The 523,838-nt window shown below is 43.0% G+C and overlaps 3 protein-coding genes and 2 long non-coding RNA genes across 14 annotated transcripts; 3 read left to right on the forward strand and 2 right to left on the reverse strand.

Moving 5' to 3' along the window:
- Nucleotides 1–28,092: 28,092 nt before the first annotated feature.
- THOC2 (THO complex subunit 2) lies at nucleotides 28,093–147,959 on the reverse strand. 2 transcript variants are annotated; one of them, XM_014569712.4, is made up of 40 exons: nucleotides 147,807–147,959; nucleotides 137,491–137,549; nucleotides 130,522–130,613; nucleotides 123,304–123,355; nucleotides 120,637–120,707; nucleotides 117,898–118,019; nucleotides 116,294–116,427; nucleotides 108,249–108,415; nucleotides 99,349–99,441; nucleotides 95,778–95,933; nucleotides 90,866–91,038; nucleotides 87,104–87,299; nucleotides 81,611–81,655; nucleotides 79,613–79,654; nucleotides 71,598–71,728; nucleotides 71,389–71,490; nucleotides 68,881–68,965; nucleotides 67,270–67,363; nucleotides 66,540–66,620; nucleotides 66,197–66,293; nucleotides 63,718–63,835; nucleotides 63,365–63,544; nucleotides 59,989–60,153; nucleotides 57,007–57,282; nucleotides 56,012–56,153; nucleotides 51,285–51,442; nucleotides 48,614–48,742; nucleotides 46,792–46,923; nucleotides 46,517–46,701; nucleotides 45,598–45,782; nucleotides 45,179–45,281; nucleotides 43,543–43,979; nucleotides 41,111–41,169; nucleotides 39,585–39,620; nucleotides 36,598–36,735; nucleotides 36,172–36,241; nucleotides 35,932–36,089; nucleotides 34,541–34,617; nucleotides 34,392–34,438; nucleotides 28,093–28,930 (listed from the first exon to the last, which is right to left on the reverse strand). In XM_014569712.4, exons 1-39 carry the CDS (start codon nucleotides 147,956–147,958, stop codon nucleotides 34,411–34,413), a joined length of 4,920 nt encoding a protein of 1,639 aa, XP_014425198.4. In that variant the 5' UTR covers nucleotide 147,959; the 3' UTR covers nucleotides 28,093–28,930; nucleotides 34,392–34,410. The 2 variants fall into 2 exon arrangements, with proteins under 2 accessions (XP_014425198.4, XP_006115456.4); XM_006115394.5 differs by lacking the exon at nucleotides 81,611–81,655.
- A 17,210-nt stretch (nucleotides 147,960–165,169) lies between these two features.
- On the forward strand, nucleotides 165,170–167,822 carry LOC149523640 (uncharacterized). Its single transcript, XR_016350618.1, has 2 exons — nucleotides 165,170–166,192; nucleotides 166,229–167,822. It is a non-coding gene; the product is annotated as an uncharacterized LOC149523640 (long non-coding RNA).
- Nucleotides 167,823–195,632: 27,810 nt separating this feature from the next.
- Nucleotides 195,633–243,903, forward strand: XIAP (X-linked inhibitor of apoptosis). 5 transcript variants are annotated; one of them, XM_089781834.1, is made up of 9 exons: nucleotides 195,633–195,846; nucleotides 200,924–201,023; nucleotides 211,295–211,377; nucleotides 219,079–219,993; nucleotides 221,571–221,670; nucleotides 228,522–228,591; nucleotides 236,277–236,310; nucleotides 238,110–238,313; nucleotides 241,145–243,903. In XM_089781834.1, the coding sequence occupies exons 4-9, from the start codon at nucleotides 219,111–219,113 to the stop codon at nucleotides 241,336–241,338; spliced, it is 1,485 nt and encodes a 494-aa protein (XP_089637960.1). In that variant the 5' UTR covers nucleotides 195,633–195,846; nucleotides 200,924–201,023; nucleotides 211,295–211,377; nucleotides 219,079–219,110; the 3' UTR covers nucleotides 241,339–243,903. The 5 variants fall into 5 exon arrangements, with proteins under 5 accessions (XP_089637960.1, XP_075797093.2, XP_089637961.1 ...); XM_075940978.2 differs by lacking the exon at nucleotides 211,295–211,377; XM_089781835.1 differs by lacking the exon at nucleotides 200,924–201,023.
- LOC142831247 (uncharacterized) lies at nucleotides 214,762–264,069 on the reverse strand. Of its 2 annotated transcripts, none has more exons than XR_012906922.2 (3): nucleotides 263,641–264,069; nucleotides 216,996–217,853; nucleotides 214,762–215,067 (listed from the first exon to the last, which is right to left on the reverse strand). It is a non-coding gene; the product is annotated as an uncharacterized LOC142831247 (long non-coding RNA). The 2 variants fall into 2 exon arrangements; XR_012906923.2 differs by lacking the exon at nucleotides 263,641–264,069 and having other exon boundaries at nucleotides 216,996–217,157; nucleotides 217,698–218,298.
- On the forward strand, nucleotides 263,194–487,018 carry STAG2 (STAG2 cohesin complex component). Of its 4 annotated transcripts, none has more exons than XM_075940974.2 (34): nucleotides 263,194–263,501; nucleotides 349,350–349,492; nucleotides 361,589–361,667; nucleotides 379,828–379,989; nucleotides 386,750–386,846; nucleotides 390,811–390,887; nucleotides 395,973–396,177; nucleotides 399,825–399,976; nucleotides 402,308–402,381; nucleotides 402,480–402,603; nucleotides 409,074–409,172; nucleotides 409,298–409,377; nucleotides 410,094–410,201; nucleotides 414,009–414,120; nucleotides 414,767–414,884; nucleotides 421,999–422,102; nucleotides 422,313–422,405; nucleotides 422,653–422,742; nucleotides 426,982–427,185; nucleotides 439,725–439,795; nucleotides 440,064–440,151; nucleotides 440,251–440,331; nucleotides 446,196–446,288; nucleotides 449,670–449,844; nucleotides 451,745–451,884; nucleotides 461,893–461,994; nucleotides 464,250–464,398; nucleotides 465,281–465,409; nucleotides 469,922–470,127; nucleotides 470,630–470,819; nucleotides 470,907–471,020; nucleotides 472,679–472,805; nucleotides 480,096–480,173; nucleotides 484,892–487,018. In XM_075940974.2, exons 2-34 carry the CDS (start codon nucleotides 349,449–349,451, stop codon nucleotides 484,913–484,915), a joined length of 3,789 nt encoding a protein of 1,262 aa, XP_075797089.1. In that variant the 5' UTR covers nucleotides 263,194–263,501; nucleotides 349,350–349,448; the 3' UTR covers nucleotides 484,916–487,018. The 4 variants fall into 4 exon arrangements, with proteins under 4 accessions (XP_075797089.1, XP_075797091.1, XP_006115452.1 ...); XM_075940976.2 differs by lacking the exon at nucleotides 263,194–263,501 and adding an exon at nucleotides 264,227–264,362; XM_006115390.5 differs by lacking the exon at nucleotides 263,194–263,501 and adding an exon at nucleotides 264,544–264,683.
- The last annotated feature ends 36,820 nt before the right edge of the window (nucleotides 487,019–523,838 follow it).

Genomic DNA, 523,838 nt, shown 5'->3' on the forward strand with positions numbered 1-523,838 from the left:
TGTCGTGCTTGATTCAGCCCACTAAAAGGGGTACCAACATAACACCCTGCACAACTTATTTCATAAATATGCCACTTTCAAACTAAGCTCTGCAGAAGGATTCAATAAAATTAATCCATTTTTATGAAAAGCATCCCCCACAATATAGGCAGGGACGCATGAAAAGAAAGAGAGTATTTTATGACTTTCATGTCATGCTCAAAATTCACAGAATCATAAAATACTAGAACTGGAAGGTACCTCAAGAGGTTATCCAGTCCAGTCCCCTGCCCATACGGTCAAATATAGTCAAATACAAACTATTCTAATCTGTCCACTTCTTTTTCATAGAGAAACACAATTTTGACTCAATATATAATGCACAAGCATTCAGAAAAGCAGAACCAGCAGCATACTGGTGATTGATAGTCTACCACCTGATGTACATGTCAAAATTTCCAGCGTGCCACAGAGAGCTTGGGTGTTAATTTGTCTGCCTAGTCACAATGTGAGAGCTATAAAAGTGTGAAAACCTGTAATGACAGACCAATAAATAATACTTGCCTGGTATGAGCAGCCTCTGCAAAGCCACCCCTGCAGTTGTCTCACTGAACGTCAAGAATGTAACAAAATGGTTCATTTAAATTATTCTAATAAATATTCATTAAGATGAACAAGTCAACTAATGCTGCAGCTGCTGTTCACCAGAAAGATGAGCAGACCAAAATCCAAACCCTATTTCCTGGGACCACAACCTCTAGCTCCAGACTGTAGCCAATAATTGGGGGGATTTCCAGTATGTTACTGCCAAACTGAACTATGGTTTGTCACTCCTAAATGGCCCCACCTTAAGGCCTAGACATAAGCTTCCAATGGTGAGAACTCCCATCTCTAGCTGAATATCCCCAGCCTGCACCAACCCTAACAAAACATATAACCTTAGCTCAGAGCTACCAGGTACCCCTCGTATTATAAAAGGGAGAAAAATTGACACTCCTCCCATAGATTCACAACATAAACAGATCCAAACACTATATGACTCCTACAGACTTCAATGCTAATTGTAGCCCAGGAGCCATACAGCACTAATCCTAACTCGAGTACACAACCAGCCTCAACCCTTATCCTACCACAAACTCCTCAATCCATTTCAATCCTAATCCTTGCAAAAATACCCCTGTCAGATCCAAATCTAACCCTAGTCAGGGAGCCCCAACCAGCCCTAGTCCTACTCAGGACCCATAATCATCTCAAACCCCAACCCTTACCCACAACACTCTATCAAATGCTCCCATAACCATAGTTTGGGGCTCCAACTGACCCAACTCTAACACCAGCCTTGCACCGCTCTCAGCACCAACAGAAACCTAGGCTCCAGGCCTTCCACAGGTTCCAACCCAATGCTACCCAGTACTGATCACAATCCCAACACAAGAGCTCTAACCAGGACCTGGACTCAGCCAGAACCCTAACCCATAGAATGCTACCAGAACCTTAGGCTGTGTCTAGACTGGCAAGTTTTTCCGGAAAATCAGCCGCTTTTCCAGAAAAACTTGCCAGTTGTCTACACTGGCTGCTTGAATTTCCGCAAAAGCACTGACGATCTCATGTAAGATCGTCAGTGCTTTTCCGGAAATACTATGCTGCTCCCTTTCGGGCAAAAGTCTTTTTCCGAAAGACTTTTGCGCAAAAGGGCCAGTGTAGACAGCTCAGATTTGTTTTCTGCAAAAAAGCCCCGATTGCGAAAATGGCGGTCGGGGCTTTTTTGTGGAAAAGCGCGTCTAGATTGACCACGGACGCTTTTCCGCAAAAAGTGCTTTTCCGGAAAAGCGTCCTGCCAATCTAGACGCGCTTTTCCGAAAATGCTTTTAACAGAAAACTTTTCCGTTAAAAGCATTTTCGGAAAATCATGCCAGTGTAGACATAGCCTCAGTGTATGGTCTAACATTTGTCTAACCATAAGCAAGAACCTAGTTTAGGATGACCTAACAGCACACTAACCCTAGCCAGGCAGTCTACCAACCACAACTCAAACCTTAGTTAGAGGTTCCCAACAGCTCTAGCCTGGGCCAACTTCAAGACTAAACCAAATGTGGGGATACATACAACCTGCAAATACAAAATGTTCACGGAATGCCAAATAACCATAGGTAGCCCTTGGTGCTGCACTAACCCTAATCACAACACTAACTCACTAACCCTTCAACATTTATAACCATAACCCATAGGCTGTAACCATCTACCCCAGATCCCCAAGCAACACCAAATTTATCCCTAGCCCAGAGCTACATTTTCCTAGCACTACCTTAGGGTGTTCCATGTTCTAACAGTCTCTGAATGAAAATTAGTTTTAAAATTATATCAATAAACAAAAATGTTGCATGCGCTGGAGTGGAGATACATCCTGAAACACTCTACTAACTTTCAAAATGAAGCTCACTATCACGGCCATTGTGTGATTTTATTCCTGTTATACTTCCTTTTTCCCTTAGATATTAGAGAGTAATGTTAGGAGCACATCCCAACATTTAAAGACTTAATATTTGACAATATAAATGATGAGAAGAAATTATTGTCCTGATGGACAATGACAGCATTAGATAATCTCCATAATCCAAATCAGTGGTTCTTGTAGCGTGCTCAGTGAATTTCTTGATGGTTCACAAAATGAAACATTATAAAAGCCAGGCACTAGCTTGGGCTGTTGAGAGAAAAGATTGGCGTCTGTGGAGAGAAAGTGTGTGAAGTGGACTGCATTCTGGAAAAACTGGTAAACTAGTCTACTTCTGCAGTAGGGTTTCACTTAGATCAATGAGGCTATGTCTACACAGCAGTGTCATTTCAGAATAACTGATATTATTCTGAAATAGCATAGTTCGCATCTACACAGCAAGCAACTATTTCAACATAATGCCGAAATGATGTCAAGCTGGAGGACTTCTTACTCCAACTCCTGTAACCCTCATTTTACGAGGAGTAAGGGAAGCTGGAGGAAGAGTGCTCTAACTCAGACTTCCTGTTGTGTAGACAGCATCAAAAGCCAAAATAAGCTATTTCGACTTAGCTACACAATTGACGTATCTCAAATTGCATAGCTTATTTCAACTTTAACCCTGCTGTGTAGATGTGCCCTGAGTAGGGTTGCCAATATTTGAGCTTTCGGTTCGGGAAACAAATTGAGAAAATATAAATGAGAAAATAGAAATATCCGGTATTTTCTGAATAAGATGTAATGTAGATTGTGATGTAACGTCAAGTGTTCCCGGTATTTTTGTTGAAACCATCTGGCAACCCTAGGCCTGTGGGAGCATGTCTAACTGATGTTTGTTCACCTTATAAGCAGTGACCAGTTGCTGAAGGAAAACAAAAGACAGGTTATATCAGTGCAAGGATTACTGAAGGGAATTGTTTTTTACAGGAAGTGAGGTCTACATCCTAGCCATTTCACCTTGCTTAGCCCTCCATGTTGTATCTAGCTAGGAGTGGAAAGCTATCACTGTTGATGTTTTTAAGTTTGTTCTTAGGTGGTGCCCATGGCTTTCAGTTCTGGAACTACATTTCCCAGAATGCAGGAAGGGTAAGGATGGTGAAAGGAGAAAGTATTAAGAAAGGAGGCATGTGAGCTCTGTGAAAGAGGGAGGGGAACAAACCTTACCTTTGCTGTTCTCAAACTTTCTGAGTTTTCCTTGAAGGGGTTCAGGTACAAAACCCAGCTTTAACTGACTTGTCTACTCAGTGCTGCTCCAGAGTGGTGAGAAAGCAGCCTGAATGGAACAGGGAATCTGGAAAACACCATTATGGTATTTTAGTGTTTGGGGGCCCAAATTAGATTTAACAGATCTTTAAAGGCACTGTCAAAGGTTATGGCTTGAGGTCACATACACTCCTCTAGGGCAAGGTGAGTTCCTCACTTACCTCATTCCTTTGGTGTCATTCCAGCACTCCAGTCCTAGGGCAGGGGATCTAGCCCTGCAGCTAGTAATTCTGTCCACTTACAGGAGGGATGGGAACCAGTCCAAAGCAAAAGGAAAATAGTTCTAGGGCTGATGGGACTTTGCCTTATGCAGAGGGGGAGCAGTCCTGCAGGCTCCTGAAGATGTCACAGCTCCCATGTTCCTACGTGGCTAAGGCTAAAAGCTACTCCAACAGAAAGGCCTACCATATCTTAGAGAACTCAAGCTGGCCCTCTGCAAGTAACCCAACACCCTTGCTGCGGGTTGTAACATTGCTTGTTTGGAAAGATACCCCAGCTGTCCTGAGTTTCTTCCATTCTCAGCTCCATTCCCAGACTTGAAGAGCTACACAGGTGCAGCACATTTTGGGCTGACTGTGACCACAGGAATCCTTTATCCCCTTTTAGGGTTGCCAGGTGTCCAGTTTTCACCCAGACTGTCCATTATTCGGGTCCCCCATCTGGTAAAAAAAACAACAGAAAATACTGGACATGTGAAATGTCTGGTATTTCCTGTTTCCCTCAGACGGAAGCCCAGTGGGGACAATCTTCCCCTGCAGCACCTGGCAGTGGTGGGGGAGTGAGGAGTGCGGGACCATTTAAAGGCGCAGTGCTCTTTTTTTCTTTTCTTTTTTTTCTCAACAACTTTGGCCTCCCCCCTTTTTTTTTTCTCAACAGAATTTTTTCCTGGTGGATATTTTTTGGGAGGGCGGGGGAGCGTTTGATATTTTTTGTTAAACCATCTGGCAACCTTATCCCCTTTCTTTACCAGTTTTAGCTGCCCAACAGCAGCACATTCTCCCCTGTTCCCCATATACTGTGACTATAGAGCAGTATAGGTTTCTGTCAAAGAAACCTCCATTTATGAAGCATAACAGAGGGAAATGATTAATTTTAAAAAGATCAAATGTAGACCACGCACAAGATTTCAGTGTGTTTTAGCACTATGGGAAGGGAAGGTATTTGGGTGTCTTTATTTATGTATTTCTTTATTGTAGCACTTTTGAATTGCTTTTCATTTAACTGGGAATTTCCTCAGATTGCACAGCTGTGCTTTTGGAAAACGACAATGTCCCCGTAATGTATTTTACCACAATGACTAATAGGTACTAATCAGTACTGTCACTCCTAACTCCATTTGAACATGGCTTTTTTCTGTGACTAATATAAGGCCTGATTCAGTATGATACCAAGTATCCCCAACTTCCACTGAAGACAATGGGAATAGAGGGAGGGCAACATCTTATAGTCCATTCTGGCCCACAATCACAGGAATTTATCCTCACAAACCCGGGCACATTTGACAGTAGGATAAAACAAGTATTCCGAATATTGTGTCCCCCAATTAAGATGCTGCTCTCTTTTATAATAACTGTTATAAAGACCTAGTCTTCCAAATTTTTGCACATAGTATTATGATTTTAAATTATTATTATTATTGTTATTAAATTAATAACTATGTATGATTATTGAAATTAAGTTGAAAAACTTCTTTGATGTTCACATTAATTGCCCCAGTCTTGCAAATCCACTGTATTTTACAGATCACAATACAGAAAAAGCACTGGAAAATGATTGTACTATTCCTTTAAACCAGCAGTTCTCAACCTGCAGCCCAGTCAGCACACATGTGACATCCTAAGGGCTATACCGGTAATATTGAATGCAGCCCACGTAACACATTATGGCCCATATATGTGGTCCTCAATGGTAAACAGGTTGAGAAAAACCACTGCATTAAACTAAGGAATTTAAGTATATAAATAATATTTCATGGATGTTATAAAATTCAAAGTAATATATTAATTCAGAGCATAAAATAAATTTTAAATTGGATGCAAACCAAAAGTCATCATCATATCAGTATCATTTGATCTCAATTAATCAGCTAGCCTTTGCAGTTAGTGCAATGTGAATATGAAATATCTATTGATGAAATTAAGACATCCTCTAACATTTAAGTGTCTCTGCTACAAATAACACCTCCCCCATTTTATCATTTTTCTGCCCTTAATTTCTCATCTTTAATACCACTCAGAAATATGCAAACTGTTGCCAATACTTAAACAAATGTCAAAGTGAAGCTAATTTTATCATTTCCCATATGTAACTGATGATGTCCATCACATGCTTTGCATAGCCTACAGGAAAATTCTCCTTGCTACCATTCAAAATGTGACTTCCAACAAATCCTTTCTCTGTAGAGTCATGATCTGGCTCCTGGATGGCCATGATATTGTTTCTGATTTTCTATTTTGTATTTATACATAGGAATATGAGAGCTTCAGAAAAGACACATCTGTATTTCTTATTGCACCACCAAAGCTGAATTTAAATATGGACATTTTCTACATCAGTCACATGGGGTGGGATGATTTTGTTATGTTTAAAACCCTACATATGACCAGCATATATTAGTTACATCAAACACAAGAATTACAAGTCCGTGAAAGGGCAAGCATGGCTAAATGGAGTGCCTAGCAACAGTACAAATTTAGCTCTTCTATCTACAAAAGGAGAAGCTAGTCCTTTCTTCCGTTACTCTTTCCCACACAGCTCCTTTTCTTCATCCTTGCCTAGCATCAGCCTCCTCAGTCTCTCCCTCCACCACTCTCCACTGCCCTATAATGCTAAGACTGGGCACCCCTTGGAATAGTGGAGATTTTTTTTAATCTTCAGTAGCCCATTTTGTTCACTTCAAAAATGCGCCTTTTCTGGAAAGAATGATACATAAGGGAAGTAGGGTTAAATCTAGTGCCAAGAGACTACACTAAACAATGTTACTGCAGAACGATTTTAATTCTCTTCTTGCTGCTATACGTCTCTTCTGAAAGTTATGCCGCTTTCGCTCTACCCTTTGCTTTCCCTCTCTGCTTTCATCCCCTTCCCTCTATGTCCACCCTCTCATCTCACCTCCCCATTATACTCCAATCTCCCTGCTCTCACACACACCCTACAAACAGTGAGGTATTTATGACCACCAGCACCAAAAAAATGCTTGTATATAACAAAAACCATCACATCATCTTATTGATGTAATACTTACCTTCCCATTCCCCTACACTCTGGCTTCACCTTGTTTGTTTGGCAACCAGAATCCTGCAGACAGAAAAAATGGGTTGGATCCAGTGCTTGCACAGGGACCCTCTTAAAAACAACCCTGGGAGGGTTGATCTCTCCTTGTCATTTTGTTTGCTGACCTTATACTGTAAAGTCTCTAGGACAGGAGCTGTGAGTGATGACTTGGCCACATGAAAGTAAATGGGAGATTTGCAATTGACTTCAATGGGACCAGAATTTGTTTCTCTTTTGTTGCATACAGTGCCTACGAGGATGTTGCCCTGAGCAAATAACAGCAACCTGTCTGGGCTTTTGTCTCCGGTCTTCATTTAATAAACGAAAAACATCAGTAGAAATTACTGAAAATATGTTTTAAAAACGTGAACAATGTTGGCAAGTCACATACCTGGACCAATTCTGCCAATGGAGTTGTCAAAGCAGCCCACCGCCATGTTCAAGGGTGATCTCAATGGTTTGCAAGACCAGAGTCTGTGCTATCTCATGCAACATAAGAAATGGAAAACGAGTCCGAACGATTAGTGACTGGCAGAAGTTAGCTGCGATGTAGACACACCCTGAGAGGAATGCATGGAAAGGCAGACAGGCGTTAGCTTTGCTCCAGTGAGCAGTGTTGACATTAAGGCACTGATAGTGGTTCAGACTAGCCACCAGAATTCAGTCCCTGGCGACTGGATAAACTTGGACTTGGGGAGTTAGCCCGAGCCGCCTCCCATGCAGCAATGCCCACACTGCTATTTAAGTGCAAACATATCTACTTTGCTAGCAATCACTCTGCTCCGCTGTGGTATAGACATACCCTTAGGCTACGTATACACTGCAGGCTTCTTGCACAAGAAGCCTTTTGCACAAGAGTTTTTGCACAAAACCTTCTTGCACAAGAGTACGTCCACACCTCAAAGTGCATCACAAAAGCAATGTGTTTTTGAGCAAGAGAGCATCCACACTACATGGATGCTCTTGAGCAAGAAAGCTCTGATGGCCGTTCACAGAATGACCATCAGAGCACCTGTGCTTTTTCCCATAGGGGTTTCTTGTACAAGAAACCTCTGTGGAACATCCACACTTGCCTTTTTGCACAAGAACTCTTGTGCAAAAAGAAATTATGCCTCATGGAAGGAGGTTTACCTACACCAGAAAAGCCCTCTCTTTTGCTCTTTTACTGCTGATTTACTTGCACAAAAGCACATTTGAGGTGTGGATGTTCCACAGGTTTTTGTGCAAAACTGGCTGGTTTTGCACAAAAACCATGCAATGTAGATGTAGCCTTACTTGCCAATGAGCAGCAATCTACTTTTATATCCACTGACACTGCAAAACTTCAGGTATTGCCAGATGCCAGTCGCTGCACTTTCATTTTCAGCAGAGTTTATGTAAAACTTAAACATCTGTTGGCAAGTGACGCGAGTCTGCAGCAATTTTTCATTTGGCAATGGAAAGCTAGTGAGCTAGGCGGGAGGAGTTCTCCACAAAGGTGCATCAGAAGCTTGGCACAAGGGAGCATGTGAAGTAATGAAACCATTGTGCCTACCCTAGACATCTATTTATTTCAGTGTCTAACAGTGAAATTATTTGTTATGTCTATAGTATCACAGCCTGGTAGAGTGTTTTACAAAGACACAAGAGGACAAGATCACAGTCCTGAACAATTTATAATCAAAGTCAACAAGACTGCAGGATGGAGTCATTAGTGAGACAGATAACATAATAAGAAATGACAGACCAGGGTGGGGTGAAGAGAAACCGAAGGGAAAGGAAGCGAGAAATGGGATTTGGGGAGCGTATTATTTCCAAATGGTGGAGAAGCTGCTGACATCTCAAAGTAGGCAGGCAAAAGTGACACCTAAAGGTGAACTCAGAGCCATTTTACAGCATCAGGTATAAATCATAACAATCTGTGATTCCAGCCAGGATGTGCTGTGTCTACTCTGCCAGCCCAAAGGAACCAATTACAAAGGAGTGAGATGATTTATTTTGTTTCAGTGTCATGTTTTCTTTCACTTTTTGGATATAGTAGGCATGGGAGAGGAAACAGGTATTTGAGATTAGCAGAGGAAAGTGAGGGAGCTTTAAGGAGAGATTGGAAGAAACAATAGATGATGCCCTTCAGTTTTTTTACTAAATCATTAGTTTAATGAACATATGTTATCTGACCCCTTTATTTCTATCTCCTTTCTAATTTGTGTATTTCAGACAAGACACAATTATGTAAATGGCATACCTGGGAAAGTGAGATTAGAACCTTGATGGTTCAGAAATGGATGATACAGGCTCAATATCCAGTTGCGGTGGCTATTTATAACTTTGCTGGCCAATATGTTAAGAAAGGGGAAACCTTATATTAGAAGGGACTGAATCAGAAGGACCAATAGTTAAAACTTTTCAGGGAAGTTCCACAATCCCAAAATTTCTTCTATGGCAGAATGAACCACAATTTTTTTTAAAAAAATCAAAATTTCCCACAAAAGAAAATTCCAAAACATAAATGTCAACATCCAAAAAAGTCTTCACGTTTTGATTTTTATATTCTATCACATAAAATTTAAAAACTGAAATAAAAAGTCGTTTTGAAAAAGAACATTGAAACGCTACAGTCCTTCAAAGTCAAAATGGAATGTTTTGACCTTTCAGACACTTTTTTTTTCTTGCAATGCTTGTCAATTTTTTTACCAAAGGTAGCATATTTCCACTTTAAACAAATTTGCAATTTCTGGCCAAAAAAATGTTCCATCAGAAAATTTCTGAGCAACTCTATGAATAGGTCTTTCCCATCTGTAATATCAAACATTTTGATTGCTGTACGGCACAGCAGCATGTTTGAATATATTATAAATAAATGTAGAAGAGATTGAAGGGATCCTGAGATTTTTGGCAGTTATCTCTATTGGTTTCATTCTATTCAATATCAGACTTTCAGTCTATGAGGTTTTTGTTTCAAATAAATGCTTCTTTATGATGCATTTGTTTGGAGCAACACTGACATTTAGTGGCCAGTTATGGTTGGCAAGAAGTGCTAATTCTCTGTACTTTACCCCAAGCTCACTTCTCATGAAAAGCCGGAACCTATGAAGTGCTGAGTGCACCCAGAAAAGAGATAAAGGTGCACAGAACCTTGCAGAATCCAGTCTTGACAACGGATATGCCTAGTGTGCATGCCTTGTGCTGCAAATCCAGTGAGTGTTCGCATGGCTATTCCCAAAGGAACGTGGCTCTTGTGTTGTTCCAGGTCACACTGCACAACTCAAAGCCTACGTAGCACAGATGTTATTACAGTTGTACCGGCTTATCTGAATTCAACTACATCATTTTCTTTTTGTTCTGGCTTCAAAGCAAACTCAGGCCAAAGCTGACATTTTGCTATAGACTTCTGGGAGACCATGCCGAGCATATTTTAATATGATTTGAAGCAGTTCTACAAATATTGGCTTTGCATTCAAATATGGGCTGTGGTAGGTTAATTACCAAAAACCAATCAAATTAATGAAAAGGTCACATTTTGATTAGAGGCGAATAAATTGTATTTATTCAAGATTCCCCCGTACTTTAAACAGACTGAAAGTTGCTATATTCATAGAATTCTAGGGCTGAAAGGGACTTCAGGAGGTCATCGAGTCCAATCCCCTGCCCAAAGCTAGACCAACCCCAACTAAATCATCCCAGCCAGGGCTTTGTCAAGCCAGGACTTAAAAACCTCTAGGGATGGAGAATCTACCACTTCCCTAGGTAACCCATCCCAGTGCTTCACCACCCTCACCTAGTACCCTAATCCCACCACATTCACCTAGTAAAATAGTTTTTTTCTGATATCCAACTTAGACCTCCCCCACTGCAACTTGAGACCATTGCTCCTTGTTCTGCCATCTGTCACTACTGAGAACATGCGCTTTGGAACCTATCTTCAAGTAGTTAAAGACTGCTGTCAAATCCCCCCTCATTCTTCTCTTGTGCAGACTAAGCAAGCCCAAATCTCTCAGCCTCTCCTTGTAAGTCACATGCTCCAGCCCCTGCATCATTTTTGTTGCCCTTTGCTGGACTTTTTCCAGTGCGTCCACATCCTTTCTGTAATGGGGAGCCCAGAATTGGATGCACTACTTCAGATGTGGCCTCACCAATGCCAAATAAAGGGGAATGATCACTTCTCTAGATCTGCTGGCAATGCTCCTCCTAATGTACCCTAATATGCCATTAGCCTTCTTCACTACAAGGGCACACTATTGATTCATACCCAGCTTCTCATCCACTGTAATCCCCAGGTCATTTTCTGCTGAATTACTGCTTAGCCAGTCGTTTCCCAGCCTGTAACAATGCTTGGGATTCTTCTGCCCCAAGTGCAAGACTCTGCACTTGTCCTTGTTGAACCTCATCAGATTTCTTTTGGCCCAATCCTCCAAATTGTCTACATCACTCTGGATCCTATCCCTACCCTCCAACGTAGCTACCTCTCCCCCTAGCTTAGTGTCATCTGCAAACTTGCTAAGGGTGCAAACCGTCCCCTCTTCCAGGTCATTAACAAAGATGTTGAAGAAACCCAGCCCTATAACTGACCTTTGGGGCACTTCACTTGATACCGACCGCCAACCAGACATCCAGCCATTGATCACTACCTGTTGAGCCCGATAATCTAGCCAGCTTTCTATCTACCTTACAGTCCATTTATCCAAGCCATACTTCCTTAACTTGCTGGCAAGAATATTGTGGGAGACCGTATCAAAAACTTTGCTAAAGTCAAGGTATATCACATCCACTGATTTCCCCACAGAGCCAGTCACCTCCTCATAGAAACTAATCAGGTTGATCAGGCATGACTTGCCCTTGGTGAATCCTTGTTGACTATTCTTGATCACTTTCCTCTCTTACAAGTGCTTCAAAATGGATTCCTTGAGGATCCCCTCCATGATTTTTTCAGGGACTGAGGTGAGGCTGGCTGGTCTGTAGTTCCCTGGATTGTCCTTCTTCCCTTTTTTAAAGATGGGCACTATATTTGTCTTTTTCCAGTCGTCTGGGACCTCCCCTGATCTCCACCAGTTTTCAAAGATAATCACCAAAGGCTCTGCAATGACATCTGCCTGCTCCTTCAGCACTCTCGGATGTATTAAATCCGGCCCCATGGATTTGTGTATGTCCAGTTTTTCTAAATAGTTCTTAACCTGTTCTTTCTCCACGGAGGGCTGCCCACCTCCTTCCCATACTGTGTTGCCTAGTGCAGTAGTCTGCTAAGTTTCAAGTAAGGAAAATGAGGTACCAAGAAGTTAAAGGATTTATCCAAATTCTCCCAGGAGGCCTTTGGAAAAGCATGCAATTCCCCTCACTCCTGCCACACTGCTTTCACCTTTCCTCTCTCTTCTCTCCCTGTCAAACCATAGAAATTTAAGGCCTGAAGGAATCTCAGGAGGTTGTCTCAACCATCTCCCTGCACAGAAGCAAGATTTAGGGCCATCCCTAAACATTGAGTCAATTTGTTGAGTCTTGCAAAAGTGGGGCATCAGAAACAGAAAGGTGACAAAGTCAAGTGCACTCAGTGCTCTACAACTGTCCTTTCACACAGCCATGTCTGCAGTATTGCCCACAGATGAGGTGCCCCCTGCCATCCATCCCCTCACAGGGCATCCTTGTCTGCCCGGCACAGTTCATCATTGCTGTGCTTTGATGGGGCTTCCATCTTGATCTTTCCCCACATGGCTCCTCATCCTCCCTACATACACAGACACAAACACTCTTCAAGACCTGCTCTCCCAAAACCACCCTTATGCGATCCCATTCTCACTTACACACACACACACACACACTTTCACCATAATGCCTGACTTAAAGCATTAATGAGTGAAAGGGTTAACCTTCCTTTACAGTTTTTTCCTTCAAGAAATCTCACTCCCAAAGTCTTGCCCATTTAGGCTTGAACCTGCTGATGCTGTTTGATTAATATGGCAATTGTCAGGAACTTGGGTGTTTCTAGAAAACATGTCATTCCTTTCCAATACATTACTTTCACAGCATCAAAAACCTCTCTTCTGTTTGACTGCTCCAGAGTGAAGCTGTTCTGCTTTTATCGTTGGCATTGCACTTAGCACAAGGCACAGATTAAGAAATAAACTTTGCTCTTCGGTTTCTTCTTCCCTGAATACTTCAGATGCCATTAAAATCAGAGACTGCGCTAATTTTATCTCAGAACTGTAAATATCACAGAGAAAGGCTGCGTCATCTCATCTATTCTCCCACCAATACAAGTGCACTTTTAGAAGTGTTTTGTCCAGTTCATTTGTAAATTGTTGAAGTGATAGTCAGAGACCCGGTTGTTATTGTTCCTTTTCTCAGCTTAATCCCATTGTCCTCAGCAATAGCCTCTCTCTCTTTGAGACAATCTATCTAAATACATAAGAAACAAGGTACACTTAAAATATAAATCAAGACGAGTGACTTTAAATCATATTAAAATATATAGGATATATATGCAGGATTGAGTTCAGTACCAATTTTGTGTACATGATTTGAGAGTGATCACACTGGAATACAGTATTCTGCAGATTAGTAACACAAGGCAGGACTGGTTGCTTGGAGTGTTTTGGTGTTAGCCAGCCCCCTATTTAATGTGAGTCATTTTCTGAAGTACACAATCTTTGAAGTCACTTTCTTTTATTGAAGCTTTGAATGTCAGCACTCAGGCTAATATGACCCTAAGGTACATTAGATGTTTACAATGCTTGAGGAGTTTGTAGAAAGCACACACTTTTGCCTTGCTAGGACTGACATTCAGGAAACATATGTAACAGTATTTTCCAAATATGGTCAGTGAACCAGCTACAGAACACTCAATAGCCTCAAATCTTTCCAATTAAGTAGCAATGAAAAGATCATCTGCATAAATGAATTTTCTCATGTCATGGAGTTCTAGCTGATCATTTATGTAAACATTATACGGCAAGGGTGTTATCACTGAACCCTGGTATATTGCATTCTGTTGAGTATGGAATCTTTTTTCTTTTTTTTTTTTTTTTATATAATGATCCATCTTGAACAGGAAACATTGATTATTGAACAGGGAAGAGATGATTTGCTCTATCTGGATATTTTTCAAAATTCTTGCCAATATCAATAGATGTGCACAATGGTTCAGAATGTCATAAGCAACCAACAACAAACATAGATCTACAAACATAGCCCCTGTAATTTTACATCTCAAAGCCATACTGAGGCTACGTCTACATTGGCAAGATTTTGCGCAAATACTTTTAACTCAAGAGTTTTTGCATTAAAGTATTTGCACAAGAGAGCGTCTACACTGGCATGTGCCTTTGCGCAAGAGATGTGCTTTTGCGCAAAAGCATCTGTGCCAGTGTAGACGCTCTCTTGCGCAAAAAAGCTCCGATGGCCATTTTAGCCATCGGGCTTTCTTGTGCAAGAAATTAAAATTGCCTTTCTACACTGGCCTCTTGCGCAAGAACACTTGCGCAAGAATACTTGCGCAAGAGGGCTTATTCCTGAGCGGGAGCGTCATAGTACTTGCGCAAGAAGCACTGATTTCTTACATTAGAACGTCAGTGTTCTTGTGCAAGATCTCGCGGCCAGTGTAGACAGGCGGCAAGTTTTTGCATAAAAGTGGCTGCTTTTGTGCAAAATCTTGCTAATGTAGACACAGCCTGAATTTATTTCGTTAGGTTTTCAACTTGGCAATAGCATAAACATTCTGGGCAGAAACTAGCTTGGTAATCAATCATATGCCCTTCTACTATTGGAGCTATTCTACCCCTTATCATCAAGTTACTCACAGAGCTTATAGGTTGAGGTGCTTAAGGATACTGGGTGAAAATTTTGCAGAGTTAGGGTCTTATGTGGTTTATGTAGTGCAATCACTTTGGTCTGTCTTTACAATCTGGGTATTTGCATTGTCTCCATGCAAGAATTAAAACAGGCAAGCAGCCACATCCCTCAGCCTCAAGTGCAGTAACAGTTTGCTAGATATACAATCAAGAACAGCTCTCTTCCCATGTCACGTTTTCAAAATGGTTGTCAAATCCTCATTGTTGAGATGTTTATTGGGAATTTTTCTGTCTCTATGGAGTGAGCAAAGTTTCTGCTTGACTTGTTTCATTCTGCACTTTACTTTGTGGCCCAGTTTACCATTCAGGATGAGTTGGAACTTGACTTGGTTGGGAGAGACTGGTGATGTGTTTTGCTTATTGTCCATTAGGGTTCAGCTGAGAATAGCGGTTCATGCTTTCTTGCTATTTTGTCAAGGTTTTCATCAACTCCTTCCAGTGGTTGTGCACCTCCTTCCCATTCCCTACCATAAACATTGAAAAGATCCATGTCAAACAACTCTGAATACCTTGTTCGTTGTTGGTTTGTCTGTTCTGACAGCCTGTGTAAACATAGGGTATGTCTATACTGCATCCCTCTGTCAGCAGAGGGATGCAGATTATCCAGGTTGACATTGCAAATGAGGCAGGGATTTAACTATCCTGTGCTTAATTTGCATAAAAATGGCCACTGTTTTTGCAGACTCAGCATTTTGCCTACAAAATGCTGAGTCAGCAAAAAGGCGGTCATTTTTATGCAAATTAAGCACGGGATATTTAAATCCCCGCTTCATTTGCAATGTCAACCTGCCTAATCTGCATCCCTCCGTCGAGAGAAGGATGCAGTCTAGACATACCCATAGTGTCCAACATCCTCTAGGGATATGTTTTGGGGCAGTCTTCCACACCAGGGGGAGAAATTCTCCAAAGTGTGTTGGAGTAATATGACCATTGGATTCATCTAAATCAAAGTTTGAGAATAATCTATTGGGCTTGCTTTCAATAACAAGTACAGTATTGATAAATAAAACCCACCTGTTTGCTTCACGTATCTTTGTAGACTCTTCGGGACAAGATTTTCAAAGTGACTAAAGTGATTTTGAGTTCCCAAAAGGGGAGATCCTTAAAAGGGTCTAATTTGCATAGGATGGGTGTTCAGCATTTCCTCAACATCTGTCTTCTTTAATGCATGTCAAGATGGGCACCCATAATCGGCACCCATTAGTGACTTTTGAGAGTCTTGGTCTTAAATCACTGATTCATGAGCAAATGAGTTTTTACTTTTAAAATGTTTCCAGAAAGAAACATCATTGTGAATATAGAGCAACAACTGAATATTCACTACCACATTTGAACCCATTTTGCAGCCATCTGTGAAATGATCTTTACATTGTCTGCACAATAGATACCAATTATAAATGTTTGTGAATAATTTGCAAACAGAAAAAGGATAGTTCCTCCTGATTGTAAAGCCTATGCCATCCAGTCAAGAGAAAGACACTATCATGCGCTCAAATAGAAAATCCCCGTGGTGACCAGTTTGCAAATAAACCGTAGGCTAACATCTGTGCACAAATTAGGTAACCAACGTGCCCAGCAAATTAATGAAAATCACAACCCAGTCAAAGATTCAGTGATGGCACTTCAAAAGTTTCTTCTATTCAGAAAGATTTGAACTGGTTCAAAGATATTCCCGAGATGTAAAATGTTGCATACATGGAGAAATCTCATCCAGGACCATCAATTGGGGAAGGTACACCAATGGGGGGGGGGGGGGAGGAATTACTCAGGGGCCTGGGAAATTTCAAAGGGTCCGGGTGTGGGGGAGGGGATGGGGAGCCTACCCTGCAGGAGGGATTCCCATGCCTCCTAGCTGAGAGGCAGCACCTTACCAATCTTGCACCTTCCTGCTGAAGCTCAGTGATCCTGGGACCCTTTGCAAGAGCCGTGGATAGAAGGAACTGATAACACTGTCACTAAGTCATCTCTGCATACTGAAGTGGGTGGAGGGGGCAGGGGACACATGAAGATCTGGCTCAGGAGGACTTGGGTTGCAGCTGTTTTGGTCTATTCTAGTGGTGAGTGTGTGAGTGCTTCTCTTAAAGAGACAGAGCACTGTTTCTGAGATTTCCCCAGAAGTCATCTCACACAGTCTCTCTCTGCCACCCCCACCCACAGACCCACTCTCTCTCTCTCTCTCTCTCTCTCTTCCCTCCCCCGCCCATGTGCCCCATCTCTACAGAGCAAGGGCAGGGGAGAAGGAAGACAGGCTCTAGAACAGAGGAGAGCTTTCTGTAAGTGTCTTAAAACCATCTTGTTAGTCTTTAAAGTGCTACATTGTCCTGCATTTTGCTTCAGCTACCCCAGACTAACATGGCTACATTTCTATTACTATTAAAAGTACAGCTCAGGCATATCTCAAGGTTCCCCAGCACATACAGTGCCCCCCCCCACACACACACACACAGAGTCTTGTCTACAGGGCTGTCTCTAGAAGGGTGTAGGGTCTGAGGCAACACCCCCCTCCTCCCCCGATGCCAGGCACCACAAGCCACATCCCGACTTTGTCTCACCCTCTCCTCAAGCCCCACCCTGCTCTGCCCGCTTACCCAAAGCCTCTCCCCCCAGCAACACGTGCCAGGAGATTACCCGGGGAGGGGGGAGGGCCTAGCCCAGTGTGGCAACAGGGGTGGGGTCTCCTCTCCACACTCACTGTGGAACTGGAGCCAGAGAGACACCGCAGCCTGCTCTGCTCCACCCACCTCCCTCCACTTTTCCATGGCAGCAGGAAGCAGAGCACTTGGGGGTGGGGCTCTCTGCTTGCTGCTGCTGTAGTAGAGCAGAGCGCAGAGGCTGCCAGGTTGCTCTGGTTTCTGCCACCAGTTAGGGGTGGGAAGACAACCCCTGATGCCGCCCTGCGCCAGGCCCCCCAGAAATCTCTCAGGCCACCTTGGGACTGATTCATAGGACAGCTAAGGCTTCCCAAAGTGCAGGGCCTGGGCTAGCCACCCCAAACCATCCTATGTACAGTGTGTGTCTCTCACACACACAGGCAAGATCTACACTGCGGAGCTATTTCAGGCTACTAGAAATATCCCGAAATAGCTATTCTGCATCTTTAAAGCAGCCCGTTATTTTGAAATAGATTTTGAAATGACGGGCATTAGTCCAGTGTCTCTGTAACCCTCGTTTCACAAGGGATGTTTCGGAACAGTGCTTTATTATGAAATTTGGCACTGTTTTGAAATAAGCTATTTCAAGGTAAGGGTGCAGTGTAGACACACTCACATGGTTCTGTGTCTATGTCACCCTCACCTCCCAACACACACTTGTATTATTGTTGTTACTATTTGGTGCTTCCTGCAATGCACATATATTCTCTGTGATTTTTTTCTTTCAAAGTGTGCTGTTTTAGTGTTTTGACTGGCCTATGCATTTTGTAACTTTTTATTTCTCTGACACTTAAATTTAATTCTTTGAGTAGTGCGTTCTCTAATGCCTCACGTGTCCTGGCTGGATTAATTAACTGTAGGATAATTTTAAATAAATGTATATATTCTATCTAGGATTTTTGTTTCTACTGATGGTGCACATCTGCACGCACCTCAGTATACAACAAGGCTTCACATAGCAAAATGTATTGTTCACGTGGATGAAAAACGTAAGAGGGGACATGTCAGCAGTGCAGGCACAGCACGGCCCAAATGTCAGGCGGCCTGAATCATAAGGGACCATTGTCTATTGTGCCCCAGGGCCCAGAACTGCTGTCAGCGAGTCTGGTCTCACCACCCACAGAAATGTCTTAAATGTCTCCACTGTAAATCATGAACAGAAATATGAGCTAAATTAATCTGATAAATTGTTTGCAGCAAATAATTCAGATCGCTTTAGTTTACACAGACAGCTTATGCAAAGTGAAATGTCATCAGAGAAAAGGGAGTATTCATGCTGTGAATCTAATTGACTAAGTTCATGCCTGATGAAACTCCATCAATTTCAGGGATTTTTGCTTTGTCTTTTTAATGAAATGCACATTTTTAAACAGTGGATTTTTATGCCAGTCAGCATGTACAAATATTAAACAAATTTCAGCCCATTGTAGCTTCACAGAAGCACATTACGCTCCACACCTTTACTTCAAGTCATAACTTATCTTCTACCTCAGCTCCATCCCTTAATGAAGTTACACAGTACTGGTATAATTTAGGCCCTACTTCATTCACAATATTGTGGAAACTGCAGAAAGCCCACAATATTAGGCTCCCATCCAGTGTTCCCTCTAAGCTACGGATGATTAATCAGCCCCGCCCAGTCAGTCAGTCAGCTCCCTCCCAGAGCCCTGAGCTTGCTGCACAGAGTAGAGGGAACAGTGCTCCCATCATCATTTTTATTTTAATAATTAAATCAGTATGAACAAGTCTTCACAAAGCCAAGGCATGAGGCAGATCCCTGCAGTCAGGTACACTGCGTCATCATTCAATGCCCGTGTAACCACCAGCGGACAGATTTGAACCTAGGCAGGGTCTCAGCATAAGCTGTAGAGCTCGCTTGTTCTTATCTCTCACTGTAAGTGGGCTAAGTGCCACTACATAGGACAGTAACAGAGAGGTAGGTGTGTTAGTCTGATCTTGGTAAACCAAAAGGAAAAAATATGTAGCACTTTAAAGACTAACAAGATAGTTTGTTAGGTGATGAGCTTTCGTGGGCCAGACCCACTGAAGAAGTTGATCTGAAGAAGTGGGTCTGGCCCACAAAAGCTCATCTCCTAATAAACTATCTTGTTAGTCTTTAAAGTGCTACATATTTTTACTACATAGGACAGTGAACTACACGCACTAGGGCTACGTCTACACTGGCCCCTTTTCCGGAAGGGGCATGTTAATTTCACAGGTTGTAATAGGGAAATCTGTGGGGGATTTAAATATACCCCGCGGCATTTAAATAAAAACGTCCGCCGCTTTTTTCCGGCTTTTAGAAAAGCCGGAAAAGAGCGTCTACACTGGCCCCGATCCTCCGGAAAAAAAGCCCTTTTCCGGAGGATCTTATTCCTACTTTGAAGTCCCTATTACGACCTGTGAAATTAACATGCCCCTTTCGGAAAAGGGGCCAGTGTAGACGAGCCCTAGATGTATGGGTTACACCTGTAAAAAGGCTAAATTTGCTTTCTACAGCAGATTTGACAAGGCTTTTAGTCTTTTGACTTTTATAGCGTACTCATCACAGTCTTCCTTTTTTAATGAATGTAACATAGCTACAGTAAAATGTCTGGTTAGCAAAAAAAATAATAATGAGAAGGCATAATGTATGGGACAGATAAAATATCATCTGCAGGCCAGATCTGGCCTACCATGCCTTTGGATCCAGCCCATGACCTGATGGGACACTCAGGTAAGACCACAGCCCCAGGCCACTCAAAACAGCTGGTTGCTGTTTGTGTGCTGCCCCCGCCCCCAGCACAATCCTCACAGCTCCTATTGGCTGATTTCCAGTCAATAGAAGCTGCAATGATTGTGCTGGGGATAGGGCCAATGCATGAATTCCCTCCCTCTGCACCAGGGCAAGTGGCACCTTGTAGACCTGAGTGTTGTGGGCTAGGGGTTATGGCTTGCCACTGGCTGCATTTGCCCAGAAGATATTTAGGTCCTTGCCCCAGCCCAAACTACCAAGAGAGAAAGAACTCAGAAGGGGAGTTTTGAGGGATGTGGCAAGGGACTGAAATAGAGGACAATACCAAATCATTAAAACCTTTATTAAAATAAGTAAAAGAGTAACAAACATCAAAAGGCATATAGTGGTTAAAACATAACACACTTCAAGGCCTTCTTCTGGTAACATTACAAAATTAGAGAATTGTTTATCCTAGCATATGTACACCCTTTTTAAACACCTGGGCAATGCCGCTGCGCTGATTATTTTCAGGAATAACGGCATTGCGCAAGGGGGTTTTTCTTGTGCAAGAAGGGGCAGTGTAGACAGCTCCTTCTTGCGCAAGAGCTTCTTCCACAAAAATGGCAGCTCATTATATATGCAAATGAGGCTCGGCAATATTCCACACTTAGCCTCATTTGCATAGCTCTGGCACAAGATTGCGCCAGTGTAGACATAGCCCGGGGGTTAAGAGATGTAGGACCAGCCTCACCCCTGGCATAGCAATGAAGTCGAAGGTCCAGGCAGGAAGAGGGTAGAGCACCCAAGCTACACTATGAAGGCAAGCTAATAGTTGATCGAAGTGCATGATCAACAAAGAAGTGCAGTAGAACAAACCCGATCTGAGAGGGAGTTTTGGATGAAGGGAGGGGGTGTGACTTGGGACAGGGGATTGGGGTGCAGGATCCGGGAAGGGATATGGGTGCAGGATTTGACCTGAGAGGGCGATGTAGGAGGGAGTGCAGGGTCTGGGAGGGGGTTGTGGCCTGGGGAAGGGGAGGAGACTGCAGAGGGTTTGTGTGGTGACCTGGGGCAGGGAGTTGGGATGCAGGAGGGTGTGGAGTGCCAGATGCAAGGCCCTTGACAACTTACCAAAATCTTGGTGTGGAGCCACATCAAAAATACTGCCTATCCCTGTTGTAACATACTTGAGTGTTCATATTATTCCAGTAAATTTTTCTGAAACAAATTGGAAAGCCAGAGTAGACCTAACTGCCACTATTCTTACCCATTATTACTTTTCCCTGATTTCCTGTGTCTTGCCTACACTCAGTTGCAATTATTTGAAGATGATCCCCCAATTCAAGTAGGGCCTTACATATAATCCTGTCTGTAGCAAATGCAGTTCAGTGTGTTTCCATTGGGGGAAAAAATAGCTAATATCAGAAGCATGAATTCTTTAGCTGTGTGCAGGATCATGCTGGATGAAGTGATGAGCTGGGATCAGAACAGAAATTTATCTTACACTTTTTAAAAAAGGAATAGGCAACCACAGATAAATGTGAAATGCATGAAGGGCAAATAACTGTTTGCTTCAACCTGCTTCATGTTGACCTCAGAAGCTAAGTTCCTCTTTCATTCAAAACAGGATTTATTTAAAAGCTTTTAATTTGGCATCCTCATTTCCTAGTTGGCTGGCTTTTTGTTAAAACCTCTACATACCTGAATATTGAACATTTTAATCTAAGAATCTTTCACTAATAGAACAATCATTAGAAATTGGTTTGCTCTGACATGGCTTCATTTCTTACACATGGCTTTGCAGGTATTCCACTACCCTATTTTCCAAACCAGTTCAAGAAGACTGATTTCCCTGTGCAGATGTAAACTGATTTGAATTGATTTCACTGATAGTTTTCAATGACCCCCTTTATTAAAGCTCACCAACAACACAGAAAGCCTCCAAATGCTTTTTCAAGTATGAATGAGAGTTATGAACTGTTTTAACCCAGGAAAGCACAATTAAGCTAGCACAAATCAATAGCAATTTAATTTCCCTGTTGTACACCCAAGACAATGATACAAATCAAAGGAACCTAATGATATGGAATAAACAGTTTGTAGGCTTGATTATTAAAACAAGAAATTGAATGTTGGCTGGTGGTTCTCTCGTACTGTGAAATTCTGAAATGGCAATATTTATAAAGTCCATATAGGCATAGCTTACACATAAAGGAATGTATTATAGTCCTAGAGATTATATATATCGATAATTCCATGGAGGATGATGACATGCTGTAAGAATTTTTGTTTATTTAAAACAATCTATAGCACCCACCTTACATCTTATCTTTACAAATTTCTGAGTCCTCTCAGTTCCACTGCAGGGCTTCACAGGATCACACTCTTCCTAGCATGGCATTATCTGCTAAATAAATTATTTCATCTGAGGGATTGTCACTCTCTAATACTAGAGCTTTTAAAAATGAGGGAAATTCCACTAGTACTCTCGGTAGCAACAACTTGGCTATGTCTACACTGGCAGCTTCTTGCGCAAGAACTGTTTTGCAGAAGAGTTCTTGTGCAAAAAGTCTTCCACAAGAGCGCATCTACACTGGCATGTGCTTTTGCGCAAGAAATGTGCTTTTGTGCAAGAGCATCCATGGCAGTGTGGATGCTTTCTTGCTCAAGAAAGCTCTGATGGCCATTTTAATCATAGGGGCTTCTTACACAAGAAATTCATGTTGCCTGTCTACACTGCCCTCTTGTGGAAGAGCTCTTGCGCAAGACGGCTTATTCCTCGTGGGGAGAGGAATAACTCTTCCGGAAGCAGCCCTGTTTTACAACGCTCTATTGTAAATTTACTTGCGCAAGAACACGCGTGCAGTGTAGACAGCAGGCAAGTTTTTGAGCAAGAACACTTGTTCTTGCGCAAGAAGCTGCCAGTGTAGACATAGCCTTGTACTTCCTTCTGTTTTTAAAAGATCATGGCTGTTCTGAAATGACATAGGGAAAATGGGTCATCTTTTCCTACTGTGATTTTGAAAAAGGACACATTTCAGTGAGATGAGGCTCATGGGAAACTGTAGCTGACAATTTTAGGTATACTCTCACTGCATAGCTGCAACAAGTCCTTTTCCTCTTACTCACTGAATTTTTAATAACCTGTTACTAACAGTGAGGCCAGCGCCAGAAGCGTCTAAGGAAAGAGCCTGAACTCTGTTAGTAGGGAGATTATGTTGGAAAATCTTCAGTGAAAGGATCTCAAATCATCTTTGGCTATGTCTACACTACACGTTTTTGCGGCAGAAAATATGCTAAAGAGGGACTCATTAGCATAAGTCGCATCATTAGTATATTTTCTGCCATTTCTTTTTGCGCAAGAGGTTTTTGCGCAAAAAGAAACAGTGTGGCTGCTTCCGTTTTGCGCAAAACCCCTGTTTTGCCAAGGTCCTTATGCCTCTCTGGGACAGGCATAAGGCTCTCACGCAAAACGGGTTTTTTGCGTTTAGCGGCCACACTGCTTCTTTTTGCGCAAAAACTCTATGGCAAAAAGAAATGGCAGAAAATATGCTAATGATATTACAACTTATGCTAATGAGTGCCTCATTAGCACATTTTCTTCTGCAAAAACATGTAGTATAGACAAAGCCTTAATGATTCTAGGATGCATTAACAGGAGTGTTGTGAGCAAGACACAAGACGTCATTCTTTCACTCTACTCTTTGCTGATTAGGCCTCACTCAATTGGAGTATTGTGTCCAGTTCTGGGCACCACATTTCAGGAGAAATTGAAAGTCTAGAGAAGAGAAACAAGAATGATTATAGGTCTAAAGAACATGACCTATGAAGGAAGACTGAAATAATTGGACTTGTTTAGTTTGGAAAGGAGAAGACAGAGAGGGGACATGACAGTGGTTTCTATGATCCTGATTTCTAATAGTTAGAGGGGTTCAAATTCTAATTTGAGATTATAGAAAGTTATCTGATTAAGTGGGTTTTGATCATGAAAGCTCATACTATATATTTTGTTAGTCCCTAAGGTGCCACTGGGCTGCCTGTTTCTAAAGTTATAGACTAACATGGCTACCCGTCTGAGATTTCCAAATTTTGTTAGTATGAACTCCACTGTACAGTCTTATCTGTAATTATGTGCAATCCCTCTGTCTCTTGCTAAACTCTTGATCTTACCTGCATCCTGTGGCAATGAGTTACACAGATGGTAAAACACAGAAAAACACTTCATTGTTAAGTCAACTCCTTGAGTAATATTTGTCCTGCACACTGAATAAGGCAGGAGTCCTGTGGAAAAAATAGCATGTGACCATGTAATTAGAGACTATTATAATGCCACCCAAAAGGTGGCACAATTGAGGTTTCATAAGCATCTCTTAATTTTGAATGCTTGACTTTGCAATTTTAACATACCTTTTTTAAATTGTGATTTCCCAAATTTTAAAAAGACTAATTACATTGACCTCTCCCGCCCCACACACACATTGTCAGAAGGACTGGAACCTTTAGATCAAGGATACAAACCTCAGTCTTCCCCACTTGAGCTAATGGAGTTAGTGGTAGCAGTAGTAATTCCCCTGCTCCTGTAGATGTACTGGCATTAGCTGTCATTGAGCTAGCATCAGCAGAAAAAAAGGCAGTATAGTCACAGTAGCCATATCATACCAGGTATAGACCCACTAGTTTCAGCTAGGTGTGAACTGGGCACAGCTCAGCCTGGCCTCCACTGCTGCTACTAGTGGCACTGCTAAATATAGTTGGGCTAGTTTGATGAGATCTAATGCAAACATGCATATCACACATAACTGCTCATTTAAACCTACGCTGAAATCAACCACTAGTTCTAAGGATAAGGGACATTGCTGGTGGGTTTCACAGCCATGTGCAGGACAATGGAGGAATGCTGGGACTCTTAAATCCTGAGTCCTTCTCCCATCTCTTCTCTTGGTCATGGTACCCAGCAATGGACATGCCCTTCCACCCCCAGAAGGAGCACAGCTCTCAGAGAAACCCAGTGAGTATGTGCAGAGGCTGTCAGACAGGCTGCCTGCATCTTCCCTTTTGGAGCTGAGCTTTTACTTTTAGTCTCCTCTGAAGGATCTCCTTTACTGAAGAAGTAGAGTGAGAGTCAGTATCTTCAAGATACAGATATGTTCCAAGAACCTCTACAGGGCAGAAGTGGCACTTCAATGGGAAGTTATGTTCAGTGGTTATCGGGGTTTAGATACACCTTGAAATCCTCTCCGAGTGTTTCAAAGGAACTCTCTAGTATACATAAGCTACTTTTTCACCCATGATTGTGGTATTTGAATTACTAAGAGTACGTCTACACTATGCGTTGAACTGGAAGTGTAATTCCCTGCCTGAGGAGACACACTTATGCTACTTCTGATTGAGTTGGTGCATTACTAAATGAAGTGCAGCTGCAGCAGTGCAAATGGCACAAGGAGCGAACACCCCAAGTCCATATTTAGTGTCGCAGATGGGACTGTACTCAGAGTAACTAGCCCCTCCCACTGCCCAGGGCACTGTGGCTACTCTATTTTTAGCAACTGGTTTGATCAGAGGTAATGCTGGCATATCTTCTCAAGCTTGAAATCACACCTACAGTGTTAAGAGTAGACCTACTTCATGGGTAGTCACTGTACAATATCCTGGATTGAAGTATTTATGCACTAGTCTAAGCATATGTCTGTAGAAGTCACAGCACAATACTGGGAATTCAGCAGCCACTTGAGACGTGGGGTAGTTTAAGGGCACAGAACACCTTCAAAACAAACAAAAGGAAGAGACAGGTTGGAGGGACTCAAATGACAGAGTAGGAGAAGAGAGGCCGCTTTCCTTTACTTTTCATGAAAAGTGAATTTACTAAACCTATTTAAAACTGATTTTTTGCACTTTAGAAGGAAAAATGATGTGCCTGGGTTGAAAAAGTGATCTCCAAGGTTTCTACTTTTCCACTCTGCAACTAATGTTGTTCTCAAGAGGTGCACCACCACCCTTTTCCAATTCTTGTAAATAGGCGTTTCTTTCACAAGCCATATCTTCCACATTCAATAGAAAACTAGTCATTTTGCTCGATTTATAGGAGCTAACTGCAGGAAATTTTTAGGAGGAAATGACACTTGTACGATGGAGGGTGTGAACTTGAGTTTTCCAAATTGGAACTTATTTCTGAGGAGGGGGAGAGTGTGTGTGTGTGTGTGTGTGAGAGAACATTTGAGTGTTTTAGACAACTGCCATTAATTACATATATTAGAAAGTGAAAGGGGCCTTACTAAATCAGCTGTCTGGTACAGTATCATCTGTCAGGTATTAAGGGCCAGAATATAATCATATTAAAGTCAACAGTTACACTTCTACTGACTTCAGTAAGATTAGGATCAGATCATAAGGAAAGAAAATACCCCTTGAAAAAGTGCATATTCAGCACAATCTCAACGAAGCAATAAAGTTTCAAAAAGTCTTTTCTTCTCTCTCAAACTAAAAGGCACCAAACATCTCAAATTAAGATTAATCAAAGTTTAAGGGGCAACAAATTGGGACCTTAATTTCACTAGACTGGGAAATTAGGAACACCGGCCATTGATTTGAATGGGCTTTGGATACGGTCCTCAATTACCTAAAAAAAAAAAAGTGTAAACTCAATAAGCAATTAAATTTCCAAAAAACAAAATGTAAGGCAGTAATAAACAAACTAGCTGGGAAATAATCTGGAGAGACTATGTGCAGCATGAAAGAGGACTCAGTACACTATAAAAAAAGACATCTTGGAAAAAATTACTTCTCCTCCATTGACTGATTTCCATATTTAGGGCTAACTTTGGGTAGTGTATAGTAAGGGCCTGATTCAAAACCCAGTGAAATCAAATGGAAATGTTTATACAGACTTCACTGAGTTTTGGACCAGTCTCCAAGTAAGACTGAGGGGCACACACTGAACAATAAGAACTGCCTCAGTTCTCTCCTCTCATATCAATAGTTATTTTCATTCAGCCATTTTTTATGTCTAAATATCAGCATTGGTTTGGTTTTGTAAATATTAATAATATTTTTAGCATGAATTATATTTTAAAATAGTTTTAAAAACCAATAAGCAACTGAAACTATCTTTTTACTTGAGTTGCAGTGCGTCTCCAGAAATGTCACTTAAAAAAATGTAAACGTTTAAAACACTTTTGCTACAGACTGTTAAATAAATTATGTAATTGAGTGAGCTCTTGAATACCCTTTAGCTCCAGGTTTTTAAAAATATGTAGTATTAAAGAAAGGCCACTAGATTACTGCTATTACTAACAAGATCATCTTATTATTCCTTTACGATAAGAATTAGTTTACTTACTAATTTTCTCAATTAATTTATACATGTAAGGGCTAATAATGGAAATTATTGCATATGTAAAAGTTAGGATTGTTGTGTTAGGTAACATTTATTAGGTGAAAAATAAGGGATAGGGATTATAAAGCTTAAAATATTTATGTCATACATTCTCCTGAGGTAAGAATGGCACATTCAGAGCCATACCTCTAGGGACAAGAAAAGCCCAAATATAAAAAGAGGAAATTTAAGTTAGGATGTTTTCCTAATTCACTATAAAATTAATGAAGTACTATTTTACTTGATAAAGGGAGTTACTGAAAGAACATAATTAAAGTCATTCAAAAGCATAATGCTGATTTGTGTGCCCGATCCAAGATCGACAGACAGGATGGAGCTCTAGTGCAGGGATACATATTAGATGATTCACGTTATTTCCAGATGCATGATCTCATTTATAAGACAGACCAACTGTAAGAGGAGTTAGTCATAGTGGAAGAGAGCTAAGGGAAGCGATAAGCTCACACTGAGTACAACTTAATTTTGTTAGCACTACCTTTGTGAATAAAGCAACAACACACACACAATGATTTACGACCCATTGAGAAAACTATTGTTTATTTAGAAAAAAGGTTACACTGGTAGAATTCAGCAGATAAAAAAAATTCTCTTTTTTAAAAATGTCATTGTGAAACTTTTCAGACTAAAGTTCAGCGATACAAAGCTCTGTAGCTATAGAATTGAACCCTAATTTATTTCATTTTTGAAGAGAATATTTTCCAATTTATCTAAAAACATCATGACAAACAAAGGTGTGGCAAGGGACAATTGAGTGCAGGTTTGGGTTGGGGTTTTTTTTTTTTTTTTTTTTTAAACAGGTCAATGTTGTACACATAATATACAAATAATTCCTAAGCATTGCATGAAAACAGTGCTTCCACTGGGTTTTTAGTGACTGATATTAAAAACAGGCCAAGTAATAAATAAAAACTGAGTTTAAATGAGGTAAATTCAAAAATGGTTCAATAACTGTTTATTTATGGTTTTCAGACATCTAAAAGAATGCATATCAGATTGAAAGAATTATTAAACTCAGGCAGTATTTAGACAACCTAAAGAGGAACTCTGTACACATGAAACCTCATTTGCACTATGGCAACTGTTTGCAGCACATTGTGCTAAAATATGGAATAGGTAACACTTTCAGCCAGGTACTGAAAATAAATGTGCGAGAAACTAAGCAACAAGTTAAAATACAGTAATGTACAACTCAACAATTAAATCTTCAGCATGGGGGAAATAAAGCCAAGAACTGAATAATTTAAGGAGATGCAGATGGGTCCTCTTCATTCACAAATTTCTGTGCAATCTATACTCTTGAAAATACATTTCTGGTCACAGCTGGGTATCTTCCACTTTCTATCTCACCTGCAATAAATATATATGCCAATGCAGTTAGATGTCATTTCTAAAGAATCAAAGGATTCATAACTCGTTAGAATTTATTTTCATTCATAGTCCAGAGGAAGAGGGTGGAGAAGTACTATTTTAATTGACCTCTTTGATTATCTTTTGGTTTTTACAGATAATTATTTCAATTTCCTACTTTGTAATGAGAAATTACACAATCAGGCACCGAGATTATAAATACAAATAATGAAACTCTGCATAACAGATACAAATTCAACAAAAACTAGTACTGGTAAAAGTAAAATTCAACAAAGTGTTATAAAAGTACACTATCCCAAGATGATGAATATGTCTAATCTAAATGAGACACAAAGGAATTAATATAAAGTAATATACACTTTATATTAATTTGGAAGAATGTATTAGAAGAAGGTAGGCAAGCAGTAGAAAGGGAATTAACTGCCACAATTTTGTTCTGTTGTAAAAGCACTTTTATCTATGCAAATGAAGGAGAGTAAGGTAATGTTATATCAGACGTCCCTTAATTTACTGCAAGAAATAACTGGATGACTATTACCTACATATATACAAGAAGGTTATTCACTCTGTTCTTTGAGATGTTGTCCTTGCGGCTGCTCCACTTCAAGTGCTGGTACATTCCCTTTGATCAGACAATGTCAGCAGCAGTTCTTGTTTAGGACATGCATGCACTCTCCCCATCTCTCTCTGCTGTCAGCACCTATCTAGTGCTGCATGACCAAATCTTCCCTTTCAGTTCCTTCTCTACCCCAGCTCATAGATTGAGCTTCTAAAGTAGAGGGGAGGAAGGAGGATCACCTACATGGACACCATCTGGAAGAAATTCAGTTACTGCACACGGTGAATAATGTTCTCTTCTTTGAAGGGGTGGTGGAATCTCCCTCTCTGGAGATATTTAAGAACAGGTTAGATAGACATCTGTCAGGGATGGTGTAGATGGAGCTTGGTCCTGCCTTGAGGGCGGGGGCTGGACTCGATGACCTCTTGAGGTCCCTTCCAGTCCTATTATTCTATGATTCTATAAGTATCCCTGTGCATGGTCCACTTCAGGTGACTGTTGAACAGTGGCCCTTGGTGGACAGAAGGGGCTTCAGTCATGAATGGTTAATAGTACTGTAAGTCCTACCAATGCATCTGATCTTGAGCTGTGATCTAATGCACAGTGTTTTGTAAATGTGTGCGAGGACGGCCAAGGTGGATACTTTAAACAAGTTAATGATCACTATGTTGTTGAGAAACTATACTAAGGTTAATAATGACCTGATAGAGTTGGATATCCCAATTCCATATAGTTTCATTACTTCATTTCATAGTGAAAGACCATGTCCCTCCAAACGTGCAGACAATGCTGACAGTTAATACCTGCATAGCTTCGTTCCTGATCAACGACAAAAAGTGCAAGCACGCATGGCAAACTGCTCAGAATTCCTAAAGATTTGTGTGTAACAGTGTCTCAATGGAAGACCCTCTATTGTGTGATGTTATAGACGCCCCCCTCCAATCTATCAATGCTTTGGTTGTTGAGAATAACTGCAGGTGTAGTCTGTGCAAATGGGATCCTACACACACATTATTGGGTTGTATTCACCAGTATAGCACATCACTGACTGTGAAGAGCACAGTGAAGAGCATTACCAGTCACCTGTTTAGGCTGGGTAGTATGTGGTCTTTAGCCAGCCCTGAAGGCAGTACATGTTTGGTGCCTAGAGAAAGCTTGAGGAACTTCCTCTGCATGGAATGTATGGTTACATGAAAACAGGCATCTTGGAGACTGAGGGCTGAAAAACAGTCTATTCTCTATTCTATTGTTGCTAATGTGACTATCCTGAACCATGGGTCTCTCTTGTCCTCCGGTATGGTATCAATACATTCAGTGACTTCGGAGTAATTTTTGTGGTCGTATTTTGCCATTAGGGCACAATAACTGGCATTCCATTGACTGTCATATCAAGTCAATTTCAGTTCTTGTCTGTGTCAATGACTGAGGGCACTGAATACTACTTACTTTGATGTGGGGTAAGAAAATAAGAAGTCTAGCTCTTCAGAGGGAACATTAGTACTTACCTGGCTCTCTTGTAAGTGATCTATACTGCAGCAGGGGTCTGCTAAGTTTTTGGCCAGTCATTTATGAGAAGTGCAATTTTAGTTGAGGCAGCTGTATGGAGAATGCCCAGTAATCTGTAATAGGACATTGGGACCATCTCTAGAGGAATCTCTAGGATATCAGCAATTTTTATAGAGTTCTCAAAAACATTCAAAATCTTCCACTGCAGTGGGTGGTAGTGGTGTTATGGCCTTGTCCAGGGACAAGGGAAAAAAATGTTAGATGTTGGTGTTGAATCCTGCTCCTCAGTTTCCTCCTGTTCTTCAAATGCTCTTCTCAGGGGCTGTGAAGGTGAAGCGATTGAGGATGGTGAGGGAGATAACCTCTGCTTGTATGGGCTCAGAATCTACTGAATGGTACTGTCTCCTATATGCCAATGAATGGGGAAGGGTGTACAGGTGGACCCAGTGCTGCAGATGATCAAATGGGAGAAGAATGCTGAGATGAGACGGGACCTTGCTTCTCATTATTTTCTTCACTAGAGAATGGAGGGGCCAGTGGTGGAATAAATTGAGATAGTGCCGGGCATGCCAGAGAAATATCAGTGCCAGAAAAAGGTGATTGAGGGGTCAATGAGACAAAAAGGTCAGCCTGATGTAGGAAGATGTGTGGTGCCGATGGTTTCAGTATTGAGATAGATCAGTACCAACAGTGATGATGTAGTCATAGTTGTCGGTGATGGCCTCGGAGCACTCAACGTTGTTGGGATAGGAGTGGTGGCAATTTGCATAGAACATATCAGTGGTGGTGCATCTTGAAATGGCTCTGTCACTGCTTGCACCTCACATCCGAACCTATCCACTTAGGGTCACTGGTTTTCGTGGTACGTGTGGCAATAAGAGTAACCCAGTGCCTCTACGTTCTCAATCATACTGACTGCAGTGCGAGGATGAGGAATGGGCCAACGAGTGATTCTTTTTTAGCAGCTTCTTGAGAGAAGTTGAAACCTTTTTTTTCACTGCCTTTTTGAAAAAGTGAGACTTCCACTGTGAGATGGGTGAAGTTACTGGGGAAAACTGTCCAGAGGAAGTCTGCAGACCTGGATCAGATACTGGGTGCAGAGACTTCTCCATTAACAGAAGATTGAGTCATCAGTTTCTTTACTTTCTGGAGTGTGCTTCATATCCCCCCACCCCAGGCACCAGATACACCAAGAGTGCCCATCCAAAACTGGGATCTCCTCTCAGCAGAAAAGGGAGTTCCTGAAGCTTGGGAAACTGGGCAAGGGTCAAGTTAAAGTGGTTCAACCCCAATGCTGAAATAAGCTAAGGGAGAGAGACTCAAGACCTCACTCATGTGAGATCATTGTATGAAATTTTATGAAATTTCAGAACCATGTTTACTATAGCTGGGCAAATAACTCAAACTCTTCAATAAATGTTTAGTTGAATAAAAATTTGAGTACACTTCAGCTGCATTTTTCCTTATGTTTGCTTTCTGCAAATATAACATAAGAACATAAGAATAGCCATACTGGGTCAGACCAAAGGTCCATCTAGCCCAGTAGCCTGTCTACTGACAGTGGCCAGCACCAGGTGCCCCACAGGAGGTGGACTGAAGACAATGAACAAGCAATTTGTCTCGTGCCATCCATCTACAGCCTCTGACAAACAGAGGCCAGGGACATGGTTTCTATCCCCTGGCTAATAGCCTTTTATTAACCTAACCTCCATTAAATTATCTAGCTTCTCTTTAAACTCTGTTATAGTCCTAGCCTTCAGAGCCTCCTCTGGCAAGGAGTTCCACAAGTTGACTACGTGCTGTGTGAAGAAGAACTTTCTTTTATTAGTTTTAAACCTGCTACCCATTAATTTGATTTGGTGTCCTCTAGTTCTTCTATTACGGGAACTAATAAATAACTTTTCTTTATTCAATCTCTCCACACCACTCATGATTTTATATACCTCTATCATAAGCCCCCTTAGTCTCCTTTTTTCTAAACTGAAGAGTCCCACTCGCTTTAGCCTCTCTTCATATGGGAGAGGCTATATATTTCTCAAATATACAGAAATCAGTTTACATGCAGACCAATAAATTTCCACAGAAAAAAACTGATCAAGTAAGGTGAATGGAAAAGAAAATTATAAACTACTCACAGGCAACTGGTAAACAGAGAGGTTACATTCTTTGAATAAATTATTTACTACAGTTTAGTACAGTGGTCCCCAACCTTTTGGGGCTGCCCAGGGCCATGCAAGTGCTGGGTGCCTGGGGTGCAGGAATGACTCGGGCCGGCCCTGGTCACTAGGCGGGCGCACATAAATGCCCCGGCAGGTGCTATGGCACCCACGGGCACCGCATTGGGGATCACTGGTTTAGTCAGTCGGCTCTAGTATTTACTAGCTGTAATTACACATTTTGCAGAATGTAAAATTGTCCAGTGTCCTCTTCAAGGAGTTGGCACTAACGTGGCTTCTAAGACTAGGTGGATGGATAAATTTATCTTGAAATCTAGAAGTGTAACTGCTTCCATATTTTTTACAAAATGAGATTCCTAAAATACCTGAACACAAAACTGCTTTCTAAAAACTAATTTTTATCTTTCAAATCTGAATTTATCAGCATTTCTTGGTATAAGTAAGTTATTTATCAATATTTTAATGAATCTGAATGTGTGTAAATGTCTAAATAGCCCCGGAAAAGGATTTTAGAAAACTTCATTAACACTTTTCAAATGTTTTTAACACATCTCTCTTGATTCACTTATGCATTCAAGTTGGAATTTAGACATCATGAATATATTGAATTTGAAGTTCATCTTGTTCAGACTTGTCTCACAGGAATTATAAGTAAAGCTTTCACACTTATTATCCTTATACAGAGAGACCAAAGACTACATAGGCACAATGAACTGTTTTAATATGAAGAAAAAGCGGAGTATGCAATCTCAGGCTTCCAGACAAATTTATTCTATGTGCTGCTTTACATTTCAAAAATAACGTCTTAGCAAGAGATTATCAAGTAGCAAGTGGATTATCAAAAGCTATCTTCATTAAAGCATCCCTGTTCCCATCTACCTATGAATCTCCACATCCGTGTGTGCCACAGTCCCTCTCAGCCACTTCTCTCTTGCCCCCCAGCCTACGCCTATTGTCAGGGCTTCCAAGAGACCTCTCACAGCAGCCTGGGACTGTCCTCCTTATTTTCTGTGCTGGGGAAAATTTCCCCATCAACAAAAGTGGAGCTCTTTGATCCTCTTTTATGCCTCTGTGGCCCTTTAATCTACCTTAGAGGGGTCTCTGTGGAGATGAGAATTATACCCATAAAGTACAATTGTACTCATAAAGTACAATCTTCAATACCTTGGTAAAGGAAAAACATGAAAATAATTCTTACCTTGATTGGACAGTCTTCATTATCTGTGTTTGTCTGAAGATTTATGAGTAAATTAAGTATTAAAGAAAAATGCTTTTTAAAGAACACTGAGTTCTTACTTCACTGTTTATTTTATTTAAAATCACAGTGATCAAAAGTTTAAAGGATATTGTTTCTTTTCTTCTTTCCCTCCAGTACTGTCCCGTTTTTCCTTTTTTTCTGTTTTTTCTTTATCATGTCTAGACTCCTGTGCAAAATTTGTACATGGAAAATAAAATAAAATAAAGTTTGAGTGAAAACCAAAGGCCCTCGCCACTTTCATTCTGAATACTATAATACTTGTGTAATTATACAGGTTGAACCTCTCTAAACTGAGACTCTGCCCCTGCACCATCTGTGGTCCAGCAGACAGAGTCGGTGGAGGGCCAGCGGCTGGAAGCCCTGCTGCAGGCGTCCATCTGGTTGGCAAGGCAGCTGAAATTCCAGCAGGCTCTGGTGGAGCAATGGTGTACCACGAAGAGGCCAGGAGCGCTGGTGGTGTGATCGCGGGCTTGTGCAGCAGGGCCAATGAGACCAGGAGCCCCGGTTGAGGCAGCAGCGAGGCCGCAGTTTGCTGTGGCAGGGCTGGGGCTGGCAGGGCAGGTGGCGGAGGAGGGGGAAAAGCCGACTGGGAGGCCAGTGGCAGAGGGGCCAGAAATGACCTCCTCTGGTCCAGCAAAATCCTGCATTCAGGACCAGTCAGGTCCTGAAGATGCCAGAACATGGGAGGTCCAACCTGTAATTCCCTCTTCCAATTATCAATTTAACCATATGTTAAATGATTGTGAACATTTTTCCCAAAAATGTCAAGTAAACTCCATATCCTTAGCTAAAGACAGATCTACAGTGTTCACTATAATTTTTAAAAGTTATAGCAGTTAAGAACAAATGTCTTCAAAAGAAGGATAGTCCAATATTAAAGGAGTGGTCTGTCGTCTTCTTAGATATGGCTGGACTGAGATTTGCAGTTAAATAGATTACATCTCTTTCATACTTTAATGACTAAATATAGTTTAACACATTCACTTTCCAAAGGTCAAACGAGTTTTCTCATATAGATTTATTGGTCAAATATATGCTAACTATAGCAAAAATCACTATTTATGTAAGGCCAGATTTCAGAATTTTTTTCTGAAAGTAATTTTTGGACTGAAAGGGAACCTTAATTCCTAAAACCAACAAAGTGTAGAAAACGCTAATTTTAAATATTTTCCCCTTCCCGCCATCTAAGCCATAAACTCACATTATAACATTCAAAAGTAAGTATTATCTGGCACAAAAGCTTTCCTCCATTTTTGCTGCTAACATAAGTTATCCATTCAATGTTGACAGAGTGTGTTGAGTAAAGTTGCAGCTACCTGGCCAAAAATTCCAGCTGTATTTTCCTTCTGTCATTTGCAGTGCCTGTCTATAATCTAGGCTACACACCAGAGCATTCAAAAACTGAAAAATAACTCCAAAATATTACCTGGCAGAAAACGTTTCAATGAAAAGGTATAGACAAATGAAAAAATGTGTTTACCTTTTTGCTACCAGAAGAACTTTTCTCCATCTTTTCAGTTTTGATTGAATCACCTTTTTCTTTGCCTGAAGATTTTGATTTGTTCTTCTCCTTTTCCTTCTCATTTGAACGAGGAGAATCCGATGGACTTTCACTTTTACTGTGTTTTGAGGAACCAGCTGAAAAAAAACACACCCCATAATACAATTCATTATAATGACTAGACACTTCCAGCACAGAAAAATTAAATAAAACACATACTTGTTCCATTTTCCTCTTTACGCCTTTTGGTTGAATCCTGTGGCACCTCCCGATCACTATTTGAATGATCCTAAAGCCAAAAACAATTGTGCACTGTTAGCAGATTTAACAGATGCGGATTTTTAAAACAGCATGCTAATTAGGATACTGTACAAATACCATATCTTTCCAGTATTTCAAGGCAGATGCATGATTAAAGCTTGTTTAAAGATTCTGGACATAACTCTCTTGACATGGAAGATTTAAATGAGGTTTAGAATCTATTAATGCCAAATATTGACTTTTTAAGAATTAATAGGGCAAATGCAGCAGGTCACTTCCGTCTATAAAGGCAATCACATCAATTACAATTACTGTGGCTTAGAGTTAAAGAAAGAGTCAAGCATGCACCAACTTTCTAAGCTATTTCATATAAATATCACAAACCCTTTTTCGATCTTTTCTATCCTTTTCATCTTTCTTCTCTCTTTCTCTGGACCTTTCCCTGGACTTGTCCAAATCTTTCTTTTCCACTTCTCTCTCCTTACTCTTGGACAGTGCAGGAGTAGTGTGGTTAATGTAGTGCTGTTAAATTAAGGCAATATTACTAATGATTAATGTGATTTCCTAAATGTGGAAATGAAAAAAATCCTATTACTGGACCAGAGGTAGATCTCTAAAAGAATAAAAACTAAACCTTATTACTTTCTAGACAAGTAAAAAATTCAAGTCACTTTTAAAGTCCATCTGCAGAGGAGAAAGTACCATAATGTTTAAAAGCACTTTTTAAAAAGTGTCTTACACAAAGCTGAAAATTAAAGATTAATTTTAATAAAGAATCAGTATTACCTTGAACAGAAGATACACTTTAAGGTAAATGTTAGCTTAAATGAACATTAAGTTGTTTACTCATAACGCTTAATATAACCAAAGCATACTAGGTAGCAATATTGTTGATTCTGTCAATGCAGATTCTTGGACTTGCTACAGTACAATTAGCATGTGGAAATTCTGACTTTTAGTACCATAGAGGTAATATAGAAGTAACTTCACTTGCTTAATTATGGATCACTGTCAAAATTGGCTTGAGACAGACATCTTTTTGATGTTAGCATCCTAAAAGATTTCCAGCAGATAGCTGAATCAGAAGAATTTACAAAATGATAAAAGGATGACTTAATCAGATCTGTTTCTTAAACATGTTATAATTTTTTGTTAAACAGTAATTTTGAACCACTAAGTATTTAAATCATAAAATTTTTAGAAGATACTCAGAACACTGAATGGGTTCTCCAGCTGCAATACTGTAAACAATCCAATAAGTATGAGCATGAAGGAAATTCAACTAGGCCACAAATCCTCAAATTGCAGGCTAGAGGAGAGAAGAATTCTTCTAGTTTATTTTGCAAATTTTCTAGCACATAATTCCATTCTATTCATATTAATTAATTCTATTAAGCAAATTCAATATTCTTTGTTCAGAGTATTGGTTACAGACATAATTGTTTTTAATATTTTAATCAGTTTTTGGAGAGGACCGGGGAAAGAAAAAACAAGCACCATTATGGAAAGAGTAAAAAAAAAACACCCCAACAAATTTAATTTCATTGCTTGATTTCCAGATATGAGTAAGTATAATTTTTAAACATGTTTCACTCCCTGGTTGTTGATATCCATGAAGTGAAGAATGCTAAGCTCCCTTTCCCCAATGCACACTTCCTGCTCCAACAAAATGCCATAGCAGGCAATCTGTTGGGAGTTATCATGACTACCACGGGTCAGCACGAGAATATGGAGTGTGCTCAATTCCAGATCTTCTATTCCAGACTCTTCCTACTTGCCCCATTCCCTCATATTAGCTGTCAGTTAAGATTTTCTTGTAACTATTCATTCTACTCAACAATATATTAAAAAGAATACTGCAAGCCTTGATTAATTGCTGGTTATTTAAGATGAGGCTTTCAAAAGCACCAAAGGGATTTAGGCACCCAATTCTCATTAACTGTCAATGACAGCTAACAGTTTCAGTCTTTGAAATTAGCAACTTTACTTTTAGGGACATGTATCAGCAAAGAAAAGGATTCGACTTCCTTACTCTATAGACAGAGTCCATACTCTAGTGTTATTTTATGAGGGTTGTGATTTTACCAGCAGAATGCATAATGGTTCATTCAGTTATAGAAAGGAAGAACAACTGGAAAGAAGAAGAGAGGTGGAAAGTAGAGCTCAGAAGGAAAGCACTTCATGAACAGTAATGCCAGTACAGTTCCTAGCTCAGTGAGATCCTGGTTCATAACTGGGGCTCCTAAATGCTAGCTGTGAAAATGTGGGTAACTGAAACTGTTGAAAATTTCATCAACTACACGGTTGCACACACTTGCAGCGCAGGGCGGCAGCCAGTTTCCCAGGAGCCAGTGAGCACCAGCAGCCAACTTAAAAGCCACACACTGGCTCCTAACCCCACTCCCAGGGAACCAGCTGCCATCCTGCATTGCTGCCTCTGATATAGAGGCAGCAGCCAGCTCCCTGGGCATGTCACTGTTCATAGTAACCGATAAGCCCAGGCTAACGGTTATTCTGTTGCATCCCTAAGTGCTACAACAATATAAAATAAATAAACATATAAACATGTTATAGCCCAATATATAAGGATTTCAGCAGCCAACACTAAAAATGAGCTGTTTATTTTGCATTAATCTGCAAATTGCTTGTATTGTTTACTTAACATGTTTAATTCAACTGTTTGTCTTAATCATATATATGAATGCACTGGTACATAAAAACTGTTTCATTCTACTTCTGAAATCAGTTAAAGAAAAAAACTGTCTTGGCTAATATCTCTCAGCTTCCCTCCTCCATCCTCTTTTTCACATATGGGACTGTTAACATATGGGAGAGAAAGGGAGAGAAATGCCTTGGATTTCTGAAATCAAAAAGGCAATGCTTTCAGAAGTTAACAACCCCAATTATTTAACATGACATATGTTTCACAGCAGTGACAACAGTGTAAACAGTAAAATTATGAGAATCTGGGACACTAAGGAGCTGATGTTCCTGCCTCCTTTTCTAAATGCACCCATGTATACTGTACAGTTCACACTGTAAACACTTAGAAAAGCCACGTAGATTAACAAGACATAAATGAGTGGGGCTGAAGGCACGAATACTACCACACTTTGTTTTCTTCTTCATGCAAAGTAAAGTTGCAAAAATAGTTAGAAATTATGAAAAAATATGTCTGGGGGATCAAAGAGAGGTGGAAAATTAAATGACCAGTTTATGAGGTATTGCAACATAAGAAACCAATGCCTACACACTGTGCCAACTGTAGTTTATTCTATAGATCAAATTCTAAAGGCATAAGCCTTTATTGTAAAACAAATGTACACAATAAAATACAAATTTAATCTTGGTGACAACTAAAAGATTCAAACCTTTGCTGAGGAGTCCTTGAGTTCGCTGAGGCTCTCCTGTAGAAAATGAATGGAGATGACACGTAAACTGGAATAACTTTCAGAAACCAGAGGAACTTTGGGAGGCAGGCCGTAACCTTCAAACAAAAAACAGCTACTCCTTCCAGAATCAGTCTGATGTTAATATTTTATATTGAAAAAAACTAAAGATAGAAAACAAAATTTACATCTCTTTTCTAAACTAAACTATACCAACAATATAATTCTATTAATTACAAAAAATTATTCATATTCAATTTATCAAATATGAAAAAATCACCCCTTTACCCACAAAGATTCTGCAATATTTAAAGAAAAAGATCTTTAAAATGAGTAAGTCCCATATTAAATAATATTTAAATATATATTAAAGCATCTTCTCCACTTATAGTTAAATGTGGTAGAAGTCCCATAGAAAAACTAGGTTTCATTTTGCAAAAAACAGAGGAAAAATATACTTGATGTTTATAATTAAGTCTTTATCACTATCACCTGGTTCCTCAACACTGATATGTACTTTTTTACTCTTATTTCTGCAAAATTAATTATTATTTAAGTAACTCATATAAAAATATATCTTTGAATAAAATAATACATTGGATTTTTAAGTTGGTAAGATGGTGAAGTTTTAAACACCCCACATAATCCATCACAGTGCTCTTGATGAAGTATTAGTAACTTACAGTTTTAAAGGTTCAACGTACTGCAAATTCAAAGATTCCATGAACTTAGATGGCTTAGAAATAAAATTAAATATGGAGCAAGGAATGGCTACCCTGAGTCTTCAAGTAGGCTACACCCACGGTATTGTGCTGCGCTTGAATGCTTGGGGTTTCTCTTTGCTGGGTGGTAGGCTTGGTTGCCACATCTGGTTTTACGAAACGGAGGGCTCAACATGGTGGGAACCCATTGGAATATAAACAAACCTCGAAGGGAAGGTGCAACAGAAGCTGCATGCTCACTGAATATACACAACTACAGGAGAACTGATCACCAAGGAGACTTTAAAATGGAACTCCTTTCAAGACTCCTCCTTGGAAGGCACACATCGGTATGATGCTCATCAAGAAGCCTGATGAATTCAGAGGTATCCGTATATCCCGTAACATCCAGAAAATCTTCAGTGCTATATATTCTTCAATATTAGTGCAGAAAAATATGCTCCATTCTGCTGCAAAGACTCATTTGCTTGTAGCTACCATGGCATTCCAAAAAAAAGGACTGCTTAAAACAATGAGGCACTTCTGTGTAAAAATTTTCTTGCATTTTTCAAACACTATTTACAAAATTTGTGCTAGGTCCTTGAAGCTTTATTTTTTTCTAATTAAAAATACTTAATAGAAAAAAAAAGAGTCCACCAATAAAGAAAATGAATGCATTTTCTAATGCAAGATAAAACCTCCAGTGGTTCCAGTATATACTTGGCACAAAACTTGAAGGAAGTCGGACACTGGCATTCCAAACTTGTGAGCCTAACATGGGCGCTGCCTTCCTCAGGCTATACTAACCTTTACTGTTGAGGAATGTGATGGAGAAGAATGGGTATCAACTTTTCGACGTTTTTGTTCTAAAAAAAATAATAAAAAAGAAGCAGTAAGCACTAAAATGTTAGCAAGAGGGGATCAGATCTGATTATCTCTCTCTCTCTAGATATAAAAAAATCCTTTTCCCGTGGGATGACACAGTGATGTCATTACGTCACTCTGTGTCACAGGAACAAGCCCCACCCACTCCCAGCCTAGGTGCTGGCCTTTCCCCAGCAGGGAGAGCCCTTCCACAGCTTGGGAGGGATGGGAGTCTAGGGCTGGTGCAACCCCGGCCCTTCCCTGCCCAGTGGGCAGTGGGAGAGACAGGCCTGCCTACCCCCAAAGACAAGGGGGATTGGAGATCACTGCGAACAGGGGGCACAGCCACCTAGTGACTTTGCAAAGTACCAAAGGTGTTTAAAAGTTAAAATTAAATGCTACTGTTGGATGATAATCAATATGTTTAATTAACTGGAGAAAATAACATGCCTGACCCAGTGGATTCCACAATTTCTCATCTGCCCAATTCCCAGTTTTACAGCAAAACTGTACTTTACACTTTGAACGTTCATTTAAAAGAATCTGTGTTTAACCCTGAATTTTATAATGAAAACCTTAAAAATGCAATACAAGTGGAAACTGATGCCGACTCATTTTCTACATCTGCAAATAACCTGGAAATGATTGTTCTGATATGTGATGTATCTCATTCATCTAAACAGGCTCGTAGGACCAAAACCCAAAGATGACAACTTAACTGGTGAGCCACCAGCCACTTTATTTACCTGCACTTCTGCACGTATGGTGACTTTCAGCTGGGAACTGTGAGAAGCAGCACAGACCAGGACACTGCTTCCCGCAGCTCCCACTGGCAGGAGCAAATTGTGCTGCAAACCAACAGAAGCTGCAAGTGGCTGTTCTTGTGATTGCCCAGATAAATAAAGCATCCAAAGGCCCAACAGGTGTGAACTATGTCAAGCCCACAAGCCACTTATTGCTCACCTCTGTAATTCATGCTTAATACAAAAATGTTTGCCGAATTCAGATTGTTTTTGCTATGGAATATGATTGATGATGATGGTAACAATTTAGAATCTTCTCAAGGATTAGTTACAAGACATATTCTTATGAACCATACATAAAATTCTTGAAGGCAAGGGACTCTCTAATGCTCTGCTCTCAATGAAATTGGTGTGAGTTTTGCAACAGACTACACTGGGAGCAGAAAACAACTCGCACACAGTTTGGTTACTAATGGCAAAAGTGTCAAAACTTTAACTGCCTGACACCAAGTACAGGCGCGGGGAACCGCCGCTGCTGCCGCTTCACTCTGGGTGCCTGTGGTCTGCTGGGGACGGTCCCCAGCAGACCACAGGCACCCAGAGTGAAGCGGCAGCAGCGGCGGTTCCCCACGCCTCTGAGGCTTTGCTCTGGCAAAGCCTCAGAGGCGCGGGACCCCCCGCGGCTGCGGCTTCAGTCCGGGAGCCTGTGGTCTGCTGGGGACCGTCCCCAGCAGACCACAGGCACCGGGACTGAAGCCGCAGCCGCGGCGGGGTCCCTCGCCTCTGAGGCTTTGCCAGAGCAAAGCCTCAGAGGCGCGGCACCCCGCTGCCGCTGCGGCTCTGCTCCCCGTGTCCCTGGTCTGCTGGGGGGCAGGGGCGCAACTAGTGTGCTCCCCCCCCCCCCAGCAGACCAGGCTTTTGTTTTGGACTCTGGGGCAGAGCAGCTGGGGCGCTGCCGATTGGTCCTGCAGCGCCCGCTCTGGGCACTACTGGACCAACCCGGCAGCACCCCAGCTGCTCTGCCCCAGGTCCTGATTCAGCCGCTGCTGGTCAGTTTCAGCAGCGGCTGAATCAGGACGCCTGGGGCAGAGCAGATGGGGTGCTGCTGGGTTGGTCCAGTAGCACCGAGGAGCGGCGCTACTGGAGCAACCCAGCAGCACTCCAGCTGCTCTGCCCCAGGCGTCCCCAAGTCAGCTTCTGCTGAAACTGACCAGCGCTGACTACAGGAAGCCCCAGGCAGAGTTGCTCTGCCCCGGGCTTCCTGGAATCAGCTGCTGATCAGTTTCAGCATCAGCTGACTTGGGGACGCCTGGGGTTCTTAAGTTGATTCTGTATGTAAGTCAGAACTGGCGGTCAGTTTCAGCAGTGTCTGAATCTGGACGCCAGTTCCGACTTACATACAGATTCAACTTAAGAACAAACCTACAGTCCCTATCTTGCACGTAACCCGGGGACTGCCTGTAGTAAAAAGCAAAGGGTCTTTTATAATTAAATGCTAATTAGCATCTAGTTACTCTCATTCTGCATGGCCCCAACAACTTTTAGGTATTAAGCAACTTTCAATGTTTTTGTATATTATTTAAAATGTGGATTCAAAAAGACCCGCAAAAAAATAAAAAAGATTTAATTTACCCCTTTCAGACTCTGATGTTTCTGATCGGGGAACAGGTGACTTCAAGGACCCAGCTACTGGCAACTTTTCTCCTCCTTTAATATTTTCCTTGGATTTCATATCCTTCGCTACATCTCTTTCTCTGGATGGCTCCTTTTCTCTCTCCTTTTCTGCAGCTGACTTTATCTCAGCGTTGGTAACAACGGTCTTGGATTTTTCATCTTTTGATGTTTTTTCTTCTTTCTTGACTTTTTCTTTCTCTTTGTCAGATTTTGGTGTTTTTTCCTTCGTCTCTCTTGTTTTATCATCTTTGTTTGCCCGTTCTTCCTTTGGTTTATCTTTTCCATCCTTCCCAAGTGCCTTGGCCTCTGGAATGGCAGCTGGAGTCTTTTCTTTTTTTTCTTTATCTTTTTCCTTCCCACTTTTTTCTTTCTCATCTTTTTCTTTAATAATTTTGCTGCATAAAAAAGTTCAGAGTGCGCTCAATATTCAAACTAACTTCAGTTTTCATAATCAAATTCAAATTAGTTTTTACTTTTCAAGTTCAACACAAAACTCCTTTTCAAAATACTAAATAAATGACAAATTCCTGTCTTTCAATGTGCTACCATTCATCTTCATAGCAACAAATGAGTACCTACTTTCTAGCTAAAATAGGAGGATATAGGAAACAATACTATTATATAATTAGCAGGGTCTGAGGCATACTACAGAAATTACAAAACAATGCTTTTGACTCAACCTTATTCTAGCCCAGCAGCTGTATAAACATTGACTGAAAATACGTCCAGGCAGCAAGTAAATATCTGCTGCTGGCCCAGGTCAGCTGACATGGGTTTATGGGGCTCACACTGCAAGACTATAAAACTGCTGTGTAAAATCTAGGTCCAAGCTGGAAGCTGGCTCTTTGTGACCATGAATGCGGGGATAGTTCCAGAGACTGGCTTCCAGCCTGAGCCCAAATGTCTACACAGTAATTCTGAACACCACAGAGCAGTCATGACTATACCATGGGTTTTTTATTCCACGGTAGTAACACCGCCAATTACAAGTTACCAATCAGAGCACTTGTCTGTGAGATATATACCCACTTAGGATATGTCTACACTAGCCCCCTAGATCGATCTAGGGAGGCTAATGAGGGCGACCGAAATTGCAAATCAAGCCCGGGATTTAAATATCCCGTGCTTGATTTGCATGTTCCCAGCTAGTCGCCATTTTAGAAATTGACTAGCCCTAAGTAACTGCCCGCGTCTACACGCGGCAGTGAAATGGGATTCCGATTTAAAGCCCTAACTTGAATTAGCTGGTATTCCTCCTGCAATGACGATTACCAGCTAATTTGATTTAGGGGCTTTACATCGGAATCCCGTTTCACTGCCGCATGTAGACTTTAATCATTTAACTTTCTGGAACTATAATGATGAAATTATTAGTATAATCTCATTGGGAGAAAAGCATTTCATTTATCAGTCTTAACTTGCAATTCCTTTATCTAATGGATCAAAAGGATGTAATTTGCAGAATTCTACTGCATAAAGTGAGGATCATTTTCACCTCTTGCTAAAAGACCCTTCAGAATACATAGGTCACTTTCAAATTTAATTTCACAATTCTGCAATCAGACAATGAAGAACTGAAGAACAGATTTCTCACCTGTTAGAAGCACTGTTTCCATTGCTTGTCGTCACCTTTGGTGTTGCACTGGCAGCTTTATTAATAACTTTCACAGCACCCTGAGATTTCTCCTTTAGTTTGTCTGTTGAAAAAGATGCTAACCTTAATCTACCAAGTTACTACTTTGCCTCAATGCTACAGTGACCACTTAAACATAATACTTCAAAATTAATGTGAAATTAGGTTCAACTTATTGACAGCTAAATTGACTGAGGTGGGTTTGACAACCACGAAGGCTTAATAACATAAGCAATAAACAATGTTTTAAAAAAACATGTAATGGACCCGATTCATTTTACAATCTGAAGAAGATTAAACCACAGAATCCTAAAATTCAATTTTAAAAACGGTCAGAATCATAGCATTAAAAGAATTATTTTTTTAAATGGATGGCTTACCAGTCTCCTCAGCAGTGCTTTCTTCCAGTTTAGCTGCATTTATTGTCAGTGATGCAGGCAGCCCACCACCACCTGGCCCATTTTGCACTGTTGCAGCTACAGCATTCCTGGCTGGGGGGTCTTTGTGATGGAATTCATTTTCTGGTACCATGTAAGGCTTTCTACTTTTCAATTGCCCAGAATAGCTGAAAGTCGCACAGTGTGTTAAATATGCACAAACATAAAGCAAAATATAAACATGGGTTACTGTTTAAAAAGATTAATTTAGTACTTTGTGATTTAGCACTTCTTCAAAAATGATCTGCAGTATTTTCTTCCTCCTTCTATTACTACAATCAGTTCTTTAAAAGAACCTGATCCTCCAAATCTCTGCCACCTAAAAACGTTCAAAGAAATAAACCAGTGATTTTGTTTTACACTAATAGTTTTGAAGCTTTGCTAAATCAACTACTGCAATGAAATAAAACACTTTCCCAAACAAAACAAACATGGGTAATTTTACATTAAATATAACAACCATAATTAAACAGCAAAAAGTATTGTTTAATTTAATCTTCTAGAATTGCACAAGCCTAGACAGAGCAACTCTGTAATTGTAAAGCTATAAGCCCTGTCTTTCCTTGTCTTACCCTCCTTCCAGCTACTTGTTACCATCACTGGTCCTGTTAAAAATTATATTATAGGCTCTTTAGGGCATAGATTGTTACTTTCTTTTGTCCTATGAAGAACTTAGCACACTTAATCACCATCACTATTTAGTACAAACCAGGAGTCTCAACTCTCACCAGACACAAGACATAGGATGGTAAGATTTTCCAACATACAGCAAAAGCCAAATGCATGAGATTGGAAGAGTTCCAAGTCTCTGGAATCCTTTAATCATCTATTTAAATCTCTTTTTAAAGTAAGTTGTTGTTACCCCATGGCTAATGCATATAGATCAGGTCTCTTCTCTTTCTCTTCCTGGCATATTTTATGGACTCTTCTTTCCAAGGCCTGACCCAGGTTCAGAACTTTTGGATACCATGGAAGGATTTTGGTCAGCACAATCAGGATATTTCTGATATGTGTATATTCGCCTGTTTCAAGGCAGTGTACAGAAGCCTAGAATACAAGATATAAAATGCAATCAAAAGTAGTTCTCATTAAAACTTGAAAAATATCATATCATAGCAATTTAACATCTTTTATTACCTTAGTTAATTTATAGTGCCACTTATGTACCACATGTCTAAAGTTCTCATAATCTAACTGATCCGCTTTGTTCCCACCATCAAATCCCGTTGCCCGTAATATGGTAAGGAAGCCTGGATAGTTTCCACATTCCTATATATATGTAAAAAGAAAAATAATGTTAATCTTATTCAGGCAGCAGATTAAAATATTTTAATTTTTGCTGTAGTTTTAACATAACTGAAGCACACTATTTTCATTACTCTGCTATATGTAAAGTTTAAAATGTTCAATATTTACACAAGTATAAATATTGTCATCCTAAAATAAGCAACTGTTGTGATATATATGAATTAAGTGTACTGTTGTTATTGATCTTCAATATGTCCCACCAAATCCTGCATTTTGGCAGCAGGTTACACTGGATAACACACGTGTATCCTTATAACCCTATGGTTCTATAATTGTATGTGGGTACAGATGTTTATTTCACTCAGGTGGTATGCACATCTAGTACACAGAAGCCGGTTAACTTTCTATCGCATAACCCATTGGGGCAGCAAACCACCACCAAATGCCTTCTCATGCCCTCTAGTATTTAACCGGTTACTGATTAAAGGAGAGGAAGAGACAAAGTAGGAGACAAAAAGCCAAGGGATAAACAAAATGGTGTAGTCCCATCCAGAGACCCACAGCAGGGATGTGAATGGGTAACTGGTAACGCCTCACCCTTAATGGGTGAAGCTTAATGGTTCCAGTTAACCGGAAGGGGCTGGAGCAGCTCCCCGACTGATGTGGGACAGGGTTTGCTTGAGCCTGACTGGAGCAGCCCCTGTCCATGTGGGGGTGGAGAGTAAGGGTGTGGGAGAGGCAGTTCAGCCCAACCGAGCTGAAGCAACTCCCTGCCTATTCCCCCCACTTTTATCAGTTAAACATTCTGTTAAGACTCAATATAGGTATTGAGTCGCAACCTAGATAGTTTTGGGGCAGCCTGGAAGACCGATTATGATAGGAAGACTGACCCTGAGACAGAGTCAAATTGTCTATTTGCCCAAAACTGATGGGGATAAGCCAGTTGGTTAGAGGCAGAGAACCTTCTCTGTAATTTATGCCTCCTCGAGAAAAAGTCTTTCTGCCTGAAAATATAAGCTGATTGTCTGAAATATTGCTCAGCACATTGACTGTATTGTTGCATACACTGCTGTCCCTTAACATTTTGGTTATAGATGACAATGTAATGCAGCTTGAGTGTTTTAAAAGAGTTTTATCAGACGTCTTAAAAAAAGCAGGAACTACCCATAAAAACCAAGGTCTTTTATATGCTTTTACAATTTAGCCCAATATATGCCTGCAAACTTCTGAAGAAGAATGACCTGTTTTTGAGAGAGGAGAAGAGAGAGGTGTGTGCATCTCTCTCCTTTGTTCCATTTTAACTGCCCTCTGATAGAGCTAACAAGAAAGCTTTATCACTCTCAAATATTTTTATAGCTGCCTTTAGTTAATTTGAGATATTTTTACCTTCTAAATCCATATGCAGTTTTCAAAGCACTTAAAGTTTGATAAATTAGACCACCTCCAACTCGACTTCGACAAAGATTAAAAGTATGACTCAGTAAGCAAAAGTGTTCAAAATGTATGCAGAGAATTCCTTTCCCATCACAGAAATCCTGCCTTTAAGTGTCAGTGAGATTTTATAATGCATGAAGTTTAAAATTAGAAAACTAGAAAAACAATTGTACTTCATGCATTAATACTTTCGCAGCCACTTATACGGTGTCTAGCTTACCAGTGGTAATCATCCGTTTATTTATGGATCATTCTACAATTTAATAACTTTACATACCTTTTCATATATGTTTCTATCACTGTGCCATCTAGTCACAGTCTCTAGCATACAGCATAGAAACCTGCCATATCTACTAGCTTCATTTTCAGTACAACTTGCTACTGTATAGATTATATCTGAGAAAACCTGTGAAAAACAAACAATGGTCAGGCTGTGTAATATGAAATCAAAATATTTTAAAAATCAAACCCAAATGCTTTCATTTTCATACTTCATGCTCACATAGCAACTAAGGTTAACAGAACAGAAATTAACTCATTCCACCTTAAACTCTGAACTCCCTGTCACACTGTTTTGTCATACCTCTAAACATCGTTCTATGAGGAAGAAGGGATGTGTCGAAAGAGAACTTTTTTCTGAAATTTGACACCGTATAGACGCGCCAAGTTTCAGAAAAGCCTATTTTGAAAGTAAATCGGAAACAGATATGCAATTGTCCTACTGCAAATTGCGTATCTTTTTCTGATTTACCACTGCAGTCTAGATGTAGCCTGTTAACTCATTGAGCTTGGCTAAGAGTTATACATAAAATGTTGCTGACTGCATGAACAAAATGTAGTTCTACCCTGCGTATTACAGAATAAAGGCACTGTAAATCCTTTTCTTACCATCTGTCCATGACACTACTTATAAACACAACACAAACAATGTAGATGTTTTTTCTAACTACATGACCTTCAAATTCAACCTTGGATCAAAAATTCACAAAGGATTTTTTACTTTCAATTATATACAGTTTCCCACAAAGTACATTTGTTTTCAGTGGCACTTCTGTGATCCCAATGCCTTCAACAGCATTGTCCTAATAATGGATTAGCTGGGTAAGAAGAGCTTAGTAAATAATATTGTTGCTACATAAAAAGAAATAAAATCGAGCTATTGGCTATCGTGGCTCTGCAGGGATACAAATGCAGTAAAAGTTTATTTTTTCCTCAGAAATGTGGGCAGATAGGACTCTGAATGCATGAAGTACAGAACTGATGAGCAAGAAAGTGTCGTTTTAAAAAAGTCACTTCAAAGTAAACCCAAATTTTCAAGTTATGTTCCTATGCGGAAAGTAAAACTGAACCCATTCCATTCTGGCTCAGACAAGCAGGTGAAGTACCCCCCTCACCCCCCCAAAAAACCAATATAAGAAGAATTTAGGGTTAAGTTTTCTGTACAACTACGTAACACAACCATTTCAATAAGACTCTTATTCCTATGTGTTTCACTACAGCAAATCACTTATCCAACCTATTATAATAAATTTAAGAATTAAGAAGCAGTATAGATATAATTTACATTATATAATGTTTAAATATGTATGTGGGCGTGTGTGTGTGTGCGTGTGCATATAGTATCCTCTTGGCTAGCAAAAAGCAGGACCAAATTTAGTGTAAAGACTATATCTATCTGCAAATCAATGTGTTTTAATGGTTACCAACCAATGAGAATCAATCTCTCTTTGGTAAAATACAAATGCAAAACTATTTAAAATCAGTAATAAAAAATCCTGCATAGGGATTTAAATTGCTTTGATTTAAATCATTTCACCTTGCTGCAGAACCAGAGACATTCACAGATCTTCCATGGTCTATGACAGTGTTTCTCAACCAGTGATATGAGTACTCTCAGTAGTACTCAAGAGAAGTCTGGGGGGTACATCAACACAACTGAAATTTGGAGAAAACTGAATTTTTGTTTTAAGTTTTACAGTGCTTTATTATTTTTGTACTTTTTACATCCAAAAATGTCATCGCCCACCTGGCTACAATTAAGTTGTTTACACAAATGTGTTGCAATGATAGAAAAAAATGTTGTGTGTCTGAAAACTGTAGGTACTGGGGGCACTTACAATTTTTTTATTTTTAAAAAAAGGGTTACTTCATAAAAAAAATGTTGAGAAACACTGGTCTATAGGACATAAGCACATACTTGGTATAAACAGAACACTACCTACACAAAATGAGTTTCTTACTTATGGTAGAACGTTGCTACTTCATATTAGTGCCCAGGAAACCCAGCATGGATTACCAAAGTGAACTAGTTAATGAGTTAAACGCAAAAAAGTCAATGGTACTGATTTGTAAACTGGTTTCCAGCAGCGCAAGTTGACTTGGTACCAAAACACGAGTTACATTATCTTTGCCTTGCGCTAGGAGTGGCGATGGTGGCTAAAGCCTGTTGGGCCCTATTAAATTGCTGAGGCCCCAGGCAGCTGTCCTTTTTGCCCCACCCTGTCAGCACTGCTGCAGCAGTATTTCAACAAAGCTGTTTAGGACTTGGGACTAAAACAAAGGGAGCGGAGAAGTGTGCAGAAAAAATATTTGCAAGTATATAACTGAAAACATATGTTCTTTGAATTTTAACATATATGTTGTCTATTTCTCCTTATCTGATCTTTTTTGATAATAAGCTCTCCAGGGCAGGTACAGATGGTTTCTTATACCTGTACAGTGCTTAGCTCAGTAGGGTCTCATTCTTGATGGAGACCCTTTTTACTCTTATAGTAAGAAAGATAAATGCTGTTCTGGAGTTGGAATATATCTATAGATTGTGTTGATGCACAATTCTTTTCCCATGGAAAAGGATGTGAAACAGTAATCTTGCAAAAACAGGTTTTTAATAAATGTATATTTTCACTTAAAAAGAAAACAACACAGCCCAAAACATTCTGTTTACTTACTCTATCATAACAGAGAAGTGTTGAAAAATTTGGTGTTTTCTGTTGATGCACTAATTCTACAAAGTGAGCACAGTAAACAGCATCGATTGCGGAAAAAATGCAGCGAGGAAATATACACAACTGTAGAAATTTTGTGATAGTCTCGTTTTTGGTTGATTCTTCAAAAACAAAGAAACAAAGAGACAAGAAGGGAACTGTATTATAGCAACATCATCTGTACATAAGACAGCTAACATTCAAACAAAACATATGATTCAGAAATGTATTATGCATTATAAGATATGTAACATCCCAAATTTCTTTTCATCCTGGTTAGGAAAACTCTCAAACCAGACAGGTAATCCCTATTAAGAAGCCAAGAAAATTAACCGATAAAATTTATTCATTAACCATGCACGTTTTTCTCCATTACATGCAACGGACAAGATCTGACTCAGAAACACCTCACACTAATTTATTCTAGTAATTGAAAGACCCACTGCAGATTATCAGATAGAGTGAAGAAAGTGAAGATTAAAAAGCCAACACAGTTTATCAAAAATAAAAGTTAATTTTACCCTTGGAGGACAAAATTTAGTTTCCATTTGCATGTTACTACTTGGCAATATTATCATAAATTCTGCAGTATATTTTGTAAAATAAAGTCTAGGTAATTGCATTATTTCACAAAGGCACCTATTATTAATTCTTTGCTAAGTGGGATGAATCAGTTTGTTGTTTCTTTTTTTAAAAAATTATCAAAAGTTGTGCACTAGTAACCATATTTTAATGATTGTAGCTCCTTTTGCTGGCTCCACGTGCTTTTACAACTATTATACATAGAACTATCCACACAATTAGAACCTAGCGCAATTCAGATATGTGAAACTTGACTGATGTTCTAGCAAAGAAAAATAAATCTCTTTCTCTAGCATAGCCATATTAGTTGAGAAAAATATTTCATATGGCTTGACATAACTCCTAGTGCTCTTCTCAGATAATTTGTTCATCAAGGTGACTATGCTAATAAAGCTGTGAATGATAGCTACGTAAGGGTCTCTATATTAAAGGAGGAGAACAAAAGATTACAAATTTCCTTAGGACACCAATCAGTTCAACACTATTTTCCCTCAAGACCCTACAGAAACACATAGTCTTGATTAATCTCTAAGGGTGAACCATCAATATGATTTTATCTTCTTGGGTAAGATATATTCCAATCTTAAATCAGAGGTGGCAATTAGAGGGAAGAAATCACCACCTCTCAAGCTCTAAGTCCAACTCACTCATCAGAACCAGATGGTAGTCACCTTCACTGTGCTCTAAACTACATGAAACAATCCCATGGTTTTCACTGAAGCTATGGGTTCTTGGGCAGAACCAGAACAGTCATCTGTATTATCAAAGTCACTAAGAATAACCAGTCACAGCAACTGCAGAACAATCACAAGCAGGAAGCCTTGCCAGAGTTTTGTGATCCAGGGAGAAAACCTATATATCCTACCCTATTCTTAACTTGTGTGGTTACTCTAATGCCAAATGGAAACACTCCCTGAGCTATAACTTAGGTGACAGAGACCACCTACATTTTAGGTCTGATGAAAAAAGCACAGCAAACACCATCTCCCCAATCTCTCTTGCTTCATGCACAACTATATATGCAACTGAAGACAAGTTTGTCAACACTGGTCCTGTGCTTTAACCCAACCATGTCCCAGTTACTCATGCAAAATGCTAGCCTGATTAGTTAATGGAAACTATAACAGGATCGCTTGGAAATAGTGACCATAATAGAATAACATTTAACATTCCTGTGGTGGAAAGAACACCTCAGCAGCCCAACACTGTGGCATTTAATTTCAAAAAGGGGAACTATGCAAAAATGATGAGATTAGTTAAACAGAAATTAAAAGGTACAGTGACTAAAGTAAAATCCCTGCGAGCTGCATGCACACTTTTCAAAGACACTATAATAGAGGTCCAACTTAAATGTATACCCCAAATTAAAAAACACAGTAAAAGAACTAAAAAAAGCCACCGTGGCTTAACAACCATATAAAAGAAGCAGTGAGAGATAAAAAGGCATCTTTCAAAAAGTGGAAGTCAAATCCTAGTGAGGTAAATAGAAAGGAGCATAAACACTGCCAAATTAAGTGTAAAAATGTAATAAGAAAAGCCAAAAAGGAGTTTGAAGAACAGCTAGCCAAAAACTCAAAAGGTAATAACAAAATGTTTTTAAGTACATCAGAAGCAGGAAGCCTGCTAAACAACCAGTGGGGCCCCTGGACGATCGAGATACAAAAGGAGCACTTAAAGACAATAGAGTCATTGTGGAGAAACTAAACGAATTCTTTGCTTCAGTCTTCATGGCTGAGGTGGTTAGGGAGATTCCCAAACCTGACCCGTCCTTTGTAGGTGACAAATCTGAGGACTTGTCACAGATTGAAGTGTCATTAGAGTAGGTTTTGGAATTAACTGATAAACTTAACAGTAACAAGTCACTAGGTCCACGTGGCATTCACCCAAGGGTTCTGAAAGAACTCACATGTGAAATTGTGGAATTATCAGCTATGGTTTGTAACCTATCCTTTAAATCAACTTCTGTACCCAATGACTGGAAGTTAGCTAATGTAACGAAAATATTTAAAAAGGGCTCTAGAGGCGATCCCGGCAATTACAGACCAGTAAGTCTAACATCAGTACCGGACAAATTAGTTGAAACAATAGTAAAGAATAAAATTGTCAGACACATAGAAGAACATAATTTATTGGGCAAAAGTCAACATGGTTTCTGTAAAGGGAAATCATGTCTTACTAATCTATTAAGAGTTCTTTAAAGGGGTCAATAGACATGTGGACAAGGGGGATCCAGTAGATATAGTGTACTTAGATTTCCAGAAAGCCTTTCACAAGGTCCCTCACCAAAGGCTCTTACATAAATTAAGTTGGCATGGGATAAGAGGGAAAATCCTTTCATGGACTGAAAACTGGTTAAAAGACAGGAAACGAAGGGTAGGAATAAATGGTAAATTTTCAGAATGGAGAGGGGTAACTAGTGGTGTTCCCCAACGGTCATTTCTAGGACCAATCCTATTCAACTTATTCATAAATGATCTGGAGAAAGGGGTAAACTGTAGAGAGGCAAAGTTTGCAGATGACACTAAACTGCTCAAAGTAGTTAAGACCAAAGCAGACTGTGAAGAACTTCAAAAAGATCTCACAAAACTAAGTGACTGGGCAACAAAATGGCAAATGAAATTTAATGTGGATAAATGTAAAGTAATGCACATTGGAAAAAATAACCCCAACTATACATATAATATGATGGGGGCTAATTTAGCTAACAACTAATCAGGAAAGAGATCTCAGAGGCATCGTGGATAGTTCTCTGAAGACATCCACGCAGTGTGCAGCGTCAGACAAAAAAGTAAACAGGATGTTAGGAATCATTAAAAAAGGGATAAGGAAGAATATCTTGTTGCCCTTATATAAATCCATGGTACGCCCGCCCATATCTTGAATACTGCATACAGATGTGGTCTCCTCATCTCAAAAAAGATATACTGGCATTAGAAAAGATTCACAGAAGGACAACTAAAACAATTAGGGGTTTGGAATGGGTCCCATATGAGGAGAAATTAAAGAGACTGGGATTTTTCAGCTTGGAAAAGAGGAGACTAAGAGGGGATATGATAGAGGTACATAAAACCATGAGTGGTGAGAAAGTGAATAAGGAAAAGTTATATACTTGTTCTCATAATATAAGGACTAGGGGCCACCAAATGAAACTAATGGGCAGCAGGTTTAAAACAAATAAAAGGAAGTTCTTCTTCACACAGTGCATAGTCAATCTGTGGAACTCCTTGCCTGAGGAGGTTATGAAGACTAGGACTATAACAGGTTTAAAAGAGAACTAGATAAATTCATGGAGGTTAAGTCCATTAATTGCTATTAGCCACTATGGGTACGGAATGGTGTCCCTAGCCTCTGTTTGCCAGAGGGTGGAGATGTATGGCAGGAGAGAGATCGCTTGCCCATTACCTGTTCAGTTCACTCCCTCTGGGACACCTGGCATTGGCCACTGTCGGCAGACAGGGTACTGTGCTGGATGGACCTTTGGTCTGACCCCAGTATGGCCATTCTTATGTTCTTATGGAAATAATCACTTTACTGACCACAAATTTACATTTCGGTAAAAATAACATCTAATGGAGGCAATTAAATACATTGGCCAAATTAACAAAGCATTACAACAAATAATAAACTGGCAAAATCTGACTGAAAAAAGTAACTATCACTACTGCACCACTTTAGGTCAAGGACATGTACACAGCAATAAAATGCTTCAAAAATATGGACTTGGTGAAAAAAGGTACTTCCTTAATTAGGATGAATTTAAACTCAAGGCAGAGGACTCATGTAAGCACCTGAACAAGTCCTTAATAATAGCCTCACATAGCAGTATGGCATAGACAGATAGGACAAAACTCTTTCCAATGCACAGTGACCTAACTGTCCAGTAAATTAAGCATCTACAAAAGTGTCACTTAAAAGCTGACACACTGCCTAGAATTTGAGATGAAACAACGCTGAAATTAAAGTTTGCTTGTCTTAACAATATATGCCAATAACAGATTTTAAAACAAAATGTTTACAGTGCTCATGTAGCAAGAGTCAAGTTAGCAGAACTGTGCAATTTGGATCCAGAAAGTGCAGTGACTCTGGAAAAGAGCCAGTTTCTCACTCACTTGCTAGAAGCCAGTTATCCTTTTCCAGTTTCAGTCTCTGTAGAACCCTCTGCACATGCTCCAACTGCTTCTTCTCCTCTTCAAGAAGCTTGTCCTGAAGAGCCGTACAACGTTCTTTTTCTTTTTTCTTTTTATTTGGAGGCTAAAAATGTCAATGTATTTCATTTTAATGTTTACTATTCCTACCATATGCAAAAACAAGGATTGAAGATTTTGTTTAATGCAAACACTTTTTTTAAAATTATCTAAACAAAATAATTCATTGCTCTGCAGTTTTTCTACCTCTATGTTTACCCTGCTTCAATTATTGAACCATTCACCTAATTTTAACCACAACATTTGTAGATGGAGATTCTAAGTGAGATGCTAACTTGAAGACAAACGCCAAACTTTATTTTCCTAACGAGAGCAGTTCTGCAGTCCTTACTTAGTGAAATCAACAAGAGTTCAACCCAAGTAAGGGCTGTAAGTTTTACTAGACTGAAACCTTCATCTACAAATATTTACATGATAGTGCTCATTGTAAAGAGTATACAAGCTATGTTTTTGCTTTGCCGAAATAGATACATTAGTACTTAAAGGCCTTAATGTTTAATTACTGCAAAAATAGTTTGTGGTACGCTGCTAAAACATTATTTTGTTCGACAAAATATAGTTCAGCCACAGCATGAAGGAAAAAAAAGATTTTCTGTGTTGAAATACGGGTAGCAAAAATAAACAGCTTTTGACATGTACCATATTTTCTGCAGCAGTTTGCATCTGATTCCCAGAAGCACAAAATCAAACACAGAACCCCTAACTATGAATTTCATTTTGATATTCTAGTATGATATAGTACCAGAACAGAAAACTTATATTATATATTGTTCAGAGTTGTGGTTACAATTATCTTTAATTATCATTAGCTGTCATGTTTAGAGATATTTATACATTTCAATTTGAATGTAAATTTAAAATAGTAATCTATTTTAAAATGTTTCCAAGTACAAACATACCATTTCCTGATTGTCATCAATAGCTTTCATCTGGACTTTAAGTTTATTGACTTCTCTGTCATAGCTATTATGTGGAACAGCGAGGTCATACATTGTCAAAGACCAAAACGTAGCATAGAACTGAGGACTAATGTCATCCCAAACTTTAGGAAGGTGCAAGGAGATCACAGCGTCATGAACAGGAGCCATCACTAGCTCACATGATGTGATGTACTTGTGAACTTTGTGCTGCTGTTTGTTTCCCTTCTCAGCTTTTTTAAGTTCATCATATTTTGACTAAGGATTAAAAAGAGAAATATTTGTGATTTGCATTGATTTTACATATCTAATCAGTAGTAAGTAATTTATCAAATGAAAACTATCAAAAGTTTACAATTAGATGTACACCCTCCCCCACTACAATTTTATATACGAAAGCCAAGCATTAAAGAAATGCTGTGAAACTTCAAACATTTCTATGGTAGTAAATAACTTTGATATTTCACTATTAAGACATCATCATCGACTAAAAAACAACTCTGACTGACACATTTCCATAGGGAATCTCCCTGTTCAACATGTTTTGTTAGTCTATAAAGTGCTACCAGGCCATTTGTTGTTTTTTAAGTTTATCCCTATTCTTAGTTCCTATATGCTGGTATATGGAAGGAGCACTTGCAGGGAAAATATTGCTCAATCCCTACAACCATGGGATGAAACATGTGCATCCAGTCTTCATGTAGGAGCTATCAAAAGTTGAAGTACAGGCAGTCCCCGACTCACGTGGATCCGACTTATGTCGGATCCGCACTTACGAACGGGGCTTTCTCGCCCCGGAGGTGGAGGTAGCGGATTGCTACCTGCGAGCTCCGGGGCGAGAAAGCCCCGTTCATAAGCTGCTCCGGTGCCCCTGGTCTGCTGGAGACCGTCTCCAGCAGACCAGAGGCACCGGGCGGGTTCCCGCGCTTCTGAGGCTTTGCCAGAGCAAAGCCTCAGAAGCGCGGGGAACCGCCGCTGCTGCCGCTTGAGTCCCGGTGCCTGTGGTCTGCTGGGGACCGTCCCCAGCAGACCACAGGCACCTGGACTCAAGCCGCAGCCGCGGGGGGTCCCGCGCCTCTGAGACTTTGCCAGAGCAAAGCCTCAGAGGCGCGGCACCCCGCTGCCACTGCGGCTCTGCTCCCCGTGTCCCTGGTCTGCTGGGGGGGGGGGTGCGGCTAGTGTGCCCCCCCCCCAGCAGACCAGGCTTTTGTTTTGGACCCTGGAGCAGAGCAGCTGGGGCGCTGCGGATCGGTCCTGCAGCGCCCGCTCTGGGCACTACTGGACCAACCCGGCAGCACCCCAGCTGCTCTGCCCCGGGTCCTGATTCAGCCGCTGCTGGTCAGTTTCATCAGTGGCTGAATCAGGACGCCTGGGGCAGAGCAGCTGGGGTGCTGCTGGGTTGGTCCAGTAGCGCCGAGGAGCGGTGCTACTGGAGTAACCCAGCAGCACCCCAGCTGCTCTGCCTCAGGCGTCCCCAAGTCAGCCGCTGCTGAAACTGACCAGCGCTGACTACAGGAAGCCCGAGGCAGAGTTGCTCTGCCCCAGGCTTCCTGGAATCAGCGCTGATCAGTTTCAGCAGCAGCTGACTTGGGGAAGCTTGGGGTTCTTAAGTTGAATCTGTATATAAGTCAGAACTGGCGTCCAGATTCAGCCGCTGTTGAAACTGATCAGTTTCAGCAGCGGCTGAATCTGGATGCCAGTTCTGACTTACATACAGATTCAACTTAAGAACAAACCTACAGTCCCTATCTTGTACGTAACCCGGGGACTGCCTGTATATTGAGTGCAGACTGACTCTTCAGCAAATTTAGCTGCCAAACTCTAAAAAGCATCTATTCAATATTTGCCACCTGTAGTTTTGTAAAAGTTTAAAATTCAGACAAGTAGGAGTACATTTTCAGTGGTACCCCAAAGGCACATCAGTGACTGCCAGGAGACTCACTTACAAAAACCCCCTGTCTCCTCAGCAGGCAAACATAAGAGCTTCTTAACCAAAGAGCCCTATTCTTATTAAATCATTTTAGCTGAAGCTTTCAAGAAAAAAAAAAAAAAGTTTAGGCACTTCTGACTAGGGATGTTAAATATCGGTTAACTAAATAGTCAATTAACCTCATGAATTTTTATCAGTTACTCGACTATTCTATAGTTGCTAGGGGTGGGGCCAGCAGCCAGAAAGCTCTGGCCCATCCCAAGGAATCCCCTGCCACTCTGTACTGCTGCCTCTGACTCAGAGGCAGCAGTGTGGGGTGCCATTCAAGAGCTGGTCCGTCAGGGGAGCCAGTTTACAGAGCTCCCAGACCTGGCATAAGCGAGAACTGAGCTGGACTGCCTGCCCACCTGGCTCCTAATACAGTTGAAATTCACAGCCACAGCGGGGGTAGGTCCCAGACCTGGCGAGAGCCAGGACTGAGTCAGAGTGGCAGGCCAGCCTGCTAAAAAAAAATGTACTGGTAAGTTGGCGGGGGTGGAGGGTGATGCATGTAGTCTATAGCATTAACCTATAGGCTTTTGCTTATTGGTTAATCGACTGCACTATTACATTGTAACTTCTGATATTAATAACCTCAGCCTTAATGGTTTAAATTATAGGCAAATAAAAACAGGTTTTGCAATGAAAAAGTGTTAGGCAAACAAATATAAACATTGTTACCGATACCACTATCCTGTCTTTGCATTGAATAAGGGTGTTTGGTGGGCTCATAGTTGGGAACACAGAGGCATAGAGGGGGTAAGTGGCTTGGTTAAGTCCAAGGTTACAAAGAAATGTTTGTGGCAGAAATAAATGCAGAACCTTAGTTTCATGACCTCTACAACATTCCTTCCTAACTCTACAAGCAAACTGTAGCACCCATATTACACAGCGAATTTTTAATGAGAACAGAGATGTACAAAAGGAAGCTAGAAGTTCAGTGACAACTTGTAATATTAAAGCTACAGAAAGCAGACAAAAATGCTTTTACTTACTGAAATATGATGTGCATACATAGGCCTGGAGAGGAAAAATGCAGCATCATGGGGGGTGTGAAACTCATTACAGAGAACGTCAATGGAAGGCACTCGCTTAATGTAATCCTCTGTGCTTAGATTAGATGCTAAAAACCCACCAAATTGTACTAGAGTATCATGGCACTAGATGAAAAGAGAGAGAAAGAATTAGAGAATAATGTATGGGTTTTTGTGATGGGAAAAAAACTAGGAGGGTTTAACAGATATCAACATTTTTAAGGCAAATACATATATAGATAACAAGCCACTACTCACTTTCCTGAAAAGTACACTTTAAAATGCTGTTGAAAATATAATACAGGTTGGGCCTGGTCTGGCACCCTTGGGACCTGACTAGTCCCAGGATGAGAGATTTTGCTGGTCCGAGGGAGGTTATTTCTGGACCCCTTCCAGCAGCCCTCCTGGCCGGCTCCCCTCATCCTGTTGGCCCTGCTGCTCTGCTGACCCTGCTGGGCAGCCATTGCTACCACGACTCCGGGACCTGCAGGGCCGCCGCACGTGTCACATTGAGACTTCAAGACCTGCTGGGGAGCCGCATGTGCTGCCGCTTGGGCTCTGGGACCTGCTGGGCAGCCATATGCACTGTGCTAGAGCTCCAGAACCCACTGGGCAGCTGCAGTCCCTGGCAGCCATGCACCAGGTCTCCCCATCACACTGGGCAGCCCTGCTGCCACATGTTGGGCAGCCCCGCCATCAGCATACTGTGGGCAACCCACTGTCCTGCCAGCCCTGCAAGGATCCAGGGATCCCTGCCGCTGGCCCTCCACTGGGACTCTCTGGTCCTACAACATCCAAGCTGAACCATGGATGTTGCCAGACCAGACAATCCCAGTTAAGAGAATTTTAACCTGTATGCTATTACAAAAATCTTCTGCCCTTTATGAAAACTAATCCAGCCCTATGTTCTGCAGATAAATAAATTCTCCAAAAAAATTATTCAACACTAAAAAGTATGCTGCTTTATTAGGGTTCAACATTCTGCTTTCGAAACGTTTACAAATCCTTTCGTGTGGCCCTTGAGCGTTTTTAAAAAACTGCCAAAATTAGGAGAGTATTTAGGTAATTTCCAAATTATAACTAAATTAAGATTTTAACTTATTTCAGTATTTTATATCTTAGGTCAGCACAGACATTTAAAAAATTAGAAAGACTGCAGTCAGCATGCAGAGTATATCAGAGTTTCTAAGTTACAGACAGAACCATCACATTTCATGTCATACTTTTTTTGAAATGTCCATTGTTCTTTGTTGAAAATACAGTATTGCATGAAGTCTCAGAACGATGGCCATCAGAAAGAGCAAATTTCCCAAGCTTGATTTTGTGTGTGCGCGCGCATGCATGCTGAAAACAATGACACTACCTGATGGCTAAGTACTTCTATAGGTAAAATGAGTAAGTGATCTCCCTGGAGATCCTATAAGAGCTCAATAACTATCTAGGGCTACCTGTTCACTTTTCCCCTAAACGGAGATTAGGCTAAGGGTCTGATGCTGTAAGCACTTTTGCAAGTGTTCTTTTCTTTCAGTTTTGTAACTTATTTGTGCTGGATTACATAATTAGCTTTTGACATTAAAATAATAATGTACAAATAAAACACCTGAAAAAAAAACCTATCAAATTTACAACAGGCTCAGACTAAATCGGCTACCATCTGAAGCTTTTGAACAGGTTCATGGGTTTTTCAAAAACCTTAACATAATAAATTGAGAAATCTTGCTTGGATGAATGGACTATAAGGTGCATAAAAAACTAGCTTGATCATTGGGCTCAAGGGGTAGTGATCAACGGCTTAATGGGTAGTTGCCACAGGTATCGAGCAGAATGCCCCAGGGATCTGTCCTATGGCCAGTTTTGTTCAATATCTTCATTCATGATCTGGACGATGGATTGGTTTTCACCTTTCACAAATTTGCGAATGACACTAAGATGGGGGGAGAAGTTGATAAGCTGAAGGGTAGGGTTAGGGTCCAAAGTGACCTAGAGAAACTGGAGAATTGGACCAAAAGAAATATGATGAGAATCAACAAGGACAAGTGCAGAGTACTTACGACGGAAGAATCCCATACCCTGCTACAGGACAGGACTGGTCAAGCAGCAGTTCTGCAGAAAAGGAGCTGGAGATTACAGTAGATGAGAAGCTGGATAGGAGTCAACAGTGTTTCCTTGCTGCTCAGAAGGCTAACAGGTTATTGGGCCATATTAGCAGACATTGCCAGCAGATCAAAGGAAGTGATTATTCCACTCTATTTGGCACTGGTGAGGGCGCATCTCGAGTACTGTGTTCAGCTTTGGGCCCCTCACTAAAGAAAGGATGTGAACAAATTGGAGAAAGTCCAGTACAAGGTAATGAAAATGATTAGGGGCTAGGGTGCATGACTTAAGAGGAGAGGCTGAGGGAACTGGGTTTATTTATAAGTCTGCAGAAGAAGAGAAGAGTGAGGGGGCATTGGATAGCAGCATTCAACTACCTGAAGGGGGGAAGAGGGGAGATCCAAAGAGGATGAAGCTAAGCTGTTCTCAGTGGTGGCAGAAGGCAGAACAAGCAGCAATGGTCTCAGGTCGCAGAATGGCAGGTCTAGGTTGGTTATATTAGGAAAAGCTATTTCACTAGAATGATGGTGAAGACTGGAATGAGTTACCTAAGGAGGTGGTGGTGATTTTTAAGGCCAGGCTTTGTAAAGACCTAGCTACACTGATTTAGCTGGGGTTGTTCCTGCTTCGAACAGGCAGCTGGACTAGATAACCTCATGAGGTCTCTTCCAACGCTAATAATCTATAATTCTCAATGTGTAAGGTTTCAGGACAGTTAGACCTGGATTGTGAAGACTCTCAAGGAAATGCATTCAAGACAAAAGATAGGCTATATGTATATGTGTTTTATGTATAACGGTGTTAATAGGCTAAAAATCAGAATCTCTCAACTTCCTTTCAAAAGCTTTTCATGTATTATTCCAATAAATCAGAGATTACGAAAGGTGTTTCTTATTTTAAAATATAACAGAGCCCACAATGAAATCTAAAAACCTGTTTAATTTTAGTGATTGTGTAGTTTACTTGCTGAAACAATAAATCTAGGAATATACAATTGTTTTTCAATATAATTAATGTCTAAATAAAATCAGTCTAACATAAGGTGAAAATACTTAAATACAAAATCAATTTTTGAAAAAAATAAATACTGAACAGATTTATTTTTGTATGTAATTTTAAAGACGAGACTTCTTATATTTATTATTTTGACAGTAAAAACTGTGCTATGCAATATTTACATATAATAAATGAGGAATTAAAAAAATTATTAAAAATGTATAAACATGTAATTGTTTCTACTTACCTGATCATACAGCTTCCCTACCAGCTTCAAATGTTTCTCCCCTCCTTCCTGAAAGATCACACCATTTCGCTGTTGAGCCATAAGCAGGCATAGTGGAAGGGCCAGATCATGGTCAAGTAATGCATCTTTTAATCTTTGTGAAGATTTTTTAGTGTTTCTGATCTGGCCAAAATAGCCACCCTGTCCAGAAAGGCAAGAACACCAGAAGTTAAGGAATTCCAACTTAAGAAATATCACTTTATTATACTCAAATGGTAAATATAGTATCAGATTATGACAGTATAAATAATTCATCAACATCGGCCCAATTTCTTGAACTTCAATAAAGCTAGTAAATTAATCTCCCATCCCACCTCAGCTTTTAGCTGCTCTCCACCAGTCATGGCTTCTAGCTGCTCCATTGTCATCTCTTCTGTAATTTCTATTCCAGCCATTTTTTGTACCACCTCTTTTAAAATTAGCAAGTCAAAGCTGTACAGAAGAAAAATAAGAACTACATAAAATGAGATAAATGCTATGAGCAATAGAAATGGTCATTTACAATAGTTAATACAAAATAAAATCACTGCATGATAAAATTGCTGTAGTGAAACAAAACCAAAACGCAACCACAATATTCCTTTTCAAAAGGTAATAAAAGTTCAGTGCTACACTAAAATAAAACAACCCAGTGCTAACGCTGAGAAAAACAACCGGTTTTGAAAATGTACAGGTAGTAAAGGTGATATGCCTCGAATGGACCAAAACTAGAGCCACAGGATTCTGAGAGAAAGATTGTGCTTAACTGAACACCGTGACCCACTGAACTGGTTGGTGATGAGTGCTGGGAGGAGAACCTGCTCCCATGAATGGTGCCGAGTCTGGTGCCCAGAGAGGATGGTGTAGGAAAGAACAAAATGTTCTCGGAGGAACAGTGGTGCAGCCTAAACTCCTCAAATTATGTGAGAACGGGGTGAGTTGTCTGTCAGCACCAGTGGTGATGGTTCCAGCAGTTGTGATGTTCAGTGTTGGGTCTCTGTGCTCTCAGTTTTGGAGTCTCTGGTGCTAGTGTGCACTTAGGTGCCAGCACATGTTGGGAGTTAGAATTGTGCTGGTGCTACCGTATCCATTGGCAGGGATGGCATGTCAGCTTTGGTTGATGCTGAGTGAGATGCCGTGCCAGATGGTGCAGAGGAGCTGGTTTTCTCTTTGGCTCTCACTCTGTCCTTTTTTTCGTTGCCACTTTCCACTTTACTGTAGTGCCAGAGGTGGACTGCACCAGTGAACACGCAGCACGGGTTCTTGACGGCACAGCCAGCAAGGACCATGCCAGAGAAGCTTGCCACCTAGGGGAGTGCCATGTAGGGGATTAATTGGTTCTTTTCCTCAGAGTTTATGGTTCTGAAGGCTCTGTTATCTTCAACTCCAGCAGCTGAAGAGATTTCTCTCACAGCAAGTTCTTGAGCTTCATCTCCCTGTCTTTTCTCGCCCTGGGGGACATACTCTGACAGGGTGGGCATTTATGTGCCACATGGCTTTCGCCAAGGCACTTTATGCAGGAGGTGTGCCTGTCCGAAATGGGCATTGAGTCTGTGCAGGAATCACGTTTTTTAAAAGCCGGGGAACCTGGCATGATGAAAAAACGGGTATGCAGAATTTGGAGAAAAAGTGGAAAAATTGGGAGCAACTTTTTTTTTTTTTTTTTAAGAAAATGAACATAGGCTAACCAACAATAGACTGAAAACTGTTAAAAACTACTACTAACTAATGTTTTCTCTTTTTTCAGTCAGGAGAGCAATGCTCCGAAACTCTGTCTTTTGCTGCAGACAGCAGAAAAGTAACTGAGGGGACGTGCACCATATACACAGCTAAGGGATGAAAACAGTGAGAGACAGCGACTGCTCATGCACGAAATGGGAAGGTGCTGCTAGGCTAAAAATCTCCGATCACCAGCACAAGGACACATAGACACCTGAGTGGAGCGCCCACAGGGACAACACTTGGAGAACCAGGGAATTTTCCAAACAGCAGGAAGTCAATATTATCTAGCAGCACAGCATTACCAACACTTCCTCTGCTAACTGGGCTCTTGGATGACATTTAGGGGTAAATTAGGCAAGATCTTAACTATTTCAAATACATAAATAACTCACTATTATCATTCATAAATTGTCACCAAATTTTAATAAAAGAGTTAATAGAAAAATGTATTCCATATCCATACTTCCCACATATGACAAAACTATCCATTAAACAATTAAAAAATCCCAGAAAAACAAACCAGGTGCACTATACAGTGGGAAGGGAACGAAAAAAGGATTCAAGCTGTAAAGTCTGCTTAAAACTGAAAACTTCTGAAAAAAAGACAAATCAGTTCTGACAAGAGGGAGATCCAAAGAGCAACTGGACAACAAGCAGCTGAATAGCATTAAATATATTAAATTATTTAAATAGTCAAGTAGAGCAATATGAATTTTAAGGACTTTTGATGACAAGATATTGGGAACAACAGCAAGAGGACCTATAACGATTACCTTTCTTGAATGCCTTATATATTAGTTAAAGAAACATTTTCTAAATTAATTATGCTTTTATATACTGTGAGTTCCTAGTATTGCAATGTATAAAAGACAAACACTGAATCAAAAGAACACCCTGTAACCATGCCTACTAAAAGAAAATATTACAGTTGTATGTTCTGTTTCCCAGGTTCTTTAAGTTCCCTAACTTTCTGACTGTATACAAGCATTGCTTTACTACCACCAATACTTTTGAATCAGCAAAAGGCCATTGTCAAACAACTAGAACATTTTTAAATGAAGAGTGTTACACAGATTAAAATGTTAGACTTGCCTTTTCCCAGCCTTTAGTTGGTTTGCTACATACTGCAGTAGGCCAGCAAGTTCAATCGGATATTTTCGGAAAACAGCACCACAAAAACTAGCTAGGCCTAAAGTAGATGGAGAGGGAGAAATAGCTGTGACTGAAAGTAATGCATCATCTATTATCCTCTATGTCTACTCAGTTATACATTGCTAACACTCCCACTTAATAACTTTATGAACCTGAACATCATAATTATTTCTATTGTCTTTATTTGCCACGTGGATTTTTCTTTTGAAAAATAAATTGATACAGTAAGTGCTGTGATAAATATCTGAAACATTCATTTATTAAATAAAACAAAGATACTAACTCTGCAACCAGCTAGAAATTGTAGTGTCATCATGTTTCATTCTCTCCTTCTCAGGATTTGCCAGAGCTTCAATGATGCAGTCTTTAACAAAGTTAAAGAATATACTTTCTCCAAAAGCTTTGAAATAAGCATCAAACTTCATTAACAATAGTACTGTACTGCTTTACAAATATCATGCAACCTGAAAACATTCCTTCCTATAAGGTAAATAAGTTGTCTACATTAGAGTTGCCAAAGGCCACGTAGAATTGTCTCATCATCTACAAAAATTTGAATAAGTAATCACCATATCTGAACATTCAGAAAGTATCATCCTAAAACATGACATATACTAAGAGATTAATGCTACTGAAGACAATTACTGCTGAAAAATAACCATACAAGACTATAAAGATACAATAAAAACAACATACCAAAAACCAATCACCACCTCATCATTTAGATGGCATGGGAATCCCACATGGGCAGATGTTAATTAAAATAATAAAATAGTTCTAGAAAAGGAGCATTTGCATATAATGTCAGGAAGTGGGAAAGGCTGGAAATCAGGAAAGGCTAATTCCACAGCCCAGTAGCTACCACAGCAAGACTTCAGACTTAATAGAAAGGTGGATAGCAAAGTATAGCTACATCGTGAAACACCTGCTAGTGATGGGCAGACGGGCAATCAAGGATAAAGATGCAACTGCAGCCATACAATTAGCATATGTACTTTACACAAAAAGGATACATGCCAAAACATCATAGTTTAGAGAAGTGAGGTATTTCAAGGAATCAACAACTGGTGTAATTAAATTGTCATACTTCTGTATTTGTGACAAAATCTGAAAATGACAAAAATTAAATAGATAAGATTTACTCATCCAAACTAAGACAGTGCTACATGCCCTTCACTCATGCAAACTTAGAAATTCCTAGGTAATGACCTACTATTGTAAATGGGCTAGTATGGTCAACATCTATAGCTACGTTTTAAAAATAAAAACAAACAAAACCTATTTTTACCGTGTTTTGATTGTACTGTAGCAAAAGGTAATCCCATTTGATTTCTAGAGCATAAAGACAGTAGTGGAACTGATCATGTAAAAATAATTTTATATTAGCAATTTTCCTTAAAATGTGTCATAATTTTAGCCTTCAGACTAACAGAAAACAATCCGTAAAAGTTTCTGATCTTGTATATATCTATTTTTATTCATATTTAGGAAAATATAACTCTATACTCAAAAATCTAAACCTTTCCATAGACTTTAATTGATAGGGATGCTTCTGCTTCGAAATGTAGCAACAGCTCACTGGGCTGATGCTACATTTCAAAGGGGGAAATGTCGTGCAGTTTTCTGCCTTTGAAACATATAAGAGCCCCAGTAAGGGCTCTTGTGCATTTCAAAGATTGAAATGCCACATGGAGCCTGGGGCCAGCATGGGATTCAGAGCCCCCACTGGCCCCAGGCTCTATGTGATGCTTCTGCTTTGAAATGTACAAGAGACCCAGCGGGGACTCTCATACATTTCAAAGGTGGCACATTGCCACTGCGCCCCTGCCCCATCCCACAGAGCCGAAGGGAATTGGCTTTTTCAGCAGGCTCCCCCTTGCAGCCCCTTCTCTCTTCCTCCTCCCCCGCCTCATTCGATAGAAGCAGCAAAGCGGGGAGTGACTAGCTGACTAGTCATTTACATCCCTACTCATTAATAAGAATTGCTGCCACTGATTGTCACACTGAAAGGTAACAAAGAAGAAAAATGAAAAGGGTTTTGCCTGCTTTCCTTCTTATTTTCAACCACTTCAGATTTTACCACAAGAAATTAAAATAGAACTCAAAATGAACAAGTAAACAAAAAGTTGTACCAGTTTATTAGAAATCACATGTAGTTATTGTTATTAAGCTGAAATAGCTCAATGATATACATTTTAAATACTGACTAGTGGTTGAGCATCTCATTTCAGTGCCCTACACATGACACATCACAGGGATCTGGCTTTGAGAGCATGAGTGGCCAAGAATTATTGAAAATGGGGCCTCATTAAAGAGTCTCAACTTGTCTACCCAAAATCAGTAGCCTCATTTTGCAAGTATCAGTGTGTATCTTCACATTTCTACTGCATTACTATGCTTTTAGAATCTCTCATAAATCAAAAATAACAGAATTACTACTTTTTCCCAATTTACTTAAAATAACATGCACAAATATGCAATCCATCCTTCCTCTTAAATATATAATCATGGGGTTCATTCCATAACCCTTCCTCATGCAAGCCCCAATGACTGTTCACATTAGAAAGGACAGGACAGATGAGATCCACACACACATTTAGACATATGCATATCACATCACATACATAATCAAATAAAATTGTTGGATTGCTATGGCTCAGTTTCCCAATTTGCCTTCCAGAAGGCTTCACATTTTCCTTGGTTAGACGCCTATAAAAGAAGAGATATTTTATTTCAATTAGCTCCTTCACAATCTCAGCAGTGTCTAGTGCACAAATGACACTAACTGAAGCGTTTTCTAAGCAGACTAGGCAAAAAGGCTAAGGACTGAAATACTATTCAGAGATAGTCCCTACAGCAGGGGTGGCCAACCTGTGGCTCTTGAGCCACGTGCGGCTCTTTGCTCACAAAATTGCGCTCTCAGGGTTATGGCTCATTTGTAGGCACATGCCCACTTTGTGCACATGCCGCAGTTCCTGGAGGGAGAAGTTTGTGGCTTTGGCAGCTCTGGTGAGACCTAAGTATTGGGTTAGAGTGGGGGGAGCTGGGAGGGCCTGGCTCTGGGGGAGGGTGAGAGCACTGGGTTGGGATGTGTGGCTCTTTGCACTCCTATCCACAGCTCTTTTGGCTCTTCGTGTCCTACTGGTTGACCATCCCTACAGTGAAGGGACCACAGGACAATGCAAACTTCCCCACACTGCTAAAGACTGTTGTATTTGCCTCATAGATAAAACACTTGAAATTTAAAGACCAATCACACTGATATTTTCCCCAAGCACAGAACTCTGACGTTAGAAAGAGGTAACTTATGCTATCCTCATTCCTATAAATCTATTTTTTTAAAATACCTAATTAATTGCCAGTAAAATAAATGTATTATCTTCAGTTAACACAAGAAACATAGTTGGGATTTCAGAATTTTTCACTTTCAAAATATTTTGTAATGAACTGCAAGCTTAATACTTAAGTCTCTGTATAAACAAAACAATGAGTTCATAGAAATATAAAAGGAGAAGGGTGATAGGTTCAGCAATTTTAGCTTTTCTAGTTTCCAGTCTATAACTCACACTAATGTACTGGCATCATTTCTGCTTCAGGGCTCATAGCTACATTACTGCAGACTGCCGTAATCAATAATTTCTCAAGGACTACACTGTACCAAATTAGCGCCAAAACTGAGTTAATTCAAGCTATCCCAAACTAAAAGGAAGAATAAATGTTTAATGTCAATATTTTTTGTGGTGTGTTTTGAAATGATTTATTTTATTCTCTTCCAAACTATCTTTATTGAAAATGTTTATTATTAAGAATATAATCAAAATAAAGTATAAATATATGAAAATTCAAGACAACAATTGAAGTTATTTAAGGAGAACACCACAAAATGTCTCAGTTTTTCTATCAACGGTTCAAGGAAAAAGAAATGTTATTTCCTTGGAAATAATGCTACCAGTAAGCCTGAATTCAGGTTGTTATACAGTATTGGCTAAAAATAACTTGTTATTCTTTCTTGCTGTACTCCATATCCTAAAACATGAATATGGCAGCTACTTGATTAAACTGTATTTAAACTTCAATACCTGTATCTGACACACTAAGTTTACAGTTTATCATGATTTGAAGTGTGCTTTTTATTCTACAATATGTTTGAAAACAAAGTGCAAACTTTATTAAATTAAGTCCTTTTAGTTATATGTTTATTTCTTTGCCCTAAAGTTTAGTGAGTCTAGTAAATGGGCCTAAGCAGAAAAGATAGTTTTGGTATTGTGTCTGTGCTAATGAAACTAAAAGAACATTCAAGGCTGAGGCCTTAATTGCTTGATTTACAATACCTCTTTGCTTTGTCAATGGAAATGCTGATGTGCCGCATAGCCTTGAAAGTCCTTGTAACAGTGCTTATGTGTGAGAGAAAGGAATTAATGTGTCGACATGAGGTACAAAAAGTTATTGCTCAGAACCAGATGGCCAAAAGAAGGAGGTTGAGTGTGGGCAAAGACCAGAAAACTACACAACCTGCCATCAAAGAAGCCATCTATAATCACCAGTGCGTGCACCTAATAAGGAGGGATTGGGATACTGGAAGATTGACGAGCCTTGAAGCAAAGCTGGCACCCCCAAAAGACGATTTATTACAGGATGAGCCTTCAAGAGATGTTTGGGAACGATTGACATCAACAAGCTAACACTCAGGTCACAAGCTGACAGAGCGAAATCCATTAATTTCAACAGAGAAAAGGATTATAAAAGCAGGGTGCTTTGCTATGGAACTTTGGGTTCGTCTTGCCACTTACTCCAGGAGCATTGGATCGATCGACTGACAGAGCCCTGCTCTCCCTCTGTGTTCAATCTAGCTGGCCACTAGACTGATACAGAATCTGGCCTGGTAACTATAACATTGTCTGGTGGGACTGAGTGTGTGTATGGTGTTAATGTGTGAGTGATTGAAAAGCATATGCAACAGTTGTATTCTCAATAAATGTGGTATACTGCCTTTTCCCCTATAAAAGATCTTGTGTGGTTTGTTTAAGCAGATAACCCTGTCAAGTATTTACACTGGCAAGACTCACCACATAAAGCTAAGTTACTCCTAAAATCTCATTTTAACTGCAAGTTTGAAATCTTGCATAACTTACTTCATGATATACTTGGCTCTGTCTATAGTTTGAGCTTTAACTTTCACTAGAAGTGGATGACTGTTGTATGTTTCGTTCTTCCATTGTCCATAGAGACGATAGCTTGGATGGATTAGAATGGGAGAAAGAAAACAGAACATTATTTAATTTGAAAATTTTTAAAAATGACTTCTCATATGTGAAATAAAAATGTATTCTATGCTACTCACCGATACTGGTATGGAAAAGTTTTGAACATTCCCCAGAGTTCCTCAGACATGCACGCATTACAGTCCATTAGAGTAAGAGATGGAAGCAAAACTTGGTCGGTAATATTTAACAAACAGCTAAACAAGATCTCCTGAGGTAAAACAAAAAACATAGCAAAACAATAACCCACAAGTCTGAGAAAAATTCAGAAAAAGTAACTGTCAATGTAACATCATCTTGATTAATAAACTATTTCATTGGTTTATTTGTCTCGTGATATACCTATGACTTCCATTTATATGGAAAAATAGCTACAATTACAAAATCTAACTTTAAGCATAAATATTTTATAAGATGCTCATAATCACAACTGTCCTCACTGCTCTACATCCAATACAGTGTTGGGGGCAGCAGCAGAAAAAGTTCAATGTTTTACATTCATAATCCTGAAACAATAAATTGATAGAATTCCACATAATGTGATGTCATTTTTATTTTGATATGAAGCGATGTAAGTGGTATAAAACAATTAGTACAATTGTTTTAAAAAGTAACTTTTAAACCAAGAAAGATTTCTTAAACGCCATTAAAACTGTGTTTGTAGATAACTTGTCATTTGAAATCCTGTAAGTTTTCAAAATGTGACTATATTCAGTTATTGAACTTACTGCTGAAACCCCTCCAGCCAATTTGTTTTCACAATCATACTGCTCTACTTTTTAAAAAAGGTATTTTATTTTATTTTTTTCCCTTTCACTATGTTTAATACGCATATGAAAAGGAATACAGCAAAAAAAAAAAAAAAGTCCAGTAAAATGAACAACAAAAGTATTTTTACAATACCTCTTTCCATCAGTCATGGTTAGGTTTGATTTTTATTTCTTATGTCAGGGGATAATATCTATATTCTTCTTCAAGTGCTTGCTCATGTGGATTTTCAGGGCTCGACAAATAATGCAAACTACTCGCCCGTGGCGAGTAGATTGCAACCTGGAAGAGCCGGTTCAGCGAGCCCTGTTGATTTTAGTTAGATGTGCATGCGCCATAAGCACAGTTGTTGGAAAGCTTTCCCCTAGCATAAGGATGGGCAATAAGAGGCTCAGAAGCCAGACGTGGTTCACCAGGGTTAGCTCCTGAGGGCTACCAGATGCTTTATATATCTGAGCATCGACAGATCCGTCTGCTTGCAATTTCCATTGGCTGTGGATTGCTGTTCCTGGCCAATGAGAGCTGTGGGAAGCAGCACATACAGAGACTCCATTTTCTGAAGCTCCCATTGGCCAGAAACAACCATCTGTGGCCAAGAGGAGTTCAAGCGGCCACATCTGCTGACAAACAGGTAAATAAAGCATCTGGTGGCCAGTCAGGGGCTAAACCTGATGAACTGCATGGGCTACTTTTTGCCTACTCCTGCCCTAGCATCACCCATCAGCTTGGTTGCGAAGCCTCCTGGAATGACATCTTCATGGTGCCCACTATATGAGCCTGCCGACCCAGTGCCTCCTCAGTTCCTACTTACCACCAGTGAAAGTTATTGGAACTACGGTGGCTTGCTATTTTAAGTGCCCTTCATTCTCCTAGTGCAGTGGTCTCCAACCTTTTTACACTCAAGATCACTTTTTAAATCTCAGAACAAGGGAAGATCTACTGCCCCACCCCTCCCCCAGACACCCCACCCCTTCCTTGAAGCCCCGCCCCCGCTATTCTCCTCCTCTCCATCACTTGCTATCCCCAGCCCTTATACCAGGGGTTCTTAAACAGTGAGGAGCGCCTCCCCAGGAGAGGTGTGAAGGGGATACAGGGGAGGTGTGAGGTGCCTCCCAGAAAATTTATTGCAATTGCCTTCTCACTGGATAAAATTCTAAAGTTTAGATTTCTTCATAATTAATATTATGAATTAAAATGATAAACATTAATTTCTTATTAACTTCTAGAGATCGGCGCACTACAATAGCAGTGCGAATCAATCAGGCCTATGTGATGACACACTACAATAACAGTACGTGAGCATTGCCAACTTTCATCAAATATTATGTAAATTTGTTAAGAAAAGGTTCAAAGTAAAAAGCTCATACTATTCTTTTAGAATAGTGATAGAAATGTAGCCGTGTTAGTCTGGTGTAGCTGAAACAAAAAACAGGACTATGTAGCACTTTAAAGACTAACAAGATGGTTTAATAGGTGATGAGCTTTCGTGGGCCAGACCCGCTTCCTCAGATCAAATAGTGGAAGAAAATTGTCACAACCATATATACCAAAGAATACAATTAAAAAAATGAACACATCAAATTTCAAAACAGAAGGGGGATGGGAGGGAGGTAAATGTCTATGAGCTAATGATATTAGAGGTGATAATTGGGGAAGCTATCTTTGTAATGGGTAAGATAATTAGAGTCTTTATTCAAACTTAAGTGTAAAGTGTCGAATTTAAGCATGAATGACAGTTCAGAGGATTCTCTTTCAAGCATAGTCTTAAAAGGCCTTTGAATCAGGATGCCGGTAATCAAGTCGTTGAGACAATGTCCTTGCTGGTTGAAATGGCAAGAAACTGTTTTTTCTTTGTGATCCTGTCTAATATCTGTTTTGTGGGCATTGATCCTTTGGCAAAGTGTCTGAGACGTTTGTGTGCTGTGGTCATTATGAATAAGGCTGACTATAACCAGGAGGCAACCAGACAACTCTCCAACAACACATTTTACAAACCTCTCTCCTCTGATCCCACCTCGGAATATCAAAAGAAACTACACTGTCTCCTTAAAAGCCTCCCTACAGCTACTAAGGAACAAATCCACACAGAAACACCTTCTGACCCCCGACCAGGATTGTTCTATCTGCCTCCCAAAATCCATAAACCTGGACACCCCGGACATCCCATCATCTCTGGTATCAGCATGCTCACTACTGGTTTATCCAGCTATGTAGATTCTCTTCTCAAACCCTACGCAACCAACACCCCCCAGCTATCTCCGAGATACTACTGACTTCCTAAGGAAACTACAAAACATTGATAACCTCCCCGATAACACCATCCTTGCCACCATGGATGTAGAAGCTCTATACACCAACATCCCACATGAAGACGGATTACAAGCAATTAGAAACACTATCCCAGAGGACACCACTGCCAATCTGATAGCAGACCTATGTAACTTTGTTCTCACCCACAATTATTTCCAGTTTGAGAACAACTTATACCTCCGGATCAGCGGCATAGCCATGGGGTACACGCATGGCCCCACAGTATGCTAATATCTTTATGGCTGACCTAGAACAACATTTCCTCAACTCCCGTCCCCTTTTACCCCTTCTCTACTTACGCTACATCGATGACATCTTTATAATCTGGACGCATGGCCAAGAAACACTGGCGACATTCCACAAAGATTTTAACAACCTACACCCCACCATCAATCTCAGCCTGGACCATTCTAACGGGGTTCACTCACCCCACAGCACCACCAGCCGTCGGACTTGGGAATTAGCTACAATGGTCCAGCTGTTTGTCGGCTCAGCACGGTAGTCTGGACGCTCGGCGGTTGACATCAAAGGCATCTGTCAACCTCCCAGGTATGCCTCATCCCAGGACAAATGCCTTTGATGTCGACCGCGGAGCGTCCAGACTACCACACTGAACCGACAAACAGCTGATCAGTTTAGCGCGGCAGCCATTTAAATTTAAAAAAAAGCAGCGATTATTTAACTCACCGCTTCATTTTCCTATGCCGGGTAGCCTAATCTACATGCCTCTGTCGTCAGAGGCATGTAGTCTAGACATACCCTTGGAGATGATGTGCCTGCCAGATTCCCAGAACAAGCTGGCAGACTACTTCAGAAAATACTTTCACAACCATGAGTGGTCCATCCGGCCAGAAGTAATTCACACCATTTTCCAGAGGTGGGGAATGCCCTAAATGGTGAAGAGATTGATGTGGGGAAACAGCATGTGCCCATGACATTGCTTCTTTCCAATCAAGATAACCTGCACGACAATGCATTGTTTCCATGGAAAATTCTTGCTGAAAATAGAGACCTCTTAAAGTTGCTGTGTGGAAGAAATGCTGTCCCACAGAAAATATTCATTTACTTTTTCTCAGCAAGAGCACTCTCGCAGACAGATTTCTCCTTCTCTGGTTTGATCAAGTGCTGTACACATTTCCACCATTTTCACTCATGCAAAAGATCCTATACAAAATCCATAAGGAAAAGACAACAGTCATAATGGTTGCACCAGCATGGACCTGCCAGCACTGGTACACCATACTCAAACTATCGCGGGACACCTCAATCACATTGCCATTGCTTCCAGACCTGAAAACTCGGGACCACAGTTGCTTTAATCATCCAGACCTACAGTGTCTTCACCACAGAGACTGGAAGCTCCAAGTTTAAACCCCATACAACTCTTGCTTGGCAGCAGGAAGCCCACCAGAATAGGGCCATATATATGGCCAAGTGGAAAAGATTTGCTATCTGGTGCTCCTGGGACCAAACTCCATTCTACTCATCCTGAAGTACCTGTCACATATTAAGCAGCAATTTCTGGCAGCTTCTTCCATCAAGGTGCATCTGGAGGCTCTCTCTGCATTCCACCCAGGAGTGACCAGGCACTCCACTTTCACCAACACCATGTTTGGCTGTTTTCTCAAAGGTATAAAGCGCTTGTACACATAGGTTCGGCAGCCAATCCTGGCATGGGTCCTCAATCCAGTCCTTTCCAAGCTGATGGGGGTCCCAAGTGAACCGCTGGTGACTTCTTCACTTCTGTATCTGTCATGGAAGGTTGTATTTCTAGTCACCATTACTTCAGCAAGGAGGGTCTCAGAAATTAAGGTCCTCGCCTCTGATCCTCCTTATGTGGTTTCCTTTAGGGATAAGGTGCATCTTGGATCTCATCCAATGTCCCTCCCAAAGATTAAGCCCTAATTTCAATTTAATTGGGACTTTTTCCTGAGTTTTTAACCTAAATCACCTTAGCAATCACGCACAAAGACTCTACTCATGGGACATTCGACGGGTTCTCACTTTTTATGTCCGAGTACATGAAGCCATTGCAAATATTGAACCAGCTCTTCATGGTAGTGGCAGGGGATTTCATTGTGTATTATCTCCTGTATCCATTCTTGATTCGAATTGGCTAGCTTTCTAGCCCTGGCACTCACGTGAAGGTGTAAGCTTCCTCAACAGTGATCGTAGCCCAGGTGTTAATTCAAGAGATCTGCAAAGTGGTGGTGTGGTCCTCGGTACACATTTTTGCCACTCTCTAGGTTCACTCATCACATTGGAAATGATAGTTTTCAACAAAGCAGCGCTCCATTCTGTGATTCCATAATCTGAGCCCGCCACAGGGGTAGGGTTTGGGAGTCATCTAACTGGAATTAATATGAGCAAGCACTCAGAGAAGAAAAATGGTTACTCACCTTCTCATAACTATTGTTCTTAGAGATGAGTTGCTCATATCAATACTAGAACTTCCTATCTCCCCCTTGTCAAAATAGCTGGTAGGCACCAGGTCAGTGGGGCCATGAAGGTGCCATTCCAGGAGGGGCACCATACCTGACCCGATAGGTGCTGCTAGGGGAAAACTTGCTGACTGTGTATGTAGCATGCACAAACCTAACTGGAATCGATATGAGCAACATATCAGTAAGAACAAAAGTTTTGAGAAGGTGATCGATCGTTTTTATTTTTAAGCATTTTCTCCATTTTATCAATTTAAATGTTCATTGCAAGAAATTATGGGAATTAAGTCAGAAGTCAGACAATTTAATGACAATAGATGAGATTCAAAAAAGGTAAAGCTTTATAACCATTAAAACCCAATGATCAACATCACATACCAGAACAAACAAAGTTAACATCCTTAAATTCTAATAAATTCTCAAGCAGAACTTTTCTTATTGTATCTGTAAACTGTGATCATCATCAATGGTATTATTTTTCTTTGGTTTATATATATCTACAATGAAATCAAAGCTAATGGACTTTTAATGAAAAACAATCTTTGCAAACCTAATTATGGTAATCTTAGGTGTTGCATGTAGCAACAGCAGTGCAGCAGTCTCATAAATGGCTATTTTTAATGTGACATTATATCTTTAAGCAAAGGAATAACTTAAATGCTACAGTAAACGTCCGATAATCCGGCACCTTTAGGACCCAGGGGGTGCCGGATTATCAGATATGCCGGACTATCGGAAGGGGGGGCTATGAGGGTTCTAGGCTGGTGTGGGAGGGATGCCACCCCAGACACCCCATAGCTCCCCCTTCCGATAGCCTGGCTCTGCCACAGGAATCCCCGATTCAGCGGCTGCTGGTCAGTTTCAGCAGCAGCTGAATCGGGAAGCCTGCGGCAGAGCAGCTGGGGTGCTCCCGGGTTGGTCCGGTAGCGCTGCCCCTTGGCATTGCAAGATCAACCTGGCACCACCTCAGTTGCTCTTGGGGACGCCTGGGGCAGAGCAGCTGAGGTGCTGCCGGGTGGGTCCCACAGTGCCAAGGGGCGGCACTACCGGACCAAGCTGGCAGCACCCCAGCTGCTCTGCCCCCAGGAGTCCCCAAGTCAGCTGCTGCTGAAACTGACCAGCGGCTGACTCCGGGAAGCCCAAGGCAGAGCTGCTCTGCCTCAGGCTTCCAGGAGTCAGCCGCTGGTCAGTTTCAGCGGCAGCTGAATCGGGGACAGCTGGGGTGCTGCCAGGTTGGTCCCGCAGCGCCGAGAGGCAGCGCTATGGGAACTACCGGCAGCACTCCAGCTGCTCTGCCCTCGGCTTCCCCGATTCAGCCACTGGTCAGTTTCAGCAGCGGCTGAATCGGGGAAGCCAGGGGCAGAGCAGCTCCTTTGGTCCAGCTGCCCGGAGCACTTCCGGGTTCCTGATGGTGCTGGACCATCAGGAGTGCCGGACCATCAAATGTCGGACCAATGGAGTTTTACTGTACAGTACAACTGTTAATATAAGCTCAGTGCCACAGGAAAATTTTAAACTACTATTATCAAACAGATGATACAAGAACCAGAAACCCAGGTATTATCCAACACCTTTAAGCAATACCGTGCAAACATTCTCCCTCTGATACATCAATAAATCAAAAAACTGTAGCATGTGAAATACAGGAGGAGTAGGATGCTATAGAAAATTGAGCTGCTTCAATATCAGACCTTTTACAAATGAATGCCTATGCTTGCTGATAAACTGGATATCACAGGAATATCACAGAGTCCAGTGGAAAATTAATTTCCTGGGATTAGCAAAGTATAATTTAATAACTCATTATCTATCTATAAAATATTTCTACAATTTCTGCTCTAGTTACTGTTTTCCTAGATCTTCCTACACTTTTCCCAGATAAAATCAGCAAGGCACAAAATACAGTCAAGACAGCACTACCTACAAAAATAGAGCAACCCAGCTACTGAAATGCAAAAGCAAGAAGAATATCTGGCAGGGAGAGTGCTAGCTGAAGAAAGAAAAGATTTTTTTGGGGGGAGGAGGGAGCTGATTGTTTATAAGCAGGTTGTAGCCAATGAGGAGACAAATCCATGGCTTGTTTGTGGTAAAGATGACCACATATTTATAGCTTAAAAAGTAAGACTGTTGTGACACAGGTGAGCCATGAAAATCCTGAGACTACTCCACGCCAATTTTCATCCTACAATAGGGTATAGAGAGAAAGGAAGAAGTTTGCCAAGAAATATGTCTAATTATAATTCATTTTTAGATATGAGATTTCTTCTCAGTACAAAAAGAGAAAAATCAAGGATATTCCTGAGAAGCTGAGATCCTTGAACAAGGAAGCAGACTATCTTCTAAGAAGAAAGAAGAGCGGGTTGCAAAGTATGTGAAGTTTTCACTTGCTTCTTTTTCTAAAGATGTTTTAAAAAATAAAAGGACCGCACAAGCACAAAAAAATGAGAAATATTTCATTTAAAAGAGCAGCACTTTTCTTACAGTTGCATGACATTACGAGTAAATGAAAAGAGGTTATCTTTAAAAGAAATAAAAAATTTCCAGGACCAAAACCTTAAAAAAAAAAAAAAACTCACCATTCTCTCTTTATCTTCTTGTTTGTTTCCATCAGACTGAAACTACAAAAAGGACATTCATATTAACTGGAGAATTATAAGATTATCAAGTTAGTCTATTACTGCCAAATAGGTATAATTTCAAAGTTACTTCAGAAAAATCTGTATCTAATGGACTGCCCCACAAATGGTTTAATACTCCCAAATTGTAGCATGAAAGTTTCATCTTAATATCTGTCTCTCTTTGCAGTATAGGATTAACATATTGTTGCCTATACAGAATAACAATTCAAATATTTGTTTTGAATAAAATATTTTTCACTCAACATTTGTAACGTCTGCATGAAGATTCAGCTACTCATTATTATGCACCTTAAAAAGTTTTTTGTAAGCAATTTTCAATTTAAAATTAAAAAAACGGAAATTGCAGTGGAAAATGTTGCAATCCATCAATACTTTCATTACTCAACCCAGAAATGAAAGCAGACATTTTAAATTATTCGTAAGCATTTTATGCAAACTCAATGATACAAGATACATTTTCATTTAATTTTACTTCAATTCAAGGGTGAAATATGAGCGCCACTGAAGTTAATAACAGAACTCTGACTTCAATGGGGCCAAAATTTCACTCTATAAAGCTTTTAAAAGAAGATTTAGTCCACATCAGAAATAGTCCCCAAAAATCAATACACGTATTAGGTTTTGCTAGGGAACTCACACAAAGCAAAATTTCACTAAGATATTCAGCTTTAGAGATTACACATTTCCAACTATGTGAAGAATTTAAAAGCTGTTTATAATTTTAGAAACAACATTAATGCTGAACCAACAAATGGCTGCTGTACTAGGAAAGTAAATAAGCATTAGTGATGTACAATCTTGAACTGCATATATATATAATAGAGAGGGGGAGACTGACTATGCATGAAGGTCTCCTAAGCAATGTTAATTAGAGCTGCATGCACACCAAAGAGAGGGGAGTCTAATTTGTTGGTATGTTGAGGGTTGGTTTTGTTTTTTAAAAAGTAGGCAGCCTTCTACCAAAGCTAGTATCATCCATCTTACTTTGGGGGAAGAAAAAGCAACAGAGTCCTACATATGTTTAGACACTATCATTTTCAAGTGAAAGACTATGTTAATTTGGAAAATGTGTGATGTGCACCAAGTTCTAGTAAGATCAAAAAACTAAATCTTAGCATGCTGTGTCCTACTGCTTCAAAAAATGTAATGTTTTTGGCATACTAGACTTGTTTTATAGAGTTCACAAAGTTTAATTTTTGACAAAATTATATTTTAAGTAGATACTACATGTGCAAATTTTATATTTCAGATTTTTCAAAACAAAAAATACAAAGCCACCACCGAAGAGCAAGTTGATTTATTTCTCAAAGAAATCCAGTCATATATGAAATAATGCTCATTTTAATGGAATAACTAAACTATGCATTATTTTTGTTCAAAGAGGTCAATTGAATAAAAGACCATTATCATTTTTTTTAAAAAAAGTCACTATTCTGTTAACTATATTTTAATGCCATGTTGGAAATATATCTGGCTTTCTCACTATATATTCTAGAACAGCAGAATTTCCAAGCCTGTTTATAAAAGTTAAGGCATCAACTCCTCTAAAGCCGCCCTTCTCTCCTGTTGGAATTCTGCTACTGTTGCATTTGGAGCCATAACACTGTTACAGAATTCCCCTTGGGAAATAACAGTATCTATTTCAGTTTTTAGTCCTAATTTTTAAATTGTTTCAGTCCCTCTTATCCTGTCCCACTCGGGTTGAATGTGTATTAACTTAAATAGTTAAGTTTGAGCACAAAAGCCAGGTTTGCAGTGTTATTAGAAGCCTGGGCTTATTAACTACTGTATGATTAGTCAGCTGACAATTTTAAATAAATCCACTGTGGTTATAAATATTTCAATCATGTGTATTAAATATGAATGGGAAAACTTAAACAGTTGACATAACATGCTGATTGCAATATGCATTAAAAATAACTTTCCCTATGTTACCTTAACCATTCTGTCCTCACTGTTCAGTTTCTTCGAAGTTCCAACCTAAAGCAAACAGCTATAATGTTGCTCATCCTCATCATAAGCATAACATTTACGTATTTTAAACTATCACTTTAAACTATCACTTTATGTATATTAAACTATTCATATTTCAAATACTGAATCTTCCACTAAAATGACAAAATAGAATATTATGAAGTGTCTAACACAGATAAAAATGGATCTTTGACATAATAAACAAATACGATAGTATATTCTTAAATTTTTAATTATTTTTCAACATTTCTTCCCAGAAACCAGAACAACCTCTTTAAATAACTAGACCAATCCAACAGAAAGCACCAGAGCCCAATATTCATAGCTGAATGCTCCCACATTTTAAAAACATGTCCTTAAATATAGGTATCAACAATTCTACTTTAAAAGTGAACTACAAGTGTCAATAATTGTGAATAGAAAAAAAAATAGATGAAAAGATACTAGACCACTACAGTAGAACAATCCTTAAACATGTCATATATAACTATATCCAATACAGCACATGTTAATATATAGCTGCAGAGGACTTGGATGAAAAAAATTCATTTCAGTAAAAGATCGCCTTTTTCCAAGGCATTTAATCAAATCATGACAATGAAGTTAAGCTAAACTTTTAAAAAATACGTACAATTGGACTTCTCTAAGTGAAGTACATTTTCATAATAAATTGTAATGGTCAAAACTCAACATGATAGCACAGAAGACAAATCTCTTATTACACTGAATTTACTGTACACGTTTATCATTATATCCAACTAGTAGTGAAACCACAAGACTATGTTTGCTTGGTAAAATAAATGAGCACTCTATTTTCTGTCTAAATTTCTTAAGTTAAATGACAACTAATGCCAGGCTTATGTACTATAGCATCTCTTCAGATTTATGCACATTTGGAATATAATGTCAGTGTAACTACCTTTTTATGAGGCTGGCATTACTGGGTTTTTTTATTCCTATTGCTGGTAGGTGGCCATATTACTCACAGGCTACGTCTATACTACGATCCTCTTCCGCAAAAGGAAATTTGTTAAGTAAGAACGGCTCTTGAGCAAAAGGGTTTTTTTGTGCAAAAAGGAGCCATCTACATAGCGCTTTTTTGCGCAAAAACCTCTTGCGCAAAAGGGATATAAGGAGGAAATGCAAATGAGAGCAAGACATATGCAAATGAGTGCTCCATTTGCACTTCCTCTTTCCCATTTGCCCATCCACCTCAAGAGATTTTGTAAACCATCTGTGTGGAAGGGATAAAAAAAAAGACTGCTAGAACCAACATAAAATAACTAGCCATAATGAGAAAAAGGGGAGGTGAAAGGCTAAGAACAGACCATAGCTATGTTTGATAGAGCCTTTTATACAGGATTGTATCTGAATGTAATTCTGAACTGGAACCGTACAAAACGGATTATTTAAACATCAGTAAACCCTCGGTGTGGACACACTCATCCAGAATAAAAGTTGCCTTAATACACTTGAATTTAATTCACTTAAGTGAATGAGAGTATACACACAGCATATTATTGAAGTTTAAGTAATCCATTTTAAATGTCAAGTATCAGAGGGGTAGCCGTGTTAGTCTGAATCTGCAAAAGCGGCGAGGAGTCCTATGGCACCTTATAGACTAACTGAAGTGTAGGAGCATAAGCTTTCGTGGGCAAAGACCCACTTTGTCAGATGCATGGCGAAGTGGGTCTTTGCCCATGAAAGCTTATGCTCCTACACTTCAGTTAGTCTATAAGGTGCCACAGGATTCCTCGCCATTTTAAATGTGTACCTTTAGTTAATTCAGATTCATTACTGAGTACCCTGTACAGCCCTCAGAGTCATCTGGGTTTCTTACTTCTGGGTAAGCTAAAGGTTGTAAAGTGAAATAAAAATGCCATTAAGCTTAGAGCTTTAAAAATTCTCTCAATATTCTAAGTTGTTATTAAGTAAAATAGACGTGATGGTCATGAAATATGATTTTTTGCTTTAGTGACTCATTAATAGGGTCCCAACAATTTCATGGCTGTGAAAAGCCCATTATGGGCCGTGAAGTAAGCCCTTTCTCATGAAATCTGATGTCTCTTTTTCCTAGGAGTGCCCTATCTAAGACAGCTTCCTAGCTCGGAATGCAAAAGACGGGACAAGAAGTGAGTGTGGGGGCAGGAGATGCAATGCTTTCTGCAGCTGTGCAGAGAAAAAACAAGTACTCTCTCCCCCAAGTCAGCTAGGACTAGCGGCTAAGAGCCCCTAGCTGAGGTGCTCCCAGCAGCACAGGGGAGATAAAACCCAGCTCTACCTCGTGGAACCTACTGCAGCTGGCTGCAGGAAGCTCTGGGGTTGCTACGTTCAGAGTCCAGATCTGAAGAAGCGCAGAAGTAAAGGTGACAATCACATGACCCACCTACAACAGGTTTGTGACAAATCCCATCTCCTTTTGGTTCAGGACCCCACAATTACAACACCATGAAATTTCAGGTTTAAACTGCTGAAAATGTGAAATTTATCAATTTTCAAATCCTATTGCTGTGAAACTGGTCATAATGGACTGTGAATTTGGTAACACCCTACTAATTAAGAACATAAAAAGCCACACTAATGCAATGGTTAAAAAAGAAAAAAAAGAAGAAAACAGATTAAGACTAATACTTGTCCTCTGCTCAGGCAGATCTCACTTTTCCAAAATCAGAATAAATTTTTATGGCAACTTAACATAAATTTTGAATTTTACAGCTATTAGCCTGCCCCACTGCCATAACATTATTGTAGGACATATGTATGCTTGCTAAATGTAGTTCTGTTCTGAAAATGATGCGGAAAAAACAGTACAATCTGTCAACTATCCACATGTATTTTATTATAATTTCTGCACAACAAACCTCTGATATGTAGAAAAGTGCATTGACTGGGAATTCAGGACTAGGGTATTCTTACATGCTCATAAATGATCACACCTATGCAGGAAAGTGTAAATTACTCAACTAAGTATTTTGCAAGCCAGAAGGGCCCTGTCACACAATCTGTCTGCGTCTAGACTGGCATGATTTTGCGCAAATAATTTTAACGGAAAAGTTTTTCTGTTAAAAGTATTTGCTCAAAAGAGTGTCTATATTAGAAAGTGCTTTTGCGCAAAAGCATCAGTGCCCGGTATAGATGCGCTTTTGCGCAAGAAAGCTCCGATGGCCATTTTAGCCATCAGGCTTTCTTGCGCAAGAAATTAAGGTGCCTGTCTACACTGGCCCTCTTACGCAAGTATTCTTACGCAAGAGGGCTTATCCCTGTGCGGGAGTGTCAAAGTATTTGCACAAGAAGCACTGATTTCTTACATTAGAACGTCAGTGCTCTTGCGCAAATTCTCGCGGCCAGTGTAGACAGGCGGCAAGTTTTTGCGCAAAATCTTGCCAGTCTAGATGCACCCTCTGTGACTAAATGAAATACCAAGACCATAAACACTTTCCGATTCAGATCCCACTACTAAAGAAAGCAGGAGAGAGATGTGCTAGTCTCTGGACTTTCTCCAGGCTTTGAGAAAGATGTAAAAGAATAGTTCCATCCACCTAAGTGGAGGAACGAGAATTGAAGGAGAAGTTACAAATTACAATGATACTGTTCAACTACTACTGGAAATGGAAGAATCTGGATTGTTCATCTTGCTGCAGTTTGAGTCAACCAGCTTTTGGTGATATTTTACTCATGCTACTTGGCCAATAAGGGTATGTCTACACTACAAGGTAAACTCAGGATTAGTATAACATGTATTAACAGATCCTGGGTTTGTTAACCAAAGCACGACCATCTACATTTGTCTGTAACCTGCAGTTAAGAACTGTTGAACCCTGTGTCCCAATCTGGAGCTTCAATGCAGGCCCAAGATCAACCATATTTATTCCAAAATGTGGCTCTGGCCCTTTTTTAGAGGTGCTATGTTGGAAAACCTGACTATCCAACCATCCAGACTGTCCAAAAGGATAAAAAGCCAGCCTGCAGGACTGTGGGATGCTTTTGGTGGCTTTCCGGAGTAGAAGTCCAGCAAGAATGTGTCTACACTGCTAAGCAATGGAGTTTGAACTCCACCTGATCTGGCTTGACTGGCTTAGAGCGATTTGTGTGTAGAGGGTCAGGCTTTAGCTTGAGTTTGAACCTTGGGCTTACAATGCAGTGTAGACATATTTTAAGAGAGTGCAGCAAGCTTTGAAAAAGCCAGGGGAAGAGAGGAAAGTGTGGGGAAACAACTAATTATAGAATGCAAATATGCAAGTTACACCAAGTTTTAATATTCATTTTTATTTTTAAGCTTCAAATGTTTTTATAGTTTTGCACTGGTGACCTGAAAGATGAGGCATGTTAGCAAAGTGGACAAACCTGTACTGTATCAAACAGAATATTCCTGGAACAGAATCAGAAAACAATCCTGTGGTCCTGACTGGATCTCTAGACTACACTCCAGTAGAGTTCATAATACAAAAAAACTCCCCTTCGCACTTTTTAAATAAAAAGATCACAATAGAGCCTTGATGCTGACTTTGTGAAAAAGTAAGGGTCATGGCCAAACAGAACCCAAAAGAGTCCACTTAAAAAATAAAATTACTTTGGGATTTAAAAGGTTTCATAGCCCTCTGAACTAAACTTATCCTTATTAACCATATGAAAGATAGCTTCTGTATCATCATGGTAGCAGTGCAGACAGAAGATAGCTCCTTAACATATTCAAGCACTGGGATCAATTTGATTTGGTATCCACTATTTCTTTCACTAAAAGGGAGGGGGAAAAAAATCACACCCCCCCCCCTACTCACCATGATACCTAAGAGATGAGGAGAAACAAACTTTTTAAAACTGGTCCAATATTTTTTTTTTTAATTTATCATGACCTTCAGAATCAACCTCAACTTTTTCCAGTGCAAAAACTTTAATACATTTTTATACTGCTTTTTCATAAAAAGTTATATATATAAATAAAATTTCCTGCCGGACAACAAAGTATTCCTGCTGGGTGACAGAATATCATCACGTCATCAGCATCAACTGACTCTTTCAGCAAAGCAAAAGTGGTCAGAAGAGAGGGGAGGGGAGGTATGTGAGTGTAATGAGCAGAGGGCACAGCCCTCCAGTAACTTCATAAAAAAGCTATACTAAAGATCAATGGGTGGCGGCAGCAATTTAAGAGAAAAGTGAAGGGCTGCAGTGAGAACCTAGCCATTAGCTTACTGGTTATAACCTTAACTGGTTAAATTTATAACAAACTTCTGAGGCTTACTCTTAAAATAAGTGATCTTTTTTAACTATTATAAACAGAGAGAAAATGCTTATTTGGAACATCTGGAAACTGTCCTTTTAAAAAGCTATTGGACATTTTCTGTTTCTGCATGTGAACACATAACAAGTATCTAATAAAATATCTTTTTACTGTCATCATACAGGAATAGTATGTTTCCATCAAGAAGTTTAGACAAGTAGCTCTATCTTACCAACCTCTTTCATAAATGCTTTTCCTAAGCGAACCACTTTTGCAAATAAAATGGGATCATGGGAGAGATGAGGACCAAGATAACACAGCATGTTGAACACTTCCTTCCTCAAATCTTCAAAACTTTCTGCTTGTTTTGGTGCTCTCTTATTTTGCAAATTGGAAATTGGTGATCCTTTAGCTCCTTTAGGTACTCCAACTCTGTGAAAACAGAATTATGAAGTTTCACATTCTTCACTTTTACAATCAGGAAAACCAATTTATTAGTGAAGTGATTTTAGTTACTATGCTGCTATATTATTTTCTGAGTTTTTTTCAATACAACAATAACATTTTGAACCTATTGAAGTCAGTGGGAGCTATTAACTTCAATGAGATCAGGATTTCATCCCCAAACCCTCTTATTATCAAAGAGACTCTGTTGTTCCATAATTAAATAAAAAACTACAAAATCATTACATGTAGGTATAAAATAGGATTTTCTAAAATATTTTAAACACAGTAAAAACTCATACTACATTAAATAATTACAGTTTTTAAAGTAAATACAAGTACATTAAGTGACATTCTTTTTTAATTAAACTTGTCCTTTGAACTGTCTAATATTTAAGATTAGCTTTAATAATCAGAAAAGGACTGGGCAACTCTATTGACCTGAGCAATATCAAAGATGGACATTTATTGTTTGCATAACTTTCAAACGAGTTTAGAATAAAAATAAAAACAGAAATGCAGTGAAGTCAATACAATACAAAACAAAAATTACTGTAAAAACTCAGCATATTAACATAAAATCAGAAAGGTACCCAAGTACTATGTTTACTATGAGTGGCAGAGTGAGATGTGTCTGGATCAAATTGCGAACTCCATTTTGGATTAGGAAATCTATTCTATGTTATGTGCTGAACTCAAGTCTAATGCTGCTGTATGATGTATTCCAGCGAGCAACCTACCCAGGATTGTCATTGTTAAATGACAATTTCTAAGAAGCCATAAAGATACCAATCTAAGGCCACTTATGGTCTCTCAACTACCAAGCCATGTCCATGATAAAAGGTATCAACCCAGGAGCACAGAAAGGGATAGGATCAAGCATGCCAGTGGAACCAGTAGAAGTCATATAAAAAGTCTGAACCCAGGAATGCACCCTGTAAAGCAAGAGCTAGGAAAAATTATTATACTCAATGAAGAGCCAGCTGGCTTAGAGGCTCATTTTGACCAGCAGTTAGATCAACGTACAATAAACTGATGATTGTCCATTTTTCAGTTATTAGCCATCATGAATCAATTCTGCCTTAAATATACATGTACAACCCATAAAAACTTGACTGAGAGTTGTGTAACCTGAGGACAGAATTAAACAGAGTGTGACAAGATGCTGGCTGGGAAAATCCTGAGCCAGACTTCCATTAGACTTCCATTATCCCAGCTCCATTGAAAAAGGTTAATTGGAGCTGGCTGAGGCAACCCAAGCCCTAATTGGCAATGGGAAGTAGCTAGTGGTCTCATTAACCAGGGGGCTATAAGAGGCTGGCAGGAAAGAAATAGGTTTCCCCTTTTCCTCTCCCCATCCAGAGCTCAATTACTGGGTATTTAATAGGGCAGGCAAATTCCACCCTACATTAATTAGATATATTAAAATGTGTGCAACTGAGTACCAGTATAACCGCTGAAAACTTCAGCCATTACATGTGAAGCAGCAGTCAGCTCTCTGGGAGCCAATGCATGCCAGGAGCCAGCTTTTAAGACAGCTCCCTGCATGTGTTAGCTCCCACCTCTGATATTAGAGCAAGGGTTCTCAAACTGCAGTCCACTAACCACTTGGGCCACCTCCCAGGTGGTCCACAGCTCAAGCTCAGCTCCCTCTCTCTTCGCCCCCACAGAAGAGAGCTAGTACAGGCAGTCCGCGGGTTACGTACAAGATAGGGACTGTAGGTTTGTTCTTAAGTTGAATTTGTATGTAAGTCGGAACTGGTACATATTGTAGGGGAAACTCTAGCCAAACATTTCTCCAGAGCTCAGTTTTATTCTCCCACACCTCACTTCCCTCAGTCCTTTATTCTCAAGCTGAGGTGTCTGCTGAGAAAAGCTGCTCCGCATCTCCCTGATCTGCTGGGGATGGGGGCGCTAGCTTTGCATCTCCCTGGTCTACTGGGGGGAAGCAGCTAGTGCGGGGTTGCCTCACCCCATTTGTAAGTAGGGATCCGATGTAAGTCGGATCAATGTAACCCGGGGACTGCCTGTACTGGAACTCCAGCCTCACCACATGGTTGGAACACCAGCATCGGCTTCGGGGGGGAGGGGGAAGGCGAGTATCCCTGAGCCTCACTGAGCAATGCAGCTCATGGGGAAGAAACACTCCTGCTCTCCCTTCCCCAGCTGAGGGAAGAGCAGCACACGGACACGCTGCCTGACGGTTTCCCCGCTGCTCCCAATGGCCAGAATCTAGCCAATAGGAGCAGTGGGAGGTGGTGCCTGCGACTGGCGCAGGGCACAAAGGCAAGTGACTCCCCTCATGCCTAGCCCCCTGCACTCCTAGCCCCCTCATACTCTCCCCTCCCCCCGCTGCAAAGATCGCACACTCCCAGCCTGCTCCTCCACCCCCCTTTGCACCTGCAGCTCCCTCCTGGCCAGACACCTACTCTCAGCCTGCTCCTGTACCACCTGCCCCTGCCCCAACCAGAAACCCTACTTCCAGCCAGCTCCTGCATCCTCCCCACTGGACAGACACCCTAGTCCCAGCCTGGCTCCTGAACCCTACCTTCCATCAGACCTTGCCCCTTCATCTCCTCCTCTACCCCACATCCTACCCAGATCCTGCACCTCGACCCTCTCACTGGCAAGCCTGTTCTGCACACTGAACCCCTCATTTCTAACCCAACCCCAGAGCCTAGGGAGGTCCACAAAATCCACTAATCCTAGAACTCCAGAAAAGTTAATGTGGCCTATCGGAAGCCCTAAACCTCAGTCCTCCTTGTGCCTCCGCATCCCCGCAATGGGGCTGGAGTGCCAGAGGAATGAACTGTCTCAGTTAGGAGCCACATCAATGAGGATTGGGGATTTTTGGAGAGTTTTGATTTTGCTTTGGGTTTTTTTGTGGATCAGTGACCCCGATCCAAAAAAGGTTACCTACACATGCCATAAAGAAAGAAAACATGGCAACTTTTTGTGTTGGACATAAATTCATATTTTACTTTATTTAATATGAAGTTTGATAAACTAATATGAGGAAGATAAAGTGCTTAGTCTGTTTAATAATTTAAATTAATATTTCCTTTATTACTGGTTAAATTAAAACATTCTCCCTAGCTGCAGCACTAGCAAAATAGCTCAGACATAATTATATAATTAACAGTGAACTCCCATTAGCAACTGGCAGTCCACAGAAAGGTTCACATTAAGCCAGGTGGGCCATGGGCCAAAAAGTCTGAGAACCACTGCATTAGAAGCAGCAGCAGCGCAGGGTGGCAAGCGGCTCCCGAGGAGCTTTGTGTATCATTTGGGTAACCGATAAGCTCATGGTTATAGGCTACCTGTTTAAACAGCTGCACTCTTACATCCCTAATATTAACTACTTTGCCTTTGTCCTTATTAAATTAAGCTTTTTTCTCCTATCTAGTTCATAATGAGTTTTAATCTCATCCTAACAAAGACACACAACACATACATCTAAGCCTCACAGAATCTGTAAACATGATTAATACATTTTCTACATATCCTGTACAAATTCTCAACATTCAATAATGCAAGACAGATGTTCATCTTACCTGCGGTACAAAGGCTCAATGGTAACATGTACAAGATGGCAAAGGGCAATGGCAATAGGCTTGTGTGAAGTGGCATAAAATGGAGGCATCTGATCCATAATACTCTGTGAATGCTGCCAATCACCAACTTTTAACAAAGCTTCCAACAAACCAAGTTTCTGGTTGTCCGGTGGCTGAAAAAGATAGCAGACAAGAAACCGGAGTGAAAAAATTTAGTGCATTCCTAAAACCTCCTAATATTTCCTCTTACACAGAAAAGTGTTAAAATATACAAGATGCTGTAATTCATTTTCTATGCACCATAATTATTTCAAATGTGTTTTACCCTCTGGTAAATACTCCTATTGCACATTTTTAAAAAAATCAGTTAAAATGTTCGCAAGATATGATCACACCGTTCAGCAATTCAATAATTACATGTTAATTCTAAGGTATTGTTCCTTGCAGTAGTGAATATTGTTTTTAAAAATGAGACTGAATTTCTTGTTTAATAGGAAAATGTATATTAAATAAAATTACGGTGCACAAAGTGCTGTTAGAAAACTGAAAAGTCTGAACTTAACAGTGTATTTAGTCGTGACCAGCTGAAAGTCTCAGGGTGAAGATAGAAAAGGAAAGAGAAACAGGCTACTGGTCATGGTACTGCTATAGACCACCAAATATGGTGGTGGAAGGAGATGAAATATTTCTAGAACAACCTACAGGACTTTAACTGCCCAGAAATCTGTTGGAAAAGTAATACAATAGAACCTCAGAGTTAGGAACACCTCAGGAAGACAGGTGGTTCGTAACTTTGAATTCTTCTTAACAAAATGTTATGGTTGTACTTTCAAAACTTCACAACTCAACTTTGATTTAATACAGCTTTGAAACATTTCAGAAGAAAAATTCAGCTTTCCTAATTTTTTTTTAGTATTTTATGTTTAACCTAGTATTGTAGTTTTGGTTTTTTTGGCTCTGCTACTGCATGACTGAATACTCCTGATTCCAAATGAGGTGAGTAGTTGACATATCAGTTAATAACTCAGAGGTTATAGCATATGGCAAAATACAAAATGTCTAGTAAGTTAGGAATGAGTTAGGAGCATTTCTTGGTGTAGACACTGGAGGAAGTTTACTAGGAGAACAGCCATTTTAAATTTGATAAGGCAGGAATTGATTACAAATTAGAATGTTAAAAGCAATTTGGGCGATGGAGATCATGAAATGATAGGTTTCATGATTCTAAGGAAGAGAGAGCATAAGGACTATGGTATTCATAAAAGCAGACAAACAAAATCAGAAATGTGGTAGGTAAAATCCAGTGGGAAGAAAATCCATGGAATAAAGAATTTTAGGAGATGTATTAGTTTCTCAGGGAAACTATCCACAAACAGCAATGTGAAGAAAAGAGTGAGTGATAATATGGCTCCATCTGCAGCTTTTTAATAACCTGACATTCAAGTTTTGAAAATATTTTTTCTTATGTATCCAGCATACTTAAGGTATTTTATATAACTAAAACAATTTTTGAATTAAGAGGTTTTGCACATTTTTGATTGAATTCCAATTTCCATCCAAATATTGTTACTACTAAACCCAAGTGAAAAAATACCTTCTAGTAAACTCACCATTTTCTTACATAATCAGAAAATTAAGAATATGAATCAATGTAGGTGAAGCTATATGACTGTTCTAAATAAACGTGGATAGATATAATGTACCCTCCTGGTTAGCAAAAAGTACCAAACAAATGTTGCGTAAAGGTAGTAAAACAGTGGTAAAGAAAACCTTGCACAGAAAAAGATCAGACTCTAAAAAATTAAATGGGTATCAAGAGACTCCAAAATGGTGCCGTAATTCTACATTGAGGGCTCGAGGCACTCTTAAAGGACAGGAAGGGTGCTTTTATTTGTCTCATGTACAGCAAAAAGCAGAGTCACCATTTAATAATAAGTAAAAATACTTTAACTTAACACCTATTCCAAACATGACTCTCAAAAAAGGAATCCCTTTTTCTAGTAAATTATCTTTCTACGTATTCTGTTTTCACACAAGTTAAAAGCATAAAATTGCATCTCAACCTCACATTGTCTTTTTTGGTTTTATCATTCACCATCAAACCCGTAGCTTTTTTCAGAATTATCAGTCATGTCAATTTTTTGTCACTTGTGCCTCTTCAGTGGTCATGTACTAAGTGTACTCCCAAAACAGTACTGTGTTAACTACTTGTCTTGCTGCTTCAGTCTTCAGATCAGTGTTATTTTGTCACAACTCTGTGCAATACATATTTTCACTACTGGACACAGAAGAGTGAAGTCTGGTCTATACCAAAAACATACATCAGCATAACTATATCTCTCATGCAAAAACCCCACACCCTCAAGAGACAAAGCTATGCCAACCTAATCCCCCATGTAGACAGCACTAGATCAATGAAAGAACTCTTTAATTGACCTACAACCTTTTGGGGAGCTATATTAACTACAGTGATGAGACAAATTCATTCATTCCCATAGTGCATGTTTACACTGAAGTGCTAAAGCAGTACAATGAAACTGTGCTGCTAAAGTATTTTAAGTGCAGTTACACCCTAAGATTCGGTGAATGTAACTGTTCTCATAGGTACAAATCTAGTCTTTCCTGTGACCTCTCATACTTTCACTACCTCTGTTCTGAAACTATTCAGTATACTGAAATCATCTCCACAGGGAAAAGAGTACACTGCCTTTTGTGAACATTAAAACATTGATTTTTCACAACAGTCTGTTTTCAGGCAATATTAATTTCGACCGCTGAAGATAACAGCTAAAGATTGATGTAATGAGCATCTCCATCCTGCTCCATCATCCATCTTTATTTCACAGCAGATAAACTGTGTCTTCTACAATGTTCTCGCCCAAATCTTCCATACATTAAAAAAGCATCAAAAATCATGGATTAGAACAGGTTTATTTTCATATTAACTACAAAACAATTAGGTTAAGATTTTCAGAGACAGCTTTACAATTCCTCTGAATACTGAGGTTGCCTGTGCAGCTACAGTTCAACCCCCCAGGTGAAAAACTGCACAGTCACAGTCACATGTTATTTTCCCCATAGGATCCCTGCCTTATTCAGTACCAAGGGTGGAACTGTTCTGCGGGCAAATCAGGGTTGCGTACTAAAGCAGACTTATTGGATCCTCACTTCATTTGTTGTAGAAGTTGGAATGTAAATAGTGAATTAGGCAGGGACTTGCAGGAAAACAAAAAATAGTCAGCCTCATCATTAAGGCACTTGAATGCCACCCTCGAGGTCTGGATTTTATCACTACCTCCACCATGATTGGCTAGTCACTTAAACCAAACGTTCCATAGGTGGTCACTAATTGCATTCTCATTTTCTGCGTCCCCAGCTTGACACCCCAGGGTCACATTTGCAGAAGTGCTGAGAATTCTAGTGCATCTGAAGTCATTTGGAGCTATGCTTGAATATATAATGAGCTATAAAATCCTAAGTATTCTGACAAATCAGAACCTGGGTAAATCAAACTGGGCATGCAAAATTAGTGGACATTTTTCACCTTAATCTCTCTGCCCTCAGTTCACCACCTGTAAAATGAAGATAAGCACCCCCATTTAATGAAAATAAATTCATTAGAGTGAGTGAAGCACCATAAAGAAGCCTATAAAGAAACTAACAACTGTTTCCAGCACAGAGTTTAAATAGTGTACAGTAAATAAGGCATGGGCCACACGAACTTTGAAGAGAAGAAAAAAATACTGAATACCTTCTCATTAAGGAAGGACTGTCCATGCTGTGGACTGAGGAAGAGGTCCCGTGGAAAAAAATAGGATGTGATGATGTAATTAAAGATTGTATCACAATAAACATGCATGATGGGGCTGCACAGACAACCTTAATTCTGGCATTCCTAACTTCTCAGTGCTTGATTTGCACAATAATAATGTTCTTTTGGCACAGTTTGTGTTTACTGTATTAGCCCCATATAGTTAATAGTTAACTGTGTATTATATGATGACACTTCTTACCAAAATTATCAACATACCAAAACTAGTTAAACCAGCACAAAAGGTAGGCAAACCTTGAGTGATATTTATCGAAAGCGATAAGAAACAAGGAAGAGAAAAAGAAAATCCAACTACTTAACTGAAGAACTGAATATACAACCCTGAATAAATACAGGATGAGATACTAATATCAATATTTGTGGGGGAAGGGTTTTTTGTATAATAATAATTACATCAGAAGTTGAAATGGGTCTTCCAGGGAAGAAAACAGTTGAATTACAATTTTGGTTTTAAGTCTCAGAGTGATACAAGTGTTAGTCTGCATCTGCCAAAACAAGATATCCTATGGCACCTTAAAGACTATGGGTATGTCTAAACTTGCACCCTCTTTCAAGAGAGGGACGCAAATGAAGACTTTTGAAATTGCAAATGAAGTTGAATAGCGCTATTTCAAAATACAAAACATGGGATAGATGCGGTTATTTCGGGAGAACACCCGTCTTCTGAAATAACTGTTAAACCTCATTTTATGAGGAATAAGGGTGTTCTCCCGAAATAACTGCATCTACACTGCGTTTTGTATTTTGAAATAGCGCCATAACATGATTATGCAAATGAAGCGCGGGATATTTAAATCTCAGCTACATTTACAATTTTAAATGTCTCATTTGCATCCCTCTCTCGAAATACGGTGCAAGTGTAGACATACCCTAATGGATTTACTTGGGCATAAGCTTTTGTGGGTAAAACCCACTTTGTCAGATGCACTCAAGTAGAAATTTCTGGTCTTGTTTTACATTAACAGCCAATTAAGCTTCTTATCACAACTGGATACATTGTATGAAGAGGCCAAAAAAGTAATTTTCATGGGAATGATCTTGTTATATTTACAATTATAGTTAACTCATTTGAAAAAATACCTTTTCAGTTTTTTCCTCTTCCTTGTCTTTTTCCTTCTCTTTCTCTTCAGTCTTTTCAGAGGACAAAACCACCATTGTAAGTTTTCTAACAATTTGTTTTGCCTCCACAATCTCTCGTTTGTGTTCTTCAAGAATAGCATTATCTACTGGAAGAAGCTGAGAAAATAAAACAAGATGTCATTAAGATCAATAAAGAAAAATTAACATAACCTGAAACTACTTTCTGATAAATAAGCTTGAAGGGGAAGAATCCAGATCCCTTCATCTTCTTGAAGGACTTTTTGCTTTTTTGGTTTGTTTTAACTTTCCACAGCACTTCAAAGAACAATACATTCATGGCATACCCTAATCAAGTTAAGAAAGGCTGAGGACTCATAGTGCACACTGTTCTCAGAGCCATCAATAATTCAAAAAACAAAAACAAAAAACCAAAAAGGATTGAAATCAATCTAAGAGCAATGTAGTTAGGTCGATGCAGGGATAGTATATAGACACTTTGGGTATGTCTACACTACAGAGTTAGTTCGAACTAACGGATGTTAGTTCGAACTAACTTTAATAGGTGCTACACTAGCGCTCCGCTAGTTCGAATTTAATACGAACTAGCGGAGCGCTTAGTTCGAACTAGGTAAACCTCATTTTACGAGGATTAAGCCTAGTTCGAACTAGCTAGTTCGAATTAAGGGCTGTGTAGACCCTTAATTCGAACTAGTGGGAGGCTAAGGCTTACCAGGTTTCCCTGGTGGCCACTCTGGCCAACACCAGGGAAACTCTATGCCCCCCTCCCGGCCCCGGACCTCTTAAAGGGGCACGGGCTGGCTACGGTGCCCGTGCCAGGTGCAAGCCTGCCAGCACCCAGCCAGCAGACCCTGCACCTGGCACAGATCGAGCAGGCCACCCGATGCCCCCCAGCCCTCCCCCTCTTCCCGGGACCAGGCTGGCGGTTCCCGGGAGCTTGCCCGGGACCACAAGAGGCAGGCACCCGCCTGGGCTAGTGCGGACATCGTGGACCTCGTCCACGATCTCCGCACTAGGCACAGGAAGGTGGCCGTCTAGGGCAGGAGAGCTGCCAGCCTGGCCACCCAGGAACAGGAGTGCATGAAAATCAAGGTGGTCCACTGAGACCCCTGAGCCCTGAGCTTACAATGGCCGTCCTGGGTCACACCAAAGGTCCATCTAGCCCAGTAGGCTGTCTGCTGACAGCGGCCAACCCTAGGAACCCTGGAGGGGATGGACCGGAGACAGTGACCAAACCATTTGTCTTGTGCCATCCCTCTCCAGCCTTCCACAAACTTTGGGCAGGGACACCACTCCTACCCCCTGGCTAATACCACTCCATGGACCCAACCTCCATCACTTGATCTCACTTCCCTTTCAACTCTGTTCTAGTTCTAGCCTTCACAGCCTCCCGCAGCAAGGAGTTCCACAGGTTGACTCTTTGCTTTGTGAAGAACAACTTTCTCTTACTAGTTTGAAGCTTGCTACCCATTCCTTTCCTTTGATGTCCTCTAGTCCTTCTTTATGGGAACTAATGAAGAACTTTTCTGTATGCACCGTCTCCACCCAACTCCTGCTTTTAGAGACCTCTATCCTGTCCCCCCTCCGTCTCCTCTTTTCTAAGCTGAGAAGTTCCAGTCTCTTTAGCCTCTCTTCATATGGGACCTGTTCCCAACCCCTGATCATTGTAGTTGCCCTCCCCTTTCCCAGCCTCTCTCTTCCCCTCTCCCACCTCCTTTTCCCAGTCTCCCCCAGTTTTGTTCAATAAAGACAGATTCCATTTTTGAACACAATTGTCCTTTATTTTGTACATCAAGAAAAGGGGCTAGGGAAGGGTAAGTGGAAGGAGGTGAGGGAGGAATGGGGCACGAGCCCCCGATGGGGAGGACTGGGCTGGCTCTGCGGGCTTCTAGGGGTGGAAGCTCTCCTGCAGCCCCCCAATTGCCCCCTCTCCCCAGATGGCAGCCTGCGGCAAGTGCAGCCGGGCTGATGGCCGAGTGTTGTGATGTGCCCAGTGTGGGCACGCCGGGCACTCCAAGCCAGGACTGGTTTTCAAGCGGGGCACCCCTGAGAACTGTCTGTCCAGGGTGGGGGTCGGGACCCTTTAAGCACAGCCCTCGGCTAGCCTGAGACAGCATCTCCACGCTCTAAGTCCTCCTCTGATGCCCTGCCGGCACTGCTTCCGGCCATCCTTAAGCCCTGTTCAGGGTCCACTTAATGTGGACATGCTAGTTCGAATTAGCAAAATGCTAATTCGAACTAGTTTTTAGTTCTAGACGCGTTAGTTCGAATTAGCTTAGTTTGAATTAACTAATTCGAACTAAGTTAGTTCGAATTAGCGCTGTAGTGTAGACATACCCTTTGTTACTTATATCTACTGCTGCTGGTTTCCAGAAGTTGTCCCACAATAACCCATACTGACTAGTATGCTCACCATTGTGAACTCTGCTGCACCTATAAAGCTCTGAGAATTGTTGGAATTCCCTTTCTTGATTGCGTCTTGATGAGCGCACTTAGCAGCTCTCTATTAAATGTTATTGCCCAGTTAACCATGCCAACTGCATGCTGTCCATCAAAATCAGGGGTGGGCAAAGGGCCCTCCATGGGCCAGATCTGGCTCACCAAGCCAGTGGAAACAGCCCGAGGTTACCCTGACGCGCTCTCACCCTCAAGCGGGGGGAGCGTGCGACAGCCTGTAGCAAAGAGCCAAGATAGCAGTGGAACCAGTACGAAGAGCCAGGGCAAAGTTATAGAGAAAGGGGGTGGGGGGAGGCTCTGCCCCTCTAAAAAAAAATGCATTTAAACACTTTTTTGGCCACAGCTGCCATCTTTAATTCTAAATCTTGAATGGCCATGCCGGATAGCTCCCCTGCCCAGGTCAGTACAGGGAGCAGGAGAAGAGGACCATTTTTGGGGGCGCGGGGACAGCTTATGAGACATGGGGGGGGGGGTGAGTGCCGCGTTTATCTCTAGCTCCCATGCACCTTTGGTGGTGAGGGAAGCTTTGTATATTCCTGCCACTAGTCCAATCAGGGTCTGGGGGCAGGGAGCACGCAAAGTCTCTCACATCCTGTCCCTGCCCTGCCAGAGACAGGCAGCGCCTAGAGAGACTCGCCAGCTGTTTTAAAACAGCTGGCATGTTTCTCTATGCTCTTGTGGAGGCAAGGAGACTTCACGCGCTCCCCTGTCCACAGGCCCCGGCATTTCTCTCTAGGGGATGGGGAAGGGAAGGAGAAGTCTTCTTGCACGCCCCCACTCTAGGCCAATCAGGATGTGGGGAGAAAGCACAAGAAGTCTCCTGGCCCTGCCCCCTCCACCAGAGGCTCCCGACCCCACCCCTGGGGCCACTTCAGAAAAAGCAACAAACTGATTTAAAGTGGCCCCCTTTTAAAAATTACTGCCCATCTCATTCTAAATTCTTTGATCTGAATGCCTCTCTGATAACAGTTTTAGCAGGATGAGATACAGTTGCAAGCTAAATGGATAACATTTCAAAGAAAAAAGCCTCCCCCCCCAATTTCATATACATTGTTCTTGCTAATAACATTTAGTTATAGAAAAATAAATAACTTACATGAACATAGAGATCTTCCAAATCTATAAGATTATGTTGCAAAAGTACTGCAGCAACTCTGTACAAAGAGGAAGGTGTTTCACCATTTGGTTCCTAAAAGACAAGCATTACCATTTTTATAAACAGCAAATTAATAATGTAGCAGAAAAGTATAACTTTAAAAAAACATAAAAAGGGACATTACGAACAGAGAAAGCAGGCATCTTAATAAAAGCTGTCCCTATCCCATTAAAAATATTAATTCTCTCATTTTGTGCGATTTTGTTACTAGACTGATTTTGAATGAAGAATGATACACAAACTATCTTCTTTCATATCTCTCGGGGTATGTCTACACTACAATGTTAGTTCGAACTAACGGACGTTAGTTCGAACTAAAATTCATAGCCGCTACACTAGCGCTCCGCTAGTTCGAATTTGAATCGAACTAGCGGAGCGCTTAGTTCGAACTAGGTAAACCTCATTTTACGAGGATTAAGCCTAGTTCGAACTTACTAGTTCGAATTAAGGGGTGCGTAGCCCCTTAATTCGAACTAGTGGGAGGCTAGTCCTCCCCAGGTTTCCCTGGTGGCCACTCTGGCCAACACCAGGGAAACTCTATGCCCCACTCCCGGCCCAGGACCCCTTAAAGGGGCACGGGCTGGCTACGGTGCCCGTGCCAGGTGCAAGCCTGCCAGCACCCAGCCAGCAGATCCTGCACCTGGCACGGCACAGAGCCACCCACCCGATGTCCCCCAGCCCACCCCCTCTTCCCAGGACCAGGCTGGCGGCTCCCGGGAGCTTGCCCGGGACCGCAAGAGGCGGCCACCTTCCTAGGCTAGTGCAGACATCATGGACCTCGTCCACGATCTCCGCACTAGGCACAGGAAAGTGGCCGTCTAGGGCAGGAGAGCTGCCAGCCTGGCCACCCAGGAGCAGGTGTGCATGAAAATCAAGGGGGTCCACTGAGACCCCCGACCCTGAGCCCTGAGCTTACAATGGCTGTCCTGGGTCACACCAAAGGTCCATCTAGCCCAGTAGCCTGTCTGCCGACAGCGGCCAATCCTAGGGACCCTGGAGGGGATGGACCGGAGACAGTGACCAAGCCATTTGTCTTATGCCATCCATCTCCAGCCTTCCACAAACTTTGGGCAGGGACACCACTCCTACCCCCTGGCTAAGACTACTCCATGGACCCAACCTCCATGACTTGATCTCACTTCCCTTTAAACTCTGTTCTAGTTCTAGCCTTCACAGCCTCCTGCAGCAAGGAGTTCCACAGGTTGACTCTTTGCTTTGTGAAGAACAACTTTCTCTTACTAGTTTGAAGCTTGCTACCCATTCCTTTCCTTTGGTGTCCTCTAGTCCTTCTTTATGGGAACTAATGAAGAACTTTTCTGTATGCACCCTCTCCACCCAACCCCTGCTTTTAGAGACCTCTATCCTGTCCCCGCTCCATCTCCTCTTTTCTAAGCTGAACAGTTCCAGTCTCTGTAGCCTCTCTTCATCTGGGACCTGTTCCCAACCCCTGATCATGTTAGTTGCCCTCCCCTCTTTCAGCCTTTCTCTTCCCCTCTCCCACCTCCTTTTCCCAGTCTCCCCCAGTTTTGTTCAATAAAGACAGAGTCAATGTTGGAAGGAACTTTATCTTTATTTTGTACATCAGGAAGGGGGGCTAGGGAAGGGTAAGTGGAAGGAGGTGAGGGAGGAATGGGGTACGAGCCCCCGATGGGGAGGATTGGGCTGGCTCTGCAGGCTTCTGGGGGTGGAAACTCTCCTGCAGCCCCCCAATTGTCCCCTCTCCCCAGATGGCAGCCTGCGGCAAGTGCAGCCGGGCTGATGGCCGAGTGTTGTGATGTGCCCAGTGTGGGCACGCCGGGCACTCCAAGCCAGGACTGGTTTTCAAGCGGGGCACCCCTGAGAACTGTCTGTCCGGGGTGGGGGTCGGGACCCTTTAAGCGCAGCCCTCGGCTAGCCTGAGACAGCATCTCCACGCTCTAAGTCCTCCTCTGATGCCCTGCCGGCACTGCTTCCGGCCATCCTTAAGCCCTGTTCAGGGTCCACTCAACGTGGACTTGCTAGTTCGAATTAGCAAAACGCTAATTCGAACTAATTTTTAGTTCTAGACGCGTTAGTTCGAATTCGCTTAGTTCGAATTAACTAATTCGAACTAAGTTAGTTCGAACTAACTCTGTAGTGTAGACATACGCTCAGTGACTTCATGCTATTTCTAATTCTCAAGTTTAGATGTTGACATATCAAATTAACATCAGCAACGCTTTCCATACAGAGGAGTCTACTCAGCTGTTTATAAAAATGTGCCATTTCCACAAATGTAAGAACTTGCACATTTAATCCACAAGTTCAAATGGATAACAATATAGTCAAACACTTCAAATGTACTCTAAAAATGCTTGTTTCAAATATAGTACTGAACTATTACAATATCTACTTTTAGATTATATATTGATTCTTAAACTTAATGCAAAAGTTATCCCATATGAAAGTACCATAAATAAAGTGAAAATTGATTCAAATCATAAAAGAAGAGGTAACTTACCTCGTAACTGTAGTTTTTCGAGATGTGTTGCTCATGTCCATTCCAATCAGGCGTGCACGCGCCGCGTACATGGATCTCTGAGCTTTTTTCCCCTCAGCAATATCCATAGGGCCAGCCAGGGAACCCCCCTGGAGTGGCGCCAGTATAACGATGCATATATACCCCTGCTGGCCCCTCCACCCCCTCAGTTCCTTCTTGCTGAAGTTCTCTGACGAAGGGGAGGTGGGTGGGATTTGGAATGGACATGAGCAACACATCTCGAAGAACTACAGTTACGAGGTAAGTAACCTGTTCTTCTTCGAGTGCTTGCTCATGTCCATTCCAAGCCGTTTCCACTGACGGTGGGGTCGGAGAGTAAGGACACCTATCTCTCTATAGATTGCAGAACTGCCCTACCCACAGATGTGTCAGCTCTGGCCTGCTGCGTGATGGCGTAGTGGTCTGAGAAGATATACACAGATGTCCAATATAGGTACTTGAGCCAAGAAGGCAATGGATGTAGCCTGCGCTCATGTGGAATGCGCTCTCAACGGGGAAGGAGTCTTCCCCAGTCCATGGTAACACTCAATGCATGAGGTGATCCATGGGGATAAACACTGAGCTGACACTGGCGCTCCCTTCATTCTTTCCGCAAAGGAAATAAAAAGTTGTGATGACTTCAGAAACTCTTTTGTCCTGTCTATATAAAAGGCGATGGCCCTCCGCTCATCCAGGTAATGTAAAGCCTGCTCTTTAGGTGTGTTGTGTGGCTTAGGGAAAAACACCGGTAAATAAATGTCCTGGGACATATGGAAATGAGAAACCACTTTAGGAAGGAAAGCCGGATGAGGGCAAAGCCTAACCTTGTCCTTAAAAAAGACTGTGTATGGGGGCTCTGAGGTAAGGGCTCGTAGCTTGGACACCCTTCTGGCCTATGTAATCGTTATCAGAACACCACTTTGCATGACAGATGCTTTAAAGAACAGGTGGCTAGTGGTTCAAATGGCGGCTGCATAAGTCCCTTAAGTACCACGTTAAGGTTCCAGGAGGGAATAGGTGGATGCACTTGCGGCATTAGCCTGTTTACCCCCTTCATGAATCTTTTTATTATTCTCTTAGCAAACACTGACCTTCCCCCCTGTCCCGGGTGGAAGGTTGTAATCGCTGCCAGATGGACTCTCAGAGAGGACGTGGCAAGGCCCTGATGCCTGAGCTGTCGTCTAATATCAGAGGAATATTGGCCGTAACCGGGTCTATGCCCCTTTGTTGTACCCATAATGCAAAGCTTTTCCCTTTGGCTTCATAAAGGGCCCTGGTAGATGGTTTTCTGCTTTCCAGTAAGACCCTTTGGACTTCCTGAGAGCATCCCCGTTCTATGTTGGAAAGCCACTTACGTTCCAAGCTGCAAGGTGGAGGGCAACCATGTTCAGATGGCATAGAATCCCCTGCCCTAGATCTTGTATGAGAAAATTCAAGACTATAGGTAGTCGCACCGGGTCTACTACTGACAGTTCCTTCAGGGTAAAGAACCAGTGTTGGCAGGGCCACATCGGTGCTATCATGATGACCCTTGCCCTGAAACTCTGGACCCTGACTAAAATGTCATGTATCAGTGGAAAGGGAGGGAAAGCATACAGTAGGTGATTGGGCCATTGTATATGGAGCGCATCCTCTAGGGAGCCGATTCCCTGCCCCCTGAGGGAGCAGTATTTCCTGCACTGGGCATTGTCCCTGGATGCAAACAGATCCAGAAGGCGATAACCCCCTTCGGAAAACGTCCTCTAGAATATCCCTCATCATCCACTCGTGGACTTGAAAAGAGCGGCTGAGTCTGTCTGCTAGATTGTTGCTGGACACCGGAAGGTAGGGAGCTTGCAGGTAAATGTTCTTAGGTATGCATAGTTCCCAGAGTTTGAGAGCCTCCCTGCACACAGGGGAAGAGCGAGTACCCCCTTGTCTGCTGATATAGTACATAGCCGAGGTATTGTCGGTCAACACTTCTACCATCTAGATCTCTATCGGGGTAGAAATGCTAACCTGATTGCTTTGAGCTCCTTGACGTTGATGTACAAGGAATTCTCCCTCATTAACCATAGGCCCTGTGTCCTCAGGGTCCCCAAGTGGGCCCCTCACCCAACGTCTGATGCGTCCATCACTAATTGAACAGATGGGGCCCGTTTGGTGAAAGGGACCACTACACACACTACATCCTCCTGAATCCACCAGTCCAACGAGCGAAATACTGAGTTTGGGAGGGTAACCATCATGTACAGTGCTGGAGCACTGGGTTGTGGGCGGTTCTCATCCAGCCGTGGAGTGTACGCAGTCTCAGTCTGGCGTGTGTCATGACATACGTGCAAGCCGCTATATGTCCGAGTAGGTGCATACAATTGCGGGCAGTAGTCGGGGGAGACCTTTGAAGTCCATAATCATTGCACGCATAGTCTGAAACCTGTGTATGGGCAGAGATGCTGTCTCTGCCATGGAATTCAGGAAGGCCCCTACAAATTCTATCGTCTGAAACGGAATCATGGTAGACTTTTCTTCATTTAGTATGAGGCCGAGTTTGAGAAATGGCCGCATGGTATTCGAGACATGTGCTATCACCCATTCCCGAGATGACCCCCGTATTAGCCAATCGTCCAGATAAGGGAAAACGTGTACACCCTGATTTCTTAGAAAGGCCACTACTGGAGCCATACACTTGGTGAATACCTTCGGCGCTGTGGTTAGGCCGAATGGCAGGACTGGAAACTGAAAGTGTTCGCCGGCCACTACAAATCTGAGGAATCTCCTGTGGGCAGGAATTATCGTAATATGGAAGTAAGCATCTTTTAAGTGGAGGGCAGTGAACTAATCTCCTTTCTGAAGGGAGGGAATGATAGACGCTAGGGTGACCATTCTGAACTTCGTTTTCCTTATGAACGAGTTCAAGCCCCGAGATCTAGAATGGGACGAAGACCCCCTTTCGCCTTTGGAATGAGGAAGTATCTGGAATAAAAACCCCTTCCTTTGAACTTGTCTGGAACAGGTTCCACCGCACCAAGGTGCAGAAGCTTTGCAACCCCCTGCTTTAGCAGTGTTTCGTGAGAGGGGTCTCTGAAGCGGGAAGAGGAGGAGCGAGGGGGGGACGAGGGAAGGAGGAAAGAGAAGGGGATCGAATAACCCTGTGCTACCAGGTCTAAGACCCACTGGTCTGAAGTTATGGAGGCCCATGCCTGATAGAAGTGGGACAAATGGAAACCAAAAGGAGGTAACTGAAATGTGAATGGTGAGCTGTCCTTGACCATACCCTCAAAATGAGGATTTGAGATGCTGGCCCACGGACATGGTAGGTCCCTTATCTTGGCCCGATCTCGAGCCCCTACATCTGTTTCTAGGCAGGTCATTCCATAAGTACTTATGGTTCATCTGTCTACAATGGTCAAAGTTGAAACCCCGCTGGAATGGTCTTCCTCCGGGTCTGGGGTTGAGGAGTTACCTCAGGGGGGCGTGTGTGTGGATCCCCCAAAGATTTTAGCGTTGCCCTCAAGTCCTTTAACCTGTGTAATTTCGAGTCGGTCTGGTCCGAGAATAAGCCCCCTCCCTCAAAAGGGAAGTCCTGAAGGGAGGTCTGGACCTTGGGAGAAATGCCCAACACCTGTAACCATGCACTCCTTCTGGTTACAACGGCAGTAGCCATTGTCCTAGCTGCCGAGTCGGCTGCATCAAGTGCTGCCTTGGAAGGCAGTACGCACCATCGTTCTGCCCTCATCTGTCAGGGCCCCAAACTCTTGCCGGTTCTCCTGTGGCAAGTGATCTTTGAACTTGTCCATAGTGGACCATGTATTAAAAGCGTATCACTCCAACATACCCTGCTAGTTAGCTATGAGTAACTGTAGGCCCCCCATGGAATAAGTCTTCCTCCCTAGGAGGTCCAATTTCTTGGGTTCCTTGGCCTTAGGGGTAGATCCCAGGGGACCCTGTCGTTCCTTCTGCCCCACTGCCTGGACAACTAAGGAGCTCAGGGCGGGGGGGAGGGGAGGAAGGAGAGGTGAGAGAACAGATACTCATGCCCCTCCCGGGGAATAAAATATGTTCTCTCCACACTCTTCTGGGTGGGAGGGATGGAGGCTGGTGTCATCCAAAGTGTCTTCGGCAGCTTATCCACCGTTTTGATCAATGGCAATGCCACCCTCCTGGGGGTATTTGCCGAGAGGATGTCCACCATCGGATCTGCCTCTTCATGTACCTCCTCCACCTTTACTGACAAGTTTGCCGCCAGCCTCCTCAGGAGGTCTTGTTGAGCCCTTGCATCCATCGATGGGAAAGATGGGACTGGATCACCTAGGTCCTCATCAGGCGTGGACGACAAGGAGTCCCTCGGGTAGGGATGGTCCTCCACCTGCTCGTCCACCAGTGGCGTTGGCTGCAATGGTGGGGCTACCTGCATGGGCTCAGGGTGGGGGGGTATGGTTGCCACTTCGCTTTGAGTCATCAGTGGTATAGAGGTAACCGTAGACATTGACTTATCCGTCTCAGACACAGGAGCTCTATGTAAGGGTGTCGCCGATGGGGGAATTCCCTCCTCTTGACAACCCTGAGACAGATGCTTCGAGGGGTGGCCCTTGGGCTTGATGGTAGGCCAACGGGGTCTAAAAGGGCCATTGTTGAGGAGGCCAAGTGTATGGTTGGGCCGGGTCGACACTGATTGCCCTATGGCGTAAAAAGGACCGGTGCCTAGATCTTGACCTGTACGAGGACCTCCCCGACCTCAGAGACTCTGCATCCAAATCAGACGAATATTCTGAGGCCAACCACAGAGGGGCACCCGACTCCTGTTCCCGCCAATGCTGGGCCATAACCCACAGTTTCCCCCGAGCATCGTGACTGGTGCAGAGGGTAAGAAGGGGTGCGTCGGTGCCATGTGCCAGAAACGGCACCGGTGCCGGAATCAGTGCCAGCACTGAAGCTGAGGCCAGTGCCAGCATCAGTACCAGGCATGGTTCCATAGTTGATATGAGCGCCGGTAGAGCTGTCGGTGCCGGGGCCTGCACCAGGGTCGGCGCAACAACCCAGAGAAGGGCCGGTACCAGAGCCGGTACCTGGGCCAGCACCGGGGTTGGTGCCAGGGTCGGGTCCAGTGCCAATGCAGTAATGGGTGGCATGAGCCGTCGTTGGCTCCGGTACTCCCAGTGCTGAAACCACCACCGTCGACGGGTGTCCATGCACCCAGGTCATCTGAGGGCCCGGTACCCGTAGAGCCGGTAAGGATGTCGTCAGTGCCACTGACTGTGCCGACCAATGCACCGTCAAACTACTCAGTACTGGTACGAAAGAAGGCTGATGTCTCCGGGATGGTAAGCACTATCAGGTTGTATGCCACGTGAAATGTCTCTGGGGTCGACGGTCTCAGGTCCCGCAGGGCTCCCTCAGCCTGTGCCATTATGGGAGCATGGCCGTGCCCAGACTCTGCACAATTCTGGCTAGGTGCCTTCGTGGCCAAGTGCCCATCCTTTCGGCGCACTTTGTGGCCTGTCCTGTGGGGGGAACGTCCCCTCCCCTCCTTGGATTTCCTCTGAGAAGGAGATTGTGAATGGTGCCGGGAAGGCTCAGCCTTAGTCTTAAGTGGCGCTGTCGAGGCCTCCCGTACGGAGGAGGGGGCACTGCGTACGGACTGGGCCTCTTCCGGTGCCAGAGGTTGGAGAGTGGACTCCATGAGAAGTCTCTTCAGCCTAGAGTCCCTCTCCCTTCTTGTCTGCGGCTTAAAACTCCTGCAGATCTTTCAGGCTTGCGTGCAATGTGGCTCACCCAAGCACTTTAGGCAGGAGTCATGCGGATTCCTGCAGGGCATAGGTTTCAAACAGGACACACAAGGCTTGAATCCGAGTGGCCCAGGCATCCCCTCCCCAGCAGGAAAAAGGCAAAGAAGAGAAACAAAGCTCTCTTATCACTAAATATTTACACTCTAAATACTATATCTAAGAACTATTTACAAACAAACTAGGTACTAACTACTCTACAGAAGAAACAATGAAAGCTAAGGGAAGACTAAAGAACTAATGCTCCAGCTGCTGCACTGGCGGTAAGAAGGAACTGAGGGGGTGGAGGGACCAGCAGGGGTATATGTGCACCATTATACCGGTGCCACTCCAGGGGCCTCCCTGGCTGGCCCTATGGATACTGCTGAGGGAAAAAAAGCTCCGAGATCCAAGGACATAAGCAAGCACTTGAAGAAGAACCTACTATTTCTAAATCTGAATTTCTATAATCAAGGCTTTCCACAAAATACAATTAGAAAACATTTTCTTAAACAGGCATCAGAAACTTACATCACTAATTACACGGAATAAGGGTTGTCAGACAGGGTGCTCAAATAGTTTAAAAAAAAAATCTATATTACCTGATAGAATTTGAATTTGAACCCAAGGATATGACACAGAGTTTGAGGTTCACACATATACATATATGATTCTATCAAAGGTACAAAGAATTCATCATATTCCGGCCTACATTCATAGACTTCTAAGATAATATCCAAAACTCTGTTGGGATCCAAATTAAAACATCCTATTGGGCGAAAAATACAAGTTAAAACTTCAATTCTGCTATGTCTCACTTTCTAATACAATACAATTAAATTAGAATTCAAGAAAAATTGCAAATGCACCATTAAAATCTTTTCAGACATTTACTTTGAAGAAAAAGCAATTTTCTCTAAAGCAAAATTATTAGGCACAACTAAACAGAACACTTATTTTGGCTTTATGGTACTACACTAAATACAGAAGTTGACAGCTGAACTAAAATTTCAAGTTAATGATAGAATTGAGAATTAAATTAAACTAAGCTAAAAATTCAGTATTTGTTAAAAACATATTATATATCAACATTTAGCTCTCAAGAAAATCAATATGAGCATTAAAAATAAATATTCTATTTTAGTCAATTCCTTCAGCCACACCTGTCAAGGGGGGAAAAAACAAATATTCACTGTGATAAGAGGTCAAAGTATTTCCTTGAGCAAAATGTTAACTTCATCATTGCAAAACTGGAAGTTCTGGGCAACTGAAGTCCAATACAGGTTACCTATCATAAACCAACTCTGCATCAAATACTTACACACTGAAGAGTATGTGACACATATCAATTTTTAAATTGCCATAGAAATAGCTTTTGATGAAAAAGAAAATGGCTGGATTAATAGCTATAAGATTATTTGAAAAACAGACCCAATACCTGCAGATTGTGGATCATGAAATCTGTTTTTTGGTGTGATTTTACCCTATATAGTACAGATTTCTCAGGGGACACCAATTACATTGTGCCCCACCTGAAACTCCCCTTTGGCTCAGGACTTTCAATCTCAATTTGAAAGTCCTGAGCCAAAGGGGAGTTTCAGGTGGGTCACAATGTAATTTTAGGGGAGTTCTGGTATTGCCACCCTTACTTCTACACTGATTTCAGAACTGGGCAGCCTAAGAGTGGTGGCTGCTGACTCAGCTCTGCAGGCAGCAGTGCAGAATTAAGGGTGGTAATACCGTTCTTACTTCTTTGCTACCCCTGGTGGTGGCTTTCGCATCCCCTAAAATAATCTTGTGACACTGCCCTGCACCAAGCTCCTTTTTGGGTTAGGACTCCTGCAACTATAACTCTGAGAAATTTCAGATTTTAATAGCTGAAAATCATTACATTCAAGATTTTTGAAATTCTATGGACATGAATTTAACTGAAATGAACCATGAATTTGGTAGGGTCCTACCTACAGACTCTTCTAAAAGCAGTTTTCTCCCCAGTCTATTCAGCTATTATTTCTTTAAACATTAAAACATGAAAGGAGGCGTGAAAGCTCTGGCGCTCACTATCTCATATCTCTACTGATGTTAAGTGTCTAAAATTTGGGGATCTTGCCTAAAGTCTCCTCCCCTTTTAACATAAGACCAATGGTCCATCCAGCCCAGTATCCTTCCCCAGTCACCCACCTCCAGAGAAACAGAGGCTAGGGACACCATTCCTACTCAATGTTATCCATTTAATAATTAAATTAGATCAATCTAGCTTTAGATCAATGTTTGTTAACAGAGTCTTGTTGTAAAATCCTTTTTCTCTGAGATTCAGTAAGCCTCAAACTTAAGTGACTTCCTAATACTCAGAGGCAGCTTTTAACAGAATTTGAATACCAATACCTCCTATCCAAATTTAGATTTGGCTTTTGCAGAAACTTCTTGAAGTGGCACGAGATTTTGTTAACTTCTCCTAAAGAGGAACAAGGCAGTATTACCCACTTGCTCCCATATTCTTTCAACAATAATTTTAATAAAACAGAGGTATTAGCTGTGTAGTCCTCCAAGGATCCCTGCATCCAGACAATTAATTGCTCCTTTTTATGTTGCTGAGAAATCACTTGGGTATCTGTGCTCCCACTTCTACATTCTTGCAAAATTTAATACACTGCTGAAAACCACACCAAAAAAATTAAAGATGACCCATCAAAATTATTCTAAACTCTAATAGGTAGGAATCATAGAATATTAGAATTGGAAGGGACCTTGAGAGATCAAGCCCAGTCCCCCGCCCTTATGGCAGGACCACGCACTGCTTGGCTCATCCCTAATAGAGGTCTATCCAACCTGCTCTTAAATATCCCCAGTGACTGCAATTTATTCCAGTGTTTAACCATCCTGATAGTTAGGAGGTTTTTCCTAATGTCTAACCTAAACCTCCCCTGATGCAATTTAAGACCATTGCTTCTTGTCCTATCATCAGAAACCAAGGAGAACAATTCTTCTCCCTCCTCCTTGTAACACCCTATTAGATACTTGAAATGACCTAATTAAAATGACAATATGGCCTAAAATAATGCTTACTCCAAATGGTCCCTTTTAATTCGAAACAGAGAGTGGCATTTGACTTAAAGCTCAGATAGGTATCAGATTTCAGGTCTAAAAAAGAGGGAAAGCACAAATTTTCAAATGTATCAACTCAAGTTCTTTATTCAAGGCTCAGTGACATATATTACAATATCACTGTGGGCTAGAGATCAAATGCAACTTCTAAAGAAACCAAGAACAGTGATTGTTAAGACAAATGTAGGTTGTAAGCGCCTCTAGAAAATGACTACCCCCAGGAAGGCTCATATATTGTGGGTCAAATGGATTTCCAGAGATTCAGAGACAAAAAGTGGTTTTTGGCATAAAAAGGCTGGTTTTAAAATAACTCAAGAGCCTGCTTTCTGACACGACCTTATATCCAAGGGAGGGCCCCAATCCTTGTGGAAAGGTGGGAAAGTCTTTGACCTACTAGCGCCCTATAAAAATGATGGGCGACTCCTGGGATATTTAGTGTGGGTTTAAATCAGTTTGTTGCTTTTTTAATTAGTTCTCTCCGGAATGCTTTTCATCTCAAGGATAAATGTGCTTCCTTAGTAAGAACAGTGTGGTAACTTCTAACAGCATCATTGTGCTCATAGCTTTCAAAGAAAAAGCAAAGCATAGATGCAGGCCTTTAGGCAGATTGGCTTGCTGGGAATAGGAATGTAAGGCAGGGAGTCAGGAAGCATTAAAACCCACCGCCAGAAAGGCAGGGGACAAAGGCCTCTACCAAGAAAAGGGTGACAACAGAAGAATTGAGACCCACCATGCACTGCAGACAGAGAAAGCACTGATAGAGTTAAACTCTAACCCTCCTCTCCATCCATGCTTGGAGAAGCATGCATAATTGGATGGTAGAATATTTGATTCACCGTTGCAGCCTATATATTTGTTTCCCTCAAACCTGGCAAGACCTATTTTTAAACTATTAAGATACACTTTAATCCACTACAATCTCTTTAGTGTAGGACATGTTCATTTATTCATAGACTTTCAATATATTTTATCTCCCCTACACATCAATTTTGCCAAGCATTTTATTAATTTGTGGAAAATAAAACTAAATCAATTCTCCCGTCTAAGTAATCTTAGACATGCCTGATTTAAACCTTTCTACTGTAAAAATACTAAATATACTTGGTTAGCTCTTTGGGTAAAAGCCTAAAGATGAGGGAAATCATGAGCAAAGAATCAATTACAGAGGAAGTAAAATATGTTGAAAGGACACTCATTATAAAATATCAGTTTCTCTCACTCCCGCTCTCCACATCAGGTTTGCAGCTACTTCTAGCTCATACTTTATAATGAAAGATGAGGATTACAAAACTGAGGAAACTGTTGTTAGAAATGTCCAAAGACAGAATTCAAGTTAAATTAACTGTTTCAGTGGTATAATTTTCCACTCTTAATACTGCTGAGTTATCACACTCGAACTCCTTGAGTGATATCCTAGTAAGAAGAGATGCAAACTAGCACCTTTATACATACGTTAGGAATGTCTAACAGACATTACATAAAACCAGAGTGGATAAATATCATTTTTTTTAATTTTTAAAAAACACAGATTTTTTTTAATTTAAATTGGATTTTTTATTTTTTTAAATCCGTGCAATATTAAATTTCTCGTGTAAAAATAAGTTACTACTATATCCTATCACAAACACACTACACATACACTTACAGGCTTATAAAAATGAATTAATGACTCTAGTCTGTCCAGCCTAACTATTAGCTCTTCCTTCTTGAACATCCTGGGCTTCCAAAGTCTGTTTCTCAACAGACCAAAAAGCAACATGTGCAAAGGAAGACACAGGCTGGATAGGATTGTTTTTGTTCTGTGCTTATATGATGGTGTACCTTTACCAAGCACAGTAGAGGAGTTAGTTCAGACACTGTCTTAAAGACAGAGAGAGACAATATATAGCAAAGGACGAAGGCAGACTAGGAAAAAAAACCCAGTGGAGTGGAAAGAAAAAAGGAAAACATTATTAAGCACACGGATTCCTATATTCCCCTCACACTTTTGCCACAGGAAACTGTCATGGCTTTTGGGCTAAAGGGAGACCCTATTTGGGAATATTTTGAAGAAATGTGTTCCCTTGGAAAAAAAGGAAAACGTGCCAAGTGTAAGCAGTGCAAGAAGATGATGCAGGGCCTAACTGAAAAAATGAAACATCATAAGGAAAACTGCTTATTGGGAGAAAATGGTGCAAACGAAGGATATTGCTGATTAGTAACTTAAATAATTCACTTTGCAATGCATCATTCTTTAAGACTCTCTCTATGCCTTTTAGCGTAAGTGTTATTTGACAAATTCCCAAGCTGTTTGTTTTGTTGAATGTTGCTAGCAAAAAAAAAGTTTAGTTTAGCTAATATTTATGGTTTGTTTAACTAGTTAACTAGGTTTAGAATCTTTCACTCAAGTATACAGTACAGAAAGCTGCAGTAAGAGAAATATAGTTTTGCCAGTTGCCACTGAGTGCCATTTTCTTATTTTATGTTATACAATACGTCCCTTATTTTGGAACACCCTGGCCACAGACCATAATGGTGATGCCGTAAGTCTATTTCCTATTGCACTTCAGCATAACTCAGATTTTCTAAAGGAATTCCATTCTGTACTTTTTTTTTTTTTTTTTTTTTTAAAGGGAAAACACTACAGACGTGCCAGTGAGTTCAATGGGGCTTATTCCAAAATTAAGTACACTCTAAGCACAGTCAGTCTTAGCTCTTTTGGTAACTTGATTTAAATCAACAATTTTTTTTGTTGGTCATTTAAATCACCTTAATTTAAATCAATCCACCGAACGCAACCCTTTGCTCCAGGGGAATAAAAGGAGTCAGAAGATTATGCGGTATGGAGTCAATACCTGTACAGACTTCCAGGTGAAACAGAGATGTGATGTCAGCTTAAAACAGGAATTTTCAAACTTTTGTATCGGGGACTGCTTTCAAGCCTCTGAGTGAAACCCTCTTCATAAATTAAAAAACACATTTTTATATTAAACATTATTATAAATGATGGAGGTGTAGCACAGTTTGGAGGTGAAGGCTAAGAGCTCACCACATTCATTTAATAACCTCACACCCCCTGAGGGTTATGAACCCCAGTTTGAGAACCCCTTAATGATTCTAAAAATACAGGCTTGCAAAGGCACAAGCAATTTTAAGTATGGTTCATTCAATAATCCAGACTCTGTCTCCATTTTACTCTTGCCTGCTTACTTATAATATTAAAACCAAGTATAAGTTTTTTCCTATTTTTAACAAAATTGCTACTCTGAAACAGTCAATTATGTAGGGTTGTAGCCTGCAAAATGTGATGCATTATATGTATATACAACAACTACATATAATCAATTTTCGTCTCAAATTTGGAAGGCCAATTTGTAAGCCGTCTCTAAAAAAAGCAACACACACACACACACACACGAGCAGATTAAGGTTTTTTTTTTTTAAATCTAACTTTGGCTCCCATTTTGGCACTCTTTTGCCAAGTTCAAATGAGTACCAATAACATTTACTGATTTTCATTTAATTTGAGAAATAACCCTTTCCTTTGAGTTTTGCTTTTTAGACTGAGGCTACGTCTACATACCTTCCCTCTTCCGCACAAGCCTATGCAAATGAAGCGTGGATTAGCATACTGCCATGCTTCATCTTCATAATTAATTAGGAGCCATTTTGCACTTCATTTGCATAGGCTTGTGCAGAAGAGGGAAGCTGTGTAGATGTAGCCTAGCTGAATAGCCATTTATTCCTCTGGGTATTTAATAAAAAAAGGCACCAGTAAATCACTATGCTCCCACCAATTTAAAACTCCATTATTAAATCTCAGTCCAAAACAAATAATTTGTGGAGAACCACATGTAGAGCTTGGTTGATAACTTCAGCACCACAAGTACATTGAAATATGTAGCATTATAAAATAAAATAAACACTATCACAGAAACTCTCCCAAAAAATGCTTCTGCCTTCAGAACCAAAATTTTTGGTGGCCACAAAATAGAGCCACCAATTCTTGCTGGTGACTGCACTGACACTTTTTCCTAAAATATTTAATTAACTTTAGAAAAAACAAATTAATATGCACATGTACATTCAAATCATTGTAATTTACGTAGGGTTTTTTTGCAGACTCAGTAATGAAAATGCTTGGAAATGTGATATGTCTATATTTGTTAATATCACTTTTCTCAGGACACTTAGTAGCTACATGAAAGTAGCTGTGAAATAGGATAAATGATATTAACAAACATATATGTATCACTTTTTACAACCTGGTAAGTCTGCTGTGAAAATATGAAACTTGCATTTTTGTTAATATCACTTTTTTCAGCAAGCCCCGAGACAAAATTAAGTCCTGGATAGGAAGTTCAGAGGGGGAGACAGCAGAGGCCAAACGCAATGGTTGGGGTGAATATGGGGCCTGGAGAGGCAGCAGAGCGCCCAAGGGGATCAGGAAAACAAGAGGGTTCGGAGAGATAGGGGAGAGGGTGAATGCAGGGCAAGGGTAGCAACGTGAGCCAAGGATGAAGGCGGTTGGTTTTGAGCTCTATCACAGTGCAGCCAGAGCCCAGAGCAGGAGCTACTTGGCTGGAGCTAGGATTTGGCGGTCGTTGCCATGGGTCAATATCCAATATCAGAACCAAGAGCAGGGGCTGCATGGCCGGAGTTGGCCACTTAGCTAGACCCTGGAGCTAGGTACTGAAGCCCAGAGCCAGATGGCAGAGCCAGGGGTCAGTGCGTGGCTCCCACTACCACATGGCTGGAACTTGGGACCAGAGCCTGCTGCCATGTGACTAGGTCTGGGCTACGAGTCCAAAACCCCATGGCTGTAAGTTGGGGTAACATGGTTGGAGCCAATGCTTAGCATCTGCCACTGCACAACCAGAGCGAGGGGTCAGCACCCAAAGCCCCACAATCAGAGCCCAGTACTACACAGCCATGGCTGGGGATTGGCATCTGGGGCCAGTACTCACCACATGGGACTCAGCATTTGCCTCTGTGGCAGTGTAGAACAAGAGCCAAAAGCCTCGCAGCTAGAGCCCAGGGGCCAGCATCTGCCACCTGACAGCCAGAGGCCAAGGCCACCTCCCTGGAATTGGGGGTCAGTACGAATGCACCCCCCCCCACCTGCAGCTGGAGACGGGGGCCCTGTGACTAGGACCCTGATATCCCATCACTGGAACCCACTACCCAACTACCCTAAGGCTCAAGCATAGAAACCTATTAACCCCCCTCCCTACCTGGTGGGTTAAGAACTCAATTTATTTCTGCAGCATTGTGTCCCACATGTCTCCAGGGGCACTGAAAAGCAGCACATCCAAGAGCAACAGGGAGGAAAATGCTTTGCCATCTCCTTCCTCTTCTTTCCCATCACTGTTTGGAGGCCATTATGGCTGCATAAAAAGCTCCTTGTGGCTGCATTTGAGAAATTCTGCCCTAGTACCATTAATCTGCTGTCTCTTCTCCAAAAGGCATCAAAAACATTGTCCAGAGTGGCTCTCTACAGAAGCAACTCAAGGTGACTATATCTGAAAATAATTACTTATATTCACTTCAATAAATTCCTTACCTATTAAAGATTTGATATTTTCTAGGATTAAATCACTAGTGATATTGCCAGATAAATCTTGCCCCAGTTCAGCAATCAGCTTTGCATAACCTTCATTCTCTTCTCTTAATAAGTTAAATTTCTGTTGTTTATAACTGTAATTAGATAAATAGAAATTAAACACTATAAAATGAGATGCACAGCTCAGCACAAAATAGCTATTTATATTAGTAAAATTTATACAGGTTAAATATTTTAAAAATATTCAACTTAATTACCAAGTTTGGATACAAGTTTATTAATTAATGGTTTAATTTTCAACCATTAGGCAAACTACAGAATTCAGACAATAAGCATCATTTCAAATACTGTCTAAAGACCCTATTTTCTGAGATGCTGAGCACAGGTCCCAAACCAACTAAAACATCAAGCTGACATTTAACTTTAAGCGTGTGATTAAGTACTTTTAAAGCAATAGGCTTATTATGCTTTTTAACTAAGCTTGTTTCTAACTTTTTGTTTGGATAGGGTCAGAATATCAGCACACTGCATGATTGAGCTTTGGGGATCTATACTAATCTTAATTACTACATAGACACTGAAAATGAAACAGGAAACATGCAGACACAGAGCCACTGCTCTACATTCCAAAGACCAAAAAACATTGCATTAAATAGTTTAGGGAAATATCAAAAGTCTATGCTAAACACTGTGTCTACACTGGCATCTTTCATTATTAAAAAATGCCTTTTGGTGACAAAACAGTGAGAGCATTTATAATGCAATGAGACTTTAGTAGTCTTCCACTAGAATCCCACAATGCCAGCCCTGATGGCTGTGCTCAATGTTTTGTGATTTAGGCTGCGGCGAAGGCCTGCGTCCATCCACTTTCAAAGCTCCAGAAAGAATCTGACAGCTGTGAGCGAGCTACTCTGTTTGGGAAACAAATAACTGAAATACTCTTGATCTGCCCTGCTAGGAACACAGTGGCAGGCAGACTGCTGCTGTAGGGGAGGGCTGGAGAAACTGCTGTGCTTCTTTGACACTCCTCAGCATGGGGAGCTCACTGGACTACAAGGGAATTCCAAGAAGCACGGGTATCAGCTCTGTCTGCCTTCCCATAACACTGCCTTGTGTGATGCTTACTCAACATTGCTTTGTTCTATCCTCAACAGGGTGCTAGCAGTGTGGCCATGAAATATCGACAATGGGAGGCAGAAAAACTGTTATGAACTATTCTCACTTTTGTCAACTTTTGCATGTCGACAGCACTTTCATTGCCAAACCTTCCTAGTGTAGACACAGCCTAAGTCAGACTTGTAAGTAATTTATTTTTAAGTATTTTGCATGTTAACATTTTCTACTAATGAAAGCTTAAATATTTGAAAGTATGGGAGCAAATATATATTTACAAATTTCATACAGATTTGAAAAATATAAAAATGACAAAAATGTTTTACCACCAGGGAGGAATTTAAGCACCAAAAAAAAAAAAATCACTTTAAAAAAAATCAAATATTCATAAAATTTCAACACAAAACAACTTTGAAAATATATACATTATAAAAAGCTATATTTGATTACATTAACCTGAACCCCCCCAAAATATACCAATACACACTTACAAAAGTTTTGTCTTGATTTTAACAGATTTCTGATTGAACTGCTGAGACTGCTTGATGAGCCCTAATGATTCCAGTGTTTCTGGATCCAGACGCTCCTTTAGGACAGTGTCTGAAACAAGGTACTGCACAAAACAAGAATGCAACATACATGTCACATATGTGAACTGATAAGTCTATTAAACTAAATAGCATATGACCTTCACCATGGCTTATCTATGTATGTATTTTAACAGTGAAAATAAAGATAATGAAAATACAAAACATATCATACAAACTCGGTTTCAAAAAGAATAATTGCGTGCAACCAAGAAGCTACAATTGTGCAAATGATTTCTACAATTCTCCACTGACGACTCTTTAGTTTGCAATGTGTAGCACCATAGTGTTTTCTTTTTTAGTGTGATTTACCCTTTTACTTCCCTACTTGAAGCATGAGCAGCACTTCAAGATGATGTGCAAAGCTATCTTGTTACAATGATGAAGTGATGGGATCTGCTGCTTGCAGTCCCATGCAAGACATTCAGTGCTTCTAGAGGCACTTTGACTAACAAAACAAAAACGTTACACATTGCAACCAGGAATGTGAATGTATAACCGTTTAAAAGGTTAACCAAAAAGCCTGGGCTTATCAGTTAACATTCACAGTTACATGCAGGCTCCTGCTCTGCTCCTGGAGTGCCGGCTGCCACCCCACCCTGCTGCTTCTGTATCAGAGTCAGCATCACAGAGTGGCAGCCAGCTCCATGGGAGCGGAGCTGCAGGCAAGAGCCAGTACATGCCGAGAGCCAGAGTACAAGCTGGCTTCCAGTGTGCACCAGCTCCCGGGGAGCTGGCTGCTGCTACAAGTGTATGTAACTGCTGAGTTTTTCAGCAGTTACACGGTTACACAATTTCTTACCTTTTAACATCCCTAGCTGCAAGGTTGCTTAATATTATCAAGTGATTCTCCAATGCAAACTCTAATACAATTGCATCAGTGGACAACACAAAAATCATATTGGTAGCAAACACAAAGGAAGACCAGATTGATCTGCAAAGGGATATGGAGATAAAAGAATATTTTGGGATGCAAGCAATAAGGTGACATTTTACACTAGAAATGCTCCTAAAAGGAAAAATATGGTCTCTCAAACCCTTAAAATTCTAGTAAAATGAGAGACTGGAATCCAAACTTCGATCCAAATTTAGTTGCTGGCATTCATTGTCATAATGACAAAACCAGAAATTAATATATCCAAACACTGGGGAAAGGTCACTTTCAAACTCAAAATAAAATATTTGTAGAATGAGCTTGTTATAATATTGAAATACAATTCAATGCTCAGACAAGGAAACACTTTAGGGAAAAAAAGCCAGTTCAAGCCATCATATAAAAATAATGATATTTTCCTTTAGTCTTTAACACTGGCTATGATAAGATGCTGGACAAGAATTGCAGACTCTGTCCTCTGTCACGCCAGTTCCCATTAAGGGAAGTAAACTGGAGTTAGCAAGAGAAAACATGTCCCTAATTGGAGAAGCAGGGGCAGATGCCTGGGGCTACATAAAAGGCTGGGAGGAAGGAAGCAGGGAAAAGAGAACAGAAGAAAAGCGACAGCACTTCTCTCCTACATGCAGACATCAGAATCCAAGCTTTGTATGATGAAAAGGCGGTGGGATCACAGCCTATAAATAAATGGCATGAGTGGTTACTGAGCCCAAGGGTCTCCAAATGTCTTTGCCAGCAAAGCAGGGCAGGAGGATCCTGCTATACTCACCTGACAAAACTCTGTTAACTAACCAAACACTGTATTTGAAATAGATATTGGAAGGAAGGTGTCTATGAGAGGACTGACAGCTTAAGAAATGGTCCAAAATATGAAAGACAGTGACTATTATGGATATTTTCAGCTGTGAAGTAATGGGAGTCCAGCCAGTGGTTACTGGGGCTTGATATTTTGACAGCTAATAAAAATTCAACAAAAACTTCAACACAATACACATTTTAAATAACAATATCTTACACAAACTAAAACTAACTCACAACATAACAAAAAACTTCTCTTTAAGCAAATAAGGCACATGACAGTGCAAAATGGCAATTTCACATAACTAAAAACCTTCTAATATTTATAAGAAAAACAGGCTTCAATTACATTTAGTTCATTACAGCAGATTTTAGAATTTCACATCTCACTTGTTCACTAAATCAGGATTATAAAAATTTTGAGATACACGATTTGTCTAATTCTTTCGTCCATGATCTTAATTTTGTGGGAAAGAATTAATCAATGAAAAAGAAGTAAATTGGAGGAAGAATATACACTGATACAACCCAAACTATTTTGCCTAAAACAACTGACTAGTCATTCTGGGCAATTATAATGCAACTAGTTAAAGTAATTATGTTTTTATAACACTAGATAATAAAGAACCACAGGACTTGCCATATGTGATAAGATAACCAGCTTGTCTAGTCTGTTATTCTGTTTTATATCATACTAAAACACCTTTTGACTACAAAGATGAAAATAATTTTGTAGTTATTCTCTTGACACTAGAAACACTAGATTTGAAATACAACATATACTAATTTTTTCTTGCATAATGAATAATAATTTAAAAATAAACTTAATGAGATCCTACATTACATTCATTTTTTCCCTAAAAATATCTGGTGAATGATGAAGATTTCAATTTTCGTATCATATTTTGACATGGAAGGTTTTGCTACACAGCAAGCATATAACTGCAACTTACCAAACAGGCTAACACCAGTTGCGTAAAATGATCTCTCTTGCTTTTTTCTTCTAAACAACTTGTTTCAATATCTGAAGTAAAGGAATATGGGGAAGAGGAAAATGAGACATTAGAGGTCAGAGACATCTCTTTTTGGTTTCTCTCTGATTTCTATAAGCAGCAAAGAAGCCCTCCCCCCCTTTTTTGTGATGAATCCTGGTAAAAAAAATCTGTTTGCGTAGATTTTTTTGTGTAATCTCACATTTGAGATTCAGTTATGCTTCACATTCTAATTCTGTGCCTACTCTAACCATTAATTAACACTTGGCTTACTGTAACATTTACTGCATGATTACATTGATAAAAATAATTCACATACTGCACAGCTACAGAGCCAGCTGTTAACATTGGTGGCACAAATGCAGGAGGCAAGAATGAATAACAAGAGAATCCTCTTGTTCCTCTTGTCTGCCCTTCTCTCTGAGTGAAGGCCAATCATAACGTTTTGCTCAAAGTTACAAATGCTTCAGAATTACCAACAACCTCCGTTCCTGAGATGTTCATAATTCTGAAGTTCTACTGTACTCTGTACAGCAGCAATGGCAACCTAGGCTACTGAGTGGGCTGCAAGATTGTCATAACCAAGGCAGTCTCCCTGGATAGGATAGTTTTACTAACTTTCCTTATATATCTAGAACTTACAGGGTGTACCGAATGAGCCACAGCAGTGCTTTTATTGAATACAGAGGGAGCAAATGGCTCTCAGAGTCAATATTGTGTGCTATCAGAATGCACCTCTCTTCAAGTGTCCTTGCTTTACATGTCACCTCAGTTATACTGATAGGAAAAAACCTATGTAGGCAGAAACCAGAGGAACCTGACAACTCAGTCTGTAGGCAATAGGGATGTGAATGGTTAACTAGTTAACCGGTGGGCTGAAGTCTGCCAGCAATGGGCCCAACACAGTACGCTGCGGGTAGGGGCACTCCAATCTGGCTCCGGAGCAGCACCCTCTTGAGGTAGGTCTGCCCCAGTGCTCCGCTGGTGAGGGTACCCCAGCCCAGCCGGAGCAGCCCCAGCATGCTGCAGCTCTCACCTATGGTGGGACCAGTCCAGCACATTGTGGGGCAAGGGCGCTCCAACCCAGCATTCCATGGGAAGAGGTGTTCTAACCCAGCTGGAGCAGCCCCTACCGGAGGCGGAGGGATAGCTCCAGTCTGCCCACGGCAGCTCCCCATCCACCCTGTTTAAGCAGTTAACCAATTAAACATAGCATTTAACTAGTTAACTGATTAAACAGGATTTTATGTTCCTAGTAGGCAACTGTAAAAAAAAAAAAAAAAAGTTTCAAGGGCCACACACAGAACCTTAATGGGCATGTGGCTGACAGGCTGAAGTTTGCCCATCACTGCTATACAATACATTCTCTCTGCCTGAAACTGGTAAAAAGCTATGTTCCCCTTATGTCACTGGTCTACCCTCCCTGTACTTTATCTCTGCATTCTTTCTTTCTGCTGTTACAGTCAGCTGCCGGAGCAGTTACATGAGAGAGCCGTTGAGGTAGTTAATCAGGTCCTACAGAAGTGCTCAGCCCTCTACACAGTAACCACGAAACAATTCCTGTTCAGAATAGTTTAGATTCCCTTTATTCATCAAGACAGGGTACAGTAGGGAAAGAACCCCTACAAGAAAATGTAAAGACAAAAACAATGGGAAAATGGAGAGAGAACAGAAATGAGGAGAAAATGCCAATGAGGTGCTGCCAGACTGCCCACCCACTCACAAGGGCTTTAAACTTAGCATCTCAAATCTACTGCCATAATCTGTTGAGTTCAATTTGATAAAAAGTCTGGACTGAATATTCATTCAGAAGACTGCCTTAACATTGTGATCTTTCTAATACTACCTAGATATATTTTACTCTTCTTACACATGCTTAATTCCCACAGAGATAAAACATCAGAAATGCATCCTCAGTGTTTCTTAATTCACATTTTTTACTTTTCTTCCTAGGACACAATCTTAGATTCATGTGTGCTGTCACCTCCAAAGTGTATTAGGCTAGCAGTATCAGCAAGATTCAAAAGGACAAAAACCACTCTGATTAAATTCAGTGTTTGATATGTTGTCTTTAAAAAACTGGCAAGTGGATTGTAGACCTAAGAAAATTGAGAACCATTGCACTGTAGTGTTTGAAGGCAGCTCAGCATTTCCACCGTCAAATGAAGAATATCTCTAAATTTAGCAGTTTGTAATATATCCAAGGCTAAAATCATGGCAATACTAAGTTTGGTACCAAATACTTATCCTACAGAAGTTACTTTAAAAAAAAACTAAATACATTAACACTAATGGCAGAAACTTAAATTCTGCTAGTTCTAGTGAGCTACATAATAGTCCACTTGTAACTAGCATCAATTTCCTTGATTTTTAAATAACATAAATATAGCTTGGTAAGGCAAAAGAAGTGTTTTTACTATGCATATACTCATTTATATAAAAGGCAAAAGCAAAAACCATGAATTGTATTAGTTTATAATGCACTTTACATTACTGAAACTACAAACATTCAAATACATTTCAAATGTTATTTTATATAACATTTTGGAATTTCAAGATTTTGGTGACAGAACCCCCACTTCTTCTCCACTAAGCTGTGGCAGTGATGAAAAGAAGAAAGAAACTTACCCAATATGCAGAAGACATCAGCAAGGATGGAGGACATGTCATCCCGAAATTCCTAACAAAACAAAAACACAGTAAATATAGGAACACCACAATGTGCAGTTAGAATGTTTTTGTCTATGAAGAAATAGTTCCTTGACAGAAATCTCAAATTAGATCCTCTAACACTACTCTTGTTAAATCAATGAACAGAAGTGGTAGGATATGCCTGATGAATTTGATAAAATGTAAGAAAATATTAATACAAAATAAACCATTATCAAGTTAGTTAAAAGGACCTAAAAGAAAACTCTAAAAAAAATCTCAGTGACGGTTAAACCCATGTCTGAGGGTATGGTGTAAATTTTAAGAAGTGCACTGAATTACCAATGTTATTATTAAAGGCTGACAAGGCACGCCTATTTTAAGTTCCTGTTTTCGTATGCTTCTATTACTCTGTTTTAGAATTAAGTTTTCTTTATTTACTCTCAAACTCAAAGATACTTTTTTGGGTGCATTAAGATTCAATTAACCTGTTTTGGGTTCTTTTTATTATAATACAAGGTGGTAATGCACATCAAATAGAAAGACGTAAGGATATTCATCAGGATATTTCTGCCTGATCATACTGAAGAATATTGCAAGCCAGCTAACTTTGACAAAGTTTAGATTAATGATCAAATTAAAAATTTTAAGCATGTCTGCATTAGCAGTACATTCATTTTCCTAAATATCTCAAGTGTATAGTTCAAAGCACAGCCAGTTGTATTTATTTGTATAATTATCCAAAAAATATGTAGTCACAAAAGTCCTGACATTTGCACTTGCAAAATCCCAACCTTAATATTGTTTTTAATTTAAATTTACATATTAAAACTTACATTTCATAAAAGTTAAAATGACTAAACATTGCTTAACAACAGCAATGGTTGCTGTTGCAGAAATGATGAAAATAAGAGGTAGCCTATCAGAGGGACAAATAGCAGTCAAGTATCTTAAGTCAAGTCAATGCAGGTACCCTTAATTGTTATTTGAGCCTTTGAATATCCCCCTTAATTTACAAAATGGCTTTATGTAACAAATCAAAATGACACCATATATTTTTTATCCAAATACTAACACCCAATATTTCCAGAACTAGGGGTTCCTGTTTCACCTGAGGATAAGTCTATTGAAAAGACAATACCATATAAATCAGGGTAGGTAAAAATATTAAACAGTCAATTGTTTTAATTAAAACAAAGTTATTTTTAAAAAGAAAAATTTATTTCAATTTGAAATTGAGAATTTATTTTAATTACTATATTTACTTAAATCTATTATATCAGTTACATAAAAATAATATTAAAGTGCATGTTTGCTATCATCAGAAATTAAAGATATTCAAACTACTGAAATCATGAAGTTATTGGGGTAGCATGTAACATGGTTCTCAACCATCAACTCATCTAGATATTTGTCTAGCTTTGATAGAATCATAGAATACTAGGACTGGAAGGGACCACGAGAGGTCATGGAGTCCAGTCCCCTGCCCTCATGGCAGGACCAAGTACTGTCTAGACCATCCCTGATAGACATTTATCTAACCTACTCTTAAATATCTCCACAGATGGAGACTCCACAACCTCCCTGGGCAGTGTGTAACCACTTTGACAGTTAGGAATTTTTTCCTAACGTCCAACCTAAACCTCCCTTGCTGCAGTTTAAGCCCGTTGCTTCTTGTTCTATTCTCAGAGGCCAAGATGAACAAGTTTTCTCCCTCCTCCTTATGACACCCTTTTAGATACCTGAAAACTGCAATCATGTCCCCCCCTCAATCTTCTCTTTTCCAAACTAAACAAACCTAATTCTTTCACCCTTCCTTCATAGGTCATGTTCTCTAGACCTTTAATCATTCTTGCTGCTCTTCTCCAGACCCTCTCCAATTTCTCCACATCTTTTTTGAAATGCGGTGCCCAGAACTGGACACAATACTCCAACAGAGGCCTAACTAGTGCAGAATAGAGTGGAAGAATGACTTCACCTGTGTTGCTCACAACACACCTGTTAATGCATCCCAGAATCATGTTTGCTTTTTTTGCAACAGCATCACACTGTTGACTCATATTTAGCTTGTGGTCCACTATAACCCCTAGATCCCTTCTGCCGTACTCTATCCCAGACAGTCGCTTCTCATTCTGTATGCGTGACACTGATTGTTCCTTCCTAAGTGGAACACTTTGCATTTCTCTTTATTAAACTTCATCCTGTTTACCTCAGATCATTTCTCCAATTTGTCCACATCATTTTGAATTATGACCCTATCCTCCAAATCAGTTGCAACCCCTCCCAGCTTGGTATCATCTGCAAACTTAATAAGCATACTTTCAATGCCAATATCTAAATCGTTGATGAAGATATTGAACAGAACCGGTCCCAAAACAGACCCCTGCAGAGCCCCACTTGTTATACCTTTCCAGCAGGATTCAGAACCATTAATAACTACTCTCTGAGTATGGTTATCCAGCCAGTTATGCACCCCCCTTATAGTAGCCACATCTAAGTTGTATTTGCCTAGTTTATTGATAAGAATATCATGTGAGACCGTATCAAATGCATTACTAAAGTCTACATATACCACGTCCACCGCTTCTCCCTTAGCCACAAGACTCGCTATCCTATCAAAGAAAGCTATCAGATTGGTTTGACATGATTTGTTCTTTATAAATCCATGCTGGCTGTTTCCTATCACCTTACCACCTTCCAAGTGTTTGCAGATGATTTCCTTAATTACTTGCTCCATTATCTTCCCTGGCACAGAAGTTAAACTAACTGGTCTGTATTTTTCTCGGTTATTCTTCTTTCCCTTTTTATAGATGGGCACTATATTTGCCCTTTTCCAGTCTTCTGGAATCTCTCGTGTCTCCCATGATTTTCCAAAGATGATAGTTAGAGGCTCAGATACCTCCTCTATCAGCTCCTTGAGTATTCTAGGATGCATTTCATCAGGCCTTGGTGACTTGCAGGCTTCTAACCTTTCTAAGTGATTTTTAACTTGATCTTTTTTTATTTTATCTTCTAAACCTCCTCCCTTCCCACTAGCATTAACTATGTTAGGTATTCCTTCATCAAACTTCTCGGTGAAGACCAAAACAAAGAAGTCAATAAACATCTTTGCCATTTCCAGGTTTCCTGTTACTGTTTCTCCATCCTCGCTGACCAGTGGGCCTACCTGTCCTTAGTCTTCCTATTGCTTCTCATGTATTTATAAAAAGTCTTGTTGTTTCCCTTTATTCCTGTAGCTAGTTTGAGCTCATTTTGTGCCTTTGCCTTTCTAATCTTTCCCCTGCATTCCTGTGTTGTCTGCCTATATTCATCCTTTGTAATTTGTCCTAATTTCCATTTTTTATATGACTCCTTTTTATTTTTAGATCTCGTGGTTAAGCCAGGGCAGTCTTTTGCCATATTTTCTATCTTTCCTGTGCAGCGGAATAGCTTGCTTTTGGGCCCTTAGCAATGTCCCTTTGAAAAACTGCCAACTCTCCTCAGTTGTTTTTCCCCTCAGTCTTGATTCCCATGGGACCTTACCCATCAGCTCTCTGAGCTTACCAAAATCTGCCTTCCTGAAATCCACTGTCTCTATTTTGCTATTCTCCCTTCTACCTTTCCTTAGAATTGTGAACTCTATGATTTCCCGATCACTTTCACCCAAGTTGTCTTCCACTTTCAAATTCTCAATCAGTTCCTCCCTATTTGTTAAAATCAAATCTAGAACAGCTTCCCCTGGTAGCTTTTTCAACGTTTTGAAATAAAAAGTTGTCACCGATGCAGTCCAAGAACTTATTGGATAGTCTGTATCCCGCTGTGTTAGTGTCCCAACATATATCTGGATAGTTAAAGTCCCCCATCACCACCAAATCTTGGGCTTTGGATGATTTTGTTACTTTACAACAAGCTACATAAAAAATACTAATGCAGTCAGTACAAACTAAAATTTCATACGACGACTTGTATACACTGCTCTATACACTGAAATATAAGTATAATATTTATATCCAAATTCATTTATTTTATAACTATCTGGTACAAATGAGAAAGTAGGCAATTGTTCAGTATTAGTGTGCTGTGACACTTTTGTGTTTTTGTCTGATTTTGTAAGCAAGCAGTTTGTAAGTGAGGTGGAAGTTGGTACACATCAAATCAGATTCCTGAAAATGGTACTGTAGTCTGGAAAGGTTGAGAGCCACTGTCCTCCAAATGCCACTGGATAAGCACCTAAGAACCAGAACTTATTGAAGTGCTAAATACACCTATGAAAGCAATAGCCCAGGGTTGGCCAAGCTATTAAACAAAGAGTGCCGAAACAGTGGCAAAAAAAATGCAAAGAGCTGCACCAAAATTGTTGAGGAAAAAAAAGGACACTGCCCCTTTAAAAACTGCAGGCAGGTTTTTTGGCCACATCAGGCTCCCGTCGGCCGATGCCATCTTGCCAGAGCCATTTTGCAGTGCCAGACTGCTCCCCTGCCCCTGGTGAGTTGGAGCCGGGACCCGATTTCAGGGGCACGTGGGGCTGCTTCGCAAGCCACGGGGGAGGTGAATGGTGGCTGCCCCAGCCAGTGGGGCCAAGTGCCACATGCAGGGTGGCTGCTCCTGTGACCGTTCTCCTCCCTCTCTACTCGGTGGGAGCCTCCCCCTGGCCTCCAGCTGCTCCCAGCCAGTAGGTATACACATTATTATTATGCATTATTAAGAGCAGAGGAAAATATGAATGTGCAGAATGTGTGAACACTGTCAGACCTATTAGTACTGGCTCTTTAATTCTGGTACAACTAAGGAAAAAAGTTTGGACTGCAGAATACTCTTTAACAAGTATTAGCAACTAATTTATTCTTTTTTTAAAGTGTGTGTGTGTGTGTATATGCAGCAGTTTTTCATATTCTTGTTAACCATCATGTCCCTCCTCCTTTGGTTTGCCTGATATACCATGATTTGGTCCCTGATTTGCCTGATATACCATGGGCTAAAATTACCATAATGAATATGCAAACTTTGCAGTGCCGGTGCACCAATGGTTTTTTGAGTTTTCCGGTCCACAGTATAAAAAAGGTTGGGAACCACTGATTTAAATGAAGCATGTACATATCCATTTTATTTTTCAAAAAATAAAAATTGAGATAAGGGCTTGAGCAACACCAGGTAAATCTTCTAGTTCTTATAAACTGAAGGACATGGTGACCAGAATAAAATCAGTTCAGTTCACTGACTACCAAAATAATGCTTCATTTGTTAATAAATGTTAGTTTTAAATGCACTACAGGTTTTCATAAACTGAGAAGCAAATTTAAAGGAGTTTTATCTATCTAACAAACAAACTATTTTTAAAAAGTTAGTTTTGTGCATTTCTGATGGAATCACAATTTCCATCCAAATACAGATGGGTGCAAACCCAAGGTAAAAAAACATCAATCATCTAGTTAATAAGAAATGTACCACCTACCATTTTGTAATGTAATAAAGAAGTAAAAATTTAGAATCTGATTAGATACATATTACCTATACAATATGAGAAATATATTTCCATATGGAATATCCTTCTGGTCAGCAAAAGGAAATACCAAATTTAGCATAAGGGCTGTATTCAGTGGTATGTAAATATAATAAGTAAAACGCACAACAGCTAAACAACATTTAAAATGGTTATCTAAATCAATTTACCTTTTTTGTCCCCTCATAGCCTCAGTCCTGAGGTATTTGTTAAATATGTTGGCAATTTAAGTGAGCTCCACATAAATCAGACCTAGCTTTAGTTTAAAAATCCACAATGCTGTTTTAGAGCTACCCCAGATACTCACTCTTCCCTCCTGAATGTTGTAGTATAGAAACTAGTTTCTACAGCAAAAGTACTGATTGTAAAAACTGAAAGGCTTCACTACCACAATGGATACATAGAAAAATAAAAGTTAAAAAAGATCGAAACTTCCCAGTCAAAAATGAACTTGCATTTGAGTTAGGGATGTGAAAGTGTAAATGTTTACATGGTTAACCGATGAACCTGGACTCACTGTTTAATATTCATGGTTACACCAAGCCCTTTTCTTCCCCTCCACACTGCTGCCTCTGTGTCAGCTTTTAAGCCAGCTGTGACACGCATTGGCTCTCATGGAGCCACCTGACAACCTCCCACTTCTGCCCACCCCAACTGTCTTTGTATCAGAGATAGCAGAGGCAGCCAGCATGCATCCAGAGATGACTTTAAGCCTGCTCCCTGCGTGCGCCAGCTCCTGACTGTCCCCACCCTGGTGTAACTGCTGAATTTTTCAGCAGTTACACCATTACATAATTAAACGCATTTTAACATATCTGATTTGAGTATCATATGTATGTCTATAAAATATTTGTTTCTCTCTTCAGCTTTTCACCAGATGATCCTCAATATACTTTCCATGAATACTAGCCTTGGGAAATTTTCATTCACTTTAGTGTACTTTAGCAGGAAAGATGTAGCATTATCAACATATTCTTTATAATAGTCCTGATACAATAGTTATAATTGCATATGAGTAATATTTGTCATATCAATATTTCCATTCCCTCATTCTTCGCAACACATTCTAGAACTTAATAATTTATTAAAGCTTAATAAATACATACATACATACATACATACCCTGGCTTAACAAAAGGAAAACTGATCTCTCTTTAGACTTAAAGGGTGTAGAGGTGAATTATGAAATCTTAAGATCTGTCACCATAAATCAAGTTTTTCCACAACACTGGAAAACAAAATGCTAAAGCTATTATTAAGATTTTTAAGAGTCAAAAGTGCCACATTGGAATTATACTTCTAAGCCCACCTCCCTCAACCGTTGTATCTATATCAGCAGAAGAACTTATCCTGCCAACACAGTGGCATCCACACAGTCACTTAAGTCAGTGTAAATTACATCACTCAGGGTGCATCTACACAGCACCCAAAACTCAAAATAAGATATGCAATTTGTGCTACACAATTTGCGCTATGCAAACTGTGCAGCTTATTTTGAGTCTATTTTGAAAGAGGCTATTTCGAAATTTGGCGCTACCTATACAGTGCCAAATTTCAAGATAATATGCTATTTAGAGCCATCCCTTAACCCTCATACAATGAGGTTTACGTCTACAGGGTATGCTGTGTTTCTGCTGTTTAGCTTTTATTCTGATAAAATCAGTAATTAATTAAAATATTAAATACATCTACAGCAAGTAGTACAAATATATACTTACTATAACATCGCTGAGAACATTAGAAGCTTGATCGTGCTTGAGGTTTCCCTTGACAACATGATTTGCAAGCTCATACAGAGCCTGCTGGATATCTATCAAACATAAAACAGCTGCATTAGGAACATGAGTGCTAGGTAATCCTTGGTCTAACTTTTAATGAAAATCTACAGTGATGCTGCAGACTTGGTGCAGTTAATGGTCAAAGAGCATGTGATTTTTCTCTGCTTCAACCTAAAGATTATTTGCACAAGGCCTAGAGATCCCAATCTGTCCTCCTGGTGGCAGGCACTGCATAATCACATAGCAAAACATGGTCCTTGCCCTAGAGATTCTACAGGAAGAGAGTAAATGCCATAGACTAAAATGGGATAATTATTACACTGGGTCTCATGCACAGCAATGAGTTTCACTGTCTAAAGTTCAGCATGAAAACACATTTGTATAGACTGAATAAATTAAGGATTACATCATGACAAAAGAAAATACTATAATAAATTAAGCTGCAGCTATAAAAATTAAGAACATCAATATTTACTTTTTAGGTAGAAAATTAAACACTTTGTCAGGCTGAATTCTTTGCAGAGAACAAGTGAGAGAAAAACTCCTATGACTAAATAATGTCACACGCTTCAGAGTGTTACATTAAATTGCAAAATTCTTCACTGCTCCTTGAAACAGACTATGTATTTGAGGAAAATTATAGAACATTAAATAAATGCATGTTTTGTGCGCATGGTTCCAAAGTTAAAAATAGGTGGTTACAATATTTTCAACATAAAACACCTTATTACAGTGTGAGTAATACATTAATAATGACCCATGTGGCTAAAAGCCAACACACAAAGAAGAAATATTTTAACTATGTGCATAATTATATTATAGAACGGGGATGGCCAAACTGCAATTTCTTAGCCAACATGTGGATCTTTTACAATACATCTTGCAGAGTCCACTTTGCCCACTCCCCCACTCTCCACCTAGCAGACTGAGGAGAAACAGGATGTTAAGGCTAAGAGCATCTGCCAGAAATGACTGGTACCTGCTGGAAGGGGACACAATGTAAAGATCTCCCTCAACACCTGAGTCATGCCCTCCTACGCGTGCTCTCTCTTGCCCTTAGCAGCCCCTCCTGAAGCTCCCATGTGATAACTCTGCAAGGCAACAGCAAACAGCTGGGAACTGAAGGGAGGAACTTCTGCTTTAGCTCCTGGGCAGGGAGGAGCAGCAAAAGAAGTGACTCTCCCTGCAGCTCCCAGATGTTTGCCACTGCCTCTCCACATGAAGATCTAGCAGCTTCTGTCAGGACCAGACCAGAGCCAGTGCAGCTGTCCTCAAGGTGCTCTGGCAGTGGCTGATGTGGCTGGCTACAGGGCCACTGGAGTGGCTGGCTACAAAGTTGCTCCAGCAGCAGCCAGTCAGGCTATCCACTAGGGATGCCTGAGCAGCTGGCTCCACGGCCAATTGCTTGGGCAGTCCTGGAGTCATCCACACTGGCAGCTGAAGATGTCACCGAGATCACAGTAAATCATGGATTCCATGACTTCTATCATCTCCCTAACACTGAGCTTTAGTTACAGGCTATGTCTACAATACAAACCAGGGGATTCCACTGCTCACATATACATTTGCACAGACTTTCATTGAGCTAGAACCAATATAAATAGCAGCGTAGCCAGAGTAGCACTGGTAGTAACAACAGAGGCACTACTGAGCCGTACTGAGTACAGTAGACTTCCGATAATCCGGAACCTTTGAGACCTAGCAGGTGCCGGATTATCGGATATGCCAGACTATCAGGAGGTACTATAAACTGGTTATACATATATACACTCTATATAAAGCGTTTTTAACCCTTTTTATTGTAGCACAAGCACTGTCCAGCATCACACAATGCCTGTGGCAGACTGACTCGGTCCTGTCCAGTTTCGCTTGGTTCAGCTGCTGCCGCTGGTGCTTTGTGACTCATTTTTTGCCAAAGTTCACTCACTAGGCTCTTGCCATTTTGATGCTGGATTATCGAGAGTGCCATACAACTGGATGCTGGACAATTGGAGTTTTACTGTACAAACACCTGAAACTGGTGTGTGTATACATTTGGTAAGGCTGAAGTATTTGCGACCAGGTATTGGCCCTCACAACCACAACCGAAGCTGGCTACCAGGCAAATATGAAGACCGGCACAGCTCTTGTCAATCTGTCAGCTGAATACAACACAATGTAGCACAAGGGACGACTATGCAAACTATCGAGGTTGATTCAGTGCAGGCAGACGTTTCGGCTATTGACAGCAATGCTTGGCAACTGCCGGTTTCATGTGCACCTCAACAACAGCATTAGCAGATCCAGAACTCTGAACAACTGTCTCCCTCAGGGCTCCGTACTGGCACCATCATTATTCAACATCTCAGTGACATCCCAAAATCTGGTGTTGCAATGTTTATTTATGCAGATGATATCGCACTGGCTGTACAATCGCAATCTCTCCAAACTGTCAGCCAGATGCTAAAATCTGACCTACTCATCATATCCAACTACCTACAGAAGTGGCAGCTCAAACCGAACCCAGACAAAACCGTGGTTACAGCTTTTCATCTAGATAACCGTAACGCCACTGCAAAACTTAATGTTGCTTTTTGTGGGAAAAAGATGGTCTACAAGCCTCATCACAAATACTTAGGCATTACCCTTGGTCACATGCTCTCCTTCTGACGACACCTGGAACAAACAAAGAAGAAACTAAAGCCAAGGATCAACCACCTAAGAAAACTTGCTACAACCGGTTTGGGAGCTGGAGCATGTACTTTGAGGGCCTCAGCAATAACCCTAGTGTGCTCTGTTGCTGAATATTGCTCCCCTGTGTGGTCAGAAAGTGCCCACACAAAGCTAGTTGACACTCAACTGAACAGAGCCATGTGAGTGATAATAGGAACTTTAAAGACCACTGCCGTAGAATGGTTACCGCCACTGGTAACCATCACCCCACCAAGCATCCGTCAACGGGAGTAGGAATGAAGATACCAACGTATCAACCACAGCAGCCAACCTCTTCCCATCCAGAAATACCTCGATCAGCCTCCAACATCCCATCTAAAATCTCGCAAGCCACCTGGCAGTTAGCAAAGGAAGTCAAAACAATGTTAAGAAACTATGGCAAGCTGAATGGCAGCAAGTAGACATCCCAAACAAATATCTTGTGTCAGATCCCACCAGTGAGCAGAAAGATTTCGATCTTCCCCGGAGACTGCGGGGTGTGTTCTAACCGGCTTAGAACCAGTCAGGGCAAGTGCTGTTATCCACTGCATAAGTAGAATTTGTTGCCATCACCACTTTGTGGATGTCCCACTCCGCAAACTACGCACCACATTGTTGCAGAATGCCCAATACGAAAATTTATTGGCTCACTGGAGGATATCCATAATCTAACCAGCGACGCTGTTCGCTGGCTGGAGAGTTTGGACGTCCAACTTTGATGAAAACTACAGTGTTGAACACGACATTTGAAAGAAAAAGACCAATGCCTCTGAAGCAGAAACCAGTGCTACATGTGGCTACACTGCTCTTTATACTTGTGCTAGCTTACTGGGTATTACCTAAAGTATGTGAACATAATCAGGGGAAAAAATCACACTGCCACCAAGCCATGAAGACATAGCCATACAAAACACTCAATTGAAAATATTCAACAACAGTGTGTTCAAGCAGTACTTAGATCATGGTATAACCCAACTACTCTGTACATTTGGGATTACAAAATTCTAACCTACAATTACATTAATAGTATGGAATTGATTGATTTTGGACTTGGGCAAGAAGCTCTTAATTTTCTTTAATACAGGTTGAACCTCACTGGTCCAGCACCCTCGGGACCTGACCAGTGCCAAACCTGAGAATTTGCCAAGCCACAGGAAGTCAATACGGTAGGAAGTGCATCTCTTCATTTTTATTTCACAAATAAAGGCAAGGCGAATAAAGGGAACAATGCTTGCAATGCTGCTTAATAATTTATTACTGCACCGATACATCCTATATAAGTCTAAGCCAAGCCAAGGGTTATAAGCTCTCTTCATAACAAAAAGTGTTAATGTTGTTACACATTTTCTCTGTATTAGCACAAGGAAATAAGTACATAAAGGATAAAAAACAGGCTTACACTTAACAGCATTATCAGCACTTCCACTGCTTGCTGGATTCTTAGAAGAAATTTAAGGGTAATTTAGAGCTAAATAACAGCACAGAACGAAGAGCCAGGACAAGAGGCTGCAAACAAACCTTATGGGACCATGGGAAATTTGGCCACACACAATAAGTGGCCCTCCCACTAACTAAAATCATGCCAGACCATGGATGTTGCTGGACTAGAGAGTGCTGGATTGGAAAGATACAATCAGTATAGTATTCCTAATGAAGGAACTTGAATTCATCAGTGCTTAAGCCAAACTATTAGAACTCAGGAGAGGACATCAGACCTCCATACTGCAGCATATGAACCATACAGTACTGGCCAATTTCAGAGACAAGGATAATCAACTATATGACCTCAAGTCTGATCCAGTATGACAACTCCTATGCTCCTATCCTCTGCTGTGAATCCCCATTCACTGATTATACTAATTTTCAAAATAGCTGAAGTCAGTCCAAGATATTTTTTCCAAAAGCAGCTGCAATATTGAGAAAGGGCATATCTTCTGAATAAATAATGGTATCATCTCAGAAGTAAACTTGGGAAAGGAGAGGTGTTCTTTAAGCGTTAGGCAGATATTTACTGTATCTGAAGTAGAGAATTAAGAAGCAATTTATAGCATCTCAACATACGCTGAAGAAATAATAAAGAAAGCATGATACCTTAATCATCAGATGAGACAGACACACACTCAATTACACTTGCAGACCACCTGTTCTCTGCTTAATTTTAAATGTATTCTAAGAGACAGACAGGGTCTGGGGCACATGTTGAAGTTTAGCCCAAAACCTCTTGGGAGCAGAAACTGCCCTATTTGCTTATACAGTACATACCCCCAATGGAACCATAATCGTTGAAATAGATAAATATGAGCTCCCCAGAAGACTGTGAGCCTGATTTCTTCTGACTAGTCTTATAACGCAAAACACTGATTTAAATGGAGTTATTCACATTTTACATCATTGTGAGAGCAGAATCAGACCCTTATTTCTTTTAACTGAATGACAATTGTTCAGTTTTAGAGACTGCATAATTTTCAATTTTTAAATTATATCACCAAATCTCCTAAAATTTTTCAATCAGAAGGAAACATTACAAATCCTAGAGAGATTTATAAAAGTTCAATGAAAGTTTGCATCTCAAGTCAATTCTGGAAGATGACTGAAAACAGATCATTTTGGGCCATTAGCCTTGTACTAAAACAGTGAATTATACTAAACTTATTTGGGAGTTAAAACATTTTTTGCAATTTTGCTGATTTGTTAAACGTTAAATACTTTTTACTTTGCAAAATTAATTATAATCACATTTCCATTTCACAATAAATAATCCCCTCTGCTTTTATCGTTTCCCCAGGCAACTGTTTTAACAAGATCCCCAGACACCACCTAAACAAAGTAAGCAGCTTTGTAGACTCCAAAATATTGAATCTTTCCTTTCAGGGAATCAGAGCAAACAAAGCAAAAACTCAATTTTTCTTGTTTATGTTGCAAAATTATGTTTTTCTGTTTGTCCTTGGACATTTTAATTATTCTAGTTCTTAAAGTCCTCATCAAAATTATAAGTATATACATTTTAGAATTAACATTAAAACCTTTTAAAAATTGAAACTTTAGAAACTAAAATTGGCATTATAGTTACCCAAATAAGTAAGAAAGACAAATTAGAAACCAAGAACTATAACTCTATAGGTGCAAACTGAACAATATGTTTAAGAATTTATACTTGCACTACTAACCGCTATCTCTATGTTCCAAGCATTTTTCGTTTATATAGTTCCTTGTTAGAATGAAACTCAGGTCTCCACAAAATGTAAGTAGTTGGGCTTCACACATGAAATTTCACAAGAAGCTAGGAGGAAGGAATTCACTTCTCTAACCGAAAACTGATTGTGGTTCTGCAGAGAACTCCCTCTGCATCCTTTCTATGTGAATGTTTGAGGTTAACTGAACTTGTACAAAGGGGATATCTTCCTTGCTGTATACACTAAGCTCCTCTCCTTACTATGTAGGCATCACTGTACACCACCATTCCCTCCAGGCACACATTTGGACTTGATCAATTTCATATATATATTGACTAATTTAATAATTGTGTAACTTCAAAATTTTAGCAGTTACATGACTATTCGACAGTCCCTAGCGATGAGGCTGTCAGTCGGTGTGCTCCCAGCCCAGGGGAGCCCCTTGCCACCCCCACTTGCTGCCTCTGAAGCAGAGGCAACAGCGCGGGGTGGTACACAGGAGCTAGTCCACAAGGGGAGCCTATTTATACATCAGCTCCTCTCAAGAACTGTCTGCCCTCTCATCGCAATGCTGTCTGCCCTCTCATCGCAATGCTGTCTCTATCAGAGGTAGCAGCAGGGGGGCAGGGGGCAGAGGAGGCTGCTCTGTGGGATGAGGGCACAGCCTCTGTCTGCTGTGGGTCTGGGCTCGTTGTGAACAGGGACTGCTCTGTGGAATGGCGGAGCAACCTCTGTCTGTGGGGAACTCAGTTAGGGGCTGGCCTGCCACGGACAGAATGTGCTCTGGTGCAGCCTCCCCTGCCCAACCTGACGCAGCTGCCTCTCATAGAGGCAGCATCCTGGGGAGCGTGGCAAACGACTCCACAGACACCAGCTGCCACCTCCGCCGCTGCTTCAGATACAGAAATCGCAAGGGGGTTGAGTATACTCGATAGGATTAACCAATAAGTCCAGGCTTATCAGTTAATCATATAGTCGACTACATGCTGACATCCCTAACACAAACACACAAACACTCCAAATATATTAGATAATATCAACTTACCTCTGAAAGTCACATTTTCATGGCTTTTATTTTCACTGAGTGTACGGCATAATTGTAAACTGAAATGAGAAATACTGTTTATATCATTTCAGTTTTCAAACTCCATCATGAAATTTAATTACAAAAATCATATAGAATAGCAAAATGTACTATATGTATCAACTTATTTATTTTGACAAACAAAATTATTTGAAAACCAAAACAACCTTTACTCAATACTTAAAACTAAAATTAGGCTGCTAATTTAGAAAAGTTACAAATGCAGTGGTGAAAATGATTTCCCTCTCACATGCTATATCCATATAGTAGTATTTCTATACAGCAACTTCTGGATTGCCACAATTTCTCAGCACGAGTACCAGAGAACTGAGAAATTAAGGCAAGATAAGGACATGAAAGTAGGCAAGATAGCACTCCCTTTACATAATATCTTCAAGACGTGACATGCAAATATCTTTTTGGTGAGCATTATTGAACTTTTGCCCGGATGTATATTGGAAATATTTATTCATTTTTTAATGCTAGGCATAAAGCAGTCACATGATTTCATAGAACATAATCCAGCAAGGGCAGATGCATGCACACATTATTAAAAGCTATCTGAATCTTTAAATAAAAAATATTTTTTTTAATTATAGGCTGGAGCAGGCCTGGGCAAAATACAGTCCGCCAAGCCACCGGATCCAGCCCACAGACACTGTGGGGAGCCCCAAGCAGGCTCTCTGCTTACTTTGCCCCAACCAAACAGCGCTCAGAAATGCAACTCCCAAGAGAGTTTTATTTAAAAACTGAGAGTTCGGGAGGGGGGCGGTAAGCTTTAGGAGCTGCTTCCACCCTCAGCACAATCCCGTTGGCCAGCTTCTGGCCAGAAACCAACCAATGGGAGCTGCCCGTTTCAATAACAAGCAGCCATGAAGCAGCTGCTGCTAGTGTGGGGGCGGGGCAGGCAGCAGTGTTCCTGCTAAAGAGCAAAGCAGCATAGCTTCCCAGGTGATCAATCAGCCCCACCCAGTCAGTCAACTGTGCACTGAGCTCTGAGCCCCTGACTGGTTAGGGCTGATCAATTACCTGTGAAGCTGTGCAATCCTGTAACTTGAAGGGAACACTGGCTAAAAGGGAGGCTGATTCAAGAATGGCTGCTAGCTGTTAAGGCTTCTGGACAGATTCTGCCTCTGGCACCCCAACTTCTTCCTTCCCCAATCCTCTGCCCCCTACTCCAGATACCAAATCCTCTGCATGTATATCCCCTCCCAGATCCGGCACTCCAATCTCCTGCCCCAGATCACGTCCCCTTCTGCCCTAGCTCACAACCCAAATCCCTGCCCTCCCTCCCGTACCCCACTTTCCTGCACTAGGTCACTATCCAACCCCCTGCACCTCAGTCCAGTGCCCCAGGTCACAGCTGCCTCCTTCATCAAAAGTCCCTCCCTTACCCTAAGCTCCCTTCTACACACAACCTCCATCCCAGACCCCACATCTCCTCCATTAGTATCATGGAAGATGCCCTCAACCACTTTCTTGGAATGCCCCTCCCCCCATATCAAAAATTATTGCCCACTCCTGGGCTGGAGAGTTCTGTCCTCTGGATCAATATCTGTGATATGCAAAACCCCTATTTAAAAAAAAATGTCTACACGACAGTATTCTACATAGATCATAGACAGAGCTATTTAAATAATCTTGCGTCCATTTAAAATACTGGATTGTGAAACAGAAGACCCCATAACAGCGGTCATCAACCAGTAGATCGGGAGCTACCAGTAGATCTTGGAGCCTCTGACAGGTGATCCTGACTGGTTTGGCTGGGAAGCTATCATGTGCTATCACTTCAGGTGCCCCTGCCCCCACTGTCCTGCTGCTCCTGCTCTCTGCCTTGGAGCTGCCCCTTGGGAAGCCTCCTGCTTGCTATGCAGGATGTGGGAGGGAGATGGGAGGGTGCTGATGTCAGGGTGTCCCTCTACCCCCCCCCCCCCCACTCCTGTACCCTGTCTCCACACAGAAGAGGATGGAGGGAGCTTGGCAATGCAAATCTCTGTCATTCTCACATGTCTCTGTCATTCTCACAAACACACATAGGCGTGCGCAGGGGGTGTGGTGGGTGTGCCCAGGCACACCCTAATGTCTAAAAAAAAAGTGGCTTTGCGTTTTAATTTAATCACACGATACGCTCTTTTAGTTTTAAAGTATGGATTGTTGTATTATCCAATAAGCGCAGAATTACGTAATATAGATGTTGTAGAAATGGAATGCGGGCTTTCTATACCTCGCAGCATGTCCTTAATGATTGAGTATTCAATAAATGTTCTCCTTTTAAAAAAAAAAAATTCCCTGGGCGCACACCCTAATGAAATCTGCTGCGCACGCCTATGCAAACACACACTGTCCTTTTTTCATCTCCTGCCCCAACACATACATTTGAGAGGGTGAGGGTTGTTTCTACTTTTACTGCTTGCAAAGTGGGTTCTTTTTAGTTTTTGACTGGTCTGTGCCTTTCATAACTTTCATTTCTCTCTTATGCTTACATTTAATTATTTGAGTATTGAGTTCTAAAATGCAGAACCTGTCATGGCTGGAGTAATTATCCCTGTGGCAATTGTGCTCCTGGAGGTGGCTGGTATGTCCCTGCAGCCCTTGAGATGGTCAGAGCAGGGGGGTCTTGCCTACAAAAATTGCTCCTGCAGCATCCATTGATCAATAATGGAGAACCATGGCCAGTGGCAGCTGTGGGGGTTGGTGCTTGTAGATGAGGGGCAGCACATGGAGTCACTGTTGTACATGCCAGCTGCTGTCAGGGGGGGTGCAGGGTTGTGACAGTAGTGGGCCTATCTTGGCTCTGCTGCTCCATCCCTGGGACAGCTGGCCACTTCCCAGGTGGGACTTGAACCCACAATCCCGCCCTTCCCAGGTCCTATTCCCCTCAAGAATCCACCCCACCTTCAGAGGGGCCCTTATCCTTCTTTCCTAATGCAGGAGCCAGCTCCATGCCTAGGGCAGCCTGTGTTTGCTGTCCAGCCCCTCCCGGGGTGGACAGGACTCAAGCCCACCCCTCTATGCTCCCCAGGCAAATGTCCTATCCCCTAGTCTACTCAGGCACCCATACCACATTCAGGGCATCCCTTATCTTGCCTACCTGATATGGGAAGCAGCTTGATCCCTGGGGCAGCCTGTGTTGACTGTCCAGCGGCTGCCTGGATGGGTAGAGTGGGGCTGGGAACTCTAGTCCACCACCCTGTGCTCCAGATGCTGACGCCCTATCCCCTAGGCTACTCCAGAGCTCACCCCACCTCTTGAAGGACCCTTATCCTGTGCTGGCTGTCTAGTGGGTGGAGAGGGATGGGACTCAAGCCCACCACCCTGTGCTCCCCAGGCAAATGGCCTATCCCCTAGCCCACCTCCCTTCCTTCAGCGGGTCCCTTATCCTGCCTTCCTAAGGTAGGCGTCAGCTCCATCCCTGGGGGGCAGCCTGTATTGGCTGTCCAGCTGCTCCCAGAGTACATAGAGTGGGGGGAGGGACTCATGCTCCTAATCTTGCACTCCTCAGGCAAATGCCTTATCCCCTAGGCCACTCCAGAACCCACCCCACCTCACTACCTGTGGGGTGTCCCTTCCCACATTCCAAACTCCTTGGCCCAAGACCAGAGCCTGCACCTCAACCCCCTATCCCAGCCTGGTTAAACTGAATGAGATTCGGGGGAAGGGGAATGAAGTGAGCAGGGTGAGACCCCGGAGTAGGGGTGGAACAGGGTGAGACCTCAGAGAAGCGGGAGGGGGGGAAGAGGAAGCCAGGCTAGGGTATTTAAATTTGAGGTAGATCTTACATTGTACTTAAACTGAAGAAGTGATCTTGTGGTTAAAAAGGTTGCAGACCACTGCCCTATAAGTTTTAGTATTTTGTTTTTTAATAGCTATCTGTGCACCCAAGTGAGGGTTTAGACTTCAAAAGTGCTCTTCAGGGGTGCCAGGCTCTTCTTGCACTGTTCTCATTGTAAGATCAGGCCCCAAAGCATAAAAGCAACGACATAAAAATGCGTAAATACCTATATTTATAAAAATACCGAAGAGTGCACAAATCAAATTTTTTAAAAGTTTTCAGGAGAACAATTATATTCTTGTAAGGCCCACAACTTCAGATATTACAGTTCATCTCAGAGTCTGAGAGAATTAGAAATTAATACAGCACCAAATCTATGTAGTCTATGATAATCTCTCAAAGTTATATAAACTCATACCAGTACCTTCTAATGTAGATTATATATGAAAATATTATGCTTGCTTGATTTCATAATCAAAAGCATATTAACTCTAAAGAAAGTGTATACAATAATCATAGCCATTCACTCTTGCTGCTAGCATCAATGTACCTAATTTCCATCCAATCTTTATCAAAAGATTAGATCAGTGGTTTTCAAACTTTATTTCTCATGGCCCAGTTGAAGAAAATTGTTGATGCTTGCAACCCAAAATAATTTGACTGGAGTGTGGGTCCAGGGTGGGGCTGAGGATGAGAGCTTTGGGGTACAGGAGGGGGCTCCAGCTTTAAGAGGGTCAGCACTGGAGCAGGAGCGGGCTATTTTGAGCAGCTCCTGGTCAATGGCGCAGCAGAGGTGTTAAGACAGGGTTCCTGTCTCTCCTGGCACAGCAAACCATGCTGTGCCCTAGAAGCTACCACCAGCAAGTTCCCAGCCAATGGGAGTGTGAAGCTAGCGCTCAGACCAGGGGCAGTGCATGAAGCCCTGTGCGCTCTTCACTTCTCACCCCCAGCCTAGGAGCTGGGCCTGCTGTTGGTTGCTTCTAGGGTATAATGCAGTCTGCAGTGTAAGGACAAGCAGGTAGCCTGCCTTAGTACTCCCACTGGTCACCTGATCACTCTGCAGCAAGGAGACCAAGAACCCGACATTCCACAACACAATAATGGGGTCATGACCCATAGTTTGTAAACCACTGGATTAGATGACTCAACAACAATGGCTTTACATACTATGTAAAACATTAAGAAAATGCAGGTTTACATTCAAATATAAGTATAATGCAATCAACAGACTCACAATACAGCTACGTTATGAAAACTTGTGATACAAAGTAAAGATATGGCTCAAATTATTACTACTACATTTTTTACTGTTACAGAAAACACAACAGGATTCTCTCCAACATATCATATCACATAACAGAAAGGTCTAGCTCTAAAGAAGGGGTCAAGCTTCTATTTCATTTTTTCCACTAATGGTGAATTTTCTTCTATTCATTATTAATCAAGATAAATAGATCTGCAAAAGCATTTACAAAAATCAATATTTCTTCAAAGGAACTGCTTTAGGCCATCTGATCTCAACTAATCTTTCTTTTGAGTCTACTGTGTATTTTCTTAAACATTAAGTAGATGAATTAATACCCAGTGCAATTAGCCCATCTGTATTTATTCCTTTCTGTTTAAAATTAACCATCAACCTATGCCCTTGATCCTGCAACTGGGATCCACTCAGGCAGACCCTTTGGACCACACAAAGTCCTTTTAACCATCAGTCTTTATAATAGGTCAATGAGCTGTCATATAATGAAACTCCACTGTACACCTGAAAGGTCCACTTCAACAGATCTTCATGCAAGATTAAAGGTTTTAAGTTGTTTCTATACTACAGACAAATATAAATTCCCATCACATGCCACAAACTGAAATAAGAGACTCAGGATATGCTCTTTTGGCATATCTACATCAGTGTTCTCAACCAGCGGTATGAATACCCTTACGGGTACCTAGGAGAAGTCTGGGAGGTGCGTCAACACAACTGAAATTTGGAGAAAACTGAATTTTTGTTTTAAGTTTTACAGCTGTTTATTATTTTCGTACTTTTTACACACAAAAATGTCATCGCCCGCCCTGCCACGATTAAGTTGTTTAAACCAATGTGTTGCCATGGTAGAAAAAAATTGTGTGACTGAAAACTGTAGGTACCTGGGGGTACTTTTTTTTTTTTAAGGCTTAATTTTATTTATTTTTTATTTTTTTTTAAAGGGTTGAAAAACACTGATCTACATGATCAGCTCATTGTTCAAGGTGCTGGCCAAATAAATCATTAAAGATACACTTACAACTTTAGGTAAGGCCCTGGATTATTTTTTAATTTACGAGAAAATAAATTAAGATGTCAGTGTACTAAACTGAATGGCTATGTCCACCCAGTAACAAGCAGTGGCAAAATACATACAAATACCATGTACTAAAAAGGGTGAAGAGACACACATTCACTCTCTATTGAACAAAGACCCCAACTACCTTACCCATTACCAAGATAGCTTCCCCAATTATCACCTCTAATACCATTAGCTCACAGACACTTACCTTCCTTCTTCCCCCCCCCCCCACGCATCCCCCTTCTGTTCTGAAATGTGATTTGTCCTTTTCATATGTGTTCATTTTTTTAATTGTATCCTTTGGTATATATGGTTGTGACTGTTTTCTTCCACTATTTGATCTGAGGAAGTGGGTCTGGCCCACGAAAGCTCATCATCTAATAAACCATCTTGTTAGTCTTTAAAGTGCTACATAGTCCTGCATTTTGCTACATTCACTCTCTGTGTGTGCATGTGAATGTGTGTATATAAAAATACCTCATCTTGAACAATGTTTGTTGTGTTCACCTGATTTTAAAAAAAGGACTAAAATAAAGTTTCAAGTGTCAGAGAATCCAGGAAGATTAAGAGCAATTAGTAGAACGACAAGCACTAACTAACCTCTCTTAAAAACAACTGACATACAAACTAAAAGGCAAAAAAATAAATAAAAGTTTTTTACAACATATAACATGTGAAACTGATTGCTGCAAGATACTAATTTCAACAAATAGCTTAGAAATTAACGCAGAAGACCTAGATATTACTAGTCAGTAAAAGAGATAATTAAGTTTATAATGTATACAATCATATATAAGGTATGAAAAAAGTTATAAGCAGATGTCTTGACTATTCAAACTAACCTGTTAGATTCTTATTTTAAATAATAACCACCTATAAATATATCCAGAATCTTTATGATCTGTTATTTGATTATTAATGTATTTTGTTGGGTTAACTTTAAAGTTTTTTATATTACTTAGAATAATGCACAGATTAAATTGTCTTAATCACTTTGTCAATGTTGACTACAGATACTGCATTTCTTTAAATTTACAATAATATAATCCACTCCATGCTTTAATATATTTGCCGTATTTGTTTATCAAAATAAAGACTTTCTTAGAAGTATAAAAGATTAGACAACTTGGATAACATTACAAAAGTAATGAACTCTCATACTTCAGATCATAATCTGATCACCACACTTTTTATACAGTATTATATAAAGAGTAATATTTAATGGGCTGTTTACTCCTGCCTTTTAAGCATCTAAAACTGGTCATAGCCAGGAATCAAAATACTAAACAAGATGAACTATTTAATATTTCATTAGGGCAATTTATATGATCCCAAATTATAAAATAATACTTTACTAAAGATAACTAATAACTTCGCCACTATATCATTTCAGACTCTTATCTTTTTGGATCACATAAGTTACCCTACACTAACAGCAGTTAGCGAATGTTCTTATTTGTTTTCACCTTTTTTTCTTATCAACCACAAATTGTTACCAATACATTTACTGGTTTTATTTGAGTGAAAGTTGGTATGTTGCTTCTGTTCTGGCCAGCCCCAGCATACTTAAAAACTAAACATTGGTCTAAAAATGAGCTTGCCCCCAATGAAAAAGATGGGTAAAACAAGTTTTGCTAAGAACTGTCACTTGGCTTTAGTCGCTAGAATTACAGGTGTTGTCCTTCTACAGCTCATATCCTTCCCAGAGTTTATCAACTTTATTAATTGTCCTATGTGTTTAATTTATATTGCAAACTGCTTAGATCTGGAATATCATCTTTCTAGGCCTTCTGCAAAACACTTTGCATCCTTTCTAAGCTTCTAATTCTTCATTTCTAGAACTGGTACAAAATATGTTGATGTATTTCATTTTGACATCTAAAAATGCAATCAATGGTTGCTTTTGTTTATTAACACAAAGATTTGTTAGTATTTCAGAACAAAAATTCTAGCAAAATTGTTCAGTTTCTACTTCTAGGAAAGCCAGTCTTTACGTGTGCAAGAAATCTTTTGGAATGGTTCATACGGATACAATTTTTTACTTTTAAAAGATTTAATATGTAGGTTTAGAAGATTTATAAAAATGTTTCAGCAAAAACTGACAGCTGTTATGCACACACAGAGTCACACTTCACTGGCAATTTACAGCCTCTTGTTTAAATCAGGCTGTCTGGGAATTATTCTTAAACAGGGTTTACACACTGTCCCTTCTAACCTAGTAACACTACTGGATAAGCCAAAATGAATGAACCAAAATGAATGTATACTCTTTTCTGTTTTTTAAGATTGTGGATTCAAAGACTGGATTACAATACTTTTGTGTAACATTTTAAGATACTTGGCCTTTTGTTAGAAAGTGGTTTAGCTGACCTGTGTGAATCCTACAATAGCCAAAGGCTAAGCTACACCACCCTTTCTCTGCACAAATCTTTACACAATCAACTATGAATTATCTTTCAAAATTAACTCTCTATTACCTGTCATAAGGTATTTTTCAAAATTAATCATATTGAACAGCTTCCTAACTCAGATAGAAGTAATAACCTCACACACACACACAAAAAAGGTAAGTCCTGACATACATCCTTTTTATGTCAAACCTCTACTACCATGGTGTCCAACATGCTAGCCACTAGCCAGATGTGGTTATTTGGCCAGTTGAGTGTGGCTAGTTGGCTTGAAAAATGTGCCAATTTGGCCAGTTGAGTGTGGCTAAGTCATGAGAGTGGCTACTGATTCAAAACTGGTTGGACACCATGGCTATACTATATAAAAAAATACTGTTTAGTGACCTACACTTAGTTACATATTTTAATAGATACTGAACGAATATATTTATATATTTTATTCTTCTACAAAAATGTATAGACACTGGCTAACAATCTATTTACTGACTATATCTTTCAAATTTTTTTGTGAATTCAGTTGTTAACACAGAATCCTAAACAGGGAAAGTTTAAAAATAGTTTGAACATACATTTCTTTATAAGCTCATCTATACTGCAGTTATTACTGTCAGGTGACTTACTATATAGCTGATTATTTGGTCATAATACAGTCTAGTTTTTAGTATAGATCAAAACATGTTTAAGCCACGGTTATGTCAAGCCTGTATCATGATGCAAGGGCACTGACAACAAGGCTTTCCCTCTTCCACTACCTAATGAAAAAGGTCAAGGGAAGAATGGTAATGTAGAAGGCCTCTACATTCTCCATCTACCTCACCCGTTCTTCTCATCCTGTTTCAGAGGGCTGTACAGCTATACCAAATGAAGGAAAATTAATTATGTGAATACTATGTCTCATTGAAATGCACCACAAAATAGTCTTTAACATTTAACTTTGAAGGTGTCTCTTAATAAAAAAGCAAATAAATTAAAGTTTTTAAGAACTCTTCCGATTAATCTACAATATTAAAAAGTTTTCAGCCCAAGTCATTGTTCAGTTGAGGAAATTGTGAATGTCAAATCAAACCTTCTGATCAGAGGCAATCCCAATACACAGTGGACAACATACTGCCAGAATGGCCACCTCTTAGGACTTAGGGTGATACTGACAAGATCATTCTCTGCCAAGGCCAGGAGCGCTAAATGGATTTGTGGGGAGGGCTGGGCGGAACTCTCTTGGCACACAAAGGGCCCATGACAGAAGAGTTGATGGGATGAACGATCCTCGCTCTGGGCTGGATCGGAAGAAGCGCGGGCGTTAAATCCTTCGGATGGAGGAATTTCGGGACTGAGGCCCTTGCAACTACGCTCAACACTGGGGCGCCTGACGCTTCGGCACAGGGGAAAGCGGGCGAACCCGACAGCCGCGGGGGCGGAGGTACGGGCGATCAAACGGGGCCAACGGTCGGGGGAGCTTGGCCCAAAGCCTGGAACGGGGCGCTTGGGGCTAGAGCACCGGGAGCCCGGACAACTAGGCCGGGGGAGGGGGGACGTGAAGGAGTCAGGCCCAAGGGAGAGCGCCAGGGTGAAAGGGCACCGAGCCGGTGGGGGACGCTCGCTCGGCCCTTTAGGGAGCGGTGCGGGGAACTCAGCCCGGAACTCTGCCCTCCACCCAGCTCCCGGCCCCTCCACCCGACCGGGCCCCAAACTCCGGCCCCTACGGACCGGCCGGCGGGCCGCCCTAGCCTCCAGCGCCCGGCCCGGTCCGCTCCTCCCCCCACGCCGCCCCGCACTCACAACTCGCTCTTGCCCGATTTCTCCCAGTTCTTTATCCACTCGGCAGGGAGCGCCCCCGCCGCCGCCATCTTCCCCGTGTGGCGCCGAGAGCCCGGATGAGGCGAGCGACGGGACGGGGTCAGAGGGGACGGGCCGGCCCTCCCGCCAGGCATGATGGGAAACGGGCCTAGAGCAGCCTGGGAGACGAACGTGCGCGCGCTCTCCTGCCGAACGGCTCCCGGGCCCGCGCTGCGCGCGCGGAACCGGCCACGGGCGGCTGCTGAGTTTCGGCAGCGGCGCCCGCCCGCGGCTACACAACGCCGGGCCCAGCGAGTCCCGCGCCAGCTGCCCCCAGACACTCCGGTACCTAGCTACCCCCCTCCCCCCACACTGGTAACACTTGAGCCCCCCCAATATAGGGGTGACTCCTGACCCCCGCGCCAGTCACACCATGGCCCCCGCCCCTTCTTCCAGTACATCCGCCACCTGCCCCCCCCATACAGCTGGGCCACAAGCAACCCACCCAAAATACTTCCAGCCCTTCCTGCAGTGCACCACCCGAGCCCTTGTCATTTATCTTATAAATATATCCCCCCGCCCCGGCAAGTTTCCCAAATACACTGGACGCCCAGCAATCCCCCTACAATTAACGAGACTGCTATCATCCACTCAATGAATGCACCAGGACCTTGCAACGTTTCCCAAATACGGTGGGCCTCTGCAGTCTTCCCTCAAAAACAACAGTAACCCCTGGACCTCACCAATCTACCCCAAATACATCTGGATCCCTACAATCCACCCAATGAATACTATCAACTTCCCCAAATAACACCAGACCATCAATCGCTGCCCCCCACCCCCTCCAAAAAAAACTCTAGCAGGCTGCCCATCACAATGGTAACATCTGTTCTCCACTAACTCCCCCTCCCCTATGTCTTGGGGACACTGGGTACCCAGCAACTTTACACCAAATGTGCCACAACACCAGGCCTCCACCTATCCCATATCAATAGCTCCGGGTTTGCAGGGACATTTCCCCATGTCTCTCCCTTATAGTCTCAGCCAAAATCCATGCATATGTCTGTGACTTCACATACTTGTTAAAATAAATGTATTCTGAGATATTTAGCAAAAGGGTATCAGTAAGACTTATCTAATTCTGTAGCTCTGTTATACGAATTTATAGTAGTAATATTAATTTGTAGGTTTCAGTGATAGAGTTGCAGTCAAGGACTACAAAACTTGTTTGTGTGTAAAAAGTCATTTAATCTGTTAATTGTCATACAGATAGGTTGATAGTTATATTCTAAATCTATTGAAAAGAAAGAATGGTCCCTTCATTTCAGAAATCTTAGGGCAGGTCTACAAAATTAAGTCACCTTAAGTTACTTGCTATGCTATCAGCCCCAAGTGGCAGAACTCTAGATGTCAGTTCCGGGCAGTGAGGCTCTGATAGGCAGCAAATGGTGATGTGATGTGATGTAAGCAATGCAGTGTCTACACTGATCCTGCATTGACATAAGAGCTATGCCTCTTGCAGAGGTGGAATTACTAAGGACATATCTTCATGTTAGGCTGGATCAATAGGCAGTGATCATGTAAGCAAAGGGTCAGTTTGTCATGTCTAGATAAATTGACCACCGAGCGCTCTCCCGTTGACTCTTGATACACCACCAAAACCAGAAGAGTTAAGCGGAGTCGACAGGAGAGCATCAGCTGTCAACTTACTGCTGTGAAGATACTGCAGTAACATAAGTCGATGGTCTGCAATAGTATAGACAAGGCCTAAGTTAGTGTAGCAGGCTACTTACATCAGTGAGAATAATTTGCCTTATGCCACTCTAACTGTAGTGTAGACTAAGCCTTAGTTTCATAGTTCAAACTTCAACATTTGAAGAATACAGGGTCTTTTTTTTCTTTTAAAGTATATTCAGAGTCTTTGGTCTCTGATGGGCTTGAGCCATTATCTCAGAGGAAATTCCTAAACTATTACCAGTGGAGTACTTGCTGGAGGCTCTCTTTAGCTACATCTAAACTACAAGCCTCTTTCAAAAGAGGCTTTTTCGAAAGAATCTTTCAAAAAAGCCTCTTTCAAAAGACAGCGTCTAGACAACAAGCAGATTTTTTGAAAAAGGGAGCCGCTTTTTTGAAAGAGTCTAGATGCTCTCTTTCGAAAAAGAACAGTTTGCATTCAATAGCGCCTTTTTTAGAAACGGTACTTTAGAAAAAAGGCATTATTTCTCATAAAATGAGGTTTACCACGATTGAAAAAACTGCTGGTTTTTTTCGATTTACTTTCAAAAGAACGCGGCTGCAGTCTAGATGCAGGTGAATTTTTTTTTGAAAAAAGGCTACTTTTTTTGTGTCCCTCTGAGGAACAGAATAGATTTAAGGGAGCAATGAATGAAGAGAAAAATAGGTGGTATTTTTACCTTTTTTTCAAAAAGGCCAAAACATTTATATAAAATAATTAAAAATATATCATCATTGTGCTAATATTGGCCTTCCATGTAAACAAGGTGCAGTGAGCCCCAATTTACCAGTTTTATCTTGAGCCACCATTCCTACAGACAATGCAGCACTTGTTAGCACTTAAAATAAAGCTAAGTAAGGTTTATTAAAGTAAAAATAAAGATGTAATAAGAAATAAGAAATAGTGGTTACATCACAAAACAAAATCATAGAAAACAAACCAGAGTCTATACTTATGGAATATAGATTGCACCTCTAAAATCCAGGATACTCTGGTCTAGCAACATCCATGTTCTGGCAGGATCACAGATATTGCTGGACCAGGGAGCCTGGTTGGCTAGAAGCAGCACGGCCAGCAGTGGGGAAGTTGAGCTCTGGCGGGGGATGGAAGCAGAATCCCCGGTGGCCAAGACGGGCTGACAGCCAAGAAAGGAGCCTTGACCTGCCCTGGTCTCGCAAACTCCAGGGTTTGGGACCCCTCAGGACCAGAGGGTGTCAGAACAGGCAGGTCCAACCTGTAGTAAAGTAAATTTCCCACCAAATTCAGCCATTGCAGAGCTGGATGCTTTTTCAATAAAGAGGACCCAAAATGTTCATAAAATCATAAAAATGTAGAGTTGGAAGGTACCTTAAGAACTCATCTAGTTCAGCCTGCCTCACTGAGTAGGACTATGCACTCCTAAACCGTCCTTGATAGATGTTTATCCAATCTGTTTTTTTAAAAATTCAGTGATGGCACTTCCACAGCATCTCTTACAGGCCTAATCCAGATCTTAACTAGAATCATAGAATACTAGAACTGGAAGGGACCTTGAGAGGTCATCGAGTCCAGTCCCCTGCCCTCACAGCAGGATCAAGCACTGCTTAGAAGATCATTCCTAATAGATGTCTACCTAACCTGCTCTTAAATATCTCTAGAAATGGAAATTCCACAACTTCCCTAGGCAATTTATTCCACTGTTTAACTACTCTGACAGGAAGTTTTTCCTAATGTCCAACCTAGATGTATGTCCCTTGCTGCAGTTTAAGCCCATTGCTTCTTGTTCTGTGATCAGAGGCCAGGAAAAACAATTTTTCTCCCTCCGTGTGACACCCTTTTAGATCCTTGAAAACCACTATCTTGTCCTCTCTCAATCTCCTCTTTTCTAAACTAAACAAGCTCAATTCCTTCAGCCTTGCCTCATAGCTCATGTTTTCTAGCCCTTTTATAATTTTTGTACCTCATCTCGGGACCTCCAATTTCTTCCCATCTTTCTTGAAATGTGGTGCCCAGAACTGGACACAGTACTCCAGCTGAGGCCTAATCAGTGCAGAGTTAGTCACCAGATAGGTGATAATACGTCTTGGAGATGATCCATTCAAATCGGAGGCAGTTGTCCTGCCGTGGATAGCCAGTGAAGTAAAATAATTAGTTGTCTAGCCTTGCTCCATCACCACTTTAAGTGAAAAACTATCAGAGACAAATGCAGTTAATCAAAAACAATTAGGTGTAAAAAAGATACATTATAACAAAGAGAAAAAGCCGGTTATGAATAAGGAAAAAAGACAATTTCAGTAAAATACAGGGTGGGGAAAGACACACGCTATACTTTTTCTGGAATCACATCCTCAGCAACCAGAGGTGCCTTCATGAAAAATTGGGTTTTGATTCCTGTTATGCCAGTCAGCTCTGCAACAGACTGAACCTTCTTTTTTGTGCTTTGTATTGTGCTGTAATAATTTGTTTCCATCAGTCTCTGTTGTTTCTAGTAGATAATGTAACTTTTCTTAAATACATCTTCATTTGTTTTATTACAAGTGTGGCATGTTATTCAGGAGCAGGGGATTTTAAGGTAAACTGAGGTACACTGCTCCTTTGGGAGCAGCTGATACGGGGGTTTCTGTCAGTGGGCAGTGTCAGAGTCTGGTTATCACAGAGGGTTACTTCAAAGATATCTGAGGGTTGGGATGCACCTACTGTAACATGACACCCAGCTACACAAATAACTTTCCCCCGACTTACACTAGAGACAGGATGTAACATGTTGACTTTCAGCCCTGAGTATCTCCAGAACCATCATGGCCTACACCAGTGTTTCTCAACCAGTGGTACGAGTACCCTTAGGGCAGTGTTTCTTAAACTGTGTTCTGTGGCACACCAATGTTCTGCGAGGCAGTCAGAGGTGTGCCAAGGAGAACAACAGAATTTAAAATGGCTGCCCTTAAAGGATGTGTTTAAGACCGAGGAACACCAAACAATATTTTTTTATGAGGAACACCAAGGCCCTCAATAACTTTCCCCCTGACCTTTTTTTCTTTTTTCTTTTTCTTTTTTTTTTTTTTTTTGCTAAACAAAAAAATCCTTGATGTTGCTCATAAAAAAAAAATTATTGTTTGGTGTTCCTCGATCTTAAAAAGTTTAAGAAACACTGCCTTAGGGGTACACAAGAGAAGTCTTGGGGGGTATATCAACACAACTGAAATTTGGAGAAAACTGAATTTTTGTTTTAAGTTTTACAGCGTTTTATTATTTTTGTACTTTTTACACCCCAAAATTTCATCGTCTGCCTGGCTAAGATTAAGTTGTTTAAACAAATGTGTTGCAATGGTAGAAAAATGTTTTGTGTGTCTGAAAACTGTAGGTACTGGGAGTACACATAATTTTTTTTAAAGGGGTACTTTATAAAAAAAGGTTGAGAAACACTGGCCTACACATCTTACTTTTTCTCACTCTCTTCTAGTATTTTTTATATTGTATTATTCTTTAAATTTTTGAGATGCAATGTTTATGAAATGTTCTACACTGTAAAAATGTACAGTACCTGGTCTTTTACATGTAGTTACATAGATATTTGAATACAGCAATACTTACTAGCAAAGCAAAATGATTTGATATAGAATGCCTCTTGAGAGAAATATATTATGGACACAAAAAACATCCTGTTATCCTAGCAGTCACAATCATATTTAATTTTTCACTTGCTCATGTGATGCAAATCAATGGCAGTAGGAAATACCAGTGGTTGAAGTGTGACATACTACTGAGTTCAAAGGAAACTTTGCATTTTTGTCCTTCACAGGAGCTTCCACAGTTACCGTATATTCCGGCGTACAAGACGACCTCTGATGTTAAAAAACATCCCCCAAAAATCGGGGGTCGTCTTGTACGCCGGATGCCCCGCCGCCGGAGCCCCTCCGCGGCTTTGAAAGCCTCGGGGGAAGCCGGCGGCGGGGCATCCCAGGCGCGCATGGGCTGCCCCCCCGCCGGAGCCCCTCCGCGGCTTTGAAAGCCTCGGGGGAAGCCGGCGGCGGGGCAGCCCATGCGCGCCTGGGATGCCCCGCCGCCGGCTTCCCCCGAGGCTTTCAAAGCCGCGGAGGGGCTCCGGCGGGGGGGCAGCCCAGGCGCGCCTGGGATGCCCCCCCCCGCCGGCTTCCCCCGAGGCTTTCAAAGCCGCGGAGGGGCTGGGGCGGGGGGGGGGCAGCCCAGGCGCTCCTGGCGGCTTTGCTCCCGGTGCCTCTGGTCTGCTGGGGACCATCTCCAGCAGACCAGGGACACCGGGAGCAAAGGAGGCGGAGGGGCGCTGGGGTATAAGATGAAACCCTATCTTTTAATTAAAAAGATAGGGGGTCGTCTTATACACCCAGTCGCCCCATACGCCGGAAAATACGGTAATTCCCCATCTCCTGATGTAGCATTTGTGTGCTTTAAGGAGAAGTCATGGGACTCATGTAAATTAATCAAAGACTCTGATTTTATGATAGGAAGCTTCGTTTGCATCCAAAATTAACAGAAATATTTCCATTTCAATAAAAATTACTTATTCTGTACTGAAAAATTTAAACCAGGACTATTAGATTTTTGATCTCTTCTGATATTTTTAGAAAATGACCTTTATCTTTCTAAATATTTGGATAAAATTAAACATTAAAGAGAGTGAAAACGCTTATTTCTGGTAGAACAGTGATAGAAATGTAGCGGTGTTAGTCTGGGGTAGCTGAAGCAAAATGCAGGACTATGTAGCACTTTAAAGACTAACAAGATGGTTTATTAGATGATGAGCTTTCGTGGGCCAGACCCACTTCCTCAGATCAAATAGTGGAAGAAAATAGTCACAACCATATATACCAAAGGATACAATTTAAAAAAATGAAGACATATGAAAAGGACAAATCACATTTCAGAACAGGAGGGGGATGCAGGGGGGGGGGGGGAAGAAAGGTAAGTGTCTGTGAATTGATGATATTAGAGGTGGGGAGAGTGAGATGTCTGTGAGCTAATGGTATTAGAGGTGATAATTGGGGAAGCTATCTTGGTAATGGGTAAGATAGTTTGAGTGTTTGTTCATTCCTTCCCGGAGAGTGTCGAATTTTAACATGAATGACAGTTCAGAGGATTCCCTTTCAAGTGCAGATGGAAAAGGTCTTTGTAGCAGAATGCAGGTGGTTAAGTCATTGAGAGAGTGTCCTTTCTGGTTAAAATGGCAAGAAACTGTTTTTTCTTTGTGATCTTGTCTGATATCTGTTTTGTGGGCATTAATCCTTTGGCGAAGTGTCTGAGATGTTTGTCCAATGTACATAGCAGACGGACACTTTCGGCACATGATAGCATAAATTATATTTCTGGATGCGCAGGAATATGTGTTCTTGATCTTATAACTCACTTGGTTAGGTCCAATAATGGTATCAGCAGAATGAATATGTGGACAAAGCTGGCAACAGGGTTTGTTGCAAGGGAAGGTACCAGGGTTGGTATTAGTGTGGTATGTCCTGTGGTTGTTGGTAAGAATCATCTTGAGGTTAGGTGGTTGTCTATAGGAGACTATGGGTCTGTCTCCCAGAGCCTCTTGGATTATGGTATCCTGTTCCAGTATAGGCTGTAGTTTATTGATAATGTGTTGGACAGGTTTAAGTTGGGGGTTGTAGGTGATGACAAGTGGTGTTCTATTGTTGGTTTTCTTGGGTCTGTCTTGAAGTAGATGGTTTCTAGGTATTCGTCTGGCTCTTTCAATTTGCTTTTTTATTTCTCCGGGTGGGTAGTTGAGGTTTATAAATGCTTGGTAGAGATCCTGAAGCTTCTGGTCTCTGTCAGTGGGATTAGAGCAGATGCGGTTGAATCGAAGGGCTTGGCTATAGACGATGGATCATGTGGTGTGTTCTGGATGGGAGCTGGAAGCATGTAGGTAACTGTATGAGTCGGTGGGTTTTCTGTAGAGAGTGGTGTCTAATTTTCCATTGGTGATTTGTACTGTGGTGTCCAGGAAGTGGATCTCTCGTGTAGAATGGTCCAGGCTGAGGTTGATGGTGGGGTGTAGGTTGTTGAAATCTCTGTGGAATATCTCCAGTGTTTCTTGGTCATGCGTCCAGATCATAAAGATGTCATCGATGTACCGTAGGTATGTTAAAATTCATGTTAAAATTCGACACTCTCCGGGAAGGAATGAACAAACACTCAAACTAGCTTCCCCAATTATCACCTCTAATACCATTAGCTCACAGACATCCCACTCTCCCCACCTCTAATATCATCAATTCACAGACACTTACCTTCCTTCCTTCCCCCGCCCCCTGCATCCCCCTTCTGTTCTGAAATGTGATTTGTCCTTTTCATATGTGTTCATTTTTTTAATTGTATCCTTTGGTATATATGGTTGTGACTATTTTCTTCCACTATTTGATCTGAGGAAGTGGGTCTGGCCCACGAAAGCTCATCATCTAATAAACCATCTTGTTAGTCTTTAAAGTGCTACATTGTCCTGCATTTTATTTCTGGTAGAAAGCCACAGAATGTCATATTGCATTTTTGAGTCACTTGCTGTGCTTTCCTTCTAAGTATGAATAATGAAACAATCTGAATATTCTCTATTGACTACAGTAAAAAAAACTTCTTAGTTAGGCACTATGGTAACAGTTGGATAAGAGTAGGAAACTCTTTTATTTAAATATTTGCAATACATTTTCTAATTCAAATATTTGCTTTACAAAGATACATTACCCAAACTTCAGCTGCTAGGAACCAAGGTTCCTGTTACCATATATCATCCAACAAAGAAATAGGATAAACAATAGAAATTTGATGTTCTTGCGCAAGTTCATTTTATGAACTGAATAAGTATTTATTCTTGATTTACTGAACTGATGGTGCAGGATTTGTGAATGAAGGGGAATGAAGCCAACCTTGATGACTGTGACTGTTCTTTCTGCTGGGTAATTCTGTTAGCTCACAATCATGGTTATATGAATGATAGTTTACATAGAGAAAGCATCTTCATTTTTCCATCAAAATTGTCCCTATTTGGCCAATACTGCCTGAAAGGTAAAATATGGAGACTAACATATATGCCACAGAAATACCGCACGTTGTCACATCAGTGGGACCAAATGACAGATTTGATCGGCTGGCACACTGGAGTATTTACCTTTCCCTCAGCATTTTTCAGTTTTAAGACACAATTAGCCATAACTAACAATTCTTTGGGCTTCCATATTTCCACTAGACCCCAGTCCCCAGTTCATAATTTAAAATGTAGCTTATTCCACCACAGAGAATTAGGTTTACACTATGAAATATAACTTTCTATGTTTTGTAGACAAATATAGCTGTAGACCCTAACATAGCAACAAGCAGGAATGTCAAGGGTCAGAAGGCTGGATCCAGCTTACATGACACATCTATGTGGCTTCTATGATACTCAAGTTGTGCAGAATCTAACTTTTTTAAGAGTAAGGTTCTCATCTACAGCTACAACACTCCAAACAGAAACCAAGAGTAAACCCATGTCATGTTGTCTGCTTGAGTCTGCAGACAACCTGAAACAATGTCTCAGAGCGATGAATTCCCTTGTCCCTTAAGCTTTCCAGGGTGTCAGCTCTAAAGCTCCATGGTGATACGTGAGTGTCAACATTAACAGTTCCAGAAGATTTAAAAAGGAAGAGGCAGAGTTCCTGGGGAGGTAGAATCAGGGTGGACTTGATTTAAATCAAATTGATTTAAATGGTGCTTTAAATCACTATTCAGGAATACTCATTTAATCATGGTTTTCTACATAAAAATGCATTCTTGTTGGTTGTTATAACTTGAATACATATTCTTCACAACTCAGAGATAAATGTAGGTTTCATTTTTAGAAAGTACACACTATACATTTTTAAACTGATTTATTTTGAAAACTTTTCGGATTAGTTTTACAGCTAAATCAGAAAATGAATGATTGTTTGGTTATTTCATGTGCCAAAAGTAATTCAAGCAGATATTTATGAAGTTATTGGGGCTATCTCCAATTCAACAGGTTAATCATTAATATTTGGAAGATTTTCTTGCCATGCTGTATTGGGAGGAGAATAGCACCAGACAATATTTAAATTATTTTATTTAACTAAAACATCAATGCTATGTATTCTGGATTTTTTTTGTCAATTGCAAACATAGTATTTTAACAAAACAAGCATATGACTTTTTTAATTTAGTCTCTTAACATTGAGTTTGTTTTTGGTAAAAAAAATTTTAACTAAAACAGTTAAATGACATCTTTAAAAAAATAGATTGACTATGTTAGCCAGGTCAACATGAGTAACTTAAAATATTCACTTGTGCAGCTAACTCAATTGTCTTCACCTTCATTTTCCTATTTGTTCATAATCTGGAATAGAAAAACAAGTTTCCTGCTTTTTTAAGTCCCAAACGATTTCTCAATTTGGAATGAATTACTGTAGTCCAAAGTAAGAAAATATTCTTTCTATACCAGCAGAAGCTACTACTGTTAAAAGTGAGATTATCACTTCAGCAGTATCTGAAGCCAAGTGCTTAAATGTCTTCCATCAGTTGTATGGTGGCTTTCTTTAAAACAACATCAGCAAACATATATTTCCTGAATGGCTCACTCTTAGCTCTAAAGTTCATTATAGCTGGCATTATGGAGAGATGATTGTTGGATGCCCATGTCATAGCCAACTCCTCTTTTTCAACAGTTAAGATTTGACCCTGGTACCACGTATTGAGAATATTTGCAAGAATATGAGCTGGACATAGTGCTTGTCTCATTCATGATTTTTAATACTTGTCATTTAACTCTTTCATTGAATATTTCTCTTTTTAAGAACTCAGTTCCTTCAAAATTGTAACAGTATCATCAACAAAACAGCTATTTCCCTACTTCCATGCTGTTTGGTGGGTACTCAGCATATGTTCAACATTTCTCTTAAGCCCAACGTTGAGAACTTTAGCTGTGACAGTGCCATCTATTTTTTCACAATTTTGTTCATAAATGGTCATCAGATTAGTCCAGTTCTTGATATACAGGCAGTCCCCGGGTTACATGGATCCGACTTACATCGGATCCCTACTTACAAACTGGGCGAGGCAACCCTGCACTAGCTGCTTCCCCCCAGCAGACCAGGGAGATGCAAAGCTAGCGCACCCCCCCCTCCCAGCAGACCAGGGAGACGCGGAGCGGCTTTTCTCAGCAGACACCTCAGCTTGAGAATAAAGGACTAAGGGAAGTGAGGTGTGGGAGAATAAAACTAAGCTCTGGAGAAATGTTTGGCTAGAGTTTCCCCTACATATGTAGCAGTTCTGACTTACATACAAATTCAACTTAAGAACAAACCTACAGTCCCTATCTTGTACGTAACCCGGGGACTGCCTGTAGTGCTCAAAACAGTCCACTATGTCTTGTGGGAAAGTTAGCTGGGTTCCTCCCACTTTTTTCAGAGCAGTTTCTACAAAGTGGTTGTTCCAGAAGTATTTTTCAGTTTCAACAACATTAGCCTTTATTTCTGGTAGAAATGTAGCTGTGGATGCGCATCCAGAAATATAATTTATGCTATTGTGCTGAAAGTGTCTGTCTGCTATGTACATTGGACAAACAAAGAATCAATGCCCACAAAACAGATATAATAATGGAGATTGCCTATCTCCTAGAGCTGGAAGGTCATCAAGTCCAGTCCCCTGCCTTCTCAGCAGGACCAAATACCCTCCCTGATGAATTTTTGCCCCAACTATCTAAGTGGCCTCTGCAAGGATTGAACTCAGAACTGTAGGTTTAGCAGGCCAATGCTCAAACCACAGAGCTATCCCTTCCCCCTATTAACCAGGATCACAAAGAAAAAACAGTTTCTTGCCATTTCAACCAGAAAGGACACTCTCTCAATGACCTCATCACATGCATCCTACTCCAGAAGACTTTCAAATCTGCACTTGAAAGGGAATCCTCTGAACTGGCATTCATGCTAAAATTCGATACTCTTCGCGGGAGGGCTGAACAAAGACCCCAACTACCTTACCCATTATAAAGATAGCTTCCCCAATTATCACCTCTAATACCATTAGCTCACAGACATCTACCTTTCCCCACCTCTAATATAATTAACTCACAGACATTTAACTTCCTTCCTCCCCCTCCGCATCCCTCTTCTGTTCTGAAATGTGATTTGTCCTTTTCATATGTGTTCATTTTTTAAAATTGTATCCTTTGGTGTATATATGGTTGTGACTATTTTCTTCCACTATTTGATCTGAGGAAGTGGGTCTGGCCCACGAAAGCTCATCATCTAATAAACCATCTTGTTAGTCTTTAAAGTGCTACATAGTCCTGTACTTTATTTCTGGAACATTGAAGTCTTTGGCTAGGAGATGCATCAAATAAGCACTATAACAGTATGTTATTAGCTTGGAACTCTCTTTGCTCTCCTCTAAATTTGTTTTCATCTTGGATACATTTTCAGCATTGTCTGTGACCAAGCTGCGTACTAGATATTTGGTTTTTTTCACCATTTGTTATAGCTTTTACGGTTACTTTTTGTAAGTATTCTGCTATGTGTGCATTTCCTGATGTATCAATTGTTTCTGTAAGGAAGACATTCCCTTCTATTGTCACATAAGCACATACAACAGGATCATTGTGGACATTCCTCCAGCTATCAAGACTCAGGTTAACAATTTTATCCTTTAGATTTTTTGCACACTGCTCAATTTCTCTTTTATATGCTTTATCCAACAGTTTGCCTGTGACATCTGCTCTGTTTGGTGGACTGTATCATGTCTTAATGACTGAACCATGTTAATGACGTGTGGATTCTTAATCATATGGAAAGGAGATTTTGTTGCATAAATAAACTGGAAAAATTTTTCATCAATGTTTATAATCTGCTGGTTCTTATTCCGAACTTATCTATGGTTGTTTCTAGATGATGTGTTCTTTTTTGCTACTGTGGCTATGTGACATACATGATGTGCTTGAAATACTATCATCCGACGCTATAGAAAATGATGGTGATTTCAAAGGAATCCTGAATGTTGAGGATCCTATTTATTTATTTATCCTAAATAAAATAAGTCAATGCTGTTAATTAATTATTATTACCATACTGCTCCTTTAGTATTAATCATTACATTCACTAACACTCAGTACTACTTTAAAGGTGAAATTGTAAAAGAAAGATCTGCCTATTTCAGCAGTTTATTTTTTATCACAACTATATTTTTGCTCAAATAAGAGAATTCAAAAATAGTCCAGAAGGAAGGAAGACAGTCCTTAAGAAAAAAAGAACAAGATTTTAATTTTATTTATAAACAGTTTTGCTGTTAACAAGCATGTTATATCTAGAAACACAAATACACAGTTTGAGAACTGCAAAACTAAACATTTTTGATGGTATCTTCTAGACTGAGCATTTAGTCCTATTGAATTGATAGAAAGATTAGCCTAAATAATCTATATAGATTCTTCTGAAACCCCATGAGATTGGGTCCCTAATCCATGAACTAACAGTGATGTCAAAGCATAGACGACTACACGATTAACTGGTAAGCCTGGATTTATTGGTTAATCCTGTCGACTACATATATCCCCCCCCCCCCCCCGCTGCCTTTTTATCAGAGGCGGCAGGGGAGAAGCTGGTGCCTGTGAGGAGCCAGCTTTAAGCCGGCTCACCATGAGCACCAGATCAGCCTGCCCCTCTACTCCTGCTGCCTCTGAAAGAGAGGCAGCAGTGCAGAGAGTGAAGGGGGCAGGCGGGAGCCAATATGTGCAGGGAGCTGGCTTTTGTCTGGATCTCTATGCGTGCTGGCTCCACAGACCTACCTGCCACCCCTTTGCTGCCTTCTAGAGAGGCAGTGGGGGTGGGCAAGCAGGAGCCTGTGCTAGGGGGAACCCAGCAGCAGCTCTGCGAAGCTACCTGACTTCCCCTCATGCTTCTGCCTCTTTTAGAGGCAGCAGTGCGGGAGGGAGGCAGGGGAGGCTGGGTACACGCTCACTGTGGACAGAGGCTGCTCTGCAGCAGCAGCCCCTGTCTGTGGGGGGGTCCAAGCTCCCTGCATACAGAGGCTGCTCCATGCTAGAGCAGCTTCTGTCCGCAGGGAGCTCAGACTTCCTCTGTATCAAAGGCCAACAGCGTGGGGGTGCAGGCAGGAGCCAGTCTGTGCAGGGAGCTGGTTTTTAAACTGGATCCCCCTTGCAAACCTGCTCCCTCCTGCCATCCCACACTGCTGCTTCTGATACAGAGGCAGCAGCACTGGATAGCAGGGGGCTCCCCGGGAGTGGCGCCGGGAGTGCACAGGCTGCCAGCCCCACTTCTGGGAACTATTGAATAGTTGTGTAACTGCTAAAATGTGATGCAGTTACACCAGGCCTGGGCAAAATACCCTCCACGGGCCAGATCCGGCCCAGAAAGCCATGAGATCTGGCCCGCAGACGCAGCGAGAAGCCTCAGGCAGACTTCCTGCCTGCCTCCACACACTGCTGAGAAAACTGCAAATTGTGCCTTGCGGGGCTCTGTTTGAACTGCTGTGAGCCCGGGGGGAGAGCGAGGCTTCAGGCGCTGCTCCTGCCCCAGCACAATGGAAGCTGCCTGTTGACAACAGGCAGCTTGTGAAGCACCCTCCCCCTTCCCCTGAGACACATAGCTGTTCAAAAACCGCATAGCCCCTGCAGCCAGTGCAGGGGCTGGGCAGGCAGGAAGTCTGCTTGAGAAGGTTTCTGGCTGGAAGTCAAGCAGACAAATCTCTCAGCCAGAGCCTACCTCTGACACCCAAACCCTTTGCCCCACTACCCCACATAATCCAAACCCTCTGCTTCCCTCCTGCCCCCATATCCCCTCCCAGATCCTGCACCCCAATCCTTTGCCCCATGTCACAACCCAAAACCCTGCACCCCAGTGCCCTGCCCCAAGTCACAACCCTTTCCTGCCCAAGGTCACAACCCAAACCCCTCCAAAATCCCTCGAAACCTAGTCCACTAACCCAGGTTACAACTGCCTCCTTTACCCAAACTCCCTCCCAGACCCTTTTCTGCACCCTAATCCCATACTGCAAACTCCCTTCTGCACCCAACCTCTATCCCGGACCTCACACCTCCTCCATTAATATGGAAGAGTGCAGCCCTTGACCACTTTCCAAATTCTTAGAGTGGTCTCCCATCAGAAATTATTGCCCACCTCTGGGTTGCACGATTATTCAGTTGCCTGCAATCTAACATCACTGTAAACTATTGGAACTCATTTACAACAAATTTCTTAAGCATTACATGAATATATTGGCTCATACTATAGAATTACAATTTATAATATCTATTTTATGATGAGAGATCTTTGAGTTATATCTTAATGAAAACTAAACGTTTTATAAAAAAAAATCTGGTTTAAATTTTAAAAATCTATCATTTTTAAATAATTGATTTTTATCCACTCTGGCATTAAATGGCAGGGAATCTGTTTGTGGCTAAAAATACCTAATGACTGACTTTTTAACAACAGTCTATTAAATTATCTCTGATCTCTTCTAGTAATTACTTAGAAGCAATGTTCCCTTTCTGTTTTGTGCCAGTTTGGGACCTGAAAGCACATTATTCAGTTATAGTTTCAATTGATTCATTTAAGCCTATAATGCTCAGAGCTCAACTGACCACTATATTTGGGGTCATAAATTAATTTCCCTAGAACAGTTTTGGCAGAGAGACCCTGGGCTGTGGGTTTTTTTCTTTTGTTGTTGTTTTTTGAGGGTTTTTTCCTCTTTCTCTCCCTTTTTTTTCCTTTTCTCTCATAGAGTCATAGACTTTAAGGTCAGAAGGGACCATTATGATCATCTAGTCTGACCCCTTGCACAGTGCAGGCCACAAAATCTCACCCACCCCTCCTAGAATAATCCTCTCACCTATATCTCAGATATTGAAGCCTTCAAATACTTTGAAGACCCCAAGATGCAGATAATCCTCTAGCTGTGATCTGTACCCCATGCTACAGAGGAAGGCGAAAAACCTCCAGGGCCTCTGCCAATCTACCCTGGAGGAAAATTCCTTCCCGACCCCAAATATGGCGATCAGCTAAACCCTGAGCATGTGGGCAAGACTCATCAGCCAGACACCCAGAAAGTTCTCTATAGTAACTCCTATAATCCCTCCATTGACCTATTTCCCACTGATAATGAATGGTCAATTAGTTACCAAGATCATGTTATCTCATCAAACCATCCCCTTCATAAACCCATCTAGTTTAATCTTGAAACCAGATAGATCTTTTGCCCCCACTACTTCCCTTGGAAGGCCGTTCCATAACTTCACTCCTCTAATGGTTAGAAACCTTCGTCTAATCTCATGTCTAAACTTCCTACTAGCCAGCTTATATCCATTTGTTCTTGTGTCCACATTGGTAGTAAACCTAAATAATTCCTCTCCCTCCCTGGTATTTATCCCTCTAATATATTTAAAAAGTGCAATCATGTCCCCCCTCAGCCTTCTTTTGGTTAAAGTAAACAAGCCAAGCTCCTTGAGTCTCCTTTCATAAGACAGGTTTTCCATTCCTCGGAGAGAGGCCAATGCCAGGTGCTTCAGAAGGAATGAACAGAAGAGGCAATCATCATGATCCATTATCTGTTGCCCATTCCCAGCTTTTGGCAAATAAAAGCTAGGGACACCATCCCTGCCCATTCTGGCTAGTAGGCGTTGATGGACCTATCCTCCTTGAATTTAGTTTGTTCTTATTGGAACCCTGTTATAGTTTGGGCCTTTCCACCATCTCCTAGCAAAGAGTTTCGCAAGTTGATTGTGAAAAAATAAAGTATTTTGTTTGTTTTAAATGTGATGCCTATAAATTTAATTGAGTCAGTGTCATGTGGTTTGATTTATTTTAGATCCAAGGATACTCCAGGGCTACTTACCCACTTCCTTATTTATTGCAAGCTTTAAGCGGTTTAACTGTTGTTTAAATTTTACAAGCCTTAAAAGCAGTTACTATACAATTTAACCCTTAAAATACTATACATTCTAAAGCAATTAATACAGTGCCAGGCAATGAAAAAGCAATTAATAAAAGATCTAGTATATACAATAATAAAGCCTAATTAACTTACACTTCACCAGTATGCTATCTACAGTAGCAGGCAGGAGGTCGTGGTTCTGTTTCTTCCCACACAATGGAACGCCACACACTGGGTCGCCTATGTGAAGGGCCTAATTACTTCTAGTTTCATCGAGCAGGACGTGTGAATCTATCCTGCCCATTCCTTCCCATTGATTGTTCTTACTGGGCCCATTTTTATAGCAAAGCGAGACTTGTGCATTCTAATAATATTTACCAATTGATTACATATTGTGTAGGATATGTAAAATGCCCAATGCCTCTGTTCGGGGTACATCCTGCTGCTCAAGATGTCGCTGCTATGTGCGTAGTTGACAGTTTCATGGCTGCATCTGTACTTTTTGCTAATCAAAAACAGAAGTACCAGTATAAGGCAGCTTGTCCTATGTTCTTGACATGGTCTTGGGTACCATGTTTAATCTGCATTGTTAGGCAAACCGATTCCTGACTCTCGGGCCCTGCCTGCATGCTTTGGCACATCAGACTTGAAACAGACCAGAAATCCACACTTTGGACAAGGCAGACATCACTATTTATTGCCACAGCATGGTAGTGCAGGCTCCCCTACACTCAGCTTCTTGTGTTATGTAGTGTGGAAGCTGTAGAAACCATTTTCATATTTAGCTAGAAGCCATCTTGTATATCAGAAACCATTTCAGCTTTTCTCTCAAGCACGTAGACCAGAGTGAACTTTCTGTCACCCCGTGAGAAGAGGCCTACAGGATGGGCTATTGGTATGTGTTAATTGGGCTGGTTGGGACAGGAGATGTACTCCCTCGCACCTGTCCGCCATCTTGTTGATAAGGCTTTGTTTTTCCAAATTTAATTGAGGATTTCTGTAATTGGATGCCCTGACGTCAGACTGTTTGGTTAAGGGTATAAAGATACTAGGATTGATTGTATTAGTAGCTTTACTGGGTCTGGCTCTGCTGTGACCACGTTTGGCTCATGCTGTGCTTTATTAATTAATAAAGCTGCTTGTTAGCTGCCTAAACACAGAGGAGCGTGTTTTTGCTTCGACAATTTGGAGGTTCCACCGAGATTCCTAACGCGCCACTTGCCCGTATGGAAGGACCGGCACTCCACTTCCAAACCTCTCAGAGCGCTCAAGAGAAGGTAAAGGGGATACCTGTTACGAAATCTCCTGGTTGAGGGCTTGGGATTTGGAGTGACGGCCGGCCATCGGGGTAAGGGGAGCTACGGAATTCAATTTTGTGGAGCGGCTAACATTTTTGTCTGTCTGTGTCTGTCTTTGTCTATTAGGCCTGTCTTATGTGTCACAGTTCCAAAAGGGCACACCGGTGTCTCTAGTGAGGCAGCCATGCGCTGGACCCTCTGTGTTCGGACGCTAAAAGCTGGTGTGGTGCCATTACTCTCTCTCGGCACACGGAACTGTGGGGAAGCTTTGTTGTCTTTCTCTGTTATTTGTGGGCGTAGTACTGACCTCTGAGGCTAACCCCAGGCCATAGTGCCCCATTCCGCCAGGCTGTCTCCAGGCGCCAGGACGTGGTGTTCTGCCGGGCTGGGGCAGGTGCCGGAAACCCCTGCGAGGCAGGTGGACCTTGAGTCCAGTGCTTCGCAACAAAAAGGGGGGGGACCAGTGCGAGCAGGTGAATTCTTGATTCGGTAACTCGCAGAGCGAGCAGGCGGATCCTGATTCAGTGACTCGCAGAGCAAGCAGGCGAATCCTGTTTCGGTGACTTGCAGAGCAAGCAGGCGAATTCTGATTCGGTGACTCGCAGAGCGAGCAGGCGGATCCTGATTCGGTGACTCGCAGAGCGAGCAGGCGGATTCTGATTCGGTGACTTGCAGAATATGGTGTAAGCAGGCGGACTTTGGTTCGGTGTCTTACAGAATTAAGCGCGCGCAGGAAATGGGGATAGGTCAGTCTACAGGAATTCCAGTGCCTTTATGATAAGTGTTTTCTGGTATAGGATCCTAATGAAGTCTGATATTAAGTGCCGGGTGTCTTAGGGCAGCGTCACTTAATAGAAACCCATGGGAACTAGACAATAAATAAAGATGCAGCTAAATGTGGAAACTATAGGAAAAATGTGAAAAAGGAGAAAAAAATGTGTGTGGAAAATGAGTATGAATGTAATGAGTGAAGAATGAATGCCGTTGCATAGGTCTGAGACTTGAGCTGATCCCAGCTGCACCAGGGCTCTCCCATGAGGGAGCTCTGAACGCAAAGGGGGGTCAGCTGAACCTCAAGACTCAATGAATATGTGAGGGAGTGACGACTCCCCTTATTTCATAAGCTGCTACGGTCTGACACTCTAGACCCGGCAGACTCTTTCTTTGGAGTGTGTAAAGTTAGTTTAGGTGGGGGTTAGTCTAAACATCCCCCCACACTGCCGAAAAGCACCCCTGTGTACTACATGTACGTGCATAATGGTCCAAGGACCTGTAAGCATTTAACAGATTGGAAAAGAGGAAAAATTAAAGCCCTGAGAGATGAAAGTAAAGCTCTGCAAAGACAAACCATAAGAAGGAATAAAGAAAGTAGAAATACAGACATTAGAAAGTTACTAGGAATGAGGAATGTTTTTCTTTAGAAGGACGAAGCAAGTGATTAAAGAGTATGTGAAGGTGAGAAGTGACTGCATAGGAGAGTGGACGGAATTAAGCGATTGTTGTTATATATGAAGGGAAACCTGCTTTAAGAAATGACTCCTTGTTTCTTGTCGTCTCTTTTTAATCATCTTAGCAATGAAACAGTCAAGTTAAACATTTAGCTACAGACACTTTGTTAAATCTATTAAAGAAAAAATAAGGAATTCTACTGAAACTAAATTGGTTAACCGCATAAAAGAATAGAATCTATACATTGTAAATTTGTAAAACCTGCACCCTAAGGGTTAAATGTGTCTTCCAAGGAACCTAATTATTGTTTAAAAAAATCCAAGCCCAGAAACTTCACAGTGTTTCTGTTCAAGGCTGAGCTGATAGCACCTTTGGCTTGCTTTCAGATCCAAGGTTGTGTGTGTCTGCAAACTGCCTGTCTGTTTTGGAAGGGGGGGAGCACTGTCCCCCATAAGTAAGTCTGTAACATTGCATGTGATTCTTTTCAGGAAAGAAAAACCTTTTGCTTGCTGGAATAGTAACTAGCAAGCACCTTGTTCTAAGAGTTTCTGTAGCAGTAAATAAAATAAGCCTGGTCTGCAGTACAAGAGAAAAACTGAGGCATGCCACTGATAAGGAAAGCTAGCAGCTCAGAGGTAATTCAAGAGAGTGGAAGGTCACGAGTACCGATGAAGCTCTCTTGTTCTCAGAAAGTTACAGCTCACTCACCCATAGAAGTGGTAAGGAACTAGATGTAACTAGTTCCCCTAGCAGATCTTAGGCAGTATTTTAAGTTATAATGGGCCACCCCGACGGGGGTAGAAATGTTTTCTTTGTCTTTCAGATCATCAAGAAGCGCTAATATCATATGAAAATTAACCGAAGGAAAAAAAAAAAACCATGGTTCTGTGTCATGACATAAGTTTGTGTTCTGTCCAGATTTGTCTTGTGTGTATCTTGATTGTGATATATGTATTTCAAACGTTGTGTGTACAATATTGTTGTTCTAATGAAAGAATAATTTAAGTCCCTTGAATAATCTTAATATTGTGCTTTATATAAATGGTTCTTGCCTTTATAATTTTAGTAGAGTTTTAGTAGCAGGCTATGCAGTTTGTACTGTCTGGAATGTAGTGGAATCTGCTCCTCTACCTGCTGTTTTTCCCTTCTCTCCTACCATCGCCAGCTCCTACGCCGTCTCTTTCAGAACTGGCCCTCCTGCGAAACCAAGCCCCAGAATCAGAAAAGCAGGAGTGGAGACTGGCAGGGTGCACCTTGCACCCAGACCACTTGTGGTGCAGCTCTGATGGCCACATTGTTGCCCCAGTGGTCTTGCTACCTCACCTTGCCCCCGTGCTCCCTAGATTGTCGCACGTTGGCAAAAGGGGGGGATGGTAGCAATCCTAAAACAAAATTGTTTTGCTCCCAAATTCTCCCAAGCATCCAAAGATTACTGTCTGGCTTGCCCTGTCTGCCAAGCCCACAACGTGGGTAAACCTGTAAAGACAGTTCCGGCAACCAGACCTCCGCCTTTAGGACCATTTCTGAATTTACAAATGGACTTTATTCAGTTGCTTAAATGTCAATCTTTTCAATAATGTGCTGGTTATTTGTTTGCTTGTTTTTGGGATGGGTAGAAGCTTATCCCTGAAGGAAACATAATGACATCACAGTAGCTAAGAAACTTCTAAATTATTACATCCCATCATGGGAAATACACCTTGTGATCTCCAGTGATAAAGGTACCCACTTTACTGGGCAAATTGTTAAAAAAAAAAAAAAAAAACTGGAAAAGTACTACTGTACCAGACAAGCACTGCACTGTGCACGACACCTAGAGAGCGCACAAACAGTAGAAAGATGAAACAGGATTTTAAAGAACAAACTTGCTAAAATATGTGAGAACTCTGGATTAACATGGGTAGAAGCACTCCCGATTGCCCTAATGAGCATGAGAGCCACTCCTAATCAGAAAACTGGACTCAGTCCACATGAAATTGCATGTGGCCAACCTATGAGACTGTTAAGCAGCCCAGAAATTGACCTGGCTGATGCCACACTCGTTAAAAGAAGCATAGTCAAGTATTGCCAGGAACTTATGAGGTGTGTACAGTCTTATCATTCACAGGTTAAGGCCCCGACTGAGCTGTGCCTTAAACTACAACCAGGAGACTGGGTTTGCGTGAAAGTTCACCAGCGGAAGACTGCCCTGAAACCCAGGTGAAAGGATCCCTACCAAGTCCTTCTGACCACCCATACTGCTGTAAAGTGCGAAGGATTGCCCACCTGGATTCACGCATCCCACTGCAAACCCGTTCCAGTCCCTACAGAGGTTGTCCCCAACAAGGAGCACCGCAGACCTGGTACCGGAGACCCAGGTCCAGAAGCAGATGGGAATCACCACAGACCTGGTACCAGAAACCCAGGTCCAGAAGTAGACGAGGATCAGCACAGGCTTGGTACCGGCAATCCAGGCCCAGAAGCAGACGAGCCTGAGAGACCAAGGCTAAGGTACCAGCTAAGAACCTGCCAGCGATAGGTGAAGCAAACTACGAAGTCCTGAAGAACAGCCAGCATGAGGCTGGACAAACAATTCATGTTAAGCTTATGCTTAATCTTATTTTTAATATTTAGTAGTTATAACCTATATGGTTCAAATGTGTTTATGCTTTTAATGAACCAAGTTTCCCAAGAATTTAATTCTACAGGTTGCTGGATATGTGCTCACAGTCCAGTACATTCAGAAGGAGGCATCCCAATAATTCCAGTCCCACTAAACAACACTCAAATGAATGGCACACTGTTTAGTAAACTAAGCCAAATGATACTTGGCAGGATAAAGAGTTTACTAACCCAGGGTATATCCGCCTAGCCTTGACCCCAATTGGAAAGTACTGCTAGACATGTAACGGTTCAGGAGCCAGGGTGAGAAAAAGCCAAAACCGAATGGCCCTAGACTATGTCCTAGCTAGTAAGAGCGGGGTTTGTGCCTTAGTAAGAAGAAAATGCTGTGGGTATATTTCTGACACCAGCAAAGAAGTAAAGGAAGATGCCTCAGAAATTAAAAGAACTGTGAAACGCCTAAGGCAGGGGGAAGACTGGACCCTCTGGGATTGGTTGGGAGGCTAGTTTAGACATGTGGGAACTTGGATTTTGCAAAGAGTAGTTTTAGTATTGGCTATTTTCTTTTGTGCTTATTGCTGTTTCTTGTTAATCAAATGCTGTATTTCTTGTATTCTAGAAAACACAAGATAGACCCTTACCAAAGGGAATGTGGAACTCATGATGTTAAAATAGGATGAGCAGAGAAAGGAACAAGAAATGTACATAAATACTTTAATGGAAAATGGAGGTATAAAATGGTTTCAAGGTTAGCCTTTAAAAGGCTAAAAGGGGGGAGTTGTGGAAGCTGTAGAAACCATTTTCATATTTAGCTAGAAGCCATCTTGTATATCAGAAACCATTTCAGCTTTTCTCTCAAGCACGTAGACCAGAGTGAACTTTCTGTCACCCCGTGAGAAGAGGCCTACAGGATGGGCTATTGGTATGTGTTAATTGGGCTGGTTGGGACAGGAGATGTACTCCCTCGCACCTGTCCGCCATCTTGTTGATAAGGCTTTGTTTTTCCAAATTTAATTGAGGATTTCTGTAATTGGATGCCCTGACGTCAGACTGTTTGGTTAAGGGTATAAAGATACTAGGATTGATTGTATTAGTAGCTTTACTGGGTCTGGCTCTGCTGTGACCACGTTTGGCTCATGCTGTGCTTTATTAATTAATAAAGCTGCTTGTTAGCTGCCTAAACACAGAGGAGCGTGTTTTTGCTTCGACAGTAGGGAAGGAAGGAATCGCATTTCCTTATTCTATTCTTCCACACTATTCATGGTTTTCTAGACCTCTAACATATCCCCCCACCTTTTAGTCATTTCTTTTCCAAGGTGAAAAGTCCCAGTCTTGTTAATCTCTCCTCATATGGAAGCTGTTCCTTACCCCTAATCTGTACCTTTTCCAAATCCAATATATCTTTTTTAGATGGTGACTAGGTCTGCATAGAGTATTCAAGATGTGGGTATACAATGACTATATATAGAGGCAAATGATAGTTTGCCTTCTTATCTCTTTCTTTCTTAATGATTCCCAATATTCTGTTAGCTTTTTAGTTTTTAGATTGCCACTGCACATTGAACAGACGTTTTCAGGGAACTATGAGATCACAACACTCATTCCTACTCTTTTTTTCCTCTATCTTGTAAATGGACTACCTGGCAATGTTTTCATGATGATGTAACAATCCTTCAATGACATGAATGTCCATCCTTTTGTTATTCTTAATCACCTGCCTCCCTCTTTTTATAACAAACTCCTTGCCCCAAAGCAGAGCTGCAAACAGCTCAAACTCTGTTGCATTTAAGAACTGCCTCTCGAGTCAGGGCATTCAGCTTTAAGCAGACCTCAAGTATAAAATCCAGGGGTTCCAATTTACCGGAGGTACTGCCCTCCATCCCTCATAAATGGTGTCCTTGCAGGAGAGGGTGTGGGATCTGGAAGGGAGTTTGAGTGAAGGAGGGGATTGTGACCTGGGACAATGGACTGGGGTGCAGAAGTGGGTGTACAGTCTAGGGGGGAGAGGAGACTGACATGGATGAGGGGTACAGGAGGCAGTGCAGAGTCTGTGAGAGAGTTGTGACCTGAGGCGGGGCTGCAGAGATCTGGATTATGATCAGGAGTAGCAGAGTTGAGTGCAAGTTCTGGGAGGGGGTTATGACCTAAAGGAAGGGTGTAGGAAGGAGTGCAGGGTCTGGGATGTGACTTGGGGCAAAGGTGCAGAGGATGGGGGTACAGGATCTGGGAGGGGGAGGGGTGCAGGAGGGGTACAGAAGGAAGTGGGGAGGGAGGGACTAGGTTCCAGAAGCAGGCTCTGGCTGGTAAATGCTGACTGGGTAAATTCCTGGCCAACAGCTCAGCTGGTTCCTCAGCCAAGGTTCCTGCCTTCCATACCATGCATCAGCTGCAGGGGTCATATGTGCTCTGAACTCTGTAAGCCTGGAGGGATACTTCATGCACTGCCTATCCTGCAAAAATGCAGCTCCAGTTGGCCAGAAATTGGTCAGTGAGAGCTACAAGATTGGGCTGGGGATGGGGGCACCATGCAAAGCCTCTTCCCTCTCCACCCCCAGGCTTGCATCATTCAGATAGCTGCTCTGAGCAGCACTGGAGGATGGGGCAGGCAGGGAGCCTGGCTAAGACTTCTACAGGTTGGATTCAATGGCTTTGTGGGCTGGATCCAGCCTGCAAGCCATATTCTGCCCGCCCCTGCTTTAAATCATGACTTCAGTAACTGAACCAGAGGTATGGGTCTATTACTCGAGTGGGGATGTGTGGTTCTGTGGCTGCACTGTTCCAGAGAGCAAAAGATCAGTGATACTCAAACTAAAGATTGACAGTCACAGATAGCTCTTTAATGTGTCCCTGTGGCTCTTTGCAGCAGTGTGTGATTTAATTATTAACTAGCCTACGTTCATAACTGATGAGGATGCTTTTACTATATTATTAACCAATTGGAGTTGATAAAATAATACTTGGTCAGTCATTATGCTAGAAGAATGAGAGAGATAGAGATTTTCCAGTCATACCATTGAAATTTGAATATATTATTGTAGTAAATGAAACAATGAACCGATTAATTTACACAACTGTGGCTTTTTGGCTAATCATAATACCTAATTTGACTCCTGAACTACTGAGGTCTGAGTATCACTAGTTTAGATTAGAGATGTAGTAGATCAACCATTTAAATGGTTTATGAGATAAGCCCAGGGAGCCAGCTGTTACCCTGTGCTGGGGGCTCTGCATCAGAGCCCACAGTGCGGGTGGCATCTGGCTTCCTGGGAGCAGGGCCAGCAGGTGGGAGCCAGTACATGCTGGGATCCAGTTTGAAAGCCGGCTTCCAACACACACCAGCTCTTGGGGACCTGGCTGCTGCCCCGCACTGCAGGCTTTGCAGCGTAAAGCTTATACTGCAGAGCCTGCAGTGCAGCCAGCTCCCCAGAAGTGGGGCCAGCCAGCCCTACTCCTTGGGAGCCAGCTGTGCTGCAGACTCTGCAGTATAAGCTTTACACTGCAGAACCCACAGCATGTAACCACTGAGTTTTGCAGCGGTTACACAATTACCTGAATAATTGTCTTTTAACATCCCTTGGATCATGATGATCCCTTCTGGCCTTAAAACTCTATCGGTACATTTGCACTGCACACTTATTTCAGAATAAGCTATTCCGGAAGAAATACTCTGAAATAGCACGTCTATACAGCAAATGCCCATCAAAATAGCACTGAGCTATTTCCAAGTAAAGTGGCCACACTCATTGGACACTGAATTGTATTTAAAGTCCCCCAGAAGCCTTCAGGCAGGGCATCAGGACAGCAGTTACTTCCTGGAGCTGCTGCCTGAGGTTATCTGAGGCTCGAGCTTAAAGGGACCCACCCGTACAGCCGTGTCTCAGGTTCTTCACCTTTGCCTATTTCCTTAAGGGACAGCAAAGCTTTTTCTCTGCCTGCTGTGGTCATCCTTGTGGACACCTTAGCTCTCTAGTCACAGAGCTGGAGGTGCCTCCAAGCACTCAACAGCTCGTAAAGGTTGTGCTGCACCTCCTGCAGCATTTTCTGCGGGATGCCATCCAAGCCCTGAACGAATACAACCACCAGCTCATTGCAGGGAACTTCCTCATCGCTCTGCAGACACTGCTTATGCAGTATTACCCCATCTGCCCTCCTCTGCACACTGTGCACGGCCACTTCTGGCATCTGGACACCAGTTCCGATAGACGGCACCGGATTGCTATGGAGCAGTGGGATGACCGGCAGTGGCTCCAGAATTTCTGCATGCAGAAGGACACCTTTCTGGAGCTGTGTTAGTGGCTTGCCTCTGTCCTCACGTGACGGTACACCCGCATGCGACCCGCCATCCCCCTCCAGAAGTGGGTCGCCATTGCCATCTGGCAGCTTGCTACACCAGACAGCTGCTGATCCGTTGGGAACCAGTTCAGCATGGGGAGATGGACCATAGGGGTTATGCTTATGCAGGTATTGTGCTCTCAGGCTATTGTCCCAGGACGGGGGAGAACTTCTTGAAAGGGGTTCCCTAGGGAAGCATGGTGGTGGTGGAAGCCCCCTCCCTTTGAGGTTTTTCTGTCTCACCTTCACAAAGCCCTAATGGGAGATGGGGTAAGTAGAGGGTTGCACCTGGTGTGTGGAAGTGGGAGGCTCGGGGACCTCTCGAAGACCCTGGCACCCCTGTGATTCTCTGTCTCCTTCTACAGGTCACCAACACCATCCTGCTGTGCAAGATCATCAACCTGGGCGATGTGGACCTCATCATTGCCGGCTTCCCCAACTGCGGGGGGAGGGGGGCTATTGACGGCACCCACATCCCCATCTGGGCCCCCAACCACCGGGCTGCCGAATACATCAACCGCAAGGGGTACGCTTCAATGGCCCTGCAGGCCATGAAGGACCCCCATGGGCAGTTTACGGACACCTATGTCAGATGGTTGGGGAAGGTACACGACGGCCACAACTCCAGCCTCTTTCAGAAGCTGCACGCTGGCACTTTTTTCCCCGACCACATCATCAGGTTTGGGGACATGGACATGCTGGTCTGTACTGTAGGGGACACAGCCTACCCTCTGCTCCCCAGGCTAATGAAGCCCTACCCCAGACACCTGGACCAAAGCTAGGGACGCTTCAGTGCCAGGCTCAGTGGGGCCTGCATTGTTGTGGAGGGTGTCTGAAGGGGAGGGTCCGTTGCTTCTTCAGATGCCTGGATGCCAGAGAGTGGAACATCCCCCAAGTGGTGACAGGGTGTTGTGTCCTTCACAATATTTGTGAAAGCAGGGGCAGATGTTCCTCCCAGGGTGGGGGGCAGAAGCTGACCATACTGGCAGGGCCTTTGAGCTGCTGCGCATGGCTGCTATCCGGCAGACCCATCAGGGGCCTGTGGGCATCCAGGAGGCCTTGAGGGAGAGTTTCACACAAGGACCCCAGTGACACTCTCTTTTGGATCTCCTTACAGGGGCCTGTGCATTGCTTCTCTTTGCCTGTCCTCATGCAGCCCTCCTTTTCCCCTTCCCCTTCAGACAGAATAAACTACAATATTTGTTTTCAAAAAATAAACTCTTTGTTTCTAATTGGGGTAAATGTAACTGGGGAGGGCCTGGGGAAAGAACCTTGGAGTGGGGGAGGAGGTATTGGGAAGGAGGAGGAGGGGCTCGGGGCTGGAGCTGGGAGTGGTGCCTGGCTCTGGTGGTCCCACCGTCTCGTGTGCAGGGCCCTTGGTGGCCACCGGGGGAGGGAGGGAGGGTGGCTAATGGGGAGAAGTAAGAGGGACAGGAGATGGAGAAAGAGCTGTTGCAGTAGCAGGAGCGGGCACCATGGTGGTGATCACTGCCTGTAGGACAGCGAAGATGAGCCGGCCCTGCACCCTCATCTCCCGCCAGGTCTGTCGGCACAGATGCAGCTCCCCCTCCATTCTGTGGTCCTGCTGCTGCATGCAATGCTGCAGGGCAGCAATATATTCCCTCTGGAGGTTCTCATGTGGTCTTCTGGGCTGGCAGGTTACGCGGAGCCGTGAGGCAGCCAGGGGACGTGTCGACCGCGCCTCTCTTGCTGCTGGTCCAGCAGTGTAGAACAATGAGAAGGTCGGTCATCCCTGGAGACACTGTGCCTGAAGCCTTGCCCTCATCGCTGAGCTGAGACTGAAAGTTCTTGGATCAGACAAAAGCGATGTACTTGGAGCAAGGCCCTCTGTGTCATAGACAGTGGGCCCTTTCTTACAGAGGCATAGATGTCCCAGAGGGAAGCCTCACTACACCCACGTCCCAGGAACAAGCTGGCATGGGAAGGTGCCAGCCAGACCAGGAGCCTGCAGGTGTGTGGGGGACTATGGGGTGGCTGGGCTTTCCTCTGTGCTGTGCACATGCCGGGTCAGCAGTGACAGCATCCCACAGGGAGAGGACTTGCATCCCTGCCCACTGGAGGAGAAGAGGGCAGGGTGTTGAGGGGGAGGTATGTGTGTGCGCCTCACTGTGCTGTCCCCGGGACTGGGTGGTGCCCTGAGCGTGTGGATGCTGCCTTGTGTGCCATGTGTGGCACTCCTGTGTGTGTGAGTGTGTGTGTCTCCTTGTCCCCAGCCTCCTTCTAGTGCTGGCTTGTGGTGGGAGGATGTCCCACCCTGGTGTCAGGAGTATGGCAGGTCCCCCAGACCCTGTGAGCAATAGCACAAGAGTTCTCTGTTACAGCCTCCTGTGTCTGTGTGCTCCGGACTGGCACGCCACATGCACCCACATGCACAGACTGCTGTGCGATTCCCCAGGCCAAAAAAACCGAGTGAGGAGCACACTCCAGCCCCTCGATGACAGCCGCCTCCACCCATGTGTGTATGTGAAGGGAAAGTAATGGCACTCATCTGACGGGCCTTCCCCAACTTCAGACGATGCCTGGGAGACATGCAGGGTGTGGGATACCAGCTCCAGGGCAAGCATGGGGTCCTGCTCCTCCTCAGTGTCTCTGCCCCCTGGGAGGGGTGACAACAGGTGTCTCCACCTCTGCGTCCACTACGGGTGGGGGAGAAGAGACTGACCTGCCTCCCAGGATGCAGTAGAGCTGTGAGAAATATGGGCAGCTCCTGGAGCAGGAGCTGTGCACCCTGGCATAGGCCTGCTTCAGCTTCTTCGCTTTCATCCTGACCCGCTCCTGGGTGCGGCTGTGTCTGTTGGTGGCCAGACTATCGGCCATCCAGCCATAGATGCTGGCATTCCTGTGTCTGTTGCCAAGATCCTGGAGGTTTGCTTTCTCACCCCAGACCTCAATGAGGTCCAGGATCTTTGCACCAGATCAGGAAGGCGCACATCTCTTTCGGCCCCAGGCATGGTCTTGGGCTGGCTGACTGCTCCCTGGGAACAGTGGAGGGCTCAGTGGGAGCAACAGAGTTGCTCATTTTGCCCAAATGCAAAGCAGAGCAACTGCTGGGAGGCTCAGGGCAGTCAGGGCCTGCTATGTGCTACAAATCCTTTCCTCTGTAGCTGCAGCTTTAAGGGCTCCAGAGGAAGGGGGACTACAGAGCTGTGAAGAGTGTGGACAGAGTGGCTAGCAGGACACCTGTGGGAAGCCCTGGAGGCCACTTATTTCAAAATAACTCCAGCCGCCCTATTCTGAAATAGCTGTTTTGGAAGAGGCGTTATTCCTCATAGAATGAGGGTTACAGAATCCAGAATAAGCAGCCCGTTATTTCAAAATAACATTGCTGTGTAAGCATGCCATATGAGTCTAAAAATTATTTGGAATAAAACATTTTAGTCTTTTCAGTTTTTATTAATGTGTTTATTTAAGGGAAATATATAAACACAAAAGAACAAAGGGTCTGTGTTCAACAGAGAGAAAAGATTAATTAAATAATTAAGAACATTTCACTCCAGGGACAGATGACTGTTCCGCAGGGCCCCCCCTTTGCCACGGCGCATGCGGAGTGACACCACGCACATGCACGGTGGCGCCACGGCGCATGCCCTATATCCACCCGTTTCACTCAATTGTGTGCATATATAAGTCCCATAAGCACATAGCTCCTGCTGTACCACTTCCTGGGGCCATCTCCGTTTGGAGCAGAAAGCACACAACAAACTTTAAACCTATTTTTAGTGTTTGCCAAAACAATGCTCTATATTTTGAGTACTAAATGGTTTTCTTGTTCACAAACTATTACATTTCCTGTGATTCTTTCATATTTGTGGCTCAGAAGTCTTCAAATTGAGGGAGGTGTTAAACACCCTGCAGGATTAGACCCAAAGAAGTTGGAAGAATTAGCTGCTCTGATTAAGGAACAAACGAGGATCAGGCCTAATGCTGCCATTAAAAAAAAATAGTTTTGATTTTTACAGAACAAGAAGGAATGGGCAAATTGTGATTTTAGTGTGCAAGTCTTTGCAGAATTAGGTCTTCACATTTCAAATGAATAATGATAATCAAGATGACAAAAATTATAGAAAACATTTGATATTTCAGGTAAGTATTTTCAGGATTATCAACGTGTTTATAAAAGTACAAGGGAATATAATTTCTTGTCTTCAATGAAAATCAAATAAAAATAAGCATAGTAAATGGAACTGCTTGTAGTTATTTCTCAGCTGTTCATTTTTCAATTTGTAACATCTCAGATTCTTTTGAGCCAATGTTTTTTTCTCATCCAGAACACCTTTTTGCTTCCCCTTTGCTGTGATTTCACCTTTAGGTTTGTAACTAGTAAATGAGAGATTAATATTACAGTTTTCAGGCTCCAACATTCTCTCTTTTGATCAGAAGTCCAAGCAAAATAATCAATGGGTCATATGGAATTTCATCCCCTGTTATTGAACGCTGCCATATATATTGCACCTAATTCTGAACAGGTAAAGTGAAGTATAATACAATGAATTCAGTTATAAGTTCAAAGATTCATTCATCATTGCCATTAGATGGGGCCTTTCTTACAGTGGGCCCTTTCTTACAGAGGCACAGATGTTCCAGAGGGGAGCTTCACTACACCCACGTCCCAGGGACAAGCTGGCATGGGATGAGGGTCATTGTATTATTTTAGATTAAATATTAAGTATTAAGAAAACCCTGGTATTGTGTAACATTCATGTGCAAATTGTGCAAAAAGTTTGGGGTTTAAAATACAGAAACCTCATCCCGCTTAGTACTGTGGCAAACATTGTAAAAATACTTTTATTTTTTTATTGAAGAAAAATAGAAGAAAACACAGTTTAAGTAATGTAATATATTAAATAGGGGTTTCATTTTAACAGCATCCCTTGTTCTTTTTTCCTTTAACTGGAGAGAGTGTCTTAGAAGGAACCCCTCCCCCATTGACTGTTTATAGCTGGTATTTAGTATGATAACAACTCCTCTCATGGGGAAAAGAGAGGAAGCTAGAAGAGATGGGCAGGAGCTGTTGTTGTTAAAAGTCTAATGCCATTTCTAGGAGACAAAACAAGACAAACACACAAAAGGGCAGCCAACAGAACAGCAAATATAATCAACACAGCTTGGAGTTTCTGGTTTTGACTTTTGCCTACATACAGCTTCTCAGCTGAAAAACACAGACAGATCATCTGGTCTTATCAGCCATTACAAGACTTGGTAAATTCCTACCAGCATCAGGCTGTCTACTCTAGGGGCTGCTTTCTTATGGTCACAAGCTTACAGCAGTGTTGCAAAAATATACAACATTGGCCACATAGGCGTGTGCACAGGGTGTGCCGGGTGTGCCCAGGCACACCCTAATGTCTCAGGCCAGCTAGCCCAGGCCATTTTTGCGCCCTGGGCCCCACCCGGCCCGGCAGCACTGTGTGGCTCAGCAGCATGGCGCGGCGCCCCTGAAGCGGCCCTGAGGCACCCGGGAACATCCCCACCCAGCACGGCAGCATGGCGCGGTGCCCTTGAAGCGCCTGGGAGCACTCCCACCCAGCACTGCGCAGCACCCCTGAGGCGTCTGGGGGTGCCCCCACCCGGCCCAGTGTCCTTGAGGCACCCGGGAGTGCCCCCGCCCAGCCTGGCAGCATGGCGCGGTGCCCCTGAGGCGCCCAGGAGCGCCCCCGCCTGGCCAGGCAGCATGGCATGGTGCCCCTAAGGCACCCCGCTAAGGCCCGGCCAGCCTGTAGCTTGGGCTGGCTCTGACTCCAGCCCCACAAATAGGAAGGCAGAAGCCAAAGGTAAGGTAAGGGAGGGGATGGAAGGGATGGGAGAGGAAGGGGCTTGTGCTGAGGGGAGGGGGCAGGTTAGGAGAAGAAAGGGGAAGACACCAAGGGGAAGGGTGCAGGAAAGACAAATGCCAGGGGGGCCAAGTGCAGACAATGAGGAAAAGGGCAGGAGGGGAGGTGTCAGTGGGAGGGGGGACACGGTGATGCTGGGAGAAGAGAGGGTAAAGGCATTGGGGGTTATAGGGGGAAGGGAGAGGTGCTGGGAGAAGGCTTGAAAGAAGGGGTGGGCATGAGGAAGGCAGGGATGGAGCAAGGCATGTGTGAGGGAACAGCCATGAGGGAAATGGGGACAGAGGGTGATGAGGGGATGGGCACCAGGGAAAAAGGGGGCAGGGGCAGTGAGGGAAGGGGGAAGCACCGGGAGGGTGCAGGGCTAAGGGAAGGTGCAGGTGCCAGGGGATTCTGAGGGTGAAGCAGAAGGGCAGACACCTGCAGGGGAGGGACCAGCACCAGAGGAGAGAGACAGGGCAGGTGTGTAGAGGGAGATGTTAAGAGAGGGGATGAGGAGGGGTAGCTCACATGATCAGAGTGGGGCTATTAGAAGAGTGGGCACAGTGAGGAGAGAAGAGCTGGGGGACGGGGGCAGGTCTCAGGAGGGCTGAGGGCAGTAAGAAGGGCAGGAGTCAGGATAGCAGAGGAGGATGAGGGGTTGGGGGGCAGCAGGCACCAGGGGAGCTGATGGAGCAAGGGGAGGAGACATGGCAGCAGAGGGAAAAGGGAAAGGTTTATGAGATATTTATTAATAACTTGGGTGTCACAGTGGCACATCCAAACAAGCCACATGAACTCAGTACTGGTGCACAACACAAAATTCATTCTGCTCATGGGAGGAAACTGAGGGAACACTTCCCCCAGCCTCTCCGCCCCCAAGTCAATGTCACACACACTGGGTTAATGCAATTGCAGGATAGTTGCATGGGGGGGGCTTAGTGGGGGCTAAATTAATCCCTGTTGGTGGGAGGATGGTGGGAAAAGTCCTTAGAGGGGGGGTCACATGACACCTTTTACTTCTGATCTTGCCCCCAGAGTGTTACCTCCAGAGGTGTGGCCAATGGGGGTCAAAGTACATTTTAAAAAAATTCTTTGGGTGCACACCCTAATGAAATGTGCTGCGCACGCCTATGACTGGCCAATTAAGCTGGATTTTTAGAAGAAAACAGATGAGGGATAAGAATCAGAAGATAGGAGGTTGGGAAAGAAAAGGACACAGGGTGAGCGAGCAAAGACTATGGCTATGTCTACATTGCCACGTATGTTAGTGTAACCCGCACACCTAGGCTACGTCTACACTGTAGCAGTCTTGTGGAAAAGCTTATACACATGAAGCTCAGCATGGAATATTGCCATGCTTCATTTGCATAATTAATGAGCAGCCGTTTTTGCGCAAGAGGCTTTTGCACAAAAAAGAGCAGAGTAGATGGCTCCTTTTTGTGCAAAAGCCTCTTGCGCAAAAACGGCTGCTCTTTAACTATGCAAATGAAGTATGGTGATATTCCATGCTGAGCTTCATGTGTATAAGCTTTTCCACAAAAAGGCTACAGTGTAGACGTAGCCCTAGTGTGGTTCACTGTCCCGTGCACTGGCACCTACACCACAGCAACAGATAAGAACAAGAGACCTCTTTAGCATGGGCTGAGAGCCAACTGGCTCAAAGGGCAGAGGCTCCTATGCTAAGTTCCAGAGGTCGCTGGTGGCAGTTACATTAGCAAATTTTTTGCCACACAGAGTAGGAATGTTAAATATTGGTTAATTGAATAGTTGATTACCTTCATGAATTCTTATTGGTTATTTGACTATTCTATAGTCCCCGGAGGTGGGGCCAGCAGCCAGTGCGCTCCAGCCCCACTCCAGAGGAGCCCCCTGTCACTCCACACTGCTGCCTCTCTATCAGAGGCAGCAGATAGGGTGACAAGCAGGAGCTGGTCCGCGAGGGGAGCCAGTTTAAAATCCAGCTCCCCTCACAGACCGGCTGCCTGTCACCTGCACTGTTGCCTTTGATACAGAGGTAGAAGCACGGGGTGGCAGCAGCCCCTGTCTGGGGGGGCAGGTCTGAGCTCCCAGACCTGGCGCAAGCTGGAACTGAGCCAAGCTGCCTGCTGGCCTGGCTCCTAATATACTTTAAATGCAGAGCCACAGTGGGGGTAGGTCCCGGACCCGGCGCAAGCCAGAACTGAGTTGGGCTGCCTTCCCGCCTGTTAAGAAATGTACTGGCAGTGTGTGTGTGTGAAATGCATGTAGTCTATAGCACTGGTCCCCAACGCAGTGCCTGCGGGCGCCAAGGCGCCTGTCGGGGCATTTATGTGTGCCCGCCTAGTGACCAGGGCCGGCCCGAGCCATTCTTGCGCCCCGGGCCCTGGGCACCTGGCGCATGCGCAGCCCGGGCACACGGCACATGCACAGCCCCACCCCCGGGTGCCCGGCAGCCCCAAAAGATTGGGGACTACTGGTCTATAGCATTAACAGATAAACTTTTGCTTAACGATTAATTGACTATTCCATAACATCGCTAATACAGAGGTGTGAAAAAAACCACACTCTGAGTAACATAAATTACTCTGGCATAAATGATTGTGTGCAGTGCACTGTGTCGGCAAGAGAGCTTCTCCCAGTGATATAGCTGCCTCCTCTAGTGGAAGTGGATTAATTATGTTGACAGGAGAACTTCCTCTTGTCAGCATAGAGCAGCTACATGAGAGATCTTACAGTGGGACAGATGTATCAATAGAGCTGTGTCACTGTAAAATTTTTACTGTAGATACAGCCAAAGTATCACATCTTAGATGGCATTTGAATTCAGCCAGAACTACAGAGTTGCTGATGTTATCTGGATTGCTGTCGCTGGCCTGGGCTTATCAGGATATCTTTCTAACAGCCACTTTTTCTCCCCAAAGTCTCTTCCTTTAAGGACCTCAAAATGAATTCAAGGAAATGGTGGGTGGAATTGCACACCCCTCATTATTTGTCCACTAATTTGGTTTAGTTTAGTTTAGTTCCTGACACATCAATTTTGGTTCATTGATTTCCAGTCTTACACTGTCTTGTTTTCCAAGTATGATTTTAACACAGGCCTTGAATTATATCAGTAGGCCTTTTAATTTGGACTGATTCCACCTTTCTGTCCCCATTTCATAACTTGTCCATCAACATATCTGGTGATATAAGCTATTGCAACAACTTGTGAATTTACATTGACTTCTCACAGTTGAGCTAACAGATAGAATAAATTTGTAGGCTCAAAGATCACAACTTAAGAGGTGTCAAACTTATGAAGAAGACAGCTGAATTAATCTGATTAATGATGACCAATGTCTTGGGATATAAATTCAGGACTACATACTCTGCTCACAATGTACAATGGACTGCATACTGATGTCCATGGGAGATTCACAAAACTATGCAGGGGAGAATTCATCCATTATAGGGATATAAGGGTATGTCTACACTACAGTGCTAATTCGAACTAACTTAGTTCAAATTAGTTAATTCGAACTAAGCTAATTCGAATTAGCGCAGCTAGACTTAAAAACTAGTTTGAATTAGCGTTTTGCTAATTCGAACTAGCATGTCCACACAGAGTGGACCCTGAACAGAGGTTAAGGATGGCCGGAAGCAGTGCCGGCAGGGCATCAGATGAGGTCTTAGAGCGTAGAGCTGCTGTCTCAGGCTAGCCGAGGGCTGTGCTTAAAGGGACCCGACCCCCACCCCGGACAGACAGTTCTCAGGGTTCCCCGCTTGCAAAGCAGTCCTGGCTTGGAGTGCCCTAAGTGCCCACACGTGGAACATCACAGCACTTGGCCATCACCCTTGCTGCACTTGCCACAGGCTGCCATCCGGGGGGAGGGGACAATCGGGGGGCTGCAGGAGAACTTCCACCCCGAGAAGCCCGCAGAGCCAGCCCAGTCCTCCCCATTGGGGGCGCATACCCCATTCCTCCCTCACCTCCTTCCACTTACCCTTCCCTAGCCCCCCTTCCTGATGTACAAAATAAAGAAAACGTGTGTTCAAAAATAGAATCTCTCTTTATTGAACAAAACTGGGGGGAGACTGGGAAAAAGAGGTGGGAGAGGGGAAGAGAGAGGCTGGGAGAGGGGAGGGCAACTAAAATGATCAGGGGTTTGGAACAGGTCCCATATGAAGAGAGGCTAAAGAGACTGGGACTTTTCAGCTTAGAGAAGAGGAGACGGAGGGGGGATATGATAGAGGTCTATAAAAGCAAGAGTGGTGTGGAGAGGGTGCATAAAGAAAAGTTCTCCATTAGTTCCCATAATAGAAGGACTAGAGGACACCAAAGGAAAGGAATGGGTAGCAGGCTTCAAACTAGTAACAGAAAGTTCTTCTTCACAAAGCAAAGAGTCAACCTGTGGAACTCTTTGCTGCAGGAGGCTGTGAAGGCTAGAACTAGAACAGAGTTTAAAGAGAAGTTAGATCAAGTCATGGAGGTTGGGTCCATGGAGTGGTATTAGCCAGGGGGTAGAAATGGTGTCCCTGCCCAAAGTTTGTGGAAGGCTGGAGATGGATGGCATGAGACAAATGGCTTGGTCACTGTCTTTGGTCCATCCCCTCCAGAGTACCTAGGGTGGCCGCTGTCGGCAGACAGGCTACTGGACTAGATGGACCTTTGGTCTGACCCAGTACGGCCATTCTAAGCTCAGGTCTCAGGGTCGGGGGGTCTCAGTGGACCACTTTGATTTTCATACAAACCTGCTCCTGGGTGGCCAGGCTGGCAGCTCTCCTGCCCTAGACGGCCACTTTCCTGTGCCTAGTGAGGAGTTCGTGGACGAGGTCCACGATGTCTGCACTAGACCAGGCGGGTGCCCGCCTCTTGCGGTCCTGGCCAGGCTCCCGGGAGCTGCCAGCCTGGTCCCGGGAAGAGGCGGAGGGCTGGGGGGCATCGGGTGGCTGGCTCATGGCATGCCAGGTGCAGGGTCTGCCAGCTGGGTGCTGGCAGGCTTGCACCTGGCACGGGCACCGTAGCCAGCCCGTGCCCCTTTAAGGGCTCCGGGGCTGGGAGGGGGGCATACGAGTTTACCTGGTGGTGCCCAGAGTGGCCACCAGGGAAAGCTGGGGAGGGCTAGCCTCCCACTAGTTCGAATTAAGGGGCTACACAGCCCTTAATTCGAACTAGTAAGTTCAAACTAGGCTTAGTCCTCGTGCAATGAGGTTTACCTAGTTCGAACTAAGTGCTCCGCTAGTTCGAATTAAGTTCGAACTAGCGGAGCACTAGTGTAGCGCCTATCAAAGTTAATTCGAACTAACGTCCGTTAGTTCGTATTAACTTTGTAGTGTAGACATACCCTAAGTGACTAGTCAACTAGTGACTCGATTAGTCACTATCCCTCCTCTAGCAAAGAGAGGCGGCAAGGCGGGGAGCAGGAGCTGGTGCTGGGGGGAGCCATCTTAAGAGCCGGTTCCCCCCCAGCACTGTCTCCAAGGGGAGGGGGCAGAGGCACAGCAGGGAACTGGCAGCGCTTCCACCTTTGAAATGTAGCAAGAGCAGGGCTCCCCCTGTGCTTTGCTTTTGTACATTTACAAACCCATGGGCTCTTGTACATTTAAAAAGCAGGGAGCACCGGGCCAGCGGGGGATTGCTTGAGTCCCCGACTGGCCCCGTGCTCCCCGCGGTGCTTCTGCCTTTAAAATGTACAAGACCCCATGAGACTCTTCTACATTTCAAAGGTGGCGGTGTGCTTATCAACTAAACAAGTAGTTGATTAATCTAAATTTAACATTAGATTAAATTGATTAGTTGATTAATCTAAATTTAACTTCCCTAATCCATTATTTATATCTATATAGATATATATTTTAGAGATTTTATGCATCTGTCTGTCTGTCTGTTTTAACAGTAAGAGCTAGAACCACCTATTTTGATATGCAGTGTCCTCTTATCCTAACTTAAAGCAAGGTCAGGGTTTGGTTGTGACATGAAAATGGGATGTGGCTGGAATTTGATTGTTTTCCATAACATGGAAAGGGAGGGGGCTGAGCGGAGGGACACTGTACTCACAGCCACTACTGTGGACAGTGAGCGCAGGAAATACCTATACTTCAGAGTGACCTCTAAGGGCAGACACACCACCAAGAGAGTGGCCAGTTGGGGACGAGACTCGCCATCTTGCCAGCCACCTGTCCAGGTAAGTGGCCCCCCTTCCCTAAACTCCTATTTCTTGGCCCCAGCACTGAACTGGGGAGGGAAGTCCCATTGGCCCCACCACCACAGCCCACTACAGGAGCACCACTGCCAGGGCTGGGCAGCACAGCTCTGGCCCCTGATGCAGGAGCCATAGGCCGCCCCACCCCTAGCACCACCAGGCCAGCCTGTGCAGCCAGGCCTGGGGAGCACCAGAGGGAGGCACCCCCTCCCCCCCCCCCCCCCGGGCCTCAGCCCTGGGCTGGCATCCTCCAACCTGGGAGCCCCCCCTCCAGTCCTGGGCCAGTCTTTTTGTATGTTAACTAAACTTTTAGTTAATTATTATTTATTCAGTGAGAAAATGTGCTCCTCTTTGGCCATTGCTATTCCAGGCCCCTCTCTCTTTTTTTATCCCTCTTTTTCTGATTCTCTTTCCTTTCCCTTTCTTTAGGAACGTCTGTTCTTTCTTCTGTATTTCCTTCCCTTCTTATTCCCAGTCCGTGTAGCCCTCATTCGCATCCACTTCCTCATTCTGTTTCCAAAATTATTAGTAATGAAATAGTTCATGCTAACACCGAAGTATCATCATTGGACCATCAATTCTAAAGCTCAGTCAGTCACATTAAGGGGTAGAGGAGTTCACTTAATTGTTGTTTTAGGCTGTCTTTCAATTCAGGCAGACATCAGTGCATCCATTATGCTCAGTTCATATTTGGGAGGTTCATCTATATCCCATAAGAGGTAGAACTTACTTTTTTTTTTAAATTAAAACTGATACTCTACAGTCTGAACAGATCATGTGGATCACAAAAATGCAGTTTTTAGGCTGTGTGTTTCACAGCCCTGCATTAAAGATGGATAAATCATGCCCGTCCGAAGGTCACACTTATGTAAAAGCTACTGAACTCTCAACTTCCTTTGACTTCAGCACCTCTCACAGGTTGACCATAAATGAGTTAACATTGCAAATAGTTATGATTGAACCTGTAAATGTGTCAGTAAAACAGAACACAAAAGAAAATACTTTGTCTTCTGTTTTAGGAACCAACTGTGCAGTCTTTGTTTGGAGAAAATTCCTGTTGATTTTGAGAGTCTAGTGAATGCCAAACCTTTTCAGTGGAAGTTTTGCAAGACTGCAAAATTGGGCCTCATGGTGTAAGTGATACTGTGTGCAGCGTGCTGGCAATGTACAGTATTAAGTATCCCTTTAAGGGAATGCATCTTGATGTATCTTTGTGGGATGGAGCTCTGTAACAAATCCATATCTGGTACATGACATGGTGGGAAGACAAGCTGACTCATGCCAGAAGAGCACAGAAATAGAAAGAAGCAGAAGGGGGAAAAACAACAAAGTTTGTGGAATCACTTTAATTAAGAAGCTACTCTTCAATGCCCCAGAGAATGTTACCTTGAACAGTCCTTCAGATTAGGTAGACTGGAAAAACTCTACTAGGAAACCAGAGATATTCAGATAACCTCTATAATTTATGCTACAGAGAAGCAGGCAGAGCAAACTCTAAATCTTTTCTCTCTACTGAACAGTCACAAAGTAACAATGAAAGGATTCTATTTATCTTTCATAGAATCAAAGAACTGGAAGGAACCTCGAGAGGTCATCAAGTCCAGTCCCTAGTACACATAGCAGGATCAAGCACCATTTCGACCAGCCTTGGCAGATGTTTGTCTAACTGCTCTTAAAAACACCAATGATGGAGATTCCACAACCACCCTAGGCAATTTATTCTGGTGCGTAACTGCCTTGACACAGGACCAACACATGGGGGTGGGGGAAGGACACGTGACCCCTACAAATGCCATGAGTGAGAGGGCAAAGGGGTAGAGCCTCTAGGCAGCTAAGGGACTCACAGTACTCACCAGCAGCAGATGTGGGAAGTGGAGCAATGTGGTTCCACTTCCCCGGTTCCAGGGCTGGGGACCATCCCTTGCATTCTCCTCGCTACTGCCAGTGAGTTCATGAGGGAGCTTATTCCTGCTGCCAGCACCAGGCTCCTGCTAGTCCATTAGGCCATGTCGCTCAGGGGAAAAGGCTTGGTGAAAGAGGCAGGGAGGGCGTGGAGCAGGGATTGTGTAGGGGCAGGAAGAGGCAGGGCCTGAGGTGGAGGGGCTGTTGTCCCAGCCTTCTCCCAGTTTAGGAATGACGTGGGGAAGAGTCATATGGGAGGGACTTCACATGGCTACTTGGACCAGCTCTAATGCAGGGCTGGGCAAAATACAACCCATGGACCTCATCTGCCCTGCCACATCACCAGATCTGGCCCATGGACATGGCAGGGAACCCCAGGCAGGCTCTCTGCTTGCCTTGTCCCATCTACACACTACTCAGAAAAGTGGCTACCAGGCTGTTTATCTTTCATAACAGTGAGCCCAGAGGGAAAAGTGGCTAACCCCCGACCTCAGCACAATCCCGTTGGCCGATTTCTAGCCAATGGGAGCAGCGTATTTGAATAATAGGCAGCACATGAAGCACCACACCCCCCTCCACTCCAGCTTGTAGTTATGCACACACTCACATGGCCCCTGCAGCCTGTGCAGGGGTAGGGCAGGCAGGTAGCCTGCTTCAGAAATGTGCAGGGCTGATGGCTGGGAGTCACCCAGATAAGTCTCCTGGCCAGAGCCTGACTCTGGCACACAAGCTCCTCCTTCATCCCAACCCTCTGCACGCCCCCGCCTGCCCCTCTACCCCACATAACCCAAACCCTCTGCCCCCTCCTATATCCATATCCCCTCCCAGATCTGGCACCCTAATCCCATGCCCTAGATCACAATCCCCTTCTGCCCTAGGTCACAACCCAAACCCCTGCTTCCTCTCCTGTACCCCAGTCTCTTGCCCCAGGTCACAACCTTTTCCTGTCCTAAGTCACATCCCAAACCCCTGCACCACAGTCCCCTGACCTAAGTCACAACCCAAACCCGTGCACCCCAGTCCAGTGCCCCAGGTCACAACTATTTCCTTCACCCAAACTCCCTCCCAGACCCCACACTCCCTCCTGCACCCCAGTCCATTACCCGAAGCTCCCTTCTGCACCCAACCTCCATCCTAGACCCAGCACCTCCTTCATTAATATCATGGAAAAATGTGGCCCTTGACCCCCTACCAAATTCTTGGAGTTGCCCCTTGCTCCCATCAAAAACTATTGCCCACCCCTGCTCTAATGTAGTAAAAGGACACTAAGGCAGTGACAAGACACTGCTTTGGACAATTAAGAAGTCAAATGGACTCATAATTAAAGGTGACTGCATTGGAATTCCAAATTACATGAGAGGAGAAAACCTAAACCTTTTCAATTAAGGACATCAAGGACTAAATAAAAGCTGTGAAAGGGCCAACCAATCAGTGTGCTGAATAGGCTTAAAAAAGGACAAGAATGAAGTATCTACATGTGGAAATTAGAGGTGTGAAGTGTAACCATGTAAACGGTGACATGCAGGTTCCCAGTACATGCAGGAAGCCATTTAAAAGCTACTTTTCAGTGCCCACTGACTCTTGGGGAGCTGCCTGCTGTTCCATGTGTAACTGCTGACATTTTCAGCAGTTACATGACTCCTTAATTAATTGGAGTGGAAATTCAGCTGATGAAGTGGGTTTTACCCATGAAAGCTCATGATTCTATATATTTGGTTAGGTTTCTAAGGATATGGCTACATGGTAGCATTATTTCAGAATAACTGAAGTTATTCCAAAATAACAAAGAGCGCGTCTACACAGCAATCCATTATTTCAAAATAATGGCAAGCTGGAGGACTTTTTACTCTGACTTCATTTCACAAAGAGTAAGGGAAGTCGAAGGAAGAGTGTTCTTTCTTCAACTTCCTGCTGTGTACAGCGCCAAAAGCCGAATTAAGCTATTTCAACTTAAGCAACACAATTGACATAGCAGAAGTTGCATAGCTTAATTTGACTTTTCCCCTGCTGTGCAGACATGCCCTAAAGTGCCACGGGACTACTTGTTGTTTTTAAAGGAAGAGAGGCAATGGAGTTTTAAATTGTAGTATAATGATTAGTCACACATGTAGCATGCTTTATTTGAGCTGAGAACAGCCATAACTGGCAGCATATTACAGATATCTAAAGACAACATATTGTTATATATTTTTCTGGGTTGAGGCTCAGTCCGTATCTAGTATATGGCATAAGGTTTTTTCTTTTCTTTTGAAATGCCTTGAAACTATTTTTTAAATCAGATTTGGTAATTACATGTATTAACATTTAAAAATTCTTAGGATTTAACTTGGTGAATGGCATGAGGAAATTTATTATTATTTCTATTACAGTAGCATCTGGAGGCTCTAATGAAGACTGATATACCTCAGTATGGCAGGAGCTATACAAACACATAGGCTATGTCTACTTTTGAGCTGGGAGATGTGATTCCCAGCTTGTGTGGATATACTTGCACTAGCTCTGTACAAGCTGGTGCACTACAAATAACTGTAGTTGGGATAGTACAGAGGGTAGGTCATGGCAGCCACCCGAATATGTGGCATCCTAGTGCCTAAGTACTTACTCAAGCAGCTAGCTCAAACTGCTGTTTGTATTACTCTGCTATTTTTAGCATGCTAGCTTGAGGTGGGCCCTCTCCCGGAGCAGGGTGGGCCCACGGAGGAATCAGGTGGGGGATGCAGTCACATAGCCCGTGACTCCCTGTGTCCTTTTCCAGTAGTCACCACTGAGTCTGAATCTCCCTGCCCAGAAAGACTTTTTGGGGAATTCTCTAGGAAGTCTCTACTGAGTATGTGCAAACTGAAAATTTTCAGAGGCTTATATTTTGATCAAATTTGGGTGAATTTTCACCAGGATAGCAAAAGCTTACATGCACACACAAAGCCAATTCCCCTGCCAAATTTCAAGTCTCCATATCAAAGGGCCTTTAAGCTTCTCAGTTTGTCAAAATGTTATAACATGGCAAAATAATGTATTTTTGTCATGTGGTTCGATTTATTTTAGATCCAAGGGAAACCAGGACACTCCAGGACTACGTAACTACTTTTTGATTTATTGCAACTTTAAGCAGTTAATACAGTTGTTTAAGTTTTACAAGCCTTAAAAGCAGTTACTATATAATGTAAACCTTAAATACTATGGATTCTAAAGCAATTAATACAGCGCAAAGCAATGCAAAAGCAATTACTAAAAGATCTACTATATACAATAATAAAGTCTAATTCACTTACACTTCACCCAAATGCTACCTACAGTACCAGGCAGGAGGTTGTGGTTCCGTTTCTTACCACACAATGGAACGCCACTCACTGGGTCGCCAGTGTGAAGGGCCTAATTACTTCTCATTACATCGAGCAGGACGTATGAATCTATCCTGCCCATTCCCTCCCATTGATTGTTCTTACTAAGCCCAATTTATAGCAAAGCGAGACTTGGTTGTTCTAATACTATTTACAAATTGATTAAGTATTGTGTAAGATACGTAAAATGCCCAATGCCTCTGTTTGGGGTACATCCTGCTACTCAGGATGTTGCTGCTATGTGCTTAGTTGACAGTTTTATGGCTGCATCTGTACTTTTTGCTTATCAGAAACAAGCAACAGTACAAGAATGCTTGTCCTGTGTTCTTGACGTTGTCTTGCATACCATGCTTAATCTGCATTGTTATGCAAAACAATTCCTGACTCTCAGGCCCTGCCTGCGTGCTTTGGCGCGCCAGAATGGAAACAGGCCAGAAATCCGCATTTTGGACAAAGCAGACATCACCATTTATTGCCAAGGCAGGGTAGTCCAGGCTCCCCTACAGTTTTCCATAGGCTCTTTCTCAGGAAAGTCCTAAATTGTTTGGGCTGAAACTTTCCAGAATAATACAGTTTGAGATACATACCTATCTTTAAAATGTTCAGCCCTAATAGTTAAAACTTGGCAGAGTTTTAAACAACTGAAAACAGGATAGGGGTTGGAATTAGGGGTGGTGCTGCACCCCTGGTTTGAAGCCATTTCCATCAGATTGGTTAAATGGTCTTCAGTATCCCACCTATATAAATTGTTCCAGCTCCATTGGAAAACAGGGTCTTATAACAGGAATTTTCAGGCAGCTTTAATAATACAGCAGACTTCTGATAATCCAGAACCTTTGGGACCGAGATGGTGCCAGATTATCAGATATGCCAGACTATCAGGAGGTACTATAAGCTTGTTTTTTATATATATATACAGGCAGTCCCCGGGTTACGTACAAGATAGGGACTGTAGGTTTGTTCTTAAGTTGAATCTGTATGTAAGTCGGAACTGGCGTCCAGATTCAGCCGCTGTTGAAACTGATCAGTTTCAACAGTGGCTGAATCTGGATGCCAGTTCTGACTTATATACAGATTCAATTTAAGAACCCCAGGCAACCCCAAGTCAGCTGCTGCTGAAACTGATCAGCGGCTGATTCCAGGAAGCCTGGGGCAGAGGCTTCCCGTAGTCAGCCGCTGGTCAGTTTCAGCAGCAGCTGACTTGGGGACGCCTGGGGCAGAGCAGCTGGGGAACTGCTGGGTTGGTCCAGTAGCGCCGCCGCTCCTCAGCGCTACTGGACCAACCCAGCAGCACCCAAGCTGCTCTGCCCCAGGCATCCTGATTCAGCCGCTGCTGAAACTGACCAGCAGTGGCTGAATCAGGACGCCTGGGGCAGAGCAGCTGGGGTGCTGCCGGGTTGGTCCAGTAGCGCCCAGAGCGGCGCTACAGGACCAACCGGCAGCGCCCCAGCTGCTGTACCACAGGCGTCCGGAGCAAAGCCACGGAGCACGGGGGCAGCGGGACAGCCCAGACGCGCCGTGGCTGTCCTGCTGCCCTCGGGCTCGTTGGCTTTGCTCTGCTTTGCTCCCCGTCTCCCTGGTCTGCAGACCAGGGGGACTGGGAGCAAAGCGGCGGAACACGCGGGCAGCGGACAGCCGAGACGCGTCTGGGCTGTCCGCTGCCCGCGTGCTCCTTGGCTTTGCTCTGCTTTGCTCCCCGTCTCCCTGGTCTCCAGACCAGGAGGACGGGGAGCAAAGCGGCGGAACAAGCGGGCAGCGGACAGCCCAGACGCGTCTGGGCTGTCCACTGCCCGTGTGCTCCGCAGCTTTGCTCTGCTTTGCTCCCCTTCTCCCTGGCCTTCAGTCTCGCTGCCTGGGCGGCTTTGCTCCCGGGCAAATGAGCAAAGCCGCCCAGGCGGCGGCTTTGCTTGGGTGTCCCTGGTCTGCTGGGGGGGTCCAGCGGCTTTGCTGGACCCCCCCCAGCAGACCAGGGAGACCGGGAGAAGCCCCGTTCGTAAGTGCGGGGCGAGAAAAGCCCTGTTCGTAAGTGCGGATCCGACATAAGTCGGATCCGCGTAAGTCGGGGACTGCCTGTATATATATATATATATATATATATATATATATATATATATATATACACACACACACACAGGGCTCGACAAATTATGGAAAACCCTACTCGCCAGACAAAAAAGGGACTCGCCACCCTCACCCCCGCCCAAAAAAAAGTGTTTTTTTTTATGGCATAAATTCCTAATAAGAATAAGAACAGTAATTACTAATACGTTCTTAATAAATATCACCCAAGTTATTAATAAATATCTTATAAACGTCTACCTTTCCCCTCTGCTGCCATGTCTCCTCCCCTTGCTCCATCAGCTCCCCTGGTGCCTCCTGCCCCCCAACCCCTTACCCTCCTCTTTTGTCCTGACTCCTGTCCTTCTCACTGCCCTCAGCCCTCCTGAGACCTGCCCCTCTCCCCCAGCCCTTCTCTCCCCCCTGTGCCCACTCCTCCAGTAGCCCCACTCATCAAGTGAGCTACCCCTCCTCATCCCCTCTCCTAACATGTGTCATATACTGTATATAAAGTGTTTTTAACTCTTTTTATTGTAGCACAAGCACTGTCCAGCGTCACACAATGCCAGTGGCAGACTGACTCAGTCGCATCCGGTTTCGCTCAGTTCAGCTGCTGCCGCTGCTGCCTTGTGACTCTGTTTTTGCTGAAGCTCACTCATTAGGCTCTTGCCATTTTGATGCCGGACTATCGGGAGTGCCGTACAATTGGATGCCGGACTATTGGAGTTTTACTGTATATGGTGTACCATCTCTGCCTACAGTAATCACAAGAATCTTGTATTAGAGATAGAGAAAATTGATGGTAATACAGTCAAAACTGCACTAAGAACCGCCTCCAATAGTCAACCTCATGTGTTCAGTGACCACCAAAGAGGTGTTTCCAGAATAATTTTATCTGACTTTGTATTAAAGACCATCTTCTACTAGCACACTGATTTTTGCAAAACCCTTGAGTCAGGTTAAGACAGGGATAAAAATTTCATAATAAATACGTAACATAACTGTTTGTGCTACTATCACACCTTTTGTTAAAGGATCTCTAGATATTGGTCTATCAAAAGTGGAACTAAGGTCCCTATACCCTAATCATTACTCATACAGGAGTAATCATGGGGAGTGAAGATGACACATGGTAGTAATGGTTTGGGGGATCAGGCAGACCCTAATATTGTACCACACAAATCAACTTTATTACGGAGAGCACTCTGCCTCTGTATTCTGTATCCCCAGATTCTTTAGATAATGAAATTAAGAGGATGCAATGCTATAATTTAAATAAGTGGAGGGAGAGAGAAAGTGAGGGCAGAGATGTTTTCAGATGAGATTGGAAGGCAGGAGCTGTGGTGAGAGACTGTTCTCAACGGCAGAGGCTGCAGAGAAGGTTCTTGTGCCAACAGTGGGGAAGATCTGTAAGGGAAAAGGTGCAAGATGAAGGCAAGGAATGGAAATTTGGGGCTGGAGCGTGAGTGCACTGTGACTGTGCTGTCCTGGAGCTGCGAGTACTGATTTGGGCCCATCAGGGCAGGGGCCCTCTCTCCCCATCCCCAGCTGTTTGGTGTTGTGAACAAGGGTGGAGAGGATGTGTGGAAGTGGTTTGGACTCTGGCTCTCTGGCTATGAGGGATGAAGGTCAGAATGGGAGAAGTGGGCCAACCATGCCCAGTACCAGAATCTTACCCATGCAGAGTAGCTGGCAACATCCAGAGCCCTATCCCCAGCTGGCCACTCTTTTATGTACTGGCTTACTTTCACCTCTGCATATACCTAAGATTGATAACCTTGCATGTCTCCTCACTCTTGCATGACTCAAACCCTCTCCCACATGGGCCTTACACTTGCAGTGTTGGTGGGCAGGCAGCTGCTGTATTACCAACAATTTTGATCTGTTGCCGCTTGTTAAATTGCAGAAGTGAGAACACAGTAGCATCTTTCGCTGGCCCCAGAAACTATTAATCTAAGAGATCCCATGTAGTGCAAAAAATGCGACTCTTTAGCCCCCATGTAAAAAAAAACCCCAAACCCTGCCGCTTAAATTAGTGGTGGGGGGGGAGGGTGTTTGTTTTTTGGCAACTGCCAAATGCAAATCCTTAAAACATTACCCCCAAATCAGCCAGTGGAGCCAAATACCTGCCAGGTGGTGGTAACCCTCCTCTTCTGTGGTCCCACTGCCGTGCGGAGGGACAGGGGCTTGGCCCGGGACAGGGCAGAGCAGAAGGAGCTGCCAGTTCCCCGAGAGCTGCGCACAGAGCCTCCAGCCTAGCGCGCGCCTGGGCCAGGCCCTCACCTGATCCCGCCCCCACCTCCAGGGACCTGCGCGGCCCTTCCCGCCGCTAGGTGTCGCCGCCGCCAACGGGACCCAGCGTCCGCCCTCGGCCGCCGGCGGACAGGAGGCTGCGAGCGCCATCTTCTCGCGGGCTTCCTCCGGCGCGCGGGGCCCACGGCGCGGAGCCAGGGCGGTGAGTGACAACGCGGGCGCGGGCCGCTGCCGCCCGCTCGCCCTGAGGGCAGGGGACGAGGCTGCCTGGCCGGCCGGCTGCACCGGGGGGGGGGGTCTCTGGGCTCCCCTCTCGGGCATTAGCAGGGGCGGGCGGGACCGTCCTTCTCCTGGGCGGCGGAGCGGCGGGGGCGTTACTCTCCCCCCCCCCCATCGCCGAGCTCCCCAGCCCCTCCTCAGCAGCGCCCGCCCGGGGGAGGGACACGGACTCTGATCCCCACCCCTCGGTCAGAGGGGCTCCCCCCTGCAGGCGGCAGCGGTTCTCATTTCACCTGCTGCCAGCGCAGCTTCCATTGCTTAGATCCCCCTTTGGGGGGGTTACCTCCAAGATCCACCCGCATCCTGTAATGTGTCGTAATAAGGAAACACGCGTGTTCACTGAAAGGGCCCCCAGATCTCAGCGCTTGACCTGATTCATGGGCAGCCCCTCACACTCTGCGTGTGGCCCTCCGGGCGTCCTGTTACCTTGAGAAAGTGGACCCATCCTAGCTAAGGCTTAGTCGCTTTTACTTCCCCCATTTCCGACTGTGGCGTGTGTCTCACCTACGGCTTTGCTGCATTCACTGGTATATAATGTAATGAATGGCATTTGTCCACACGTATGGAGTACAACGGATATATAGATCTTTGCAATTTGCAAAATGTGCCTCAAACTTTAATTCAAACAGTTCTTAAGTTCTTCGCATTTAAACCCACTTTATTCCACTAGAACCTGTCTTTGTTTTGGCTCAGCTACCACTCTCCTGATGCCTACTATTGGGAGGAAGTTACAGCAGCAATAGTATGATACAGGATATTTCTAGTGTATCTTTTTCTTATCATTGCATAAATGCCCAGAGGGATTTATTATTGACTGCTGGTCAGTACCTAACAGTGCACCCTGAAAAAACAACTAATAGTCCAGCAACACCGTAGAGACTAACAAACGTGTAGATGGTATCATGAGTTTCCGTGGGCACACAACTCACTTCTTCAGATGAATGGAGGTAATAAAAGTCCAGTTTCAAAATCAATAGGGGATGGGGGGGAGAAATAGTTAGGCTATGTCTACATTACACTTTTCTTCCAAAAAAAGAAGCTGAAAAAGCTACGCAAATTGCAGTTTACAATTTGTGTAGCTTTTTTTGGAAGAGGCTTTTCTGACATTTGGCCCATTTACACTGGACCAAATGTCAGAAAAAAACCCTTTTTCAGAACATCCCTTCTTCCTCGTAAAATGAGGTTCATAGGGATGCCAAAAAAGCATGTCTGCTCTTCTGAAAAAAATTTCGGAAAAGCAAATGTGTTCCCTGGACGTGGCAGAGTTTTTCCGGGATACATCTAGTATCCCGGAAAAACCTTTGTCGTGTAGACATAGCCTTAGAGTGTTCATGCCACATAAAGCTGATAGAGAAGGTGCAAATTGTTCTTTAGTACCCACTGTTTTTTTTATGTCATTAGGACATGGAATGTAGTGTGCTAGCCAGGTAATGTCTTTGTTCATGCCTTTGTGATAGGTCCCAAATCTGTAAATGAAGTTAAGTTCCAAGGCTTCCCTGTGTATTTGGCTTGTGGAATTGGCCTGAAACAACACGGTGACTTTGAGATACAGGCAGTCCCCGGGTTACGTACAAGATAGGGACTGTAGGTTTGTTCTTAAGTTGAATCTGTATGTAAGTCGGAACTGGCGTCCAGATTCAGACACTGCTGAAACTGACCGCCAGTTCTGACTTACATACAGAATCAACTTAAGAACCCCAGGCGTCCCCAAGTCAGCTGCTGCTGAAACTGATCAGCAGCTGATTCCAGGAAGCCCGGGGCAGAGCAACTCTGCCTGGGGCTTCCTGTAGTCAGCGCTGGTCAGTTTCAGCAGAAGCTGACTTGGGATGCCTGGGGCAGAGCAGCTGGGGTGCTGCTGGGTTGCTCCAGTAGTGCCGCTCCTCAGTGCTACTGGACCAACCCAGCAGCACCCCATCTGCTCTGCCCCAGGCGTCCTGATTCAGCCACTGCTGAAACTGACCAGCAGCGGCTGAATCAGGACCTGGGGCAGAGCAGCTGGGGTGCTGCCGGGTTGGTCCAGTAGTGCCCAGAGCGGCGCTGCAGGACCAATCGGCAGCGCCCCAGCTGCTCTGCCCCAGAGTCCAAAACAAAAGCCTGGTCTGCTGGGGGAGGGGGAGCACACTAGCTGCGCCCCCTCCCCAGCAGACCAGGGACACGGGGAGCAGAGCCGCAGCGGCAGCGGGGTGCCGCGCCTCTGAGGCTTTGCTCTGGCAAAGCCTGAGAGGCGCGGGACCCCCAAGCGGCTGCGGCTTCAATTCGGGTGCCTGTGGTCTGCTGGGGACCGTCCCCAGCAAACCACAGGCACCCGGACTGAAGCCGCAGCCGCGGGGGGGTCCCGCGCTTCTGAGGCTTTGCTCTGGCAAAGCCTCAGAAGTGCGGGAACCCGCCCGGTGCCCCTGGTCTGCTGGAGACGGTCTCCAGCAGACCAGGGGCACCGGAGCAGCTTACGAACGGGGCTTTCTCGCCCCGACCTCCGGGGCGAGAAAGCCCCGTTCGTAAGTCGGATCCGCGTAAGTCGGGGACTGCCTGTACATTAATGAGTGCTCGGGCAAGTTAAAATATTCTCCAACAGGTTTCTGTGTTTTGCCTTTTTGGGTATCTGATCTGTGTCCATTAATTCTTTTCCGTAGAGACTTTCCTGTTTGGCCAGTATACATGGCAGAGGGACACTGCTGGCATTTGATAGCATAGATCACATTAGTGGATATGCAGTTAAATGAGCCTCTGATGTGTTGGCTGCTGTGGTTGGATCCATTAATGAAATCGCTTGTGCAGATGTGTGGACAGAGTGGGCACCAAGGTGATTGCAGGGGGGTGGGTTCCTGGATGATTATGATGGAGGTGTGTTGCATGGTTGCTGGAAAGAATTTGTCTGAGGTTAGGGCGTTGTCTGTAGGCAAGGATTGGCTTATACCCCAAGGCCTGTGAGAGTGAGGGGTCATTTACCAGGATAGGTGGTAGATTTTTGATCATGTGTTGGAGGGATTTAAGTTGTGGGCTGTCGGTGATGACAATGGGTGTTCTGTTGTTTTAATGGATCTCAAAGTCACTGTGTTGTTTCAGGCCAATTCCACAAGCCAAATACACAGGGAAGCCTTGGAACTTAACTTCATTTACAGGTTTGGGACCTATCACAAAGGTATGAACAAAGACATTACCTGGCTAGCACACTACCTTCCATGTCCTAATGACATAACAAACTAAACAATGGGTACTTAAGAACAATTTGCACTTTCTCTATCAGCTTCATGTTGCATAAACACTCTAATTGACTATTTCTTTCCCCCCCTTTTTCCTTCTCCTCCCCTCATCCCCTATTTATTTTGGAACTGGACCTTGATTAACTCCATTCATCTGAAGAAGTGGGTTGTGCCCATGAAAGCTCATGATATCATCTACATGTTTTTTTAGTCTTTAAGGTGCTGCTAGACTATTCATTGTTTAAGTTTTTCCAGTTACAGACTAACACAGTTACCCCTCTGAAGCTAGTGCACCCTCAGTGGATGAAGAAGGTCATTGGCAATTTAGCTCTTTTAATAAAAGACAATTTTGAAAATTCTGTTTGGGAGCAGTTCCCTCTTTTAAGTAAAATTGTAATACAGGGCATATACAACTTATAACAAACTATTATAAGAGAACCTGTGAGGCTTCATGTTAATTTTTTACTTGAAAACTATCCAAAAATTTTTTAACTGGAGTAACAATGTACATTTTAAAAATGTATTAATTATGGGATTTAGATTCGGAAGTCATGATTCCGTCTAGTATTGATGAATACTGAGGAAAGGAATCCCATGTTGACAGTCACAACAGAAAGTGAAACTAAGTTTCAGAACTCCTTTTGAAACTGCTTATCCTTTTGTTGCATAAATATTTGTAATGACATGATTATTGAACCTTCAGTTATGGAACGCCTCAGCATGGCTCTACTCTCCAGTCATGGTGAGTATTGCCAGCGAGTGGCAATGGGTGTGCATCAGGATGTGGGGGCACTAACATTTTCAGTTGCTTTAAATAGCTGCCCATATATCCATGGGTTCAAGTGTAGGATTATGGCATTGAAACTTGGTACTGTTTTCCACAAGTGCAGTTGATTTTAGCTAATATCTCACTCCTGAAGGTCACAAAGACATAGAGAACATAGCTACTGCAGGTATCGCAAAGCTATCCACACCCATATACTGCTAATCTGTTTACCACAATGTTACCTGTCAAACTAATTGCAGAATGGTATGGGAAAAGTGGCCTATCTTGGAGGAAGAAATAAGATGGTCATCTGTGGACCACCACCTTCTTGTTGTTTTTCACTTGACACGTTTTCCTTTTTAACCCAGGGAATAAATTTCTTCAAAAAATTCCCAGATAGGCGCTCTTTTACGCTCAGAAATTATGAGAGTGTGGGGGAATATAGAAAGGTGTGTCTGTCCTGAATGTCTTCCTTTTTTCTTTCCAATCCTATTCACTGTTCCTTTCTATGCTGCCTTTGTCCTTTCCTGTTGTCTGTGTCTCTGTCTTTAAGACGGTGTGGGGAACTTTTTTTGAGTTGGGGGCTGCTGACCCACGGAAAAATTAGTCAGGGGCCACACACAGGTAAGAAGACCCCCTCCCCCAAACAAACAAAAAAACAAACCCTCATTGATGTGGCCCCTGATTGAGAAGGAGAAAGACACTCCGCACATTCTCCTCCCCCACCAGAGTCTAGAGGGGAGGGCCAAGCTAGTAGATTTTGTATGCTTCAGCCCCAGAGTGGTGCGGCAGGGGGTCTGGAGCACCAGCGCAGGCTTCCCAGTGCTAGGGGGTAGCACTGAGCCTTAGGGGCCGGATCCAGGCAAGCCAGGGGTCACATCTGACCCCGGGCCCTAGGTTCCTCACCCCTGCTTTAAGACAGTGTCTGAACGAACTCCTCTGCTGTGGTTGGCCAAGGTCCACCACTACATAAGCACAGAAGAAAAACAGTCCTATCCAGTATGTGTCTGTCTTCTGCCCATTTTACTTTTTAGTCTGCCAAGAAACAGAAATTGAAAGCCCACAACTTTCAAGAAGCCAGAATGAGTAGTTAAGCTGGACGGACTAGAGCCATTAATTCAATTTTCTGAGACTGTAAGTGCATGTTTAGCATGTTTTGTCATGAGATTTAATTGTAACTTGTTTTTAAAAGAGAGAGTCAGTATTTTATTGGTTTAAAAATAGAAGATGTGATTTAAATCAAATCCAGTTTAAATTTAAAACTCTGATTTTTTTTTAATTTAATAAATTATTGATTTTTATCCACCCTGGGAATAATCTTTAAAACATTTTCAATATATTTGTTCCTCTCCATTCATCTAACAAACTTGTTGCACTATAGCATTTGAAGTACATATATCTTTATGCTGACTCCTTCAAGAAGCCATTTATAGAACCAAGTACAGTAAAATGTTTTAAGAAAGTTATTTCATATCTGGATTTGATTTTGTCAGTGAAGCTAATGTGGCCACTGAGGAGAGATTGAAATGCCACCTAGCTGATTAGCTGAATGCCCACAGCTAGGCTTTTTTTCCCGTTCATTTACTGGTGATGCATGTTCACATGTGCCTTGGTGCAATTTTTTTTCTATACAGTATAAGGCTGGAAAAAATCCTCACATAGATGAAAAAGATGAGGGAACATTGGATGGGAGGCAAAAACATGGGGATGGAAAATATTACTCATTTTCAAAAGTGAAGGGAAATTCCAGGATCTGTTAGTGACCTTTCCTGTTGCATTCATCAACAAAATACATTTAGCCTAAGGGGTGATTTGTGGATAGAGTTTGTGACTTCTTGAAGGTTAACAGAACTGGGAATAGATTGTGTTGGCTGAGGTTACAGACTGTTATGGTGTCTATAAGACCAGAGTTTCTCAATATGTGGCTTGCAACTCAAAGGTATATCACCATCCAAGCAAGACCAGGGCTGGCTAGACGTGGCTTCCCGTTTCAGGCTTTGTAACCCGGCTCATAGGCTAGCAGTGTCACTGTGGTTTGGCTCAGTTACCCCTCTGTCATGTACTCTTCTCCCACAACTATGAGATTCTCCTACTGTCTTACCTCCTGTCATGGACCCCGACTCCTGAACTTCCCTCTTCACCCCACTTAGCCTCTGTGTGTAGGGGCTGTGTGGTTTTTTTGGGAGCTGTCAGCTTGCTGTCTCTCCCCTAAACTTCTATGTTCCATATCCTTCCCACTGAAACCTCAAACTCCTTTGCCCTTGGGATGTAAGTACCGATCAAAATAGTTAACCAGTTAAGCAATTAAAATTACATTCTTTAGCTGGTTAACCATTGTTGCGCGCAAAGCAACTATGGTGGGAGGGTCTTACCGGGCATAGTGGGGCCACATCCAGGGCTATGCAGAGAAGCTCCGGGCCATGGTTGCCATGGCATGGGTGCGTTCCTCCAGCGCTACTGTGAGGTAGGCAAAGTTTCCTCCTGCCCCCACAAGGTGGGGACGGGGTGCTGCAGCGGAACCAGTGCTTGTGTCCCCTTAACTTGGCCTGTTCCAACGGCCAGCCAACAGGGCTGGTAGTCCAGTTAATCGGTACCCAGTATGCATTCCAGTAAGCCAACTGCTTACCGGGTGACCGGTTAACATTTTACATCACTACTTTGCCCCCGGTTCCTTCTCCAGCCACCTGCAAATTCTCCCTATCCTTAGCCTCTCCATTGATTGAGTTGGGGGCAGTGTTCCCTCTAAGCTGCATTGCAGCACAGCTTCACATCCCCGCCCAGTCAGCTTTATGCAGGCAGCCCTGAGCCTCTAACTGGGTGGGGCTGATTAATCACCTGTGAAGCTGAGGGAACCAGAAGGAACACTAGTTAGGGGCTATGATTTTTTTGGGGGAGGTTCAGCTCATCATCCATCCTCTCCTCTCCTCCCAGTTGCTGGTTTGGAGTTTCCCTAACTGGAAGCATCTAACTGGAGCATCTGGAGCAAATTGGTCCTGAGCCCAGAAAGGTTGAGAACTATTGTACTAGATACCATGATGCTTATAAAAACCATAAGGCTTCTTCTGCTTAAGTCAACTGTACGGTTAGGATAATACTTATGCATCTTTTGTAAGGGATTTTAAGATCTATTAAAAATGTGCTCTGTAGTTTTGGAGCTGAAACTTTTATCCATGTGAATAATAGGGATGGAATAGTGTAGTCGATTAACTGGTAAGCAAAAGCTCATAGGTTAATGCTACAGACTACATGCATTTCGCCCTTCCCCTGCTAGTACATTTTTTTTTTTAGCAGGCTGGTCAGCAGCCTGGCTCTGTGCTGGCTTGTGACGGGTCTGGGACCTACCCCCACTGTGGCTCTGCATTTAAAGTGTATTAGGAGCTGGGTGGGCTGGCAGCGTGGCTCAGTTCCGGCTCGTGCCAGATCCAGGAGCTCAGCTCGTTCCCTAAACAGGGGCTGCTGCCCCCCCACGCTGCTGCCCTTTGATCAGAAGCAGCAGCACGGGACAATAGGCAGCTGGTCCACGAGGGAGTTGGTTTTTAAACTGGCTCCCCTCGCAGACCAGCTCCTGCCTGGCACGCTGCACTGCTGCCTCTGATACAGAGGCAGCAGTGCAGAGTGGCAGGGTGCTCCTCAGGAGTGGGGCCGGAGCACGCTGGCTGCCAGCCCCACCCTCGGGGCTATAGAATAGTCGACTAACAGATTTGAATTCATGAGGTTATTTGACTATTCAATGAATTGATATTTAACATCTCTACTGAATAACTGTATTTATGATTTGTCGGAGTTGTTTGGTAAACTACTTATTAGGGATGTCCATGTGTAGATGACTACACAATTTACCAATAAGTCTGGGTTTATTGTTTAATCCTGTTGAGGATTAAATGCATTTTTCCCCCCTTGCTACCTTTGTATCAGAGGTATGGGGGAAACAGGGGGAGCCAATGCCCATGGGGAACCAGCTTAAAAGATGTGTTCTCACCCCCACGCTGCTGCCTCTAATACAAAGGCAGCAGCGCGGAGGGTGAGGGAGCAGGTGAGAACTAGTACGCACGAGGAGCCGATCTTCAGGCCTGCTCTTTACATGTGCCGGCTCCATAGACGCGCCTGCGTCCCCCCCCCCTTCCCCCTCCCGCTGCGTCCTACAGAGGCAGTTGGGGGTGGGGGAGGAGCTGGTGCTGGGAGAGCCAGCTTAAAAGTTGGTTCCCCCCAGCACTGGTCCTCAATGTCACCTACTCTCCCCCCGCACTGCTGCCTTTATCAGAGGGGTGGGGGGCAGACGGGAGGCTGCTGAGAAGCAGCCTGTCTCTGTGGTGGGCCCAGGCTTGCCGTAGAGCAGTGGTTACCAACCAGTAGATCAGAATCTGCTGATAGCATCTTGGCCAAACCAGTCAGGATCCCCTGCCAGAGGCTCCAAGATCGATCAAGTGCCAGCACTTCAGCTGTTCCTCCCCCCACTGCTGCTCCTCTCCTGCCCTTTCTGTTGAATCTGCTCCTTCCTCTGGGGAGCCTGCTGCTTTCTGTGCAGGGCGGGAGAAGGAGAGGAGGGTGCTGATGTCAAGGTGCCCCCTCCTACTCTGTATCTTTTCTCTGCCGAGCACAGAGGGGGCACAACATGACTTGGGATGGAGTTTGCTGGCTGCTTTAGAGAGTGGTGCAGGGCCAGGGCAGGGGTGAGCCTGCCTTAGCCCCACTGCACCACCACCCAGGAGGCAGGGCCCAGCTGGAGCCCACAGCCTGAGCTCTTACCCCAGTCATGAACCCCCCTCCTGCACACCAAGCCCCAAGCACCCCTGCATCCAAACACTGTCCCAGAGCCTGCCCCAAGAACCCCTCCTACATCCCAACTTCCTGCCCCAAGAGCAGCTCAGAGCCCCTCTCACACTCCAGATCTCTTAATCCAAGACCAGAGCCTGCATCCCAACCTTTTGTCCCAGCCTGATGAAAATGAGTAAGGCTGGGTAAGAGAGGGAGGATGGAGTGAGCGGGGGGGGCCTCGGAGAAGGGGTGGGAGGGAGGCAGGACAAGGGTACAGGCAGTCCCCGACTTACGTGGATTCGACTTACGTCGGATCCCTAGATACGAACGGGGCTTTTCTCGCCGCGGAGGACTCGGGCGGCGGACCGCCCAGACGCGCTGCGGTGCCGCCACCCGCATCCTCTGCGGCGAGAAAAGCTGCTTAGTGTCTCCCTGGTCTGCTGGGGGAAGGGGGGGCGCAGCTAGTGCGCCCTCCCCCAGCAGACCAGGGTTTTCTTGCCGACGCCTGGGGTAGAGCAGCTGGGGTGGTGCGGGGTTGGTCCAGTAGCGCCAAGGAGCGGCGCTGCGGGACCAACCCAGCAGCGCCCCAGCTGCTCTGTCCCAGGTGTCCAGACTCAGCCGCTGTTGAAACTGATCAGCGGCTGATTTCAGGAAGCCCGGGGCAGAGCAGCTTTGCCTCGGGCTTCCTGTAGTCAGCCGCTGATCAGTTTCAGCAGCAGCTGAGTTGGGGACACCTGGGTAGAGCAGCTGGGGTGCTGCCGGGTTGGTCCCCGCAGCGCCGAGGTGCGGCGCTGTGGGGACCTACCCGGCAGCGCCCCAGCTGCTCTGTCTCAGGCGTCCAGATTCAGCCGCTGTTGAAACTGATCAGCGGCTGATTTCAGGAAGCCCGGGGCAGAGCAGCTTTGCCTCGGGCTTCCTGTAGTCAGCCGCTGGTCAGTTTCAACAGCGGCTGAATCTGGACACCAGTTCCGTCTTACATAAAAATTCAACTTAAGAACAAACCTACAGTCCCTATCTTGTACGTAACCCGGGGACTGCCTGTATTTATATTTGAGGTAGATCTTGGACTGCACTTAAATTCAAAAAGTGATCTTGTGTTTAAAAAGGTTGGAGACCCCTGCCGTAGAAAGAGGCTGCTTTGTGGCAATAGCCCCTGTCTGCAGGGGATCTGAGCTCCCCACAGACAGGGGTGCTCCAGTGGAAAGGGGCTGCTGCCACCCTGAGCAGTGTGGCCCAGCAGGCAGCTGGGAAGCTGTTTTTTAAACTGGCTCCCCTTGTGGACCTGCTGCCCCTGCCACCACATGTTGCTGCCCCTGATACAGAGGTGGCAGCACAGAGTGGCAGAGTTTCCCCGGGAGTGGAGCCAACCCCGCCTAGGGGCCTACGGAATAGTTGTGTAACCACTAAGATTTCATGGGGTTACATGACTTTTCAATTACCCAATATCTAAGATCCTTAATTTAAATTAGGCATATGATGATTAATCAGTTAACCAGTGGGATCAAGCAGCCTTCCATTCGCAGTGAACAGGGGGCTGGTCCCACCCTGCAGGGCGCACCACTACCAGGAGCCACTCTAGCCCAGCTGCTGCAGTCCCCATTCGTGGTGGTCTTGGTCAGGCTGGAGCAGCCCTTCCGCCCATGGCCATTTAATCGATTAACGGGTTAAACATAGCATTTAACCAGTTAGCTGATTAACTGGAATTTTGTATTCCTAATTTAAATCAAGACAAACATCCATGCATGCGTGCTTCCATTCCTCGCCTTCCCCCACCCTTGCTGTTTTTGGAAAGCTTTGCACTTCATCTCTTAGAAAGATCCCAGCCCTGTATAACCTTTTCATATCTTGATCCTTCTGTCAATCACAGAGAACTGGATCTCTTCATCTGACACTGCTTCTGCAGCAGTCTTCTTCTACTTTGCTTTTCTCATATTCCTTGCTCTCTATGTAGCTGTGGTGGACCTGCTAGATTTCTGTCCTGTTTCTGCCATTTAGAGCATGTCTAAACTACATCCCTCTTTCGAAAGAGGGATGTAAATTAGACATTTGCGATTTCGATCTGAAACCGGGATTTGAATTTCCTGTGCTTTGTTTGAATAATGGCAGCCGCGCGCTCTTTCGAAAACGGGCGCTTAGAAAGTGAAACTGCCATCTGGACATGGTTCTTTTGGAAAGAAACAACCACCCCTTTTTTGAAAGATCCTGTAAATCTTTTTTTTTTTTTTTTCAATTTCGATCTGTCTAATTTACATCCCTCTTTCAAAAGAGAGATATAGTATAGACATAGCCCTAGAAACTCTTCTTACTCCCCCTTTTCAATCCTTTTCCTTTTTTGAAGTACACTGTATCTGACTCTTCTCTCTTGTCCCTCTCAATATTACTGTTATCTACTGTCCATACATCTCCTCCATCTCCGTCTTTTCCCCTCATTTCAGTTTCTTATCCTTTGTGGCTTCAACTTCAGTGTTGAAGTTTTACCCTTTTACTCCTTAGCTGCACCTTTCTTTGCTTCTATCTCTTCATTTGATCTGCAGTTCTGGTTCAGTTCTTCCACTCACCAAAAGTGCCATTAACTTGAAGCTTCACTAAACACTGTCTGGTCTTTCCCTGTTGTCTCTTGCTGAGTTTCCAACTCTTCAGTGATCACTTTGTTTCTTTTAGCCCATCAGCCCCCATGCTCCCTTCGCATACACACACATCTTATCTTTTCATAGCTTTCAGTCCATCAGTACAGAGGACTTCTCATTGGCTCTCAGACCTCTCTTTCTTTCATTGATACGGTTGTAGATTCTTGTCATGTTTCACTCTCCTTCATAGCTGACCTATGTTGGGGGCAGACAGGATGACAGCGCAGTCTCTGTCTGCAGTGGTCCTGGGCTCGCTGTGGATAAAGGTTGCTGCATGGGATGGTGGCGCAGCGTCTGTCTGTGGGAAGCTCAGGCTCCCCATGGACAGAGGCTGCTGCTGCCCTGTACTGCTGCCTCTGTATCCGGGTAGCAGAGCAGGGTGGCAGGCGGGAGCTAGTCTGCATGGGGAGCTGTTTTTTAAAGATACAGGGGCAGCAGCACAGGGTGGCAGCCAGGAGTGCACTGGCTGCCGTCCCCATCCCTGGGGACTATTGAATAATCATGTAACTCGTAAGATTTTGTGTGGTTACACGATTATTCAACTAAACAATATCTGACATCCCTACTAGGCATCTTTTTGATGGTCCTATTGTACCATCAAGCACCTGACTTCAGAGTTGAGGGTGAAAGAATAAAAATGCTTGTGACTAGAACCAAGCATAGAAGCCAGCAGGATGTTTCTTCTAAGCAGTCTTTGACCTTGAGCAAGTCAGTTGATTTCCTTGTATCCCAATAAATCCATCCAGAAAAATAAATAAAGTTGAGCAGAGCTCAGTTTCCCTGGGGAAATACATTACAGATAAGTCTCGTTGCTCATTCAGCACCTACTCTTTGTTCAGATACATCAACTGAGTTGCTGTCCTGTTCATAAAATAACACAAAGGAAACAAACTCTCCGCATAAAATACAGGTTTTCAAATGACCACTGTCCTTTGGGGCGGGGAGGACTTTTACAACGTTGTTTTGTGTTTTGAAAATCCCTTACTTTGCCATTTTATTAAGCCTTTTAAGTACCATTTTAGTCAGGAAACAGAGTCCTGTATCTTCTAGCTGCAGTTTTGCAGGTGCAGCATGAACTTCAGCTAAGTGACATGAGTGACATGTGCACAATCTGCAGGGACAGAATGTTCTGTTTGTTGACTCACTACATACACTCACATTTCAAGATCAAGTGCATATTAAGCACCAACATTGCTCTTGTAGTTAATCTGTTGAGCACTACGTTTAATACTCCCTTGTGTCAGAAGAATGAGGATATACAATTATCCATCTGACATAAGTAATTTCTTTTTTTCTACCTGGTCCTTGTCACATGGAAGAGGAAAAAAAACAAAAGTAACTCCTTCCTTATGCCCTTCTGTACTAGACATATGATTATTTCCATCCTTAATCCCAAAGAAAGTTACTTGGAACAAAAAGTGGGTTTCAGTTGTTGAATTTGCGTGTCTCGAAGCAAAGAGGTAGTCGTAACGGAGCATTTTGTTTCATTAAATCATATCTGTTGCTACTTTTAAAGCCAGTTGAAATCTTTTTTCATATGAATAACCAGAGTTTTATAGTCCTGCAGTTTAAATAATTTTCTTTTCTTCTTATTTGTACTTTAACATTTGCTGGCATGATCTTGGGTTCTTGACTTCTGTCACCTTGGTATGAATGAAATGTAGTCAAGTTGATTCTGCAAATTGTTACATTAGTCTAAAAAGGGGTGGTATCTTTTGATACTTAAAGATAGATAAAACAGGATTAATCATGACTGTGCTCTTAGAAATGCTTCATGCTAAAGTAGTTTGTGCAGTGCACACAAAAGAAGATATTTTATCAGAAATTGTGAAAACTGCTTTAGATAGCATATAGGTACAGGCTGATTAAAAATTAAATTACTATGAATGTTACTAAATATGTGATGCATTAGATGAAAACAATCTGGCAAAATTAAAAATAAATATAGCTATTTTGTGCATTATGAACTCAGCTTGGCTGCTGTTTATGTACAGGTGACCACCGACTTACAACTGCCCTACATACGACCCCCCTGCATTTACAACATTTTTTTTTAAGACAGTCTTCTTGTAGGTCTTTAATGGGAATTTAAACTTTCCCCTCCTGCACATGCGCCTTGTCCCTCCTGCGCACGTGCCGGCTGTCCCCGCCAGCTCTGACTATTTTGACACACTGGATTATTTTTAAAAAGGGGGTATTCTCTCTAAATACCTCACAAGTAATGGACTCCACAGGTGTTCTGCATAATTATTGAAGATGCTTGCCTTTGAAACATCTAAATAGTGTATAGGTCAGATCTGTTAAATCAGCTGCTGTAGTTCTTTGAACACCAGATAGCAGCTTTGTAAGGTATAGAATGCCTATATTATTAACCTTAAAGATTAATTGATACATTTAAACTATGTATAAAATTAGCAGTGATTAAATCTAGGGTTTAGAGCAGAGTGGGCAAAATATGGCCTGCGAGCCGGATCCGGCCTGCCAAGCCACTGGATCTTGCCTACAGGTACCTCAGCCAGGCTCCCTGCCTCCCCAGTCCCTTAATGCTGCTCACAGCAGCTCTCTAAATAATGCAAGCTTTGTGGGGGAAGCTTGTGCACTTCACTCACCTTCAGCACAGTCTCACAGAACCCATTGGCTGGTTTCTGGCCAATGGGAGCTGCCTGATTGCAGTATGCAAAGTACCCCTCCTGCTCTGGGCTCTCAGTACTCAAAGCAGCACATGGGCTCCACAGTCAGTACAGGGGCATTGGAGGCAGAGACCTTTGCTGAGGAACCTGCTGGGCTTCTGGCTGAGAGTTGCCCAAACACCTCCCAGACAGAACCTGTCTCTGGCACCCCAGCTCCTCCCTGCCCTCCAAGTCTCTGCCCCCTTCTTGTACACCAGTTCCCTACTCTCTATCACAACCCAGATCTTTGCACCCCCTCCAGCACTTCTGCCCCAAGTCACAACCTCCTCCCAGACCTTGCATATCCTCCTGCACCCTCCCTCCAGATCAGAATCCTTTCCTGCGTCCATACTCCCTGCCAGACCCTGTACCTGCTTCTGACTCCCCGTCTCCTGCCCCAAGTCACAACCCCTCCTTCACCCAAACTCCCTCCCGGATCCTACACTCCAATCCCTTACCCCAGGCTCCCTTATGCACGCAACCACCGTCCCAGACGCCCCCCCCCCCCGATTAATATGATGAAAACGTGCAACCCTTAATCATTTAACAATTCTTGGAATGGCCCCCTCATCAACATTTATTGCCTACCCTTGGTTTTGAGTCAGACTGATGTACTCAAATTATCTTGTTCCAGTGATTACACCTTGTAAACACAGAACTGCTCTTTTAAATAAACTTTTCTTTTTTAACATGCTTATGGGGCACCCAACTGTGTGTGTTGGCAATGCAAATGGTAGTCTCTGGGTACAAATATATTTTCTTCCTTGAGCGATTCTTATTCATCCTTTGAATACAGTAGTCATTTCACCAGTGAAATGATAAAATCTGTTTTGACCTATGAAAATGTAATGAATAATAAAACAGAAGGGGGGAACAACAAAACTGATAGCTAAGGGCATACTTTTGTTAGATGTCTTTTGAGTTAGTTTTAAACATTTTTTCATCTAAGTCTCCTGAGTGAAAGCTGCTGCTTCAATGCATGCAACAGACATAAAAGATAGTGGGGTTTTATGTACCATTGAACCAAAATCTTTCATGTCACTTACTGCTGACAGTATCAAGAACTTTTTTTAAAAAAAGTTTGCACACGTAAGTATTGACTATATCTAATATCAGTTGCCATCCTTTTGTTTTGCGTTATGTATCTTACTGATATAAAACACATTGCACACAACAGAGCAATGCCAGCTGATAAATTTGTATCCTAGGAAGAAGAGTTCTATATTTTATTTTTCTGTTCAGTTCATATCAAAGCTATTCACTTTGAGAGTTTAAGTACTTCATTCACTTTTATTAAAACACACTAATAATTTAGTATTTATTCATTCACTTAAAGTGTTTCTCTTTGTAACAGGAGCCAGATCCTGCAAATACTTACAAGAGGCCCCTGACTTGCGACCACCTGAGTACCAACCCCCCGCACTTACAACCATTTTTGTAAGTGTGGAAGAGGCTGGAACTCCCTCCCCCACGACTTATGTCCTTGGCCCACGTTTACGACCGCAGATGGCGCCTATCGTAAATGAGGGTTCAAGTTACGACGCCCCGACTTGCGACTCTTCCTCCAGAACCAATCTTGTCGCAAGTTGGGGGCCTCCTGTATTTAACTGATGGTCTGAGATGATGTCACTAGTGACTTCTCTGGTGAGAGTTCACAGAATTCGGCCTTAACTTTGCATGCAATCTTGGGTGGTGCTGAGAACCCACATGAGTAAGCGTTGAGAATCCTTGCTGCAACAACAACAACCAAGTTCTCTACCTATAGCATCTGATAATTTGGTGGCCCCTGTAATGTTAGGATGTGGCCAAAAGAGGAGTAAGCCTCCAGACTATATCTAGGCATTTCTGTGGCCTTTTATAACTTCAGCTGTATTTTTTTTTATCCTCAAAATGTGCTACAGTAAAACTCCATTGGTCCGGCATCCAAAGCTCTGGCACTCCTGACTGTCCGGCACCATCAGGAACCCGGAAGTGCTCCGGCTGCTGGACAGTTGGAGCTGCTCTGCTCCCGGCTTCCCGATTCAGCCGCTGCTGAAACTGACTAGCAGCTTAATCAGGGAAGCCGGGGGCAGAGCAGCTGGGGTGCCGCCAGGTTGGTCCCGTAGCGCTGCCCCTCGGTGCTGCGGGACCAACCCGGCAGCACCCCAGCTGCTCTTGGGGACACCTGGGGAAGAGCAGCTGGAGTGCTGCTGGGTTGGTCCCACAGCGCCCCAGCTGCTCTGCCCCAGGCATCCCCGATTAAGCCACTGCTGAAACTGATCAGTGGCTGACTCCAGGAAGCCGGGAGCAGAGCTGCTCTGGAAACTGTTGCTTCCTGGAATCAGCCGCTGGTCAGTTTCATCAGCGGCTGACTTGGGGACGCCTGGGGCAGAGCAGCTGGGGTGCTTCCGGGTTGGTCCCGTAGCGCCGCCCCTCGGCACTGAGGGACCAATCTGGCAGCACCCCAGCTGCTCTGTCCCAGGCGTCCCCAAGAGCAGCTGGGGTGCTGCCGGGTTGGTCTCACAGCACCGAGGGGCAGCGCTACCGGACCAACCCGGCGGCACCCCAGCTGCTCTTACCCAGGCGTCCTATCAGAAGGGGGGGCTATGAAGGGTCTGGGGTGGGGTGGGGGGGACCTCATATAGCCCCCCTTCCGATAGTCCGGCATATCTGATAATCCGGCACTTCCTGGGTCCTAAAGGTGCCGGATTATTGGAAGTTTACTGTACTTTTATTATGGCAACTTAGTACATTTTTTCATATGTTTAATGGCTAGTGTTATATCACAACAATTATATATAAGGTGTTAGAAAATATTCTTCTTCAAGGAGTGCCCCTATGTGTGCTCCACCTTAGATGCTTCAGCACCACTGAGCCCAAGGTTGGAGATTTTGACAGCAGTACCCCGGCCAGCCATGCACACAGGGAGCCAGTGTGTGTGTGTTCTGAGGAGGCTAGGCTATTATCCCAGATCAGCAGTTCTCCCTTTCACCTCATTCATCTCTTCTCTACCTGTAAATAGTTTTATCTTAGCAATTAATTAGGAATCAGTTACTGGTAACAGTTTTTAGTTTTACTGATAAGTTTAAAAAAAAAAGTGAAGCAGTTTCAATATGCTTCCTGGAGCACAGCCTCGCACCAGAACAACCCTCCAGGAAACCCCGGGCTCGTCCGAGTTTACCGGTGCACATCTTGTAAATTACCACTATCTGTGTCTGATGGCCACGACCAGTGCCTCTGCTGTCTTGGGCAGCATCACATTCTGACAGTGTAGGCAGTTGTCAGTAAACTGATCAGCTGCTCCAGGAGAACGAGAGAGCTCCAATTAAAGATGTGCAGAAAAATGGCTCACTTGGTGACCAGGCACAATCCACCCCTCCCAGACATAGATCACCTGGGACAGGGTCGGAGAAAGCAGCTTCCTCCAGGTCGAGCCCAAAGGACGAGGGGAAGAGTAGCTCCAATAAACGGGTTTACTCCACCTCAGGGACTGACTTGCCAGTCAGGAAGTGATCAGTCCCGATTCCTGCACCATCCCAGTCACCTACAAAAAAGGCTGTGGACAAGCACAGACCAAAAGGGACCAGCAAGGAAAAGTGCCACGCTCCCAAACACACCCCCCAGTGGCAAACATGGCACCGACAGAGGCAGTGGATAAAGTCTCCGTATCGGCACTGTCCACGTTGTCTGTGGTGCGAAATCAACGGCGCTCACACACTCTGCTGACCAGCAGCATGTTACCTTAGCTGGTATCACAGACACCGCGCAAGCAAGCGGCACCGACTGCTCACAGGAGCCAGATGACAATGCTAATAACCCTGCTGCAAATGCCTCACACTTCCCAACCTCCTCTATTTCCTCCCCCCAGTCCCGCTACCACAGTTTACAATGGCAGCGGAGCTAGCAATGCAGTCGGAACTGGGGACGCCTCTATTCAGTACCAATGGTACCCCACACAGCCTACAGGGCACCCTTTCAGCTACTTCATCCAGCCTAACTACAAGTGCCTTTAGCAATGAGGAGCAGGAGGTATATAACATGCCTCAAGTGACAACACGCTCCTGGCACAAGTCTCGTCAGCAAAACATCCTGAAGGACATCCACCATAGTGGCTCCCACCACAGATTATGCCCAGCTGGCCATCCTGGGATCCTTGGGCTTTATACAGGCAGCAGCAACTTATGCAGCCACCATACCAACCTGTGACACCATGGTCGATGACACTAACCATGAAATCCGGAGCACATTACAACTCGGACTCAGACGAGCAGGAGGGACATAGTACGGGGAAGAAAACAGTCCACCCTCCTCTCCACTCACGCAGAAGATGACCGCTGCACCTGACGATGAGATAACAGATCATTGCAGGAACTCTTCGAGAGAGATGAAGGGCCTTGGAGATCCCGCTCTCAGATGCCCCTCAGACCCAATATAAATTCATAAATATTTTACAATCATCTTCACTCTAAATTAGCCATACCAGTGAAAGAGGCACTGATGGATCCAGCCAAGATTGTGTGGAGCACCCCAGCCACAATCTCTCCAACCCACAAGAGAGCTGACAAAAAGTACTATGTAAGGGGGCAGAATTCCTGTTCTCCCACCACACACTGAATTCTCTGGTGGTAGAAGCGGTTACTCAGAAGGGCAGGCAACAGAATACCTGCACAGCCTCCAGTGACAGGGACTGGAAGAGGCTGGATGCTATAGGAAAAAAGGCGTACTCATCCGCAAGCCTCCAGATCAGAATAGCGAACTGTACAGCATTGCTAGCTAGATTTTTTTATTTATATGTATATACACACACATACACCATCTGTCTATTTTTGACCAAATGTCATCCTTTATTGAATCTGTTCCAGACATCAAAGCAGAACAATTCACAGCAAACATCAAAGAGGGTACACTAATAGCGTGCACAGCTTTACAAGCCATGCTAGATTTGGTGGACACAGCAGCCAGATCCTTAGCTTCAGCTATGGTGATGAGGAGGGCTTCCTGGCTGCAGCTGTCAGCTTTCCCCAGAAAGGTCCAAAGCACCATGGTCTCCCTTTCAAGGGCACAAAATTATTCGCGAATGTCATGAATACATCCCTACACACTCTCAAGGACTCCAGGGCCATGCTCAGAATGCTAGGGATCCAGGTACTGTGAAAAGGAGGAAACAGATCAGGTCATTCCAACAATGATGCAGACTGACACCGTTCATTCCACAGCAACGACACTGCGATTAATACAGGCAGATATCAAAATAGGCGCAGAAAGACATCTGAGCAGTTCTCCTCCACCCAACAACCCACGACATCTAGAAAACAAATTTTAAATCTTGGACAAAGGCCTGACATCACTCAAATTTCCAAGGCACCATACAGAGCCATCTCCAGTATTCGGCAACAGACTAGCTGACTTCTATCCATCCTGGTCAGCCATCACCACCGACAAAGGGGTGTTAGAAATTATAAAAACTGGTTACTGCATTCTCTTCATATCTATCCCCCCTCCACCTCCCCACCCATTCCAGGGACCCCTCTCACGAGAACCTACTCTTACAAGAGGCAGAATGCCTCATAGCCACAGGGGCTATAGAAGAGGTTCCCAAACAACACGGGGCAAGGGCTTCTACTCCCATTATTTCCTTACCACCAGGAAGTCAGGGAGATGGAGACCCATCTTGGATCTCCGTAAACTCAACCAATTTGTCCAATAGCAACGTTTCAGGATGGTAACACGGGTTATGATTATACCTGCCCTGGAAAAAGGAGCATGGCTGTCTACCCTTGACCTCCAAGATGCTTATTTCCATATTTCCATTCATCCATCACACTGAAGATTTCTTCATTTCACAATAAAGCACAGACACTTCCAATACAGGGTACTGCTGTTTGGACTGTCAATGGCCCCAAGGCTTTTTTCAGAAGTTCTCGCAGTAGTGGTGGCTCACTTATGCAAAAACCGTATTACAATAGTCCCTTATCTAGACAATTGCCTCCTAACGGGCACACCGCAAGCAGTCAACACAACCAGAGCCCTCTTTGACAAGTTAGGGCTGATGTTAAATGTGGCAAAGTGCATCTTCCCCCCCTTACCCAGACCCTAGAGTTCATAGGGGCGTATATAGACTGCACAAAAACCAGAGCATACTTACCCCAGCACAGATGGCTTTCACTCAAGCACTTGATCGAGACAGCATAGTCATGCCCATGTATGACAGCATGATCTTGCCCTCAAATATTGGGACACATGGCAGCTGCCACAGTCATAGTGCAACATGCTCGACTACGAATGAGTCTATTGCAGACATGGCTACACAGTCTACCAGCCTCACCTCCATCCCTTGAGCAAGAACTTTACTATGCCCAACAAAATAAAAGCCTCCCTCACATGGTGGACGATGCACGACAGCGTGTGTCAATAACGATCACTACAGATGCCTCCCTCCTAGGTTGGGGAGCGCACCTACACTACGAGTTCGTGCATGGCCAATGGACACAGGATGAGACCAGGTGCCTCATAAACTTACTGGAGCTAAGGGCAGTAAGGAACGCGTGTTCGCACTTTTTTTCCTCTCACTTGGGACAAAACCGTGCAGATATTCATGGACAACATCTTGACGATGTATTACATCAACATACAGGGAGGAGCATGCTCAGGCCAACTGTGCCAGGAGGCATTATGTCTCTGGGAATGGTGTATCCCACAGAACATACGCCTGGTTGCAGCCTATCTACCAGGCAAAGACAATACATTGGCAGACAGGCTAAACAGGCAAGTTCCCCAAAACCACGAGTGGGAGATTAAATCAATCAGTGCTCACTCACCTCTTCAGGAAGTGGGGTTTCCTAAGGGTGGACCTATTTGCAACACACAACAATGCCCAATGTCCACAGTACAGCTCCAGAGCGGGCATAGGCCCTGGCTCTCTGTGGGATGCCTTCAGTATAGAATGGAATGAACACTTGTCATATGTGTTCCCGTCTTTCCCATTGATACAGAGCGTGATCCTCAAGATCAGACAGGACAGGGCCAGAGTGATACTTATAACACTCAACTGGCCCAGGCACATGTGGTACCTGTACCTGTTACAGATGAGTGTACAGCCACCACACCAATTTCCACCAGTCAGCACACTGATGCAACAAAGCGTTCAAATTCCCCATCCAGGCATTCACAAGTTACACCTCCGGGCATGGATGCCTCTCCAGAGCCAGTACAACTCATCCTCACAGATTCTAGGTGACCTGCAACAAGAAAAGCATACGCTCAAAAATAGAAGAGCTTCACTGCCTGGATGTACAGCCCATGGCCATGACCCACCCCACACAGACGTATCTTCCCATCCTTCAATATTTGCTAGAACTACGCAACACGGACCATTAAGGTACACCTTGCATCCCTTTCCGCCTTACACGCACCCATACAAGGGCACTCAGTCTTTGCACACCCATCAGTCAAGTGATTTATGCAGGGTTTACACAACCTATTTCCCCCATACAGGAATCCAAACCCAGCATGGGACCTAAACTTGGTATTGAAGGTACTGAAGGTGTTCATGGGTTAACCATTTGAGCCTCTTGCCACTTGCTCACTCCTACATCTGTCTATGAAAGTAGCGTTTCTGGTGGCAGTTACCTCCGCAAGGCGTGTGGGTGAAATAGCAACACTAATGACAGATCCGCCATACACCATATTTCACAAGGATAAAGTCACACTTAGGACTCATCCCAAATTCCTACCTAAAGTACCTACCGGGTTCCACTGCAACGAGCCCATTTACTTACTTGTTTTCTTCCCTAAACCACACGAGGACAGTGAAGATGCAGCTCTCCATATCTTAGACGTCCACAGAGCACTAGCATTCTACTTACAGCGGACGAAGCTCTTTAGGAAAACACCACAGCCATTAGTCTCATCGACAGAGAGGTCACAGGGGTTGCCTGTATCAAAACAAAGACTTTCAAAATGGATTTCTTGTTGCATCAAACTAGGACATGCCATAGCCCAGAAAGCTACCAGTAAATATACAAACCCACTTGATGCAGGCTATGGCAGCCACAACAGCTTTTCTGCAGGGTGTCCCAACAGATCACATCTGTAGGGCTGCAACTTGGGCGTCAGCACATACCTTCACATGACATTATGCATTGCAGACATTCGCTGAGACAGAGACATTTGGTATCACAATACTCTCGGCCTCACAGTCTCAGCATTCGAAGCTCTCACCTCCTGATTCGAAGCTCTCACCTCACCACCACTGCTTCATAATCACCTAAGGTGGGGCACCCACGGGGACACTCCTCAAAGAAGGGAAGGGTACTCACTTGTGTAGTAACTGGAGTTCTTCGAGATGGTTGTCCCCGTGGGTGCTCCACCACCCACTATCCTTCCCTCTGCTTTAGAATACCACATGTCCGGGTCAGAGAAGGAACTGGGTGGGAGGGACAGCAGCTGCGCATGCACAGTAGCCTCCTCAGAACACACTGACCCGCTCCCTGCTCATGTGCCCAGCAAGCGGTACTGCTGTCAAAATCTCCATCCTTGGGCTCAGCGGTGCTGAACTACCTAAGGTGAAGCACCCATGGGGACAACCGTCTCCAAGAACTCCAGTTACTACACAGGTGAGTAACCTTCCCTTGTTGTTTTGACATTTACCAGTTTATTTTACATTTATTTATGGTATGCAGTCAGGAGCTGATGCGATGGGTACTTTTTTAATTAAAAAGAGAGGCAAATTTGCTTGTACAAGAGTAACATATTAGGCTGATTTTAAACATGGATCCTTAAATTCCTGTTTTTTTTTTTTTAAATTTGACTTGTTAATAAGGCAAATATTATGAAACTAAGAAGTGTGGGGTTCTTTCTAAACTTTTTACTATTTATCCAGATGACAATTAAGAAAGATATGTAACTTATGTGCTAGTAGAAAACTTCATACACAACAGTGCTTCTTGTCTGTCTTAATATAATTTCTTTTGGAATGTTCCTGTGCTTGACAATGTTATTAACAGAGAAAGAAAAATAGACTTATCTTCCTTACTACTTAATTAATAGAATGAATATTTTGAGCACACTATTTCCCACATTTTGCATAGTGGTTGAATAAGGAGTATGTTGGATTGATCGTTTTTTTGTTTGTGAAATTTAAAAGCTTATTTTGTTTAGGAAATCTTGAGAGCCCCATTCTTGAAGAAGAAATGACGTCTAACGGACCAGATGATTCCGAAGCTTGTGCTACTCCAGACTGTGACCACGACCAAGAAATGGCTGACGAGTATTCCAGACTGAAGACTTTTGTCAACTTTCCAAACTGTTGTCCTATTTCATCATCAACACTAGCACGAGCTGGCTTCTTTTATACAGGAGAGGGAGACAAAGTGAAGTGCTTCAGCTGTCATGCAACTATTGAAGGATGGGAGCATGGAGATTCAGCAGTTGGAAAACATAGGACAATTTCCCCAAACTGTAAATTTATTAATCGATTTCATTTTTTAAAAAAAGGTATGCATCCTATTCTCCACAACTGTCAATGCAGAGTTGAAAATTGTTCTGGAAATTCAACCGTCCAGTGTTCTTTTGATAGATCGTCTGATCTCAGTACAGATTACCTTTTAAGAACTGGGCAAGTTGTAGACATGTCGGACAGCATGTACCCCAGGAACCCTGCTATGAGCAGTGAAGAAGCTAGGTTAAGGTCTTTTCACAACTGGCCAAGTTATGCTCCATTAACACCGAAGGAGTTAGCTACTGCTGGACTGTATTACACAGGTGTTGATGATCAAGTGGAGTGTTTTTGTTGTGGTGGAAAACTGAAAAACTGGGAACCTTTTGATCGAGCTTGGTCAGAACATAAGAGACATTTTCCTAGGTGCTTTTTTGTACTGGGGCGTGATTTTGGAAATATTGAAAGTGTCCTAACTGAATCTAACTCTGCTGAGGCTGGCAGAAGTGTCTTAAATGATGTAGATCACCCAAGAAATCCATCTATGGCAGAATATGAAGCACGGATCAAGACATTCATTACTTGGAGATACCCAGTTGCTAAAGAGCAACTTGCTGAAGCTGGCTTCTATAGTACAGGTAAGCTAGATGGGATTTTCACATCTGTCTGTTGAAGCAGAATTTGTGCATAACGTGATTTTGAACAGAAATCACAAACAAATATTTTTTTAAGGCTTTACATTGTTAAGGACCCTGTGTCTTTAATGCTTTTTAAGTCTACATTTATTTAACTCAAATTAGTGAAGGCTAATACAATACGTTCTCCTGTTTATTATTATATCATATTCTCCTTTGTAGCAGCCAAATATTAAATAACAGGAATATCTTAATAGTGACCTTTTGTCTTTTAAGCCCATTTTAGGATATATGCCAGCTCAGATTTTGGTTCTTAACTTTTTAATTACGTCAGTCATTATTTATCATATTAAAAAGAATGGAATGCTGTGGCTTTCCTGTTGGCTGAGATGGATTAATTGCAGTGGAAGAAATCTATCCATATGTCCTCTCATAGCAATACATTTAATATGTAGGCAGGTTCTGATTTTGCCTTTGATTGTAATGTGCACTGTGCTCCTAGAGCTCAGAGAATTTTATTTCTTTTCACATCCTCTTAGTCTGTGACAACACTGCTGTTCAGAGTCGGTTAGTCTTGACTGGTGAAACCAACGACCAAAAATGCAAATAAATATCCTTGTGAATTAGGTTTCTGTTAGTTAATTCCATTCTTGTTTAAGGGGAACTGATACACAGAGAAGACTGATCAAGAACATTGAAGAAACTGTGTCAAATGCTTTTTCCTTAGAATCTTTGGTAGTGGTTTTTATAGCCTACTTAACAAGAATTTATGGTGATAGAATTGCAAGCAAATAGAAGTATTTCTGATATCCGTATACGGCAGGGTGGGCAATAATTGATTGGTCTGGGCGTGGGGGAGCCCGTTTGCCCCCCTCCTATTCCCTCTAGGCACCCATGCCTCTGGTGATGGGAGGAGAATTCCCATGCTCCCATATCCCTAAGCCTCGGGGCAGGGAGAGCACACAAAGTCTCCTTCTGCCCTGCCAGGAGCATGTAGTGCTTCTAAGTGCCACACACTCCTCACAGGGCAGGTGAAACTTCATATGCTCCCCCCACCTTCAGGCCAATCAGGGCTTGGGGGCGGGGGAGCACGCGAAGTCTCCTCCTGCCCTGCTAGGAGCACGCGGCACTTAGAAGCGCTGTACGTTCCTAGCAGGGTAGGAGGAGACATTGTGCGCTTCCCTAATTGGCCTGGGGGCAGGGGAGCAGCAGGGCCTCCGCAGGTCAGATCCAGCCTGCGGAGGCCCTTTTGCCCACCTCCGGCATATGGCCGAATAAAATTGAGTAAAGCAGTGCGTACGTGGAAACTTGATTTTCTATATTTTTATTAAAGTGAAAAATAGTCGAAGAAACTACTTTGTTTTCCTTAACATTTGTTATCACAGATTACACTGACATCTAGTTTAAAATAATCCTTTTTATTCTTAGATGCTCATTATTAAATTGACACATTTTTGGTGCTTTTGTCAGTAACAAGACTTGCTGAAGCTTTTTTTTCCCCTCAGTTGTAAGAACAAATATTTGCATATTCAACCTTGTATTTTACAAGTATGTAACATCACACTTATTTGCCCCCTTAGGTAATGGTGATAATGTTGTGTGCTTTCACTGTGGTGGAGGACTGCAAGAGTGGCAACAGGATGAAGACCCTTGGGAGCAACATGCTAAATGGTTTCCAGGGTAAAGTACTTTGTATTGTGTTTTCTTGTTGTGCATGCTTCCATTTACAGTATGTTGCATCTGCAAAGAGTCTTTGCTCATGCACGTAAGCATTATGTGCAGCTGATATATTATATTGGGAGTGAGCTATAATGTACAAGTCTTGAGAAGACTGAAGCTGCTTGTTATGCAACACAGTTACTCTTAAAAGCCTAAATTTTCAAAAGTGCATAGCAATTTTGGGTGGCCCTAGTTTTTGGTGGCCAACATGATGACACTTTAAAGGAACCTATTTTTTTCAAAGAGCACATTTGATATTTTTTCTTTCTGGAAACAAAGCCCTCTTAAAATGTCTTAAATTGGGTACTTAAAATCATTAGTTATGTAATACAAGTGTTATAAAATGTATGTGTGTCTCTCGTTTTCCCTGTTTGTGTTTGGGATAGTTCTTCCTGCTGGCAAATAGACCACTGTTCATTGAGACATTGATGGGATCTCCTATTTGCTGGCTTCCAGAGTTTACTTGTTTTTATTTCCATTATGAGTGTCTTGCTCGTTCTGACTGAGGAGAGAGATCTGATCAAAGGAAAAAGTGGTGTACACAAAACAGAGCAGCTGTAAGAAATTTTTTTTAACTTCTGAAGGAGCATGTGGTGTCTCAGGCTATGTCGGTGCTCTGAATTTTAATAGAGGCACAGCTGTACTGATGCAGCTGTGCTGCTGTAAGGTTTCTTGTGTAACTGCTGTATTCCGGAGGAAGAGAGCTCTTCCACCAACATAATTAAACCGCCATTGGGAAGCAGCAGTCGCTGTGTCAAGGGGGAAGTGTCTCTTGCTGATGTAGGGTGGTCCACACAGCTGCTTTTGTTCGTGAAACTGACTTTACATTGCTTGTCATTCACAAATTCTAGGAAATATGCTCATGTCATCAGAATTTCATACTACAAGTGGACTTCTTCGGTGTGTTTCTTATTCTTTTTTTCACAGAGAATTAAAGGACTGGGTGAGTTTAAAAAAACAAAAAGATAAGAGCAATACAGATGTAAGCTTGTCTAGTTTTGATCCCGCCACTTGTGTGATGCTACTTAAGATCTACAACAGCCTCAGTAGCATCCAGAAAGGCACTAAGGTTGCAGTAATGGTCAGCCTACCAGACATCTGAGTGTCTCAGCCTTTTCTTCCAAATGGGGACGGCTCATCAGACTAGAGCACCATGAAATTGAACCGTTTTGCAAATGGAAAGAACTTCAGGCATCCTTATCCTAAATTATCTTGGCTGTAGTTTCTGTCTTTGTTCCCAGGAATAGATTTACAGAACTCAGATCATATTGCTGGGGAAATGGTCCATAGAAGGGTGGCCCCACTCCTGGGTCCTGATACCCCGCTCAGACCTACCTCAAACAGCATCAATCCTGCACTATTTGCTCTTGGCAGGATTCCTGCTCCAGTCTCTCAGCCACAAAGGTTTTGAGCCACTGCCCCAGGGTCAGCCTGGGCTGCGAAAAAAGTCCTGTCCAGCTCTTCAGCTGGGCTCTCAGGCTGCCAGCCGAAGGAGGGCCTAATGACCCTTGTCTGAGGCACCTCACCCTCCACCACTTAGCTATCTCTGGCAATGCTGTGTTGCTTTCTCTGGTTTGGTTTGGCCCGGTCTGGTCCAGTCCGGTCTGCTCTGCTCTGTTGTTCTCTCACTCTCCTCCCCACTTCCTGCCAGGAGGGCGTCCTTTTAACAGGTTCTGTGGCAGCCTCAGGTGAGATCAGGTGGCTCTGCTCAATTTGCAGAAGTCTTGTCTCCTTTGCCTCTAATTGCTCAGGGTTGTTGCTGCTTTTCTCTCTATCTGCAGTAGTCCTCTAGCCTGACTCTGTCACAGGTCATAGTTTATCAAGAGAGGAGCCTTCAGAAAGGGTAAATCCTTCTATATCTGAGAGAGAGAACACATGCGTCTAAATGCAACTGCTTCCTTCAAGCAATTATAACACATTTGCCCCTAATCTCCTGGATTTAATTGGAGAAAGACCACTCTGGTTTTTCAGTGAATGAGCCCATCATAGAATCCCAGAAATGGAAGGGACCTCAAGAGTTCAATACCTGTTGGGACTGAGGGCTTAGGGAGGCGGGAGGGCTCCTGTGTGAACTGGGACAAGGAATTGGAGTGGAGGTTTGGGTGTGAGAGAGGGGATTGGAGAGAGGTTGGGGGATTCTGGGTTAGGCTGGGTGTTAAGGTTTTGGGGTGCAGGAGGGTGCTTTCGGCTGGGACCGAACAATTCGGAGGAGGGGGGAGGGGAGAGAATCAGAGCTTGGCAGGAGGTTGAGGCACTAGGAGGACTCGGGGTGCAGGCTCTGGGCTGCACATAGCTCCTCAAGGAGATCCTAGAAATTGTGGTACGTCTCCCATCTGGCTGGTGCCTATATGGAGGCACAGCCAGGCAACTCAAGGCATTGCTTCCTCCTTCCCCCATTCATATACACCACCCTGGAAGCTCCCATTGGCCTATGGTTCCCAGCCATTGGGAGCTACTGGGGTGGTGCTGGGGCGGGCGGGGGGGGAGGAGGAGGGGAGAAGGGAATGCATGGAGCCATTTGGCTGCCCCTATGTGTAGGATCTGAAGAGCAGGGGTGACCTGGCTGCTGCTCCCAGAAGTCACGTGGAGCCATAGAATTCATGGAGCAGAGCAAGCCCCCAACCCTGCTCCCCAGTGGGAGCTCAAGGGCTGGATTAAAACAGCTAATGAGCTAGATGCAGCCTGAGAGTCCTAATTTGCCAAACCCTGTGTTAGAAGCACTTTTGTCCAAGGGTGCTGGTTTCTTGCACCTGCAAGGCAACCAGTCCTCTCTCTTTGACCTCCGAGGAGAACTAAACCTGCTCTGCCCTGCAGCTCTTCTTGTAGGGACCTGCCAGGTCCTCATGTGCTGCTCCTTGCTCTCTGCTATTGACTGCTTCCTCTGCAGCCTCTCTATGGCTCCATTTATCCTTTATAGGCCAGTGTAGGACTGATACCCCTCACAGTGCTATAAAAGCCAGAGTCGTCTTCATTTGTGTGTAGGATTGACAAACGTGGCCAGGGTACCCAGAATTGACAAAGAGATTAACAGAAGAGCTGATTGACCTTCTAGCAACCAGTGATATGTTGACAGAGAAATGATTTGCATCTGTATTCAGGCTTTTGGAAATGCAGGTCCCTAGAAGAAATGTCTTTTGGTAAAGATCATCACAGCTACATTACGCTCTTGTGGCTAGTCCAGAGCCAGCTATAATGTGGGGGAACATTTTCTTGCTGTTGTGACAGACGACGCATGAGCTTAATGTTCTCTTCTATGGCTGTTATATGGAAATTTCTTCATAATGATATAGACATGGTGCATTCATCAGTAACATAGGTTACTTTTTGGAGTTAATCCTTGCACAACTAGATTTAGGAAGGTGGTCAACAACCCAGACCACCCACACTATCTGGGAGACTAAATTCCTCTTCTCCCACCCTTTACCCAACTCCATTGTGGAGGACACTGTTAATTCCTGTGGCCATCAACAACAAATGAGGTCCATTCTCTATGATAGGGACTGGAAGTGCTTAGACTTTTTTGTGGGGGAGGGAGGCATACTCTCGACTGCACTTGGGTTTGAATCACCAGTTTAGCAAGCCTGAATGGCAAAATAAGACTTCATAAGCTATTTGAAATGGAACAATTTTACTGAGTAGCTGCCAGAGTCACACTGCAACCAATTTAAGGAGCTGGAAAGTGTTACCCCAAATTTCACTGTTGATCACCTTACGGTTACACTCATACGGATTTATTAAATGAGGAATTAACAATCTACTGTACGGTTAAACTAAAGGGAATTGAGCTGTCATTGAATGCCACTAAAGGGTTAAACTCTAGGGGAAGGAGCTAGCGCGCTCTCTCTCTCTCTCTCACACACACTCATTCATTCATTCATTCATTCATTCATACACACATTTATTCATTCCCTCAGGCACTCACACACTTACACAGGCAAAAGGTTGCAGAGCGTGCCAAGGCATATTCTGCCTGCAATCATGGGTCCCGGCTGGTGAGCTGATCATAAAAGAGAGCTTCTTCCATGTGCTCTGTTCTTTTCTTGGAACTGGGCAGCTCTTGTGTCTCATGCAAGGTCCTTCCTCCGTCACCAAGGAGCATGCCCAGACCTCCCTTGATCTGGGTCCTTTGTTTGCTTGGAGCAGTGTTGTCTCCTTGATTGCTTTAATTAGACACCACCTGACTCTACGTGTTTAGCCTTGCTGTTTCCTTCACCCCAAACATGATCCAGTCTACATTCACACACACATTGTTATCACAGGGTGGAATGCAGCTTAGAGCAAGTTACAAGCAAGTGGCTGAGAGTGCAAAGATTACAAAGTTGCAAAGTGCAACAATCTCTTATAACAAGTTGCAGAATGTAAAAGGCAAGGTAGCTGAAAGTTACAAAGAAACTATTACAACGCTACTATTACAACGCTTCAAAGCTCAATGGTTATAAAGATACCTTCCAAAGCACAGCAACTGACTCAGAACAATTTCCATGTTAATCATCCGCAAATCGTCCGTAATAAAGTGACTTAGAAGACAACTGCCCCCCTTCAAATAGTGTTCATAGCAATGAAGTCAGCAGCAGGTTTTGTCATTCTCTAAGTCATGTGTTGACGGGAGCTTACAGTTCAATGCATTTCCAGAAAATGTATGTGTAAATCAAGTAATAGCTCGGGCAGAGGCTTTATACAACAGAAAGAGTGACAGTGGCCAAACAGCACTACAGTCTGCACTCTACACAGCGGCCAGGTCCGTATCCAAGGCTATGATGATGTGACTTGTGTCATAGCTCCATCTGTTGGGCTTCCTGAAGGAGATACGTTCAGCCATTAAAGACCTTCCCTTTCAAAAGACTAAGTTCTTCACAGAGAATACTGATGCCTCTCTTTACACCTTGAAGGATTCTAGGGCCATTCTCCATTCGCTGCATTACACATGGGCTGTTAAATCCTGTTGAATCAGGTAACTTGTTAAACATTATGTTTAACTGGTTAAATACTTAAACTGCGGCAGGGCAGCCACTCCATCCTAGCCAGGCTGGAGTCTCCTCCCCCGTTGCACAGTGTGGCATGGCAGGCTGGCTGGGCTGGAAAAGTCCCCCTCCCTGCCCGTAGCAGGTGGCAGGCTGCCCCTGCCCAGTCAGGCTGCTGGTTAACCGTAACTGGTAATCGTAACACAGTAAGGGTGATGTTTATTGGGTAACAATGCACATCTCTACATTAGACCATGGTATTAAGTTTATAATATGATCCCTCCAGATACTATTCAGACAATCTCTGGAAGGTTGATCTTCTCATCCATTGCCCTCTTTCATAATGTCCCTATTTTGGAAATCTCTAGAGTGCTGACATGGGTGTCTCTCCACATCTTTGTAGAACATTATGCAGTCATTTGGGACTCTGCCTCTAGTGACCTCTTGGTCTCCACAGTACTATCATCTATAACTGACCTACTCCAAAATCCAACCCATCAGTAGTGATAGTGTTCAGGAATCACCTACAGTGGTGCACCCATGAGGCACTACTGGAAGAAGGAGATTACTCACCTTGTTCGATTATGATGGTTTTTTGAGAGATTTGTCCCGATTGATGTTCCACAACCTGCCCTTTTCCCCTCTACTTTGGAGTTCTTGTCAGTGGGTATGTCTACACTTGCACCCACTTTCGAGAGAGAAATGCAAATGAAGACATTTGAAATTGCAAACGAAGCCGTGATTTAAATATCCTGTGCTTCATTTGCATATTCGCGTTATGGCGCTACTTGGAAATAGTGCTATTTTGAAACAACAGAAGCTGTTAAGACATGGTTATTTTGAGAGAAGGGCTTTCTCTCAAAATAATTGCATCTTAACAGCATCTGTTATTTTGAAATAGCGCTATTTCGAAGTAGCGCCATAACGCGACTATGCAAATGAAGTGTGGGATATTTAAATCCTGCGCTTCCTTTGCAATTTCGAATGTCTTCATTTGCATCCCTCTCTCAAAAGAGGGTGCAAGTGTAGACATACTCAATGTCTCTGCAGTAGAGAAGGAAATGAGGGAGATTAGCCCATGGACAGTGAGAGACCATATATGCACTGGGCTTACGGACACTGGTACCAAAGTTCTCCAATGACCAGCATCAGGATTCAAGCACTTCTAGAGTGGAGCATCTATAGGGGATCACATTTTGAAGAACCATTGTTACTACACAAGGTGAATAAATTTTTCTTAACTTTGAGATTTTGAAACTCAAGCATGTCTGACATTCGTGTATGAACTACTTTTGTAAAGCCAGCTCAGTTCTTTAGAGGCAGCAAACCATTACGAAGAATTTGTAGTGTAGTGTCTTCAGTCAGCTGGTAGAGAGGCGCTGTTCCCAAATGCTTGGACTGGCATAGAAAATATTGAGAAGAGGGCTGTAATAGTTAAGGAAATGTCTCTTTATCCATGACTATAGTTCATTGATTACAAAATAGATTAAAATAATTGATATTTAAAAGCTGGATTTTTTACTTGTTTGCAGCATTTTTTTTTCTTTTATAAACCAGTGATTGTTGGCTGCCATAACCAGTGAACGTAAAGTTTTGTGTTTCCAATTGTTGTGACTCACTGAGAAATAAGCATTGTTGATGATGCTCCCTTCCTTTCACTGTCAGAATGTTTTTAAAATGTTTAAATGACATTATGATTTCAGCTACGTTTTCAAAGAAAGTACTTCAAGAGCAGAAATATTCTTTTGAAATGCTAAATTACCAAAATCTTCTTGAAAATTGTGTGTTCAGCTTTCTTTATATTCCCATGTGTACAGTACTTTTTGTAATTAATATCTTTTGTGACTATAGATGCAAATATTTGTTGCAAGAGAAGGGCCAAGAATTTGTAAACTTAACACATTTACGGAGGGATTCCACAGTAAGTTCTTTTTTTTCCACCATCTACTATTTGGCTTTCATAGAGAAATAAGTTTTAAAATATTAATTAAACATAACATGTATAAGTTAGTTATTTCACACAATTATGTGAACACAGAATATATCTAGTGACTATATCATTTTTATACTGCTTGGATCATTCATAGGAAATGGACGTTCAGCAATACGATAAGGGTACAGGTCGGACTTACCTGGTCCGGCATCCTCGAGACCTGAGTGGTCCCAAACTATGGAGTTTACTGGACCAGGGGAGGTTAAGGCTCCCCACCGGGCTTTAGGCTCTGCTCCCGGCCAGGGCTGCACTCCCTGCCACCTGCCCTTCTGCCTCCAACCCTGCATCATGCCAGCTCTTAACAGGGCTGCGCCTCCGCCCCCACAGCACCATCCCGGGCTACATGCCCAGCCACTGTCCCTGCTGCTTCCAGACTCCACTGCACCAGCCCTGGCTGTGCTCCTGGACGCTGGCCCTGCTGTCTCTTGCCCTGGCCAGGGCTGCACCCCCACTGCGCAAATCCCGACTGGGGATGCACTTGGGGCTCTGTGGTCCAGCAATATCAGTGGTCTGGATGCTGCCAGACTGGAGTTCTGGATTGGATGTTAGAGGTTCAGCGTGTTCTACCAAATTCATGGCTGTGAAAAATTCATCATGGACTGTGAAATCTGATTTGGCTCCTCCCCTGCAATAACCAACTTTCATGGGGGCGATCTGGGATGCCCCAGCTGGACATTACTACCAAGCACCCAGCTCCAGCTGCTATCCCCAGCCTGGGCTGTGGAGGGACAGGACTTCCTCTTTCCCTGGAAAGGCCACTCCTGGACCCAGGTCAGACTCACCTCCAGGAACCTCACCATGTTGCGTAAAGCCCCTGATCTGGACATATAGTAACTCCCTGCCTCTCACTTCTATGCTGTTGGTGTTGCATGCTTTTGAGCTTGGTATCTTGCCAGTGGGCACTGCTTTCCAGCTACCCCACTGTGAAAGTAACGCCCCTCTCAGCAGCAGTGCAGAAGTAAGTTTGGCAATTCCATAATCCCTCTACAGTAGCCTTGCAATCACCATTTAGGATCAGATTCCCTACAGCTACAAAATGTGAAATTTCAAGTGTAAATATCTGAAATCATGAAATTGACTATTGTTAAAATCTTATGACTGTGAAATTGATCAATATGGACCATACATTTGGTTAGACCCTTAATATGATACCCTGAGATTCTGTATTATCTTCTAGTATTCCCACTGCATCTTTGGTTTAGATCATTGGTTAGTTTGTTCACTCATTAGACCACAGCTAGCATCTTCCTCTGCATACTGAATAATTGGTGTTCAATAAATAGCAGCTGCTCTGGCCTGGGAACTAAGTACTGCTGTAGGTAATGCCCATATTCAGGATAACATTTCTTGTTTATAATTGGGAGCAGTGTGAAAATTGTCTTCAGTCATTGATGAAAAGACAATGAATATTGTTCTTCGAGTGCTTACTCATGTTGATTTTATTCTAGGTGTGTGCACACCAACAAGCACTGTTGTGGGAGATTTATGTCTTAGCGGTATACGGTCGGTTGTGGTGCCCTCTGGAGTGCCACACTCATGTGGAGGGTATATCAAAAGCCCTGACCATATGCCCTCTCCATTCCTTCTTACTACCTCTTGACAGTTGCTTGGGGAGCCTGGACTTGCATTGCAAAAGCGTTAGCAGTTATTCACTATTTATGTCATTCTCCTTTGTTCTTTATTTGAGTGATTATAAGTTAAGTGAAAAAACTTAAACAACAAATGGTTCTACAGCACCTTAGAGACTACCAAAACGTAGATGATATCATGAGCTGAAAGGTTTAAGAAGTGGGTTGTGCCCACAAAAGCTAATGATACCATCTACGGGGTTTTTTAGTTTCTAAGGTGCTACAGGACCATTGGTGAAGTTTTTTCAGTTACAGGCTAACATGGCTACCCCTTTGAGACCAGTTAGTTAAGTGTTTTAGTAGGTTAGTAGCTAGTCCTGGAGTGGAGTATACCCTGTTTCCCAGGCTTCAAGCTGTGTTCTGAGTACAGCTGGAAGATGCCATAGTTGTGAGGGTCACTGATGAGCATTTCCCCAGACACTTTAAAACCATTAGAGAGACAAGAGCTGGATACGCAATAACTTTTGTCAGTGGACTCAGAGTGTGACAGTCAATTTAGGGCCCTTCTCATGAAGGCTGATCTGCACCCTACATCAACCCTCACATCTGGACTCCATACCTGCTGCTTGTAACACTAGCACACAAATCTGCCCAGCACCATTCTCCCTCACTGGTTCTGAAGATGTGGTCTAGGTCAACTGGTTCAACAGCACCATGCAAGAAAGAAACTTCAGGCAAAGGACCTGTATTAGGCCTCATGCCTGCTATAGAGGCTTTTGGAGTACTACTGTTGTCAGACCCTAGAGCCCATTTAGGGACCCACTTATGACCCTAGAGATTGGTGGGGGTCCCAGCCCATCGCAGGCCTGTAGTTCAAAAGACAAACTGATTGGCTGCATGGTGCATCCTGCCAAGACACCAGTGCTCACAGTCAACCCGGTTAGGTGACCTCCACTGAAGGCAATGGAGGGTCCTTGGACTGCAGAAATCTTCCCTTTGCTGTGGCCTAGGACCCTGGCATATAGCCTTGGTCTCCAGCCTGGAAACCAAGCTCTCTGACACCCTAGTCCCTACCAACTAGAGATGGGACTCTAGAGCTATGACACTGATCCCCATACTCATGATGTCATCTGTTTTCCTGCCAGAGATAGCCAAGATGCTGATCACCCTCACTTTGCAGGTCTCGCAGGCATTGATCACCTCTATTAGGGGACTGTTTTGGGTTGTGGCACCAGTTACTGGGGCCCTGATACTGTTCTTGGGGCGGGAGCCATTCCTTGTTGTGGCACTGGGTGCTGGGGCACCCGTACCATTCACTGGGAGGGTTCCAGTCCTCACCTTCATACTGGTCACCAGTGAGGATCAGCCCAGCCTTGATTACCAGAAGGTTAGAATATATTCGGGGATTAAGTCGGGTCGCTGGATATAGGAATAAAATGTTTTCAAGTGAGTGGGTACCTCATGAGACTAAAATGGATGACCTTCATATTGATTCAATTCGGAGAGTTGAGGAATGTCAAGTGTTATGTGAGGACCAAGTGAATGATATAAAATGTTTTTACCAATAACACTTCTGGTAATTTAAGAATAGATTATTACAATCCAACCTTTAAGTATTTAGACACCTCGGAGGACCCATATTTTAGAGTAAGGGGACATTTTAACACTAATTTATCACTGTTTTTAATAATAGGGTTAATTTTACAAATTTAACTGAGTGGTTCATTGAAAGATGGTCTTTTCTGTTTAATATTTTAATATCCTCTTGAATGTTTTAATTGTCCCATTGTCCCACAAATTTTAGCTTCATTTGGAAAGTGGACAAAGCGTATAAACATGGTCCATAAGAGTAAGACTATAATGGTGGTTTGTAAAAAGTGTGGTAAATTTTCTTAATTCCATAACATAGCTTGCCACTACCCCAAGTGTGAGACCAAGGAGGTGGTTGCTCTCAAAATTGGCTTTGCCTGTTTGATCTGTGGGTTAGTTTTCCCATACAAAATCAGGATTGAGTCAACATACCAGACATAGACACCCTGTTCTCGAAATGAACAGAGAAAGGAAGATCAGAGGTTTAGGGTAGGGAATAAAAAGTCTAGTAGGACTTGCATTTGGACAGAGCAGTAAGTTGATTTGCTTATTCAATTAGAAGATGAATATGCAGGGGAAAGGCATATAAATAAATTAAAGTGAGTCAAGGACAAAGGCCAATAAACAAATTGCAAGTAAGGGACGCAAATTGGCTAGGAAGAAGATTAGGAAAGAGGATGTTGATTAATTGGGAGATGAGGCAATAGGTGCAGAGTGTATTTTAGAGATTTCCCCTCATAGGAAGAATATTAAACCATTAAAAAAAAATCCATTTATTGATGAGTGTTAGGTAGCGAAAATAAGCATAATAAAAGAGCTGGGCAAATTTTAAGTCGTTTGGATGAGGTTGATGTGATAGTGAAAGATATGCATATATCTTCAGGTGGATGAGCAATGATGGAGAAAGTTTGTTGTACAGTGGTAGAAGCTGAGGTAGGTAGGAAGAGTGAAGATCAGGAAATAGAGAATAGGTGTGCAAAGTTAGGAAAATGAGTAGTAAGAAGCAATCTTCAGTGTCAACGGTTTGCTACTAAGAAAGCTTGATATTAATTTAATCCGCAATTCTGTGGAAAGGATAAGAGACATCATGTATTATTATGGGATAGTCAGACAAGACTAGGGATACGTCTAGACTGCATCCCTCTGCCGAGAGAGGGATGCAAATCAAGCACTTCGGAAGTGCAAATGAGCCCGGGATTTAAATATCCTGGGCTTCATTTGCATACTCACGTTCAGACACTGTGCCGATCAGGCTCAGTGTCGAAAGTGAAAGTAAAGTGTAGCCACGGGTCTGCTGACAGTGGGGACCTTTTTCGGCAGCTCCTGTACTCCTCATTTAAAGAGACTAGGATTATTTTAACCCCAAAGGTACAGGAGGAGGAGAAATTGGCTAAATTATCCTCTGCGGGCTATTAACAATTTTCTTTTGTTTGGGTGAGGCTATATACAACAAATTTTGTGAAAAGATTGATGTCTGCAGTTAGGATTTGTAGTAGACAAAAAGGTTTTATTTGGGCTCTGGGTTGAAAGGAAAATATAGTAGTTTGACAATTTAGTTAAGGGGGCTAAACAAAATGGATAGGAGTTAGCTATCGTTTTTGTAGATTTGGCCAAAGCATTTGACACAGTAGAGCATGGACATATGTTATGGTGGACCTTAAGAGGTTTCGGATTAATAAGTGATTTATAGATATTAGGGATCTTTATAGTAATTGTATCACAAGAGTATGGGTGGGTGGTAAGTGTACTGAATCCATTAATATAAGGAGTAGGAGCGATACCCTATTATCTCCAATTTTAACATAAACTTTGCAGATACAATTTCAACCTGTGGGTTGAAGTCCCCATAAGGCCGTGGTCACCAACCAGTCGATTGCGATCGACTGGTCAATCCTAAGGCCTCGACCAGTCGATCGTGAGGCGTTCTGGGCCTGCCATTTCCTCCCACCCCCAAGAAGCCCCACTACGTACCTCGAGCAACAATGGAGGTAGTGGCAGCTTCCCGTGGGGTGGACAGAAGTCCTACAGCTGCGCGTCACTTCCGGGGGTTCCGGAAATGCGTTAGCTGCTTCCTTGCCCCAGCTTCCTGGCGTTCCGGGAACTTACTGGGTAAGTCCCCTGAGGCACGAGCGGGGACTTCCCTTCTCTGCTGGAGTGGGGAGTCAGGCCCGGAGGGGGCGTGCACTGGAGGCCCCCTACTGCAGAAACCTGCCCCCCTGGTACCTGCTCCCTGCTGCAGAAACCTGTTCCCCTGTCTCCCCACCCCTGCAGAACCCTTGCCCCCCCACTGAAGAAACCTGTCAGCTCCCCCCCCCCCATCCCCAGAACCCTGTTCTCTGCTGCAGAAACCCTGTCCCCCACTGGCATCCTGTTTCCTCTCCCCTGCCCCCAGCCACAAAACCCTGCCCCCACTGGCACCCTGTTCCCTGCCGCAGCACCCACTAGAACCCTTCCCCAGTACCATGTCCCCTGCTCCCAACTGATTTTTCTGCGGGTCAGTGACCCCTGACTCAAGACAGGTTCCCTGCCCTTCTCATAAATAAAGACAATGCAGAAACTTTTTGTGTTTGCCATAGTATTTTATTTAAAAATGAAGCCTGGCCAACAAATCCCCAATTGGGGCCAACCCCCCATCAGGCCACAACCACTCCTGCACTCCCCCTTCCCCAGACCCTAAATCTGAGCCTGTCATACACTGGTACCCCCTGCCCTGAGATCCTCACATACCCCAACCCAAATTCCTGCACCCTCTCATCCACAAGTCTATGGCTTGCTTAGAACCCCAACACTGCCTGGCCTGGAGCCCCCTCCCCGAGCCAGCATCCCCTTCTCCACCTCCTCCTGCATCCAGACTTCCTCCCAGAGTTTGCACCTCTCACCCCTTCCCACACCCAAATCCCTCATTCCCACCCCTGAGCCTACACATCCTGTCTCAACCCAGCGAGGGTACGGCTAGACTGCAGGAGTTTTTCAGGATTCTGGAGATATCCCAGAAACACTCTTCTGCATCCAGGGATGCATTTGTTCTTCCATTTTTTTTAGTGGAAGAGCAAACATACTCTTTCGGTCACCCCTATATTCCTCTTTCCACGAGGAATAAGGAGGCTTCCAAAAGAAGGGGTTTTCCTGACATTTGGTCCAGTGTAGACAGACCAAATGTTGGAAAAACCTCTTCCTACAGAAGAATTGGGGGGGGGGGGGGAGAGAGCTGCAGTATAAGGATTGGGGATAGCAAGTGATGGAGAGGAGGAGAATAGAGAGGGCGGGGCTTCAAGGAAGGGGCAGGGCGATAAATCTTGGCTTGGTCTGTCATTTAAAAAGTGATCTTGGGTGTAAAAAGGTTGAAGACCACTGCCGTAAGGACCTGTAGCCCACGAATTTCATTGTATGACCCCTAGTTCTTGTATCATGTGAATAAGTAAATAACACTTCCGTAAGCAATTTCTTCATACCCCTTATAGTTTTTATTATCATATACCCTCTTGGTCGTCTTTTTCCAAGCTGAATAGTCCCTGTCTTTTTAACTTTGTCTTCTACAAAAGCTGTCCATACCCTTAATCCTTTTTGTTTTGTTTTTGCCCTTCTCAGTACCTGTTACAATTCTTATATATATTTTTTAAGATGGGGTGACAAGAACTGTACACAGTATTCAAAGGTGGGCATACCATGGTACTGTGGTATTACCATATGTATTGTCTTATTAACTGTCCCTTTCTTAATTGTTCCTAACATTGTTAGGTTTTTTGACTGTTCCTGCTCATTGAGTTGATGTTTCCAGAGAACTATGACTCCACTTCTCAGTGGTTACAGCTAATTTAAAGCCCTCATTCAGTTTGTGTAGTTGGGATTATGTTTTCCAATATGCATTACTTCACATTTGTCAACACTGATAAATGCTATTTTATTGCCCAGTTTTGTGAGGTCTCTTTGTAACACTTGAGCGTCTGGTTTAGAATTAACTGTTGTGAGTACTTTTGTATCCTCTGCAAACTTTGCCATCTCACTGTTTATCCCTTTTTCAAGATCTTTTATGAATGTTGAAATAATCATATACATGTTTGCTATAGGATAATTTGAGATTTATATGTATTGTTTATGACTAGATGGCTTGATTCTGCCACCTCTGGTTGCTGGGTGATTATAGGCAAATTACTTCTGCTTTCTGTGTCTGTTTCTTCACCTGTAAAATGGGATCATGTTAATGACCTCTTTATAAATTCTCAGAGACTTGTTAAGTGCCGTATAAGAACTAGGTATTATTATTTAAATATATCCAATACTGTTGAAGGAGATAAATAATAAAAGATTTGATTGCTGTTGACTCTCGTCTGAGTCCTGGTCACCCACTTGGCGTGATGAATAGCAGTAGCCTTTTCCTTTCCCGTTCCTTACTACTGTTTGGAAATTTTCTTTGGTTGAACAGGACCTAATTTATGTTTGTATTTCTGTTTTTAGGTAGAAGCTTCTGAGGAGACATCACCATCTATAGGTAGCAGTAAAACAGTTATATCTATGTGTTCTTAGTGTGCTTTCCTCACCAGATTCTGTTGTTGTGGCTTATGTTTGTGGAGAGAATGAAAGAAATGGCTTATTTTGAAGGTGACACTTTTATGTTTTATAGAGGAAAGGGGAAGCTAAGGCATTAAATTATGGTGGTCTTTGACTTCCTTGCTTCCAAACAATTAAATAACAAGTACAACACATGGATAAATTGCTGAACAGATAATGTAATTTGGGAGCCAGAGTGTAAATTTATCTCTTCATTAACCTTAAGGTAAAAAAATCAGTGAATAAATTCTAACCTTGATTGGAGAAAAAAGCTAATGTTTTGTGAGCGGCCAAATACAGGGCGGAGGTTTGTTAAAAGGGTGTAGACCACAGAAGAAGTAAATTTAATGTGTAGTTCCACCTCTATATCTACATGGTGAGGAATACACCTTTTCAATTACTGAATTATTAAATATAGCAAGAAAATCAGGGAATGCTGAAATAGTTTGTCTCTCTTCTTGAACGGAATGTGGTCACAAAAATACTTGGAAAGGTTTACATAAGAGCAGGGGTGGGCAACAAGGTTGGCCACTGGTGAGCCTCCAGATGCTTTATTTACCTGCTCATCTGCAAGTAGGGCTGCTCGCCAATGGGAGCTGCAGAAAGTTTTTACAGGCTGGGTCACTGCTTCCCACAGCTCCCATTGGCCCAGAATGGTGCACCACAGTTAACAGGATCTGCCGGCAGCCATGCCTTTGGACACACAGGTAAATGAAACATCTGGCAGCCTGCCAGGTGATTAACTCTGACAAACCATATCCAGGCTGCTTATTGCCCGCCCTTGAATAAAAGCCCAGTTGTGTCTCATATCTGTACGAGAGGTTCTAGTACTTTTTCTTATAAATAGAACAAAAAGGTGAGAAAATAGTGCTGAGTATAGCAGCAGAACTATGTACAGCTTCACCAATATTTTGGTGGTAGGAAAAGATATCTACCATTGATACACATTTATAAAATATTCTGGAGGGTAAGTGTCTCAAAGTATATACCTATATGAGAGGGCTCTAGTTTGCAGGCAGTTGTGTCAAGGAAAGAGGAGCTGAGTAACCCTTACATTTAATTGAAACAAGTGGAAATAATAGGTGCCTGGCTGATAAACCTATACAGAGAATTCCACTGGGAAAGGAAGGGGAGGCAGTGGTAGAAGAATAATTTTCTAGTGTTGTATATGTATCTGATAAGACAGGGAGGCACACACTAGATAATATTACAGTACTATTGACTGTACTTCATTTTGATTTTGTAAACTTAATGAATTGGCAAGTTTGCTTATAGCCTGAGTATAGGTGGGTTATATTTTTTTTATAAAGTGAAGGAAAGTATATTACATAAACACTAACTGTAGTTAGGATTTTAAGCCAAATTGTAAAGATAATTTGGATCTAGGTATGATAAGATTTATTATTACTATTATGTGAGGAAACAGTCTGTTAAGATATGGCGAAACTTTCAGTTGACTCAGTGATTTGAATATATAAAATGTAGAAGTCTTTGTAATATAAATAGGGTTGCTAGTGGGAGGGCTGGGAATATAGCAAATCTGTGAGGCATGCTACTTGTTTGATGTTTTATTTTTCACAGTGCAGAATCACATAAGTTGCAAAACCACCAGTCAGAGAAAATTTAATTATCTTTTGGTTAAGTGTTACTCAAAGTTCTTTAGAAAATTACAGAAAATACAGTTGACTTTTTCTAATATGCTCTTCATTAAATTGATTTTTTCCTCAATGTTTGTTAAAGATGACGATCTCCTACAAAACAAGTTGGTACAGGATGCCATGCGTATGGGTTTCAGTTTGTCTGAGATTAAGAACATTATGGAGAAGAAACTACAGACATCTGGAGAAAACTATGGATCTCTTGAGGTTCTAATTACAGATTTATTAAATGCTCAAAAAGAAAATGTTCACGAAGAAGTATCCAGTGAGTGCCCACCAGAGAAAGGTGAGGTTTTTTTTTTTTTTTTTTATATTACAAGACAGATGCAAAACATTACAATGGATTTGTATTAAATATTTTACTGGTGTATTTCTGTTGCCATCTTTGATTCCAGTCTTGTTTAATATAAAAGACATTAATGTAATATATGCAGTTTTTAGAGAATTGGATAGGATTATCATATGCAACACTGATGGACCCAGGTCATCAGCAGGTGGGATTGAACCTGGAGTCTTAGGAGCTACAGCCATGAGCCTCTACCATATCAGCTAAAAGCTAACTAGCCCTTATTTAAGTAGAGCATACTTCACTTTTCCTCTCAATGGTTTCAGTGCCTCGAGGTTACGCATAAACACAATTTCAAACAAAAAATAAATTTACACTTTATTAGAAAGGAGCAGCCTACTATTGGTGATACAGTAATGTATAATATTAAAGAGACACTGTCATCCCTGTTCCCAAATTCCCTTGCTGATATTTGTGTTTTTGTGATTTTTTTTCTTTTTTAATGTGCCAAGTCAAGTCTTCATCCCCTCTCCCTGCTGCTGGGCTAAGTATTTCTCACAGCAGATGGAAAACAGAGTGGACAGAGGAATGTATAAATAAATGACAAAAAAAGAGAAATGTTAGTGTCCTCTAGTCTTTGAGTTATAAAACGCTGAAATATTAATTGATAAATTTTTAGAAGTATTGTAGCCTATGAGCCCTGATCATAGTTCAAGACCCTATTGTGCCAGTTGCTGTACAAACGCTGAACAAAAATACGGTCCCTGTTCCAAAAACTTTTAAATCTCAGCGCAAAACAAATGAAAACAGATTGATTCAGACAGACAGATGAGTACCAGGAAACAATGAGACAATAGTGGTCAGCATGACAGGCAGTTATAATAGTGAACCAGTGGCCTAGATTCTATCAGTGTGGTTAGTTAGTTGTAGACATCACAACAAAAGAGTTTTAAGGAAGATTTTGCATTCAGGATGCTTTATTAGTTTTGTGAACATTTCTGGGGTGCTTCCCCCAAATATGGAAAAGAATTGGAGACAAAAACAGACTTTTGTTTCATGTAGGGCATAATTTTATAATATGGAACTAAAATAGCATGTATAGTCAGTTCTTTTGGTGGTACAACTTTTTAAATTAATTTTTCAAATAGATACTCTTGATGCCTATAACAAAATCAAACAAAAACTATTTTCTCTGCCTATCCTTGAGTTCAATAAAAAAATTCTACTTCTAAAGTATTTTACACAACACCTTTTTTCCTATAACATTTTTTGGGGAGGTGTCAGTGTGAACTCTGTATTCTCTCCTCTTGTGAATTAAAGTTCAGAGCTCTGAATTTATTATCTTATGGCTGAATTTTCCAGTGCAGGTATTGGCAGGGTACATTCGACTTCCTCTTCACTACAGACTGCCCTTTTCTGTTCACATTTACCTTTCCCCACCGCCTTTTCCCAACTCCCCTCTATTCCCATCATCCATACATGCTTCATAATCTGTTAAATGCAAATACAAAACAAAAAAAGTAATGAAAGCTAAGCATTCAAATTTGGGTAATGTGTATGTAATGTCAACATTGGGGCATAGTTCAGCTCCCTTTGCTTAGCATTACCATGTAGTCTGACACAGTATTTCTCAAATAATGCAACAGAATATAATATTTTCTGTACAACTCTAGGCACATATTGTAAGATATGATATGTGAATACTGGTGATGTGCCATTAATGGGGGTGTTTACCGAGTAACAGTTAACCATTACCTGGGGGCAGCCCCCTGCCATAGACAGAGAGCTGGCTCCAGCCTCATGCCAGGAAAGGGAGCGAAGGGGGTAGGGCTGGGAGCCAGCATCCTCCCCCGCATGCACTGCTTCCAGCCCCACATGCGGCTGCGAACTTCCAGCCTATGGGGGCTAGAAGCTGGCAGCCCAGTGTGAGGTCTGGAGCAGTTCTCGTCCGTCCGTGGTGTGCAGGCCATTCCAGCCCAACAGGCTGGAACAATTCCCCTGTTTAATCAGTTGACTAGTTAAACTTAATGTTTAACCAGTGAACTAAATAAACAGGATTTTATATTCCTAATGAATACTAACACATATGCACCTACATTTAAAGACTTACACATTTTAGGATTGCTTGGTGCCCAAGGAGAGCAATGTGGCTTCTAAGAAGGCCTGATGGTTGTTCTGACTTAAGATCGATTCCTGTGGCCAGAGTTGGGAATCAGTCAGGTAATAGAAGCATCCTAATCATAGAGTCTAATCTTCAGCCAGGAGCAGAGTGGTGAAGAAACTTAAATGCCTGTCCGAGGTTACTAGAAGATTTCCCCCTATGCAGAGAATGTCTGCTCTGATCCACTGAGTTTCTGCTAGGTCACTGTAACAAAGAGTTTAAAAAGTGGACACAATCTGGCTAGGAATCTGGTTCCTTTGTGTTATGATATGATTCCCTGCAGTTCATGGCAATTCATCCTGTCAACAATGCTGATGGGTCCCCTCTATACAATGAGTGTCTTTCTCTTTCCATCCCCTGACAACAATGTTTGGTGGCAGCTGCCAATGGGAAGCCCATGTGAAAAGCCTCTGCAGATATTTCTAGAGATGTAGAGAGGGTTAAACTCCCTGCTTTCTCTCCTGTGGGAAGTATAATCTTTCTCCCACCATGTGGAATAATGATCAGGAGAGTCCAGATTGTAGGGTTTATAGTCTCTAATAAGGGTTTTTCACGTTTAGTGGATGATTTATTCCTATCATACAAAGAAGGTATGGGGAAGATAGTTATAAGAGATTAGCTGCTTTTTATTAAGTGTGCTAACTTGTTCCATGTGTTTCCTTTTCCTCAGATCTGAGTACTGAAGAGCAGTTAAGACGTTTGCAGGAGGAGAAACTTTGTAAAATCTGTATGGATAAAGATATCTCAATAGTTTTTATTCCCTGTGGCCATCTGGTTGCTTGTAAAGAATGTGCTGAAGCACTTGATAAATGCCCTTTGTGTTGCATGATTATTACAAAAAGACAGAAAATTTTTATGTATTAGTCATATGTACTGCGTGGTTGCTGCATGTGTGCTGTAAAATTGTTTAAAATCACTGTAACGCGATAACAAACAGTTGGGATGTTCAACCCTGTAGCACACAAATATTTTTATGGAGAATCTAAAATTTTGGGATTAAAAAACCAAAGCTTCAGTCAGGGACCTAAAGTCTCAGTAAGAAGTTGCTAAACCTGTGCTTTGAGCTCTCACATTTAACACTCACATGCAGCCTCTTCATTCCTCTCCACTTTGTCCTTTCACTTGATTTGAATTGACAGACTAGGAATTCTTCATTACCATGTGCTCGTTTACATATGTCTGTGTGTGCACATATTTCTAATTTGTAAAAGTATAAATGAACTATATTATTCACTTGTATACAGTGGCATGAGCAAACTGAGAGATCTAATTGACTACAAGCTGTGCTGCTAATAACAATGTGGGTTGGAATTTGTCATCTGATCTCACTCTTTACCTGTATCTCTGCCAAGTTTTCAGAAAGTTTATTTCCCACATTCTGTAGCCTGTGAAGTGGAAATGACAAAAAAAATCCAGCCATTGTTTTGTTGAATATTAATTTTTCTAACATTTATATTTTTCAAAACTAGAATAGTTAGGGTAATACTAATTGCTTCGGTTGAAGGGAGATGTTTGTGCATTCAGGAATGGTGACATTTTAGTGAGAGAAATAAATAGCTAAAAGTTTATGTAGTTTTGTTCTTATGTTGGTTATTTTAGGGACTGTCTAATCTCTTAAATAGGGTTAATCCCCTTTTATACCCAATAAAACCTTAATGAGTAACACTAATTACTTTTCTTATAGAGAAAATGGCATCTTTTAAAATCTGCTGACCTTTTCTAAACCACAAAAATGTACACAATATTTTTAATTTATTCAAATGACAGAAAAATTACAAAAACATCATATGGTTTTTCTCTTTTGAACAGTTTCCTCTTCCAAGCATACATTAGCCTTCCCAAGTCCTGTACAGTATATTTTTAAAAATTGACTGATTTCACTTCTACCTTTCATTTCAACTGATTTTATTTCTGTTATTTACATATTATAGTTACATTTCAGCAGCAATGTTTAAGTTGCACTAAGTCCATTTATTTCTCCAACTCTGAGAACCCTCAGGCTGACCTTTTCTAGCTCAATAATTAAAAGGATCCTTTAACTATCACACAATGACATTGTTTTCAAATTCCTAAAAAATCAAAACATTCATTTTCAAATCCATTTTTATCATCCCATTTGTACATATTCAAGACTTTATACATCCCTATGAAGAAAGAAGAGCCATCTGATTACAAACTCAAATATATTTTAATAATTCTTCTTTTAAAATATATTCTTCTAAGAATCCAATTTTTGTATATGAAATTATAAAAGAGGGCAAAATATATCATGTATAATTTAAGTCCATGGGCATGATGCTGCAAACCCTTTTTGCACATACAAAACTTTAATCATGTGAGAAGTTCCATTGACCTCACTGCTGAATCCTTCCCTTCCAAACCTTAGCTTTAGGGGACTCCTCATGTGAGTAGATTATGCACATGCAGAAAGTATTTGCAAGATTAGGCCCAATATAATGCTTGTACTGTATGTATTACCTTTAAATTTAGAAATTACTCTGTTTACTTGCACATATGTATAATTAATAAATATTCTGCTTTTGGTTTCACAAAGGCACTATGTATAATGGAAATGTTATAATGCCTTTATTTTTGTAGTTGAAGTTGTGAGTTGACATAATTCACATTTGACAAACATCTTAGTTTAACGAAATCAGTGTCTATGCTGGATGTTTCTGTTTTACCCTTTTCTCTTTGGCCATTTCTTTCGTTTTAATGTGGAAAATCTGTCAGATTGCATGTCCTGTATTTACTTAATGACTGTCAATATTAGGGTATTAGGGTATACTGGATTCCTTCTGTTTCTTTATTTAAATAGGTTAATCTTTTTACCATTCTTTTAAAAAATCACTGCATACAGATACAGACACTAATTGACTACATTTACTTTTTTGTTTTCAGAACGCTAAAGGTGTTGTCTCATCTTAAAAATTAAACTATATATTTTATTGTGGTAAGAGTTAAGATTTTATCATGGGCATAATGGGATAGCATCAGCATAAAATTATTTTTCTGTTAATATATTACAGATCCTTCAGTTTTCATAATTAAGAAGTCCAAACTTGCAAGTCTCTATGTATACAGATTTATTTTATGTATTTCAATTTGACAGTGAATCATTTTATAAAATTTCAGTTATGCTTTTAGTTTCTCATTCTGGCTCTCAAGATAGCTATTTGAGCTTGTAACATTTCTTTTGGAATTAAGACTTGTCCTCCAATTTTCTCATTTTGTTTTTAAAATCTGAATTTTGAATGTAAGTAACACTTAGCTGATGATGCCTGTCTTCAACAGTGTCATCTCCAAATTTCTGAAAATTAATGTACTGTACTAGCACATGTTGATATATTTCAGAGTCTTCACTGAATGACTGAATTTGGTTTTTTAATTTTTAAATAGATTGAGTGAAATTAAATTGTTTGTATTAGTCTTGTGATTTTACATGCAAAGCGCACTCATAAGATGGCACTCTGTACTTTCTTGTCTTTGTACATGTAATATAGCAGGATATTACTAATGAATTTTAATAAACGTGGTAAATATAATTGACTACAAAGAATTTCTCTGAGAAAGAGCTCTTTGTAACTCAAAAGCTTGTCTCTTTCAGTAGAAGTTGGTCAAAAAAAAGGTACTGCCTCACCTACCTTATCTTTCTCCTATTCTGGCACTAGGTCACAATAAACCCAGTATTTATTGTCCATATATGGTGAAATCATGCTTACCTCAGTTGGAAATCCGAGTTTAGTTTAATCACGAAACTGCTTCTGGAAAACTCGATTTTAACTTTTTTCACAATCTATTTAGGTTTGAATTAATCGTTTTATTGCCTATTTTTGCAGAAAGTTTTAGTCACTTAAATGTTTATAGACAATTCTGTATCATAGGAAATGATTGGGCAGCTAAGTGCCCAGCTCCTGTTGAAAGTAATTGGGGGGTTAGCACAAAATTCCCATTTGTGCCTTTGAAAAAATCTTCCCAGTATGTTTGTTTCAAGGAAGAAAAATAAGTGCTTGCAAATAGTCTAGTAGCTTTGTTTGAAACATCTCCCAATCCAATCCAAGCAAATAAAAGGCATGATGCTGAAGCAGGTTGTTTGGCATAAGCCGGAAGGACTGCAGGAAAATTCCCTCTAAAAAGGGGTCAAACCCCTGAGTAGCACAGAAGGAAGAACCTTAAGACCAGCCACATCAGGGGAGATGGTTTGAGATGAATTTTGCTATCAGAACTGTTAATTTTTCTGTTAGTAAAATTCAAGTCCCAGCAAGGGAGTGTATTTGGATTGTACAGTATGTGAACTGGGTTTGAGAGCAAGTTGGGGATGATTGCAAAAGCGGCGAGAAGTCCTGTGGCACCTTATAGACTAACTGAAGTGTAGGGGCATAAGCTTTCGTGGGCAAAGACCCACTTCGTCAGATGCATGCCGGACATGCATCTGACGAAGTGGGTCTTTGCCCACGAAAGCTTATGCATAAGCTTTCGTGGGCAAAGACCCACTTCGTCAGATGCATCTTCAGTTACGAAAGCTTATGCCCCTATAAGGTGCCACAGGACTCCTTGCCGCTTTTGCAGATTCAGACTAACACGGCTACCCCTCTGATACTGGGGATGATTGTAACTTTTTGTTTTTTCCTTACAGTTTTTTAAAATCCTGAAATATAAATCAATTGAATTATTGAAATATTATTCAGATATATTTAATTCAGAAGAATCTTATTTTAAACTCATGCTGAGGCTAACTATTGAAAGGCACTGTAGGTCTCTAAACTATTTAATTTTTTTTTATTTTGAAGAATCACTAATTTTTCCAAGAGTCCGTGTTTCAAAATTGAATTTGTTGTCTGGGACAAGAAAGAGTTAAAAAACAAATTTGTTAGTAAGATTGTAAGAGAGCTGCTCTGTAGGTGCAATTTTAAAAGTTGTAATCAGTCCTGCATTTAGACTAAATGTGAGACTGTAATTAACAGCCATCAAACTGTGACTGATTGAATTAGAGAGATATTTTTTTAAATTACTGATTTTCAGTGTCTCATTTAAATATGCAGCAAAATGCCTTGGAGACCAGTGCTAAGCATTTAGGGAAATAACAGGAATGATGGATGCAAGTAACCATGAAAGAGCACAGATATATGGGGAAGGCATGGCTGAGAGGATCATAGATACTTTTTGGCCCCCAGCTGCCAATAAGTTAATTCATACTGTTTAAAATTAACAGCTTTTTTGAACTTTTTAATATTTGAAATCTGGTGTGGTCTCCATCAGGGTGGATTACTTTAAATTGAGGTGATTTAAATAATTTAAATCACCCCAAAAAACCCCTAAACATTGATTTAAACAAAAAATGTGAAGACTGTGCTTAGAGTGCACTTAATTATGGAGTATATCGCATTGAACTCACTGGCACTTCTGATGATGGTTTTCTCAACAACAACAAAAAAGTATAGAATGGGAAAAGCTGAGTTATGTTGAAGTAAAATAGGGGATAAATTTATGGAATCACTATTATGATCTCTGGCCATGGTGTTCTAAAATAAGGGGCATATATGATGTAACGTAAAATAAGAAAATGACAGCAACTGGCAACTCCAGATTTTTCTTACTGCAGCTTTCTGTATTGTTATATTTGAGTGATACAGCTTGAGAACTTATTTGTCACATCACACCTACAAAAAAAAAAGGCATAGAGAGAGTCTTAAAAATTATGCATTGTCAAATGAATTATTTAAGTTATTCACCGATTGATCCACTTAGCAGTATCCACATCTTGAGCCACATCCTTTTCTCCCAATAAACATTTTTCCTTATGATGATTCATTCTTGCAACTGGCAAGGAGTTCCACAGGTTGACTGTGTGCTAAAAGAAGAAAAACTTCCATTTGTTTGTTTTAAACCTGCTGCCTATTTAATTTGGTGACCCCTAGTTCTTTTATTATGGGAATAAGTAAATAACTTTTCCGTATTCCACTCTTCAGGCTTCAGTGGATGCTACTGTCACAACTTCAGGGTAGTTACAGTAGTTGTCTTGAGGCATGAATCTTGTCTTCACTTGTTGGGGTTCCCCAATGAGGTTAAAATATCATTGAGGACCTACCTTTGGAAAGGTTAACATGTCAGTTCCTTCATTCAGTCAGAGTATGTCGACACTTGCACTCTCTTTCGAGAGAGGGATGCAAATGAAGACATTAGAAATTGCAAATGAAGCTGGGATTTAAATATCCCGTGCTTCATTTGCATAATTGCATTATGGCACTATTTCGAAATAGCACTATTATGAAAATAAGACGCTGTTATTTTGAGAGAAAACCCTTCTCTCGAAATAACCCTTATACAATGAGGTTTACTGGTTATTTTGAGAGAAGGGTTTTCTCTCAAAATAACTGCATCTTAACAGCATCTGTTATTTTGAAATAGTGCCATAATGCGATTATGCAAATGAAGCTCGGGATATTTAAATCCTGAAAGTCTTCATTTGCATCCCTCTCTCGAAAGAGGGTACAAGTGTAGACAAACCTTCAGATTCCAAAACAGCTCTCTATTTTTTAGGTATTTATATTCCAGCTCTAAACAGGAAACACATAACAAATAAGACCAAGACCTTGCCCTCAACTGTTCTATCACTGCCCTTACACCAGAGGGGTCAGAGACCCACTATTACACCGCAGGTTCCCCCTCAGGCTCACAGCTCTATCATCATCGGGGTTACCCGCCAATGTGTGCTCGCTCTTTCCTCGAAACTCGGTGCTCCCCCCTTCCCAGATCCCTTCGTCTCAGTTTACCAGTGCTCCCTGTGAGTCTGCCCCAGTTCAGCAAGACTCGCTTGGCCCAGTGTTCAGCGGAGAAGGAGAGGGCCTTGGGCCCGCTCCGGATCCTGGCCCAGGACCCTAAAGGCAGTGAAGTGGATTTGCTGTCTGGTTGGTGGGGAGTTTCCCTGTAACTCACCAACCCTTGGGGAGAGAGAGGGAGGGGTTGCTCCTTTTCCCGTCCCCGTCCACTTCCTCCTTTCCTCTGCAGTTGTCGGTTTGGTGTAGATCCGCGTGGGGTCCTCGGTGGTTCCCTCACCAGGAGTCCTCCCAAGCCTCCTTTCTCTATGCCACTGGCCAGCCTCTTACTCAGCTGCCTCCCTCTCAGTGGGGCTGGGGCACCATTTAAATTGCGGCCAAATGCGGCCACTCTCGGCCCCGTCTCCCGCCCCTGGCGCTCACCAATGACGTCAGCTGACGTCTTCTTGACGGTTTCCGCCCGGTCCGTGACGGCCCTGGAGCAGGCAGGACAAGACCGCCGGTGGGTGACACGGGGATCCAGGCGCTCCGCCATCTTCGGGCTCAGCACCTCCCCCTCCAGGCTCCTCGTGGCATGCTTGCCGCTGAGCGCTTCCCCCAGCGGCTGCGAAGTGTGGGGCGCCGGGAGCTCCGCCTGATCGGAGCCCGGTGCCCCATCACACACTCTTCCCTTTTAAGTCACTCACAGGTTTGTCAAAGGGGTCTCCTTCCTCTTCCATTGCCTTTGAAAAGAAGTTGGCATCTTTAGGTTTCGTCCCAGGGCGGTGTTGCACCTTGAACTTGTACGGCTGCAAAGCCAGGTACCACCTCATCACCTGAGGATTTGAATCTTTCATTGCTTGGATCCAGCGCAGCGACGCCTGATCAGTCACTAATTTGAAAGGGTGTCCGAGTAAATAATATCTCAAGGTCTCGATCGTCCTCTTCACCACCAAAGCTTATTTCTCGATGGTGGCATACCGTTGTTCGCGGGGGAATAGTTTACGGCTTAGATAGGCTATGGGATGGTCCTGTTCATCTATGTTTTGCGCTAACACCGCTCCCAGCCCGACTGCCGAAGCGTCTGTCTGTGAGATAAATTCCTTTGAAAAGTCTGGTTGCAATAATACTGAGGCCTGCATTAAAATTGTCTTTAATTGCCGGAAAGCATGCGCACATTGTTCAGTCCATACCACCTGCTTGGGGTAGTTGTTTTTGGTTAGGTCAGTCAAGGGCACGGCCACCAAAGCGAAGTTAGGAATGAATTGTCTATAATATCCAGCCAGACCCAAGAACTGCCGGACCTGCTTTTTTGTTTTTGGGGGGCAGTACTCCACCAGGGCCTGTACTTTGGTCGCCAGGCGTTTCAGCTGGCCCCTTCCTACAGTGAACCCCAGATAGCACTTTTTGGGGTTCACTGTTAACTCTGCCTCCCTCAAACCTTCCAAAATTGTACGTAAATGTAGGAGGTGGTCGGCCCAGGTCTTACTATACACGACTATGTCGTCAATATATGCTGCAGCATATCGTTGGTGCCCCCGCAAAACCCGGTCCATTAGTCTCTGAAATATTGCCGCAGCCCCATGGAGTCTAAACGGCATAGTTTTAAACTGAAAGAGCCCGAAGGGGGTAGAGAACGCGGTTTTCTCCTTAGAGGTGGATGTTAGGGGGATTTGCCAGTACCCTTTTGTTAGATCTAAGGTGGAAATATATTGGGCCCAGCCTAACCATTCTAAAAGCTCATCCACCCGTGGCATGGGGTAGGCATCGAACTGGGAGATCGCGTTGATCTTCCAGAAATCTATACAAAATCGTACTGAGCCATCCAATTTCGGGACCAGGAGGATCGAGCTGCGCCAGTCACTGCGCGACTCTTCAATTACCCCCAACTGCAGCATTTTCTAGATTTTGTTCCTCACCGTTTCCCACATCTTCCTAGGGAGTGGGCGTACTGGTTCACAAAACCTGCATCCTGGTTTGGTGGCGACATGGTGGTTTATCCATCCAGTACACCCTGGAACTGCCTTTACTACCGAGCTATACTCTTGGAGCAGCTCCTGTACCTCTTGTTTTTTAGTTGGAGTGAGGTCAGGTCCTAAATCCAGAGAGCGGGTTGCCGTCAGGTCCCCGGCCCAGGATCCCAGGTCCATGGGCTGTGGCTGGGGGTCTAGGAAAAGACTTTCGGGTTCCACTTTTTAAATAAATGAACGTGGTATACCTGGGTACCCTGCCTCTTCCCGACCAAATGGACTTCATAATCTTTGGCCCCCACCTTACGAACAATCTCAAAAGGCCCCTGCAATTTGGCTAAGAGTTTAGATTCGCTTGAGGGTAAGAGGAGAAGGGCTCTCTCCCCTGGTTTTAAATTCTCATATCTTGGCATCACGGTTATAATAAAAGGCTTGCCTGTCCTGTGCCCACAGTAGGTTCACCTTAGCAAACTCCCTAAGCTGCTGTAGCTTCTCTCTAAGGCGTAAATCATATGACACTGTCTCCTGTACTCGAGTCTCCTGATCTTCCCAGGCTTCCTTTAACAAATCCAAAATACCCCGGTGTTGCCTCCCATAGAGGAGCTCGAACGAGGAGAAACCCGTTGACGCTTGGGGTACTTCCCAAACTGCAAACAGGAGTGCGGGTAGTAGTTGTCCCACTCCTGGGGGTCCCCCTCGGTGAACCGGCGGAGCATGTTCTTTAGTGTGCGGTTAAACCATTCTACCAACCCACCTGTCTGCGGGTGGTAGACTGAGGTACACAACATTTTAATGCACAATAGGCAACATAACTCTGCCATAAGTTTAGAAGATACATTCGTCCCTCGATCTGTTAGCATTTCCCAGGGTATCCCCACCCTGGCAAAGATCTCCACGAGTTCACTAGCCAAGCTTTGGGATATGGTGTTTTTTAGGGGCACCACCTTGGGATATCGGGTGGCGTAGTCCACCAACAAACACCAATATATATGAGTGGCCCGCTTGTGTCCGTTCTAAGGGCACCACTAGATCCAGAGTGACCCAGTCAAAGAGTACTCCTATGACGGGTAAGGAAACCAGGGGGGCCTTTGTAGCTCTGCGAGGCTGAGAGAGTTCACACTCGGGGCAGGAACTGCAAAAATCCTGCACCTCTTTATGCACCCCGGGCCAAAAAAATCTCTGTACTATGTGCTGCAGGGTTTTCTCTCTCCCCAGATGTCCAGCCCAGGGATTGGCATGGGCCAGTTCTAGGACCTGACGCCAAAAACTAGCTGGCACTAACAATTGACTTAGCGGGCCGCGACCCTCCCCAGCCTCTGTTACGCGGTATAGCTGGTCCCCGCATACCTCAAAGTAGGGACCTTGCTTTAGTCTCTGTGCCTCCTCTATGTCCGTGGCCCTCTCACGTGCCTGCTCCCATGCTCAGCGCGGCGAAGAGTCTTCTCGTTGCTCCTGGACAAAGTCACCTTCCCTCCATCCTTCCAGGGTCCCTTTTGGTTCCAGAGGGGTCGCCAGCTCCCCAGTTCCCTTGGCTGCGTTCTGAGGATTGGATTCCTGGCTCCGCGTAATTCTTTGGGCCGCTAGCACGCTCTCTGCCTTGTCCTTCTCAGACCCTTGGGCCATTTGGGGGCTCAAGGCCTCTATCAGGCATTGGAACCCGAGCCAGTCTCGCCCTAACAATACCGGGTATTATAAATTTGCGGCTAATGCTACCTAACATATTACCTCTTCGTGGGCATCGGCCATCTGCACCCAGGCCGTGGGATAGGGCCAGATGTCCCCGTGGACACACTTCATCCACAATGGGGCTCCCGCTGGCTCAGGGTGGGGAACTAGCGTGTTCCTGACCATAGTCTGCCCACAGCCCAAATCTAGTAGAGCCCAGATGGCCTGCCCCTCTATTTTGACTTGCACCAACAGCTTTTCTTTATCCCACGGCCGTGTCCAGGGACTTAGGTTCACGACCTGCCCAAACGAACAGTCCATGAAAGGACAGTCCCGGCAGAAGTGCCCTTCCTGTCCTCACTCATAGCAACTCCCCCGGTTGCTTACCCCTAGTCTGGGGGCCCGCCCCTGTTCCTCTCACCTAATGGCTTTGTCACCCTTTAGCACCTTGTCTGCCTGATTTTCTGTGGTCACAGCGGACCGGTCTTCCCCGCCCCCCATGAACTCTCCGATGCTCCGGCCCCTACCTCCTCACAGGCTCTGGGCTCGTCCTAACGGTGGGCGTTGCCCATGCCTACCCGAGGGAGTTCTACTTGTCTCCCCAATCCCTTCTGCTGCCAAATAGGCCTCCGTTAAGGTGACTGCTTCGGCCAGGGTTGACGGTTGCTGTCGCCACACCCATTTCTGAGCCTCGCCTGGCAAAATTTGGAGGAACTGCTCGAGTACTATGACATGGACCAGCTGAGTGCTGGTCTGCCTCTCAGGTTCTAACCACCTCCGGCAGGCCTCCCTGAGTCTCTGGACAACCGCCTGTGGGTGCGCACCGGCCAGGTAATGTCCCTGTCTACATTTTTGCCTAAATGTCTTGGGGTTTACACCGACTTGATCTAGGATACCTTCCTTTACCTCATGATAATTTAGAGCATCCCAAGGGGTCTAAACTCTGGTATACTAATTGCGCTGCTCCAGACAGTTAGGGGGCGAGTAAGGTGGCCCAGTGGTCCTCTGGCCACCAGGCTGCTGTTGCTACCTTCTTGAACGTCTCGAGATCAGCTTCAGGGTCGTCCTGCGGTCCCATTTTGGTCAACTATATGGGTAACTGGGGCACTCCCCCCTGCCCATCGTCAGAACCGCCACTAGCTCCTCCACTCGCTTTTGCTAAGGATGCCCCTTGTTGAAGCCAACTCTCCCTCTGGGACTGCTGCTGGTCCACCAGTTCCCTCATGAACTGCCTCTGCTGCACCTGTTGTTGGGCAGCTAACTCTTGCAGCAATTGTGTTTGTTGCTGCTGTTGCTGGCGCTGCTGCTCCACCATCCACTCAAACATTTTATTGACATCCATCTTCTGATGGTATAGGTTTTTTTTTAAAAAAAACCCTACACCCAGGGGTTGAGATCAATACCCACATTCTCCACCATCTGTTACACCGCGGGTTCCCCCTCAGACTCACAGCCCTATCATCATTGGGGTTACCTGCCAACGGGAGCGCGCCCTTTCCTCAAAACCCAGTGCGCTCCCCTTCCCAGATCCTTTCGTCTCACAGTTTACCAGTGCTCCCTGTGAGTCTGCCCCAGTTCAGTGGGACTCGCTTGGCCCAGTGTTCAGCGGAGAAGGAGGGGGACTTGGGCCCGCCCCCGCTCTGGGTCCCGGCCCAGGACCGTAAAGGCAGCGAAGTGGATTCGCTGTCTGGTTGGTGCGGAGTTTCCCTGTAATTCACCAATCCTCGGGGGAGCGGGTGTTGCTCCTTCTTCCATCCCCATCCCGGGACACTTCCTCCTTTCCTCTGCAGTTGTCGGTTTGGCGCAGATCAGCGCAGGGTCCTCAGCAGTTCCCTCACTGGGAGTCCTCCAGAGCCCCCTTTCTCTAAGCCACTGGCCAGCTTCTTACTCAGCTGCCTCCCCCTCAGCGGGGCTGGGGCTCCATTTAAACTGCCGCTGAATACTCGGCCCCCTCCCCCGCCCCTACCGCCCCAGCCCCGGCACTCATCAATGACATCAGCTGACGTCTTCTCCTTGCCAGTTTCCGCCCGGTCCCTGACAGCCCCGGAGAAGGCTGGACAAGACCACCGGTGGGCAGCACAGGGATCCAGGTGCTCGGCCAATTCCGGGCTCAGCGCCTCCCCCTCCAGGCTCCTCGCGGCGCACTCACTACTGAGCGGTTCCCCCAGCGGCCACGAAATGCGAGGCGCCGGGAGCTCTGCCTGATCAGAGCCCGGTGCCCCATCACACCTGCATATACAGCTTTCTGCCCATCTACTTTCACAGTTCAGCCCTTCACACCAAGTGGTTAATTTTTGATTGGATGTTCAAGAACCACCAACTTCTGTTAATATCATCCTATACTGCCCCCCCAAACTCCTTTTTCTAGATGCCCTGCCAACTTCACATACACAGTTGGAAGACCATAACGATGCACAAGTGGGGTTAGAGATCATCTAGCTACATAAGAGTTTGTCGTATCCCACCAAGGTCATGGCTTTTCTTGTTTGGTGGATGAACCTAGAACTAGTGTGGAAGAGTCTTTCTTACACTTACTTCCACTGTGTCTATTATCACAGAAGTCTCCCTGCTAGGATGAGGAGCCTACACTGACAATCACGCTGTACTGGGCACTTGGACTCCTCAGGAAGCCAGGAGTATATCAGTTGACTACAGCTAAGAGCAGTCCAGCCAGCCTGTAGTGCATCACTTCCCCTTATTCAGTTCCACCATAACCAGATAACATCATACAACACAACAATTATTTTCTTTATAAAAAGAGGGAGCAAAACCTAATTCTGTGTAGAAGCAGTCAACTTATGGAACTGATAAAAGTGGCGAGGAGTCCTGTGGCACCTTATAGACTAACTGAAGTGTTGGAGCATAAGCTTTTGTGGGCAAAGACCCACTTCGTCAGATGCTTGTGCAGTCAACTTATGGAACTGATGCGTCAGAAACCCTGTCACACGCTTTTGGGAACATACGTACCAGGCATGCACAGCTTTTTCTGGCAGACAGTTTCAGCAAACATTTCTCCACAGACCACAAATGGGGGCTACACAATTCCAAACTGAACAAGATCTTCACCCAGTAAAAAATGCTATCTTGGGACTTGTTTGCCTCTCAGATGAAAAAGAAATTTCTTTCATATTGCTACAGAGATGTTTTGAACTGAGGATGCAAAGATGATGCCATCCTGGTACTTCAAGTATGCCTTTCTTCCCAACACAATGATAACTCAAGCCCTGCAAATGTTTGCCACATTAAAGCTCAGGTGGTTCTCATTGCTCCCAGTTTGCCCAGACAGAGGTGGCTTTCGGGCTTTCTGTGGATGTTTGACCTCCCATCAGCATCTGACCCTATTGACCTAAGAAATCGGCAAGGCCAGACATCCCATCCAGGCAGTTTTATTCTCAGAACCTGCTATTTGAATGAGCATCAAACCTAGAATATTCATATTTAGAAGCCATTCCATCTATTTTCAGTCAAAACAGAAAGATCTCCACAAAAAATGCTAGCCAAATGGAGACATTTCTCCACCTCAACACAACATAACCAGTTATTCCTAGAACTGTATGAATGCCTCTGATTTTAGATTATCTACTTACTTTCAAGACATTGGGTTTGCTGCGAGTCCAGCTTTCATCCTCCAGTTGAGGGCTATACTATATTTTTCTCGTCCATTCTCCAATTGAAGGCTATGCTGTTTTAATCCTCTCACACCAGATGCCAGAAGGGCCTCATTAGACAGGTCTAACAGCCCAGACAAAAAGAGTGGTGTAACTCATGCAATACCCTAACAGCTCTCAGAAGATGGTTACTGTACGGCATCTTTAGCCCCTTTTGTAGAGTTCTGTCCTACATGCCTATATCTTAGTGATTCAGTTTCCACTGCTGTCACTTTGATGTTTTCCAACATCACTACATTCACTTTTTAAATAGATAAAATGCATCCTAGAAAATGCTCTTTTTGGCCTTCCCTATTTTGAATACCTTTGCCATCAGATGAATCTTTGAAACCAACTTATCAGTAATTTTGCTGTATCAGCTGCTATCTTTCATGCATTAATCTTTTTTACACAAGGAGAGTCTAATACATCAAATAAAATTCCTAAAGATGAGCCTGGGAGCTCAAATTCATAAGGTTGCTAGACACTAAAAATCTTGGTCTGAATATAGACACTGGATTCATGGCTTATTACAACAATCAGTAACCTACTAATCACCTCTTTTTGACTTATGACTTCAGAGATGTTAATTGGCCACTCCATCTTGAATGGACCCTGTGATGGGGTGTATCAGGCTCTCTAAGATCCCCTACTGGAGACCTGACATTTACCACACCCTGCATTGGAAAAGGAGTCATGAAGGTGAGTCTTGCATGCCTGCCTAGCAAGGCTGCAGGGAAGCAGTCAATCAGAGTTCAGCAGGCACACTTAAAAGGAACTGGAAGGTCTGTGCAGATTAGTTCCTGGCTAGCAGCATAAGGGTGAGGAAATTCTGAGAATAGAAAAACTTGCTTGGTAGGGAAGGTTGGGGAAAACCTGTGCAAACAGGGATGGAGATAAATAGAATCCAAGTACCATAGCTTAAGGTAATGAGGGGAGATGACGAGACCAAGTGGGAAGTGGCATAAGGAATAGCACAGCAACTATGTAAAGGAAAGCATTATATGGTGGCTGTATATAGTGTTCCTGGACTGGGAGCTGGAGTAGCAAGTGGGCCTGTAAAATTGTCTCCCAGCCTCAGCCACTGGGGAAATGGCCTAAGCTGTAAGAAGGGGGTAAGACTCTGTACTAAAAGCTTGAGAAAGGGACTAGAATTTAAACAGGCCTGAAGTTCCTGGAGTTTGTCAACCATTTATTTAAATGTGCTACCCTGAATGGGAATGAAGTTAAGTAACCTGGCTGGAGAGCTCAGACACCATAGAGGGTAGGTCTGCACTACAGAGTTTTGTTGGGAAAAAAGTCAGTTTTTCTGACAAAACCTGAGTTACGTGCACACTGCAATTGTGTTCTTCCAAAAGTAAATTGAAAGAACAGAGGGGTTTTCCTGCCATTGGTAATCCTCTTTCTATGAGGAAGAAGCCTTTTTCCAAAAGAGCTCTTTTGGAAAAGGGTGTGTGTGAACAGGGAAGAGGGAGTTATTTCAAAAGAAGAGGAAAGAGGAAAAAGCACAGGTGCCCTGGTGGCCACTCTGTCCATAGTAATCACAGCTTAAATGCGAGAGAGCATCTATTCAATGTAGACACTATCTTTCGAAAAAGCAGATCACTTTTTCGATGACTTTTGTGTGTGGATGCTCTTTTTCAGAAGTTTTTTTGGAAGATCTCTTCTGTAAAAAGGTTCTTCCAAAAGAAGCCTGCAGTGTAGACATAGCCAGAATTGCTGAACTCAAAATCTTGAGGAGAAAGGCTCTTGGGGGAGCGGAGGGGAGGGGTCAGTGCTCTATAATAGGGCTTGGACAGACTTAATGCTGGTCCAGAAGGGCTGAGAATTGAGCCCAATGGCAGGATCCCCCACCCTCAATATCAACAAGGTATTTGTTACAGGAGTTCATCCACTTTAGATTGTGTGACTTAGCCAAAAGGCTGAGCCACTGCTACCATCACACTGCTTTATAGTATGTGCTAACTGCCTATGCTAAACAATCTATTTCCCCTTGTATTTAGTTGAGACACTGGAATTAAAATTCAAGATACTTAGGTTTAAAATGTTGAAGGCTTTGAAATCTCTCTTCCTTCAGGAACTCAAATATTCCCTTAAGTGTGACCTCGATAATCAACTGATGACTTAATAGGGCTTAATAGGACTTAATTTGTCCACTTCAACTACCTGTGTGATCAGTTCAGTTTTACAAGTCCATCTTTACCATCTGCATGAAGTTTTACTGTTATTCTGTAGTAAAATGCCACATGGGGAGCATCTATTCTGGAGTAGCTATTCTAGCAATAACTATGCTAGTCAATTTCCCTATTTAGACCAGGCATTGAAACATCCAGGCTCAGATGCCTCCTCCTAGTCTTGCTTTTCTGGGAGTTGAGAGTAAATAAACAAACAAAACCCTGTTATGGCCATTTAACTGGCACAGCATAGACATTCTATACCTACTGCTCCCACGTCCCCTCCACCCACACATATTCCCACTGGTGTACACAAAGGCTACGTCTACACCGGCATGATTTTCCAGAAATGCTTTTAATGGAAAAGTTTTCCGTTAAAAGCATTTTCAGAAAAGAGCGTCTAGATTGGCACAGACGCTTTTCTGCAAAAGCACTTTTTGCGGAAAAGCGTCCATGCCAATCTAGACGCGGTTTTGCGCAAAAAAGCCCTGATTGCCATTTTAGGCATCGGGGCTTTTTTGTGCAAATCAGCACTGTGCTGTCTACACTGGCCTTCTTGCGCAAATGATTTGCGCAAGAGGGCTTTTGCCCGAACGGGAGCAGCACAGTATTTCCGCAAGAACACTGACAATTTTACATGAGATCGTCAGGGTTCTTGCGGAAATTCAAGCGGCCAGTGTAGACAGCTGGCAAGTTTTTCCGCAAAAGCAGATGATTTTGCAGAAAAGCTTGCCAGTCTAGACACAGCCAAATGGATTAATTTGCATAAAATAATGTTGGCACAGGCTTTGTATAAATGGGTGCTGGAGGGACCAAAGAACATTGGAGAGGCTATGAGCATATGTTTGCCCTACAGCTGGGAGCATGGGTAGAGAGACTCAAGCTAGTAGGGCTCAAGCTAGCACATGAAACATAGCTTGTGGATGTTGCAGTTCCAAAAGTAATTAAGGCTTGTCATCTGGCTGACTAGCTAGAGTCTCCACTGTTACCACAATGCTATTTTTAGTATGCTAACTCGAGGCTTGCTAGTGTGGGTCTGTTTACCTGGGCTGGAAGGCCTGCTTCCAGCTGCACTGTCCACATGTTTTCTAAAAAGCCTGAGTTAAGTTATTAAGGAGTGGGGAGATGGAAACTAACTAGATACAGTTGTATGGGGATGGGTGTCCCACAATGCTCTTAGAGCATTCTCTGGAGTGCAGTCAATCAGTGGGAGCAGCCTGGAGCCCAGGAGCCTTTTGAGGAGCACAGTCTGAAAACAAACTTCCAGGAGATGGCTGCAGCCCAGACAAAGCCAGAGCAAGGTTCTGGTGCACAAGAAGTCTGTTTCTCAGAGAAAGCTGGAGCCACTGGTAAATTCTGGGATTGAAAATGACAATACCACATGCTCAGGTATACCTGAAACTTTATTTTTGAGGGTGTATAGCTTGATTAATGTAATGAATAGGTGTATTATGTCCAGTCAATTTCTTGCAATTGTAGGGAGGACAGGTGGACCCAGGTCCTTCCCGTCTTTTCTATTTCTCATTTAACATGTCTACATAACAAGCACAGTTTTTAAATTTAGCTTTAAGTTTTTCACACATTAAATACCTATTAGTTCACACTTCATCCACTACTTCCAAACTGGAATTTGCAGGCTCATACTCAGGATCAGCAACAGCACCTTTGCTCCAATGTGTAAAACATAAAAATAACACTTTGAATGCAATTCTGTGACTAGTTATTCAAGATATTATTTTAGGGTGTACCCAAAGTCTTACAACAGGACTTTTCCTCCATACCTTTCACTTTTACCCCATTCGTTGCTTCCTTGAAAAACCTTCATTTAACTTTCTCCAAAAATATACCAGAATAGTAGACACTATAGTTTTTTAAATATTTAAATATATTCTGCTTTCAAGACAGTTTGTTTGCTTAGCTTCATGATTTCCTCTAATTCTGGAAACTGGGGAAAGGGAAACCTGTACTTGCATGGAAGCAAATTCTGGCTGTAGCATATTTTAATGTATGGTCCTGTGCCTTTCCAATACATTTGTGTGTGTAATAACTAGCTTATTACACATGGAATAACTAGACAGCACAAATGACTGCGTCAGACATTTATTTTTAAATTATTTTTAGCTGCCTGCAAATTATATAAAATATGCTTTACCCACCATTTGATCCATGAAGGGTCACTCTAGTTACAAAGACCACAACTATTAATGAATAATTTTCTCTCCAGGTTACCCCACTGGCTTATGTTTACTGTCAAACTGGAAGGATGATCCCATAAGTCTGATACAATTCAACATTTTCATCAATGACTTGGATATGGAGTGAAGAATATGCATACAAAATGTGTGGAAGACAATGTGACGGGATCCTTGCGGTAAATGCTGGAATTGTGGGACCACTGTATCCCTTAATTCATTAGCCTGGGTTGACTTTTACAAAGATATGCCAGTGACAAGCGGCAACACGCATTCCGGTACTGTGATCATTCAGTCATCAGCATGTGGAATCCCACACCCAGCTGTATTCCATGAACACTCCCTGAGCCATTCATGAATCATACAGGGACAGGCACCAGCCAATCATCTGACTAGCACCTCTGATATGCTATTTTACACTGCTCAAGACTCCCTTGAGAAGTGGAAACTCATCAATTAGTTTGCCACCAAAGGAAAGTGGACATGTACCACCATCCTTTGTAATCTGAGCTGAGAATCCCCAACGTCTTCAACCAAAGCCACACAGTTTTAGTTAAAATATAAAACAGATTTATTAACTACAGAAAGATAGATTTTAAATTATTATAAATTGCAGACATAGAGATCAAAATTGGTTACCAAAGAAATAAAAATGGAGACATCCTCTAAATTCTAACTTTAACCAGCAAAGCAAGATTTGAATCAAGTAGTTTCTCATCCTAATAGACATTACAGGCAGCTCACAATTCCTCAGAACACAGACTGGACTGGTCCTTTCCTGGGACCAATCTTCCTAGTTCGAAGTCTTTGACTTTCAGATGCTCTTCCAGGTGTTGATATGGGTTGGAGGAGAGAGGTCAAGTGATGATGTCACTGTCTCTCTTTTATACTTCCTTCCATCTGCTAGAAAGATCCTTTCTGTGATGTGGGAGTCAGGCAGTGCTCATCATTACATATGTGCCTTCTCTGAGATGCCTCTCTGCTAGGGCTAGGGAATAGTTGGTGAATTGCAGCTGGCCTGTAGGCTGCACACTTGTGCTCTAGAGTGACACTTCAACTTGTGATCTGGGTTCATATTAAAAATATTAGTGTTTCCTGGCTATTTATTTTTTAAAGGCACAGAAAGTGAATTCCTGGTCCTGTTGAAATCAGTGAAGCCAGGAATTCACCAACAGACTCCTTCATGTGCATCATCTGTTAATTCTTTGCAAGAAATATGTGCAAGTTGTGTGACACATTGCTGGGCTATCTTTCCACTCTCCTTTGGCATATTAACAGATATTGATTTATTCACAACATATGTGTATGTTTCAGAATTTTGGGACAGATGCACATCCCTTATATGTTATGTATTTACCAGTAGATACAACTGCCTATAGCATACCTCTATTATACACAGACACTAATTAATAAAAAGTAGGTGGGATAATGGTCACTCTGAGTTTGCATTAATGTATTTGTTTTTTTAAGAAATGAATATACAAGTAATAGCATTTGAATATTCTCTATATATACCAAAATATTTGTTTTACCATTTGAAAATACATTGATGTTTTTAGATACACGGTATTGAGTTCTGTCAGTGATCTTGGTGATGTACAAATCATACAGGAATATGTGCCTGCTTCAAGGGCCCCCAACACAAAATAATTCAGAAGCAGTTCACAAGCTGGACAACCATATTTCAAAGGTTCAAATTATTTTCTCATGTTATTTTATATAAAATAGATTATTGTTGGCTACAATTTACAACTGGAAAGAAAAGTCAAACAGATGGAATAAATTTGATACTAGTTACAGTTAATATTGTATGTAACACTAAGTTTCAACACCTAATTCTTACTAACAGTTACTAAAATTGCCTAATACTTGTAAATGCTTCTTGCATATTAGTAACATTACTAATGATCCACAGTGGCAACATGCCATACTATTCCATAAGACCAAAAATCATGTGATTCTAGAGTGGAATTGCTGCAGGGTGAATTGATTGAAATTCAGAACTACCTTACTTCTCAATAACCCACCAACTTGTTCCCTGTAACTGTGGATTAACAATAGTTATTTCTGCAAATATTTGTAGAACTCCTTTCTGTAGCACTCTTGGACTTTGGGCAGAGTTGCCAACTGTCAGTAAATTCATAGACAGTCTAAAAAAAAGAGCTAAAATTTGACCTATCTGTAAAATTCTTAAAAAACCTTTAGATAGCAGTAAACAAACACAAAGCTCTGCCATGGAGCTGAGGAGTCCGTGCTCCTTGGCCTTGGGGTAAGCGCTACACCATGAGACAGCTCCAAGGAGTCTACATTTCCCAGGGCAGGGATGGAGAGGGGAATTATCTGACCTGCTGCTGGCTAGTGGGAGGCTGACAAGCGCAAAAGTTGGCCAAACCACCAGTCCCATACTGTTCCCCTAACAAGGGAACCTTTACACTATCTCACCCTTTATATTTCTTATATGAACTCCCAGGGCTTGAATTAAATTTTGTATGAAATTGTGGCACATTTAAAATGGTTTAAAATATTTTTAAAAACTTTAATACATTTTATTTACACCATCATTATTCATGTTAGCATTGCTTGTCCTTCCTTGTGGGAAGAGAGGCACAGACACTAGAATCCTAATCAGCTGTGCCCCAGGACTGAGCCAACCCTCCACCTTGGATCAAACCCACATCCCTGCCCAGACTGAACTGGACCAAACCCATGTCCTTTCAGATCCCCCAAACTCACAAGATCCCCTTCCAGCTTGCACTTGGTCAGATTCCTTTCATCCCAAATGTCCCTACTGCCAAGCACACCACTCTAGATTTGTTGATCTGCTCCTGTTCTCCAAACTGGGTCGTGTCTCCTAAGACTGCAGCTCAATTCATCTCATATGACCAAGAAAGCAGTGATTGCACTTGACTGAAGTGTGGCTACTCTCCCCCTCCTAGCCTTGTCTCCAGCCCATCCAGTGTGGGCAAGGGCAGTGGGGAACACTTATCTGAATTTAGCACTGACCCCAGCAGCAGGACTCCTCAACTGTGGGGAGAGCATGAGCTAGGCTGATGCACCTGCCCTGATCCAGATATGAGCTACGGAGATGGAGGCAGGGTAGTGTGGCCACCCTGCCAGAGACTGGGAGGGAGCAAAGCCAGGACAACAACTCTAGAAGCAGAGGCTTAGAATCATGATCTGCACCCTGCATTTGCAGAGCAGAGCCCAGTGCCTGAGCAATTGTATCCCAGATAGTGGAACTCAAGCCCTGCACAGCATCATGAGTTGGGGTGTGGCCATGGGGGTGCAGTATGGTCCTCTTCCCAGGGCACTACTCCTGGTTACCTGTTGCAGGGCCTGACCAGCTCCAGCAACTTCCTTGAAGCAGAGGTCTAGGTTGGATATTAAGAAAAACTATTTCACTAGGAGGGTAGTGAAGCCCTGGAATGGGTTACCTAGGGAGGTGGTGGAATCTCCATCCCTAGAGGTTTTTAAGTCTTGGTTTGATAATGCCTTTGCTGGGTTGATTTAGAGGGGATTGGTCCTGCCTCGGGCAGGACTTGATGACCTCCTGAGGTCTCTTCCCGCTCCATGATGCATTGCTGGACGTCAACTGCTGTGCATCATCTGCAGGGCTCCACCTGCCTGCCACAGCCTGAGTGCTAGTCCCCACCAGGCTTGCCCTTGGGTGGGAGAAGGGGAGGGATTATGGGCTCCATCTGACTGTGGGACATAGCACCAGGTAAGCCTGGTATGACCCTCACATCAGCCCATGGCTCCTGGCTCCGAGCAGAGCTGGTGAACGACAAGAGCCAGCCATGCCCTGCCCCTGCTGGGCTACCGCCCCAAGCCCAGCCGAGCAGCAGGTCTGCCGAGTCCCTGCAGAGCTCCAGGCGGGCTGAGCCAGGCTGTGCCCTGACAGGCGGGGGGAGGGGCAGAGAGCCACCGACTCAAACGCCCTTCAGGTCAGGCAGCCCCAGCGGCCAGGCTGCGCCCTGCGGACGTGAGAAGCCGGAGCTCGCTCTGCCAGGCGCTACCCCCAGCAGCAGCTCCGCGCCTGCCCCGAGCTAGCGCCTCTCCCCGCTGAGCTGTCCCCGGACCTCCCCGCGGGAGGCGGGACCCCGCCGTCTCCGCACGGCCCCACCCCCGCCTTCCCAACGGCCCGTACGTGCCCACCCCCAGGCGCGCTGCTCCGGGCTCACGCGGCCGCGCTGAGGAGAGTTGGGCGCGTGCCCTGCCCAGCCCCGCGTGACTCGGGGGTGGGTGGGAGTAGGCAGGCCTGGGCATGCGCGCCACCTTGTTTACCCGCTCGGAGGCTAGCGGGGAGGGGAGCGTGGCGGCCTCCCCGGCCCGGCCGGCAGATGTCGCCCCACGCCCAGGATAGCCGGCCTCGCTCAGTGGCCGCCAGGTGGCGCCTGCGCCCTCCATTCGCTCGCGAGCCGCCGAGCAGCGAACACCCCAAACAATCCCCAGCGCCGCCGCCAAATTAAATAACCTGCCCGCTCCCAGCGCCCGGGTCTAATCCCCTCCGCAGCGGCGCTTCCGAGCCGGGCCGGCCGCACGCACCCCGCAACCGGGCCGAGGGGGGGCAGGGACGGGGCCGCGGGTCCGGGCCTCCGAGCTGCCTGCGCCGACACTGGGCAAGGTAAGTTAGAAAATGGCGGCGAAGCTTCTGGAAGTTTGGAGGGGGGACTCGCGAGCCGAGTGTGTGGCGGCGGGGAGCGGCCAGGCCCGGGCCCCGGGGGAGCGAGCGGGGCGCCGGGCCGGTTGGCCACAGGACTTACAGTGCAGCCAAGATGGAGGACGCGGGGCCGAGCCGAGAAAACATTCCAGCCCCCCGCTCCCCCACCCCCCTTTCCCAGCGCTCCCCGGCGGGGAGGGGGAGAGAGAGGGCTCCGAAAGCGGCCTTGCTGCCCGCCCGCCCGCTCTAGAGGAGCCCCCTTCCTTCTACCCTTCCTCGGCCGCAGGCGGCCTAGGCCCGGCGCTCCGCGAGCTAAAATGGAGAACCTCCTCTTCCTCCTCCCCCTTCTCCTGAGCCGAGCCGGGGCTGCTGGCAAGATGGAGGACTGGGGCATTGTGTGTGCGGGGAGAGCCGGGCCGGGCCGCTCGAGGGGAGGGGAGCGGGACGAGAGGGAGCCGTACTCGCTGGCCAGCGAGGGGGGTCGGCACCACAGCGAGGGGCGGCCTGGCGCGCGCGAGAAAATGGTAGGGCGGCTGTTTTGGGCCCTGGCTTGTGAGTCTGGGAGAGCGGCCGGGGCTCGGGGCCGTGCCTGACAGCTAGTGCCACTCCTCTCAAGCCCCAGGACTTGGGGGACATGCCGCCCCCCGCCCGCTATTGGTGCCCCCGACTGACTGACCCCTGCGCGGGCCTGGTCCTCCCTGCGCGGCACTTTGGGGCGGAATGGAGGAAGCGCCTTGCCCCCTTTCGGACATGACTGGAGCCCTAGGGTTTGACCTCCTCCCGCCCTGCAGGAGTTGATCTGGCAGCGAGCGCAGCCTTTGCGGAGTGAGTTCCGGGCACCCATGCGCTCCTTCCACATCGCTTATTCCAGGGGCTTTCTCGCCTGCTCCTTGAAGAAGACTTGGGGGCAGTTTCGGTTCAGTTTTGGGAAAGGGGCCAGTGCAAACTTGGGCCGGGTTCGCTTGGTGTCGGGAGCCGCGTGTTGCTGGAGCCCTGCTGGGCCCTAACTGGCCTGTGAGGGGGAGGGGAAGAGGAGGAAGAAGGCTGATTACTGGGGGGTTTTGGCGCCACTTTTGTTTTAGACAGCTTTGCACAGACCCCCTTCTCCTCCTCAGCGTGCGCTGAACTGAGCTGAACCTTGCCCAGGTAGGAGGAAGCGGCTTTCCCAGTTTTTTCCCTTTCTGAGCTTTCTTGCTACGCGCATGCAGGCGTCTTTTTAGGGGCTCATTGGAACGGGCAGACGAGGAGTGGAAAGGTTGGGTACAGCGGCATCAAGTTAATTCCGCCAAACATGGAACGTTGTTTTCACAGTCCTCTAGAGATCAACGTAAACACAAGGCTCGCTTCTGGTGTGTGGTGGTGCTGGGGCCCTCGCTGTCTGGATGATCTTCTTGTTTCCGTCTTCTCCAGCCATTGGTGATGTAGGTGATACTTGTTTCCCCATAAAATACCCGGGATGGCTGGCCGATCCCTTCCCCCCCCCCCCCCCAGCAGTGGCAGGGGAATGGCTGTTTTTCTCTTTGAATCGGTTACTTTTTTCTCCACAAATTATGCATTTAGCTATTACAAACTTTTCTGTAACAGTTGCAGAACGATTTATTTCCGAGTTTTGAATAGTTCTCCGGCTATTATCGTTTAAAACTCTTCTATTCACTCTTTACCCTTGTAAACACAAATTATGTCTTGTTCAGGGGGCTGTCTCCCCTTTTGCTCTCTGTAGCCACACTTTGTTTGTGTCTTTACAGCTGGTCTCGTTAGCAACTTGATCCTGATGACTTAGCCCTTCTCTCTCTCCCCCATCAGTTTTAGGGTTGCGACAAGAGGTTTCTTTCTCTGTGAGACTGTAACGAGGTAGCCTGGAGCCGGTTCTCTCTCGCTTTTCTCTTACTGTCGTCGTCGCCCTCCTTCAGGGGAGGAGGGGCTGTGTCAGCGCCCCAGCGCTTAACAGGGGTGGGGAGTCGGGTTACCGAAGTGCGTCACTCGCAGCTCTAATGAGGCCTGCTGGAGAGCCGGTTGTGTTTGTTCATGTCCTCGAAACACTCACTCGCCTCTCCTTTCTCTTTTTTCCCATTGGTCATCCGCATCGGAGAAGGAGCTGATGTGCTTGCTCTCCCATAGGGCGAGCGCCCACAGCGGGTTTAGTGAACTTGGGGTCTGGACGTCACGAACACAAGATGATGTGCGGCACAGCAAAGCTGTTTGGTAGCTAGCTTAGAAAGTCTGAGCTTTCAGAGTTGCTGCAGTTTGCAATATGTCTGAAGTGCACACAGTTAAGAAATCGAGCAAGAATGTGCTTCATTAAATCGTTAGTGCTCCTGCTTTGATCCTTGGAAGGAAGGCAGCTGATACCATATACTAATAGAAATGAGAACTGGAAAACTCTTTGGTCTCCTCCCTGGGGTCTAATACTGGAATTGTTCCTTAGAGTAACTACTTGAATGTTTTGTCCAGCCTTGTTTTAAAAGATTGGTGATTAGGGCTTCCACCTTTTCCCTTAATAGAATATTCCACAGTATAATAGACATAATTGTGATAGCCTTATTAAGATTTATCCTAACTTTTCCTTTTGAACAACTCACAGAATGTTTCATCCTACTGCTTCTAGTTTTCACCCTTGGCTCAGCAAGAACAGTTACTACCTTAATGCCCTCCTTAACGATTTTCATTCTTTTTGGGACGTTTTCACTAGTTGTATACCTCAATATCAGGAAAAAATATCCGGAACTGTGTATAGTATTGTGTGTAGTTATAGCTAACACTTAGTAATCACATATTTTACAAACACTGACTTTAACACTAGTTCTGTGACTGTTCCCTATGATTTTTACGGATTAAAAACTGTCATGATGCTCTGCTGAGGCTTCATAATGCCAATTAAAACTTGTTTGGTTTTTTTTGGGGGGTGGAGGAAATCTTCAACTAGTTTGTCTGTATTATGGAGACTAGTGGCATCTGGCATAATCCTACAGTATAGGAAAAGCCTATGGTGGTTTTCCATTGGTGTAGGAACACTACATATCTGAACAAAATTTGCTTCTGTCTTTAGCTTTCTTTCATTAACATTGGGGCTTAGTTCAGCATAGCTGTGTTAGTCAGAAATGTGTGGTTCTCCTGTCTGCCTGATGTAGCTGTGTTAACATTTAAGTATAGATCAAGCCTGAGTAATGACGTTCCTTTCTGCTTTTCCTTTGTATGAGAGTGACCATCAGGATTAAAATATCAAAATGCAACCATTTTGATAAAATATCAAAATGCATACGCTTATGATCCAATACATCTGTTAGTCTATAAGGGGCCACAGGACTCCTTGTCGCTTTTGCAGCTCCAGGCTAACATGACTACCCCTCTAATTTGTGATATATCATTCTATAGGATAGTAGTCAGATTTATCATACTCCATTGCTAGGAGTGCTCTTAAGGTTTGGTTGGTTGTGGTGGTGGAAGACTCATGGTGAGTGTAGGCACACAGCTGTTTTCAATGGATAATTTTAAAGCTTCCATCAATTTTATCATGCCAGAGAAATGATTTAGAGAGCCTAGGCAATGGATGCATGCTTTTTTTCCCTATGAAATCCTGTTCTGTGAGTGTTCTCTGTTTCTTTACAGCAAGGTTTAGGGTCTCTGGCTGATTGATCTGTTTTTGCAGGTGGTATGAATCCCACTGGTGTGTAGTGAGGTTATAAGTAAAAATGAGGATATTCCAGGCCCCAGTCTCTAAGAGTGGTTGAGATTTTTCACAAAACCATTAGTTGGAAAATGCTGGCTAATCAAAAACGTGGTGTGGGTTTTTTTTTTTTTTTGGTAGAAATGTAAGTTAAACCTTAAACTGAAGCTTTCATCAGGAAGGCTTCTCAAGGTGAGGATATACTTTTTGGCTGCTGCGTCTAGACTGGCATGATTTTGCGGAAATACTTTTAACGGAAAAGGTTTTCCGTTAAAAGTATTTCCGCAAAAGTGTGTCTATATTGGCACGGATGCTTTTGTGCAAAAAGTGCTTTTGCGCAAAAGCATCCGTGTCCAGTCTAGACGCGATTTTGTGCAAGAAAGCCCCGATCACCGTTTTAGCCATTGGGGCTTTTTTGCACAAAACAATTCTTCCCTGTCTACACTGTCCCTCTTGAGCAAGTATTCTTGTGCAAGTGGGCTTTTTCCCGAGGGGGGGCGTGAAAGCATTTGCGCCAGAAGCACTGATTTTGTACATTACAAAGTCAGTGCTCTTGCACAAATTCAAGCGGCCAGTGTAGACAGCTGGCAAGCTTTTGCGCAAAATCTTGCCAGTCTAGATGCACCCTTTGAGTGCGGCTGTATATCTAGGCTATGGGTGCTACTGCTGCAGAGCTATGGTACCGTAGCTGAGATGCTCTCTTATAGTGTAGATCCTTTGTACAGGAACAGAAGGTGTGTGTATGTTTGTTTTTTTTTAAACTTGACTGCATCTTCTCCATGAGTTAGGTCACCATAGCTGCAGCACTTGGGTTGTAAATTTTTACATCTCTGAGCACCCTAGTTATGCTATCCTAAATTTAAATGTAGATCAGGCCTGTGAGTGTGAGATGTCACCCATCCATCAGACTAGCTAGAGATAAGGGTGCTCACTGGGATGTGGGAGACCCAGGTTCTAATTGCTGCTCTGCTTGATTCAAAGGAATTTGATTCTGGCTCTCTCAAAGAGGTGACTCAACTGTGTGTTATTGGCTGCTGTGGAGCAGGTGTTTCAGTTTCCTTTGAACGTTTTGGAAGATCTTGGTTTTCTCCCAATGTCCAATGAGAGAAGATTTTGAAATCTCAAGGTTTCGTGGGACAGACTAACTGTGCCTTCCTAGCTGTAGTCTAGAGTAGTGGCCAGGAGACCATTTTGCTACTGCTCAGGGGCCAATAAGGGGTTCCCATAGGAATACCTGAACTTGCAGCCACCTGTTCACACTGTGTGCTGTGGGCAGGGTTTGGGTGGTAGACTGCCTGAAACAACAGATATAATCTACAGATGCAGGAAGACAAAACTGCATTTACTGTTCATGTTCAGAAGATCGTATTGTAACTATAAATGACAAGTTTCAGTTCTGCAGAAGTTAGTGCTGTTAGCACCTTCCCTCTCAACACCAGGTAAGGTTTGTTACATACTGTTTGCAGTTAGAGACTAGATTTGATTTGATCAATTATTTGCTAGGTATTTTCCAGTTGCTTTGCTCCAAGGATGCAGTGATTCTTCAAAAGAAACAGTGATATGTGGGAGAACTTACAAGAAAAAGGATGGTTTTGATAATTTTTTATTAAAAATACCGAATGTAATCTCTTGGCAGTGAAAAAGAACTGTTTTGATGTTTTTGTAAAACCAAACTGGACTTCCTTTTCCAAACACGGACATTTAGCTGATAAATCATTGGCTTAACACAGCATGTTCTGCTTTGCTTCATCATAACTAGGGATGTCAACGTGTAGTTGGCTATAGGATTAACCGATAACCAATTAACCAAGGCTTAAGCTTGTCAACTACATGCACTCCCCCCCCCCCCCCCCGCCCCGCTGCCTCTGTGTTAGAAGTAGCAATGGAGGAAGGAGGAGCTGGCTTTAAGCAGGCCCCCCATGAGCACTGAATCTGCCTGCCTCACCACCCCAGGCTGCTGCCTCTGATAGATTTTATTCAGTTACACAGTATCTAACATTTCAAATCATAATGAAATCCTCTCAGTACAGCTGTGTTCTAGTAAACTCAAATATTGAGCTTATTAAATACATGTGAACAGTTAACTGGTTACCCAGGAAGAGCCCACAGGTCTGTGGCCTGCTGCAGGCAGAGGACTGCTCCACCTCTGGGGGGGCTGCTGGCCCCCAGCCTGAATGAGCTGGGAGTCAGCAGCTTTGTGTGTGTGTGTGGGGGGGTGGGGGAGTTGAGCAGGAGAAGGCGGGCTGTCCCATGTGAGGATGCCAACTCCCATCCTGAGACCTGGCAGGTGTTGTGTCGTCCGCCACCACCGCTAGTCCCACACCAGGTCCAGAGCAGACAGGCTGAAGTAGCTCTTACCCCTTTTATCAGTTAACTGGTAAAACGTTAAGTTTAACTAGTTAACTAATTACATGGCATTTTAAATCCCTAATAGTGATGTTTAATCAACTCATTTATTAGTCAATAAGTGGAGGAGCTGCAGTAGGGTTAGCTCCTGGCCCAGGGAGCTAACCCTGTTGTGACTCTGCCTTTTAAATTTTAAGAACTAGCAGGCTCTTAATACATTTAAAAGGGTGGTGGTGGAGGGGGAGAGGAGGGGAAGGGAAGACCTGCGCAAGCCAGGACAGCTGATTTGTGACTTGTGCTGGGTCCCCATAGCTGTGCACCACCCTTTTAAATGAATTAAGAGCCTCCTGGCTCTTAATACATTTAAAAAGCAGAAGTGCAATGTATGAGATTGGACTTGAGCCAGGAATCAGCTGATTCCCGGCTTGTGCCCAGTCCCCACTATCCCTCTGCCTCCCATACCCCTTGTGGAGATGGTGCTTGGGGGAACTTTTTAAGCCAGCCCCCCCCCCCCCCCACCACCACCTCTTGCTTTCTCTTATAGAGGCAGCAAGGGCGGGGAGGAGAAGCGACTAGTTTATATTCATCTTGGAAAAGAGATGTGAAACCATATAACTCAAATGTCCTTTTACTGTAAAACTCCAGTTGTCCGGCATCCAGTGGTCTGGCACTCCTGATAGTCCGGCACCGGCTGGAACTCAAGGCAGCCGGACAATCGGAGCTGCTCTGCCCTGGGCTTCCCCTAGTCAGCCGCTGGTCAGTTTCAGCAGTGGCTAACTTGGGGAAGTCTGGGGCAGAGCACCTGGGGTTTTGCCGGGTTGGTCCCACAGCACCGAGGGGCAGTGCTATGAGACCAACCCGGCAGCACCCCATCTGCTTTTCCCCCGGCTTCCCCAAGTCAGCCGCTGGTCAGTTGCAGCAGTGGCTGACTTGGGGATGCCTGCGGCAGAGCAGCTGGGGTGCTGCCGGGTTGGTCCCGGAGCGCCTCCAGCCCACCCTGCCCCAGACCTCTCATAGCCCCCCTTTCTGATAGTCCGGCATATTTGATAATCCGCCCCCCCCCCGGGTCCTAAAAGTGCCGGATTATCGGAAGTTTACTGTATATTCCGTGGGTTACAAAAATACTGTATTGTACAAATATCAGCTGAATCACTGTAAAAGTAGCAAATAAAAATTTAGACAGCTTTTTTTTCTATTGGATATTACATGATTGTTTGATGGTTTTGTATAGAAAATAGCTGTAGGATGGATGGTCTCCTTTTGTAGATAAGTCCTTTTCCATGAAACTTGGTTAGATTACAAAACAATGTTTCTGGTATTTTCTGATGTGCCAGAATACATTTTCAATTTTAGTGACTTCTTGCTTAGTAACTACAATTCAGGTGCACTGTGACTTGAGATACTCTTGAGTTGGTCACCTGTAATCAAATCATGATAATTTAGTGTTATTTTCCATATCAGTATTCATCCGATTTAACAGCATAGTATTAAATAAAACTCTTGTGAAAGTTACATTTGCTCATGGATCCCATTTCTCGTTACTGAGAGAGACCTTTTTCAATATCCCAGGCTCTGATTTTTTTTTAACTAAAACTCTCACTTGGGGGCTTGTTAAAGTTTTTATTTCTGACTACTTGAGTGATGCATACTTCCAAAAGATCAGGGATACTTTAGGTATCAATGCCCAAAATACTGTTGACTTTGGTAAAAATTGTGAAAAACAAAAGGGGAAAATGAGGTACGCACAGGTTCCTTGGCATCTGAGAAGCAGAGCCACCAACTTCAGTTGGTGTAATTTTCTGAAGATAAAAGAATCTACTGATGGCATCCAGAAATAAATACCAACCTAACATCCCTCATCTCAATCCTGCTCATCCTTATAATACAGTTTAAAAGTTGACAATATTTAAACTGAAAAACTATTGACCCAGGCAGAAAGATAATAAAATTGAGATGGGAAATGGGGGCATGCACAGAGCAGCAGAACACAAATGCTGGTGGGAAGGAAGGTTACATGGGGAAACAGAGACCCTGATATGGTGGAGGAGTAAATAAGGGAGTCTGAATATAGAGTCCCTGCTATGATAAAGAGGCAGCTTGCAGAATAAGAGATAATGTGGTATTCTAGTATGGGGTGAAGGGAGCACACACAACACTGGAATGAGAATAGAGGACAGTTACGTGGTGAACAGGGAATGGAGGGAGGATATTCCTGTCCCCCCAAAATGAAGGGGAGAAGATGAGTTGCAAAGGGTCAATGAAAAAGTAGGGTGGAACACAGGGAGCTTCTGTGAGGAAACGGGGGAATTCAGGGCGTCCCTGATGTGTGTGATGTACTTGGCCCACAGAAAATGCAATCTCTATTGCATTAAGTGCTTCTATTCCAAAGGACTTACTCTAGTTGCTTACATATTTTTTACATTTCCACTTTTTGGTTACAGTTTTCAGAGTCTATAGCAGTGGTCATCAACCAATAGATTAGTGTAGCCCTTCGGGTCAGTAGGCAGCCACTCTGCCTCACTACAAACCTGCTTAATCGCGCACACGGACTCAGCTGTGCCACTTATTCAGCGCTCTGTCCTGTAGTAACCCAGTCCTTAGGGCAGGCAACAATTGCCTAGGGGCACGTGGAGCTGACAGTCAGTAGTCATCAGCAGTCTATAGGACTAGGCCCTGTTTCAGGGTGGGGCAACAAACACCTACAGGCCCGTGCTCAGGCTAGGTAACAGTCACTAAGCCTGGGCCCTGGTTCTGGGCAGGCAGCAAACAAACAGTCCATAACAGGGATGTCAATGAGCAGGAGACTATATGATTAACTAATAAGCCTAGTAATCAAAACCCCCCCCTCCGTTCCTGCCCCTGTATCAGAGGCAGTGCGGGGTATGTGGAGTAGAAGCAGGAACCGGTGCTGGGGGGAGCCGGCTCTCAGCACTGGCTCTGTGGTGCCGCCTACCCCCCATGCTGATGCTGCTATTAGAGGCAGCCTCTCTCTACAGCAGGCCTGAGCTCCTTGTGAATAGAGGCTGCTTCACATCCCACAGAGCGGTCTCTGTCGGTGGCGAACCTGGACCTGCCACGGGCAGAAACTGCTTCTAAGCAGCAGTCCCTGTCTAGGAGGGTCCAAACTCCCCATGGACTGAGGCTGCTTTGCAGCAGCCTCCTCTACTCAACCCCCCCCCCCCCCCCCGCAGCTTCTTTCTGTGGTGAGCTTGGACCCCTGTGGACAGGGGCTATTGCTTCTGTATCAGAGGCAGCAGTATGGGGGGCAGGTAGCCGGTTTGTACAGGGAGCTGTTTTTTAAACGGTTCCCCTTGTGGACCGCCTTCCAACCTGTGCTGCTGCTTCTGTATCAGAGGCAGCAGCACGGAGTAGCAGGGGGTCCCCGGGAGTGGGGCTGGGAGTGCACTGGCTGCTGGCCCTGCTCTCGGGGATTATCAAATAGTCAAGTTTCCAACAATATTTTCCACGGTTACACGACTGTTCAGTTACCTGGTACCTAATATACCTACTCCACAGTTCAGAAGTTCGAACATGTGCTTAGGTTGAGCCTTTAAGCAATTAGCCCATAAGCCACAGTTGGGGAACTTTTTTTGGGTCAGGGGCTGCACACAAATAAGCAAAAAAAAAAAACCCACCCCCAAAACAACCTACACTAACGTGGCCCCTTACTGGGATGGGGCAACAAACAACACCAGTTAGGTAGCTCAGGCCAAACAACAGTCACTAGGCCTAGGCCCTGATTCTGTCTTAGACTACAAACTGTCAGGTCTCCTAGTTCTGGCAGAGAGCTGACAGGCGTAGGCGGTTGTCCTACAATAGTAGGGGAAGACTGCCACCCCAGATTGTGTTAGCAGGGGTGGGGGAGACACAAACCCACCCTCTCTACTGCATCCCAGCCCAAGGCCCTAACAGTGGCAGATCCAGCTGCCACTGTGTCAGCGGGTATCTTACCTGCAACATGCTGACTCATCCAGACTAAGGTCAGTTGTCGCTAGGCTACTTCTACACTCTTTCTCCAGGCATACCTGGCTCCAGTGCAGTTCCTCTGGGATGTTGAGGGTTGGAACCACTGGCATGGTTGGCACTTCAGGATCAAAGTCTGTCTGAGGTCCTGGTTGTCCTGACCCAGTGCTCAGTCTCCTTTTAGCTCCCCAGCAGCCTTCGAGCATGGGGTCAGGCATCTGGTTCCTTTGGCATTTGGGGTTTGATTGGGGCTCCTGAGCTGGCCTTTAATACTTTTTTTTTCCTGCCTCCTGACTTCCAGTCACGTGATGAGATGGAGCCTGGCTCCACTCCCTCTGGGTCTGTGGATGGCCACTCTGCTTCACAGCAATTGGGATATACTGGTAGATCCTGGAGCCAGAAATAAAGATTGCCTGCATAATCTGAACTCTGCTCCTATACGTCGCTTTAATTTTAGAACATTATGATGATCAGGGCTTGACAAATCATTGAATCTACTTGCCTGTGACGAGTAGATTTCAGCCGGTCACCCAATTCACCGGCGGCACGCACATGCGTAATACGGATCTTGTGCATGCGCAGTGCGGGGCTGACAAGCAGATTTCGTCGGTGTTTGTCAAGCCCTGATGATGATGATGAATTTGATGCAGATTCAGGGCATTAGAGGCGGTAGTAGTGGATCCATGAGGGCTTAGGGCTACTGTTCTTGGTGACTTTGTTTTTTTCCAATTAAGTGGGCACAACCATAACTTCACTTTTCACCCTTTACTAGATTATTTTTACAAGAGGAGAAGGTACGGTGTGGTATCTGGTTGTGTTGGGAGAGAGCACACACTGAAGAGTTGTGTGCAGCAAGGTGGTTAGAGGAGGAGATGAGAAGGCTTGGCAGTAAGAGGGCTGGTTGTGGTGTACTTGTGGGTGGAGGAGCAGAGGTTATGTACCATTAGGCTAACTAGATTTTCTTTTGCATATGTTAGGCATATTGGATGAAATAATGATAGTAGCAGCTTTGCAGACTACATTTTTGTGCTCATGAGACTTTCTCTTGTCTGATTAAAATCTGAGAGAAATAGAGCTTGGCTTGGAAAAGGCTTTATGCTGTTGCGCCCATCAATCAGCCAAATTTGTGTACACAATACAAAAATTTTCATTTATACTATAAACATTTTTATAACTTTTCTTAAATCCAACATTTAAACACCTGTCTCCCCTTGCATTAGTGCTCTTTGGGTTCAGTAGGCTGTTGTATAGATTGGTTGACAGTGGGAGAATTAGTCAGATTTGAAATCCCAGGGCTTCCTATTAAAATTATAAAGAGAAGCTAGAGAAACTAAATAGAAATTTCTAACCCAGAGTGAAATTTCAAATATATTGTACACATACTTTAGGAACAAAGCAGGAATTTATGACTCCTTTTAAGCTCACTTTTGGAATGTAGCCAATAAATAAAGAGTAACCACCTGGTGATGCCTTATTTATGGTTAGTTTCATACTAAAGTAGGGATGCAAACTCTGTTTTGCGTGAAGAATATCTTTCTCAGATTTACAGTGTATAATCTGGTAATGAAGATTGAATTTACTGTGGATTTTCAAACAATCTGTTCATTATTTTGTTATAATAGGCTCTATAAGAGGTTTATTTTCTGAGTATCATGATCTTATTGGCTGTTTAAAAGTGGGATGGTAGAAAGGGTAAAATATTTAACAATCAGATTTTTAGGAGTCTTTCTGGGAATATATACGCTTTTAGCGAACAGAAAATATGTAGAAAAATAACTGTCTTTGTATTCAGGGGCTAGCCAATAGGTTTTTTGCTTGTCTTAGGTTTTTTTTGTGGAAACACTCTAAAGGGAGAGTATTGAAAGAATATTGGGAAGAATATTAATATTTATATCAATCAAATCTCTAAACAAAGGTATATAATAAAGAGTATAATAACATCTAAGAATTATGAATATTAAGGATGTTAAGTAGCGAGTAAATGACAAATTGTATTGAGTACGATTAGTCAATAAGGGGCCGCTGCCACTTTGCAGTTGAAATGTAGTAGGAACCGGCATGCAGGCAGCCTGGTTCCTACTACATTTAAAGTGCAGAATTGCAATGGGGGTAGGTCCGCGACCTGGTGCAAGCCGGGGCTGAAGCAGTCCCGGCTTGCACCGGATCCCTGGCTGCACCTCTGGCTTCCAAATGTAGAGTTTTAAATGTACAGTTTAAATGTAGATGCACAGCGCCAGGTCTGGACCACTACAGCTCTGCCTTTTAAATGTAATAAGAGCCGGCTTTTAAGTAGTAAGCTGCCATTCAAGATGGCTCCCCACTTATTGCCTCTAATATAAACAGACTGCTTTCAGTTAATTTCTACTAATAGGTTTTTAGAGCTTTTTTAAAAAAAAGCTTCAACTGCCTAACAATATTATTTATAAATCCTCAGCTCTGATGTGACTGCCAATAAAAGTGAAATTTTACATGTGGTTTTGTGATGTGGACCCCATGTTACTAAGAAACATGCTAATTCAGACCATCTCTGCACCACCATCTACCACTTATGCTAGCTGACAAAACTTGTTGCTCTGGGTATGAAAGGAAGACCCCTCTGTGAGACCTAAGTTTCGCTGGCATGGTGTACACAGTATTTCGTTGCGTAACTCGATGCTCATTGAAGTGACTTTATTATGTCAAGAGGGGGAGCTTACTCATATTGCTCACATAGCCTGTGCCAATCTCACAGTGGTACAGCAGCCTTGATTCAGCCGGACCACTATAGTAATAGTGTGATGTGGTCTTAATCAGCCAAGATCAAGTTTGTCAAGCAAACTAAATAGCTCTTTGTCACTAATTACTAGGACCCATGTAAAACAACGACTAAACCTAAATTTCCTAGTCTAGGATCCATTAATTTACAATGATCTCAAAATGACATACAAAACCATATTATGAAATTCTGTTAATGGGTCAGTTACCCAAGAACAAAATTACTTATTTATTTTAACCTACTGATATTCATTAGGGATGTAAAAGAATAGTTATTTGACTACTCGCATCCTTCTCTCCCTCCCCCTCCCCCCCCGCAAGGCAGCAAGGGGAGGTGGGGCGCAGGCTGTGGGGAGCAATCTTAAAAGGCAGCTTACTACAGTAAAGCTCCAGTGGTCCGGCATCTGATGGTCCGGTGCTCCTGATGGTCTGGCACCATCAGGAACCTGGAAGTGCTCCGGGCAGCCGGACCATTGGAGCTGCTCTGCCTCCAGGTTCCCCGATTCAGCCGCTGCTAAAACTGACCAGCGGCTGAATCGGGGACGCCTAGGGCAGAGCAGCTGGGGCGCTGACGGGTTGGTCCCATAGCGCTGCCCCTTGGGGCTGCGGGACCTAACCTGGCAGCGCCCCAGCTGTCCCCGATTCAGCCGCTGCTGAAACTGACCAGCGACTGACTCCAGGAATCCCGAGGTAGAGCTGCTCTGCCCCAGGCTTCCTGGAATCAGCCCCTGATCAGTTTCAGCAGCGGCTGACTTGGGGACACCTTGGGTTGGCCAAGGGTTGGCGCTACCAGACCAACCCGGCAGCGCCCCAGCTGCTCTGCCCCAGGCATCTGGATTCAGCTGCTATTGAAACTGACCAGCAGCTGACTCCAGGAAGCCCGGGGCAGAGCAGCTCCTGGGGCAGAGCAGCTGGGATGCTGCTGGGTTGGTCCCACAGCGCCGAGGAGCGGCGCTACTGGACCAACCCGGCAGCACCCCAGCTGCTCTGCCCCAGGCGTCCCCAAGAGCAGCTGGGGTGCTGCTGGGTTGGTCTCGCCACGCCAGTCTCGCCGCGCCAAGGGTCGGTGCTACTGGACCAACCCGGCAGCACTTCAGCTGCTCTGCTGCAGGGGTCTCCGATTCAGCCGCTGTTGAAACTGACCAGCAGCGGCTGAATCAGGGACGCCTGGGGCAGAGCCGGACTATCGGAAGGGGGGGCTTTGAAAGATCTGGGATGGCACCCCCCCCCACCTCAGATCCCTCATAGTCCCCCCTTCCGATAGTCTGGCAAATCTTATAATCCGGCACCCCCTGGTTCTTAAAGGTGCCGGATTATTGGAAGTTTACTGTACTTAAAAGCCAGCTCTTACTACATTTAAAAAGCAGAGCCGCAGAGGTCTGGACCTGGCGCTGCGCTTCTACATTTAAAGTGTACATTTAAAAAAAGCAAGGTATAAGGGTTTGATTGTGTCAGGACAATGGGATGTGTGTGGAATGCGATTTTTCTTATCAAACGGAGAGGGAAGGCTGTGATAGAAGGGGCAGTTATACTTCCAAATCACCACAAGGGTAGGGATGTGAACGACTAGTCCACTATCCGATAAGCAAATGCTTATCAGATAGTCAACACACTAGTCAACTAGTCACTTCCCCTCTCTCCCCTCCCCCTGGGGCCTTGCTGCCTCAATCAAAAAGCAGCAGGAAGGGGGGAAGGAGAGGTGGGGGTGCTTCAAAGTGGCAGTGCTGCGTGGTGTCCGGGGTCTGCTGCTTTGAAATGCCACGTACAGGCCGGGCCAGATGGGGACCCTGGGTTGCAGTTGATCCTGGGCTCCATGCGGTACTGCTTCTTTGAAATGTTGAGAGGAGCTTCACTTGGGGCTCCTGTGGTGGCTTTTCAAAGTGGCAGTGCCACTGGGAGCCTGGGGTGAGCGGGGAAGTCCCTGGCTGATCCCGGTCTCCACGTGGTGCTTTTGCCTTTAAAGTGTAGCAACAGCCCTAGGGCTGGAAGGCAGAGATGCCCTATTGACTATTCAATTAGTCAGTTACCCTCAATTTAACATGTCTAGTCCTGAGCCCCTCATCTCTTAACCCTGACCTTTGCACTCCCACCCCACCCAGCCACTTACCGTGAAAGACTCGAGCAATGTCGGATAGGGATGTTATATATTCTTTCGTAATTGTGTAACTGCACAAAATCGTAGTGATCACATGATTATTCAATGGTCCATGGGGTCAGAGCTCTATATCTGAGGCAGCAGCACAGGGTGGCAGGTGGAGCTGGTCTGCAGGCAAAACTGGTTTAAAAATCAGCTCCTTGCACAGAGTAGCTTGTGCCTGCCACCCCATGCTGCTGCTTCAGATATAGAGGCAGCAGCCCCTGTCCATGTGTTGTCTGAGCTCTCCATGGGCAGAGGCTCTGCAGGCATCCCACAGAGCAGCCTCTGGCTGTGGTGAGCTCGGGTCTGCCCCAGACCGAGGATGCTCCGATACAACTCCTCTCCCCCCTACCCCCAGCTGTTGCCTCTGATACAGGCTGCGGTGAGGGAGAGGGGGCTCTGGGAAGTTGGTGCTCCTGAAGAGATGGCTTTTAAGCTGGTCCCCCCCCCCATAGCAATGGCTTCCGCTGGCCCCCCTCCTGCTGTCTCTGTGGAAGGCAGCAAGGGTGGGGGGGCATGTGGCTTAGTGGTTGCCCCCTGCCTTCCCCCCCCCCCCCCGTGCTAGTGCCTCTGAGAGAGGCAGCAGAGTGTAGGAGTGTGTGGGGAGGCAGTTGCATGGGATCCACTGCTCATGTGTAGCTGACTGCCCACAGGCACTGGCTCCTGCCTCCTTTTCCCCCCCCATCCCTTGCTGCCTCTGATACAGAGTCAGCAATGGGGGGAGAGAATGTGTATAGTTAGGATAATCCGATAAGCCCAGGCTTACCAGTGAATCATTTCAGCTATACGCTAACATCCCTAATGTTGCGTTAAATCTTCTAGTATGCTATAAATAAGATTCCTTTTTAGACCAACTGCCTGTTTATCTGTGCATCAGATACAGATGAAAGTGTTCTTTCAACGTTGGTTTTTAAATTTAATTTTTGTTAATTGGATATCCTATTCTTCAACTACTTTTATTTCCAGAAATCTACACTTCACTTGCAACTTTGGTAACCAGGTGAAAAGCTGCACTAGTATCTGTTGCATCTGTGTTATAGTTGTGTTGCTACTAGGGGTTTTAAAATGCAGGTAATTGGCTAACTGTGTTAACTGCTGAAAAGGTTACACACACCTTCAGTGCAGGGCGGCAGCCAACTATCTGGGAACTGATGTGGTTTGGAGCAGGCTTTTAAGCTGGCTCAGAAGCATCCCAGTGGGGTGGCAGTTGACTTCCTGGGATCTGGACTGGGAGCAGCATGTAATCGTTTGGGTAGTAGATAAGCATTTATTGGTTATCTGTTTAAATGGCTACCCTGTTAAATTTCTAGTTGCTTCTTTTCTGATCAAGAATTGACTCCCAAAATTCATTTGCATATTGATGTACCTCTCAGGGAAATGAATTATTAAAGCATTTTGCCTGTGTGGAGGAATGAGTTTTCTTCAAAGTAGTCCATTTTAAGCATCATTTCAGGGTTTTATTTTTATTTGTGCATCTCATAAATGCCCCATACCATTCTATTTTATAAAATGGGTTTTCTTTCATTGTATTTTGATAAAGCTTTACATTCCCATCAATGTTTGTACATAATGTATTTCTTTTTAAAATGTATCACTCAAGTGTGCATGTGTTTTATATTACTGTACCATGAGAGTTTATGGACTCTATTCCATGTAGTCACAACTCAAGTTCCATTCTGTGCAGGGCATTGACACTCGTGTGAAATTTAATAATATCCCGAACACAGAAGTGAATGTACTGGTGTCTCAGAGAAATATCTTGTTAATGCAAAATATAGTTTTAAATTGGTAAACACGTGGCAAGTCCAATTATTATTCATCAGGAGTTTTAAAAATAAACTATATTTTGACAAGCCCAAATCAAAGTAATACTGTGAATAGATGAATGGATTTGAGAGCAAAATGAATGAAAACCAAACATTTTCTTCTTTTACATCCTTTATTTACATAGAAAGATCAAACTTCAAGATTCCTTATTTTCAACTACAAGGGAAATAGGCATTGAAGTTTCAGCCTCCTTGTTCAGATTTACATATCAGCTTCCATCTTGTGGCAGGGGAAATAAAGTATTTTGAACTCAGGACTTGTTAGGTGGGTGAGGAAAGGAAGTACTGCTATTTGAGGGTGTGTTTCAAATGTAGTATTAACACTTCAACCTTACAAATGTAGGAATCAATCCTGTTCTCATGGAGGTTCATGTGGGAAAATCCAGTTGATTATTCCAAGTAACCTGGCCATGTAAATAATTTTTTTACTAGAGCTTTTTGGGTCTGCTGTAAGCGTTCTTTATTCTGGATGTCAGATTAAGTTTAAAGTGGAGCAGAGCATCTTAAATCAAATAAGAGAGAAGGGAGAAGGAAATAACACTACGGAAGACAGGAAGGTGTGGGAAGGAATTTAGCTACTTCTGTAAGTACCTGTGGCTATGCAGTGCACAGTATTGCAGCATGTGCAAATTATGCTTCTGTAGTGAAATACTTTTGCAGTCATCAAAACTTTTAATGGTTATACCCATGTTAAATGCAACAAGTTTTTGTATAAATTATGCTTGGAGCATCCTGAGATCATATGGGATGTGTAAACTAAAAAAGATTTGAATAAGCTTGATGTGAAGAAATCAGTACAGAGATTGAAAAGTGATGGAGATGACAAGGCAGAAATTAAAGATGACTCTTTGGAGGGGGCAGGAGCTGCAGAGAAACAGATTAGCAGCAGATGAAGATGGGTAAAAATTTTTTTTTAAGACTTTGTCTATATTTAACAGTTAAAAGCACAGGCATGGGAGCATTTTAAACCTAAAGTGGTGGCTCCAGCATGAGCACTGGGACAGAGCTCTCTCTTAGTGTTCTGTGTAAACCAACTCTTGGAACTATTTTTGTCATAATCCTAATTTTATTTGCCTCTCAATAGTGTCATTTGTTGCACTGAATACAATGGGATATTCTGGAAGCCCACAGGAAGGTTCAGTATTGTGCTGTTGAGTCATGTTAATTTATGCTGGCAGCAAGAGCAGGTAGGACTTGTTATCTTTAATCCAGCATATAAAAAGTTTGACATGTTCAACTCTGAGTCTGGGGGATTAGAGCAATGAGAATAGACATTACAGGAAAAACCCTAGGAGGAGCTCAGGCTAGGGTTTGTTTTAACTCGAAATTAAGAATAAAAGAATAGGGGAGGTAGAGCGTGTGTGGATGCTTGCATGCTGTGTTAGAGAACTATAGAGATTCAGAGTATTCATAATGTTTGATTGTAACCTTATTGGGGCATGGATTGTCTTTAAAGTGTTATGTGAACATTTTTGGTGGGAGACTGTTTTGATTTTTATAGATCTGTAGTACTCCTGTGGAGCTGACTGAAATTACATGATCCAAGTCATTTTCTCGTTGCTGCTGTTAATGTGTTTCTGTGTGACTTGCCTGCTTGGAGGAATGCCAAAATACATGTGTGGGAAGCCTTAATACTTAGTATTTATATATCATTTTTACACGGCCATATCTTTTCTTAAATATTAAACAGTCTTTGTTGATGTTTTCTGAACCCAGTTTCTGCTCTTTGTAAATGAGACATAACCTGGATCTGATTTAATGGCCCACTTTTTTTCAGTAACTGTTCACTTTGACCCTGTGACTGTGTTGTTGTTAAAGTAATACTTGTGATCCTATAAATGTATGTTGTCTGTCATTTTGTTCTTTTAAAATTTACTGCAACAGAGAAAATGTTGAGATGATTGATCAATGGATCTGCATATGATCTGGGTGTATTAGGTTTATGGCCACTGAAATTTCAATTGAAAGTTGAATACATTTCTTCTGCCTTCCCCTTTGCATTATTGTGAAAGAAATGTTTATTATGAAGCATTTATGAAAAGCCATATTAATGAATTTTAAAATAATTAGTAAGTTGAAAGTGAATTTAATTTTTCAATTTATTTATAGCATGAGTAGTCTTGTACCTTTTTTATTGTTCATGGTTTTACTGGTATTTGATTTCTTGTAGAGGGTAGTTTTCAATTCACCTTGCTCAAGGTAGGCTTAACTAGCATAACAAACAAAGCTTCAAAAACCATTAGTCTTACAGTAGGACTCCTACCAGTGCCAACAATGAAGGATGTAAGAGATTAACTGGTTACCCTGTAAACAGTAGGTTTATGGGCTTGCTTACCTGATAATTGGTTAACTGGTGTATTCAGAGTAGCCTGCGGCAAGTGGAGCTGGGCTGGAGCAGCATCTCTGCTTGCTGCAGGCTGGGCCAAAGGAGGCCCATGTGGCTGGACCTTGCTCGCAGTGGGCTGGAGCAGCCCCTCTACATGTGGCACGATGGTTAACTGGTTAAAAGATGTAATTTTAATTGTTGAACTGTACTATTTAAATGTGTTTTTATATCCCTACTAACAGTGTAGATGGTGTAGGAGTTTTCCCCTTAAAATTCCACAGGCCACGTTGAAACGTGGGGCGGGGAGGGAGAGAAGAAGGGGTGCTTCAAAGCGGCCGCTCCAAGTGGTTTCTTCCTCGCAGACCCTGGGCTCAGTGTGGCACTACTGCTTTGAAATGCTGCGAGGAACCTGACGCTGAGCTCCCTGCAGTGTTTCAAAGTGGTAGCGCCCTATGGAGCTTGGGATCAGTGGGGGAGTCCCCAGCTGATCCCAGGCTCCATGGAGTGCTGCCGCTTTGAAATGCTGCAAGAAGCCTGACACTGGGTTCCCTCTGGTGTTTGAAAGCAGCAGTGCTGCATGGAGTTGGGAGTCAGCAGGGGAATCCCCAGCTGACCCCGGGCTCCATATGGCACTTTCGCCTTTGAAGTGTAGCGGCAGCCCAGAGGCTATTGTGAAGACCAAGCCTTTAATAAGGTTCAAAAAAGAGCTAGATAAATTCATGGAGGGTAGGTCCATCAATGGTTATTAGCCAGGATGGATAGGAATCGTGTCCCTAACCTCTCTGACAAACATTTCTCCTGGAAATGGATGACAGGAGAGAGATCACATGATGATTCCCTGTTCTGTTCACTCCCTCTGGGGCACCTGACGTTGACCACTGTTGGAAGACAGGCTACTGGGCTAAATGAACCTTCCGTCTGAGCCAGTATGGCTGTTATGAGCTCACTAGGGCCAGCATTATTCATGCTGGGATCCCAGGGCCGAATCCAAAGTCTGAGTACCTTAGCCTGAAGCAGTGGGGCTTGAGCTCTGTTCCCAATGGGGTCCTGTAATACTTTTTGTTCTCAGAAGAGGGGTGGGGGTCATGATTAGGGATGTAATAGTGAAGTCAGTTAACTGATGCAAAACCTTGTAGGTTAATGCTATAGATGACACGCATTTTCCCCCCACCCATGCCAATACATTTTTTAGCAGGCTGGCCAGCAGCCCATTTCAGTTCTGGCTTGCACTGGGTCCTGGACTTACCCTCGCTGCAGCTTTGTATTTAAAGTGTGTTAAAAGCCACGTGGGAAGGTAGTCTGTCTCGTTACGGGTCCGGGAGCTTAGACCCTCCCCCTCCTCCCCTCACCCCCTGCCAGAGGACTATAGAATAACCGACAAATCGATAAGAATTCATGAGGTTAATCAACTGTTCAATTAACCAATATTTAACATCCCTAGTCCTGATGTAATGAGATTTGAGAATCCAGTACTGTAAAACCATATGTAGTTGACTACATGTTGACATCCCTAATGTTTAGTGCCATATTTTAAAGAAAGTCGCTGCTGAATTGATAGAAGTTATTACTCAAATACAGTAAACTTCCGATAATCCTGCACCTTTAGGACCCAGGGGGTGCCGGATTATCAGATATGATCGACTATCAGAAGGTGGGGTTATGAGGGGGGTGGGATGGGGGAATGCCACCCCAGACCTCTCATAGCCCCCCCCCTTCCGATAGTCCAGCTCTGCTCCAGGCATCCCCGATTCAGCCGCTGCTGGTCAGTTTCAGCAGCGGCTAAATCGGGGATGCCTGTGGCAGAGCAGCTGGGGTGCTGCTGGGTTGGTCTGGTAGTTCCACCCCTCGGCGCTGCGAGACCAACCCGACAGCACCCCAGCTACTCTGCTCCAGGCGTCCCCAAGAGCAGCTGGGGTGCTGCCGGGTTGGTCCCGCATCCCCGAGGGGCAGTGCTGTGGGGACCAACCCAGCACCACCCCAGCTGCTCTGCCCGTGGCTTCCGCGATTCAGCTGCTGATCAGTTTCAGCAGCAGCTGAATCCAGGAAGCAGGGCTCAGAGCAGCTCCAATTGTCCGGCTGCCCCTGCACTTTCGGGTTCCTGATGGGGCCGGACCATCAGGAGTGCCAGAGCATTGGATGCCGGACCAATGGAGTTTTACTGTACTTGGAAACAAAATTTGTTGACATTTGACAGCAATAGGTGCTTCTGGGAGTGCAAAGAGAATATTTTTTTCACTTTGTTTATTCATTTAGTTCAGTTCCATGACTAGTTAATTTCATTCTAAGTTAAACAGTTGAGAGAGGAAAGAGTGGGAATATTCTGTTTTGGAAAATAATACATTTTGATAATATATATAGTTTCTGCTGTAATATATTCTGGTACCCAAAGAAGTGAAAGGGTTTAATTTATCCTGGGATTAGAATTTTTAACATGTCTATCCTTGGTTTTTTCTTGGAAGGGGAAAGAAATTTTCTATAGATAATCGTCAGCTGAGGTCAGATGCTAGGGCACCAAAGATTGTTTTTGCTATCACGTCACTCTATCAACAATTTTAAATTTGTTTACTGTTAATTAATAGACAAGAATTTTCTTTGTGTGCTGTTGATCTGGTTATAAAGCAAGGAAACTTAATACTGAACAAAACTCTAGGGTTTTTGGTACTTCCACTATGTAATTATGAAAATATGTAGTGATAGTGCAAATATAAAAACTAAAACCTAAAATACTGCTGTAGAACTGGAAAAAACGCCCTCTCAAAGGTGCAAAAACTTAACCAATAACTAGGGATATAAAATCTCGATCAGTTAAATGGTTAAATATTATGTTTAACTCGTTAACTGCTTAAATCAGGGAGTATAGTGGGCTGTTCCAGCCCATCTGGGATGGAGAGACTCTCCCTAGCCTGTGGCACAGGGGGCTGCTCTGGCCAACCTGGAATGCCCCCGACCTGCCATGTGGCAGACGGCTCTGGCTGGGCAGAACCCACTGCACTCCCTGCAGGTGAGGAGCTGCTATGTAATGAGAGCTGGGGGAAGCTGGCTTTTTAGCCCAGGGCCACCTTGTGGGGGAGGGAGGGCTGGTGGCCGGGGGTAGGGGGGGGGGTTGGAAGACCTCCCATAGTTCAGCAAAATCTCTCATCTGGGACAGGTCAGATCCCGAAGGTGCCGGACCAGGGAGGTCCAACCTGTAATTCTGTTTCTACCATCTGAAATAATTAGCTGTTTCATAGTGAGGGTGATCTATAATTGAATGAAGCTGGTTAGTTGTAGCTGTTAACTGAAATATTGGGAATTCTAGTGTTTGATACTTTTAAAAATATCTTCATTTAACAGTAATCAGTTACAGAGTTTAAACAAGACTGATTTTAGATCTGCTTGGTAAAATGTACTAGTGTTCTGAAATAAGTCTCTTTTGTAACAGTGACTATCTGACCATCACTGTGCTGGCTGTTGCTATAGTAGATAGAATATGGAATATCTCTCCTGAATTACTTCAGGAGTATTGTAGTAAGAAGTTGTTAGTATTGTGGAAATACCCGGAGACCCCATTGTGGTTGGGGTCATCTTGTAGTAGTTGCTGTTCAGAGACATCATGAATTTAGGGGCAAAAAATAGGAGCTATATTTAAATTAAGAGTCTGTCAGTGTATTTTTATAAAAATGCTGGTAGTGCCTATTTAAAGAAAATTGAAAGAACAATAAAATATATAGTTATGTTGTCAATTTTTTATATTGTACAGCTAAAGACAAAATGTTACAACCTGAGAAGACTCAGAAAATAGGCAAAAACCACAATTAAGGAGGGACAATAGTGAAGGCATTTTAAAATTATGTAGGGTTAATTGATTTATGAAGTAAGGTTTGGTACAATCCAATGTTTCATTCATTTTACATTTCTGATTGTAATGAAACTTTAGTCTAAAACATTGTTCCATTGAGGGGCATATGAACGTTTAAAATTGAACTATGTGTCTTTTTCATATGTGTTCATTTTTTTTAATTGTATCTTTTGGTATATATGGTTGTGACAATTTTCTTCCACTATTTGATCTGAGGAAGTGGGTCTGGCCCATGAAAGCTCATCACCTAATAAACCGTCTTGTTAGCCTTTAAAGTGCTACATAGTCCTGGTTTTTGTATCAGGTAGTTAGCAGTCAAGTAGCTTCTGGATTTCAACACATTGTATGTAGCATTGCAACTTGGGTGTCTAAATGATGACAAATAACATTTCCTGTAGGTTTGCAGGTTCAAACAACAATTGACACTGTAGTAGATTAGTATACTGGACTACACCATTGAAGGATTAGGTCAATGAAATCTAAAAAAGACTACTTTTATTAGGCAATACCCCGTGTTAGGGGAACAGATCAAATAAGTGCAAATTTACTACTCTTCCATTAGAATACCACCTACATAAAGCAAAATGCAGGACAATGTAGCACTTTAAAGACTAACAAGATGGTTAGTCTTTAATTTGTCCTTTTCATATTTGTTCATTTTTTTAATTGTATCCTTTGGTATATATGGTTGTGACTACTTTCTTCCACTATTTGATCTGAGGAAGTGGGTCTGGCCCACGAAAGCTCATCATCTAATAAACCATCTTGTTAGTCTTTAAAGTGCTACATTGTCCTGCATTTTGCTTCAACTACCCCAGACTAACACGGCTACATTTCTATCACTAACCTACATAAAGGAATGAATGCAGTTCATTCCTTGAGTAGATATATAAAACAAGTTTCACTGTGTAGTGTTCTAGTGCTACTGAGGTATAATGTATATTTTCCTCTTTTATCATTGATCCTCTGGAACAGGGAAGTAGAATAGTCTTTGTTACCAGCTTTCCAAATTATACAAAATAATCATAGAATCATTGAACACTAGAACTGGAAGGGACCTTGAAAGGTCATTGAGTCCAGTCCCCTGCCCTCATGGCAGGACCAAGCACCTTCTAAATCATTCCTGATAGATGTCTTTCCAACCTGGTCATAAATATCTCTAGTGATGGAGATTCCACAACCCCCCTAGGCAATTTATTCTATTGTTTAACCACCCTGAAAGGAAGTTTTCTTAATGTCCAGCCAAACCTCCCTTGCTGCAATTTAAGCTCGTTGCTTCTTGTCCTCTTCTCAGAGGCCAAGAAGAACATTTCCCCCCCTCCTTGTAATAACCTTTTAAATACTTGAAAACAACTATCATGGCCGCTCTCAGTCTTCTCTTTCTTAAACTAAACAAGCCCAATTCTTTTAGGGTATGTCTAGACTACATGCCTCTGTCAGCAGAGGCATGTAGATTAGGCTACCAGGCATAGGAAAATGAAGTGGCGATTTAAATCGTCGGCTCAGCGTGGCAGCCATGTAAATTTAAATGAAGCGGTGATTATTTAAATCGCCACTTCATTTTCCTATGCCTGGTAGCCTAATCTACATGCCTCTGGCGACAGAGGCATGTAGTCTGTAGACAGAGGCATGTAGTCTAGACGTACCCTTAGTCTTCCCCCATAGGTCATTGATACATTGTCTAATTGTGTAAGTACTCCAGAAATGTGCATGGGCTCTTAAAAAAAAATGTAAGCTATTGCTTGCAATTACCATGCTTTGAAAATGAGTTTTTATAACAGACTTGATGCAATGGTTGGTACATCATTTCAGCTAATGGACAATAAGCAAAATTATTACTATAGCTGTACAACCTCTTCTTTCCCCCCTCCCTCCCCATTTGAGATACTGTGCACAGATGGCTTCATGTTGGGCTAGAATTTCTAGGCTTGGGAAGACATGAGAATGAAGTGTGTGTGGGAGAGGGAGAGGGAGAGGATATCACAGGCATATAAAACCAAATAAGTTGAACATGAGAAATATAAAAATACAGAATTTCTGAAAATGAAATAATAGAAAATGGTGACTTTCAATAAGAATATTCTCTGTGAGAAATCTGAAAATGCATATAACTTTTGTAAATATTAACAGTAGTGCAGTGAGTTAGAGACCATATTAAACAGCTTTTGTAGAAACAATTTGTAAAAGTATTACCTTGCACACATCTGTAATAAATTAATTTACTTAATTGAAGTAAAAATTTAGCTTAGTATGTTGTATGTCCTTGGTCATGTGAAAATAAGTAGACATCATAAACCAGATATGACAGTAGTATTCTCAAGAATAATCAAATGCATAAATCTTGCCTGGCTATTGGCTGGATGCCATAGAAGGCTGATTGGTTTTCTTTTGTTGTTGTTACACATTGAATTTCGAAGCAGGCAAATTGGATGTTTATCCTAATTGAAAGACTTCACCTCATTAAATGATTTATAAATATTTTTCTTTAAAAAAAAAAATAAGGTAATGACAAACATAATCCTAAAATGAAAAAGTGGTTTTGCTTTTGAATTTAATAAACATTACTTTTTTTGAAGATCATATATGTTCAGGTTTCTGTTCTTAATTACAAAAGTGGTGGTCTTCACTTAGATCTCTTGGCCTTTTGACCTTTCAATGCTGTTACAGCAGGCTAGAACATGAGCCATGCTTCAGCTTTGCATTAGGCACTATGTTGTAGGGTTAATAAATGCTGTCTTTCAAACAGTCAGTTTCTTCTTGACTTAGGCCAGAAAAGGATGGCAGTTGCCCATTGGCTATTCAGTTACCCTCTGGATTCCAGTGATACCCATTTGAAGGGCTTGCCAAGCGGCAGCGAGCCCTGCTCACCAGCTGTGCGGTTCTGTGCTGCGCATGTGCTGACTGCGCTGCGCAGCTGTGCCTGCTTGTAATCTATAGCCCCTGGTGAGTAGATTACACTAATTATTGAGCCCTGCCCATTTGTGCAATTTTTTCAGTTCCAACCCTTCTTTCCAGACAAGTCTCAGTAAGAAATCTAGATGAAAGGGATCTTCAGATTTGTCAGATGGATGACATGCTCCCTGCATGAGTTTTTTATTTTGTTTTTAAATGGCGGTGTCTGTAAGGGCCACACAAGCGTCCCTTGAATTTCTGTACAATGATATTAATAGAGGAGCTTTCCCTACCCTTCTTTTGTTTCCTGTTTTTTGATAGTGAGATACAATTTGTTGAGTGTCTGACCTGCTAGTTTTCTCTAAGTGGGGTGTGCCAAGGAGCTCTGCACGCGTGGGTGGAGAAGGCAGCAGGGAGCCCCAGGCGGGCATGCATGTCATCTCCACCCAAGACAAGAGGGGAGTCCCTGAGCCAGGGCGGAGGCTGGGCTGGGTGCGGACAGGATAATTGGAGGTGCTGGGCGTTTGGGGACTTTGCACACACAGACATGGGAAGGGGAAGTGTTGGAGGGATGTGAGGCAGGGAGGGGGTTCTGGGATTTGAAGGGGGTGTAAGGAGGTGGCACTCGGGGACTGTCGGGGTATTGAGAGGAGGTTCTGGGATTTGAAGATGTGGGGAAGTGCAAAGGAGATGTTGGGCAGGGAGGGGCTCTGAGGATTTGAGGAGGTGCTGAAGGGATACGTGGTGTTGGGTGGGGGCTCTGAGATTTAAAAGAGATGTGGGGAGGTGCTGAGAGGATGGGAAGGAGCAGAGGGGCTGAAAGGATATTGGGAGGGGGCTCTGGGATTTGAAGGGAATATGGGAAGGCACTTAGAGATGTCAGGAGATGATAGAGGCCTGTTAGTATGTACCTCATCTTTCTCTTTGTATTGTATTTTTTATATACACACAATTTTTCCTGAGAGACGACAGTGTGATGTCATCTGCGTCCTGCCACCCGCCTCAGTCTTCAGCCACGTGGCCTCCCCCCCTCCTGTCTTTGCCAGTGAGTGGTATAGAGATGGGAGTGCAGGAGGGGGTGAGGGTGCAGAGTGTGGCCAAGAGAGAGGGTGCAGGAGCTGGCTGGGAGTAAGGCAAAGAGGGATAGGGTTTCTAGCTGGGGAGTGGTGATGCAGAAGCAAGTGAGGGGGAAGCCGGGAGGGGATGCCGGAGCAGGCTGGTGGTAGGGTGTTAGCAGCCAGTGTGTGTGGGGGTGTGTGTTAGCAAGCATACTGGCCGGGGCCGGGGGGGGGAGGAGGGAGGGAGTTGGCTGGCGATCAGCTGGTGGGGTCAGTATGCGTAGTGGCCAGAGGGGAGGTGGGTGGCAAGCTCCTGCACCCTCCCTTGCTCCTGAACCCTCTCTCCTGGCTATACACCCCCCAGCCTGCTCATGCACCCTCCCTTCTGGCCATACTTTGCACCCTCTCGTGCTCTTGCCCCATCCCACTGGCCAGGCATTCTACTCCCAGCCTGTTCCTGCATCCTACCTCTCATCCAGACCTCTCACTCTCACCCCCTCCTGCTCCCCATCTCCCGCCCAGATCCAGCATCCCCTATCTCTATCCCATTCACTGGCAGACACATGGGGGAGGGGGAGGTCGCATGCAGGAGGAAGGAGTCCGCGCAGCTCCTGTCTCCCAGGAGCACTGGGGAGGCAAGATGAAGAAGATGTGTCGTGTCCTGCACACGGAACCCCCTCATTTTTGGTCCATCCCAGAGCCTAGGGGGATCCACAAAATCCACTAACCCTGGAACCCCAGAAGCATTGAACTGTCCTGAGGCCTTCAACCTGAGTCCTCTCTCTCCCCACCATAGGACTGGAACACCAGAGAGTGAGGTGTTTTAGTTGAGGGCCACATCAGTGAGGGTTTGGGTTTTTTGGAATTTTTTTTTTTCTTTCTCACTTGTGTGGTCCCCAACTGATTTTTCTGTGGGCCAGTGGCCCATGACCCAAAAAAGGTTCCTCACCCCTGCCATAAATAAAGATAACATTGAAACCTTTTCTGTTGGACATAATATTTTACTTTATTTAAAATGAGGCCTGGCCAACAAGGCCCCAATTGGGACCCATCCCCAATCTGGCTGCAGCGTATTCGCAAGCCCTGTCGTCCAGTCCCAGTCTGGCTGCAGGAAGGGCTGATGGCAACCCCCATCCTGTTTGCGGCATGGGTAGGGGGGGAGGCCATGATCCAGCTGTGACGTACAGAGGGGGTTGGCAATTGTAGCAAGCTGGGGACGCAGCCCCCTACTATTACTTTTAAAAAATTTAGATGTCCCTTCGAAACAAAGTTTAGTTCCTGTCCACAGGGGAGAAGCGTGTCTCACTAGTCACCACGGTAAGCTAACTTTTAAGGTTTAAGCTATGGCCAACTTGTGATGGACTTTGTCATGGGGTGGGTATGCCCAGTCTCCTCAGGATAGGGCACTAGGCCTCTCAAAGAGGGCTTTATTCCAGGTGCAGCTCCATCCCTATGGTTCCGGGGCAATAACTATACCCCATCCCCAATGAGGCAATCCATCCTAGTGGCCACAGTCAGTAAAAACATCCCCTTTTTGAAGGATAGTGAGGCTCAGCTGCCAGAATCAATAATTGTTGCTTTCCCTCAGGGCAGCGAGGCATAGTGGACAGAGTGAATAATAACCCTATTCCTTTCCCACAGGGCAGCAAGGCCTGGTGGCCAGAGTCAGTAATCACTCCCTTCTGTCAGGGCAGTGTGTCCTGATAGCTGCAGTACCAAAGTCAATATCAACTCCCCCTTCACACAGGACTGCATGGTCTAGCAGTCTGAGTCAGTAGCAACAGTTGTTGCATCCCTGTTTGGGGGTTAGTGGGGATGGGGTACCAGATCCCCCTTCTCAGCTGGGTCCCAGGGCAGGGCCCTGTTAGTGGTGGCGGACCACCACTAGCTCAGTGGGGAGACTTCCTGAAACACTGAGTTCTTGGAGATCTAACTCCCCACCCTGGGCTACTTCCTATCAGACTCTATGAAGCCGCCACCTTTTCTACTCACCTATGAACTGGGGGCTTCTGGCTGTTCCCCGCTGCCTGGCTTATGTGATGTGGTCCATCTGTAGCTCTTCCTCCAGAGCTCTGGCAGCACCTCCTTCCTCAGTGGCAGCCCAGACTGAACTGCTCCACTGGCCTTTATATGTGGCCTCAAGCTGGAGCATACCGGAAGGGGCTGTCTTGGCCGGGTAACCCTGATTAACGCTTGCAGATCCAGTGTGGGGTTGGTACACCCTGTCACAGACTTATTTCCCTAGTCAACAGGTATAGCACATGCCTTTTCTGTGTGGGGGAGAACCACATCCCCAATAAGTGTTTGATATATAGATCCTTCCATCAAGGACTTAGTCTGAGGGACATGTAACTGTTCAGGCAAAATGTGCATTAATTCAGATCAGGATAGAGATGTCAGCCTAAAAACACCCCAAAGAGTTCCTCTTCAGCAAGTTCCCCTCTCAGTAGACCCCACATCCTGGATCCTATCATAGAACAAAAGTACAGAAGGAAACGGTAGCAAACTTTGTCACATGAGTGTCAAGCACCTAGGCCTTTGGCACTGACTGTTTATGTTCAAACAGTTGTGCCATCAGCTATTTGTACTGGTATTGACTAGAGATGTTTCACAGGGGGGTGGGGCAGGGGAGAATGGGAGCTGTTACTTGCTGGGAACTGATTTTCAAGCTGGCTCCCCATGCATACTGGCTGTGGAGCCAACTCTGCCCATCATCCCCCCCCCCGTGCTGCTGCCTCTGTATCAGGCTGTAGCAGGGGTGGACAGGTGGAAGCCAGTGCGTATGGGGGACAGGCTCCTGAGAAAAAGCCCCACCCTCACATAGGCATCAGCTTGGGGCAAGGTGCCAAGTGGGAGCTTGTGCTGGGGCGGGAGGGAGGGGGAGACGGTATTAAAGCTCTGCAATGTGGAATTCAGAGTTGTGATATTGACTGCATACATTTGTGCTATGGAGTTTTGGAAAACAGGAAGTAATGCTGCTATTGGCCAGTCTAATGGTTCTAAACTCCAGGACATTGATGTGTAGATCCAAGTTGTCCAGGGACCAGGCCCCTTGAATCTGTAGCTCCCAAGCCTGTTTTTGTCATGTCCATGATTAAAAACTTTATTGGAGAGTGGACTGAAAAGGGTACCCCTTTATTTGCATTTATGGGATAAGAGGCCCCAAAGGCCTGTCACCTACTTAGAGTTAGCAATGATCTGGTACTTTTCATGGCCATGGTAGGTTTGGCTGACAGACTTGTTACAAATATCTATTTAGTCTCCAGTCTAACTCCCAGACTTTCTAGAAAGTCTGCCCAACCACCTGTCTGCGAACACCTGTCTACTGGTCCACGGCACATTGCCAGGCCATGCCTCCAGCTTTTAATTAGCCCTGCCTGCAGGGTAGGGAAGTGACTAGTCAACTCGATTAGTTGCTCTCTCCCCCTTTTATCCCCTGTTGCTGCTTCTGTCAGAGAGAGGCAGCAAGGGGGAGGAGCAGGAGCCAGTGTTTGGGGGAACTGGTAAAGTAAGTAATGTGTAAATGTTTTCCTAGGCAGCAGGAGGTGTATAGGGGATGCTGTTGTGAAGTAGTCCCTGTCCGCAGAAGTCCCAGTGAGGATCTGTGCCCCCCCCATGGACAGGGACTGTTGCTGCTAAGCAGCACCTGTTCGTAGCCACCAGGGGTGGCCAGGGACAGGGAATGCTGTATGAGCAATCCCTGCCCCCAGCCAGCCCTTGCTGCGGTGAACAGGGGCTGCTAGACTCAGCATGAGCCAGGACCTAGTAGTCCCGACTCAAGATGCTGATTGCTGTGCCTCTGCATTTTAAATGTGGTAAGAGCCCAGTGGTTCTTACTACATTTAAAATGCAGAGCTGCAGTGCGAGTGGCTCTGGAGCCGGCATGAGCCAGGACTGCTCAGTCCCAGCTTGAGTTGGCTCCTCAGGAACTACCCCCCCTGTGGCTCTGTAGAGGCACTTATCGACTAATCATATAGTTGATACAAATAGTATGATTAGCCAAATAATCACATTTTAACATCTTTACTGCTGGACTTCTCCCTTAGGGAATTCCTTTCCCATCCACTTCCCATGCAGCAACAGGGTGAGTGGGGTGGCTGTGCTGTGGCTAAGCTGGGGCTGTGGTGAGGCTGTCCCTATTGGGGAAGCCTCACTGTGGCCTCAGTTCCAGTTCCGGCTGCAGCACTGGGGGGTGTCTGAGGCCATTTGGTGGGTGGCCAGGGCTTGTTCTAGCGGGAGGGAGGGCTGGGACCTGCTCCAGTAGGAAGTGTAAGGGGACTGGGATCAGCTGGGGCGGGGTGTGTTCTGGCAGCTGAGGCCAAGGCTGCCTATAGGCGGCTTCTCTGGCAGCTGGGACTGAATTATATAACATTGGGGGGGAGGGTGTGTAGGAGTCAGGTTTGGAGTGTATGAAGAGCCTAGGGCAAGGGGCTGGGGTACATATTTTGGTGGGCAGGCAGCATTTTATTTGCATATTTACATTTTAATTATTTACATTATGAATATACACATATGCAGATAAAATGTTAAGAGTCTGCCAAACATTTGTGAATGGGTTTGCTGGTCCCTGGTATAAAAAATGTTGAACTACTGCTCTACAGCACCATGGACAGAAGATCCTTCCAGGCTAAATTTGCTGTGGTTGTTGGTTACTTAAGTACCACAGAGAAACTACATCCTACGGATTCAAGAAATCCTAGTTTAGAGCAGACAATTGTCTTATCAGAGGAGATAGTTCTTTCTAATTGGAAGAGGTTCTCAATATGGGATGGCCAGTTTTGTCTGGACTCATTCCAAGTCTTCGTATAGGAAATCAGAGAGTGCCTGCTGTATGTGAAACAAATTATCTTTTCTTTCATTTCTATTTAAATTCCACTTCACAGCATTTTCATCTTACCATCCACTGTATAATCATGCTCTTCTCTCAAGTGGCTTGTTTCAATCTGAAAAAAGCTAAAGCTTTCTCCCCACCAAACTCCATCATAAGCACTTTAATATTCTGGTTTCACCCATGTACCATGGCCTGTTTTATGGTATTCCTGGCTAGCTTCCTGCAAATCCAAATCTCCTGTAACATTCTTGCTCATAAGTCCTTCTCACCACCTGTATATGAGGTCACTGGATAAGCTGAATTAATTATTTGAATCAATCTTCATTGCAGAGATTGTGAGAGACAGTTCCATGACTGAAACATTCTTTTTAGGTGGCCAATCTGAGGAATTGTCCCACATTAAGTTGTCAATAGAGGAAATTTTGGAACAGATTACTAAATTAAATGGTAATAAATCATTAAAACCAGGTTGTATTCATCCAAGAGTTCTGAAGAACTCAGATACGAAGTTGTTCTGCTATGTAGACTGTCCCTTAAATCAACTTCTGTCCTAGATGATTGGAGGATAGTTATTAACATAATTTTTGAGGAGGAAAAAAGCAGTTTGAGAGGCAAATAAGTTTAAACTGATTTTGGTCTGACACACAGATAAATATGAAATGTTGGGGATGAGTTAGCATGGTTTTTGTAAAGGGCAGTTATCTCACCAATCTATTAGAGTTGTTTGAGGGTGTTAACAAACATGGACAAGGATGATCCCATGTATAGACTGTAGTTACATTTTCAGAAAACCTTCAAGGGGTCTCTCAGCAAAGGCTCTTTAAGTAAGCAGTCATGGGATAAGAGAAAGTATTTTCTTGGATTAAAACTGGTTAAAAGAGAAGAAACAAGAGTTGGAATAAATGGTCAATTTTCAGAATGGAGAAAAGTGAATGGTGTCTGGCTATGATCTGTACGGAGACTAGTGCTATTCAACATATTCATAAATGATCTAGAACAAGTGGGTAAACAGATGGCAAAGTTTGTGGACTACACAAATTGATTCCAGATAGGTAAATTCTAAGTAGATAGTGAAGCATTACAAAGGGATCTCACAAAATTGGGTGATTGGGAAACAGAATAGCAGATGAAAGTCAACTATTGATAAATGCAAAGTAATATAAGTTTAACCATATGTATAACCATACAAATATATCCATACAAAACTGGGGTCTGATTTAGCTGTTACCACACAAGAAAGAGTTCTTGTCATCATTGTGCATAGTTAGCTTGGAATACTAAGGTGGATATGATGGAGGTCCATAAAATCATGACTGGTGTGGAGAAAGTGAGTATGGAAGTATTATTTACTTCTTCACTTAATACAACAACTAGGGGCTACCAAATGAAATTAATAGACATCAGCTTTTAAACTAAGGACAATAGAGTCAACCTGTAACTCAGTGTTGATTAAGTTAGAACATAAAAATGGCCATACTGGGTCAGACCAAAGGTCCATCCACCACAGAAACCTGTCTGCTGACAGTGGTCAATGCCAGGTGCCGCAGAAGAAGTGAACTGAACAGGTAACGATCAAGCAATCTCTTTCCTGCCATCCATCTCCACCTTGTGACAAACAGAGGCTAGGGATACCATTCCTTACCCATCCTGGCTAATAGCCATTAATAGACCTAACCTCCATTAATTTATCTAGTTATCTTTTTAAACCCTGCTATTGTCCTAGCCGTCACAACCTCCTCAGGCAAGAAGCTCCACAGGTTTACTGTGCACTGTGTGAAGAACTTCCTTTTATTTGTTTTAAACCTGCTGCTCATTAGTTTCATTTGGTGGCCCCTAGTTCTCATATTATGGGAACAAGTATATAACTTTTCCTTCTTCACTTTCTCCACACCACTCATGATTTTATATATCGCTATCATATCCCCCCTTAGTCTCCTCTTTTCCAAGCTGAAAAGTCCCAGTCTCTTTAATCTCTCCTCATATGGGACTGGTTCCAAACTCCTAATCATTTTAGTTGCCCTTCTCTGAACATTTTCTAATGCCAGTATATATTTTTTTGAGATGAGACGATCACATCTGTGTGCAGTATTCAAGATGTGAGCGTACCATCGATTTTATATAAGGGCAGTAAGATATTCTCCATCTTATTCTCTATCCCTTTTTTCATGATTCCTAACATCCTGTTTGCTTAGTTTAGATTAAAGATTTTAAAGAATGGCAAATGTACCTTGCCCCCTTCCCACTCTCCTTTCAAACTCCCTCTCAACTGCCCCTGTTCACAAAGCTCCCTGATTTCTGACTCACTGTTTTATAAAGCCCTGACCTTCCTGATAGCCCTGCCCCCTGACTAAAGCACAGCCAGTGAACAGAGACTTCTAGATTTCAAATCTTGTTTAGAAGCTCACAGATTCCAATGGCCGTCCACAGCACACAGCAGGTAACCCCCAAACACAAACACACACTGCAGACAGCCACTTATCTCAAGGGTCCTGTTTTTGCTCCTCCTTCACCTGGAGAACTCCCTGTTAGATGCCCATGTTCGCAAGAGTGAACAGACAGCCACTGTTGTGAAGAGTAAAACCACGAAAGGATTAAACAATTAGATAAGAGCATTGAGGATAGGTCCATCAATGACTATTAGCCAAGATGTTCAGATGTTACATTGTTCAAGTGCTACATTGTCCTGCATTTTGCTCCAAGATGTTCAGGAATTCAGTATCATGCTTTTGGGGTTGAAGAAGCTAGGACTGAAGGGATGGGATGGATCACTTGATTGCTTGTAAACTTCCTTGCAGGAGGCATAAAGGATTTGTTGAAAAAGGCTTTCTTTCTCGACAGATCCCCCTCTAGACGGTCACTTTTTGCCAACAAAATGCTGTCAGCAAAATGCAGTGGCCATTTTATGTAAATTAGGCGCAGGATATTTAAATCCCTGCCTCATTTGCAACGTCAACCTGCCTAATCTGCATCCCTCTGCCAACAGAGGGATGCAGTCTAGACATAACCTTAAGAAATCTCCTGCTTCTCCAGTGTACCTCTAATCTTTTCCATCCATGAGCAGAACACATTTTTATGTGCACTAAGGCATGTGTGAGTGTGCACCACCAGTAGAAACAAAAACCCAGCAGTGGTGCTCTGCTAATCAGCTGGGCAGCATTTGAATTTCTTCTGTGTGGCTGTACAAGCATGCAGCTTACAGGAAACTCTTGCCTCTGTCTCCTTCAAGCTGGGAGAGGGAGAAGTTCACCAGAGGCAATGCTGCCTCTGGAACTGCGGTGTCCAGCTGGTTATGAAGCACTAGTCACGATAGTAGCTACTGCTGTAGTGAACTAGCCACACTCAACTGGCCAAGTAGTCACATGTGACTGGCATGTTGGACACCATGGCTCTAAAGCATAATGGCAAGTTTTGAATTTTAACTGTTAGTGCACCCCAATCCCTGCTATTTTCTGATCATCTAATTACAAGGGGATCATAGAGGAAGCATTTTCAGATGGAGAATAGAAACATTATGCAGAACAAATGATATGTTAAGCACTGCTGTCTGAAGTATCAAAAAATGGAAATAGTGGAAAGATATAAGCAGTTATATCAACTTTTTCTAGCTACAAATAATGAATTTGGAGAATAAATGTCTTGTGGTCCTTGCTGCGTAGGGTATAAAATGTGGCTTATGTCTGCAAAGTTATTAAAGTGTGTGCGCCCTATGGTGGTTTAGAGGGTGGCAGAAAATCTTGAGATTTTTGAGGTTAAATTACTTGAAGGGGTAATCTTGAAAAATTTCTCCTGTAAAAATTGAGTTGGTGAGGATTTTTTTACATGTGGAAAATTCTCTTTTTCTTTAGAGTTGTCAAATTTGGAGGCTTAGTTTACAAATTAGATTTTAGGTTTGCTTTCACTGCAATATTAGTATTGTCTTAATGTTTTGGTATAAGACAGTAATACTTGGGGGATTTTTTTTTTATTTCCCACCAGACTTTGTAGGGGAAGTATCTAAATAATCTCTAAAGTGTGCATTAGAATGGTGCATACTTTTATTTGAGTTTATTATAGATCCACTCAGGATTAAATAATCAACAAGAGCAGCGAATCCGCTGACCTCAGGATCTGGTATACTTGGTACCAATGGAAGCTGTCTCCTGAGGGCTGCACTATTTTGGTCTAATTTTGACTGTTGGTCTTGGATGGGCGATTTTTGATTTGCAGGAAGTCAAACTAGATCATCTGATGGTTCCTCTTGTTGGCAGAAAGAACTGACAATTGTGCAGAAATTTGAAAAGTGGTGTTTTGACCATCTTAGTACAACTTTTAATTGATGACTTTTTTTTGGACTCTGCGTTTAAACAGTCAAGTTATTCTTTCGCAAAAGATTGGTCTTTTTGGACACACAGAATATTGCAAGAAATATGTTAACATTTTTGACAAGGCATTATCCCTTATTCTCTTGGATTGCAGAGTTGTTTCATACCTAGGTCTTGAAAAAGTATTGTTAATCATTATTGTAGTCACTTTGTTTCCAAATATGAATCTGTTTCACTATCTTCTGCTGATCTCTTGATTCTAGAACTCTCCAGTTCCATAGAAACAGTTTAGACCTATCAGGTATCAGTAATTCTATTTTCGGGAAATAATCTTTGCAGGCAGATCAGTGGGTTTTTTCTGAAAAATAAATTGTTAATCTGATTTCTGTATTCCAGTTTGGTCAAGGTTTTTTTCCTTAATTTTTTCCTCTAATCATATTTAAATAGGAAAATACAGTTGTTAGTAAGGTTGCTAATTACTGAAGAGTACATTTGAAAACTAATTTCACTTAATTAAAAAGCTAGTTGAAATAATGCAGACCAAATATATCGGTAGTATTATTTCACTTTATGAAGACCAAATCATTTTACAACCTCGGAAAAACTAATTGAATATGAATCTTGTGATTATACTCCTCATTAGCAACATTGCAATGTCCCTCCCCCCATTTATGAATGACTTCTACCTTTCTAAGTTTTAATTTCTAACCTCCACAGTTGGAATAGTATTCGGATTATGCCATGGTATGAGAGAGGGTAGACAGTCCTGTTTTATGAGATTGAAAAAGAGAATTACTTCTTAGTGTTTTCCCTAAGCCTTCACATGGGTTGAATCTCTTTCTGTGCAATGAATTGGAGGTGGAAGAGCTGTCAAAGGAGTACAGGCTGAAAGGACCACAGAGTAACTTACTGGGAAAGCAGGAGAAGCTGAAATAAGCACTTGTAACGAAACTGTTAGTAACTGAAGACATTTCAGGTAGGGAACTACACTTTCAAAATTTCCATTGTCCCACTTAAGAACCATACTTTATCACTTGCAGCAGGCAGAGCAGATGGATGCAGAGATGCAAGCTGGGATTTCCCCTATGTTTCTGACACTCACGCTAAGTCTCTTTTTGCAGCTCCCTACAGCACTAGGAGCCCTTTTCTGATCTTATAGTTTGCCTACTACCCTCTTTCCACTCCCTCCCCCCCAATCCCTGGCCAGGGATTTTCCTCCCCAGAAAAAATGTGACATTCAGAAAGCAACATGATTTTAAGGGTGAAAAAAACCCCCAAACTTAGAACAGTTGTTGATATCCAGACTCCTGAGAATCATCATCTTGCTTTTCTGTTGAATAGAATTATACATAGACAAGCCAAATCTTGAACGAAGAACCTCAAGAAGCAAGTATTTTCCTGTCCTGCAAAAACAAGGAATTCAAGACTTCAACCCTCAGTACTGTACTCTGTAAAGTATTTAATTAGCATTGTTCCTCCTATTTGTTAATATCTACTGTTGCATCTGAAGTCACATTATAAGCTCTTAGTTCTGGGGAGTGTGTTTCTATATTTTGTATAGCATTTATAACATTGAAGTGAGTGATCAGAGAAATAGGAGCAGAACTGGGAGAGCAGAAGTGTGAAAGGCCAAGATGAGGGAAACATAGGCGTGGCAGATTTCAGGCTTTGTTTAATAATTAATGATTAATCTTTGTTTTGATGTTTCCTTGAAATATAAATTGAAAAATTTTAACAGTTGTGGGAAATTATGGGCATAGGTCAGATAATGGGTTAGTGATTATTTTGACAGGCGATGTTCAGATTCAAAACGTTAAAGCTTTATAATAATTAAATACAGATTTCATCTTCGCATGTCAGAATATGCAAAGTAAATAACCTTAAATCAAACTCTTAGGCAGAGTTTTAAAAAAAAACAACCTTCTTTAGAGTAGGGACATAAGTGACTAGTGACTTGACTAGTTGCTCCCTCCCCTTGCTTCCTTTCTCTGAGGCAGCAAGTGGGGGGAGCAGGATCTGGTGCTCGGGTGGATCAGCTTAAAAGCCCATCCCCCCCCACCCATCAGCACCATCTCTATAGGGAGAAGGGATAGAGGTGCAGTAGGGAACTGGTGGTGCTTCCGCCTTTGAAATGTAGTAAGAGTAGGCCTCTTGCTACGTTTCAAAAGCAAAATGGTGCAGGGAGCACAGGGCCAGTGGGGGGACTCAAACAGTCGATAAGGGCTGTTTGAGTCCCCTGCTGGCCCTGCTTTCCCAGTGGTGTTTCTGCCTTTGAAATGTAGCAAGAGCTATCCTTATCACCTAATTGAATAGTGGATACATATTACATCAGCTATTCAATTGGTTGATTAATCTGTATTTAACATCCTGAATTCAAGAGCCTCTCTGTAAATTTCTTTATCAACGGAAACATTTTGTGTGTACGTGTATGCCTAAATTGATGTTTACTGGCATTTACCAATAGAAGTCTAATCCTGCTGAGGCTAACTATATTGAAGGCCCAGATACAATGTGCATTGCAGTAAGTGTATGTCAGCTTCCTCTTGGCCACCTTCCAGGTTGCCGAGAGATAACTAGCCACTGAAGTCCCAAGTGTTTTATGTTGAGCATGGCCAGTTTTGTGGTGAATGGCTGTAGAGCTCTTTCCTCTGCCCCCCTCTTTAGGTAAGAGAAACTTCAAGACAACCCTTCAAGGTCTGGTTTCAGGTCGTTAAGATGTCTGTGCCCAGCACTGTCCTTAAGGAGCTGTGGGGCCTGAGACAAACCACTGCGCCACCACAGGTCTTGCCTCCACTCTACCCCTTCCCTAACCCTGCTCCCTACTTTCTTGGGTGATGGTGGGAGCACGGCTGCTGGACCCCACTCTGCCGAGGCACCTGCACCCTTCTGAAGAGTTGGGCCTGAAGCAGTCAGCTGAGAGTATCTGTGGATGGGATGGTTCTGTCTCTACCCTTCTGAAACTGGGACACACAAAAGTAAACTGTCCCGCGGATGCATGTCAGGGAGCTAGTAATGTCTCATAGCACATTTTGTGTCAGCCCATGCAGAGAGGTTGGGACTTTAGGCTATTGGCTTAACTGTATGAGTACAGATAGGAGTGTGTATAATATGCAGGCATATGATTTTACATTCCAGTCTTCTGCATACATCATGTTGTACTCTGGAGAGTTGAATCTGGCCATAGCCCCAGTGAAAATAAGAAGTGTGAATAAATGAGAGTCCTTTTGGGATGACAAACCCTGTGTGGTATACATGTCAGGTTCTGGAAGGCGGTCACGACTTTCCATGAACCTGTCAATGATTTCTCTCTTGCACATCCAATGACGAAGTGATTCTTAACAGGCTTGTAGAAAATGTTCTCAAACTTCCGTGCGCATATACCCCTCTGCCCATTGCCACCTTGGGACTTAAACCTTGTTCTTGACACGTTCACCAGGCCACCTTTTGAACCACTAGCCACCACATTACCTCAATATTTCTCCATGAAAGGAGCCTTCATTGTGGCAATAGCATCTGCAAGATGAAGGGGTGAAATTGCAGCCCTCATGGCTGAACCACCGTTCACTACTTTTACTAAAGATAAGGTTATACTCAGGCCTCATCCCAAGTTTGTTCCAGAGGTTATATTGGACTTGCACTTAAATGAACCTATATACAGTAAACTTCCGATAATCCGTCACCTTTAGGACCCAGGGGGTGCCAGATTATCAGATATGCTGGACTATCAGAAGGGGGGGCTATGAGGGGTCTGGAGTGGGGTGGGAGGGGATGCCACCCCAGACCCCTCATAGCCCCCCCCCCACAATAGTACGGCTCTGCCCCAGGCGTCCCTGATTCAGCTGCTGCTGGTCAGTTTCAGCAGCAGCTGAATCGGGGATGCCTGCAATAGAGCAGCTGGGGTGCTGCTGGGTTGGTCCTGCAGTGCCAAGGGGCGGCGCTATGGCACCAACCCAGCAGCACTCCAGCTGCTCTTGGGGACGCCTGGGACAGAGCAGCTGGGGTACTGCCCGGTTGGTCCCGTAGCGCTACCCCTCGGGACTGTGGGACCAACCCCACAGCACCCCAGCTGCTCTTGGGGATGCCTGGGGCAGAGCAGCTGGAGTGCTGCCGGGTTGGTCCCACAGCACCAAAGGACGGCGCTACGAGACCAACCCCGCAGCACCCCAGCTGCTCTGCCCCAGGCGTCCGGATTCAGCCTGCTGGTGAAACTGACTCTGCTGGTCAGTTTCAGCAGCGGCTGAATCCCGACGCCTGGGGCAGAGCAGCTGGGGTGCTGCCGGGTTGGTCCCGCAGTGCCGCCCCTAGGCACTGCAGGACCAACCCAGCAGCACCCCAGCTGCTCTGCCCCAGGGGTCCCCAAGTCAGCCGCTGCTGAAACAGATCAGCGGCTGATTCCAGGAAGCCCGGGGCAGAGCTGCTCTGCCCTGGGCTTCCTGGAATCAGCCGCTGATCTGTTTCAGCAGCGGCTGAATCGAGGACCCCTGGGGCAGAGCAGCTGGGGTCCTGCCGGGTTGGTCACGCAGCGCCTTCCTGTCCGGCTTCCCCAGCACTTCCGGGTTCCTGATGGTGCCGGACCATCAGGAGTCCTGGAGCGTTGGATGCCGGACTAATGGAGTTTTACTGTACTTACTCTTGTATTTTCCTAAACCTCATACCGCCACAAGAGAATCCATCTTGCACACCTTGGATGTGAGACAAGCCATCATGTTCTACTTAGATAGAACCAGGAAGTCAGACAGGCTCTTCATCTCTTAGTCCAGTCCCCGTAAGGGAACAGTTGTCTCAGTGCAACGTATTTTCAAATGGATTGCAATCTGCATATATAGCTTACAAACTTCATGGAAAACAGTCACCACAGATTATCAAGGCTCACTCCACATGTTGTTGTGGCCATCAAACAGCTTTCCTACATAACGTACCATTAGCAGACATTTGTGGAGCTGTGACATGGTCCTTCTATCATGCTTTCACACAACATTATGCCATACAGAGATGACCCATACCTGCCATCGCCCTGGCAGGACTGTGTCATAAATGACTTCAATGCCCACCACCATCTGGCGGGTACTGCTACTAAGTCACCTGAGTGGAGCACCCACAGGGACACCACTCCCCGGAGAAGAAGCTGTTACTCATTCTGAGCAGTAACAATGGTTTTTTGAGATGCATGTCCCTGTGGGTGCTCCAGTACCCTCCCTTCCTCCCCTCTGCTTGTAGTCATTTAATAGATTTCAGGTAGAAAAGGAACAGAGGAAGGTTCATTCCACATGTGCACCTAACAGACAACAACAGTGCGAGATGCCTAGTGTGCAAGTGTGGTGCGAGAGGCACTGCTAGGCAAAAATCTCCAATCAGCAGCATGAGGACACACCGAGACCTGAGTAGAGTATTCACAGGAACACGCATCTTGAAGAGCCATCGTTACTGCACAGGATGAGTAACTTCTTCAAGTGTGTGCTCATGGGCATTCCTTTTAGGTGTGCATGCACTGTGTGCATGGCTTGTCGGAGAGTTTTCTCTTAGCGGTACCCATAGGGCCAGCCACGGAGACCCCTGGAGTGGCACTGCTATATCATTCGGTGCATGTATATTCCCGATGGCCCTCAATTCCCTCAGTTCCGTCTTACTGCCTGTGATGGTGACTGTTGTTGGAGCTCCCTTCTTGCTTGTTCCCAGGTGTGATCCACAAGTCCTTTAGAATAGTTAGCATCTAGTTGATTCCCTTTTTTCTCCTCCAAGTTGCTTTCCCTGTTAAGTACCTATATCGATAGTGTTAGATAAGTTGTTTGGTTGGGGCTCGCCCATTGTGTCCCCTTCCCTCCTGGTTGTCGGGGCATGCTAGGGCCTCACTGCTTTCAGCTCTGTGCTGACCCACACGAGTTGTATTTGAAGTATCTGGGTGAGGCCCATGTCCCAGTTAAGTGCAGAATCTGCTGTACTTTTAAGCCCCGGACTTAGTGTGAGAGAGACTTAGGCTTGAAGTTACTCATAGAGTCAGCGATCCGCCCGGCAACGGACACAGCACTAGAGTCCTGCAGTGCACTGCCCTTGGTGTGGGAAACACTGGGTTCGTCAGGAGCTTCGTTGACTTCAAGGTGTCCTGAGGCCTGGCCCCAGTCACAATCCCTGGTGCCCTGCAAGAAGAGGAGGGTGGAGAGCAGCAGATCCCCACCCCGGCACGTGCCCACGGTACGCCCTTAGTCAGGGCATCCTGTTGCACCCGCTCTGTCCATGAGGGTCCCCTCTCCTGGGCCTGAATGCAGCCAGTCGAGCGCGCCTAAGGGCAGCAGCACAATGAAGGAGCCTTTACCGGCTGAGGGGCCCGCCACGTTGGATACGTTGACAGGAGTGTGGGAACTGATCAAGTTGACTGTGAACTTTCAGTAGTGCCGGGACCATCCTTGGGCTCATATTGGTCCAGTGCCATGGACAGGACCACCCCCCACACTGGCGCCCCATCCAGTGGCATGGTCTCTGGCACTCATGTTGACGCCAGCACTGTTGGGCTCTGTGATGCCGATGACCTGTGTCTCTCTCAGGAGTTCAGAGAGAGTTCGGCGTCCAGCACTCTGATCCCAGTGGCCCAGTCCATAGCACTGGGGCACTTAATGCTGCCACCACCCACGTGGCACTGGGGCAAGCCGGCATCCATGGCTCGGCACACAGAGGGGCACTGATCCTCAGGCCTGGCTTCATCTCCGCTGTGCTCTGAGTCCAACTATTTATCAGGATCCGACCTGTAGTCGGTGCAGTCTAGGGCACCAGTTTCTCGCTCCTGCTCCCAAAGCTGTTCATTCTCCCGGCCCCGCTCCAGGTCCCGGCACCTCTCTAGACCTCGGCACCGCTCCAAGTCCTGACGGCGCTCTCACTCTCGGCACCATGATGGCCAGGGCAGCATTTCGTGCCTGTCGCAGTCTTGGCCACTGAAGTGGTAACACCTGGAGCAGTGGCTGTTTTGGACTCCGTGGGTGTACCACTCGGCCCAGGGGAGTTCTCCCTCCATGGCAGGCTGCTCGTGTCTGGGCATCCAGGCACCTCCTGTGGCAATGCCATTGCCCTGTGATACCGGCACCAATTGGGGGTGGAGACCAGGGGCTCTCTGGACAGTCTGCCCCGTCTCTGGTGTTGGACCGGCTGCTCGAACTGGAGGACCCAACCGTCCGGGAGTACCCGTCGTCTTCTCCCAATGAGGTGCTTGGGCTGGCCTCTTCATCGGTGCCGACTAAGGACTTCCGGGCCTATCAAGAGCCTAGGGATCCAGCTTGAATGGGCCTTGGAGGACTCCGACCCAGCAGTGGACATCCTCAATGCAGAAGTGCCGTCCTGTGTGGCCCTACCTTTGAACAAGATGGTGGGAAAGATAACCAAGGGCCTCTGGCAGACACCAGCATTTATTCCACCCATGGACAAGAGGGCAGTACGGCACCTGTTCTTGCACCCGCTGCCACGCTCGATAGTGGTGCAGTTGGTGAACCACAGTGACCGCCAAGTTCAGCCGGCTTCAACCTCCAAGAACAGGGAGGTCATGCAGTCTGACCTGCTGGATTTCAAGGCCTGTGTCTCGGGGTCTCCTACTCAGGATTGCCAACCAGCAGGTTCTCCTGAGTAGGTATGCTTTTAAATCTTGGGCGGCTATGAACAAGTTTGGTGACTTGCTGCTCCAGGACTCGAGGCAGGAGTTTAAGGCCCTCTCTGAGGAGGGCAAGATAAGTGTCTCAGGCAGCGCTCTAGGTGGCCCTGCAGTCTGCAGACATAGTAGCGACAGGACCATGGCGACAGGTCTGGTGCTGCGCAGGGGTGCCTGGTTACAAGAGTCTGATATCCAACCAGAGGTCCAGAACACGATCCAGGAGCACCCTTTTGAGGGTGCGAGCCTGTTTTTTGATTGAACGGAGACCAACCTCCCCGGTGGTGGCTTCTAGGGCAACCTTTAGGTCCCTAGTTATCCACACTCCTGCCCTGCAAAGGCACTGCCTTCCTAGAGCTCCCCCCCTCACCCCTTTCAGCAGGGCATACCAGATTTTTCCAGGTGGAGAGGCTGCTAGAATAATAACAATAATAGAAGCTGCAGATGCCAATCCCATTCATCTTCTGACAGGGGGCAGGCCTCTCCAGCAAGCCCCAGGGCCCCAGGCCAAATCTTTGAAGGTGCAAGCGAGGGTGCACCAGTCTCAGATCCGAGGCCAGTAACCAATCGACTTTTCCCCTTCCGTTGTAATATGCGACACAGGTCCCTCAAGTCCAGAATGGGGTGGAAACCGCCCTTGGCCTTTGGGACCAGGAAAATATTGGGAGTAGAAACCCTTTCCTCTGAGGTCCGAAGGTACCTCCTCTACTGCCTATCATGCCTAGTCGCACATTACAATGGACCATTAGGTTCTGGACACGGTGAGGAGGGGATATTTCATCCCCTTCTGCTCCTGCCCCCCTTCCCATCCTGTTTCCCTAGTATCTTCTCAAGTTGGAAGTGCAAAAGCTCCTTGACCTGAGGGCAGTAGAGGAGGTATCTTCGGACCTCAGGGGAAAGGGTTTCTACTCTTGATATTTTCCTGGTCCCAAAGGCCAAGGGCAGTTTCTGCCCCATTCTGGACTTGAGGGATCTGAATGTGTTCATAGTAAAATCCAAGTTCAAGATGGTGACCCTGGCTTCCATCATTCCCTCCCTAACTTTAGGAGACTGGTATGCTGCCCTCAGTCTCAGACACCTATTTTCACATCTCTCTCGCACCTGCACATAGGTGGTTCCTCCGCTCTGTGGTGGGCCGTGACCATTATCAGTTCATGGCCTTTCCAGAGCCCTAGCGTTTTTACAAAGTATATGGCAGTGATGGCCGCTTTCCTGAGGAAGCGTTGGGTCCAGATTTATCCATACCTGAATGATTGGCTGGTCGAGGGCTCTTCCCCATCGCAGGTTGTCAGCCATATAACTCTTACAAAGGACACCTTCCTCAGGCTGGGCCTTATACTGAAGGAGGCCAAATCTACCCTGGTTCCCACCCAAAATATAGAATTCGTGGGAGCCTTCCTGGACACGACAAAGGCAAAGGCCTCCCCTCCCCAGAGAGCACTACGTGATGCTGAAAGAGACCATGTTACGGCTCCAGTTGTTTCCTACCGCAACCGCCCGCTTTTGCATATGGCTGCTGGGGTTCATGGCGGCCTGCACCTATGTGGTGAGCTTGGCCAGACTAAGGTTATGGCTGTCCCAGTTGTGGCTGGTGCAGACCCACACCCCAGCTTTGCAGCATATGGATACATTGGTGATGGTATCTCAGATGTCCTGAGCTTCCTCGACTGGTGGCTGTGCGAGGAGGCCGTGCTCAAGGGTTTGCAGTTTTTTGGTCCTCCTTCGTCCATCCAGCTGGTAACAGATGCTTCCAATATGGGCTGGGGTGCCCACTTTGGGAGCCTAAGGACACAAGGTATCTGGGGCCTGGAAGATCTCTTTCTCCATATCAATGTCAGGGAACTGCAAGCTTATTCGTCTCACTTGTGGGGCCTTCCTTCCGCAGCTTCAAAACAAGTGCGTTTCGATTCTGACCGACAACACGGCTTCGATGTTTTATATAAACAGACAGGGTGGTGCTCGCTCTTATCCCGTCTGCAAAGAGGCTCTCCTGTGCGAGTTTTGTGTGGCTCACAATAGTCACTCGGTGGCTGCTTATTTCCCTGGAGCCCAAAATGACCTGGTGGACTGCCTCAGCAGGGCGGATGTAGCCTTCTCCATTTTCTGACGGTGGGGGTTTCCCCACCTGGACCTGTTCACCATCTGTGTTGACAGGAAGTGTCCCTGGTTCTGCTCCCTATTCAGGCAGAGCCCAGGGTCTCCGGTGGATGCGTTCATGATCCCCTGGCCTCAGGGTCTGTAATACACCTCCCCCCCCATTGATCCACAGAGTAATTCTCAGGGTAAGGGACTTCCGGGCTTCAGTAATCCTAATAGCTCCGGCTTGGCCTCCTCACGCTCTCGGTGGAGCGTTCTCTGGCCCTCCCTCTGTACCCGGACCTAATCTCTCAGGAGTTCAGCAGTCTCTGGCACCCGAACCTCTGCTCCCTGCACCTCATGCTGTGGATGCTCCATGGCCAACTGCGGCAGAGAGGCAGTGCTCAGAACAGGTCCAGGCAGTACTTTTGGGGAACCAGAGGCCTTCTATCCAGTCTTCCTACTTGGCAAATGGAAACATTTAGTAATTTGGTTAGGTAACGAGATTTTCCCCTACGGAGGCCCCTGTGCAAGCTATCCAGGACTACCTTCTCGAACCCAGGCTTCAGGGCCTGGCTCCCTACTCGGTGCATGTGCACCTAGCAGCTGTTTCAGCTTTTCACTGTGGCTCAGGGGGGTGGGACTGTTTTCTTGGACCCCATGGTACACGGTTCCTCAGGTGCATGAGCCCGTGCCCTCATGGAGCGCCCCTTTGAACCATTGGCTACATGTTCCCTTCTGCCCCTTTCCTGGAAAGTATCCTTCCTGGTGGCCATTACCTTGGCCAGGCATGTGTCGGAACTCAGGGCCCTAGTAGTGGACCTCCTGTATACGGTCTTTTTTAAAGTCAAGGTCAGGCTGTGCCCCCACCCTGCCTTTTTGCCCAAAGTGGTTTCGTATTTCCATGTCCACCAGGATATTTTACTCCCTGTTTGTTTTTTACCCCTAGCACCATATCTCTGGGATAGATCAGGCTTTACACACTCTGGATGTTAGGCGTACTTTTGCCTTTTATTTAGAGAGGTCCAAGCCCTTCCGCAAATCCCATCCTGTAGTGGACAGGATGAAGGGCCAGCTAATTTTGGCCCAGCATATTTCATCCTGGATCACCGACTGTATCAAAACATGCTACAAGCTAGTGCAGGTTCCGGCCCCACCCATTAAGGCGCATCTACAAGAACCCAAGCATCTTCCATGGCTTTTGCGGCCCAGGTGCCCATTGTGGAAATTTGCAGGGCTGCTACCTGGTCGGTCATCAGTACACACTTTTGCAGACCATTATGCTATCACACAGCATGACAAGGAAGATACTGCAGTAGGTAGGGCTGTGCTGCAGTCCGTCTCTAGTTAGGCTCCAACCCTGCCTTGTAGGGTTTGGCTTTGGGGTCACCTAAATGGAATGGACATGAGCAAGCACTCGAAGAAAAAATGGTTACTTGCTTTTTAACTACTGTTCTTCGAGATATGTTGCTCATGTCCATTCCACATCCCACCCGCCTCCCCTGCATTGGAGCATTCCAGCAATAAGGAACTGAGGGGGTGGAGGGCCAGCGGGGATATATATATGCACTAATATAGCAGCGCAAGTCCAGAGGTCTCCCTGGCTGGCCCGACGGGTACCGCTAAGGGAAAACTCTCTGACAATCCGTGCATGCAGTGCGCGCACGCCTAAATGAAATGGACATGAGCAAAACATTTTGAAGAACAACAGTTACGATAGTAAGTAACCGTTTTTTCCTGTGATGAATCCCATTATCTTGTAGCCAGTCGGAATGGATGCTAAGGAAGGTGTGACATATTCCATATTATTTATGCAGATATGCTTATTATATTAATATGCCATAACTGAGAGATGCTTTATGCAAAATAATTCAAATATCACTGGAAAAATTGATTTACTGAATAGGATTATCCCATTTGTATGCATGTATGATTTTTGTATCTAAAGTTAGGAATTGTATTTGTATTTCATATATGCTAGTGTGGGTGACTCCTGGAAAAGCCAGACAGGGCTGATGGCCCGTCAGCAAGGATTGTGAAAAGTATGATGCCTTTCTATACTGCTGCTTACTCTTGAATGCTAGAATCCTAGTCAGGTGACGTGGTTACATGATACTAACCATCACCTTGGTCTGTTGTATTTTTCTACTGAGTAGTTGGGAATCACATGTTTCTCACCTTGTAGAAATTCTGTATAAGGTTGGGGAGGAAAACAGCGATGGCCTTCAGTTTGCTTTTCCTTTGGGTTCCAACTAAGAGAGTCACTTTAAAACACTCAGAAACTAAAGGATTTGAAGAGGACAGGGGAAACTGCTGGACCCAAACTAAAAAAATATTTGGCATATGAAGTACTCTACTTGAAATAGTATCCAGTTTCTTTAGTAAATCTAGCTTAGTTTGCATGCTTGGTATTATTTTTCTCTTCTACTCTGCAATCTGCATTGTTTGCTACTACGGATATTAAATATTGGTTAATTGAATAGTCGAGTAACCTCATGAATTCTTATTGGTTATTTGACTATTCCATAGTACCTGGAGTACCAGCCAGTGCACTCTAGCCCCACTCCCAAGAAGCCCCCTGCCACTCCACGCTGCCACCTCATTGATGTGGCCCTTAAGTGAGAGATGTCACTCTTCTGGCACACCAGCCCCCACGGGGTGAGGAGAAGGAACAGGGAGGACTGAGGTTTAGGGTTTCCCATAGGTCAGATTTAATTTTCTGGGGTTACAGATATATGGATTTTGTGGACCCCCTTAGCTTCTGGGGTGAGAACAGAAATGAATGGCTCAATGTGTGGGATAGGACTGCCAGTGAGTGGGATAGAGATGCAGGATCTGTGTGGGAGGTGGAGTGCAGGACAAGGTGAGGAGGGAAGGCTATGAAAGGGAGTTTGGCAGCAGGAGAGGATTTGGGGTGGGTGTATGAGAGGGAGTTTGGAGGTTAGGGGAGGAATGTAAAAAAGGTGAAAGGAAGAAAATGCAGCCTAATAGCTAGCCTGGGGAGGGAGACAAAGAAGTGAAAAGTAAAGGAAAGTGCAGCTTCTGCAAAATAAAATTGTATCTCTCCCCCCCCACTCACATTTTCCATCTGCTCCAGCCTCACTGCCCTCGGCCCCATGACTCTCCCCACCCCAGCCTGATGTCCTGCATTGCCTGATGCTCCTCAGTGCAACCCCTGATCCCTCCCATCCTGCCCCTGCATCCTTCTTCATCTCCCCCTTCCCCACTACTGCCTCTACATCCCCATGCCCCCAGAATGCTCACCACCAGGACAGCAGCACTGGAACTCTCAGCATCCCTGGAGAAGCACTGGTATGAGGAAAGGGGGGCAAGGCAGTCACTTTTCCCTGCTTGGCCCAGCCCTTTGCCTGCAGGTGGTAGCACTGGGGTAAGGCAGAGCCCGGGGCTGCCTAGGGCTGGCTCCAGCCTAGCTAGGCACAGCAGAGTGCTGAGGAAGGGGCTCCCTGACCCCGCACACAGCCCACAGGGAACGTGTGCCGGCTGCCTATCACCGGCATAGTGGCACAGGCCCAGCCCATCCCCCTCCAGAGCAGGAGGCAAGAGCTGGGGACATATGCAAGTGTGTGCATGTGCACCTCTTTCTCTCTCTTCCCCTCCAACCCCGCCTCAAGCTGGTAAGTTAATAGAGGGACAATCCTGCCCCTCTTTGATCCAGCCCAACTGGAGCATGGCGCAGCATTGGCAGGCTGAAAGCTGAGGCTGTGTCATGCCCTCGCTGGGCTGGATCATGCTTCCAGCTGGCCACAACAATCGAATCTTAGGAACACTGCGATCGATGTGTTTATGACCACTGTCCTGTGGTAATAAATTATTATTTACAAAGGAAAAATATTTGTCTACCCCAAGTATTTTCTTCCAGTGTGAACAGGGAAGCGTTATTAGTAATGAAAGGTGTAAGATTTCTGTGGGTAATTCAAGAGAAAATTATATACCATTAAACACATTCTTATATTAATTTTAAGTTTAAAGTTAGGAAACTTCTTAATAACTAGCACCCAAAAAATCTTAACTTTTATTCTAAATTTGTTGATCTCTTGAGACCTGAGCTAACTTTCATTGTAATTGAAAATTGAATGTTATTTGTTATGCAGTGTTGGTTTAGATTACTCTTTGAATAGTTTTTTTAGTATAAGGAACATGTTTGTGATTAGAATATTCTTGTTAAATCATGAATTATGTTTAGTCTGTATTTATACAGTAATGCCTCTGATTATATTTTGACTAATCAGATTCTGTGGAATTTTTCCTCAGTTGGAACAATTACTATTTTATGTTCTAGCATACTCCAGTGATGGGTCTTCATCAACAACCACCATGGGCTCAGTGCCTCCCTCTCTATTTCCTTCATCTCCGCACCAATCTCTTATATCATCTACCCGTTCTCTATGAGGTCTGCCTCTCCTATTCGGACCATCCCATTATGCCGAATACCAGGATCTTAATTTTTTGCTCGTTGTTCATTCTGCAGATATGCCCATCTAGCTCTAACTTCCGTTGTATAACCTTCTGCAGTAGGTTCTCTTTCGCAGTATCTTCCTATATACTTCCTCATTGGTGACCACCTGCATCCATCCTATTCTCAGGATCTTTCTATAACAACTCCTCTTGAATGCCAATATACTTCTCTTTGAATCTTTTATTATCACCCATGTCTCACATCCGTACAACATGCTGCTAAATGCACACGTTTTCAAGACGCTCAGCTTCGTTCCTAAGCTAATTGTTTTACTCTTCCAGATCTTATCCGTCGCCTTCAACTCACTCTTGCTTTCACTATTCTAATCGCTATTTCCTTCTTACAGTCTAGATCATACATCTTGTTGCTCCCCAAATACATGAGCTTTTCTACGTTCTCTAATTCAATCCCATTTGCACTGATCTTCCTTTCTATTTCCTTATCTCCATTGTCTTCGTTTTATCAATATTCATTATCAGTCCATACTGTTTCCTTTCCTCATTTAGCGCCTGCACTATTCTCGCTAGCTTCTCTTCATCTTCCTCGATGATAACTATATAGTCTGCGAACCTCAAGTTAATTCTCATCCCGTGTAAAGTGATGGGTGCCATAGAGAATTGACATAAGCAGATGAGATTCCAGTAGGTCTGAATTGATAAGGTTTCCCGTTGATATTTGTGGATTGTATAAAACCAAACTTTTTATGACTAAAAGTGAGAGCTATTAGTTTCCTAACTTCTTTTAGGTTTTAGTCAAGTGTATGCGGCTTCTTTTAATTAAAGTTGGATTGATACTAAGAAAAAGGGGTTATAGTGACATCTGGACAGGGCTTCAATAGTAGCGTCACTACTTTTGTGACTCAAAAATATTTAACAGGAATCAAAAACAGTCTTGTATGAAAAAGGATGTTGCAGGTTTGTCCTGTTACTTAAAGAACCAAATTGATGGCATCTGAGAATTTTCATAAACTATAGAGGAAATGTTTTTAAGTAGCAATCAGGTTGAACTACTGCCAGACCTAATTTAGACTCTACCAGAATTTTCTTGTCAGGTAATTGAGTTGGATACTAATGTCTTGAGCCTTCTTCCCTAAACTTGATATTTCTTTGTTTTGGGAAGAATGAAGATAAACTCTATTCATGCTCTGATGCCAAATGAATATCCTTGGAGTGAAGTTATTAGTCACAAGGGATAAGAGAGCAATATTTATGATCCACAGCGTCCTTGTTCAGAAGGATATTAAGAAACTTAATCTAAGCACAGTCCATACCAGAAAACAATGTGGAGTCTCTGAAATGCATTAGTGAATGACTCTGGAATCTTTATATGTAATTTTATTAAAATCCTCAATTTTTAACATTCATATTGACTGTCCAAAAGAATTTTCTTTTCAGAATTTACATATTGTAACTGTTAAAGATGGAGGACATAAATAGAATCAGGGTGAATAAAAATTGATTTAAAAAATTGTACATTTTTTTTAAATGTGTAAAAATAGTCTAGATTTAATTCAAAATATGTTAAAGGCCTAAACTTCTTGTAATGTGTTATAACATACACATGGAAAGTGTAAATGCTAAATCATGAGTCTCTATCAAAATCTTTGACAAGAGACTGTTTTAAAGTAGAAAGATGTCACCCCCTCCACCCTCTGCTCCTGATGCTGACTTTTGAGGTCAAGTTTTATAAATATGGTGCTATAGTAGTAATAGGCACTGTATCATTCATAATTTTTTAATATTCTAAAATGTGCAATAAGAATGTGAAAATATCAAATCATGTAGTTTAAATAAATGCTTTTTATTATACTCTCCTCGGAGCCCAAAAGATGTAACACATCTAGTAAACAGTTTCTAGTTGTAAATCAATGGTTTAATGCTTATATCCAGGGCTTGACAATCTATGTAATCTACTCGCCTGTGGTGAGTAGATTACAACCCGGAAGAGCCAGGCTCGGGCGATCTGCGCATGCACAGAACGATCTGCGCATGCGCAGATCACCGGACAGCGCGGCTGGTGAGCCCTGGTTATATCAATCAAAGAGAACAACCTTTTTCAGAAAGTAACTAGGTACAACTTGAAAGGTTGATTATAATTGGTTATTTAAATCAAAACTGCATTTACGATTTAGATCACCGTGAGTTAAATCAGTTCCTTCAGTAAGTAGTGTTATAACAACTCTTTCAAAACAAAGGATTGTTATACCAATATTTTTACATCTTAATAATATGGAGTTATATTCTGACCCAAATCTTTTGTATCCAGATTTTTTTTAATCTATCCATCATGATAAAAGATTGACATTACCATCACCTAATTGTTACTACTGCCAAAGTAGTTGTCATGTAGAGTTTGTCAGAAAACTTAATTTAAATTCTGCGAATTTTCTGCAGACCAGTTTGAAATGAGATAAACTTGCATTCTTCTTTCTAGACAATAGCATGAGACCTATTGATATAAACAGCAATTCACAACAGTAAGTGCCCCTTTCAGTGTGCCGTAAACAAGATTGATGCTCATTATTCACAATCTAAAGAGATTAGCATGACACAACGTAATTTAGTGCCAATTGATCATTCTTATTAAAATATCAGTAGTTGGAGTATTTGAAACACACATTTTGAAAAAAGCATTTTTGACTTATTTATAAAAACTAACCTATCCCAGTTTTGAGTGTCGTTTCTAAACCAAATTTTATTTTCTTAAGATGTTCTATTTTCCCATGCATCAGTAGGTCAGTATTCATGAGCAGGGCTCAACAATTTAGGTAATCTGCTCACCATGGGCGAGTAGATTATAGCCCGGCATGGCGCTGCAGCGCGATCAGTGCACGCGCAGCGCCCTGAACCGCGCAGCTGGCGAGCCCTGTTCATGAGCAATTTCATAACAACAAGCTAATGTGAGACTTAAAAATTTACTTTTCAAAAAATAGTTTTTGTTTCAAATATCAAGAGATTACATAAATAGCAGTAAAAGTGTTTTATGAAAGCTGGTCTTTTTAACTTAAATACCTCTTTAACAGGCTGTAGATGTAACAAGCTGATAAAATTGAGAAATGATTTCAAGTTATTGGTAAAATCCTTAGCAAGCACCACATCTGCTAGCAATAAGTCACAACAGAATCTTGGGCAGTCACCACTTCTCTTGATTCAGGGAGTGCAGTGTAGTAATTCTGTAATTGGTGGCAACCACCTCATTAGATCAAAGAAGTACTGATATTCAATAAATAATTAAAGTTAATGCCTTAAAATTGAAAATTTGAGCACTCTTACTGGCCAACATAATTGAAGGCAGTTTTTAGAGAAATATATAGACTGGTAGTCCAGTAATACATTATTTTAATAGTTTATAGCCTCAGAAAAGGAAAGACTGGAAGGAAAATAGCTGTTGAACAGCGATATTATGAACCTTAAATGATCATTCTTTTGTCTGAGGTTTTTTTGCTATCTATTGTTACAAGTATTACTTAAGATTAGTATAACTGAAAGAAACTGAAGAAAGCAGTAGAAATTTTTCTTTGGGGGTTTTTCTTTTGTGTACTTGTCAGCCATTTGTATTTAGTCAGTTCATTGTTGCCCTTGTATAGTCAATCAATTTCTGTGGCTCTTTCATACAGAATCAGGAAATAGAAACACTAATTGAAAAATACAATTGCAAAACCACAAAAATTTAGCAAGTAACTCTGTAGCTACTGTAGTATCATACAACCATAGAGCTGGAAGAGACCTCAGAAGGTAGTCCAAGTCCAGCCCCCTGTTCTAGGCAGGACCAGTCCCAACTAGTACGTGATAACTAAGGCATTTTAAGAAAACCCAAGTTCTTACTGATGTCAAATTAAACATCAACAAAACGGCAAAACACAGAATTATACCCCAGTTCAATTATTGTGTTAAAAACTAAAACAATGGGTTGATAAAGCAGTTTTCCATATCCATAGAAGCAGATTATTTGAGATACGTTCCTCAGATGAACACGGAGAGGAGTCAGATTGGATTTGCATTGAATCATAGAATTAAAATATTCACTAGATTACAAATATTAAAATAACATGGAAACTGAAATTTCACAAGAACTTCTCATCTTATTTCCAATCACTGTAGCATGAATTGTAATAAAAATCTATAAAAATGAACGATTTATTAATAGGGATGTTCAGGACTCGACAAATAAAACAATCTACTCGCCTGTGGTGAGTAGATTGTAACCCGGAAGAGCCGGGTCTGCGCATGTGCAGAACGATCTGTGCATGCGCAGATCGCTGGACAGCGCGGCTGGTGAGCAGGGCTTGCTGCGGTTCGGCGAGCTCTGGGGATGTTAAATAGCGGTTAGTAATTTCCATTGACTGCTTGATTAGTCGATAAGGGGGTTTGCTGCAGCTGTGCTTTTTAAATGTAGTAAGAGCTGCCAGGCTTTTACATTTAAAAGGCAGAACCTCAGCATTTGGGACCCCCACTGTGGTTCTGCATCTTCTACTCTCCGCCCCCTGCAAAGATGGTTCTGTGGAAACTAGCTTTTAAGCCTGCTATCCCTAGCACCAGCTCCTGCTCCCCTACCTTGCTGCCTCTGATACAGAGGCAACAAAGGGAGGAGGGAAGTGACTAATCGAGTAATGACTTGACTAGCTCACTACATTACTATTTATTAGTGCCCCAAAATAGTAGCTTCCCGATTAGGGGTGTGAATGGTTAACCAGTAAGCATCACCCAGAAATCCTGGTTAACCTGTAGGGGCTGCAGCAACCCTGTGGGTGCTCCAGCCTAGCCAGAGCAGCACCTGTTTATATCAAGCCTGGCCTGGCCAGAGCAGCTCGCTCCTGCCCACTCTTGTTTAAGCGGTTAACTGGTTAAACATAATGTTTAACCCATTAACTGATTAAATGGGATTTTTGCATTCCTGTTCTTGATATGTGTTGTAAAGGAGAAGCAGTAGTAAAACACTGTTGAACATGTAACTGAAATCTGAGGCCTAATCTGCGCTACAAGGTAAGATCGACTTTATAAAGGTTGATTTTTTTTGGCATCCAATTTTGTGACAGCAAAGGTGTATGTCTGCACTGTGTGCAAGAGTGTTCAACGTAGTGCATCCCCTATTAGGGTGGCTACCATCAACTTTGACAGCAATACACTGTGGGTAGCAAACCCAGTTCCTGCCACCCCTTTGCATTCTGGATTAGGTTCTCAGTGCCTGATGGGATCAAAACAGTGTAGTGGGTGATTCTGGCTACTGTGTCCCATAATTCACTCATCTCCCCTCTGCTTTAATGCAAAAACCATCTTTTTGCACCCTTTTTTCTCTGGTTATCCATACAGATGCCATAGCAAGCAAAGCATGGACTCTGTTCAGAAGCTGGCAATGGCAATCACAGCAGACTTCTCATACACCTGCTGTGGCATGTCCAGAGCCTAGCCAGGAGCTGCTGGTGTGAGGAAAATGTGAGGCGGCCATGAACAGACCCGTGTATGAAGCACTTAAGTGAAGCAACTGACAAATGCTGGCAGCAGTTGATCCTCTTAACACAGTGGAATGCTTGTTCTGGTGCCATTAGACAAGCACAGTTGGGTGGGACCACGTAGTGGTTGCAAAACTTTCACATACATAAAGCCTCTTACATGGAAGTTTGCAAATTGCTTTGTCCCACCTTGAAGCACAGCAATACTAGTATGAGACCCCCCCTCTCTGACTGTTGAGGAGTGAGTGGCAATAGTCCTATGGAAGCTTGCAACACCAGACAGCTACTAGTGAGCTAGGAATCACCCACTCCAAATTATATCTACAGTGGGGGCTGCTGCAATCCAAGTAGGCAAGGCCATCAATAGCCTTCTGGGAAACATGTAGGACGAAGTGCCACAATGATGACAAGTGGGTGATAGGTACTAAGACAGGGATGTGTGTTCCATCTAATTGCCTTGCCAAACAGTACATAAACAGCAAGGGGTACTTCTTGATGATATTGGATCAAAAAGGCTATTTCATCAACATGAATATGGGATTATTGGGAAAGGTGCTTGAGGTGCACATCTTTAGGAACTTGGATCTCTTCAGAAAGCTGCAAGATGGAACTTGCTTCTCATTCTAGAAAATTACCTTTGGAGGCATTTAGATGACAATAGTGATTCCTGGAGACCCAGCCTATCCCTTGTCGCTCTGGCTCATGAAGCCATACATAGGCAGCCTGGACTGCAGTAAGGAGCAGTTCACTACAGACAGAGCAAATGCAAAATGGTGGTAGTAGATGCTTTTGGGCATTTAACGTGAAGGTTTTGAAGTTTTATGTACTAGATTAGATTTCAGCAAAAGCAACATTCCCATTCTTGTGGCAACCTGCTGTGTGCTCCATAATATCTGTGACAGTAAAGAGGAAAATTCTATGGCAGGGTGGGTGGTGGGGTCAAGACAGAGCCCCTAGCCACTGATTATGAGCAGCCTTACACCAGGACAATGAGAGCACATTGAGAGAGAGTGCAAATCAGAGAGGCTTTGTGAATGGACTCATAGCAATATGACAGTTATATATGTTGTTCTTAATGAGGTGCTCCTATAGTGTGAGTCAACTATGAACATCAGGGTTACCTGATATAGAATAATTAAATAATAGGCTTGATGCTGGGATTATCATAGAATAATTAAATAATTATTTAATAATTAAATACTGGGCCTGATCCTGGGATTACGAGCCTGTCGTCCCTGAAGGTGGTGATTGAAAATTCACTCGGGGGCTGTGCCCCCTGCTCCTTGTGCTCGCCAACCCACTTCCCGCTTTCCTAGAGCACTGTGGAGAAGTATGGGGGGAACCCATGTGCCTCCTGGGGAGGGGGGAAGGCCATACAGCTCCAGCCTCCCCCGGGCACTGTGGAGAAGGGAAAAGAGGAAGGAGGCTGGACAGCTCGGGGGGAGGGGCAGCAGGACATATCCTGCAGGAAAAGATTTTTTTATATATAGAGAGAAATAAGCCAAGGGGCAGTGCATTAGCATAGGCTTATGGCACATGGAACTGTTGCACAAAGTGTAGTAAGAAGCACTATTGCAGCACCGTAAATTCAGGGATATAGGGAAACTAAACTGTTAAAGCACACACTGGTCCATTTTCCCCTAAGAGCTTTAGTGAGAAGGACAGCAGCTCCCGGCTGGGCTGGCTCTGAACATACAGTGCTTGCTAATATCTTGTGGGAACTCTCACAAAGTATAGCCACGTGGCCGAGTTTCTGCAGCGCCTTGGGGATCATCTCTGTCTCTTGCCGTCAGCTGGAAAGCGCCATGACCAGCAGCAGCAGGGAGCATGGGGGAGTTCACTAGAGCTCTACAGCTGCCTGGCCAGCCCTGGCTCTTCCTACTCATCCCATGTGTGGGTGGCTGCAGCATTGCAGGGCCAGGGGCACTTCGGCCTTGTTCAATGGTCCATTGCTCTGGGAACCATTTGGTCTCTTGCAGGCCTCGCTTGGCTCTAGCAGTACGTCCTGTGCAGTGCTGGTCTCTGCAGGCTGCTGGGGTTTGGTGGCTGAAGCCACGGGGTGCTGCGCCTGGGGTCAAGCATGCCCCTGCCATCGGCAGAGAACTCTGCCTGGGCAGCGCCATGCTGCGTGTTGTGAGAACCGTGCCACGGCACTTCAGGACTGGCCACCTGGAACAAGGTATATCTGAGACGTTTGTATCACCTCTTCTCTAGGGCAAGCAGCCATAGCAGACTGGGAGGGGAAAGTGATAGGAGGGACTGTTGGAGAACCAGCCCTCAGCCCAAGGCGGGATATAGGCAAAGAAGGAGAGAGCATGCTTTGCCTTCCGGCTACGTCTAGACTGGCCACTAATTCCGGAAAAGGGATGCAAATCAGGTAAGTCAGCATAGGGAAATCCGCGGGGGACTTAATTATCCCCCGCGGATTTAAATAAACATGTCCGCCGCTTTTTTTCTGGCTTGGGGAAAAGCCGGAAAAAAAGCATCAAGACTGGCGCGATCCTCCGGAATAAAGCCCTTTTCCGGAGGATCTTTTATTCCTACTTTCAAGTAGGTCCATTCCTACTTTCAAGTAGGAATAAGAGATCCTCCGGAAAAGGGCTTTATTCCGGAGGATCGTGCCAGTCTAGACGCTTTTTTTCCGGCTTTTCCCCAAGCCAGAAAAAAAGCGGCGGACATGTTTATTTAAATCTGCGGGGGATATTTAAATATCCCCCGCGGATTTCCCTATGCTGACTTACCTGATTTGCATCCCTTTTCCGGAATTTGTGGCCAGTCTAGACGTAGCCTCCAGGTTTAGCTACTCTCAGTTGCCTCAGTCATAGTGTCTTCTTTGTAACTACAAACCTGTCAGCTGCTTGCCTTGGCATTCCCCCTCTGAGTTAATGGGGTTAGCAGCAGGGAGGGAGGGAGGAGGCTGGGTGGCTGAGAAGGGGGCAGCGGGACACAGAGTGACATGATGACATCACATTCTTGTCGTGCAGGATAATTTTATATCTATCTATCTATCTATCTATCTATCTATCTATCTATCTATCTATCTATCTATCACACACACACACACACACACACACACACACACACACACACACACACGCAGGGCTCGACAGTCTATGTAATCTACTCGCCCGGGGCGAGTAGATTACGTCCCGGAAGAGCTGGGTTTGGGCGATTTGCGCATGCGCAGAACGCCGGACAGCATGGCTGGTGAGTGGGGCTCGCTGCAGCTCAGCGAGCCTTGCATATGAATATACGTATACAGTGAGAGTGAAAGTATGTGTGAATCTAAGATGGGGCAACAGTCTTCAGTTTGCATTCCCTGCAGTCCTCTTGTCGCGCTCCGCATCTCCTGGAGCATTGTTTTCCTCCATGCATTTAATTGTGTCCTTTCATTGTGGGTGGAGTGCATTTGCTCATTGAATATGTTATCCTGATCATGTTTTTGCCTTCAGATTTGTTTCAGCTGAATAGGTGGAAGAGCTGGGGGAGTGGGCAACACACTTTTGCAACCGCTGTAACGACAAAAAAGAGCATAGTGGCAGGGCAGGGGCTCAAACTGTGCTTAGTTGGGGATACGTGAACAGATTTGCACTGCCTCAGTGCCATCAGTTACATGGTTTTCCTTGCTTCATCCAGTTTGCTGTGCGCAATATCAGTCTTCTCTGAATCATACAGAATAATAGGATGCGGATTCTGACTGAATTTGGCCAGAAGCCTGGACTTTGTTGCAATGCTTTGTGCTACAATGATGCCAGACCACGTACTGCTGGCTTGGTGTGGAAAGGTGTCCTACGCTGAAGGGCAGAATAAGGCAGGCAGGCAGGCAGGCCTCCCCAGAAACATTGTTAGAAGGATGAAAGAGTATCTCTAGGAGAGTTTTATGGAGATGTGCAGTGAAGATTCCTGCTCAGTCTCCAGAAACCTTAACAAGCTTTTTTGTAAACCTCCTCTGCTGTGTAGGCAGAGTAGCCACCACAGATCGCACCCAGTTGCTGTAACCCACCAGAATTGTTTTCCCCGCCATCAGGGCCTGGCAGTGATACCTCTTGGGAGGAAAGGACTATCACCATAGTTATAAAAATTTCCTGGCTTTTGGTGCTATCGGATGCTCCACTTGCCTGCTGACCATTCTTCTCCTCCTCTTTGTCATCCACACTGTCCTCTCCCCCTGTTGCCCGAGGCTGTCTGAGGAGTCTCTTTGGAGAATCCATGGACTGTGTTGAGACATTTGTTGTGTCCTCTCTTCCCAATCCCATGCAGCATGCTCATAGAAAAGACATGTTTGCAGTGCTGACCCTAACCATCCGTTTGCCTCCTTCAAATGGTATGTCTGCCTGAGGCCCTTCGTTTTCATGCGGCATTGTTAGATGTTCCTGGCGTTTCCTTTTTCCATCATGCCCTATGCAATCTTGGCATAGATATCAGCATTTCTTGTGCTACTTCATACTTCTGCCTGAATAGATTCGTCTCCCCACACAGCAATCCATGATCAGATGTGTTGCCTGCTTTGAGGTCTGCTCACAATGCTGGCCAAACAGGAAATGAAATTCAAACTTTCCTGTGCGTTTTCCTGTGCACCTGGAAATCAGCAGATTTGAAAGTGATGGTCAGCATGGTCACATTGGGGCACTGTGAGACACTTCCTAGAGGTCAAGAACATTAACTTTTACAGTGCTGCATTGGCACGAAGGATGCAACTGATAACCGGTAAGCTTTAACAGGTGGTGAGGTTTACCAGTTCCAATGAACTGGTAGGGGTGGAAGCAGTTCCCTGTCTGCTGCAGGCAAGGACCTGCTCCTGCCCCTTGGTGCCCACTGCAGGCAAGGGCTGCTCTGAGCGGCTGACTGGAGCAGTCCCTGGCTGTGGTGGCCCTCTTGCCTGCTCCCATTTAATCAGTTAACCGGTTAAACGTAATTTTTTAACCAGTTAACTAAACAAACAGGATTTTACATCTCTAGTCTGCATTGCCCTAAAGTTGACCATACAAGGTTGAATTTACTGTTACTGGTGTTTATTTAAAAAAAAAAAGTTAGTTTTGGTACTCCGGCTTAGCACTCCTTAAAGTCAGCAGAATGGATGGGCTTGATGGTGTGGACTCATTGTTTAGAAAAATTGACCTAATATGGCTGAGTTTGACTTGAGCTCCTTGGCTACGTCTACACTGGCCCCTTTTCCGGAAGGGGCATGTAAATTTCACTAGTCGTCGTAGGGAAATGCGCGGGGGATTTAAATATCCCCCGCGGCATTTAAATAAAAATGTCCGCCGCTTTTTTCCGGCTTTTAAAAAAGCCGGAAAAGAGCGTCTAGACTGGCCCCGATCCTCCGGAAAAAGTGCCCTTTTCCGGAGGCTCTTATTCCTACTTCAAAGTAGGAATAAGAGCCTCCGGAAAAGGGCACTTTTTCCGGAGGATCGGGGCCAGTCTAGACGCTCTTTTCCGGCTTTTTTAAAAGCCGGAAAAAAGCGTCGGACATTTTTATTTAAATGCCGCGGGGGATATTTAAATCCCCCGCGGATTTCCCTACGACGACTGCTGAAATTTACATGCCCCTTCCGGAAAAGGGGCCAGTGTAGACGTAGCCCCCGTGTAGACCAGGCCTGAGGATAAGATTTAATGACATGTTTTGCCTGTTCTTTGCTCATATCAAACATTGTACTTTTGTCACAGCCTTCAGAGAAACCTTTGTGTGTTTTCAAAAATCATCTACATTTTGAGAATTTGTGTGTGTTATTGAATATAACAGTAAACAACTGAAGTAGTTTCACTGGTGCCTTTTGAGAACTGTGCACTTACTGTGATTTTCATTGTATGCTGAGTGTGAAAGAATTCTCATACCTTAGTGAGCTGGGATAGTAGAGAGTATTGGATTCCTTTATTTCTCCTCTTGGGGGAAGAGGGGAATTCATAGCATATGTAACTTTTTTGAGGCATCTGTCTGGCACTGCTCCTTCTGCTACTTCTGCAAAAGACAAAAGCAAAACAACATTGAAGATAAGGTGACAACAACTGCTCAGGTCTTACTTTCTTGAATGTCATCTGCTAGGTTGCTGAAGTGTGGTAGATACTATAATAGTTATTTTAACTGATTCCTTCAACTAATATTAACTGCTTGATAATGTTATTGTAAAATAAAGGATATATAAGAAATGTAAACACTACATTTTTAGATTTTTTTTCATTATGTACTTGACAATTTTTTGTCCAGAATATGGATTTTTGAGCCACCACCCTTACTTAATTTTTTATTTTATTTTTTTTCAAGAGTGTGGATTACGGATTGAATTATTTCAGTGCCAATTTTGTTGAAGTTTAAAAACATTTTGATATCATGGCAACTAATATTTCCTTTAATCTCTTCCATGCATGTGTGGATATTTTCCATCCATGTTGAAAATAAATTTTTATGTTCACTGAGGTATGAGCGAATGTGCACCAGTATTAGAAACAAAATCTAGCTATAAACTCTCTGCTAATCAGCTGGGCAGCATTTGAATCACTCCCGAGCGACTGTACAAGCATACATCTTACTTGGAACACTGGTGGCAACCATTTAATTTAATTAGAATATTGTTTGATTAGCATTAACAAGTTTGATTCATAGTATCTTTAAAGCTTTATGGGAAGACTTCAAAAGTAGCTAGGAGATTTAGGAGCACAAGTTCTATTTAGAGTCAATGGGACTTTTGAAAATCCCTCATATTGTGTTTTACCTAAGGACAAATTGAAAACAGTTGTCCTATTTTGATTTTCTTCATGAGTTTTCTAAAAGCTAGCAAGATCTTTCAGTAACCACAGTTCTTAATATGCTAGAAGTAGTCCTTTCCAGAATTGAAAGGATTGCGGGACTTGAATAATGACAAACTTTTATGGTGGTTTTAGGATATAAAAAAGTATCTAGTGGTAAGTAGATTGAGACCAGTATCGTGTGTTTTACTTGAAACTTATTCAATTTTAAATCTTGATATGTTCCTTTGCTGCATTAACTTGTTCTGTCACAGAATCTTCCCCAGCAAATGAGTTTTTTAACAATTTGTAGTGGCTTTGTATATAACAGTCTAGATGTAGAACTAGTTGGTTGATAATGTGTCATGTGTAAGGTCATGTGTTTATACTTTTGTGGAAGTAGCAAAAGTTACTCTTTAAAAACCAAAATAAAAGACTCAAGATATATAGTAAGATTTTAGTTTTTATAAGCCTTTCAAACAATAAGGTTTTGAGGACGCACAATGTTTAGGTCACACTTTCAAAATTTCTGTTCAGATTCCAGTGGCATAGATTAATTTGCAGTATTCAGTCATCATGTGGGCCAGTAGGTGAATTGTTTAGGACCTCATATTGATTAACCACCTCTTGAATTGTGTAACAGTTATATCAGGAACATCATTATGAGTAGAGTGATGTGTTGTCCTCAGAATTATTATGCTAATAAGTGTTTGTACTATGCACTAATGAAGACTCTTCTTGTGTAAAGCTTCCATTCTGCAAAAGACTTGCAGTCAAACCATATAGCTAGTTAGCTGGGGAAATATATATGCTTAGAGTCAAAGCCCTTGCACAAATAAGCTGCCTTTGAAACTCAGACAGTCTTTTCCCCTTTAGAGTCAGACCTGCAGAAGCCAGTGAAATAGAGTAATGCCAGTGGTGTACTAGCTGGTGGTGGTGGTAGCAGTAGTACTACTACTAGTAGTAGTAATTTGCTATTGGTATTATAGTAATACAGTAAAACTCTGATGATCCGGCATCTGATGGTCCAGCACCATCAGAAACCCGGAAGTGCTCTGGGCAGCCGGACCATTGGAGGTGCTCGGCCCCCAGCTTCCCCATTCAGCCGCTGCTAAAACTAACCAGCGGCTGAATCGGGGAAGCCGGGGGCAGAGCATCTGGAGTGCTGCTGGGTAGGTCCCCTAGCGCTGCCCCTTGGGGCTGTGGGACCAACCCGGCAGTACCCTAGCTGTCCCCAATTCATCCGCTGCTGAAACTGACCAGCGGCTGACTCCAGGAAGCCCGAGGCAGAGCTGCTCTGACCCAGCTTCCTGGAATCAGCCCCTGATCAGTTTCAGCAGCAGCTGACTTGGGTACACCTGGGACAGAGAAGCTGCGGCGTTGCCGGGTTGGTCCCCAGAGCGCCGAGGTGCGGCGCTGCGGGGACCAACCCGGCAGCGCCCCAGCTGCTCTGTCCCAGGCGTCCCGATTCAGCTGTTGTTGAAACTGACCAGCTGTTTCGAAGTAGCACCAGTGGAGTGTCTACACCAGTGGTCCCCAACCTTTTGAGGTTGCCGGGCGCCAGGGGGCGTGGCCGTTCGCCCGCCGGGCGTCAGGGGGTGGGGACACTTGCGTGCCCGGGGGCGCTCCCCCCCCGCCCCCCCCCATAGCCGCGCGCCCGGGGCCGGCGCTTCCTCCCCCCGCAAGTGCCGCGCGCCCGGGGCCGACGCTCCCTGCAAGTGCCGCGCCATGTGCCCAGGGCCAGGGCAGCCCCGAGCGCCTGGTGGGCGCATGCAAATGCCCCCGCGGGTGCCATGGCGCCCGCGTGCACCGTGTTGGGGACCACGGGTCTACACATACCTTATTTCAAAATAGCTATTTCGGAATAGGCGTTACTCATAGTAGAATGAGGTTTACGGATTTCAGAATAAGCTGTCGTTTCAAATTTATTTCAAAATAATGGAATGGCTGTGTAGATGCTCACATTTTTATTTCAAAATAACTCTATCTCAAAATAACGGTGCAATGTAGACGCACCCTTAGTGTCTTGAAAATCCAAACCTACTATTCTTTTCTAGTTCTGATACAAGTAGCAGGTGAGAGATTTACCTGTTTGTAATTCTGGTTCTCTAAAGATACTTCTCAGCATCCTGACTTACCCTAACTAACTTTACTTCAAAATTTGGAGTTGCACTTTTATGCATCATTTCTCTTAAGCTTTGGTATTACATTTTTCAGTCAGGCCCATTTTTGATTGTAAATTGGCCATCCTGAATTGGCTTTTATTTAATTTTTTTTCTTGGGAGCTTCATCTTCCATAAAGTCCGAGGAACTGGCTAATATTTGGATGATGTAATTTCATTACCAAATTGTGGTTCTTGACAAATATTAGGGAACTTAACTTTATCTCATTACCTCTCTTCTCAGAGGTGGTAATATATAGCACTGGGAGTTCTGTGAATATTATGATTAAAAAAAAAATCTTGGCTGAGTGTCCTGGGAAGCCTTTTCTACACTGCACCAGGGATCGATCCACTAGCCGTTGATTTATCACTTTGACTCCTGTACAATTACCAAGATGAGAACAGTAGCTGGCATCAACAGGAGAGCAGCCCCTGCAGACCTTACTGCATGCAAGATACCCCAGTGATTATGTTGACTTCAGCTATGCTATTTGTGCATAGCTGAAGTAGATCCATGGTGCCAGTAACTGTAGAGAAGGCCTAAGATTATTCTATTATCTTGTAATAAAGCAAGATCACTTAACTATGTTTTGCTTCACAGAGATTTCCTGTTCAGTTACTCCATATACAATACTAATATCATTGCTAATTTAAAAAATCTGATTGCTAAACAATAGAATGTAGTTTAAAAACATATTTGCAAGGCGTGCTTCAGCTGACAACTGTGCATGTATGAAACAGCCTCATTTATTCAAATTCATTAAAAAGTTATTCTCCTATTGATTAAAATAATTATATTAATCAAAGTGAGTAACCTTATAACATCTGACATACCTGTAATGAATATTTTGTAAAATATAATAAATAACATCAGTATAGATCCAAAACCACATTTTATTATGGAACAAAATGAATGGAAGTTTTACCAATAATTTAATGATGGTAGAAAGAGATGAATTTTGAGTGCTTTTCAAAATCTCTTTCAACAATTTTTTTTGTAAATCACTGACATTTTTGAAACATAGTATTTGAGATTTGAGCTAGATGTTTGGCGAACACACTTTAAACCTTTACTAAACGATTTTTTAAAATTTGAATTACTAATTTGTTTTGAAGCTATAAGGCCAGGAAAGTACACCAGCCTAATTAAGATTGAAGGTTGCAAATAATCTATCAGGACTGGTATCCTGATTTGAAAGAGAGAAGGTGAGGCCTCAGTGCTATTGTAAGAAGTTCATAGGTATAAATTGATAAATGTAAAGACACCCAAAAAATTACAGTTTTCACTATTGATCAAATAGTATTTAAAAATCAAACATTTCTCTCCTGCTAGGAGGCTAAGATTGATTGATACAAATAATGAAGGGAGCAGTGAAACTGAAAAATGTATACAAATGATCCATATGTTTGAGTTCTAAATTTACTGTAAATAACCACTGGTGGGTGGGTTTTTGGGGAGGGAGGTTATGGAGCAAACAAGATGTTACTGTAAGCAGATCAGTGAATACACTTGTTCCATGTGCAGAAATTCAGAACAAATGGTGTTCAATTTTTATAAAGAAAAGAATGGAGAATAAACAACAGCCTTCTTATATAATGACATAATATCATCAGTGCTCCATCATAACATTTTTAGGATGACCGAATCCAAAAACTATGTTATAAAGAATGTGGAGGAAATAAAAAAAAAATGTAGAGAAAGGCAACAGAAATGACTAGAGGTATGGAAATTCGCTTGGAGAAATTAAAAGATTAGAATTAAATCAGAGGTGACATGACAGAGCTATATAAACCAAAGAATGGATGGTGTATGTAAGGTCAGTCGGTCTATTCCTGATTAGCGTTTATACAGCTGTCCAACATCTGTATGTAGGCCTTACTATGGTATGGAAAAAAGCCCAATATGTGCGTGGCAAACAATTCCATAATAGCTAAAAATCTACTTGCCAGATGGAGGTTGAAGCAAGCTTTGCTTCATTGTTTGCCATTGTTCTCAGTTTTGTGTGTCTGAGGCTCTCTGCAGTGACTTCAGTATTTTCCCAGTTATCAGTGGGAGTTTTTTGAGGTCTTGCTTGATCTCGTTGCTGATATTGAGCTTTGGCCTTCTTCTGCATTGTGGGGAATTCTTAAGTTGGCCAAATCCCACACACTCTCTCATCCGTCTAGCAAAATACAAAGCCTTTGAGAAAGGGCCAGAGCTTGTAGCCATGGTAAAAGAGGAGAAGCTCAACTTTGCGGAAAAACAAAATCATGGTTATACACAGTAGTGATAAAAACAAATTGTTTGCCTTTTATTAGGGTATTAAACTATCCTTGGTAGTATCTAGAATGTGGGTAATGTATCATTATTCTGATAGACAATGCTGATGATATTAAGCATGGAACAAGTGAGATGTCTAAATTTAAAATTATTGTATAGACATATTTTTGTAAAATATTTTAATTCCTTATTAAATATGCAACACTGGGAAAATGCAACAAAGTGCTAAACTAATGATTCTAGACACATTGCAGCACACAAGCAATTCACTGTCTGATTGTAGCTACTGTAATATGATCAGTTCTATCTAAAGCACGTGAAATGTCCAATAGTAATTTCTAGCATTATTCACTTTTGTGGTGTTTTATATATTTGAGTGATTCTGTAACTTGACTAAACCTTTGGCATTTGAAATAGTACCTTGTACATTATCGGTAGGGATAATGTAGTCAAAACCTTTGGGAATACATCATAGGGATTCTCAGAATTTGTGCTTTTAAAATCCCTTTTGCATTACGACTCTGTATGCATGTGTGTATATTTACTGTTTGGATCTACATTCATGACTTAGATACTCTGACTGATTGTGGGAGGTCGTAGGCAAGGAACATGGAGCTGTATGAGATGATTTGTAGACGTGATTATCAGTTACTTTCCAGTACAGTGAGAGAGGTTAATATAGTTGATACTACTTACTTTTTTCGGAAATAGGTATTCTTACAGCAAAATATTGGAATTTCTCTGCAGTGTTTCAAAGCGGCAACGCCGCACAAAGCCTGGGGTCCCCAGCTGATCCTGGGCTTCAAGCAGCGCAATGCTGCTTTGAAATGCTGTGTGGAGCCTGATGCTGGACTTCCTGCTGCATTCAAACCTCATGGAGCATCTGACTCTGGGCTCTGTGCTGCGCTGCTGCTTTGAAGTACCCCCCTCTTTCTCCTGCCCCTTCTTGCCTCTATCTCATAGAGGCAGCAAAGGGGGGAAGCAACTAGTGGACTATTCTATCGACTAGTCCTTAACATCTGTAGTACTGTCTTAATGTGTGCATAAGACCATCATTCTTTTCTTTGCATCTCTCTTTATTGAAGTTTATCCTGAATTTTAAATGTAGACTATTCTTAAGAGACAGAAGCTTTGTTTTTAAAAAGAAAGAGCTGTTATAAAATTGTTCCTAATTTCTTTCTAAGTCTCTACCTTTGTAAAATATATGAATTAAAATTCAGTTCAAATAATTTGCTTTTCTCTGCATCACCATCTATTAAAAATTCTGACTTAATCCCAATCCTTTGGTACTGTATTTAAGATTACATATTCCTGGGCTGTTTGTCAGCAGTGACTTTACAAGGTGTACCTACTGATACATTCAAGTAAAATTTGACCAAAGATATGTTTTCACTTAAGAGTTACCTACTATTCTGCCTCTTCTCTCAATTTAGACTAGTTCCCATGAGAGTGGCCACATTGCAAAATGGCACTCCAGTTGGGTTGTGCACACTTGCACTCCAGTTGGGTTGTGTACTCACTTCTTGTGATGGCAAGATTTCTGGGGGTACATCCCATGTTTCTTAGTTTTGCAGTAAAACGAGTCTCTCTAAAATTTTTCCCAAGTGAATTGTGTGAGAATTTGGACATAGAAGGAATAAAGGCATTGGAGAAATATTGAGCCTTGAGTGGTATTAACAAAACCACAGGCGAACACCTGATGGCTACATCTACATTGGCCCCTTCTCCAGAAGAGGCATGTTAATTTCCAACTTCAGAATAGGGAAATCCGCGGGGGATTTAAATATCCCCCGCGGGATTTAAACAGACATGACCGCCGCTTTTTTTCCGGCTTGGGGGAAAGCCGGAAAAAAGCGTCTAGACTGGCTCGATCCTCCGGAATAAAGCCCTTTTCCGGAGGATCTCTTATTCCTACTTCGAAGTAGGAATAAGAGATCCTCCGGAAAAGGGCTTTATTCCGGAGGATCGAGCCAGTCTAGACGCTTTTTTCCGGCTTTCCCCCAAGCCGGAAAAAAAGCGGCGGTCATGTCTGTTTAAATCCCGCGGGGGATATTTAAATCCCCCGCGGATTTCCCTATTCTGAAGTTGGAAATTAACATGCCTCTTCCGGAGAAGGGGCCAATGTAGATGTAGCCGATAGGTTGTGCATACTCAAGTTTTCAGCCAATTTGAGTTAAAAGTACTACCAGACTCCATTACTTTAGTGTGAGGTAGGGATGTTCAATTTAGATTAATCAGCTAATCGAATAGTCAGTGCAGTTTATCTTGACTATTCGATTAGTTGATAAGGGTGCCTCCACCTTCAAAGTGTAGCAACAGCCCCAGAGTTGTTTCTACATTTCAAAGGCGAAAGCACTGAGGGGAGCATACAGTTAGCGGGGGACTCAAGTAGGTATGTAATAGTATAGTCAATTAACTGATAAGCAAACATGTATAGGTTAATGCTATAGACTATATGCATTTCGCCCTCACCCTTTGCCAGTAAATTTTTTAGCAGGGTGGCCAGCAGCCCAGCTAAGTCCCGACTTGCACTGGATCCTGGACCTACCCCCGATGTGGCTCTTCATTTAAAGTGTATTAGGAGCCAGGTGGGCAGGCAGCCTGATTCAATTTGAGCTCATGCTGGGTCCAGGAGCTCAGACCCCTCCCCCCCAGACAGGGGCTGCCCAGGGTCTATAGAATAGTTTACTAACTGATTAAAAATTCATGAGGTTAATCAGCTATACAATTAACCGATATTTAACACCCCTAGATTCAAGCAGTCCCCCGCTGGCTCTGTGCTGCCCATGGCATTTCTAAGTGGCAGCACCTCATGGAACCCGGAGTCTGGCTCTGGGCTCCACGCAGTGCTGCTGCTTGGAAGTACTCTCCCTCCCCCCATTGTCTCTTACTGATAGAGGCGGGGAGGGGAAGGGAAGAGAAGCAACTAGTCAACTAGTGTGTCGACTTGGCATTCACATCCCTAGTGTGAGGGACTGGAGTTAGGGGCAAATTAGATCGTGAGTTAACTATGCAGTGAGGTCAACTTCCAATTGTGGGTAGAGTTTGAAGCAAATTTAGTCCTTTTGTATCATCACAGGTATTCATAGTGAAATCCTTAATTGATACTTTGTAACTTATAGTTATAATTAAGTGACTTGACTAGTGTCACAGGAGACCCTTTTTGTTGTTTTATTAATGAATCAGAATGGTGTTAAACTTTTAACTAGGATAATTGGATTATAGTTAAGATCTTTTACTTTTGGCTTTTGCAGTTTTTTATTATATACTGAAAATATTCCCAAGTTTTGCAAAATGCATTTTTGTTACCAAATTTTATCTACATTTTGGACAACTCAACAATGCTGTTTACAAAAAATCCAATATTAGCTTAACCTCTCGAATACGGCACACTCTGGTCTGGTGACATCTGTGGTCCGACATGTTTTCAGTTAGCCGAATATCTACTTATCATGGGTGTGGCCAAGTTTCCATGGTCCCATAAAGTGTGTTTATGGTCACCAGTCCTGGTTCTTGGTGTTCTGTTGTTTCGCTCTAATTAATATCAAATGCCTTCTAAGAGCTAGGGATGTTGAAGACTAGTCGACTATCTGATAAGCATTTCCTTATCACATAGTTTTTTGACTAGTTGATATCCCCTCCTCCCCTGCTGCCTCTATATGAGAGAGGCAGCAAAGGCGTACTTCAGAGTGGCATTGCCACTTTGAAACCCCAAGGATCAGCTGTGCAGCGGTCTGCCCCTTTAAAACGCTGCCTCTGCACGAGTCAAAGGGGCAGCCCTGGAGCCTGGGGTTAGCTGGGACTCCCCAGTTTATCCCTGGCTCCTAGTGGCATGTGGTGTGGCATGGAGTCCCCGCTGGGGACTCTTGTGCATTTCAAAGCAGGCATTCCGCATGTAGCCCGGAGTCAGCGGAACTTCCCGCTGGCCCCAGGTTGTATTCAGAGTTCCACATTCCTCCTTTGGAATGTACAAGAGCCCCAGGAGGGCTCTTGTACATTTCAAAGAAGGAATGCAGAAGTGCCTATCGACTTAGTCGATGGAAATTCTGTCAACTAGTCAATTAACCGCATTTTAACATCCTTGCTAAGAACCCAGTAAGCAGTGGAAGTGTTGGTAATGCTGCTAGACAATATTGACCTCTGATGGTTCAGCAGATTTGGTTTGGCACCAGTAATTTTTCGAGGATGATGAACTAAAGAGGTTCATCCTCTGTATTTTCTTAGATAGATGTGCTTATGTTAATAACAAATTAATCAAAATGCAACTCTGCCTGTTAAAAGGAGGCAGTGTAGTGGAAGATACAAACAGACGTGTACATATTTGTAAGTCAATGCTCAAGTCCTAAAAACAGAAGTGCAACAACACCTCAGATTTGTTTTCTCACTCTGGAAGGAGAAATGACGGTTTGGTGACCTGAGAAGCTTCCATCTTTCCTTCCATGGAAGGGAGAAAGATCAGAAGTACTTTTATTTTATTTTTTTGACTATTTTTTTAACCTCTCTTCCTATAATATTTACCCAGAAGACTTGAAGTCAATATTTTGTATGATTTTTCACCCATTTTTAAAGTTTTTGCAATAAACATTTTAAAGTTTCCAGGAAATTATAAAAAGAAATAAACAAAAAAATAAGTGCTTTGTTTACAAAGTATGGTCGTACATCACTGCTAGAAATGCAATAGCTGTAAAATTTTAATTTAAATCTTTTTGCTGTTATTTTTAGAACCATCTACAAAGTATAGCAAGGTGATGATAAAGTTGTCCTTGACATTTTTCTTTCCAGGGGAATCCAGAATAATTCCAAATAAATGTGGTGGTTAATTTCACCCAGGATTCAGGAATTTTTTTGGTGCATTTGAATTGTATACAGATTTGGCACGTATAAGCAGCATAAGCTACAGTATGTTGTTATTTTAACAATATATTAGAAGTTTATTTAAAGAAATAACTAGGTCAGCCTCTGGATGACCTGTCTTCTAGAGTTTCTTTAGTTAGCTTTAGGCTAGAGCTCCACCTTGTGATCTTTCAGCATGATACATTTACTTTTTAAAAGTTAATAAGTTAATTATGTTTCCAAAAAGCTCATGGTCTTCTGAAATTCATGGATAAACTCATAAGTCTACTTAATTTTGCCAACAAACACTGAAAGCTGTATGAAATATATAAATGTAAAAAATTTAAATTCCTAAGTACAATTTCATAATTTGATATATGTTGACCTTAACATAAATAGAAGTATATACTACTACAAGTTGCCAAAGGTCTGGCTTTAAATGCGAGTTTATTGTGAATAATGTGGGTTTTTTTCTCATTGGAATGGCATCAGCAAAATAAAATCTTTTGCCTTCTCACAATTTATTGCATTGACGTGTAATATATTTAAAAAAAAAAAAGTTAGAAGACCTAGTAAGATAAATTTATAACAAACAACATGTCTGCCGTTTTGCTGTTTATAGTCCTAATCCTTCTGATAACCTCAGCCCCCTTTTTATCCTACTTCGCTGGGATTAATGTTCTAAACTCCTGAGTCATCCTACTGATTTGTAGAACATATTGCAGCCCTATAGTATTATGTAAATAATTTATTGACATCTTGTCATATTGAGAGAATTTCTGGCTGAATGCTAGGATCTCTTTTTTCTAACCTCCCAAAACCAGTCCGAAAACACTTCTACTTCTGTAACACAGATTCTTTAGCTCTGAGAGATTCATATCCTTTTGCTCTATAATTAGAGTGTACAAGGTCAGTACTTAAGGCAAAATCATGTGGTTTTCATTCTTATTTGTCCTAGGATCCTAATTATGCAATTTACAAGGAGTATAAGCTCAAAACTTGAGATACCTAGTTTTAATAGATAATGCTTTAATTTCAAAATGAGATTCACCAAATATATATCTTGATTTCTACGGTGAGATTATTTTTGAACCGTTTACAGATTCCTTTACACAATTTGTGATGATTATATTTAAAATGTTATTGTGGTTATATGAAACAATATTGTTCAGAATTATATTAGCACAGATTCTAATACTGAGACAAATATGGTGTAAGTGCAGAACTAGGAATGTATTTTAATTCCTACTCACAACACTAACTCCCTCTGCGCCTGCAGGTAAATAACTGCCTTTCTCTGTGTGAGATACTTAAATTAAGGATAAGATAGGAGTTGCTTTAAAAAATTGTTTAAAAGAAGAATAATGTTGTGAAGATGCATCAGCAACTGGGATATAGACTACCTTAATGTTCCTTTCAAAGGTTTTCTATATATAATTTTCTAAACTTTTTAAAATGGTAAACTGGAAAAAAAAATCAGTGGAACTGTATTGACCATCCAGTATAGGTCATTACTGAGGTTTATTGATCCATATGTTACAGGTGTATACACACGTTTTTCCCAGAGGGCTTTCAGTTGTGTTCATTTAACAGACTAATGTTGAGACTTTGAGTACCTTAGGTTGTTTTATAAGTTTTGGATAGGACTGTGCTGTGGTGATTACAGTCTAGAACTGAGTATTTGACTATTGCAAAAATATTTGGTAAATAGGTCAACTATAATGTGCAAATGGTCAAATATTTTGAAGAATGAATTTATTATAATACTAACAGTAACAAAAAAAAGTAAGATTCTCCAATTGGCTTAGCCGTACATACTTATGTCCAGGGCTCACCAAGTGGCGGTGAGTCCCGCCCGCCAGCCATGCGGTTCTGCGCTCTACACTCAGAAGAGCTGATACAATCTACTCACCACTGGCGAGTAGATTATATTATTTGTCGAGCCCTGCTCATGTTTAATTACAAAAAAACGGCTATTTGAGTTATTTTAATTTAGAAAAATGTGAAACACAATGAAACAAAGTTCTAAAAACAAAAAAAAATAGTTTTTTTTAAAAGCAGTGTTAGGTTAGCATTTAAATATCAGTGTTATTCAGGGTGAAATGGTTATTCAAGATTGAACAGTTACAAAAAATATGTAGTATGAACATTACAGATATACAGATAATTTTGAAATGCACTAATGTTAGGTAGATATCAGGCCAGATCTTCAAGCATCTCACTTTCCATTATCTTTATATCTTCAACTGCTTTGATCTTTGTGGTCATCAGAATCATTAGTATCATCTTCTCTTCATCTGATGAATATTGAGTCTACTCTTCATCTGTCACTTCCTGGTCTAATTTTAAATTGATACATGGTCAGCACCTTCCTAATAGTGGAGGTCTTCAGTCCATATTTGACTTTTGAATCTCCCAAATTGATATATAGTCTGCACATGAAGTGCTAAAGGAATTTCTATCATTGTAGCTAGACTATGAGGATGACATAACCTTTTCCATTGTGATGAAGGAGCAAGCTGCTTTGATTCAACTGTCGGGATTTAACCTCACATTGTTTTACAACTGAATGGGCTGCTTCTTGTTTTATAAAATGCTACCTTTATCAGCATTGATTGTATATCCTTGAAATTTGCAACAGTCACTGTAATGTGTGCTCAATAGGGATGTAAAAGTAAAGTAGTTTAAACAGTTAACCAATAAGCCTGGGCTCATTGGTTACAGATACCAGATACACACAGGCTCCCAATCTGCTCTTGGAGATCTGGCTGCCACCCTGCACTGCTGACACTGTATCAGAGGCAACAGTGTGGGGTGGTAGGTGTGCACTGGCTTCCCAGAAGCCCGCTGCTAACTGTTGGCAGCAGATCCATAATACAGAAGGTGTGCATACCCACTTCTCAGTAATGCTCAAGCAGCTTTCACATTCGCCATTTTATAGGTCATAACTGAAATAACCAGTTGACATAACATAAACATGGCCATACTGCATTAGAATGATGATCCATTTAGCTGACAGTGTCCAGTGTCTGATGCATCAGAGGGAATGAATGGAACTGGACAATTATTGAGTGATCCATCTGTGGTTGTCCAGTCTCAGATTTTAGTGAGACACCTAGAACATGGGATTGAGTCAATAGCCATTTGCCGAATAACCACTGATGGGCCTAATTGTAATTTATGTAATTCTTTTTAAACTCTAGTTATACTTTTCATAACCTCTCATGGAAATGAATTCCATAGACTGACTATGCATTGTGTGAAGAGGTACTTCTGTTTGTTTTAAACTCGCTACTTATTAATTTAATTGAATGACCCTTAACTGAAGTATGTGAAAAAGGTGCTAAAAATACATGATGAGAGATGGGCTAGTGTACACATGTAGATGGTTAATGGATGAGCCTGGACTCAACTAAATGGTTAACCATTGAACATTTCAAAAGTTACATGTTTGTACATGGGGAAGGGAGAGAAAGAGGTAGCTCTATAGGGGCTAGTGCAGTGTGGAGAGCTGGCCTTTAAGCCTGCTTCCTACACATACTGGCTCCCATAGAGGCACTCGCTTCCCATGCTGCTGCCTCTGTAGAGCACGCGGGAGGGAGCAGTCTGTATCAGAGGAGGCAGCAGCTAAGGTGGAGGGAGGAGGGCAGGGAGAAGCCGGTGCTGCCTCTGCATCAGAGGAAGTGGTGAGAGAGGTGGGAGGGCTTCATGTAACCGTGAAGATTAACTGATGAGTTCAGGCTCATTCTTAAACCATTTACATGTGTACACTATCACATCTCTCATTATTAAAGCTGTTATCGCTCTTTCTCTATACAAAAAAGTTTGAGTGCTTGCTTATATCCATTACATCTGGGTGTGTGTGCAGCCTGTGCACAAGTTTCAGAAGCTTTTTTGCCCTCAGCAGTACCCGTTGGGCCAGCCGGGGAGCCCCCTGGAGTGGCACCGGTATATCTGTGCATATAATACCCACCTGGTCTTCCACCCGCTCAGTTCTTTCTTTCCACCTGTGATGGTTGCTGAAATGCTCTGCTTGCCTTTTCATGTGTGCCCTTAGCCTTTCCTATGTAAATGGTTCACTGATTAGAAGTAGTTAGAAGTTGTTCGTTTAGATAGATAGTGTTAATAGTTGTTTCCCGCTTCCCTCCATGAGGAGGAAATGTGGGGCCCCCAGGGTTTTGAATCCTGTTTGCAGTGCTCCAATCTATGCTCTGCGGGGACCCGCATAAAGACTGTTTAAAGTGCCTGGGGGAAGGCCATTTAACAGACGCGTGCAAGATCTGCAGGTTCTTTAAACTGCGCATGCAAAGAGAGACTCCAGACTTCAGCTTCTTCTCGTGGAGTCGGCACTTCAATTCCCAGTGCCAGAGCTGGCACCATTGATAAGGAGTGAATCGATGTTGACCAGGGACGCGGATAGGCACGATCTCAATCTCCGGTGCTGTCAGCCACCAAGAGGGTGAGACGTTGCCTGAGAAGCGGGACTGAGGCATTCACTCGCGGGAGCTGGTGTGCCACAGAAGGAGCCCAGTGAGATCGGGATCCCCAGTGGGCCAGGACTTGTTTTTGGAGGAGGTCCAGAGGCCATCCATGCCCGAGACATCCATGGTGGCCTGGGAGCTGATAGAGCTCATGGCCTCTCTGGGCCCGGCACGGCGCGGCACGGAGGAGCGCACATGCCGCGAGAGCCAGGTGGCTGTATCAGCCCTGGCACCGCAGTCGGCACCGTTGAGGCAATCACCCAGGCAGGAGCCTGGCGTGGTGCCCACTACACCACTACTGGTGGCACTGCTGGCGGCAGCACCTCTGGTGCAGGGGGCAACATAGGGGAGGACAACTCTCCCCGCGCCACTGATACTGCATTCGCCGGCATCGAGTCATCTGGCACCGAAGCCCCATGCTATGCCGCTGCTGGTGGTACCAATAGCCCATAGGGGGAACCGCCAGCTATGGCTCACCATGCACAGCAGGGAGAGCACATGTCTTCGGCACTGCCGTTGTCTGCATAGGAATATTCCTCAGAGTCCCAGATTGAGTCTCTGGCCTTGGCGGATTCTTCATAATGATCGGTTGCTTCCAGAGTGTCTCGCTCTTCCCACAGATCGACACGCCAGCACCACTCCAGATCAGGTCACCAGTCCCCATCTTGGCACCGTTCAAGGCTGCAAAGCCCATCCATGACCCCAACATGGCCCCCACAGTGGCAACGACCTATGCAGTGGCCCTTTTGGACAGAGGCCTGACCCGTGGAGACCTGGGTTGGTGGTGACTTCGATGCATTCCAGCCACAGGTCCGCTCCTTCGGCCACCCCCTTTACCAGGGATCCAGGCTCAGAGACGAGAGCTGCCCCCCCCCCCCCCCCGGATCGGGGGGAGAATACACTCATCCAACCTGTCAACCACCACTACCGGGTCCTGTGCAGAGCCTGGGCACCAGAGTGGAAACCACCGCAGAATTGGGGTTCAGCCCCAGCTACCAGAATCCTCACCCTCATCACCGGATGAGGCCTTAGCTGACCCGTCCCCAAGCATGCCTACGATGGACATGCGGACCCATCAGGAGCTCCTCAAACACCTTGCACAAAATTTGGGATTACAGGCTGAGAAGGTTAAGGAGGAGGCTGACCCGATGCTGGATATCCTCACGGCTGACGCCCCAGCAAGAATTGCCTTCCTGTTGAATAAAATGGTGGCAAAGATAAAGAAGACCCTGTGGCAGACATCAGCCTCCATACCCCCGACTCAAAAGGGGGTGGAGAGGAGGTACTTTGTGCCCTAGTCTGGGCACGAGCACCTCTTCGCCCATCCAGCACCGGGTTTGGAGGTGGTCCAGGCCACCTGCCGGAGAGAAGTGGGGGAAGTGGGGACCCACTCAAAAGAGCAAAGAACTGAAGAAGTTGGATCTGTTGGGGAGGAAACCTTATGCTACAGCGGGTCTGCAACTGAGGATCGCAAACCAGCAGGCGATGCTCAGTAGATACGCATATAACTCCTGGTGGTAGACAAATCCAAGGCCCAGCTTCCTCAGGCCTCCCAACAAGAATTCGCTGCTTTTCTGGAGGAAGGCAAAATAGTCTCCAGAACAGCACTGCAGGCCGCCCTTGATGCAGTGGACTCGGCGGCTAGATCCATGTTCATGGGCATAGTCATGTGTAGGTGCTCGGGGCTCCAGGTCTCCGGCAACCTTCAGGAGGTCCAGGTGACACTGCAGAACCTCGTATTTGAGGGCTCTGGACTATTCTCCGAGCAAACAGACGGCAAGCTGCATAGCCTTAAAGACTCCAGGGCAACGTTAAAGTCCTTTGGTATCCAACTCCGACCCCGCAGTGTTGTCCCCTCAACCAAAGGCCACAGAGGGGTTATCAGCAAGGCCCTGGGGGCGGTACAGGAGGTCACGCTGGCATTAGGGGAAAGGGGTTCTATTCCTGGTACTTCCTTATCCCGAAATCTAAAGGGGGTCTTCGTCCCATCCTAGACCTCAGAGGGCTCAATGCCTTCATAAGGAAGTCAAAGTTCAGGATGGTGATGTTAGCCTCCATCATCCCCTCCCCTGATCTAGGATGCTGGAATGCTGCCCTTGATTTGAAGGATGCATACTTCCATATCTCAATCATCCCCCACCACAGGAAATACCTTCGGTTCATGGTAGAGCTGGACTAATACCAGTTTACAGTACTACCGTTTGGCCTCTACACGGCCCCCACGGTGTTCACCAAGTGCATGGTGGTAGTGGCAGCATTCCTTCAAAGGCAAGGTCTGCATGTCTATCCCTACCTAGATGACTGGCTACTCATGGGCCAGTCCATGGACCAACTACTGTCCTATATCAGACTGACCAGGGAGACATTCTCGAAGCTGGGACTGATATTGAATGAAGAGAAGTCTACCTTTACTTCCACTCAAGTGATTAGTGGGAGCACGTTTGGATACGACGATCAGGAGGGCATCCCTTCCACGTCCAAGGTTCCTGACCCTGGGGGACATCATACGAAACCTCCATACCGTTCCCATGACCATGGCACGAAACTGCATGAGACTATTAGGTAATATGGCAGCGTGCACATATGTGGTGTGGTATGCCAGGCTACACCTCAGATCCCTCCAGAACTGGCTGGGGAGTGTTTACAGGCCAGCCTACGACCATATCAACATGGTGGTCAAGGATCCCCCGTCGACCTTGAACTGGTGGCTGGGGGAAACCCAAGTGTGCAAGGGGATCCTGTTCTAACAGCCCTCCCCCTCGATCTAGCTGGTGACTGATGCGTCTGACATAGGATGAGGTGCCTACCTGGTAGATCTCTGCACGCAAGGTATGTGGTCAGAGTCAAAGAAAGATCTGCACATCAATGTCAGGAAACTGAGGGCAGTTCGACTGGCTTGTCGAGTATTTATGCCCGACTAAAGGGGAAGTGTGTCTCGGTTCTCTGGCAACACGACGGCAATGAATTACATCAACCATCAGGGTGGTGTTAGTTCTTTTCCCCTGTGCCAGGAGGTGCTAACCCTCTGGGATCTTCGTATTGCACAGGGGATACATTTCCAGGCCACCTACCTACTGGGTTCCTGCAACACCCTGTCAGACCACCTCAGCTGGGCCTTCTTGTCTAATGAATGGTCTGTCAGGAAGGATGTGGTATGCTCTTCCTTCCTAGTAGACCTTCTTTTGCTTCTCAGGCCAACAAGCAATGCCCCGGGTTCTTTTCGTACAGGGGTCAAGTCAGGGGTTTCATGGGGGATGCCCTTGTGGAAAGGTGACGGGTGGATCTTCTGTACACCTGCCTCTTAATTCACGAGGTGATCATGAGGGCCAAGAGATATGGGGCGAAGCTCATTCTTATACCCCCAGATTGGCTCCGGCAACATTGGTACACCACTCTGGTGTTGCTATCGGTGGAGGAACCTGTCTGCCTCTGGATGGTCTCAGACCTCCTAACCCAGAACGAGCCCCCATTCTACCTCCTCGACCTCTGGAGTCGTGGCCTATCCACCTTGTCGATTAGGGTGCACCTGGCAGCCATTGCAGTCTTCCACCAGGGAAAGGGTGAGAGATCTGTCTTTGCGCATAATATGGTGAGGTGCTTCCTCAAGGGGTTGGACAGATTTTACCCCCACATTAGACAGCCTATACCTCAGTGGGATTTGAACCTGGTGCTCCAGGGGCTCATATGCCCGCCGTTCAAGCCACTGGCCATGTGTTTCCTCTCCCACCTTTCCTGGAAGGTGGCATTTCTAGTAGCCATCACCTTGGCCAGAGGGGTATCCGAGATGTGGACCCTCTCCTCAGAGCCACCGTACACGGTGATTTCTAGGGACAAGGTGACGCTGTGCCATCACCTGGCTTTTCTCCCTAAAGTAGTTTCACTATTCCACATGTCCCAGGAGATTTTCCTACTAGTGTTTTACCCAAAACCACGTGCAGATGAGAAAGAAAGAGCAGTCCACTCGTTGGATGTCAGAAGGGCTCTCGCCTTTTATTTAGACAGGACGCAGGCGTTTTCTAAGTCCACGCAACTGTTTGTATTAATAGCAGACAGGGTGAAAGGTTGTCCGGTGTCAGCTCAATGTCTTTCGTTGTGGATCATGTTGTGTATTAGGACCTGCTATGACCTAAGAGGAAAGGTGCCCCTGCCCCTCATGGCCCACTCTACTAGAGCACAGGCCTCTTCGGCGGCCTTTTTAGCTCAGGTGCTGATCGTTGACATCTGCAAGGTGGCCACCTGGTCCTTGGTTCATACCTTTGCCAAGCATTATGCTATCATGCAGCAGGCTAGCTGGGATGCAGCACTAGTACATCAGTTTCGCTCTAGGTTCCAACACCACCTCCTGGATAGTTTGCTTGAAATCACCTAGATGGAATGGACATAAGCAAGTACTCGAAGAAGTAACTGTTGTTCCTTGAGATGTGTTGCTTATGCCCATTCCAAACTCGCCAACCTCCACCTTTGTTGGAATCTCCGGTAAGAAGGAACTGAGTGTGTAAAGAGCCAGCAGGGGATTATATGCACAGATATACCGGTGCCACTCCAGTGGGCTCCCCTGCTGGTCCAACGAGTATTGCCAAGAGCAAAAAAGCTTCCAGAACTTGTGCACAGAGTGCGCGCACACACCTAGACAGAATGGACATAAGCAACACATCTCGAAGAACAACAGTTACAAGGTAAGTAACTGTCTTTATTTCCTGATGGATGACAGAATGACATCATTACCTTGTTTTCGCACTCTCTGGCCATTAAAGCTCCACCTTCTATGCTAGCGGTTGGCAACCCATGGCTCAGTAGGGAGCCAAATATGGCTTTTGCCTCCTTCCCCGCACACCTCACATCAGGGATCCCGTGTTGTTGCTCCAGCCTTACTCCCGCACGAGGTTGAACCCTCGGGGGTGGGAGACTAAGCTCTATGGCTCCCCACCAGGTCCGGCTTGTGAGGAAGAAGCGGCGCTAGGAGTAGCTGTGTGTACTGCTGCATCCCTTCCCCAGGCTGGTGGACAGCAGTGCAGGGACATGCTTCCTGGAGGCTTTTCCTGCTGCTCCTATTGACTGGAATCTAGCCAATGGGAGCAGCGGGAGGTGGTGCCTGAGCTATGGTGCTGGGAGCTGCACAAAAGCAAGTAAGTGGCCCCCACACTCCCCAAGCCCAGCCCCCGCTCCCTCACCCCTCTCACTCACCATCCTGCTGAGACCCCCACACCCGCAGTCTCCTCTCTCACCACCTCTGCCAGGACCCGCACCCCCAGCCTGCTCCTATCCCCTACCCTCCCAAGGCCAGACACCCTGCCCCTAGCTTGCTTCTGTGTCCTTCCCCTTGGCTACATACCCTACTGCTAGCCCGTATCTGTATTCTCCCTTGCTCCTGCAAAGGCTGCTAGAGAGAGGAGGTTTGGTGAGCATAGTAAGCAGGGTTGCAGCCTTCTAGTATACGCCTAATAATTTTTTGCTCTTCTTTGTATCTTTTCAATTCAAATATCTTTTATAAGATAGGGGGACAGGGGACCAAAATCGCATGGGCGTGCCATAGATTAATATAGTGGCATTACTAGATTTTTATCTCTTTTCATCTGTTGCTTTCCTGGTGTTTCCTTACATCAGTGCTACACAGGCCACATGTGACCCACAGCCCATTTGTTTGCGGCCCATGGTAGAGTTTGGGTTTACGTGGGGCTCAACAGACATCTCTCAGGTGGGAGCCTAAACAAAAAAGTAGTCAATATAATGGTCTTCTGTTGATGAGAGTTTTAGTAGTTAAATTTCTAGACTGTCATTGCTCATTAAAATTGTTGTCATATGGGTGGATGTCAGGTCAATACTGCATTTTATTAATATCAGCAGAATAGACTTAAATGGGGCCTGTGTATTTTGTACTCTTGCCTTAATCTTTGTATTCATGCCCATAAGTGTGAAAGCTTTTTGCCTATATGGTTGTGACAGTTTTCTTCCACTATTTGATCTGAGGAAGTGGGTCTGGCCCACAAAAGCTCATCACCTAGTAAACCATCTTGTTAGTCTTTAAAGTGCTACATAGTCCTGTTTTTTGTTTCATTTTACTTAGATCCCTTTGAAACTCCTCACCTTGAGGCTCCACTATCTTGAATAATTTTATATTATTTTAGACTTTGTCACCTGACTGTTTAGCACTTTTTACAGATCATTTATGAATATTTTGAATAGCACTGGTCCTAATACAGTTCCTTGGTCGACATTTATTCCTACCCTTCATTTGCTAGTTACTGTTCCCTGAGAAGACTTGTGTCTTACTCTATTACTGCCTATTTTGGATCTTTTGGTGTGGGGCCTTGTCAAAGGTTTTCTGAAAGTCCAAGTGTATTATGTGCACTGGATCTCCCTTGTCCATATGTTTTTTGACCTTCAAAGAATTGTAATAGTTTAAGGCATGATTTTCCCTTCACAAATGGTGTGCTGAGATTTCCAAATATTTTGTGTTCATCTGTGTGTCTGATAATTCTATTCTTCACTATTTTTTCAACCAGTTTGCTGAAAGTTAGGCATAGCGCCTTTATTTGCCAAGATTGCCTCTGGAGCCTTTTAAAAAAAATTATGTTAATTATCCTCAAAGCATTTTATATAAAGGCTGATTTAAGTGATAGGTTACATACTACATTTAGTTCTGAAGGTTCATGTTTGAGCTCCTTTAGAGCACTTGGGGCTTGGTAACTTAATCCTGTTTAATTTAATTTTTTCCTTAATTTCCTCTGACACCTCAATCTCTGACTTGCCTCACATTTGTCAGGTAAAAAGAATAGTGCAGATCTGGGAATCTCTCTCTCATCCTCTGCAGTGAAGATCTATTTGAAGAATTCAATTTGCTTCTCTGAAATGGCGGTCTTCTCTGAACACGTTTTTAGCACTACAGTCATTCAGTGGGCCCCGTTGATTATCTTCCTGTGTTTTTTATTTTTGTTTCTTTTACTAGTTACTCTTCAAGCTGTTTTTTTTAAACTGCTCAATTTTACTTTTGCACTTGACATGTCAGAGTTTATGCTCCTTTTTCTGTTCTTCAGTAGAATCTGACTTTCTATTATTAAAGGAGTTACTTTTGGTTGGATAAACAGTGTCATATTTTAGATACCTTGTGGGTTTTTTAAAATTTGGAATAAACATACAACTTGAAAACTTTATTTAAAAAAAAAATTCCAGAAGTTTACAGACTTCATTTGTTACTATTTCTTATAATTTCTTCTGTTACTATTCCTTATAATTTCTTCTGTTAGCTTCCTCATTTTTGTGTAATATCTTTTTTTTGGGGGCGGGGGGATTCTAATGGTAAATGCTACTGTTTAACATTTCTTTGGAATTTCTCATCTCAGTGAGGATTTTAAACTTAATTACATTATGATTGCTCTTACCAAGTGATTCAGCTACATTCGCCTTTTGGTCCGGATCTTGTGTGGCTTAAGACCAACTCAGCAATTGCCTCTGCTTTTGTGAGTTACAGAACAAGCTGCTCTAATAAGTAATCGTTAATGGTTTCTAGATATTTTACTTCTGCATCCTGTCTTGAGGGGACATGTACTTCCTGTCCTGAGGTCTCAGTTTATTCATTGTGTTTTTAATGCTCAGCAATATATTGGGCCTGGGTAGTGATATTCAGTTGTTCATTGGAATAAGTAAAATATTGATTATGGATCTACTGCCATTAAGTTGATGACACCCTCTTTCTGACTATTGCTCCATCCTTCAGACCATATACACACATTAGGAACATCACCAATAATGACATCAACTGTCTTTTTCACGTCTGTTTTGACAGAGTATCTGGGAGCCATGAAAATTTCAGCCTGAACAGTTGAAATGTATTTAATTTTTAAGCATCTACAACATATTCTTATAATGGGAAGTAACTATATGTGGTGTTGCCAGTTTTGCCTATAATAGTTCATAGTTGCACTAAATGGCAGTATTTTTTAACTTTTTGTCCAGTATGAGTTTTCTTGGTAGTATACTAGATGGACTGCTAAACAACTGTAGCATTTCTTATGCTTTTGTTTGTAACATGGAGTTGAGGAGCTGTTCAGAATTAACTAGATATTGCTTGTTGAAATTCTTTCAGTATAAAAGTTGATGTTAATCTGGCATATAAACACACTGAGGAGTAGATGTGCAGAAAAGCCAATATGTCTTAAGCCTACATGTGTGTTTCTAACATGTACAGTGGCATGTAGTGTACATATGCTGTGTGTCCCACTAGCACTGATATAAATAACAGTGTAGATGGGTCCTGCTTGGATGTAAGAATGTTAAGGACTGGTCACTTCAACTGCACCGCCCCCTTTTGCTGCCTCTATTAGAGGCAGCAAAGGGCGGAGCGGGGGGGAGGGAGTACTTCGAAGTGGAAGCACTGCAAGGAGGCTGGGGTACGGGTTTCATGTGGAGCTGTCCCTTTGAAACGCCACTGTGGCATTTCAAAGCGGCAGCACCTCGTGGAGCCTGGGGTCAGAGGAGGACTCTCTAGCTGACCCTGGGCTACCTGTGGCATTTCCATGGAACCCGGGGTTAGCTGGGGACTCGCCAGTTGACCCCTGCTCTGCGTGGTATTTGCATGGAGACCAGGGTCAGTGGGGGACTGAGAGTTCCCCGCTGACCACGGGCTCCATGTAGGCACTTCCACTTTGAAATGCATCAGAGCCCCCACTAGGGACTCTTGTACGTTTCAAAGTTGGCATGCCAGCGGAAAGTCCTGCTGACTCCGGGCTCCATGCAGGCACTTCCACTTTGAGCCCGGAGCACAAGAGCCCAGAGGAAGTGGGACTTCCTGCTTTCAAAGCAGAAGTGCCCGCATGGAGCCCAGAGCCATCAGAACTTCCTGTTGTCCCCAGGCTTCATGTGGAGTTCCAACTCTTAAATGAACAAGAAATTCCATTGTCTATTTGACTAGTAAATTAATTGATATTTAACAACCTTACTTGGGTGAATAGCATAAAGACAATAAAAGAAGCTTAGGGTATACATTGTAAATAATTCTTTACAGTTCCTTGCATGTCTATACCAGTGTTCCTTTTAACTTTTTCTATCCATGTGCAGAATAAATTTTGTTAATGTGCACTGAAGCATGTGCAGATGAGCACCTCTAGTAGAAACACATGCTGTTGACTCTGGGCACTGTGCTAATCAGCTGGGGGTATTTGAATTGCTCTTAGGTGGCTGCCCAACTGTATAGCTTACAGCTTAAGTTAAGTGGCCCACTGTCTATTTCTTGCCAGAGCTTTTTCCCCCTGTGGTCAAAGACTCTTGTTGTGCAGAAAGGTTCCAACTTTGACAGCTTTCTTCTGTCAGAACGTTTTCCTGCTGCTTCCTCCTTGCTGCCAAAGCCTTTTACTGTTATTGATAACTACATAGTGCAGTGAGAACACATCCTGCCTTTCACTGTGGTGAATAGCTACTGCCAATGTAGACAAGGCTTTAGTTCAAAAAAGAAATTTAGTTTTTGTTGTTTAGACTAGTTTTCTAAAATGAAATAGACTAATAAGGAATGCCTGCACATTCTTCTTGCTGCTTCACTTCTAAAATGACAGTTTTTCCCCTATATGTTGTTTTCCATTTGTTGCTGTGTTTTTAGTGTTGTGAAGCATGAGTTTTGGGAGAGATTATGGAGGAAACAGAAGTTACAAAATTTGTAATTTAAAAGGAGAAAAATAAACTTCTGATCTTCTGAAATATGCCAGGCTAGTATAGTACGAGACATTTATGATAGTAACATTTTTGTGCAAAAGCAAGCAAGATTGACCTGGTTGGTTTTTTGTTTTTGTTTTAAATAGGAATTGTCTTTTGAGAGAGGAAGAAACGAAGCGTGCCCATCGTAAACTGTTTTTTGAACATATTTCCAATACAGTGGTGGTCCAGAAGATGATAAAGAAATGATAGCAGCTCCAGAAATACCAACTGATTTTACTCTCCTTCAGTAAGTAATTAATATTGTAGTGGCAAACTTTTAAACGTGCTAACACATTTCTTTGTAGCTGTAATTACAAAATACAATGTTGCTTTCATAATTGCTTAAGAAAACAAAAATGCACAATGCTTATTGCATCCATAACAAGGTTATTCTGTCAAGTTATTTAAATATAAAGTATTCCTTGAATGGCATCCTGAGTTCCCAGAAATAGTTAAAATAGACATTTTAAAACTGGCCTAACGTGTTGTGTGTGTGTGTGTGTGTTTTTTTACAATCTCTAATGAAGCATTTTACTAGTAGGATAAGCTATTGTCATGATCACAGAATAGTTTTCATTGTAGTAGCATTTTTCTGATGCTTATAACTTTCTGAAAAACTTCACTTTAGATCAGAATTTTTCTGGACAGAAATATCAGTAATATCAAGTCTTTTTCGTCCCGTTTTGGGGAGAGACGTTAATTGAAGTTTTAGCCATTGATTAAAGGCTTAGTCCTTAACAAAAAGCTGCTTTTCTGCTGAATGTTTGATCTTGTATAATTAAAAACATTTTTGATGAAGTTTAACTGTGGATGATATTTCTTAGATATTTGTGAATTCATCCTATTGGTTAACCAGTCATCCATAATCTTTCAGGGTAGATAAAATCTGGGTTTTTAATTTTAGTGGTGGTGGGTTTTATTTATTTATTTATTTTCTTTAAATAGAAGTGAATACTTTTATAAGGGAGAAAAGCAAAATGTTCATAGGTACAGAAACCTTTTAAACCTTGTTTATTTCTTTTGTAATTCACTTGGAAGAAATTCTAAAATCCTTTCTTTGAGTAATGACTTCAGTTGAAAGGTACCTAAGATTAGAACTCTACATATCTTTAATGCTTTTATGAAAAGTACTTTTATTAGTAGAGTTCAACGGATTTCTAAGGTTAACTTTCTGTCAGGGAGGAACTATTTAAATCTCTAGTCTAAACAGTCTCTTAAGCCTGTTACTGTCTACCCCTTTTTTTCCCTTCTGCCTCCAAGAAAATTAAATACTGAGAAAACTGTTAAATCAAGAAAAATGTGTGTAAATTGTTTTCCTGAAAGTCTGTAGGAATCTCTGGAAACTAGTGAAATCATGACAACAAAAGTACTAAGAAGGTATAACTTAACTGTTGGGAGAGGAAGCAGGAATTCTTTAGGCCGTATTTTCTAGGGCTATAAAATGTTAACTGTACCAGCATGCTTACCCAGTAATTCATTAACCAGAGAGCTGTGCCCTGCGGAAGCAGCCCTCCTACTTGTTGTGCAGTGGGCCCAGCCAGAGCAGCCCCTTGCTTGTGGTGTGGTGGGCCAGGCCGGAGAGAGATAGGGTCCAGAGTGACTTAGACAAATTGGAGGATTGGGCCACAAGAAATCTGATGAGGTACAACCAGGACAAGTGCAGAGTCCTGCACTTGGGACGGAAGAATCCCAAGTATTGTTACAAGCTGGGGACCAACCACTTAAATAGTAGTTCAGCAGAAAAGGATCTGGGGGTTACAGTGGATGAGAAACTGGATACGAGTCAACAGTGTGCCCGTGTAGTCAAGAAGGCTAATGGCATATTAGGTTGCATTAAGAGGAGCATTGCCAGCAGATCCAGAGATGTCATTATTCCCCTTTATTCGGCTCCGGCGAGGCCACATCTGGAGTATTGTGTCCAGTTCTGGGCCCCCCACTACAAAAAGGATGCGGACGCATTGGAGAGGGTCTAGCGGAGGGCAACCAAAATGATTAGGGGGCTGGAACATATGACTTATGAGGAGAGGCTGAGGGAGTTGGGTCTGTTTAGTCTGCAGAAGCAATGAGTGAGGGGGGATTTGATAGCAGCCTTCAACTTCCTGAAGAGAGCTTCCAAAGAGGATGGAGAGAGGCTGTTCTCAGTAGTGACAGATGGTAGAACAAGGAGCAATGGTCTCAAGTTGTGGTGGGAGAGGTCCAGGTTGGATATTAGGAAAAACTATTTCACTAGGAGGGTGGTGAAGCACTGGAATGGATTACCTAGGGAAGTAGTGGAGCCTCCATCCCTAGTGGTGTTTAAGTCTCGGCTTGACAAAGCCCTGGCTGGGTTGATTTAGTTGGGATTGGTCCTGCCTAGAGCAGGGGGCTGGACTTGACCTTCTGAGGTCTCTTCCAGCTCTATGGTTCTGTGATTCTGTGGAGCAGCCACCACTGTGCGACCTAAGCACCAGCCGCTCTGCACCAGCCTTCCAATGGTTAAGTGGTTTAAGAAATATAATTTTAATTGCTTTACTGGTTAATTGTTTTAATGGGCATTTACATCCCTATTATTTATAGGAAATAGTTGTAGCAGTTTAAATTAAGTTTGTTTAAACTTATGCAAAATTCTGTATGGGCATCTTTTAATTTTATCTTATTTTGTTTTAGGTTAAATTGATCTTAATAAGTTTCAAACAAATTGAATGAACATGGCTGAAACCCAAGTAAATATGTGTACACAGGCTTTTTCATTAGTTTAATTATATCTGTTTGAATCATAAGTTATACTAGTACAGCTTTGTTGTGTACACCAGTGCAAACTGATATGTTCAGAATTTGGATTTTCACACCTATTAAACTCACATGCCAGTTTTTTTTGGATCAACTTTTTTTTTTTATTCAAGAATAACCACCCTGTTCTCGTTAATGGTTGGGGATGATTTGCAATCATTATGAATCCTCTTCTACAAAACGAAGAATGACAAAATGTACCCCATTGTTCTAAAATTTAAAAAATAAACGAGCTTTAACATGTTTTTTTGCAACTACAGGGGCTCTCAACTTACTGTAGTCTTTAATGTATTATAAAGCCGCAAGAACAGACCCTTTTTTCCCTTTTACATCTAAGGGTCTTCAAAGGACGTCTCTTTGAGTGCTCCACTGTAAGTGTTGGATTGTACTGGCGCCATAGATCAGAGATTTTTCAGCAGTAGTTGACTGGGCCATGCACACGCCATATGTGTCTTATGGTGTTAGAGCCTTAATGCATTGCATCCATGGCCTTCTCTACCATTCTCAGCTGCAGATGGAGCTCCTCAGCACTTTTTTCTGTTAACTCTTACAGAAGGAGAAAATAATAGAATTAGTCAGTTAATAGTTACCATAGAATTCTTAATTACAATTATTTCCCCTTGTTTTAAAATAAATAAATAAATAAATAAAAAATTCCTCAAGTTTTCTTCCAGTTCAACCTGCCCTAGATAGTTTTGGTTATATGTACAGTTATAGTTCTTCTTCTTCTCCCTTGGCATGTTCACTGCTAATTTGAAGAAAAAAAGAAAAAGAAAGAAAGAAACATCATGATGATACAGAAACATGAGGAAAATCCTACTATTATGATGTGAGGAACCCTAGGCTTCAAGAAATATGACGCTTGTTGCCAGCCCATGCCTATCACTGATGGCCACTCCTCTTGTTTTCACTGCCTCGGTGAGACCTACATCCACCCACCCCCATTACACTACTCTTACATCCAGAACCAGGCACAACAGAGAGCTTCACCTCAAAATAATCCTGATGGAGAAGCCCCTTCAGCTGCTTCATTGACCTCTTCAAGAGGCATTACAGACCTCCATGAAAGGCAAAGCCCCTGCTTCCAAGGTCTCCAGGAAGAGGGCTAGAACTCCTGCAGTCAGGGATTCTCAGAAAAAAAGAATATTCCCAGCTAAATCACTAGCCACAGTGTCAACCCCAAGAAGTAGCAAAGAGGATGTCTCTAGAGCACACCAGCATGGGCAACTCTGGAAACCGACTCGGAGTCGAGGCCTTCTGCCTTCTTTACAGCACCAACCACCATGGCATGGGAATAGGCATCGAAGATAGGCTGGGTTCTTATGCCATCTCCACTGGAACCCCCCGTCTTGCCTGTGGCATCCTTTTAGATATCTGAAAAACACTATCATGTTCCCTCTCAGTCTTCTCTTTTCCAAACTAAACAATCCCAATTCCTTCAGCCTTCCCTTGTAGCTCATGTTTTCTAGACCTTTAATCATTTTTATTGTTCTGTCCTGGATCTGCTCCTGATTCTCCACATCTTTCTTGAAATGTGATGCTCAGTATTTGGCACAATACTCCAATTGGAGGCCTAATCAGCAGAGTAGAGCGGAAGAATGCCTTCTCATGTCTTGCTTACAACACACTGTTGACTCATTTAGCTTGTGATGCGCTATGACCCCTAGCTCCCTTTCTGCAGTTCTGTTTCCTAGACAGTCACTTTCCATTTTATGTGTGTGAAACTCCTAAGTGGAATACTTTGCATTTGTCCTTATTAAACTTCATCTTATTTACTTCATACCATTTCTCCTGTTTGTCCAGATCATTTTGAATTATGACGCTATCCTCCAAAGCAGTTGCAACCCCTCCAAGCTTCGTTTCATCTGCAGACTTGATAAGCATACTTTCTATGCCATCATCTAAATTGTTGATGAAGATATTGAACAGAACTGTTCCCAAAACAGACCCTTTGCAGAACCCCACTTATGTTCTTCCAGCATGACTATGAATTGTTAATAATTACTCTCTGAGAATGGTTATCGAGTCAGTTATGCACCTATCTTATAGTAGCCCTATCTGAGTTGTATTTGCCTAGTTTATTGATAAGAAGATCATGCAAGACTGTATCAAGTACCTCACTGAAATCTAGGCATGCCATGTCCATGACTTCTCCCTTATCTGCAAGGCTTGTTATCCTATCAAAGAAAGTTATCAGATTAGTTTGACATGATTTGTTCTTTACAAATCCATGCTGGCTGGGTGATAAGAAAATATCACTATATTTTCTTCCAGATGTTTGTAGACGAATTTCTCAATTACCTGCTCCATTATCTTTCCTGGAATAGAAATTAAACTGACTGGTCTGTAGTTTCTTGAGTTGTTCTTATTTTCCTTTTGATAGATGGGCACTGTATTTGCTCTTTTCCAGCCTTCTGGAATCTCTCTGACTTCCATGATTTTTTCAAAGATGATAGCTAAAAGCTCAGATACCTTCTCTATCAGCTCCTTGAGTATTCTATGATGCAGTTCATCAGTGCCTGGTGACTTGAAGACATCTAACTTTCCTAAGTAATTTTTAACTTTTTTTTTAATCTTCTAAATCTACAGCATTTCCACTGACATTCACTATGTTAGGAATCCCTTCATCATCAAACTTCTTTGTGAAAACAAAGAAGTAATTAAGCACTTCTGCGATTTCCAAGTTTCCTGTTGTTATTTCTCCCTCTTCACTGAGCAATGGGCCTGCCCTGTCCTGAGTCTTCCCCTTGCTTCTAATATATTTATAGAATGTTGTCTTGTTACCCTTTATGTCATTAGCTAGATTGAGCTCGTTTTGTGCCTTTGCATTTCTGATCTTTTCCCTGCATACCTGTGTTGTTTGCTTATATCTGGGATGAGCAAAAGGGCCTTGACAGGCCGGATCCAGCCTGCCAAGCAGGTTGATCAGGCCCACGGAGGCCCTGATGCTTCCCCGCCCCCAGGACAATTAGGGCTTGGGAGTGGGGGAAAGCACGTTTCCTCTGCCCTGCCAGGAGTGTATGACACTTAGAAGTGCCAGGCGCTCCTGGCAAGGTGGGAGGAGACTTCACGTGCTTCCCTGCCTCCAAGCCCTGATTGGCCTGGGGAGTGTATAAAGTCTTCTCCCGCTGCCGGGGCATGGGCATCTAAGGAGTATGTCCGGGGCAGGGAGGGAAAGACTTCACGCGCTCCCTACCTTCAGACCAATCATGGTCTGCAGGTAAGGAAGCAGGGACGTATGCTGGGGCCCACCCCTTCTTGAGTGGCCTGGGGCCACTTAAAATTTTTTTGAAGTGACCCCTGGCAAAGAATTATTGCCCACCCCTGGTTTATATTCATCCTTTGTAATTTGTCCTAGTTTCCACTTTTATATGACTCCTTTTTTATTTTTAGATCATGCATGATCTCCTGGTTAAGTTAAGATAGTCTTTTGTCATACTTTTTATCTTTACAATGCAGTGGAATAGCTTGTTTTTGGGCCCTTAATAATGTCCCTTTAAAAAACAGCCAACTCTCTTCAGTTGCACATTCGTTATGTAAATAATGAATATGAAAATATTCAAATAAAATGTTACCAGTCTGTAGTAGATACAATTTTGCAGATACCTATCACACTAAAAACAATTCACAGAAAGAATTCTTCTCTGGCTGCTTTGTAGGGCAGCCCCTCCCCCTCCTGGGGGCAACTGGCACTGGCAGAGGGAAGGTTGCAGGGAGTGGCACCCACAGGGGCAGGGGGCATTTGGGGCACCCTATTTAGCAACTTCAGAAATTTTGTTGGGCATAGGAACTGGTACCCTCAAGTGCTACCATCACTCACTTCTGCCCTCCCCCTCTCCTGCCCCATGGGGTGGGGGAGCTGCTACTGTATTTCCCCTTCTGTAGAGCCTGTGTCTTTTCCTTCCCCAGCCAGGCTTCTCTTGCTCCTACAGTCTTCCCCCAACCCTCCTCCCTGCATCCCCCCATCCCTCCCTGTGATCCCCTCAGAATTTCCTTCCATTTTACCCCTGCTGCCATCTACCACATAAGTCTCCCCTCACCACATAACCTCTCCACACACCTCCCTGCAGCATCTCCTGCAACTCTTCCTTCTCCCACCTCATACATCCCTGTTCCCCCTCATCTGCCTTTTATGCCCCCACCCCTCTTCAGCTACATCCCAACCCCCCCAGCCCCAGGGCGGGCTCCTCTGGCCCTCCACACGCTGGGAGCTGGTGGCTGCTTCTCTGGACCCTTGGGCAGGGATCACAGCCAACCTTGCTAGGAGAAGACGGAGGCCAAACCCTTGCCCTGCACCCCGGGTACACTGGGATCACTGCTTCCGTGGAAGGGGAGTGGTCTTCTCTTCCCTGGGACGGGCTGACCAGGCTAGAGCCCGTTATCAGTCCATGGAAGGTTCTTTATTTAAGAGACTTTAGTGAGGAATCTTGTCAAAGGCTTTCTGGAAATCTAGGTTATACTATATCCACTGGTTCCCTTTGTTCACATGTTTGTTGACCCACTCAAAGAACTCTAGTACATTAGTAAGACATAATTTCCTTTTACAAAAATGATGTTGACTTTCCCTGAACAAATTATGTTCATCTCTGTGTCTGACAATTTTATTCTTTACTGTAATTTCAACTAATTTGCCCGGTAGTGGTGTTGGAGTTACCGATCTGTAATTGCCAGGATCACCTCTAGCATCCTTTTTAAATATTGGTGTCACGTTAGCTGTCTTCCAATCATTAGGTACGGAAGCTGATTTAAAGGATAGGTTACAAAACACAGTTAATAGTTTCGCAATTTCACATTTGAATTTTCAGTACTCTTGGGTGAATTCCATCCTGTCCCAGTGACTTGTTACTGTTGAGTTTATCAATTGGTTCCAAATTCACCTTTAATGAAACCTCAATCTGGGACAATTCCTCAGATTTATCACCTAAAAAGAATGGCTCAGGTTTGGGGATCTTCTCAATATCCTCAGCTGTGAAGACTGAAGCAAAGAATTCATTTAGCTTTTCTGCAATGACTTAATCATCTTTGAATGCTCCTTTAGCATCTCCATGATCCAAAGTCCCCACTGGTTGTTTAGCAGGCTTCCTGCTTCTGATAACTTAAAAAAATGTTACCATTACTTTTTGAGTTTTTGTCTAGCTGTTCTTCAAACTTCTTTTTGGCTTTTCTTATTATATTTTTACACTTAATTTGATGACATGTATGCTCATTTCTATTTTCCTCACTAGGATTTGATGTCTTTTTATCTCTCACTGCTTTTTTTTACTTGGTTGTTAAGCCGCATTGTGGATGGTGTACATGCAAGCAACTTGACCCCCCAGGGAGCTCCACTTTCTCTTGTCCTGGAATACCTGCCGCACTGTCCGGCGATCTGCGTATGTTCAGATCGTTCTGCGCATGCGCAGATCGCCCGAACCCGGCTCTTCCAGGTTGCAATCTACTCGCCACGGGTGAGTAGACTGTATTATCTGTCATGCCCTGCCTATTAGAACTAAAACTGTTCCTAGCTATTAACACTCTAAGGGTCCACTTGGTGGCTATTGAAACATTCCACATCCATATTGACAGTTTTTCTCTTTTCATACACCTGACTACCTGATGTTTTCTTAAAGGGCATCCAAAATGTGTACTCTCCAGTCAGATGACCTATGCTGACATGGGATCTTAACCATGTTCTGCAGACCTTTACCTTTTCCCCCTTGGAATTGCTAGCCACGTGCTCCTTGTTTCGTCTCTCCATGAAACTCGCAATACTTGTAGTTATCACTTCAGCCAGAAGAGTAAGCAACATCAGAGCACTAATGGTCGAACTACCCTAACCAGATTCACCAAGGACAGGGTCATAATGGATCTGTACCCCCAGTCTTTTTAACAAAAGTAGCTGCTGCCTTTCCCGTTTTCTTCCCAAAGTGATATCTACTTGCATACGCATATGCTATGCGCTCCAAGATAAACCAGTTCCCACCAACCGAAGGACTCACTACACTCACGCCATGGTGATCTTGATTGCCTTTTTACATAATGTGCAGCTTCAGGACATATGTCAAATGCCTATAAGGACACCAGAACACACCTTTGTTAAAGATTATGCCATCACTTTGGGACCCATTCCTGGCACAGCAGCAGGCCTAGCAGTCTTATCCTCTACTCTCAACCTATGTCTCTGAATGACACCAGCCACGGCGGGTACTGCTTGGTAGTCACCTACAGCAGAGCACCCAGAGGGACATCACTCAAAAAAGTTGTTACCTTGTGCAATAATGATGGTTCTTTGAGATGGGTGTCCCTATGGGTGCTCCACAACCACCTCTCCTCCCCTCTACTTTGGAGTATGTGTATTCTACTTGGAGGTAGAGAAGGAACTGAGGAGGACTAGACCATGATTGCAATATGTTGAGGCGCGAATGCTGTGATATCTATGGTGTGTGCCAGTTCAGCATCTACTGTTGAAAAAGCTCTGATCTGCAGCAGTACAACTCCACACCCTACACTGGAGCCCCCACAAGGACCACATCTCGAAGAACTATCATTAACTTCTATAGTTTAAAATCATGAGTCATCAAATACAAATGTTGTAAGTTCTATGATAACAGTAATTTGCATACAGTGCATATGTAGTATAATTTAGGATGCACACAAAATACTGTTTAAAGAGAAATGTAAAAATACTAATTTTACATATATGAAATTTAGCCAAGTTAATATTGTCATAGCAACAGGTGACCTCTTTGTTTCCGATGACTTAAATTTATATTGTAGCATTTTAAAAAATAGTATGTTAAGTAAACGCATAGTTAGGAAATACAAAAATTGCTGTATTTGCCAATATTTTAGAAAGCATTGTAGAAAACTTCTGAGTTTTCAACAAAGTAGATGAATTCTCTTTCCCTCTTCTCTTAACACATGTGTAACTCCCATTGATGTGCTGATACGTTTTCTAATAGTACTAGGAGAATAGACCTGCTTACAAGCTTTGGGCAAGAGGAAGGCCTTCAGGTTTGCAACAGTGTAGCAGACGTTAGGAAAATGTACTGAAGTGCAGCTTACAAGTCTCACTGAACATACATGTGAAAGTTCATGCACATTTATAATCTGGAAGAAGCTAGTAAGCTCCAGTTAACCTATTTTTGTCTCCCTTTGCCCCAAGGTGTTAAGACTTTTCTTTACACAAGGAAAAATTCTATTTTCTTCTGCTATGATACCCGATTTAATGAAAAATTCTTCTATACATTGATCTTGAAAATAGTGGTACTTTTTTCATCCTAGACATGCTTAAAATATTTTTAAAAGACCTTTGTTGAACTAATTTATCCTCGTGAAACACTTGCAGTTAATTGCAAATATTATTCAACATTATGTTGAACTGTATTTCTTTTAGGTGTCTAAAAAAGAATTCTTCTACTTAGAGTAGTATGTCTATGGGCATGTCTACATTACCTCCCAGATTGGCAGACAGCAATTGATCCAGCAAAGGTTGATATATCATGTCAAGAATAGACACAATTGATTGAACAGTGAGCACTCTTCTGTTGACTTTGGTACTCCACCAGAACAAACAGAATAGGTGGAGTGAACAGGAGAGCCTCTGCTATAGACTCACCGTTATTCACGTAGCTGAAGTTGTGTGACTTGCGGCTGCTCTGCTTCAGGTGAATATCAGAGATTTTCATTAGTAGTGGCTGTTCGGTCTTCTTCATGCTCTGCTGATATTCTTGTACCCATCGCTGAAGTTGCATCAGGCTGCATGTGTGAACAACACTTAGGTATATCTCCATATATTATCTCATAGCACTGGAAGGAACCTTGAGAGGTCATCGAATCCAGTCCCCTGCCCTCACGGCAGGGCCAAGTACCATCCTTGATAGATTTGCCCCAGATTCCTAAATGCCCCCCTCAACTATTAAACTCACAACCCTGCGTTTAGCAGGCCAGTGCTCAAACCACTGAGCTATCCTTCCCCCCACTTAGTTCTCAGCTCAGTTTTGCAAAAGCAATGGGCTCCTCTAGTACCGATGAGATAGGAAAATCCTGTAGCTCTTCTGAAAATAAACATGGCTCTGATAAGGACTTGTTACCGTCTAACAGAGATGTTAAGAACAATACAGAAGACCAATACCATTGGACTTAACTTCTCTCCTGATATCTCTGTTGGGTTCTTTGGTCTATATCCACTGTTCTCCTACATACCCATATAGGAAACTGCTTTCTCAAAGAGTGGGAGGATGTCTGGGGGCCTTGTGGTTCTTGGTGGGATTATCTCTGTATGCTTTTCCCTCTATCATGTGGTTCTCAGTGACTCTATTCAGGTTCTTAGGCAGCTTATCGCCAGCAGTTCTCCAAGGTTAAGACCATCTCTCACCAAGATGAAGGGATGCTGAAGCTTTCCCTCTCAGGCACACTGCTCAACAGAAAAAAAGGTTTGAAGATCAGGAGGCTGAGACAAAGAGCATACCTCATAGGGAGGTTACTCAGAGAGAGAGAGAGAGAGAGAGGTGGTTCTCTCTGTGCAGGAACTGTAAGGAATTGTAATGTTTGATGAAAGGTGTGTGGGAATCAAGCAAAGGAAAGCACCTATAGTTAAACATTTTGAAGAGCTAGATATGGCACAGGGTAAGTAATGTCTCTCTCTTTTCTGAATAATCTCACCATTTCACAAAACATTAATTTAAGCAACTTTTGTGCATTTAACAATCTGAACTTCTTATTCTTTGCACCCTGATTCAGGAATGCGCCACCTATTCAGGACAAGACTTAAATATGTGCTTATCATGGTGCCTTGTGTACAGGCACCTCAGTGCTGAACAGGACTGAATTAATGCACACATGCTTAAGTACTTTAAATCAAATCTAAATTAAAAATAATTCAGGAATCAAGAGTATTTTAATATTTTGAATCCAGGAGATCATTTGTTACTAATAGTATAATTTCATCAAATATGGTAGAAATGGCTTTTTTAGCCTTAGCCTCTAGTTTCTAGTGACTCATTGACAATTAAATTAATAAAAGATATTTGTAATGCCAAGACTTTTAAAAGCACTTGGTAAACATGTTTTGAGGAAACAGCATGTCAACATTTGTATTAAACACAATATTTTTATTTTCTTCGCTGTCCAATTTGTTTTACAGAATTTGGATTTTGATAAAATATAAAGCTACTTCAACTGTGTTTATTTTTTAAAGATAGAAACTAGGTAAAAAATAACCTAGTAGTATGCATAAAATGGTAAAGAAGGATTCTTAACTATCTCTTCATCACTAGTTGGAAAAAGCCCAAATACTTTTTAAGTTAAAAATTCAGACTTTTTCACCAGCTACAATGTTTAGTAATTCAATTTCTGCAGTTTTTTAAAAAGAAAATTCATTGCCATTTGATTTAACAGAAGATAACGTCCTTGTTTTTGAAGGAAACTTTTATTTGTGATTCTCTAGCATGTTAATTAGTTAGAACAGATATAAAACAAAAGGTCCATATTTAAATACTTGTTGAGATAGGTTTATTGATGTTGCAGAGAATGTAGCTACAGTTATTTTGACAGTAAGGATTCTGATGCACTATGTAAATATTTGTCGTTACAGGGAGTCTGAAACACACTTTTCTTCTGATACAGACTTTGAAGATATTGAAGGAAAAAATCAAAAACAAGGCAAAGGAAAAGTATGTTCAGTTTATTGAAGGTTATTAAACGCTTGAAATTTTGTGCAGAATTTTTTTAATACTTGTTAGGTGGCTGTACCATTGTGGGGAAAAATTTAACTAGAAATACCTACTTTTTTGCTTCAAAACATTTTAATACCTGTTGTTTATTCTTTGAGGTGATGGTACTGTGTGTATGGATTCTGGATGTGCATGTACTCCAGATCTGAGACTGGAAGATTTTTTTTTTTTTTTGCTAGCAGTTGTTGCTGTTATGCACCTGTGTCCCTTATTTCCTCAGACTCTAAATGAAGGGCATAAAGGGTGACACTGATCACCTTCCCAGTTCCTTCCATCTGGGATTTGACACAGAACCTATTTAGTGTCTGCAACATTAGGTAAAATTCCTATCAGTAAGTAGTTTAAAAAAAAAAAACCCTTAGGTTTTATAGTGATAGAGTAGCTCCACCCAAATTAGACCCCCCCACCCTTAAAAAAAAAAAAAAAAAGGTACCTGGGATTCCTAGGTGGTCATCATCCAAGTACTAACCAGGGACAGTTTACCTTCCGAGATTGGGGTCGTTTGGTCCAGTATAACCATAGGCTATTCACGTCCCTCTTACTATGCCCAGGATTAAAGAATTGTGTGTCCTGCCCCAGGGCCTTTCCATTCAGTGACAACCATGACAATAGTCTCTAATGCCTTTGGAAAGCTCATATTCTGGCCAATTGTAGCATCTGTTGGTCATTTCCAAGTTTAACCTATCAAGTTCATGCATGCAAGCTCAGATTATTCTTAGTGGACCATGCAATGACACCCCTTCAGGTTCCAGTCCAAAAAGAAGACCCTCCCTCTATTTAAGTTGTATGACTCTGCATCCCAAGATGTTGATACCAAAAGTTTGCAAGAAGAAGAATGCTGTTTCCTAGCACAAATAGCCAAGAATGCTCTAAAGCTCACTCTTACCAGAGGAATGGAACAGTCCTCTCTACTAGCAAGGGAAAGAAGGCAGCTGATGCCACGCACAAAGATAGAACTGCTGTACCATGAGACATAGCTGCAGGTGCAAAAGGCTCTGGCAAGACCAACACTTAGCACTACAAAGATGAAGCCCAGCCTGCTTCTTCAAGTCGGGCTAAATGCACCACTTCATAGAACGTTGTTATCTATGTCAGAGGTGAGCAATAATTTTTGATGGGGGTGCCACTCCAATAATTTGAGAGTTGTCAAGGGCCACACTCTTCCATGATATTAATGGAAGAGGTGTGGGGTTTGGGATAAAGTTGGGTGCAGAAGTGTGCTCAGGGTAGAGGATTGGGATGCAGGAAGGGGTGCAGGGTCCTTTAGGGGCTATGGGTGGAGGAGAAGATTGACTTAGAGGAGAGGTACAGGAGGGGGAGACTTGTGAGGAAGTTGTGACTTGGGGCAGGGGATGGTGGTGCCGGGTCCATGAAAGGGTATGAGTGCAGGATAGGATTCTGACCTGGAGGAGGAATCTAGGAGGGAGTGCACTGTCTGGGAGGGAGTTGTGATCTGGGGCAGGGATTCAGCAGAGGGTGCATGGTTTGGGTTGTGACCTAGGGTTGGGGTGCAGGATTAGAGCATGGGCAGGGAGGGAGGGGATCGGGTGCTAGATGCAGACTCTGGCTGGGAGGCGCTTAACTTAGGCAGCTCTCAGGCAGCAGCCTAGTGGGAACTTTAGGCAGGCTTTCTGCCTGCTGCACCCCTGCACGCTACTCAGAGTGGCTGGCTGCAGAAGCCATGTGTTCACTGTGTGCTGCGCGCCTTTTGTGAGCTGCTTATGCTTTCAGCATGGCCCAGGCAACTCCTACGGACTGGTTTCCGACCAATGGGAGATGTGAGATCGTGTTGGGGCTGGGAGGCAGCACATGATGTTGCACCTGCCCACTGCCCACCCTCCAGGAGTGCATGGTGCGCAAATAGCACATGGCCCCTGCTGCTGGCCACTTTGAGTGGTGTGAAGGAGTGTGGCAGGCAGGAAGCCTGCCTGAAGTTCCTGTTGGGCAGTGGGACAGTGGAGGACCAGATCTGGGGGGCCATATTTTGCCCACCCCTTACCTGTGTAATCCCAGAAGATCAACTTCTGTCAGATTTGGTCCTAATGAAGGAGGGAAGTCCTCACCCGGGCTTTGTAGGAGAGGGAAAGCCACTTAATTCTGTCAAGTAGAAGTGTAATAGGATATACCACCCTATAATACTGTTGGCATCACTCCATCTTTGGTAAAGTCTAGTATCAGTGGAATAATGTCACTGTGATATGGAGACCCTTTTGTGGTTAACTGCTGTCTGTTGTCTCTTTAGCACTGTCAACATCTGTCTCTAAATGGTGGCATGTAAGATATTACTGGAGAATAAATATTAATATTCTTTTATGATTTGTTTACAGGGTTTGTACAAAATGTTAATGTGTACTAGAATTACAGTTTTAAAATGTCTTTAAACCCATGTGAAAACAAGTCCTGTGACACCTTATAGACTAACAGATATATTGGAGCATAAGCTTTTGTGGGCAAAGACCCACTTCATCAGATGCAAGATTCAGACTAACGTGGCTGATACTTATGAACAGGGCTTGCCGAGTGGTGGCAATCCCTGCTCGCCAGCCACGTGGTTCTGCACTCTTCTCATGCGCAGATCGTTCTGTGCATGCGCAGATCGCTCCGCGCCAGCTCTTCTGGGGTGTAATCTACTCGTAATGGGCGAGTAGATTACGCTGTTTGTTGAGCCCTGCTTACGAAAACATAGTCTGCGTAAGAGAAAAGAATGTGGGTTTACCTCAGTTTACCAATAGGGAGTATAGGACCATCAGATTAAGTGAGGACTGAGGGGGAGGGACAAAGATAGCAGGAAAAAGAATATGCATTTTAGCAAACCCGTTGGGATGGGGGGAGTAAGAAGGAGCTTGGAGCTTCCTTCACTTCCAGACTGTCATCTTCCTCAAAGCTTGAATAAACTTTACTATGAAGGGTATTCTTCAGAAAAATCCATTTCAAATGTTTACAGACCTGTAAATAACTGCAAACGATAAGCTATTGAATAAACTAATTGTGCATAATATTACTGTATTATCAGTGTTTATCCATTCATGTGTTTTATGAAAGCCTGTGACACACTGGTAAGTAATATTATGAATTTTATGCATTAACACACACAAAGAATTATGGATATTTATAATATTATGCTTTATAGTTTGTTATTAAAAGGAGAAATGGGCCTTTTCCGATCAGGAGGAAAGGTAGCTATCTACCTCCAAAGATGACCTGTTGAGTCATCAAAGTTGAATGATGATGATGTTGTTTTTTAAAGAAGCAGGATGGCTTCATGCTGTTCTTCCTTTTCATGGTCTTTACATCTCTTTGATTTGGTCAGACTTTAAATGTGTTTGGAGTCATGAAAATAACACACATGGGGGCAAAATTCGAAAGGCCAAGGAACAAAAGAGCTCAAACTAGCGAGAGAGATAAAAGTTAACAAGAAAACATTCTACAAAACAAAGCAAGAGGAAGACTGAAACCAGGGAATGCCTGTTGTTCAATGAAAAGGAAAACAATTACAGAAAATATGGAAATGCCATAGGTGCTTAGTTAATGGCTTATTTGTTTAGGTTTTCACCAAATAGGTTAACGGTGATTGGGTGCCTAACATGGTTAATGCTGGTGAAAATGGGGTAGGTTCAAAAGTTAAAATAGAGAAAAAGTTAAGGATTACTACTTCTTCGAGTGGCCCCGTGGGTGCTCCCCTCTAGGGCTATGTCTAGACTGCAGGCGGATCTTTCGAAAGAAAAATCCGCTTTTTCGAAAGAGAGCACCCAGCGAGTCTGGATGCTCTCTTTCGAAGACAGCCTCTTTACATTGAAGAACGCCTTCCTTCGAAAGAGGAACTTTCGAAGGAAGGCGTTCTTCCTCGTGAAATGAGGTTTACCGCCATCGAAAGAAAAGCCGCGTTCTTTCGAAATAATTTCGAAAACGCGGCTTGAGTCTGGACGCAGGGGAAGTTTTTTCGGGAAAAGGCTACTTTTCCCGAAAAAACCCCTGAGTCTGGACACGGCCCTGGTGTCGGGTCCCGTCCCGGCGCCGCGGCTCGGAGAATTTTCATAGCCGTGCTCCGCCAGCCCGCGCATGCCGCGCTCCTTCAAAGCGCTATTTGCGCCTTTGATCAGCTGTGCGCAGGCTGGCAACTGCCAGTTCCTCTCAACCACCTCAGGTCGCGGTCGGAGCTCCCTGTGTTCTCATATCTATGTCTCTCAGTAACATTAGTAGTTAGTTTTTTCAGGGTAAATAGTTACTTTTAGGGTTAGTCGTGTTCCTGTTCTACAGTTTCATTGATCCTTTAAAAAAAAAAAGTTTTTCTCTTCAGATCAGTTCCTTCAGCGCTACGGCTTAGCGCTAAAGAACTGAAATTGACGAGGAGCCTGGGTCGGCATCCAGCCACCCTCTTCGGTTTCTAGCAATGCCCGGGTCTCCCGGTTTTAAAAAATGCTCAGTCTGCCGCGAAGCTATGCCGGCGGCTGATGGCCATGGCGCTTGCATAAGGTGCCTGGGCGAATCTCACGTCCTTTGATAAGGCACTATAGCCTGACCCGTTACCCTCTTCAGACACAGCAAAAACTTCTATTTGTAAAAGGAGAGCGGCTTCTCCTGGACCGGCTACTTCAAAGAGAGCAAAGCCGTCCCTGACTTGCTCCCTTCCTCTGGCAGCTTCAAGGGCTTTGGCAGCCCCCAAAGTGACCCCTGCGGGGTTCTGACGCTCTACTGACCCGGGCAACAAGGGATTGCAAATGCCGAGGGCTCGGGCTGCTTCAGTGCCGTCATCGGCGGCACCGGCTTCAGCTTTGCCGGCTTGCGCTACAGTGCTGACGCTGAAACTGACGAGCCAGCTGGTGCCGGGTTCAGCGGCGTCAACTTCAGTGGTGCGTGCTCCATCGGCACCGCTTGTGACGGCACCGGCCTTGGTGGCCCCGGACTCAGGCGTGCAGGTCCCTGACATGGCGCTACCTGCAGATTTGATTACGTCGGCACCGGGCGCTCTACCAGCACTGACAGCAGAGCAGCTGCAGTTGATCTCCCCGGCACGGCTCTGTTTTCACTCTGTGCAGAGCTCTCCAGTTGCCATGGACACTGACAATGCCTCAGTACCTAGGAAAACACTAACAAAAACTCATGGGAGGGACAGGTCTGCCTCTCCAGTTTTCTCACCAGGATCATCTCCATTGCCACCAAGGCGTGCACAGTATTGTGACTATAGTGTCTCTTTGATCCATGTCACATATAGACGGCGCAATTACAGAGATGCAGTATATCTAGAAGCACAATGATCCCGTTCACGATCTCGTTCACCGGGGCGGTCATCTAGATATGGGTCCTGTAGACGCTCTTCACGCCGCGTCTATTACATTCAACACAGTAGTGCACGTTCATTGCATCATTCTTCTCTGTTACGTTCTGAGCGCTACTACGGGCACTATCATCGCTCGTGCGACGATGGTACTCACCGTGAACATGTATTATCTTCACATAAGGGATCCTCCTGCAATTGCCGATCACCAGTACTTACCTCAACAATCACAACAGTCAAACTCACCTTCTCCATCGATAAGTTGATCTGTCCAACAGGATCAGTCCGAGCTGGAAGAGGGGCAGCTGTCTGAAATAGAGGACCCCAAGCCAGAAATTTCTCCAGCGGATTGCGCATCTTCATCACCGGATGAGGCAATCTACCCAGGTGAATTGTCTCCACCGGACGACCTAAAACAATTCCAAGACCTGTTTAAATGAGTAGCAGGCAAGCGAGAAATACAGCTGGCAGATGTTCCGGTGAAGACACACTGTCTCTTAAAGAACCTCCGCCCGCAGCAGTGTGCAAGGATCACCTTACCAATTGATGAAGCGATCGTGGAAGTGGCGGACGAGATATGGCAGACGCCAACATCGGTTACCCCTAAGAGTAAAAAAGCTGATAAGAAACACTTTGTACCGGCAAAGAGGTTAGATTTTTTATTCAATCACCCTCAGCCCAATTCGTTAGTGGTTGACGCAGCACAGCGAAGGACCAAAGCACCACAGTATAAGAGTGTGTGCTCTCTGATAAAGACAATAAAAAGTTAGATATATTTGGTAGGAAGGTCTATTCTTCAGCCACACTCCTATTACGTATTGCAAACTACTCGGCTCATTTATCAAACCACAATTTTGATAATTATTCAAAGCTAGCGGAGTTATTGCATTATCTTCCAGACACTAAGAAACCATTACTAAAAGCAATAGTACAGGAAGGATACGCAGCATGTAGCACTGCATTGCAGATTGCAATGTATGTGGCCGACACAGCAGCGCGGGCCATGGCTACGGGTATCGCAATGAGGAGATCGTCATGGCTTTCGTCTGGAGGAGCACCAAAGGAGCTTCAAAGTAAAGTTGAAGATCTCCCCTTTGATAAGTTTAAGCTTTTTGCAGTAAATACTGACGAAGTCCTTCATTCGGGCAAGGATTCTCGCGCCACCTACGTACACTGGGGATGTATACGCTCAATTTTAAACGTAGGTGCTATTACCCCTATTAGAGAAGATATGATTTTAATTTTCCCAGGCAACAGACACGCATGTCGGAAAATCAGCGCCCCAGGCAAGGTCCTCAGCGGAAACGGCCCCAGCAAAATCGTTCAACCAATCAATCTTCAACCAAACAGCAGATTTGACTTCTTGCATGCCTTCCTTGGTCAATGCGGAAAACGAAACTTCCCATCTCTTCCTCCATTGACTAAAATCATATTACCACCAGTGGTCCAACATCACCACAGACAGATGGGTACTAGAAGTGGTACTGTACGGCCTCTCAATTCCTTTTCTCTCCATTCCCCCTTCCAGCCAACTCACCCCGTCCCTTTTCAGGGACCCTTCTCACGAGCAACTGCTGAAACAAGAAGTTCTTCGCTTGCTCGCAATTGGGGCAATAGAGAGAGTACCCGAACAATTTTGGAGAAAAGGTTTTTATTCCCGATATTTTCTCACATCGAAGAAATCGGGAGGCTGGAGACCCATTTTAGACCTTCGAAGGTTAAACCGTCGATTCAAGATGGTGACCCTAGCAACTATCATTCTGTCGTTAAACAAAGGAGATTGGCTTGCAGTCCTCGACCTGCAGGAAGCTTATTCCACGTTGCTATTCACGTGGCTCACAGGCGTTTTCTTCACTTCCAATTGGGGAACGAACATTTTCAGTACAGGGTTCTACCGTTCGGACTGGCATGTGCCCCCAGGGTCTTCACCAAAACTATAGCAGTAGTGGCGGCACATTTACGCGGGACAGGAGTGACAATATTCCCTTATTAAGATGATTGTCTTATCGGGCTCAACATATATGGAGGCATGTCATATGGTGCAGACAGTATCCAGCGAGTTTGCATCCCTGAGTCTCCTCATAAATGTAAAAAAGTCATTATTAATTCCGTGCCAAGATCTGGTTTTTATAGGTGCACTGCTCGACTCAACCGTGGCACGGGCGTACCTACCGTCGGAATGTTTTGTGGCGATCCAAGACCTTGTACATACTGTCACGCATGCTCCTACAATTCCTACACGCGTCTGTTTATAACTGTTGGGCCACATGGTGACTTCCACCGTAGTGGTACAAAACGCAAAGTTACATTTTTGCTGCCTCCAACACTGGTTGGCCATGATTTACAGTCCAGCAAAAAACTATCCACAGACCGGTGGGTCATACCGAGCAATCTTCTCACGGGTATCCCATTTCATCGCCCGCAGCCTACAAGGCAGATAACTACAGACGTTTTCCTCACGGGCTGGAGGGCGCACGTGGACAACCTGACGATTCAAGGTCGCTGGTCAACTCAAGAAATGATGTTACACATCAACGTACTCGAGTTGCGGGTGGTACAACATGCTTGCAAGCATTTTCAGTCTCACATACGGGATACAACTACCAGAATCATGACAGACAACATGGCAACCATGTTTTATATCAACAGGCAGGGAGGCGCTCGATCTCGTTCTTTATGCGCGGAGGCTGTCCAGTTATGGAATTGGTGTATCCACAACAACACCATTCTAGTAGCATCCTACCGTCCGGGTGCCGACAACTTGGTAGCGGACTCACTCAGCAGACATTTTCCCCACGACCATGAGTGGGAACTCTGCACAGTGGTTTTAAGCCATATATTTGTTTGGTGGGGATTTCCGACAATAGACTTGTTTGCCATGGAAAACAACAGGAAATGCCCCAACTATTGTTCAAGAGCTGGAATAGGACGCCAGTCACTAGGAGACGCCTTCCTTCTCCACTGGGGATGAGCGCTGTTGTATGCTTTTCCCCCAGTCGTTCTAATACCCAAGGTTCTCGAGAAAATCAGCCTAGATGGGGCTCGAGTGATTCTTATAGCCCAAGCGTGGGCTCGTCAGCCTTGGTTCTCAACGGTCCATCAGATGTCGGTAAGGGCACCGTACTCCCTACCTCTCCTCCCAAATCTCTTGACCCAGAACAACGGGTCCCTGCGCCATCCAAAACCCACGATTCTGCACCTCACAGCATGGATGCTCATTGGTTTAGCGGTTTCGAACAACTCTGTTCCCAGCGGGTCAAGAGTGTGTTGATACATAGCAGGAAAGATTCTACACTAGCGACTTATATAGCTAAGTGGTCCATATTCAAGGCATGGTGTGTGGTTAATAATCTGGATCCCTGTTCCACACCTTTACCTCGTATATTGGAGTACATTTTACACCTCCATGATAATGGACTGGCATTAGCTTCCCTACGGGTGCATTTGGCAGCGATTAATGCTTTTCATCACATGGACGACTCTTTTTCTATATTGGCACACCCTACTACAAAAATATTCCTAAAGGGGCTCTCAAACCTTAATCCACCCCGAAGACCCCCTCCACCCTCGTGGAATCTGAATCTAGTATTGGAAGCTCTATCTTATCCTCCCTTTGAGCCTCTGGCCACTATCCCGTTACACATACTTACCACCAAGCTTTTGTTTCTCCTAGCCCTTACCTCAGCTCGTAGGGTCAGTGAGATAGCAGCATTTATGGCTTCGTCTCCTTATACAGTTTTTTCTAAAGATTCAGTCACGTTGAGAGCTCACCCAGCGTTTATTCCAAAGGTGTCTTCTGAATTTCACATAAATGAACCAGTGGTTCTACCGTGCTTCTTCCCTAAACCCCATGCCTCAGTGCAAGAAGCAATATGGCATACGCTGGATATAAGAAGAGCCTTGGCTTTCTACATTAATAGAACGCGGGACTTTAGGAAGACGGACCGTTTAATAGTGTCATTGGCAGACCGTTCTAGAGGCCAACCACTGACCTCTCAGTGTATCTCGAGACTTACCGTTTCATGCATATCTATGTGTCATTCTATACGGGGAAAACCTCTGCCGTGTCCTCCGAAGGCTCATTCCACCAGAGCGGTTTCCACTATTAAGGCCTTTCTGAAGGGAGTCCCATTCTGGGACATTTGCAGGGCAGCGACATGGTCCTCCGATGTCACTTTTATGAAACATTACGCTATAGTTGACCATTTTGCTTCGGACTCTTCGGTGGCTACGGCAGTACTTACTCGTACTTAATCGTGATCATAAAGTTTAATTTTGGAGCGCTCTGGACTCTTTTGGGTACTGCTCCGGAGTCACCTAGAGTAGAGCACCCACGGGGCCACTCGAAGAAGAAAAAGAAGTTACCCTGTGAAGTAACGATTGTTCTTCGAGATGTGCCCCCGTGGGTGCTCCACGACCCACCCTTCCTCCCCTCTCCGGATTTCTTTCTTCTCTCTTTCAGATGGGCAGATGATTGGAACTGGCGGTTGCCAGCCTGTGCGTGGCTGATCAAAGGCGCGAACTGTGCTTTGAAGGAGTGCGCATGTGTGGGCTGGCGGAGCACGGCTATGAAAATTCTCCGAGCCGTGGCGCCGGGACGGGACCCGACACCTAGAGTGGAGCACCCACGGGGCGCATCTCGAAGAACAATTGTTACTTCACAGGGTGAGTAACTTCTTTTTAGACAAGTTACATGTCTTCAAATCAGCTGAGCCTGATTAAATGCATCCTAGAATACTCCCAGGAGCTTCCTGAGGAGATATCTGAGCCACTAAGTATTTATTTGAAAAGTCGTGAAAGATGGGAGAAATTCCAGAAGACTGGAAAGGGTAAATATAGCAACCATTTATAAAAAGAGAAGTAAGGATAACCCAGCGATTTAAATCAAATTAATTTCTGTGCCTGGAAAGGTAATAGGGAATCCATTTGCAAGCATCTTGAAGATGGGGTGATAAGAAGCAGCATAGATTTGTCAAGAACAAATCTTGTCAAACTACAACTAATAGCATCATTTGATAGAGCAAGCCTTGTGGAAGGCATGGTGGTGGTAGATGTGGTATATCACTATGTAATATAATCTAGGTGTAGCTACTATAAGGTGGGTGCATAAGTGAGTGGATAACTGGTCCAAGAGAGTAGTTCACAATCATGCTGGTTGGGAAAACAACTGGGGTTCTGCAGGCATCAGCTTTGGGAGCAGTTCTGTTCAATATCTTCATCAGTGATTTAGCTAATGGCATAGAATACGCACTTGTAAAATTTGCAGATTATACTAATCTGGAAGGGTTGCAAGTGATTTGGAGGATAAAACTACAATTCAAATGATCAGGACAAACTGGAGAAATTATCTGAGGTAAATAGGATGAAATTCAATAAGGACAAATGCAAATTACTCAATTTAGAAAGGAACAATCAGTTGCATACATGCAAAATGGGAAATAACCAGGGCTCAACAGTTAGGGCAATCTACTCACCCGCAGCAAGTAGATTTTAGCCCGGTATGGCACCGCAGCGCGGTCTGCGCATGTGCAGCGTGCCAAACTGCGCGGCTGGCGAGCAGGGCTCGCTGCTGCTTGTCAAGCCCTGGAAATAACTTTTTAGGAAGGATTATTGTGCAAAGGGATCTAGGGGTCATAGTGAACCACAAGCTAAATATGAGCCACCAGTGTGACACGGTTGCCAAAAAAAAAAATCATAATCTGGGATTTATTGTCAGGAGTCTTGTAAACGAGACATGAGAAGTAATTCTGTTCTACTCCATGTTTATTAGGCCTCAACTAGAGTATAGACCTCCACTAGAGTATTGTGTCCAGTTCTGTTGACTGATTGGGCAAGATCCAGAGAAGAGCAACAAAACTGATTTAAGGTCTAGATGGTTTCCATGGAAGTTCCCTTCATGCCTTCCCCATTCACAAAAGGATTGATCAGACTATACTTTCCTGCTAGGATGGGTAGCCAGTATGAATGAACACACAGCACGAAGTACCCGAACCCACAAAAAATCCAAGCTCTACACACAAATCTTGTGGAACAGCATACAGTAAATGAAGCCTTCAGATGATTCTTGCCGTTTAGTTGGATATCATGAAGGCTGTTTTCCTCATCAGCAAACAAGGAGGAGCAAGGTCAACCTTTTTTGAAGAAAGTGGCCAATCTCTGGAACTGGTGTATTCATCACCAGATCATTCTTTCAGTAGAATACCTTCCAGGGGTACATCACATGCTAGCATACACTCTCAGGAGGTATGATGAAGGGAAATTACATAGCTTGTTGGTATGGATCATCTTTCAGCTGTGTGGACACCTATCATGAAAGACCTTGGCCCAGAAAGAACAAAATAAGTCCCATGTACTGCTCCAGAATGGCACAGGGCCACGACTTTAAGGAAAGATGCTTTTTTAGTTCAGTAATCCAGGAGACTACTGCATTTTTTCCTGTCACTTTCTTGCTCCATATTCTTAGACAGGCCAAACAAGGGAGCATTGGTGAACCTGATTGTCCCCTAGTAGGCCCAGGTAATTCTGATGTCTGAGCATTCTCCAGATATCTGTGCACTTGTGCATTCAGATTCATCTCTTTTCAGACCTGAAATAAGGCTAGACCTGACTCAGGAATAAGGTTATATCAAATATACTAATCCAACACCCCTCCATCTTTTTGCATAGTATTTGTATGGATAACAAATATGGAAAAGTCATGCTCAATAGGTGGTATAAGCCATCATTAGTAATGGTGGGAAAGATTCCATTTTTAAAATCCTGTACAGCATAATTGAAGAGATTTTAGAGATTCCAGCACCACTTGGTACCCTTAGAAGGCACTGGCATCAGTACTATTTTGGATAACTTTCTCTCATTGAAACCTTTAGGTCTTTTTCTTGACTACCTGCTGGTATCCTTGTCAGGTGTTAGCACCTTTCACATTTTGATGGTCAACTATTTACTTTTCATCTATCCTCCTACAATGTGCTTGCCTACATGGACTTGTAAGAATCTTCTGCAATATTGAAATGTAAACCTGACGTGGGACCTTACCTTAGTTCCATTGTTGATGCTAATAGCTCTTTTTCTACCCCTTATCTCATGTTATTTTGCCTACCTTTCTATGATGGTTGCCTTCCTGATTAGGATCACTTTTCCCAGGAGACTGGCAGAGCTGAGAGCCCTCGTGTCGGGCTTTATACAGTGTTCTACAGGGACAGAGTGATGACACTACATTATGTTACCTCCAGTTACATTACCTTTTGTTCAGATATTTTAACACAAGTGGACTAGCTTTCAGGATATTTCTAGAAAGGGTTTCACCTTTGCAAGTAGAATGCCAAGGATTTCCACACACAACAAGTAGCATCTTGTCCTCTCTATTGGCATGGAGTTACAAACAGAAAACAGATTAATGTATAACCTGATTTAGGTAAAATTTTCAGATATTTTTGAGTATGAGTTCAGTAAAATTTTCATCTAACCATTTTCCCCAGAAACTTGAGAGGATTTGCTTAATCAAAATGCTGCAGTGTAATTTTTTTCTGTATAACATTTGTTTTATTTTTATAATAAAATAGGTATTCGTTCCTTCTCAACTGTTTTAGATATATGCTCAATTTATCTGAAGTGCTTTTCAAGGCTTTTATTTACATTAATCCCTTCACTTCTGAATTCCATGAGATGGCTATTGTGTTGTTTGGAGTGTGTTACATGAGGGTTGCAGGAGCTGTTTTAATTATACTATAATAAAGGATTTATTATTAAATGAAAACTACTTTGATACTATTATCACTATATGGAATTATCATTTACGAATCCTTTTTAATCCTTGTGTGGCTATATAATGATTTCCAGGTTAAACTTCATTTTCAAATAAAAGTAAGCATTGTTCCTGTGCATGTTCCGCTTTAGGTGTGTCTTCACCTCCCCAGTTGGAAAACTTTGGTCCTTGCTTACTGTGGAGCTAGCCAGCATGCATGGGCATTCCCTCAGTTCCTTTTTCTCCACCCCTGGCAAGAGACTGCACTAGCAGCTGTCCATTCACAGATGGTCAACTCTGTTTAATTTTGTAAATGTTAGCTTCCACTGAAAATTTTAACTTTGTTACCTCATTTATATTTTGTTGACTGTTTCAAAAAAAGGAAGAAGAAAATGTTTGCCTCCTGCCAGTTCTGGTGGGGATAGCGAGGCCTGAACAAAAGAATGTTTGACTCTCTAACTTTCAAAAAATGCCTTAATTGCAAGGAACCTATCCCAGTGATTTATGGACACTTATAGTGTGTTCGCAGCCTAGGAGAAAAACATAATACGTAGCAGCAACTAAACCCAGGTCCAGGAAAGACAGTGTCTTTCATGGAGTCAGCCCTTGTGAGAACTCACTGCAACTCTCTTCTTTGAAAGCAGGTGATCCCAAGAAGATGACACACACAGTCAAGATGTCTAATAAAAGATCTGTAAGTCCCTATAGCGAGCTTCAATTGAGACAGGAACAATCACTCACTCAATCAGTACTGATGGGGCCAAGGTCACCTAAAGTTGGTATCCAGGGCATATGTGGTACCAAGCTGATGGAGCAAGTTGATCTTTCCAAAGACCTCATGGGCATGGAAGAAGAAGTAGGTGTGTGTGATCGGCATGAGAGTTATGCACTGGGAAGGGCTCTATGGGCAGAAAAATTGGCATTGGTACTGACTCCAATGTGCATGTCAGTGACAGATTGTATGGCCAGATTGGCATTTCTGACTCCATTGGTACAAGCCTTTTGACACTGACTAGTACTGACACCGTCTATACCACCAGATTTCCAGTGTGTAACAGATCTCTCAACAGGTGTCCCAACACACTGGAGTCCCTTTACTTAGTACAGTGGCTCTGTTACTGAGTTCTTCCAGAGTATTGGATTCATTGACATCTCTCTGCCACACACTGCCTTTGTCATCAGTTGACTCAGAAAGAGAGCAAAAGGTCTTGGATTGCCACTATTGTTTTATTCAACAAATGGGGCTCAGCTTCACTATGGACACCAGATGTATCATCTGCCCAGCCACAGACGTAATGGTTTGGCCAACCATATTACCAGCCACTGGCTCTTTATTCTCAGTGGCCATATTTGAACCCTTGGCAGGCAGCTCTCCAAGGCCCTTAGCATGGCATACAAACAGGTAAGGAGGCACTGATCTTCAGCTTTGAAGGCTTCTGAATCCCCTGAGCAGTTGGGACAAAGGCCAGAGGATGACCCCCCTCAGACTCTTTTCTCATTCTCCTCACAAGACAAGGTGGTAATGCCCTCTCCACCATCCATTGCTCATAATAAGAAGTCATTCCAGGACTTAGCTCGGTGGCAGGCGCTCTGCAGATGCAGTTTCAGGAAGTCACTGAGCTTCACCAGACATTTATTGGCATTTAAACTCTTTTATTTCTGCCAAAGTGGCTCTCTGAGTTAAAGGCACTACAGGGCCCTGCCGAAGTCATGGTAGACCTCTTCATCTAACATGCAAATGGATAGACAAAAAGTATTGTGTCCATGAAGGACACAATTTCTCTTTCTCACTGGCCTCCTAATTCCATCACTGTGGATACGATTAATCCTAGGGCTGACTGCATCAGTTTAATTCCAACTTGTATGTCTGAGATGGGAAGGATTTGAACCTTTTTGGCAGAAAGGTATAGTATCACCCACCAGTTCCATGTAATAAATCACCAGGCCTTGCTAGCAAAATATAATTTCCAGAAGAATATGAAATGATTCCTTTATTAAACAGCTTCTGGACTCCCATAAAGAGTAAGGCCAGGTCCACACTAGGCCTGGAAGGTCAGGTTAAGGAACGCAACTCAAGTTATGTAAAATACGTAGCTGGAATCAGCTTACCTTAAGCCGAGCTTGGTGCTGTCTTCATAGAGGGAGGCTGATGGGTGCAAATACTCCTGTCAGCTTCCTTTACTACTTGCCACTTTGAGGACTACCAGTGCTGACCAGACCTGCCTTCAGTGTTCGTGGGTCTTAACTGGACCTGCTGAATATAAAGCCAGATCAGTCTCTGGAGCTGCAAGTGAAGATATGGCCTAATTTAAATTTGTAATCAACAAGGGTCAGCTGGCAGCTAAAAGTCTCTCCAGTCTGCATTAAATGTGGCTGAAGAGCACCCACTCTATTTCCATAGCCATTTTTGTGAGATGGGCTTTGTAGCTGATTTGTCTGGCTTTGATAAAGAGGTCTAAACCATAGTGTATGAAGTTATTTGCCAAAAAGACTGTCCGTTACATGTTGAAGGATTTGGGGGCAGCTCTTTGAACCTTAGGGATGTATACATCGGCCTAAAGGGAAGGTGTACAGCCTACAATCTGCTTTTGTCACAGTTTACCTTTCAGTTGTTGTCATAATGAGTTTGAGCTGCAGAAAAAAGAGATTTCTCAGGTGAAAGCAATCAGGACTTCAACCAACGTTCTTAGCCCCTCACCTTGAAGTGTCAGTTTTAATGCATTGGTTGAGGCTCCTGTGGGACACTTCTTGCCACCTCATGCTGGAAGACCTGCTTGTCCTTTTGGAGACTGCTTTATCCCATTCTGCAGCATCTGGGAATGGATACATTTTGATTTTTGGGTGCTGGAGATTGTCCAGAATCAATATGACACCCAATTCTCATGCTTCCCCCTTCTCCCGAACACTTTTCCCCAGCTGTCGTCAGGGAACTTTCTCATACAAGTCATTTATGCTAAGCAAAATAATTATAAGCCATAAACTAATGATAGGAGCTATAGAATCTGTTCCTGTGCATCTTGGAAGCAAAGGGTTCTAATCTGTCTACTTCCTGATATCAAAGAAAAAGTAAAATTGGATACCCACACAGGCTGCAGAGTGCAAGCAGAGAAATTAAAGATGGTCACCTTCTCAGGAATCATTCTAGCATTAAAGGAAAGAGATTTGTTCTTGATCCTTCGTTCTCAGCCTTCGACTGTCAGGACATACATTTCCATTGTACCATATCACAGGTATGCGGAATCAGGAGCACTATTAGTACAGAGTACTCCCTTTCAACCTCTCACTGACCCTCAAGGATCCTCCAAGGTACTTTTCTGTGGTGGCAGCCCACTTACACGGCCAAGGCATTATGATTTATTCTTATCTCAATGATTGTCTAAGTGCATGCTAACTACAAAAGCAGCTTCTCCTCTCTTGGAATTCACACCTCCAGATCAGCTACTAGAAGAGGGCCTCCTCTTCCTTGATTGGATCCACCTCGTCATCTCCAGCCTGATTCTGGCCTGCATATTTATACCTGCCTCTGGAAATTTCCACTACATGCATCTGACGAAGTGGGTCTTTGCCCACGAAAGCTTATGCTCCAACACTTCAGTTAGTCTATAAGGTGCCACAGGACTCCTCGCTGCTAAGTGCATGGTGATTCACAGTGGCTCGATTGAGCTATTCAAGCCATTTAGGACCTGCACATGAACCAGGGCCTACAGGTCAGCAAACAAAAATTGACCTTAATATAGGTATGGAAGCTAGAATTCATATAGGAGCTGACCTCAACTCTGTTTGGGTGAAAATACTTCTACATTACAGATGTCGCAGTCTTTCCTCACTGATAGCTCACAAATTTCAGCTAGATATTTTCTCCAGCCTCTGGGACACGTCAATGGGCATGTAAGTTACTGCTCATTCCGATTATTCATGAGATGCCTCCAAGCATGATTCAGTTTGGTTTCTAGGCTGAAGAGTAATGACATAAGCAGACTTATGTTGGTGCCCAAAAGGACCAAGTATCATTGTACTTTCACAAGGACCCGGCAAACATCTGTATGGGAATCCTGCTTGTTTAGTCTTTCCCATTGCTGATCACCAATGAGTCTTTTATAGTTTGTTTTCATTGCTTTGATTACAAAACTACTAGTTAAGTCCAACACAGACTGTGGAGAATTACAAAAGTACCTTAGAAAACTGTGAGACTGGGAAACAAAGTGGTAGATAAAATTCAGTGTTAAATGCAAAGTAATACACATTGGAAAACATAATTCCATCTATACATGTAAAATGAGATCTAAATTAAATGTTGTCAGTCAAGAAAGGCATTGTGGAATCATTGTTGATAGTTCTCTGAAAACATCTACTCAATTTGCATCAGCAGTTGAAAAACCTAACAATTTGGGAAACATGATAGGAAAGTGATAGATAAGACGGGAAACATCTTGTCTCTATATAGCTCATGGCACTCTTACATCTTGAAATATATGCAGATCTGGTCATGTCATCTCAAAAAAAAATCTTTTGGAGTTGGTAAAGGTACAGAAAAGGCAACCGAAATTAAGGCTATGGAAGAGTTTCCATAGAAATTAATGCTATGGAAGATGAAAAAGACTGGAACTTTTTAACTTGGAAAAGAGATGACAGGGGTTGGGAGGGAGATATGATAGAGGCCTATAAAATCATGAATGGTATGGAGAAAGTAAATATGGAAGTGTTACTACTCACAACACAAAGTAAGGATCACCAAATGAAATTAATAGGCAGCCGGTTTAAGACAAACAAAAGGAACTGTTTGTCAGAGAACGTTGTGAAGGTGAAGACTATAGCAAGGATTCAGAAAAGAACTAGAGTTCATGGAGGATGGGCTGGGATTATGTGCCTTTCTTCTGTTTGCCAGAAGCTGGGGATGGGCAAGAGGGGATGGATGACTTGATGATTACATGTTCGTTTCATACCCTTTGGGGGATGGGGGGAGAACAGGCATTGGCCAGTGTTGAAAGACTGAATACTGGGCTAGATGGGCTGACACACATGGCTGTTCCTATGTTGTTAAGTTTGTAGTGATTTGATAGTTGCTTTCGATTTGATTGCAGACCTGTAAAAAAGGGAAAAAAGGCCCAGGAGAAAAGGGGAAAGGTGGAAACGGAGGAGGAAAACCTGCTGGTCCAAATCGGATGAATGGACATCACCAACAGAATGGTGTGGAAAACATGATGCTGTTTGAGGTTGTTAAAATGGGCAAGAGTGCTATGCAGGTAAGATCTGAGTCTCTTTAAGACTTAAAGGGATGCTCAATTTCTAAACTTGGCTACACATTTAAAAATTTGTAAAACAAGTTTTTATAAAAATAAACCCACTAAAAGTTTTTTCCCAATTAAACAAAATTTAATGATGAGCTTTCAAAACAAATATTCCCCTATAGTGTTTGAGACCGATTTTGCATCACTAAAAACCTAGATGTGAAATTGACACTAAAAAAGTGAAAGATTCAATTGATTTTCTTTGGGAAATTAAACAAGTAATGTGTGAATACTGATTTAAAATGGAAAGACTTTAAACAATTTTATTTAAAAAAAATATTTGTTTACATATGACTTTTAACTTACCTCTCAGTATCTGGAATGACTAAATAGTCATATATAGATCACATTTATAGTTATCAAGAATATATAATAACATTGAAGCTTCAATATAAAGTATGTGGGGGATTCTAGAGCTTGCTAAAAACTTAAAGTAGGGAGGATTAAAATTAATTATTTAAAAGAAAATTTTGTAAATGTCAAGGGTTAATCTACTGGTCTCGAATAAAGTTGCTGCCACAAATGAGTGCCATTCAAATTATCTATTCTTCTTCGAGTGATGTCCCCGTGGGTGCTCCACAGATGGTGTTGGGCTCATCCCAGCGCCACGGATCGGAAACTTTCAGAGCGGTGTTCAGTTGGGCAGTGTGAATGGTGAGCAGCGTTCCTGCCTTTGAAATTAGTGCGTGCAGCCCAATTCCCCTCAGTTCCTTCTTTGCTGCCCTCAGCTATGGACAGAGCTCCAGCCCTCTCCTCCTCAGCAGACTTCTGAAAAGCGTAGTAGTAGTTAGACAGTGTTGAATTACCCAGTATTTCTTTCCCTTTTAATACAGTTTAAATTTGTTTTAAAAAAGCTTTTTTTCTTCATCTTGTTTATAATTTAGTTAGACTAGCAGTTTACTGCCATGCAGCGGCAAGCTGCAGCAAACTGAATAAAAGAAAACACAAAGAAACCAAACACAGACTGCTCTACTCATAACATTCACAAGCACCATAGTCCGCCTCCGGGAGACACGCTGGGCTCTCCTAAAGTCCAAAGATGCAATAAATGCCGAGACTCTGTGAGCTTCTGATGGTCACAAGAAATGCATATGCTGTTTGCAGGGGGGGGGGGGGGGCACATTTTTCACAAAAATGTGTCCTCTGTCACAGTCTGACAGCAAGAGCTCGCAAGGAAAGAAAGCTGATAATACTCATGCTGTCCATTGACAGAGCCCTAGATCTCCGCCCCCTCCCATCCCCCCCAGCTATAAAAGGTGCACTAAGGGCTTGGGCATGATGTCCCCTCGGCAGAACCCCTCAAGCAGCTCACCAGCCTGTTCGCTCCTGTCACAAATGAGTAGGGAAGATGAACCTGGCACCTCGGGCATGGCAAAATCTTGAGCCTCCTCACTAACTGGCTCAAAAGTGTGTTCTAAACAGGCTGCAAAACCAGCTACCCAGCCAAAAAGGGCACCTACTAAGGACCTTGAATTAACAGAGGCACCACTGGCAAGGTGATGCTGCCAGCACTCATGCCTCCACCCCAGGCACTGGCGAACTCGGCAACAGGTCACAAGATATCAACCCACTGCTGTTCTACAATGCAAAATGCATGCTCCACGAATAAATGACAGAAGAACTAGAACCAGATTCCCCCACTGAGCCCTCGGCACACCACCACTCTTGCTCCCTGTTATCAGTAAGAGGCTTGCTGCTCTCACCATGCTCACCTGCTTTATCAAAACTCAGTGCCTATCACGAGGATTCAAGGAATGTTTTCTATTCACAGCACTCCTCCCCAGACAAAGTGCATGCATCATATGGGGACTACAGTCTCCCCATTATCAATAGCTCCCGCACACCCTGAATGGCAGTACTAATCCCAGCATAATAGCAGTGATCTCCTAATCGCTACTGGATACCACGACACACTTACACATGCACAGTGCCTCTGTACACTCAGATCCATCATATTCCCCGTCTGAGGGCCCGGACCTTGAGGAAGGGCAGATTGAGGATGATTCAACCATCCAACAATAGGATATGCCACCCAATGATAGCTTCTCCTCTGCTGCTGCTGAAGCAGTTATCCCAAATAACCCAACACCTGGTGACTACCTCAAACAATTCCAGGATTTATTCAAAACAGTGGCTGTCAATCAGGAGGTTATCTTATCAGAGGTGCAGGAAAAACACCACAGGCTTTTAAAGAATCTTTAGCCTTCTGCTAAATCCAAAATTGCGCCCTCTCTAGATGAAGCAATACTTGAAGCAGCTGACTAAGTATGGGAAACCTCAGCCAGACCCTCCTAACCAATAAAAGGGCCGATAGAAAGTACTTTGTCCCATCAAAAGCCATGGACTTTCTAAACTTATACCCTTAACTCAGTTCTTTAGTGGTTGATGCTGCGAATCAAAGGTCTAATAATTCTCAACACAAAACACATACATAAGACACAGACCATAAATGCCTGGATGTGTTTGGGAGGAAAATGTACTCCTCCTCAACTTTTCAACTTCACCCTACTTGCCAGTTATGATTTCGACAACTGTGCAAAACTAACAGAGGTCATGAAACACCTCCCAGATGACAAGAGACCTGTCCTTAAAATCATCATTAAAGGGGGATATAGTATATCCTCTACTGCACTACAAATGGCCCTTGACGCCACAGACACCATGGCAAGGCTACTGAAATGTCTGTTGTAATGAGACGTGCATCTTTGCTTCAAGCAACAGGTGTTCCTAAGGATCTCCAGGCTAAAGAAGAGGACCTGCCATTCAGTAATGCCAAATTGTTTGCTGCAGGGACGGACAAGGCTCTGAATTCTAGCAAAAATTCATGCACCACCGTATGCACGTACACTCCCCCCTACCAAGGAAGCGCTATACACCCTACCAAAGACACAGAGATACAGCATTTGGCAGACAACAGCAGTATCGATCATTTGAACAAAACTGCTTCCAACCACAAAACCAACGCAGAAGAATCCCAAACAACTGCTCTTCCATGACTCAGGTCTCTAGAATTTGGGAATTTGGTTGAGGGTCTACCTGACCTCCCCTCAACATTAGTGCCAGGCGAGTCCAACACATTCTACCACTACTTGCGTCCTTTTTACAATCAGTGGGCAGCAATCACCACAGATGGGTGCGTTCTAGAAATCATCAGCTGCAGATATTCTATTCCTGTCATAGCTATCCCCCCACCTTCTCCAGGGACCCCCTCTGCCAAAACATTGCTCTGCCAAGAAGTTCAACACCGTGTCAATATAGGATCCATAGAACAAGTCCCCGGACAATATGAAGGGAGAGGGTTTTACTCAATCTACTTTCTCACTGAAAAGAGAAACAGGGTTGGAGGCCTATCTTAGATCTTTGTCAATTAAAGAAATACCTTTGCAAGCAATGCTTCAAAATGGTTACCCTTACCATGATGATTCATGCACTGCACAAGAAGGATTGGCTTGCAGCCCTCGACTTCCAAGACACACATTTCCATATCAGGATACATCCCGTGCACAGATGTTTTCTGTGCTTCACAGTAGCATCAGTCCATTTTCAGTAGAAAGTCCTTCCATTTGGACTCTCCTCTGCCCCCAGAGTCTTCTCCAAGACCCTGGCAGTTGTAGCAGCGCATCTCAGAGGAAATGGTATCACAATCTTCTCTTTGGATGATTGCCTCATCTGAGGTCCCTCCCAACAGACCACAAGGGACATGATCAGATTCATAAAGGCCTTCTTTCCATCTCTAGGCTTCATTATCAATGGCCAGAAGTCCACACTACGCCCCCACACAATCCCTAGAGTTCATAGGGGCTCTCATAGATTCCGCAACAGCACATGCCTATCTCCCTAATCGTCATTTCAACCGTATAACAAGCCTGGTCACAATCATAAGGATCAGCCTAACCTTCCCTATCCTAAACTGTCTCAAAATCATGGGACATATGGTAGCCACCACATATATTTACCCATACCAGACTGTGCTTTCAATGTTTCCAACATTGGATTTCCTCAATTTATACACCACCCAGCTGCCACATTCACAGACACATTTCGCCTCCTCCAAAAGTCCCCTTATCTCCTTACAGTGGGGGAGCTGAGCACAGAACCTCTGCAAAGGGGTGCCCTTCCACCAGGATCAGCTGTCCAAACAGTTCACTACAGATGCCTCACTGCTAGGTCGGGGTGCACACTTCCAACAAAAATACTTGCAAGAAAAGTGGTCCAGAGACGAGTTCAGAATCCACATCAACCTGCTCGAGCTTCGAGCACTTCCCAATGCATGCAAGCAGTTCCTTCTACGTATTGGAGACTCTTCGTGCATATCGTCACCGACAATATGACTACTATGTTTTACATCAACTGCCAAGGGAGTGCGAAATCCCCTTCGCTCTGTTGAGGCGATCCAGCTTTGGAATTGGTATATCCACCACAACATAATCATCATGCTGGCATACCTACCCACGGACAAGAATATCACGGCTAATACCTTCAGCTGCAACTTTCTCACAGTACACGGATGAGAACTCTAGTCAGATCACCCCCGAGCTGTTCCAACACTGGGGTTGACCGCAAATAGACCTCTAAAATTCCAAATGCCCCCAATTCTGTTTGAGTGCGGGCATGGGATATGGCTCTCAAGGAGATGCAGTGCTCCTTCTATGGGATGCTTACCTATTATATGCCTTCCCTCCTATCCGGGGCCCATGTAATTCTAATAGCCCCAGCGTGGCCTTGACCAACATGGTTGGGAAGAAACAGTTTTTATCAACTGTTTCTACGACCTCTCTGCCTGCTTCTGACCCACCCAGACCTCTTTTCCCAGAACAAGGGTGTGATACTTCATCCCAGCCACAAACATTACACCCGATGGCATGGTACCTGTCTGGTTCTCCGAAGCAGAGCAACAGTGCTCCTAACAAGTGAGAGTTGTCCTGATGCATAGCAGGAGACAAACAACATGCAAGACTTAGCTGTACAGATGGCAGTGGTTTACGCAGTGGTGCACAGAGAGGAGTCCAACCATCTATGGCTCCACTCCATCTGATACTGGAATACATTATGCACCTGAAACAACATAGTTTATCCCTTGTCTTCACTCCAGGTTCATATGGCTGCGATTACGGCCCCCCCTCTCCCCCATTGATGGGTTCTCTATATGCACCTACCCCATCTCTAAGAGATTTTTGAAAGGGCCTGCAGAGCCTTCACCCACCACATATCCCCATACTCCCCACGTGGGATTTAGAATTGGTCCTCCACTCACTCACAAAACCTCCCTTTGAGCCAATGGCAACTTCATCACTTAACTTTCTCACCATGAAAACGTTCCTTCTGGCAGTCACGTCTGCAAGGAGGATTAGCAAACTTGTAGCTCTCACAACCTTGACGCCATACCTGACCTTTCACAGGCATAACATGTATTCTACGGACCCATCCCCCCCACCTTATCCATAGTTGGTTCTGAATTTCATATCAGTGAATCGATAGTTCTTTCCACCTTCTACCCAAAACTACACCGCTCAAGGGAAGAAGCCATATTACACACTTTAGATGTCAGAAGGGCCTTCTGTTTGGTTAGGACTCAGCCCTTTTGTCTATCCTAGAGATTGCTGGTATCCCTAGCTGAAAGGTCCAAGGGAAAACCACTTTCTTCCCAGCACATATCAAAATTGATAACATCCTGCATTACAACCTGCTACTCGCTCCAGAACAGGGCATTACCAGCGACTTCCAAAGCCCATTCTACCAGAGCGATGGTGACATCAACTACCTTCCTCAATGGAGTCTCACTCCAGGAAATAAGCAGAGCAGCGAGATGGTCACTCAGTCACACCATCATAAAGAATTACGCGATTCCACCATGTGCCACTGCAGTTCTCTCCGTAATCTGTAACAATTAACTGAAGCCCACCTTCCATCTAAATAGGCACTGCTACATAGTCACCCACAGTGGAGCACCCCTGAAGACATGACTTGAAGAAAGAGAAATTACTCACTCTGTTTAGTAACCATTGTTCTTCGAGATGTGTACCCCTGTGGGTGCTCCACTACCTGCCCTCCTCCCCACTTCTGCCACGAGGACGTCAAACAAGAAAGAGAGGGAAATCAGGCTGCGCGCGTTAACTTCAAAGGTAAGCATGCCGTTCACCACTTGTGTATGCACAGCCCGACTGAACACTGCTCTGAAAGTCTTCGATCCATGGCGCTGGGACGTCCCCAACACCAACAGTGGAGCACCCACGGGGACACACATCTCAAAGAACAATCATTACTGCATAGTGTAAGTAACTTCTCTTTGCTTCTCTGTATCACACAGCAGGAGTCAGGAAATTTGAGACTGAAGTTTCTTGATCAGGCACTTCTCCATCTCCCCTTACTAACATGGTTTCTGGGCTTCTATACTAAATGGTCAGTTGGAGGGAACACTCACTATGTGCTTTTTACTCAGTTGCATGTACTTCATATTCTGTTTTGTGTTTGTGTATGTTGACAGGTAAAGCAGGCATCTATTTCTTTATTGTAATAGTAAAGGATGAAATGTACTCAGTATTAGTACATTTCAAGGGGTCTATTTTGCTAATGGGAGATGACTTTTACATTTGTGTGTTCCTAAGAAACTGTTGGGAACCACTGTTTAGCTTCTCATCAATGTATCAAAAGCTAATAAAGAGTTTTTGTTTTGTTTTTCTCTATACATCTTCTCCTCCCCTCCCCTGTGACTCAGTCTGTAGTGGATGACTGGATAGAGTCATACAAACATGACAGAGATATAGCTCTTCTTGACCTCATCAACTTCTTTATTCAGTGCTCAGGCTGCAAAGGTAAGATGTATATTTTTGGAAGCATATTACGTTAAAATATAGTTCTAGCTATCCTATAGCTACTCTTTTTGAATGCCTACCAGCTCCCTTTTTAATAGCCTTTGCTATTATTCTGATGGTGTAGAGAGTGCCTTCTCACTCTTAGGATGCATCTACACTACAGCGGGGATCAAGGCTCTGAAATTGATCCACTGGCTCTCAATTTGGTGGGTCTAGTGAAGACCTGCCAAATTGACTGCAGATTGTTCTGCAATTGACCCCTGCACTCTACTCTAGAAGAGTAAGGTAAATGGATAGGAGACCGCATGATAACTCAGCCTTAGTTACATTGTCTCCAGCAACATCGTTCATCATAGATAAAATTGTGTTCCTTAGTTTGAGTTTCTGAAGTAGTGTAGATGTAAGCATTGGGTTAGTCTGTACTAAGCAGTTGTCTGTACTAGGTATTCATTATACTAGTATGATTAAAACTGTATAATCCCACTACAGTGGGCGCAGTTATACCAATATAAGAATTGCTGTATATCACTATAGCTATTCTGTACAGAAATGGGGATAACTTGGGCGTGGGCAATAATTTTTACAGGAGGGCCAATTCATGAATTTTTGGTATGCAGGCATGGGCTGGTTCCACTCCCTCTGCGTACTCCCCAGAGGGGCAGGGCCTGGAGTGGAAGGGGTGAGGTTGGGGACTAGCCTCCCCCCAGAGCTATCTGGGGCTAAGGCTTTGAATTAAAAACACAGTAAAGGGCTCCTGACCCTGCCACCACTGTGTTGTCTGGCTGCTGCCCAGGGTCGCTATAGCTATTTAAAGGCATTACGGCTCTGACAGCTTCTGGGGTAGCACCACAACCGGGTGTAATAAGCATTTAAATAGGATCGTGCTGCTTGAGCCACCGCCTGGAAATTCAGTGGCAGTAAGATACAAATAGAAAATGGCCAGATGCAGTCCGGGGGATCAAAGTGTTAGGTGGGCTGGATTTGGCCCCTGACTGGCCAGGGCCTCCATCCATCCCCATCTCACTATGGTAGCCTGGCCCCCATCTTGCTGAGTTGCACATCACCTCTACATTGGTGCACATAACAAAATTCATTCTGCTCGGAGTGGGAAAAATTAGAAGGAATGCTGGTCTTGAGAGAGAGGTTATTCTTGAGATGTATAATTCCCCTCCAACCAGGCTTACTCATTCGTCTCCATTTTTCTCTTAACCTCTTTTCAGAAGTGGTGGCTCTAGGTGATTTACTCCAAAGTCAGTGGGTTTTTAGTGTAGCTAGATGGAGTATAAACTGATTTTCATCTGCTATTTCCTCATCCCTTAAACATGCATCTTTTTCTTGGAGCCCCCCACCTGCCTACCCTCGCTCATACTATGATAATTCCAGGGCTCAGTGGTGAGGAGTCTTTGGGCTCTGGCGTGAGGAAGTAGGAAGCCTTGGGTACAGGCATAATTTGACTTCCATTGATGGGAGAGGGCAAGATCCAGCAGGGCTTGGGCCAGCTCTAGATGGCAGGTCCCAGAGAGAGAGCACCATCTTTACCCCCGATTCGCCTCAGGAGACCATCTATTCTGTCTTGGTTGGGTGTGTATGTATGAAGAAGTGCAATCAAAAATTATAACTCAAAGGAGGAATTAATCTCAATGTTTGAAAACCTCTAAAGGTGCAGGTTGGAGGTTAGCTGGGGCTAAGTGTGTAGCTCAGGGTGCCAGAACAGGAATAGCTAGGGTCTGTGTTCAGGCTGGGGGTGGTTAGGGACTATGCATTGGCAGGGGGTAACTCAGGGTACAAGCACAGAAGTAACTATGGGCTTGAATGCAGACTGGGGATGGCTTGGTGGAGGCAGTAGGGGCTGTATCCAGACAGTGGGTAGCTGATGTCAGGAGGAAGGTAAATGGGGCTGGGTGTTTGCAAACTAAGCTACTTCCTATGTCAGAGGCTGTTAAGGGCTGCGTGTGGGCAGAGAGGTATCTCAGGGACAGAGATAACTAGGAGGCTGTGTGGGGGCAACGAGTTAGCTCAGGGTTCAGGGACTGCTCTCTGAGGGCTATGCTGGCTCTAGAGAAGGCTCCATCCTACCTGGGTGGCTCTATTGGCTGCAATCAAATGGGGCTGGGAGCTGAGGAGTAGCCGTGACAGCAGAAGGAAACAGGTGCCCACACCACAGCACTAGTCACAGCAGTAGCCATGGTGCTGCCTTGCCCCAGCCTCTGATCGGGCTGGAGGCCTGGGCTTTAGGAGCGGTGGAGGAGAGGAGCACGAGGCTGGGGTGGGAAGCTGGCCCTAGTACCTCTCTGCTCACTGGATAAGGTGCTGCAGTTGTGAGATGATGCCCTGGTTCCTTTCAACTCTTCCCATGGACATAGGGTTTTATCCCGATGGATAGCACTTTCTTTTAGGGTTTTAATGCAGAGGAAAGGGAGGGGCTTCAGCCTCACAGCTACACTCAAACTTTCAGTCCTCTGTGGGGCATAAGATAGAGACTTCAGCCCTGCAGCTCTGTTCCCAGCTTCAAGCCCACAAGGAGTTCCTGTCTTTATCCCCAGAGGAGCCCTAGGGCTTTTGGCTCTATGCTTAAGCCATGCAGCTCCTGGCTTTAGCTCTATGGAGACACCAGTGTTTGAGCCCTGTGGGCACACCATAATTCAAGATTCCTGGCTTTAGCCTCACAAATAGACACACCTCCAAAAGCACCACTGACTTCAGTAGTGCATCCTTTTTATATTAGCGCCAGAGTTCTTACTGTGAATCAAGTATTGAAGCAATGAATACAGTTGCAAGAGGAATTAAGAGGTCTGTTTTATGCCATCATATCACTTTAAAATCTATCAGTTAATTTTCTGAGGAAATAGACATTCAGATATATGAAATGTAGTTGTCCATAGTCGAAAAGTCAACTTATTGTACCAGTTAGTATGGAAAAACATTCTACAATTCGTCTTTGAATACAGTATGTTCACAATACAATCTCTGATCCAGTATTGTGATCAGATGCAAATACCATTCATTCTCAAAAGATTGTAATTCAGTCTTGAGTGGGGGACGCCTTCTAGGAACCTTTAATTCCCAAAGAATATATCCTTTTTCCTTAAAGGCATACACCACATCAGACTTCTGGATGAGCATTGTGGAGATTGGTTCACTCTTAAGTTTGTCATTGATGTGCCTTAGTTGGCTGGAGGGGATCCTAAAGAAAGATATAGTGGTTCTTCTCATTTAGAAGTCTGAGCAAACTTTCTCTATAGTAGTTCTAGTTCTTCCCACCTTAAAACTTTATCATTTTTCAACCTTGAAAGTTAATTTTTTGGTTAATTTTTTACTTCAGATTTTTTGAGAGGGGGAGGATTGATGAAAAGAAAGATGCAAGACTTCATGTTTTATTCCTATTTTACCGTCTTCATTCTGTGAGATTCTGAGCTCATTCAAATACTCGTATGTCATTTTGAGTTGAGCACGTCACCTGAAAAGGTCTTTCCTTAATGGTTATATCGCAATTGCAATATTTTGCAGAGAATTATATAACTTTGTAAAATGATTGTATTTAAATGTTTCAAATTCAAGTTTTCATGAGTAATTGAGTCTCTACTTCTAAAAGTTGGAGCCAACCAATCTGTTTTTAGATGCAAAACATTGTGTTACTAACATTTTTTATTATTTGAAGGGGCATTTATGAATCTCAAACTCAGATTGTATATATAATGTTCCCCAAAATATATGCAGGTGCCTCTGTTGTTTAGCATCAATAGTTGCATTAACAATGCTCCAAAGAATGTTAGTGTACAGACAATGACTATGTTTAGTCTAAATGGTATATTTTGTCTTACTGTGTACTATTTTATATGAGAGAGTTTAGTTGCTTAAAGTCTATACATTGACATTTGCTTATTTAACTTGTTTCAGATGCCAGCTAATCTGATATTACTTCTTTTATATCTACAGTATTATTAATATAATGTCTGCATTGTAGGAGTTGTTACAGCAGAAATGTTTCGACATATGCAGAATTCTGAAATAATCCGAAAAATGACTGAAGAATTTGATGAGGTAATTATTTTAACAAATACAAGTTCTGAGATTCTCCTATGATCTCATGAATTTAAAATTCACTTATTCTGATTGCTGGATGACATTGCTCCCAATTATAAATGTCGAAACTAGGGGCAACTATAAAATATATTAACAATATGAGGAAAAATAATTGTTAGAAAAAAGTACCGTATTTTCCGGCGTATAAGGCGACTGGGCTCACTGCTTCTGCCTAATTTATCTGGGTGAGAGTTACTAAAAAGACTCCTGCAAGATTTGTTGGGATTCTGACTGAGAACTATGAGAGAGAGAGAGAGAGGGAGTAGCACTGCGGTGGCAGGCTGACCCAGGCATCATGGACATGGCACCTAGCACTTTCTTGTCTGTTTTGATCATTCTGTTTCCAATGGGGAAAGAAACTGCACCAAAGGTGGTCTTTGGGACCAACATGCCACTCTGAGACCCACTGAACTTTGATGTAGTTCCCAATCTCTGCATAAGAGGGGAAAGAGGGACAGGGGATTGTCTCTGGTTATGAAGCACTGCACTGCATTCGAGCTGTGACTCTGAGACCTTCACCAAGGCTGTGTTGACTCCTGTCTAACCCAGGCAATCAAGTCCTGGCCAGCCAAGTTCACTGGTGCCCTCCGAGCACCTCCTATGCCCTCCATTTTAGGGGTGTTTAACGCAGCGCAAAACTTAATGTGCCTTACGGCCCTATTTTCGCCATCCAGACAGGATAGCATAGTGGCACCACAAGCTCCATTGAAACCACTGGCGCAATCTAAAGGGGATCAGGATGATCATTTGTAGATCTCCCTCTCTCTCTCTGGGTCCTCGGACTTCTGTAAATCTCCCACCTCGGTTAGATCTGCCCCCCTCTCCTAGCTTGTCATACTCAGAGTTGGAGTTGGAGTCTGTCTCTTACCAATCAGTGTGCAGAAGCAGCAGGAAGTCTGCATCCTGGCACTGAAGAAAACCTCACCTTTCCCAGTGACCACCCCAATGACAAAATCTCCTTCATTGGCCCTTTAGGACCCTCTTCCGCCAGGGATCATGTTTGGGATCAACATCTGTGGCCTCAGTGACTGTCTTCTCACCACGTGCCATAGAGTGGTGGTCACAATTCATAGCCCTGACACTGAGCGCGGCATCAACCCCATTGTCGCTGGATCAGGGCTTTGCCACAGTGTTCCTGTGGGCCCAGATGTTCTGGTGACTCCAGCATTGGCCCCAATGTTGGATCTGCCACCTCTACTGGCAATAGGCCTAATGCTGATGACAGATTCCAGGAATCCAGACCCGCAGGCACCATCAAGCCTGACTACAGTGGCACCCTCTGCCCTATCTTCCTAGGCACTCATGCCCATATGCTTCCAGTGCTGTTTAGATGTAGAGCAGGAGTCGGTGACTTATGGCTTGCTAGGGAGAGAGATACGGCTTTTTTTGCAGCTCAAGCTCTCCCCCCACTCTACACCCCACCGTCTCCCTGCAGCAGGGAGCTTGCTCTGGTGCTCTAGCCTTACGGACCCCCACAAGGCTGGAACACCAGTGCTGACTTCCTGCAGGGGAGAAGGGCAGAAGCCTCGAGCCACCCACTGGATCCAGCATGTGGTGAAGAAGCCAGAGCCAGAAGCAGCTGTTTCTCTCTCCCAGCTGGGGGAACAGCAGCACATGGACATGCTTCCTGGAGGCTCTCTCTGCTGCTCCCATACGCTCAAGAATGACCTTGAGCTGGTCACTGCAGATTATGTAGCGCTGGGAAGAAGGATCAAGGAATTTGAAGCGCAAGTGGTGTTCTCGTCTATCCTCCCTGTGGAAGGAAAAGGTCCAGATAAGGATCAGGTCGATGAGGTAGAAGGGGCTTTCTTCAGACAACAAAGAGAAGCTTCCAGATCACAGGCCTTGGTTCTCATGGAAGACTTTAATCACCCTGACATCTGTTGGGTGTACACAGGCAATTCAGGAAGTTTTGGAGAATGTTGGGGATAACTTCCTGGTACAAGTGCTGAAAGAACTAACCAGGAGCCACACAAAGTTTGAACTGCTGCTCATAAACGGGAGAATCAGTAGGGAAAGTAGATGTGGTTGGCAACCTGGGAAGCAGTGATCGTTAGATGGTTGATTTCAGGAACCTGATGAAAGGAGAGCAGCAAAATACACACTGTGGACTTCAGAAAAGCAGACTTTGATTCATTCAGGAAACTGATGGGCAGGATCCCCTAGAATGTTAACATGAGGGGTAAAGGAGTCCAGGAGAGCTGGCAGTATCTTAAAGAAGCCTTATTAAAGGCACAGGAAGAAAACCATCCTGATGTGCAGTAAGAAAAGCAAATATAGTAGGTGACCAGATTGGCTTAATAGGGAAATCTTTGGTGAGCTTCAACACAAAAAGGAAGCTTACAAGAAGTGGAAACTTGGACAGATTACTAAGGAGCATAAATATATTGCTCGAGAATGCAGGGGTTTAATCAGGAAGGCCAAAGCATAATTGGAATTGCAGCTAGCAAGAGACATGAAGGGTAACAAGAAGTTTCTACAGGCATATTAGCAATAAGAGTGATTAGGGAAGCCCTTACTAGATGAGGGAGGTAGCCCAGTGACAGATGATGTGGGAAAAGCTGAAGTACTCAATGCTTTCTTTGCCTCTGTCTTCTATAGTAGTCAATCCCACTACTGGGCCCCTGGCCAGGCTACTGTCCCATAGTTTAGGAGTCACAGTATAAGATTCAATTGCTTTGTTTTGGTGTTTGTCATCTCCCTGCAGCCTTTGTCAGGGCTGATGCTGTTCTACTTGTCTCCTCCGATCTCCACACTCCAAACCTCTCCTTCACTCTCCAAACTCCTTGTCCAAACTCCTTCTCAACTCTCTCTCCTTCCTCCATCCACAGGGAGGGTTTTTAAAGAGGCCTTGTGGAAGCCCCAATTACCTTCACCTGGCTCTTAATTGATTTGCAGCTGCTCTGTCTCAGCTGCTCCTAATTAGCCAGGATTTCTGCCTCTTTCTGCAAGAGCTGCCTCTCTCCCCTTCCACCAAGCCCTTTAACCAGCTCTATCACACCTGCTCTGTCACACTTCACAGATGAGGTCAGCTCCCAGACAAATGCACTAGGCAGTGAAGTAGGGGAAGGAGGTAGACAACCCTTTTTACGGTTTCTGCTTTTTAATGTTCAGATAGTTCTTGGCTTGTGAGGTTGGGGTATAATTCCTGTGTTTACATGGTCCTTCTTTTAATTTAACTGTGGGTGTCTATTATATATTTGAGAGAGTCAGTCTGTCTGTCTGTTCAAGAACTTCTCCTAAATGGTAAGAGCTAGGACTACTACATTTAGCATACAGATGCTGCTTATCATTTGAAGCAAGGTAAGCGTTTGTTTGTGCTGGGAAAATGGGATGTGTCTGGAATAGGATTGCTTCTCATAAAACCATACAGAAAAGAGACAAATCTTCAGGCAGCTGAAATGGGGCTGTCTGGGAGCACCGCTGCTCCTGCCCTATCTCTGTCCAGAACTGCCCAGCTCCAAGTCCCCCACTCCCCAGGTGCCCTATAGGGAGGAGGGAGCGGAGGCTGAAGGCCCCTGCCTCCCGATTTGTATGGGGACACTGCTGGCTGTTTCCCTTCATCAGGGAGTGAGGGGAAAGTGCATAGTTTGCAGCATTCCTCACTCGGACTGGGGAGTACAGTGGGCAAATGAACCTGGACCTGCCCCAGCCAGGGGACATGCACCCATACCTGAGCTATGCCTGTTGGAACTGCAGCAGCCATGAAGAGGCGCTTCTCACCGAGCCCCAAGCTGCTGCGATGACTGAGTGCTACAGTAGTCCACTCCCCTTGGGCCAGCTTGCATAATGAACCCCTCATTCCGAGGCCTGCCCCAGAGCAATGATTTCAAATGAAATACAGGCAGTCCCCGGGTTACGTCGGTCCGACTTACGTCGGACTCCTAGTTATGAACGGGGGGGGGGGGGGCTAGTGCGGGGTGCCTCCCCCACTGTCGACGCCTCTGGCGGCGCGGGGGGGCGCTTCCCCCCAGCAGACCAGGGAGACGCGGACCTAGCGCGCCACCCCCCCCCCCCCAGCAGACCAGGGAGACGCGGAGCGGCTTTTCTCACCGCGGAGGACGCGGGCGGCGGGATTGCCGAGACGCACTGCGGTCCCGCCGCCCGCGTCCTCCGCGGTGAGAAAAGCCGCTCCGCGTCTCCCTGGTCTGCTGCCCCCCCCCCCCCCCCAGCAGACCAGGCTTTTCTCGCCGATGCCTGGGGTAGAGCAGCTGGGCGGCTGCCGGATTGGTCCCACAGCACCGAGGTGCAGCGCTACTGGACCAACCCAGCAGCACCCAAGCTGCTCTGCCCCAGGTGTACCCAAGTCAGCCGCTGCTGAAACTGATCAGCGGCTGATTACAGGAAGCCCAAGGCAGAGCTGCTCTGCCCCAGGCTTCCTGGAATCAGCTGCTGATCAGTTTCAGCTGCAGCTGATTTGGGGACACCTGGGGCAGAGCAGCTGGGGTGCTGCCGGGTTGGTCCAGTTGCGCCGAGGAGCGGCGCTGCAGGACCAACCCAGCAGCACCCCAGCTGCTCTGCCGCAGGCGTGTCTGATTCAGCCACTGCTGGTCAGTTTCAACAGCGGCTGAATCTGGACGCCAGTTCCGACTCATATACAAATTCAACTTAAGAACAAACCTACAGTCCCTATCATTTTCAAAATGAAATAGGTACATATATATAAGGACCCGAGCAACGCTGGACAAATCTTATTTTTGTTGTTGCAGTGAGGGTTCTTCTGTCAGTTTTTTACAAAAGAAATGGAACCAGTGAAACATTTATCCAGTATATTCATTGGTTTTGTGCAAAGAATGTCAAGGAATTCCATCGATTGAATGCTTGTTTTTTACTTGTCGATTATATTTTTGCTATTCAAATATAGGCTGGTTGAAAACTGAACTGTGTCAGTTTGTCAGCAGAGAATTCGGCTCTCTGAATCTTTTTCGTCCTTCAACTCACCTGTATTGTATTCTGTTATATTCTATTCGCCATATATCAATATGTCGTTTTTATAATTTATGTGCTGATGAATGTTTGAAGATATTATTTTTGTGTTTTTAGGATAGTGGAGATTATCCTCTCACTATGGCTGGTCCTCAGTGGAAGAAGTTCAAATCCAGTTTTTGTGAGTTCATTGGTGTCTTGGTCCGACAGTGTCAGTATAGTATCATATATGACGAATATATGATGGATACAGTCATTTCACTGCTTACAGGATTGTCGGACTCACAAGTCAGAGCATTTCGACACACTAGCACACTGGCAGGTCAGCGTTGTTTAATTTGAGCTTCTGTATAAATTTTCTTTTCAGTTGTCAAAGAAGATACTGTTTCTAAAACTTTCTGAACATTTGATATTCAGCTCTTTCATATTTTCTTGTATTGGGTTTAGTCATTTAATTTAATTAATTTTTGTATTCTGGATCATTTTTTTAGTTCTAGTTTTTATAACTTTTAAAGTAATTTTTGGTATTATAGTATTCCTTTGAGTTAGCTTGCTGTGCTGATTATATAAAACAACCTGATTCTTCTGAGAAAGGGTTAATTGAGTCCTGATGGCTTACATCCAGGTGGTTTTCTATACTATGCAGATCACAGACAAGTGGGAGAGACTGTCTAAAAAGAGGGTCATTAGAAGTGTCCAAATCGTAGATGAATTTTGTGTTGTGGTGGTGGTAATTTCTATCTCATTAAAAATAAACCCCAGGAACGGGTTTTGACTGTTTTTGTGACCAAGTTGGTGATGGCTGCTGAGACACTGTCAAAGCATTTATGATAAAAAAGCAAATAATGTAAACCCATATTACTGTCTAGAGAATACACTTATTTTATCACATCGTTTTGCAGTTATATTACTTGTATGGTGCCATATTATTGATGTAAATTCAGTTACTTTGAGCCTAATTTTAACTAAATAATACTTCCACTGAAGTAAATGGGGGTACATCTAAACTACATCCCTTTTTCGATAAAGGGATGTAAATTAGACATATTGAAATTGTAAATGAAGGAAGGATTTGGCTTTCCTACACTTCATTTACGTAATGGCGGCCATGGATTTTTTTTCCTGAAAAGCCGTTTTTCGGGGTGGGGGGGCGAAATAAGGTCAGGACGGGGATCCTTTGATAGAAATACCCCATTTCAAAAGATCCTGTAACTCTCATTTTTTGAGGCTGCCATTATGTAAATGAAGTGTGGGAAATTCAAATCCTGGCTTCATTTACAATTTCGATACGTCTAATTTACATCCCTTTATCGAAAAAGGGATGAAGTTTAGACCTATCCTGGGAGTTGGACCTGACTAAAGACTGCAGGAATTATTTCATTTGTATGTTAATTTAGATCAATGGTTTTCAACCTTTATTTTTACTTGTTCATTTCAGATTTTTTTTTTTTTTTAAAGTAAGCAGTGGGAAATCTTATCTCTGGACCCCTAGGGGTATATGCACCACTGCTTGAGATACCACCTTTTACAACAGAATAGCATAACCTTTCACAACCCCTGTAGAGGTAGTTTCTGGATACTCAGAGGTCCTCAGATCACATCTTGAAAGCCACTGATTTACATCAAGCAAAGTGAGCTTTGTAAATTATGGTCATGATCCTGCAGCCCTTGCATGAGCAAATCTTTACATCAGGAGCAGGGATGTCAATGTGTAGTTGATCACTTGATTAACCGATAAGCCTAAGCTTTTTAGTTAATCTTATTGACTACATTCTCTCCCCCCGCCCTCTCTCCCAAGCTGCCTCGGTATCGGAGGCGGGGAAGAGGCGGGAGCTGGTGTCTGTGGAGAGCTGGCTATTCAGCTCCTGTGGAGCCACCTCCCCAACCACCCCCATGCTGCTGCCTCTGATAGAGAGGCAGCAGCACGGAGGGGGTGTGGGGAGGGGCGGACTGGTGGGAGACAGTATACCAGCTCGCTGCACATATCAGCTTACGGGAGCCACTTGCTCCCTTAGTCTGTGCTGCTGCCTCTCTACCAGAGGCAGGGGTGGGGGGAAGGGAGCTGATATGTGTGGGCAGCCAGCTTTTAAGCCGGTTCCCCTTGTGGACATACTGGCTCTTGCTTGCCACCTGGCCTGCTGCTTCCAGTATAGAGACAGTAGCTCTTGGTGGCATCAGCTGCCAGCCCCACCCTGGGGGACTATCTAATAGTCGTGTAACTGCTAAAATTTGATGCGGTTACACTATCTAGCATCCTTTCAATTAATCACTATCTAACATCCGTAATCAAAAGCTGCGTACGTGTCAATAGAACTCCTTTTTGTAAAGTAAAAAGTCAGATTTATATTTTTGATACATGCACTCTATTTAAAGAAGGAATAAAGCAGTCATGATTTAGTTGGTCTGAAGTGTTTCTAACATCTAAAAATGGCTACAACTTCCTGGGGTTTCTCCATTCCATAAAGGCCATATAATGCCACAATATTCGGATATCAGGGTGGTTCTTCTCCTCTTTGTGCTTAAGTTCCTCGACCTATTGCTGTTCTACAGTGATATTTAAGTGGTATTCTTACCCCTTCCTTCAGCGTCTACTTGTAATATTCTATTTCATCCCAAACTTTTGTGTTTTTTGTTTGTGATGTTATTACAAAAATTATGGAGGGGCTAAATAAATTGATTGCCTCTGGTTTACATGGTTGTGTTCTGATAAATGGAGAATAATTTACCAACCAAAAAAAACACCCCATCAAATTTAATTTTTAAATTATATACTACATTTTAGTCAGTTATTTGGTTTCTGATTAGATAATTCTATTACACTCTCTATGCAAATAAAATACATGAATCTTAAAGAAAGGTCTTTTTTGTAAAAATTCTAATTGAGGAGGGAGGACAACCTCATATAATATAATTTTAGCACAGAAATGTTTAATAAATTTCATGGCAGGCGTGTGGGGGTAGAAAGGGTAAGTCGCAGAAGGGTCAACAAATAATGTAGTTCTTGCTACCTCAGTTTATACGAGCATATAATGGGGAGAGGCCCAGGAGCAGGTATTAGAGAGGAAGCCCTCCCCATATGCCAGCTGCAGGAGCCTGAGTCCTACTTCTAGGGTTGTGTCCTTGTGCCTAGGCTTGGATCACAACTGAGTTTTGGCCCATCCATACCATTTTTTCCAAATACAGGAGGAGTGGATGGTTGAAACTTGAGTAGTATTGTGACTTAGTGCATGAGGTGACAACGCTGCTTGATTTGGGGGTCTGATGAAATGTACTTTTACAATCATATCCAAGACAGTTCAGATTTTATTCATGTTCATGATTTTTGTGTCCTCCATGAGAAAATCTTAGTTCTAACTTTGTGACTTCCTTTTGATGAAAAAGAGAAATAGTGATTTTGTTTTTTGGAAATTGAGTGATTGAGCCGTGGACTGTATTAAGTAAATTTAATGGAAGTGTCTTCTTAACTTAATGTTTCCTTGGCAACACAATTTAATATTTATGTGGTCAGCTAAATGAAATGTATATTTTGTAGTTCAGAGATCACAATGATGGTCATAGTATGAAAAAATAAATAAGATAGCCAATTGTTGAGTATAAATTATAGGGTATTCCCTCCCCGCCCCCCAAGTTTTGTCTTATCTGCAGTTTTTATGCGTTATTTGCATAGCTAACCAATTTGAATAAATAATACTGTTTTAAGTAATTTTTTATCTTTTCTACATTGATAATTAAGAAAATTATGCTTTTATTTAAGTAAGTCTAAGGCATCCATAGTAACTGCAAAGCTTAAAAGAGGAGTTGCATTGATAATATTTATAACACTTCAGTATAACCAGAAATTGTATTTACAAGTGGAAATAAAGTATTTTCTTGAGTTATATTAAATACTTAATATACTCATCTGTTTTCATCTTTGTTACACAGGTAATTTTTAAAATCAATTATTGCTTTTTACTTTTTCCTCTATAGCTATGAAGCTGATGACTGCTTTAGTAAATGTGGCATTAAATCTTAGCATCAACATGGATAATACACAACGGCAGTATGAAGCAGAGCGAAATAAAATAATTGGAAAACGAGCCAATGATAGGCTGGAACTCTTGCTACAGAAGAGGAAGGAGGTTAGAGCAATTAATATTTCTATCTACTGATATGCAACGAAGGCGGGAAAATGTTAAAATCACAACAATTAATCTTGTAAGAATGTTTTTGCAAAGGAAAATTTTTGATTGCCATTTTGCTTCATCTTTAAATTGTACATAACTGTCATTATTTTGCAAACACGTGAAAACATGGTTGTGTTATAAAAGCTAGAAATTTGGAAGGTATACATGGGTTGTATCTCATTTCAACGCTCGGCCAGTGGTTCCATTTGAGCCAAGCTAGGTAATGAACAAAATTTGTCATCCTTTGACTGATTTTTTTTGGATAAGGGTAAAGATACCTTTGTCACAAAAAAGAATCTCAGCAGAAAGCCCTTTGAAATATATTTTTGTCCTATCTGAAGTCAAAGTTGAGGTAAATCTGATAATTTAAGTTGTCTCCAATATTTCCTTTCTGAACAGAGGAAACTGCTAATGTATTGCTGTCAGCGTTGCACATTTTCATGAGCCCTAATTCATTTTATATATTAAAAATGGCAAGTACTTTTCAAAATAAAAGATGAAAAAAAATACATAGTCTTCTCCCCCATATGTTAAAAATATTCTGGTTGATTAAAACAGAAAACAGTTAAATGTTCATTTTTATCCTTTATGCACTTATTTACTAATTTTAGTCTTTAGATTTAACAATGGAAATACACTGTTAGATATTTCTAGTAAAATGATCTCATGTTTGTCTTCCAAAGAACTTCCGTTTAAGGAACTTCCTTTGAACATTTACATATGAATAGTCCTGTTTAATCCTTTGGAACTATTCATATGTTTACAGGATTAGGTCTTGAAGAGGCAGCACACAGGTTCCACAAGGGAAAATATGTAAAAATCAAGATGGCTGTGGCTTATTTTGCCCCATGTGTGTTTGGTTGTAGTCTTTCTCTATTAGCCTTTTATAGCTTTGCTGAATTCTTCCATTTCCTTCTGATGGCATGTTTGTAGCTTGTTTTTATTTAACATTGGTTGATTTCAGTTTGTTTGTAGTCTTAACTATGCCTAAATACTTCTTAATTTTCCTATTTTGTTTTTTCTCATCCATTTTATTTAATATTGTAAAGCTTTTCTATATTCAGACTTTTTCATTAAATTAGTTTTAACCTTTTTTCTAACTAATCATTTCCTCTTATCATAGTGAGCCCTTTCTGCTAATTTATCTGTTTACAATGTCACTTACTAAACATGTCAACTTTGTCTATTACCGTCTCTTGGTCTATGTCTTTGACTTTGTCTCAGTCTTATCCTCCCCCATTCTTTGTAGTCCCTTCATAATATTGCTACAGAAATTAACTCTTGCCTGCTGCTCTAGCAGTATGCATCTACCTTTTCTATTTTCTTAATTGTTTTTCCTTCACTTTCTGCACTAAATTCAAGACCCTCATCCATTGTAGCTCTGCAGATTTCTTCTGTTCATCCAAGCTCCACAGTTAACTGGGTCCTAATTTGTGTTTCACTGTTGTATCTGTTCTTTCTTACACTTTGTCTCTGTATGTGAAAGTTTGACTGTTTTCCCGCCATCAATTGTAATTTTCCACTCATCCTTTAAATTATAGGGAGAAGGTTAAAACAACACCAGATGGGGAAACACAATGCATTTAATGTAAATTACTGTTTCCTACAAACAAAATTGTAGACAGAAGGAGTTTATTGAAGGTTAGAATCTCTTTGTAATAGGAGGAAAACTCATAGCCTCTTTTCTAGTTGTCAGCATTATAGTTATTGACCTCTGCAATATTTCAAATGTCTTAAGTTTTGTATCATGATGCTGACAGTTGGCACTTCAGAATAGACTGTCCAAATAATTCTTTTTAGCAGACTCCATCATATAAGGCTCATAAATAAAATATAGATTGAACCTATCTAGTCTGACACCATTGGGACCTGAGCAGTGCCGAATCAGAGAATTTGCTGAACCATGGAAGGTCAGTATTGTCTAGCTACATTACCAACACTTCCACTGCTTACTGGGCTTTTAGAAAACACTGAGGTGTAAATTAGAGGTAAATAACAGCACAGAACACTGAGAACCAGGACTTGTAGCTGTAAGCAAACTTTATGGTACCATGGGAAACTTGGCCACACCCATTGTAAGTGGACAACTGACTAACTAAAATCATACCTGACCACAGATGTTGCCAGACTAAAGTGTACTGGACTAGAGAGGTTCAGCATGTAATAAACATAATTAAAAAATATTAATTTGTTGTACTCCATTTAATGCTAAAATAATCTCACATTTTATAACCATCATTCAGTACTTTTATAACCATCATTCAACATACTATTTTTTGTTTTCAGCTTCAAGAAAATCAGGATGAAATAGAAAATATGATGAATGCAATATTTAAAGGTGTTTTTGTGCATAGATACCGGTAAGTTTTCTTATTCTATAATTTGTAGCTTTGTGAACTTTCTAGATTGGTTGTAAATTCTCTGCCTTTCACCATTACCTTTTTGTTTCCCCTTGCAGAGATGCAATAGCTGAAATAAGAGCTATCTGTATCGAAGAGATTGGAATATGGATGAAAATGTATAGTGATGCCTTTCTTAATGACAGCTATTTAAAGTATGTAGGTTGGACTATGCATGATAAGGTAAGTTGTATGTTTGAACAGCGCTGTTCATATCTATGAGTCATTTTGGGGAAAAAAATCAGCTCATCTGTTTTCCAATTGGTGGACTCAGAATTAGCATTTGGGCAGAGAGAAAACCAATTTAAAAAAAATACGTTCAGCCTGTGGTCCCATTTATACAGAAGTCTGGTGCTAGTCTTCTCTTGAAGTCTAGTAGTGGTGGAATACATATTCAATTAACCTAGTTGTATATGAATAATGTAGCACCATATCAGCCATAATTTTCATAGTTTCCATAAAGTAAAGCACATTCAGAAGCAAGCGGCGATAATGGATGCTTCAGTGTAGGGCTACGTCTACACTGCAGCGCTATTTCAGGATACGACAGGTATCCTCAAATAGCTATCCCGTGTCTTAACAGCAAATCCATTATTTTGAAATTTAACAAGCTCGCTATTCTGACATCCCTGTAAACCTCATTCCACAAGGAGTAAGGGATGTTTTGGAATAGCGGGTTACTTCAAATTATGAAGTATGACCACATCAAATTATGAAATAAGCTATTTTGAAATAACATCGAAATAAGATGGTGATCAGAGGGTCATTTCTACACAGATTGTAAAAATTAGGTCACTTTAAGGCATCTCAAATTGAACATTACAAAATTGCTAGTCACTCTCGGAGACAGAGGCAGCAAGGGGGGCAGGATGCGAATAGTTGACATTATTAATGGATGAGCTTATCAGTTAATCATATTCTTGACTACTCATTTACATCCTGAATGTACTGGTGTACTGAATGCCTTGGTGTAATGAAGGTGTGTTCATTCATATCAGAGTCCTGTCACTGATTGCTATCCCCAGCACCAAGAAAAAAGTATTAGAATACCGAAGACTGCCAGGCATGGGGATCAGAGTAGAGTGCAGTCAATCCAGTCATTCTTCTGCCTTGGTACTGCCTAAGCTTGTAACATTGACTCTGGCACCTATGCAGTTACCATCGAGTCCAGAACCAGAAGTGGCTGGTGGCAGCACACTGTGCCAGTACCATCTCAGTACCAAACATATCAGAGGTATTTGTGGCTGCCAGGGATTTACTCTCATCAGTACCAATATCGCTGGCACCACAAAAGTCATCATAGTCGGTGTTGGTGGGCAAGGTGAAATCAGCTGGATTTTACACTTGGTACTGTGCCAGCTTCATGTGCCCAAGGTGCACTTTGGTACTATCGAGAAAATTTTCACTTCTTGCCATAACACTGATCACTGGCATCAGGAATGACATCACTGTGGTCAAAAGAAGATTTATTTTCTTGAAAGCCAGAAATTGGGTCCCATTCTTTACACTCCCTAAGCTCTAGGCTTTCATTGATTCTGTCACAGGAGTACTGTTGAATGGTTAGTCTGTGGACCTGCACTGGTACAGTGGGCCCTCTAGAATCTGTGGGTGTTTCCCCCAGCTTCTAGGGCATGTTCCAGATTCTCCTATTTGATGGCCTTGGAAAGGTGTCTCACCTGACTGTGCCATACCTGTTTCAGACTCCAATACTGGTTCCCAAGTCCCAGCTCAAAGAGACTCTGCAGATGAAGAAGAGTATTCACAGCCAATACTGGCACCTTCCTCCTCCTCCTCCCCAGATGGGACAGTGGCAGAAGGGGGCATGTCACCTACCCCAGGTGTCATACATACTAAGTGTGTTTAAAGGATAATTTCAAATCTGGGTATTCAGATGGAGGTAGTAAAAGAGTCCTTCCACAACTTGTTGGTACTCCATGCAAACACTGAGACTAGTTTGTGTAAAAGTCTAACCAGGAACACTACTTCCCGTTGGCTGAGGGAAAATAAGTAGCAAGGGTCTCTTTATATGTTGTTCTGGATGAGTCTCACCTAGCTGCTGCGTTCATGGTTTCTGTAGTAACCATGTGTCAAGAGTTCCTGATTACAGTCATCTGGCTCCTGCAAGAGATGTAACAGATTAAGGACATGTCCTTTGGGGGATCCTCACTCTTTTCAGAACAGAAGGAGATAAAGCTAAATGACCTAAAGGACTCAAGGGTGGCCTAAAGACCCTTGTCTTGTACACCGTAGCCCTGTAGAGGAAATACTCCAGGCCACCACAATCCTTCCAGCACTCTGCCTAGCTACCTATCAGGACTCGCATAGAAAAAGAAATAGGGGTTATAGGCAGAGCCCGCCACTCCATTCTATCTCTGCATCAATGCCTGCCTCCCCCACCCCACCAAGACATCCAGGGAGGTCTAAGTAGGTGGCTTGGATGCAAAAAGATACTGTCCCATTTCCCATGATGCCAGATCCTGTTTTTCCTTTATTTACAAAACACCTTTTCCACTTCCTCACTGCTTTATCTTTTAAGTCTTGAGCACTGTAGAAGTGTGCTCCAGTTCATTTGTTCTACATCCCCATCTTCTTCCCTCATCCCTCTTCAAGGTACCTCTCAAAAAAATTCTGAACCAGGAGGTTAAATTGTTCCTTTCCAGTGGGAGTCATAGAAGAGGTTCAGCAGATATTAAAGGAGAAGGATTTCTTCTCTGGTTATTTCTTACTTCTGAAGGCCAGGGAGGTCTCATGCTTATTCTAAACCTGGGCCAACTCAGCAGCTATCTCAACAAGAATCTACATGTCTATCCTGGCATTATTCTCTCTCTCTCTGATCCCAGAGACTGGTATGATATCCTCAGTTTAAGAGACTCCTACTTCCAAGTGTCAATGTACCATCGGCACAAAAGGTTCTTTAGTTTCATAGCAAACCATTCACACTACATATTCATGGTGCTCTCATTAGATCTATCTGCATTCCCCACAGTGTAAACAAAATGTATGGCCATAGTGGCAGCATTCCTGAGGAGATCAGAGGTAAAGGTCAACCCTTATCTGAGCAGCTGGTTAGTCAAGGGCCAGATCAGGTGTTCAACTCATCCAGTAACATTCAAGGACCTACGCTTTCTAATGGAGTACAGACAAGTCTGTCCATTTCTTGGTACAGAGGATAGAGTTCATTGGACTCGACTCAGGGTAGAACATCTCTTCCAGAATTATGTTTCCAATCAGTCCATTCCCTGGTGACACACCTGAAAAGTCATCCAATCACACCAGCCTGAAACACTTTGAGTATCCTAAGCTACATGGCCTTGAGCACTTGTGTGGTACAGTACATGAGACTGCACTGCTGACCTGTGCAGACATTGATGGCTTCAGTATACTTTCCTTACTGCCTCCATCTGGATCCTGTACTTGCAGTATCATTACAGGTTCTCATCTCTCTAGATTGGTAGTTGGATCCTTTCAGCATTTGCGTGCACATAGTCTTAATCTGCCCTCAATCATCAGTGATTCTAGTCTCAGATGCATCAGTACTAGGGTGTGGACCTCACCTGAGGCCCTTTACAATGCAGGGCTTTCGATTTTGGGTGGATCACTCTTTTCATGTCAATATCAGAGAGCTCAGAGTTGTTCATATTGCCTGTCAGATGTTCTTGCTTCATATTGGTGCATAGTTTATTTGCTCTTACAGACAACAGTGCCACCATGTTTTGCTTAAATAGGCAAAAAGGAAACTGATTCTTCCCTCCTTTATCAAAACACGGTCCATCTATGGGAATTTTGTGTATCTCATTCAGTCAGCTTCGCAGCACCTTACCTTCTGGGGATGCAGAAAGGGCTGGTAAATCATCTGAGCAGTTTTTTGCCAGTTACCATGGGGAGGAGGGAGAAGGAAAGGGGGAGGGGCCTGTGTCAGGATGTTGCCAGAGACATTTTCCAGCACTGGCAGACTCCCCAAATAGACTAATTTGCAAACAAAGACAACAGAAGGTAGAATTGTCATCCATTCTGCTTCCCATAGTCTGGGTTCCATCATGGACCCCCTTCCTGCTATCCTGGACTGGACATCTTTATTAGGCTCTCTCTCTCTCCCACCAACACCACCCCCCATCACAGTGCTACACAGCACTATGAGGGATCAAGTGGGTTAAATTATTTTCCACTCTGCTACACCTGTCTGTGGTGATTCTAGTCTTGCTTCTGGATTTGATGATTGAGGACTGCAGTCAGCTGCTCCATCCAAACTTGAGTTCCCTTCCTTTAACAGCCTGGAAGCTCCATGGTTAAACTCCAGAGAACAGATTTGTTAGGAGTAGGGAGATGAAGGCTTAGCTGATTAATGGGTAAGGCTAAAGCAGCTCCCTGCCTGCTTCCAGTACAGGCTGCTCCAGTCCTATGTGGGTGGGGCCTGCGTGGACATTCTGGCAGGTGTTCTAGACTAGTAGCGGGCTGGGGGGCAGTGCCCCCATTCACTCCCCTTAAATTGGTTAATCAGTTAAACAGGATTTTACATCCCAAGTTAGAAGCAAGTTTGCCAGTTCTTACTAAGTAGTAGAAACCCTTCCATCAGGACTACCTACCTGTCAAAAGTGACTAGTTGCTCCCCCGCCCCCTTTGCTGCCTCTATCAGAAAGAGGCAGCAAGGGGAGGGAGCAGGAACTGTTGCTGGGGGGAGCTGGGTTAAAAGCCTGTTCCCCCAGCACCATCTCTGCGAGGAGGCAGAGTGCAGTGGGGAAATTGCACGAGCGGGAATTGAAACAGTCCCACTATCCCTGGTCCGATTGCTGCTTCTTTCCCTTTGAAATGAGCAATAGCTGCATGTGGCTCTTGTACATCTCAAAGGAAGAGGCACAGAGGTGTGGGTTCCTCCTGCTTCTCTCCCTTTGAAATGAACAGGAGCTGCGGGTGGCTCTTGTACATTTTAAAGGGAGAGGCGCAACAAGATAGCGAGCACCCCCCTTATCGACTTGATTAGCTGAATAATCAATATTTAACATCCCTAGTCAAAATGTGAGTGGTTGTCACACTCTGGGCTTTCCAAGTCAGAGGCTTGCTGATGCATTTATCCATTCAAAATATATTTGACAGTTTGTTACACCTGAAATGGCAAATCTTAGCAGTTACCTCTGTCAAGGTTCACCTGGCAGCAATATCCGGTTTCCACCCTTGGGTGGATAACTGTCCTTATTTTTCCAATGACTTGACCTACATATTTCCCAAAGGCCTAGAAAAGTACACTCATTTATCAGTCCCCATTTCCCCTCAGGATCAGAACCTAGTATTGTCAAAACTTAGGGGATTACTGTTTGAGCTTTTAGCAATGTGATTCTTGCCACCTTCCAGGAAGGTATAGTTGTTCCATGAATTCTGGTGGTTCTTCCTGTATCATCGTTTGGGAGCTCCAAACAGCAAAATGCACATGTGCAAACACTTGAAGAAAAATGTTAAATTGTCATAATATTTATTCTTTGAGATGTTGCACATGTCCGTTCCATGAGCCCCTCTCACTCATCTACATTAGAACCAGTGTTCCCTCTAAGTTGTGCAGCAGCACAGATTTAACAGGTGATTAATCAGCCCTGCCCAGTCAGAGGCTCAGGGCTCCCTGCATGGAGCTGACTGACTGACTGGGCCAGTCTAATTAATCACTAGTGAAGCTGTGCTGCTGCTCAGTTTGAAGGGAACACTGATCAGAACTTCTGGAAAGAAAGGAGAGAGAGCCCCAGGGTGAGTTGGTAGAGCTGGGTGGCTGGAGAGTGACAGGTGCTGGCCAGGCACCCAGCTCTGAAGGCAGCATTCCCTCAGCAATCACACAGAAATAAGGGTGGCAGAACCATAATAGTCCAGCCTTTCTTCTGTGTTGTGTTTTCCAAGCTGGATTATCAGAGTGGTTGCTGAAGGCAGTATTGAAGTAGGGGTGGCAATGTTGTAGTAATCTTTTCCTTCATAACATTACCAACCTCCTTTAGAGTTAGGTCTCTACAGTTAAAACTCCATGAAATTGCAGGTTTAAATATCTTAAATAATGAAATTTATTATTTTTAACATGCAATGACTGTGAAATTGACCAAAATGGACCTTGAATTTTGTAGGGCCTTAGATATGTGCAACACATCTCAAAGAACAACAGTTACAAAGTTTATAAATGTTTTTTTGCACCCTGAAAGTGTATGTAGTGATGATACCAATGTAATTATGAAATTATTGTCATGATAACTGTTAGCTTGCTCAGAAGGAGAGGTTATGATAATCTTGCCAGTGATACGATATGTGAGCCACGTGAACTGAATTTTATTTAAAAACAAGTAGTACTGTGGCACTTTAGAGATTGACTGTCTGTCTGTCTATAAAAATGTAGTATCATGAGCTTTCATAGGCAAAACCCACTTCCTGACTCAAGCTCATCTGAGAAGGTGGGTTTTGCCCATGGAAGGTCTTTATATATATAAACATTTGTATATTGGTTGGTTTCTTAGGTGCGTGCCATAGGACTACTCATTGTTTTTATAGTTACAGACTAACATGGCTACACCTCTGTGAATTCTTTTTATTTAGCTAATTTAGATTTTAAAATGGAAAATTGTATATGCTTTGAAGATGAAATATACTTCGGATACTTGGTGTTAATCCAATTTTTAATCTTATTTTAGCAAGGGGAGGTAAGACTCAAATGTCTTACAGCTTTGCAAGGACTTTACTATAATAAAGAGCTTAATTCCAAATTGGAACTGTTCACCAGTCGATTCAAGGTAAGTAATATATTTTCAAGAAGTATTTTGAAATATTTTCAAGAAAGCAGACTGAATGCTTTCTACAAATTTGTTTTGTTTTACATTGTGCTGTTTTGAAAATTAGTCTTCTTTTTTGTTCTTAGGATAGAATTGTGTCTATGACGCTTGACAAAGAATATGATGTTGCAGTCCAAGCAATAAAACTACTTACTCTTGTTTTACAGTAAGTATATATCTGCTTCTGACCAATATGAAGTATACTATTGTTGACTAACAGTAACTCTCAGATATTTTTAGAGACCTTAATACACAGTCTGAGAGAAGTTTGTCCATCTTAAAGTAACACGATATGTTGTAAAAAGAGTGATATTTCCAGCCAGGATATCATCCCAACCTTTACCACATCTCTACATTTAAATGTTAGAAATATTATGATACTCATTTCAATTTATAGTTTTCATAGTAGAGCTAAACTAAAAAGATATACTGCTGATGGGATGCAAATGCTGGGAGGTACTAACTGAAATAGGCTGAGTTGTGGTCACAAAGTAGTGTGTCTTGGGTATGTGTGAGAAAGTGTAGTTAACTTGGTGAAATGCTGTTTTAAAAACAACTTTATCTTGAGATACTTTCTGACTATCAGTAGACAGTTAATTTCAAAGATATTATCTGGCTTGGACTAGTATAGTTTTAGATGAAGGTCTTTTTCTAAACTATATACTATAAGGGAAATGGATACATGTCACTAAAATCTTAGAATGAGGTTAATCATGCTGCAGACCGCTGACACAATCTTGATTAGCTTTATTGGAAGAGACTTTCTATTTTAAATGATTGAGGACATTTTAAAGACAAGGTTTTCTTTTGACTCTTCCCTTTTCTCATGGCTAACGATAGTTAATATTTTTGTCCATGTATTTTTTTTCTTTCTCTTCCTAGGAGTAGTGAAGAAGTTCTGACAGCAGAAGACTGTGAAAATGTCTATCATCTGGTTTATTCAGCTCACCGGCCAGTAGCAGTAGCAGCAGGGGAGTTTCTTTATAAAAAGTGAGGGGCAATATACTTAATGTTAATTGATTACCTTTTTATTGTATGGTCTAGCTAAAAATATTATGGATATTATTTACCTTTTAGCTAGAAAAATGAAAATCTTGAGTAAGGAAGTAGATGTTAAAATATTTTTGTTTTTAAAATATATAACCATTGTACATCACAGTTCATTCGGACAGTGTGTGACAAAGGCATGGACAACTTTTAGTGAGATTTAAGTTGAAAAAAAAAGTCACAACCCGTGCTCAGAGAGAAGAATTAGTCCTATTTGAGAATCCCAAAATAGCAGTTATACTGGCAAGACCCTACAAGTTGTAAACCTGTCTTGTGAAATATTTTATACAATTTTTAAAATACCATTTCTGTGTGATGCAGCATGACTTGCATAAAGAGCTCAAAGTTTTCTTGCTTCATGTGTGGTCATCCGTGCTAAATTATGTCAAGAATATACCCTGATCTCATGAAGGTAATGTATTAAACTTAGACGTGAAGATGTTTTAGGGAATGGACTAGAACAGTGGTCTCCAACCTTTTAAAGCCCAAGATCACTTAGGGTGTGTCTACACTAGCCCCCTAGTTTGAACTAGGAAGGGCAATGTAGGCATTCGAAGTTGCAAATGAAGCCCAGGATTTAAATATCCTGGGCTTTATTTGCATCTTCCCGGGCGCCGCCATTTTTAAATATCCCTTAGTCTGAACTCCGTGCCCGCGGCTACACGTGGCACGGAGTAGGTAGTTCGAATTAGGATCTCTAATTCGAACTACCGGTACACCTCGTTCCACGAGGAGGTAGTATGTAGGAGTTCATAATGGACCACAAGCTGCATACAAGTCAGCACTGTGACACTGTTGAAAGAAAAAGCAAACCTTATTCTCGAATGTATTAATAGAGGTAATGTAAGCAAGGCAGAGAAACTAGTCTTCCACTCTACACTGTATTTATTAAGTCTCAACTGGAGTACTGTGTCTAGTTCTGGATGCCAAGTTTTAGGAAAGATGTGGACAATTTGGAGAAGGTGCAGAGAAGAGCAACAAAAATGACAAAAGGTCAAGAAAACATGACCTATGAGGGAAGATGGAAAGAACTAGATTTGTTCAATCTAGAGAAGAGAAAATTGAGAGGAGACATGTCAACAGCTTTCAAGTTCCTAAAAGGTTGTTACAAGGAGGAGAGAGAAAAAATATCCCCCTTACTTCTCGTCCTATCCTCAGAGGTTGATGGGCTTAAATCTCAGCAAGGCAGGTTTAGATTGGAGATGAGGAGAAACTTCCTAATGGTCAGGGTGATTAAGCACTGGAATAAATTGCTTTAGGAGGTACAGTAAACTTCCGATAATCGGGCACCTTTAGGACCCAGGGGGAGCAAGATTATGAGATATGCCGGACTATTGGAAGCAGGGGCTATGAGGAGTCTAGGGCGGGGTTGGGCTAACCCGGCAGCATCCCAACGTCTCTGCCCCGGGTTTCCCCGAGTCAGCTGCTGGTCAGTTTTATCATCAGCTGACTTGGGGATGCCTGAGGCAGGGCAGAGCAGCTGGGATGCTGGGTTGGTCCCGTAGCACCGGACCAACCTGGCAGCATCCCAGCTGCTCTGCCCCAGGGGTCCCCAAGTCAGTCACTGCTGAAACTGACCAGCGGCTGACTCGGGGATGCCTGGGGCAGAGCAGCTGGGGTGCTGTGCCCCGGGTTTCCCTGAGTCAGCTGCTGGTCAGTTTCATCAGCAGCTCACTTGGGGACGCCTGGGGAAGAGCAGCTGGGATGCTGCCGGGTTGATCCTGCAGAGCCGAGGGGCGGTGCTACGGGACCAACCCAGCACCCCAGCTGCTCTGCCCCGGGCGTCCCCAAGTCAGCTGCTGCTGAAACTGACCAGTGCGCTTCATGCAGTGCTGCTGCTTTGAAACACTGCGGGGAGCTAGTGCCAGACTCCATGCAGTGTTTCAGAGTGGCAGCGCCTCACAGAGCCTAGAGGCAGCAGGGAGTCCCCAGCTGATCCCGGACTCCATGTGACACTGCTGCTTTGAAATACCACATGCAGCCTGGGGACACCGCAGCTGGCCCTCAGCTGCATGCTGCGTTTCTAAGCAGCAATGCCCCATGAAGTCCGGGATCAGGCCTCAGGTTTCATGCCTTGCTGCCGCTTTGAGGTATCCTTCTCCTCTTACCCCACTCCTTTGCTGCCCCTTTAGATAGAGCAGTGTTACTAAATCTTTTTTTTATAAAATACCCCTTTAAAAAAATTGTAAGTATTCGCAGTATCAACAGTTTTCAAACGCACACAATTTTTTTTCTACCATTGCAACACATTTGTTTAAACAACTTGGTCATAGCTATGCAGGTGATTAAGTTTTTGGGTGTAAAAAGTACAAAAATAATTAAACACTGTAAAACTTAAAACAAAAATTCAGTTTTCTCCAAATTTCAGTTGTGTTGACATACTCCCCCCACCCCCCAAGACTTCTCTCAAGTACCCCTAAGGGTAGTCGTGCAACTGGTTGAGAAACACCGATAGAGGCAGCAAGGGCGGGGGGCTGGTGAGGGGGAAGGAGAATGACTATTTGACTAGCCTGTGGACTAGTCGTGCACATCTCTAAGTTGGACAACTTACATGCTTAGAGTTAAGTACTTAAGCTTTTCTGGGATTTAAGGCCTAAATCCTGCATGTCACTAATGCAAAGGCAATTGTATCAATTCCTGAAACTTACAAAGATGCCTCTTAGAGCTTAAATAATGTTTTTTCCAACTATGTTCAGAGACTAGATCAGATAATCTGTTTCAAGAAAGCATGCCTTTGCCAAGCACAATTATTTAACTCAGAAGTTGATTACTTTTCTAAAATAAACATCTAAAGAGCAGTGTTTCAGTCTCCAATTTTAATACGTCCCTCTCCCTTCTCCTGATACTGTTTTCATTGCTTCCTAGTGTTCTGAATGGGAAGAAGGGGTTTGGAGCAGCTATTTCCTAGGGAGTATGGAAGGCCTAGTTACAAATAATTGGACTTCATGAAGTTCTGGAGGTCTGCACTGATCTCACCATTTTTCTTAGAATATTTTGTGATTGCTATAGCATCCATCACACAGTTGTGAACTGATGTAACTCAGGCCTGGTCTAAGGCCTAGAACAATGAACTTGTGTTTTTGGCCTGCATTTTACTACAACAGTGAAATCAAAAGACATCAACACTCATACAATCAACCCACCCCATTTCAAAATAATCTATATCCACAAGTAAAACATGTATATTATATAATAGTCTGCATCAGTCATGTAGTAACATAACTGTCCTGATATAAATCAAGTATGGCAATAAAATCTGTATAGTAGTGTTGCTTGCAGAGGTTTATTTATATCCCTAAACTATGACAGTATTGTCCAGTGTAATTGCATTTTCCCTTTCCACATTAATACAAGTATGTTTAATAATGTAATAAACTTAAAGTTAACTTAACAAAAACTTGGACATTCACTGCTGCAGGATAATGAGTTAAATAACTTAGCTTGGTCAAGTTTTAAAAAAATTTACATTAAATAAGAGCATCTGAGCATGAATTATTTAGGCTAAAATTAAGAATGATTTGTCCTTTCTGATTAAGAGCGTAAATGATCACCACCTGGTTTCTAGATATATGCTTCTGGAGTATAATGGCAAACAGGTAGGTGTGTTAATAGGGGTTACATGTTCCTTGGAAATGTTCAGCATTTGTTACTTTTGGAAACAGGGTTCTAATATGTTTAGTATGTTTCAATATAGCACTTCCTGTTTCCTTCAAGGAGAAAATACTTTGTTAAAATATTTTATTTTCATAGGCTTTTCAGTCGCAGAGATCCTGAAGATGATGGACTACTTAAAAGGAGAGGGATACTGAGTCCAAATGCTAATCTTGTGAAGACATTGGTGTTTTTCTTTTTGGAAAGTGAAGTAAGTCGAGTTTCATGTTATCCATTTTATCACTTTGTCTGAGAGAGTCCCGTTCTTTTGTACTCTCAGGTACTACATGGTTTCCTGTTTTAAATGGTTAAATGGAAGCTTTATTGAGGATCTGCAGAGTATAAGAACCCATTTAATGCATTAGGCAGCCAGTCTATAATGGAATGATAATGAAGAACATAGAAGTTTGGGCTTTGGGTCCCTTGCTAGTTGTTGAATGTCTCTTGTAAATGAATGGAAAATAGGAGTGTGTGGTGTCTTTCAGAGTCAGACCTGTTAGTTGGGAAAATTAGGCACAGATAGGTTTGGATTCAGGTAAATCACAAAGATTGCTTTCTGCTGCTTTAAATTCTGTCCAAATAACTGTTAGTGACTCAGGAAATTGGAAATGTTAAATAGAAACCAAAGAAGAAGTTGACCAGAATGTATCCTTAAAAGTCACTGTATTCCATATTTGCTGTAACAGTGTCAATCTTTCTGAGTTAATCTGCCACCAAATTAAAAATCTTTTTTCCTTTTCAGTCAGATACCCATGTTGCAGGCAAAAAGGAGCAAGAGTAGCCAGCTACATTCTAGCCACTTTTATGACTATCTTTTTCCTTGTCTGAGGAACATAACTATTGTATTTTTTTTTTAGTTACATGAGCATGCTGCTTATCTTGTGGACAGCATGTGGGACTGTGCAACAGACCTCTTGAAGGACTGGGAATGTATGAATAGTCTTCTGTTGGAGGAGCCGCTCAATGGAGAGGAGCGTAAGGGATTTCATTATACGTTGCTATCCAAATTGATAAATTGTTCATTTTTCAATATATGATATAGTTAAGATCCCAAGTCACCCACTTCTTTTAGAATAATTTAAGCAGAATGTAAATAATTTCAGAGTGATGTGAACTGCTCAGACTAGGCCACCAAAGATTTGGCTTATTATAGTCATAGTGGACATGGGCTAGGCAATAATTTTTGATAGAGAGGAAACTCGATTTTGGTAAGTGGTTAAAGGCTGTACTTTTCTATGGAGGGCATACCAGTGTGGTACAGAGGTTGGGTGATGAAGGGAGCTTGGGTAGGGGACTGTAGTACAGGAGATTGTGGGAGGTCTGAGAGGGAGTTGTAACCTGGGATAGAGGATTGGGCTGCAGGGTCCAGAAGTGGGTATGGGTGCAGGAGAGGATTCTGGCCTGGGAGAGGGGTGTAGAGTTTGGGAGGGTACAGGGTGTATGTGTACCAGGAGCGGGCTTTGGCTGTGAGGTGCTTACTTAAGCAGCATCTGGCCAGCAGCACACTCATGCAGGCTTCCAGGCTTACTCACAACCCTAGGCCACTCCTTGTGTCTCTGTGTGCTACAGGGGAGTCTTTGTGCGTGGCCCACCCTCAGCAAAATTTCTAAGCACCTATTGGCTGGAAACGAATAGGCCAATGGAAGCTGAGAAATTGTGCTGCACTTTCCCCACCCCCAGCAAAATCTCGAATTATTTACATTTTTACGTTAAGTGTTTCAAAAAGCCCAGATTGTTTGTGTGGCCTCCGCATATTCACACTCTTGGGATGCGTTGGTAGTATCTCTTGGACTAGTGGAACCTTCCTATAGCAATGCCTATTGGAATGCTGAAGGGACCCATCCCTCTCCTTTCTGCTTTGAACATTGGGTGGCTGAAAGTAAAATAGGCAGTGTAGTGTATTGATTGCCTGAATTCCTTCTAATCACAACCATAGACACAGCAGGAACCTCACAAAGTCCTTGGGCAACTGATTGATTTTGATTAATCATTCTCAGTCTGCCACTTTCACATTTTAGTTGGATGTTAGTTCTTTATTTGCTATAATTTCTTTTATTGTATTTTGAGTAAAAATGGTGTTTGGTCCTTCATTTCTAATGTGTCAAAGCCAAAGACAGTGAAACTAGGTTTAAAGAGGTAAACTTCTTGCTCTGTGGTTTTTCCTACTTTAAGTGCACTTGTGTGTTGTTTGACTAGATAGAGGGAGAGCGCCCTTTCTGTTTTTATTACTCCATATGCATCCGCTTCACAAGGGCCAAAATAGAACATGAAACATTCTTTCAAGCAGTGCTGTTTTGGAAATCATGAGCAGCTAAACCTTCCTGTTCCAAAATGCAGGGAAATTTAGATGCTGGGAAAGGAAACTCTACTCTGACTGTGAAGTGGTTGAAAAGACCAGCGAAATCCCAGCATATATCTCAGGCTGTGAATCTGCAAAAGTTGGTATGACTCCACATAAATGCCTGGTCTTATAGGTGTCTGCCTCTGCAGAAAGAACCAATCCCGGAGAACATGTTTCAAGTGATCTGAGACTTCCAGACCCATACTCTGAGGTGCAAAAGGTGGTACCTATAAGTTGCATCCTCGGCACATTGAAGGATTATATTAAGGCCAGTGTTGTCATAGATTCACAATTTATCATGGATCAAACACTATTGTTCTCATGCTCCAGAACCTCATTGTAAGCCCGATAACTCAGAGGTTTTGGTTTTTCTGGATATATATAGTTATTTGTTTATATTACTGTAGCACCTAAGAGTCCTGGTCACAGACCCAGGAACTCACTGCATTAGGCATCATACCAACCCAGTACCGTGGTGGTTGATGATCAAATCAGGAGCCCTTGTTGCAGCAAAAGAAAAGTTAATATAGTGATATTCATCTTTCTGTAAGTGTTCACCTGAGTGTAAAAAGGCTAAAGAAAGGAAAGTGCATAAAAAGGTTCAATGGAAGTGTCCTATACTGGAATTGTCCTGCATGGTTCCCTCATGTCTGTCAGCACTAAGTGAATAGTTTTCTTCACTTGTCCCAGACACTCAACCTGAAGACTAGAAGGACCTGTCAAATTTTGGAATGTGCATATGGATCTGATGTTCAAAACTGTCCGGATAAAATCAAGGAAATATCTTCCTTCCTTTCAGAAGAGAGTTCCAATTCACGAATGTGTAGAACAGCTTGATATTTCCTTAACCTTCCCTTCAGTAATCTTGAAGCAACTTTTCACCTGTTTTTTGATATGCTGATCTCACCTGCTAGGAATAAGATTAACTGGCCAGTTTTAGATGGTTTATTACAGCTGGTAAAAAATGCTGGATGAACTTCATCAGCTTGGCTGACAAAATATTCTAAAATATTTCTAAAATATTCGATAGGTTATACCAGCTTTCTCCTGAGTACTGCATGTTCTCCCGAACTCATCCAGGCCCAGATTCGTTACCCAGGGAGATGGCTGTCCAAAGAGCTAAAGGGGGTCATGTTTTCTCTATCCCTTCAGATAGATCTTGAGAAACAAGATGATGTGGGTAGAAGGATGCTCTCCTCTGCTACAGTGGGAATCTGAATGGTGAACTAATGGGCAGTAATATTGAGAAGTAGTATTATTTGGGAAAGTCACTTCTGGCAGTCACTGCCAGAAGACTGAAGTAAACTGGCCATAACGCTTATTATTGAAGGTCAGTTGCTAAGTACATGTTGATGCTTTTGGTACTGTGTTAGAGCAGTGGCATCCATATGTATGACTCAAGATAGATTAATTTGTATTTAATCTGGAAACAGGAACTAGAATCGAAGATCTCCCATTTGATGGTAAAGGGCTGAACAGAAGAGGGTTAGAGAAAGTGAAAGAAAGCAAACCTGCTGTAGGATCTTTAAGGATTTCTTAATCCTCTAGGAGAGCATTTTAGATGTCAGTGCTCCTTTCCCAAAACAAACATGTCTATTTTTTCTACTTCCATTGGGGAAGCATCAATAACACTCTATTCAGCCTCAGCCCAGGGGGGCTGCTGTAGCCTTGCAGGAGGTTCACTGAGGATGGGCTCGTCTCGTCTGGAGCAGCCCCTGTCTGTGGCAGGCCTGGGTGCCCTGTAAGGCAGGGGCCTCTCCAGTGGATCTGGGAGCTAGGAACTGGCCATAGCTCTAGCGAGCAGACTGGGAGCCAGCAGCATTCCTAGCCTGAGTGCAGAGCTAGGAGCCGATGGTCCGTATCCTGCATAGTTGGTTACTGGTTAAACATAAGGTCAACCTAATGTTTAACCGGTTAACTGATTAACCATTATTTTACATCCCTATTAGAGATTAGACTTCTATAGCCCTGGCTATGAAAACACTGTATGCCAAATATAGACAGCATGATTATGAGTTTGACACTGTCTAGGGATAGGTTCTTATCTCTGGTATGGTGGACTTCAACTTCAATGTGTCTTCAGAAGTGTTGTATGCAATTCCTTAGCTCTCTGTTTGCAAGCAAGATAAATAATAATTATTATAATATGGGTGGTCACTCTGGAGGGAATGAGGTCTTGTGGGGAGGTCAGGACATAGACCTATTTGCAGTAGGACGCAGCTCTAACTGTCAGAGATTTTGCATCAGATCAGACTATCAGTCCCTCATCATAATTTAGTTAAGAAAAGTTTGTATTTAGCCTTGATACAGATTCTTGAAATTGTGATGAATGTCTCCCATTTATTTAGAGTACCCACATCTACATGGGATCTCAATCTTGTAGTCACTCAGCTCATGAATCTTCCTTTCTGACTCCTCAGGGAATGTTATCTGTCTTCTCTTTCTTTCTCTCTTAAGATGGACTTTATTTTAACTGTTAATAAGAACATAAGAACGGCCATCCTGGGTTCATCTAACCCAGTATCCTGTCCTCCAACAGTGGCCAGTGCCAGGTGCTTCAGAGGGAATGAGCACAATAGGTAATGGTCAGTTGAGTCCACCCTGTCACCCATTCCCAGCTTCTGACAAACAGAGCCTAGGCACAGCATTCCTACCCATCCTGACAAGAGTAGTAAGAGACAGGCTTTCATAATTGACACCACTCTCCCAAGGTTTTTGCAATGATGTTATAGTGATGTTAGTCCCAGCAGATCAAAGTCGATGTGGATGAAAGCAGCAAACTTTTGAGCTGCACAGAACCTTCCTTCTGGACTGTTTCAGTTCTGAAAAGGACCTATGTGTTATCTTGAAACCTTGATTCTTTCACCCACAGAAGCAAGTCCAATAAAAGATAATACCTTATCCATCGTATGTCTCTAAAACCCATCAATGCCTTTTTATGGTATTTCACAAAGAGAGGGCCTTCTTCCATACCCACAATTTGTCCTTAAGATGGGTACAGAATTTCATCTTAACCAGTCTATAAATGTATTTTTTCTTAGATCTCAGTCTCCTTCTCATAAGGAGATAGACGACATGTGCCTGGGTTTCTATGATAACATTAGTTGTCTATTGGACTAGATCTCAGGAATATAGGAAATCACCTAAACTGTATTTTTTATGGAAAAAGAGTGTGGGTCAGGCTGTTGCATACTAATGCCTTTCTAAATGGTCTTAGACTCTGTATTGAAAAATGTCATAAACATAAATCTGTTCCTCTTCTAGAGTGCACTTGAGTGAAGTCCATGTCTAGACATTAAACATATACCCAGATTAAAAACCTGTTGAGCTGTTATTTGAAACTCTATTCACACTTTCACAAAACATTATTTCTTAGGAAAAATTTAAACAACAGCAAATAGTCTAGTAGCACCTTAAAGACTAACAAAACATGGAGAGGGTATCACGAGAGTTAATTGGTACGACCCACTTTTTCAGATCACTGGAGTGTTGAAAGTCCAGATACAAGAGTAACTAAGGGAAGGAAAGGTTGGGGGGGGGGGGGGGGGCGGGAGAGAGGAAAAAAGAGTAAGTAGATAAGCTTAGAGCAGTGGTCACCAACCAGTAGGTCGGGATCTACTGGTAGATCTTGGAGCCTTTGACAGGTGATCCTGACAGGTGTGGCAAGGAGACTATCAAGTGTTGGCACTTTCTCTGCCCCTCTCAGCACTGCCATGCTGCTCCTGCCCTCTGCATCGGAGCTGCGCCCCACCCCTAGGAGTTTCTTGCTTGCTGTGCAGGGCACAAGAAGAGGACGGAGTGATGAAATTAGGGTGTCCCTCCCACCACTCTGTACCCCATCTCCACATAGTTGGGGGAGAGGGGAGGGCAGGGATGGAGAGAGTTTGCTGGCTGCTTTTGGGAGCAGGGATAAGCCTGCCTTAGTCCCCTGCATCACCACCCAGAAGCCATCTGTTGTAAGCGGTGCCCAGCTGGAGCCCACATCCAAACGCCAGCCCCAGTTCTGAACCTCTCCTGCACCCCAAATCTCTACCCTAGCCAATAGTCCCCCTGCCTCCCAGAGCCTGAACCCCCCTGCTGCTCAACTACCTCAGCTCAGAATCCCTCCCACACTCCAGATCGTTTAGCTCAATGTCAGAGTCTGTATTCCCCTATCCCGTACCCCAGCCTTCTGCCCCCAGTCTGATAAAAGTGAGTGGGGATGGGGGAGAGTGAAAGGGTGGAGTGAGAAGGGGTGGGAAGGAGGCAGGGCAAGCATGTTTTGGTTTGGGGTAGATCCTGGATTGCACTTAAATTAAAAAAGTGATCTCATGCTTACAAAGGTTGGAGACCACTGGCTTAGAGGATAGTCAAGTTAGTCTGTAACAGGAAAGACTTAAAAAACAACAAATAGTATAGTAGCACCTTAAAGTCTAAATAGTTACAAGAGGCTGATAACCATTAGTTTGCACTTGGAAAGGAAGATGACCAACACCAGATTCTACACAAGCATCAAGAATTATTAGCACTTTCATTGTTTGCTTGGTTGATGATGTGCGAGCCATAGGATATCACTATTATGTTTCATACCATTTGAATGAGAATTAAACTTGTGAATGAAGTTACTTTCAAACCCTTCTCTGTGTATTTGGCTTGTGGTTCTTGATGTTTGTGTAGAATCTGGTGTTGGTCATCTTCCTTTCCAAGTGCAAACTAATGGTTCTTATCAGAGTCTTCTAACTATTTAGTCTTTAAGGTGCTACTAGACTATTTGCTGTTTTTTCTGTTACAGACTAACTCGGCTACCCCTCTGAATTATTTCTTAGAACTGGTATCTATATCACATGCACAGGATGAAGCAGGATTACAGTCTCTGTTTATCTAGGTCTCCTTTTGTGGTATCTAGAGGGAGGAGTACTGTTTGCCAGACTCCGAAGAATGCAGATTCTTGGGAATGCAGAAGAAATAAAGGATATTGGAGTGTAATCATTTGTTTTTGAGATGGACTCTAAACGTTGACACTGCCTGCCTACCTTATGCTCTTCTTTAGACTCCTAATTTTGACTTTGAACCTGAAAATGGTGTGGAAAGTATTTGAGACAGGCATTATACCAGGTTACCTTTGATAGCCGTGCTGTCTGAACATTTGGAGCTGCAAGGGAAGGAAAAGCAGGAAGTATGAGGGTACCCCAATGTTTTCTGCTATCCGAATGTTCCACAGGTCCAAGTGGCACTGGCCTTTAATCCCAAGATCTGAATGAGAAGAATGCCTTTTATAAGTGAATAACATTAAAGTTATTCAGCTTCATCTTCTGTCCAGTCCATACTGGGATACTTCATTTGAAATTCCAGTTATAGGTGAATAACTCTAACATTCTGTTTACTGTCCCATTTATATACCAATGTGCAAAAATAAATTAAATACCAAAAATAATAGTTGGGGGCAGGGGGAATAGGAAACAAGTGACACAAGTGTAGTCTTATTTATCCTTGGGGAGAAAATACCAAACTTACAGCAGAGATCACATGATCTGTTGCATCATTTCCCCAAATTTGTATGTTTTCTGTCTGAGCCTCTGTGGTGCTGAGCAAGTTCATTTTCTCTTGATTTCAATAAGAGTTCAGGGCTCGCAGCATCTGACTGGATCATAAACCCTTGGCTTACAAACTTCAAAATAAAGCCTTGTTGTTTGATCTTTAAGTAATTTGGTGTTATGGTATATATATGAGACAAATTGCTATTATGATCTGTTTTCTTTTTAATTTCAGCTTTAACTGATAGACAGGAAAGTGCACTGATTGAAATAATGCTGTGTACAATTCGACAAGCAGCAGAATGCCATCCACCTGTGGGAAGAGGAACAGGGAAAAGGGTATGGCCTATAAGTTTTATTGTTGTAAAAGAAATTCTGTAAAATTCTAACCTGTTAATTATTTTTTTCTGTTATTTTAGTATTCAGGACTCCTGTAATTTTTACTTTATGACTATACTGGATAACGCGTGTAAAATAGTTTAGTCCAAAACTTGTTTAAAAAACAAGTTCGTTTTTAATTATGAAATCTTCCTTACATCAATAATGTAGGTGCTAACAGCAAAGGAGAAAAAAACACAGTTGGATGACAGAACAAGAATTACAGAACTTTTTGCAGTGGCACTTCCTCAATTATTAGCAAAAGTAAGTTTAATTGCATTTGATGGTAATGGCTGTGTTGTCAAAATGTTGGGCAAATAGTGCATGTCTCCCAATGTCCTCTATATCACTAGAAACTACAGTATATTACATAACTTGTTTAGCTTTTGGTTTGAATGTGTGTTACTAATAAATAGGCTAGATGTTATATAGCATAGAACTTTATTGTAATAACATAAAAAGAAACCCAAAACAAAAATGTAGGCCTTAATTATTTGTGTTAATTTGACAGTATTCTGTAGATGCAGAAAAAGTGACCAACTTGTTGCAGCTGCCACAGTATTTTGACTTGGAAATCTATACAACAGGACGATTAGAAAAGGTAAGTGACATAAAATGAAAAATAGTGATAGAGATGCAGCCGTGTTAGTCTGGTCTAGCTGAAACAAAGGACAGGACTATGCAGCACTTTAAAGACTAACAAGATGGTTTATTAGGTGATGAGCTTTCATGGGCCAGGCCCACTTCCTCAATAATTTGTGGAAGAAAATTGGCACAACCATATATACCAAAGTGATGCAATTAAAAAAAAAAAAAGTGAACACACATAAAATTGACAACTCAGATTTAAGAAGAGAGGTGGTATGGGGGGCGGAGGGAGGTATCTTTGTAATGGGTAAGATAATTAGCATCTTTAAGACCCATACGTAAAGTGTCAAATTTAAGCATGAATGACAGTTCTGAGGCTTCTCTTTGAAGTCTGGAATTAAAATCTCTTTGAAGCAATATGCATGTTTTAAGGTCATTGAGAGAATGGTCAGTCTGGTTAAAATGGCAAGCAACATTTTTCTCTCTCTGAGAGAGCCTGATGTCTGTTTTATGTGCATTGATTCCTTGGTGAAGTGTCTGAGAAGTTTGTCCAATATACATAGCAGACGGATACTTTAGGCACATGATGGCATAAATTATATTTCTGGATGAGCAGGAATATGTGTTCTTTATCTTGTAACTGGCATGGTTAGGTCCAATAATGGTGTCAGCAGAGTAAATAAGACAAAGCATCTTGTCAGTCTTTAAAGTGCTGCATAGTCCTGTAAAATGAAAAAGAATTGGGAATAAAACTGAACTGAGACCTTGTCTTTACTGAGATTTCAGGAAGCTTCAGAGGTGAAATCTGTTTGTCTAAATACTATTTGCTCTGGTGCATCTACGTGAATGAATACAAGGCTTGAGCTTCATGGTCTCCACTGGCTATTTGTCTTTGAGAGTGTCAGAGCTTAAGTTTGTGCTTTTGAAAGGTTTATTTTCCAAGGTCAGTAGAGGAGAGTTTTTCCAGACAGGTGAATGGCATATGAGAACATCCTAGTTCTGGGCTGCTATTACGTTTAAGAACAGGTACACCATTTGGGAAATGAAACTTGTGCTAATTTTAGTCTTTGATTTTATACATACTAAAATATAAAACTTCCATTTAAAATGTGTCAGTTGACCTACGTGGTTGTAAACTTTTTATTGTTAGTAAAATTGTTTATAGTAGTACAATTTGAGAGTTGATGCATTGATATTTCCTCCCTACAATATAGAGAAAATATACTTGATACATGTTTATACACGCTAGGTATGCTTTAAAGGATTTTCCATTTTGCTTTTGATGACTAGGTATTACTACAATATTGCAGGTGTCTCACACATTTAATTACAACACAACTGAATAGTTTTTCTTGCAACCATTATGTACAAATTCAGGTACAGTAAAGCCTGTGTTATCCGGCACACTCGGGGATTAGGGCGTTCTGGTTATCTAAAAATTCCAATTATCTGAGGGTCCCATCAACCTAGGAGAAACCAATGGACAATAATAGTAAAACTTACTTTATTAAACGGAAACAGTACTGTAATTATTATAAGGCACAGTAACATAAATTAAAACTAAAAAATGTAGTCATTCTCTGGATCCAAATCACTGGTACATGTAGATATATAAGGTTTAGCTGCACAAGGTACAGAAGCTCTCTGCAGCAACTTCCTGATATCAGCCTGCTTACAGGCTGCTGTATCTTGTGCATAAAGTTCTTCTGAAAATTATACAGCTGCATTACTACTTGAGATGAAAAAGAAGGATGGTGCTCAGCAAATTTGATCAATGTTGAAAGACCTGGACTTGCATCAGACCCGGAAGTTTTATCTTCAGGCTCTTCTTCCTCAGAATCATTTTCAGATGGCAAAGACTTTTCTGGGTTGAAAACTTTTTCTATGATTTCAGTAGGCTGTTGGTCACTTCTGCATTGTTGTCCATGTTAACCCAGTCTTCAACTTCATCATCTTTGAGATTCTTGAGTGGGTTTTTAGGCTCAGCTTGCTTCAGTACTTCAATGATATCTATAATTTCAGTCTTCCTTCTTCTGATGTTGAAGCCTTCAAAATTTTCTTCACCAGACGACCCGTCTGCGAATATAGAATTCAGCCATAATCTTCTCCAAGATCTCCTTAAAGTTTGACTCTTAACTGTATTCCATACACAAGCAACATTGAAGATGGCATTTTTGATTGTGTACTGGGGTTGAAATTCCTTGATGCTGCCTTGATACTGGATCAACTGTTGCAGGAAGTCTTTCTTGTAGATTCAGAACCTTAAGTTAATAACTCCTTGATCCATTTGTTGTATGAGAGATGATATATTGGGAGGAAGGAAGACAGTGAAAATATTTCCTGAAACCAAATCCATTTCAGAAGAATGCGTTCTGCAGTTGTCTAGAAATAGGATGACTTTACTGTCTTCTGGCTTGTTAAATTTTCTTAGATTCTTTTTTTCTTCAGGCACAAAGGTGTGATGGAACCAACTTGAGAAAATACCACAATCCACCCATGCATTATATTGTGCTCTGCATTCAACATGCAAATGAATAACTCCTTTAAGGGCTCCAGGTTTAACATATTTTCCAATAACTAAAAGTTTGGTTCTATAATAATTCCCAGAGGCATTAGCACAAATAAGAACAGTCAGATGATGCTTATTCTGCTTGAATCCTGAAGCAGAAGACTCATTTTCACCAGCCAGAGTTGAAGTTGGCAAACAACACCAAAAAAGGCCAGTTTCATCTGCATTATATATTTGATCTGCACTTAGTTCATGTTCAGAGACCAATTTCTGAAAGGATTCAAAATAACTTTCGGCAGCTTCATGATATGCTGATGCTTTTTCTCCAGACATATCCAATCTTCTGATGCCATGTCGAAGCTTAAAATACCACAGCCACCGTTTAGAAAATGCACAAGGCTTGGTCAACTCCATTTTTTTATAAAAGTCCTTTGCTTTTTTCAATCACCATTGGCCTTGAAATTGGATGCCTTTCAGATCTTTTCAATGTGAACCATTCATTCAACACTGTATCAAGTGTATGGAGTTTTTCAAGTCCGTTCTTAGTCTCCAATTGCTCAACAGATCTTAAAAGTTTGTCCTTTGGGGCCTTAATGTCATAAATTGTTGAAGAACCAACATTGTATTCATCCATCAATACTTTTCTATTTACACCTTTTTCTAACACCTTATAATGTCCAGTTTTTTACTTAGTCAATACTCTTTCTCTTCTGTCCAGACTTGTTGATGGTTTTCTTGATGCCATTTATCTTGAATGTCCAAATCACTTAAGCACTATCTGGTGAGACGCCACAGTACAAAACTATTGGATCTCGGCCTCCGTCTGAGGAGACGCTGTGGAAGCTTCCAGAAACATCAAGCACAGTGGTGCGCAACCTTTTTGGAGCTGCAACCCTTGCGCCACAGGAGTTGTCAGCTGCCTGGCCCAGCCTTGTGCCAGCTGGATTAAAGCAGCATGCCACGAGGCTGCGCCCAGCCTTGCGCTGGCAGGATCAAAGCGCCATGCCGCACGGCCGCGCCCAGCCCCTGGACACAATGGGAACCATGTAGGACAGGCTGACAGCACGTAAGTCACAAGCACTCTCCCCCCATGGGGGTTAGCCACCAGGGATTAATCACACAGTGTGCAGTAAGTAATTAATGTGTGCCCTTGGGGGACTGAAGCTGCTGGGGGGTGGGGGGAATCTACTTAGCCGTGGCAGTAAGCATGTGCGTCACAACTAGGCAAGGCTTGCTTCAGTGCTCCGAATAGAATGCTGGGGTCCGACTGCCACTTCCCTACTTCTCAAAGCCCGAAACAGGACCCAGGTATCAAAGTACCGCGTGGCCACGCCCAGCCAGATCAAAGCGCTGCACCAAGCTGCTAGGAAATTTTCCGGTTTCTAAAGTTTTCCAGATAGCACAGGCTTTACTGTATTTGAGACTGGGAAATAAATGTGCAAGCATTCCCATTAATTCAACTAGTAACTAAATTTTTTTTCTTTTGTGTATTGTATTGTATTGTATTTAAAGATGTAAATTTTGGTATGTGTTTTCAATTTGTAGTCTTCTCTAATTCCCCCCCTTTCTCCCTGCCATTTATTTATTGTCTTGCTTTTCTCATTTTCTCCAGAGATTTGGCCATTTTTCTAGAATAGTGTTCTTTCATTCTATATGAAGTAGTCATGAATGTAACAAAACAATCTAAAAAGTCTTGGCTTTCCTGATTAGAATATAATTTGAACTTTGTTTTTACTTTTGTAGCATTTGGATGCCTTATTGCGACAAATTCGGGATATTGTAGAGAAGCACACGGATACGGATGTTTTAGAGGCATGTTCTAAAACATACCATGCACTCTGTAATGAAGAATTCACAATCTTTAACAGAGTTGACATTGCAAGAAGTCAGTTAATAGATGAGCTGGCAGACAAGTTTAACCGACTTCTGGAAGATTTTCTGCAAGAGGTATATCATATTTTGTTGGCTCAGTGACTGCAAAGCACACTAAATCTACTCTGTTACAAAATTTTAATATAGTAGTCTTAGTAATATATCATTTAATATATATAAACATACCGTTTCTATGTAATTTAATATATAATATCATAATATACCATTTCAAGTCTATTTTTTATTATATTAAGAAGATGGTGGTGGTTCAGTTTACGATCTTCGCATTTGGGTAAAAATCTATTAGTGGTTTTAAAACAACTTCATAGTTTGTCTCGTTATGCTTTTAAATTCAGATGGACCTTGTAGTTTTTAAATATTCCAGTTGCAAAATTTGTATGTGATTATTAGTTTCATATAGGTTTTTGCAAATAACACTTTTATTTGACGTCCATACTTTCTATTATGTGCTAGTTTTGTTGTCTTTTACCTGTTTGATTTTTTTAGTGATTTCAAAGACATTTGTTGCAGCATTAGGAAATATTTTTTTGTTTAAGCAATATTATCCCTCTGTAGTTCAAATATTAGTTGGAGGTAAACAGCAAGGATGAAGATGAATTATATAGAACATACAAAGGATTATTCTGTGAACAGTATCAGGAAAGACATAATGGCGGTGTCTACATTGGCGCGATCTTGCGCAAAAGCAGCCTCTTTTGCGCCAAAACTTGCTGCCTGTCTACACTGGCTGTGAGTGCTTGCGCAAGAACAGTGACATTCTAATGTATGAAATCAGTGCTTCTTGCACAAGAACCATGATGCTCCCGCTCAGGAATAAGCCCTCTTGCGCAGCTGTTCTTGCACAAGAGGCCAGTGTAGACAGGCAACATGAATTTCTTGTGCAAGAAAGCCCTATGGTTGACCATAGACAATGACCATCAGAGCTTTCTTGCGCAAGAGAGCATCTACACTGGCAAGGATGCTCTTGTGCAAAAGCACATCTTTTGCGCAAAAGAACATGCCGGTGTAGACGCTCTCTTCTGGAAGAGTTTTTGCATAAGAACTCTCCTGCGAAAGAGTTCTTGCTCAAGATCATGCCAATGTAGACATAGCCAATGACATTAAGACAAACCAGGTACTGATATGGTATCTTAAGAAAAATGGTGGAAGTTCCTTTGCGTGTGACATTTTAAATGAAAAAGGACAAAGAATAAAATGCTCAATATTGACTTGAGGGACTTTGCCTTACGAGCCTAAGACTCCACTGAAAAATCGATAAAACTTAGATTCCTCTTTCATGTAGACATTTTTCCTCAAATAGTAGAAAAGTTAGATTCTCAAGTTTGTATATTGACCATCTGTGAGATTTGTGAAGAGTTTCAAGACTTTAAGCTCTTATGTCTGTTACCAAGATTGATACGGTGTTTTAGAATGCAGCATTGAATCTTTACATTGCGTATTACTTTTTCTAGATATATAGCAATTGTTTCAGGTTTATATAAGGTAACCAGAGTAAAAATCTAATTGGCATTTCATTGTGAATGGTACTTTTAATCAAAACCTTGAAATGTGGACTTCTGAAAGGGGGCAAGGAGATGAAGAAAGATCTAAATTAGGGTGAATCAGTCAAGATCCACTATACCAGTTTTCAGGAACATAGCAACTAAGAACAATGAGCTCTGTGGGGAAGGGGACCTCAGTCTAGATGTCTTTTTAATGTTTACCACAATCCAAATTAATACTATTCCTTTCTTAAAGATTTTGCTGATGAATAATTTAAATGCACTTGGTTTTTCACATTATTATTATTATTATTATTATTATTATTATTATTACTTGTTCATGTAATTCTTCTGTGGCAGCTAAGTATTGGCCATTCTGTAAATCCCAGTGTGTGTAAATGTCCTTTATTCTTGACACATTTCAGTGGAAAGTGAAAGGAACCCCAACTAAAATCTGTACTTTTAAATGCAGTATTATCCATCTTCTGTATCTAAACAAAAAAGAAAACACAAAAGGTGATTTTTCTAAAACTTGAAAACTTTACGAACAAGTTTTATGACATCCATATTCCAGTAACAGTGAATTAAGTGAATGTAAGAAGGTATTGTCCTGACCTACTCCACAGTGAACGAGAGGATTACTGCTATAATTAAAACCAAATTTTCTTGACATTTTATATATATAATGCAACTGTTAGTCTTGCAAAGACCTAGCATAGGCCTCTGCATCAAATGAATTCCGCTACAATACTACATTTATTTGATTTGTATGAAATAACTTTATTCCTATGTGCCCCCTCCCCCAGTGTCATGACTCGTAGTTGGAAATACTCGTTGATGCTAAACATAAATTGATTTCTCAGTGATTATGTGGAGGATGAGATTTTCTGCAACTTGGCTCTGCTTCCCAGGCTTCTGTCTGATTCTCATTCTTAGTGTGGTACAAAGAAAGGAAAACCCTTATTTGCTCATCTCCCTTACTTCCGAGCTACTGTACTATACTACAGCACTGTACTACAACTTCCCTTACTCTCCAGCAATGATTCTAGTTCTTCCTGCTTGTTGGCTGCAAGTTGGATTTCATCTCAGAATCCTAAACACCAATGCCTGCCTTATTAAAATTATGCATAGAACAGGCAGTTGAAAACTAGTTAGCACCTCCTTTGAGAGGAAAGATAGAAAGCAGGAAGTGGCTCCTGTCATGACAGGGAGAAAAATCAGTGTCATGCACAATGGCAAGCTGAGGAAGAAATGCTGGAATTCCAATAGTACCTGTGTTGCAAAAGTGTGGAATCCATTGCACTTAGATTGAGATCAATGATCTACCTGTAGGGGGTGTAAGTGAGTAGTCAAGTCAACTACTTGCATTCTTCCCCCTGCTCCCCGATCATGGTGGGGGGAGAAAAGCAGGAGCTGGCTCCCCCCCGCACTCCCCCCCCCCCAGCACTGTCTCTGCAGTCCACACACACACACACCCCCGCAGGTCCAGGCTCACTGTGGGCGGAGAGGCTCCTTTGGCAGTTGCCCCCGTCTGTGGCAGCCTGCGATAGCTGCGGGCAGAGGCCACTCAGGCAGCAGTCCCTGGCTGCGTTGGCGGGTTTGGTGGTGTTTAGTCTGGAACCAAATTCTGCTGCGGCTCTGCAATTTAAAAGGCAGTAGGAGCTGGGCAGCCTGCCTCTCCACCCCGCCCCCTACTGTGTTTTAAACTGCTGAGCTGCAGCACGATTTGGTCCCGCAACTGGCACAAGCCGCGACTGAGCTAGGCTGCCTATTGACTAATGGAATAGTTAATCGAATTTTTATTGACTACTCAATTAGTAAATTAACCTCATTTTAACATCCCTATTACCTGTTAGATTGCTTCAGATGTTTTTTGACCCAGGTAGTCCATCCTGTGGGAAAATCTGTGATCCAGACTACTTTTGAGGTTTGTGGTCCTTCCTCCACCTGCAAATACAAAGTTATAAAAGTATAGAAAAGATTATAGTTTGGACTGCAGCTCTACCCTGGAAATCTGCTCAGCAGAGAAAAAGCCTTGCAGCCTAAGCTTTGCAAGCCAAGTTGCCTGGCACAAACCAGCTGCAGGTTTTTATGGCTCCACAGACATACTCAAAGAAGGCAAAGCTCTTTGGCTCTTTATAGAATAACCAACTTTCCAACCTTTCCAAGTAATTGAAGGAAGAATTGGACTTTAGTGGGGAAGGTATAGCTTGCACTGCTATAAACCGGAGCTCTCTGCTCTGGCAAAATTCTGGACCATATCTGTTCCAGGATCAGAGAATCCTAGTGAGCTGTGTGCAGGTAGGGGGGACCAGGAGCCCAATACTATGCGGAGGGAGGCGGGGTTACAAGTGGTCCGCCCAGCTGAGCTGTGGGAGGGTGACATGAGGCTTAGGTTGTCTGTGGGGGTTGGTGGGTGGCTCTGCTGGGTTGCAGAAGGGGGAGGGGCAGGAGCCAGAGCACAGCTCATGGGCTGCAGGGGGTAGGGGAGGTGAGGAGAGGGTTCTGCTGGGCTGTGGGAGCAGGGGGAGGGGAAGGATATCCAATGTGTGTGTGGGGGGAGAGGAGGATAGCTGGGCTGCCCGTAGGAGGAAGGGGCTCAGTTGAGTAGCAGTGGGGGCCAGAAATGACCTCCCTGCTCTGGGAAAAATCCATCATCTGGGACCAGTCAGGTGCCAAGGGTGCTGGACGACGGAGATCCAACCTGTAGTTTGCTTTATTATTATTATTCCTATTCCTGGAATTTTATCCTATTTGGTATATCTTGGCCTTCAAAATTTTAGTCATAGAGTTTTTTCCTTTTGTAGCATGCTTGGCTCTGTAAGATGTTCCCTAACCTAGCTACAAGTACAGTGCAAATTGCAGACCAAAATGTGCTAGGAATTCACAGAAATTATTAAACTTCTCCAGACCTCTGTCATCCTCTTTGTGATGCTGCTCTTCACGTTATTCTGTTCATGTTGTATTGTTAGTGGTTGGTGGAAGGATTTTGTTGGGCTGTGCTTAAGAAACAGAAGATATATGTAGATTCCCCTTTTGGTGTGTGTTTTCTCTAATGATAGCATGCTATATAAGGAAGACCTAGGATGTTACCATTAAGGAATCTTCATTATATGTAAGTTTAGCTTTGTTAGCATGGAGGGAAATCAGCATGAAGTCCATCTTCAAGTGGCTAAGGACACTTCCTGCATGTTGCTTCATAACAGATTTAGGTATGCTGTTCTGTGTCTTCTTTCAGAAGCAAAGAGTTATACTCTCACTTCTCCAAGCAAGCAGAAATGAGAAATTGCTCTCTCAACCAGTCAGTCATAGGAAACTGAATCTGGACTAGCTAGCACGCTCTGACTGGCTTTTGAGAATTGTCAATAAAACTTGTGCGATTGCTTTTGACTCCCCTTCTCTACCAATGTATTCTTATAGTACTAGGGATCCCTACAGAAATAGAAATGAGCATTTGAGGAGGGATGTAAGTAGATAGTACAGTAGTCAACTACCTAATAAGCATATGCTCATCAGGTGGTTGAATGACTATTTGACTAGGCGCTTTCCCCTACCTCCCCTTGCTGCCTCTATCAGAGGCAGAAATGGGGAGGGTAGCAGGAGCTAGTGCTGAGGTGATCTGGCTTAGAAGCTGGCCCCTCCCCTCACCGTCAGACTGTCTCCACCGGAGGGAGCAGCGGAGGTGCAGGCTGGGACTGGGTGTGAGCTGGGACAGCTGATTCCTGGCTCGCATCCAGTCCCCTGCTGCGGCTCTACCTAGTAGTAAGAACCAGGCAACTGATCCTATATTTAAAAGGCAGGGCCACAGTGGGAGTAACTGCCAGGGCCAGGAGCTAACCCCACTCTGCAGTTTCCACCCTTACTGACTAATCGAGGAGTTGATGGGAATTCCATCGACTACTTGATTAGCTGATTAAACGAAATTTGTTATCCCATATTTGAGGTGGTGGTTATTGGTGTTTTTAAAACCTTTCATCTAATGATCTCAAATTACTTTACAGGGCATGAATTTTTGTAAATCTAAAATATTATTGCAAATCTGTTTTGCAAAATAAAAAAAAGTTGGCATTCTAAAATTATTGCAAGATCAGTAAATAAAATCAGTAAGTTCTCCTTCGAGTGGTCCCTGTGGGTGCTCCACTCTGGGTGCTGGTGCGTCCTCGCGCCGGCGACCGGAGACTTTTTCTAGCTGTTTCTGCCGCGGCGCACAGGCGCCGTAGTGCCCTCTAGTGTCGTTGGGACTGAAGGGGCGCCTGTGCGTGCGCGGCTCCTCAGTTCCTTCTTTACCGTCCTCGGCAGCAAACGGAGCCCTCTCTTTGCCCTATTTCTGTGGGAAGAAAACAGTTAAATTCTTCGTTTTACCCCCTAGCTACCTCATCAACCAAGTTTTTGACCCCCCGTCCCCACTAGTTCTTTAAAAAAAAAAATTTTTTTCTCTCATTGCGGCTTGTTCCCCGAGCCTTCATGCCTGGCTCGCCGGGTTTCAAACGTTGCGAGACATGTCGGGATGCCATGCCGGTGTCCGACGGACATTCCGCCTGTATTAAGTGTCTTGGGGAGGCACACCAGACGCAAAAGTGCCTGCATTGCTCTAAATTGACAGCGAGGGCACGCCGCGACAGAGCCAAAAGACTGACGACTCTCCTATATGAGAAGTCGCTTTGTCCCTCCTCAGAGGACTCGCCTTCCTTCCCTAGACCGCTTCAGCCAACTAAGGGTATGGAAAAAGACCAACACCCTACCCACTCTTATTCTGCGGGGTCGAAAAAACCGGACTCTCTCCGGCTCCAACTATATCCTCGGCACCCTCAGTCACTGATGACACGCCAGGAACCTCTGGTGCGCCGCGATCTAAGACGCAGGCACCGCACGAGAGCTCATTCTGAGCCAAAACAAAAATCAGCGGCACTGACCGCTACGGCACCTAAGCCGTCCTCGGCACCGACGGCACCGTCTAGAGAGCGCTTGGCACCGAAGCAACACCAAACGGCACCGGGCTCGGCACCGAAAAAGGCCCGTACCGATAATCCACCTCCTAGCACTTCGGTGCCGGGATGCACGTCAGCACTCACATCTTCTCCAATAACGACGCCGTTACCACCGAGACCACACCGCTCGGCACCGTCCCAAAGCTGGAGCCGGTACCAATCCCCGGTGCGGAGCCACACCTCTTCGGCACCGCCATCACCAGGTTTCTCTATCCACTCAGTGAGATCGCACTGCTCTTCGGCCGCTTCTCGTTCAGCTAGTGACATCGGCACCGAACCCAGAAGCAGGTTCTCGTGGCAACATTCTAGCCCGGCTCACAGACATCCATCTTGGCAAATGCCTGCGGTTCAATATGCATACCCTCCCCCTCCGCATCCATGGTATCCACACCAGTATGCCTACCCACCCCCGCCATATCCCACCCAATGGCAACCGTGGGACTCACATCCAAAGAGGACTCACCATCGACTCTCTTCTACTACTTCCAGGCCACCTCCTGCCTCACCTCCTGCCACCACATCGGCAACAGAGCCAAATTCTCCAGCTCCTTCAGGCGGTCATGACTCCCTCTCTGAGGGCGAGACCAGATCTCCGCTACACAACTCCTCCTCCTCCCCAGACGAAGCGGTCATCACCAAGGCCCCACCGTCGGGAGATGATATAAAAAAGTTTCAAGAGTTGTTTAAAAGAGTTGCTGTAGCCCAGGGAAAAGATCTTCAAGAGGTACAGGTCAAACAATATCGACTCCTTCGCACGCTTCAACCCCCAACTGCGTCCAAAATTGCCATCCCTATGGATGAGGCCATTATGGACTCGGCTGACAATATTTGGCAGACCCCAGCATCTGTCACTCCAACAAATAAGAGAGCAGACCGCAAATACTTCATCGCTCCAAAGGATATGGACTTTCTTTTCACCCACCCACCCCCTAACGCCCTAGGGGATTCTATACGTCACAAGTGTAAACAACCTAACCTAAGAACAACCCCACAGGACAGAGACCACAAAAAGGTTGACATTATGGGCCGAAAGGTTTATTCTTTGTCTACATTGCTCCTTAGGGTGTCCAATTACACTGCTATGCTTGCAGACTATGATCATGCCAATTACTCAAAGCTCCAGGACCTCCTCCTACACCTCCCAGAGCATCAACGGCCAACCCTGCTTAGTATTATGCAGGAAGGCCTCACCATTTCCCGCACAGCTTTGCAGTCCGCTATGGACGTGGCAGATGCCGCGGCTCGAATCACGGCCTCGGCGATAGTGCTCCGCCGAATGTCATGACTACAAGCCTCCGGCGTACCTAGGGACCTCCAACAAAAGGTTGAAGATCTACCCTTCAATCGGACCAACCTATTCGCAGCTAAGCCCGATGAGGTGTTGCATTCTATGAAGGACTCCCGTACAACCCCGAGGACCCTAGGAATGTATACTCCTCCATTTAGGAGAACCAGATACCAGCCTTACCAACGACCAAGAGAACCGTTCCGCCAACAACCCAAATATGATTTCCGCAAACAGAGATTCCAACGTCGTAGAGCACAACAACAACAACAACAACATGCCACACCCCATCCCCCATCCGGCAAGCAGCAGGTTTGAAGGCCTGGTTGAGAGCCAGGAAGCCAATCTGCCGACCCTCCCAACTGCTAGCCTTCAGTTCCACCACCCCCTCTGAGCGTTTTTCCACCAATGGTCCCTCATTACCTCGGACAAGTGGGTTTTGAACTTAGTCCAATCTGGCTACGTCATCCCCTTTATCTCTACCCCGCCCAACCACCCTCCTAATCCATCCCTTTTCAGGGACCCCTCTCACGAAGCCATACTCCTGCAAGAGGTTTCACACCTCATTCAACTGGGCACAGTAGAACACGTACCAATACAATTCCGAGGCCGGGGATTCTACTCAACGTACTTCCTAACCCAGAAGAAGACAGGAGGTTGGCGCCCCATCTTAGACCTCAGGCGCCTCAACAAATACATTGCATATCACCGTTTCAAGATGGTTACCCTCTCAACTATCATTCCTGCACTCGACCAACACGATTGGCTTTCGGCTCTCGACCTTCAGGACGCATATTTCCATATTAAAATTCATCCTGCTCACAGACGCTTCCTCCGATTTACAGTGGGTACCCAACACTACCAATACAGGGTGCTCCCGTTTGGTCTCTCCACAGCCCCCAGGGTATTTTCCAAAACCCTATCGGTAGTAATGGCCTTTCTGCGACGCCAAGGCATCATAATATTCCCATACCTGGACGATTGCCTCATAAAAGCTGCATCTTTCGACGAAACGAAGGCCATGACAGATACCACAGTAGCCCTTTTACTCCGTCTTGGGTTTCACGTAAATTATGCAAAATCCACTCTACGCCCAACACAGAGACTGGAGTTCATAGGCGCCCTCCTCGATACAATCACAGCAAGGGCCACTCTTCCTGAACACAGGTTTGCGATAATCTGCGACCTTGTCCCAGCAACACAAGCGGTACCTACGGTCACGGTCCGCCACTGCTTCAAAATCCTCGGACACATGGCCTCTACGACTTACGTTGTCAGTTTGGCCAGACTCCACATGAGACCTCTTCAGTCCTGGCTCGCTACGGTGTACAGGCCCTTCAGGGACCAAATCTCCAAATACGTCGCTATCCCACCACGCATTATCAATTCCCTGCTCTGGTGGACAATTCCTCAAAATATGCTACACGGCGTTCCCTTTCAACGTCCAACTTCCACTCTCACGCTTATAACAGACGCCTCACTCATGGGATAGGGAGCCCATTTGGGAAGTATCACAGCCCAAAGCAAATGGTCTTTTTTGGAGTAAACACTCCACATCAACCTCCTCGAACTACGGGCAGTCAGATATGCATGACAATACCACCTGCATGTACTACATCAACCGGCAGGGTGGCGCCTGTTCCCCTTCCCTATGCTCAGAAGCCACCAAATTCTGGACCTGGTGCCTCTCACACGGGGTCACCCCTTCCGCTGTGTATCTTCCTGGAATACTCAACGTCACAGCAGATGCCCTAAGTCGCATGTTCATGGACCAGCACGAGTGGGAGATCGACAGATACGCCCTCACTCCGATCTTTCGTCAGTGGGGCCAACCGGAAGTGGACCTCTTCGCCACGAAGAGCAATCGAAAGTGCCACCTCTGCTGCTCCAGGGGAGAAGTTCCCTCGGAGATGCCTTTTCCATCACATGGGACGCCTCCCTCCTGTACACCTTTCCCCCTCTCCCACTCCTACACAGAGTCATGGACAAGATCAGATCGAACCAGGCACGGGTTATTCTAGTGGCACCTGCGTGGCCCAGACGAACATGATGATGGTAACGGACCCGTATCCCTTCCCTCCACATCACGACCTCCTCTCACAAAACCACGGTCTAACCCTTCACCCGGACATCCCCAAGCTGAAGCTCCATGCTTGGCTCCTTCATGGCTCCAAGATGCTGAAACTGCCTGTTCAGAATAAGTGAGACACATACTAATTAATAGTAGGAGACGTTCCACCAGGAAAACCTACCGATACAAGTGGACGCGTTTCTCCCAATGGTACGCTCAAACCCATGCAAGCCCACCACATCTTGCTCCGGTACATACCTTATTGGACTACTTACTCTCTCTGAAACACTCCGGCCTAGCACTCAGTGCTATCAAGGTCCCTGCTGCAGCCATAGCGGCCTTTCACCGTTCTCAACAAGGCACTTCCTTTCTCGCTGACCCACTGATCAAACGTTTCTTCAAAGGCCTGCAGAACACCTTCCCTCCGGTCTGGCCACCAGTCCCCATTTGGGACCTGAACCATGTCCTTAAGAGCCTCACAAAATCCCCGTTTGAACCAATAGCGACCTGCTCTTTGTCTCACTTGTCCATGAAAGTGGCTTTTCTCGTCGCCATTACCTCCAGTAGGAGGGTGAGTGAGCTTGCAGCCTTAATGGCTGACCCTCCATACACCGTATTTTTACAGGACAGGGTGATACTCCTACCCCACCCTAAGTTCCTACCTAAAGTACCCTCCCCCTTCCATGTGAATGAACCCATACACTTACCTGCCTTCTTTCCAAAACCACACACGGAGCCGATCCAGACCGTGAGGCACACTCTCGACGTCCGACGAGCATTGGCATTTTACATACATCGCACGAGACCCTGGCGAGCCTCGCCTAGACTTTTCATCTCCTATCCTGAAAGATCTAAGGGACAAGCAGTCTCATCTCAGAGAATCTCTAAATGGATTACATCCTGCATTAAAACCTCTTATACCCTATATAACAAAGACTTACCTGGACCTATCACAGCTCATTCCACTAGAGCGGTAGCTTCCATGATGGCTTTTCTTCGTAATGTTCCATTGCAGGACATTTGCAACGCTGCTACCTGGTCATCTGACCACTCGTTTGCGCAACACTATGCTCTCTCCACCTCGATAGCATCTTCTATGGCGGTTGGACAAGCAGTGCTATCCACAGTTACTACCACACGTCTCCAAACCCACCTCCGCGAGCCGACAACTGCTGTGTAGTCACCCAGAATGGAGCACCTACGGGGACCACTCGAAGGAGAAAAAAGAGTTACTCACCTTGTGCAGTAACGGTTGTTCTTCGAGTTGTGTCCCCGTGGGTGCTCCACTACCCTTCCTCCTTCCCCTGCTTGGAGCCTGATACTCTGGCGGGTAGAGAAGGAACTGAGGAACCGCGCGCGTGCAGGTGCCCCTTCAGTCCCAACGACACTAGAGGGCGCTACGGCGCCTGCCCGCTGCGGCAGAAACAGCTAGAAAAAGTCTCCAGTCGCTGGCGCGAGGACGCACCAGCATCCAGAGTGGAGCACCCACGGGGACACATCTCGAAGAACAACCGTTACTGCACAAGGTGAGTAACTTTTTCTTATTTTTAAAAAGATGAAATGGAAGTAAAGTTAAATGGCCTGACCAAGGCTATACAGGAAGTTTTAGCATTAGATCCCAAATCCCCGAGTTTGTAGCATTAGCTGGAAGATCTTTCATCTTTATGGTCTCTATAACCAGCTTCCCCTCAAGAAATAGCCTAGTTAACTGCAAGCACAAAAAATAAATACTGGACACTTAGGCATCTCTAAAAATAACCCAATTCTGCCATGTGACTCCGGTGAATTGAAACCCCAATACTATAAGAATTTATTAAAACTACAGAGAACCAGCTGTGAAAATTAAAGTGGGTTTGAGATAATTTGATATGTTGCTACTTAATTTGGGTTTATTATTAGCATTTCAGAGTATTTTTAGTATGTTGTTGATATTTGTCCATAACTGATAAGGTCTCTCCCTTGTTTATGGAACTAACTTGATTTAATTTGGCTTTTTAAATATTAAAGGAGTTTTCTTCTACAGAAAAAATTAAACATTTATATATCTCATCTTCTTGGGCAAATTAGATTGCCAGAATAGCCTTTCCCCAGGTAAGCATAGTGGTGGACATGTATTGCATAATGGTCAGCCATTTTATTTAAGAAATTTTAATTATCTCCTCCTCAACCTTCACTGAAATTATCCAACAGCCAGAGGAGCAACCAGCTCTTTAAAATTAATTTGGTTGTGAAGTGTTCCCCAGTGACTAATAGTAATTAACTGCCTAGGTGCCACATGGTGGGGTGTGATATGTTTTATTTGACTTGTCAGGGAGCTCTTGGGGAGACAGAAGCAGGGGGCAGAGAAAAGTTTGGAAATATGATAGAAATCAGGGAAATAATTTCTGTAAGGTTTTCTATCCAATTCTCTTGTTTTGGTTTAGAGTTGAGCCTGATCGTGTTCCTAAGGGGTTCTTTGGTTAAGTGGGAAAAGAATGGTTATAAGTTTGAGGTACTTCATATGTTACTACTGACCAATGGTCCATCTAGTCCAGTATCTGCTGTGTGATAGTGGCCTCTGCTGGATTCTGTGGAGAAACTTGAATCACCTTCTGAATACACCTGCCTGTTTGTGGTTATGACTTATTCTAGCTAATGTTTTGTATCTTCTTGTAACACCACTTTTCCTAATAGATATGAATTATTCCAAAATGTGTTGATATCTTTATACTAGTTCATATGACACATTTTTTTACTGCAACTTTTACAACCAAATATTTATGTAATAGGGTGAAGAACCTGATGAAGATGATGCTTATCAAGTCTTGTCTACATTAAAAAGAATCACTGCTTTCCACAAGTAAGTGGAATCTGTCTGAATATTTTGATTTTCATATTTGCAATATATTATTGTTTCTTATTCTATTAAATTGATTGTTTTAAACTTTGCGTGGAATTCATTTTTGTTCGATTTAAATACAAAAACATTTATACAGACATATACTTGACATGATTTAAATTGAACACTTAAAAGCATAGGATAGTTATTAAATACCAAAATCTAGAATTAGTGCAGTGAATTATAGCCATTTCATGTTACAACACTGCTTCATTTTTGCTTTCTCCAGTGCTCATGACCTCTCAAGGTGGGATTTGTTTGGTTGCAACTACAAATTATTGAAAACTGGTATTGAAAATGGAGACATGCCAGAACAGGTATTTAAAATATACATAGATAAGTATAACAGTGAATATACCTTTTTAATATTTGTATTGGGATTGTTTTCATCTAACTCTTGTGTTTCTTAATCACAGATTGTTATTCATGCACTGCAGTGTACTCATTATGTAATCCTTTGGCAGTTAGCAAAGGTTGCTGAAAGCAGTTCTACAAAGGTATGTCATGCTTTAGCGTTAAGACGAATGGAATGTATAATCTTTATAAAATTGAGATAGTCTGTTAATTTCCTGTTGTAATCTTTAGCACCTCTAGGCTCACTCCCATCTATCCTCAATTGAAACAGTTTTAAATTAAGATGGAAAAATGAATGAATTCACACAACGCTGGAAATTCCGTCCCCTTCACTTTTGCATTCCTATTTAAACCATATCATTGTGTGTGTTTAAATAATTTTAAGATAATGGTAGCAAAGCTTTTCAGATGAAAATTAGCCAGTATGTCACTGTGATATATATCAGAATAAAAATCTTAATACAGAGTATAGAACCAAATGTAAAAAATATAGTATAGCCAAGGCTCTTTGTGCCCTTCAGGAATTGGATGTAAATTCTGAACAAGCCCTGAAGTATCTGTGATAATTCATTTAAATGAAAAGGTTTTTAGGTATTATTTTTAATAAAACAATCTGGGCAGTATCCTGCAATTTGTTTCTGCATTGGTTCAGCCTGTACTATTTTAATGTTTTTTTGCATTCAACAGATTTTTTTTTTTAGTGATAACTTTAATGATGGAGTTATGCATCATCTAGAGAGAGCTGAAGATTTTGGTAACTGTATAGGTAAACCTTGAAACTCCTGGCATCTGAGAACACATGGGATATGGCATCTGAGAACAGTCTGGGATGCAGATAGCTAGATGCTTCAACTAAAATGACCCTTTGTGAAATAGAAAATAATATTGATTCTTGTTTATCATCATTAGCTTCCAGACTGAACAACCATTTTAGATTAACTTGTCAATTTACACCCTTGAGCTGCAGCTTTGAGAATTTGCAGATTCAGGAAGACAATACTGAATCACTTTGTATTCAATTCAGATTTAAAAAAACATATATAAATAAGCTCTAGTTTAAAAAAAGTAGAGGAGTTACAGATATTACGCTTCTGCTGGAACATGCCAGTTTTTGTTACTTACATTTTCTGTGTTTTTGTTTTTGTTTGTACAATAATGTTTTCCTGCCTGAAAGAGCTGCTTAGGCAAGCAAAGCTGACTTGGAGTATACACAGGGCGCACAAACTGTGCCTGTAAACTGTGAAACTAGCTGCGAAATGAACATAATAGAGAAATGAAGACGTTTTCTCTGATTCTTTTCCCTATTATTGTTACAAGTAATACTTATTATAACTGGATAAAATTTTCTCATAGAGATGTAATGTGACTCCGTTCCTTAAAGATTTATTTGGAACCATATTGGAGCACATTTTTGGGACAAATTTCAGGGTCGCAGGATCATGCAACATTGGAACCCACATGATCCTGTTTGAAAATCCTAGGAAAACTGTTGTGAAAACTCAGTGTCATTTGGGTAGTAGGGAGGAGTGAGTGAGGTATCTAGCTTTGCAAAGGAAGCATGTGGTAATTCCACATCTAAGACAACTTGTGAGAAGCCAGAATGGATGGCTTCTTTTCTTTTTGGTTTTGAGGCTAGAAACAAATTTTCATAATTTGAGAAGAGGTTGTTCTCTAGCTACCCCTACCCATGTTGCAGTGAAAAGTGCACTGCAACTTTCTGCAAAGCACACTGGAATTCTCATCAAGTCTGGCAATAGGAACATAACTACATTTTGTAACCCCAAGTTTAGATAGTGACATTGTATTTTCTGTCACTGTAATAAGAGTTTTAGACACTTGAAACGTAAAATAACAAAATTAAAACTCATTTTTGTTGTACTTATAATTAATTGATGTTAGTGGGTTTGATGTAAATCATTGTCTAATAATTAAAATAGTAGGAAAGAAACAAAATTCCCAGCATATTAATCCTACTTGAATAACTCTAACTCACTCCCTAAACACTTTTTCAAATCATCTACTAAATTACTTTCATTTTTAATGGTGGATCACAACACATTTTGTAAAGCATTCATTGCAAAATTATATTTTCTGTATTATTTTCACTTGCTCTTAATTACTGAGAGTATTTTTTATATAAAGAACATTTTTTGTTTCTGCTTTTTATTCTCTGTCATCCCAGTTCTTCAGTGTTCCATAGTGGTATTACTGAATCAATAATACACAGTCTAAAGATTTATATAACAGATTGGAACTACATCAAAATAATCTCTTGGCTAAACACTACACTTTATAAAAGTTAGTAAATGATTAACAGAACACAAGCTATAATGAAAAACTTGTTTGGATAATCAAACTTTTACCTGTTAAAAGTCAAGAAATTGCAAAGTGTTACTACTTTACCTAGTGGTTATTCTCCTTTTCAAATGCATAAAATTGTTCAAATTAGGGAATTGACTTAGAATTTCCTGAGTTTTGTCCCCTGTAGTTTTTGAAGAAAAAAAAAATCCCAGAACAAAAACAAAATTAATGATTTCTTAGTGTTTTGATTCTTTGTGGTGTCATAAAGAATATGACAAAGCAAAGTCCTAAAAGACTAGCTTCTGGTGTGTGGGGGTGCTGGGAGTAAAGGGGATTCATTAATGAGGAGTCAGGTACCCTGGTTTTGATGCTTTATAAATAAAACAAAATGGAATTGTTTGAATTGTGGTTTAGCAAAAAGTTTAGTGTCTGATAATTAGGTATGTCACAAGGATGATTGAAGAAGTAGAGTTAAATACTGAATAATAGGATTTAGGAATGGAAACAGTGACGGTTCACTAAAGATGTGTTAGGATCTCATTAAGAGTAATGAGGGCCAAGGGTCAGACCAGTGGGAGTAGCAGAGGCATTGGCAGTTGGGTTCCATACCAAGGGAAGGAGTCCATGTCAGGATTCATGCTCCAAGTTGGGGCACAAAGCTAGGGAGCTAGGGAGTAAGGAGCAGGGATGGCAGTTAGAGGAGATCTGTGGTATTGCCTGGACAGTTCCTGTAATAGGATTTATATAGGGCAGTGAGCCAAACAGGAGCCATGAGGCTGCTTTCTTAGATACCTTTAAGGCAGAACGTCTCATGGTCTGTGGCCACATTGGATTATGGAAAGTGGAAGCAATCACATTTTTGAAAATTTAAAATGTCCATAACTTGGTTTAAAAGTTGTCTGTTCTATTGTATTTAGCTGCTTCACTGCTACCAACTGATTTCAGTTGATTACAGTTGACTGTCAGTTGAACATCAGTTCAACATGAGGACAAAGTTTGCAGCAGAGAGCCAGAAAGTGGATGTGGTACATCAGGCTTAATTAATGATGTTGTGTTGTTACAAAACTAGCTGAGTACTGACATTGCGAATAAACTGAAGTGGAAATCAGGATGAGGTTCATCTTTGGTGGTGATGCAATGCATGCTATTAAACTGGCAAATTACATTACTAATCTCTAGAAAATAAATGTGTGATCCATTTCAACACTTTCAAGATGGGAATAAATAAATTTGTTGAAAGAGAGGACGTAATTTAAAATGTCTTGCTCATGTGTTATAGTTCCATTGACTTCATATAATACAGTTCTGTGTTGGATAGAATGGTTATATGTTTCATGTCTACTGTGTACTTGTCTGTCTGTGCATGCTTCTGTCTGTCCATCCATCTGTCCAAGAGCTTCTCCTAAATGGCAAGAGCTAGGACCACCAAATTTGGTATACAGCTTCCTCCTATCTTAACTTAAAGCAAGGTAAGGGTATGGTGGTGCCAGGAAAATGTGATTGCTTCTCAGCAAAGCACTCCCTTTACGTTTTATAACAGGGATGTTTGTATGTATAATGACCACAGGGAGGCAGCAAGGGGCCAGAGATGGGGACCAGGACAGCTATAACCCTATTAGGGCAGCACTGGAGAAAGGGACAGAAATCTACTATATATCTGATAATTAGTTTATCGATGTGTCTGTCTCTGTGTGCCTGAAATGGGGTTGCTTCTCACAAAAACATACAGAAAAGAGACAGAATCGCCAAGCAGGTGAAAGGGATTGTCTGGAGACATAGGTTTCTTTCCTCCACTCTCCAATCTGGGACTGCTATAGCCCTGAGCCTCCCTCCCCGGGTACCTTTTAGGAAATGGAGGAGGGACTGAAGCTCCTGCCCACCTAATTTGTAAGGGAATGTTGCTGATTGTTCCACTTTGTCAGGGAGTGAGGGGAAGGTGCACAGTTTGTTACATTCCTCACTCTGGCAGGGGAGAACAACAGGGTGACAAACCTGGACCTACCCCCGCTGGGGGAAATGCACTCCTCTCTTGGCTGTGCCAGCTAGAGCTAGAGCTGCAGCTGCCATGGAGAGGTGCTTTTCTCCTGGCTCCAAGCTGCTGTGGTGACAGTGCTGGGATAGTCCTCACTCTCTGGGGCAGGTTGCATACTGAACCCATCGTCCCTAGCTCCACCCCAGAGCAATTATTTAAATGAAGCATGTATATTTTCAGTTTCTTTTCCAAAACACAAAAATTTAGTGAAGGACCCAAGCAATGTCAGGTAAATCTTCTAGTATTTTATAAAAATACTTTAAACAATAGTAAGGTTGCAAAGACAAGCATGTAAAAAGATCAGGCATATTTCTTGGGCTCAAGAACAAGTTAAACTTCGGCTGGCACCAGTAATGAGTTTTCTTGTAGGCTACCCTTTGGAAGAGGATAGGTAAAACTGAATCTGTGGGGTTTTACATATCGTTCTGTTATAGGGAGTCACGTGTGAAGTGCCTAAAGTCTACTAGAGGTCAGTCCTGTTTAGGCTCCGTTATCCAGGTTTTGAACATCAGTGACGTCACCAGTCTTCCTTGCCACTTGGGTTAATGGAGTAACTTCTTTAGATTGCAGCAGTAGTAGTCTATACTGTGTCTATAGTGGAAGTCTACTAAGTTTACAAAGGACATGCATCTGGCAGATGCTTTTTCAAAGCCAGCGTAGTTGAGTGGATGAGATTTAAGTCTGCCATGTTAAAGACCTGAGTTTTTTTCCCCAGTTCTATCAGAAGTGGTTTGTTTTTTTAACAAACTCTCAATTATTTTTTTCTCTGAAATAATGTTGCTGCTTGCCTCTCTTCTAGGCTAAGGATGTTTATCCTTATTGATAATTCTGTACACTTCATAACCTTAATGATTGACTACCTGTGATCTTGAGGTGAGACTAGAAGTTGTGGTCTCTAGCTCATAGCCCAATTAACTTTGCTGTACCATAAAGGATAATAGAGGATTTATTTTACCTGTGTCCTGTCAGAAGATCCAGTTTTATGGAGGTTTTTTTCTTCTCCCTTGATGACTAAAGAGCTATTAACTGGACACTTCACCTTGAATGGTCCCATACAATGTCTGTAAACTGCTGTTATACTTTGTATCTAACTATGCCATTCTGAGTACATTTCCTTGACCTGAAGATCTTTATGTAAGCTTATCTTTCCCCAGCATGATGATGAACAAGATTAATTCAGTTTTAGCTATGTTTACCTAATTTTCTTGGAGTGCTTTCACCATCAGAAGTCTCTGAACCCGAACACACTTCCCTCACAGATTGTTTTACTTAAAGACAGGAAAAGCAGCAGTGAATTTTTGCTTGCATTTTTCAAATACTGTCTGAGGGAAGGGAGCAGAGATCTCCCGTTCATCCACTCATAGGTGCTCTTTAATCCAAGAAATAGGAAAGAAATAATAGCTTCTAGCTTCAAACCTGAAAGCGTTTCTCAGCTCCTTGAACATATCTTAAACTCAGTCTTCTAAGAATGTTTCCTCCAGTATATCGGGGGATGAGATATTCAGTCTTCTACAACATTCCTCTCTCAAGTTCATATGGGTTGGAATTTTCAAAAGCACCTGAGAGTAAAACACTTAGCTGCTATTTGAAACTATAGAATATTTATTTTTCAATATAAAGTTAACATGTGTAAAACTGTATTTAATTTCTATTTAAAATGTTTTATTTTTAAAGGAAGACCTTCTACGTTTAAAGAAACAGATGAGGGTATTCTGTCAAATCTGTCAGCACTACCTGACCAACGTAAACACTGCTGTTAAAGAGCAGGTTAGTGACTATTCTGAGCCTTACTTTTTTATAACAGTGATTTGATGCTCTTAAAAGCGTTTAAACAATCTAAATGAGAAATAATTCTTTTTTCCATTGCCTATATGGGTATGTGCTGCTTTCTGGATGCTCAAGCCAGTGAATTCTACTTAATTTCCCCCTGGACTATATCAAAGAAGGATATTTGCCCAACTATTGCTCATTTCCATCAGACAATCAGAGGCAGCAATATGAATTTTCAGGAAATAGTTCTACTTTGTAGTAATAATATAGTTTTGATTATATTTAGGAATAATAGTTCTTAAAGTGCTTGTTTGCTTGTTCATATTGATTTCAGTCAGGTGTGCAAGCGTGCACATACGCAGTGTCCAGATTTTTCCAAATCAGCATCCAAAGGGTTAGTCTGGGCACCCACTGTAGTTGTGCCTTAATTTGCACCCAATATAGAGTCCTACCGATTCACCAGCTCTCACTTCCTTCTTACCAACAGTGGTGGTAGGCTAGAACTTCCCATAGCCCATGCTCTTGCAAGCACATTGTACCTATATTCAGCTATATTTTGTCTTAGAGTTCTTCTTATATAGTTTGTGTTCGTTTTTTGAAAGATCTTTCCATTTTTTGTTCTGATTCCCTGAAACTATGGTATACTGCAGTCCCTGGGGTACAAAAACTGCATGGTCTCTGCAAAGCACATGCTAAAAACCAATCCTCACTCCTCCTGTTTAAGGTGCTTTGGGGAGAGTCACCAAAGGTAGCATTGTCAGATTTGCCATGAGTTCCATCCTAGAACACTGAGAGAGAACAGCAGCTCCAAGTACTTTTTAAGGAGGCTGCTATATGCCCCCATTGAGACCTGAGCTCAGGAGACCCAGCACTGAGCACCTCCTTGTTGGCTTGAAGTGCCCACGCATGATACTCCATTTTGGTGCAAAAAAAGAGATTCCTTTGGGCACTGACACAGAGCTTCTTGTGGCTCAGCTGTGAGAGTAGACACTGATCTCACTCAGTGGTGCCTCAGGAGGAAAAAAAACCCAATAGGGCCAGGCCTCAACTATGTTTAAGGAAGTGAGATCCAAGTTGATCCACTTCAATAGATCCCTGGATAGTCCCGTATTGACTCCTGCCCAAGAGAGGGCAGTTCAGTTCAGAGCCACACCGTCACTGGTCCCAATAGACCAGCAACTGCCACTTCCCTCAACATTAAAAACCTTTGAAACTGCTAAGGACCTGCTGCATCTTATGACACCTTTCTTCCCTCTGAGGAGGGAGGATTCTCTGGCACCTCCATCATTCCACAAGATGCAATCAAATGGAAAATCAGCAATGATATCCAGGCATTCCCTTTCTCCAAGAACTGTAGCACACCTTCACTCAGGCAGAGAGCCCAGCCTCTGTGGTGCCCAGGTATTCAGCACTTCTGTGATCTTCTAATTCAAAGAGCTTGGAATCTAAGTCACTCATCCACTGTCTCAAGAAGAATATGAGTTGCTGGTCGGGGTTGAGACAGAACAAAAGACACCATGGCTTCCATAGTGGCCTTTCTGGACTCCCTTGACATTTCACCAAAACCAGGAAGGTTTCCAGGGACACTTTTCAGTACCATCTTCAGTAGCCTCAGCCACATTTGTTCCACTGTTGACTATACACCACACTTAGGCACCTATTCTCCCGCTGATGCCATCAGCGGCTGTGCCAGCACCAGCAGCAATTTCCATGTTGATATCTCCTTCAACATGGATATCAACCACAGCACTGGCAACTTTACCACCTTGTGAGTGATGGAGGCCACTGACAATGGCACAGGTGTCATCTCTGCTTCCACCTCCTCAGGCAGCAAGCTTGACACTGGTCCCTCCCATGGGCCAAATGGAATACCCCATCAATGAGGCATGAGAGTGGTTCCACAAACAGCAGATGTTACTACCTTCTTACTAAGAAGAATGGAAGCATGAAAATGCCACACTTTGTCCCAGAAGGTTGTCATCTCTCCTCATCTTCACCATACAATTCTGTGACTCTCTTGACAAACACAAAAGAAAGTGACTTCCTGTTCGCAGTTCTGGTTCCCAGTATAACGTCCCTGGCAGCTGAGTTTGGATGAAGTCGCAGGGGAAAAGCAACAGGACAGAGAGTGGAAGAGATTGGACAGAGATTGTATTGACCCCATTGTGCTAGCTTCTGTATAAGCACTGAACAGAATAACAGTCCCTGTCTTGAAGAACAGATGACTTTTTCTCCTGTTGTTTGACTCTTTACACAAGTGGAGAAAGTAATCAAGGCATGCTTCTTTTTGTGACTGTTAAGGGAAAACAATGAAATTGTGTTTAGAAATAGTAGTATCAAATAGACAATAAACAAATCAAAGGACACAGAAAAAATGGTTTACATATAATGAGAGCTGAGGATGTGAATGGTTAACTGGTTACCCGTTAAGCATCACCCTTAACGGGTGAGTACCTGGGAGCAATCCCTGGTGACAGCCCATAGGGGGAGGCACAGCAGGAGTGGGAGCTAGCCACTCCGCATGGGGCGGAGGGAGAGGGAGGAGAGGAGAGCTGAGAGCAAAAGTTGACCCTTCTACGCTTGGGGCTGCCAGCTTCTGCTGTTGGCAGTCCCAAGTACAAGGGTGGCAGCCCCAAGCATGGAGGGAGGGAGCAGAAGCTCTCCTCTCCCCCCTCCCACTTAATCAGTTAACTGGTTAAACCTAAGTGTTAACTAGTTAACAGGGATTTTACATCCCTAGTGAGAGCCCTGTCAAATTCTCTTTATTTATAATTTTCCAATTTTTGGAAGGGGGGGTGGGTGATTTTTGTGTTTTGGTTTTTTTATCCCCCTTGGTGGTAAAAAGGGTGTTGGAGACCTGTTTCTGAGGAGCAGGAGGCAATTAGGTCCTGCCACAATTATATGTAGTCTGTAGAAAGTGGAGAAGGTCATTGTGACAGAGGGGTAGTTGGGCCAAACCTGAGCAGCACTGTGAATTTTTCAGCCAGGTTGCAGTGTCTGGTGCAGGAAGCCACCGCTAAGGGGCAAGTGTGTTCTGTTTTATTTAATTTGTTTCTTTTTTTTTCCATTTTATTTTGTGTTTTGCATTTTCAATAATGTGGGGGCTGTATGTTGAACATTGTTAATTGTTGTGTGAAATCTTCTGACTTTTTTGCTACGTTGGTTTTATTTTTGAGAGGAGGGCCAATATTTCTTTAAGGTATTTAATTAATATTTAATTAATATTTCTTTAGGATCATGCACTCAATGTAAAATATTTTCTGTCTTGGGAATATAAGGAGTTTTTTTGTTTAACTTCTAATTTATTTAAAATACTTATTTCTGATAAAGAGCAAAGTTGAAAAAATTCAATAGAGGAAATCTTTTTTTTTTTTATAGGCTTTCACTATTCTGTGTGATGTCTTGATGATCTTCAGCCATCAGATTATGTCAGGAGGGCGTGACATGTTAGAGCCACTTGTTTATACTCCTGATTCTTCATTACAGTCTGAACTGCTCAGCTTTATTTTAGATCATGTCTTCATTGACCAGGATGATGACAGCAATAGCGCAGGTATCTCTCTCTCTCTCTCTCTCTCTGTGTAAAATACGTCAGATGTTTTCACTGTTCACTTACTGTTCTTGCTTGTGCTCTTGCATGTATTCGCTATCCAGTGTCCATGTTCTTACATGCTCTTGCCAGTTCTTGTAGGCATGCAAACACAAAAGTATATATGAACATTGAGGCAGCCATTTGAAATTAGTCGTGATTTTTGGATGTTGAAAGTAGTGCTGGGGGAGACAGAGTTGGATTGGTAGTCAGAAGATAGGTGAGAAATGATCAGTGGTAAATAATTTATCACTTGAGTGTGTTTCTTGTGTGTTACCTTACTTTAACTTACTAAATAAATTATGTGAACATCTTGTAATTTGTTTAGGAAGCCCTTTGGTTTTGATAACTTAAATTATCCTAGCCAGTTATCTTATAAGTGTGTGAAGAGTAACCAATGTTCTGAACAGAGAAATTGTTTAGGGTGACGCAAAAAATATTTTACTTTTTAATGTAAGGAAGGAAATATTTAGACATAATATTTGCTGAGGGAGTGGGGGAGGCTCAGACAGATTTATTAGACCAAACAGTAGTCTCCTATGGAAGTAGTAGAAGTTCTATCTTGTGGGATTTTAAAAATAGACTAGAAACATTAGAAAACATACTGTGGAGAACAATCAAGAATTGTCAAGCAATGCCATGAGTGTTCTTCCAACTCTTTCTTCTGTATATGTATTTTAAAAAAATCCTATAAAATAAATCTTTCTTTTTGTTCAAATAAAGGGCCTCTCTTTGCTGCTGTTGAACTCAGTAGTAAAATTCCCATTGATATTGGGATCCAGGGTTAGGCCAAAAAAACTTCCCCTAAAATACAAACACCGTAGAGTGAGCTACATTACTTTCTTAAAAGTCTGAAAGATTTACTGGTAAACACAAAAGAATCTAGAAACCAGAGTATTCTAGTTGCAAGATTACTCTATGACTTAGGTTAATTGTTATCCATGTGATTTTAGTTACCTGTGTTTTAAAACTACATTGTTAACCTTGGCATTGAACTTTACAGTTTGGATTGTGAGCTTGTATTTTTACTTTTCTTCGCTGCACTCAAAATAAATACTACTTAATATTTCACAAAGCAGATGATTAGTTTGTAAGGGTGTAAAGTGAAATGGGGACTTGAAAACAGCTTGAGATAATGAAGATGTGAGGCATTTCACATTTACATCTGGTTCAGATTGGTCCTAGTGTTACAGAGACTAAAAAATAGTTACAATCATGTGGTGTAGAAGTTATAAACTTCTGGTAGAGTTGGCATTGTTGTTGATAGTTTGTAAAAAGGCATAGGATTTTTGAGGGTCAGGTGTTTCCCCACTTAAAGGCATTTCTTCCCATCACAGTGTTGGTGTTTTGCATAAGATTTTATTAGACTGTTCCTATGTGAAGAATGAAAAACACTTTTTTATTGCTAAAGAGTAGAAAATAAATTGTAGTAATGAGGCTGCCTTCAGCAAACATTTTAAAAGTTTTAACTTAGCAAAATATTGTCATACAACACTGAAATTCACAATTTGTCACTGTAATCTGGCTCCTTTATTGTTAGTAATTACACCTTATGGTAAAGTGTAACACCTTCCGTTCAGTGGTCTCAATGTATTTTAGAAGACTTAAGCCTTGCAGTTTTCCTTGGATAGGTAGTATTCCCATTTTTCAGACAGGCAAGGTAATTTGTCTCAGAGTAATACAGCGAGTCAGTGGAAAAGCTGAGAATAGAATTCTTGAGCCTTAACTCCTTGTGGTTGGCTGTAACACTCCTTCATATAGAAATAGAAGGCTAAAATGTAAAGTGTTCAGCCGCTTAAGTAGCAAAATGAGCTGAATAAAAACAGAAAAAAATCAGTACTTTAATGCTTTGCATACCTTCCAGATGGACAGCAGGATGATGAAGCTAGCAAGATTGAAGCATTGCACAAAAGAAGAAATTTGCTTGCAGCTTTTTGTAAACTTATTGTATATACTGTGGTTGAAATGAATACTGCTGCAGATATTTTCAAGCAATATATGAAGGTAAATTTGAAGATTTTGTACACTAAAAAATATTAAAAATACTTCAGTATAAAAATTGTACTTGTAATTAAACCTTCTGGGTGACTGTTTCTTTGATTATGTTAAAGATATATTTAAGCCCAATATAGACGTGCAAGTGTTCCCTAAATAGTTTTCTATAAAGAGAGTTGCAAAGACAACTTATTATGCTAGAGTAACACATTCAGTTTTATTGTCTAAAAACATTTCCACAGCTCATATGTAACCCTTTCAGTAGATTTATTTTCCCATCCTGATGCATGATATTTTTAATTTCTTGTGTTTAGGAAATTTACAGTTTTTGTTTTTTTGTTTTTTTAAATCTTATGATAGATGAACTGAATGATGCCCAATTCCAAATGAAAAAGAAAATATATAAATTATTTTTGACACACAAGACCTGTTAGAATTTTGTAGGAGGGAAAAGTTACTGTGTCCAGAAGAAAGAGATTTCCAAGAAATAGAAATTTTGTTCCTCACACATAGATGACTGCTTTTGATCGATAAATAATACCCTCTGTTCCTGGGTTACAGAGCCATACCTGGTAATCCTGAACCTTCTGTCTTTGTACATAAAACTTCTTTGCTCAATAGCTGTACAAAAAGAAAAATTAACTATGCCATGATAACCACCTCCCCCTCTGAGCTTGTGGCTGTACTGTAGCCATACACTTGTAGCATTGCTAGTGCTGATGCTCTAGGCCAGTGTTTCTCAACCAGTGGCACAAGTATCCTTATAGGTACTCGAGAATTTGTGGGGGAGGTGTATGTCAACACAACTGAAATTTGGAGAAGACTTAAATTTTTGTTTGTTTTACAGCATTTCATTATTTTTTTCATTTACACCCACAAATTTTCATCACCCACTCAGCTACGATTAAATTGTTTAAACAAATGTATTACAATGGTAGAAAAAAATTGTCTGAAAACTGTAGGTACTGGGGGTATTTTTATTTATTTATTCATTTATTTAAAAGGGGATACTTTATAAAAAAAAAAGTTTGAGAAACACTGCTCTAGGCCAGTGACTATTAATCTTTCCAGTGCATTGTAACCCCTTCAAGACTTGATTTGTATAAGTAAACCAGTCAGTGGTTCTCAACCAAGGGTATGTGTATCCTTACACAGAGGTTGTTTATTGACTCATCTAAATATTTGCCTAGTTTTACAGAAGGCACTAGCAAGATTAGTACAAACTAAAATGTCACAAAGTGACTTGTTTATACTTCTCTGTATATTCTACATTGAAATCTAAGTACAGTACTTATATTCCAATTGATTTTCTTTATAATTATATGGTAAAAATGCGGTTTTTCAATAATGGTGTGCTGTGGCTCATTTTTTGAATTTTTATGTCTCATTTTGTAAGCAAGTGGTTTTTAAATGAGGTATAATTTGGGAGTTCAGAAGACTAATCAGACTTCTGAAATAGGTATGTAAAAGCCTGTTTAATTAGTTAATGGGTTAAAAGTTAACTTGTCAACTTATTAAAAGGGGAGGGAGGTGTATGTGACAGCCAGGCTAGAGCATGCCCTGTGTCATAGGCAGGGGCTGTTCCAGCCCTACTGCTTCCAACCGTTTGCTGGGCTGCTGGCAGTCTCACTCAGGGCTAGAAGCAGCAGCAGGGCAAGGGGAGAGGGCTGCCAGCTCCTAGCCTGTGCAGTCTTACACAGGGCAGAAAAGCACCTGGGGGAGGGAGGGGGGGACTTGGGTTACCTGTTCACATACCATACAGTAGTTTAGAAAGGTTGACAGCCATTGATCTAGCTGAATTTAATGTACACTGTGGAAGAGCTTTACATAACCTCAAAGATGTATGTACCCTTGGTTGAGAACTGCTGCTCTAAGCTAATGAAAGAGAGATCTTTCCTTGACTTAGTTATTCTGGCCCCTGTGAACAGTGATAGCAGTGTCAGCAGGAGAAGCTGTCCTGCTAATGTACTTAGAATCATAGAATTACTAGAACTGAAAGGGACCTCAAGAGGTCATCAGTCCAGTCCCCTGCCCTCACGGCAGGACCAAGCAGCATCTAAATCATCCCTGACAGATGTCTATTCAACCTTCTTTTAAATAGCTCCAGTGATGGAGATTTCACAACCTCCCTAGTCAATTTATTCCAGTGTTTAACCACCCTGACAGTTGGGGAAATTTTTCCTAATGTCCAGCCTAAACCTCCTTTGCTACCATTCAGGTCCGTTGCTTTTTGCCCTATCATCAGAGATCCAGGAGAACAATTTTTCTCCCTCCTTCTTGTAACACCCTTTTAGTACTTGAAACCGCTATCATGTACCTTCTCAGTCTTCTCTTTTCTAAACTAAACAAGCCCAATTCTTTCAGTCTTCCCTCATAGGCCATGTTTTCTAGATCTTTAATCATTTTTATTGCTATTCTCTGGACATTCTCCAATTTCTCCACATCTTTCTTGAAATGTGATGCTCAAAACTGGACACAGTATTCCAATTGAGGCCTAATCAGTGCAAAGTAAAGCAGAGGAATTACTTCTTTTGTGTTGCTCACAACTCTTCTGTTAATGCATCCCAGAATCATGTTTGCTTTTTTTGCAACAGTGTCACACTGTTGGCTCATATTTAGCTTGTGGTCCAATATGATCTCTAGATTCCACTCTGCAGTATTCCTTCCTAGACAGTTGCTTCTCATTATGTATGTGTGAAATTGATTGTTGTTCTTCAGGTGATGTCCCTGTGGGTGCTCCATGTCAGATGTAGCGACGTCCTGGAGCCTCAGAGTGGAGTCTTTTACTATCAGTGTTTGCAAGCAGTGCGTGCGCTAGGGGAGCTCGCACTGTCCCTTGATTCTCACCTCATGCGCACGGCTCTCCCCCTCCCCTCTGTTCCTCTTCTCCTATCCTCAGCTTCAGACGGAGTCCTTCACTCTCCTCATCTTCTCAGCGGGAGTGAGAAACCTCTCTAGTTTCATTCCCCCATTCTCTGTTGGTTCGCATCACGACCCCTTTCATCTTTAAAAAAGAAAAACAGTTTTCTGTCAACGCGGAACACCGGCTTCTCCATCCGCTAATCCTGCTCCCCTCCCAGTCAACTAAGTTTCCCAAAAGAAAGAAGAAGAAAGAGACAAAAGGGGGAAAAATTGACAGAAAGAAACCCCCGCGGATGTTGCAGTAACTGTCACAGAGGCATTAGAATGCCGGCATTCTTATTAGAATGCCGGGCTCCTCTGGCTTTAAAAAAATGTACCACCTGCCAGGAGTCCATGCTGGTGTCGGATTGCATTCTCTACCTTGGGGGGAGACACGTCCCCAAAAAATGCGACCTCTGCAGCTCTCTCATGGCGAGAGCCAGGAGGATAGAGAGCTCCGCCTCCGCATGCTGCTGCTGGATAAAGCCATGCGGCCAGAGGGTTCTCAGCAATCCACTCACCCTGCTAGAAAAAGGGCCTCTTCACAAGCTCCAGCACCACAGGCAAAGAGGAGACGATCCCCTGCAAGGTCTCTGCCCCTGACTCCATCTCCCCATGAGGCGGGAATGGACAAGCGAAGTACCCCCACACTGGGGAAGTCAGTGCCAGAAGCAGCACCGCAACTCCTAAATTGCATTCAGCCGTGGTGCCGGGGAAATCAGCCCCGGCACTGCAGACCGGGAATGGACAAGCAGAGTACCCCCCACAATGGGGAAGTCAGTGCCTCACATTCAAAGGAGGCAGTAATACCAGATGAGACTCAGGCATCAGACGACATGAAGCAATTCAATGAGCTGTTTAAGAGGATGGCAGCAACACCGGATGTCCACCTCCAGGAAATAGGGGAAAAGCAACATTAACTGTTAAAGAATATACACCCCGCTTCAAAATCCAGAATTGCACTTCAATAATTGCGTCATCAATTAGAAGTCTACGTTGAGCTGTGGCGGGACCCCTGCCTCAAGCCAGCTGACTTGTTAGAAGTCTGATAGAAAGTACTTAGTACCCCCAAAATACCTGTATTTCCTGTTCTCCCACCCACAACCAAATGCCCTCATTGTGGATGCAGCTAATCAACGAGCAAAAGCCCCTCAAGCCAAAACATCTGCTAATAATAGAGACCACAAGAAGTTGGACCTGTTTGGAAAGAAAGTCTATTTGTCAGCCACCCTTCAGCTTCAAATAGCTAATTACACTGCCTTTTGGGCGAACCATGATTTTGACAACTATTCTAAGCTGGCAGAATTGATGCAACAACTCCGTCTCCTCAGAGGCATTATTCATGAGGGACACATGATGGCTCATACAGCTCTCCTCTTTGCCATAGATGTGGCCAACACAGTGGCCAGGGTAACCACAACAGCTTTGGTCATGAGGAAAGCCTCTTGGCTCCCTCCTTATGGCTGAGGTCACCAAAGAGCTCCAGTCCAGGGTAGAAGACCTTTCCTTTGACAAACTCAAGCCCTTTGTGTCAACTACTGATGAGGTCCTACACGGTAGCAAGGACTCACGAACCACCCTCCGCACACTAGGAATGTATACTCCACCCTATCGTCAGAAGCACCATACTTCATATAACAAGACATGGGATAGTTACTACAACTGCACCCAACAAAGGCAGTATGACTAAAACCACCGCAGACAGCGCCCTCAGGGGAAATGTCTACCTCCAACTCGCTCCTCGGGCTCCCAGGCAACAAAGCAGCAGGTTTGAGGGTGTGGTCGAGGGCCTGCCCGACCTCCCGCTTCCACCTTTGCCAACAAGCCAGTAGCATTTCTTCAACAGACTTCATCCCTTTTACCATCAGTGGGACGCCATAACATCGGATCAATGGATTTTAGAGATTATCCGTACAGGATATATTATCTCCTTTACATTGCTTCCCCATGCCTGTTCTCTCTCCCTGTCTGTCTTCAGGGACCCTTCTCACGAGATGCTCCTCCAACAAGAAGCCAGCCGCCTCTTTCATTTAGGAGCCAAAGAGGAGGTCCCCTGAGCATTTTGAAGGAGAGGATTTTACTCCAAATACTTTCTGATGCAGAAGTGCACGGGGGATGGAGACCCATACTAGATCTATGCAAGTTAAACAAGTGTCTGTGAAAACAATGTTTCTGAATGGTAACACTGGCAGCGATTATACCGGCTTTGGACAAAGGGGACTGGTTTGCAGCCCTCGACCTTCAAGCGCATGCTTTCATATCGCCATACACCATCACACAGACGTTATCTCCCATATACTGCCGTCCATTACCAGTCGGGCTTTCTTCGGCTCCCTGAGTATTTTCAAAAGTCCTGGCTGTAGTCACAGTCTATCTTCATCAACAGGACATCATCATCTTTCCGTATTTAGACGATTGTCTCATAAAAGGCCGATCTCAGTTGGAATCTGCCAACATAATTACCAAAACCAAACAGACTTTCAGCCGCTTGGGCCTCTTAATAAAGCAGAAATTGACCCTACTCCCCACTTACGGCATAGAGTTCATTGGGGCCCGCCTCGATTCTCTGATGTCTGGGGCTTACGTGCCCCAAAACCAATTTGCAGCATTGTGTGACATTATCACGTTGCAAACTACTCCTACTACTATGGCCCTCACCTGCCTACAAGCAACAGAGCACATGGGGGTTACAACCTATGTTGTACAACATGCCCACCTTCATTTTCGATCCCAACATTGGCTAGTGTCAGTTGACAGCCCAGGCCTCCATCCCCTGCACAAACAGGTTGTGCTCCCCAACAGGGTGCGGGACTCACTCAGATGGTAGACAGTTCCCTCCAACCTTCTAATGGGAGTTCCTTTTCACCAGCCCGAACAATCCAGGAAGATCACGACGGATGTCTCCCTTGTCAGATGGGGCGGTCATTTACTCCATCACCCAGTCCAGGGCAGATGGTCGGCACACGAATCCTCCCTGCACATCAACCTTTTGGAACTCAGGGTCGTGAGGAATGCCTGCAACCATTACCTTCCACTCATTACCAATCAGACAATGCACATACTTACCGACAACACGACAACCATGTTTTACATTAAACAGACGGGAGAGCTCGCTCCCCATCATTGTGCACCGAAGCCATCCACCTCTGGAATTGGTGCATTCAGCATGGCATAACCCTGAAGGTCTCATATTTATCCAGAAAAACAATGTGCAGGAGGACGCTTTGAGGGGAAATTTTAACTCCAACCACAAATGGGAATTACATCAGCCATACTTATCTTAGTCTTTCAGCGATGGGGGATCCCAACAATAGACCTCTTTTCGACTCCCGACAAGTGTTACCATTTTTGCTCGAGAGCTGACCTGGGCAGACGATCCCTCGGCGATTCCTTCCTCATCTTTTGGGACGAACTATTATACTATGCCATCCCGCTCATAGCCCAAGCGCTACACAAGATCTGGATATTAATAGCACCATTCTTGGCAAGACAGACCTGGTTCCCGTTTCTGTGCGTGATATCTGTAGCCAAGCCATATCCTTGTCCACTCCGGCACGACATCTTGTGGCAGGACAGGGGAAAATTGCTTCACCCCTAGTGTCACCCACTTCACCTACACGTGTGGCTCCTCTCTGGTTCCAGGAAACGGAATCCCTATGCTTAGACCGCTTGAAGGAAATTCTCCTACAGAGCAGAAGATCATCCACCAGGGCTACCTACCTGCAAAAGTGGAAACAATTTTCGGTTTGGTGTCACTTGGCCCACACAGATTCTCATGGCACCACTTCACCAAATTCTTTACTACCTACATCATCTCAAAACTGGGAGTCTATGTAATTCCTCTGTGAATTGCAGCGATATCAGCTCTGCATGAGTGCATAGAGGGCTCATCGGTATTCTCACACCCCACTATGAGAAGGTTTCTGAAGGGCCTTCAAAATCTTAACCCTCCTGTCAGGTCACCTCACCCTATGTGGAATCTGAACCTTGTCCTGGACACTCTCATGAGGCCTCCTTTTCATAGAATCATAGAATAATAGGACTGGAAGGGACCTCAAGAGGTCATCGAGTCCAGCCCCCCGTCCTCAAGGCAGGACCAAGCTCCGTCTACACCATCCCTGACAGATGTCTATCTAACTTGTTCTTAAATATCTCCAGAGAGGGAGATTCCACCACCTCCCTTGGCAATTTATTCCAATATTTGATCACCCTGACAGTTAGGAATTTTTTCCTAATGTCCAATCTAAACCTCCCCTGCTGCACTTTAAGCCCATTACTCCTTGTCCTGTCCTCAGAAACCAAGAGGAACAAATTTTCTCCTTCCTCCTTGTGACACCATTTTAGATATTTGAAAACCGCTATCGTGTCCCCCCTTAATCTTCTTTTTTCCAAACTAAACAAGCCCAGTTCATGAAGCCTGGCTTCATAGGTCATGTTCTCTAAACCTTTAATCATTCTTGTCGCTCTTCTCTGTACCCTTTCCAATTTCTCCACATCTTTCTTGAAATGTGGCGCCCAGAACTGGACACAGTACTCCAGCTGAGGCCTAACTAGTGCAGAGTAGAGCGGCAGAATGACTTCACGAGTTTTGCTTACAACACACCTGTTGATACAACCTAGAATCATATTTGCTTTTTTTGCAACAGCATCACACTGTTGACTCATATTCATATTTTAAACCCTTGTCCACTTGTCCACTGAGATTCCTGCTAATGAAGGTGCTATTCCTTACAGCTATCACCTCTGCAAGGAGGGCTAGCAAAATAGGGGCTGTCGTGATGGACTCACCCTACACAATCTTTTCGAAGGAGAAAGTCACGTTACGCCCACATCCAACTTTTTTACCTAGGGTGTTCACGGTCTTCTACATCAACGAACCTATAATATTACCAGTGTTCTTTCCCAAGCCTCATGCATCCCCCAAGCAGGCCATACTTCACACACTCGGCATGCGACGAGCTCTGGCTTTTTATATAGACAGAACGTGATCATTCCACAGATCTTCTTGCTTGTTCATTTCCATCCCACCACAATCGAAGGGTGCACCTAATTCAACACAACGCATTTCTAAGTGAGTCTCATCATACATACTGCATTGTCATGCACTTTCCAACAAGCCGTTGCCAACGCCACCAAGGGTACACACGGTCCATGCAGCTGCCACCTCCACGACCTTCCTCACCAACGTGTACCACTCAAGGACATTTACAGAGCAGCCACTATGTTGTTGTTCCACAGCTGGCAGCTAATTCAGCACTGGCAACGGCTGTGCTGTCTACAGCCTCTAAGCAGTGACTCCGATTCCCACCATCCTGTCAGATACTTCTTGCCAGTCACCTGATGTGGAGCACCCATGAGGACATCACCCAAAGAAGAAAAAGGGACTTACTCACCTCGTGCAGTAACGATTGTTCTTCAAGGTGTGTCCCTCCATGGGTGCTCCATGACCCCCCTCTCTCTTCCTCCCCTCAAACTGCTCCAGTGGAGAAGAGGAACTGAAGGGAGGGGGTGAGCCACGCGCACGAGGTGACAATCAAGGGACAGCATGAGCTCCTCTCACGCATGTGCGGCTCTCAGACACTGCTAGTAAAAGACTACACTGAGGCTCTAGGACGTCCCCACACTTGACGTGGAACACCCATGGGGAAACACACCTCAAAGAACAGTCGTTACTACACGAGGTGAGTAACTCCTTTTTTCCTCCCTAAGTGGAGTTCTTTGCATTTGTCCTTATTAAACTTCATCCTATTTACCTCAGACCATTTCTCCAATTCGTTCAGTTCATTTTGAATTATGATCCTATCCTCCAAAGCAGTTGCAACCCCTCCTAGGTTGGTATCATCTGCAAACTTAATAAGTGGACTCTCTATGCTAATATCTAAATTGTTGACGAAGGTACTGAACAGAACCAGTCCCAAAACAAGACTCTTGCAAAACCCCACTTGTTATGCCCTTCCAGCATGACTGTGAACCATTAATAACTTCTCTCTGAAAACAGTTATCCAACCAGCTATGCACCCACCTTATAGTAGCCCCATCTATGTTTTATTTCCATAGTTTATTAGAAGAAGGTGAGACCGTATCAAATGTTTTACTAAAGTCTAGGTATATCATGTCCAGAGCTTCTCCCTTACCCACAAGACTTGTTATTTTATAAAAGAAAGTTATCTGATTAGTTTGACCTGATTTATTCTTTACAGATCCATGCTGGCTGTTACCTATCACTTTATTTTCATCCAGATGTTTACAGATGAATTCCTTAAGTATTTAGGTTGCTGTAAATTACATTGTTCACAGAGATGGATCATTCACATTCCTTAACCACATAAATTACACTGACTTAAGCTGTAGTGTGTACATAGCCTGGGTGTGCAGTCGTTGGGGCTTTTCCTTAAACCACAGTGACAGAGGTTTTCTCCTGATGATTTTAATATGCTTTCTGGATAACTAAGGAAGTGGGTTTTGCCCATGCAAGTTCATGATTATCTATCTATCAGACTCTGAAGTGCTACAGGGCTATTTGTTACTTTTTAAGTAATAAATACAAATTCTTGATTCAATTTTAAATATTTTTGAGAAACAGCAGAAATTTTATTATTTTTATTAATTATTAATTAAAGAGCACAGCTATTGAGGCCAGCTAGCTCCCTTGTGAAAGTTGAGGAAGGACTACACCTTTTGACTACACTCTCTCAGCCACTGTCACCAGAATTACTAAAACAATCTTTCCTCTCAGAAGCACTGGTTGCAGTACTTTTTTGGATTTAAGAAGTATGGCTGCCTGTCAACCATGAAGCTCAAGAGGTCATTCTACCTCAGAACAAACACTGTTGTTCATTAAACAGGATACGAAAAGCAATGGAAAGCATCTGTTGAACTTTTTGGAAAAAATTCAGATAGATTTGAGTATAATTTTGAGAATTTTATAGTGGTGAAAAATGTTTTTAACACTGAATCAGTTACAAGTTTTTCATTATTTTCTTAGGCACTGAACATATTTCTATCAAGGTACATGTGAAATGAAGTACATAATTCATCATTTTAGAAGGGCTTAGTAGTAAAATGTATTTTTCTAAAATCTAAGACTTAAGCTGTTTTGTGTGGATTTTTTTCTAGTATTACAATGACTATGGAGATATTATCAAAGAAACAATGAGTAAAACAAGGCAGATAGACAAAATTCAGTGTGCGAAGACACTTATTCTTAGTTTACAACAGGTAAGAATTATTCATTTAAATATTTATGTATAAATACAGAATAATAAAATATTCCTTGTTGGTTGTGGGTAACTTTTCATAGGAAATTGTGTAGAGGGATAGAAGGAGGTATTAAAGTAAGGCTCCTAAGTATTTATGATGATTTAAAGAAAACACCGCTCATTCTGCTTTTTGCCTTCAAATATTGTTAATTGAAAGGTCGGGGAAAGATTGTGAAAATCTAATGAAGAGTGAGTCTATCATAATATCTTCCATTGTAGAACAGAGAGTGGAGCAACATGTTCATTTTTATTATGTGATAAATGCATTACAAATGTCCTTAATTACGTGTTGTTGAGCAGATCACAAGGAAAAGTAGGTCCCAGTTCTTTTGTTACTGACTCCTTTCTATTGAGACTTCATGTATTACACATCATTGCAAAGCTTCACCAGTCTCAGAAATTAAAATACCATTTAAAGTCCTTTTTAAGCAATAACACCAAATGGACCCCCATTTACTTCAGTGGGATGCTTTGTGTGTATAGGGATCATTCACATTGAGTTTGTTGTAGGATTGTAAAAAAAAAACGCAAGGAAAATGTTCAAGTAACTCCTAATTTGTCTTTGGATAATTTTTAACTAGCCAGTTAGCTTAAGTTAATTTTTTGAGAAACCAAAAAATACTGCCATCCATCAGCCTACTCTACATGTACCATATAGACAGCCTTAATGGTCTCAAAAAGGTAATAAGCAGAATACTAATAAATATCACATAATGCCAACTTGACAGGAGTTCCAAATATCAGTGTTTTCTGAAAAAGAATACAGGACCTAGAGAATATAAAAAAATATATTAAACTTGGAAAAATGCTTACCAGTTCATCTAGGAAAATACATTATAGGAATATCTGTCCTATAATGTAGAAAGGAAGCAGAACAGCTAAAAAAAGAACATAGCACTGATAAAATGTCTATTCAGGGATAAAAGACTAGATCATATTTGGACAAGATCATCTGACTTAGGCTCATGTGGCTCAGGCTGTGAGGCTAAAAGTCACTGTGTAGAGGTTCATGGTGGAGCCCAAGCCTCCAGGCCAGCCCAAACATCTGCACAGTGAATTTCCAGAGTCTGAGCCTTTTGCTGGTTTTGTAACCCTGTTGGACATACCTGCAATATACAAGAAATAAAACATTTTGCAGTATAACTGCAAAAATGATAATCAACTGCATAAGTAGCCACTTCATGGTACAAGCTGGTGACGTTATTTTGTTCATAGATGCTTGTAGATTGCTTTGCTTCAGTACCTCATTACAAAAAACATACTGAGAAATGGAAATAAGTGTAGAGAATTGCACCGTGAGAAGCAGGCAGAATTGATTTAATAGGAAAGATTAAAAAAAGCTCAGTATGCTCAGTTTTGCTAAATATCGATATAGGCATGCAACTCAATAAAGGTCATAAACAATAGGGGATGAAATCTGGGCCCCACTGAAGTTCATGAGAACTTTCCCATTGACTTCAGTGGGACTAGTAATTCTTTGGAGACTTGAAAAGAGGGAATTTTTATTTAGGGTGATACAAAGGGATGAACTAGAAATTAGTGGGTTGAGTAGACATTAACACAACAGTAATAGGAGTTAGAGATGTAAACAATTATCATCATCATTACTGCATGATGCTTACCAGTAGCTGGTTAACGGGCATCCAGTCTGACCAGGGCCACCACACCACTCTGCGAACCTTGCTGGTAGCCACGAAACTGTCATTTGATTTGTTACGCGGTAAATTTTTTTAAAACATTTTTCACATCTTAAATAGGAGTCTCATGAGAACCTGTATGGATAGATATATTGGAAGTATTTAAGATAGGGATCTGGTGAATTGTCCTGAGAAGGTGGTATGCAGTTTTCTCATTAGGAATGTGCTGAAAACTCATATTCCAGGGTATCTAAATGTAGACTAAACATATTAAAGTCGTGGTGTCCAAATAGTTCTGAAGCAGTAACCACTATAGTGGCTACTGCTGTAGTGAACTAGCCACATTCACATGTGGCTAGTGACAAGCGTGTTGGACACCACAATATTAGAGAATGTACTTCAAGGAGTAATTCTGACTTGGTAGGGTGATGTATTTGTGGACCTATGGCTTTTGAATCGCCAATTTTCATTATTTTGTAAACTTATCCTAACTATACAAAGTGTATGTTATTTACTATCATGAAGTGAGAAATCTATATTATATTTTAATCAGTATCTTTTTTCCAATTTCATGCAGCTTTTCAATGAGATGATACAAGAAAATGGTTATAATTTTGACAGATCATCACCTACATTTAGTGGTATTAAGGAACTTGCTCGACGTTTTGCTTTAACATTTGGACTTGATCAGCTGAAAACAAGAGAAGCTATTGCCATGTTACACAAGTAATTGTCTCCTTCTTTCTTCATTTTTCTAACAAATTTTTTTTCACTGGTGTGACAATTGTTTTGTTTTGGGGAATTTTACCAAAGTAGTGTATTGATACAAAATGGTTTAGTGCTAATTGAGGATTTTTTTGTTTTGCAAATAAGCAGGGCTCAACAAATAATGTAATCTACTTGCCCGTGGCGAGTAGATTACAACCGGGAAGAGCCGGCGCAGAGCGATCTGCACATGCGCAGAACGATATACGTATGTGCAGAGCGCAGAACTGTACGGCTGGCGAGCAGGGCTTGCCGCCGCTTGGCGAGCCCTGCAGATCAGGTAGCGGTGACAAAAGTGGTTTGCTGTTGTAGTTTGTTGATTCTGAGAGCTCTGTTTTTTAAATAGCTTTATGTGGAACCTGACTGAACTGCACCAAAATTAAAACTTGAAGCAGTGAATAATTTTACTGTTCAGCATCATTGTAGTTCCCATTATTTGATAGCATTTCATGCAGTATGTCATTAAGAAGTGTTTTCAACTTTTTGAGTGCTTATAAACAGAGATGACCAAGTTGACTACTGATAGTACTCTTCCATGTCATGTTGGAGAATGAAATTCACTCCACGTGCGAGAGACTATCAAGAAAGATTATGGATACAGCAATTCCTCTAGTTCATATAGGACTAATACTGACAACTTTTAAAAGTGTCCTGTGCAATATATGTGTAAGAATGGTAGCTTTGACCTCGATCCTATTCTTCGTGGATTTAATGCAGGAGGAAAAGAGTGAAATAACAAATTAGAACTCTTTCAGTGATTAGATACTTTGATCATGTGGGTGGTGCTATAGAAAACTGTGTAATAGGCCATTCTTCAAAATGTTTTTTTAACTTCTGTTTCAGAGATGGCATAGAGTTTGCTTTTAAAGAGCCTAATCCACAAGGTGAGAGCCATCCTCCTTTAAATTTGGCATTTCTTGATATTCTGAGTGAGTTCTCCTCCAAACTTCTCAGACAAGACAAAAGAACAGTGTAAGTATTCTCTGAAAATTCTTAATACTCTGATTTTTCATCTTTCTTATTTTCTAGGGGGAAAATTGCTTTTACTAATTGTAAAGTAAATTTTAGTAATATTTAGACTAAATAGAAAATCAAAGGAAATACGAGTTATTACAGCAGGGTCCCTAATTTTTGTAGTAATTACACAGTAATATTAGTTAAACTAAGGAAATGTTACATGTTCTATAATTGTTACTAGGTTACTTGGTTTCCTCTGTTTTGCTTTCAAGTATTGAAATCATAGCTTTCCATGAATAAACAGCATTAACAGTTAGAAAAACTTGCACTTTAAGTAACTGTATATATTCTAGTAATATGTGTAATGAGCTAACCAGTGCAGCTTACGTATACAGCCTTTCTGAGTGATGCTTTTTAGAACATAAGTGTACTTCCTCATCTCAACGTTCATGAACATTCTGAAAGTGGAACTATACAAGGGGACACTGTGCCTTCTCCCAACACAGTTCCTTCCAACTGCTAACATTAGATGAAAGTGAACTGTTCCAGTCCTTTGGATCAGATTTTTACTCCTACCTTAGTGTCTTTGATAGCCTGTTGTTGTTTTTAGTGTTACAATAATTTGTGTTGTAGTAAGTGGAACTTTTAGGTTTAGTTTTATAGGCTGTCAGAGCCAAAGAACAAGCCAGGCTCTGAGGGATGTTCTCTGTCCAGCCATCTTTCTGGCCTTGGATGATCAAGGGAGATGTGTTGAGTGCATTAGCGAGAGTCACTCTTCTCAGTGTTCCATCAGTTAAACCTTCTAATGAGAGGCAGAAAAGGCTGCAGTTGCTCCTGCTTAAGAAAACTCACTGGGAGGTTGTTAGGTGTTAAGAAATCTTCAGATCTGAAGGCTAAGAGGTATCTATCAGTTCCAACTGCATCAAGGTAGGTGCTAAAAAATCCAAGGGATGTGTCTTTGTTGATTGTCTAAGTGTCATGCCTAGTTAGTCAGATCCTCCCATTAAAGCTTAGAGAATGTCAAAGGCACAATCTGTTCAGACTGAACTTAAGGACCCTATGCATAGCTTATCAGTTCCAAAGAATAAAGTGAAGGAGAAGACAACCACAGTCAGATCAGCACAGTTGTCTTTATCAACCTGGGTATCCAGTGATTGATTTGAAGACTGTTGTAGTAGTAGTAGTGGTAGTAGAAGCGTATTGTTTGGCATCTGATTGTTCTTTGGATATGAATTAGAAATCTTTTGGAAATAGGAAAAGGAAGACCTTGTCAGTTCTTAGGTCTAAATCCCCCTACTCCTAATAAGAGAGGAAGATGAAAGATTATCTCTGAACCATCTCTGCCCTTTTTCACAGTTAATGTCTCTTCATTCTTTGGTTTGTCTTTTCTCAACTGAGATCCATAACAGATCATATGACAGATCCACAATTGAAGAGCATCAAGAAAGAATCAAAAGATCTGAGCCTGCCAAAATTATGCCCCCAAAGTATCAGCACTTTGTGTCTACATTTTGGATAGTATCATGTAATCTGCTAAAACAGTTTGTATTATCCCTGCCTCCTTATGTTTTTATGTTCGAAATCTATTTTGAAATTACAGGCTTCTTCAATATACATGGAATAGCTATTTCAGGATATTCCTGATATCTTGAAATAGCTCCACAGTGTAGCTTACCCTATGTGGGGTGATAGTGGGGAGTGCATATAAACCTTATATAAAACATGCCATCGTTAACCTAGGAATAGGAATAAACCTAGGGTAGGAGTAAGTGGTAAATTTTCAGAATGGAGAGGGGTAACTAGTGGTGTTCCCCAACGGTCAGTCCTAGGATCAATCCTATTCAGCTTATTCATAAATGATCTGGAGAAAGGGGTAAGCAGTGAGGTGGCAAAGTTTGCAGACGATACTAAACTGCTCAAGGTAGTTAAGACCAAAGCAGACTGTGAAGAACTTCAAAAAGATCTCACAAAACTAAGTGATTGGGCAACAAAATGGCAAATTAAATTTAATGTGGATAAATGTTAAGTAATGCACATTGGAAATATAACCCCAACTATACATATAATATGATGAGGGATAATTTAGCTACAACTAATCAGGAAAAAGATCTTGGAGTCATTGTGCATAGTTCTCTGAAGACATCCATGCAGTGTGCAGCAGCAGTCAGAAAAGCAAACAGGATGTTAGGAATCATTAAAAAAGGGCTAGAGAATAAGACGGAGACTATTTTATTGCCCTTATATAAATCTATGGTGCGCTCACATCTTGAATACTGCGTACCAGTGTTGTCTTCAAGTTGTCATTGTCAAGTCCAAGTTGAGTCTCAAGTCACTACAGTTCAAGTCTCAAGTCGAGTCTCGAGTCTTAATTTAAAAAATGTCAGGTCACTTTTGTTCAAGCCATCAATATTGGCATTTTCAGACAATTTTTTCACCAAGTTGATTTAACAAAATTATCAAGTCTCAAGTCGAGTCTCAAGTCACAAACAATGAACTCAAGTCACCTAGGCGACTTAAGTCAGACTCGAGTTCAAGTTGTGGGACTCGAGTCAACAACTCCGCTGTGTACAGTTGTGGTCTCCTCATCTGAAAAAAGATATACTGGCATTAGAAAAGATTCAGAGAAGGGCAACTAAAATGATTAGGGGTTTGGAACAGGTCCCATGCGAGGAGAGATTAAAGAGACTAGGACTTTTCAGCTTGGAAAAGAGGAGACTAAGGGGGAATATGATAGAGGTATATAAAATCATGAGTGGGGTAGAGAAAGTGAATAAGGAAAAGTTATATACTTATTCTCATAATATAAGGACTAGAAGCCACCAAATGAAACTAATGGGCAGCAGGTTTAAAAGAAATAAAAGGAAGTTCTTCTTCACACAGCACAGTCAATCTGTGGATCTCCTTACCTGAGGAGGTTGTGAAGGTTAGGACTATAGCAGGGTTTAAAAGAGAACTAGATAAATTCATGGCGGTTAAGTCCATTCATGGCTATAAGCCAGGATGGGTAAAGAATGGTGTCCCTAGCCTCTGTTTGTCAGAGGGTGGAGATGGATGGCAGGAGAGAGGATCACTTGATGGTTACCTGTTCGGTTAACTCTCTCTGGGACACTTGGTATTGGCCACTGTCAGCAGACAGGTTACTGTGCTGGATGGACCTTTGGTCTGACCCAGTATGGCCGTTCTTGTGTTCTTACGTTTTTATGTTCCTGTCAGCTTGTATGTAAGGTCAATGAACTGTGTCAAATCACATGTGAGGGGGTTTTATGTTTGTATATTTTTCCCTGGCCACATTCTTTGATGGCTGCAGTAGTGAGTAATATAATTATATCTGGTCAGCCTCTTTCAACCTCCACAGATAAAGAAGGGAAGAATTTGAATGTCCGGAAAAGACATTTTTCTTAATCTCTACATATTAGAGCTTTGATTTACATGTGGCAATGTTTCACTAGAAATTCCATGAGTATGAGAAAATGACCACATTTGTCCAAGAGTTACCAAATAGAGGAAACTGGCCAGTGCTGTCTTGCGAGAGGGACATAATGTGACAAAGCATGCTCTCAAGGCTTTTCTTACTTTTGGTTCTTTGGCTAGAGTTTTGGCATATACTCTTACTTCAAGAAGATGTCACTGGTCTATTGATGACCACGGACTGTATTTTGAAGATTACTATAGAAATCTCGCCTTTCATAGTGATGTCCTTTTCAGTAACAAAGGCTAGACGGAAATCCACCTACACCCTTTTTGTTACCAGATAAAATTTTATCCTTAATCTTCATTGAATCTTTTAACTCACACAGCATTACCAGCAAGCAGCTTCTTCCTTGCAGTCTCAATAAAAGACAAATTCATTCAAGTCCAAGCAAAGCAAAGTGGAATACCAAAGATTCCATTTTACAGATTTAAACATTTAAGATATGAATAAATGAAGTAGTCTTACTTATAACTTGAGTTCTTTGATATAGTCACACTTCTTGCCCACTTTCTCCTGTTTCTCAGAATCCTAACTTGGTTTCTCTGGGTAGAAAAAAATGACATGGTGCAACTCCCACTTAATTGGCTTCTTTACACTCAGAATGTGTGTGGGGGATAAGAGAGTATACATGTGTCCTTACCAGGCACTGCTTAGCAATTGTTATTCTGCACGAGTCAGCACATTACTCATGATTGTGAATATACCAAGTTACAAGTAACCTTCATTTGTTTATACACTAAATGTGTTTATAATCCTTAAAATAGAATTTTTGTATGCCACGAGTAACTTTAGATTGGCATAAACAAGTATGATCAGTAGGCAAATAATTTGTTTTTTATTGTCACATTAAGGTAGATGAACAAATGTAGACAACTTGTTGAGTTTGCTGTTGTCCAAGACTTTTTGTCAATTAGATTACAAAAGTCTTGGAAATTAGGAATGAAGATGACATTAAGCTACAAGTTTTTGAGTTCTCAAATAGGCTTATTTTTCTTATAATATAAGAATGTCTTAATATATTTCTGCATACTTATAATCATTACTTTTTTATAAAGGTATGTTTACTTGGAGAAGTTCATGACCTTTCAGATGTCTCTACGAAGAGAAGATGTGTGGCTTCCACTCATGTCTTATAGGAACTCCTTACTAGCTGGAGGGGATGATGATACTATGTCAGTAATTAGCGGAATCAGCAGTCGAGGTTCTACAGTAAGGAATAAGAAAACAAAACCAGCAACAGGGAAGCGGAAAATACCAGAAGGTGTGAAATTTTTCTTACTACAAAATATACCGACTTTTTCAGAAGTTAATGGAGCCAATGTCATTTACACAAGATTGAAATCTGACCATCTTAAGTTTCCATATTTGTCAGGTTGATTAGCATATTTCTGTCTTTTTTTAATGCTTCTTTACAACTTAAGTGAGTGAGTGAGTGAGTGAGTGAGTGAGTGAGTTAGTTTGTTAGTTTTTGCAATACTACCCTGAATAATAGAAGGCCTGAATAAGAGATTTGCACAAAGTGAAGAAATAACAATATATTTTTAGTGATGAGGCATTTAAAATAGTTAATGCAATGTTCAGTTGTACCAAGGCATTCTTGAGTATATCTTACTCTGAAGATTCTTAAAAATTAAGAAATTGATCTGTAATGGACACCTGTACATATATTAGGAAAGATGTATCAATCTGTATTTGTCATATTTGAATAATTTGATTTTAAGTTGTTGTGGGAAGTATATGCTGATACTGTTTTTCCCTTTCAGCTGAAGAAAGCAGTAGTAGTGACAGCATGTGGCTGAACAGGGAGCAGACAATGCACACACCAGTCATGATGCAGACACCACAACTCACTTCCACAATCATGAGGGAGCCCAAGAGGTTGCGACCCGAAGAAAGTTACATGGGTGTATATCCAATGCAGCCTGAACACCATCAAGCTCCACTTGATTACAAGTAGGTAGAGACAGCTAACATATGCATTGTATTACTGTTGAGATATGAAAACAGTTCACATTTAAAGGAGAATATATTTTTTTTAAGCACACAAGTAACGTGGATGTTGGCTCAAAGACAACAAGAAGAAGCAGCTAGACAACAACAGGAGAGGGCAGCGATGAACTATGTCAAACTGAGAACTAACTTGCAGCATGCCATGTGAGTAAGAACGAGTTAAAAGATGACAATTTTTAAGGGTTTTTTTTGTTTGTTTGTTTGTTTGTTCATGGCATCATTCATAGATCATATGTATCTATATGGTCCCCTATTACACTTTTGAAATTTACTATTTTTGAGTTACTTTGATATCTTGACAATTAGCATCTTAATAATTCCTAAAGATGTAAGCAATGGTAAAATGGAGATAAAGCTAAGATGATAAAATGAATGTAGCTTATATAATTAAGCTATTTAAACTCCTTCATTTCTTACTATTTTTATTTTTCATATGATTTCTGAAGATTTAAAATAATAGCATGTCTTTTCATCATGACATGAGTTTGATACAAATGTGAACTTGAATCTGATGCTAAATTAATTGTTATCATTGCGAAATTGGGGTGTACTGTATTGAATTGCACTTTAAAACACATCTTTAATGCAGTATGTTCTTTTTGAGTAAAAAGATTAAGAGTTTTATATGTTTAGAAAAAATAACTCTGGCTTGATTCCAAGATCATGTTTGGTTTTGTGACTGTTGAAAAACAAACACTCGTAAGTTCAAAGAGATTTAGTTGAAGTCCAGTGATATAGACTTAAGATTGTCCAAACTGACTTACAGAGATCTAAAAAAGTAGAACTGTAAAACATTGCTTACTTCTAAATGACAACAAAACTCACAATAACACTGTCTCCCACATACTTAACATTCTTAATGGGAATGCCTTATCGGGTAAGTGACTAATCGAATAGTCGATGCGTTTTTGCATCGACTATTTGATTAGTTGATAGGGCGCTTCCACTTTTGAAGTGTAGCAACAGCCTTATAGCCAAAAGTGCTCTTTCGAAAAAAGGCATTATTAAACGCAAACTGTGTTTTTTCGAAAGGGAGCATCCAGACTACCTGGGTGCTCTCTTTGGAAAAAGCAGCTCTCTTTTTCGAAAAAAAGTGGCTGCTGTCTACATGCTCTCTTTCAAAAGAGGCTTGTAGTCTAGATGTACCCTTCATTATGATTGCTATTACTGTTAGCATTGCTGTTTGAGACTAAAAGGTGGTTGAGAAGATTACTGCCTGTACATGGTGCCCTCTGTGTAAAGCTGGGCCTGTATTCAGCTCCTCCATCTGTCCTAGGGGGCTCTTTTTCCACCACTTGCAGCCTGAGAGCTCAGCAGAACTGAGAATCTAATCTCTTTTTCTTCCTGAGGAATAAGATAATCAAAGTATCTCAGGAAGTCTTGCACTTGGAGAAGGTGGTTCAGTTTCTTTGTGGTAAAATAAAACAAAAGTTTTGCTTCATTAAGATCTCAAATCCAAATAAGCTCCTCAGATCTCAGATTTGGGTCAAATAAATTGGCCATGAGTCTAAGATTTTCCAAAATCGGTTATATCTGCATATTGATGATGGTGCACAGTAAATCTTATTATTGTTCCCAGTCTCCTCTTCATATAAAATAGGAAGGAGACCTTTTCATGGTCTGGGCCTAGTTTTATGTTGTTCATGTTCAGTGACAGGTAACCAGCCTTTCTTTAGTTCATCACTTTTTCTTTAGTATAGTAATTCATACTCAATTCTGTAGCAAATAGCAGGATTTTCTAATAAGTTTTTATCTTAGCTTGGATCTGGTGCTAAATAATTTTTTTCTTCTAATTTCTTTAGTCGACGTGGTACAAGCCTGATGGAAGATGATGAGGAGCCGATTGTTGAAGATGTGATGATGTCATCAGAAGGGCGAATCGAAGACCTAAATGAAGGCATGGATTTTGACACCATGGACATCGATTTGGTAAGAAAATTTCATTTTTTTAATTTAAGCCTATTTCTGTTTCACTCTTAATTAAAGGCAGTAATGATTCTCTTGTGAATTTTTTTAATCACCCTGAGGATGGTTTTAGAAGATTTGGCAGGTTTGGATTTTTTTTTTTTTTTTTTTTTTTTGTAAACATGAAGATATTGGCAGCAAAGTTTCTTTGTAACTGCAACATAAAGGAATTTAGAATAGTATCCCTTGGGTGTATGGGTTGCACATTCATTCCCAGTGGCCAGGACTCGGCGCTCTTTAATAGTGGTGTCTCTTGGTCTGTCCCACACCTCCTCATGCTCTCAACTGAGGGTGGAATAGAATGATGAACTCTCTAGTTCCTTTTCTACCATTCCTTTTCCCTGAAACAGAATTTTCTAGTGTCTGTTTTTCCCCTTTAGGATTCTGCTTGATATTATCTGTAAATATAAATAGCGATTAAACTTTTGGATATTGAGTTGGGCATAAGGTGGGTCCCCTTCCTCCTTCTCCCCAATAGTTCCCTCACTGTTTCAGGACCCCATTATATCCAAAGTTCCAGCCTTCAAATATGGAGTGGAATGTCCCCTGGATTATCCCAATGAATGCCCTGCACAAGACTAGCAGTATTACCTTGGAGAAGCACACATTGTTCCAAAATGTGGCATCTTCTGTGCTTTCTTTCCACATACCAGACAATCTCATGAGTTCAGGCTCTGGAGGCACTTCATAGTAGTGGTTTTCAAGCTTTTTTTTCTGGTGACCCAGAGCTGGAGATAAGGAGTTTGGGATCTGAGAGGGCGCTCAGAGCTGGGACAGAAGTGCAGGGGTGAGGCCGGGAATAAGGGATTCAGAGTGTGGGAAGGGGCTCTGGTGTTGAAGGGTTGAGTTGCTGGGAGGGAGTAAGGGCTCTAGACTGAGAATGCAGGCTCTGGGCAGGGGCCAGAAATGAGGGGATTGTGGTACTGAAGGGCACTCTGTGTTGAGGTAGGACTCAGCTGGTACAGGGGCATGGAACGTGGACTTTCACCTCTAGTAGCTCCCAATCATTGGCACAATGGGGATGCTAGAGGCAGGCTTTCTGCTTCCCTGGGACCATGGACCGTGCTGCACCCTGGCAGCAACCAACAGCAGATATAGTTCCTAGGCTGAGGCATGCAAGTGGCTCTGTGTGGCTGTTGCCTGTAGTCACCACCCTTCTTCCAGCTCCTACTGGCCAGTAAGTTACCAGTTGGAGTATGAAACTGAGCTCAGGGCAGGTGCAAAATGCAGAGCTCCAAGACTCCACTGCCTATGAGCCAAACCTACTGCTGGCTGCTTCCAGGGGACAGCGCAGTATCAGAACAGGCAGGGGACTAGCACTACTGGTTTTCAAGTGTGGGTTGTGATCCAGCTTAAACCAGCTGCCAGGGTCCTTTAAACAGCTGAGCAGGGCAACCCATGCCTTACATTCAGCAACCTAGAACTGGGTTGTGACCTGAAGTTTGAAAACTGCTGCCATATAGAAATCTCTATGAGACCCTGCTTGAGCCCTTCCTCTGCATATCAATCCATCTGGCACCTCAGGGCAGTATCCCCGCTCCCCATTAGGGATGTTAAATATCAGTTAATTGAATAGTTGATTAACCTCATGAATTCTTATTGGTTTCTCAACTAGTCTATACTGCAGGAGATCCACCAGCAGAGCTCTCTTTGTCCTCTCCCACTGAGGCAGTATGTCCATCACTAATGGACGCTTGTAAGTGATACCAAAATCTTTTAGGAGAATCAAAAATTCCTGACCGGTTCTGCTAGAGGTGGTTCAAGATCTGACCCAGGACTTCCTAGACTTTCTCCAGGCTGTCACTCTCTTCAGAGTGATTTGGCATACACCTGCCATATGTGATCCAACCCTGAAGAGGGCTGAGGAACAATATGTTGTTTCCCCCAAAGCAGCATAATATTTTTCTCAGCTTAATTCAAACTCCTTGGTGGTCCAGGTTGTCACTGGGAAAAGCTGGTTACACCAGCCAGATCCAGTCTTGTGGACAAAGATGCAAAGCAGCTGGACCTCTCCAGAAGAAAGATTTTTCTCATTGGACAGTTTAGTATTACAAATTACCAGAAGTTGGTGTCCAGATATGACTTCTTGAATTAAAACAAGCTACAGGTTGGACCTCCCTGGTCTTGCACCTTTGGGATCTGACAAGTCCCAGATGAGAAATTTTGCCAGACCAAGGGAAGTCATTCTCCCCCTTCTTCCCTCCCTCCCCCCAAACTAGCCCTCCTCAGACATGACCTGGCTCCTAGCGTCCTGGCCTGCTTCCCCCCTGCTGCTGGCCCCTCCATGCATTGAGCTTCCAGCCCCCGGGGCAGCCCCACTATCTTGCAGTCCTGCTAGGTAGTTGTGCACCTGGATGGCAGCTCTATTGTCTCTAGGCCCCCCTGTGCAGCTCTGCTGGGCAGTAGCAGGACTGCTGGGTTCCTGGTTGCGCCACCCTGTTCCCAGGCTCCTAGCCCTCCCACTTGGCATCCCTCCCCTGCTTGTGGCTCTGCTGCCTCCCAGGTCTGCTGGGTAGTTGCATTGCTGGGTGGCAGCCCAGTTGTTGGGCTCCAGCTGTGCCATTAGGCAACAGCAAGACTGCCAGGCTTCCTGGGTTTGCTGTTGCAGGGTAGTCCTGCTACTAGACTCCAGCTCTGGCAAGGGTGGGACTCATTTGGCGCAATTAAGGTGCAAGTTCAGCCTCCCCATATGGTGCTTTTTACAGTGCGTCCTACACAGGAACACAGACCCTCCTCCCCCACAGGGTCATAGGTTATGCATGGAGACATTGAAGAGGTCTGCGATTCACAGGAAGAGGATACATTACTTCCATCCCACATTTCAGCCTCCTCTCCGGATGAGACAATTCAATCTTCTCCAACTGCTGCAGGCAATGATTTCAAGTCCTTCAAGGGCTTACATAAGAGAGTGGCAAACACCCTAGACATTTCCTTGGTGGAGGTGCCTGAATCTCAGTATAAGTACAATTTCGTTGGTGGCCCTGAAAGCTATCAGTTTTCATTTTTGCGGCCCTCAGTAGGCTTTGAATTTGACATGCCTGTCCTAAAGGTTACATGCTCCTAATTTTCTTCCTTGTCCTATACTGCCTTCACTGGCTTTTTAGCCTGCTGTGCCTGCAGGATTAAATGATGCTTTCTATTGAGGAAGTCTTCATCTTCTCTGATGGAACATAGAGTTGATACTTGGGCCTCAAGTCCTGTAATTTTTTCTTCCAAAATGGCGACCAGCTTGTACTTAGTGCATGTGAATTCCCTTCTGTCTTCTGGGAGGAAGACAAACATGGCACTTGCTGTGCAGGTAGCAGCAGCAGACCTATCACTATCCATACCTGCCTGCCTTCAGAGAGATTCCTCAGATATTTTTAAATGCCCCCTTGAAGGGTGGAAGAGAAAAAAAAATCAAGGAAAAGACCACCAAATACTATGGGGCTTCCCCCAAAGCTAACTCCCAAGCAAACTCCCTTGTTCACTGCTCACTGCGTTCGCTCTGATTGCCTTTTTATAAGGCTGAGGCTAGGCCTGGCTGAAAGCTTTGTCTCTAATTCAGTCAGCAGTTTACACTTTTCAAACTTTCCAACTGCCGCTCTTTTCAAACTGCTGCTCTTTTCAAGCCGTCAAACACACAGTCAAACAAATGATCACAGACAAACACTTTGATACTCACCCCACCAGTTCACAACATAGCCCCCAAAAGCCACACTTATCTGAGCTCCTCTTGGATGTTTCCCAGGCAAACTCCCCTGTTGGCTGCTGCCCTGCTCGCTGCATTCACGCTGGCTGCCTTTTTATAAGGCTGAGGCTAGGCCCGTCTCAAAGCATTGCCTCTAATCCAATCAGCCCCTGAAGGTCCACCTGGAACAAAGCACTCTCAATTTGAACACAGATCAGGCATTTGAACACAGATCATGAATCAGAACTCCACCCCACCCTTTCAGTAGTAGGGTTGAAGAGGAAGTGGAGCCGGAGTGGGGGGGGGGTCCTATCTTGGCATCTTCTTTGTAGTATAACAAAGCAAGAAGTGCCCAGCACATCACTCCTAGACTACTTAAGACTTAAGTCCAAATTGGCCATATTCTTGGTGCCAGTGGTCAGCTCCACTGATAACACTCCCACCCCCCTGCTACCTCCCAAGCTCAGGAATATTGAGCATGACTAGGCAGCAGTAATCCTGATAACTTGCTGGTGGCCAAGGCATTTTTGCTTCACCACCATCCTACAGTTGTCTTCCCATCTGTTCATCCACCTACAATTAATTATTCCTGAATCTACTGTCCCAGAACAGGGGTACAATGAACCACCCTAGTTCATCTTCTCTGTATCTCTCATGTTTTTAGATGGACAGCGAAAACAGAGAGGGGAAAATCTGTGCCACTAAAAAAAATGATTATCCCTTTGGTGCCAGCAGCACCACTTACTTCCTAAGGGTATGTCTACACTACCACCCTAGTTCGAACTAGGGTGGTTAATGTAGGCAACCGGAGTTGCAAATGAGGCCCGGGATTTGAATTTCCCGGGCTTCATTTGCATATTGCTGGGCGCCGCCATTTTTAAATGTCCGCTAGTTCGGACTCCGTGCCCACGGCTACACGCAGTATGAACTAGGTAGTTCGGATTAGGCTTCCTATTCCGAACTACCGTTACTCCTCGTGGAACGAGGTGTACCGGTAGTTCGGAATAGGAAGCCTAATCCGAATTACCTAGTTCATGCCGCGTGTAGCCGTGGGCACGGAGTCCAAAATGGCGGCGCCTGGCAATATGCAAATGAAGCCCGGGAAATTCAAATCCCGGGCCTCATTTGCAACTCCGGTTGCCTACATTAACCACCCTAGTTTGAACCAGGGTGGTAGTATAGACATACCCCATGGTATTAGGAATTCTCTTCATAATGGATTCTCTTTGCATCTTGTCTTGTTGGCTCCATATGGTACATTCTTAACGTTTTCCCTCCCCTGTAGGACTGCTTGTATATTTGAACCTTGTCTTTTCTGCTCTTATGGGACCACTGTTTGAACTCTTGTTCTCCTGTTGTCTCTTGCACTTTTCTTTGCTATCAAGAAGGAGACTTTTTAAGTTATCTCTGTTAGAAGGGTTGGGGAGGGTTGCGGAGCTTGGAGTCTCTGTGGCAGTCTCACCTTACACAGCTTTTCACAAGGGTAGGATTTCCTTGCAGCTAAATCCAAAGTTCATATATCTAGAGCCGTGGTCACCAACAGGTTGATCGCGAGCTACTGGTCGATCGCGAGGCCTTGACCAGTCACTTGCGAGGCGTCCTGTCTGCCCCGCCCCCATTTCCCTCCAACCCCCCAGAAGTCCCACTACTCACCTCAAGAGAAAACGGAGGTAGTGTCGGCTTCAGAAGTCCCGCAGCTTAGCGCCACTTCTGGCGATTCCAGAAGTGCGCTAGCTGCTCTGCCAGCCGGGTGTACTGCAGGAGGGAGCATCAGCTCCCTGCACTGCACAGGAGGGGTGAGTCAGCCCCGTGGGAGGTGCGCTGGGGGGTTGGCCCCGGGGCAGGTGTGTGCGCCAGGCTTTCCAGTGCGGGGGGGTTGGCGCCGGGACAAGCGCGCGCGGGGCTTCCCTGGGGCGGAGGGGAGAATCCTGGGAGAAGGGAGATGCAGGGGACTCTCTGCCCCCACTGGCACCTCACTCCCCTGTCCCCACTCCCCAGCTACAGAATGCTGTCCCCACTCCCCTGTCCTCAACTACAGAATACTGTCCCCACTCCCCTGTCCTCAACTACAGAATACTGTCCCCACTCCCCTGGTCCCAGCCACAGAACTCTGTCCCCATTCCCCGAGCTCTGTCCCCGCTCCCCGAGCTCTGTCCCCATTCTTGTCCCCACTCCCTGAACTCTGTCCCCACTGGCACCCTGTCCACAGCTGCAGAACCCTGTCCTCTGCCCTCCCAGCATCCTGTTCCCTCTTCCCTTCCCCCAGCCTCAGAACTCTGTCCCCACAAAATGTATAATTATAAATGCTTCATTTTAGATTTAAATAGCATGAATAAAAAATAGACCATTTATTTCATAACTATAAACACGTGATTTTAATTTTATATATCTCATAATTTAAAAATAAAATTTTTATCAGTGTGTGTAAGTAAGGGCTGGAGATAGCAAGTGATGGACAGGAGAAGAATAGAGAGGGCGGGGCTTCAAGGAAGGGGCGGGGCGGTAGATCTTTGCCTATTCTGAGATTTAAAAAGTGATCTTGGGTGTAAAAAGGTTGGAGAACACTGATCTAGAGCTTTATGAATTTCTCTTTAATCAGATTTTTCATCTTCTGGTAGTTTACATCTCACCGTAGTTTGCAAAAGACAAGCCTCCCTTCTCTGTATGTGTGCAGGGTTCTAGTCTTCTACTTGCACAGAATTTGCACCTTTTCAGAAGTCTTCAGGGCTGTTCACTACTGTTTCTGAAAGACTGAAAGGGATGGTTAATTCTTTTCCAAGGCTCTGTGGATTTTCTATAGATTTCTGTAGTGTATCCTTTACTATAATCTTATTCAAGTCCCATCTCAACCTAGTTTACGAGCAGTGAGCCAGCACTGTAAGCCTTCTTACAGGGAATATCTCCCTCAGAGATATACAAAGCAGCTACTTGTGGTTTCATACACACCTTCAGCAGACATTGAATTATGGTTCAAGGTTCAGTTGGAGACCTCGCCTTTGATACAGGGTGACTATCCATAGGGAGCAGGATTTGAAGACGAAAAGGAAAGTTACTTACTTTATAATAACTGGAGTTGTCATAGATGTGTGGTACATCATAGCCCGCCCTACTTCCCCCTCAGGTCATCTTGTGATTTATGATAATCCAGAACTGGGGATGTGGTTCGTTCATGGGACTCGTTCTGCCCTTGGTTGGGAGCATGAGGAAGTGTAGGCTTGAACAAGTAGATGCGGATGTTGAAGACTTTTTGTTCTTGGGCACACACAGTGCATGTGTAGCCTGCAGAAATAACCATAGGGAACATGCATCTCAAAGAATTTCAAAGTAACCTTTTATTTCTTGAAGTTTATTTTGTTGAGTTTTGCATATATTGTAAAATATTTGTCACTTAATATACTACTTGTTCAAACTGTCATACCAAAAACAAAAGACAGTTACACAGGTAAGTTTTTATCTAAAAATCATTTTTACCCTTTTGAAGTATAAGTATAATTTGTGCTCAAAATAAATTATTCTTTTTTGTACCTTTAATTTAACCTATTGTTAACATATTTGACATCTGTTTGCTTGCTTGCTTTTTTTAGCCACCATCAAAGAACAGGAGAGAGAGAACGGAGCTAAAACCAGATTTCTTTGACCCTGCTTCAATCATGGATGAATCAGTAGGTATAGTCAAAGGAGGGGAAAACTGAAAAGAAATTTAATTGTAGGAGTAAATATATAATAAACCTGGGTGTGTAGTTGGAAAGGAATTCTCAAGGCACTGGAAATTTAATCAGATATTAAATATTGCCTTGTAATTATTTTGACAACTGGTATATAGTTGATGAAGCTATTTTCTGATGTAATTTTATTTTTTAAATTTTTTGAATTTTATTGTGTAATACAAGGTAGTCCATATGACATCAGTAGTGGCTTTTTTCCAATCACATGACAAGTAATTAATGTAAACAGTATTCTTGAATTTCTAAGTAGGGATGACAGAAATACCACATTCTGTTGATAGTAAGGGTTTTCTGATTTTCTGTGTTCTAAATGTAATTCCCTGTAGTTATATAAAAACCAAAATGAGAAGAGGACAGTACTGCTAATGTGAAAAGACATTTCCGTGGGAGCAGTTAATAGTATGCATTATATACTATATGACTGGACTCCAAGACAAAGATCCTTGTTCTTGCTGATTGAGCCATTAGGGTGACTTCACAGCCAGTTGTCAGCAGTGGCTGGCTGGGGTCTCCTCACCAATCAAAATATGTATTCCTTGCATCCTTTGTGTTACATGGATTACAAAATTTAAATAGGGGAGAAATGTTTAAATATGTTTCCCCAGTTATCTATAAGGATGTAAAAAGTTAACCCCAAGCTAGAACACCCCACCCCTACCTCCCATGATCCTGGTTAAGCCGTTACACTTAACGTTTAAATATTTAACTTTTTAAATAGAATTTTACATCTCTAGTTGCTTCTATTGGGCATAGACATTTTATTTTTCATAAACCCTGTGATATCCACTTCAATAGCTATTTTTCTCTTTCCCCACCCATGTCTCTTCTGTTCCCAGCTTCCATATAAACTTATCATCATAGATCAACAAGCTGGACCAGAAACCTTTAATCTAGCTCCTTTAATCAGTCAGAGCCAGTTAAAAGTATTGTGGTTTTACTTTACTAATGCTGCTGATCACAGAGCCTAGGCTGGGAAGGGGAAATGGCAGTTTTCCTTTGAAGTCCTTTTGTTGTCTGGTGGAAGGCAGAAAAAATGGCTAAAGAAATTCTGAAAGCAAACAGCTGAAAACATCCTTTTTCCTTCCTTCTCAGAACCAGCTGTCATTTTTAGCCATTTTCAGCATTCTCTTAGTATTACAAAATTACAGAGAGAATAACAAGCTGTAGCAACCCAACTAGCCAGACTCTGGTAGGAAAAAGCAGTATGAGAAGATGTTCTTTGGGTATAGGAAACCTTCGTGGGGGCATGAGAAATAAAGCAAAATTAGGAAAAACGATTTGATATACACGTAGTCAAAATTATAAAGGGGTGGGATTTATTTAGTAGAAGGATACATAATATAAATTCCACTGAAGATTTAATACACACAGATCCGTCTGTGCGTCCATTTATCTGGCTTACATACGTACTCCATTTTAGCAGGCATTTTCTGATAGCAGGAAGTCTTTCCAAAGTATGGACTTTTAATGGGATTTTTGTGCTCTCCTCTGATAGCAACACCAACCGCCTACTAAGCTTTATGTCAAATGTAAAACATAAGGCCTCCCCCATAATCTTGATTTTTATTAATGGTAGATAGTGGAATTGTTTTAAACATCTTTTTCATCTTATTGACATGTTGATGATACTCAGCCTGGTAGCCAGTTTTGTTCCTCTGAATCCAGGATCCAATCTGATAGTTCTAACTTCAAAACTCAAGTCAAAGCCTTCATGTTTACTATAGGCCTGCTTCTGTTTCTTTCCTGCTGCCTGCCTCTTCTGTACCACACTTTCACTAAAACACACCAGAGCAAATACTTTTACCTGGGATTTCCCTATATATATTTTAAAAAGGTTTTTTGCAGGATGACAGTGTGATGTCATCCTGTCACACTGCATCCCACAGGGAAAGCCCCACCAAACCCCAGCCTGGCCCTTCCCAGGATCCACACTGAGGCCTGGGGCTGCCTTGAGCCCCAGCCCTTCCCTCCTCTTCCCAGCTATGGGAAAGGAGGGTTGGTATGACTTGGGCCCAGCTAGGGTTGCCAGATGGTTTCACAAAAAATACCCAACAACAATAAAAAAAAACCACCAGGAAAAAGTTTGTTGAGGAGAAAAAAAAAGTGGCCCCTTTAAAAGCTGCTGGTGAGGCTTTTTGGCCCTAACAGGCTGTCAGTGACCACCCACCATCTTGCCTCCCTGCGCCAGGCTGAACAGCTCCCCAGTAAGCACTAGGGTTGCCAGTCTGCCTCTATATTGAGCTGGACAGCCCAGGATTTTCGCCTCCTGGCCAGGGAAAAATCAGAAAGTACTGGACATTTTAGGTGTCCTGCATTTTCTGAGTATTTTTTTTTACCAGACAGGAGGCAAAAATATCAGACTGTCCAGTTTATTACCGGATACCTGGCAACCCTAGGCCCAGCGTCTCCCAGGACAGCAGCTGCAAGCCACATGACCTTCCCCTTATCTCTCTCTCCCCTCCACATGCTCTAGAAGGAGGAGTGGGAATTGTGAGCTGCGTGGCCTTCCCATACCCAGGAGGAGGCGGGGGGGGGGGAGGGCGAGCCACACAGACTCTCATCTTCCCCAGAAGCCACGGGAAAGAGGGCTGTTGCTCATGTGGCCTCAGTCAGGATGGGTAGGGGGGTTAAGGTTGGGAGGGGTGGGAGAGACAGGATTCAGGGAAGACACAGCAGCATTGGGGGGAGAGAAGGGACCTGGGCTGATGCAGTGGCAGGGGGCAAGTGTGGAGGGAAGGAGAGGGACCCGGGCTGGCGTGGCCAGAGACAAGCCTTCCCAGGAGCCAGGGTTGCCTATCCCTTGCAGGGGGGAGAGCGTTGCAAGTGTAGCACCAGGGTACATAGCCCCCTACCTTATCCTAAATTAGAGCTTAAATTTAAACATACACCTGTACTTGCAGTTTATTAGCATGACCACATGGTGGCAGCAGATGATAAATTACAGTACTGCAAGTGCATGTCTCCAGAGCAACTGAGTGAAGTGAATGTGCAGTACTAAATGAGTTAATCTGCTTACATTTAAAGATTTAAAAAAAATCTGTCTTGAACTGCTATTTATTTGAAAGGCAGTGCTTATAATCTCTATAAAACATCATTCAGGAATTATACCATTCAGTATTTAAAAGGACTAAATCAATTATGCTGTCTAATTTTGTAAACACACACACCTCCTGGATAGGGTTAGTACAGGTTTCTTCATGGAACTGCTTGTACAGATACCTCACTCTTGGAGTTTGTGCCCCAGTTAAAACAGTTAGGATTGTCTGTGTGCCTCTACAAATTATCATGTGAATTCACAATTTAGTTCATTAAGAAGTTATGGTAAGTTCCTTGTGATCTCACTTGTTTTGAGGTGCGCATGTTGTCATTGGCACACAGGATTACTGGTATCTCATCACAGTGTATTTGTTTGCCTCTTGTAGTTTAGTTCAGTTGCGTGTTGAGTTAATTATTAGGGCCAAGGTCAACATTAAGTGGTGTTTTGATACCAGGGAGAGTGTGAACATCGGTATTAGATAAATTCTTGCTATTACAGGGAATGAAGTTTCATTTATATATCTGCACTATATTTTGATTATCAAAATCTTACAAAAAGCAAAGGAGGAAAACTAGTGCATCTAGATATTTTTGGGGGAGGGCAGTTAGTCCTGAAACCTGCTTTTGATGGGTTCAGGAAGCAGCTTCCTCTCCATGGTGTGAGATTCATCCTAGAAGTCTTCCAGAATCTTCACCAAGATCCAGCTTTCTTTCTCTTAATCATGTGGTCTCTCTTTAAATGAGGTTTTGGTTTTATTGAATTCCTTACTAGTTGTATTTTTCTAAGTAAGTTGCCTTTATCAATACCCACTATTTAGTCTCTATATCCTGGGGCACATCTACACAGCAGGGCAAAAGTTGAATTAAGCTATGCAACTTCAGCTACGTCAGTTGCGTAACTGAAGTAGAAATAGCTTAATTTGGCCTTGCCTACCCAGCAAGAAGTCAAAAGGAAGAACACTCTTTGTGAAAGAACACCCCATTAGTCCTTGTGAAATGAGGGTTACAGGAATCAGAATAAGAAGTCCTCCAGCTCACCATTATTTTGAAATAATGGCTTGCTCTGTAGAAACACTCTTTTTTTTTAATTTCAAAATAATGTTGCTGTGTAGACCTAACCCTGGAGAGCAACTGAGAGGCAAGAAATCTTTGTTGACACAATCTACATCAGTACATACATGTATGTAGGCCACTCAATCCATGGCTGCCTTTTAACTATTCTGGAGATTGCATAACAGGATGCTCAACTTTTGTTTTGGATATGAGAAATTGTCATCTTCAAAGAATTCCAGATTAATTGTTGTTTATTATCTAAATGAATAGAAATATGAGGAACTGTCATGTTTTTTTTATGGCAGACGTATTTTTAATTTTTTGAGGACCCTCTAACAAATAAATACAAGATGTTTTGTTTTCAATACTATAGATTCAATAATTTCTTCTTCATTTTGGAGTTAGGAAACTATAGAAAACTTGGAAGCATTTTTTTGTGTTTTGATGTGATGTAAACTAAGTAGTGCACTCTGGGTTTTTTTAATGTTTAAGCTAGAATTTGTAGAAAAATATAGATCAGATAGCAAGTGAATTGTTAATATACATGATTTTTCTCTTTGTGTTAGGTTCTTGGGGTGTCAATGTTTTAATACTGGATCAGCAAATAAATCCATGATGAAGTCATTTTCTATGTGGAAGAGGAAGTTTTTAAATACAAAATTGTGGTAGATACAGTGAAATTCTGAACAGATTTTTCTCTAAGGAGAATGACATGCTTTCAAGATCAAGTGCATTGAAGGGGCAGTTTTGTTTGCCTGAAAAATGAAATGTAAAGGACAAGTAAACAGTTTAAGGATAAGCTACAGTTTTTGTTGAAAAACCAATATTTTATGTGTTATCAGATTATTATTTCAGAATCATAAGTAGTATTCCACCTTTGTTTTAATCTAACATTCTAAGACGTGCTTGGTACAGTTTTGAGCACCTCTTTTTATACATTTATTAGGTGTACTAAATAATCATGCACTCTTCTGGATTTGTTTAGATCCATGAACTGAAGTGACAGGTGAATTGATTTTCTAGAATTGTAAAAGCAGAAGAGTTTGGGCATTTAAAATTAAATGCTTAAATTGCATAAAGAGAAGCTTTGATTTTAATTGAGATAATCATGGAGAAAAGTAAACTTAAATGCAGAATTTTATAATTTTTTTTCATCTAAAATATTTTTTGAATCAAAAAGCTTCATCCTTGCCTTCTCAGAACTGCCAGAAAATAACATAACTCAATCATGCTTGCCCCATTATCAACCCTGAAAGTTTGCTTGTCCTTTAAGAAAAATGTAATGTTGTGAAATTCCTTCCAGTAGTGCCACTGTATTTTGTCTCCAAATAAAAGAAGCTTATTGTAGTATGTTTGCAGAAAAATTCTAAACAAAAAATTATACAGCTTATTAGAGTGTGGGAATAGGGATCTAAATTTTAAATAAAATTATATATATATATAAATTGGTGCTGATTTTATAATTGCGCAGTTTGTTTAGTTTTTTCTTACTTTTAAATTCCAACTTAAAATTATGAGGTTTCAGAAATATATTGAAAGTTTAACAATGTTTAAAAATAGAAAAGCATGAGAATTCATGCTTTAAAAATGATTTTTAAATTTGTATTTTATATTGTTTTATCTATCTGTCTTTGCAAGCAGTCTTCAGGTTAAAGATACTTCTAACAGGTTACAGTACATTTCTTCTGTATGTAAATTAAATTGGATAATAGAATTCATAAATCACCCCATAATATTCTTTGAAAGCTAAGCTTTAAACTCCATTTTTGTCCTTTCACAAATAAATTAAATCAGTTTAAAACAGAAAGTGGATCTATGCCATTTTGACATCAACTTATTTTGCAAGGCTTAGGCAGCTAGACATCATTTTAAAGGAAATATTAACTTATATTACATATGTATATTTTTTGTCAGTTGTCTCTCAGTTCTTGAGGTATATTATTTTAATCATTCCATGCCTTAATACGCTTGCAATACAAGAATTTCCCCAAATGGGTGAACACAAAAAGGCTTCCTGTTTTTAGATTCAGAAATTAAACATTGGGCTGTGGTAGCCAAAAACCATAGATTATCTAAAGGATCATGATAAATTGTAATTATTTTACTAAGTCATGGGATAACAGTATTCTCAAAACCAGATCTGCCTAACTCATTTTACATAAATAAATATTCTCATGTCTAAAAGTACTGCCTATATTGTTTTTCACACCACTGCATTTAATAGAACTGCTGAGAGGACTGTATATATGATTTTAAACTTTAATTGATTTTTTCTTACTCTTGAACGAGTGTTTCTTTGTGAAAGCAGTTCTTACAGCTTTATGTTTTCAACCAGCTAAAATGTTTTATATATTTACCTTAACCTGTTGTCCTCCACATTCTATTGTCCTAATTGTACTGTTTTCTGATTTGTATTTATGTCTTGAGACAGTAACTTTTTGAATAAAAATAAACCTACAGTATGTTGTATGTTTGATCTTTTTAAATCAGGGGATAGGGAAGGACATTGAAAATAAGGATGTGAGTGATGCAAATGTTATTATGTTTATAGAAATTAAATCTTTTTCCATGTCTTTTAAGTGTTTGTCTCAGAGTTGAGATAATGTATGGAAAACTGCACTGTTTTATATTTGTAATAAAATGTACAAGTTTTTAAAATGTGAATAAAGCACTAATTGGGTTAATAATTTAAAGTAGAAAAGTTATGCAATCATGATTGTTTTAAATATTATTTAATTTGGGATAAACTTGTAATACAAATCTTTAGCAGTGTAAATACAAAGTAAGCTTTTAAAGAGGCTAGAACCTGAAAATAAAATTTTAAGATTTGTACAATACCCTTGTATGCCAGGAAATCAATGACCAATTGGTTTAAAAAAGTGTGACAGTACCTGCTCTCTAGTATTTCTGTTCTTAAAGGTATGTTGGAGTCCTTTCCTCTACTAATTGACCTTGTCTGACATTTATAACTATTTTAATTCAGATGCTAGAAGTGGGTGAATGATCACATTGAGTAGTAATAGGTACATAAGTTGATATGTCATTAAAGGTGATGATTCTTTTTGTTGTAATCAGTATCTCGGTGCTCAGCACTCTCCATTGGTTGCACACAACATCCTGACTCCTGGTACAGTAAGGTAAACAGTTCAAGCTTATTTTGTACATCTTGGTAAACATTTGATCTAAATGATACTTTTGATATTTGTACATTTTGAAGAAAATATTTTCACTGTCAACTTGTTGTATTATACATAGAATGAGGTAAATATCAGCACACTCTTTACTTTGTACCATTCATTATTTTGTATACCTTTGTCATGTTGCTTCAAAACTGAACTGTCCAAATCTTTTCAATTGTTTGACTTACGGAAGCCCTTTCCAGTTATCTCACGATTGAGTACAATTTTCCATAGAGCTGCCAACAGTGATGGCCAATGGCAATGTCTTTTTTTTCCCCTTGAGTTTTGAATTAATTGAGAGCCTAGAAATGTAAGTTCAGGTTACTCCTATCAATATGCATTTCCTCATCTGTCATCATATTACTTGTTCGTGTAGCCTCTTGGTCCCTCTGAAGTTGTTTGTGATTGTCTTTGGTCTTGATTTATCAACTAACTTCTTGTCCTTTGGAGATTTTGCCACTTATTCCTCTTCCTTTGCAGACCTGTAACAAAATGTCCTAACATCTGTCCTAACATACAACTTAAGGGCACCGCTCTTTTACCCATGATGAAAATGTACACCTACTCTTTTATGTCTCTGAGGCAGATTTTGGATAAGGACAGTAGTTTCCCTCTCATCACGATCTAAGTTTCCTTAAAAGCCTATTGTGAAGGACTTTGTCAAATACTTTTTGAAGGTTCACATAATTAATAGCCTGTTTTACTTTATCTTCTATTTTGTTGATATGACTAAAGAATTCTGATGGATTAATGAAACTCAGTTTTCTTTTGCAGAAGCTATGCTCCTACTATATTATCATTATGCAGATCTTGGAATTTTATTTAATATTTAGTTTTAACGAGTTTGTGTTACTGAAGTAAAGACTTCCTGACATAATTCCCCAGGATCACTCCTATCTCCATTTTTGCTACTTTAAACATATATGTTCCTGTTTTTTTCAGTGGCATCAGCTATATACTTGTACTTGTGTATCTGTTTAAGAACCATTTGTGTACCAAGAAGTCAAGCGAACATAAAATATCTCCAATGTAATAGTTATTTTTACAAAAAGAAAAAACACTTGTCAGCTCATCTTCTCTCACCTCTCTTCTTTCCTCTAGTTCCTTCCATGGTGAGCATTGCTTGTGTCTTGTTTCTTTGATTATTTAAATTCTCTAGTTTTTCCTGACTGAAAAATAATGGTGCCCTTTCACGTTTACCTTCTTATTTAAGCAGATTTAATTGTGTATTTCTGCAATTTCGTAAGCATTAAATACTTCATATAATCAGGCAACATTTAAAAGTATATAAATACAGATAGTTTCTTTTACCCAGAGACTAATTATAGCGATAGGATTATTTTTGGATTGGTTTTGGATTAGGTCTTACGTTTGAAAATTTTGTTTTTAAGTAAATCCATGTCTACATTTCTTTCAGGATATGGTTACATATATCAAAAAACTAACTTGAAAAACATAATCAGAGTTTCATGTTAATTTCCCTTTATGCTAGAGCTGATTTTTGATGGAAGAAATGAGGGCAAGAAATCAACGGTTTGTTTATATCACTGGCTTCATAAAGAATGAAAATCATGAAGTTTCAAAAACTGAAAAATAGAATCACCTCATTCCAACCTTTCAAGAAAAAGTATTAAAGGGATTACAAAATGAGAGTTATAAAATAAATAAATTAAAAATAGAACTGTAAATAATTAAATATGAAGGGTGGCTGGGTTCATGGCATGTAAAATTCAAAATGATATGGAGCCTCAATGCTCCAGTTATTCTTCAGCTGAGAAGAAAAGCTAGTTGTTGAAATGTAAAACACATACCAATTCAAGATACTAAAAACAAAATGATTGAGAGAAACTGAAATATTAATTTGTTACATTGCCAAAGGCAGAATTTCTGGTGACCTGATATGGAGCAAATTGCTTAGTTCTGAAATTTCCGGCAACACCAATGGAGTGTTGGAAGTTTAGATGAGAGAAGTAGGTCATTTGTAACAAGAAAATTACCAGGTAAGAAATTTCTATTAATCTATCCTAAGTAATGTCATTAGCCAAGAAATTTCTATCCTGGACAGTACAGTGTTCTAACTGAGCTGACAAAACTGAGTTATGTGAGACACGGATGACTGCTTCTTTGTAATCTGGCTTCCCATTACAATTGGAGATGCTGCTCGATCTGCTGGAACTCAGTTCTGGCATAAGTCAGAGGTACATAAGAACAGCCATACTGTGTCAGACCAAAGGTCCATGTAGCCCAATGTCCTGTCTTCCGACAGTGGCCAATGACTGATGCCCTAGAGGGAGAGAACAGAACAGGGAATTGTCAAGCAATCCCTCTCTTGTTACCCATTCCCAGCTAGGGACACCATTCCTACCCATCCTGGCTAGTAGCCATCAGTCGACTTATCTCCATGAATTTATCTTGTTCTTTCTTGAACCCTGTTAAAGTCCTGGTCCTTACACCCTCCTCTGCAAGGAGTTCCACAGGCTGACTGGGTGCTGTGTGAAGAAAAACTTATTTTTGTTTGTTTTAAACCTGCTACCTATTAATTTCATTTGGTACCCATAGGTATAGTAGGGCATAGGTTTATCTTGAATTGATATGAATACTCTCCTATAATTTCATCAGTAGAGGTTTCTCTCTGAGCTGTGGAGTGACTGGACATCATCTTAGTTAACTGGTCTGTCTGGCCATTGACCTAGATGATCTACAGAGTACTTCAACATACTGAAAACTTAGCAAGAACTTTTGTATGGAACTGCTATTAGCCACACCATATGATCATTCCAGGAAGCCATGTGTTTTGCTTTTTCTTTTAAGCAGCAGTTAAACCACAGTTCTTGAGTAACACGTATCAGGTCTTTATTATCACATTGCTTTCACAGCTTTACATTCTGTTTTTCTAACATTTGAACTTCACAATAAGCAAAAAAGCAAACCACATCCACTTGTTTTTCGTATTATGCATGAAGGAGCTTAGTGATAACCAGACGTGATGGACTTTGTTTAAACTTGTTTTAACATTTTGCTCTTTGTATCCTTTTATATATAGATTTTCACTTTTAAAATACTGAATTGCAGTATACCATTTTATCCCATGTACCAGCTGGTGACAGATCTCAGCTCATCCCTTTTTGTCAGGATGAATTTTTTTGCCTTTCAAGAGCTGGTTTACTAGTTTCAGTTACTGAAGTTTTCCATTATAACCATGAGTTAAAATGCTTTAAAGTGTGTATAATGATGATTCTAATGCTCCAGCAGTTCAGTTATACCAATTAAATTGTGTAATTTTTTTTGTATTTACACTATTTTAAGTTTCTTTGTGTTAAAATTTTCTAAACTGTACGGTTTGTAATAATTGAAACCTGTGAATTAGTATTTTTACTGTGATAACTCTTTAAAGAATACTATTAGAAAATTGAAGATGAAATCTTTTATTTTAGGAAACAAAATGTTTCCTATTACTTTCAATAGCTACTACTTGGTGAAAAGAAATTCGCTGAAGGCGTGATCAAAACTGAAAGGTGACATTCTATTTTTAAGTGACTTTCCTTGCAATGTCTTCCTTTATCTTTTACAACACTGCATAGAATAAAAGTAAATTAAAATGTTGCCCTGACTCCCTTTGTGTCGAATGGGCAAACAATAATATGCAGGACAGGGCTAACTTTTGTATGTCTGGCATAAAGCAGGTAGTATTCTGTAATCAGTTTTCAGAATAGCATGTTACAGGAGTTTTAGGTGCCTGGCTTCTTTTTCTGGGATTCATTCTTAACTGACCGAGCTGAATATCTGGTTAATTGTTATGGTGTGGTAGCTTCAGGTTTTTGTCAGTTAAACTTAAAGCTGTGGATCTGGGCTAACCGTCTGGAAGCAATTTCCAATCAGAAATTCTTTCCTTTTCCAGTCTCAGGCATTATGTTCAGGGCACTCAATCCATTTACAGAATTCAAAGGACTTCATGCCTTTCAAAGTTTGTTGGGTCCCTGCTTACAAAGCATCAGTTCTTTCCAGTCCAAAGAGCCTTAGGTTTCCTTCTTAATGTTTTCAGATAATTTTATTGCCTTTTCTCTTTTCAAAGGGTAACAGAAATGGATCATGACTGGAATTACCCATTTAAAACCTGAAATAACTAACTTTTGTTTTTAAATTACAGGGAAAAAAGTTATGGAGCAGGTCAAAGTCTTGGCCAAGAAGCAAGCTCTTAGACTAACATCTTCTGGAAATATAAATAACAGTGTTGCTACATCAGCATGAGAGCTCCAAATGGAACAAAAGATTTATCTTAAATCCATGCTGAACATAGGAAATAAAGATGCCAGTGACATTTTACCTATGAACCCTTCAGAAATATTTTATAGAAAAAGTAATGCCAACCTTAACTGGCTTTGCTATCTTTTTTATAGATTATTCCCGAAGAAGGCTTCATGGTTGAAATGTTACTAAATTTTATTTTCTATTGTCAGTGTGATTAAAGATGGTCTGTATGTTCCAATCTCTCATCTGATATTTAACTAGTCAGAACAGTCAAGCTAGATTCCATATGTTGTTCATGTCCAGGAGTGGGCAATTATTTTTGATCAGGGCACTCCACAAATGTAATAAGTGGTTGAGGGTCGCACTCTTCTATTATATTAATGGAAGAGGTGTGGAGTCTGGGATGGAGGTTAGGTGCAGATGAGAGCTTGGGGTAAGGAATAGGGGTGTGATAACTGGTAGGGAGTTTGGGTGAAGGAGGGGATTTTGACCTCATGCAGGAGAGGGTACAGGGTCTTGAGGGGATTGTTACCTGGGGTAGGAGTGTAGGGGTTTGGGTTCTGACCTGGGACAAGGGATTGGGGTGCAGGATCTGGAAGGAGGTATGGATGCTGGAGAGGATTCTGGCCTGGGGAGGGGTAAAAGAGGAGGAAGTGAACGGACCTGGCGCAGGAGCGCAGGGATTTAGATTGTGACCAGGGATAGTAGATTGGGGTGCAAAGTCTGGGGTACTTCACACTGCCTGTCCTGCAAACAGGCAGCTGCTAATGGCTGAAAACTGGCCAATGGTAGTTACCTGGGGGAAGTGTGAGAAGCCTCTCCCCAGTCCCCTTGTGCTCTGTGTTCAGAAATAAGCACACAGCCCCACAGCTGGCTTTACTGAATGCCAAGATCCCACAACCTCTGTAAGCAAATTTCATTGCTTAACTACCTGGAAAATTAGGAATTTTTTGCTAATGTCCAACCTAAGCCTCCTTTGCTGCAATTTAAGCTTATTGCTTCTTGTCCTATCATCGAAGGTCAAGCAGAACAAATTTTCTCCCTCCCTTTTAACACCTTTTTAGGGACTTGAAAGCTGCTATCATGTCCCCTCTGTCTTTCTCTTTTTCAAATTAAACAAACCAAGTTCTTTCAATAGGTTATGTTTTATAGACCTTTAATAATTTGTGTTGCTCTTCTCTGGATTTTCTCCAATTTCTCCACATTTTCCCTAAAATGTAGTGCCCAGAACTGGTCACAGTACTCCAGTTAGTGTATGAGCTACACTTGACTACTTTTCCTAGTGTAGATGTACCCCTCAAGTGCCACACTTATCCTGAGCAGGAATTGTTTTGGAAAGCTAGTGTTAGCATAAAGTTGTATGGTGTATTTTCACCATGCTGTTATATTCAGCTTGTCTGAGGAGTACTATCTATTGTGACAGGGTCAGAACAGAAGGCTATAAAAAAAGTAGTGGAGGGGAGATATATAACCTCAGACTGAAGAGATCTCTGTTCCCAGAGAAACGGGGCTGGTTTAGAACCAACAGAGGCAATTGGGGCAGTGGAACACGTGGGGCTAATTGACTAGGCCTGCAGAGTCAGGCCAGCCTAGGCTAATTAGGACACCTGGGGGTAATTAAGAAAACCAGTTCAGACTGGCTATAAAAAAAAGCTTTGCCTACAGTTGGGGCACATGTTTAGCTGAGAGGACGGAGGAGGGCGCTGCAGAGAGTATGAGGAAAGGAGATAACACTAGGAAGACAAACTGGAGAAAAGGAAGGTACTGGGGAAGATGTGGGTCTTGGAGCTGTCTTATAGCAGGTGTTGAGGATTTGCACAGGCAGCTGCTATTACAGGTTTCTGGGCAGGAGCCTGGAGTAGAGGGTGGGCCCGGGTTCCCCACAATACCCATCCCCTATTTCCACTTGGGGAAATTGATTGTAGAGTTTATTCTCTGTTTTACCATATGCTGGGCAATGATGAAGAGAGCTCAACAAACGTGGTGCCTAAAACTATAGACTGCTCTGAGGCAAGCAAAATCTGCCAGGAAGTACAGGACCCACCAAGTTTTCATAGGAGCTTTTTCACAGTATTTAGACAGAAGTTGGCACATAGAATTACTTTTTAGAAAAAGCATTTTAATTGTAATATGTATATCTACACAAATACTCCAAAATAAAGTTAATTATGATAGTTGCAAGTAAAACGTGACTGTTTAGAAAATTATGTAGAACATTACCTTATGAGGGGTATAATGTCTGGTAACATCTGGAAAGACAGATTAGAAAGGTGAGCATGAGAGAAGTTTCTAACCATGAGGAAATAACTTACTGAGACCATAAATCAGAGATTTATGTTAGTGCTTAACTTGACTGAGAAGTTCCTAACTAGATTTATAGCTATGTTATTTAAGGACTTACAAGTTCTCAGTCTTAATGCTGCCTCAATGAAGTTCTTTGCCATGGAGAATTTCCTTGCTCTTGATTACACTGATATCGTTAAAAATCTCATCTGAAAATCAAAACACAATTCTCTCCTACCCAACTTCCCTTTAAAAATGTGGCATTTGTGGCTGCTTTATTGTTCATCTTGGTTTCTTTCTCATACTTTTCTTCAGTTTTTCTTGAATTAATGTATAAGCCTGCACTAGCAAATTAGGTTTATAAATTTGATACTGAAGCAAGACATTACTTACATTTCTGTCACCTGAGAGTTATGTAATGTTGCTGTTGATTCTGATGATAATGGTGTTTGGTGGCATCTTGAATGGAGGTAATTAATACTGACTTGTAACACTGTGTTCCGAGAAAATGTACAGCAAGGGGCAATGGTTGTGCTCTACTTCCCTCAAAACCAGAGAGGGAACAGGCTCTAGTTGGATAAGTACTTTCCAAATAATGTGAGCATTTTGCAAGGTAGTTCATCAGATGAAGATAGCTTAACTGGACAGTGACAGCATTAGAGGCCCATCCTCTGCTAATGTAAGTTGTCATAGTTTCATTGAAGATCTGCCTATTTTTAACAAGAGGGAGGAAAAAAGCAGCTACAATTTGCCATTTGCTGTAAAACTCGGTGCATAGTGTGACCTGTAGGTATAACTCTTTCAGCCTTTCTTCCATTTTGCACCTTCAGGTCTTTGCACATCAATAGCCACATCAGAAGAACAAATTACAGAGTCAGTATAGAGGGAAAGTTTCTTGGGCACAAAAATATTTTCTTTTAAAGGCATTGGTTCTCTTCTCCAAAAAAAACCCCCATCAAAGGTCATGATCATGATTATTACTGTATTCATCCAGAAGAATAAGTAAAGAAATTATATTGCTTAAAGCAGGTAGCAGACTTCTGTACAGTATGACTATCTCTGAGGCTCTTGCATTATATGTATTGTACAGACAGTATATGTAATTGTTTTCATTTTTACTTTAGCCTGGATCATTCTGATGGTGGCTTCAAAGCAAAGACCTTTTCAGGGCTGAGAAAAAAGTGTATTTGTAAGTTTCTCCCTCTATCCATAGGCATATTTGGCAGCAACCTGTTCAATCAGTGCTGTTTCTTTTCATTTCCTCTGTATAAGCAGTGTTTAACTGTGGGAGTATTAAAAAGCATACTTATAAATTTCTTGCCTTTCTGCTAATGAAATGGTACCTTGAATGAACCAAAATAAATAAAATAAAAGCAATCCCAATTACCTATAGAAAAGTAATCAACTGATAGGTTGAAATACACCAACTTCTATGTGTCTCCATTAGGCCACCTCTAAGATGGGATCTAGGGGAAGGCATAGAAGCAGAAAGTTTTTCAGGTGGGGAAAGGGAAAAGTGGGATAATGTTTACTTGATTTTAGTTGTTATTGAAGATGATGAGAGCGATTATGCAATTTCCCGGTATTTGGAGCAAAATGCAGGACAATGTAGCACTTTAAAGACTAACAAGATGGTTTATTAGATGATGAGCTTTCGTGGACCAGACCCACTTCCTCAGATCAAATAGTGGAAGAAAATAGTCACAACCATATATACCAAAGGATACAATTAAAAAAATGAACACATATGAAAAGTACAAATCTCATTTCAGAACAGGACGGGGATGCGGGCGGAGGGGGGGGGGGAGGAAGGAAGGTAAGTGTCTGTGAATTGATGATATTAGAGGTGGGGAGAGTGGGATGTTTGTGAACTAATGGTATTAGAGGTGATAATTGGGGAAGCTATCTTGGTAATGGGTAAGATAGTTTAAGTGTTTGTTCATTCCTTCTCGGAGAGTGTCGAATTTTAACATGAATGACAGTTCAGAGGATTCCCTTTCAAGTGCAGATGTACAAGGTCTTTGTAGCAGAATGCAGGTGGTTAAGTCATTGAGAGAGTGTCCTTTCTGGTTAAAATGGCAAGAAACTTTTTTCTTTGTTATCTTGTCTGATATCTGTTTTGTGGGCATTAATCCTTTGGCGACGTGTCTGAGATGTTTGTCCAATGTACATAGCAGACGGACACTTTCGGCACATGATAGCATAAATTATATTTCTGGATGCGTAGGAATATGTGTTCTTGATCTTATAACTCACTTGGTTAGGTCCAATAATGGTATCAGCAGAATGGATATGTGGACAAAGCTGGCAACGGGGTTTGTTGCAAAGGAAGGTACCAGGGTTGGTATTAGTGTGGTATGTCCTGTGGTTGTTGGTAAGAATCATCTTGAGGTTAGGCGGTTGTCTATAGGAGACTATGGGTCTGTCTCCCAGAGCCTCTTTGAGTATGGTATCCTGTTCCAGTATAGGCTGTAGTTTATTGATAATGTGTTGGACAGGTTTAAGTTGGGGGTTGTAGGTGATGACAAGTGGTGTTCTATTGTTGGTTTTCTTGGATCTGTCTTGAAGTAGATGGTTTCTAGGTATTCGTCTGGCTCTTTCAATTTGCTTTTTTATTTCTCCAGGTGGGTAGTTGAGGTTTATAAATGCTTGGTAGGGATCCTGAAGCTTCTGGTCTCTGTCAGTGGGATTAGAGCAGATGCGGTTCAATCGAAGGGCTTGGCTATAGACGATGGATCGTGTGGTGTGTTCTGGATGGGACCTGGAAGCATGTAGGTAACTGTATGAGTCAGTGGGTTTTCTGTAGAGAGTGGTGTCTAATTTTCCATTGTTGATTTGTACTGTGGTGTGCTACAAAGACCTTTTACATCAGCACTTGAAAGGGAATCCTCTGAACTGTCATTAATGTTAAAATTCCACACTCTCCGAGAAGGAATGAACAAACACTCAAACTATCTTACCCATTACCAAGATAGCTTCCCCAATTATCACCTCTAATACCATTAGCTCACAAACATCCCACTCTCCCCACCTCTAATATCATCAATTCACAGACACTTACCTTCCTTCCTCCCCCCCCCCCCGCATCCCTCTCCTGTTCTGAAATGTGATTTGTCCTTTTCATATATGTTCATTTTTTTAATTGTATCCTTTGGTATATATGGTTGTGACTATTTTCTTCCACTATTTGATCTGAGGAAGTGGGTCTGGTCCATGAAAGCTCATCATCTAATAAACCATCTTGTTAGTCTTTAAAGTGCTACATTGTCCTGCATTTTGCTTCAGCTACCCCAGACTAACACGGCTACATTTCTACCGGTATTTGGGGTATTGTAGCTTTACATTAAATGGCAAATCTGCTTTGGTGAGGCTCTGGGAGGTGGGTTTGTGTGCCTGGTTGTCTTTCGTGCTTGTGCTTTTGCCCTAGGAAAGAATGTCAATGTAAGAAGTGGAGAATATGGTTTTGACTGGACTGAGGGCAGAAATCCCTTGACATTATGAAAGAATGTCTCATGTTTGGCAAAGAGTGCAGAAGGTGGCTGTAGCAGAGATTTTGACTTTGGTGGAAGTACATCTGGATTTGGGGAAAGAGGATTCCATATTTATCACTTAATCAGGGGTTTGAGGAGGAGAACCCAAACACATTTTGACAGTGGTCAAAAGAATCAAACCATATATTAAGGCACAACTTAATGCAATAACATTTTGATTCCACACACACAACAACAAAGCTAAAAAGCCCCATAATCATAAGCCCATCTATAATACAAAATAGAGTGAAACATTAGGAAGCCAGTAAACCATAAAGCCAATAACATGAGAGAAATTGCAATCCAAATGCTATTTATTAAATAATAAATTATTAAATTTTAGAAGTAGGCATTACTGAAACGGAGTCAACCTAATCGGTAAAATGTGTGTTGCATTTGTGCTCTTTTCTATTGTACTGAAGCATTTAAAACCTTCCTTTTTCTAAAACCGACATTATCCTTAGATAATAAAAAAGCTGCTCGTATGATTGAATAAAATTAACCATCAAAAAATTCTTGGCATAATATGCAGACAAGACAATACTATTTCATTTAAAAATTTGCACAAACTATTCAAATTTGAACTCTGATTTTACTTTCCGTATGCCAGCTCCTTAATTATTCTACTATATATATTTAAGAGAGTTTGTCTGTCTGTTCAAGAACTGTTCCTAAAGAGCTAAGACCTCCAAATTCGATATGCAGTTTCCTCTTACCATAACATAAAGCAAGGTAAAGTTGGGTTGTACCAGTCCCAGGATGGGATTAGTTTTATTAGAAGAATACAGAAAAGAAACGATAGCCACCAGATGCCATTTAGGGAGGGCAGGAGGCTGAAGCCCCTGCCCCCGATTCTCATAGGGATTTTCTTACCTGTTGCTGGCTGCTCCCCTTCATCAGGGAGCCAGGAAAAAGTATATAGTTTTGCTAAGTGCATTGCTCACTCTGGGTGGGGAACACAGGGGCCGGATAAACCTGGATTTACCCTACCTGTGCTCACTGGACCTGCAGCAACTATGGAGAGATACGTCTCATCTGGCTCCAAGCTGCTGTGGTGAGAGAAAGCTGGAGTAGCCTGCATCCTGAACCCCTCATCCCAGCCCCACACCAGAGCAAGAATTAAATGAAAAAAAAAAAATTAACAGAGTTAAGGAACCGAGGAACAGGTAAGTTTTCTAGTCACTATATAAATGAAAAGGAAGAGAAATCACAACACTTAAATATATTTAACCTAACTACTAATGATAAGGTTGGAAATGCTGCATTGACACCCTGCTTTTATAGGGGAAGACAGGAAACGCAACTCACTGCTAGGATGAGAGATCGACCTGCACTGGTGGAACTTCTGTTAACATGTCTTTTAATACTCATCCAAATCAAACTTCAAGCCCTTTGAAGTTTGCCTGTCACAAATTTAAGTGTGCAACATTGCTATGAAAGAGAGAATAACTTTGGCACTGTTACAGGGCTTTGTCCAAAACACAATTAAGTCAATGGAAGTTTCCCTATTGAGTTCAGTCAGCTTTGGCTCCGATCCAGTCGGGCAGTCCTGACTCTTTTGAATGGTCCCATTGGCTAGTACTAACCCATGTTTTTCCAGTCACGTGAATCAGAGCTGCTGCGTAGCTTCTCTGATTGGAGATTAGTTTTCTTTGGAAGTCTTGGGTATTTGCGCCCTACAAGCCAGTGCTTCTTAACCTTTGTTTCTTTGTGGACCCTTAAAATATTTTGAATGGAGATGCAGGCTCCTTTAGAAGTCTTATAGTCTGAGGACCCCCCTGGTCCTAGACAATAGGTTGAAGACCATGGCTAGAAACTTAAAATAATCATTGTCAGAAGTCTGGTTTAACAGATAGTGGTGCTGATCCTCAGACTGGGTCCGTACCAGCAGACCCCTATTGTAGTCAGCTGGGAACCACATGGTATCCAGTTGAAGGATAAAGGAGCCCAACATACACTTGTAGGGTTTATAATAGAAAAAGATTAAAAAGTTCACTTACAAAAAGAAGAACCTTGGAGTCTGTAAAGAGCAGCAGGAATTGGAAGAAGAGCCTAGCATTGCAGGATCTGTATTTTTTTTTTGGAGCCTCATTAATATGCTGGTGAATATTGGAATAAAAAGACTGAGAAAAAGAGCAGGAGCTGTGTACTGTCTCTGAGTAACACAGATCATAGATTAATACAGTTCAAATGCTGAATTCCAGCTGTCTGATTTCATAACATCAAATAAAGAATCGATCTTAATAGTTAGATGAGAGGTTTTATCCTCCCAGATTAAATATAATAAGGCCGATATTTTAATACCTGCTGTTTCCATGATAAGGTTAATCAGAACCTTGCAAATAATTGAGGCAGACAGCACTGTAGGGGTACTTTGTACCAGCCTATGCATATTAGTTATGCTAGAAGCATGTTACTAATTCTTTCTTTCCTCATGTGGACCTATAGCAACTGTGAAGCAGTCAATGAAGCTGTTTTGATGCTACAGCTGCCATATTCAAGCTTCCCTCAGTGCAAGTTAGTTAAAAAATGAGCAGCATCTTGTGTATAAACTCTAGGCTTGTTTTGGGGTTTATTGATTAATGACTTCAGCCCAGGAGCTAAGTCTGAGCTGGTTTCACTGAGGGGGCTGTCTCCCCATAGCATTGTCATTTATTTGTCAGTATTTCAGAATGACCAATACAATCCTGTTATGAAATGGCCTCCACACATGCACTGAATGATCTAGTTACATGAAAAGAAGGAAATGGGTTTCTTTAAAACATGCCGAAGGACATGACTGTGTCTATTGTTGCATTGCTGACATGACTCTGCAATCCAGCCAAATGTTACTGCATAAAACATGGCAAGTTGCTGTGGGCAGAAGACAGAAACTGTCATTTTACTGAGCTCCTAAAGACTAGAGAGGAATGCAAGCCCCATTTTAACTTTTCTGAAAGCCATCAGAAGAGTTTTGAGGGAAGCAAATGGAACATATCCTGTTAAAATACCCTTAAAAGAAGTGCAGATTCATCTCCCCACCTTTCACTGTAAGCCTGCTGCACTATATGAGTGCCAAGATGTCATTCTGAATTTGCTGTCCAGCATAGCTGCTGCTAGGTGAGTATGAGAACACCTTGATGTTTATCAAGTGCCCTTCCTATGTGCTAGGCTCCACATACTTGAAAAATATAGTCAACATTGATGCACTATTGGTCTATACAAGACTCCCAGCTCACCAAGCCTAAAAGCTACCCCTTTCTTAGGTCAACAAGCTTGACAGTCTTGGACTTAAGGTACCTTGTGGAGCCAACATCACTAGTGGAAAGCTGATGTCTCGGGAACCAGGAAACAAACTAGGTTTTAAAGCAGCTCTTCAAATTTCCCCTGGAAATAAACTGGAAGTAGGTGCAGCCACAGATGAAGGTAAAGTGTAATCCCACCAAGTTGAACAATAACTTCATAGCAGGAGACTTCATGTGTGCCCAACAGGGCTAAACATCAGCTTCACAGAGGAAGTATTTGCAGTATATCAGTGAGGCATAGTTGTATTGTTGAGGGCAGCGCATTTGCAGCCTAAAGACTTGACAGTTGTTGGAACCAAAGCCTGTTTCCCCTGCTGAAATGTACTAAACAAAATTGTTTTTGGACTGCAGGCATTCATTCTTAGGCATATGCCTAGGATAGAAAATTATTTGTGAAATCCTTATAACAGACACTTCCGTTTTTGAAGCTATTTCCTGGGTTTGAAGTCTATTACTAGCCTTCCCACATTTTTCACAATACAGGGGTCAAGGAGGAAAAAAAAATACTCAACTTCACTCTTCTTAAGCCTTTTATTTTTCTCACCAGAGCCTTGCCTCCCCAAGAAAACATGTTCAAAGTCCACTTTCAAAGAGCTTTAATAATGGAGATGGGCAACAGAGCCCTCCATATGACAGAGAAACTGGCAAACTATAGAGCTTCTTGCTGGATCTCATGAAGATAAGCATTGTTATTATTTCCTAACTATAAACATGAGTGAAAACCTTGGCCAGCATCAATCAGAAAACACTGCTGCTTTTCACAGAAATTACTGTGTTTATATAGCCCATCAAGCTCATGACATCCTTACATAGCTTACAATCGCTCTTTGGGGTTGAGGAAGAAGAGTGGAAAAGTTCCTGATCATTTCATTTCCACGGGACCAATGTGCCAAAGATGGAAAGTGATTAAAAATTGGTATGAAATCCTTGTGTTGCTGTATGATACTCTCAGGACAGGGTGCCGCAACACAGAAATCAAAATCCCTTTATTGCTGCACAGTGCGGCTGCTTCCAAGTCTTAACATTGCAGGGAAGGATTTCTTAAAACCTAAACTGCTTTTGCTTCCTAGCTCTCCTTCACTTTGTGTGAGCTAAGTGTCTGATTTCCTTAAGCTCTCTGGAAAATCCCAACAACTATTTCTATCTAATTTTCTAATCTAGTTACAAATGAACTAATATAGCATATGGTTTAAATCCACAAAAGGGAAGCAAATACATAATTTTCATGCCTTTAAAATTACTGCAACATAACTGGCACTTATTATTTCCAAGTTCCTATAAGTTTGGGAGGGTCTTTCAATAAACTTTCTGTTTTTTTAAAAGGGTGTTATTACTGGCAGGGCTAATAAAATTGTCCCTCATTTCCCACTATGAGTATTTAGCATTACATTGCTGCTCTAAGCACTCATCACTTCTGCATTTTAGGCCTCCCGATCATAGGTTGGGTAATGGGAGAATGAAGAGCACACAATTTTAGTGATCACCTATGAAAAATTAATGTCAAGTGACTTTCTTAGCATCACACAGGAACTCCATAGTGGCGACAGGGATAGAATTAAGTTCTCTGGGCCCAGGATCATAAGTTCCTCTTTCTTCTTCCTGCAATCCTCTGCCTCTCTTACTACCCACCTTTCAACCCTCCTCGCTTGTGGAGAACACCTTTGGTTATAAATGAGCGTAAGTCCACCATTTCACAGCACTACACTAGGTACCCACTTTTCAACCTGTGCAACAAGTGAGACAAGGTTTCCTGCAGACAGCATCCAGTGCACTGAATAGCAGATCCTGTGCAAAAAATAGTATATTTGAAGGCTATATCATGCATGTGCACAAGGGGGACTGGATTAAGGTTGTACAGACAATTGTTCATTGTAATGGTATTAATCTTCATCTTTTTGATGGCCTTATGACACCTCTGCCAGTGGGATTCTGTCCAGGGGCTGTGCTGGAGTATATCTGATTGTTGGATTGGCCTTAAGTTATGCTTCAGCCAATCGGTGAAGAGTTTATCTCTGAAATGGGTCCTACAAAGGGTACTGTAGTTCCATGAATAAATTATTTTGTGGCTGAAAGTTTAATTTTCCCCCCTTTTATCAGAAAATGTGTCAGCCACCCAGCTAACTGATTAGCTGGCATATGTTTAATGTGATATGCATAATGGGGAGGGGGGCAGCAGACAGATTACAGTGGGGACTTTTCAAAGTGATTTCTGAAAGTGTCTATGCCTTTTAATAACTCTGCTTACCACTGATTAAAAAGTAATTTCATTGCATTGCCATAGATAAGAGTTGGGTCTTTTCTTTCTCCCTTTCATTTTAAAAGCTCATTGCTGCATCTCTGTGAGCAGATAAAATGTTTAGGAGAGTGCTGACTCCTAGGGCTAGGCAGAGCTGATCAAATGAAATAGAAATTGCATTTTTTTTAAAGTAAGACACTCAGCGTTTGTTCTCTCAACTTCAGTTGGCATTTTGGCCTGGGGAAATTTCAGAGAGACCTAGGGGAGTCTCTGGGGATGAGGTAATATTGTGTATTGGATCCACTTTTGTTGGTGAGGGACACAAGCTTTTGAGTTGCACAAAGCACCTGACGAACTCTGTGTGGCTCAAAAGTTTCTCTATCTCACCAACACAAGTTGGCCCAACAAAAGATACTACCTCACCCGTCTTGTCCCTTTAATATCCTGGGAACAGCTGTCAAGCCCACCAATGCAGACTAGGGGGGAAGTGCCCTGGGCCTGGCGATTCAGAAGGGCATGCGGCACTCAACCATCCACCCTTGCCCATTTCTAGGGCTCAGGTGTAACCTCTCCATATAGGCTCCCACTTTCACCCTTCTGTGGGCTCAGGCATAACCTTACACTCTGCTGGTTTGTGGAATCTGTTACCTGTGACAGAGACTTTCACAATAATACCCAAATTAATAACTATTTATTAATAATCGCCAAAAACCAGCATGCACATGCTAAGCATACACTGCTCACCACTCCCAATAAGCTTGATGGCCAGTCAGGATCAGGTCCATCTGGGGGATTCCAGTTCATGCACAGTGTCATTGGCACAGTATTAAGGTCTGGCAGCTCTGATCTTAGAGCTGCGCCCTGGAACTGGATCCCAAAGAACTTCGTTGTGGACTCCAATTTTCTATAGTGAAACTTGAGTCCTGCTTAGCTATATCTTAACCAATTATTTTACTGAAATTTTACTAACCAATTGTAACATACTTTAACAAAATTATCTAACCAATCATATCCCTCCACCTTAACTGATTCATAACTAGCAAAATTAATTATGCAGCAGACAGAAACAATTTAAAACCAGACAGAGGTCATACAAATAAACAATATGGAAAAGTGGGAGCAATAATGATAGAACAATAAAATAAATGAGGTTTTTACCACCCCAACTATTGATAAGTAGTTTCTTGCAAAACTAATCAAACTATCAAACTAAGTTTTCTTTAACCACCCAAAGATTTGTTTCTTTATTTGGTGCTATTGGATGCCATTAGGACACAATCTCCTTCTTAACAGCCTGACGTTACACTATTGTAGTGTAATGTAGAGGGAATGTCAGTATGTGACTTCGTGCTGATGCTTTTTCAATCTGACTGCAGATGAAGGCCTTAACTTCTACCTTCCAATATGGCTACAAGTCTTACAATATGGCTACAGAAAAAGGCTTTCTCCTTCTATTGGAACAATTTTAAAATTAAAAATGAACACAAACAGTGAAAAATTCTGTTTTTTAACGAGAAATGTTTAGATCTTCACATGTTAATTTCAAGAAAGCTCAGTTACTGGTCTGTGGTGGTGGTGAAGCTAGATCTCTATGACCATCCTGGTTAATCTGCACAGTGTGATTATATTGGTTTAAAAGTTACATTTCACGTCAAATGGTCACTAAGAGCTTAGAGACTGCACTTCCATTTGAAACTTTCCAGGTGGTTTAACTGAAGGAAAGTAGAAGCTGTGTTTTTATTTAATTTTTGTATTTGGTGAAAGTGGTGACCTTTTGTTTATAGTCAATTTGTTCGATTCCTTGCAAGTCGTTAGGCATGTGCCTAAAGTATTGGTGGGATTCATGGCCTTGATCAGTTTCTATCCATTGTTTGTGTTGGTGGTTCATGAAGGCCATAAGAGGGAAGAAAGCTTTTTAAAAATGTGGAATTATGACTGTATGACCATAAAATATTGGCAGCAGGACTGTAGCAGTACTTAAAACTACTTCTGAGTCACTTTACTCAATGATTTACTTAATTTCAAGTTGAGAGTGTCCATTAATGGCAGTGAAACTATGGCACATTTGATTTGTGCAAAATTTTATGCCAGCATGAGTGTCAAAGAACCTCCTTACATTGAGATTCTTAAGTATAAAATGCCGAGGGCATAGTCAAAAACAAAATAGGGAAAAAGAGAATAAAAAGTCTGAGAAAAATAATCAAATATGGTATAAATGCATTGATCTTATCTCTTCTATAAAATTATTAAAAAACCATTATTCAGAGTAAGTATGGGCAGGTAGTGACTGATAGTAGTTACTAATTGGATGGAGACTTAGTGAATTGGGTAAACTACCCATTAGTGATTATGCTGGAAGTCATTGTAAGCACATTTCCCTTTTTGACGTATATACGACTGACATTTAGTTCTCGTTAAGTGACAGCAGAGGGAGTAAAGGAAGGAAGTGATGTCTGCTTCCAAATTCAGTGCAATCACAGGATGATATTTTAGGTATTAATTTTTGCTTCTTTTGCAGTTTTTGAATGAGTTATTGTAGCAAGGTAAGCTGGAAAACATTGACAGATGATGAGTCTCAAGATAGACATCCTCCTTTATCAGATATTGGGATCTAGAGTAGAAGTAATGCCACATGCTAAATATGGATTATGGTAACTAACATTTTAATAAAAAATCATTTCTTTGTAATTCTTAACCTTTAGAAATTCCTATATTTGACCTCTCATAGTAAGATGCCTAGCCATAGGTGCTGGAACTAGTGGTGGTGCGGGTGATGCTGCTCCCTTGACTTGAAGTGATTTCCAGTTTGGCTTGCAGTGCCCCCACTATGTAGATTGTTTCAGCACCCCTGGGCCTAGTTTCTATGGGGACAGGTGAGCAAAGCCCACAGGTAAGTGCTGAATGTGCGGGACTGGGAGATGGGTTGGAAATGGGGGGGACTACGGCCTATAATGGCAAGGAGAAAGGAGAGTGAGGGCACAACAGGGAGGCAAGATCAAATCAGTATCTTAGATGCCTATATACAAATGCCAGAAGTATGGGTAATAAGCAGGAAGAACTGGAATTGCTAACAAATAAATTGCTAACATGCCACTACATGCATCTGACGAAATGGGTCTTCGCCCACGAAAGCTTATGCTCCTACACTTCAGTTAGTCTATAAGGTGCCACAGGACTCCTCGTCGCTTTAACAAATAAATGATATCATTGGTATTACAGAAACCTGGTGGGATGGGACGCATGATTGGAATGTTGGTATGGAAGGGTACGGCTTGCTCAGGAAGGACAGACAGGGAAAAAAGGGAGGAGGGGTTGCCTTGTATATTAAAAATGTACACACTTGGACTGAAGTGGAGATGAACATAGCAGATAGCTGTGTAGAGAGTCTCTGGGTTAAGCTAAAAGGGGTAAAAAATGAGGGTGATGTCATGCTAGGAGTCTACTACAGGCCACCTAGCCAGGTGGATGAGGCCTTTTTTAAACAATTAACAAAACTATCCAAAGCCCAAGATTTGGTGGTGATGGGGGACTTCAACTATCCAGACATATGTTGGGAAACTAACACAGCGAGGCACAGGCTATCCAATAAGTTTCTGGACTGCATTGGAGACAACTTTCTGTTTCAGAAGGTTGAAAAAGCTACCAGAGGAGAAGCTGTTCTGGATTTGATTTTAACAAATAGGGAGGAACTAGTTGAGAACTTGAAAGTGGAAGACAGTATGGGGGACAGTGATCATGAAATAATAGAGTTCATGATCTTAAGGAAAGGTAGAAGGGAGACCAGCACAATTGAGGTAATGGATTTCAGGAAGGCAGATTTTGATAAGCTCAGAGAACTTGTAGGTAAGCTCCCATGGGAAGCAAGACTGAAGGGAAAAACAACTGAGGAGAGTTGGAAGTATTTCAAAGGGACGTTGTTAAGGGCCCAAAAGCAAACAATTCCGCTGTGTAGGAAAGATAGAAAATATGGCAAAAGACCAGCTTGGCTTAACAAGGAGATCTTGCATGATCTCAAAATAAAAAAGGAGTCCTATAAAAAATGGAAACTAGGACAAATAACAAAGGATGAATATAGGCAAGCAACACGGGAATGCAGGGGCAAGATTAGAAAGGCAAAGGCACAAAATGAGATCAAACTAGCTACAGGCATAAAGGGAAACAAGACCTTTTATAAATACATTAGAAGCAAGAGGAAGACCAAGGACAGGGTAGGCCCACTGCTCAGTGAGGAGGGAGAAGCAGTAACAGGGAACTTGGAAACGGTGGAGATGCTCAATGACTTCTTTGTTTCGGTCTTCACCGAGAAGCCTGGAGGTGTGCCTAACGTAGTGAATACAAGCAGAGAGAGGGTAAGTTTAGAAGATAGGATACACAAAGAACAAGTTAAAAATCACTTAGGAAAGTTAGATGTCAGCAAGTCACCAGGTCCTGATGAAATGCATCCCAGGATACTCAAGGAGCTGATAGAGGAGGTATCTGAGCCTTTAGCTATGATCTTTGAAAAATCATGGAAGACGGGAGATTCCAGAAGACTGGAAAAGGGCAAATATTGTGCCCATCTATAAAAAGGGGAATAAGAACAACCCAGGAAACTACAGACCGGTCAGTTTAACGTCTGTCCCAGGGAAGATAATGGAGCAGGTAATTAAGGAAATCATATGCAAACACTTGGAAGGTAATAAAGTGATAGGGAATAGCCAGCATGGGTTTGTGAAGAACAAGTCATGCCAAACTAATCTGATAGCTTTCTTTGATAGGAGAATTAGCCTTGTGGATAAGGGAGAAGCAGTGGATGTCATATACCTAGACTTTAGTAAGGCATTTGATACGGTCTCGCATGATATTCTTATTGATAAACTAGGCAAATATAACTTAGATAGGGCCACGATAAGGTGGGTGCATAATTGGCTGGATAACCGTAGTCAGAGAGTTGTTGTTAATGGTGCTAAATCCTGCTGGAAATGGATAACAAGTGGAGTTCCGCAAGGGGCTGTTTTGGGACCCGTACTGTTCAATATCTTCATCAATGATGTAGATATTGGGATAGAGAGTACGCTTATTAAGTTTGCAGATGATACCAAACTGGGTGGGGTTGCAACTTCTTTGGAGGATAGGGACATAATTCAAAATGACCTTAGCAAGTTAGAGAAATGGTCAGAGGTAAACAGGATGAAGTTTAATAAAGAGAAATGCAAAGTGCTCCACTTAGGAAGGAACAATCAGTTCCATACATACAAGATGGGAAGCGACTGTCTAGGAAGGAGCATGGCGGAAAGGGATCTAGGGGTCATAGTGGACCACAAGTTGAATATGAGTCAACAGTGTGATGCTGTTGCAAAAAAAGCAAATATGATTCTAGGTTGTATCAACAGGTGTGTTGTAAGCAAAACTCGTGAAGTCATTCTGCCGCTCTACTCTGCACTAGTTAGGCCTCAGCTGGAGTACCGTATCCAGTTCTGGGCACCACATTTCAAGAAAGATGTGGAGAAATTGGAAAGGGTACAGAGAAGAGCGACAAGAATGATTAAAGGTCTAGAGAACATGACCTGTGAAGCCAGGCTTCATGAACTGGGCTTGTTTAGTTTGGAAAAAAGAAGATTAAGGGGGGACATGATAGCGATTTTCAAATATCTAAAAGGGTGTCACAAGGAGGAGGAGAAAATGTGTTCCTCTTGGTTTCTGAGGACAGGACAAGGAGTAATGGGCTTAAAGTGCAGCAAGGGAGGTTTAGATTGGACATTAGGAAAAAATTCCTAACTGTCAGGGTGGTCAAATATTGGAATAAATTGCCAAGGGAGGTGGTGGAATCTCCCTCTTTGGAGATATTTAAGAACAGGTTAGATAGACATCTGTCAGGGATGGTGTAGACGGAGCTTGGTCCTGCCTTGAGGGTGAGGGGCTGGAATCGATGACCTCTCGAGGTCTCTTCCAGTCCTATGATTCTATGATTTGAAGGACATCACACTGTCCTGTATTTCTTTGGGAAAATACCTAAGCTTCAGAGACTGACAGCCCCCCTTTGCAATTTAATCCTGATTCTATTTTTCTGCAGCCAGGACTAGAGAATCTCTGGACTGGTTTGGATACTGGTGTGATGTATTTATACAGAACCTAGCCTGATGATGCCTTGGTCCTGAATTAGGACTTTGTATGCCATTGCAGTGAAAATGAACAACAAGAATAATACAGATAGAAATGAAACTACAATGGAAAGGAGACTATACAGATAAGCTAGATAAAGTAACTGGATTTAGTAAGAGCTTGAGTAAGGGATGAATGGCACCATGGCGGGGAAAACCCTTGTTTCGCTCTTTACGAAAGCCCTATATCAAAAGTCCCCCAGTGTCATATCGTTTAACACCGTTCTCAGGCTAGGTGTTTCAAAGGAACTTCAAAGAAAGCGCAACTTACTCCCTTCAAAATCACAACCTAAGCCACAAAACTCCCCCAGCCCGACTTTCATTGGCTGGTGAACACTCATGTCAGGATTCTGTTTCTCACATCCCTGTAGACTTTATTTCCAAATTAACTCTTTCTCCACTGCCACATAAATCTTCTCTGGGAAGTTTGTGAGTGGATGGGAATGAACTTTGCTAAACCAGGACAGGAGTTTGAGTTGTGCTTATATACTGGCATTAGAAAAGGCTGCTCGTCGTTTCACTTGCCTCCTCAAGGGCTCAGCTTTTTCTTCAAGTGGTTGCTCATGTCCATTCGAAGTAGGTGTGCGCGCCACGTGCACCACGTCTTCCAGAGCGTTTTCCCTAGCGGTACCCATAGCGCCGGCAGGGTGCCTCCTGGAGTGGCGCCGCCATGACGGGGCATAAGTACCCCTGCTGGCGCTGCCCCACCTCAGTTCCTTCTTACCGCCGTGTAGGTTGTTGGAGCGTCTCTCTCTCTCTCTATCTGTTTAGGCTTAGATAGTTAATGGTTCCCGTTTCTCACATTGTAAATAGTTTGTGTAGTTAGTTAGGTTTTTTGTTTTTGCTCCTTCCCCCCTTGGGGGTAAGGAATGCCAGGGCTTCAAGGCGTGCGCTGACTGCGGGAAGTTTATGCCTAGGGGCGACCCACACGACAGCTGCCTTAAGTGTCTGGGTGAGGCTCATCTGGCAATTGCCTGCAAAATCTGCAAGTCTTTCAAGCCCCATACGAGGAAAGAAAGAGTTTCCCGCTTGAAACTTCTCCTTATGGAGACGGCGCTTCAACTGGTACCACCGGACCAGCCTGCGGTGCACAGCGCGCTGGCCTCCACGCGTGAGGCCGCACACCGGCACCGGGCATTGACGTCGAGATCCCGGCACCGGTCTTACTCTCCGCCATCTAAGAGGGTGAAGAAGTCCCGGGGCAGGTCTCCATCTAAAAAGCCGACGTCGGCTGGACACCGCACTGGCAGTTCACCGGTGCGTGTTTCCCCTCCGGTGTGCTGTCGGCGCCGAGGGGGCCTGGTGAGCCCTGGTCTCCTGCCCTCTCGTCGTCCGTCTACACCGGACACCTTTGAAGCGGCGCAGGACCTAATAAGTCTTACAACCTCCCCGCCATCGTCGGTTGACTTGGACGGGTTGAAGTCGCCCCCTTTGGAGGCTCGGAGGGCACCGCCGTCGCCCATGCATGGCCTGGGTCGGCATGCTATGGTGGCTTATGCGTCGGGACCAACCCCGGTGGGGTCGGCTCCCGCTACTACTACGGCACCCTTCACGACGCTGAGCCGTCATTCTCAGGGAGCTTCGAGCCATGGCAGGTCGTTGCTCTCCATGTTGCCAGAGCCCCGCTTGGCCTTACCAGTGCCATACCCCCATGTCCATGTGGCCTCTCAGGAGTCGGCGTCCGTCTTCGTGCCGTCATCGGCACCGGCATCAACCCAGTGGTCTACCCTGGCACCGGGCCTGAACACCCTGGTACTGTTTCAGTTGGGCACGACTCAGTCGGCATCGAGCCTGAGCACTTCGGTGCCACAGCTGCTGGCCACACAATCGGCACTGGGCCTCAGCACCCCAGTGCCGCACCTGCTGACCACATTATCGGCACCGGGCCTGAGCACCCTGGTACCGCAGCTCCAGTCGACGCAATCAGCACCGGGCATGGGCACCCCGGTACCGCAGCTTCTCACGTCGCACTCGGCACCGGGCATCACAACCGACACCGAGCCTGAGCACCTCGGTGCCGCAGATGGTGGCGTCGCAAACGGCATCGGGCTTGGGTAACCCGGTTCCACAGCTACTGACGGTGCAACCAGCACCGGGCCTGGGCACCCCGGCGCCACAATTGACTGCTTCACACTCAGCGGAGTTCTCTGCACTGGGTCTGGGTCCCCCGGTGCCGTGGTTATCAGCGACCCTTACAGCAACGGGCATGGGTCCCCCGGTACCGCAGACGGCACGTCCTTGCCGCACCCATGTGGGCAAACCGGAATTGATGGCCAAGTTTGCACCGCACTCCTCGTCGGCTCCCCCTTGGCTGGAATCCGATTATTCTTCGGACTCGGACACGGTGTCGGTTCGGTTGGTTTGGTCCTTCACAGGCTTATGTCCCCTCCTTTCGAGCCTTTGGCTACGTGTTCATTGAAGCACCTTTCATTGAAGGTTGCTTTCATAATAGCCATTACGTCTGCTAGAAGGGTATCAGAGCTAAGGGCACTGACTATAGAGCCACCCTACCTTGTTTTTTCACATGATAACGTGAGGCTACGGCCTCATCCGACCTTCCTTCCGAAGGTGGTTTCTCCTTTTCACCTGTCTCAGGAGATTTATCTACCGGTGTTCTTCCCTAAACCACACGCATCCCCTAAGGAGCGTGTTCTACACTCCCTGGATGCCAAGCGAGCGCTGGCTTTTTATATTGACCGAACCAAGCCTTCCGTAAATCCCAACAATTGTTCGTTGCATTTGGGGATAAAGGGAAAGGTTCACCTATTTCTATGCAAAGGTTATCAAGATGGGTGGTGCAATGTATAGCAGAGTGTTATCAACTGGCTGGTAAAAACCCCACCCAGGGTGAAGGCACACTCTACCAGGGCGCAGGCATCCTTGGTAGCCTTTGGTGCCCAAGTACCTATCACAGAAATTTGCAGGGCAGCCACCTGGTCTTCCCTTCACACGTTTGCAACACATTATGCGCTACCTCAACAGGCCAGAGAGGATGCAAGGGTGGGCTCTGCAGTCCTCGAATCTGTGATGTAAATATGTAAATATATAGATCTGGTTGTCTTTGTTCTGGGTTGGTGACTTGTTACGGTTTAATTGTTCAAATAAATCTGTTTATTGTTCACCTTCCTTTATGACTCTGGTGCTATGACTGTTCCGACCCCTCCTCCATGGGGGTTAGCTTGGTAGTCACCTACTTCGAATGGACATGAGCAACCACTTGAAGAAGAAAAGAACGGTTACTTACCTGTAACTGTTGTTCTTCGAGATGTGTTGCTCATGTCCATTCGACTCCCACCCTACCTCCCCTTCGCCGGAGTTTCCGTCAAGAAGGAACTGAGGTGGGGCAGCGCCGGCAGGGGTACTTATGCCCCGCCATGGCGGCGCCACTCCAGGGGGCGCCCTGCCGGCGCTACGGGTACCGCTAGGGAAAACGCTCTGGAAGACGTGGTGCACGCGGCACACACACCTACTTAGAATGGACATGAGCAACACATCTCGATGAACAACAGTTACAGGTAAGTAACCGTTCTTTTATGCACCTTCGTGACGCAAGCTCTGGCTTTTTGCTGACTTTTCCCTTCCTCATAGGTGCGGATGCTTAGCTGCTGAAGCATAGCGAAAGCAAGTGCTGTGGAAAAATATGTAAATGGATAACAGATGTAAGATGGAGCCATGGGATGAATATATTGCCAGTGCAGAACAATCACCATATGCCTCCCAATCACATTTCCCTCTACTCCAATTGAGTGCACCTGCGGGCCTCGTGGCACAGCATTTGGATTCATTGTGGGGAGCACACTCACATTCAGAGATGGTCTTAGGGCTGCTGTGTGTCTGTGTCTCCTATTTGTTCTTTGTCTTCTCTCCCCCCTTCCACCTCCATCCACCAGAAAGCAAACATCATGAACCAATATTTACTTTTTGATGTGTTTTGCCTGCTGATATGCAAAGGGAGGAGCATGCACAACAGATGCAGCTTTTTGGAGCTGATTCCACTACTTAAGCATCCCTGAAAGTTACCTATTGCATCTCAGGTGAGCCAGGTCCCATTATGACATGGTGGCCCTTCTGATAATGTTCTCTTGTACTCCCTTCCATATGAGGAGCCTGGTTGGCCTTGTGCATTACCATCCCTTAAAAAGAATAGCAAATTTAGAGAGCAAACTACAAGACTTTGTAGGCTTCCTTTTGGGAATGATAGCATTTTGTATACCCTGTCATTTTATGTGTCCTTCTCTGAGACACAAATCCCTGCCTTGCATTGGACTCTTCGGAAGCTTTAATTAATAGAGTTCAATGGAAACAAAGCTCTTTAAACCTTTTGAAAGAAGGTGCACAGGGGAATGAGTCCAACTTACAGACCACGATCAGTGTTTACTAGATGCTGGAGACAAAATTTTAGAAAAAAAATTAGGATCTAAGCCCTCATGCAGAAAGATTTGTGCAATTGTTTGTTTATATTATTTAGCGTGCAAGGGATATTTAGAGGCCTATCTGGCTCACAATTGCATGGCAACTTTTTGTGCATGAATTTCATGCTTTATTCCCCTTCTTCCCTCCCTCCCCCATCAGAACCAAGATCTCATGGAACCCATTCTAATGATCCATGGCTGCTTGAATTTGTGACTGCTAGAGTTGCACTTAAGCATGTGTGAATTAAACCCAGATCCCAGAACACACCAGCTAATGACATAATCCATTTGTAGATCACCTCTCTTTAGGCCAGTCACTAAAATATAAGACAATCATGAATTCCCAAGGTCGGTCTCTCTAGCCATCAGAGAGCAGTGGTTCACATGAGTATGTACACACTCATGAGAGTCTCTTACACTTTTAAAAGTAAAGCAATTTGTTTAATTTATGTGAGATTTTTTAAATGTTTGCATTGCTATTTGTACATACCCAATAGTTTCTGCCTGCTCTTATAACAACTGTGACTTTAATAATGGGAGGATTATAAATGCAGAATGTAAAGGACAACTATAGGTCAGAGCTTTAGGTGATCCAATGTTTTGAAGTCCTGGTTATTATGTGTGTGCTAGATATGGACCAAGAGGGTCACTGATTGGATCTCGGTTAGGGTGTGGCTTTAGGAGAAAAGTCTGGCAAATGCCATCCTACCCATACATAGAATATGCAATTGCGTAGGGCACCAAAAATTTGGGCACCACTGGGTCTTAATGTCCACCCATCTTGCCTCTTCCTATCTGTTCTGTGTGTCTGCTTCCTCCCGAGAGGATCTAGTTAAATTAAAAGTGAAAAAGCCTGCCAGACCTATTAGCAGACCATCAAACTTGTGGAAAAGCCAGTCAAGTGGTAATAAACCCAGTGAACAGGCATTTGCCAAGCCCAGGTATATACTGTCAGCTTCTGAATTTACTGTGTCAGTTGACAGGACCTTTAGTTTACAATTTGTTTTAAAAATATTTCATTAGTGTGCTGCTGAAGATTATGAAGTAACAAAATTGTTGTCCCCCTGGCTGCCATTGGGCATAAGGGCACCAGTTTAATAGTACTGCGTAAATCCTAAGGGCGGCCCTGAAGACTGGCGTTAAAATGCAAGAGCCGGTTTGGACTCAGCAGCACCAAAAATCTCATGAGCTTTGCCTGTGTGATTTCATCCCTGATAAAATGGGAGTATTGAGATGTTAGCTGATCTCATCTGATTTCCCCCATGCTGGGCTGAAATCCTTCCAGGAATGGATTTCCTCCAAGCTGGAGCTGGACAAGAGCTCTTTCTCAGAATAAAAGCAGGGGGGAGGGGGTTCAGCTTATGTGAGTGTATGCTGGCCTCAAGGCTCCCATATGAAATACTGGATTTGTACTCTCAGTTGTCTTGCCTTGTTCTCTGTGTATTAATTATGCCCAGCTGATAGCTTGGGAGATCTTTTCATAGTACAATAATTAAAAGCAATAGAATGTCTATTCTAAACTGCAGCAGACTCATGAAACTACACCCCCTTGAAAAGGAATGTGAATTTATGAAAGCGATTTAATTTTGCACAGTTGTGTACGGTAGATCAGCAAGAACTAATTTAGCAAAAAGGTATGTTTCTATCATTCTAATTCAGTAGGAAATATGTGGAATTCTATTGTCCCTTCTGAGGAAGGGGATTTGCACATCACTCCCACTAATGGCAACTGGAGTTTTTTGTATAAATCCCTGCATACTGAAATAAAATCCAGATCAAAACTTACTTCCTTGTTCAAAGAATCTTCTGGTTTGCTCCATCTTGTCACTCAATTCTCTTCTCTCTGTACAGTTTCCTGCTCCCATGACTCATCTGATATGGTTACCAATGTCCTCTCTGCCCTCTGAACCCCTTAACTGTTGCCAGCTTCTTCTGTTTCTGCTCCTTATCGTCTCTGCTTGAATAATCCTCGGCTGACCACATTTCTCTCTTCTGCTGCCCATAACTCTTTGTTCCTTTCCTGTTCTATTTTACTTTAAATCCTACAGCATTTACTCATGCAAGGAGCCTTTCTGTGGGCTTGTTTGTCTGAGGAAGTATGTTTATAGTCAAGGGGGTAGGTTTCTAAAGTTGAATTCCACTGCATTGAGGTACTTCAGCAGCATGCAAGCTTACACTTCTCCATTGATGGGGTAGTATTTGGTTTAGGGATGTTTAATGTTGGTTAATTGAATAGTCGATTAACCTCATGTATTCTTATTGGTTACTCGACTATTCTATAGTCCCCGGGGGTCGGGCCAGCAGTCAGTGCGCTTTGGCCTCACTCCCAAGGAGTCCCTGCCACTCCGTGGCGCTGCCTTTGTGTCAGAAGCAGCAGCGCAGGGTGCCAGGTGGGAGCTGGTCCGTGAGAGGAGCCAGTTTAAAAAACAGCCCCCTCATGGACCGGCTGCCTGTCACCCCACTTAGCACACTGCTGCTTGTGTAACAGAGGTAGCAGCTCCTGTCCAGGATGGAGGCCGAGATCCTGGACCTGGCATGGGCCAGAACTGAGCTGGGCTGCCTCTTCACCTAGCTCCTAATACACTTTAAATGCATAGCCACAGTGTGGGTAGGTCCTGGACCTGGTGCGAGCCAAGACTGAGCTGGGTTGCTGGCCAGCTTGCTAAAAAATTTACTGGCAGGGGGCTGGGATGTATGTAGTCTATAGCATTAACCGGTAGGTTTTTGCTTATCGGCTAATCAACTATACTATTACATCCCTAATTTGGATAGTATGGTTAGTACTGCAGTTCACCAGGACTATAGCTTAGTGCATGTGCCAGGCACTTTGAGATATTTAACTCCATCATATACCATTGCATAACATATAGCATGGCCTAGCACTTTTGTTAAACAGGTAGTATTAATTATCTCTTATCTTTGCTTCTATTTTAACTAAAAAGCAAAGTGGATTTTGCTGAATGCACTTGGATCTTAGATGTTTCCCGAACCATCAACAAACCCTCTTGCCAACATAACACAAGAATGAATATTAAACTAATTATTGGCGTAGGCCTGCTGAGAGTTCTGAGTCCACTGTTTAGACACTTAAGGATGGGATTGTGCATCTGCTCGTGGGTATCCTTAACTTGCAGGTTTAAGTCTATGGTAGCAGAGGAAGACATTTCACTCTTAAAGATCATAAATGTGTGAGTAGGGGAAAGAGAAGGCCTGGAGGTTTGTTTGTTCTATTCCTGTTTTGTGGTGTATCTCCTAAATAAAATGACTATTAAAATGTATATTTTGAAGGAAAGGAACAGACTGTCACTGTTTATGTGCCCACTGTGGGCACTGGCCTGCCTTTCTTACAGCTACTTCGGAGACACTAATAAACACTTTAATTTCTTTTTTCTAATTTTGAAACAGGTTTTATAGGAATGAAATGTGACTGCTTTGTAACTGACAGGTGTCTGCACTGAAATACTACTGCCTAGACACATGTAAAATGAAAGGAGTGATGATCTCTCCTAATGTCTTTAAGTAAAAGTAACTTGTTTTATTAGCCTGGTGCCCTTGTCTACCAGTGTTGCTGCCACTGACTCCAATTTTGGGGATTTTACTGCTTGGCCATTGCATTTTAATTTCTTTCTCAAGCTTGGACTTCAGGCAGGAATTGTTTTCTCTAGGTTTTTAATTCTCCATCTTCCCTTTCCTTCTCTGCAGACCCTTTTCCTTTTTTCCTTTTCTTTTTTCCGGTGCTTTTTTGGAAAGCTGCTTATGATAATGACATGAGACAGTGAAAGTTTCACCATTGTTGATTAATGCATTTGGTGACACTCGTTGCCTTATGGACTCTGGTTATTTTATTGTTGTTTTCTGTGTGTGATTTATATACTTTGTTGAAGCGGAGTGATTCTGCTAGGATGGAAGCAAAAGCAGCTCCCTGCTTTAGAATGAGAAATTAAATCAGGACTGCATACTGATCGTTGTAAACTAACTAAATAAAAAGCTCTGGGCATTTAGGTGGTTCTGTTTAAACATGCGCATAGCTAGAAATGCAAGCACGCACCAAGCTCCATGATTTCCTGTGTTATTGATCATACTGAGTGTCAGTGGGAGGAGTGTGTGTGTGTGTGTGTGGGGGGGGGGGGGGTAAAACCAAGAGGAAGGCCTATCACTAACACAGAGGTGCGGCTAGCTAATTTTAAGAGCAGATCAAGGACAAAAAGACCCAGAAAAATGCTGCTTTCCGGAGATAAAACAGTGAATGTCTTGGGGCATACATGTATCCCTGTCAGAATTTATGCTTTAAATTCTGAACTTTCATTGCCTTTTATCTGACAGAGAATCTTTTTTTAAAAGATAGACAAAAATTCCTCCTTCCTCAAGCAATCAACCTGGCACTGCTGATGCTCTCTGGAAAAATGACACAGTCCCTTTAAACTCCCACATTTTTCTTTCCTGTGTTTGAAGAGCAGACGATATAAGTGGGCATCTCTGCAGATGGAAATAATACCACAGGTCACTTCCATGACAAAAGTCTTTGTAATTTCATGCGGCCCATTTTTTTCCTCGTGGCTGTGAAAAATGCCGTGGGTGCATAACTAACGTCACCCAGGTAACGTGGGCTGATCCTTCCTGAGTGTTCTTAAAAGACAGATTGTTGCTTACTGCCAATCTGCCTGGATATGGCATACGTCAGTTACTCAGAAGCACAGGAGCATGCAGGGCAGGTCATGTGACAGAATCCATAGACTACTACTTTTTATGTGGTTAAAATTTGGATTGGTAGACATCTGCTGCCCATATGATGATTAGAACTTCTTTAGCAACTCCAAAGGCTGGTGAAATTCAGGCTAAATTCTGTGGTGATGTGCAAGGCTGTAGACATTGTGCATCAGTAAATGGATATAAGGGGCTCTAAGAGCTGTAAATATAAGCTGACGTAGAGGAACGAAGCAGAAAAAGCAGCTCACTGTAGTGTTTAAGGAGGTGTATGTTAAAATGATCCTATCTCTCACCTCTTTTAGTACCTTCGACTGTAAGTTAGACCATGTTACACTCTGTGACATGTAGCTGTGGGTCAGAGTTACTTACATCCACTTCCTGATACATAAAAATATACCCCCTTACAAAACATATCTGAATCTGGGGCCTGATCCAAAGCCCAGTGAGGTGTACTTCACCTGTGTTTAAATCAGGTCCCCCCTGTGTTCAGAGATGTCGCCTCATTTTTGTCTCTTTCCGTGTGATTATAAAGCACATGCCTCGGTCAACGTCTCAGTTATTTAGGGTCCTAATTTTAGCTGGGTACAGACAAGGAAGAGAGTTAAGCCATTGTTTTCACAAAGTAGTATTTCAAAAGCACAGGAAAAGAATGGGAGCTTGGTTAAAATTATGCACCTACTAAGCAAACCGATTTTTATCTTGCAAACATTTCATAGGCAAGAAGGGGAGATGTTAGCAGAAAGTTGAGGGCACAGCGAGAATGGAGATTTGAGGTGCGTAATCTACAGCGTGTGAAACACATTTGGCTCACTGATCTGCCATATGTGAAATACTTCCCCAGCTTTTTCACTCACCTGAGGATAGCAAGCATGGGGGAAGTCTAGGAAAGGGCTTACAGCTGGAGCACTACTGTGCTCTAGTGATCTGTTGCTGATGGAGTAGCCCCTTGAGTTATCAACCAGTGAAACAAAGAGATGCCCTGAAGATGCTGTCCAACAGTTCCTGGAGTAACAGCAGAGGGATGGACTATAAAAGTGATATAAATCCCTATTCGATTTAACTTTGCAGCTTCTGTGAATGGAGCGAATCAACTCTTTGGATATTGAATGAAACGTCCAGTACCATCCATGACACGTTGTATAGTTTTTGGCCTTTCTGTTTCGCAACCACTCTTTGGAGGTTGTCTTTCTGCTGCGTGGCCACACGTTCTGAGCCTTGCTACTATGTTATGGCTTGTATGAAATACACGTTGACTCTCTCTAGTCCGGCACTCCTTGGTCTGGCAATATCCATGGTCCAGCATGATTTTAGTTAGCCAGATGTCCACTTAGCATGGGTGTGGCCAAGTTTCCTGTGGGCCCATAAAATTTGTTTACAGCCACCAATCCTAACTTTGTGTTCAGTGGTGTTATTTAGCTCTAATATACCCCCAAATGTCTTCTAACATCTCAGTAAGCAGTGGAAGTGTTGGTAATGTTACTGGACAATACTGTGGTTCGGAAAATTCTCTGGTTCGGCACTGGTTAGGTCCCGAGGGTGCTGGACTAGGGATGTTCAACCTGTAGTGGCATAACTCAGTAGAAAGGAGTTGCGTGACCTATTGTGTACTGTGAAGATGGGTGAAATTGACCATGTTGTACTTGAATGTCCTTTGCTGCATAGACCCCAGCAGACTAAAGAACATTTAACAGAATGCATCATTTCCCAGACAATTGTGAAGCTGTTTAGTGTAATAGGAAAATATTTCCTGGTGTAAAACACATTTTTAAAATCCCTTTACTCAAGCTAAGTTAATGCTACCAAAGCACAAAAATTATTTACAGAGATAAAAGTACAGCACTGTACATCACCATAATAAATATAAGCCCTTTCTTGTCACCTGCACTTATCTTGATTTTTAGAGCACTCTGTGGTATTTAACGGGCATTCTGACTCTAAGTCATGATTACAGCGGTACATAAAATAGAAAGATTAGAGTCTCAGTTGCCTGCTTAATATGTAAATGTATCCAGTTATGTCTGAGTGCTTTTAATGAAGTAACTTGTACTTCTGTTCCTATATATCATAGGTGACTGATGGAAAAAGCACACTCAAAGTCTGCTGGAAACCACAAACGCTAGGCTCCTGTTTTTGTCTAAAGCTTCTTATTTTTAAACATTTGATAGATTCCTGGGGACAAGGAAGAACCCCAATCCAGGTTGAGTTTAAACTTAAATAATGTGAATTTAGCCACACTCCTGCAGGATCTGTAAATTATCAGATAGAAATAATCTATTAGGATCTTGTACATTAGTCCACTTGGTGTCATAAATCAATCTTCTTTGCTTGTGGTTTACATCTGAAATCTGCTGTAATTATTTTATGATACTTTGTATGAAAGCTTCTAGATTGAAATTCAGTGTTGTTGCATAAAATGCATGATTCTCTCTAATAGTGTATCCCGACATGTTTTGGTGAGTTAAACAATACAATTGCACAGATAAAGAAAAGATACCAGAGAGTAAGAAACAGGCCTTCCCATGTGATAGACAAGCACTATTTGAAAGATGGCATCTGTTATCACTAGATCTGGACCTGGAAAAGAGACTGGATTAGGCAAGATTTATTGCAGGTCTCCCTGTGATTCAGGTATGATTCCCCCAGAATGTTCAAAGTACAGTTGCTAGGTCAAATGTGTCTTCCATAAAGCTCTACGATCAGCTCTCATGGGAAAAAGGAGCCCATGCTCTCAATATACAATGAGATGTCTGATTTCCAGGAGCCTCATGCTGCAGTCTGTGCCTATATAGGATCAGGGTGATTGTGAAACTGTCTAGTGTGAACAAATGTGTGGCCCTTAAGTTCCCACAAGTTGCAGGTGTGGCTCCTTCTAGATGACTGAAGCTGTGCTAGTGGGAGCCGGAGCCAAAGGCATGGGGCATCTGTGCTGGGTGGAGGGGGGGGGTGTCTTTGCTCCCTGGGGCTCTGCAGGGCGGGTGGACAGGGTCTGTTCCCACTTACCAACAGACTGATTAAGTGGGGTGCATCATGAGGGGATCTTTGTGCAAGAGATGGTGAGGGAGCAGTAAAAGGAGTAGGAGGATCAAGAAAACATTGTTTATCCTGTATTCTTGTACTTAGTTTCTATACGTCAAGTTTATCCTTGAGGACACAGTCCCTGCTTGAGGCTCATGACTGGTGAAAAGTTCTTGAATACAGGAGATAGCATGTCGTTCTGATCCGCAATCCAATTAGCAGGGCTACCTTTGATATGTGGCTTGAGAACATCTCCTCTGAGTCAGAGCATTCTTTCCTTCTGTCCCTAAAACCACTATGCTTGCTTTAAAAACACAACTTGCAAAATAAAGACCATTGTACTGAGTCCCTTGTTGGAAGCCGGGAGGAAAGTTTTGCAGTGGTTGTAAAATTCAGGAAGATGCTGTGAGCTAAGCATTATATAATGTCCGCTCTTTGGGATTCTAGCTGTAAAGCTTCTCAGTTGCTGCAAGATCTCACAAAGATAAAATGCACTTCAGTGTGCTGCTGTCAGAGGAATTTAAAATATTCAAATCCTGTTATATCTCCCCCTTGCTTTCTTCTTTGCTCTTCCCGGTATTTCTGAGCTTCGGAATGCAAAGCTGTAGCACACAGCGTTTTCTCTTCTTCTCCACATCTGTCGAGAAATCCCACAAGCTTTCCTTTCGCTTCAGGAGACTGACTGGTGATTACAGGCAGGGCTGGTACCAAGGCCTATTATTATTCCCATTACATGACCCTGTTCTCAGTTGCTGATAAGTGTGGATAACTCAGACTTCCACGTTTTGGTTTAATTTTTCCATGTTACTTCTCTACCCCCAAGCTCAGTTTGTGGGGATAATTGTACCCAAAACAGTTCAGCTACTTCCAAGAACAAGGCTAGGGGGAAATCCACTATTCAGTTCATGTCACTTTTTTTGAGAATGCTCCCATGCTTTGGTGCTGGCAATTGAAATTTGGCATGGGAAGTGGCCTTTCCTTTCCCAGGAAAATATGCCCTAATGTGGCAATTTGAAAGGTATCCAGTTGAAAAGTGTCAGATCACAAATGTGGTCAGTAGAGACTTCTGCAACTTTAGCAGCTGAAATATGCAAAAATCCCATCCTTGCTGTGCATGATCTAACCCCCTCCCCCTATAGCTCCTATATGTGACTGCACTGCACACATGCCATTCCTACAGAGCTTGATTCCTGAAGCAAAGGGTTGCAGGAGTGAAGCTGGCCTTTACCTGAAATGACAGCTCCTAGCTCATCTTAGTCAGGGTGTGCTGGGCACTGAAACTGAAAGCAGAGAGCTTGTCTCTCCTGCCTAATGATCCCCTGGTGGTGTCCAGGCGGTGAAGGAGGAAGCTGCCAGACTCCAATGCACAGCGGATGAGACCTGGGACCCAGGAGGATGGGCGGGGGGAGAAGAAGAGGTAAGTAGTCTGAGATGAGGGCCCCAAGGGGGTGGGCTGGGACTTACGTCCGGTGGTGATGTACTAAAGAGAAACTGGGAGTAGCAGTTGAAGGGAGGCTTAGATTAGAAGCTGGGGGTGGAGATTTAGGCTGGCTATGCAAGGAGGCTGGGACTGGGAAAAAGGGATGTGGACGGGGCAGATTCAAGGAGGGCCTGGAGTGCAGGGGGAGAACTAAGATTGAACTAGAGGAGGGATGTAAAATCCCATTGAAAAAGTTAACCTGTTAACCAGGATCCTGTGGGTGGAAGCCTTCTCCTGACTGGGCCACCAGTTAACCGCTTCCCGGGTAACTGGTTAACCCTTTACATCCCTAAACTGGAGAAAGAACCAGGGGACACGGAAGTTGAGACTTGGGCAAGAAGCCCAGAGAGGAAGATTGGACTGGAACCAATAGAGAGAGGGAACATTGCCATGTAGAGAGATGCAAAATGGAAGGGGAACTTGGACTGACTAGGTAAGGAGCCTGAGACCAAGAAGGTAAGAGGGAGAGTGATGACCCCAGCGGTCCTGCCACTTGCTCTGGGGCTGGGATTGGGGGGTGGCACTGGCTAGAGGTGGGGAGCCAGAACAGTGAGTGGAGATGAGGCCTCCAGTTGGAGGGGAGGGGTCAATGGGATGGGGAAAGTGCTAGCCTCCCCAACTACCAGTTCAGTCACTGCCCTTGCCCCAAACATAGGCTGTGTCTCACTCTTCTGCCGACTGACTGCACCCAGTGGAATCACTCAACTTCACGGCTAAACCGAGGGAGATGCTCTGTAGAGACCCATAGTAGAAGACTGTGGCTGCCCTAACCAGCTTATTAGTCTGCATAGAGAAGACAGAGAAAAGATTTTCAGGGAAATGGAGGTGAAAAGTCCTGCTCAAAGTTACACAACAGGTCAGAGACAGAGCTGTGATTAAAAGAAACCAGTCTCCTGATCGACAGTTGAGAAATGTGCACTGCCCAAATGTCTCTTTGCTATTTCCCCTTGTTCGTCCCTTCATCATAGAAAATCTCACTCTGTTCCATTTCCAGTGGTT

Source organism: Pelodiscus sinensis, chromosome 13, assembly GCF_052426305.1.
Source record: "Pelodiscus sinensis isolate ZL-2025 chromosome 13, ASM5242630v1, whole genome shotgun sequence".
Classification (NCBI taxonomy): domain Eukaryota; kingdom Metazoa; phylum Chordata; order Testudines; family Trionychidae; genus Pelodiscus; species Pelodiscus sinensis.

Coding starts and splice junctions, on each gene's coding strand:
- THOC2 (XM_014569712.4), bottom strand. CDS start 147,958: ATGCCTGGCGGGAGGGCCGGCCCGTCCCCTCTGACCCCGTCCCGTCGC. Junction 116,428..117,897: donor AAAATCAAGACAAAACTTTT/GTAAGTGTGTAT, acceptor ATCTAATTACAG/TTATAAACAACAGAAATTTA. Junction 81,656..87,103: donor GAAAAGCATTTATGAAAGAG/GTTGGTAAGATA, acceptor TGTTTGCTTTAG/GTTGGAACTTCGAAGAAACT.
- XIAP (XM_089781834.1), top strand. CDS start 219,111: ATGACGTCTAACGGACCAGATGATTCCGAAGCTTGTGCTACTCCAGAC. Junction 221,671..228,521: donor CATGCTAAATGGTTTCCAGG/GTAAAGTACTTT, acceptor TTGTGACTATAG/ATGCAAATATTTGTTGCAAG. Junction 236,311..238,109: donor GGAGACATCACCATCTATAG/GTAGCAGTAAAA, acceptor TGTTTGTTAAAG/ATGACGATCTCCTACAAAAC.
- STAG2 (XM_075940974.2), top strand. CDS start 349,449: ATGATAGCAGCTCCAGAAATACCAACTGATTTTACTCTCCTTCA. Junction 464,399..465,280: donor GCTATTGCCATGTTACACAA/GTAATTGTCTCC, acceptor CTTCTGTTTCAG/AGATGGCATAGAGTTTGCTT. Junction 471,021..472,678: donor ACTAACTTGCAGCATGCCAT/GTGAGTAAGAAC, acceptor TAATTTCTTTAG/TCGACGTGGTACAAGCCTGA.